Source organism: Astatotilapia calliptera, chromosome 15 (assembly GCF_964374335.1).
Source record: "Astatotilapia calliptera chromosome 15, fAstCal68.1, whole genome shotgun sequence".
Classification (NCBI taxonomy): domain Eukaryota; kingdom Metazoa; phylum Chordata; class Actinopteri; order Cichliformes; family Cichlidae; genus Astatotilapia; species Astatotilapia calliptera.
The window spans coordinates 22,609,697-23,186,412 of record NC_137436.1 but is presented as its reverse complement, the minus strand read 5'-3'; the positions used below and the strand labels follow the sequence as shown (position 1 = coordinate 23,186,412).

At 40.5% G+C, this 576,716-nt stretch overlaps 20 protein-coding genes, 8 long non-coding RNA genes, 1 other non-coding gene and 3 pseudogenes across 57 annotated transcripts in view; 10 read left to right on the top strand and 22 right to left on the bottom strand.

Moving 5' to 3' along the window:
• The window catches only part of LOC113037221 (uncharacterized), a 29,007-nt gene extending 26,135 nt beyond the window's left edge, over positions 1 to 2,872 (top strand). For 3 of the 6 annotated variants that reach the window (XR_013901734.1, XR_013901735.1, XR_013901733.1), the window contains 2 exons: positions 208 to 1,654; positions 1,839 to 2,872. Coding sequence is in view for 3 of the 6 variants with exons in the window: in XM_080289680.1 (XP_080145806.1) it covers positions 1,595 to 1,654; positions 1,839 to 1,964 (186 nt within the window). In the remaining 3 variants the exon portion in view is untranslated. The remainder of the gene's footprint in view (positions 1 to 207; positions 1,655 to 1,838) is intronic. The other 3 variants (XM_080289680.1, XM_080289679.1, XM_080289681.1) reach the window with 1 other exon arrangement.
• Positions 2,873 to 19,940: 17,068 nt separating this feature from the next.
• LOC113007070 (uncharacterized) lies at positions 19,941 to 28,426 on the top strand. Its single transcript, XM_026143432.2, has 7 exons — positions 19,941 to 20,139; positions 22,828 to 22,875; positions 26,081 to 26,566; positions 26,656 to 26,745; positions 26,837 to 26,865; positions 26,985 to 27,032; positions 27,190 to 28,426. Exons 1-7 carry the CDS (start codon positions 20,079 to 20,081, stop codon positions 27,307 to 27,309), a joined length of 882 nt encoding a protein of 293 aa, XP_025999217.2. The 5' UTR covers positions 19,941 to 20,078; the 3' UTR covers positions 27,310 to 28,426.
• Positions 28,095 to 31,600, bottom strand: LOC113006578 (uncharacterized). The gene is made up of 3 exons (XR_003269778.2): positions 31,524 to 31,600; positions 31,017 to 31,159; positions 28,095 to 30,939 (listed from the first exon to the last, which is right to left on the bottom strand). It is a non-coding gene; the product is annotated as an uncharacterized LOC113006578 (long non-coding RNA).
• Positions 31,601 to 31,710: 110 nt separating this feature from the next.
• Positions 31,711 to 35,231, bottom strand: LOC113037581 (cytochrome P450 2K1-like; annotated as a pseudogene).
• A 27,488-nt stretch (positions 35,232 to 62,719) lies between these two features.
• Positions 62,720 to 69,108, top strand: LOC113006542 (cytochrome P450 2K1-like). Of its 3 annotated transcripts, none has more exons than XM_026142572.2 (11): positions 62,720 to 63,201; positions 63,562 to 63,630; positions 63,783 to 63,891; positions 64,012 to 64,174; positions 64,261 to 64,410; positions 64,505 to 64,665; positions 64,753 to 64,932; positions 65,139 to 65,280; positions 65,408 to 65,592; positions 67,630 to 67,771; positions 67,853 to 69,108. In XM_026142572.2, exons 1-11 carry the CDS (start codon positions 63,152 to 63,154, stop codon positions 68,038 to 68,040), a joined length of 1,539 nt encoding a protein of 512 aa, XP_025998357.2. In that variant the 5' UTR covers positions 62,720 to 63,151; the 3' UTR covers positions 68,041 to 69,108. The 3 variants fall into 3 exon arrangements, with proteins under 3 accessions (XP_025998357.2, XP_080145804.1, XP_025998358.1); XM_080289678.1 differs by having other exon boundaries at positions 64,753 to 64,956; XM_026142573.2 differs by lacking the exon at positions 63,562 to 63,630 and having other exon boundaries at positions 64,753 to 64,956.
• A 983-nt stretch (positions 69,109 to 70,091) lies between these two features.
• LOC113006544 (cytochrome P450 2K4-like) lies at positions 70,092 to 80,276 on the bottom strand. Its single transcript, XM_026142575.2, has 9 exons — positions 80,009 to 80,276; positions 79,752 to 79,914; positions 79,494 to 79,643; positions 79,268 to 79,425; positions 71,994 to 72,173; positions 71,662 to 71,803; positions 71,378 to 71,562; positions 70,805 to 70,946; positions 70,092 to 70,727 (listed from the first exon to the last, which is right to left on the bottom strand). The coding sequence occupies exons 1-9, from the start codon at positions 80,201 to 80,203 to the stop codon at positions 70,543 to 70,545; spliced, it is 1,500 nt and encodes a 499-aa protein (XP_025998360.2). The 5' UTR covers positions 80,204 to 80,276; the 3' UTR covers positions 70,092 to 70,542.
• An 18,380-nt stretch (positions 80,277 to 98,656) lies between these two features.
• Positions 98,657 to 101,127, top strand: LOC145420647 (cytochrome P450 2K1-like; annotated as a pseudogene). Its single transcript, XR_013901963.1, has 8 exons — positions 98,657 to 98,882; positions 98,989 to 99,147; positions 99,231 to 99,380; positions 99,466 to 99,482; positions 99,875 to 100,016; positions 100,184 to 100,365; positions 100,710 to 100,851; positions 100,925 to 101,127. The product of XR_013901963.1 is annotated as a cytochrome P450 2K1-like (transcript).
• Positions 101,128 to 109,092: 7,965 nt separating this feature from the next.
• On the top strand, positions 109,093 to 117,113 carry LOC113006547 (cytochrome P450 2K1-like; annotated as a pseudogene). Its single transcript, XR_013902034.1, has 14 exons — positions 109,093 to 109,420; positions 109,524 to 109,686; positions 109,770 to 109,919; positions 110,005 to 110,165; positions 110,285 to 110,464; positions 113,522 to 113,689; positions 113,818 to 113,980; positions 114,077 to 114,226; positions 114,323 to 114,483; positions 114,582 to 114,761; positions 114,944 to 115,068; positions 116,145 to 116,329; positions 116,552 to 116,693; positions 116,774 to 117,113. The product of XR_013902034.1 is annotated as a cytochrome P450 2K1-like (transcript).
• A 1,718-nt stretch (positions 117,114 to 118,831) lies between these two features.
• vash2 (vasohibin 2) lies at positions 118,832 to 152,375 on the top strand. Of its 9 annotated transcripts, none has more exons than XM_026142581.2 (9): positions 118,832 to 119,037; positions 120,270 to 120,547; positions 135,503 to 135,591; positions 135,794 to 135,850; positions 136,156 to 136,230; positions 141,836 to 142,073; positions 142,161 to 142,304; positions 146,782 to 146,900; positions 152,048 to 152,375. In XM_026142581.2, exons 1-9 carry the CDS (start codon positions 119,025 to 119,027, stop codon positions 152,115 to 152,117), a joined length of 1,083 nt encoding a protein of 360 aa, XP_025998366.1. In that variant the 5' UTR covers positions 118,832 to 119,024; the 3' UTR covers positions 152,118 to 152,375. The 9 variants fall into 9 exon arrangements, with proteins under 9 accessions (XP_025998366.1, XP_080146333.1, XP_025998365.1 ...); XM_080290207.1 differs by having other exon boundaries at positions 136,090 to 136,230; XM_026142580.2 differs by having other exon boundaries at positions 118,834 to 119,037; positions 120,110 to 120,547.
• Positions 137,907 to 137,979, bottom strand: trnat-ugu (transfer RNA threonine (anticodon UGU)). The gene has a single exon. It is a non-coding gene; the product is annotated as a tRNA-Thr (tRNA).
• A 10,560-nt stretch (positions 152,376 to 162,935) lies between the features above and the next one.
• Positions 162,936 to 171,780, bottom strand: angel2 (angel homolog 2 (Drosophila)). 3 transcript variants are annotated; one of them, XM_026142925.2, is made up of 9 exons: positions 171,531 to 171,780; positions 169,296 to 170,185; positions 168,609 to 168,820; positions 167,924 to 167,993; positions 166,968 to 167,398; positions 166,572 to 166,707; positions 165,485 to 165,554; positions 165,220 to 165,353; positions 162,936 to 164,576 (listed from the first exon to the last, which is right to left on the bottom strand). In XM_026142925.2, exons 2-9 carry the CDS (start codon positions 170,176 to 170,178, stop codon positions 164,413 to 164,415), a joined length of 2,100 nt encoding a protein of 699 aa, XP_025998710.2. In that variant the 5' UTR covers positions 170,179 to 170,185; positions 171,531 to 171,780; the 3' UTR covers positions 162,936 to 164,412. The 3 variants fall into 3 exon arrangements, with proteins under 3 accessions (XP_025998710.2, XP_025998711.2, XP_025998708.2); XM_026142926.2 differs by lacking the exon at positions 171,531 to 171,780 and adding an exon at positions 170,803 to 171,181 and having other exon boundaries at positions 162,936 to 164,549; XM_026142923.2 differs by lacking the exon at positions 171,531 to 171,780 and adding an exon at positions 170,803 to 171,167.
• A 1,752-nt stretch (positions 171,781 to 173,532) lies between these two features.
• Positions 173,533 to 426,399, bottom strand: galnt14 (UDP-N-acetyl-alpha-D-galactosamine:polypeptide N-acetylgalactosaminyltransferase 14 (GalNAc-T14)). Of its 2 annotated transcripts, XM_026142693.2 has the most exons (15): positions 425,919 to 426,397; positions 381,199 to 381,368; positions 303,809 to 303,907; positions 285,650 to 285,717; positions 268,423 to 268,488; positions 233,526 to 233,647; positions 228,688 to 228,775; positions 225,673 to 225,757; positions 212,828 to 212,931; positions 201,966 to 202,092; positions 196,557 to 196,649; positions 195,585 to 195,668; positions 193,152 to 193,296; positions 184,796 to 184,915; positions 173,533 to 176,135 (listed from the first exon to the last, which is right to left on the bottom strand). In XM_026142693.2, the coding sequence occupies exons 1-15, from the start codon at positions 426,078 to 426,080 to the stop codon at positions 175,977 to 175,979; spliced, it is 1,692 nt and encodes a 563-aa protein (XP_025998478.1). In that variant the 5' UTR covers positions 426,081 to 426,397; the 3' UTR covers positions 173,533 to 175,976. The 2 variants fall into 2 exon arrangements, with proteins under 2 accessions (XP_025998478.1, XP_025998479.1); XM_026142694.2 differs by lacking the exon at positions 184,796 to 184,915 and having other exon boundaries at positions 425,919 to 426,399.
• LOC113014492 (uncharacterized) lies at positions 237,290 to 256,205 on the bottom strand. Of its 4 annotated transcripts, none has more exons than XM_080289674.1 (20): positions 255,435 to 256,205; positions 254,362 to 254,470; positions 253,910 to 254,072; positions 251,982 to 252,174; positions 251,140 to 251,236; positions 250,015 to 250,076; positions 249,635 to 249,749; positions 249,337 to 249,398; positions 248,564 to 248,660; positions 247,421 to 247,482; positions 247,041 to 247,155; positions 246,745 to 246,806; positions 245,974 to 246,037; positions 245,824 to 245,885; positions 245,588 to 245,690; positions 243,908 to 243,972; positions 240,859 to 242,848; positions 240,718 to 240,777; positions 238,096 to 238,161; positions 237,290 to 237,780 (listed from the first exon to the last, which is right to left on the bottom strand). In XM_080289674.1, the coding sequence occupies exons 2-20, from the start codon at positions 254,462 to 254,464 to the stop codon at positions 237,554 to 237,556; spliced, it is 3,768 nt and encodes a 1,255-aa protein (XP_080145800.1). In that variant the 5' UTR covers positions 254,465 to 254,470; positions 255,435 to 256,205; the 3' UTR covers positions 237,290 to 237,553. The 4 variants fall into 4 exon arrangements, with proteins under 4 accessions (XP_080145800.1, XP_080145799.1, XP_080145801.1 ...); XM_080289673.1 differs by having other exon boundaries at positions 245,974 to 246,070; positions 255,435 to 256,204; XM_080289675.1 differs by lacking the exons at positions 253,910 to 254,072; positions 254,362 to 254,470; positions 255,435 to 256,205 and adding an exon at positions 252,411 to 252,516 and having other exon boundaries at positions 245,974 to 246,070.
• LOC113014495 (uncharacterized) lies at positions 252,155 to 254,113 on the top strand. The gene is made up of 2 exons (XR_013901731.1): positions 252,155 to 252,708; positions 253,285 to 254,113. It is a non-coding gene; the product is annotated as an uncharacterized LOC113014495 (long non-coding RNA).
• Positions 266,188 to 268,416, bottom strand: LOC145420426 (uncharacterized). Its single transcript, XR_013901730.1, has 2 exons — positions 267,026 to 268,416; positions 266,188 to 266,436 (listed from the first exon to the last, which is right to left on the bottom strand). It is a non-coding gene; the product is annotated as an uncharacterized LOC145420426 (long non-coding RNA).
• Positions 351,342 to 356,687, top strand: LOC145420427 (uncharacterized). Its single transcript, XR_013901732.1, has 3 exons — positions 351,342 to 351,509; positions 354,904 to 354,987; positions 355,068 to 356,687. It is a non-coding gene; the product is annotated as an uncharacterized LOC145420427 (long non-coding RNA).
• On the top strand, positions 388,585 to 388,955 carry LOC113006625 (uncharacterized). The gene is made up of 2 exons (XR_003269787.2): positions 388,585 to 388,752; positions 388,835 to 388,955. It is a non-coding gene; the product is annotated as an uncharacterized LOC113006625 (long non-coding RNA).
• A 6,793-nt stretch (positions 426,400 to 433,192) lies between the features above and the next one.
• zfand3 (zinc finger, AN1-type domain 3) lies at positions 433,193 to 444,838 on the bottom strand. Its single transcript, XM_026194825.2, has 6 exons — positions 444,293 to 444,838; positions 439,819 to 439,859; positions 436,343 to 436,534; positions 434,155 to 434,220; positions 433,898 to 434,068; positions 433,193 to 433,435 (listed from the first exon to the last, which is right to left on the bottom strand). The coding sequence occupies exons 1-6, from the start codon at positions 444,358 to 444,360 to the stop codon at positions 433,281 to 433,283; spliced, it is 693 nt and encodes a 230-aa protein (XP_026050610.1). The 5' UTR covers positions 444,361 to 444,838; the 3' UTR covers positions 433,193 to 433,280.
• LOC145420425 (uncharacterized) lies at positions 433,362 to 434,380 on the top strand. Its single transcript, XR_013901729.1, has 2 exons — positions 433,362 to 433,561; positions 433,870 to 434,380. It is a non-coding gene; the product is annotated as an uncharacterized LOC145420425 (long non-coding RNA).
• A 3,551-nt stretch (positions 444,839 to 448,389) lies between the features above and the next one.
• btbd9 (BTB (POZ) domain containing 9) lies at positions 448,390 to 457,966 on the bottom strand. Its single transcript, XM_026142661.2, has 11 exons — positions 457,805 to 457,966; positions 457,250 to 457,458; positions 456,119 to 456,482; positions 454,876 to 455,143; positions 454,510 to 454,729; positions 454,154 to 454,273; positions 453,134 to 453,243; positions 452,826 to 453,015; positions 451,006 to 451,113; positions 450,248 to 450,326; positions 448,390 to 448,791 (listed from the first exon to the last, which is right to left on the bottom strand). Exons 2-11 carry the CDS (start codon positions 457,432 to 457,434, stop codon positions 448,591 to 448,593), a joined length of 1,845 nt encoding a protein of 614 aa, XP_025998446.2. The 5' UTR covers positions 457,435 to 457,458; positions 457,805 to 457,966; the 3' UTR covers positions 448,390 to 448,590.
• Positions 457,967 to 460,186: 2,220 nt separating this feature from the next.
• Positions 460,187 to 460,711, bottom strand: LOC145420424 (uncharacterized). Its single transcript, XR_013901728.1, has 3 exons — positions 460,606 to 460,711; positions 460,433 to 460,501; positions 460,187 to 460,325 (listed from the first exon to the last, which is right to left on the bottom strand). It is a non-coding gene; the product is annotated as an uncharacterized LOC145420424 (long non-coding RNA).
• Positions 460,712 to 463,857: 3,146 nt separating this feature from the next.
• Positions 463,858 to 465,673, bottom strand: LOC113037579 (uncharacterized). The gene is made up of 6 exons (XM_026194818.2): positions 465,553 to 465,673; positions 465,012 to 465,347; positions 464,618 to 464,884; positions 464,407 to 464,523; positions 464,149 to 464,244; positions 463,858 to 464,041 (listed from the first exon to the last, which is right to left on the bottom strand). The coding sequence occupies exons 1-6, from the start codon at positions 465,614 to 465,616 to the stop codon at positions 464,004 to 464,006; spliced, it is 918 nt and encodes a 305-aa protein (XP_026050603.2). The 5' UTR covers positions 465,617 to 465,673; the 3' UTR covers positions 463,858 to 464,003.
• Positions 465,674 to 467,015: 1,342 nt separating this feature from the next.
• Positions 467,016 to 473,570, bottom strand: LOC145420510 (uncharacterized). Its single transcript, XM_080289827.1, has 8 exons — positions 473,269 to 473,570; positions 472,872 to 473,192; positions 472,473 to 472,748; positions 470,259 to 470,345; positions 470,129 to 470,157; positions 469,888 to 469,944; positions 469,724 to 469,792; positions 467,016 to 469,018 (listed from the first exon to the last, which is right to left on the bottom strand). The coding sequence occupies exons 1-8, from the start codon at positions 473,429 to 473,431 to the stop codon at positions 468,926 to 468,928; spliced, it is 1,095 nt and encodes a 364-aa protein (XP_080145953.1). The 5' UTR covers positions 473,432 to 473,570; the 3' UTR covers positions 467,016 to 468,925.
• A 5,515-nt stretch (positions 473,571 to 479,085) lies between these two features.
• Positions 479,086 to 483,331, bottom strand: LOC145420568 (uncharacterized). Its single transcript, XM_080289893.1, has 4 exons — positions 482,617 to 483,331; positions 482,216 to 482,545; positions 481,829 to 482,092; positions 479,086 to 480,904 (listed from the first exon to the last, which is right to left on the bottom strand). The coding sequence occupies exons 1-4, from the start codon at positions 482,630 to 482,632 to the stop codon at positions 480,789 to 480,791; spliced, it is 726 nt and encodes a 241-aa protein (XP_080146019.1). The 5' UTR covers positions 482,633 to 483,331; the 3' UTR covers positions 479,086 to 480,788.
• A 3,996-nt stretch (positions 483,332 to 487,327) lies between these two features.
• On the bottom strand, positions 487,328 to 490,419 carry LOC113006489 (uncharacterized). 2 transcript variants are annotated; one of them, XM_080290090.1, is made up of 6 exons: positions 490,089 to 490,419; positions 489,688 to 490,017; positions 489,292 to 489,564; positions 488,239 to 488,331; positions 488,118 to 488,147; positions 487,328 to 487,705 (listed from the first exon to the last, which is right to left on the bottom strand). In XM_080290090.1, the coding sequence occupies exons 1-5, from the start codon at positions 490,249 to 490,251 to the stop codon at positions 488,119 to 488,121; spliced, it is 888 nt and encodes a 295-aa protein (XP_080146216.1). In that variant the 5' UTR covers positions 490,252 to 490,419; the 3' UTR covers positions 487,328 to 487,705; position 488,118. The 2 variants fall into 2 exon arrangements, with proteins under 2 accessions (XP_080146216.1, XP_080146217.1); XM_080290091.1 differs by having other exon boundaries at positions 487,693 to 487,818.
• A 19,324-nt stretch (positions 490,420 to 509,743) lies between these two features.
• LOC113006670 (uncharacterized) lies at positions 509,744 to 513,494 on the bottom strand. 2 transcript variants are annotated; one of them, XM_026142766.2, is made up of 6 exons: positions 513,017 to 513,483; positions 511,942 to 512,277; positions 511,548 to 511,814; positions 511,031 to 511,120; positions 510,930 to 510,958; positions 509,744 to 510,722 (listed from the first exon to the last, which is right to left on the bottom strand). In XM_026142766.2, exons 1-6 carry the CDS (start codon positions 513,069 to 513,071, stop codon positions 510,654 to 510,656), a joined length of 846 nt encoding a protein of 281 aa, XP_025998551.2. In that variant the 5' UTR covers positions 513,072 to 513,483; the 3' UTR covers positions 509,744 to 510,653. The 2 variants fall into 2 exon arrangements, with proteins under 2 accessions (XP_025998551.2, XP_080145796.1); XM_080289670.1 differs by having other exon boundaries at positions 510,646 to 510,722; positions 511,035 to 511,120; positions 513,017 to 513,494.
• A 946-nt stretch (positions 513,495 to 514,440) lies between these two features.
• LOC113006671 (uncharacterized) lies at positions 514,441 to 518,054 on the bottom strand. 2 transcript variants are annotated; one of them, XR_013901726.1, is made up of 6 exons: positions 517,858 to 518,054; positions 517,679 to 517,756; positions 517,439 to 517,528; positions 517,330 to 517,355; positions 516,667 to 516,735; positions 514,441 to 516,560 (listed from the first exon to the last, which is right to left on the bottom strand). XR_013901726.1 is itself a non-coding variant. In XM_080289671.1 (4 exons), exons 1-4 carry the CDS (start codon positions 517,554 to 517,556, stop codon positions 516,465 to 516,467), a joined length of 309 nt encoding a protein of 102 aa, XP_080145797.1. In that variant the 5' UTR covers positions 517,557 to 517,670; the 3' UTR covers positions 514,441 to 516,464. The 2 variants fall into 2 exon arrangements, 1 of the variants encoding a protein (XP_080145797.1); XM_080289671.1 differs by lacking the exons at positions 517,679 to 517,756; positions 517,858 to 518,054 and having other exon boundaries at positions 517,439 to 517,670.
• Positions 518,055 to 518,231: 177 nt separating this feature from the next.
• Positions 518,232 to 522,679, bottom strand: LOC145420423 (uncharacterized). The gene is made up of 2 exons (XR_013901727.1): positions 520,339 to 522,679; positions 518,232 to 520,283 (listed from the first exon to the last, which is right to left on the bottom strand). It is a non-coding gene; the product is annotated as an uncharacterized LOC145420423 (long non-coding RNA).
• A 6,811-nt stretch (positions 522,680 to 529,490) lies between these two features.
• On the bottom strand, positions 529,491 to 531,919 carry LOC113006673 (uncharacterized). The gene is made up of 6 exons (XM_026142772.2): positions 531,781 to 531,919; positions 531,279 to 531,599; positions 530,885 to 531,151; positions 530,635 to 530,733; positions 530,373 to 530,462; positions 529,491 to 530,283 (listed from the first exon to the last, which is right to left on the bottom strand). The coding sequence occupies exons 1-6, from the start codon at positions 531,842 to 531,844 to the stop codon at positions 530,276 to 530,278; spliced, it is 849 nt and encodes a 282-aa protein (XP_025998557.2). The 5' UTR covers positions 531,845 to 531,919; the 3' UTR covers positions 529,491 to 530,275.
• A 2,632-nt stretch (positions 531,920 to 534,551) lies between these two features.
• Positions 534,552 to 538,742, bottom strand: LOC113006672 (uncharacterized). 2 transcript variants are annotated; one of them, XM_026142770.2, is made up of 8 exons: positions 538,115 to 538,742; positions 537,704 to 538,030; positions 537,345 to 537,584; positions 536,670 to 536,756; positions 536,540 to 536,568; positions 536,375 to 536,431; positions 535,158 to 535,226; positions 534,552 to 534,968 (listed from the first exon to the last, which is right to left on the bottom strand). In XM_026142770.2, the coding sequence occupies exons 1-8, from the start codon at positions 538,173 to 538,175 to the stop codon at positions 534,828 to 534,830; spliced, it is 1,011 nt and encodes a 336-aa protein (XP_025998555.2). In that variant the 5' UTR covers positions 538,176 to 538,742; the 3' UTR covers positions 534,552 to 534,827. The 2 variants fall into 2 exon arrangements, with proteins under 2 accessions (XP_025998555.2, XP_025998554.2); XM_026142769.2 differs by having other exon boundaries at positions 537,704 to 538,033; positions 538,115 to 538,734.
• Positions 538,743 to 540,872: 2,130 nt separating this feature from the next.
• On the bottom strand, positions 540,873 to 547,207 carry LOC113006669 (uncharacterized). Of its 2 annotated transcripts, XM_026142763.2 has the most exons (10): positions 546,682 to 547,204; positions 545,632 to 545,967; positions 545,238 to 545,507; positions 544,985 to 545,074; positions 544,555 to 544,665; positions 544,338 to 544,427; positions 544,218 to 544,246; positions 543,810 to 543,866; positions 543,646 to 543,720; positions 540,873 to 542,837 (listed from the first exon to the last, which is right to left on the bottom strand). In XM_026142763.2, the coding sequence occupies exons 1-10, from the start codon at positions 546,734 to 546,736 to the stop codon at positions 542,721 to 542,723; spliced, it is 1,230 nt and encodes a 409-aa protein (XP_025998548.2). In that variant the 5' UTR covers positions 546,737 to 547,204; the 3' UTR covers positions 540,873 to 542,720. The 2 variants fall into 2 exon arrangements, with proteins under 2 accessions (XP_025998548.2, XP_080145795.1); XM_080289669.1 differs by lacking the exon at positions 543,810 to 543,866 and having other exon boundaries at positions 546,682 to 547,207.
• A 4,021-nt stretch (positions 547,208 to 551,228) lies between these two features.
• Positions 551,229 to 573,245, bottom strand: LOC113007115 (GTPase IMAP family member 8-like). Its single transcript, XM_080290070.1, has 5 exons — positions 573,133 to 573,245; positions 565,145 to 566,068; positions 563,748 to 564,465; positions 554,866 to 555,832; positions 551,229 to 554,229 (listed from the first exon to the last, which is right to left on the bottom strand). Exons 1-5 carry the CDS (start codon positions 573,155 to 573,157, stop codon positions 553,480 to 553,482), a joined length of 3,384 nt encoding a protein of 1,127 aa, XP_080146196.1. The 5' UTR covers positions 573,158 to 573,245; the 3' UTR covers positions 551,229 to 553,479.
• Positions 573,246 to 576,716: the final 3,471 nt, after the last annotated feature.

The following is a 576,716-nucleotide window of genomic DNA, read 5'->3' as shown; positions in this document are numbered from 1 at the left end:
TTATTCACAGCGGAACACTAAATGTCTCATTTTAGAAATTTGATAAATTTTCAAAGAGAATTTTAGCTCGTTTTGATATTGATGGTAGCAACACATTTCAGAAGTTAGTACAGGGTAGCATCCATTCTTTTAACCACCAAATGTTTTTTGTTTTTTTTGTTTGGTTTTTTGTTTGTTTTAACTACTACTACTTTATATATCTTCCAGAGAAAAATGCTGCTCAATCCCACAATTCCCGAAGAGCTCCCAAAAACATGTGGTCCAAGGCTGAGGTTGCTGCAGTGATGAGGCATTTTAAAGACCACATAAACGAAGGGAAACTAGCCACCAAAAATGAATGCAGTCATTGCAAATTGGTAGAAGATCCGGTGTTGGCAGGAAGAACAGTTCAAAACATACGAGATTTTGTAAGAAACAGAGGATTAACTGCAAAAAGGCAGAAAAAAATGAACTAAAATAACTGTTTAGAGAGCTGTGGTTTTACATCTTGGTCAGATTGCCAATTGTTGTTAACACTGATGTTCTGTTTAAAGAAAAAAAAGTTCTTGTTAAATACAGAAGTAGTTTGTATTTCATAATTTTTACATTTAATTTATTTAGGGTTTTTTTTGACGGGTTATATTTAAAATAAAAAATTATAAATGCATATTTTCTCCCCTTAATATTTACCTTTAAACTATTAAAATTCATTTTAAATGTTTTTAATTTTTCTGTTTTCTATATTTTTATATTTCTGTGGGAAGCGTGGGCATTTTTGTCCATAGATTTCTTTTTTTATTTATGGTTAAAATTAATGTTCAGATCCAAGAACACTAATAAAATGATGTTCCAGTAATCCTGTGTCCTGTCAGATGTGTATTCATGGTAATGATGAGCTATTTAAATATTACATCATTGTCCCTTTAAAGACCCAATATTGCTTTTTTTGGACCTCATAAAACACATTGTTGTCAAGTGGACAATGTCTCCAGAAAACACAATAGAGTCTGGTTGGTGTGTATCAGTGTATCTAGACTTCTATAGGGAGTGTATGAGGTCTGAAGTGACCCAAATTTTTTTCAGATTTTTTCGAACACTTTAACCTCGCTCCCTTGGCTCTAAGTCCTTTCAAAAGGGTAGTCCACTTAAACCACCACCGGGCGGATTGACGTAGTATAGTCCCGCCATACCACATAGACCCGTATGTGTGTGTGTGTGTGTGTGTGTGTGTAAAACCCCTACAGCAGATTAAATCAAAGCATCAAGGGTGCAATGAACAAAAATAACACATCTCACACATGTTTGAAATTCATGAAGAACAAAAAAAGTATAAAAAGCAATGACTTCACCAGTCTGGTCTATTCAACTATTAAACTAGACTAGTTTATTGTCTCAAAAAAAAAATCAAATTTTTTTAAGTATGTCCCTCTAAAATAAATAATAGATAATATCTATCTGCAATCATTACTTTTGAGATTTAAATGTCTGTAAATTCAATCTAGAAATCTTTCTGAATCTGCACACTAGGAAATACTAAAAGAAGGCACAGGTTAATCACAAGAAATTTGATATCAAAAATATTAACATATCACCTCTGGTTATTTTTAATGTCTAGGCTAATCCTGCAGTTGATGTTTCCTATTCCTCCATCAAAAAGTCCAGGAATAAAACCCAGGTAAGTACCAGTATTGATCAAGAACAAATCACAGCAGCAAAAATTTTGTATAGATATTTTTTTTTATTTCTGATGACTGAAAAATTATGCAGTTTTTTTATGTGTGTATTTATTATGTATTTATGTGTGTGTGTGTGTGTGTGTGTGTGTGTGTGTGTGTGTGTTGCTTTCCTATATTTTACAGGTTCAGAGTAATGACCATAAAGATGATGCACTGACTTTCTCCACCTTTGGCAAAGCCTCCAATAATGATAACAGGATCTACATGAACATGAAAAGCATACAAAAATCCAGGGGCAGTTATTTTTAATGATCAGAATATGCTTTATATTATTTGATATTACTGTGATGATCATTTAGGAACCTACATAAATCCTTTTTTTCCCTAAATGATTCATAAAGACAAATTTCAAAAATCAAAACAAAAAAACAACAACTTATAATTGTAACATTTTTTCTTTTTCGGACATCTTATGTTTAATAAAAAAATGAGATATTTTCTGTCAATTTACTTTGCGTGATCTGAATTCCAAACTTTGCTAACAGCCAAAACATTTTACACTTTTAATTTTTTTGCTATATTTTGAATAAATACTTATATTAATCAGTGGCAGGGCGTGGCCTGCAGTGCCGCTGCAAGAGAGGTGGTCACACCTGAGCGTCATCCACAATCACGCCTCGCTGCCTTAAAGTCTGTGCTGTCTCTGCTGTTGTGTTATGTGTCGGGCTGTGTGCTGGAAAGCTAAACCCAGCTGCATGTGTACAGCAACGTGTGTGAAATTGATCAACAAAGAGAAACTGTAAAACATGTTCATGCAAACATCGTCGGGTCTGCCGTGATATCTTTACAATAGGACTTCTGCTCCTGAACCTCTGCGCACAGCTTCTGCAGACTGGGGCTGTACAATGTCACTTTCATCTTTACGCAGGACTGTAAGCTGTTGTTTATAAGGCATGAGCGGTTTTTGTTTTTATCATTGTTCATGGTGGGGAATAGCTGCTCAAACACGTATGTGGATCCGAAGATCGACAATCCACAAATTAGGCATACTGTTAGGCAGCTCTCGTCAGAAGTAAATAAATCTGCACAGGCATCATTACATCTTCTATTTTCTTCAGATATTTTCCTTTTCTTTTTTTTTACATTTCTCCATACTTGGCCTACCTGGGGTTGAAAGTCTCAATAAATGCACGGCGGGTTTCGGCTGGTATACCGGCTTCCACGAGTGTGACTCTTACTTTGAGCAACGAAAAATAATAAAATATAATTTTATTTTTATATTTCAAGATCATGATAATCCTTCAATTTAGAACTACAAGTTAAAAAAGAACTAACACAAATAAAATACAATTCAGCTAAATACTTTTACAATTTATTCTCCCTAACCACAGGGCCACAGCATAAAGACTAAAGAGCCGCAGGTTGCCCACCCCTGGGCTAGGCAATGGTACTATCATGGCCTCTGTATGCCATGGCCCAAGCGATATATTCAGAGAACCCTTATTTTTTTGTGAAATACTTCCACCCTATTGAAGCAGGAAGTAAAACGGTGGGGCTCACTAGAAGTGAGAGAGCACATGGTACAGCAGGATGCTTATAAAACATGATGGAAGAACAGCAGCACAAACTTCTCAGTCTGAGAGTTGTTTAGTTAACTGGATAAACTGGTTTAGATACAAAGAGGGAGGGCAGCATAGGCTCCCTGTGCCACGACTGAAAGAGCTGAACCCCAAGATGGACCTAGAAAGCAGATAAAGACCGAGATGCAGTTGATGTGCACAGCGTTTATTTACAATACCAAGGTAAACAGTGGAAGATTGCAACATGCGACTATTTACAACAGTGAGAGACTGTGGAGATATTTACAAGAATGTGACAGGAAGTGCAACAGTGAACAAAACTAGAGAATAAACAAATACATGGGAATCAATGGCTGAGAACGATTGAGGCACTATTTACATACACTATTACAAGGAACATGAAGTGCTATATACACACGCTGTGACTATAACCCTGAATAGGAAACAAGACACTAAATCTACATCAGGGCTGGGAATGGAGGCTGTGGGCTAGAGACAGAGTTAGAACCTGAGGGGACAGAGGTAATGAGCTGGTGTACAGGGTCATTGATGGCAGGTAGGGATGGGTATTGTTTAGGTTTTATCCGATACCAGTACCAAACCGGTACTTTTGAAACGGTGCCGGTGCTTAAACGGTGCTCGAACTGGTGTTTTAAAGAATGGAGAACACAAACTTTGTCCAAAAACCTCTCATAGTTAGCTGTTTTTTTTTTGTAAAAAGATAACAATATTAGCCTTGCAGTTATAGGGCATATATTGTATCACTCTTGGCTGGAAGCAGTGCTTAAACACTGGAAAAAACACCAACTGTCATGGTCCTGGGCCATGTTGGCCCAGTGTTCTTAGTTTTCTTGTATGTTTGTATTTTGTTCCTTGCTTAGGCCATGTTTTCTGAGTTGCCCTGTTGTGTTGTTCCCTAAGTGTTTTCCCTTCATGGCTTTTACCCCCTGTGTGCCCCTCTGTGTATCTGTGAGCCCTCGTCTCTCCTTATGTTTTATTCCATGTTTCCCTTGCCCATTATGTCTAAGTTCTCCCCGTGCTCTCTCTTCCCCCTGTGTGCCCTCTGTGTATTTATGAGCCCTCGTCTCCCTTTGTGGTTGTTTCATGTTTCCCCAGCCCGTTATGTCTGTGTTTTCCCCGTGCTCTCTCTCCTCCTGTCTGAACCTCTGTGCACTTCCTGTTTACTTTGTGACTCTCACGCCCGTACATGTCATGTTCAGTTCACCCCGCCCTGTCTCGTTATGATTATCAGTGTCACCTGTGTTCCCCGTGTGTTCCCACTTTCCTCGTTAACCCTCTGTGTATTTCTGTCTGCGTCTCCCTCTGTTCAGCGTGACGTCGTCCCTCATGCTGCGTGGATTTCCCTGTGTCTCTCTCTCCGAGTGTTAGTTTACTTTTCCCAGTTTAGTTTTGTATTTCCTATGTTCTGCCTCTTCAGCAATAAAGCTGCCTTTTGAGTTCATCCCCGTTTGTGTGAGTTTTGCATTTTGGGTCCTCCTCCTGCCTGCCACACAGCCGAGCCGTGACAGTACGACGTCACCAGACATGGACCCAGCAGGCTCCTCCCGGGAAAGCGATTTGGCCCGCATCTTCAGCCTGTGGGAGCGAGTTTCCCACGCCTCGGACATTAAAGCCATGTCCATTGGGATAAACGCCATCGAGGCTATTCTCAAGGGGAATCCCCATCTGCACGAGCTCTCAGGATTTTCGGGCCTACTGTCCAATCTGCAGAAAGCCAAGGAGACAGTACAAATTCGCGAGCTCGTCATACCGCAACAGCGACCGCCACAATCGGGAAACGTTTCCACGCTGCTGCCACTGGACTCCTCTCCATCCACCCTCCACTCTGACTGTCACTCACCCGCTGCCTTTCTCGCAGCAATGTGGTCGGAGGATGAGGAGCCGGCCGTGATCTCTCCGTCGTTGCCGGTTTCCTCCATCACCGCACCTCCGGCTTCCCGAAGAAAACGGCATTCACGCCGCCGACGCGCCACCCCACAGCCGGACATTCGGCCTTCTAATTCACCTGCTGTGGTGAATGAGAACTCTGTGTCTTTTCCAGACATTATGACTGTTCATTCAGGGGCTGTGTTTTGTGTGGCGGAAGTCAATGCGAGCTGCTTATCGCCTGTGCAGCTACCAGAAGCTCAGTCGGCTCCCTCGCAGCTACTTCCAGCTCGGTCAGCTCCCTCGCAGCCCTTCCCAGTTCAGTCAGCTCCCTCGCAGCCCTTCACAGCTCAGTCAGCTCCCTCGCAGCCCTTCACAGCTCAGTCAGCTCCCTCGCAGCCCTTCACAGCTCAGTCAGCTCCCTCGCAGCCCTTCACAGCTCAGTCAGCTCCCTCGCAGCCCTTCACAGCTCAGTCAGCTCCCTCGCAGCCCTTCACAGCTCAGTCAGCTCCCTCGCAGCCCTTCACAGCTCAGTCAGCTCCCTCGCAGCCCTTCACAGCTCAGTCAGCTCCCTCGCAGCCCTTCACAGCTCAGTCAGCTCCCTCGCAGCCCTTCACAGCTCAGTCAGCTCCCTCGCAGCCCTTCACAGCTCAGTTAGCTCCCTCGCAGCCACCCTCAGTTCAGTCTCCTGTGTCCCCGCTAGCTCAGCCATTAACTCCACCACACGCTCCATTTTCACCTCTACCATCGCTTCAGTCATCAGTTCGGTCTGCCACTCAGTCGCCCTTAGTTCCGTCATCCACACTACCACCTGTTTCCCTTCCACCACCACCATCACTACACCCAGCCATTCAGGCTGCTACTCAGGTAGACATTCAACCCATAGCCCTGCCGTTAATATGCTCTGTAGCTGAGCCACTAGCCGCCCGACCCGCAGCCACTTCAGCCACTCCTCCACCCGTCACACCTCCACTACAACCATCACTGCAGTCTCTAGCGCAGTCTCCCGCAGCTCTGCCTTCCCCAGTGCAGTCTCCAGTGTCCCCAGTGCAGTCTCCAGTGTCCCCAGTGCAGTCTCCAGTGTCCCCAGTGCAGCCTCCTTTAGCACAGTCACCCACTCAACCACCAGCACCACAACCGTCACTACCTCTAGTTCGTTCCCCTGTGAAGTCATTAACTCCACTACCTACTCCACTCTCACCACCACCGTTACTACAGACAGCAGCTCAGGTCCCCGTGTGTCCAGCAGCTCAGGTCCCCGTGTGTCCAGCAGCTCAGGTCCCACCTGAACCTTTGGCCCAGTTCCCCGTAGCAGTGCGGTTTTCTAGCCAGCTTAACGTTGAGCCCGGGGTCCCAATTCTCTCTGGCTCTACATCAGCTCTTGCTGGAAGCTCGGATGAGCTCATCCAGGACTCCGCGGCCCCCACGCCGCCATCTACCTCGTCCGCTGGGGGTTCCAGTGAGCCCGGCCAGCACCTCCTCGTCTCCGCTGGAGGGCCCGAGGGGCCCGTTCAGCCACCTGTCTCCGCTGGAGGGCCCGAGGGGCCCGTTCAGCCACCTGTCTCCGCTGGAGGGCCCGAGGGGCCCGTTCAGCCTCCTGTCTCCGCTGGAGGGTCCGAGGGGCCCGTTCAGCCTCACGCCGCATCAGCTGGAGGGCCCGTTCAGCCTGTCCAGCCGCCATCTGCGACCGCCTCGTCGTCGCCTGGTCCGGCTGCATCCGCCTGTGCTTCTGCTACGCCTGGTCCGGCCTCAGCCTCTGCAGCTCCGTCTGGTCCGGCCTCCGAGTCTTCGTCCTCGTCTGGTCCGGCCTCCGAGTCTTCGTCCTCGTCTGGTCCGGCCTCCGAGTCTTCGTCCTCGTCTGGTCCTGTGCCCGGTCCTGCCTCGACTGGTCCTGTGCCCACCAGGCCATGGCCAGCACGCCTGGGACTGGAGGGCCGCCGCCGCCTTCCGCGCGGTCGGCCTCCTGAACTGCTCCGTCGTCTCCTTCGGTGCCGCCGCCGCCTTCCGCGCGGTCGGCCTCCTGAACTGCTCCGTCGTCTCCTTCGGCGCCGCCGCCGCCTTCCGCGCGGTCGGCCTCCTGAACTGCTCCGTCGTCTCCTTCGCCGCCGCCGTTGCCTTGCGCGCGGCCGGCCTCCTGAACTGTTTCCACGTCTCCGCCGTTGCCTTGCGCGCGGCCGGCCTCCTGAACTGCTTCCACGTCTCCGCCGTTGCCTTGCGCGCGGCCGGCCTCCTGAACTGCTTCCACGTCTCCGCCGTTGCCTTGCGCGCGGCCGGCCTCCTGAACTGCTTCCACGTCTCCGCCGTTGCCTTCCGCACGGTCGGCCCCCTGAACTGCTCTGTGTTTGGGTTGTTTTCTTGGGCTCCGGTGTTTGCTGTGCTCTTCTTTTGTTTTCTGTTCCGAGCCCTCCGTCCTGGGCCCCCGCCGCCCGCCCTGGGTTGTTTTCTGTTTGGTTTTGTTTTTCTGTGTTTGGGCTGTCTGGAGCCAGCCCTTGAGGGGGGGGTACTGTCATGGTCCTGGGCCATGTTGGCCCAGTGTTCTTAGTTTTCTTGTATGTTTGTATTTTGTTCCTTGCTTAGGCCATGTTTTCTGAGTTGCCCTGTTGTGTTGTTCCCTAAGTGTTTTCCCTTCATGGCTTTTACCCCCTGTGTGCCCCTCTGTGTATCTGTGAGCCCTCGTCTCTCCTTATGTTTTATTCCATGTTTCCCTTGCCCATTATGTCTAAGTTCTCCCCGTGCTCTCTCTTCCCCCTGTGTGCCCTCTATGTATTTATGAGCCCTGGTCTCCCTTTGTGGTTGTTTCATGTTTCCCCAGCCCGTTATGTCTGTGTTTTTCCCCGTGCTCTCTCTCCTCCTGTCTGAACCTCTGTGCACTTCCTGTTTACTTTGTGACTCTCACGCCCGTACATGTCATGTTCAGTTCACCCCGCCCTGTCTCGTTATGATTATCAGTGTCACCTGTGTTCCCCGTGTGTTCCCACTTTCCTCATTAACCCTCTGTGTATTTCTGTCTGCGTCTCCCTCTGTTCAGCGTGACGTCGTCCCTCATGCTGCGTGGATTTCCCTGTGTCTCTCTCTCCGAGTGTTAGTTTACTTTTCCCAGTTTAGTTTTGTATTTCCTATGTTCTGCCTCTTCAGCAATAAAGCTGCCTTTTGAGTTCATCCCCGTTTGTGTGAGTTTTGCATTTTGGGTCCTCCTCCTGCCTGCCACACAGCCGAGCCGTGACACCAACTTTGTCCAAAAACCTCTCATGTTTAGCTGTTTCCCACTTTTTCTTTGGTCATTTTAGCCTTTTTGGCCAGGGTGAAGGGAGTATCTGCCATCAAACAAGAAGACAGCCGCATGTAACTATGACGGTGTTTGCTAGTTCACCTTACCTTATTAATGTAATAACGTGGTTAGCCTACTCAACGTAAATTACACACGAACAACATTAAGCTACTCACCAGAGAAGAACGGCTGCTGCTGCCATCATCATCCGTCATCAATTCTGCTACACTGGCAGGGCTGGGGGCCAGGACTCTCGTCTTCGGGTTCTTGGGGGATGTTGCTAACACCGGGTCGATAACAGGCACCACACCCGCAGTAGATGTGCCGGTGTGAGGTCTCGCAGCAAGCTATCAAATATGGTGCATTTCTCGGCTTTTAAAAAAACGCCATGTGTCGCCAGGTGTTTCACCAGATTCGAGATGTTACCTCCTTTGCACAGTATCACCTTAAAGCACTTGTTGCAGGCTGCTGAGTTTGCATCTTTTGCTGTGAAGTACAGCCAGACTTTTGACCACTTCGCCTTGGGGATTTTTTTTTTTATCTGTAGGTCTGCTCTAAAAGAACGTACGTACCTGGGCCCGCCTACTATCCTTGCAAAGGTAAAATGATTGGCTAGAATCCAAAGTGTGTGACAACTCTGGTTACTACCGTTAATGCCATAATGGCACCGGATACCGGTACCCATCCCTAATGGCAGGTGGAGGTTTGTGAGAGGAGGAAGGCTAAGCTGGGTCTGGGTGAGTGAAGAAAAGGTGCAAGAAAAGGTTTTAACACAGTATTGCTTTCAGGAAATTTCTAGCTGAATATCATTGATATTATGCATGAACCTCTTCTTTTCTTTCTTCCTATTCTTTTAACATGGCAAATTTAGTGTATTTTTCAGACCCGTAACCTATCAAAAACCTATAAAGGTATTACATTTCTCTCTCTCTCTCTCTCTCTCTCTCTCTCTCTCTCTCCTTATTTATTTATTTTTTCTCAGCAGTTCCATCTCAGCCATCCAGTTCCAGCTTCTCTGTTAGAGCTGGAGATGGAGTTACTTTGCCTGAGATAGATAAGAATTCAATTACCAACGTAAATTTGGTACGGTTCAGAAAGAAGCTGGATCTAAATCAGACACACTGAGTGTTACAGCACACTGTTCTCTGGTTATAAAGGTCACATCAGAGGATCATGGTCCTTACACCATGATTCAGATCAGGACAATCAGTTACAGACTCTCAGGTGGATGTTCTTAACATTGAGTTCATGGTCTGTCTGTATCATGGTGTTCCAGTCAAAGAAACATATTTACACAGAGATCAGTAATGTGTTTTGATATTACTGATGGTATTTATCTTTAAATAGGGTGAGTTTAATGCATATTTCAAGCAAACAAAAACTTTCAAATACAAATTTAAAAGACATATATGGCTGAAATTTATTTTCTCAAGCTGTCCTATTATCATTTTACTATCTCTTTAAAATAGCGATTAAAATTTGGTGTGTATATTTGTGATATCTAATGTCTCGTCACTCGTATATTTTTTCTTTATGTGTGTATTTGTTGAGCTTCTATCATCTGACATATTTCAAGTAGACATAACAAATGTGAAGAAGTGACCTGGTCTGTGTGGGTAACTGCACTTGACTGGTTTCGATCCTATTTAACTGATAGAAGTTTTTCGGTCAGGTCCGGTAGCTCTTTATCCACATCCACGCACCTTACATGTGGGGTCCCCCCCAAGGATCTATCTGTGGCCCAGTACTCTTTTCACTTTGCATGCTCCCATTAGGCTTTATTTTCAGGAAACATGAAATCTCATTTCATTGTTATGCCAATGTCTATCAAACCTACTTTCCTCTTAAAAAGAATTCTAAAGACTCTCTAAAAATGTTCTGCTAGACTGCCTTGTTGATATTAAATCGTCGTTTGCATTACATTTTTTGAATGTAAACGATCAAAAAACTGAGATTGTACTATTTGGACCTTCTGACCCTCGTTTTTCTCTTAACGGTGACCTAGGCTCTGGAAAAGTCCAGAACTCCCATTTCAAAAAAATCTGATTGTGTCCTTCATCTTTTTTCATTTAAGACACAAAGAAACTCTGTTGTAAAAGCCAGCTTCTTCCAGTTCAGGGCTCTTGCAAAAACTAAGAACATTTTTATCATTTGCTAACTTCGAGAAAGTGATACGTGCATTTATTTAATCCAGGGTTGAGTACTGTAATAGTCTTCATTTTGGTATCAGCCAGGCTCTGATCTCTCATCTTCAGTTTGTTCAGATGCTGCAGCCCAACTCTTAACAGGCAGTCGTAAGCATGACCATATTTAGAATTTATGGTTCAGGGGTGACAGAAGCGGTCTGCTGGTAATCTAATGATGGCAAATGTACCTACAGAGAGTTCTGCTGCCAGTGGAGGCAGTCTGCCAGGGATACCAATGGTCTGTGGGGTACTCTTGTTTGTGCTGTTGTTGATCCATCACCCTATTGTTGAAGAAGAGTGAAGCTATAACACACAAAGAGCTGAAGTGAAAACCAGTGTTCAAAATAATGAAAAGTGTGCTCTGCCACCACTGTCTGCATTTTTCATGCTCCATGCTTTCTTTTTTGGGCCTTTCTGATTCTTAGCTAATTCTGCTATTGGATTGTGCAAATTCTAAGACATAACAACCACAACTGAATTGACTAATGAAAAAAAAAAGAGTGATAAAAAAAAATTTCATATAGGGCAATGCTTGTGTGACCAAGTGGTCGGCGGAGTTATAAAAGAAATAGTAATAACATGACAACGCCACCAAGAGGAATTTCACCTCCAGGAAATATATATATTTAAGAAAAATAAATAAAAGAGGCCGCACATATTCAAGGATGCACACCGAGGCAGGTTGGCTCCAATATTAATACAGTTTTATTTATAGTTAAAATAAAGAATAAAATTAATACATTAATGTAGCATCGTAGTTGACAGTGTCCTAAAAGTGCAATAAAACAATCATGGAACTTGGACTAACCAGCAGCCGTGGACCCAAAACAAAATCACACAAAAAGAAAATCACTACAGCTGGCACCCAGTGTTGTACAAAAGGAAGTGTGAAAATGACCCACCACCTGAGGTCCCTGGACCACTGGCACGTCCTCTGTTCACTGAAATAAAACACAGAACAACACGTTAAAAGAATAAAAGGACGCTGAGCATCAGGCTCGCTACATATCATCTTTAATAGCTTTAATAAAAGAAATCACACACACACACACACACACACACACACACGCCTTACATCCCACGAGTCAAACCACAGCTTGGGTTGGTGGTAACTGTCCAGGCCTCCGCTTCCGCCGTTTTTTTCGGCAAAATTATCCACACCACCGCCGCGCTATGAAATCTGGGATATGTTGGGCCATGAAGGCTACACCGACCCATCCTTAAAATTCAGAGAAATTAAGGACGCATTTGGGGGCCACATTTCAAGCAGCCTTTGAATTGGGACAGCCTTCGTCGTGTCGCTGTGACGTAATCGGCCTTAAAATGCGGCCTTCAAGGCCGCAGACCCTGAATTGGGATACAGCCTAAATCCGGTCATTGGTACTTTCTGGCTTGTGTAGTTACTAGGTAACAAAACCTCAACACTGCCCCTAGCGTCCTGGAGCACTTCCGTTGTGTTTTGGAATTTGCAAGTGTTTTGGAGTTTGCATGTGTTTTGGAGTTTAAAAAAAGTTTAAAGTTCCCAACACGACACTTGGGCAGAGGATCGCTCTAGCCCGATCACGGAGGCGTGGGGACAAGCAGCAATCCAGAATAAAATAGAATAAAACCAGGTGGACCAAAGAAAGGTAAGCCCACTTAATAAAAACAGTTCCAGGAAAATAAAAGATGACACAAGACAAGACAGCAGCTGCACTGAGGAGGAGCCCTCAAACAGCAACTAGGCAGGCGTCTCGATTCTCCAATTAAGGTTGGGCGATTTGCCACGGAGAGGTGAAGGCAGCAATCAAACCCCCTGGACTGGAGGCGCTATACTGCACTGGTGGAGATAACTCTAGCACCTCTCTCCGCAACGCTGGAGTAAAACAGAAGCTGCCGCGCTGTAGCTGTCACATGATCTGCTCAATTATGATGCCAGGTCTCTCTTGGAAATGAGATTTTTAATCTCAATGAGATTTTTTACCTGGATAAATAAAGGATTAATAATTGCTGATCAATCCGTAGCGGTGTGCCAGCATTACTGCTGCTTTTCGCGAAAGGCATGGGAGGAATAAACCAGGAGAAGACCGGCTTCACTTTATACGGACTGATGCCCCCCTGCAATCAATATGCAGGTGGGTTCCCAATTAACCTAGTTGCGAATGCAGGAGAGAGCGAGGGCGGGAGAGCGAGCGAGGGAGAGAGAGAAAAAGAAATACGAGTAGCCCATCCGGCTACACTTGTGTCTAATGCACATGGGTTTCCATATAGTAAGAAGTGGCATGAATCAAACCCGACATCAGGCAGAAACGTACAAAGTTCTGCTGCTCTTGTCATTACGTTCTTATGAAAGATCGCTTACTCAGTTCTCGGGAAAATTACATCACGTCTCACACAATTAAAATAGCTTATCTATGTTTTTCTCTGATGATGAAGCACATCCTGGAAACATCAAACAAAAATATTGCCCCCAAAAAACATCATCTAAACAACAGAGGACACCCCCCCCCCCCCCCCACCACCACCAAGAAGTTGATTTAATACAGTTTCAAACAATAGCCATAGAGACCATGGGTTACATTTCAAAGCAGGAACACAATCTTTATAACGGCATAAAACCGTCGTTTATGTATCTGCAGCTGGTAAGTGAAGATGAGGTAATCAGGATAATATATTATGGCATTAGTACTCAGGATAAGCGTGGGTGGAGACAAAAACACACAACAACATTTAACATGACGGCAAATGTCGGTCAAGATTCGATATTATTCAAATGACGCAGATACTACGCACAAGCCTTATAACGGATGTGAACAGATAATTTGCGCCTTATAAGTTTCACCACAATAGACAAGAGAAAGAGTAGGCAATCAGAATCAGAATCAGAATACTTTATTAATCCCGAAGGAAATTAGGGTTACAGCAGGCAGCACGCTAATGGCGCATGCGCACTTACAAAGGAACCTTCTGACCAACTTTACACAAACATCACATTGGGGAGACATGTCAGAAAGGTAGGCTGATAGGAAAAAAACAACGAAAATACATAACATGAGGTAAGAGGAGGAGAAAAAAAACTCCACTCAGACTGAGCTCCTAGTGGGAGAACAGTTTGATAACAGAAAAAACACCTCAGCACAAAATGACTATCAATACACCATAGAAACACAAGACAAGCAACAGGGGTGGGTAAAGGGTAAGAGAGAGCCGGTGTAGACAGCGCATCCGGTCCTGCAGCATGTCTGCGCTGGTCCAGTCGACTGCCATCTTCCCCGGTAGGGCACAAGCATGGAAGGCGTTTGGAAAGGGAGGGGGGATCAGTGTGTGCATATCAGTGTATGTGTGTGTGTGTGTGTGTGTGTGTGTCCAGAGTTCAGCTGAGACAGTGTCCTTCGCTCCGCCAGGCTAAGTAAACAGTCTTCCAGCCAACCCAGGTGGCCTTGCATGGAATGGGGGGAACAGTCTAAACACAGTCGTTTTTAGGGTGTTTTGTTCAGCTCCAGCCTTGAGACCGCAGCTGGTGCCGAAGGGGTCTCCGCATGAAGTGATGATGGTTTTTACTTTAGTGCGAACAACTCTTATGAATTTCAAAGCTGTTCTAACAGTCCAACACTGGTCTCTCAATCTCCTGTTGGAGAGCCGCGAGCTGATGTTATCCAAACTTACGTTCTGTGATGTTTTCATTCTTTTTGCTCAAAGAGCAGGTTCTGAGAACTCACGACCGCAGTGCACTTCCCCAAGATGTGATCGAATTTGCGTTCAAAGGTGTTATTCGAGCTAGCCCCTCCAGATGTAATCCAGTTTTTCACTTAGAGGTCTTGTTCTGAGTATTCACGGCAGCCGTGCGTTCTCCAAGATCTTCTGTGCGACCGCCTTCGTCAAGAGCAAGAGCAGTGTGTGTGTGTGTGTGTGCAACATTGGCATTTGTTTACTGAGATCCAAGGCAGGCCAAACCTCTGTGTTACAACCTTCAGAAATTCCTGCTGTATCGATACAAAAGACACACATTCACAATATATGGGTACACAAGTCTGTTTTATTTCAAAGTGTTTCAAACTTTACAGCATTGGCAGACCCAGTGTCCATCATCCCTGCATTTGGCACAGGTGAATTTGTGACATGTTGCACAGGTAAACATGCCACTTCTAAGCACTGAAGTCGAGAATATCTCTCGCTTTGCAGTATTTTTTGCAAGTTGAGGAAGTTCACACCGGACTTTATTCACGTGCCCAGTAATGTTGTTTTGCGCTGAAGTAGTCTGTGCGACAGTGACAGTGAAGTAAAGAAATTGTCCGTTGTGACGTTTCTCCCATCATCCAAAAACGGCTCCATCAGTTTCATGACCACGTTCTCTGCCAGCCTCTCTCCCTTCTGACGACTGGCGTCCTTTCCCAAGTAAGGATATGCGTTGCAGACATATTTGGTCTCCAAATCCGTGGCCATCCAGAACTTGATTCCAAATCTCTCTGGCTTGGTTGCGATATACTGTGTGAATGGACAAGGAACCTTGGTAGGGAACCTCTGTTTATCTATGGTCATATGTTCTCCTGGAGTGAAACTCTTAGCACAGTTCTTGTTGAAGCATGTCCAGATGTCGGAGATCGCCGCAAATTTGTCTGTTTTCAGCTGTTTCAGAACATTTTGCTCTACATATTTGAGTTGTTTGCCATGCTTGGTAAGTCATTTTTTCAAAGATTGTTTCAATTATTATTATTAGCTTTTACTTCTGTGGCTCTTTGGAGTTTAGACAAAGCTATGTGAAAGGCATTAGCCATATTGCTCGCTGATAGCATAATATTCTGTTTTAGCTAGGTGGAAGGTATTGTTTGTGGGCAAATACTACAGTCCTGAAAAAAAGCTTACATGTGAATTTTCAGTCAAATTTTTGGTCAACTTAAATACACCTAAAACAATGTCTAGAATGTGAAATGTTGGTATAATGGTGCTACTTGAAGCCTGAAAACGATCTCCCATAAAAAAAGGAGCAAACAGCAGTAGCAGATGTCCTGACTGGGTTCTACGTTAGCATCTAGATCCCTCCAGAGTTTTGTGCACACGGTTTAGGTAAAAATGAAAAAGGTTGAGGTTTTAAATTTAGTTCAGTATTACCTGTTGTCTGTGTCCTTGTCTTTTGGGAAAATACTTTACACAAGTAATGGCTCAAAAATTATTCCTTTTTTTTTTTACTATGATTATTTGTGATTATTTGTGCAATTAATTAGTGTCAACTAATTTTTAATCAATTTTTAATCAATCTCCACCAGTGTTGGTCAAGTTACTTGAAAAAAGTAATCAGTAACTAATTACTGATTACTTCCCCAAAAAAGTAATCCCGTTACTTTACTGATTACTTATTTTCAAAAGTAATTAATTACTTAGTTACTTTTTAAAAACACGATTTACAACCTGATAGAGGTGATAAAGAGATAGATCTTTCAGCCCAATTCTACTTTTTCTGCATAATCCATCATACAAAATGTAATCAAATGGAAAAGTCTCTTTTTTTAACTTGTTTTATCAGTTTTAATCTTTTAACTTTATGCATCAAGTAAAAATTAAACTATAGGCAACATTCTCTGACTTGAATAAATTAGTTTAACATTTAAACCCTTTTTCCTGCACATTCCAGCACATAAAATAAAATATTTTTTGTGTTTACACTCAGTCTTTCAAGTAGATGCAAGTAAAACACAGCAGAAAATAAATAAAGTCAAAGACTCAGCGGTCCTGTTGCTCTATTTTCACCTGTAAAGCAGGACTGCGGTAGGCGGAGGTTTACCCTGGTGCAGGTGTGCCGTGGTCAATGGAAGAATCCGCGAGTTTCTCTGTGAATTTCCCATTACGTCATAGCGCACTCGGTACTTGCTTGGAAGTTTAGGGGTTTTTTTCGCTGTAAAAAGAAGTTTTCTTCCCACGCACAACGGACGCTAATGTTTTTGTCACTTTTTATGGAATCAAACTCAAAGTAAGGTCAGTACTTCCACGCTTTAAACGCTGCACGCTCATACTCTCTCCCGCACTCGATATGTGATCCATTGTTGATCTGCACACAGCTGTTGTCACTAACGGCGCACTCGCTTACGTCACTGTCGTGAGACATTCTCGCAAAAAATCACAGTTTTAGTAACGCAGTAACGCAGCGTTCCTACGGGAAAGTAACGGTAATCTAATTACCGTTTTTGCAATAGTAATCCCTTACTTTACTCGTTACTTGAAAAAAGTAATCAGATTACAGTAACGCGTTACTCTCTGATCTCCACACAGAATATGCTGTGAATATGAAGATGGAATATGGGGGACAGCAGAAGTGCGTTGAAGTTCCACAAAGTGATGAATGAAGGACATGCATATTGTATTGAAGAAATAAGTGATGAGAATGCTGTTATTTGCATTTACCAGCTCATCTATGTCAAACAAAATTCTAATGAAAGTGAGAACATGTACACTGTTACATCTTTCAGAAAATGTTTTGAAATTGTGGTGCACAGTTCAGAATAAATGTTTTTCAAAAACCATTGCATCTTTTTAATAACTGTTTATTTCCAAAGGAATTTCTAGAAGTTCAGAACAGTAAAATTTCCACCTTTTAGAATTAATTAGAAGATAACTCTTATGTAGTTAAACTAAAATACTCTTTGAGAGTTAATATATAAACTCTTACCACCTAGTTAGCATTAGTAAATGTTAAATTATCAACTCCAGATAGATTTGGTGTTTAACACTAAATCAGAGTTAACGTACCAACTCTCCAAAAAGAGTTAAATTAACACTCTCTGGACCCATATAGACACTTTAATAGTGTTGAAATCTAATCTGACAGTGTTAATTTGGACATGCTGGATTTGCTGTGCAGTGACAAACCTTAGCAGACTCTGTGGGTCCAGCTTGCACAGTGAAGCACGAGCGATTTGCTACTGCACTGGGCATTCCAATGTCCTCCTCATCCACACAGTGCCATCTTTTGCCGTGTGGCTCAAACAGGGCTTTCCAGTACCACGGTGCCTCTTCCGTGGAATCATGTTGGGTTCTTGTTCCGTCTCCTTTTCAGATTCTTCTGAGGAGGTATCAGTGGCCTGCTGGACAAATGAAACCTCTCCTCCATCAAAATCTGCTTTGTCCATTTCCTGAAGCCAGGCCAAAGCCTGTTGCACAGAGAGGTTCTTCCTGCGTGGCAGTGATACGGAGGCCATCCTGATGTGCGTTCTCAGAAATGTGAACAAGAAATGATTCTTCCGCCTGGTCGGTCTGCTTTTATGCACAGTACTGTGCTGTAGTCAAGCAATGCCTCTTCCTCACATACACAGTGACAATGGAACAATGGAAGATCTGTGCTGAGAGTCAAGGAAGGTGTGAATGTGTGTCTTTTATATTTGCAGGTCAGTCAATGTGTGGGATATTTTGTATAGATACGGCAGGCATTTCTGAAAGTTGTAACACAGAGGTTTGGCCTGACTTGGATCTGAGCAACTCTGAGTGAGCAAATGCAAATGTGCCAGGCCTCAAGGATAATGGGTGGTTTGCACAACAAAAGCTGGAGGAGAAATGAGCTGACGACCTGTGAAAATCTCAGCAGGGGTGATTAACACCTCGGGACTTGCACCAGAAAATAAAAAAGCCAGTAATTCTAGGAGGTGTTGGGTTGAGGGAAGTTACGCAAATTTGCACAGGTTTAGTAAATCTAGTGCTAGAGGCCGTTGGGCCTGTCAATCAGATCATGAGAGAGAGTCTGTAGGATAGCATGCGTGTGGTTGGCTGAGAGTGTTTGGGGGGTGGGTGTTAGAGAGTGTGCCTTTGGTCTATGCAGGGAAAAGGATCATGAAAAGGTGAAGAGAGAGTGACTTGTTTGTTTTGTTTTGATTCTGGAGAGAGCGTTTTCCCTGTTGTTTTGGCATTGGCTACGGTCCGCAGTTGACTGTGTTACTGTTCTTAATAAACAGCCAGTAAACGGAATACCTAATACCATCTTCTGTTGGAGGGACACTACAATATTAGTTAAAATAAAGCTGGTAACATCAGTAAAATCCATTAGTGTGAAAAATATATAGGCATAGTATATGTGGGTACAGTATATGCTAAAAATAGCTTTATTCAGCGTGTTGCAAGGTAGTCTGTGGACAACATGATGGCATCACAGTGTATAATTTAGACAGGGATGCTAAGAGGCCTTGGTGTACCTGCAAAGTTTGTCTCTCAGCTCCCAGTTGTGCACCAGAGTTAGTGGACAAAGAAACAAACACACATCACAGATGCTGTGAATTATAGGAAGGTGTATTATACTGACCGACTGGCCTCAAATGTCCATGAATGAGTCATGTGGCTTTTGTTAGAGACTAAAACTACAGGCCTGCTGCTCTTCTACCTACATTCTCACCATCCTCTGAATCGACCTTAGTTAATCTAACCAGTGCACACAAAAACACACCCAAACTTACTCTTGGAACTGATAATATCAGTTTTCAATAATTAGAAATAGTCATTTCTAATTATTGTCTTGACGCAGCTGTTTACTGTTATGCTATTTAAAACAAAACAAAACATACTATTCCAAGTTTCCAAAGAGGGGGATTGTGTTTGTCATGGTCCCTGCCACACAGCCAGTTCATGACAGTGTTTGAGTTTCTCATGCAAGTTAAAACTAACATCAGTGTGTTCACACCTCATGATTATTTTGTCCATTTGTGGGTAACACCTCCAGAGCTCTGCTGTTGTTTTGACCAAATTCATAACGAAAGACCTCCCACGCAAAAATTATTTGAGGATAACCGGTGTCATATGACTAAAAATTGTTCTTTCCCAGCTGCTAAACAAGTAAAATGTTTACAACCTGGACATAAAGATGGGCTCAACTGTTCAATTTCCACCTGTTTATGTCTACTGTTAACATGAATTCTGCTGTCTAATAAACACAGAATAAATAATATACGTTTTATTTAAAAGCACATTTCACACTGCATTATATAACGTACGTGGATTAGTGGGCTTTAGGATAAATTGCACGAGGCTATCATTTAACTGTGTATGTTTCTGCTGCACAAAGAATAACCAAAAAATTTCTAATATCATACATCCATTTTTAGGGTCTGGAGATAAGAAAATTATACAAATAATAATCATGACCAGAAGACAAAAATAGCTGGAGTGTTTATGGTAATAATGACCTCATTATTGGTCACAGTTGCTTTTAAAGATGGCTGTGGACAGGAAGTGTACTCTGGCTTCAGTAGAGACAAAACTACAGCATCTGCACATTTACACAAATAGAATAACAACACACATTAGTTAGCTCTGATAGTGTCACTTTGGTTAAAAAAAAAAGGGATAAACATCACTCTTTTTTTTCTTTTTTTCCTTTACATATGCCTAATGGTCTAATATGATCCGCCCACACACAAAAAACCCCAGTGAAGTCATGCTTTGGTGGAACATACTTATGTCTACATTTATATCTATGACACTCGAGTATGTGCCATTTCAGAGTCAAGAGTGAGAGAACGGGAGACAAGAAAAGACAGAATAAAGCACAATGGCTGGATTAAAACTGGCTAACATTTATGTGTTTGTGATACTAATGCTGCCATTAGCAGGTAAGGAAACATTTAACATATCTTTAAAAAAAAATATGAGTCTGTATTTTTTTTTAGTTCAAATTTTGCAGTAGTGACAAGATTTCTATGTACCACTATCCTAGTGATGCCACTTTTTTCAAAAAACAGATCTTCAACAGACTTAATCAGACAGACTGTTTTTTAGTCAAAAAGAATCTCACAGCTGAGTGTTTTGGTCTTTGCGCCTCAGTCAATTCAGATCAGAAGAAGCAGTTATGCATCTGTCTGTATTAACAGCGGGTATGTCCTTCGAAACTGTTTGCACATTGAATGGTCTGAAACGTTACAGTAATAAGACAGCATCACGATAAGGAAATTTAAAGCTAAGTCTACAGCAGGGGTGTCAAACATAAGAACTGACCCACCACAGACTGTCCCACTGTATGGCTTTGGAAAATGTAAAGGAAGGCATACAGAAGGCATTTTGGACTTTTAACTGTATTTTCGTAAGTTCTGCGTCTTTTCATACTGATAAAGACCTTTCCCCATTGCCATTTATACTACACTGAATAAATAAGACATAGTTGAACAATGAAATGACAGAAAGTTTCCATTTTTCACAATCTACTATAGAAATTTCTGTGAAGTCTGACGATGAGCTAACAAAACTTTTTCCTTTAATTTTATATTATTTCTTAAACCTTAAGCTCAAAGAGTCATGCTGACAGCCCTCTTTCATTTACAATAGCAGCATTACTTTATCATGTGGAAAAACAGGTGTATTGTTATATATATTAAATATATATCAGTGTTTAAATGTGTTAAACTTCTTTACACTTACACAAAGGCTACAGTGGTCCTTTGTTTATCGTGGGAGTTATGTTCTAAAAATAACCCGCGATAGGGGAAATCCACAAAGTAGCCAACTTTTACTTTTACAGTTATTATAGATGTTTTAAGGCTGTAAAACCCCTAACTACACACTTCATACACTTTTCTCAGACAGGCATGAACATTTTCACGTTTCTCTCTTGTTTAAACACTCTCAAAGTTCAAACCTTCGTAGAAAAATACATCCAGTATTATAGAATGAAACCAAAGATCAAAGCCTGTTTTCAGGTCCAGAACATGGGAATAGAGCAGCTGCGAGAGAATTCAACATTAATGAATCAATGGTACAGAAATAGACGAAGCAAGAAGAACGAGTTGAGTAAAGTTTGACTTATATCACTGCTTATGTCACGCCTTATAACCCGATGTGTCTTATGGTCTGAAAAATACGGTAACTTTTAGCTTCCTTTAGCATGTCCAGAAGTCCAACTTATTGTGTGATGGTTAGCATCTTCCTCTGCCTTTTGGGTGCTACCGCAGGTGTCTTTGACAGTGCAAAACATTTTGTCGACATTGTTGTGTTTGTTGGGGAGGAAACTTACAAACATACAGTACAGCACTTCAGTCTCACTGCCAGCGATCAAAGATTTATGTAAATTTGACAAGCTGAATGCATTCTGTGCTGGACAGGAGACACGGCATGGAGGATGCTCTACAGATAATGGTCTACAGCCGATCAGGACGCAGAACACAATGCGATGTAAAAAAAAAAAAAAAAAAAGCATGCAAAATTGCACCAAAAAAATCCGCGAAATAGCGAGGCCGCAAAAGGTGAAGTGAGGGACCACTGTAATTTCACTGGTCTGGTCCACTTAAGATCAAAGTGGGCTGTATGTGGTCCACCATTTCAAATGAGTTTGACATCGTTGGTCTCCAGAGTAAAAGTACAGAAACTTTTACAGGTAGTGATGTGAGACAGGAATCGAATACCAGGTTTTATATGCCAGAACTTCTAATCTAATGAAGAATGAAGACAAAAGTTTTACGTTTGTATGTTTTTTATTTGTTTGTTTTGCTTTGCTTTTCTCTTTTCCTCAGCAGCAGGAACTCACCCCTACCTGTCTGTTAGGATTGGAAATGAAATCACGTTGGCTTGTCAAAACAGAGAAGACTTTAATAAAAGCTGTAACAGTACTACCTGGCTATTTGGTGCTTCCCGAAGTTTCATAACAGTGCCACTGTTTGAACATGGGAAGATTCACAATGACGCCAGATCTAAGTCAGGCAGACTGAGTGTCACAGAAAACTGTTCTCTGGTTATAAAGAACATCACATCACTGGATGACGGTCGTTATAACTGCAGACAGTTCATATCAGGAAAACAAGTTTCAAACTTTATGGTTTTTCTGTCTGTTTTTAACAGTGAGTATTTCTATCATAATATTTTTGCCTTAAACTGTTTCAAACATTACAATAATTATAATTAGAGGAAGGTCATTAACTCTAAAGTGACTGATAAAGTCTACTTTTGGCTTCTCTCGTATTCACAAAAGGTCACCGCAGGAGACAATTCGTATTTGATTTGGCAGATTTAAAGCCAGATGATCTCGAACTACCAATCTTTCACTTATTAAGCAGATGTGCAAATCCAACCTTTATTTAATTATGTGTGATTTACACACAAACATATAAAGATTTATAGATTCTAATAGCTTCATAAACAGGAAGCAAAAACTCAGAGGAGAATCTAATTCATTGTTCTAAATTATGCTTTACCTATAGTGCTGTATGTTTTTGTCATGATAACTTTCTTCTTCTGTCTTCTTCAAACTTATTAAATAATCATTTTAATTAAAGTACCCAGAATGAACTTTGTTTTTCTTTCTTTTTTATCAGCAGCAGGAATCCCACCATCCAATTTCACCAACAACGTGAGACATGAAGGTGAAGTGCCTTTGTTTTGTGCAAGTAGTGCAGCATTACTATTGCTTATCTATGAGCAGAAATTCAGAGCTGTAGGAAGGGCCTTGAAATTGAGGGTGATAAAGTGAGTGTGTGTGTGTGTGTGTGTCAGTCACAAACACAGGTGAGCAAATTATGAAACCATAAAAGAAGAAAAAACATTTAAAAGTATACCAGTCTTCCAACTACAAGGTTTCTCAAGACACAACAGTGAAAATATAGAATAAATCTATTTGTGCATAGCTGACAAGAAAACTTTAAAGTTTATATAGTTAAGTTTAAATAAGTTTATATAGTTCACTAAATTGAAAATTAAAAAACTGAAACTAAATGTAAAAAACATTAAAGGGAACTAACTAAAAATGTTTTAAAAAGTGTGCAAAATGTCTTGCAGGACATTTAGCTGGGAATATGTATTGGCTGATAGGTCATTTTGAAAAAAACAAAAAACAACCCCCCCCCCCCCCCCCCCCAAATCAAAACAGCTAAATCACATATTTTAGAGAAAAAATAAGAATAGTAGTTTTATGTAAAGAGTTTAAATACCTTTATAAATTTTGCATTTGGCAGGGGGTCCTTGATGTCTGCCTTTTGCATTTCCCATTTCCTATAAATATCACTTGCACTGTCAAAATGCAGCAGACTTTAATGCTAAATGTAACAGTGGACCTTTGTTGGTTGAGTAAGTAATACATCAGCGACACTGTCACTGGATCAAATCACTGGATGACAGTGATTACCGCTGCAGGGAGTTTTTATCAGGAAAGCAAGTTTCAGACTCTGGGGCTCTCCTGTCTGTTTCTAACAGTTAGTGTTTCTATAGTGATGTGTGAACCTTCAAACATTACAGTAATTATGATTAGAGTGAGGAAGTTAAGTGTAAAGCCACTGATAAAGGTTACTTTTGACACTCCTTGTGTCACTACAGGGGTCACCACAGCTGGTAGCTCAACATATTTGATTTGGCAGATTTTAATACCAGATTCCACCCTGATGCAACCCCCTCTGATCTCCAACCAAAGATCTTTCCCTTTTTATGCAAATGTCTAAACCACACTGATACAATTATGTTGTTATTACTCACAAGAATAGACTTTTTTTTTTTTTAATTAAGAGCCTTAAAACAGGAGACAGAAAATGAGATAGAAGAATATTTGTTTAAATTTTCAGTTTTGGACACTGATGCTTGACCTATGATACTGTATGTGTTTATCGTTATGCATACAATGTCTTTTTTTTTCAAGCATGAACATTTCCAAATTTGAATCTAAACTTCTGCTCACTTTTGTGAGCAAAATGTGAACAATTGATACATACATAAATATTAGGGGTGCAACGATATTCGTATCGATATTGAACCGTTCGATACAGTGCTTTCGGTTCGGTACGCATATGTATCGAACAATACAACATTTGTAATTTATTTTATCAATTTTCCTTCTGACGATGCTGTCTGTGTTGAGCGCTCAGTGAATCTGCGTTCGACTACTCCGCCTAGGCTGCACTGTCCAGCGCAGATCCACTGAGCGCTCAACACAGACAGCATCGTCAGAAGGAAGAGGGCAGGGCACCTCCCCCACCCTCATTCAGATCTGGCGTTTGGAATTATTTTGGTTTTCATGTGACGTATGACCCTGAAGGTAAGCGAGTCATGGACTAAAGTAAAACAGTATGTTGGATGTGCCACGCAATGCTCAATTACATGGGTGGGAGCTAGTGTGTTAGCGCAGTTAGCTCGTTAACGTGTTGGCCGTCTAGCCCCATGCATGGAGCTATCGGCGGTAGCTCGTTAACGGAGATTTGCCGTGTTGTGGCGTTAAGGTCATTTCAACGAGATTAACCTGAAATCACTAGTGGGAACACAACGAATATGACTGCACATTTACGCCAACATCATCCTAGTGCAAAGACAAGTGGAAGCAGACAAAAAAAAGCAAGCATGCTACTAACTTTAGCCGAGTCATTTAGACAGCTGTTAGCACATGATTCTCCTTATGCTGCTGAGAATATAGCCCAGAAGAAGCGGATAGTATAGCTTTTATTTTGGAAAGAGACATTTCTCTGTAATAAACTCTCTTTTCCAAAGATGAGTGATTCCTCAATCAGATACAGGGCTTGCAATATCGCTAGCCCGACGTCCCGGAGCTAGCGATTTTTTCAGTCGGGCTACCAAAATCTATCTCTTCCCTGCCCGTCGGGCTATTGTAGGAAAAATATATGTCAATGCTTTTGCATTCTTTCAGAAATGTAGCTGGGTAATTATGTCATTGGCATCGGTGAGCCACTGTCAATACGTGACATATTGAAGTCGCGTTTGAATTTGCGCTTGTTTTTTTGCTTTCACTTTGCAATCGTGCGAACTGTGTATAGAGAGCGACAGCACTGATCTGTGAGTGATGATAATTTGTGCACCAATTCCTCTGACATCGTCTTATTAATCGTTAGCTTACTATGCAAACATGACAAGTGAAATCTCCCGCAGCAAGCTTAAACATGTGAGAGGTTGATCGCGCAGAGAATCGCTGAGCTTATGTGAGTGCGTGTGTAAAAGCATTTCAGTTCTGCTGAGCCAAATAAGACAGGTCAGGGTGAAGAAGTGACAGCCAAAGAAAAGCTTACCACAAAACGGAGAAGTTATGACAAATCAGACTATAAGGCAAAAAGAAAGTGCAGCTTTATGGTTTCATGGACAAAAGAATTTCTGTGGCTGCAATATGATGAGCTAAATAACCAGGGCTGCACATAAGTGGTCCGCAGGTGCGCATTCGCTGTCAAAATAAAAAACACGCACAAGGGTTAGGGTTAAATTTAAAAACTGTACTTTTGAGTTAAAATATATATTTATAATTTTAATAAATGACAAATTAAAAATGCATGAACATTTTTTGTATCGAAAAAATATCGAACCGTGACACCAAAGTATCGAACCGAACCGAACCGTGAATTTTGTGTATCGTTGCACCCCTAATAAATATGTATGTATCAAATATATTTATACATAAATATGTATAAAGTTATGGTGCAGAGATATATGTGTGAGTACACACACACACACACACACACACACACACACACACACACACACACACACAAGCAGTTTTGTCTGGTTTAATCATATCTGCATATTCCTAGATTGTAAAACTAAATATCAGATATTTTATTTTTCTGGTATTCTTGACATCTTTAGAAAAGGACTCAGCAAGCACAAGAACAACAGCATCATCAACAACTACAGCAAAACCCAAATCAGAAGGATCTATATCAAGCGCAACAACTACTCAAGCACCCACAACAGCAGTTGTAACAACATCACCCTCAACAACAGTCATCAACAGTAAAACAACTATAACAACAACCAAAACTAAATCACCCATGACAACAACCTTTACTAAATCAGTTACAACAACAACCACAGTTGTTGAATCCCTGATGACAAAAAATACAACTACATCGATTGTAATAAGAACCAAAGCTATATCCCTGGGGACAATAAGAATAACTACATCAAATACAACAGTGACCACAATTAAATCACCTACGAAAACAACCACATTTAATTCAACTACAACAATAACCTCAACTAAATCACACACGACAAGAAACACGACAGAATCAACTACAGCAACAACTACAATTAAATCGGCTCGAGCAGCTCAAGAATGCCCAAATGCAGGTCAGTACAGTTTTTCAAATCCTGCCAACATACTGAGCTCTGGTTCATAATAATGTCATGTTTCATTGTTTCACTTATGAACTTTACAGTTCAGTCCAACATCATTCTGATCGTTGTAGCCGGTGGGTTTGCTGTACTGTTTATAATGATTGCTATCGTCATATGGAAAATAAGTAAACGTAAGAATGGTATATTTACAATTTATAAACAAAAATGTTTTTACAAGTCAGTCAGTATTGAACTGAAATGTGTCCTTTTCTATGTTTTTAGTGAAAAAATCACCGACAAGTGGCAACATTGTGAGTTTTCAAATTAAATAATCAGGGTTTTAAAGAATAATGACAACTTTTGTGAATTCTTTTATTTTCTCTATCCATCATTTTCAGTAATAAACTTAAACTAAACTATGTTTGTCCAGGAAATGACCACAGACAACTGCCATGTACCAGGAACCAGTCAAGAAAGGGTGAGATTATGCACCAGTGCAAATTCACGCTTGTTTCATATTTACAAGTACAAGACTGAGTACAAGTATTTTTTACTCGGGTGACAGAGCACATGTATTTTTTTCTCTAAGTGTGTTTAAGTGTTTATTTGTTACGTTTCTTACTCTTATCTCACAGGCTCACAGTAAACGTCAGGAAGGTGATGTGGCGACCAACAGGAGAGTCAGAGTTTCCTACGCCTCTTCTGCAGCTTCCAGTGATAGCAGCAGCATCTACGCCACCATGAAAAGAATCTAATGGTCCAGAATTCGAATGAGAAAACTAGCAAATGAAACTTTTCATTTGTTTAACTACATTAAGAGAGATTTTCTGCATATCTGCTATGTTTTTTACATCAGCAGTCTCCAACCTTTTTTGCGCCATGGACCGGTTTATGCCCGACAATATTTTCACGGACCAGCCTTTAAGGTGTCGCAGATAAATACAACAAAATAAAACTAGTACCGGTACCGAAAAAAAGAAAATGTATTCATAAACTATACATTTCACACCTGAGCCTCAACTCTCGCGGCTCGGTACCAAACGACTCACGGACCGGTACCGGTCCGAGGCCCGTGGGTTGGGGACTGCTGTTTATATATTCCAGATATTTTAACCCCTGTTTTTTCAGTGTTTTTTTCCTATCTTACATTACATAAATACCATACATACATATCGTTTGATAATCAGTCTTTAGCTTTTCATATTCACATCTTAACATTTGCACTGACCTTTTTCATATTTAAGCATTCATAATTATTTGTTATAGTTACAAGTATTAGTAGTATTACTTAGTAAAATTTAATTTTCAGTAGTATATATTATTCAATATTTAGTAATATTCAATATCATGCCTGAAATTCATTATACAACCTTCATAATTTATTTTTGTCTAGTTTTATCTAATTAACAATCTAAAAGTACATTTTCATTTACATTAAAATGTGCTTAATTCTTTTTTTAAACATCAACCAAAATGTTTTTTTAATTTATTTTATATTTTTCAGATTTACAAATAGATTAAATACAGTAATAGTAATAGCTGTAATACTGTGACATCAAGAGTTATGACCAGCATAATCTTAATGAAGTATACATTTGTAAAATTTCTTTCTTATATTGCAGTATATTGTATTTTTTAATAGTAGTAGTATGCAGTTATATACAATCAATATGCAAATGCTTTCAGGTGCATCTTTTTATTTTTAAGATTAATTCACATAGTTGCCATTTAATCTCACTTTGTCGCAGGTTTATGCTGTGACTTTCGTACATGAAGTCACAATCTCTCATGTATCAGAAATATTAATCAATAATGTTTTGTGTTGTTGGTTATGATGTTCTTTCTGAGTTTAATAAAGCATTTTAATGTTCAGCATTTTTTTTTTCAAATAAACACAGATATTGAAAACAATGATTTTCACATACAAGGTCTTGAATAATCAGGCCCAATCTAAACACCTCATCTTATAACCCAGTAGACCGCTTCACTCTAAAACTGCAGGCTTCTTGTGGGTCTTAGAGTATTTAAAATTAGAATGGGTGGCAAAGCCTTCATCTTTCAGGCTCCTCTTCTGTGGAACTAGCTTTCAATTTGATTTTGGAGGCAAACACTATCTCTGCTTTTAAGATTAGGCTTACAACTTTCCTTTTTGACAAAGCATGTAGTTAGGGCTGGATCTGTTAGGTGTGGCTGTGTGCAGGCAGGAATAGGACCCAAGGTGCAGACTCCGGAGACAGACGTGAACTCAAAAAAGGCTTTAATTTAATACTCAAAATATAACAAAACTAAAAAAACTCAAAACAAACTTAAACTAGAGAAATGACAGAACACACAGCTAAGAAAACGGTAGATCGCGACACGGACACAGAGAAACACAGGGCTTAAATACACAGAGGGAGCAATCAGGGAATGGGTAACAGGAGGGAAACACAGCTGGGGCAAATCAGAACTGACGAGACCAAAGAAGCATAAACTGAACACACTGAGAAAAGACAGAGACCTTCAAAGTAAAACAGGAAACACATAACACAGACTGAACAAAGACACAGACTCACATGCAGGCACTACAAAGGGAACAGAGACGTGGGAACAGGGCAGACAAACACTGACTGAACACGGGGATATAGGAACTTAAGATACACATAGACGCGAACTAGACAAGGGGATGCAGGTGATAGGGGAGACAGAGCAACTAAAGACGACAGAGACATAAGCCATAAGACGGAACTCAAAGAAACCAAAAACTAGGAAGTATAAATAATATCAAAAACTCAAAAACCCTGGGTCGACGACCCAGGCATCCTAACAGGATCAGGTGACCCTGAATCCTCCCTTTGTTATGTTGGAATAGGTGTAGGCTGCTGCACTGAATATTTCTTCTTCAGTCACCTTTTCCACTCATTATGTGTTGATACACCTCTCTGTATTTAATTATTGGTTATTATTAATCTCTGGCTCTCTTCTTCCCGTGAGCCCAACCAGTCACAGCAGAGCCTGGTTCTTCTGGAGGCTTCTTCCTGTGTCTACAGAGAATACATGTCATATTTTTTGTAATAATGTGGAAGAGGGAATAACAAGCATATATATTTCATTATAAAATCTTTAACAGTATATGCTCCGCTAGATTTAATCAGTACATTTTATAAAGAGACCGTATAGATCTGACTGATCTGATGCTGAAATAGTAATCATTACAATATGCAAAATAAGTTCAGAACCAAACTGTAAACACAAAATCAAGATAGAACACACGTTGTTCTGGGTGAACAATGTTAACAATTCAATACTCAATTCAGTTTCACACAGCTGCATTTATATGTTGCCAACTCCTTTTATATATTATGTAACAAAGTTTGGATATAACACAGTTTAGATTTGCAGAAGTGTAAATCTATGCTGACACATAGTAAAGCATGCACATATGAAGTAAAACCTCAGCAATCAAACGATGAACTATAGGCAGCACTTGGCAGAGGTAGGAAGAAAAAAAAGAAGTTCTTTTAACAAGAAGTAATCTTCAGCAGAACCAGGCTCAGGGAGGGGCCGCTATGTGCCATGAAGGGAAAATGTAAGGAGAGCCAGGAGAAATACACAATCACCATTGGAAGAGAAAATAGGAAAACTCAGTGTGAAGTGTGAATTAATGTTTATACTGCATCAATGCAAAGGACAGAATTTGAATGAGATGAATGGAATAAACTGTGAAAGAGATCAGTTTAGTTTGTATTAGTAGTGAAAATCCCATCTTATCTTTTCATAAACACTTTTTCTGAACCTCAGTGGAAAATGTCAAGGAAAGGTGTGACTCTGACAAAAGTTAGAATGGATTGTTTCAGTGTAACTGAAGATGTTGGTGTGTCAGTTGACTGTCTACACTTGGGTTAAGCCTAAATGCATAGTATTGTATTTACAACAAACGGAGGTTTCTATCTTCTGAATCATCTGTAGATTGTGGGTATGCTGAATGCACTAGTCAGATGCATGTCTGAATTACCCTGATTAAATGAATACAACACTGGAGATTAAAAATATCCTTACAAAGCTCCTCGTGGTGCCGCAGGTTTCTTTCGGAGTCTCAAACTGATTTTTCTTGCTTAAAGAAGAATCAAGGAAACACCACCCCTTCTACCTATTTCATTAGCAGCTTCTTTTATATAAATGATTTCTTGTTTAGAATTAATTACATCAGCCCACTGTGTCTCACAAGGGGACAGCACACAGTTTAACATTTGAAGGGTTAGGGATCAGGCTATCAGATGGTGATAGAAGCAGTTCATCATCTGAAACCCCAGATGGCAGAGCAATTCGGAAGTGCTGCAGAAGGAAGGTGAAGAAGATGAAGACTTCCATCCTGGCCAGCCTTGCTCCGGGACAAACCCTGCGACCTGAAATACAAAACAAAAAAATATACTAGATTATATCTGTGAGTAGACTGGGTCTTGACAAGAAGTTGATTACAAACCTGCAGAAAAAAACCATGAAGGCATCACGCTGGATAAACTTTTCATCTTTGTCCAGGAAGTGTTCCGGATAAAAAGTGTACGGTTTCTCCCATTTACTCTCATCAGACAGAACAGAAAACAGGAAAGGATACACAGCTGTCCCCTGTTGAATACACAAACCTTTATTTCTTGCATTTTTTAATATATATTCACAGAATATTACACAAAACTCATATATTGTTTTTACATGCGACTTAAAAGTAAAATTGCATCTGGGACAAACAAGTTTTGGATGAAAACATTTTTAGAACTTAAAAATGCAAATAACTGATTGATGAAGACTGAAGAGTGTATAAAACGTTGATTTTCATAATAATTTGGATAATCACATACTAACTGATCAGAGGAAGAATCCTTCACTCTGCTTTGTTCCACATCTGTGACGATGTTTTAGTAATCAAATCTCTGATCATTTGTTAAGCTGTAATATACAATAAACACATCATTTGTGTTCTGATATATTTTACCTTCTTAATGAAGTGACCCCTAAAGAGGTCCTGAACTGATGGAACTTCTTTAAGATTCTTCAAGACATTTAAAACCTTTAAAATTCAGAAAAAGGTGTTAAAAATCACTTCTTTGAGAAATTTTATTTTTTGACTAAATTTCTCGAAATTTAAAGGAGTGAAGTTGTTTTCTCTCCACAGCCATTAATCAGCTTTTACCTTTGAAGGGTTTAAAAGCTTCCAAAAGGTAATGACACTCCTCGATGATTTTGTCCTTCAGCTTCATCATCGTAAACTGCCTCATCTTTTTTCCATGATTCACCATTAGCCCATACAATACCTGATTTGATCAAAACAAATTTCAATGACATACACATGGCAATATATATTTTCAAATTATGATGCACAACAGGAAATGTATTTGCCATAATCTTGTCTTTTTAATTACTCACCCTGTCCTCGAAATAGCTCATCCATAATTGGTATTGGATCCCTTTCTCCAAATGCTTCAGCATAGTCAACAAGTGCCTCCTTTACTGTGTTGTATCCTAACAGGAACACTACTTTTTTGGTTCCCAGATAGATGGTGAAAATTGATCCATATTTTTTGGATAACAAAAAAACACCTTAACCCATCCATGCTTATCATACATTACAGTATTACAGGTCTGCAAACACTGCTCACCAGTGCTGGAGTTAATGGTTATTAAGTGCCGGCCATTCTATCTACCGAGGGAATATACAGCCATACTCCTGTGCGCTGTGTACATCCCTCCCTCCTCCAATGTCAACAACAGGAATGAGGCACTGAATGAACTGTACCAGCACATCAGTGAGCAGCAGACAGCCCATCCTGATGCTTTTCTCATCCTGGCTGGGGATTTCAATCATGCAGACTTAAAGTGCGTGTTTCCAAAAATACAACAACACATAGACTTTCCAACAAGGGGAAATAACACACTGGACTTTGTTTACACCACCCAGAGAGGAGCTTACAAAGCTTTTCCCCTCCCCCACCTCGGCGCCTCAGACCATATCACTGTCATGCTAATGCCTGCTTACAGACCGCTCGTTAAAGTGACCAAACCGGTTCGTAAGCGGATACAAGTGTGGCCAGAGGGGTCTTCAGAGGCTCTACAGGACTGCTTTAATACTACAGACTGGAACATGTTTAAGCAGGCTGCCACCTATAACAACACCACTGACCTCCAGGAGTACGCAGAGACTGTTACTGCCTACATCAACAAGTGTATTGAGGATGTAACAGTCACGAAAACCATAACTGTCCGGGCCAATCAAAAACCATGGATGACAGGAGAGGTCTACAGGCTGCTGAAAGCTCGGAATGTTGCCTTCAGAGTTGGAGACGAGGCAAGCCTGAGGACAGCTAGGGCCAACCTTTCCCGTGGCATCAGAGAGGCTAAGAGACAGTACTCCAGGAAAATATCTCATCACTTCAAAGACAGCAGAGACTCACGGAGCCTGTGGCGGGGCATTCAGACCATCACAGATTACAAGCCCCCACCACAGACCTGTGATAGCACTATCCCCCTGCTGAACGAGCTGAACACTTTCTTTGCTCGCTTTGAAGTCCAAAACAGCACCACTGCACAGAAGACCCCACCCCCTCCTGGTGACCAGGTGATGACTCTGTCACCGGACAGCGTGAGGAGATCCCTCAGCAGGATCAATGCACGTAAAGCTCCGGGTCCTGACAACATTCCTGGTCGTGTACTGAGAGACTGTGCAGTGGAACTCACTGATGTCTTCACAGACATCTTCAACATATCACTCATCCAGGCTGTCGTCCCCACATGTTTTAAAGCCACCACAATCATTCCGGTTCCAAAAAAGTCATCTCCCTCCTGCTTTAATGACTACCGTCCTGTTGCACTTACTCCCATCCTGATGAAGTGCTTCGAACGACTAGTCATGCAGCACATCAAGACTGTCCTGCCCCCCTCCCTGGACCCCTTCCAGTTTGCCTATCGGCCCAACCGCTCAACCGATGATGCCATCTCCACTGCACTCCACTCGGCACTCACACACCTGGAAAAAAATGACTCATATGTTCGAATGCTGTTCATAGATTTCAGTTCAGCATTCAACACCATAATCCCCCAACAGCTCATTCAAAAACTGGTCCAGCTGGGGCTCAACACCTCACTGTGCAACTGGCTGTTGGATTTCCTCACCGGTAGACCTCAAGCAGTACGGGTTGGCAGTAATACATCCAGCACCATCATTTTAAACACGGGGGCCCCGCAGGGATGTGTGCTGAGCCCCCTCCTCTTCACTCTGCTGACCCATGACTGCACTCCATCATACAGCTCCAACCTCTTCATCAAGTTTGCGGACGACACAACGGTGGTGGGTCTCATTAGCAACAGGGATGAGACCGACTACAGAAGTGAGGTGAGACGCCTGGCCACGTGGTGTGCTGACAACAATCTCTCTCTGAATGTGGAGAAGACGAAGGAGATTGTTGTGGACTTCAGGAGAATGCACACCCAACATGCTCCTCTGACCATTGACGGAGCGTCTGTGGAGAGAGTGAGCAGCACCAAGTTCTTGGGTGTGCACATCACAGAGGATCTCTCCTGGACGTAAAACACCACAGCACTGGCCAAGAAATCACAGCAGCGTCTCTTCTTTCTCCGCAAACTAAGAAGAGCAGGAGCACCAGCCCCCATCATGTACACTTTCTACAGAGGCACCATCGAGAGCATCCTGTCGAGCTGCATCACTGTGTGGTTTGGAGCCTGCAATGCGTCCTGTCATAGAACCCTCCAACGCATAGTGAGAGCTGCAGAGAGGATCATTGGTGTCTCTCTCCCCTCCCTCCAGGACATTTACAGCACCCGTCTCACTAAAAAAGCCCTTTGCATAGCGGCTGATCCCACGCACCCAATGCAAAGCTTCTTCAAGCTGCTGCCGTCGGGGAGGAGACTGCGGAGTCTCCAGGCCAGGACCAGCAGGCTGAAGGACAGCTTCATCCATCAGGCTGTCAGGAAGCTTAACTCCCTCCCGATTCTGCCCCCTCTCCCCTCTCTCCTCCACGGTCTCACTGAACTCTGTCACACACACACAAACACACACACTCTCTGATTCACTCACTGGCCTGCACCAGTTACCAGTCACTTTGTGGAGCATTGGACTGCCATTACCTCATAAGACTTTGTTGCTACACTTTCTCTTACCGTACACTACTAAATCTCCATTTGCACTATTTGCCTATTTGCACTACTCTGCCTGGTTTACACTCAATGTCACTTACCCATTATATTGTATATTATATAGCTTTCTTGTTATATGTAAAATTGTATTTATTTAAATTTTTACTTTTTAATTATTTTACTTGCATTTTTAATCACTTTTATATTTAAATATATTTAAATGTTCATTTGCTATTTATCTAGGGATTGAGAGTAACGCAATTTCTATTCTCTGTATGTCCTGTACATGTGGCAGAATCGACAATAAAGTTGACTTTGACTTTGACTTTGAGTATGACCCTGTAACATTCACTAACGTCAGATATATTCTCTTCAGGTCCAGCTGCAGCAGGTTCCCAATTAAAGGAAGTGGTGTGGGTCCAGGAGGCTCTTTTCCATCCTTTTGGGTGTGAAAAATGTTGGAGGAATGTAAATAGAACAGTAGAAAGACTGTCAGAGCTGCAAGTAAAACAACTGAATAAATGGACTCGAGGAAAACATGTAATATCTCCATGGCTTAAACACAGATGAGTTTGAACTGAAAGACACGATGACTGGGGGTTATGATGAACACAATAGGAATGAGACACGGTTCAGAAAACCTAACTCATATTACTGTACTTTGGTCTGTGCTAACTGATTAGGAAACAGGGGATGATTGACACATTCACTTAGTGTTCTACATCTTAGACTGTTGTTTATTGTCATTGTATCAGTTTAGCCCAAGATGTCCATTAATGTGTCACTGTCTTTTAGTTAATTTGTATCTGTTAGTTCTTTAAACACAAACGGGCATGTCTTTAAAAAAAGAACTAGTTGTTCTTTAAGAGGGACAGATGGTTCAAATGTCAGCGTGACATTTCAGGCAGGTGACATTGACACCTAAGTTTGTGAATGTGTTTACTTGAAAACAAGGCAACATAGGAGCTTCAAGTTGATACGATAGGTGTAGCTACTAAAGATTTCAGGTGAGTGTAAATGTCAGTGACTTTGACATAAAGTTCAGAGGTCAAGTTTTCTGAAAAAATCATGAAAGCCATAACTCAAGAAGATTTTGAACTCAATACCGTAGCCGTATGTACAATAAATCTTGGATGAGTTTTCTGAAAATTTTGTAGATGTCAAAAAATTACTTTTCAACAAAATGCAATAGGATTTTGAAATTTAGATCATAGGATCAGCTCCTAAGATTCGTGGACGAGTTTGAATCTCAGTGACCTCGACTTCAAGGTTGAAAAGAAAAGTCAGAGTTTTTCTTAAAATCTTTTGAATGCAACAACTCAAGAATGAGGTGACGTAGGATTATAAAATTGATACCAGAGGTGTGCCTACTAAGAGGTTGAGGGGTAACATTGGTGGCTGCCAGTAGTTTTCAGATCATCGTTGTTGAAAAATTTTCACTGAAAATTATTTTACTGCATTTGAGTCTTGTTTCATCTCATCGCAAACCAGGCATAAAATGAAAAATTTCTAAAACTCTGAAAACATTTAAGTACATTTTTAAAAGTAGCAATTTAGTAGCTTTGTAAATGCACTAGAGTAGATTTCACAGGTATTTTCTTCATGCTACATGTCTATCCGCACGTTATTCTCAGCAGCTCTGTGTTTTATTGACTTTATTGGCAGCTCTCTGTCCATCTGAGGTGCATGAACTGTAACAACCCTTACTGTGTTACAGCACCACTAGGAGGGGTTGCCCTACTATTGTAATCGTTGGGAGAGTCCTCCTAGTGTGTGTGAGTATAGTGTGGCAACCATTACATGCTGCTAGTGTGTCTGTTCCGAGAGAGACCTTGCCATTGTAACAGGCTGGTGCCAGCGACTACCTATCCCCTCACATGTATGTATGGACGGAGTAGAGCCGTGGAGACCTGGCTTGTATGGTCTTATGTTGCTAATGTCAAATAAAGGTCTGTTGATCAACTTAACTGACTGGCTTCGAGTTATCCAGCTAACCGCCACACCACATTCCCACTGGACCAGTTAGCTGCTCTTTCCTCGCCAGATTGCTGTCACAGAACAGTCTGGAGAGCAAGATGAGCAATATTTTTTTAGTCATCTCAAAGGGCACAAAATCGGATCTTATAGCTTTTAGAAGTTTTTCAAACTCATGTTATCTGTGTAACCCCAGTCACGAGTCTAGACAGCTTGGCACAGTGTGTAATGATTTTTATTAGCAACAAGAGCATTTTTTGACTTGCATTGTTGTCACGACCACAGCTGCCGAGCTTCCTAGCTGACATCAGTACCTCACTCCGGGTCCCAGCGTCACTGTAAAAGGGGTGAGATGTGATTACACAATAACATACAGTTGTCCACCAGCCTCTCTGGCACTGCCCCTTGAGCCTGCTGCACCACCCCTCCCCTGCAGCGAAGTCAAAGACCACACCTCTGCCACAGTCTGATTTACAGTTTTTTCTGATTGCTTAAGCACATTTTTTGTAACTATTGGCTAATTTTGCAAAACTCTTCACACAAATAAGAAAACCTGTCACCCAATAATCAAAACATTGTAGTTCTCTTGCAAAAGCAAACACAGCTAGATTAACTCTTCACACCTTCGTAAAAATGGTGTTTCCGTATCAAACAGTACACACAAGCCATCATCTACTAAGCACACAATGCGCCAACTGCACACTGATGGTATGAATACAAAACACATCTGGCGTTTGCTTTCTCTGTGCACAAGGTAGGCTATGTCAGTTTGAGCTCATACTTCTGTCATAGATCCATAAGCATAGAGGGATCCAAACTTCAAGTACTGGTGTTTATTCAAACACATCAAAACAAACACAAGTGTTTATTTCCAAGTATAGGATTATTTGCAATCGCCATAATGACTATATGGGTTACTTGGTCTGCAGTGAACATGCTTCCTCTGTCCCAGCATCTGGTCATCTAGCAATTCTGTAAAGTAACAATTTCCGTATTTTTACATCAATGGTATTGGTGTGTTTCTCATTGGCATATGGCAGTGCTACAAATCTTTGTGCGAAGTGACTGTACTAACCGATTCTCATTTCAAGATGTCCTTATGGTACTTGCTACAGTGTAGCGGCTCGAGTTAGGCTGGACCCGTTGGCCAGCTACCCTCAGGGTCATTCCACGGTTGATTACATGGTCCACTATTGTAGCTCTGATGTCATCAGTAATTCTATTTCTTACTCTTCCTACCCTTCCTCTCCCCCCTCCTCATTTTCCTCTCCCCCTCCTCATCTTCCTCTTGCTCCTCCTTGTCCTTGTCGTCCTCTTCATCCTACTTCTTCACCTCCACGTCCTCTTCCTCGGCCTCCTCTACTTCTCACTCTTTCTGCTCCCTCCATTGTACTCCGCACACACAGCTTACCTGTATTATAGTGCTTAGGCAGATTGCAAAGTGAACGAATTATCTAAAAAAGTTTTCACATGTGAAAGTGTGCCAGACAGTTGGCAAATTAGTGTTAATGATAGCCATACACGTGTATACTTTTGCTAGGAGTGTGTTGGAAATTTGGTAATTGAGTGTTGTGCAGTGAATTGTGCCTACAGTTTTGCAAAGTGTGTGTTACAAAATTGCAAACTGAGTGCAAAGCAGTTTTTGTGCTTTTAGTTTTGCAAACTCAGTGAATGGTTTTGCTATAAGTCTGAATAGTTTTAGAGATTGTGCTACAGGAATCACAGTTAGGGTTTAAGCATTCAGAAAAAACTGTAAAGCTGTCTGATGCAGAAGACAACCACTCCCATTTAAAATTAAGATTTCATTAGAATCTACACTAAAATAGACAATTTATCACTAAATTAAAGCCTCATTATTTGCCGAGACGGATCTATAAGAATCTACAATACTAATTAAATGGCCCTTGAAAAGTTGGAGCTTGAGGGCAAGAAATTCAAATTCCTCTCAAACAGACACTGATGATTGAAAAGTACTGTGGAATCTGTTTTTAACATAAATTGCAACACCACCACCTTACTTTGGGCATTCACAACGATAAAGGTTGTAATGCTTTGCTGCAATATCTTCGTCAGTAATTGATTTATTAGCCCAGGTGTCAGATAACAAAAGAATATCAGTATCCAATGCTTTCTCCCAATTTTTTAAAATTATTTTTAGGAAGAAGACTTCTAACATTTAAATGAATAATATCTAGATTTAAAATCAAAGGGAGTACTCAAACATTTGCAATCTGGATCAGGGTTAGGTTGTACATTTCCAGATAAAATAAGCACAAGAACAATGAAGCATTTTGTCTTAACAGAATTTTGAAGCATTACAGATTGATTTTTTTCTAGCCCCCGAGCTCTTTGGGAGGTGAGAGTACAGGGAAATAAACCAGTCATACAGAACAAATAAATCTTTACAGTTTTTTCTGAATGCTTAAACCCTAACTGTGATTCCTGTAGCACAATCTCTAAAACTATTCAGACTTATAGCAAAACCACTCACTGAGTTTGCAAAACTAAAAGCACAAAAACTGCTTTGCACTCAGTTTGCAATTTTGTAACACACACTTTGCAAAACTGTAGGCACAATTCACTGCACAACACTCAATTACCAAATTTCCAACACACTCCTAGCAAAAGTATACACATGTATGGCTATCATTAACACTAACTTGCCAACTGTCTGGCACACTTTCACATGTGAAAACTTTTTTAGATAATTAGTTCACTTTGCAATCAGCCTAAGCACTATAATACAGGTAAGCTGTGTGTGCGGAGTACAATGGAGGGAGCAGAAAGAGTGAGAAGTAGAGGAGGCCGAGGAAGAGGATGTGGAGGTGAAGAAGTAGGATGAAGAGGACAACAAGGACAAGGAGGAGCAAGAGGAAGATGAGGAGGGGGGAGAGGAAGATGAGGAGGGGGGAGAGGAAGGGTAGGAAGAGTAAGAAATAGAATTGCTGATGACATCAGAGCTACAATAGTGAACCATGTAATCAACCGTGGAATGACCCTGAGGGTAGCTGGCCAACGGGTCCAGCCTAACTCGAGCCGCTACACTGTAGCAAGTACCATAAGGACATCTTGAAATGAGAATCGGTTAGTACAGTCACTTCGCACAAAGATTTGTAGCACTGCCATATGCCAATGAGAAACACACCAATACCATTGATGTAAAAATACGGAAATTGTTACTTTACAGAATTGCTAGATGACCAGATGCTGGGGGCAGAGGAAGCATGTTCACTGCAGACCAAGTAACCCATATAGTCATTATGGCGATTGCAAATAATCCTATACTTGGAAATAAACACTTGTGTTTGTTTTGATGTGTTTGAATAAACACCAGTACTTGAAGTTTGGATCCCTCTATGCTTATGGATCTATGACAGAAGTAGCTCAAACTGACATAGCCTACCTTGTGCACAGAGAAAGCAAAAGCCAGATGTGTTTTGTATTCATACCATCAGTGTGCAGTTGGCGCATTGTGTGCTTAGTAGATGATGGCTTGTGTGTACTGTTTGATACGGAAACACCATTTTTACGAAGGTGTGAAGAGTTAATCTAGCTGTGTTTGCTTTTGCAAGAGAACTACAATGTTTTGATTATTGGGTGACAGGTTTTCTTATTTGTGTGAAGAGTTTTGCAAAATTAGCCAATAGTTACAAAAAATGTGCTTAAGCAATAGGGCTGAACGATATATCGCATTTGCGATAATATCGCGACATGATCAAGTGCAATTTTCTAACCGCAAAGGCTGCGATTATACTCTAGACATGTCCAAATTCATGGGCTGCATCCTCCTGAGGCCGCATTTGTAGACCGATTACGTCACAGCGACGCGCCGAAGGCTGTCCAAATTACTACCATATCCCAGAATTCATAGCGCGGCCCAGCCAAACTCCAGTTTCCAGCAATGGCGGCCGCTACTAAGTTTTAAAATTACTCATACTAATCTTTCAGGGTCACAAAATAAACTTTTAACATATTTTCAGGCGAGAAAGTAGTTGTGTAAACATCAAATATCTGCTCGGTTTATCAAGATATCCCATATTTGCAAAAGTGCTTCGACGTTTTCAGAGGCGTCTGCTACCCACCAGCTCGACAGCTAGCCGGGAGCTCGAGGGTTACTGATGCGGCCGAGAACGGCACAACTCCCGGCACATCATTTTCAGATCACTGCGGAGTTTCGCTGCTCGGGTTAAACGTAATATATAAGTCACTTAGACAACCTAAAAATGTTATTGTTGGGCTTTTTTCAGTGTTTTGTTTGTTTGTGAGTAAATCGGTTTGGCTGAGATTAAAGTTATTAGATTAGATAAAATAAAACTTTATTACAGTTTTTGCCCGTTGCCTGAACACATTTTGCAAAATTTTGCTCATTGTGCCAAAACCCTAAACACAAGTAAACATGACACAACACTGGGAAATATACCATTCACATCTGCACCAAATTGAAACTCTACTCTCAAAACCTAAACTCTGCTATCAAAACCTAACATTCCTTTGTCAAAATGTAACTCTGTTGACAAAATGACACATACTTGCATCATATGCAAACACTTACAGAGCAGGGGGAACACACTAGTCTACTTTATATAAAGCACTGCAGTCTTTGATTTCCATTGTTCATTCAGAAGGCATATTGGTACATATTCAGCTCGAAGTCCTTTGACCCCGTCACTGTTCCTCTCAAATGGGACTCTGTAGAGCTGCTTCATGGTGATGCTGTGTTTTCCCAAGATGCGTCTGATGGTGGTGATGCTCACATGGTCTATGTTGCTGAACACTTGCCTGTCTGCAAGTATTTTCCGTCGTAGCTGGTGGAGACGGATGGCATTGTCTGCCCTCACTAGGTCCACAACAGCAAGTTCCTGCCGTTGTGTGAACAGGCGTTGGCGTCCTCCCCCAGAAGGTCTTCGAGTCATTCTAGAGAAATACAACCACATATTGTCATCGGTTTGCTTATTTTTCTTACAGTACTTTACTGTATATACTGTATCATCCACTGTACAACACTGTACTTCAATATAAGTAATCATGGTATGTTTCACAGAAACTACCACTTTGGCTGCAAAAGGAGCATTAGCACCCTGCAATACCCTGTACACTTGATATGGTAACTGTAGAACAGTACTATGAAAACCATCTGAGTAGAGTAGAAGGCAGAGAGGTGAAGACAGACCTGTTTTCTAGTCGGAATTTTCTTATTACAGATGCCACTGTGAAGCGGCTTAGATGTGGGTGGACTCTCTGCCCAGCTTCCCTCATAGTCAGGCCGTGGTTGATGACATGGTCCACCAAAGTTGCTCTTATATCATCAGAAATATGGGTCCGTGCATGGCCTCTTTGACCTCCTCCTCCTCTTCCTCTTGCTCTCCCTCCATCCATGCTTGCAAAGTTCTTGAAATGGCTAAACTGAGGGCTTTTTGTGGTTGGCTAATTGGTGTTCAGTTTTGCAAGTAAGTGCCTTCAGGTGTATATTTGAGTGGTTGCAATTACCCAATGTGTTTTGTATTTTGGATACATGTGTTTTCCAAATGGCACCCTGAAATTTCATTTTTGAACGAAGTGTCTTATGTATGAAATAGAGTGTAGTATGCAGGACCATGTGTGTTGCATAAAGGAGTAAGTGTGTTGCATAATTGCAACCAGAGTGCAAAGCAGCACTTTTGTTTAAGGTATGGGTACATGTGTTTGGGGTATGGTAACAAAAGCTTCAAGTTGTGTTACTTTAGTCTAAGCATGGGTTTATAGTGTTCAAGCAACGAGCAAAAACTGTAATCCCCCGGGTGGGTTCCTCCTTGGTTTTCACACAGCTGACTAAACGTCAAACAGAAAACTTATTACAGTTTTTACCGAATGCCTAAACACTAACTGTGAATCCTGTAGCACAATCTCTAAAACTATTCAGACTTATAGCAAAACCACTCACTGAGTGTGCAAAACTAAAAGCACAAAAACTGCTTTGCACTCAGTTTGCAATTTTGTAACACACACTTTGCAAAACTGTAGGCACAATTCACTGCACAACACTCAATTACCAAATTTCCAACACACTCCTAGCAAAAGTATACACATGTATGGCTATCATTAACACTAATTTGCCAACTGTCTGGCACACTTTCACATGTGAAAACTTTCTTAGATAATTCGTTCACTTTGCAATCAGGCTAAGCACTATAATACAGGTAAGCTGTGTGTGCGGAGTACAATGGTGGGAGCAGAAAGAGTGAGAAGTAGAGGAGGCCGAGGAAGAGGACGTGGAGGTGAAGAAGTAGGATGAAGAGGACGACAAGGACAAGGAGGAGCAAGAGGAAGACGAGGAGGGGGCAGAGGAAGCATGTTCACTGCAGACCAAGTAACCCATATAGTCATTATGGCGATTGCAAATAATCCTATACTTGGAAATAAACACTTGTGTTTGTTTTGATGTGTTTGAATAAACACCAGTACTTGAAGTTTGGATCCCTCTATGCTTATGGATCTATGACAGAAGTATGAGCTCAAACTGACATAGCCTACCTTGTGCACAGGGAAGGCAAACGCTAGATGTGTTTTGTATTCATACCATCGGTGTGCAGTTGGCGCATTGTGTGCTTAGTAGATGATGGCTTGTGTGTACTGTTTGATACGGAAACACCATTTTTACGAAGGTGTGAAGAGTTAATCTAGCTGTGTTTGCTTTTGCAAGAGAACTACAATGTTTTGATGATTGGGTGACAGGTTTTCTTATTTGTGTGAAGAGTTTTGCAAAATTAGCCAATAGTTACCAAAAATGTGCTTAAGAAATCAGAAAAAACTGTAAACAGAAGTATGAGACAGTCGAGAATTTACACCAGTGTCTGGTTATATTTTAGATAGCAAGAAGCAGACGGCCGAGTTTATTAAACTCCACCGAGACAGCGGTGACGCTAATCAGAACTAGACCGTCCAATTTCACGCCTTTAAACTTTAAAGGCGTGTTTGTGTGTGTGTTTATACAATTGCTATTATGTTTGCACTTTATGTGTAATGTTACTGACTGCAGAGATCAGTAAGATGTGTGTATTTTTTATTTATTAGTTTTATTTATTTAATATTATTTTTTAATTTAATGACTGTCTAGTAGTTCACAGATGTCGAAAAACTGAGTGTGGTAAAGCCACTGATTTTTTTTATGTATATTTCTGCAATCTGCACATTGTACTGACTTTCATTTTAATGTTTACACCAGGGTTCCTTGTCAGCACTTTATGCTCAGATGTTTGTAAGCTAAAAATAAACTATTGTGTATGTTCAAATATACTGTTGTGATTGAAGAAGTTAAATAAAAATGTCAGTCATCAATTCATGCATCACCTCATGTCATCATAACAGAGGTCTGTCTTCCAGGAAAGAACAGTTTAAAATTAATGTAATATAGTATTGGCCATACTATATGATGTATTGCTTGTCTTTGTTTAATAATACAGAAGACAAAGACCTTAAAAAATAATCGCATATCGCATCGCAATCGCAATATTGGGGCAAAAAATCGCAATTAGATTATTTTCCATAATCGTTCAGCCCTATTAAGCAATCAGAAAAAACTGTAATAACTATAGCGCCATATCTAAATTAGCTTAGTTTAGTAGTGAACAACTACAATATTTTTTTACAATCCTTTTTTTTTTCTTTTCCAACATTAGTCAAGATTCAGAAAACAACACAACACAATAACTGCTGCTATTAAAGTGGTGAATGATATTATGCTGTCCTCGCCCTGAGTCTCTTAGTTTCACCAGCTAGACAGCGAGATAATGATGCTCCAATAACCAGACTTATTTTCCTTTTTGCGCTGACTTATTGAAGAATGGCCTCTGACCATTGCCTTCTCTATGACCATCGTAAAACTGAAAGTACAAAATACTGTATTAGCTAACTAACATTGTAAACTAGCTTGTTACACTCTTACTGCAAGCTAACAAGATAAAACTTTCAAATGTACAAATTATCGTACCATTTTTACACAAAACAAAAGATAATAATTATTTTATCGACTGTATAGGAATTTCTTTCACTTATCTATTAATCACATTATTGTAATGCCTTGGTGCCACTGGATTTTAACATGTCTGACACTCATACTTAAGACAAATGGTAGGGGGTGTAGTAAGGATGTTGGGGGAAACAGGAACTCCAGAGGACCAGTCTTTTGTCTCTTCGAGGACTCTGGGAAGTAGCAAGGGAGTGTGAACCTTAAGGTGTGAAACAGCTGTGTACTGCCTTTTGTTCCTGGAGAAGGTATTTAACTAAGAGCCATGCTAGGCTCAGTGAGACTCTGCTGACCCTGCCCCGTGGTCATGTAGGCTCTCCATCAAGCTTGGTTGTATGTTCTTTGTGTGTTTGGATTAAAAAATGTTAGCTGCCGCTCACCGCTCATCTGCAGGCTTTATTTAAATAGAAAACTTCCACAACACGACACTCATACATACAAACATATCTTGTCCAAGGAAACAACATTTTAAGGTCCGTATCAGCTTAGAACATTACGGTATCACTTTCCGCCATCTTTTATTTCTTCTTCACGTTCTCATTTTTTCCCTTCCCAAAGTAACCAAACCCATATTACAAAGCAGCCACTAGAGGGAGCTCTAGGGCAGTTTACAACTATAATATCCAATTTAAGTTATAAAAGGCAGAACACTCCTCGCCTGGTACAATATAATTGTGCCATTACAACAAACTTTTCTAATAAACATTTTGAACAGTTTAGGGCTATTTCAAACACTTATATATATCACTTGATAAAAGCAAAACCATATCAGCGATGGGTCTCAAAAACACTTATTCATTTCCATCCTTCACAGTCTTTACTTCTGCTTTTCGAACCTTATTGTCCTTGCTCTCAAATGTTCTTACAACTTTTCCCATGGACCAGTCATTTCTGTGTGCGAGAGCATCTTTCAATAACACAACATCACCAACTTTTATGTTTGTTTTATCATCAGTCCATTTTCTCCTTTGCTGTAGTGTTGAAAGATATTCACTTTTCCACTGTTTCCAAAAGCAGTCTGCCAAACACTGTACTTGCTTCCATTGCTTTGAGTAGAGGTCTGGCGGTCCAAAGCTTCCTGTTGGTGCAGATAATGCATTGACCTTTTGTGTAGGAGCATTGCTGGAGTGAGAAGGTTTGGTTTGTCTGGATCTGTTGAGACTGGTACAAGTGGTCTTGCATTCATTATTGCCATTACTTCTGCCATGAATGTACTTAACATTTCATGCGATAGTTGGACATGTACGGCTTTCAACAGAATACCATCTAGGATGCGCCTTGCAACTCCAATAAGTCTCTCCCATGATCCACCCATGTGTGACGAGTGTGGGGGATTAAACAGCCATGTGCATCCTTTCTCTTGCAGGTATGAGTTTAGTTCTGTGTCCTTGTGATCAATTTGCAACTCATTGCATGCTCCAGCAAAATTTGTACCTCTATAAGATGTGAGTATTTGAGCAGGTCCACGGATGCAGAAAAATCTCCTTAGCGCATTGATGAAGCTGGATGTTGACATTGTTTCAATGAGCTCAATGTGCACAGCTCTCGTGGACATGCAGGTGAAAAGCACAGCCCAGCGTTTACTGTCTGCACTCCCTCCTCTGGTGCGACATGTGGTGACCGTCCAGGGTCCAAAGACATCCAGTCCTACACTAGTGAACGGTGGCATTGGTGTCAGCCTGTCCACGGGTAAATCTGCCATCTTTTGGGTCTGAAGTCGTCATCAAAGCTTTCGACACACTTGTAAATAACAGAAGAGACGAGCTGTTTACTGCCAATAATCCAAAATCCAGCACCTCTGAGCGCTCCTTCTGTTAGGTGACGCCCCTGATGTGCTACCTTCTCATGATAGTATCTAATAAGAAGGATGGCTATATGATGAGCATTTGGGATAATGAGTGGATGTTTCTCATCTTTTGTCAGGTGCCAATCGACCCCCTAGTCTGAGGAGCCCATCTTCATCAATAACTGGATTTAACCTTTGAAGACAGCTTTGTTTTGGAAGTGGCTGATTTTCTTTTATGCATCTGTACTCTTCTTTGAACGTTTCACTTTGTACTGTGTGAATGATGAACTTTGCTGCTTTAGACACTTCATCTGCGGTGTTAGTTTCACTGAAACACTTCCAGCCTTTACCTTCTGTGTTTGTTTTCTTGAATGATGCTGCCACACGCTTTAGTGATGCAATAGTGCGACACAATCTCATCCAGAGAGAGAGAATCTTTCAAAACGGCATGGCTCTAGCTGTGTTACTGAGGCTTTGGTAACAAAACTTGTTATATCAGGTCTGATCTCTGCATCTGTGTCAGGATCGATCAGTGTGAAACCATCACAGTGAGACTTCTCTATGTCGTGTTGTGTCAAAAAGGAAGGACCACTAAACCAGTTCGTAGAAGCCAATGCAGAAGCTGCAATCGGTCTAGTGGCTGTGTCTGCTGGATTGTCACTAGTGGCTATGTAAAACCACTGTGCTGGATGTGTAGTCTTCCTGGTTCTAATCACTCGGTTAGCCAAGTGTAGAACCTCTTTGTGTTGTTGTGTATGTAACCAAGAACGATTTTACTGTCTGTGAAAAATCTGACAGTGTCTACTTCAATGTCAATCTCATCTCTAATGAGTTCGTATATCTCTACAGCTAACACTGCTGCACATAACTCCAATCTAGGAACAGTGTGGGCGGGTCTTGGGGCTACTTTGGACTTGCCCATGATGAAACCTGAGTGCCACTGACCTTCACCATCAAGAGCTCTCAGATATGCCACTGCTCCTATAGCCATATTGGAGGCATCTGAAAATATGCACAGTTCTTTTTTCACAGCAATGGCCTGGGAGAATGGGAGGTAGCACCTCGGTATCTGTAGCCACTCAAGATCCTTCAATGAGCTTCTCCATTTGCTCCATTCATCTTCTCTTTCTGCAGGAAGTGATTCATCCCAGTCCTTTTGCTCCGAGGTCAATTCACGGAGAAGAGCTTTTCCCTGCATTGTGATGGGTGACACGAAACCCAGCGGGTCATACAGACTGTTAACAGTGGCCAAGACACCTCTCCTGGTGAACGGCTTTTGTTCAGTGGTGACGTGAAAGTTAAAACAGTCATTTTTAAGATTCCACAGTACCCCCAAGCTCCTTTGCAGGGGTATGTCATCCGACTTTAAATCCAAGTCTTTTAGATCCTTGGCTCTCTCAGCAGCAGGAAACGCTTCCACTACTTTGTGGTCATTAGAGGCTATTTTATGTAGCCTTAAGTTTGACTGTGCCAGCATCTTTTGAGCGCTTGTGAGAGTCTCAACAGCTTCTTCCACTGTTGCTGTGGATGTGAGACCATCATCAACATAAAAATGTCTCATTACAAACTGCTTTGCATCATGTCCGTGCTCTTCTTCTCCCTTGACTGCAGCATGCCTCATACAATAAATAGCCACAGCTGGGGAAGGGCTATTCCCAAAAACATGAACCCTCATTCTATAGTCACAAATACCTTGGTCGGGATCATTATCTTCATACCAAAGGAATCTCAGATAATCCCTATGATCCTCTCTCACTTCAAAACAATAAAACATTTGTTGCACATCAGCTGGAAATGCTACAGGCTCTTTCCTAAAACCCATAAGGACACCCAGTAGTGTGTTATTCAGGTCGGGTCCACTTAATAAGACTTTGTTAAGGGACTGTCCTTCAAATTCTGCACTTGAGTCAAAGACTACTCTCAGCTGATTAGGGTTTTGTGGGTGGTACACACCGAAGGATGGCAAGTACCAGTGTTCTTTGTTTGAGTCCAAATGTGGAGCGACTTCTGCATGATCATTGTCCAGCATGTTTTGAATGAATTCGATATATTGTCTTTTCATGGGTTCCGGTCCAGTGTCTTTCTGAGAGATTGGAGGCGCTTGAATGCTTGCTCTCTGTTACTCGGAAGCTCTGGTCTTGGAGAGCGGAATGGCAAAGGCGCCACCCAGCTGTTACATTCATTTTGATACACCTCCTTCTCCATGATGTCAATGAAGTCTTTGTCCTCTACTGACGGTGCTGGTTTGTCATCATCTTTTGTCCTGTCAAAAACAATTTCTCCCAGTTGATTGGTGTTTGTGTTTCCCCTGTCCTTTTTGGGGTCAGGTGTGGTGTTTAACTGGTCTTTGATTTGAAACGTGTTAGGACATGGGCAGAGGTAAGAAGCACGGCCATTCTGAAGAATATGTGTTTTGAGAACACTCACACTAGGGGGCTTATGCGTCTTTCCCATGCAGGCTTCCCCAACTATAACCCAGCCTAAATCCAAACGCTGCGCATAAGGTGTATTGTGTGGCCCACTGATTGTCTCTCTGACTTTGTGTACCTGTATAATGTCTCTTCCCAAAAGCGACAGAATAGGTACTTGTTATTCTACAGGAGGTACTTTTTCAGCTATCTTCTGTAAGTGTGGGAACTTCATGGCCACTTGTGGAGAGGGAATCTCTCTTCTGTCGTCTGGAATCATGTCCCATTCAATCAGGTTTGGGAGTGGGAGCTTTACTTTACCATCCATTGACTCAATCATGAAGTTTATTGCCGTTCTGCCGACATTATCTGACAGTCCTGAGCATGTTCTGAGCTTGTAAGTCTCTGAGCGTGTCTTAATATTAAAGAGCTCAAAAAACTGAGACTTAGCTAGTGACTTGTTACTTTGTTCATCAAGCACTGCATACATCTTTCTAGCCTGTTCTTTTTCACCTTCTGGATAGACTAACACAGGACTTATTTTTGAGCATGAATGTGGGCTATCTTCATCACCACAGACTTCTGTGCATTTGGAAACAACTGAGGCATTTGAACTATCCTGTGTCTCCCCGCCATCATCTTTATCAGCTCCAGAGCTCTCAGCTGGAGCAGGGGGTGGACCTGGATGTAGCACTGCTAAATGCCTGTCGCTACCACAGTCCATACATTTTATTTGAGCCCTGCAGTCCCTTGCTAGATGTTGAGTAGAGCCACAGCATTTAAAACAGATTCTGTTCTCTTTTAAAAATGACTTGCGCTCATCTATGGGCTTTGCTCTAAAACTCTTGCACCTTTTACAGTTTTTTCTGAATGCTTAAACCCTAACTGTGATTCCTGTAGCACAATCTCTAAAACTATTCAGACTTATAGCAAAACCACTCACTGAGTTTGCAAAACTAAAAGCACAAAAACTGCTTTGCACTCAGTTTGCAATTTTGTAACACACACTTTGCAAAACTGTAGGCACAATTCACTGCACAACACTCAATTACCAAATTTCCAACACACTCCTAGCAAAAGTATACACATGTATGGCTATCATTAACACTAATTTGCCAACTGTCTGGCACACTTTCACATGTGAAAACTTTTTTAGATAATTCGTTCACTTTGCAATCAGCCTAAGCACTATAATACAGGTAAGCTGTGTGTGCGGAGTACAATGGAGGGAGCAGAAAGAGTGAGAAGTAGAGGAGGCCGAGGAAGAGGACGTGGAGGTGAAGAAGTAGGATGAAGAGGACGACAAGGACAAGGAGGAGCAAGAGGAAGACGAGGAGGAGGGAGAGGAAGATGAGGAGGGGGGAGAGGAAGGGTAGGAAGAGTAAGAAATAGAATTGCTGATGACATCAGAGCTACAATAGTGGACCATGTAATCAACCATGGAATGACCCTGAGGGTAGCTGGCCAACGGGTCCAGCCTAACTCGAGCCGCTACACTGTAGCAAGTACCATAAGGACATCTTGAAATGAGAATCGGTGAGTACAGTCACTTCGCACAAAGATTTGTAGCACTGCCATATGCCAATGAGAAACACACCAATACCATTGATGTAAAAATACTGAAATTGTTACTTTACAGAATTGCTAGATGACCAGATGCTGGGGCAGAGGAAGCATGTTCACTGCAGACCAAGTAACCCATATAGTCATTATGGCGATTGCAAATAATCCTATACTTGGAAATAAACACTTGTGTTTGTTTTGATGTACTTGAAGTTTGGATCCCTCTATGCTTATGGATCTATGACAGAAGTATGAGCTCAAACTGACATAGCCTACCTTGTGCACAGAGAAAGCAAAAGCCAGATGTGTTTTGTATTCATACCATCAGTGTGCAGTTGGCGCATTGTGTGCTTAGTAGATGATGGCTTGTGTGTACTGTTTGATACGGAAACACCATTTTTACGAAGGTGTGAAGAGTTAATCTAGGTGTGTTTGCTTTTGCAAGAGAACTACAATGTTTTGATTATTGGGTGACAGGTTTTCTTATTTGTGTGAAGAGTTTTGCAAAATTAGCCAATAGTTACAAAAAATGTGCTCAAGCCATCAGAAAAAACTGTAACATTTCCCTCTGTGTCAGGTACCTTGTAATATCCTGGACACCCTGTGTCTCTGTTGATGTTTGAAGAGTGTCGTACGGATAAGGTTTGGGGGAATTCAGTCTCTCTCTCTGTTGTGTTTGGAGTTCCACTTTAACATTAGCCTTTTGAGCACTATGTGAGCCGTCTTTGTCTATATCTGCATTCATAGCCATTTCGCATTGTTCACGTGCAGCTTTGTGACAGGCAAGTGGATCTACTTTTAATTTGAATTCTTCAAGGGAAATATCTGAGTGTTTTTGTACATACTCTGCTGTGCGTTGTTTTGAACTAGCGGGTGGTCCCACCAATGGATAGCGCAGTTCACTCTTTGAGAGTCCCTCCTCCTCTTCTTCATAAACTGCAACCTCTGCTTCTGCAACTGCAACAGCCTTTTGACAACTCAAAACATGTAAATTAGCCTCAAGTTCAGTTTTTTGTTTCATTATAGCTGCTTCTCTTTCTGAATGCGCCAGCTGTGCATGTGCAGCCTCTGCTTTTGCTCGTGCTTTAAGTGCTGCAGAACTTGTGGATGAACGCTTGGATGTACGCGAGCATCTAGACTCCCCCTGTGTGTCTGCGTTGCTTGCATTATCCTTGTTCTCCATATCCACTGCGTTGTGCACTTGTTCTGTTTCTCTTTGGTCTAGTGTTTCTTCCTCTTCTGGAAGATCCAGTTGATTTTGCTTTCCTGACCGTAGACTCATAACTGATGTGCTGAAAATAGCTCCTCCTGCCCGCTGCGCTAATGTCTTTTTACTGTGTGTCTGCGCCCTGAGTCTCTTAGTTTCACCAGCTAGACAGTGAGATAACGATGCTCCAATAACCAGACTTATTTTCCTTTTTGCGCTGATTTATTGAAGAATGGCCTCTGACCATTGCCTTCTCTTTGACCATCGTAAAACTGAAAGTACAAAATACTGTATTAGCTAACTAACATTGTAAACTAGCTTGTTACACTCTTACTGCAAGCTAACAAGATAAAACTTTCAAATGTACAAGTTATCGTACCATTTTTACACAAAACTGAAGATAATAATTATTTTATCGACACTCATACTTACAGACATATCTTGTCCAAGGCAACAACATGTTAAGGTCCGTATCAGCTTAGAACGATAACATTACGGTATCACTTTCCGCCATCTTTTATTTCTTCTTCACGTTCTCATTTTTTCCCCTTTCCAAAGTAACCAAACCCATATTACAAAGCAGCCACTAGAGGGAGCTCTAGGGCAGTTTACAACTATGATATCCAATTTAAGTTATAAAAGGCAGAACAGATATTATTGATGCAATGAACTGCAAAAAATACTGTGCTGCTCTTTTTCTTGACTGGAAGCTTGAAGCTTTTTGACACAATAACCATGCCATTTTAGTAAACAGACTAAACAATATTGGTTTATCTTTAATTTCTTTGTCAAATTACTTTCTTCTTCCTCTTTTCTCCCAGTACCCAAAGGAGTTCCTCAGGGCTCCATATTAGGACCGTTGGTCTTTATCTCTATATGAATAACCTTTCTGATAATTTATCAAATGCAGCATTCCATCTTTTTGCAGATGACACAACTATTTATTCTTCATCTCCTACAGTAGCACAAACCCTTGAATTTCTGCAGTCTGCCTTCAGTCCCATTTAACTTAACTTACGGTGTTAAATGTAGACAAATCCGAGTTCATGTTGTTCTCAAATGGCAGAGTTGTTTCCTAAAAATAAAACAATTCAAGGTGCTGAAATTGTTCACATCTTAAAAGTATCTAGGTATTATTATAGATCAGAATTTTCCAATTATAGAAGTGTACACTAAAAGAGAAAGTATGCTGTATAGTGCAGACTAGGACCTGAGGCACCACACCAGCTCCAGCTGCAGCATCAAGAGCCTTTGAGTCTGTCTCTCTCTCTCTTCAACCCACCTGCCAGTCATTAAGCAATTAATTCACTACCACAGAAGTCACAGTCTAGTGTGCTAGCTGTGGTTTATATACATGTTTCTTGCTCTTTGACAATGTCTAAAAAAATAGTTTTTCTATAAATTTTGAAACATTCTGAGAAAAAAAATTGTCTCTTTCAGTTCAAATAACACATTTTGGATATTTTCTTTCAAGGCCATGGGGACAATAGATGCTGTTTTTATTGAGTCAACAAACTCTGTCTTCTTAGTAATGGTTCTGATTGTGCTGATACTGATCCTCTTCATCTCTTCCTCAAGCTTCAGTTCCAAAAGAAATGTAAAGGAGCCTCCAGGACCGAGAGCATTTCCCCTACTGGGGAATCTTCTGCAGCTGGACCTGAAAAGACTTGATATCTCATTATTGGAGGTCAGTTTTTTTTGTGGCAACTTTTCAGGGATTTTTTTCCCCCCCTGTGGCAGCTTTTTCACCTTTGATCTTCCGATGTCTGTGAAAATATCAACATACTCCACTGTTCTTAGTTATTTAAGAAATATGGATCAGTCTTCACCATCTATCTGGGACCTAAAAAAAGTGGTGGTACTGGCAGGATAAAGGACAGTGAAGGAGGCACTTGTTGATTGCATGTTTGCATGTGAAGACAAGATTATGGAGGAATGTCAATACCTATTGATATTTTCAAGAAATCTAAAGGTACAGTTGAGTTTGTTTAAACTGGGATGAACTAGTATTATCTGAAATTTTACTTAAATATCTTTTTTTTCCTTTTTTGGGGGGGAGGGCACAGGAGAAGCTTTTGATACAACCCAACCAATTAACTGTGCAGTCTCTAACATAATCTGCTCCATTGTCTATGGACACAGATTTGAATATGATGATTCAATCATTTGCTAATGTTAATGTCTATGTGCAACGTGTTGCAATTTTTTCTGTTAATCAATAGAGAGAGATTATTTTCATAGTGGAGTTTTTGTTTTGTTTTTTTGTTTTTTTTTTGTAAAGAATAACTTTTGTTCTTGAACCTGCATCACAGAGCTTTGAAGTAAATGTAAAATAAGTGTTGGACAACTTTTTTTTATACTACTGAAGCTCCTTAAACTTTATTTTAGTGACTTTGCTGTTAAATGTCTATGTGCAGAAGGCTGGGATTATCAAAAGTCACTTCCATGATGATAACCTTTTAATTACAGTAATGAATCTGTTTGCTGCCGGCAAACACTGAGATGAGATGGGCACTTCTGCTTATAGCCAAATATCCAAAGATATAGGGTGAGGTGCCTGAGTAATCCTCGATTTGAAAATGCCAATGGACAGGAAGGAGTGACCATAACAAAATCAAAGGAAAGAAGTGATGTAAATTGCATTTCTTGACTATACAGTGGGGCAAAAAAGTATTTAGTCAGCCACCGATTGTGCAAGTTCCCCCACTTAAAATGATGACAGAGGTCAGTAATTTGCACCAGAGGTACACTTCAACTGTGAGAGACAGAATGTGGAAAAAAAATCCATGAATCCACATGGTAGGATTTGTAAAGAATTTATTCGTAAATCAGGGTGGAAAATAAGTATTTGGTCAATAACAAAAATACAACTCAATACTTTGTAACATAACCTTTGTTGGCAATAACAGAGGTCAAACGTTTACTATAGGTCTTTACCAGGTTTGCACACACAGTAGCTGGTATTTTGGCCCATTCCTCCATGCAGATCTTCTCGAGAGCAGTGATGTTTTGGGGCTGTCGCCGAGCAACACGGACTTTCAACTCCCGCCACAGATTTTCTATGGGGTTGAGGTCTGGAGACTGGCTAGGCCACTCCAGGACTTTCAAATGCTTCTTACGGAGCCACTCCTTTGTTGCCCAGGCGGTGTGTTTTGGATCATTGTCATGTTGGAAGACCCAGCCTCGTTTCATCTTCAAAGTTCTCACTGATGGAAGGAGGTTTTGGCTCAAAATCTCACGATACATGGCCCCATTCATTCTGTCCTTAACACGGATCAGTCGTCCTGTCCCCTTGGCAGAAAAACAGCCCCATAGCATGATGTTTCCACCCCCATGCTTCACAGTAGGTATGGTGTTCTTGGGATGCAACTCAGTATTCTTCTTCCTCCAAACACGACGAGTTGAGTTTATACCAAAAAGTTCTACTTTGGTTTCATCTGACCACATGACATTCTCCCAATCCTCTGCTGTATCATCCATGTGCTCTCTGGCAAACTTCAGACGGGCCTGGACATGCACTGGCTTCAGCAGCGGAACACGTCTGGCACTGCGGGATTTGATTCCCTGCCGTTGTAGTGTGTTACTGATGGTGACCTTTGTTACTTTGGTCCCAGCTCTCTGCAGGTCATTCACCAGGTCCCCACGTGTGGTTCTGGGATCTTTGCTCACCGTTCTCATGATCATTTTGACCCCACGGGATGAGATCTTGCGTGGAGCCCCAGATCGAGGGAGATTATCGGTGGTCTTGTATGTCTTCCATTTTCTGATGATTGCTCCCACAGTTGATTTTTTCACACCAAGCTGCTTGCCTATTGTAGATTCACTCTTCCCAGTCTGGTGCAGGTCTACAATACTTTTCCTGGTGTCCTTCGAAAGCTCTTTGGTCTTGGCCATGGCAGAGTTTGGAGTCTGACTGTTTGAGGCTATGGACAGGTGTCTTTTATACAGATGATGGGTTCAAACAGGTGCCATTCATACAGGTAACGAGTGGGGGACAGAAAAGCTTCTTACAGAAGACGTTACAGGTCTGTGAGAGCCAGAGATTTTCCTTGTTTGAGGTGACCAAATACTTATTTTCCACCCTGATTTACGAATAAATTCTTTACAAATCCTACCTTGTGAATTCATGGATTTTTTTTTCACATTCTGTCTCTCACAGTTGAAGTGTACCTCTGGTGCAAATTACTGACCTCTGTCATCATTTTAAGTGGGGGAACTTGCACAATCGGTGGCTGACTAAATACTTTTTTGCCCCACTGTAGCTTAGGGTTTTCAGAGATAAAATGTGTCCACTTTGTCTTTCATGTACCAGAAGAGGTCCAGGAGGAGCTGAGGAGGGTCATAGAAGACCAACAGGTGCAGGTTGCTGACAGGAAAAGTCTGCCCTTCACTGACACCGTCATCCATGAGATACAGAGACTGAGCAGCATCATCCCCACTACACTTCCCCACAAAACCACCCGAGACATCACTTTTCAGTCTAACCTTCTCGATAAAGTGAGAAGGTTAGACTGAATAACCCACCTCCTATATTCTCATTGGTTTAACTGAATGCATAAAACTGAATCTTGAAGGCAGGTTGTTAAGCAACTGCAGAAAGAGGGGAATGATTGGCCTTAGAAAACACGTATGTGCTGTTTCTTTTCATTCCGGTCCTTTTTGTGCCTCATGTGCTAATGGGGTTTTGCCAGTAGGGGGCGCTGTATTTGAGAGGGCTCATGAATGCCTCTATAAAAGAAGACTGATTTGTGAATGGGAGAATAAAAATGTTTGGAGCACACGCTCGCGAAACACAAGTGGATGCTGTGTAATTATTCAAAGCTATACGAAGACAACACATGGTACCAGGAGTAAAAGTGGGAGAGCGGAAGCGATAGTAGCTCAAAGTTCTGTTTGAGATGGAAAGTTTGAAGCCTCCGGAAGGACTGAAACTGGTGGGGAATGTGGACAGCAACTGGCGGTGTTTTAAGCAGCAGTTTGAGCTGTACATGGCTGCCATGGGACTGGACTCTAAACCCGATGCCAGGAAAATTGCATTGCTGCTCACGGTAGCTGGTCCTCAAGCCATTGAAGTCTTCAACACGTTTGAGTTTGAGGAAGTTGGTGACAGGAATAAGTATGACAGAGTGGTTGAAAAGTTTGATGCACACTGTTCACCACAGAAGAACACAGTATATGAAAGGTATGTTTTCCAATCTCGGATGCAGCAACCAGAAGAAACTTTTGATTGCTTTGTGACTGATTTGAAGCTAAAGGCACAGTCATGTGATTTTGGAGAGCTGAAAGATTCTATGGTTCGTGATCAAATTGTGTATGGGATCCATGATAAACGGACTAGAGAACGGCTGCTCAGAGATTCCAAGTTAACTCTGGATGAAGCAGAAAGACTGTGTCATGCGAGTGAGTTAGCCCTGCAGCATGCAAAGACATTTAATGAGACGAGCGTCGCTGCAGTACCTGATAGTGCAAGAATAGCTGTGGTTAAAAAGAAAATGAGGAAGAATATGTCGCAGAAGCCCAGCAATGATGATACAGTGTACTCCTGTAAGCGATGTGGTAGCAGACATGAACCTAGACAGTGTCCAGCTTATGGCAAAAGATGTTTGAAATGCGATGGGAAAAATCATTTTGCCAAACAATGTCTGTCGGAAGCCAAACCCAAATCAGTGCATGTAGTTGAAGAGACTGACTTAAGCGAGACTTTCTTTGTGGGCATAGTGTCACTTGAGGATGTAAAAAGTGAGCATAACGAAGCAGAGGACAGTGAGCGATGCTCAGATTATGAAGACACATGGATTGTTTCACTCCCAATACAAGGAGCTTTGGTGGCACTAAGGATTGATACAGGTGCGCAGGCGAACCTAATCAGCATGACAGAGATCCATGCCATGAAACCAAAGCCCAAAATAATAAAGAAAAGAGTACCTCTAAAAGACTACAATAGAAAGTATATTGAGCGCAGTGGTCAATGCAGGCTTAAAGTGACAATAAAACATAAAGATTATGATGTATTGTTTAATGTTGTTCCAGAAGGTCGTGAATCACTGCTGGGTGGCGTGACATCCAAAAGATTGAACCTAGTAGAAAGAGTGTATCACATCAGCTGTCCAGAAACAGAAAGTGGACAGCGCGGAGCAGTTGACTCCATTGTACAGCATTATGAGGATATCTTCAAAGGTTTGGGATGTCTACCATGCAATTACAGTATCCAGCTGAAAGAGGATGCAAAGCCAGTGATCCATGCACCACGTAGAGTCCCAGCTCCACTGAAGGACCGTTTAAAGAAAGAACTTAACAGGATGTTACAGTTGCAGGTCATTACAAAAGTGGAAGAACCGACTGCGTGGGTAAACTCAATGGTGTGTGTGGATAAAAGGAATAAAAACAGTGATTTGAGAATATGCATGGACCCTGGCGATTTAAATCAAGCCATAAAACGTGAGCACTACCAGATACCAAAGCGTGAAGAGGTTGCAAGTGAAATGGCAGGCGCCAAATACTTTTCAAAGCTAGATGCAGCACAGGGTTTTTGGCAAATAAAGCTGGATGAGAAAAGTTCAAAATACTGTACTTTCAATACACCTTTTGGCAGGTATAGATTCCTCAGAATGCCATTTGGCATAATCTCAGCATCTGAGATTTTTCATCGTGCCATGGACAACATGTTAGAGGGTTTACAAGGTGTTCGCTGTTATGTTGATGATGTGGTTATATGGGGCTCCACCCTACAAGAACATAATGAAAGACTGGTGAAGGTGCTGCAGCGGATGAGGGAGAATGGATTGAAGCTAAATCGTGACAAGTGTCATTTTGGTGTGAAGGAAATAACATTTCTGGGAGACAAATTCTCTGCTGGAGGTATTGAGCCAGATGAAAGAAAAGTAAAAGCCATCGCAACAATGCCACGCCCGACAGATAAGAGAGGTGTGCTCAGAGTGATGGGAATGATAAACTTTGTAGGAAAATTCATACCTAACTTGTCAGTGAGAACATCAGCACTAAGGGAGTTACTTCGTGATTCCATAGAATTTAAATGGTCAGCGAGGCATGAACAAGAATGGAATGATTTGAAAACCACACTGACAACGCGCCCGGTGCTTGCCTATTATGATCCAACTAAGAGTCTGAAAATCTCGACAGATGCCTCAAAGGATGGGCTTGGAGCTGTTTTACTTCAGGCTGAAGAAGGGAGTTGGAAACCAGTTGCTTATGCTTCTAGATCCATGACTAAGTCTGAAACCAGATATGCTCAGATTGAGAAAGAATGTCTCGGACTGGCATATGGACTTGATATTTTTCACTGTTATGTTTATGGTCTTCCTACCTTTACAGTTGAGACAGATCATCGTCCTTTGGTGTCAATCATTAAGAAAAATCTGAATCAGATGTCGCCGAGGATTCAACGTCTCATGATGAAACTGCAAAGGTACAGCTTTGACTTGATATACACACCAGGAAAGCATTTAGCTTTAGCGGATGCACTGTCGCGAGCATCAGAGGTGTGTCACGCAAGCTCCACTGAGAAAGAAGTAGACGATCATGTTAATATGATAGTGGAGTCTCTGCCAGTGTCTGACGCAAAGATAAAACAAATATGCGAGGAGACAGCTGCAGACAGGGAGCTGCAAACGGTGATGGAAAATATCCAAGGAGACTGGCCCAAAGGGTCTTGTTCAAAGTATTATCATGTTAGATCGGAGCTCAATGTGGTAAATGGACTGCTGTTGAGAGGCAATAGGATTGTGATACCACATAGTCTGAGACAGCTGATACTTCAAAGAATACATGAGGGACATCTGGGAATAGAAAAGTGTAAAAGGAGGGCTAGAGACACTGTGTACTGGCCTGGCATTAATAAAGACATTGAGACCATGGTCGGAAAGTGTGAAACATGTAACAAGTTTCAGAGCAGACAGGCAAGAGAACCCATGATGATTCCTGAACTTCCTACAGCGCCTTGGAGGAAAGTCGGAACAGATTTATTTCATTTTAATGGGAAAGACTATCTGTTGGTGATAGATTATTACTCTAACTTTCCTGAGATTGCTCTGCTTACAAGTACAACTGCTAATAATGTGATCACACATGTGAAGTCTATCTTTTCCAGGCATGGAATACCTGAAACTGTCATTAGTGACAATGGTCCTTGCTATAATTGTAAAGAATGGCAGAATTTCGCAAGAGAATACGGCTTTAAACATGTCACATCAAGTCCTCAACATCCACAGGCAAATGGCAAGGCTGAAAAAGGAGTGCATATCATCAAGCAGCTTCTGAAGAAGGCTACAGACAGTCGATCAGATCCTTATTTAGCTATGCTGAGCTACAGGACTGCTCCTCTTGACTGTGGTTTATCCCCTGCAGAATTGCTGATGAATCGTAAGCTACACACAACTTTGCCCTGCTATGCAGAAAGCAAGCAGAGTGAAGAAATTATAAAAAAGCAGGAGCATCTGAAATGGAAGCAAAAACTGCAATACGACAAGGGAACAAGAGCACTTGGATTGCTTGCAAAGGATGATGTAGTGAGAATCCAAGATCAGAATGCATGGAGCAGGAAAGCCATTGTTCTTCAGGAAGCAGGTCCGAGATCATATGACGTAAGAACTGAAGAAGGTCATGTGTTCAGAAGGAACCGTCGTAACTTGCTGAAGACTAAAGAGACATTTCAGGAGGAACAATATGGTGAGGAAGATGAAAATGTTGATGTGTCACATGCAGAGATAGTGTCTGGTTTAAAACCACTGGATGGACATGAGCATGTGGAAAAAAGTGCAGTTGTTTCAGAACCTGTATTGAGGAGGTCAGAGCGTAAGGTCAAAAGACCAGTTAGGCTTAATCTGTAAAGCTACGACTGGATTTGTTTTTATCTTATATTCTGATGGTGTTGGAAAAAAAAATATATTGATGTAAAACAATTCAGAGAAAAGGGGATGTGGTGATGTGTGGGTGTTCATGTGCTAATGGGGTTTTGCCAGTAGGGGGCGCTGTATTTGAGAGGGCTCATGAATGCCTCTATAAAAGAAGACTGATTTGTGAATGGGAGAATAAAAATGTTTGGAACAGACGCTCGCGAAACACAAGTGGATGCTGTGTAATTATTCAAAGCTATACGAAGACAACACACTGCCTTCTCGTTATTATTCCCCATATAGAGGATTTTCCATTTCTGTATTGTAATTTGTGTTTCCTTTCTTGACACCTGTCCTGCATGATCCAGAGGAGTGGGAGAGACCACGCAGCTTTTATCCTGCTCACTTCCTGGACAAAGAGAAAAAGTTTGTTAAGTGAGATGCCTTCATTCCATTTTCTGCAGTTTTGTGAGCTCAGCCATCATTGCTTAGGTTACATCTACTGACAGGACAGCTGAAGTTATTCTTCAATTGTCTCTTACAGGTCGCAGGGTTTGCCTCGGAGAGAGTCTGGCCAGGATGGAGCTCTTCCTCTTCTTCAGCACCCTCCTGCACCATTTTCGTTTCGCTCCTGCACCTGGAGTTTCAGAGGATGAATTGGATCTCACGCTAAGTGTGGGCGCTACTCTCGGACCTTCACCTCACAAACTGTATGCTGTTTCCTGTATGTGATGGAGAGAAATTCTTGACAAAAGTTGTCCTAGCCTGTACAAAGAACTGAATCATCTGGGTGTAATCTTTTTTTTTCTTCTGTTTTTTTTTTCTTTCTACTAAACAATAAGAGTAATTTGCCATAGAAATGTACGCCAGAATCATCAGTACTGATGTTTTCTTGGATGTGTGTGTAAAAGAATTTGTTTTTTCTTTTATTAGTTAGACAAAAGATGGATCATATATGGATACAAAAAACTGTTTTTCTTTTTTTGTTTTGTTCTGTCTTGTTATTTCTCCCCATGGATGATTTATCTCTCCTTAGAACAGCAGCATATGTCCATATTTTCACAGACATCGGAAGACCAAATGTTGCTGTTCTTAGGTATTTAAGAAATATGGCTCCATTATCACAGTCTATCTGGGACCTAAAATAGTGGTGGTTTTGCAGAATTCAAGACTGTGAAGGACACACTTGTTGGTTATGAAATAGTCTTTGGAAATAAAACAATTGCATTTTGAAAAAGAATTTAGACAAGGGCGTGGTAAGAAAACTATCAAAATAAGGATCCATCGTCCCAACTGTGTTATTTAAAATACTTTCTGAGCGTTTCTCCTCAGGGGTTTGACTGTGACCGTGGCTATATGTAATCATTTCTCATGGCTTTTTTTTGGTCTAAAAGTGATTCATGAATGGAAATGAGACTCTTTGCATTTACTAATGTGAGAGACTTCTGGATGGAGAGCTTGTGACAGAAGAATGTCAATAACAGAAGTATGTCAATACCTCATGTTTACGTCTAAAGGTACAGTTTAGTTTATTTAAACTGGGATGAACTAGTACTGCATTACCTGAAATGCTACCTAAATTTTTCACAATTTGAATTCTCTTTTTGGTCATAGAAGTGGCAGTTTATACAAAGTTGTCCTACCCTGTTGCCTGGATTTAAAATTTAGCCTAATTTTATTCAAATTAGTGTCTCCCCAGCCTGTCATGTAGTTCTTGTCTGCATGTTTCATGTTATCAAGCTTTTGTTAGCATGTCTACATCTCTCCATGTTTCCTGTTTTATTTTGAAAGTCTTGTTTCCATGGTCAGTGTGTTTAGTTTTGGCGTGTTTTTTTTCTTCTTCTTTTTTTCACGTCATAGTTCCGCATGCAGCTTTTCAGATTTATGTTCTCTTGTCACAGTTTATCTGAATTTATTCCCGGTTTAGATTTCAGTTTAGTTTTTACCCCAGCGCACTTTGCCTTGTTTTGTGTTCATGTATTGTCAGCCAAATAAATGGCTCACCTTTTCTTATACTGAGTTTACTCTCCTGTGTCTGTTTTTTGTTCCGCTTCACAAACACACCAGCTACGCGGCCGTGACTGTATCTGACCTTATTCTAGTGTTAGAAATTCTGTTTAAACAGTAATATATGGTTTGAAGTACCAAATGCCATTTGAAATATGATTTCTGTCTAACACATTACTATGGATGGAGTGCCAAAATAAATTAAATAAATACATCAATAAATAAAAATGGATTGCATTTATAATTTTTTTCAAGGCACCCAAACCGCTTTATAATTCATTCACTCTCACATTCACACACTGCTGCAGGCAAACCACAGTTGTAGCCACAGCTGCCCTGGGGCAGACCGACAGAAGCGAGGCTGCCATATCACGCCATCGGCCCCTCTGGCCAACACCAGTAGGCGGTAGGGTAAAGTGTCTTGCCAAAGCACACAACTACCAGGACAGAGAGAGCTGGGGGATCGAACTGGCAACCCATCAGTTACAGATGATCTTCCCAACCACCTGAACCATGGTCTCCCCCAAATAGCAAATAGTTACTTGCTTGAAATCACTGGGGTGACCACACAGTTGTACAACTGCACAGAAAAATAAGCTTGAGAACTTGGCTGAAGCAAAAAAAACAAAAAAACAAAAACAACTTTATTTTTGTATCAAACTGTAACCATCTTAATGGTGTTCATCACGAGAACAGCTGCTACTCATGATTCAGGTCTTCAGTGGTAAGTCCGGCATTTTTATAAATCTGTTTTCCAAACAGTAACAGCTTAGCTCTATATTACATTTATTTCTCATGATTAAATACAAATAACTGTAAGGGATAATATCTGGAAGATTCCTAAGGCCTTTAAAAGAAGCAGAGAAATCGAATGGATTTTGTCACTATTTCACTTTTTATTCATGATCCTTTAACTCAAATACACTCATTGTTTGACTGTGGTTAAACAATAAGAATTCGGTGACAGGTCTTTCTGAGTAGAAAATCAATATCAGTATACAGCAAAGCAACAGCTTGCTAACAGTAATGATTTACTAAGTCATTCAGATTAACCTTTCTACTGCATTTTCCCACCCCCTTGTAGTGGATGTCTAGATTGGTCAACTAAGAAACAAAAAAAAGAAAGAAAAAGAACTTCAGTACCAAATGCTGGGTCAGTGAGTCGCTGTGTACAAAGAACTATCAGAGGACATTTTGTTTTATAATCATGGGGATATTAGATGTTTTTCTCCATTGCTTCAGTTACACATTCTTGTTGGGGGCTTTCACAGTTTTCCTGTTCATGTATTTAATCTCCCCTTCCAGTTTCAGTACCAAAAAACATGGTAAGGAGCCTCCAGGACCCAGACCACTTCCGTTGCTTGGGAACCTACTTCAGCTTGACCTGAAAAAACCCTACAACACATTACTGGAGGTGAGTTTGTTTTTGCATTACTTTTCTTTTAGGTGGTTTTCAAGATTCAGCTCTACAGGGAGCTGCCTACATTTGTTTTGTTGGATTTGTGTCAAAGAATGAACTTTTTTCTGTTCTTAGTTATCCAAGAAATATGGATCAGTCTTCACGGTCTATCTGGGAACTAAAAAAGTGGTGGTCCTATCAGGATACAAGACAGTGAAGGAGGCACTTGTAGACTATGATGACGTGTTTGGAGACAGAAATAAACCGGAGATCATGCGTGAACTTAGTCAAGGACATGGTATGAAAAGTGACTATTATGCTACAATAAATGTATTTTTCAGAATCTAGTGTTAGTTAAACTACTTTGTAAAAATTTCATTTCAGGGGTTGTGTGGTCCAACGGCGATTCATGGAAAGAAATGAGGCGCTTTGCACTGACTAACCTGAGAGACTTTGGGATGGGCAAGAGAGCATGTGAGGACAAAATAATTGAAGAATGTCAATACCTCATCGAAGTTTTTAAGAAATTTCAAGGTAAAACTAATCACATTGTGTTGAGTTTAGTAAATAGTAAATAAACTGACATTTTTTCTAAAGTTCATGTGCTATTTTATTTCTGTTGTAACAGGAGAAGCTTTTGATACAACCCAACCAGTTAACTGTGCAGTCTCTAATATTATCTGCTCCATCGTCTATGGCAGCAGATTTGAATATAATGATCCAGAGTTTATACTTCTGGTAAAGAGAACATCCAGAATTGTTAGACTTGGTGGAAGTCCCTCAATACAGGTATTAATTGCTACTTTTTGAAGTATATTCACTGACAGTATTATTTATTTTGCTTTGCATAAAGCATTACTTTGTCAACTTTGACAGATCTTTGACATGTTTCCATCGCTCTTCAAGTGGACTGGGGACAGAAATGAAATACACAAAATATATTCTGCTAATAAGAAACAAAACCGAGCCATCTTCAGTCGCTTAAAAGAGAGTCTGAATCCCCAGATGTGCAGAGGCTTTGTGGATGCCTTTCTCGTCCGCAAACAAAATCTGGAGGTTGGACTGTCTATCATCTTTCAAGTTGGTGTTCTCGGATGTTTAACTGAAGCTCAGGGTGAAATTGTGCATGTTCCTGCCCAAAACTGTAGCTGTGTGTTCATAGAACTTTGAAATGTATCTGAAACCTCTGTTGATTTGCAACTCAACTAAACTTTAGGATTAGAATGATTTGAGTGACTTTTCTGTTAAATGTCTATGTGCAGGAATCTGGGATTACCAACAGTCACTTCCATAATGAAAACCTTATGATAACAGTCATGAATCTGTTTGCTGCCGGCACTGAGACAACATCAACTACACTGAGATGGGGACTTCTGCTTATGGCCAAATATCCAGAGATACAGGGTGAGAAGCCTAAGTAAAAAAAGACAAGATCAAGTGAACCACAAAGCTTTTATGTATTTATTTAGTATAAGTGAAGTGTTTTAGTCAGGTAATGGGGATGTGTCCACTGCACTCTTTTATGCTTCAGATGAGGTCCAGGAAGAGCTGAGGAGGGTCATAGGAGATCGACAGGTGCAGGTTGCCGATAGGAAAAACCTTCCCTTCACTGACGCCGTCATCCATGAGACACAGAGACTGAGCAGCATCATCCCCACTGCACTTCCTCACAAAACCACCCGAGACATCACTTTTCAGGGTCACTTTATTGAGAAGGTAACACTAACACACTTACTATGGAAAACCGAAGATATACCAAAGAAATATCTTGATGGAAAAAATAAATGCAATATGAACAATGTCCTTTCAAGTTGGGGCCATGATACATGACGACAGGCAGGTCAGCCTAAATGCAGACAAAGGCATAGGCATTGCTTCTACTGATTTACCTGTCAGCAGGAAACTGAAGCTTACAGGGAGGTTGGCAGGAAAACTGCTGCCAGCAAAAGAAAGATTTAAAATCATACAGGCAAGAATTACACAAGTTATCGTAAAAAAACAACTAAAAAACAACAAAAGCACCTTGCAAAACTTTGTAAAATGTGAAACTGGAGAATAGATTATGTGCCTTTTAGTGTGCTGTTCTGTTTTTCGTGATAATATTGTACAGATTCACAATGCTCTTTTTCTTTTAGATATTTTTTTCTGGCAATTTTGCCTTTATTGGATTATGTAGCAGTTAACGTAGACAGGAAACTGGGAAGAAAGAGGGGAAAGACACACAGCAAAGGGCTGCAGGTCAGACTCACACCTGAGCCTTCTTTCTCCAGCCGTGTAGCTGCCTGCTCACCCACTGAGCTAAAGTGGCACGCCAACAATCCTCCTTTTAAAACAGCATGTAAAAAAGAAGCTAAAGTGAGTGCAGAACCAATTAATAATTATAAAGAGCAGAAAAAAGCAAAATGCATATGATGGATTCTAGTTTGAACACTCTGGAGACAAAGTAAGAGAGGCAAAGTTGAGATTGTTTGGACATATGCAGAGTGGGGGAATTAAGGATTTTGGACAATGGTGAAGACAGAGCAGCCAGGCAGGAGGAAAAGATGAAGACCACAGAGAAGATGTATTTAAATAGTGAAGAAGGAGGACATGCAGAAGGTTAATGTGAAAGAACAGGGCGCTAAAGGGAATAGCTGAAAGGAAAAAAAAGAGGAAGTTGCCTGCTGTTCACAATAATATTAGAAAAAAAGTGCAAGAACGACATGCAGGCCATCAAACGCATTAAGTAAATAAATGCTGATTAATTTGACAAAAGACACCATTATAAAGGATTACATCAGAGGGAAGGCTCAGGCTGAGCAGTTTAGAGACAAATTCAAAGAGCCAAGATTGAGATTATTTATACATTTGTTTGAGGAGGGATATTAAGCATGTTGGACAATGGTGAAAAGAGAGCAGGCAGGAGGAAACATGAAGATAGCAGTGCAGGAAGACATGCAGGAAGACAGTGTGACAGAAGAGGGCGCTAAAGGCAGCAGATGAATAATAAAAAAAAAAAAGAAGAATTACAAAACTGTTATAGAAGAATGCAAGTATTTTCACCAATATGCTGCTGATCACAGCCTATATGCAAAGGGAAAAAAATGCTGATCAATTAATCTGTGTTGCAGCTAATCTGGATTTGTATTTCCCTCTTGTCTGGATACCCAGCTGATTCAAATACTCCACCTTGAGTAATAAACTGTGATTTTCTGGGGCGACCGAAAAACAAATTTAAAGTTAAATAACAAAATGTCCTTTTACTACCATAAAAATATAGAATATGGAATTTTTTAGTAATTACACAATGGAAAATGTATCGAATTTTATGGTAGAATAAATTAAAATAAATGGGAAATTATGTAATGAAATATCACCCATAAAAAAGTTTAAAAAAAAATATATATATACTGTTGTTAAACTAGTAACTGGATTTGTATTCTACAGTGTTTTTGATTGTACTGTAAAAGGGGTTGTCATGTCTATCTTTACTTAAGTAGAATGTATATTTAATATTTCTTCACTGTTAAAAAGGTATTTAACATAAAACTATTGAATTTACCCTTTAAAGATATTCTGAAAATGGCTTGTAACATACTGTTAATATCAAGTATTAACATGTCTGATCATGCTGATCAGACAGCCATTGACCATAACCCCCCTCATTACCTTTGCTAGAAGAAGTTTGACATTAGTAACATAAGTAACTTCTGTAAGCTATTAAAATGTATCATATAAAAAGCATTTTCAGTTTGTGTATTGTAATTTTTGCAGGGAACCACAGTGTTTCCTCTCTTGACATCTGCCCTGCATGATCCCAACGAGTGGGAAAGACCGCACAGCTTTTATCCTGCTCACTTCCTGGACAAAGAGAAAAAGTTTGTCAAGCGAGATGCCTTCATTCCATTTTCTGCAGGTTTGTGAGCTCAGCCATCACTGTTTAGTTTACTTTGACTCACAAGAGAGCCAGAAATGTTTCATGAATTCTCTCTTGCAGGTCGCAGGATTTGCCTCGGAGAGAGTCTGGCCAGGATGGAGCTCTTCCTCTTCTTCACCACCCTCCTTCAACATTTTCGTTTCACTCCTGCACCTGGAGTTTCAGAAGAAGAGTTAGATCTGACTGCAGTTGTGGGCATTACTCTCAGCCCTTCACCTCACAAACTATGTGCTGTTCCCTGTATGTAAGAAGGAGGCAGTCTAAACAAAGTTGTCCTATCTTCTCAATCCTTTTATAAAAATGAGTTCTTTTGGGTAGTTTCTTGTTTGGTTGGGGGTTTTTTTTATCAGCCCTTTATTTCATTTCTACAACATTTCAATCCTCCGATTTTTATGAAAATATGAGCATATGGTTCTGTTTTTAGTTATCATAGTTATCATAGGCATATGGATCGGCCTTTACAAACTAATGAAGCCCAACTCATTGTAACCATTTGGGCTTCATTGATACGTGTATGCTTTTGCATGAGCTGGAGATGGGCACCCTTCTTTGCCAAGGTTGTTAATCTTGTCAAACTGCATGACACACTGACAGACAGAGAAGACTGAAAATGACCATTCTGCAGATCCAACATCTAGAACATGGAGAGTGGAATATGAAAACAAATCTAACCAGTTAACCGGCTGGAATTCATACAGAATCTTTCTACTGTATTTTTCCACCCTCGTCTGCTGGCTGTCTACAGAAAAAAAAAACTTTAAACCAAATGCTGCTCATCTATTTTATCTCCTCTTCCAAGAGTCCACCTATAGCTGCCCCAGAGGTGACTTAATTCACTTTTTCCTGTCTATGCATTATACATTTATCTAGACAAGACTAAGTACTTTAAGAAAAGCAACCAGCTTTTAATTTCCTGGACTTGTGGTCATAGAAGAAAACCTGTGTCTTCTTAGCAGTTCTCACACTAAGAAGTGACTATTGTGATAGCATATGAGTCCCAGGGACTGTATGTGGTGAAGAGGTGTGCCATAGAAACTTCTGTCGGTCTGTTAAGAATTCAACAATTTCAATAGAAATTTATAATTGAAGAGAAAAAATATTGCTGTGTTGCTGCTTTTGTCCCAAAGTCGATGTACTCCCGAATGTCATGCACTAAAAGAGGCCATATTTTTTGTATTATTTGAATTAGTTCTTTCTGTTTTTATCATTATTACTATTACTATTTGTTATTTCAAAGCCAATCATGTGATTCGGAAAAAGAAATAAACCCCTTTTGAATTGCCTTTGACACAGAACAAAATGGCAATGACCTCTTACTGAGTTTCCTTTGGCCTAAATGCAAACACTGAGAAAAAGAACGGTTTCACAACAAGCCAAAGTTCAAAAAGTACATCATGTACTTCAGTGGATCACTACTAGACCATAAAATCATGGGAATGATGTGTGAATGATTTACAAAGTAGTTTAACTGACAAAAAGTAAGAGTGAGTAATCACCTATCATCAACAAGAGCCCCTGTCTCTCTTCTACCACCACTTTTCAGTCCCGGACAGACAGTCTGTCTTGGTCTGTCTGTTGGAGCCTATCCCAGCTGTCATAGGGCGAGATGCAGGGCATGCCATGGACAGGTCGCCAGTCTGACGCAGGGCTAACACACAGAGACAGACAACCATTCACACTCACATTCACTCCTGCATTCACACCTATGGACAATTTAGATTGATCAATTAACCTATCCTCTTCTTGTATCATCGGTTATGAATGTGTGTGAATGTTAGATACAAGGTACTTATGCATGTATAAATGGGGCAATGAGGCAAATTGCATGAAGTGCTTTAAGTGTTCAGGTAGAGTAAGTGCTGTATGAGAACTAGCATTTATTAAAAATCTTAGATGAGTTTAAATCTCAGTAACGTTGACTTCAAAGTCAAGGTCAGAGGTCAAGCTTTCTGAAATTCTTGTGAATGTAATTACTCGGAAACAAGGTGATACAGGATTTTGAAATTGATACCAAAGGTGTATATGAGGAGGCTGGGAAGGTAGCACTGGTAATTGCCAGTATTTTTAGGATCATTGTTTCATATTTCTCACTGTGTATCATTGTTATTCAAAGTGTCTTGCTCCGCCTCCTGACATACTACAAATTCTACAATGTCAGAAACCTTTAAATACATTTATAACAGTAGCACAAGTGAAACTCACATTGCTTGGAACAAGTCACTTCTCTGACCACAATGGAGTCACCATGTTCAATTAACACATGTATGCAATGTACAAGAAAATCCACCTGAGAACTTGGTTGAAGTTAAAGATATATTTGATTGTTGGTTGATACAGAAATACTTTAACAGTGGCAAACCACACCTTTTGTGTACTGACCTGCACACTTTGTTAGTTACATTTTGCTTTATTTCAGCTGCATTCTACATTTATCTCTGCTTTAACCAGCTCCTAAAGATGAAGATTATAATTGATTATCATTAGTTCACAGATCAATTTGTCTTTCCACTCACTCATCGATTCGTTTTCTTGTGTTTAAGTGTACATTTTTATTCAAGCTAATTGACATGAATCAAAAATATCCTTACAAAGCTCCTCGTGGTGCTGCAGGTTTCTTTCGGAGTCTCAAACTGATTTTGCTTGCTTAAAGAAGAATCAAAGAAACACCACCCCTTCTACCTATTTCATTAGAAGCTTGTTTTATATAAAATATTTCTTGTTTAGAATTAATTACATCAGCCCACTGTGTCTCACAAGGGGACAGCACACAGTTTAACATTTGAAGGGTTAAGGATGAGACTATCAGATGGTGATAGAAGCAGTTCATCCTCTGAAACTCCAGGTGGAAAAGTAATTCGGAAGTGCTGCAGAAGGGTGGTGAAGAAGATGAAGACTTCCGTTCTGGCCAGATTTGCTCCGGGACAAACCCTGCGACCTGAAATAGAAAACAAAAAAATACACTACATTTTATCTGATAGTAATCTGGGTCATGACAAGAAGTTGATTACAAACCTGCAGAAAAAACCATGAAGGCATCACGCTGGATAAACTTTCCATCTTTGTCCAGGAAGTGTTCCGGATAAAAAGTGTACGGTTTCTCCCATTTACTCTCATCAGACAGAACAGAAAACAGGAAAGGATACACAGCTGTCCCCTGTTGAATACACAAACCAAACTTTTTTCCTCCCTTTTTTAATATGTATTCACAGGATATTACACAAAAATCAAATATTATTTTTTAGCTGTGACTTCAAAACAAAATTTCATCTGGGACAAAATGAGTTTTTGAAAACCTACTTGATTCATTTAATCTAGCTTAAAAAAAATCAAGCTGATGAACATTTTTCACACTGTTGTATTCTATAAATATTGATCACAGAATATTTCCTCCTTGATGCTGGAACATGCTGACTACTGCAAATTCCATGAAATGTTGATCTTCAATTTGATAATCAAACACTGAGAGAAAGAATCATTCAACTCTCTTTTTCCACATCTGTGACGATGTTTTAGTAATCAAAATATGATTATTTTTTAAGCTTCAATATATAATAAACACATCATTTGTTTTCTGATATATTTTACCTTCTTAATGAAGTGACCTCTAAAGGTAATGTCCTGTGAAGTTCTGTGAGGAAGCCCCAGGGCAGCAACAGCTGTTAGCCTCTGTGTCTCATGGATGACAGCATTGGTGAAAGGCAGCTCTGTCCTGTCTTTAAACTGAACCTGACGATTTCCCACTACACTACTTAGCTCCTCCCGGACCTTCTCTGGAAGATGAAAGGGCTCGAAGGATGTAATAAATCTGACTTCAGTGTAACATAAATTTTTGTTGTTTGCAAGCACTTTGAACATTTACAGGTTCTTACCCTGTATCTTTGGATACTTGGCCATAAGAAAAAGTCCCCATGTGACTGTGCGTGCTGATGTTTCAGTGCCAGCAACAAATAAATTCATTATTGTTATCAAGAGGTTTTCATTGTGGAAATGACTGGTGGTAATTCCAGATTTCTGCGTATAAAACCAGAAGTTATTCAACAGCTGAAGCTTTTGATTATGACACAGATTCACATTGCTGTGTTAAACAGATTTCTATTCACCAGTTGGGCAGAAGCACCACCAGGTTAGGATAACGTGTTCACATTATTGCCATTGCTCTTTAAAAAACAATATCAGCATTGTATAAATTTTTGTTCCTCACCTCCAAATTGTCTTGGTGAATCAGAAAGGCATCCACAAATCCTCTGCACATCTTTGGATCAAGAGTTTCTTTCAAATGACTCACCAATTTCCTCTGTTGTTCCCTATTGGCTGCAAATGCTTTTTTGAATTCATTTGGGTAAGAGAACCATTTGCCAATCCACGGGACCATGTTATAAAGCTGTAAAAACCCAAATGCATCTGTGTTAGTATTTAAAAGGGCAAGCAAATGTTTGTTCATTTCATAAGAAGAAAAACTAATGTGTCTGAAAGTAGTTTAAAGGATTATGGTTTGTTATGATTTTATTTTTAAAATCAGAAATGTCAAGTAAGGGGGGGACCGTGCCACCCTCCAGTGTAATTTAAGTTTACTGGTTAGTTCTGAGGTTATTCTTATTACATCATGAGGTATTCTTATGAACACTTTAGTTTCTTGTCTATTGGGTTTCTGTTGTGTCAAAGGCTACGTTCACACTGCGGGTCTTAATGCTCAATTTCAATTCTTTGATCAAATACAATTTTTTTTTGTCTGGTTGTTCATACTACAAATAAAATGTGAAAGCAAACGCGCTCTAGTGTGAACGGTTCACTGCCCTCAAAGTGCCCGCATGCGCAAAAGAGACGTCACACACAACGTGCTCTGTTTATGGCAGTAAAATGGCGGCTACAAAGCTAGTAGGTGTTGTTCCAGTAGTCTATCAATTTCTGCACAGTCGCAACCAACAGAATTTTGACAAATAATTAGAGAAAGAAGGACACTGAGAAAAAAAGAGTGCCCGTGCTTTAACATTGGCCTCGTTTGGAGCAGTGGCTGCTACCTCCACTCAGAGGTTTGTCTTCTCCGGCGCTGATAATTGGCGTCTTGTGTCAGTGACATAAAAGACGGATTAAATGTGACATGACCATTCAAAGAGCAGTCACTTTCTAAAACATCAGATATGTATCGGATTCAGTACCACATACGAAAGTGACCTAGGTTGCATTTGAAAATACTGAATTTCTGCTGTTCAAACTGTCATACCATGATCGGATATGGGTCGCATAGGGTCAAAAAAGTCGGATTTGATGTGCTTTCGTCTGCAGTGTGAACGTAGCCTTAGTCCTCTGTGTGTTGGTGATATGTGTGTTGCTGTGTGTCCTTGTGTCTCCCCTTTTTGTTTACATTGTCATTGGTCTCCACAGTGTTTGGAAGGTTACTTTTAAAATGTATTCCACTACAGATTACAGAATACATGCCCGAAAATGTATTTTGTAACATATTCTGTTACATTAGTCAATGAGAGTAACATATTCTGAATACTTTGGATTACTTAATATATTATCATGCTGTTTACAACTACCGTACATGAAAGTACTATTGCTGTGTGATTTATTACTATTACTGAAGGCTACTCGCCGTACCAATACCAACTAGATTTTTAAATCTTAATATAAAATGACTAACAGTAGGGTGGACATTAGGTAAGGCTGCACTTTTTGCAGCGATCTCATATATACGACATACGACAACTCGTATTTTCGACTCTCCAAGAAACGATTTTTGGAATATCAACAAATTAAATCCATAGTAAAAAAGAAATTTAATCCCAGTGAAGCTGAATTACAAACACCACCAAGTGTTGTGGAATTTTTTAACCTAAAAGCCCCCAAATTATTGTTTTAAATATACAGAACACTTTCTAAAATAGATGAATCAATATCCCTTCCTATTGCAAAATGGGAAGCAGATTTATCGATCAACTTAGACCAAAACCTTTGGTCTCAGATATGCTTAAAAACCTTTCAATGGATCAGAAATCCCAGTTTGCAATTAATACAATACAAAATAATACATAGAGTGCACTATACTGGTCATAGGATGTTCAAGATGGCCTATACACCTTCCAACAACTGCTCACACTGTCTAGCAAATACACCGGACAATTACATCCACGCTCTTTGGTTCTGTCCACCAGTTCAGAAGTTTTGGCGTGAGAAATGTGAAGACTTATCAAAGTGTCTGAAATGCAACATTCCAGCCTCCCCTTTAGTATGCTTGCTGGGCAACTTGGATGAGGTCACTGCAGAAATAAACACAGCCCACGTTGTTTTTACGGCCCTATGCATTGCCAAGAAAATGGTCCTCATTAACTGGAAAAATAAAAATAATCTTAATTCTAACCAATATAGAAACCATCTAATAGATCACATTAGTCTTGATACAGCCTCTGCCATCACATTTGATCAATCCCTTTGGGCTCCTTTGATCAGCTTCATCACCTAGTGGGGGTGGGGGGTCATGGTTTGGTCCTGCCTTCACTATTGTGGTTGATATGGGGGTAGGGACGGCCTTAGGGCGTCTGGGGAGTCCCTAGGGACGTTTTCCCTGGAGGGCCTAACCCGGGGGACGTGGCCATGAACTGGTTAGGGGCTCTGGTGGCTCTTAGATGGTGTTTTCCTTGTGGCTGCGTACAGCGGAGATGGGGGAGGGTGTGTGCTGGCCGACGTTGGTTACTGGCCTGGTAGCCTGGCTGCCCCTGGGTGGGTCCGGGACGGGCGTGGAGGCTTGGGGGTCTGGGGGTGCTCCGCCCCCGGTCTGGGGTGCTGGCTGGGCCTTGGGGGCTTGGGTCCTGGCTGTTGTGTCGCCGGAGCTGTGGGCGGGTGGGTGCAGGGGGGCTCAGCCCCAGTGCAGGGGATCTCTGATGCATCGGCCCAACTAGGGGGCTCTCTAACTGGTGGGGAGGCTGTTATATCTTTGCAGGTGGTCTCCTCACTACAGGAGCTCACTCTGCAGGTGGGGGAGAGATATAGGAGAGGTAGAGAAGGAACTCAACCTGGGTGTCTATTGTCTTGTGTAGTTTGGGAGATGATTGGATGATGGGGTGGGTGCAGTTTTCTCTGGGGTGGAGTCGGGTGGGCTACCCCGGACTCTCTGCTGCTGCTGCGGGCCCCGGTCCGGATGGGTCTGGGCCCCCTTGCCCTGGTGGGTTCCAGAGTGTGGGGGTGCCTACTGGGGTCAGCGGGGGAGCTGGCCCCAGGGAGGGGCCGCTTGCCCCTCCCTTTCTTCCCTCCCCATCCTCAGCTGCCTCCCTATTTCCACTCTACCACACACACCCACACACGCAGGGCTTGGGGTGTAGGGGAGGCACTCCCCCTCTGTCCCCTTCTGGCCGCCTGTGCCTCAATTTTATTCTGCAACCTAGACATCCACATTACTCACACTCTCACATAACACATACATATAGGGCCTTGGGGGTGGGCACCTTTTACAGCATCCAGAGGATGGTCGGTGTATTCCAACCCACCTCTGGCGCTGGTGCCCTACCCACAATTTTAAATGCATATAGACACTGAGGGTTTTCGGAAGGAGCTCTCTGATAGGAAGCAGGAACATGCTCTCCTGTGTTTTAAATGCACTTTAGAACAGCACACAGCAACACTACATATGAGCGGGTGTAGGGAGGTTTGAGGTCTTCACTCACCCCGGTTCTGTTAGCCGTCAGGGCTGAGGGGCTGGGAGGAGGTGCTGGCCGTCAGATTGGGGTCTGGGATGCAGGGCCTCCCTGCTACTGCAGATAAGGAGGTGGTCCGCTTGCCTCCACCCCAGAGAAGGGTTACATCTCCTGGGTCTAGGTGCGGCTTGTCCCTCTGGGGGCGAGGGTACCTGGACCTGGGATATAGAGTATGTTTGGGGAGTGTGACTGTCTGTGCAGTGTCTATTTGTGTCTGTCTACACGTTGGGTGAGTGCCGAGTATTTGGTTGTGTATATGGGGGTGGGAAGGCACGTTTGTGTCCGCGTGCGCCTGTTCGTCTGTGTCTATATGTCAGGTTGGGTCTTAGACTCAACCTCTCTGGGTACATCTATGGCCCTCCAAAGTATGGAGGCCTATCTCCCCTCACCACACTCCCTGCCGGTGGCTGATGCCCTCAGACGTTGGTGTTTTGGTGGTTCTTGTCGACTGGGGTTGGGCGCTCATGTATGTACCGGCTCACTCCTGGTGGCCGATTGGCGGGGCCTGGCGCCTGTGGGCCCCTTCCGGGGGGTGGGGTACCCTCAGGCCTCAGGCCTCTGGGCCTGAAGCTCGGTCCTCTCTGGCACAGCTGGCTGCCGGCAGAGCCCGCGGGCACGCCACTGCAACCCCCTCTGGCTTCTGCTCCATAGCTCCTGGGTGACCTCTCGTTTGGGGCTCTACTCAGCTCTTCCTAGGAGGGTGGCACGGTTCAAGGGTCAAGGTTCAAGGTTCTTTATTTGTCACATGCATAGTTGTACAAGTATAACACACAGTGAAATGTAGCCTGACACGCTCCTCGACATGTGCAAAAATTGGGGGGGGGGGGGGGGGGTAGAGGAAGAACATTATATATATATATATACATACATATAGTATATACACTGGGTGAATGTGCAGTAGTAGCAGCAAGCAGGTGAATTCTGTACATTAATATGAATAGACATCTGACTATTTTACAGGATAGACAATATAAACATATTTAAAATTAAAGGAATTGAAATGTACATTGTGCCTTGGTTTAGAGTGTCTGGAAGAGAGTCCTGTCTCAGTCAATTATAGATGATGTGAGAGGGCGGGTGTGTGTGTTTAGGGCACGGATGGCTTGGGGATAGAAGCTCCTCTTGAGTCTCTCTGTCCTTGCCCGGAAGATGCGGAACCTTCTACCAGATTGCACAAGTTGGAACAGTTTGTTGCCAGGATGGGACGGGTCCTTCAGTATCTGCGCTGCTCTAGTCCAGCATCTCCTGGTGTAGGTGTCCTGAAGCGGGGGGAGAGCAATCCTGCAGCAGCGTTCTGCTGTACGGATCACTCTCTGGAGAGCTTTTTGGTCCTTCACACAGCTGTTCCCAAACCACGATGTCATGTTCTGTGTGAGGATGCTCTCCACAGCGCCTGTATAGAAAATCCTGAGGATCTTTGGAGAGACCCTGAACTTCCACAGTTGTCGTAGGTGATACAGGCGCTGCCTAGCCTTTTTGGTCTGGACCTGAATGTGGGCAGCCCATGTCAGGTCTGAGGAGATGTGGACACCAAGATACTTGAAGGACTGCACCCTCTCCACTGGAGCTCCATTGATGATGATGGGCTTGTAGTCTCTGTGCTGACCCCTTCTGAAGTCCACCACCAGCTCCTTGGTCTTGCTGACGTTCAGCTGGAGGTGGTTGTCCTGGCACCACGATGCCAGATTCTTCACTTCATCCATGTAGGCCGCCTCATCGTTGTTGGAGATGGCACCCAACACCACTGTGTCGTCAGCAAACTTCACAATGGTGTTGGAGCCATGGGTGGCCACACAGTCTGAAGTGTAGAGGGAGTAGAGCAGTGGCGAGAGGACACATCCCTGAGGTGCTCCTGTGTTGATGGTGATGCTGTTGGAGAAGCACCTGCCCACCCTCACCACCTGAGTTCTGCCAGTGAGGAAGTCCAACACCCATGCACACAGACGGCTGTTAAGTCCCAGATCCCTCAGCTTTGTGAACAGTCTGCAGGGCACTATTGTGTTCCCCCCCTTTGGTGGTCCTCTTCGGGTCCTCATACTCTGGGGCCTCTGGATGTCTGGGGCCTGGATCTCCTCCATACCTGCTTCATGCCCTGGGGGACGGGGCTATGGCTCCCCACACTCCCTAGCAGATCGTTACATGGAGAAACCTTTGGAATGCAAGCATGCTGATCCACACAGGTATGCACACAGGTGTACACACGGGTATTCAGAGACGCGGACTACACCTTTCTTGGCTGCTGCCTCAAAGCACATTGTGCGCTGTCTATCTTGTGTGCTGCACAATAGCGTTTAATATTTAGTATCTACTGTTATCTACTGCTAGCTAGTTTATTGTGATGGTGTTGTATTTATTATGTTGCTAATTTTTTGTTTGTTTTCTCTTCTGTTTTTTTCTCCATACAGGTGATCCAGGTGTTTTGTTTGTTTTTCTTTCTTTCTTCCCCCCTTTCTCACCGTGTCTTCTCCCCTCTGCTTTTCTTTCTCTCCCTCTCTTTCTTTCATTCTTTCTCCCTGTCCTATCCCCCAGTCATGTCTATCCCGTTTGTAGCAACCGAAAATCAAATCAAATAAATACATAATTATAATAAAGGTCAATCAAATGGACCAATATGGCAAGGCCATGATGATCCACTTGGTAAAATAAATCCGCTTGGCATCTTTCTTGGTCTTACGACAACAATTCTGATGGCTAAAGATCCAAACGGGACAAAAAATAAATAAATAAATAGAAAATAATAATGTGTTAGTCTGTTGCTAAAAGTTGTTTCTTCTGTTCATACCGATTTGCGAGTGGTAATTTGCTGTTTGTGGTAGAATTTGTTTAGCATACTTGAAGGATGATTGAAAAAATCTATTATCTTGTTGTTTATATCTATTAATCACAAATTCATGGTTGAAAACAGAACGAGAAATTCATTTGTTGTTTTACGTGTGGTTAAAATAATTTCATGCACAATGAGAGATATATTCAAAGCATGCTTGTAATGTATTACTGTGGTAATGTGAAAGAGATGTGAAAAGAGATAAAGAACTAAAGCTATAGCTGTGATACAAGAGTAGAAACGGAGCTGGCTGTGTGCAATAATGTTAATATTGTTGTGCAGGCTAGGTTTTTTTCTTGTTCGTGTGGAAGAAACTAAGATTTTGGATCACAATGGATTCTCTCCGGAGGGAGATGGCGAGCCTGAGCCCGGACTGAACTTTACAGAGGAATTTACTCTTCTTCCTCGACGGAGACTCCCAAGTGGTAACACACAAACCACAAACAAAAGAGAAAAAGAACTAGACTAAGAATTTTTGACATGACGAATGACCGAAGACAAAAAGACAATTGAACATTGAGCTCAAAGGGACTATTTATTTTTTTTTTTTTTTTTTTTGCCGGCTTATTCTTATTATTGTTATTATTACCATTACTACTGTCAATGTGGAATTTGTGTCTTGTTTATTTCATTTTGTGTAAAATAATAACCGTTGCTGCTCAGATTCCTGTCTCCAGCCATTTCATTCCATATTTGCCTCGCTTTCTATTGTAGCCCTGCCGAACCTAGCAACTGGTCCGTAGTTTGGCTGTCCTAAACTATTTAAAATGAGTCAGTGGTTACACTTGGAAAAGGTAAAGCCCCTGGAGGAAGTGATCATTAAAAAGAAAGCAAAGTTAAATGAACAGTAGCAAATATTTGAAAGCATATCACTACACAGACATAAGCAAAGCACTGCCCCTTAGTTATAAAAGTCAGTTAGAATTTACAAACAAAATCTTTAAAAACTTTAAAATATACCTGGACAGATGGGGCACTCAAAAGTGTGGTGTTTCTACATGTACGATGTACCAAAGATGTAAACTCCAGGTCATTGTAATCAAATCTGTTGCCATAGATCAAGGAGCAGAAAATATTGGCAGTTGCATTGTTTAATGATTGCTTGACATCAAATTCTCCTGCAAAGAAAATTACAAAAAGTTCATTTGTATCAAAAAGTTGCAGTTTCTGTCAGTTCACTGTTTACCTTTGAACTGTTTAAAAGCTTCCATAAGGTAATGACACTCCTCAATGATTTTGTCCTCAAATTCTTTCTTTCCCATTCCAAAGTCCTTCAGGTTGATCATTGAAAAGCGCCTCATCTCTTTCCATGTGTCATCATTAGCCCACACAATACCTGATTTGACAGAAACAACTTTCAGTAATATAGATAAAGGTTATACATAGTTGCTAATTATGACTCACACTCAAATGTGTTTGCAAAAGTCTTGTCTTAATTACGCACCATGTCCTTGAAAATGCTCATCAATAATTGGTGTCAGATCCCTTTCTCCAAACACTTCAGCATAGTCAACAAGTGCCTCCTTTACTGCGTTGTATCCTACCAGGACCACCACTTTTTTGGTCCCCAGATAGATGGTGAAAATAGATCCAAATTGTTTGGATAGCTAAAAACAACAAAAAATGTTCATATATCTTTGTTTAAAATACATTAAAATGATCAGATACATTGAAAGAAAATTCCTCCAATGACTTCCTCACCTCCAGTAACGTGACATGTGTTTTCTTCAGGTACAGCTGTGGGAAGTTCCCAAAAATGGGATATGGTGTGGGTCCTGGAGGCTCCTTTCCATCCTTTTGGGTTATGTTAGAGAAAATGCAGTGGATCAATAGAAGGACTGTCAGACACAAAACAATTGAATAAATCCCCTGGAGAAAAACATATAGTATATCCATGGCTTAAGCTCAGTGACTTCTGTTGGTTATTCCAACTGACAGACAGGATGACTGTGTCATGGTCAAGGTTCAAGGTTCAAGGTTCTTTATTTGTCACATGCATAGTTATACAAGTATAACACACAGTGAAATGTAGCCTGACACGCTCCTCGACATGTGCAAAAATTGGGGGGGGGTGTAGAGGAAGAACATTATATATATCTACATATAGTATATACACTGGGTGAATGTGCAGTAGTAGCAACAAGCAGGTGAATTCTGTACATTAATATGAATAGACATCTGACTATTTTATGGTCCGGGTGAGTGCTGGGCCTTCCCACAGGGCCGGCATTTCCACCCCTAGGCAGAGCCGCCACAGCATGCTGACAGGCTGCACCTGAGCATAATTGGAATTGCCGGCTTCTTAAGACCAGCGCTCAGACTCACACCTCGCCAGATCGTCGGCAAACCTTTGTCAGTCAGGGCTTTCACAGTTTCTCCACTCTCAGAGGACCTCTGGACGTTGTCAAGCCGCTGCCGTCACCTGTTAGGATTTCAGCGCTGGTCTGTTTACAGTTTCTCCGTGCCTGCCTGCCTCCCTGCCCAGCGCTCAGAATAATCATCTCCCCTCACCCAGATTTCCCAGTGTCGGGTTCTCCATTCAATCCACAACAGCCCCGTGGCTTCACCACGGACACTTCCAGTGCTCCTTCTAGTTTTGTTTCATAGAAATGCCAAGTCGGCCATGTGTGTTTCAAAGTAAAGGATTGTGAATTTCTGAGTTAGAACTGTGTGACTCCAAGCGGAGTATTATGAATCATAGTGTGCCTCTAAGCTAAAGTTATATCTAAATTCATGCTCCAGAGTAGAGTTTCTAGCGTGTGTTAAGTTTATTTAGGTTGCCGCTAGCACTCAGTTTCTCATGAGTGTTTTTAAGTTATTCCTTGTTTACGTTGAGCAATTCTAAGTTATGGTGAGCACTTTGAGCACCTCTCACCGTCGTTCGCTGTTTACATTAATTGCACCACTGTAAATAAAGCTTTGTCACCCTCAGTCCCAGCACCTCCGAGTGTTGTCTGCCTTAGAGTCCGTTTTCCTACTGGCCTCAGGCCGTGACAGACTGAGTGTTTTAGTGAAGTCCAGATAACCTCGTACATATTTGTTTTGTACTTTGGTCTGTAACAACAGATAAGTAATCAGGAAAGGACCAAAACATGGGATGCAATAGCCAAGTTAACTTTTGTTTAGTGTGAGTAAAAATTACCCAATTTAAAGTTAAATATTCTTAAAAGAATTCTCAAGTATTTTTTGAATATGAGTCAAGATGGCACTGGTGTTTGTGGCCTGCCATTTACCTGTCTTTCCTGTCCTGTTTGTTGTTATTTTGATAACGTTGACTTTCTTTCAAGATGCATTTTCGTTGATGGTTTATGATTGCCAAACATATATATCTGTCCACCCATAATACAGTGTATATGCTGTATGTAATCAGTTATGGCCAAAAACTTAGCTTTAATTACCAATTCATTCATCTGCATTCATTTCACCGATCAATCCGAGTGAACATTTGTCCTAAATTAAAACTGTAGAGTCTTAACCTTACAATATGAAGTGGTTTGAGGCTAGATTAGTTGATGGTAAGTGGTGCTATATCAATAAAACTGAACAGAGCTATTAAAACAAAAACATGGATGACCAGAGCCCCCCCAGCACAAGGCTGACAGGACTTTTCCCCCATATGATAAAGAAACAGAATAAAACATAAATAGATTAAGACGGATTACAATACCAAACTTAAAGATAAAAGTGCATTTACTGGACTTGTTTTGTCAGCGCTTGCTTTACAGACAAGAGAGGACAATGAAGTACAATTAGAAGTGCTTGTCCTGATAAAGACTTTTGAAATGTAAACAGCAGCTACAGTGGGGCAAAAAAGTATTTAGTCAGCCACCGATTGTGCAAGTTCCCCCACCTAAAATGATGACAGAGGTCAGTAATTTGCACCAGAGGTACACTTCAACTGTGAGAGACAGAATGTGAAAAAAAAAAAATCCATGAATCCACATGGTAGGATTTGTAAAGAATTTATTCGTAAATCAGGGTGGAAAATAAGTATTTGGTCAATAACAAAAATACAACTCAATACTTTGTAACATAACCTTTGTTGGCAATAACAGAGGTCAAACGTTTACTATAGGTCTTTACCAGGTTTGCACACACAGTAGCTGGTATTTTGGCCCATTCCTCCATGCAGATCTTCTCGAGAGCAGTGATGTTTTGGGGCTGTCGCCGAGCAACACGGACTTTCAACTCCCACCACAGATTTTCTATGGGGTTGAGGTCTGGAGACTGGCTAGGCCACTCCAGGACTTTCAAATGCTTCTTACGGAGCCACTCCTTTGTTGCCCGGGCGGTGTGTTTTGGATCATTGTCATGTTGGAAGACCCAGCCTCGTTTCATCTTCAAAGTTCTCACTGATGGAAGGAGGTTTTGGCTCAAAATCTCACGATACATGGCCCCATTCATTCTGTCCTTAACACGGATCAGTCGTCCTGTCCCCTTGGCAGAAAAACAGCCCCATAGCATGATGTTTCCACCCCCATGCTTCACAGTAGGTATGGTGTTCTTTGGATGCAACTCAGTATTCTTCTTCCTCCAAACACGACGAGTTGAGTTTATACCAAAAAGTTCTACTTTGGTTTCATCTGACCACATGACATTCTCCCAATCCTCTGCTGTATCATCCATGTGCTCTCTGGAAAACTTCAGACGGGCCTGGACATGCACTGGCTTCAGCAGCGGAACACGTCTGGCACTGCGGGATTTGATTCCCTGCCGTTGTAGTGTGTTACTGATGGTGACCTTTGTTACTTTGGTCCCAGCTCTCTGCAGGTCATTCACCAGGTCCCCCCGTGTGGTTCTGGGATCTTTGCTCACCGTTCTCATGATCATTTTGACCCCACGGGATGAGATCTTGCGTGGAGCCCCAGATCGAGGGAGATTATCAGTGGTCTTGTATGTCTTCCATTTTCTGATGATTGCTCCCACAGTTGATTTTTTCACACCAAGCTGCTTGCCTATTGTAGATTCACTCTTCCCAGTCTGGTGCAGGTCTACAATACTTTTCCTGGTGTCCTTCGAAAGCTCTTTGGTCTTGGCCATGGCGGCGTTTGGAGTCTGACTGTTTGAGGCTGTGGACAGGTGTCTTTTATACAGATGATGAGTTCAAACAGGTGCCATTCATACAGGTAACGAGTGGGGGACAGAAAAGCTTCTTACAGAAGACGTTACAGGTCTGTGAGAGCCAGAGATTTTCCTTGTTTGAGGTGACCAAATACTTATTTTCCACCCTGATTTACGAATAAATTCTTTACAAATCCTACCATGTGAATTCATGGATTTTTTTTTTCACATTCTGTCTCTCACAGTTGAAGTGTACCTCTGGTGCAAATTACTGACCTCTGTCATCATTTTAAGTGGGGGAACTTGCACAATCGGTGGCTGACTAAATACTTTTTTGCCCCACTGTAAGTCAACAAGGATCTGTGTCCACAAATCCTCAGCAGTGACAACGCTTTAACGCCATAGTTCAAAATCCTCAGTGTGACAGACAGTAAGCTTTTGAGCTTGTCATGGCCAACTCAGTACAGAAAGTCATTCTCAAAATGATTAATCTAAAAGGACGGTGTGTTTGTGTTTTGGGGGTATATCCATGCAAATGCATATATATGGATTTTTGGGGGTCCTCATCCTGGCTTGTGTCTTTAAGTCAAAGGATGAATCAACAGCCAGTGTCATGGCCTTTTAAGTTCCAGAACAGAAAAATAGTCTAAGAAAAGGCCGTGGGTGGCAACAGGTGGTTTGTTTCAGAATGCACTTCTGACTTGATTCTTTGAAAATACATGGCGTTTATTTCATGGTAAAATATAATCCAAAAATCAACCTAATAATTTTTTTGGCACTTGACCATGCTCTCATCACTGCTGAGAGTGGAACCCAGGTACACGAACCTGTCCACCTCTTCTAGCTGCTGCTGCTGATTCACAGTGACCGCTGTGGAGATCAGGGAAATATTTTACTGATAATTTCATCATTACCATTACATTAATTATCATTTCATTAAAGCATTTATTCAATAGATTACACATGTTCTTAGTTAAGATTATTACACCTATCACAGATAGCTTCTGTCTGGTAAAAGGTCAGAAGCGTCAACGGGCGGGGTGAGGCCGAGTGCATTTTGAGGTCGAGACATACATACACACGAACAGTAGTTAGACTCATGTTTAGGTAAGAGTTCAAATAATAGTTTGCAAAAGCTTGTGACTGCAAAATTGTGTCTGCCTAAGGGACAGTTTGTTCCAGGAGATTAGCGAGAGTTAGAAGATTAATAGGAAGCACCTGGCCTCGAGACGGAGAAGATGTCCTTTTAAATGTGTCAAAAGTCATCAACAGAACATTTGTGGTTTCGAAACTGTTAAGTCTAATTGTTGAATGTTGCCATTGTGTTTCTTAAATTTGTACAGTCTTAGTTCAAGCAGTAGGATCAAAGCCATTCCTTTGATCCTGACCACCTCTCCAACCACTCTGTGCTGGGGGAGATTTTATTGCAGATACATCCTATCTGGAAGATCTGCTTCTTTTCTGACCCTTTGGTCAGCAGGAGGTCTGACACACACACACACACACACACACACACACACACACACACACACACACACACTCTTACTTAAATACAGAAGTTCACACATCTTGGGACCATGTGGGCGTGGCTTTGCTCTGACGTGTTTTGTGTGAACTGTCTCTCAATAAAAGGTAGCAGGAGGAGGTCAGATCTGGGGGTCATTTTCGTGGTGGGCACAGACGAGGCCTCCCTTGCGCAAATAATCGATCGATCGACTGTCTTGTTTTCTTCATGATGAATAAGTCTCTAGAATTAGCGGGGCTGTGGAAACACAGACCCAACAGAAACGTATGCATGTATTGTATCTGCTTTGACGCATGAGGGGGCGTCATAAATAATACCCTGATGTTATAAAAACAACTGCTTGTGTATCATTGGGCGGAGATCGATGCTGTCTGTGTGCGTTGGAGCGTTGGTGCGAGCAAGGCTACATTGTCCGCAAAGTCCAAATCCATGAACTGCTGAAGGGGATTGCGTCCAGCGACACCCATCGTTCCAATTGTTCGGCGCATGACATGGTCGATGGCGATGTTGAAGAGGAATGGCGATAGGACACAGCCTTGTCGCACACCCGTATCAATGTTAAAACATTTCGTAATGCCGTTTTCTGCCGTTTGGTTTCTGACACTTTCAGGTAATTAAACATGCCCTGGTTCATCATTACTCTACCTGAAAAAGAAACAACAACAGTGTCCAGAATGATATTATGGACCTTGACCTGAAAGGGGCATCAGGTTGAGGGTACAGGGTTGTCTTCTAAGAGCTCTTGTGGCATTCTTTTCTTTTTTCTAACACGTTTGTGTGGAATATAGCCTCCACAACTAGCTCACTCTTCGTCTCTTCCAGTTGTTTATTGGTCCAACTCACAAACTCATCAGCTGCTCCTTTAACTCCCTGAAACTCCCTGATATATTTAATGAGGCTATCCTTTATTCTGTCAACCAAACACTGAGCTGCTAAAATATTAGAAGACATGGGCCATAAGGACAACCTTATACTTCACAAGTGTTTCAATGTGTCCCTTTGCTTTTTCCATTTCTCCGTTTCTATCACACTATCTGTTGTGTCTGTTAATACAAGACTGAGAATTGTTCATAACACCAGATGTGGATCAGCGTAAGAGACTTCTCAGAGAGAAATTAAGAGAACCCATGATGTTGTTCCTGCATATTGGCAGCACCATCAGTGGAGTTGCCCACACGTGCAAATATGAATACTGATTTAATCTTAAGTTTGTTTCACTGCCTCTGTGAAATACTTCCTTGTAGATTTTCCACAGCCCACCACAGCAGTAAAGTGCTCATGAATGGCGTCTGTCACATATCTTAGGACAATAGCACACTGTTCTAGTCTGTTGACATCTGTTGGTTATATAAATTTGAAATGAAAACATGTCTCACTTGCATTTGTACTCTATCACTTTTCTGAGAGCATCCACAACTTTATTGACTATATCCTTTGACATAAGGGTCACAAAAGAACCCCTATCTTTTGCACCTGTGTCATTCCATCTGGCTGGTACAACTTCTAATGTGCTGTTGAAGGCACATATCATACCCCCTCAAAAGGGTTAACAACTCTAGAAAGTTGCCATGATTGACTGCAGTGTTTTATGGAGAGTAAGCACCCTCTAATCCCTCTGTAACGAAGTCCACTATGACTTTTGCCACATCTAAATTCTATTATCTGATGCTCATGATTTAAAGACATTTTTGTCTTGCAGAAGGAATTTTACATCTGTCCTTAGCCAGTAGAAAGTATGCATCAACACTGTCTCTCCAATTTTCTCATGAGCTGATGAATATGTTCCCATGCTTTCATACCACCTTTTATGAATGTATTATCAATTTCTATCAGGTCAAACACCAAAAACAACAATAGAGGGATTGTTTGTTCTTTTCATTAAATGTCACCCACTTGTGGTTGATGGCATGCTTGTTGTTAAACAATTTAGGGAAACTTGTGGGCTGTTGTAGATGGTAACTGTCATGTTCGGAGGCAATAAGACGCAGGGTTCTCAAGCACGAACCACTTTTTATTGAGTTGTAGCAGCAGTGTCTGTGGCTACATCAATTTCTGGAAAAAAACACATATACACCGGTCTTCTAGCGACCTCTAGTGGCTTACCTCATGGTAGCCTTACTAGGACAACATAAACAGATTTCACAACATCTCCCCTTTTAACAAAGGTACTTTAACATAAAACAGTGTTGTCAGAACGCAGGACATCACAGGGGTAGACTACCCTCAGTCCTGATAAGGGATTATTCTGCCCTTAGAACATAGAAAGGAGATAGTCCTCAGTCTCTGAATCTGAGAGGTACTTTAATTTCCCGCCCCCTGGAAGTCACTCTCACAGGTGTGGTAGGGTGGAGAGGAGACCCCGGGACAGGGATTGGCGATGTCTGCCTTACTGGTGGTTCTTGGGAAGCGGCCGCCCCTTTAGTTGGAGTAGTCGGTGTAGCTGGAACAGTGCTCTGCTGCTGCTCCTCAGGATCAGCGGTGCCTGGGACAGGCTGAAGGTGTCGTCTGTTGCGGCGAGTCACGTTCCCATTCGCCATCTCCACCAAGTAGGATCTCGGCTCCTTAGACTTACTGATGACCTTAGCTGGAGTCGTCCACCCCTTTTCCCCGTCAAGCTTCACTACAACATCCTGGCCTGGGAGAAGCTCAGGAAGTGGACGAGCTGAATGTCTGCGGTTGTAGAAGAATCTGTAAGAGTCCTTAGCTGCAGCATCTCTTTGGCACACTGTGTCCCTATTGACTGGACTGGGCAGCAATGTCTTTTCGAGTACTGGGACGGTGGTGCGGATTTGACGTCCTGTCATAAGTTGAGCTGGGCTTGCACCGGTTGCTGCAATTGGTGTAGAGCGGTAACTCATTAAGGCTAAGCAGGGGTCAGGCTGTTTGAGAATGTACTTGGCCGTTTGGACAGCTCTTTCAGCAGCTCCATTTGACTGGGGGTAATGAGGGCTCGACGTAGTGTGGGTGAAGCCATAACTCAGTTTGAAGTCTTGGAACTCTGATGATGTGAACTGCGTCCCATTATCACTGACCAGTTCTAACGGGATGCCCCATCTAACGAACATGTGTTTAAGCTTGTTAATGACCTGTCTGCTGGTTGTTGTAGTGAGGGAAGCAATCTCAATGTCTCTTGAAAAATAGTCAACAACGACAAGAAAGTTCTTACCCTCAAGCTCGCAAAGATCAGCTGCAATCTTTTGCCAGGGGCCATTGGGCAGAGGAGTAGTCACGAGAGGTTCCCGTCGCTGTGTAGGCTTGTGCTCTCTGCAAAAGTTGCATGACCTCACCTTATGTGTTATTTGAAGTCCAATGTTGGGCCACCACACTGTTGATCTTGCGCGCTCTCTACATTTAGTTAGTCCTTGGTGGCCTTCATGTAATTGGTCAAGGACACTGGGTCTAAGTGCTGTGGGAATTACGATGCGATCGTGGTAGAGCACTAGACCATCTGATTCTGAAAGGTGGCTTCTGGCTGCATAAAAGCCTTGCAGTGGTGAGCTCTTTGCCATTCTCCGAGGCCACCCTTGTCTGATGAAGATGATTGCTTTTTGAAGCTCTGGGTCCCTCTGTGTAGCTCTACGAATTTCCTCCAACTTGATAGGTTTGCTTGTCACTACGTTGCTCACATATGCCTTGACATGGCTGTCTGTCTCGGACGGGTAGCATCCGTGCAGTGGATGTCTGGAGAGTGCGTCCGCCACCACTAACTGTTTACCGGGAACATGCTCAGCAGTGACATTGAATCGCATCAGTCGCATCAGCAATCTCTGACATCTCAGCGGCATTTTATCAAGGTCGTATGAGTTGATCAAAGGCACCAAGGGCTTATGGTCAGTTTGTAGACGTACATGACCCATGCCTTGGATGTAGCGGGTAAAACGTTCGCAGGCCCAGACAGATGCTAAACACTCTTTTTCGATCTGTGAATATCTTTTCTCTGCGTCTGTGAGCGTGCGAGAACAAAAGGCAACAGGCCGTAACTCCCCGTCATTGTCCTGTAACAGTGCAGCACCCAGGCCATAGCTGCTGGCATCCGCACTGACAACTGTTGGTCGGCCTGCATCATAATAACAAATTGCTGGTGCAGCCACAAGCATTGCTTTTGCTTTGTTGAATGCTTGCTCCTGAGGCTCGCCCCACACCCATACAGTCTCTTTTTTAAGTAGATTGGAGAGGGGGTGCAGCACCGTGGACAGGCCTGGCAGGAATTTTCCAACATAGTTTATTAATCCGAGTACCTGCCTGAGTTGTTCTACGTTGGTGGGGCTGGGCATCCTGGCAATAGCCTCCACCTTGCCATCATCAGGTTTCACACCATCCGCACTGATGATGTGACCGAAGAACTGTAGTTCATTCTTTCCAAAGTGGCACTTGGACCTGTTGAGCTTAAGTCCTGATGCTTTGATTGTCTGTAATACTGCACCTAAGCGTTTGTCGTGTTCCTCTTTGTTAGCCCCGAAAACCAATATGTCGTCCATCACGACGACAGTCCCCTCTAGGCCCTTGAGCAAGGTGCTCATGAGCCGCTGGAAGATCTCGGGTGCTGAAGTTATGCCAAATGGCAGGCGTCTGAAGCAAAACCTGCCCATGGGAGTTATGAACGTGGTTAGTTTTTGGCAGCTGGGATCCAGTGGTATTTGCCAGAACCCACTGGAGGCATCCAAAGTGGAGAAAACTTTAGCCCCTGCTAACTTAGGAGTTATGTCATCCAATGTGGGCAAGATGTACCGTTCACGCTTTACTCCCTTATTCAGACGTTTTAAGTCCACACACACCCTGACCTCATCCTTGTTGCGCTTTGGAGCAGGCACCATTGGTGCACACCAGTCTGTTGGCTCGGTGACTTCCTCAATGATGCCAAGTTTGAGCATGCGCTTTATTTCCTTTTCCACTTTTGGGAGGAGAGGAAAAGGCACCCGGCGTGGGGTGGTTACACTGTACGGCACTGCATCTTCGGTCAGCTCGATTTTTACAGGTTCACAGTTCAGCAGGCCAATTTCTCCGAACACATCCTCTTTTAAGTCACTACTGATTTTGTTAACTCTAGTGACTAATCCCATGCGCTTTGCTACTGTCTTCCCCAGTAGGTTACTTGCATATTGCCCTTTTATAACTGTAATCCAGTACTGGTACTTTTGGCCTTTGTACTCTGTAGTAGCAAGGAATTTACCCATGCACTTGACTTTTCCACCAGGGCTGTACACAGTTGGCTTACACTGGATAAGTTTGGGTCTCTGCTGTAGCTTATTAAGGGTCGTTTCTGTCATAACAGTGGTGTCTGCGCCTGTATCAATTTTGAAATCAACTGGACTGCCATTTACCAATAGCTCAATGTCCCAGTCGGCATCTGAGCCTGACTCCTCGATGACTGTTGTTTTTGGCTCAATTACTGCTCCTAGGAAAAGCTCCCCTATGAAGAATGAATCCTCATCTGAGTCCTCTACAGCCTCAGCCCTGACCTCTTTTAGCATTTTGGTTTTGCATACAACTTCAAAGTGTCCCAACTTATTGCACTTTCTGCATCTTTTATTGCGGGCTGGGCAGTTTTCTCTTTTGTCATGCACCCTGTTGCATCTTTGGCATTTTGGTTTACTCTCACCATGTTGTTGCTCACGTACCTGATGAGGTTGGTAGTAACTCCTTCTCATGCTGTTATAATGCCTCTGTTTCACCTCATTCACCGTGCTTTCCACTCGGTCTGCACTTTGCTGTTTGACTTGTTCACTCTGGCGTGCTAGTTGAATGGCTTTATCCAAAGTTAAGTCCGCCTCGAGCTGGAGTTTTTGTGAAACATCTTTGTCAATTAATCCAATGACGATACGATCCCGGATCTGCTCGTCTTTACTGCCGCCGAACTCGCAGTGCTGCGCGAGCTCGTACAGGCCCCGCACGAAAGCCTCAACCGTCTCCCCGGCCCTCTGGCTCCGTTTGTGAAAACAGGCGCGGTCATGGATAATGTTTCTCTTTGGGACAAAGTGCTCATCGAACTTTTGTATAACCAGATCATACTCAAACTGCGGACTTGGCCTGGCCTCCGTAGCAGCAGGAAACACAAATGAGCCATATATTGGTTCGGCATCTCTCCCCATGGAGTAAAGAAGCGAGTTCACCTGCACTTCGCCGCTCTCCATCCCTAGCTTGGACGCCACTCGAAAACGGGAGAATCTCTGCCGCCATATCGGCCACTCTGCCGGCTGTGTAAAGTCGAACGGCTCCGGAGGTCCAAATTTAGCCATTTCTTCGTGTAACTCGGCGTGAAGTCCTCAATTCTGACACCATGTCATGTTCGGAGGCAATAAGACGCAGGGTTCTCAAGCACGAACCACTTTTTATTGAGTTGTAGCAGCAGTGTCTGTGGCTACATCAATTTCTGGAAAAAAACACATATACACCGGTCTTCTAGCGACCTCTAGTGGCTTACCTCATGGTAGCCTTACTAGGACAACATAAACAGATTTCACAACAGTAACTGAAAAACATTTGTAGATCCTGCGCTTGAAGATGAGCAACGTAATCAAATTCCATGTCCGCATCTATACTTCCAGCTGCCTGAGTATCTTGGACCTTCTGCTGCAATGCTGCTACTGTCTCACTGGGCTCTATAGCTTCCATTTCAGCATCTGACTCACCTATAATGTATATCATTATAAAACGTAGGACATACGCTCTGGGAATTTATGGACTGAGATAGCAGCCAATGCTTAAATATTGTTAATCTATTTTATTTGGGATCATATCAATTTTAATACATTAATTTTGCTTAGTCTAGTCAAAACACCTATGCCTGTGCTTATACCACTCTGAATACATAGATATCATTTTGAATCTATCAGTCACATCTGTTATGTACATCGTTTTTAAAGAGTTAACTGGTATCCTGTTTACCTGTCCCCTCTGTAGTCATAACCGCATCATAGACTGCATGCTCCTCATGTCCAGCTGGGTTCACCAGCAGGATCAGACTGGTTAACCTCCTGGTCTGATGCTAAAAAAAAAACATTTAAGCGCTAGCCTATGTTGCCTATAAGTTATAATATTGCTCTTCAAGTATTTTGTATGTTTTTTGGGGTTTTTTTTACAATTTATATCACAATTGTCTATTATTCATATTCACGATGCTCAATATAGGCTATTTGTCTTGAAAGGCTAAAATAAATTAGACTACCTACTATCATGTCTTAATATGATTTGGATACATTTCTTCTCTGCGTGTTATATTTTACACTAGACATAAATAACTTACTTTGAATTACTTAACTCTGTTAAGACTATTCAAGAACCAAGAAGAACCAACACAAAGCTCAGAGAGCAATGGTGACAGAAGATCACAGGTGAAATTGGATGATGACTTGGTGGTGCACATGTGTGACTGCATGTATCTTGTAATTTAACATTATATAATTCACATATAAAGCTATGAATTGTAATTTTAAATGGTTTAAAAGCATGTAGAATAGCATATGCAGGCAAGTATATTCCTCCTTTTTTTTTTTTTTAATCAAGAAGCAAAGACAAAAAGGAAAAAAAAAGAAAAAGAAACAGGGCAGGGTTCGGTGGTTGAATCATCCGTCCCCACCAATGCCAAAACCAAATCTACGCCTTTGATATATACATATGATATCTTCTGTTTGCTATTTATTCCTGATGACTTTACTATTGATATTTTCTTTCACTCCTGCAAAGTTGGCGTGGAGCATGCATATTTTTTGGTACATGTCCAATGACAAAAAAAGCGCTATTTTATTCTATTCTTCTATTTTGTGTTCAGACCTGTAATGACTTTTTGCTTTCAGTTCATGGATCTTGAATTTGTTTGTTTTTTTGTATTGTTTATTTTTGTTTTAGTCCTTAACATTTATCAACTTATGTTCTCTCTTCCTCATGTGGCTATCACTTGGAATGTTAAATCAGCCTTCTTTTCCCTATTTATCCACCTCTATTCTCCCTGTTTGATTTGGCATTACCTGTTTGTCACTCTGTATCTGGAAGTCCCACATGACTTTAGTTCAATTGTTCTTAGCTACATTTTGGAGGAGGACTCCATTTTGATCTTGTGACTTCCAGCCCATATTCCACAGAGATATTTCTGTGTAGTATAACAGCCACTTGGTTATGGCAAGCTATATAGGACCTGCCTTCTAGCATATTACTCTCTACTGATAGATACTGGTCTATTTTGTGGGCATCTTTGCAAAGCCTGCGCCTGGCATTCTGCCTGGTGTGGTACACATTGGATTTTAATAAACTTGCAGTTAAAGCAATGATTAGCAACTCTGCTCTGTCTTTCAGTCCAGCTTTGTCAAGCCATTGGTAGGACATTTGTAGTAGAGCATGGTGATATGACCCAAAATATTTATCACGATATACATTTGAAAATTTGCAATAACGATATAACTGACGATATAATTGACACTAGACAAAATATTTTACAACTCCTTAACTTTATTAGTGCAAAAAAAAAACCCCCATCAATGTATTTTCACTTAAACAAGCAGCTTTTTTAAGTGCATTAAAGTTATATAAAAATGTAACAGTACAAATGCAAATTCCTTGCTGACAGTTTAACCAAAAGGCATTTCCAGTGGAAATTGGCCGACATATCCTCAGCATAGCCATGTATAATATCCACGAAACTTTAAAAGAAGTTATACACACACAATGCGGTAATATTATGTAGGGCTGGGTATCATCACTGATTTCTAGAATCAATTCAATTCCGATTCACAAGGTCCCGAATCGATTCGATCCATGATTCGATTTAATTCGATTCGATTCGATTTGAATCTGGGAAATTTTGACAGTCAGAAATATTATAATTCAGATCAGTACATTTACATATTTTTGTATCTAAAGGAAGCTGACACACGCAAGACTTTATCAAAGGTGTGAGCATCACAGCAGAGGCCTTTGTGTCAAAGTAGCTGAAGATAAAACACAGAAAAACATGAAGGGGATTTTCCTGGCCTGGGATTTTATAAAAATATTCTGCAGTACATCAAAAACGAAAGAAAACCATTAATCAACATATGAACATTACCTCTGAAGTTACAGAGGTTTTATTAGAGACACAGCTAAGCATTTTGCATTTTGCATAATTTTAAAAAGTTTAAATTTGTTCAGTACTGAACGGCAGAAATTAGGTTTTCTTTTCGGAAGTATATAAAATGAAAAAAACACCATCGGCCGACAGCGCTGTAAACAACGGTAGACTTGTGCGTAACAAGCAAGCGAATAATGCAGAAAACAGATTTTTAGACGGGAAACTGTTCTTGAAGTACAGAGAGAGAGAGAGAGACGGAGAGAAAGCTGTGCATCGTGGTCGAAGCAAAACAGTAAAAGTCAGAGTGAATTCGTGACGATGTTTATGTGAAGCGTAGTTTGGATCTTCTTTTGCTGCTGGTTCGGTCAATATTGTTTGGAGAGACATCAAACTAACAGCTTTAGAATCAGTGCATAAAGGGCGTGAACACAAAGCGCGGACCCGCCGACAGATCAGAATCAGCGAGCTGTCGGCTTTCAGCCCCGACTGTGAGAAAGGCGACATCTAACTGATTCTGATCCGCGGGTTGCGCTGTGTTTAAGTCTTTGTGCAGAATCCGTGTTCCTGCTCTCATTTACTGTCTTAGCTGTTTGGTGGTTGTTGAAATTTTGTGAGATTTCACCAGAGATTCTGGCATTTCGGGCAAAATAAATTTATATTAAAAAAAATCGATTCAGGATTTTAATGAATCGATTTTACGTTATCCAAGCCAGAATCGATTTTAATCGATAAACTGATTATAAAAACCCACCCCTAATATTATGTTGAAGCACAGTACGTATCACTCCGCCAGGCTCCTGCCTACGATAGCCGTAATGCGCCGACAATCCATCAAGCGGTGCGGCTTCGTAGCTTAGCAAAGTCGTACTGAAACATTTGACAGATTTTCGAGCGCCCTGTAGCACATAAAATCGTTTCGAGGTCAGTAAACACAACCAGAATTCATACATAAGGCCCATTGGGGCACTGTCGATTTTCAGAAAAATCAAAGGATTGATTTTAAGTGTACCGCATTTTCCACAAAACACGGTAATAACGACGACCCGCTAGCATGCTCTACCAAAAATAGTGCTTTGTTGTGTATCTGACGGATGAAAGCTAAACCAGTTCCACACCACTGAAGTTGCAGCTTTTTTACAAACCAATTCTGGTTCATCCGTTTCATTTAACGATCCGCTTTCGCTCTTCTCATTCTGCATCGTGGCCATGTGTGTATGTAAACAAAGGCACTGCGCATGCGCGTTTTACCCATATTCTATCGCGATATTTCATTTTCTTATCGTTGCCCAACATTACACCTGTATTACCGTGAATGGTATGATATAGCTTAGCCCTAATTTGTAGGACGAACATCAAGGGTTTGTCCTACAAAGGTTTGTCCTTTGATGAAGTTTCGGATACAAAATTTCTGGGTGTGATAATAGATAACAAAATCTGCTGGAAACCTCACATAAAGCATATACAAGCCAAACTGTCAAGAAGCATCTCCGTACTAAGTAAAGTTAAATATTTTTTGCCTTCCAAATCACTCCGGGTACTTTATTGTTCACTTATATTGCCATATTTGGAATACTGTGTGGAAATTTGGGGAAACACATATAAAACTGCACTTCAACCAATATGTAAAATTTTAAAAAAAAGCAATCAGGATGATTAATAAAGCAGGATTTAGAGACCATACTAACATCATGTTTTTGAAATTAAAAATACTGAAGTTTATGGATCTTATAAAATATAAAACTGCAAAAATTATGTACAAGGCCAGATACAATATGTTACCAGGAAATATACAGAGGATGTTCTATGACAGAGAAGGAGACTATGAATTGAGGGGGAAATTGAATCTAAGGATTCTTAAAGCACGGTCAAAGGTTAAAACCTTTTGTGTCACTATTTATGGGGTAAAACTGTGGAATAGTTTTACTATAGATCTACAGCAATGCTCAGGAATTAGTAAGTTCATGAAAATACTTCGAAAACTGATTTTGGAAGAATATGATACCGATAAAGATGATCACCCATTGTATGTATAAAAATATCAAATTATATCCAAATTATATCAATCACAGTAGCCAAGTTTATATAGGTTCTCCTCGTGTATTGTGTGGAGTATGTGATGATGGGAATTAGGTGAATTATGTGGGATCAATAAGATGTTGAGCAGGGGTAGGAATTAATAAGTATGTTCATACTTCTTCCTACTCCTTTTCAGACCAAACATTGTTACACTATGTCAGACGATTTTGTTTTATTTCATTATATTTTTTTTGTTTATCTGAACACATACGTGTGTGTGTGTGTATATCTACATATATATTCGTATCTGTAAATGAAAATATATGTAGTGTGTATATATTGTTTTTTGTTTTATATGTCTGAAACAAATAAAGATACAATACAATGACACTTACTGCTCCTCCACCTCTTCTTTTACTGTTGTTTCTGCTGATTGCGCTATTTACTAAGTACCTCATCGCTCAGAGCCATCGTATTTGATGTACTGATGGATTTTTGTACTTACATCATGCATAGTAGCTTTAACAGCTGACTTTTTACTTTCTCTTTCAAATGACTGTAGAGTAAAACTGTGACATGAGGGATTCTTGGAAAGGTAAAGACGAAGCACTAGAGAGAGGGGTAAACTCTGTTTCTAGCTTGTGAGGTTGCAGGTCAGATATGGCAGCCAAGAGCATCTAAGTAATACAAAATACTTATAAACATGGAAGAAACTAAACTTGTGGGTGTGAAATGCTGCAGTGCAAAACAAATATTCTGGCATCAGAGAGGAGGAATCCCAGCTCTTCAGAAGTCTTCCCTTCCCTGATAAATGAATATATCTGTCAGTGCTCTGTGTGCGGGCAGGAGGAGATGTGGATCCAAGTGCAGGACTCTGAGACGGAAATATAACTGAAAACCACAGCTTTATTGCTGGCACCAACAAAACAGAAACCAAACATGAAAACACTAACTGGAACACACAGGCAGGATCTGAGGGTACAACACGACACCGAGCACGGGAAAACACAGGGCTTAAATACACAGGGTAATAATGAGGGAATGGGCAACAGGAGGGAGACACAGCTGGGAGAGATCAGGGCTGATGAGACAGGGAACAAAGCTGCACACACTAACATAAGACAAAGACTTTCACAATAAAACAGGAATCACTACTCATTACCCAAGCAAATCATAATTCAGAGAAAAACCAAACATAAGAACTAATCTCTTAACAAGAATAACTGAAACATAGATTATAATAATAATCAACAAAGCACCAGAGAAACATAAAGAACAATCCATAATTCAAAAAATAAACCAAAACATAATAAACTCAAAATGCTGGGTCAAATCCCCCCAGAACCGTGACAACATCACAGGTTACCACTCGTAAACCTATGATATATACACACATAAGAATTCCCAAAGCCTCTTTAACAAAATAAAGCTCTCCACAAAGTGTATAGAATTAAAGAGTGCACAAAAACAGGCAATTACAAAAAAATGGGTTCTACGAGCACAATACAGGAAAAAAAAAATGCTGAAATTAACCATCAATAAACCATAACTGGAGTATTTGTGATATATTAAGTCATTTAATTAGCTTACCATAACTGAAAGTAGTATTTTACTTTTAATAGATAGAGTTAGAATAGATACAGATAAATTTAAGGCCATTGTTGTGTAACACACAATTTTTGACAAACACATATAGGGACCTTCCAACTTAAAAAAAAAAACCCACCAGGTGCAGTAACCAAATCAAACTCCAGGGGAGTTGTCTTGATACACGGAGGATAACAAAAATCGGGTAACTGTGAATAGTAAGGACTTCTTCTGAAACTTTGAATTTAGGCCTGTAACACCTATATAAACACCCTCCAATTTGGCCCTGCCCTATAATTCAAACTGTCCAGACAAATATCATTGGAGCACACATGCACACACACACACACACACACACACACACACACACCTGCGTGTTAATCTGCATGTTTTTGTTTGGAGTTTTTTTTGCACTAACGGTGTTGGCTAATCCTTCTAACAGAGCCAGCAGGGTGACAAGTTAAAATAACAAAAAAGATCCTGTTGTTTATTCAAAAAGTTCATGCAGGTAAATGACATATTTCACAACATGTGTTAAAAAACTGCTTTAAAAAATTTAAATCTCATTGTGTTAAAATCAGGGGGTTGAATTTGTTTATTTAATTTTATATTGTTAAGAATCAACATTTTGTCAATGATCTATGAAGTCTGAATGAGGTCACCTGAGATCTACTACTTTTGTCTCTGCCCACTTACATGAAATCACAGTATCCCCATTTGAGTAAAGGTTCTCAGTGAGGAAGCATCAGTTCATCATTTCAATATGATTATTTCTCCTGTTCAGGGGTGTAACATCAGTACCATTCAGGACTGTGAACCATCTCCAGAGGAAGATAAGATATCTGGAGATGGTTTCTAAGAATTTATTTTTTAACTTTTAGAAACATTTTGTGAATATTTTAAAAAGCAAAGCCCTACTTTTCTGATTCACATGAAAAGTTTAGACACTGATCGAAACACCGCCTTACTCAGTAATGATTTACTGCTTTACTACTGAAGCTTCCCAATGTTTATTCTATCCCCCTTGTACTGGCTTTCCAGTTTGGCCACCAAAGTGATGTGCTGACGTGTTTCATCCAAAATGATGAGTCACTGAGGCTCTAAAGTAAAAGGTCTCCTAATGGTTTGTTTCACAGCCGTGGGGATATTAGATGTATTTCTCCATTCCCTCAGTTCTGCCTTCTTGTTAGGGGCACTGACAGTCATCCTCCTTGTCTATTTCATCGTCACTCCAAGCTTCAATTCTCAAAAAAAAACAAAAGGGTCCTCCAGGACCCAGACCACTTCCTGTGCTGGGGAACCTGCTACAGTTGGACCTGAAAGGACCTTACAAAACATTGCTGGAGGTGAGAAAGTAATTGAACTATGCTGCAGATACAGTTCTCCAGGCAGCTTTTTAGCGTTGGTTTCTTTGATGTGTGTGAAAATATGATCATATTCTGTTTTTCTTAGTCATCCAAGAAATATGGATCAGTCTTCACGGTTTATCTGGGTCCAAACAAAGTGGTGATTCTGGCAGGATACAGGACGGTGAAGGAGGCACTTGTTGACTATGATGAAGAGTTTGGAGACGCCCAACAAACATTGCACATGAATTAACCAAAGAGCATGGTAAAGGAATAATATTTTTTCTTAAAATCTTTTAGCTTTTTTTCTATTTTGGTACTGTCAAACTAAAATATGACCACTCTCAGGAGTTCTGTGGTCCAATGGTGACTCATGGAGAGAAATGAGACGCTTTGCATTGACTAAACTGAGAGACTTTGGAATGGGCAAGAGAGCATGTGAGGACAAAATAATTGAGGAATGTCAACATCTCATTGAAGTATTTAAGAAATTTAAAGGTAAAAATTTATCACATTTGTTTGAACTGAATTGAATTAATGGTCCAATTACTTATACTGACTGTATGTGTTTGTTTTGCTACAGGAGAAGCGTTTGATACTATACTATACTATATATATATATATATATATATATAAAGTCCTTGTGTTGCTTTTTCTTTTAGTAAACCTTTAGCTTAAAATCGCTTCATGAGAGACATCTGCTCCCTCGCAGTCCATGAAAAAAGTCTTCTGTACTCTCGTAAAGGGTATTCTCACGAGACACTAGCTCTTACACTTTACACGTGTACATTTCAAATAAAGACATTTCAACACAAACTATATGTACATTAATGAAATTATGTAGCTTATTATAAATCAGTCATCTATGTCATGAAATCTACACAGAACATTTTAACAGCATTTACAATGCTTCTTTTTCTACTGTCCAACCCCCATCCAATTTTGGGATTAGGATGATTTGAGTGACTTTGCTGTTAAATGTCTATGTGCAGGAATCTGGGATTACCAACAGTCACTTCCATGATGATAATCTTCTGATAACAGTCATGAATCTGTTTGCTGCCAGCACTGAGACAACATCAACTACACTGAGATGGGGACTTCTGCTAATGGCCAAATATCCAAAGATACAGGGTGAGGAGCTCAAATAATCCACAACTTGAAGACACTTTTACTGGAAATCAAATGACACATGTGACAAGAGCAATATCACAATAATCGTACATTTATTGAGTATGGTGGAGTGTTACTGTTACTCTAATAGGGATCAAATGTGTCCACTACTCTTGTTCATACTCTAGATGAGGTTCAGGAGCTGAGGAGGGTCATAGGAGACCGACAGATGCAGGTTGCTGACAGGAAAAACCTTCCCTTCACTGACGCCGTCATCCATGAGACACAGAGACTGAGCAGCATCGCCCCCACTGCACTTCCTCACAAAACCACCCGAGACATCACTTTTCAGGGTCACTTTATCGAGAAGGTAAGACTAATTGCTATCTATTCAAAGCTGCCTGGCACTGAGCCAGTAAGTTTTGAAATAATGTAACTACATCCCACATCCTGTGTCAACTCTGAGTTGAAGTGCCAAAGTTGTAAAGCTACAAAAAACACAAATGCAGACACAAAGAGTAAGCATGAGTGGGAACAGTTGTTATCAGTTTACTGAGTGCACAAAACAGAAGCTTGATGCCATCTTGGACGGGCAATCACAGGAATACGGGAAAGTTTGAAACTGAATCCAAATCAAAAGTATGTGCTGTTTTTATGTGTTGTCTTAGTACGTTTTGTACTTTGTGCATCTCTGAAATCAGCTGTTATCTGCAGGGAACCACAGTGTTTCCTCTCTTGACATCTGTCCTGCATGATCCAAGTGAGTGGGAGAGGCCTCACAGCTTTTATCCTGCTCATTTCTTGGACAAAGAGAAAAAGTTTGTCAAGCGAGATGCCTTCATTCCATTTTCTGCAGGTTTGTGAGCTCAGCCATTACCACTGAGGTACATCTCTTCACAGGACAGTTGATTATTATTCATCTCTTGCAGGTCGCAGGATTTGCCTCGGAGAGAGTCTGGCCAGGATGGAGCTCTTCCTCTTCTTCACCACCCTCCTGCAGCGTTTTCGTTTCACTCCTGCACCTGGAGTTTCAGAGGATGAATTAGATCTCACTCCAGCTGTGGGCATTACTCTCAGCCCTTCACCTCACAAACTGTGTGCTGTTTCCAGAATGTGAGGAACAGATGTTCTCTAAAAATATATGTCTCCTGGTTAAAAGATTCACCTCAGTTTATTCCAAAATGATCTGACCCCAGTTGTGGGCATTACTCTCAGCCCTTCGATTCACAAATTATTTGCTGTTTCCCGTTTGTATGCCCTGTGAAAATAAATCAGCCTAATTTTTTTTCAGAATATTGCCTTCTGTGTCCTTTATTTCAGAGTCACTGATTTACAAAATGTTTAGTTCATTTGTTCCTTTTTGTTTCAAGGTAATTTTATTAGCCCAGTCTCATGTAGGTAAAGATGTCACATTTGCCTGTTTGCTTTAGAATAGTCTCTGAGTAGCTGTCTGTAAAGTTTTGACTGACAATAAAGGCAGAATGTTTTGATTATCTAAAAATGCTACACCAGCACATGTATCATTTTCTCCCTTGCTCATAAAGATGTAACATGTTAAAGGTTTTTCTCCACAATAAAGATCAAATGCTGCAACAGTGTACGTCATACCCATTACTGCCCTCTCTAGATCATTTTGATAATTCAAACTGTCCAGACAACGCTGTGTGTATCCTTCCCAAAGGAGGACTCCTTCACTTTTCTTAGCAAATACCCACAATGCTGTAGAGGTTTACAGGTGGGTTGACAAAACAATATTATTATTGTTAGCATTGTTGGTCAGCCATGTCTGGGTGAGCGTGGAAGTACTGACCTTATTTTGAGTTTGATTCCATAAAAAGTGACAAAAGTGTCCGTTGTGCGTGGGAAGAAAACGTCTTTTTACAGCGGAAAAAAAAAATTCCTAAACTTCCAAGCAAGCACCGAGTGCGCTACGACGTAATGGGAAACTCACAAAGAAACTCGCGGATTCTTCAACTGACTGCTGCGGCACACCTGCACCAGGGTAAACCTCCGCCTATGCCACTCCTGCTTTACAGGTGAAAATAGAGCAACAGGACCGCTAGTCTTTGACTTTATTTATTTTCTGCTGGGTTTTACTTGCATCTATTTGAAAGACTGAGTGTAGACACAAAAAATATTTTATTTTATTTGCTGGAATCTGCAGAAAATAGGTTTAAATATTAAACAAATTTCTTCCAGTCAGAGAATGTTGCATATAATTAAATTTTTGATTGATGCATAAAGATAAAAGATTAAAACTGATAAAACAAGTTTTAAAAAGAGACTTTTCCATTTGATTACATTTTGTATGATGGATTATGCAGAAAAAGTAGAATTGGGCTGAAAGATCTATCGCTTTATCACCTATTCAGGTTGTAAATCGTGTTTTTAAAAAGTAACTAAGTAATTATTACTTTTGAAAATAAGTAATCAGTAAAATGATGGGATTACTTTTTTGGGGAAGTAATCAGTAATTAGTTACTGATTACTTTTTTCAAGTCACTTGACCAACACTGGTCTTAAATAGTTTTATTTTTATTCGGTATCTACAATTTGAATCAATTGTCAAAATTGCTGAAATCAAGCAAAGCACATTTACACTCATAAACCTGTATGTATCAGAAAACAGACAAAGAAGATTAGCTTGGCAGCAGGATAAAAGTAAACAGAACAATAATATAAAATAATAATGACAATAGTAGTGATAGAAAGTCCAAGGACGGTTATTTGCCATTAAGGAGACAAGATGCAGTAGGGATAAAAGAAACCTGGAGTCTTTTAGTCTTCCTCAGAGGTACTCTAAAACGATGGCCGCAACAACTCAAACTCAGTGTGAAGTGGATGGTTCAAACAATTCATAATAGAATGAGCCTTTCTAAGCACATTTTTGTTGTAGATGGCCAAAAGTCCATCTTGCCAGTGCCCTGAAATTTTGCTAGCAGTTTTTACCAGAAGTCCCAACCTCAATTCTTATTCTTCACCGTCAGGTTACCAAACCAGGCAGCGATACAAAAGGACATCACAGATTTGATAAAACTTCCATAAAACAAAGACAACATCTCAGATGAGACATTAAAAGATTTCATTTTCCCTAAAAAGAACATTCTTTGTTGAACCTTTTTAGTAGTGGCATCAGCATGAGTGTCATGGTCCTGTGTCATGCGACCCAGTGTTTTTGAGTTTCATGTTATTTTGTTATTTCATCTGTATTCCAGTTTCTTTTCAGTTTTCTAGTTATTCAGTCAGGCCTAGATTGCAGTTTAGTTCATGGTTTATCAGGTTCCCCTTGTGTCATGTCTACGACTCCATGTTTCCTGTTGTATTTTGAAAGAGTCCAGTGTTCTTTGTTCATTGTATTTAGTTTCACTTCCCCTGTCCTGCCATTAGGTTCACGGGTGTCAGCTGTGCTCCCTTGTGTGGCCACTTCCCTTGATCTTCCCTTATGTGTATTTAGTCTCTGTGTTTCATTCAGTCTGTGTCGCGTCGTCTGTGTAACCTTCCCAGTTATGTCTCGTCATAGTCATCACAGTTCTCGTAGTCACAGTCATAGAATCAGTTTTCAAAGTTTCATAGCTTTATCACCGTTTCATAGTCTCGCATAGCGTTCAGTGTCATAGGTTTTTCATAGTCTGTTTAGCTTTTGTTTTGCCTTTTGTCATCAGCCATAATAAAGGCTCGCCTTTTGTTAACTCATATCATGTCTCCTTGCCTATGTCTGCTCTTGGGCCCTGCTCTAACTAACATACCGGTGAACCTCACTGTGACAATGAGATTCAAAACACAGTTTATGGTCAAGTACCACACCTAGATATTTGTAACTCTCAACAATCCCGATTTCAGCAGTTTTAATAATAGTAGGTGATGAGCTATAAGAGGACTTCCTAAAATCAATAATCATGTTTTTAGTTTTTGACACATTAAGTGAAAGAAAGGACTACAACCTGTCCATGGCTTGACTCGTCTCCCACTAGAAGACTGACGATCACTGTGTCATCAGCAAACTTCAGGATGTGTCTGTTCATGAAATTGCTGCGACACTCATTTGTATAAAGAATGAACAGAAGGGGAGAGAGGCAGCAACCCTGGGGTGATCCAGTAGAGCAGGAGAGCACATCAGAAAACACATGATTCGCCCTCACGCAGTGTGACCTATTAGTCAGAAAGTCTGTCACCCAGCTGACCAGACTAGTATCAAGTTTAAAATGATTGTAAAGCCTGTCAGCAAGTAAGAAGTGTTGAATTGGATGTGAGGGGCCTCAAGATGCTCATACAAGAAATACGAGAGTGTTTCAACAGCATCCTCCACACCTCTTCCTGGTCTGTAGGCAAACTGGAAGGGGTCAAGATGGTGTTCAACATGCATTAAAATCTCCTTCCAATTATCTTCTCAAAGGACTTCCTCACTAAGTCAGAGCCAGAGGCTCTGCCCTTAGCAACAGAAACAATGACAGCATGTTTCCAAATCTTAGGTACTGAATGAAACTCTAAAGATAGTGAGAAAATATGGTGAAAAATCCCACTCAGCTGATCAGCACAAGTTCTCAGTACCTGTCCACAGATGTTGTCAGGTCCAGGACGCTTACTTTTAGTGTGTCTGAAGAGATTAGCTACCCCCTTCTCATCAATACAAAATGATGGGGGAGTGATAGTCTTTTCCCTCAGTGTGCTGGTCTGCCTAGAACAGTCAAAGTTCTCAAAACAAAGGTAAAAACTGTTAAGACTGTCTGCCAGATGTTTTTAGAGGTAAACCCCTCTAAGGTAATATTACTTTTACCTTTCATCTGTAGCCCTGCCATTGTTTTCATACCAAGCCAAGCTCTTTTGAGGTTGTTACTGTGGAGTTTTCCCCCAATCTTATTTCTGTATCTCATCTTGGCAATCTGTATTGCGGCCCTCACCTCCTTCCTCAGTATTCTCACAGTGGGAATGTCTCCCTTGTTAAAAGCAATTTTCGTTTTAAGAATCAGATCCTTAATATCTTTAGAGAGCCACGGTTTGTTATTGGGGGAAGTCTTAAATTCTCTGACTGGAATTACAGAGTCTTTGCAAAAAGAGATGTAGCTACACACCACACCAGTGAGTTCATCCAAATCAGAAGTGCTCTCTTGAAACAAGGACCAGTCAGTACAATCAAAACACCCCTGAAGGGCAACACAACTGTTTTTTGTCCGGACATTAGTCCCAAAGCCGCTGATTCGCAGTGAAGTGTCACTGTCCACATCGATCAGCCACGTCTCGGTAAGTGCCATCGGGCAAGCCTCCCTGTATTGAAGCATTAATTAATCTGTACAACACTAAAACGTTTTTTCATCTCTGTGTGTGGAGTGAAGCTTTGGAATAGACTACTTGAAGAACTGAAGCAATGTCTCAGCATAACTCAGTTTTAAAGTTGGTTCAAAAAATATGGTTTTTGCAAAGTACAGGGAGGAGGTAGGGCTCGACTGAGATTTCTATAAATAAAAGTTCCATCCAAAGAGGGATGGATGCCGACTCTCCTAACAAGACCAGGTTTTCTCCAATTATCTATAAAGACCACATCATTTTGTGGACACCACTCAGACAGCCAGCAAACTAAGGAATGGTGCGATTGGGGAGGGGACCAGAGAAAACTAAAGAGTCTGGCATTGTTTTGGCAAAGTTACACATGGATTCAATATTAATTTTAGTGAGCTCCAATTGATGTTTACGCTTGAAGTTACATTTACCCTTAACCAACAGTTTTAAATTTCCCTTATTGGGGTGAGGGTTAAACCCCGCACAGATGGTCCTGTTTACTATGCTAGCCACTTAGTTGTGGCGTTCTGTGTATGCCCTGCCTGCTAGCATCTTGTGCCCTGCTGTTATGTCATGCATTGTCTCAGGGGTATCTTTAACAGTCTACACCTGGGATCTTGCCTGGTGTGATAGACCCCAGCCTCTATGGATCTTGTGCTCAGAGCTTGTTCCTGTGCTGCCATGATTAGTGCCTCTGTGCTGTCTTTCAGTCCAGCTTTGTCCAGCCACTGGTAGGATTTCTGGATATCAGCCACCTCCTCTATCTGCCGGTGGTACATACCGTGCAGGGGCCTGTCCTTCCATGATGGTTCCTCCTCTTCCTCCTCTTTCTTGGGTTGGGGCCTTCTACCTGATGTGTTAGTGGATGTTCATGTCTGATCCTGGACTGTGGTGATGACACTCACCAGTCCCGGCCTCTTTCGTTCCACTTAGCATACAGCCTCCGGGTGCTGGACTTGGAGTGAAACCCTTCATGCATGGTTATATATATATATATATATATATATATATATATATATGTATATATATATATATAAAGGCGTGTAGTCTAACCACACCCGGAAGCGTAGTGGTTAGACTACACGCCTTTGGAACAGAGGATCGCAAGTTCGATTCCTGCCTGGGGCGTCTGTATCCAGTAAGGGTCCTAAGGCTAGACCCCCTATGCTAAGCGAGCCTACCGCAGACATGAGCGAGACAAATAAATATGAAGGCATGCCGGCTCGGACATCTGAGGGCAGACCACAGCAACCTCCCTGAACAGGGTCCAGTAACCATCACAGTGGCAGATATCCAAGAAAGAGTCTCCAGTATGAAGAGTTGGACAGCACCAGGGCCCGACATGGTTCATGCCTACTGGCTGAAGAAGCTGACTGCACTCCACGAGCGTCTGGCAGCACAAATGAACCAGCTGCTAGTTAACGAGAGACACCCGGAATGGCTAACTGAAGGCCGGACGGTCCTGATCCCCAAGGACCCCAAGAAGGGACTGGTCCCCTCCAACTACCGACCAATAACCTGCCTCAGTACTACATGGAAGCTCCTGTCAGGCATCATATCGGCTAAGATGAACAGGCACATGGGTCAATACATGTGCGGGACACAGAAAGGAATTGGCAAGAATACCAGAGGCGCAAAACACAAACGCAAATCAGCCGAGACTGCAAGACCAGACTGACCAACCTGTGCACTGCCTGGATTGATTACAAGAAGGCCTATGACTCAATGCCCCACAGCTGGATACTGGAATGCCTAGAATTGTACAAGATCAATGGGACCCTAAGAGCCTTCATCAGGAACTCAATGGGGATGTGGCGTACAACACTAGAGGCCAACTCCAAGCCCATAGCACAAGTCACCATCAAGTGCGGGATCTACCAAGGAGATGCTCTGTCCCCACTGCTGTTCTGCATAGGCCTGAACCCCCTCAGTGAGATCATTAACAAGACTGGCTACGGATACCGACTACGGAACGGAGCAGTTGTCAGCCACCTCCTGTACATGGATGACATCAAGCTGTATGCCAAGAGTGAACGAGACATCGATTCACTGATCCACACTACCAGGCTATACAGCAATGACATTGGAATGTCGTTCGGACTGGAGAAGTGTAGTCGGATGGTATCAAAGAGAGGGAAGGTAGTCAGAACTGAGGGGATTGAACTACCAGAAGGCAACATTGCAGACATAGAGGACAGTTACAAGTACCTGGGGATCCCGCAGGCAAATGGGAACCATGAAGAGGCCGCTAGAAAGGCTGCAACCACCAAGTACCTGCAGAGGGTCAGGCAAGTCCTGAGGAGTCAGCTGAATGGTAAGAACAAGATCCGGGCCATCAACACGTACGCCCTGCCCGTGATCAGATACCCTGCTGGGGTAATAGGCTGGCCAAAGGAGGAGATAGAAGCCACTGACATAAAGACAAGAAAGCTCCTTACCATGCATGGAGGGTTTCACCCCAAGTCCAGCACCCTGAGGCTGTACGCTAAGCGGAAGGAAGGGGGCCGGGGACTGGTGAGTGTCAGCACCACAGTCCAGGATGAGACAACGAACATCCAAGAATACATTGGGAAGATGGCCCCAACTGACCGAGTGCTCAGTGAATACCTCAGGCAGCAGAAACCCAAGAAAGAGGAGGGAGACGAGGAACCATCATGGAAGGACAGGCCCCTGCACGGTATGTACCACCGGCAGATAGAGGAGGTGGCTGATATCCAGAAATCCTACCAGTGGCTGGACAAAGCTGGACTGAAAGACAGCACAGAGGCACTAATCATGGCAGCACAAGAACAAGCTCTGAGTACAAGATCCATAGAGGCTGGGGTCTATCACACCAGGCAAGACCCCACGTGCAGGCTGTGTAAAGATGCCCCAGAGACAATCCAGCACATAACAGCAGGGTGCAAGATGCTAGCAGGCAAGGCATACATGGAACGCCATAACCAAGTGGCCGGCATAGTGTACAGGAACATCTGTGCCGAGTATAACCTGGAAGTCCCGAGGTCAAAATGGGAGATGCCCCCAAGGGTGGTGAAGAATGACCGAGCTAAGATCCTGTGGGACTTCCAGATACAGACGGACAAAATGGTGGTGGCTAACCAACCGGACATAGTGGTGGTAGACAAACAGAAGAAGACGGCCGTAGTGATCGATGTAGCGGTTCCGAATGACAGCAATATCAGGAAGAAGGAACACGAGAAGCTGGAGAAATACCAAGGGCTCAGAGAAGAGCTCGAGAGGATGTGGAGGGTGAAGGTAATGGTGGTCCCCGTGGTAATCGGAGCACTAGGTGCGGTGACTCCCAAGCTAGGCGAGTGGCTCCAGCAGCCCCCTAGAACAACATCGGAGATCTCTGTCCAGAAGAGCGCAGTCCTGGGAACAGCTAAGATACTGCGCAGGACCCTCAAGCTCCCAGGCCTCTGGTAGAGGACCCGAGCTTGAAGGATAGATCCGCCCGCAGGGGCGTGCTGGGTGTTTTTTTTTTTTTATATATATATATATATATACATACATACATCTGTCATGTTTGCAGTCTTGCCAGATAGATAGATAGATAGATAGATAGATAGATAGATAAAACGGCCATGGCAACCCTGAATTTTAATGCTAAAATCTACCAAAAATGAAAACTATTATTACGTTTTTAACAGATATACTCACTTCTGTCAAAAATTATTCTAACATCCAAGTAGATATTTTTATTCTGTGTTTAATGTATTTTGTTGGTTTGTTAATGTTTTTCCATTTATTTTACAGACCAAAGTATCAACTGCAACGTTAATGATTTACTATTTCTTTCATAGAGGACCTTTGCTCTGTTACTGTCACACCTTGTATTATATGCTGCACAGTACAGGACTGAAATTTGGCAGACAACGCAAAAAGCACTAAGTCTCTGGGCTCTCAGTACAAAGAACTCATAGCAGAGAATTCGTTTCACAGCCATGGGGATATTAGATGTCTTTCTCCAATCGTTCAGTTCTGCCTTCTTGTTAGGGGCACTGACAGTCATCCTCCTTGTCTATTTCATCGTCACTCCAAGCTTCAATTCTCAAAAAAAACAAAAAGGTCCTCCAGGACCCAGACCACTACCTGTGCTGGGGAACCTGCTGCAACTGGACCTGAAAGGACCTTACAAAACATTGCTGGAGGTGAGAAAGTAATTGAACTATGCTGCAGATACAGTTCTCCAGGCAGCTTTTTAGCTTTGGTTTCTTTGATGTGTGTGAAAATATGAAAATATTCTGTTCTTAGTTATCCAAGAAATATGGATCAGTCTTCACGGTCTATCTGGGACCTAAAAAGGTGGTGGTCCTAGCAGGATACAAGACAGTGAAGCAGGCACTTGTAGACTATGATGATGTGTTTGGAGACAGAAGCCCAACGAAACTTGCACATGAATTAACCAAAGAGCATGGTAAAGGAATAATATTTTTTCTTAAAATCTTTTAGCTTTTTTTCTATTTTGGTACTGTCAAACTAAAATATGACCACTCTCAGGAGTTCTGTGGTCCAATGGTGACTCATGGAGAGAAATGAGACGCTTTGCATTGACTAAACTGAGAGACTTTGGAATGGGCAAGAGAGCATGTGAGGACAAAATAATTGAGGAATGTCAACATCTCATTGAAGTATTTAAGAAATTTAAAGGTAAAAAATTATCACATTTGTTTGAACTGAATTGAATTAATGGTCTAATTACTTATACTGACTGTATGTGTTTGTTTTGCTACAGGAGAAGCGTTTGATACAACCCAATCAATTAACTGTGCAGTCTCTAATATTATCTGCTCCATCGTCTATGGCAGCAGATTTGAATATAATGATCCAGAGTTTACATCGTTGGTAGATCGAACAAACAGATTTGTCAGACTCGGTGGAAGTCCCTCAATACAGGTATTGATTCCTACTTTGTGACACTTATGGAGTTACAGATTTTTTCAAGGTACAACTCAATAACCTTTGTAAATGAAAAATGGTATTTTATGTACAGATGTATATTTGATGATTCACAGATGTATGAAATGTTTCCATCAATCCTGAAGTGGACTGCTGATAGGAACGAAGGGTTCAAACTGGCTGCTGCCAATAAAATGCAAAACCGTGCCTTCTTCCATCGTTTAAAAGAGACTCTGAACCCACAGATGTGCAGAGGCTTTGTAGACGCCTTTCTGGTCCGCAAAGAAAATCTTGAGGTTGGACTTTCTATTATCTTTTAACTTTGTGTTCAGGAATAAATAACTTAAGCTGATGGTGAAACTGTGCCTTATCCTGCTCAGCTATGGTTAAGACAAAACAGCTGTGTTGCATCCTAATACCTTTATCACCCAGCAGATGTATGCGAACACTATTGATCATTTGTAATTCTTCTGGTGTATGTTACATCCTCGTTACTGTTCGGTGCCCTGACACTTCTTTTTCTACTGTGCAACCCCCATCCAACTTTGGGATTAGAATGATTTTAGTGACTTTGCTGTTAAATGTCTATGTGCAGGAATCTGGGATTACCAACAGTCACTTCCATGATGATAATCTTCTGATAACAGTCATGAATCTGTTTGCTGCCGGCACTGAGACAACATCAACTACACTGAGATGGGGACTTCTGCTAATGGCCAAATATCCGAAGATACAGGGTGAGGAGCTCAAATAATCCACAACTTGAATACACTCTTTTACTGGAAATCACATGACACATGTCACAAGAGCAATATCACAATAAGCATACATTTATCAAATATACTGGAGTGTTATTGTCAGTGTAACACAAGTGTAATGTGTCCACTGTTCTCGTTTAGACTCCAGAGGATTCTAATAGGGATGAAATTCAATTACTGTTACTTTTATACTCTAGATGAGGTCCAGGAAGAGCTGAGGAGGGTCATAGGAGATCGACAGGTGCAGGTTGCTGACAGGAAAAACCTTCCCTTCACTGACGCCGTCATCCATGAGATACAGAGACTGAGCAGCATCGTCCCCACTGCACTTCCTCACAAAACCACCCGAGACATCACTTTTCAGGGTCACTTTATTGAGAAGGTTAGACTAATTGTTATCTATTCGAATCTGCTCGGCATCAAGCCATGTTTTGAGATAATGTAACTACATCCTGGATCGTCCTGCATTAACTTTGAGTTGAGGTGCCAAAGTTCTAAAGCTATAAAAAACCTAAGTGCAGACACAAAGAGTAAGCATGAGTGGGAACAGTTGTTATCAGTTTACTGAGTGCACAAAACAGAAGCTTGATGCCATCTTGGACGGGCAATCACAGGAATACGGGAAAGTTTGAAACTGAATCCAAATCAAAAGTATGTGCTGTTTTTATGTGTTGTCTTAGTACGTTTTGTACTTTGTGCATCTCTGAAATCAGCTGTTATCTGCAGGGAACCACAGTGTTTCCTCTCTTGACATCTGTCCTGCATGATCCAAGTGAGTGGGAGAGGCCTCACAGCTTTTATCCTGCTCATTTCTTGGACAAAGAGAAAAAGTTTGTCAAGCGAGATGCCTTCATTCCATTTTCTGCAGGTTTGTGAGCTCAGCCATTACCACTGAGGTACATCTCTTCACAGGACAATTGATTATTATTCATCTCTTGCAGGTCGCAGGATTTGCCTCGGAGAGAGTCTGGCCAGGATGGAGCTCTTCCTCTTCTTCACCACCCTCCTGCAGCGTTTTCGTTTCACTCCTGCACCTGGAGTTTCAGAGGATGAATTAGATCTGACTCCAATTGTGAGCATTACTCTCAGCCCTTCGATTCACAAATTATGTGCTGTTTCCCAAATGTGAGGAAGAGATGGTCTTTATAAGCTTTTGTTGTCCTGTGAAACGGCTCCAGTCAGTTTTTAGCAGAATATTTTCTTGTGTCCTTAATTATTATTAGTCCTTTATTTATCCAGGTAAAAAAAATCTCATTGAGATTAAAAATCTAATTTCCAAGAGAGACCTGGCATCATGGCAACAATTTCAGGCTCACTGACATGATTTACAAAATGTTTAGTTCAATTGTTCCTTTAGTTTCAAGGTGATTTTATTAGCCCCATCTCATGTAGGTAAAGATTGCCTGTTGGCTTCAAAGTTTTCACTGACAATAAAGGCAGAATGTTTTGATTACTTAAAAATGCTACACCTGCCATGTATCGCTCTCTCGCTTGCTCATAAAGATGTAAGATGTTAAACATTTTCCTCCACAATAAAGATCAAATGCTGCATCAGTGCATGTCGTGCTCATTACTGCCCCTCAAGAAAGAAGACACCCTCAGTTTTCTTAGTAAGTACCGCCATGCCACGCCCCCTGGTGGTTGGAGAAGTTTACAGATGGGTTGACAACACATTATTGTTACATTGTTGGTCTTCCATGTGACCTCTTTAGAGAGAAGAAGAATGTCTGAAAGGAACTGAAATATATATCAATGTTTATTTGTATAGATGAATTGTTTTTTCATAATTTTGGGGGGCTAATTGATGGTTACCAGACTCTTTGGGCCATTTTCTATCTGTCCGCTTCACTTTTTCATTTAGTGATAAGAAAAACTAATGACCATCACTTGTAGCTGTCTAAGTCACCCATAATTAAAGTGTATTCAGTTCATCTTGACGTAGTTTTTTCAGCGGGAGAAGCATTTCATCCAAGTGACTTCTTCAGTCTTAGCTGAATGCAGGTTTCTCCAACCTTATTGCTTCTCTTAGATATTGCCACTTTATTTACCTGCTGCCCTTGTTGTTAGGAAACCTGCTTTGCTACCCAGTCACTTTGGCCAAAACTGCTTGGTTACCCGTTTTATCCTACACTCAGCTAGGTTGGATAAAAAGTTATTTACCGTACTTTCTGATTTATGACATACTTCCGGTTTGGAAGTCTTATAGAAAAGCATAAAATATAAATGCTCTTTACATTTATCATATATTCAACTCTAAAAGTCAATACAAAAAAATGAGCTTCAGTTTCAAATAATGTTAAAATATAGTAAAAAAAATGCTGCACTTTAAAGTGTTTACACAAATAACTGTGTTGATATCAGGTACACACATTTATACGTGTTTTATTATTTTTTTTTTTCATTCTGAAAATATAATATTGACACAGACCAAAGTACTAACTGCAACATTAATCATTTACTCATTCATAACCACAGAACACTGTTTGCACTGTTTATCCCTGTGCAGTGTCTTTCACAGTCACTGAGTTTTCAGTGCAAGTAACAGAGTGTATATTTTACTTGAAAATCATGGGGATATTAAATGTTTTTCTTCAGGCCTTCAGTTCTACCTTCTTGTTGGGGGCTCTGACGGTCCTCCTGCTCATCTATTTAATCTCCTCTGCTAGCTTTAGTACCCAGGATCCCCCAGGACCCAGACCACTTCCCTTGTTTGGGAACTTGCTTCAGATGAACCTGAAAAGACCCTACAAAACATTATTGGAGGTGAGGTAAAGCTATTGGGCTGCTTTTCTTTTAGGCTGACTTATAAATTCAGCTTTCCATGCAGCTCTTACAACTTCCAGGGTCTCTCTAATGTGTGTCAAAATATCAACATATTCTGCCCTTCTTAGCTGTCCAAGAAATATGGATCAGTCTTTACTGTCTATCTTGGACCCCAAAAAGTGGTGGTGCTGGCAGGATACAAGACAGTGAAGGAGGCACTTGTTGACTATGATGAAGTGTTTGGAGACAGAGATCCAATTCTAATTGTGCATCAAATGAACCATGGAAATGGTAAAAATAAATAAATAAATAAAATAAAAAATGGGCATAACCACATTATGTGTCTTAAATTATTGTTATTTAAACTCTATACACACTTCATTACAGGGGTTGTGTGGTCCAACGGTGATTCATGGAAGGAAATGAGGCGCTTTGCACTGACTAACCTGAGAGACTTTGGGATGGGCAAGAGAGCATGTGAGGACAAAATAATTGAAGAATGTCAATACCTCATTGAGGTTTTTAAGAAATTCAAAGGTAAGATTTGTTTATGTTAAAAAAAATTAATGAAGGTTGATGAAGATTAATTTGACTGTTATTTGTTTTTCACTCCTTTCACTTGTCTTGTCACAGGAGAAGCTTTTGATACAAACCAAAGATTATCATATGCAGTCTCTAATATTATCTGCTCCATTGTCTATGGAAGCAGATTTGAATATAATGATCCAGAGTTTACATCTCTGGTAGATCGAATGAGCAGAGGTGCTAAACTTTTGGGTTCTCCTTCAGTACAGGTCATTTCTATAGTTACTTTCATAAGCACATAAAGCATCAGTTGTTGCAAATAACAAAATATTATTCTAGTTACTGGTGGTTATATAATTTTTGACAGATGTACAACATGTGTCCAGCGCTGTTGAGTTGGATTGGTGCCAGGAAGGAACTGCTCGAAATGTCTGCTACCAGTAGCAAACAAAACCTTGGCATCTTCAGTCATTTAAAAGAGACTCTGAACCCACAGATGTGCAGAGGCTTTGTGGATGCCTTTCTGCTCCGCAAGCAAACTCTGGAGGTTGGCATCTCTGTCACTTGTCAAGTTTGTAGTCTGAAATTATTAACTGAAGCTCAGGGTGAAGCTGTGCACATTCCTGCTTAACTAAACAAATATGCTGTGTCCTAGTAAGAACAAAGTACACATTTTGTCAGTTTTAAGGGAATTAGATTTACTGGCATTTTATTGTTGCATGTCTGAAGGAATCTGGGATTACCAACAGTCATTTCCATGATGATAACCTTTTGATGACAGTAATGAACTGAGACAACATCAACTACACTGAGATGGGGACTTCTGCTTATGGCCAAATATCCAAAGATTCAGGGTGAGGAGCCTAAAAATTTAACTTCAATGTGCTAATGAAATCAAATCACTGTCACAAAAACAAAATCAAATAAATAATGTCACCTTCATTTATAGCCGTGTGAAAAATCACGTTTTCAAAGTACTCTATTTTTAGTCCTGTGAAACACAAATTATTCCCTTCATGGGATTTAGGAGTAGCAGCCAATCAATAAGGTGCTAATCAAAAGCACGATTAGTTGATCTTTAGCAAGTGTGAGCAACTGAATGAAGACAGATTTTTTATAGTTTGTTAGACTGAAGCCTTCAGGTGTGGACTAACATACACCTGAGGGCTTCATTCTTCCCTGGAGTGGAAGTTCCAGTAAATGCACCCCAAATTAAAAACCAGTTTATTCTAGTACAATTCTGCAGTTCTACAATTAAAAAAAGACAGAACAGGTACGGCTTGTTTAAAATAGTTGCCAAAAGAAAGCATAGACTTCTGAGACAACATCCTGTTGACTGACAAGACAAAACTAGAAATGTTTTATCATAATGCAAAAGTACCACATCAAGCACAAATCCAACACAGTATGTCAGCACAAACACCTCAGACAAACTCACACACAGTGCTAAAGGAGTGATGATTTGCAGTTGATTTTTCCAGTCACAGGACTTGGGTACCTTGGGTAACTCTGTAATGATCATAAGTATTTTATAGCAAATGTCAGAGGATCTGTCCCAGATTGGCCTAAACTGGGCTCTCCAAAAGAATGGCTGAAAAAGATAACAATCAAGGTGCTGCAATGGCCCAGTCGAAGTCCAGACATAAACTCAAATGAAATGCTGTGACAAGACATTAACAGAGCCATGCCTGACTGAATGTCTGCAAACCTCAATGAACTAAAGCAGCACTATAAAGAAGAGTGGGCCAAAATTTCTCTACACCAATGTGAGAGACTGATAAAATAATTTAAAAAGAACTATTACTTCAACTGGCGTGCACTTAATTTTTTTTACAAGATTGCATAGATTTCTGTGAAAATACTGTAAAATGGAGTGTTTGAGTGATTCTAATAGGGATGAAATTTAATTATTGTTACTTTTATACACCAGATGAGGTCCAGGAGGAGCTGACGAGAGTAATAGGAGATCGACAGGTGCAGGTTGCAGACACGAAAAGCCTGCCCTTCACTGACGCCGTCATCCATGAGATACAGAGACTGAGCAGCATTGTTCCCACTGGAATTCCTCACAAAACCACCGAAGACATCATTTTTCAGGGTCACTCTATCAAGAAGGTAAGACTGCATAACACACCTACCGCTTTTAAAAAACCTGGCCTGCACTAAGCCATCAAGTGCAACAAAATATAACTGCATTGTGGATTGTTTCTTTATGATAATTATGTGTAAAGGGTGATGGTTTGGTAGTGCAGGTAGGAAAACATAAATGCAGATAAAATACATGTAAATACAAGGTGGGGAAAGGTTTTAGCAGTCTGTGTATTGTAATTTGTGCAGGGAACCACGGTGTTTCCTCTCTTGACATCTGTCCTGCATGATCCCAAGGAGTGGGAGAGACCACACAGCTTTTATCCTGCTCACTTCCTGGACAACGAGAAAAAGTTTGCTAAGCGAGATGCCTTCATTCCATTTTCTGCAGGTTTGTGAGCTCAGCCATCTCTGTTTAGGTTACATCTGCTGACAGGACAGCTGAAGTTATTCTTCAATTGTCTCTTACAGGTCGCAGGATTTGCCTCGGAGAGAGTCTGGCCAGGATGGAGCTCTTCCTCTTCTTCACCACTCTCCTTCAGCATTTTCGTTTCACCCCTGCACCTGGAGTTTCAGAGGATGAATTAGATCTGACTCCAGCTGTGGGTTTTACTCTCAGCCCTTTGCCTCATAAACTATGAGCTATTTCCCATATGTAAGGAAACTGTATTTGAACGCTGAACCAGTCTTCTCTGAATCACGTTATTATTTCATGACGTACAAGTAATCGTAATAGATTCTGGGAAAAAAATGGATTAGGTAAAGGCTTCTTTGGAAATTTAAGAGTTTGCAAAGCCAGAACTGACCTCTGGGCCATAGGTTTGATATCGATCCTTTAAATTTAAGCTTTTTGTACAGCTCCATCACATGAATCTAAGGCTACGTTCACATTGCAGGCGAAAGTGCATCGAATGCGACTTTTTTGACCCTATGCAACCCATATACGATCATGGTATGACAGTTTGAACAGCACAAATCTGATATTTTCAAATCCGACCTGGGTCACTTTCGTATGCGCATGTGGGCCGCTTTGAGGGTTCACACTAGAGCGCGTTTGCTGTCACATTTTATTTGTAGTGTGAACAAGCAGACAAAAAAAAATCAGATTTGATCAAAAAATCGGTATTGAGCATTAAGACCTGCAGTTTGAACATAGCCTAAGTGAGCATTTTCTCCTGGAAATGGAGTCTCCAATGAGTTTTTTCATAAGTTGGTTGATTGTTTTGCTCAACATGTTCACTGTAACTTAAAAATGTTGCACAAGCACATGTTAATCTCTCTCTTGTTCATGAAGACTTAATATTTTCTTCATTTTCTCCACAATAAAGTTGAAATATTAAAATGAATACACCTCACACATCATTTCCTTCCTCACTCCACCAGTCTTCTCAGCAAGTCTTCTAAGTGTCTATGTTTGACCAGCTGGAATATAAAACACAAAGAACTTTCATACAGACCTGTTTCCCATTTAATCTTTAATGTAATTGTAATGCTACTGGCCCTCTGATGATTTTCCTTATATGTCAAAATGGAGTCTTTTTATGAGTAAATCAAGCCAAATAGGTGTGGAATAATTTTACACTATTCTACAATCCACCATGTTTAGGGAGTCAGTACTATATGGGAGGCGACATCCATATAGTACTGTGCAGAAGTCTTGAGCCACCTCTGATTTCTGTATATTTTGCTTCCAAAAAGCAACACTTTCTTGTCTTGTCAAAAGTGCTCCTTAGCAATAGTGCAGAGAGATGGATCTAGACCTTCAGTTCATTCATCTGGTGTTTGCTGAAGTGGCATCAGACGTGCTGACAGTGGAAGGTGGTTGTCAAGAAGCCATTCTTATAAAAGAGAAAACGACTAAGGTGTGCCAAATTGTTTGTGTGCTGTAACAAACAATTTGTCCATAAGGTGGAGTTCTAAGTCAAGTTACGTTACTACTGCAAATGTAGCAGCCCATTATTCATATTGCTGCGTCGAGTGCCACAAAAATATCACACATAATATGACAATTTTTATTTAAAAAAAACCCAACAGGTCCTGTATATTATTGTGCCACACATCTAATGCTAGGTGGGAGGTTTTCACGTGTCTACTTTGTTTCTAGTATGTTTCACATATAATTGTAACATCAGTAAAAAAAATAATAATATTTTTTTTGTTATTTAAAAAAATGCATTCATTATTGACAGTTGGAAATCACAATAAAACTGATAACTCTATATTATGGGATGTGTGTGGTTATAAATTTATGCCATTAGAATAATTTGACTGTAGTCTATCTATTTGCTTAGGTTTCTTCCAATGTATTTAAACTCATTCTTACTAAGAAAAAGCGTCCAGCCCCTAAAACAATATATTCCAAATCAACAGTTATAACAAGTGGAAGAAAATCCAATTTGTTGCAGATCTATCACTTGTTGACCTCTTCGTCCATCAAAATTAACCAATCAGAGGGCACCACCCGATCCAAAAAAGGTAGCGAATACTCTCTGACCCGCCTCTCTTTGTTAGCTCGACCAATGAGAAGCTGTTGAGCAGTGGCAACCGTAGGGGATACGAGCAACGGACAGATACGGGAGAACAGTGGCCGCTAGTAGGACCGTTTTATCCCCAATGATTTAATCACATGAGAGGGTAAAGAAGCGTTTTTATCACCATGAAATTGGATTTTCTGAGGAGGTAGCTGATATCGAGGCTCCTTGCAGGCTGCTGACAGAGAGAAATGCAGAGACGAGGTAATTTCCCCGTATTGTGGTGGTGGGAGGCAACGGCCCCCGCAGTGTTCCGAGATACAGCGGCAAAGCTAGCAAAAACAGTAGAGGGGAACTTCCTGGACGGCGCTATCAAAATAAAAACATATCCACAGACAAATGATTTGTTTCGTTACGGTTCTGTGCGTAATTACTTTTAACACGTTTTAGAAGCCTTACAGGCAAGCAAATGATGGAGTTGTGAGTGTTCTCTGGTGATTCGCAGTAATCAGTTGTTATGAACGATTGACCAAAGTACTGGTTTTATTTTGAAAGGAATCGCGCTCTAATTCCTTCTTAGCAAATGTTAGCTTGTGCTAGCTTGACATATAGCAGAAGAGGTGAAGTTACAAAGCCTTGAACCAAAACAAGACTTTAAAGCCTGTGGTGGACAACGCCGCTTTGTTATGAATGGAACACACCTCGCCTTGGTGACTGATTTTCAGATCTAATGCCTTTTCAACCGGGAGTCCGATTGTTTATGTGAAATAGAAGCCTTCCTGGAAAACACGATACGGTCAGGATGATAACGGTTGGGATATTTCAGCTGATTCAATCAAAAGAAAAACTTAAGTCGACATTAAGTTGCCTTTGCCTTGTTAAGTTACACTTTAGTGAGATTTAATCAATTCATTCCGCAGATTGCTATATTGTGTCGTTGCAAAATAAATACTGTGTATTTCATACTCATGAGTTTATATGACTGCTAATGTTGATTTTTAATGCTCGGAGGGTTTTTTTTATCAGCTGTTGAGCTACTCTGGAATCAGAAGTTATTATTTATGCATATATTGTTTTTGGTACATTTATTGTCGACTGTTGCTGCATTTTTGGCTTCTTTATCACAATCACCCCTTTTCTTAAATACGGATAACGTTGATTTTTTTTTTTTTGTAACAATTCAGTGGAAAGTACCTGAAAAAATCCCCACTGTGTTATACAAACACTTTTTGTAGTGATCCTTGCTGGGCAGTCATGTACATGTACTGTCGTTTTAAAAAGCATAGTTGAGTTAATGCGTTTTCTTTTTCCTTTTTTTCCCCCATTACCACGTTAGACCTTGAAGATCAACATGTGCTTTGCACTGCTCACTAACAAAAAGAAGCTCTTGTAGCTGGAGGAAGATTGCCTGCCCTAACTTTTCCTCCTCCTCCTCTACTTCTTCCTGGGGCCAATGACTGGACCCAACTCCCCAAACCGGACTGGCACCTCTACAGCCAAGCTGAGCAGGCATGGCCGGTCCAAGAGCACCAGCTCGCACTGTCTCCTCCGCTGCAGCACCCAGGAGTCCTCCTCTTTGTCTCCCCCAAAGAACAGCTCGAGATCCCCCGAGGAGGAAGAGGAGAAGGATGGAGGGGTTCTTTTCTACGTTAATCGATCTGGTTTTCCTATCGAGAGTGTCACCTGGGAGAGGATGTGGTCCCATGTGGCGGCCGTGCACCCTGACGGACAGGAGATGGTGGACAGGATACAAAATGCTACATACCTTCCCAAGGTAAGCCAGCTGGCCAAGGGACTGGGCCATCTCTCAGTGCTTTTAAATTCTCTACTGCAACAAATGTCTTTATTAATTAAACTAGATGTTATGCTTAGACATCTGTTGGTTTGTTTTGATTTGTTACTATCGTTTATGTGTTACAGAAGTGCATGCCATTTTTACTCACCACAGTAGTAAGGTTGGAATTGTTTTTACCTTGTGTGTGTGCATGTCCTACAAAAGCAGGTGTTTGTATGTCTGCCTTTCAACACGAAAGGGTTCAGATATGCATCTTACATCAAAATGAAGGCCAAGTTTGATCATGATTTGAGAAGTAACTTGCTCTGAGACAGGTGTGATCCTAGTGCTTTATGGACTCTAGTTTTTTATTATTTCATTACATTTAGATGGAGTTTATGGCAGCATTTTGGTGTTCACTGCACCCCAGTTTTTCTTTTGCCTGAAGCAACTATGATAGACTCCAGCATAAACCGGGTTGCAAAAGAAAACCTGGTTGGCATAGCACAAGACAGTTGAACTATTTTGTCTAATTTTCCTGCTAATTTTCCTTCTTTCTCATAACACCATAGCGTAATATTTCTCAGTTGAGCCAGAGGGCTTTTCAAATGACATCACTGTGTGTAGTAGTAAAAGTATGACAGTTAGATGTGCACCAAGGTTTTCTTCACTGTTAATGGACTTTTTGTGAAGGGTTTCACTGAGCCCTCTGAGGTTCCTTGAATCTTCTCATCTCAAAGAAATTCAAAGATCTTCTGAATGTGCTGAATGTACTAGGCTGTCTAGTTTGTAGGGACTATATGATTGCCTGGGTTAGAGATGGGTATGTGGAATAGCCATGTTGGGACATAACTCTGTCCTTACATAACATACTTGGCTGCCACAAGATATATTAAATCATCAAGAGCTTTTTGAACGAACAGATGGATTTTAAAAGCATTATATATAGTATATATTCTATATTATATCCTATCTTGCAATGCACTTACTCGTCATTTTTATTATTGATTAGTATGCTTGGTATTTCCTTAATGAATCAAAGTGAAGCTTTCTAATTGTTTTTCACTTTCTGTCTTGTATGACATGAAATCCTCACGTCTGATTAGCTAAAACACATTTTAATTCTCACATATCCTATCTATAACCAGGCACATCACTGAGTATAAACTGTTATTTACAGATTCAGTGATTAAAGTTGACTACATTTAATTGACTAATTGTTGCAGTTAGATGAATCTACACTTGTATGGATCATTTGTTAACATTGCAAAGAAATTTTTTTTAAATAAATACATGTATCTGAGTCACTGCATTATAAAAAATACTGTTATCTAGCTGTGTTATCCTTCCTGTTGCTGTGACTGTTCCAACTTTAATGAGGAATTTATGTTTTTATAATGTTAGTCGGGGCGTCAGATAGTGTATCTCCAAGTCGTTGGCATAATGGTCGCCTTAGGTGTTGATGTCAGCCTGTTTTCACAGTCTGTTGTTTCTCGGATGCACACTCTCAGGTGTACACACAGACAAATGCATGGCATTACCATGACAACAGTAGTGCTAAATTGAGCCATCATACCTGTCAGTTGAAATTAGTTCTGCATTTTGGATTTGTCACATTGAGTGGGACTCGGTGTCACTTCTGAAACGCGTACACACACACACACACACACACACACACACACACACACACACACACACACACACACACACACACACACACAGGCTTATTATCATAACCTGTTTGTTTGTTAGAAGACTGTTTCGATAACAATAATAGGGTATGCTTATAGTGGCATTAAGACCCAAGCAGCGGTTCCGAATGACAGCAACATCAGGAAGAAGGAACACGAGAAGCTCGAGAAATACCAAGGGCTCAGAGAAGAGCTCGAGAGGATGTGGAGGGTGAAGGTGTCGGTGGTCCCAGTGGTAATCGGAGCACTAGGTGCAATGACTCCCAAGCTAGGAGAGTGGCTCCAGCAGATCCCGGGAACAACAGCGGAGATCTCTGTCCAGAAGAGCGCAGTCCTAGGAACAGCTAAGATACTGCGCAGGACCCACAAGCTCCCAGGCCTCTGGTAGAGGACCTGAGCTTGAAGGATTGACCGCCCCCAGGGGCAAGTGGGGAATTTTTATTTATATATATATATATATATATATATATATATATATATTAGGGGTGCAACGATATTCGTATCGATATTGAACCGTTCGATACAGTGCTTTCGGTTCGGTACGCATATGTATCGAACAATACAACATTTGTAATTTATTTTATCAATTTTCCTTCTGACGATGCTGACTGTGTTGAGCGCTCAGTGAATCTGTGTTCGACTACTCCGCCTAGGCTGCACTGTCCAGCGCAGATCCACTGAGCGTTCAACACAGACAGCATCGTCAGAAGGAAGAGCGCAGGGCAAGCTAGCGAGACAGAAGTTAAGCTCTCCTTGCAACAGGCAAATTGAACCTCATTCAGATCTGGCGTTTGGAATTATTTTGGTTTTCATGTGACGTATGACCCTGAAGGTAAGCGAGTCATGGACTAAAGTAAAACAGTATGTTGGATGTGCCATGCAATGCTCAATTACATTGGTGTGAACTAGTGTGTTAGCGCAGTTAGCTCGTTAACGTGTTGGCCGTCTAGCCCCATGCACGGAGCGATCGGCGGTAGCTCGTTAACGGAGATTTGCCGTGTTGTGGCGTTAAGGTCATTTCAACGAGATTAACCTGAAAGCACTAGTGGGAACACAACGAATATGACTGCACATTTACGCCGACATCATCCTAGTGCAAAGACAAGTGGAAGCAGACAAAAAAAAGCAAGCTTGCTACTAACTTTAGCTGAGTCATTTAGACAGCTGTTAGCACATGATTCTCTTTATATGTTTAATATGCTGCTGAGAATATAGCCCAGAAGAAGCGGATAGTATAGCTTTTATTTTGGAAAGAGACATTTCTCTGTAATAAACTCTCTTTTCCAAAGATGAGTGATTCCTCAATCAGATACAGGGCTCGCAATATCGCTAGCCCGACGTCCCGGGGCTAGAGATTTTTTCAGTCGGGCTACCAAAATCTATCTCTTCCCTGCCCGTCGGGCTATTGTAGGAAAAATATATGTCAATGCTTTTGCATTCTTTCAGAAATGTAGCTGGGTAATTATGTCATTGGCATCGGTGAGCCACTGTCAATATGTGACATATTGAAGTCGCGTTTGAATTTGCGCTTGTTTTTTTGCTTTCACTTTGCAATCGTGCGAACTGTGTATAGAGAGCGACAGCACTGATCTGTGAGTGATGATAATTTGTGCACCAATTCCTCTGACATCGTCTTATTAATCGTTAGCTTACTATGCAAACATGACAAGTGAAATCTCCCGCAGCAAGCTTAAACATGTGAGAGGTTGATCGCGCAGAGAATCGCTGAGCTTATGTGAGTGCGTGTGTAAAAGCATTTCAGTTCTGCTGAGCCAAATAAGACAGGTCAGGGTGAAGAAGTGACAGCCAAAGAAAAGCTTACCACAAAACGGAGAAGTTATGACAAATCAGACTATAAGGCAAAAAGAAAGTGCAGCTTTATGGTTTCATGGACAAAAGAATTTCTGTGGCTGCAATATGATGAGCTAAATAACCAGGGCTGCACATAAGTGGTCCGCAGGTGCGCATTTGCTGTCAAAATAAAAAACATGCACAAGGGTTAGGGTTAAATTTAAAAACTGTGCTTTTGAGTTAAAATATATATGTATAATTTTAATAAATGACAAATTAAAAATGCATGAACATTCTTTTGTATCGAAAAAATATCGAACCGTGACACCAAAGTATCGAACCGAACTGTGAATTTTGTGTATCGTTGCACCCCTTATATATATAAGCTTGAAACCTGGATACCCTGTAGCCGGTTACCAAGATTACGTGAAGTACCCTCAGAAGGTCTGCTAGATGATGTTAATGCAGCACTACGGACAATACCTACAACCACGATTACCGACACTAACAAGCTGATCTACAATACGGCAGCAGTGATCAGTGAGATGCTTGGCTACAAGTTGAACAGCCACAAGGGGCAGTACCCTCCATGGAGAAGGAGGCTAGAGGGCAAGATCAAAGTAGCACGGAGGGAGGTTAGCCAACTAACGGAGTTGCAGAAAGGTGCGACTTACCTATTGGCTAAAGAAGCTGACTGCACTCCACGAGCGTCTGGCAGCACAAATGAACCAGCTGCTAGTTAACGAGAGACACCCGGAATGGCTAACCGAAGGTCGGACGGTCCTGATCCCCAAGGACCCCAAGAAGGGACCGGTCCCCTCCAACTACCGACCAATAACCTGCCTCAGTACTACATGGAAGCTCCTGTCAGGCATCATATCGGCTAAGATGAACAGGCACATGGGTCAATACATGAGTGGGACACAGAAAGGAATTAGCAAGAATACCAGAGGCGCAAAACACCAGCTACTGGTAGACAGAACAGTCAGCCGAGACTGCAAGACCAGACTGACCAACCTGTGCACTGCCTGGATTGATTACAAGAAGGCCTATGACTCAATGCCCCACAGCTGGATACTGGAATGCCTAGAATTGTACAAGATCAATGGGACCCTAAGAGCCTTCATCAGGAACTCAATGGGGATGTGGCGTACAACACTAGAGGCCAACTCCAAGCCCATAGCACAAGTCACCATCAAGTGCGGGATCTACCAAGGAGATGCTCTGTCCCCACTGCTGTTCTGCATAGGCCTGAACCCCCTCAGTGAGATCATTAACAAGACTGGCTACGGATACCGACTACGGAACGGAGCAGTTGTCAGCCACCTCCTGTACATGGATGACATCAAGCTGTATGCCAAGAGTGAACGAGACATCGATTCACTGATCCACACTACCAGGCTATACAGCAATGACATTGGAATGTCGTTCGGACTGGAGAAGTGTAGTCGGATGGTAACAAAGAGAGGGAAGGTAGTCAGAACTGAGGGGATTGAACTACCAGAAGGCAACATTGCAGACATAGAGGAGAGTTACAAGTACCTGGGGATCCCGCAGGCAAATGGGAACCATGAAGAGGCCGCTAGAAAGGCTGCAACCACCAAGTACCTGCAGAGGGTCAGGCAAGTCCTGAGGAGTCAGCTGAATGGTAAGAACAAGATCCGGGCCATCAACACGTACTCCCTGCCCGTGATCAGATACCCTGCTGGGGTAATAGGCTGGCCAAAGGAGGAGATAGAAGCCACTGACATAAAGACAAGAAAGCTCCTTACCATGCATGGAGGGTTTCACCCCAAGTCCAGCACCCTGAGGCTGTACGCTAAGCGGAAGGAAGGGGGCCGGGGACTGGTGAGTGTCAGCACCACAGTCCAGGATGAGACAACGAACATCCAAGAATACATTGGGAAGATGGCCCCAACTGACCGAGTGCTCAGTGAATACCTCAGGCAGCAGAAACCCAAGAAAGAGGAGGGAGACGAGGAAGCATCATGGAAGGACAGGCCCCTGCACGATATGTACCACCGGCAGATAGAGGAGGTGGCTGATATCCAGAAATCCTACCAGTGGCTGGACAAAGCTGGACTGAAAGACAGCACAGAGGCACTAATCATGGCAGCACAAGAACAAGCTCTGAGTACAAGATCCATAGAGGCTGGGGTCTATCACACCAGGCAAGACCCCAGGTGCAGGCTGTGTAAAGATGCCCCAGAGACAATCCAGCACATAACAGCAGGGTGCAAGATGCTAGCAGGCAAGGCATACATGGAACGCCATAACCAAGTGGCCGGCATAGTGTACAGGAACATCTGTGCCGAGTATAACCTGGAAGTCCCGAGGTCAAAATGGGAGATGCCCCCAAGGGTGGTGGAGAATGACCGAGCTAAGATCCTGTGGGACTTCCAGATACAGATGGACAAAATGGTGGTGGCTAACCAACCGGACATAGTGGTGGTAGACAAACAGAAGAAGACGGCCGTAGTGATCGATGTAGCGGTTCCGAATGACAGCAATATCAGGAAGAAGGAACACGAGAAGCTGGAGAAATACCAAGGGCTCAGAGAAGAGCTCGAGAGGATGTGGAGGGTGAAGGTAATGGTGGTCCCCGTGGTAATCGGAGCACTAGGTGCGGTGACTCCCAAGCTAGGCGAGTGGCTCCAGCAGATCCCGGGAATAACATCGGAGATCTCTGTCCAGAAGAGCGCAGTCCTGGGAACAGCTAAGATACTGCGCAGGACCCTCAAGCTCCCAAGCCTCTGGTAGAGGACCCGAGCTTGAAGGATAAACCGCCCGCAGGGGCGTGCTGGGTGTTTTTTATATATATATATATATATATATATAAACACATATTTATCTTTGTCTGTTGCTTCTGAGGCCCCTCAGCCCAGATTTTCCTCATAGTTTCCCGTCAGTGATTTGGATGAATGCTTGTTGTTTTGCAGGCAGAGGTGAAGGGAATCCGGTTGTTGTTTGGCTCTGCTAATTGGCCATGTGGTCATTAGTGACCTGGTTGGCTAGCAATGCCAAACTCACTTACTGTGTTCCAGATACAAGGACAGCATCAGGTTGTGTGTGCACACAAACACACTAAACTGTGCCTTGTATATGTAGAAGTATCTACTTTTGGACAGATTTAGCGTTGCATATTGTAAGACACACTACAACTTGCAGTCTTCAGTGAAGCAATAATTAATACGAAGAAAATATAAACACATTTTTATGTAAACAATTAGTCTACTTTTTAAAACCTTCAAATTGATGTTTTTTTTCTTCAGTGTGTCTAATCTAGACTTGCATACATTATGAATCAAGTCTCACAAATAACCTGTTAAATAAAACTGTTTAAAAGTCCGCTGTGTTGGACTACAACTCATAGTCTGTGTTCTTAGTCAACTCGGTGTCATAGCCCATGAACATGATTCCACTTCAAAGGTGGAGTTGGAATCTGTCCCGCCGCAGGTCAAGATCAGACCACCAAAGTCACTAGTGATTCTAAGCGTTATTGAGAGCTTAGGCAAAAATTCACAGGGGGTCACCTTTAACCAGGGATCAGTACCGTTATGTTGCAAAATTGGCTTAACTCAATTCAATCTCATAACAGCCAACAGAGTTCCTCTGCTAGCTAAGTTAACCAATGAACTAATATGACGTTAAGTAATGCTAAGAATCACCACTTAAATCTGATTTACAAATATAATAAAAAAAAACCATCAGCTGTGTAAGTTATACTTCATCTACCATTTTTGTTATTTGTTTCCATGGATTTCGATTCCTGTCTCTGTCTATTGTAATGTCTTGTGTTGGTGCTTTATGTAGGTATCTCCGTTGTCAGTTGGTTTCCATTGTAACTTTGTTGATATGTAACCTGGCAAAACCCATTTGTCGTATGACAGTAAGACAAATGGTGAGAGGAACATCATTAGCCACGATATAACTTTGTAAAGATAGTGCAACATGTGGTAGCTTGACATGCTTTTTAAAATATAGGTCAGTATTACAGTCTATGACCAGAATCCTTGTCACCATTCTCTGTGTCCTAACACCATACCACAGCACCCAAATAATCCCTCTAATACAATCTAGGTGGTGGATAATCTCTGAATACCAACTGGACTGCCTGAAGGGTTTTTGATGGGGAAACAAAACAAGCGAGAACTCTACAGAGCAAAGATCTGTTTTACAACCAAAGCTTGAAAGAAATGATTTGATTCAGGATATAGTGTCTCCAAAAGTTGCAAGCCTTGTAAACTACACCATAATTACAGCCAGTGCTCACTTTGCAATTTTTCCTGAGGGTTTTAAATTTTCACTAATTTTATCTGAAACATTTCGGTAAGCCCTAAAAGCACAGCGTGACAGGTTGAAGCATGAGTCTGTTTTCATGTCCTGCTGTGTGTTCTGTTGTGCTACATCTGAGGCTTGGTTACTGGTCAGTGGAACATGAGCTAAATCTAACTGTACAGATGCTGTCAGTCGAGGGGAAGGATACATTTGTTTTTCATTTCCTTTGCACTCTCTTTCCCCGAAGCACCCAATATCCATGGACCTGGTTTTCTGGGCTAAATCTGGTCGGGTAGCCGTGGCCTCTAAAAAGTCCCAGTCTTTACATGTACACTTGGCTGAACGATGGCAATTAATCTTCTCAGGCTATTACAACAGATTGAATACAGCTTATTTGCAACCATTCACTAAATCACACTAACCAATTTACTTCTGATTAGAGTCTAAAATCAGGTGAAATTTGGTTCCTAAGAGACAACCAGCCATTGTTTCAAAAGTGCAGACATGTTGATTTTTATTTGGATTTCGATTCTTCTGGTTCCTGCTCACTATTTTAAATCACGAGACTTTGACTGCCTTTCTCCTAGCTTTAATTTGTGCTTTATGGACTGGATTTTGGTCCTTACTCTTATACACTTGACTGACTTTAATAAATACTGCACTATAGATTTTAATCTGTTTAGAGAGATGGGTTAATCTTTACTTTACTGATCCCACAAGGGAAATTGTTGTGTTACAGCAGCAGGATAAAGAATAAAATACAATCTACAATAAACAACATTAAGTAAAAGTCCTCCAGGTACATAGTGAGGGTCTTATACTGCCAGAAAAACAACTTATGTATGCAACAGATTTTTAAAAAAGAAAAGAAAAATTGGGTTAAGTTAAAGAAGAGTAAAAGGTACGATTAAGAGAGTAGATAGTAGAGCAAAGTGCATTAATAAATAATATGTGCACTATAAATCTAAGAAACAGCTGTAGAAAGATAGAATACAGAAAGCTGAGTTAAGGTGTTGCTCCACAGACAGATATCAGGTTGTTTTTAACCTTTGTCACTGCGAACATATGTTTAGCATCATCATCATGGCTTGCTTACTTAAGTTTCCAAAAAAAACGTGATGAAGCTCAAGCAAGACTTATGGACCAAGGATGAGCTTATCTTGGACTTTTCATCTGTTGCACCACCCAACCTAAAAACCTTACAGCTCTGCAGTCTTCCTCTTACGTAGGCCAATCCCCTTCCACTCTCAATGATACCGCTCATCTGGTCTGTTTACATCACCAGTGGAGGAGAGCCAGTTGTTTTGGCGAGATGCAAGAGCTCCTGGGTATAGCCAACGTTGTCCGGGCTAAAACCAAACTCAAAATCACATGTCTACTTCATGCAGCTCAGAGCCTCAAGCAGGAAGTCTGCAGGGGTTATATCTTCTGATGCCTGGAGATTTTGTAGCAGTGGTGAAAAGAAAGGGACAGGGGACAGTTTTTGACAGGACAGTAGAGTAAATGGGAAGTCAGAGAGAGAAAACAGGGCAATGAAATGCAAAACCATGGCCCCTGCAGTGACCTGCTCAACCCAATGTAAAATATTAAAAAGCCATAGTGTAATGGCTTTTTTGCTTTACTTTTCTACATCTGGCAAAGTGTTGGTCATCACGTTTTTCAGTTTTTTTTCAGGGAGGAATTCTTTTAAGGGTAAATGTTTCTCTTCAATGACAATAGGATTTATTTATTTTGGTTGGCCTTAACAGATCACAGTACAACTATAACCTTTTAGCATTGCCCCAGCAGAATGACCTGAGTGACATAACAAGTGACATAACAACAAGAAAGCAGGAAAAAAATCTGCAGCTGACAGATTCCCAAAATGATATTATTTTTGTGGGATAGTTTAGCGAATATGACCTGTTATATATATTAGGGCTGCCACAAACGATTATTTTGATAGTCGACTAGTAACCAATTATTTTTGCGATTAGTCGACTAATCAGATCATGCATCCATTGAGCGTAAAACCTACAGCTTATTGCACCAGCATGCATCTGCTCTTATATAACTATCATTAGCTTACAGCTTTTAAGTGTTTTAGGTATGTGCTAACTAAAAATAAAGACAAGATGATTGTTTAATTTTTAATGAAATTTACAGATTGTTTCGGTGAAGTTTAATAAACTCAGCCGTCTGCTCCTTGCTATCTAAAATATAACGGGACCCCGGAGTATATTCTCGAGCATCTCACACTTCTGATAGTCAGTTGTCTGCTTGACGTTTACTCAGCTGTGTAAAAACTATAACTTGAATCGCAGCCAAACTGATTTACTCAGGAACAAATAAAATACCGAAAAAAGCCAAACAATAACATTTTAAGTTATCTTAGTGACTTGTATATCATGTTTAACCTGAGTAGCGAAAGACGGCGGTGGGTTTGAAAATGATGTGCCGGGAGTCCGGTGTTCTCACGGGCTCTAGTGAGCCTTGAACCTGGGCTAGGTATCGAGCTGGTGGGTAACAGACGTCTCCGAAAACGTCAGAGCGCTTTTGAAAATATGAGATGTCTTCTTCTTCTTCAGGGTTTAACGGTTGGCATCCTTGTACATGCAGTGCTGCCATCTTCTGTTTCAGTCCGTTATTACACTCTTAAATCCTACTACTTATTCCTGCGTCTTTTGGGATATTACAAAGCTTCAAACGACGCGTCAACTATTAAATTGGTCGTCGACGATTTTGATAGTCGACGTAATCGTGACTAGTCGACTAATCGTGGCAGCCCTAATATATATCAGGGTCCAGAGTAAAACAGTGCTGCTGAATTACAGACATCCCTATGTGTGTAATTCAAGTAGAAATGTTTTGGCTCGGACGTTGATACATATGGACGCCTGCCAACAAGGATTACTGCAGACAGATGTGCTCTGAGGCAAAGAATTACAGACAGCAGCAGTAATCTTCAAGAAGGTTCAAGGTTCTTTATTCATCACATGCATAGTTATACAGGTATAACACACAGTGAAATGTAGCCTGACTTGTGCAAAAGGGAGGGGGGGGAGAACATTATATATAATATATACATTCGGTGACTGTGTGTGTGCATCAGATTTGAATCACAGATAGCAAAGTTGCTTTTATTTTAAAATTTAATTAATATGACCATAAACTGAAACTGTGTGTGTGTGTGCGTGCGTGTGTGTGTGTGTGTGTGTGCTTATCATAGTCTTGCAGCAGATACAAGCCACAGTTAAGTACTGCTGTCTGCAGTGAACTAGTGGAAGCCTTCAGGGAATGCTGTCATTACTTTTCATACAAATGAAAAAAGGAAGTCTTATGCTGAGGATTAATCATTGGTGTCTCAGCTGTCTTTTTTGCACACACGCTCAGAGAAAAAGGCATTCCTTGGGATGTCCCGCTCTAAAGATAACTTGACAACAGGAAATTTGATCGGTCTCTCTCCCTCTTTCTGTCCTGCTTATTTGTTTTGAATATTTCATCACACAGAGCAAAAGTGCTTTAACCCTTTAAGACCTACCATAGAACCAAGTTCGCCAGAGCTTATATTATATTTTTACATGCTGTGGAGCCATTTTTGGGAGCATTTCAAGTTGCTATACATCAATACAACCATTATAGCCCAAACTTTAATAATATGTCTGCATTAGGTGCATAGTAATTACATAAATTGCAAAAAAGTGCAATAAACTACAAAAAAATTGAAAATCGTTTTTGTTTTTTTAACATATATTTCTAGTTAGAGAAATTTAAGAGGCTTATCCCTCAAAACTGTAAATACAAAAAAGTTACACAAACTAGTTTCCCACCACAGGAAATTTATTTTGAGTGTCTTCATAGTTTTATTTTTGAAATACACCAATTTTTATATACTGCAGGAAAAACAAAAATAAATATTATAGTGCAAATTTGCAAAATAACAGCATATGCATCAAAATAAACTATTTCCAGCAGTGCAATATGAGTCTTAAGCATCCCAGAAACGACACAGAAAGTCATAAAGTCAAACATAACTTTTTAAAACACATAACAAGTAAAACACAAGCTCATAAGGCCTCAATCGTAAAAAACTACATTTCCGCAAAATGACGTCACTTCCGGTTTCGGGCAGGTCATGCGGTCATGTGATAGTTCGCGCTGATGGACGTAGGAAGTGTTACAAACAGCTGATGGATCGGCGAAGCGTGTTTCTGGAATATCATGTTTTTGTTGCTGCAAGTGATTTTTATGCAGTTTTTGCAAAGCTATATGTGGAAGGAAACTGTGACCGAGGACAAGCTGATGGCGTAAGATGTAAGTACAACTCCTCCAGTTTCATATGCAAAAAAAATTATTGCGCTAGCTTACTTGGTTGCAGAGCTACCGGGATTTAAAAATAGTTACGCAAAACAGAGCGTGCCCGCTCCGATCGGCTGTAAAGGGTTAAAGGTTGTAGAGGACACAGCTATCTGTAGTATCTGTCACCTTAGTATTACCCAGCATACATTAAAGACAAAAACACTCATCTGTTTATTTATACTCCCAAAAAGCTTGGATAGATAAGGCATGGAATTGTAAATAAATTTACATGTCTTGCTCAGCTTTAATAATTTGTTAACAACAGCTGAGCCTGTTCTTAAAACTAGTTATAAAATTAATTTGACTCTTGGCAATTATTCTGCAGTTCTCTTACTATTTTCCACCTCCTTTTCTTTCTTATACTGCCTTTTACTGCTCATCCCCCATTTCCATCAAACAATTTAAAATTCAAAAACCAGGACAGTCATACTGTCTCCTCTGTGTCCCAGTCGCTTTGTATTTTGTCTGTGCTGCTGGATGGGATATGTTAGTCCTTGAGACCCAGCAGAGGGGAGACGGATACAGATGATGTTTAGACCTGGTGGATGTAAAGCTGGCTCTGGACTGTAGAGGTGGAGAAAAAACATGTTGGTGAAGATACAGAAGGAGGACAAAATGACATATGAGAAGAGGGAGAAAAACGAGGGGCGTTACAGAAAGGGGGGAAAAAAGATGATAGATACGAATATAATGGGAAAGAAAGGGCAAAAGAAGAGTAGAGTAGAGTAGAGTAGAGATGACTATAAAAACATAACAAAAGGATGGTTGGAGAAGAAAGAGGAAAAGGGACAAGATTACAGAGGAGGGAGGAAAACAGGAAAGGAACCAGTGACAGATTAATTATCAGTGTTAACTGTGGCTCTGAACTGATGCTCTCCAAGCTGAACTCTTAATAGACAGGGGGAAGGCTACTGCATCCTGACACTGTGTTGCTGTCTACAGTATATTATAGTTAATAAGAGTGTGCTGCATATTGTACATATATGTCCAATGTGATTGCTTAACGCACGCTTCACAAGGACATTAAGCTGTGCAAGTCACCATCATCCTTTTACTGTAGCGGAAAGGAGAGAGGGGAGGATGATAACGGAGAGATCAGCACTCATCTCACTCCCTGACCCAGACGAAAGCCGCTTTAGTGTGTTTGTGCGCGCGCACGTGTTTGTGTGTGTGTCAGGTGCTGTAGCCACTCCATAACGCCTTAGTGAGGATTTCACTACATGAGAGATTATGTGGTAGTAAAACCTGCTATTTACTGGTTTGGGCCAGCTGGCAGACTGATTTATGGGCTGAATGACTTTTGACTTGCCTAATAACTGTACGAGTGGCCAGTTGGCTGATTATTTTATTTGCTCTGTGACTTACTGTCTGACAGGTTGCCTGGCTGGCTTGGCGTCTGCTTTAAAGTCGATTTGACTTTTTTGTCTCTATGGAAACACAAGTTAATTGGCAACCATTTAAGCTAGATTTAATAGATTTCAATTTCAATTGAGCCTTGTCAGATATTAGTTTAAACATATGTGTGTGTAGCCTGTATACTGTAGCAGTACTGTACTGAGTGGGATCAGGCTAACTGTCAAAATTGTCAAACCATCGTAGATTATGGACAAACCAAGGGACCTAGATGAAACGGTCAGATGTAGGATAGCATCAGCTCAGTTTCACTGAGGCTACACTGGCCCAAACATAAATACACTAAAGTGTGTATGTGAATTTTAACTGCATGTTCCACATAACATATCACATAAACCCTTGAACCAGTCCGAAGTTAATCACCTTTGATCATTTCAATTTAGTTGTGTCATATAGCTTAGCCTTCTACCAAGAAGCTGGCTGCACATAGAAATGAAATTAGCATTTCTATCATTTTAAGTTTGGGCTCAAAAAAAACATATAATGCTGCAATTTTATAAATATGTTTTGGGTTACAGTGTGACTCTGTTTGTTGTGACAGCATTAGTGATTAAATTAGAAATGTGTCTGTTTATCATACATGAACGAGGCCAACAACTGAAGCGTGTAGGTGAAATACCTCCTGTGGGACTGTAAAACAAACCTTTCTGACTTCCTTCTTTTTAAATCTTTCTTTATGGAAACGAAAGACAAGCGACCAAAAACACTGTAACATGCAGAGCTGTGTCACCATGTTGTTCTGTTGTCCTCCTTCTCACTTCCCTTTTTATGCTGTCAATAAAGAATGGAGCAAAACCCACAGGAAATGATAGGCCTTGTGCTATGGTTCACCCTTCCTGCACACAAACACGCGCAAACACACACACACACACACACACACACACACACACACACACACATATGTACATCACGCAGGCTGCCTGTGTATGAGGAAGCTTCAGTCTGTATTTCAGCCTGACTCACCCTCTCTTGGTGTGGTCGCGTCCGTTCATGTATCCACACTTGCAGCCGCTGTTTCCTCTTTGTAGTGGTTCTTGTTGAGGTGAAACAGCTGCCAAAGCAGCAGTGGGAGTTCATTTTCACCACATGTTGCTGTTCACCATGTGGGTATCTGTGGGCGTAGAGGTGGTGCAGAGAACATGACCCTAATATCTTGAGTTAGAGACTTGCTCATGTTGTGTGTCAGACATGCACTGCACTCGAGTATAAAGAGAGGTGAGTTTCTAATGAGGTGTTTGTTGTTTAAAAATAAAGAAGACTGGTTTAAGGAACAGCGGTGTGTGTCAGCTATATGAGATGCAATGAGTCACAGCACATTAGGAATGCAGGGTTTTTTTAAAGATGGCGGAAGGTGGTTTGGGGGCTCTGAGTGTTACCATATGTCGACTTACTGAAAATGATGTGGAAAAAATATCTCTAATGCTCTCTCTTTTTCTCTTTCCAGCATCCAATTCCCTCAATTCCAACTTTCAAGCCATCCATGTCTGTCCCAGACTGGCTGTTGGCCGTCCAAAACTTCATGAAGGCTCTGCAGTATCCTTTATCACAAGCACGACAGGGAGGACAGTATAAGCTTTTATCTGTCAGGTGAAGCTAGTCCTGCTTGTGCCTCACATCATTGGATGCTCTTATAGACTTTAAGTGATCAAAACACCATAATCACTTATGTCAATAGGAGTTGAGCCACAGGACTGAAGTGTTGTAAAGTCGCTGTTGTCCCTGACATTTCCATCAGATATAACCACACAGGAACTCAGTTCTTTGAAATCAAGAAGAGCCGTCCACTGTGTGGGTAAGTGAACTGCAGCTTTGGCAAGTACATGTAACTGTACACTGTGACTCAATCACAGTAATATAAACAGAACTGTCCTGTTATCACCCTTTTGTCATCATCTTTACTGATTGGATGAAAAGCTGGCTTGAATAGGAAGCAACAGCTAAGTTGCTTGAGTTACTTGATTATGACTTTGGGATGTAACATTACCACAGTGCCTAAATCATGTGTCTAATTCAATGCTGTCTCTGTGCAAGGTGTATTGCTTCCAACCCTTCCCTTTCCTTCCTCTTCCTCGTCTCATCATCTTCCTCCCCATTCAGATTAATGGAGACAGCAAGAGAGATGATCAGGGAGTCTTTACCAATCAAATGCCTCGAGGCCGTCATCTTGGGAATGTATCCTTTCCTGTATATACACACACACACACACACACACACACACACACACACACACACACACACACACACACACACACACACGCACACACTAAGCAGAGGGCCAAAAGGTCATTTTGTTATTTGTGGGTGAAATCAATAAGACATGCTGCTGTAATATCCTAATGCTCCCCACCATTGCCACTCTTTCCAGCGCTTGCCGTGTTGCTTGGCAACAAGCCCACTTCAAAGTTTAACCGACCCCCCCCCCCCCCCAATACTCACCAGCTTAGTATCATCCAGCAGAGCTTAAATTTGAAAGCAGCAGTGCTTTATTTTTGCAACTCCTTCTCTATTGCGATTTGAGAAAGTGTTTTTTCAATTCCTTGAAAACATGTTTGCTTATGGCAAAATTAGAATCTGAACTCGTTCTTCATCATTGTTCTAAAAGGAAATGTTTGTTTTGACTATTTACCACAAGTGATTTGCCAGTTGTTTTGTTGTTGTTGTTGTTTTTGATATGCTGAACTGTAATGCTTTTCCATGCACTAAACTCCAAATAAAGCCATGCAGAGGTGCTTAAAAACTGCAGTTACTCTAGTGGCTACTTGGTTCCAAAGGCCAGTTGACACCCAAATGGCTATCTTCACAGAAATACACTTGTACTGAGTATGTGTGTCATTTTGAAGAAAATGTTATAAAGTGATTTTATTTTTAAATGGTAAATTCACTAAGGCGCTGTTAAACCATCCTTGATTTAGAGTTATTGTTTAAAATGACTGTTGTAGCAAATGTGCTGCTTCTGTTTTGTTTCATTGATTATGTTTATCAGACCAAAGTAACATGTCAAAAGTAACATTTTTCCATATTGAAAAAATATATTACCAGCTTTAACCATTAAACTGAAAGATACAAAGTATTATTTGATCTATCAGCAGATGTTGAACAGTGGCGGTTTGGATGGTCCTGTGTTTAAATCCAGTCTGGGGCCTTTCTGTATGGCCTTTCCAGTGTATACCCCACCTGTTGCCCCAACAGAGCTTGGATATGCTTCATCCCTTACCCTGAATTAGATAAGCAGAGCAAAAAGGGATGGATGATTTTTCAGAAGTCGAATTCTTTTTGAATTTCGGTCCACACTTTATAAAGCCTACCACATTGCATTGCAACATTCATTTGATTGATTGGATTTGCACACCTGTGAAATAATGGCTTAGTTTGCAAAACAAAATATATTAAAATTGTTTCAGTGCAACCAAATACTTTTCAAATACAAGCAGCAGGTCAGGAAACTAGGACTTTTGAGTGTCACCAGATGAGAGATTTCCCTCCCCGTCTGTGAACTGTTGGTCCAGTTTCGCATGTGCTAGTTTCATATTTGCTTTCCTCAAGGGCTGTAAGGGTGACAGCTGACAGTGACTTTAATTGAGACTGGCTTTAGGGAGAGAGTGAGCTGGGGGGGACGGTAGGAGCTCTGGGGGGCGGGGGGTCACCATAGGACAGGAGAATTTATAAGACAGTGGCAGTTTTAGTTTTTTTTGTTTGTTTTGTTTTTCCATTTGCTGCATGCCCTTTAAAGAACCCCACAGTGACATTCAGAGCTATAAGAGACAGTAATTGTGTGGTTTCACCTTTGGTTGTGTTATGAGGTCAGGACTGATAAATATAATTTAAGCGGGGGGAAAAGAAAAGTTCTCAGGCCCCAGCGAGAATTGAACTCACGACCCCTGGTTTACAAGACCAGTGCTCTAACCACTGAGCTATGAGGCCTCACCTGTTGACTGCAGTGGTTTACGTGTAATTTGAATGTCAACCAAGGCCACACCAATTAATAGACACGCCTTCCTTGGATTCCAGCTATTGTTATGCTAATGCATAACCAACCTAACCAGTTGATTTTGAAATGTCTTAACGCAATGGATCATCAGTATTAAATAATGTCCTGAATAATATTATCACACATAAAATACAGTGACTTAAAAGACATAAAAATCTGTATGGTACATTGTGAAACAAGAATGACCCAGTGTCATTCACACACATTTACCTGCAACGTTAACCTACCTGGTAACTCAATCAAAACACTTCATTTGTGAGAAAGAGTCACGCTGTGAGAAGTAGTGGAAAGCCAAGATAGAAACGTAGGCAAGAAAAAGGGATGAGTAGCCACTGTTGTAGTCTGTAATGGTGGGGGCTGTCTGTCTGGGTTTAGTCTGCTTCTGGTTCTCTGTTCTTCCACGTTATCAGTGATCTGAAATCTCTCCAGGATACGCAGGGTTTATCTTGGGTCCAACCAGCTCTGTGTGTGTGCATGCATGTGTTTGCATGCGTGCATGTATACGCGCGTGTGTGTGTGTGTGTGTGTGTGTGTGTGTGTGTGTGTGTGTGTGTGTGTGTGTGTGTGTGTGTGTGTGTGTGTGTGTGTGTGTGTGTGTGTGACATGTCCCATTGTATTAGCCATCACTGACTGGTGCTTTGCAGAGTAAGGCTAGAGCACAAAGCAGCCTCCACTTGAATCCTAGTGTAAAACTTAGTTGTTTATAAATATCAAAATAATCCAGCAAAATCTGCCATTATACAATATATATAAACAGCATGAAGCATGTAATGTATGTATGTATATATATATATATATATATATATATATATATATATATATACATATATATATATATATATATATGTATGTATATATATATATATATGTATGTATATATATATATATGTATGTATGTATATGTATATATATATATATATATATATATATATGTATATATGTATATATGTATGTATATATATATATATATACATATATATATATATATATATATATATATATATATGTGTGTGTGTGTATATATATATTTTAAAACAGTAAAACCTTTATATATATATATATATATATATATATAAGGTTTTACTGTTTTAAAATAAGGAAAGACCACAAAGCTGGAAGTATCCTAGTATATCCTTGATTAAAGGAAAAAATATATGTAAAGGGAATTTTATGCTTCTAAAATATTATCTTTAATCTTTGCACTGACATAGAAACTTGAGGAAGGGAGGGTAGAGGATTGGAGAGGAAAAGGATGCAAAAGGTAAGAGGAACAGTGAGAGAGTTAACCAGAACATTGTTGCTGCAACGAATTTATATTTATTATTAAGCTTTTTCAGTTACCTCTGCTTTTCAGAAACAGAACAAGTATGGATTTCTGTTGCATTAGAGCATCCCTGTGGGGCAGAGAAACTAATCCACAGAGGTTTGTTTTAATTTTTGCTTTAGAATTGACAGATGGATGAGTAGTGTGAGGTAGTGATAGGTGCTCTTTTAGTCGCAGTCTCAGTCAGGGAGCTACTGCTAGCAGTGTCACATGTCCTCTGGCACAGGAAGTACGCCTGTCTAATGAAGCATTCATTAGCAAGAAACAGCAGGGTGTGTTGGTGTATGATTTTCATGTTTGTATTCATCCTGTAGGATAAATATTGATCCAAAATGAAACACTCGCAGGAATCTGTCAGAGGAAGTTAAAGCTGATGCCAAACATAAACATTTGGCGTCCAGGCATTCTTGTCATTGGTGGATCATTCTTCATTTTTGCCAATGAAGAAAAGGAATCACAATAAAATATGACACTCATAAAAGCTTCTTACTAATGAACATGTTTAAATATTTTTTATGATATTTGTTATTAGAATAGGATAAGACAATCATCAACCCTGATTTAAATTATCTCTTGTCAGAACTATTGTGGTTTAGATTAATTTTGTGACAGTCGGTTATGTCAGGATACCCAGGATCAGTTTTTGAGGGCTTCTTGAGCTTCATTGGTAATCAGTAAATACAAACAGTAAAAACAGTAAATATTTTCAAAGAATCAAAGATAGTGACTGTGCTGTGATTTGATATCTATTTACATGATTGCAAATTTAAAAAAAAAGACAACTAGAACGGGACGATAGAAAGAGCTGCCCTCTGACTGATCTAATCAACAGTGCAGAGAGAGAGCTCTGTTCTGTGCCAGGAAGGCACGATCTTGCTGCAAAGTAGTGAACTCCATAGGCTTTTGTTGCTGAAAGGATGTAAAAAGTTGCTAAAAGTAGCAAAGAAATTACCAGGTTTGTGTTGTTTTGATAAACTGATGTTTGCTGATCCTTTTTGTAAGTGAGAGGGATGTCAAGTGGACCAGTTAAGAAGGTGTATCAATATCTGAGTCTGTGGATTGAAAACAGTGTGCCTACCTAAAATAATATTTCAATATATGATCAATATGATACAAGCAAAAGCACATTCTTAACACATTTAACTCTATTTTGACTGTGCTATTAATTGATTAAGTTATTTTGTTAAGGGGAATAATGCAGGTGGTATGTTTGCGCACAAATAAAACCTATGTGTGACCGTCCAAGCATTCATCCCAAGGTTTAGTCACTTGGGCAGCACGCTGACTGTGGAAGTTCAGTGGTTTCTTTACTTGACTGTCCAGCCAACCCTGTTTAGATCCGTGTTCTACTTTAAAACCACAAACTCCCCCACACAGCCAGAGAGACACATTGAAATACATTGGTATGTGCATGTCATCAGTGGTCTGCTTTGTGAATATTTAATGAAAACACAGCAGTGCTGTGGCATCCAGGCTGGTGAAGTGACAGACATGTGTTCTAACCAATGGCAGACTTCCATCCATAGGCAGAATAGAGCAGATGGCTGGCTACTGGCCCACAAAGACATCTTCCAAGTTTCTCTGTTGCTGTATGGTAGAACAGATTGCTACAGTTGGATGCATGTAGCATGAAGATGTGCAGTACACAGGATGAGATCTGTCTAAATATAGATTCAATAATTTACTGAAAATCTGATCTTTTGGATGCATTTCCTTCTAATAACGAGTAGCTATAAATTTTTGTGATTGCAAAAACAGAACTAATATATAGAATTCAATTGGAAAATCAACCCTCAATCACTTGATTTGTCACCTCAGTAAAAACCTTCCTCATCAGTATTAATAGCCAGTCTTGAGTTTGACCTAATACAGCACGAAGCTTAGTTTCTAAGTTAAATAGGTGATAAAGAAGGGTGTGTTTTGGGGCATGGCCTAAAACAGGACTGACATGTCTTTATGGTATGAACATGCAGTCGAATCCTGCCTTCATTTGTGACGTCTTGGTGAGTCACTAAGATCAGCAGACATATGATCTGATGTGTGTGTTATCGTGTCCTCTGTACCAGACAGATCATATCTCTCTGCCCCTGTTTTCCTTGTTGAATAAATGTAAAAACATCAGTGAACCTGACAGATTCAGTAAGACCAATGGAGCTGCACAAACTCTCATGAGCACACAAACTGTGTTCAGAAGACATTATTTACCCAGTGACATTTTCATACTATAGGCCTTCTGAGAGTCAGACTGAATCTCATTTCAAACAACTCAAGCTGCTTTGCTTCCTCTGCTGTGACAAATTCAAACAAATACACTTTCACTCTCAGGTTTTTACTCAAAGGTAAATAATTTTTGAGCAGTTCCAGAGGTGCAATAAAAGCACAGCAGACATTTATTTTACCCCAATAATATTTTTACACCACAAAAAAACTTCCAGGTCTTTCCTTAATCCTGCGGTGTTGATCAGCTACCTGACCAATGGGCTGACGTCTCTCGAGCGTTTCCCCATCAGCTTTAAGACCCAGTTTTCGGGTCACTGCTTTCACCATGTTGTGCTGGGCGTCTATTGCAATGGCCGGTATGGGTCGCTAGGTATGAGCCGCCGCCAGGACCTGATGGACAAACCACTCACCCATCGGACTCTCGGAGAACTGGTGGCTGAATTTGAAAACTCCTACAAGAGATACCAGCACACACTAAAGAAGGTAAAGGAAGAAGATAAAGGGTGTGGGAAATAAATGCAGTCCAAGAGTTAATGAAGAACCTTTAAACACATTTTCTGTTTCTACCAGGTGAAGATTGGTTTGTACGTGCCTCACGACCCACATGTCTTCCAGCCAATTGAATGGAAGCATTTGGTGCTGAACCTGGCCTGTTTGGGAGCTCAGGAGATGAAAAAAGAGCTAGAGAAACATGGGCGGGACATGAGGATGAAGGTACATATTGTGTATTCACATACAGATATGCCCCAGGGTATTTTTCTCTGTACACTTAATTTGCTTTTGTGCCACAGCTCTGTTATGGGAATTTGCTGCCCTGGGCAGTACATGAAAAAGCAATCATCAATCGCAATATATATGTTATCGATTAAATCAGAAACGGCATGAAAAAGAAGAACTGGGGTGATGGTGGGTTGCACAGTGGCTTGCAGATTCATAGCAAATGCAGGTCGGGTAAAGCAGGAGGCAGAGCGATTCATCTACCAATTGCAGCATTGGTGGTTCTTTTCCCATCCCATGTGACTGTATGCCAATGTTAGGCAAGGTGCTTGTATGAATGTGTGTGTGACTGGGTGAACGAGGCTTGTAAGAAAGAACCTTTTAAAGAAGCTGACGTTTGGGTGTTTAGAAGTGTATCTAAAGTGGGCTGGCACTGTCGACGTTTCCGATTAAATTACCTTTATAGCTTGCTTGAAATAATGCTTTTCTCGACTGATGATTAAATGTTCCATCAGCATCACTTAAGGTTTGGTTTTTCCTGTTTTGTATATTACACTACATAGACACTAGATAGAGTCTCACAGCATTGCTCCATTTAAAATATTAATCAGGTCAGAAACACCTTTATTGGTTTGAAAAAAAAAAAAGAGAAAAAAGCAACTTTGTGAACATTCAGACATTTTTTTCTAACCGGCAGACTTAGATATATTATGTATACAATAATGCATAAATGGAAAAAGGGTTGTACACTAAGGGAGAAAGTAAGAACAGCCTGGAATGGAAGAGAGAACTGGCAGCCCACAGTCAGCAGCAGTGGAAAATACAGACCACAAACAAACCACAAAATAAATCAGCCAAGATGCTGAAAAACTGAATATTAGGAGGTGAAAATGGGGAAAGTGGGTAATTCCACACTGTGGGAAAGAGGTCTGTTTGACAAAATTCAGTGAAAATAGTTTCACTAGAAAAGATGAAAATGTCTCTCAAACTTAGATCAGCTGACAAAAATTACCTTTTTAAAATCACACACACACACACACACACACACACACACACACACACACACACACACACAGTTTCAGTTCATGGTCGTATTAATTAAATTTTAAAATAAAAGCAAATTTGCTATCTGTGATTCAACTCTGATTCAACTCTCAATTTTTTTGTATCCTTTGTTTGGACAGACATGGCCTTTTTTGTTTTTTAGAGAGAAAGAACCAGGGAAACACCTTTATTATATTTTTCCGTCGGACCAGAGATAGATGTCGTTTCCTTTGGGCTGAACAGGGAATATAAACTGTCAAGAGTTATTTAGGGCACGATGGGGAAGAAGGAATGTGTGAGTGCACGTGTGAGGAAGGGAGACGCAGAAGTGTTTTGCACAAGGTTAAATGTTTTATGAGGACCCGTAGGTTTTTATTTGTATTTATTATGAGTTTCTTTCTTTTTTGTGTATTCCTGCAGCATTTGCAGTTCCATGAAAGCAGTGTGTGAGTAGCTGTGTGATAGACGCTGATGTTAGACAGTGATACAGTATATAACATGTACTGTATGTCAGCAAGTTATGTAGGTCAGTAAGGTTGCAGCTGTCTCGCACGCACATAGAATCACAGGCAGGCACAGGTCAAGTGCATTGGGGTTTGTGAGACTTTGGTATAATCTGCTGTGCTCCAGAGGATGTGAAGTTATTATAGAGTGCGTTTGTGTCTGTGCCCATGTACAAAATAAAATAGCTGTAATACTGCATAAAAATGTCAATAGATACAAAATGGAATGATCCGCAAATCTCATAAACCTATATTTTATTCACAGTAGAGCATAGAAAACAAACCAAATGTTTAAACTGAGAAAATGCAGCATTTTAAGAAAGATTTTAGCTCTTTTTGAATTTAATGGCAGCAACATGTTTTAAATGTTGGAGTGGGACTATGTTTACCGCTGTGTAGCACCCTTTCATCTTTTAACAATAGTCTGTAAACATCTGGGAAGTGAGAGGAGCTTTTTTAGACGTTTGGAACATTCTCCCACTCTTGTATTAGTATTCTAGTAGCTCAGCAGTCCTGGATCATCTTTGTTGAATTTTTCATTTCATAATGCACCACATGTTTTCAGATGGTGAAAGGACTGGACTGCAGGCAGGGCATTTCACACACTATGACTCTTCTACTATGAAGCCATGCTTTTAAATACACACAGTATGCAGATTAACATTGTCTTGCTAAAATATGCAAGACCTAAAAATACCATGATCTGAACATTGCTGACAAATTGCGAATTCCATGAATGCTAATGCAGATGAGTTTTTTACTTTTTTAAAAAACTTTTTTTTATGGGTGCTGATAAAAAAAAGCTGGATGGTTTATCTACTCTTCTAGTCCAAAGGATGCAGGGTCCATGATTTCTGAAAAGAATTTAAAGTTTCAAGAGTTCCACTTGGCCTCAGCCCATTTTAAGCTTTGGCCCAGAAAAGACACAGATGTTTGACGATCATGATCATATATGGCTTCTTCTTTGGGTGATGGAGCTTTAACCTCTATTTGTGGTTGGCACAGTGAGCTGTGTTCACGTACAGTGATGTCTGAAAAGTCTTCCTGACTCCTTGCTAGGATTTCTATGACAGAATCCTTCCCTTTTTAATGAGGTGCTGCCTTTGAGCCCGAAGAGCTTAGACTTTGTCTCTCGTGTACAAAGATTTCTCCAGATTCTCTGAGACTTTTGATGATATTTGATGTACTATAGATGGTGAGATATTTAAAATCTGTACAGTTTTATATTGAAGAAGATTATTCTGAAATCACCCCATAATTTGTGTCAGTTTTTTTTGCAGAATGATAAAAGTCTGCCTCTCTAAGATGCTCTATTTCTACCCAATCATATAACTGACCTGTTGCCAATTAACCTTAATTAGTTGCGAAATGTTCCTCAAGCTGTTTGTTTTTAGTACTGCATATTTTTCTAGCCTTTTTGCGCTGCTGTACCAGCATTTTTGAGTTTTTTGTGTTGCCATCAAATTCAATATTGATGGCAACTATTTTTCTATATATTTTTCTTGCAGTTTCTCTGTCAAACATTTGATATGTTTCCTGTGTTTTATTTCTAGTACAATATATGATTTGAAGATCATTGCATTCTATTTCCATTTCCATTTTACACAGATTGTATTTCTGTCTTCATAAGAACCTTTGTTGTAGACAGAGCATGAACCCCAAGGTTACATAAAGAGCCGGACATGAGATAAATAGGAATTCTGTCCAAATGACAGTGAAAACGTGAAGCTGAAAAGCTGCTATATAATTAAGCACAGTCGTAGCAAATAGTCACTTTATTCGGGTGTTTTAATGGTACTCAGCAGTGTAGTAGATGTAATTTAGCTATTGGATCAGACATTTAAAAAGGGGGAAAAAAGAAAAGGAATAAAATAGTTTTGCTTACAAAAAACAAAGAAATATGATCCATGTTTGTACCACAAACACATGACGAACACAACCAGCTGCAGGATATTAGCAACTTCCTTTACTGCATTCAGGAAAACTTGCCATCCGGAGTCATCCTTTTCTTTTTTCTCCTGCTGAGAGCTTAATGGTAGCTTCAAGTTGCTGCTTAATACACTAAGCATGCCTCATTTGTCGCTCTGAACTGTATTGTCTGCATGAGTCATCTGTCACAACAGTGAGAAAGATTAAAATAGAGAAAAACACATTATCACATACATTTGTCTGCTGTTCCATTCATCACGGTGACGCTTTCTTCCCTTCATGCTAACATAACCGCTGTACACTGAAATGTTAGAAGTTCAGGGATTCTTTGTAAATATGAAAGCAGGGTGTAAACAGCCATATGTTTTGCCAAACTCTTCTCACTCACTGCTTTTTTTTTAATGCCATCATTCTAAACTTTTCCAGTATTGTCTGCACTTTTATCACAGTTCATAATAATTAAAAGATTAACCTTGAAATAGGTGACAATGATTTTTGTCCACCTGGTGAAAAGGCAATATGACTTAAAGTGCAGCTTTTAAGTCTGAAGTTCTTTAACCTTTTTGTTGGATCAATGCTAACATTGTGTCCAAACACTGACTAGCCTCTGTCAGATACACAGCAGCATATATTTTATTCAAATATTCTTCATTTCTGAATGGGAAACATTAATGATTATTCACCGAGATGTTCTCCAGGGTTTCTTAGTGATCACCTTTACCTCATAATACACTCCGACTGGACCCGAGTGTCACTGGATATTCAACTTCCATCATCAATTATCTAAACTTTTTCTGATATTTGGTGGTAAAAGTGTACAGTTTTGTTATCAGAGCTTTTTTGGTGCATATTGCTGCTGGTGCGGCTTAAAATGGTTGGATGATAGTACACTGATAAGCTAGAAAAGAATGAAAACGTGCTGGTCTGCAGAGTGTTAATAAATTTTAAAACTTTAATAAACTACAATTAGTGATGTTGATTCTTCTGTTTTTTTTAAGATCCTAAAATCATCCAGTGCCCAGTCACCGATCAAAGAGCGAAGCCGAGGGAAGTCCTTATCGCCACGGCGTCGACAGAGCAGCCCCCAGCGACGCTCCATGCACCACAGAGACAAATCGTAAGTTCTTCCCATCGCTGAACAGTTTGTTGCTCAGGGCGCTCGTTGCCTCATATCCTCTTTCCCCGACAGTTTCCACTGGTTAAGCAGCTGATGACATCCTTAAAATACAGAAGGCTTCCACACTTAGAGCAGGGTTAATCAGCAGTGCTGGCAGCTGGTGTCTGTCAGCTTTTGTGTGGTACTTCCATCTTCCTCCCCCTTGTCTTCTTTCTCTAAAGGTCTGCTCTTCAGGTCAAGGAAAGTTTGGACTTTAATTAGTGTGTGCGCCTTTAAAGAATAAATTGTTCTGACATCTTAGTGGCAACAACTGTGTATCTGCTGGGTGGCACTGAGGACTTTATGTATGAGTGTGTGGGTCTGCTTATCTGCTTTTGTCACCGACAGCTCAGCATTATCATCAGACAGACACTCCTTGTTGTGTTCAGCTGACAGTGTTATCACTATGATATATGTGTGCGTGTGTGTGTCCATATCACCAGCACTCAGCAGAATATAAGGTCTCTAATGCTGCTTGTCAAACACAGGCTTAAAAACAAACTCCATATAAAGTCTGTAAAATCAGAGCGTCCTTGTTCGCCTCTATGCCAACATATTAAAGAATCCAAGATATTGTTTGAAGTATTTAAAGTTTAACACTGTAGCCTTCTGACACACACACGCGCACACACACACACACGTATGACGATGCTGAGTGTGTTTGCATGTGCCGTCAGCTGTGTGGTGGGATGTAACACAATCTGACTCGGACGACAGCTGAAGCGTGGCCGTACTGCAGAGTCACCACAAACACACACAGACTCGGCACACGAATTGCTGACGTTGCTAGTGTTGCCATTTGGCTGACTCTCTGTTGACCTTTCATATATTAAGCTCTGCTGCGCTTAAGAGAGTAATTATTTGGGGATCTGCATGTGTATGTTGGTGGTTAGGGAAATGCACTTGGCTTTTCAATTAAATCACTGTCAGTCATCTAACATTAGATCATCATCTCTGCATCGTTTGAGATGATGATCCTAAAATTCTTGACGTAATTGAGCTATTAAACCACACATATTATCACACTGAGCTAAGCTTTCACAGGCTTTCAGCTGCATTTGTATGTTTTTGTTTAGTATATCCACTTTAATCTTTATTAGCTTTGAATGCAAGTTTATATGAAAATTAAAAAGGGCTGTGGCATACAGCTTCTACAAAAGTATTCAGAGCTGAAGATGCCAGGCTTTGTTGATGACTCTGGTTGTCCCTGAGATCACCAGCACAGCTGCTGAGTTTTTCTGTAAACCTCAGAAAATTAAATGTAAGAATCCAGTCTGGGTTTTGGTCCGAGTTTGCAGGTTCTCCCTGTTTCTGCGTGGCTTCCTCCTGCCATTTGAATATACGTGTTTATGGGGTTAGGTTAACTAAATTGGCCATAGGTGTGATTGAGAATTGGTTCAGTAGAAGAAAATGAGTGGCTGGATGGATGGAATCCCCCAACAGCTGACCAACTGACGTAAGACTTTTAGACTCCCTTTAGACTTCTCATGCCCACAGATCTTTTATACCTTGCAGTAGAAGTCTAGCTGACATGAGGTGCATGCCACCTTTTATTGTTGGTGACTCTGCTGTTGATTTGCATTTGGAACATTTTGCTATTCAAAGTCTTTCTCTTTTGTTGTGGTTTTACAACAGTTGACACAGACAAAAAGAGAGTTTCTCAAAAGATGATGAACAAGTCTAGTGAGCTAACTAACTCAAACCTCTGCAGTAACAAAGAGTCTTTCTATCAATGTATGTTTGTGCTTTTGAGGCACCCTTAATCCAAACACTAAAACTTTATCCTCTGCCTTATAACTGGGGCTTCAGTTGAACTGATACCATAAAGTGTAACTGCACAGCTATGTGCAGAATCAAGGAACATATCTTAATGGTCTGCAGTGAGCATGTTAGTTAGATAAAAGCAAGACTTTTTTTTTAATTAAATGAGTTGTGAAAGTGTGAAATGGTTTCCTCATTTGCATAAATCTATTTCTGTTACCTTCAGAGTTCATTTAGCCATGGTTTAATTTTCACTTTCTGTAAGCGCCGTAGTTTCATCAGCTCAGAGAAGCAGTTAAAATGTTTAGAACAGCACATCACCACTTTTAGCCACTTGAATGCGATACTTAAAAAGCTATTACTGTTATCAACGGAGCACTTACACCCTTAACAATATGTTGCCACCTTAGAGCGACGACTTCAGCAGAAATGGTGTAATAACCTGCTGCTGCTTCAAACAGCTGAGAGTGCGGACACAACAGCGCCGGCTCATTTTACAGCTCGAGCGAGACGTTTCAGGAGGCTGTTATCAGCACTGCCCGCTTTATACAAATGACTCAATTTTCAAAATGAATTTCTGTAATATTATTGTTACATAAGCGGCTCTCTACACAGGGATGTTCAAGATAGAAGGATAGAAAGCAAAGAGAAGGGATGAAGGAAAAAAGAATAATTATGTGTTAGAGGGCAAAAGAGATGGAAAAAGATGGCGAGAAGGGGGAGAAGAAACTGAGTAAGTGGAAAAAGGGGAGGGTTAGGAGGGTGAGAGAGGAGAGTGAATGAGAAAAGAGGTGAAGGTCTGGCAAAAGATGAGAAGGAATAAAAAGCCTGTCAGCTCTCCAGACTGGTTGTAACAAGGAACACTTCTCTGTGATGTGTCAGAGAGCTTGAAAGCTTCCTTCTGAGCAGAAATAATAAAGATGGGAGGCGAGGGAGGACAATGTGACATTAGAGGAGAGGGCAGGGAGAAAAGGAGAGACGGAAAGCACTGAAGGAGGATTAAATCGAACACTTTTGGGCTTTTAGAAATAAGAAGGCCTTTTTGATTTTCTGCTGTCTTCACACTTGTTTCTTTCCTTCTGAGTTGCGCTGAAGAAGGTTGGATTAAAGTCACTGTTTGTTTTATTTATTATTATTATTATTATTGTGGTGAATTTGCCTGTTTTTAAGCTTGCATTCTGACAGTGATATATTTGTGTTCCTCTTAGAGATGGCACGATACCACTTTTTTATTTCCGATACCGATATCATAAATTTGTATATCTGCCGATACCGATATGAATCCGATATAGTGTTTTTTAATCAATAAAACTTATTTTTTAATATCTTGCTGCTTTTTGTATAAGTTCATACTCAAGTTAAAAAACAAAACACTAAAGCTATTCTTTTATACCTGTATGCAAAAAATACACTGCACCCAAAATATCTCATAGTTCAGCAATACTGATCAATCTAATAAAGTTAAACTTACTCCATCCTTCCTATTCTGGTATTTAAAAGAGTAAGCAACCTAACTAATAGGGTTCTAAAACTCCCAGTAAAAAAATAGGGAACCCACCCCCCACCTCATGATGCTTAATCGACGTAATCAACTTTAATTTGATGCAGTGTGGGGAAAAAAATGCACAGAAATCAATTAATTTTGAAAAATAATTAAATAGATTCAACATCTTTCTTCAACAGAATTGCAGACTGCACAGATGGTACCTTCCCAAAGGAAAAAGTACTATAGTTTACTAGGGTATATTAGACTTAACAGTTACTACCAGTATATACAGTAATGGACTTCTATACATTTTACATCAGATTAAAACTTTGGGTGTAAGATTCGGATAATTATTTATTAAAAGCTAGACCTTTTAAATGAGAATAAGAAAGAAAAGTATGTCTTTATGCCCCCTTTTCCCTGTTAATGCCCTATCGGCCCCCCTGGCTAAACTTTGCTAGATCCGCCCCTGCACAGTTACCAGCGTCAGCTACGTAGAAAAAGATCCTGGTGTACAAAGTAATATTAAATAAATTCTAAGAACAGCTTATCAAGCTTAAACGTGCTGCTGTTGTTCAGCCGCTGGTTTCCTCTTTCTGGTGCAAAGTGGGCCAAAAACAAAGAAGAGAGACGGACTCACGACAGAAAAGCCGATCAGCTGATCATTGATCAGTTTCATGATTGAAGTAGCAGCAGGAGAGGGAGGGAGAGAGAAGAGGCCGTTGCTCCATATATTGGTTGTTAAGCTTAACGCTGGAATGCTTTACAAACATTCAGAGATGAACTTACACACTTGCTTTCCTTCTCTCTGGGATAAATTCCTCGGAGATGAAATGCGGGATTGCTAGCAAGGCTACAAATACACACAGCTGCTCTATCACATGACGCACACTGCTCCGACATGCTAGGTTATGAGCCGAGTTATGCTGTGTCACAAGTTTTGTGAGGTGCTTTTTTGATATTTAATGGATCGGATTACATTTTTTATTTCTCTCCGATATCCGATCCAGTAATTTACGTCAGTATCGGACCGATACGTAATATCAGATCGGTCCATCTCTAGTTCCTCTTGTTTTATTAGAAGCCTTTTCTCTTTCTTTGTACAGTGAACTAGGGAACAACTAGACTGCGTATAATGTTATGTTACACATTTGTTTGTGATTACAATATCAGGGTCTTTATGTGCTGTCAGCACCTGCAGTTCCAAAATTCACTTTAAGTTATACAGCGCCAAATCACAACAACACTGTTTGCATATTTAGAATCGCTTTAGTCACTCGCCTCCAGGTTGAGAAAAATTTTATTCAGGATCCGAATCGACTTCCTGCCATCTCTGGTTACTACTGTTGGTTACCTCCCATGTGGACGACCCTTTAGTGTCCACCTGCCAATCAAAGCATCTGTGCCCCTGATTTTAAGCAACTAAAACATGATTTTTATTTGTGTCAGGCAGTCTTGTATTTCTAGCCACTTTTTGATTTTTTTGGTCAGTTTCTAAGCAAAACACTCAAAATTCAGGTGATTTCAATTTATATCTGTTGGTTTTGATGGTCCTTGTAAAAATGAGCTCACTGCATTTAACCACGAAACAACCAACTGAACTCTTAATATACAGTGATTATTGTGTTATTTTTGAGTGAGATGAGAAAAAAGTTGCAGATTAATCAACAGTAAGAAAATAATGAGCGACTGCAGCCATGCTGGGGAGAGTTTTGGGAGATAGTTTGGAGACTTGCTCTCGTTTAGCTCTGCTGCACAACATTAAGGAGCTTGTCAGAATGAAAGAGCTTCTCCAGTTTCTTCTGCCACTGTGCTCTTAGTATGCAGTGCATGTTCAGCAACTTTATGTCCTATCTTTCAGGCTGGCCTCAGTGGAGAGGAAACCTCCAGAACTCAGCATGCTCAATGACGGCTACCAGATCCGCATCTGATCCCCTCCTTCACCTATGAGACTCCCTCAGCTTCTCCATATCCGTCCAGGCTCCTCAGCCACCCTGATCCAAGAGTCTCTACCCAACCCAGCAAGAGAGTCACCAAAACCCGAGCCACATTTTTTACACAGACGAGGTGGATGGTGTTATTTAAAACAAGAGAATGGCTTAAATGGAAGACCGTGATAATGGTTGGCCTGGTCCTGATATTTCATACAGTGTTTGCTCATTTCTGTAGCAATAAATCCCTTAAAATAGTCTCATCATCATCATTCACAGGCCAAGAGGGTGGCTTTTATCATTCTGTTGGTATTTTAAACCAGTATTCTTTTTTTGGTTGAAATAGTCACCCTCTCTTAGAGACAAGCACTCGAGCAAAATCAGCTCAAATTTATTGTTAGGTTATCATATGTATTCACCAGGAGGTGGAATGGGAAGTTGTCAATATAAATAACTGAAAGTATTCGTCAGTGGTTAAAATGACATCGTCGTGCTGGAACAAAGAGATGTTCGGGTGTCGTTGCATCAAACACAACTGGTGAAATATTCTCAGAACACCAGGGGAATTATGTTTTATCACAGGTGGAAGTAATGATGACTGTTTTGTTTGTTTGTTTGGGCAAAGCCACCATGAAGACGACTGAAATTACCACCTGTGTTAACAAGCACAAGAGATTAAAGCTTCATTTTTACATTTTTTTAAGAATGACAAAACAAATCTGATGGGAAGCTCTGGTCTGCCACTCGACTTTTATATTGTGGTTCGCTGTAAATGATCCAAGTCATAACTTACTCCTCAACCAGCAGCAGTTTTAGGAAGATGATTACGTAAACTCCTGTGTGCCAGCTGTATTGATTACAGTGGAAGTGCGATAAAGTATGCGGGGAAATCAAAGATGCAGAATCAATAGAGAGGATAAAAGAAGAAGAGGATGAGGTAAAGCAGTGTGAGAAACGAGGGAGTGATTCAGAGAGACGATTCACTGCAGAAGACGGAGTGATCATTAGAGCACTGCGGCAATGTTCATGTTTCATCTGCTCCTCTTCCTCAGGCGTCTGTTGAAACGTAACCATAACTCATGGCAAAACTTCATGGAAGAAGATCGAAAGACTCCAGGAACAGGCTAGACCCAGTTAATAGTCACTTTTTTTTAATATGAAGACAGAAGGACACATTTTCTGTCAAGATAAATAGGCAGACTTAGCATTTACGTCCACATCTATATTTATTAAAGAGACTCATTTTCCATCATATTCACTTTGCAGCAAAGAGCAAACAAAAGCTCTGCTGTTGGATGGAAATCAGACAAATTTAAAAAAATAAATAAATAAAACAGTTGTGGGTATAATTTCTCACACAGCTCATGTCTGAGCCATAAAGGCAGGCAGGCGGGCGGGGGGGGGGGGGGACGGCAAAAGCTGGCCAAGATCTTGGGAAACATTGATCATAATCTTTGGTTTGTAGTGTGGGGGAGAAAATCAATATGTAAATTTTGTTTTTCTCATCCTTTCATTTACCAGTGACCGACTGGATTTCCCGTTTCCTGGTAAAATAGGAAAAATCTACACTGAAAAAAGCAGAGCTCAAATGAAAATGGTAAGCTTTGACATACAAACAAGAACCTGCAAGCCAAACGTTAAATACACGGTGTTCTGTTCTCACACAATGCACCAAAAAGAAGAAAAATCTTGATCCAAAAGTCAGGAATCATTATTTCTAAATCTGGCTTGGAGAAAACCTGTAGAGTTCAGCTGTGGCCACTCTGCATGTTCACACAGTAAACCAACATAGTGCTGGCCAGTTGACTGCTGTTCCACCAACAGCTGGAACATAAAATGATTCAGCTGGTCCAAGATCAGCTGTAGCCAGTTTCTCTACTAAGGCAAACAAGGAGCGATGTTGCTGACTGAATGAATCTCAGCAACAAAAGCCTCATTCAAGACGGCCAGAGAGGATGTAACAGTCTGTGCAAGCTGTCGGCAGATATCAGAGACGGGGCCAGAGAGCCCTTCAAGGTGTTTTGGTACAAAATGAGAAAAATAGTTCTGAAATCTCCAGGTTTTAATCTAAATTAGATTGGCTTTTTTTTCTTAATAGCATGAAAAAATATATATTTTACAGCCAATATAAAGCTGTTTTAAAAAAATGATCAGATATTACCTAAAGGACGATATTCGATGTTCTTTAGCTTCCCACTTGTGTGCCGTCCAGTGTGACACACACTCTAACCAAATCATTTATTTGTGAGAACCGTGCAAAATGAGTGCAAATCTTTTTGTGGTTTTTTTTTTTTGTCTAAGTACAGGAGACAATAAGGGCAAAACACGCAAGTTCTCAGAGCAGCCCGAAGAAGTTTGTTTTTGCCCCCTGAAGCCAAGTGACCTATAAGAGTCCATTCAGTACTGTATGCAGTTTCATGCTTGATCTATTGTAAAGGTGGTCCAAAAATTCCAGTCAAGCTTAAATCCGATGGTTTTTTTGGATTCTCCTGTTGAGGCCTTCAGTGAATAGCTAAGCTAAGCTCAAAAGCTTGAAATTAATGAAGCTTGAAATCACACATTACATGCGTTCAGCATTTATCCATCTGAATACAAATGCTTGAAATGATGGCTGAATATCTCATATCTGCATATCCGGATTTTCTTTCAAACTGTACGCAAACGTTTAATCAAAGCAGATTTTAAGCATACATGCCTTTATGTGATCTGTGATCTACATCGTGTCTGTTACATCCGCAGAATGTACCGCATGGTTTTAAGTCTTTTGGGTGACAACTGCAGAAGTCAGTTTTAATTCAAAACAAGATATTTCTAAGTACATCCACAGTCCTCCATCACTGCCCACAGACCAGCTCATTCAGAGAAATTTACATGAATTTGGTGGCTTAGGATAAATATTCAGAATTGTATGGTGGAATAATTTGATGATTCAACATTTGACTTCTATAGTTTTCACCTGAACCTTTAACTCAGATTTGTGTTTCCCAAAACACCCAAAGTTTAAAGCTCATCTTTGTTCACTTACACCAGGGCGCTGAGTAAAGATCCCTGTGGAACGCTGTTTTTAAACCTTGTGCTTCGGTTTTAAAAAAGGAAAGTTAGACATTGTTAAAGAGGCGAGGAGTGGTTCCTGTTTTGTTTGACAGTTAGTGGCAGTAGGTTGCTGATGAATTTAACATAATTAAGGAAAGTCCAGAAAGTCTAGAAAAATCAGAGGTAGCTAAATCTGCTTTTTCAGCACAGTGTCTATCCATATAGTGCCACACACGAATTAAAGCTGATTTGGTAGGGAGAATTTACAGTGCAATAGGTCACACCAGCTGCCCTGGAAGAGGTTCAGATGGGAAGAAGGAGATGACCCAACAAGGAAGATTGTCCAGACTTTGATCATGCAATGTTTTACTACTATTAGCAGAGTTGTAGAACGTGATATGCATATGAAGGAATCAAACACATTTGTTGTCCCTTAAGGAAAGACTGTGGTGAGGAACCCTTAATTTGGCATTATTCACTGGGTGCCTTTAACAGCGTGTGAACCTGGTCTTAGTTGAACTGTGTGTCTAACAGAGCAAAGGTGATCTTTAATGGCTGGAACGTTTTGGGAAAACTTTATTTTTTCTTTGGTTATTCAGAAGGATTTCGGAAATCTATGTGTAAATGTGATCATTTGATTGTTTTATCGATTTTCTTTGACTGTTTCACTACACCCTCTTAATCACAGAACGTGTGTTTTGTTGCCACTTGCCACTGCGAACATTTTATGCTAGCTTTTTGCTTCAACAGTGAGCTATGCACGCACTGTGTTAACCGAAACATATGAATCCTTGTCTTCCAAAGTTGAAATGCTGGAGGGGGAAAGTGTTTGTTGCTCAATGTACACAAGGCAAGTCGTGTTTTCAACCATCCGCACAGAAAAAAATCTTTCAGAATGATTCTACTTAGCTTTTTTCTTCTGTATATCCAGGCTGATTCAAGGTGCTGTGAGCAAAGCAGAATATTTTTTAGATATTCCTGATGTTTGGACCAGCACAGCACGGAGACTGTTACATGTGAAACTCTGGAACAAACTAACCAGCCGAGCGCGTTCATATTTGTGCTGATGGTTGCGTGTTGATACTTTCTAAAGGCTTGATGTTTGTTAGCATATAGGAGAAGCACAAAGTTATTCTGCTTTTTGAGGCTGTTTCACTGCAATGAAATGATGCATTTTCTTACTGAAGAAGCAACATATCTCAGAAGATTTTTAGGAATGACAGGCACTGATGCCTTTGTATTTTTGGAACTACAAACTGATGATCAACAAGTTTCGAAGGGCCTAACTTCAGACTGCTCTCTATGACTATGATGACTTTGTTCAAAGAGAAAGATCAAAACTTTACCCAAAGACAGTGATAAACAACCAGACTGCTGAGCAGGGACACACAAACTGCATCATGTTACGTTTCACTGAGGTCACAAATGGCAGCAAAGCAACCTGAAACAGTTAAACTCCATGTAGCAACTTACATTTGTTTCTGTGTCCGTTTGCAATTGCAACTTCTGTGCTTGACAATTTATCTGACTGAATCAGTTTTATTTGGAGTTTAATAATCGATTGTAATCTATCATTTTGAATGACAAGTGTTTCTTTAAAAAAAAAAAAAAACAGCCTGTACTTGTAGCAGGTGCTGTTTTTGAAGGCCTTTGAGTTGTTTTCAAGTGCTCATACCATGTTTCTCCACTCTGACGATAACTGTTCTTGTTCCCAAACCTCTTCCGTCATGCTCGACTTCAGAAGATTGGAAAACAAAAAAAAAAGTTGGTTTAATTTCTATCAAATATTCAGCCAATCACCTAATTCGTGCATGCTTAAAGACTGATTGGTAACTCTCTGGCAACTTCCTGTCGCTAGGGAAAAATGCGCCTTCACTGACCAGCTGACGAGTGGTTGCTGGTGGTTGCCAGGTGAAATTGGTCACAAAGTTGCTTTGGTTGCTAGCAGATTCCCACGGTTGCCCATAGCATTGAGGACACAAACTTGCAATTACTCACCAAACAATAGTGGACCTAATTAATGACGAGGAGGTTTTCAGCGCACCACCATCTACCTCTTTGCAATCAGTATCACCTAACAACTGCAAACTGGTCGAGGGCTTTTTTCCAAAGAAGCGGTTGCTGAGGGTCACTGACTCTAGGCCTGTGTGATGGGGCGGCTAACAGTATTAAACTGTTCAGTAAAACTACCACTTTTTCTCCCCTGCAGCAGCTTTACACAGATCCACCAGTCCCTCTGAGAGGCACTGCTATACTGTAAAATGTACTATATCCTGTTCTTAAGTTCAGCTTTTCATAAATCAGCTTTACATTAAAAGTACTGTCACATTACAAAAAAACCCAAATCCTCCTGCAGCCACATTATTGCAACAGATGTCACAGCCATCATAGCCATCTTGATGGCCTAGAACAAGGACGCCGATCACAGACGTAGCCTGCTGTTGCATCCAGTAATTAAAAAAAAAAAAATAGAAATCTGTTTGTGCCACAGCTGCTGACACACTTAAACACATATAAATACAAACAGTCTGGTGGACTGTGACGCGTATCCACGCCAAGCTTCCAGTGCCTCAGCCGTGTCAGATAGAAATGTTTTTACTTTAATTACAACCTTGTATCTCTGCTTTGTGTTCGGGGGAGTTGCCCTCGTGTGTTCCACGAATAACGTGTCATTCACGCTGACCGCACGTTTTCCTTTCGTGTTTGGCTCACCGGTTTTATTCAGATGTTCTGTGAAAATAAGAAAGCAAAAAAAGCTGTTTTGTTTCCTGTTTTCTTGCCTGATTTTCTTTTTTTTCCTCTTTTTTTTTTGTGAGCCTGTAAAGCGGACACGTTTACTTCGTGCTGCAAAGAACAAAGGGACAGGCAGCCTAGTTTGTGGCCCATGAAAAGCAAAAATAAGTGTGTCTGTGTGTGAAATGAAACTCCAGCTGCATATTTATCCAGTGATGAATTTGATTTAACAGCTCAGTGGACCGACTGGAGCCAATGGATCGGATTGATGAACACTGAGTTTGAGGAAAGTGCTCTAAAGAACACACACATGCACACTTCATCCAGATTTCCTGTGTAAAAACACAGTGTGAGGTTTTTTTTGTTTTTGTTTTATGGCAATCAATAGTGGGAGAAACTGTGAGCCCAGTGATCATTATTATTGTAAATCTCCTACTGTTACAGTGTGATTGGTCTTGATAGCAGCTGTTTTTATCAACAACTGTAGCAGCATGTGTTCTTTTAATAAATATTCTATGTTTTTAACCTTGTGGTCAAACTGATTAATAACAAATTAGTGACGGATTGATTAATAGATCCTTAAACCAGAAAACTAGCTAACGTTTTTTAGACTTGTCTGGCATGTCTTGGCAGCCAAATACAACTTGATGTAACTTGATCTCTTTATAAGGGGAACTGTTATGCTCATTTAGACTTTACTAAAGACTGTGTTGGACAACCACCTGTTTAAGCTGGTTTTATCCACATGTTGAAGAAGCACAAACATGGAGCATACTTGTCAAATGAGTTTAGTACAAGCATTTTTGGCTTCATACGCTCATCATCCACTTCATGAGGTATAGCTTCTTTGTGGTTCCTAAATTCTTCATGGCACAGATCCAACAAGTTTCTGGAAATATTCCTCAGAGAATTTGGTCCATATTGATGTGATAGCGTCACACTGTTGCTGCAGATTTGCTGGCTGCACATCCATGATGAGAATCTGTGTAAACTGTGGTAATAAAGAGATGAACATGGTCAGCAACAATAATCAGGTAGGCTGTGGTGTTTGTACAAAGGGAGCCAAAGTGTACCAAGAATATGTCTACAAACCAGCCCAGCAGCTAACAGAAGGCAGGATGGTTCCATGCTTTTATAATGTTTACACCATATCAGAATATCCTGCCATTTAAAAGTTGCAGCAGAAATCAGGACTCACCAGATGTTTTTCCAGTCTTCTACTGTACAGTTTTGGTGCACCCACGTGACTTTTAGTCTGAGTTTCCTGTTAGCTAACAGGAGTGGCACCTGTCCTGGTTTTCTGTTCTGGTTTGACGTGCTGTGTGTTCAGAGTTGCTTCTCTGCATACCTTGGTTGTGATGAGTGATTGTTGGACTTCCTGGTGAATGAACAGGGTTAATCTTAAAAGTAAGCATGCTCAATTACACAAGCATGTCTATCTGACTGAACGGTAGACTGGTTCATTGGCTGACTCAGTGCTAAATGTATGGAACAATTATGATTCATAATTATCTCAGAGAACATGTTTCACAAAATCCAGCAAAGCACAAAGCCCTCCAGCAATCTTGAAAAGCAAACAGCACGGGACCAACGTGATGCAGCGTTCATGAGGAAAGTGCGGGTAAGGCAAGAAAACAACAAAATCGGCACTTTCTCCTCTCCTGTTGAAGCACTGTTCAGCAGCTCAGCCCTACAAATCTGATCTCTGGTGTGAAGTTCAAAGCTAAACGCACTCGCAGCAAACTCTCCTTAAACTTTCAGGGAGAACAACAGAAAGAAGACAAACAGAGGGAAACTACAGTGTGTTCTTCCTCTTTAAGTGACGCTCCTGTGCACACCGTCGTACACCTCTGTGCTACACAGCCTTTTGATAAAATAATCTGCTTACGTTCCACTGCAGATGTGTGTGTGTTTCAGACAAGCACATGGAGGCAGCAGATTTAGAGAAATAATCCTTCATTTTTCAGCAGCAGCTCAGGGATTGGAAGGCAGGGGAGGTTCACCTCACTCAGCTTAATGTGATGTAATGTTTGTGTGTGAGCACAAAAACACTGTCACAGGGATCAAACTGTAGAGATGAGAAGCCAGCAGAGCTTTTCTCAATGTTATGAAAAAGAGAGGTCAGATTGGGTCTCTGGTTGGCCCTGGGTTTTTGATTTGTCCTTCCTGGGGGTCATGTGTGAAACCTTTTACTGTCCAGGACCACAAATCACATCAACCCAAAAAGTCCCTTTGCAACCTGTGCGGTCTTTTCAGAGCAAAAGCTCCCTGTTGAAACTGTGTTAAACTGACTTAAACCTTTCATCTGCAGCACCTCCTCAGATTACAGATTTGATTTTAGGACTGCTGCAACCCACACACGTTTCAAAGCCTTTTGGCTACAGGTACATTTCCTTGAAGATTCCAGAAATCTGCCGTATTGTTCAGGTGAGCTGAGGAGACAGGAGGCATGCAAGGGAGCTACCCTCATGAATGCCACACACAGTCAAAGCATTCACACTTCTTGAACTTCACATCCATGTTAACACACAGCGAATCAAACCACTTTGGTAAATAGAATAGTTGTTTAAGGCAGTAATTATCAGGTTATGCACTGTTTAAAAATAAATGAATAAATAAGAGAAGACTCGATCATCTGTGAGAATGAGGTCCCAGCATCATTTAGAGAGGAGACGGGTGCGCCAGTAGCAGACCTGCCAGTTCCAGTCCTCTCCATCATGCTACATGCTGTTGGTCTGTGAGCATCTGTTCCACTGAGGGACATTCAGAACCTCAACTGTGCAACAATCTTGAAATTCCGGGCAGTTATTTTGAAACTTCGTCTGTATTAACTTTAATCACTGAACAAACACAAACAAATCTGTCCTAAAAAAAAGGCTCAGATTTAGCTGACTTCCCCTAAAATTAGGTTTTAAACACCTTTTCCAGTCAAAGTTGAACCAGAGACTCAAAGAATCCTGAACAGAAAAAAAAGATACAGAAAACATTTTATAAAACCTTACTTTGGCACAAAGTTAACAAGCATTTTAAGCTGCTTTTAAATCAGTGTTAACTATTCTATACATGCAGTTTTATGATATTATATTAAGGATATTAAATCATTTTGGTAGTGCTCAAAATACAGCATTTTAAGATGGTGACTTTTGCTTCTTGAAAGACTTTGGTTGTACCAGCAGTGCTGCAGCTCTCTCACAGACTTGTGAGTGCAACATCTCATATCTCATATATCACACATACCTCAGCTCTAAGTCAGTTTTTAGTAATGAATTCAAGATGATTTTCAAGCAAAAATCCACATAAACCTCTGAATCCATCATCGTCATCATCTTGCACCTCTCAACCAACCAAAACTGTGTTTATTCACCTGCCATCCACCTCATTTGTTTACAAGCACTCTGCTGCTGACATCTAGTGGCCAAAACTCAAACAACTCCAAAGACACCTGCCACAAGCTTGTTGGTATGCTGCTAAGAAATCTGATGGGCACAAACTTTTGTGCATCAGCAGCATCGGAGAAGACTCACAGAGGTCAGCTGTTGACAGAAGCTTGCTCATAAATGCTGCAGAAATCACCAATACCAACTCCACTTTGTATAATTTTCCTGATTATAATGTTACTCTCTGTAAACGGGCAAGTTTTGAAACCCGACCCCCGTCGACTCTGCAATAGGATGCAGAGAGGAGCCCTTGAAGCCTGCTGAGATCCAGCCGAGTGTCTTGCTGCAGTGCGGAGTGACGCTCAGAATATCAAAAGCTCTGCATCCTGAGCACACAGTGAACTGAGGTAAACGATGCAGCCATTTGTCACCATCGCACTCATGCTAATGTGGAAAGATGTGGGGCCTGTTATGCAGAGGCACACTCTGCGTCAAAAACAATTACACCAGCACTTCCATTAACAGCCAAAGAGGCAAGACTGTAGAGAAAAAAACAACTGTTTCCCACCAGGAGGACAAACAGCAGGATCCTAATTTATATGATTATTTCTCCAAGAACCAAATAACAGGGCAACAATGACATCTTCTATTATATATGGGCAAAAAGAAACATTAAAATAGTCTGAGAACATATTCCAAGATGCAGTAATCAGTATACACTGTGTGTACTACTTAGTGAACATCCTGGACAGTAAAGTACTGGCAGTCAGATTAAAGAGCAGTAAAGTTATTTTACTGTGGACCTGTTATCTGCAAAAAACAGTCTGTTACTGTAGAAGATGAACAGTAGGAAGGGCAATAAATTACTGTCAACCAAATGTTGTATAACACTTTTCATGCAGATTAGTGCAGAACAAACAGCACAACATGAAAATATGCAGTAAAAAGCAACTCAGTATCAATGAACACGAAGAAAAATTAAAGAATACAATAATTTTTAAAAATTGCCTACAAGTCTAATAAGAACACCTCAAATAAACTTGAGAACAACTAGAATATAGCATGAATTCGGCCACTTGTCTGTCTTGTTTATGACCATATATCAGTGTTTTTCCTTTTGCAGCACACAGTTATGCAATCTTGCTGTATGCAACATTTTAACAGCTACTCTGAATGCAGGCTGTAAGTTTCCTCCACGGGGGGGGGGGGCTGGGATGCAAAATGATGAAGCTGTAAACTGATGTAAATGGCCCGTATTTATATAGCGCTTTACTAGTCCCTAAGGACCCCAAGGCGCTTTACATATCCAGTCATCCACACATTCACACACTGGTGATGGCAAGCTACATTGTAGCCACAGCCACCCTGGGGCGCACTGACAGAGGCGAGGCTGCCGGACACTGGCGCCACCGGGCCCTCTGACCACCACCAGTAGGCAACGGGTGAAGTGTCTTGGTGAAGGACACAACGACCGAGACTGTCCAAGCCGGGGCTCGAACCGGCAACCTTCCGATTACAAGGCAAACTCCCAACTCTTGAGCCACGAGTTGGCTTCAGTGACATCAAAGCCTCACTTTTCAAATCTAGTTTCAAAACACCAAAATGGTGACAACGAAAACGTTGAACGCGAGGCTTCAAACAGGACTGCAAAAATGATTGAAACCAAAGGTAAATGTAATAGAAAAAGAACTTTTATTTACAAAGTGTAAACTTCCAGCAAAAATCAACTCCTTAAAATGATACAAAAATACATCCAGTCTTTATTTTCAGTATTTACATGTGTGAAAATATGACACAAGACCGCTCCAGTAACAACCGACCATACTGATATTTATGCAGAATTAAAATTTAGAGTCCTCAGCGGACATATACATCCATGTTTTCCATATAACATCTTAATTTAACTATAAATAATTGAAATATATGAGAACTAGTTGAGTGCTGTATAGTGCTTAGTTTAATTTTTGGCACATTGTGAAATATAAGAGAAAATCATTACATGGCTGTGATGCAACCGACACAGGAGATATTTCTGAAGATCTTTAGAAATACAAGCTAAACTTTTATTTATATTTTGTTAGTTTTTAAAGGAGAATGAGCATCGTCTTGTTATCAAAAGAAAATGATCAAGTTTTCCAAATTAGCAGCACTACAGTAAACGTTCAGCTTTAAAAAGTGACTTAAAATCCATCCCTTCATCGATACAGCTCGAAAGGAAACATTAGTAAGAAAGAAAACTTTCTATTTATTAAAAAACAAAAGAAAGAAAATATGGTAAACATCTCTACATGGTGGGAAAAATGTCAAATTAAATATGTTACTACTGCTTTAAAATGATGATCATTTGGATGTTTAGAGATATGAACACGTTAATCATTTCAGGGGAAATCCAGACTGCCAGAATTCATTTTTTACTCATCATTTAAAGAACAAGACCTAAACTTTTAGTTAAAACCCCTGAACATAATGTGCAGGAAAACAACCGCCTGCTGGGGTTAAGAAATGGGACGCGCCACCATGCAGCAGGAAAAACAAGAAAAGCTTTAACATAATTACTTTTTCCTGCCTGAACAAAAAAAATAAATTAAACTAAGAAAAAAAAATGTTATTTTAGAAAGATACCTCTCCTTACGCTTCAAGCTCCTCCCACCACATAAGCATCCCCACTCTCTCAGGTGAAAGTCCTCTGCACAAAGCCATTTAGCAAGTGGGTCTCATTTCATAAGCAGACTTAAACATTTTGCCACTTAAAGATGGGGCATTTTTGGAGAAAACATCACAAATTATAATTTAAGTGGTTCAACGGGGATTTAGGCTCCTCCTCTACCTTCTGTTTGTTTTTCATCCCATAACAAGACATGAAAAGTAATAATAGTATAGATGGGTAGAAATAGTATCAATAGTTTAATCACAAAAAATAGAGAAAAATAAATATTGTTGTAACTCCGTGAAGCAATCTGTATGAAATCATTAATTTAACTTGCAGCCACTCTTGGAGAGGACTTGAAAAGGGTTTTCCCTTATAATAATAAAATCACATACTGAATTAAACACCCCAGCATTTAATGTTCATCCTGTTTTTGTTGTTTATGTGGGGAAGAAACTGCAGATTCCTTGAACATTCCTACTTTCCTCAGTGGACCTGCAGCGCTTCAGCACCAAATGCGGAAACGAGCGAGGAGAGGGAGATGGTCCGATGAGTGCCGATGGTTAGGCAGGCCGTTGACTTCCTCGAGCTCCGCCTGGCCGACCAATGACAGCCTGCCCAGCAGCTGGAGGCCCCGCCCACCTGGAAGTGAGGGAGGTGGAACGAAATCTTTCAGAGAAAAAGGACAGAGGGAAAAGAGAGAAACTGAATTAAAGAGATTAAAGAAGAAGCAGAAGGAATTCAGATAGTGGCTTCCAGCAGGTATTACTTAATACAGCTTTAAGATCTTACTGTTTGAAAAGTCACCAGTGACGGTATGGTAACATAAAGACAAATAAATGAATTAACCCATAAAAAAGTAGGAAATCGACTCCATTTAAACAGCACATCTCATTTTTAAGCCACTCCAAGCAGAGAAACAACAGTCACCCTTTCACATTAACTCATACAGAAGTTTTTTATTTCTCACGCCTCTGTCACAGTTTTGAGGGTTCAGTGTCAACAAAGGACATTTGGATATGGAAGCTAAAAACAGCCATAAAGGCACATTCAGCAGCAGTAGTGAAAGGGTTTGTACATGTAAAGGATTTAACAGCCTGCTCAATCTATTAACAGCCTTTTAGAGACATTTGTTCCCAGACGGACCCATGATCATCTACAGAAAGCATATTATTGCCAATATAGACGCTTACAGCAATTAAAGGAAATATACCTATCTTTAAAGTCTGAGATTTTAAAAGACTTAAATACTAATAGAAATACTAAAGAAAATCTGACCTTTGTGTGTTTGTGTGTTTGTGAGAGAGCGTACCGGGACTATACAGGATGTAATCCACTGTCAGGGCCGTGCGGGAGTGACAGGTGGTGATCTCAGGTCTCCTGTCAGGCATCAGGTGATGTTGATAAGACGACTGCAGCTTCAGGCTGTGCTCGATCCTCCACGCTCTGCATACGCGTGGTTAGAGAGAGTTTGTCCATTTTTATTATGGCGACAACCAGCTTTTCAATTACTGAGAACTAAAAAGGCAGAAATGAAAGGAGGAGGGAGTGACGAGAGAAGGACGGCGAGACTTTACCTGCTGAATTCATAAGCAGCTTTGGCAGCGAGATCCTCCACACTGAGATTAGAGATCGCTCCCTCTACAGCTGACGGAGAGAAAAGGACAGGCGGTTGTTAGTGATGAGGTTCAACACACTAATCACTAAACTCTATTAACATCTCTCAGGCAAACTGGCGACAATCCAGGACAACATGAGTAACTTTCTAAGCAAAGTCTGAATAAAAGATTAAACAAATGGAGATCAAAGTCAAACCTGCCTAATCACGTGCTGCACTGCGAAGTGGATGTTAAATTAAATGCAGGTTAAGCTTTGGAGGCCTGAATTTTTCTAGACATCATCCGATAGAGAAGCACACATAATTACACTTATTATTTTAAGTACATACATATGTTCATACCGACAAAAATGGCTATCTGGAGTATACCAGTACAGGCATGATGTACTCATAATGGTCAGAAAATTGGAAGTGGATGGTTGGACACTTTGTGCCCTCAATAGCTGAAGGAGAGGAGAAAAAAAGCAAACCATTGATACAGTTCTATATTATTAGAGGATTCGCTATATTTTGATTTCTAATAAGTCCTTTGAGACAGAGCTAAACGCAGCCACAGGGAGTCCACGAGCCAGTGCACTACTAGCACCAGTCTGAGGCCTGGATAAACAGGCAGGGTCGAGTCAGGAAGATCATTCAGTGTAAAATCATCGAGAAGTAGCTCTTCGACTTGAACCATTTCTCACACTTTTTGCACACTAAGCAGCTGATTATGTAGCGTGCACAGTGTACTACTGGAAGTGCTTTCAGACACCTTGCGTCTTTAACCTGCCAGCTCACGAGCACACAGTGATGTGGGATTTCTGACAGCACCGTATGAGAAAAGAGCAGAAACTGCAAGTGGTCGTCAACTATCCTGCCGGCTGCATGTTCCACTCAGGCATCTCTCTCACGTAAACCAGGCACGATATGCCCTGAAGTGCAGCTGACGCAAACCGACTCCCACTGTGCTCTAAGTGTGAGAAACCACCTCTCTGAACAACGAGCCGGCTGGAATCTTTTGACTTTTTCCAGAATTCTTTTGAGAAAACAGCTTTTCCAAAGTTTACCTGTAGGGCTGGTGGGCGAGGTCTCAGCACTAGCTTTGTTTTCATACTGGCACTGATGGGTTATTCCCAGGCTGGGAGACCAGATTGGAGACATGAGGAGACGCTGACCTCTGGGACTGTTTTCCTGACCTGACACCTACACAAACACCCAGAAAAGAAAAGGGGGAAAGAAAAACAAAACGGAGAAGTGAGTGTTGGGGATTGAAGCATCGAGTATTTCTTTTTTTGATGAGTGGGAAATGGACACTGTGAGGCGACAGAAACCAGGCAAAAACAAATTGGATTTACTGAACTGAAAACCACAGATGACAGTTTTGCATGAATGACCATCAACGACCAGAATGTCTACTAACTATAAGTTAATTGATCAGTTTGTGAGTGGCACAATATTCTCACCATGCCAATCTGCATTCCACTATACTGCAGGCAGCCTGTGGTCAGGAAACTGTACAGTGGACTCCAGGGAGCAGAGTTAAAATCCCCACATAAAACCACTGGGTTAACCTGCCCGTTTGGGAGGCGGGACAGTCGGTTGATCTCAGCCAATAAGATTGCCAGCTGGGCCAGTTTGATGTCACCTCGCCGGGGGTTGTAGAGAAGGTGGGTGTTGGCGACACAGATGAATGAGGAGGGATTTAAATGACTGAAGCTCTTGTTAGGTCGCAACAGCACAACCAATCCCACGTTGTCTCGGTCGAGGAGGGTGTCGCCGGGCCGGAAAAACTCGACGGGATTGGAGGAGAGGAGGGAGAAGCGGGAGGTTTTGAAGACAACGGCACAACCGTCTGGTTTCTTTCCTGTCCGCTTTTTATACTCACAGTGATAACCTGACAAACACACACAAAGATGGGTTATTATATTAAAAATATCATGAATAAATGACAAAGAAATATCACAGACAGAAACAATCAAATTATATCAAATTTTACCACAGCAAAAAGGCCTTAAACCTGGGCTGGCTCTTATATATTGCTTTTCCCACCAGCTCAGCATGCTTTATATAACATTTCAACCTCAGAAAACACTTTAATGATGAGTTTTCAGATCCATCTGAAGTAAAATAACCAATAAAGCAGGTTGTGAATTAGGGTGTGACAGTGAAACTGAGTTTGTGATCAGACTCACAACTCAGAAGATCGATTAAAAAAAAGAGAAATGAAATGAAATGAGCAAAATGCTCGAGTCTCGACTCCGAAAAGCAGTGAGTGGCAATAACGTCGCTTTACCCATCTTTAATATACAGTCTGTTTGCACTAGTTAGGGAAGATTTATCTGTCTTCACTTTTTTTGTCTTTCACTTTTAACGGCCCTCCCAAGCACACACATGTACACACAAAAATGAGCAGCAGTACCTAGTGCCTGGAGAGCAGGCTTAATCTGGTTTTCATAGTGGTCCTCCTGCACTTCCTGAAGACACAGGATCTAAAAAAAAAAAAAAACAACAACAAAAAAACCTCTCATAAATTTATGATGAAGAGCCAAAAGTATATGGACACGTTTACCAACACCCTTCTGTGCATTTTGCTGTTTTCTGGTGGTTTGCAACTCCTATTAATGATGCAGCACAATGACTTTGAACCACTGTGTGTTACAAACTCTGTGGCAACAATTTCACTTCTGCTTTAAATGGGCTTAATCGATACGTTAATGTCAACTCCAAATAACCTAGGATAAAGGATCAGATAAAGGATCCAGTGCAGCCTATAAGTTTTGATAAGATGAGTAACAAGATATTTAAAAGATCAGGATGCACAGCCTGTAACTTGTGATGGCCAAACTCCTAACAGGTTTTACTGAATGTAACTCTCTAAACTTAAGCACAACAGAAGTAAAAGAGAAGAGTCATCATTACAAGTGGAATGAATAAACTCTCCCCAAAAAATGAACACTTGATTAGTTTAATTGCCAGTAACCAGTAGATAATTTGTTCCTTTTATGGCCCAGCCCAGGTTTACCACTGAACATCAGGGCAAAACTTCCTCCTGAGACCATTAAACTATACGTATTAATACGTTTTATGACACTGCATCCCCTCACATCAGCATTGTGGTGCTGGATCTCTGCCAGTAGGTTATGCAGTCGGTATTCCCAAGGCAGGACGTCCGGGTCACAGTGTCGGTACAGGTAGGCATTGTCCTCCAGAAGCTGCTGGGAGAGGATGTTGTAGGACATCACCGAGAAGTCAAAGACTGAACTGTCGCCTGGTGGGTGGAGGTCAGTGCTGCAGGACTCCCAGTGTCTTTGAAGAGCTGAGGAGAGATGAGACAAATGGAGAGCTGGAAATATAATCTCTAAATATGAAGAAATAGAATCTGCAGCCAGAAGACAAGAATTAGCCATTTCTGTGTGCAATTTGCTTTTAGTCTGAATTGTATTGACCAGTTAATTACACTGAAACAGGCACCGTCTCCATGCAGGTTCACAGCCTGTTTTGAACACAAAAGTAGGATTGAATCTGTCAAAATGTCCATTTCCAAACCACAGGCCAGATTGCTGTTCTGGTCTTTGACATGATTCAGCTGCTTTCCCCAAAAAGGGTTCCCACTGTGGGACAGACAGGACCTCCACCTTTGCTTTTACTTGGACTTTTTCAGATTTAGATTATTGCTCTGTGGAGGGAAAATTTCCTAGCTGATCTCTTAATGGAGACTCTGCTTCCAACATGTTTTCAAGCAGCAGAAAAGACACATCAAAACTGTAATTATACTTAACAAAAGGACTCACATTTCACAGCCCTTCTTGGTGGAGAGGGCTGCGTGTTTCCTCCAGGTACCTGCCCCAGGTTTGAGGGGCAAGTGGTGCTGCGAGGCTGCCCTCCATCACTACATCCATCCCTCTGCTGCTCTGAAGTCCCTTTTGTGTCCCTGTGAGGCCCATCCAGCTCCTGAGACCCCCTCCCTTTGAACCATTGGTTGGGTTTGTGCATCACTGGCTGTGATTCTTTATGTCCTTCTTGCTGATGATGATGACGATGATAATGATCTCTGTCTGCACTCTCTCTTCGCTGTCTGTCTTTAGTCTCACTTTTAGTCCTTTCCACATTTTTATCTCTGCTGGTTTCCCCTCTGACATCTTTCCCGACATTATTCTTCACTCTGTCTTTAGTTCCATCGTTGAAGTGGTGACTAGATCGAAGGCTGCCATCTTTTCTGGAATCTAGGTGATGGTGCTCCCTCTTGGACCCTCCCTCCTTACCCTCTGTTGCTCCTCCTCTGGGTCCCTCCTTTTCTTTATTTTGTTCTTTTCTTTCCTCTCCACTCTTCCTCCGTTTGTAGGGCGGCCCTCTGTCTCTGTCGGGGAACTCCATCAAGTGGTCTGCAGAGGTGTGGAATGAGCGGCAAGCACCAAAGTCACCAAGGTTGATGTTCAGGGGGTGTAATGCCCTGTGAGTGAAAGATTCAAGGGCAGACGGGTGGGAGTGGGGAAGTCGAGAAGGCCAGGGTGGAAACCCTGGCACCGACCACCATGGATGAGGGGTGGGAATGAATTGGGGAAGGAAGGAGGACGCAGAGGAATCAGTGTTGCTCTTGAAGCGGGCCTGGGAAAGAGCAGGAAGACTGCAGGGTGGGAAAGATGAGCTCAAAGAGCTCAGCCGGCGAAGGAACATGGGATGACTGGAGGGAGACATTAGGGGGGGGAAATCAATACACGGAGCCGATGTCTGCAGGTTCTCAGTTGTGAGAATTTGCTATTTTTACATCCATATGTCTTTTATCTAACTGCAGGTTAGATTAAATGATAAAAAAATTTTTCTGCCAGTTAGATTTAAGGATAACTTATTGTCTGAAATAACACGATGAGAGAATGATCTAAGTGGAGGCAAAAATTACTTTCAAAACCATATATTTAGTTTAAAATCGCAAAAATAACTGGCAAAAAGCCCAGGGGTGTCCAAGAACATGTTATCAAAACTGTTATATGAACTCTTCATTAAACATGCAACTTTCTAGCTGCTTTGTTGAAATGACAGCTACCAGAAGCAGCGATGGCTAAGCTAGTTGCTAACTACCTGCTGCTTCCCTGGTTGTTTTGGAGCACTTCTAGTTAAAACTGATGTGTGTTTAAATGTGGATTACACAACAAACGAGTAGGCGAATACTAAAAGGACGAATCACCAATCAGAAGTTGACGTTGCGTTTGTTATAAATGATTTCAACCGCATTGAAAATTAACAGAACTCAAACACTGTGATTCGTTTTTAACCCGGAGCTGCTAGCTCACGTCGACTTACGTGTCGTCATCGGCGACTTTGTTTAAGCCTCAGCTTGGGTGCATTTTCAGACACAACGAGATAACAGGATGGAAGTTTCGACCTTTGAGTTTGAATCTGCAGTCAGATCAAGACAAGTCGAGTCCCCGAAATCCTACGTAACTAAACGTAAAAACAAAGCGCGGAATGAGGCGTTGGCTTCATGTACCGTCAGTATTTTCGTCAAATCCAACAGGGACAACATACGGCGCAGATTTTGTGTGCTAACGTACCAGTGTAGCTACAAAAAAGGTGTGTCAAATATTAAAGAGTGGGATGACAGCTAACGAAACAAACACTCCGCTTTTACAGAGGAATCTTGCTCTTTGCCAAAGCTGGTAGCGCAACTCCCAACATTTTCAAGGCTACATAAATGCATCACCATCACTCTCGCATGCGTCTCTTTCTCGCGCTGGATGTTGTAGTCTTTTACTTGAGTTAGTTAACAGTGAGTGATATGGTTCAAACTATTGAAGGTACTACAGACAACCGGGTACGGTGCGGAAAGTGGTCCGGGTGCAACGTAACTTACCATTGCTTATTCATTTTTATCGAGCGCATTATGAAATGTCACTTCAAACGTTGAGGTTATCAGTTATAAAAGCGATAGCGACTCATTATTAAAGAAACCCGTGAATTATGTCAACAGCTAGGATTCTTTATTGAAAGCGCCGTGAATGAAGAATTAAAACAAAGGTCATTGTACTTACGTAAAAGCGAGCCTCTCGAAGACAGCGGTGTCGTTTAAAGCCTCTTTAAACACAAAATGTCACCTTCCAGTCTGTGTCATTTTCTGTTATAATGCGTCGTTGAAATCTGAAATAGAGCTGTCTTGTGTCGGAGTAATAGTTTGCTGAGTGTGGCTAGAGAAGCAGTGGTTTGTTAGAGCTGAGGAGTGGGCACAGAGGCAATGAACGGTATCTCTCTCTCTGTGTGTGTGTGTGTGTGTGTTTGGACAAACAAACCCTGCCTCGTTCCAGTTTTGTTCCCCAGTTTTCACAAATGAAGAATTTTCTAGCTAATTTTCAGATTTGGAGTACTATGGTGTCAGCACAAAAATCGTCCCCATGTGTATATTCACAGAATTTTTTTGAGTTACATGAAGGCTCGTGTAAACGGACGGAGAGCCTAATGATGCATTTAAAACTCGAAAATCTGGGCAGTACGGACCATTGTGTGTTGACAATGGTCTGTGTTCATGACAAGAAACTTCTTAAAGCAGACAAAGAAACTTAAACCAAACAGAATCAGAATCCTTTTGTCATGAATTGTTTAATTGTCATTAAACATCAAAGATTCAATGAAATTAGAAGCAGCTACATGGTAGTAGCATTTAGAATAAATTAGAAAAAAAAACCCCCAATAAAAACAAGAATACCAACTATAAAACTATACAAATGTACAGGGGTTATATAGATCCGAAAGCAGGCGCACGTGTGTGTTGTATGAGTGTGAGCAGTACTGATGTGTGAGTTTGTGAGTTTGGCTGGGGTGCACGTGTGTTCAATACAGCGATGGTTCATGGAAAGAAACTGTTCGTGAGTCTGCTAGTCTTGGTTTGGATGGACCCGTAGAGTCTCCCAGAGGGCAGCAGATCAAACAGGTGGAGGTGGGATGGAGGATGGGTGGAGTCTTGTGTGATTGCATTAGCTCTGCAGCAGTAGTGGGATGTATAGATGTCTGCAACCGAGGGGTGGGGGCAGCTGATGAACTCCTGCACTGTGTTGACCTCTTCCACTCATCCTGGGAGCAGTGTGTGAACCACACTGTGGTGCAGTATGTGAGGATGCTCTGGATGACTGAGTGATGGAGGTCACCAGCAGCTTTGCAGAGATGCTGTTCCTTTTGAGCACTCTCAGGTAGGAGGTGGAGGTGTTTGCAGCCCAGGAGAGGTCAGCAGAGAGGTGGGGGGTGTAGACAGGAAGGGTGGCCTTTATGTGCTTTAAGACCAGCTGTTCCAGGGACTTAGTGATCACAGGTATGAGTGCATTGGGGTGGAAGTTGTTGAGGCTGTTTGTAGATTATTTTTTGGGTACAGGAATGATTAAAGTGGACTTTGAGTGTGAGAAGAAGGTGTTTAGTTCTTTTGTTAATGCATGCTCAGGTCCACAACTGTGTTGGACTGCCCCCTGAATTTGGTAATATGGTGGACCTAAAAGCAGATTTGCGTGGTTTGAGGAGTGTTTTGACATGACTGTTCATCCAGGGCTTCTGCTTTATGTGACGCTGATGTAGGACAGAACAGCCAGTGTGTGAACAGTCAGGTCCTCACTGTCAAAGACACTCTTAGTTATAAAGGATGTACAACTGGTTATAAAGGTGTGACCTTCAAAACCAGTTGGTTCATAAGATAAACTGATTTCTGTTGAAGTTAAACACAGAGCTTTCACAACCACAGCTGCAGATCTCAAAGGAAATACCCTTGTATTTCTGAAGCTAATATATGACACCATACTTGCATTATAAACAAACATGAGGCTGTGTAATTCTAACCTGTTAAAGCCCTTAAATTTAATGAATTAATATAAAGTCTACTGTGAGGATGCACGATCACAAGAAAATGTGCCATAGTCCAAACATGGACCTAACTGTGTAAAGGGTAAAACATAAGAAAAGATTAGTTGTAGTTTTGTAAATATTTTGAGCAGCACCGTGTTTGCACCAACAGCAGCTCACAGTTTGCACAATAAGCATGTCAATAAAATAGAAACAGCCATTATAAAAGCTTTATTCAGGATTCAGGAATCAAACAGGATATCAAACTGATGCTGAAGATGTCAAACACATTATGTAACTGAACCGCAAAGAAGTTCTACAATTTTTAAAAATCATTGTGAACAGACAGAGAGGCGATTTAGAGAAGACTTGCAGTTAACATCAGTTTGGATTTTGACTCTTCCCACAGGTTTGAGCTCCACCAGCCCAACCTCGTGCCCATTCAGAGTGCTCAGAAATAATCTCAAGTAGGAGAAAAACAAAAGGTTTGGTTGCATCATAGCACACCTCGAGAGTGGACACATTTATTAAAATAAACCCTAAATAGCATCATTTTTATTAATTTACCAAACTTGCCTGATAAATATCAATACTTTGTAATTATGGTGAAAAAATCTCATTTATGTATAAAAAGTCTCACATGCACAGCAGCTGTGTGAAGCAGCTGCTTCATTTGGGCAACAGGAATCAGAAATTTGCTGATTTGATTTACCAGCATGTAGATATTCTGACATGTGCTGCATTCATGCTGTTCTTCCTCTTACATATTTTTTTCCACTGTGACTGTTTGTCCATATTTGCACCTGTAGCTCTGTCCTGTCTGCTTTCATGCTACATCCTGTAGTTAAGCCAGGGCGTGCTCTAAATTTCAGGTTTTGTGTTACCTAATGTGACTCCCCTCATTGTTTATTTCTTTCCTTTTCATCCTCTTCCTCATATTTCTGCAATCAAAGCTATTCACATGGCCAAGAGAGCTGCATGAGGCCAAGTTTCAATGGGGAAGTTACAGTCATTTAAAGAACCCATTAAAATGCTCCATCCACTGTGCAAACCCTATAACACTAACAATATGGGAATTCTAGCAGTCCCAGAGTAGGCAGCCTTGGTTGGCGTACAGAAACTACTCTAGATCTAGACTGTGTTTAGGTGCAAAGCTTTCTAAAAGTCAGCATTCCTTTTCCCATTTCTTAATTTTTATTTGGTAAATGGTAAATGTTTTGGCATATTTAAATAGCGCTTTTCTACTCTGAGCACTGAGCAATTCTAGTCATTTAAGGTGGCTTTGCATCATTCATAGTTCAAAATAATCTTTCTTTATCTCATACTTGGTACAGCTCCTAAGTTCATCCTCTCTGAAACAGGCCATTTTAGTTCCTGTTCCTTTAAGGCCACCCACCCTTTAAGCCTATGTTTCTTAAAGTGTGGGGCAGGTCCTGTAGGTGGGGCACAGAGCCACTGCAGGTGGGACACTGTCAACCTGGTGAAAAATATGAAGTGAAACTGGGTTTGCTTTTACTAGGCAGAGTATACAAAAATAGTTAGCTGATGCTGCTGCACTGACCTTTAAAGGTCAACATTAGAGGAGTTGTACCTCACACAAAGATCCTTTGTTATCGTTCATCCTCGTTTTTTTTTAAACTCTCGAGAGTGTTGCGCTTCTAAAATGGGGCATATGCCACAAAAACTAGGAGCTGCTGTTGTAAGCTTACTTTCTTCTGATTGGCTGCCCCTTGCAAACAGAAGGTTTGAACAGAAGATGGGTGGGGCTTTTGTGCTCACTTTAGGAATATCCTCTCTCACTGACATCACAAAGAGCCTACCGTTGAAAAAAATGGTATGAAACGGAGCATTTAGAGCAGGGTGGAGCCAGAGCTTTAGGATCACAGGGGTTACTTGTACATAAAGTGTTCTCATAATTGAGAACCTCAATAACTGAGACTATTCCCAAAGCAGTAAATGAAAGCTTAAGCCAAGCAACAAAACAAACAAACAAACAAACAAAAACCTTAGGATATATTCCAGACTGGAGATGATTGCATCCCGCTTGGTGTGACAGACTAAAGATTTCACATTTTGTGCAGTTTACTGGGGCTTTACTTTGGTGAGTTTCTGGTTAGATCCCAGTAAGAAACCGACTGGGATGCTGCAGTAAAGACAGTGACAGGTATTTGACCAACTGAAATAAAACCTCGAGCTGTGCTTGGTTTTAATTTCCAGCTTATTAAACATCCTTTAAAAGCAGATTGCAAAAGACACAGGAAACATTCTATGATTGTTATTTTTTGTTTGTTTTTTTTGTCCATCTCAGCTATTTGAAAGTTCTGGGTTTTAAGGTGCACTTGGTTTTCACTCTCCAATACAGACACTTGAATCTCCAAACCACACAATTTTCCGGCTTCTCTTGGAGCAACATTATTTCAAACCAGTGCAGCTCATAAATAAATCAGGTCTTTATACCTGAAAGGTCTGCATTTCTTTTCATGCTACAAAGACCCATAAAAAAGTCTTCATCAGCTTTCTATTCAGATATCCTCGATGCAGCACTGTGACATGATTGCTCATGCATGGTCAGTGTGTGAGCAGCATTCTCTCTTTGAGTTGAGGGATGAGTGTGACAGGGCACATTTTTTAAGAGGGAGTAAAGGTCACATGGTCAGGGGTCAGGAGAAGGGGACTTCCCATCTTTGCGTGTATGCGCTCAGTTCACAGGGGCTGATCACCAACATTCGGGAATCGTCCATCCCGTCCAGAGCCATCTCCGAGTCCAGGCAGAACCGGGAGACGAGGTGCTCCAAGTGAGTCCCTGACTTCTGCCACCGCTGCAGGAAAAATGAAGAAAAAAAACATTTAAAAAGTTAAAAACAAACGTTTAAAATCTTAACTACTTTATCATCTCATGTAAATTAGAAAACAAAACATTTACTGGTTAGTGTGGAAAATTTACCACAAATAAGGAGTCCAAAAATTAATTTTTTGTTGTTGTTGCTGTGCTTCATTTTTTTTTTTGCTCACTATTGATCCAGCTGCTGTACTGCAGTCAAGAGCTGCTCGGAGGATCTAATGAATGCAGAAACCTGCAGCAGCTGTGAAAAGGTCTTCAGTCATGCTCTGCTGAGCAGGTGTATTACTGTATGACCGCAGAGAAATATGCTGAGAAACACGAATCTGACAATGACAGAGCTGATGTCACACTCTTTCGCATAAAAAAGAAAATGAAAAGAAAACGTTTTTTAGGGGTTACACCTGCACACACAGCACTGAATGGCAGGCCTCGCTCAAGTCACTGAAGTAATTTAGAAAGCATGGAATATGCAGGCTATACAGCCGCCACCGAATCTAACAATACACCAACATAACATCTAAGAAAAAAAAACAGGATGCTTCAGCAGAAATCCCCAGGAACCGCACGCCGCACGATGACCACCAAACAGAGGTTAGCACCACAATTCTCATCAGAGGACCCGTCGGAGAAGCACGCTTCACTGAATCCTGAACGCTGTTATTGGTGATCAAATCTTTACTTTCAGAAGTGCATGTGTATGCAGATTTTACAAGTATGAAAAGTGCAAGTTTTCACTGATTTATATATATCCTCCATCCAGCTGGGCCATGTTCTCCCTGTGGATGTGTGGGTTTTAGTGGGACTCATGACTCGGGCTAATTGGTGATTCTAAACTGGCCTTAGGTGTGCATGGCTGTGCTTTTGGGTGTACTCAGCCTCTCACACTCCTATAGCTGAGTTGGGCTCCAGCCTGTCTATGACCCATGTCCATATAAGTGATTAGGATCTTACAATGGTAAAATATTCTTCCAAAAATCACTTCTAAGTTGTGTCAAGCTCAACTGCTGTTAAAATGTTCATGAAAAAAGAAAGTAATTTAAGTAATCCTAATAATAAAAACAAATCAAACACTGATTCAGGCTCCCTGGTGGAGTTATTAAATGTGCCAGCTCAATAGCTTACAACTGCTTTCACTGATGATATTTGTTCCCTTTTTACTCAAATAATACTTCAATAATTGTTTGTATTGTTTGATTGGAATCATTCAGACTAATGTTAAAAGCTGTGTTTTTGTCAGGAGCGAAATTATTCTCACCTTTAATATTCATTAAAATCATTTTCTACAGATGCAAAGTGACTAACATTTTTCACATGACTCCACCAACTTTACTTGAAGCCACCTGGTAATAAAAACATATTTATGGTTGTACTTCCACATCTAATTATACTCTCTACATTTATTGATTAAAAGGTAATCATAAATTCTGACCGCTTTCAGTTTACAATGGACAGCATGTGATTCCCCACAGTCACCACTAGATGGAGAAGTCTCCTGACTTTTTCAACAATCCAGTGGCTCTTTGACCAGATAGACACTGTGTGTGTGTGTGTGTGTGTGTGTGTGTGTGTGTGTGTGTGTGTGTGTGTGTGTGTGTGTGTGTGTGTGTGTGTGTGTATTATTCATAGCTGGATTCTTTAGCTGTGAAACAAAGCAGTAGATATGATCAGACATGAAAAGAGGCTTTTATCTAGCAGTGGGTCTGAAACCCAGCCATCTGAGACAGACAAAGAAAAACAGAATAAAAGATAAAAGAAGAGAGACAAAACGAGGGAAAAATAGAAACTATTTGTGTGTGTGTGCCATTTGTGTGATATCTGTATCTTTGTGTTTCATAATTTGCACGTTTGTGTGGTTATCTCCTTGTATCAGTGTTTTTATGCTTACGTTGGCTCGGAGCGGCCATGTTGTATTTGCTGAGCCTCTGAAGCATATCACTGTCATGTATCTTGATCTCATGAGGCATTGTAAAGACACACACACACAGTCACACAGACCCACACACACACAAATCAGCTTTGTTCTGTAGAAGTGCATTGTGGGTCTGCTGCGGCATTGTCAAGATGACATGCCCATCAGAGTACAGCGACGGGCCGCCGAGATTTTTAATTGAAAAAAAAAGACGGTGGGATAATTAAAAGTAAATTAATTAGTATTCAACTCATTAGTGTCGGCTCCAGCAGACTATAGAGAGTAACATGTTGCGTTGGTCTTTCTCTACACATCACTGTCTCTCTTTTAAGTACTGCACATTAAAGTTCATAAGCCTTTTGTTGCCTTTCAGGATGACTCAAGGGAGATGGGAGTCTTTTACAACCTGGTGAACAACACAGGCTGAAATGAAATCACCTTTCTCCAGGAATCTACAGGTATCAAAATACCCTGGTAAGAGACTGTACATTAAAGGTGGATGTAGCCACTGTGTCATAAGGGTGGAAATGGAAATTATCGTATTTGTACGAGAGCGTGAGAGCAAAGTCACCAGCTAGAAAGTTTAACTATAAAGCTTCATTTTTATTATATTTTATTGCACAAAAGAACAAGAGCGAGATAACAAAGTGCAAAATGCAAGAATCTGCACAGGGAGTATGCTGAACTTGTCTCATTAGAGTCCACCGGAGGCTGAATACAGCAGCTGTAAAAGTAATACAGTCAAGTGTTACTTCTGCATCTAATCAGCTATAAAACACCTTGAAAAAAGTTTTTGGCTCTAAATAGAAAAGGATAAGGATGCTTTCAAAGATTCACAGCAAACAGGAAGCAACACTGAAATAATAAATCTGCAGGCACACCTGCTTGGCAGGTGGTTTTGTTTTGAGCATCTTGGAGGACATGCCACAGATCTTCTGTGAATTCAGGCTGTCTCACTGTCTCTTTGTGAAAACGCAGACCGGCTCCATGATGATAAGATCAGCGCTCTGTGGGGGCTAAACCATCTGTTGGAGAACTCCTTGTTTTTCTTGTGGCTGAAAATAGTTCTTTATGACTCAGGCTGGATGTTTGGGCTTGTCGATGTGCTGCAGAATGAATCTGGGGCTGATCACTGATGAGCCTCAATGATGGATTTGCAGGAAATATATCTGAACATTTAAAGTGCACCACTGCACTTTCTTATCATTTAAATCTCAGGTGAATTCATCAAACAAATGGCTTTTAGTTTGTTTTTGTGTGTCTGTGTTTTTTCCCTCTTGGTGAATAGAGGACATGTTGGCAGGTTTGACAACTCAAACCTTTAAAAGAGAGGTGAACACCAACCATTTTCTGACTCATGTACTCTATTCAAAAATAAATCTGGTTTCCAGCATGAGGCCCATTCGCTTTTTTCTGACAATATTAAGGTTGCTGCTCCTTCTCACTCTGAACATCTGCGACTCCATCTCTTTAGTGCTGTGATTTTTTGATTTGACTGCAAGTTGTCGTTCTAATCCAACAGACATGGCACCAGGAACAGAAATGAGTTCCAGGAAAAAACAGTCTGGTGCCTCAGAGGAAGAAAACAGATTTGTGATAGAGAAACATCCTAAGGACGTGACAGAAAGACCAACTTTCTTTCAATGTTTTTGCCTATTTTTACCTTGTGACAACTTGTGCTACTAACCTACTGTTCAAGAAAAACCACAAGCTGTGATTTATATCTGGTTAACACAAGCCGATATGCTTCTGTGGAAAACTGAAATCAGAAAAAGCTGAGATTTTAAGTAATCTGTAAAATATGCGAGCGGAAGTGTGTGACAGGAAGTCTAAGTATACAAAAGAAACACACTCCATGCAAAATCACTCAAATGTTAAAGAATAAAAATGTATATTTCACACAGGAATTTCTGAAGAACTTTGACATCCCAGGATGCTGCCTGGCTTGAAATCAACAGAACATCTTTTGGGGTTTTAAAGATAAAAATAGAGCAACACAGCACCTCCAGCAAATAAGAGCTGGAAAAAAAAGAAGTTTCTGAAGAATGGAAGAACATCCCTCCAGAAACCTATGCAGCACACCCTCATGTCGAGGACAACTAAGTCTGCCATCAATAATAAATGTGCACATGCAAAGGAAAAAAGTGCACTGCCTTCTGAGGTCCTACTGCAGAGTTTCTATTTTTAACACAATAATAATGAAGTTTCAGTTTTCAGTCTAACGTAAGAGCAGATCTGACCTTCATGAAGGTCAGACACTTAAATGCACTGGTCTCACGATAATGTTTTCTATACATTAGAAAGCTTGATGGTGTTTAGATTTACTTTCACTAATATGTGCACCTTGAAAATAGATCAAAGTTATCCTCATTTGGAACTTTCACTTAAAAGTAAATTGGGGGCACAGAATGTGTCAAGAACAAGGGACAGGGATCTGCATGAAAGAACAATTCATTATGTATTGTGTACAAAAGTACTGAGCCATCTCCACATTACACCTACAGGAGCTGCTCAGCCATGGGAACTAATGCCACGAAGCTCCGGGTGCACCATTTTTGTGCTGAGACACCTCTGTTGTTTTTCAGTGAGCTCTTTAGAGCGACCCATTCTCTCAAAAATGCTTGTAAAAGCAGACATCATGGCTAGATGCTTGATTTTATACATCTGTGGAAATGGGACTGAAAGAACACCTGAATTCAAAGATGAAGAGGTGGAACACAGTACGTTTAACCATAAAGTGTATGTGATAATAAATAAACACAGTGTAGAAAAAAAATCTGGCTTGATTTTGATGCTCATGTGCAGCAATACGCCATGCAGATGGTGTTACATGAAAAATGGCACTCCTCCAAGGTTTAAACTTTTTTCAAGTTGAAAAAGTGCTTAGCAAAATGGTAAAACTGCTCCTTCTAATAGCCTCTTTCACGGAGCGAATGTTTAACCATCACAAATAAAGTTTTTTTTAACAAAAAAATCTTTTAATACTATTAGGTAGCTATATTAGTAAAGATGTCTTTTCTAATATGCAAAATAATAAGAAAGTAACAAAACATATAAAAACTTGAAGTACAAGTACATTAAAACTGTACTTGAGTAAATGGACAAAGTTACATTCCACCACTGGCCCTATCCATGCCCCTGACCCTCCTGATTGGTGTGAGTGTTCCTACACGTCCCTGCAGTCATGCGTGGGTGAGTAATGCTTGTTTTATTATACTATTTTCTGGTCTATTCGCAATGAAGCACTGGTGGCCTTGCAGTACAGTGGCTGCATAGCCATACTGTATGAAGAGGAATTTTATAGGCTTCTTGCATGCTGGGCTTCTACAGATGTGTGTGCATCTGCAAGGAAATAAAATCTGTGGTGCAACTGCCTGTGGTTGTAATTGTATGCTATAGGAGGTGTTTGTCACTAAAACTGAGGTTAGTGGAAGTGTATGTGACTGGATGCTTATTCTACTGGGTTTGTGAGTGACGAGATGGCACTCAGCGCATGTTAATCAAAGTGTTTGTAAGTGCGAATCTAAGTGGCTACATTCTCTCAGCTCCTCAGGTCAAACGTAATTTTTCCCTCTCATACTGAACGGTCTACTCTCACCTTCTCTTTACCTCTCTCACCCTGCCTCTCTCTCCTTCTCTGTCTGTCACGGTCTGTTTATTTCCGTCTTCACCACTCACTCTCACTCCCCGTTTTGCTGTCTTCCTCTGTGTCTTTCGTCCCATCACCGCGCCCACATTTCTCTAGCCTCAATTTAACCTCTCTGCATTTTCTCCTCTCTCTCTCTCTCTGGGTCTGAGTCTCTCTACCAGTCAGCTCTGGGCTGTTTCTCTGGTGGATCGCCGTTCTAATTAGCTATCATCCCTCTACTTCCTGCCTTCTGACACACAAACACGCACGCACACATACGTATGCACACTCTCAAGTGGGACATGTAACAACACTGTGTGTGCGTGTGTGTGTCTCGGTACAAAAGTTTAAAAGTTGCATGAAAGAGATCCGCTTTAGTGGCTCAGCTAAAAAACACAAACAAAACATACACAGTGACTGGTGTGTGTGTGTGTGTGTGTGTGTGTGTGTGTGTGTGTGTGTGTGTGTGTGTGTGTGTGTGTGGTTTCAGTCCTTTAATTTAAGTCTCAAGGACTCCAGCTTTAAACACCTGCCTGTGCGCTTTTTGTGTTCAATTGTCTTCATCATTAGCCACAAACCTCCGTTCTTCCTTCCTTCCTTTAATTCCTCCTTTCAAACTGTTCCTTTCCCTATTTTGGTTTTGCTTCCTTTGTTCCCTTCCTTATTTCTGTTTGCTTTTTCTTTCCTGCCATTTAGCCTTCCTTCCTTTCCACATTGTTCTTTATTCCTTTTTCTTCATTCATCCTTTTCTATTTAGTTCCCCAAGCTACCTTATTTATTTCCTTGTTAATGTCCTCTTTCCATTTCGCCCCTTTATGCATGTTTGTTATTCATTCCTTCTTTACATCATCCATCTTTTTTTCCTTCCTTCATATAGCTCCCCTCCTTCCTTCCTTCCCTCCCCTCCCAATTCTTTCTCCCTTTCTTTTATCCATACCATTTCGATAAATTTATTCTTTGTTTGCTTCCTACTATTTAGCATTCCTTCCTTTCATTCACTGCTTCCTTCCTTCCTACCGTCCTTCCTTCATTGCGTGTCCCATTTACACCTACCTGCATGCATTCTTTCCTTTTCCTATTGTTTCTTCCTCACTTTTCTTATTCTTTCCTTCCTACACCTGTCCTCCTTCTTTCTTTCTCTCCTTTCTTCCATGCCACATTACACTTTCCTCCCTGCCCATATCTTTTTTCCTTCATTCCTTTCCCCTGCCTTCTTTACCTGTTTCCTTCCTTTTTTCCTATCCTTAATTCCTTCCTTCTTTCTTTTTCTTTTCTTCTTTTCATGCCCCCACGGGCTTTCTTTTCCTTCCCTATTCTTTCTTCCTTTCTTCCAATCTTCCTTTCTTTTCTATACCTTGCTTTCTTCCTTCTTTCTCTCCTTTCTTTGATGTCCCTATTATATTTTCCTTCCCATATCCTTTGTTCCTTCATTTCTTTCCCATTCTCCTCTCCTAACTTCCTCTATGTATTTCTATCATTCTATTTTCTCTATCCTTACATCCTTCACCTCTGTCATTCTTTCTCTCCACTTTCCTCATTTTTTTAAACATTGTTTTCCATCTTTCCTCCATCAGTTTTGCTGATAAAGATCTTTTTGTTTGCTCTTCCTCTTGCTTTACCTCCAAACCCCTCTCCCCAGTGTACTGAGAGTGTCTCCATAAAGAGCACACGTGCAGGAGAGTACGCTCCTGTCCGTCAGAGTCACATCCAGTTAACAATCCAGAAGAGCAACAACTTTCTCCCCAGATTCCCTCAGCTGGCACATCTATTGTATCTGAAGTTTTTGTCTCGTTTGGTGACAGCACATCCTCTTCTGCTGCTGCTGCCACAGGGGAGCTTACTGCTGAGGTATAAAAATATGCAGACCCCTAGAAGCCTGAGCCTCACTCATAAAGCCTAAAATGGGGCGGACTGTTCTTCAGGTGAGGAATTAAGTGAACAAATGCACAAAGACTCTTGAATCCTGTGACAAGATTTATTTTGATTTATTGTGTTTACTTTTTGCTCTGGGCTTTTGTTGATGTACACTGTGTGCTGCAGCGACGTGTTATATGATGAACGGCTGCCCTACGAGGTCATTTGTTTGTTCTTTTTCTTTTCTTTACCTTTTTCTCCTTTCACATCCACATTTTTTCCTCCCTTCATTCTCTTTTCTTTTATCAGTATTTACTCTTTATTCTTTTATCATCACACATCAACATTTCCTTCAGCCTCCATTTCTCTTCTCTTACTCCTTTAGTCTTTCTCCTCCTGGTTTTAGCCCCTTGTCGCTCCCCTAATTACCTCTCCTTTTACTTCAATTTCCTGTCTCTCCTTTTCCCCCCGCTTTTTGCGCTTCAATGACTAATGGATCAAATAATGCATAATAAGAGCAATGACGAACACTGAGTGAATCATACACCCTAGCACCTGTACATGGTTTTTAATGTCTGATCCTGCCCACGTGTCCAGTAGATTCTATTAATCCAGATGGGATGAACACAAATACACACGCACACACAGATGAACATTTACACATAGGTGCACTTTTGCAGAATTTTCCATGCAGACTGAACAGTTGGTGGGGTGTAATGAGCTAATCTTCTGCAATACCTCTCCCTTAACTTCCTCTCCTCTGTGTCCCTCTGCCTTTCTATTTTCCTCATCTTTTCTTTTTGTCTGTCTAGCTTCACCTTTCCACCTGTGCCTCTCTCCATCGCTCTCTCTCTCTCTCTCAGGTGATTTATTGGTTGTCAGGTCGTTCTGTGCTGCAGGAGCTTCTGGGACGCCGTCAAGGTGCCCAGTGGTCAGGTAATGACAAGAGCGAGTGTGTATGTGTGTCTGTATTTCTAGCTACCTGTCCAAAAAACTGTCAAGCATCTGCTCCTGCAGAGTGTGTGTGTGTGTGTGTGTGTGTGTGTGTGTGTGTGTGTGTGTGTTAGTGCGAGTATGTGTGTGTGTATAACAATCATCTTTAGACAAATTTGCCTTCAGATTAATTAACATTTAGATTAATTTATCAGCCATATGATATACGGTTATGACCCGCCAGCAGATACGCACCACCTGTCTTCCTCGACTGTGTGTGTCTGTCTAAGTGTATGCGTGTATGTGCTCAGACCTGTTTGCCATCCGCCATGTTGCAGGGCAGCAGCAGGACCTGGGAGGCAGGGAACGTGGTGGAGACAGACAGGCAGTGCTGCTGCTGTCGGATCTGCTGTCCGTGAGTGTACACCCACTCCTGCAGAGAGGAAGATGGAGTTAATCATTTTTATCTGCTCTGAATTTTGAAATGCTGTGTGTGGGTTTGGTTTTTGAAAGCTGACATTTTCAAGTGCAGCCCCGCCTCTGGTGTTGTTTCTGATAAGCGGTCATGAAGATAAAGTCATTAAAGACAGCACAACAGCGGTAGAGACAGGTGGAAAAGCAACATTAAATTGGTGTGAATTTAATCCTCAACTCCCATTGTTTCTTGCTTTGCACCAGACCTGACTGCAGGGATTTGCTCCCATCTGGCTACAAGAGTATCGGTGAAGCCTGGCTCGCAGTTGGCATTGCAGTTCAGCACAAATGTGCTGAATGGGGAGGAAATTAGGGCTCTATCCAGGCCAGCCATCCACAACAAACTGTGAAAGCCATTTCTTTATAGACCAAACAAACAATGCTGACATGCTTGTCAAAGCAAATGGTTTAAATCGTCTTAATCGTGTTTGATTTTGATATATCTTTATTAGAATTAAAGGGCATTTAACAAACTAGGGATGATCCTGACTTATAACTTTTCATTTCAATATGAAAATACTGAAAAAGTTCCTGCAGCTATTTCTTGCCTTAATAAATATATATAAACAGTCACATGACAAAGAAAGTTTTCACGGGATCCTAAAAGGTAAAAAGAATACTCTGTGATATTTTCCTTCATAGTTCAGTCAAATTTGTCTTATAAGGAGAAATCTTGTAGAGAAATGTTGCCTCTTTTTTATGACACTGTTTTACCCTCATTGATGTTTGCAGGCATTCATTTCTGCTCACCTCTCTTAAGGTCCTGCCACAGCATTTCAGTCGGGCAGAGGTCTGGACCGACTGGGCCATTGCAGGACCTTGATTGTTTTTTTCAGCCATCAGTTGCATATTTGCTGCTGTGTTTATTATCATCGTCCTTTTGCAATGATCCAATTTAAGCCCAGCTTTAGCTGTTGAACAGATGGCCTCACATTTGACTCTAGAATACTTTAGTATAAAGAAAAGTTCATGGCTGATTGCATGGTCCGAGTGATTACAGAGCAGTTTTGCCCAAGCAGTCTTTTTGTCTTCCATTATTCAATTTTCACCAGCTTATCTGAGTCCAGGTTGTAGGAGCAGCGGTCTAAGCAAAGATGCTCAGACCTTCCTCTCCTGTAGAACTGCCTGAAGGGTTTACTGTGAATAATGAGCTAGCAACAGATGCAAGGCTTAAAGTCAGAGTTTTCAATGTCACAAAGATGACACCTGGCTAGATCACCCTGGTAACTATAATGACATATAACCTTGTCTGAAGCAGGCAGTGTTACAAGTTTCAGGTAAAAACAGCTTGAAATGATACATTTTTATGGATTGTGTTTAGAAAGCACTGAAAGAAGTCCTGCTATCAAGTTACAGACTGTGTATCTCATTATCAGCATTATCTTCAAGTATTCGTTGGTGAAGCAAAAAATGCATGAATACGTTTTTTTTGTTATGTTGTTTCTTTAAACTGCTGGAATTGTATAAAATAGAGCAAAAAATAGAAAAATCAGTCAATCCATTTGTAGCACATTTATCACCAAGAATAATCAGTCTACAAAAACGATCTCACTAAGCTCCGGCCACAGATACATTTCTTTCAGAAGCCTGTGAGAGAGTATCAGACCTGTGTAGCTCACTGTGTAGCTCACTGTGTAGCGCATATTGTATAAATGTATCAAGATTAAAGTCAGACAATATATAACTCACAAAGCTCGAACGTCTTGTCCAAAATGATTATATCAGACTCAGTCCGAGTACCTTTTTTTTAAAAAACTTAAATTAGATAGAGAGTTGCAGACAAACATTTATGAGCAATGTTGAAAACAGATACTTAGAAAACACAAATACTTTTCATAAATCAATGGAATTAGCCTTTTTTAATGGTCATCAAGACATGATTAGTAGTTACTACAAATGTCTGCAGTCTGCAGGGAACTGGTGTACTTTAATTGTCTTAGTTACTAGTTAATTAACAGATTACCATTTTATATTCAACACGCATGAAAATTGCTACTCAACAGTCAGCTTTATATTAAATATAATTAATCATGAATAGTATTAAGTATAAAATCATTAGATATCACCTTACATTAGATCAGCTTCATTGAGGAAATTGTACATACAGATGAATGTATATCATTAAGAAAAAAATACTAGATTTTACATTGGTACAACATTCAGGGCCACATTTCCAAATTATGAGTGATTTTGTGTTTACAGCCATTAACATGAAATTTTCAGCTCTGTACTTGTGATCTGTACTGGAGCTTTGTTGCTTTTACCTAAACTCCAAACACTTCTTTTTTGTTTGGCATTTTAACTTAATGGATTACTCTATTCTCAGATTAGCTTTTCATTAATTTTCTGTTGACTTGCTTTTCAGTTAATCATTAAATCTTTCAGTGAATAAGTAATGTGTTTTTTAAACCCCCCCCCCTTCATTTCATATTCAAACATTATTAACATAATCATACTGCTATAAGTCTGCTGACTTGACCTTATAGAATAATGGAGGTCGAGAGTCAGATGGCAGAACAGTGGGAGGTCTTTTCAAACCAGCTGGGTGATTTATGACATTTTATCTTAAATATCTCAACGCTGCGGGGTGTATTTCATCACATGATTGATTTATTGAACTGCAGCAAAGAGAATGACATTAGAAGTTAATTGGTCCTGCAGCTCAGTACATCTTCTCTCTACTGGAACGTCCCAGGATTCGTACTTAAGAGTCAGTGTTCAACAATATAAAACCAGTAACCTCACCACTGCTCAGGCTGGGATGTAACTAACACACCTGTTTTCCAATGAGAATTCTAAAGCATTTTTAAATCCGTCAAGATCATTGTTGTTATTACTGTAATAATAACAATAATAAAAATTTGAGCACATTTCTATTATAATTTTCGTAGATGCATATTAAATAGCTGGGCCTGAGGATTCCGCCTGCTTTTTCTGTTTCAGCTTCTGGTGAAAATGTCTTTATTTAAGTAAAGAAAGACACGAAAATCAGGCACTGACTCACACTTCAATATTTCCTGGAATATAAGGCAGTGTGGCCCTCACGGTGGTCCTGCATTACTTTCAAATAATTATTCCTAACGTTTATAATCTCTTGGCCTCGCTGCTGACTCATGCCTTATTCTTCTGTTTTCTTTTGAATTTGCCTGGTTTCAGACGTGAGAAAAGGATTTTTATTATTTCAGATGTGTTCCAACAAGATTCGACTTTCTGCACAATCCTGACATGTCACGTATGCGTATCTCAGGAATATTTTTAGAAAGTCACCGCCTGCATGTAAACACGTTAGGCAGAGGTTGAAGCGGACTGCTAACTGTGATGGGAATCAGGCTGCGGGTAAACACGCTCACTGGTTATGCTGTTAAACATTAAGCAGGTCAGCACTGAAACAAGGTCTGCATGCTCAGCACAAGTGTTCCCCGGATAGCTAAAAGGTTAAAAGCAAAGTGGACTTTGGCTCAAAATAATGATGACACCTGCAGCTCTGTGTACAAAGCTGTGAGTGTAAGCTTTATTCTTTCCTGAAAAAAACAGAAAAAAGAAAGTTGCCCGAACTACTTTCTATTTGTGTGCACATTCAGAGTCGACAGCAGAAATGATTAAAGTACAACTTCATGCCTGTGCACTCATTACATTTGGAGCAAATTGTGTTTAAATTCATGGTTTTGTGGCTCAGTGGGTTGGATTTCATACCCATCATTCTTGTACCTCATCTTACATTTCTGCTATGTTATACACAGTTGTCCACCTCCCATTAATACACTCATATAATGCATTTGAATCCTTGCTTTGCAGGATTCAGTTCTAGTTTCTGCTGCTGTGGGTTTATAAAATGGTCTCTCTGCCTCTGCTATTGATTTTATTTCCTTGTATGTGAAAGTTGGTGTAAAATGGTAGGTTTAAAGACATTTCTTTTCTTTTTTTTCTGATGGACCGAAGCTTCAGATTTTTAAGCTTCAGAATGGCTATTTTTTGTTCTTACATTGCATTATTTACACTATTAATGTCCCATATTTGATATTCCATTATTATTTCATTACTTATGCCAAAAAACTTCTCGTCAACTTTCAAGTTGATGTCCTGTGGGAGAGCTTTGTTTTCACTTGCTATTTTGAATTGCTTTTCACTTCATGTTTGGCTGCCTGCGCTGGTAATCCAGCATCCTCATCTAACAAATTGGAAGAGAGACCAGGGGACACCCCGAGTCCAAAGTGAGACAAACAAAGACATTTACAAACTTCTTCACCCTCATTCGACAATAAAGAACCACTGAAAGGTTTGGACAGGCTAAGAGGATCCAAACTATTGACTAGTACTGTATATCAGCTGGTGGAACCATTCTGGCCTCTGCTATGTTACTCAAACACTAACACAGGTTTTGCTACTATTTAGGAAATTACTATTCAAATTAAGATGTGTGGGCTTACAAAACATTTGCATGACTGACTCGTAGCAATCTTCGATAAGTCTGGAAGTAGACCCCACTTTACCACGTCACTGGAAATGTGAGTAATAGCTACAAAATGGACGTTACATTAAATAAGATTCCTAACTGTGATGGAGAGCATAAATCCATAAGGAAAGGTTTACAAAGTTTCAAATAAAATCAACACAAATGTCATTTTCTCAAAGATTTCTATACAATCTTTCTGAAACAGATGAATGAGCCATCCTCTGCTGCCCATGAATCCTCGTGGGTCTTACTCACTTCTTCCCTATTTTCAATTCACCTGGTTTTGTTTAAAAATGTCTGTAAAAACTCTACATCATAATGCACAAAATATTAATAGTCTTGAGTCACTCTCCTCTCTTTCCATTTTGCTTCCATAGAAAAAGATTTTTAATTTTTTAAAATGATTTTGAGCAACAGTTCTCCAGGATTTCCTGGGGGGAATCAGTGTTAAACCACTTAACACTGACTGAATGGTGAATAATTCAAGCATAAAAAAGACAACCAACTCAGGGATTAACCAGGGTTTTGTATACATGCAACAAACAACAACATCCTGTGGCAAAACACATAATTTGCTCACACGTTTTTAAACAGATCTGCAGAAAACATCTAAGATAACACAGATAGACAGAAATAAAATTTTAAGTAATACTAAGTAGTAGTTCCACATCAACAAGATGACTCTCAAGAAGCTATTAGCTAAAACCTTGGCATAGCTCAGGACGGTGTGCAGTCTGTCAATCTCAGGAAACTGGACAAATGGAGGTCAAGATAAGTTGCAGGCCTACAAATTCTCTACAGCTGATGAACAGTATCTGACAATTATATTATATTAAAAAGAGGAAAAATCCAGCAAAGACCTGACGCTGGACCTGAGGGAACCATCGGGCCCTTCAGCTGATCCATCAAACGTTTGCTGAAGCCTCATGAGAAATGGTCTCAGTGGAAAAGCGGCTGTCAAGAAGTCATTCATAAGGAAAGGAAACAGGGAGGGAGGGCTGAGGCATGCCAAATTACACAAGAACTGGACTGAAAATTAATGCCAACAAGTCTTACGGAGTAATGAATATGATGAATTGTCAATATGTATAGACTTGGTCAAGAGACAGATACAATGGAATCTCTCTTACTACATTAAATAAATTACATTTTATTTATATAGCAACAGCTTTGGCCTCATGAAGACTTTATTAACAAATTTGCAATCAAAAGGTATCTTGCCAACTTCAGTATTTATATTTGATTACAAGGCCCGTGTTATCAGTGACATATGGCTAAAGCATTCTCGTAATCTGGGTATAAAAAGACAAAAACGATACTGGGATTAAAATTTATTTCAACTGTGATAGATATCACATCTACCCCCAAGCACTATTTATGGCACAACCTTACCAATGAGTACAAAACAAACCCACTACAGGACTACTGCAGCGTGACTATACTGTGGCTGCTTGCTTGAATTTACCAGTGACTGGATAAACATTTATTTTCTGATTTCTGAATTGACTTTTATCCCTAAAAGAACTGATGTCAGCACATTTGTAACCACCTGATTTGGGTTTGGTTAACTACATACATTTGAAGCTACACTGATTAATGTTAAAAAAAACCTCTTACTTCCCTTTCCAAAGTGAGACACTATCTTACAGCCAGATAGTTTTGAAATTATATATCAGTATCCAACTTTGTCAATGCTCTCGATTTTCTGTTGAGAACGGCCTTGACAGGACATGATTATAACTATACCTCGATAGGAGTAATGACCAAAACCGCAGGTAAATTTAGTAATTCATATTAGAAATATTTCATTTGAATTCCTTCATTTTATAGTAATTGGGCTGCTTTAAAACCTTAACATGACAGAAGGGGGAAATGAATTAAAATTCAAAATTATACCCACCTGGGAGCTGCCCAGTTCAAACCAGACTTCTGAACACGAACAAACAGGGATTAAGAGCCCCCCTTCAGGCCTTTCTCTTGCGTTGCTGATTACTGAGAGTTTCTCATTCACATTCACACACATCTGAGCGGTTCTCCCTTTGAGCTCAGGGATCTGAACCAGCGACCTTCCAGCCACAAGCCAAGCTCTGCAGCCTTTAGGCATCCCAGCTGCTGACACATTTGCTTTCTGCGCAGCGGCTTGTTTAGAGTGAAGCGCAGCCTTCACACTTGTTCTTAACATGGAATAATAAGAATCCTACGGGTATTAATTATAGCTCAGAGAAAGGGAAACACACACACACACACACGCTCCTCAGCATGCTGCTGTGCAAAGTAAGTAAAAATGAACATAGTGAGAGCAGGTCAGACATACACACATAAACACAGAGAAGAGTAAAAAATAACTGGCTGAACACAAACAAGACATTTTCACACTCGCACTGACGTCCTGTGAATTTACAGCGAGTGACAGGGCGCCATGTGTCCTGCTCCTGCCTGCTCTATTTCAGCAGCACCTTCACCTAAACCAAACAGTCAAATAGTGAGAAAGTATATGACCAACTATTTTCTGTTGTGTGCTCCAGGTCAGAAAGAGAAGCTTTTTTTCTCTTTAAATCCTGTCTGTACATGCAGATTTTATACACAGCATGCACACATAAAGGTCGCAAACACAAAAAAACACACATTTTAAAACCTTAGTGTGTTTTAGGGGAACAATTTTCTGGAAAATGGCAAGTGAGAGACAATAAAATGAAAGCTGAGGTTGAGCAGTATTTCCTCATCCTTTTTCTTTCTTTCTTTTTTAAATCCGTTCAGCCCACCATTTTGCACTTGCAGCTTTTCCGCACACTCACAATCAGGTGAAAGCCACTATAAGAAGAATTTTCCATGCTATTGCAACAGATTTCAAATTATTCTCCTGCCCTAAAGTTTTGAGTTTGGCAAACAAAATGCTATTGCTGAAGACTGAATTTTTCATGTGTTACATTTTCATTCAGCTGCTTCCTTTAGGGGCTGTGTTGGCAGCAGATCATCTACCTCGCTCTCATCCTCTGTCCCACCAATCCTCTGCATCTCTTCCTTCACCGCATGAAGGTCTCTCTCTTTTCCTCCTGCCTAGAAGCTCCAGCTTCAACATCCTTTGTCCAATATATCCACTATAATAAAAGAAATCTCAACCTGAGCCGTCCCTCTCATGTACTCATTCCTGTCCATTCTGGTCACTCCCAATGAAAATCTCAACATCTTCAGCTCCGCCTCATGTCTTTTTATCAGTGACACCAACTTCAAACTACACCTCACAGCAGGTCTCACTATCATCTTGTAAACTTTCTCTTTCACTCTTGGTTCTATCCTTCTGTCAACCAGACATGCATCTCCACCAACTCCACCCTGCCTGCACTTTCTTCTTTCTTCACCTCTCTTCTGTACTGTCCCCTGCTTTGGATGATTGACCCCTTCACACATCACTTTTTAAAAATACTGTATTATTATGAAGAAAGAGATCTGCATTTCAAACATTTTCTTGCTTTGTTCCTAGATTTCCCTAGATATAGCATCAATGCAACTTTTGTAAAAGTTATTTCACATTTTTAAAATTTGTAACAAAATAAAATTCTCCGTAGAACCAAATGAATGCAAACCAGGAACTAAACTGTTGAAATATAAAACTGCCATCCTGCTTTTAATAAAAGAAACAGCACTCTTTCATTTCTAGTAGTCCCTGCTGATTCACAGTAGGGACAGTTTCAGCATTTCCTCCAAGCTCTGTCTCTTCCTTTCAAACTGCTGACTGACCCACCTGATTGATGGCGGGGACGCCCTCAGTTCCCGTGCAGGGAGCTAATGTGAGGACGGGCATCTCCTGACCCTCCACCTTGCGGGACTCCAGACAGTTCTGCCTCTGTTTGATCACTCCAGACTGTGAGTCGGAGTCGTCTGGGACCCTGATGGAGAAAACGAGACTCCTTTCAGTTAAGGTATTCATTGCATCGTACGGATGTGGAGCAACATGAAACCATAAAAACTCTACCACTAAAATACGTACTTAATCTCCAAGAACACACATATCTGAAAAAGAAGCAATAGCCTTTAGAGGAAGTTTGGCCTAAAGTTAAACTATAATAGGAATGTCATTGTGATGAGACCAGAGACTTTAATCATCTCCTGCATGGTCTCATTAGCCACATCAAGATCACACTCTTAATTTGACAGAAATTTATCAGTGTTTGGGAAAAAAAAAAAGATGCTCTGCACCTTTAAAAAAATCTGCTGAAGGCTACGATTCTCTAAACTCATTACTTCAGAAAGTTTCTTCCTTGTCTTCCTCTGTGATAAACTTTCTCACTCTTTCTTGTTAAAGTCTCCACTGTGCTATAAACTCGGGCTTAAGCCCTGTAGCATTAATTCAATCTGCTATCTCTCTCTGTTTTAATAACCCGTTAAAGGTTATTCTGCGTTTTAAGGGTCAGGTCTGTCTTCCCTTGAGAGCAACCGTGTTAATTCCATTCTGGGGGATTAACACCAGCCTCCAGTGGATAAATGGGTATTTAAGTGGGAGTGTGTGTGTGTGTGCTAAAGTGTGTGAAAGGGAGAGGAAGCATTTAAATGAAAGTGTTTATGTGTCTTAAAGGTATTTTGCATTGCTAGGTTGTGTGCTTGTAAGGAAGAGTCACTGCCAGAGCTTAGGGCACACTTAAGTGTGGCCGTTTACTTATATTTGTGTGTGAGTGTGTGTTGTGTGCAGATAGGGGAGTCAGTCTGAGGAAGCAGATCCCATGGGAACTCAGCCAATCAGGACACGGGGAGACATTTAACCCACAGAGACAGTTAGGCGTTGAAGAGGACATGAAAATGGGCTGTATATGTGAGCAGATGTGGTTGAAAACTGCTTGAGTTGCACATTTATGCAAAGGTAAATGAGAGCGACCAGTTACAACTCATCATTTTTCACTACTGGTGTGAAAGGGCATACTTTAACCTGAACCTCTTTTCATGACCACAACCAAGTAGTTTTTAATGGAAGCGAAAGTAAGAAGTGAGGGGGAAAAAAAGAAGCAAAGGTCCCACATTGACGCAAACCCAGTGGGACCTTTGCTTCTTCACACCCTCAAATCAGGGTGTCATAGCTGTTAACATTGGAAATGATGCAAACTGCTTACACGTCTCTTAACCATTGCTGCTTTCCAAACATTTCAAGGTGGCGGCAGTGAATGCAAACATTAGTAAAACTTGTGATGCATTTGTGAGTTGCTAAATAAGCCATATACAAAGTGCTGATCAGACTCCATTCATGAGCAGCCATGCTATAGCTGCTGCAGCTGTGTTTTTGAGCGCAAAAAACCAAGCTGAGCGTTATCGCTAGTTATGCACCAGTGGCTCTACACTGCTACTACTACTTGTAGTATTCATATGTATGCATTTATAAACGGTGCTGCCATTGCATTAAAATCAATTAGGTAAAGTGGTTGGGGAGCAATTATTGTATTGATCTGTACAAAAAGTTAAAACATATGTTCCCTCAGATGTCTCGTGACATTGAAGTTGAGACCTGCATTGATGGTTTACTGTAAAAAAAAAAACAAAAACAAAAAACCCACACCTAACCTGATGGTTTAGACACTCTGGGTGTTTTTACTGATTTATCCATGAGATATAATCAACAGCAGTGAACATTGAAATGAAGGCTGCCTGAGTTTGACAAATCACAAATGGTCACAACGGCACTTGTGGTTGAAGCGATTTAAGTGGTTGTCCTCGAAGGGGAGATTGGCCAAGCATAAATCACTTTTTTATGAATAGAATTAGCGTTAAAGAATCCAGGACACAGATTAAAAACAGAGCATTTACAACTCCAGCACCAGAGGCTGGCGTAGACCTGGATAATGGCTAATCTGTAAAACTTGTCTGTGACCCTGTTTTTTAAAAAAAGGAATAACTCACTCAGTTTTACAAAGCTGTTAAAAAGCTTCGCAGAGATAGAGGTATCCCCTATGGGGAGCAAAGTAAACTTTAAGTGTATACAGCAAAATGTTCTTCTTTAGAAGTTGAGGATAAACAAAAAGGTAGAAAAGCACAAAAAGAAATTATCTTATCATAACAATGAGCCAGGCAGTATTTAAGCCACTTTCGGCATTAGCTTTAAAAATTCTCTTCTCACTTTGCATACTCAGCAGGAGCTTTTCCTAGACAGATAAGTCTCCAGACACACACACAGACACACACACATACTTACTTGAGCTCTGGGTAGACATTGTCCAAGTACCACTTGAAGGATTTACAGTTGAGCTTCTTCCGAAGTTCCACTCTGCTTCGGATACTGAACACAGGCAGAAACAGACAATCAGATTGATACAGAAGCTGGCAGATGATCAGCAAACAACTTTCATTAAAATTATTTTTCTCTGCCACTATCATATGGGGAGAAAAAGCAATAAGGCAACTACACAAAATAAAACTGACACAAGTAATGACAAACTAAGAGTTCAACCATTACCAATAACGGAGGTGTGTGATATGAAAACAGGTAAAATCTTAAAGCAGAGCTGCAGCATCATCTACATGTGCAGGACTAATAATCACTGACATGTATTCACCGACAACTGTCGCCAGCGTCTATTACTGGCTGCATTTCTGATACTCATATCTTTTCTGCTATCAAAACAGATAAACCATTTATTTTAGGCTTAACCCTTATTTTTTTAAGAGTAACACACCAGGCTGAAAAGCTGAGCTGCAGTCCTCTCACTGTTTAAATTGCTGAAAGAAAACAAAAGCAACACTTTCAGAGCACATTAAATAACTAAGAGTTAAAGGAAATACCCTTTTAGTTTCTCTGATTGTATTATTCCATTGTGCAAATCAATGAACACACTATTTTATGGCCTTATTCTGTGCCCTAATTCAGTTTGATTGTGGTAGCTGCTAGGGGCAGTTAACTTGATAAAGGAAGGAGTTTATACTTCTGTGAGTTAACTTTGGTAAAATGTAACAATCTGTCCCTTTCTTTTACTTTATGCTTGAATTTTAATGGTGAACAAAGTTAGGGTACATTTCCATTAAATTACTTGTGGTAAGACAATACTACAAGTCCCCGTGCTTTGGTGCAAATAAAGAAACACCAGTCCTGTTTGAATATCTGAGGACTAAGAGGCAACGCAGATGACACACTGACATGTGAGAGTCAGATGTACTTGTGTGTTCTTACTCTCCGTAGGATTTGCCTCGTGCTGCCGGGCGAGCGGAGTAATAAAAGAGCCGGAAGTCATCCATCCACACCTCGGCTGTACGACGTGTGTTCCTGCAAACGCACAACCACACACTTACATCACACTCAGGCTAAAAATCATTAATGGTGACCATGTGCTACTCTGAATATTCCTCTTGTTGATTTATACAAGGTCACTGGACAAATTTAAACCAGACAACGAGTAAGCTAACGTCCCGTTCCTGAAATTAATAATGTGCTTTCTGAAAGACATTTTGCAATTTAGTTGGAAAACAGAAATTTTTCATGTTAAAGTTTTCTTGAGCAACAAAGGTTTTTGCTTTAATCACTCAGATAAGAATGTGACCCAAGACTAATTTCAACTTTGTGTTTCCCAGCTCTGTGAAATATATTAATTGTGTATGAGAAAGAGAGCTTTGGGACTTAAAATGATGTTATGTCTCTAATTTGATCCTCAGGCTGCAGATTTTGTTTTCATAAATATAAAAACAGGAGGTGCATAATTGGCCTTTTTATTTAACACTATGTGAGACATCAAAAATCATTTTATGCATGTGTGATTATGACTGACAAAATGCATTGTGAAACCAAGAGGTAATTTATTAATCACATACAAACAGAATGAGAACAAACAGAACAGCTTCATCTCAGATACAGCAACACAACCTCTGTGCTGTAATGTAATGTAGTATTTGCATATATATGTAAGGTCAGGTCTCGCCCTCATTTGCAGTCTGAACTACTTCTGAATATGATCCAGCTGTTATTTTAACCACAGCGAACAGATGAGCGGCTGCAGGAGGAAGGAGAAATGGAAGGAAGTAAAAACAGACATCATTTACCTGCTGCCTTTAAACACACAAAGAAACAACCCACCTCTAGATGTGGTCTGGCTGATTTATTTATTTAAAATGTATTTTTTTTTGCATTTTTAGCCTCAACAGGACAGCTCAGAGTGGACAAGAAAGCAGGTAGAGAGTAGGGGGACATAAATGCAGAAAAAGGTCTGGAGGAGACCTAAACCCTGGTTCCTGCACCACCGTTGGTATATAGATCACATACTTAACCAAGTGAGCCGGATCACCTGCTCAATCAGAACCTTAGCCAGATCAATCAGATCCCATTCTGACCTCACTGGAGTCTCTTTGCATGTTCACCTGCCCTAGCGTGCACATTTACAAACAGATCAGCCATGATATTCAAACAACTGACAGCTGCAGGGAATAATTCATGTAGAAGTTATTTGGACCGCACACCTCAACACTGATTCGAGCACACTCCCTCACCACAATGAAAAAATAGGACTCTCTAACGTCACTACCCCTGCTCGTCCCCATAGGACAATTTGATCTGCTGACCTCAAAAACAACTTCCTGAATATCAGATGCTCCAGATCTCAATCCAGCTGGGCACCAGAGAAACCATGGAACCATGGAGTGTGTATAACAGATACAAGCGTACACATAACCTCTGTGAGATCTCTTTAACGCACTTTTTAAAGTCTAATTTGAAAGCCTTGAGCTGAGAATTTTGGCAAACACCATCTTGACCGCATGTTCATACATGTACAGTGGCAACTTGTTCACTGAGAAGATGCTGAACGAGTCAATAATTTACAAAATCACGATCAAAGTGTAATTAATATGACCCGAAACCTGTGACTGCATCAGAAAGAATGCAAGTTTAAGGCACTTAAACATTGGTTGTATCCACCTTTTACTGTACAGTTCAGTGGCATTCAGTGTACATACAATATAAGCTGTAACGCAGTGTGTAGAAGAGATCACAACAAAGGCTGTCATATGGCTGGCTGCGATGTTTTCTGCATTTGCATTCAAGCACATCATGTTTTCTTCTATTCAGGCAGGACTTCCACATATAGAGCCATGTTGATACCAAGTGTAAGTCATAGCTACTGCTGTATCTCATCATTTCGGTTCAACTCACTGCACTTTATTCACCCACACAGCGCTAACAGTAAACCACATTTTCACTATCTCTCATCTCCATTTACTCTATTTTTCCCTCCCTCTGTCTCTCTGTAGTAATTAGCTATTAGCTGAGTTTCTGTGAGCTGTGAACAATCTCACTGAAATGACAGAAACCCTCCATTACAGGCATTACACACACTGGCTGTGGCAGCTTAATGAAAGGGGAAGAGAGAGGGGATATGAGATGCTTGTAGGCGTATAAACATAAATATGTGTCACATGCAGGCTTACAATTAAATCCTCTCACTGTGCACACGCAAGCAGGCAAACACGAGGTCACAGCAGCAGACCTCAGCGAGGGAGGAAACAGCATAAACTTTGTAATCGAATTATTAAGCAGCCCCTTTTTATTTAGCATATTCATAATCCAGACTGCCAGCACTGAAGCCTCGAGCTAATTAACCAGCAGAGCAACACGAGAGCAGACAACAGCAGCTTTGTTTGGGAGGACGGCGTTGATCACAAACATCAGGCCATCGTGATACAAATAAAAGTCATCTTCTTCTGCGCAGAACAGATGTTGCCTCGGTAACGGCCAACAGGGAGCAAAATGAGCAACTAAACAGCCCAACTGAAAAAAAAGTATCAGTGTTGGCATGGATTAGCTGCTTGACACAAAACAATAAATTTATATGAGCCATTTGGCCGAGGCTTCGCTCCAAAGTGCCATTTAGCAGTGGGAGCGCTCATTTTGGGAACAGAACCCTTCATTCTGGCATCTTTAGTGGCTTGCTCTGTCCATTAAGCCACAAAGGGGACCTCAACTCCCAACGCTGGCAGTGCTAGCGCCAGTGCTTGCATGCTGAGGTTTATGAATTAGTGAACTGTTAAAGGAAAAAAAAAATCACCTGACAAATCATCAATATATTCGTGAGTTAATTTGTGAAAAAAAAGCACCGCAGTTTGGGTTTCGATAACCTCTCACTGGTCTTCTACTTTCATTTGTCATTTTAAGCGTTTCCCAGAATGACTTTTAATACATGCTTCAACATAATATTGGATATTCACTAGCAAAGGGCCCAATTAAACTAATGGGTTTTAATATTAAATGAAGAAATTGAGTTTCTCTCTTGTGGCAACTTTTTAATGTAAATTTTTAGCTCATGTTCCCTAATAGGCATTGAAGAGTCTAAAGCATAAGATGAAGAGCAAAATACGGGACACGGGAGGCAAAGTAAAAGTCCAAAAGGGAAGAATTTGAAGGCTCGGGTCATACACAAGGGGTCAATAAACATGGCAAACAATCCAGAAGAGCATAAAAGCATAAAAGTAGCCAGTAGTCATACCCAAGGAAATCCTTTTATAAGCACAAGGAAAATATTCAAATAAATAGAAAAAAAGGAAACTAGCTTGACTACTCTGACTAATGAGAGGAAAACAAGAAACTTCTTATACTGTAAGCGTGTCTGCATGTGTGTGGTAGGAAATTGAAGGGAAGAACAAAGGAAGGAAGTAAAACTAATGGGAGTACAAAATAATTGAGTAAATCACTTGACACAAACATGATCAAAATCCCAAACCGTGCCATTATTAGGAACACACCTTGCAGTCATGTTTACTTTGTTCTTGACCCTGTAATCTAAATGGAGTTGTTATTGTAGCCATGATTGATCTATTTATACAAGACCAATTCGGAAGCATTCTGAGCACATTAGTCCTGTTAATGGATTATTGGGCTGCCTGAAAGCATCTTTCTGTTCAAACTCTTTGACAGGGGCAGAATAAGAATACAGCTTATGCTAATAGGATAATATTGTGCTCGCAGCTCAAAGGCTCCCAGGCAGCTGTAAATCCACTTTAACAATGATGGGAGCATCATTTGGAGGCTGCAACACACACACAGCTCCGAATGGCAATGCTGCATGTCTGTTTCCTCTGCATGCCACAGCAATTCAGTCACACAAAAGTGATCTCGTATTATTAGTTAGGCAGGAAGGTTAGCGCATGCTCGAGGATTATATAAATTTACAAAAAAGTCAGATATGTTATTAATTCAGTACCAAAGTTCGTTAACAAACAGTATTTAGGCTAGAAGGTCAGCACCACGGAGATAGCAGAAACTAGACAGACACGATATTCCTCACATAATTAATTTACCTCCAGCATATTAAATTAAAGATGTTGAGTGACTGAGCAAACACAGAAGGTAGGACATGCATAATGTTAATAACAGCTGCAATGGTATAATATAAATCAAAGATTCTGTGGGAATATGAGTTTGCACATATCCTCAAAGGGGATCCGTTATTCTTGATATTTATGCAGCTGCATTTTAGAAAGTGAAGACAAAAAAAGTGAAGAAAAGAGCCAAATATGAGCCAAGTATGAATGAGACCACTGATGGAAGAAAGTAAACTTCTTAGCTGTGAGATTTAATAGCAAAGCTGAGGCTGAATTCTTGTCATTCCTATGACCAGCTAGTCTTTAGACCCAGTATATGCAGGTCTGAAGACCACTTTTTCTGGACTTTGGGTTAGAGCTGATTCTATTTTGGTAAACGTTTTATTTTTGCGTTTGATGTTTTCCTTGGATGCAATCAAAGCCTGCTCAAATGTGATTGGTCCAGTTGAGTACAAGCAGAAACCCTCTGCTTCTTCTTGTCTCGAGCCTACAGATACACTTGGAAGGGTTTATTTATTGAAAATATATTTTCACTGAATTTTTCCAGGAGAGAGTTCAAAAGCATTGGAGTGTGGACACAGACGGCTGCGTGTTAACACTGTGATCTTCTAAATGTCAGGAACAGAGCAGATTCCTTCGGTCCAAATGGTCATTATAGTGATTCACTGTCGACTCATGACACTGAGTCAATAATGAGTGAGCAGACGGGAAAAAAAATACATTTGTTTGCTGCAAGAAGTGTAGCACTTTAAAAAATTGTGATACTTATAACTTTGTTCAATCTAACATTGAATTTCTCAAATATTTCTTATACATGGCAAAAAAAAAAAAAGAAAAAAAAAAGAAACATAAGCCATTATAGATCAGTTTCATCTGCTTTAGTACAAATGAAAGTGACAAAGAAAGGCATCAACACAGCAGCAACAGGAGCCACCTCTTGGTATCTCCTCCATGCTCTTGAGTCTGTTCCCAGAGATTAAACAAACCTTACAATATTGTGGAGGAGCTGGGCTACATGTGCAGCCTAAATTTGCTGCAGGTATCGTCTCATACTATCAGCAGTGACAAGGAAACGAGCAAAAAGAAAAAGTAGAAAAAACTCAGTCAGGAGGACTAAGAAGAGGGTCTGTTGCCACCTCTCCAACACCTCTGTTGTCCCTCTGAATTGCACCGAAACAGGTGAAGTGAATTCACAAAGGTTCATGCTCAAGTATTACTGATTTTTTTGTTAAACCGTGATAAAAATAGTTCTATAAATTATCCTTCAGACACTTACTTGATGTATGTGTTGGCGTTGCCTTCAGGAAACACATATGGGTGTTTCTTCCTGAAGACGTGACCCACTCTGCTGCAGGGCAGGATCTCCAGACTGCCGCCACACTGCCAAACCCGGAATGAGATCTCTGCACACAACACAAACAGACATAAGAAAGACTTTTAAATTCCCTGATATTGATATATGAAGCGATTATTAAAGTTTCACTAAAGCTGTATAAAATGTCAATCATATATATTTAATCTCTGTAATATTCTGGATATTTATAATTGAGTTATTTGTTATATTTTGTAACTCTGTAATATATTGTATTATTTACTTTAGTTCAGTCTGTTACTGTTCCTGTTGTACTGAAAAATGTAAATAAAATCACTGATAATTTTGGTTTGGTTTTCATGCAGCTGTGACAAACTGTAAACTTAAACAATCTGAGCTGATCACTGGGAGCAGCTTTGATTATTTTGTATTAATGGCATAAAGTTGATGATGAGAGTTCTTATAGTCAAATACAGAAACGTCTCAAAATAAAATAATGACGAAGAGTAAATCTGTCTGTAAGACTTTAATGAAACTGAAGGCTTAATATCTAATAAAAAGCCTTACAGCAAAATTTGATTGCAAAGTCAAAAATAATTAAATTCAGGTAGAGACATTTCGTATATGAAGACGCGGGATGTTTTTGTTTAAAGATATTCAGGCATCCAGCTCAATTAACTGCCATGAATGGTAAAATTATACTTATTCAAATATTTCTCTGTATTTTCACTAATGCTCAACTGTAATAAGAGGGATCAGAAAAAAAGTATTTATGACTTGGCTGAAGTAGCTTTATTCAGTGATGTAAGTTTTATTTTTCTTGTTTTTTTAAAGCTAAAGTTGTGGGGGGGGGGGGGGGGGGGGGGGGTTCTCTTTTATCCTAAACAAAATGACAATTGACCCAAGAATGCTCATCCCTTACACAAAGCCAAGAATAGAGTTATCTGTTCTGTGTATCTTTATCAGTGTCACTATGTAATTTTTCAAAAATGTTTTATTTCTTCTGCGAAGCACTTTGTGATGTTCTGCTCTTGAAAGGCACCCTAAATAAATGTCGCCTTTCATCCTAAGCTTTGTTTTTTACAAAGCACCTGTCACACAGCCCAAAGTGCTTCAAATGGCATGGCTGAAGCAGTAAATAATAAATGTTGCACTTCAAAATCCCCTTTTCAGTCTATCCTTCACGTCCTCTATCAGAGGCCTGGGAGCTTGAGGGTCCAACACAGTATCGTTGCTGTTCCTAGGACTGCGCTCTTCTGGACAGAGATCTCAAATGTTGTTCCTGGAATCTGCTGGAGCCACTCGCCTAGCTTGGGGGTCACTGTACTGAGCGCCCTGATTACCACTAGAACCACTGTTACCTTCACCCTCCACATCTTGTCAAATTCTTCTCTCAACTCTTGGTACTTCTCCAGCTTCTCATGTTCCTTCTTCCTGATCTTGCTGTCATTCAGTATAGCTACATCTATCACTACGGCCATCTCCCTCTGTTTATCCACCTCTAATATGTCTGGTTGGTTAGCCATCACCAGTTTGTCTGTATGTATCTGGAAGTCCCACAGGAACTTAGATCCGTCATTCTCAACTACCCTAGGTGTCCCATTTTGACCTCAGGACTTGTTCCTGTTGGTCACTTGGTTATGGTGTTCGATGTATGCCCTGCTAGCATCTTGCACCCTACTGTTATGTGCTGGATTTTCTCAAGGGCAACTGTACACAGCCTGCACCTGGGATCTTGCCTGGTGTGATAGACCCCTGCCTCTATGGATCTTGTACTTGGAGCTTGCTTCTGTGCTGCCATGATTAGTGCCGCTTTCCTGCCTTTCAGTCCAGCTTTGTCCAGCCACTGGTAGGATTTCTGATTGTCAGACAGTTCTTCTATCTGCTGGTGGTATCTGCAAGGACCTGTCCTTACATGTCCTTATTGCACCTCTTTTTTCTTGGATTTTTGCTGCCTGAAGTATTAACTAAGCATGCTGTCAGTGAAGGCCATCTTCCTGATGTGCTCATGGGTGTGGATGTTCAAGCTAGTCCTCAGCCTCTTTCATTGCACTTAGTGTACAGTCTCAGGGTGCTAGGCTTGGGGTGAAACCCTCCATTCATGGTCAGGAGCTTCCTTGTCTTGATGTCTGTGGCTTCTATCTCCTCCTTTGGGCACCTTATTATCCCAGCAGGGTACCTGATCACTGGCAGGGAGTAGGTTTTGATAACCCGGATATTGTTCTTAACATTTAGCTGACTCTTCAGGACTTGCCTCACTCTCTGCAAGTACTTGGTGGTTCTAGCTTTCCTAGCAGCCTGTTAGTGGTTCCCATTTCCCTGTGGGATTCCAAGATACTTGTAGCATGATCCCATAAGTTCTTTCTTCCTTCCCCCTGGTTAACGAGGAGGTGGCTAACGATTGCTCCATTCTGTAGTCGGTATCCATAGCCAGTCTTGTCAGTGATCTCACTGAGGGGGTTCAGGCCTATACAGAACAGCAGTGGGGACAGACTACCTCCTTGGTAGATCGTGCACTTGATGGTGACTTGTGCTATGGGCTTGAAGTTGGCCTCTAGTGTTGTACGTCACATCCCAATGGAGTTCCTGATAAAGGTTCTTAGGGTCCTGTTGATCTTGTTTATTTCTAGGCATTCCAGGATCCAGGTGCAGGGCACTGGAGTCATAGACCTTCTTGTAGTCAATCCAGGTAGGGCACAGGTTGGTCAGTCTGGACTTGCAATCTCAGAGGTACTGTCCATAGTACTCCGTTCACATTATCTAGCAGATCCTCAGATGGTACTTCACTTAGTCTTAGTAACCAGCTACGGAGGATCCAGGTTTCAAGCTTTGCCATGATACCCTCTCTCAGGACAGTTCCTCAAGCACTCAACAATCCTCCTTCCATTGCACTTGGGGCTTGGTACCCAATCTCGGGTGGAGGTGATGATATCGCCCCCATGAGCCGTCATCCTGGCTCCCCCTTGCCGTAGCATTAGTGTTGTACCTTGTCAAACTCTAGACATGAGAATATTTCCTTCTACTGAATGTTGGAACACTGAGCTACTAGTGGTTTGACTGTCAATCTGGATGCTGGGTATCGAAGATTCCATAGATCCCTCATCCTATTCATCCTATTCATGTAACCCCTTCCACTTCCACTTTTCAAGCAACTTAAAGAAGTCCAGACGCTTTTCTTTGTAAGCTCATTTGACTACAATGACCTGGATGACTGAGAACCTTCACAGACATGGGATTCATTTTAAATGTCTAGAACAAGCTTCACTAAAGTAAGAGGTGGTGTTAGGGATGAAACCAGTTTTAACATACTTTTGGGAGGCAAACATCAAGTGTGTCAGGTTAACTGGTTAAATTTACCTTCATTCTGTCTCTCACGCTTATTTATTTGAAGTGTTGTCCTTTTTTTCTATTTTGTATCTTTTCTATTCGGCACATCACAGCTAAGTGGGACAACCCTCCCTAAATATTTGATGACACACTGATGGACTCTGATTTGTTTGTTTGAGTTATGTGTGTTAGAATGTGTGTACGGATGCATTCATATGACCTGCTTACACTGTGCTCATTCTCTGATGTGAGCACTGCAACACAGATGAAAGACAAAACTAACTTCACTTCATTTCACATCATTCCTCGTGTGTGTGTTAATTCTCAGAGTTTCTATCTGTCCACAGAGAAAAAAAGAAACAAGCGTTCCCCCAAAGAAAGAGAAGCTGAAAATTTCACAAAGTTTTTGCAGTAACAGGGGGGGAGAGAGGGAGAGTGAGAGCATGGAAGAGAGAGGAAGTGAAAATTAGAGCATGGACTGGTTTGATGAGGGAGAGGAGGGATGGAGGCAAAGATGAAACACGAGAGAGTACAAAGGAGAACAAGAGAAGTCAGCAAGATGCTGAGATACTGACACAGAGCCTGTGAGACTGACAGAAACATGACAGAGAGCAAATGAGTGTGTGTGTGTGTGTGTGTGTGTGTGTGTGTGTGTGTGTGTGTGTGTGTGTGTTTGTGTGTGCGTGTTTGTGTGCGCACGTTTCTCAAAGGGAGATGAAAAACAGGCTAACCATCTTTCAGTGATCAGAGAAAAGGCAGCAGTATAACAATCACCAAACTGAATTCAACACCATAGACACCCACAGACACAGACACACACACACACACACACACACACACACACACACACACACACACACACACACACACACACGCACAGTTCAGATGACTGGAGGCAGGTAGCAGCAGGAGCGCCAGATGCTGCTGCTGGATGGATGTCAGAAGGTAAAGACTTTTTTTTTGTTGAATGAAAACTTCACCTTTGTTTCTGGCAGTTATCTCACTAATTTAATCATCCCTCTGTCTTTGCAATCGGCTCAGCTGTCTGTGATCACACAGTCAACACCAGGGAAACTGTTCAAGTCATGCATCTGATGCAGTGCTAGGTGTATGCTAAAACTACAAGCTGTTATCTCCTCACTTTCCCCCCTCTGTCACTCCACTATTACAAATCTGAATTCAAATCTGATTTAAATTACTGAGCAGTCGCCTTTAAAGTTGTCTCCTTCGGGCACAGCTGTCCTACTTTTAGATCACTATCTCAAATTCTGTATGCGTCAATGATGCTCACTGGATACCCACTATTGTGTCGAAAGGCCAAACCTTCAACTTGAATTTAATTCTGTGGAAAAGGACAAGGTTACAGAGAGCATCTGGTCGAGCTCGTGGTAAGTGAAGGTTGTGCTGTGTGCTAGGGTACAGTGGCACATGCACAGTTCAGCTGGTTTGCAATAGATGTTATCTTTCAGACACCACTGGACATGATGGTATAATTCTGCCATGACAGTGTGACTCTGGGCAACAATGTCTTTGTGTGTTGTGAAAGTCAAAACAAAATGGCAAGTATGCTCGTGTTACAGTTTTTTACAGCCGCTAGGACACATTTCTCAATACTTAGGTCACGTTTGCAAAACTCCTCACACAGTGAGCACAACAGAAGTCTATGTGGGCTAAACTGAGGACCAGTTATCATTGTTTTGGCACAAAATGCATTCAATGACTACATCTCTCAAATTTCATGAATTATCTTCTCACTCAGACACAACAACTGCCAAAAATCTTTGTACGTACAGGACATTTTGCATGTGCTTACATACTGTTGTCAAAACTGTTAAACTTATGGCCAAAACAATAACACAATGCAAAACTTGAAAAGACAGCAAAATTCAACAGCAATATTTTATTGAAACATATTTTAAATCTAAAAATGCAGTTTAACCAGCCACAGCTGATTCTCATTGTAGATGAACATCTGCGCAGGTGTTACTCCTTCAATTGTTCAACTCCTTCAATTCTGGCATGCCAGAAGATTCTTTCCTAGCCCTAGATGACATAAGATGTGATGTGGATGAGAACCTGTGGCCAAATGGAGAAGACCGAGTAGATTAGCATTACTATTGTATGTGTATCAGTGGATGGTGTGTATACAAATTCTTGTATTTTGGGATTACTTAGTGCAAAAAAATAGAAATACATAAACAAATATTAACGAATTCTGCATGATGTCTGATTCATTCCAGTAACATATATTGAAATTATAAACAGAGATGTGTCCTTGTTTTACACAAGAAAACACTGTAATGCTACATGTTGTTAGTGTTTTTCAGGTCATTGTTTTGTGGGTGACAAAGTGTGTTTGTCGGCTGTCAACCTTTGCTAGTGTTCTGGAAGAATGAGTTTATTTGAGACCTGAATGAAGTGTTTTGGTAGTTGTAGTGCATTTTGAATGTGAAATGAACTGCTTTGCCAAGCTGACGGTCAGTTAGGAGGATTGTGTGAAGAGTTTTGCAAAAGTGACCTAAGTATTGGGAAATGTGTCCTAGCGGCTGTAAAAAACTGTAATACCCCTGACCTGATGCTTAACCTTCAAACTTGCACACTGAGTCTCTGTTTTTCCTGAAAACTGCTGTTTTGTCTCAGAGCTGCAGACAGACACAGTTCTCATCACAAGTGATGATACCTGACATGAAACTCGAGTCTTCTTGACACTGAAGTTGGTGCAATTTCGATTCATGTGGTGAAATCACAGACTGTAGGTGTAAGCCATCAAAATGGGACATCCATCATATAATAGCCATCTAAAAATTTCAGCAGCACTGGAAGCACAATGAGGAATTAAATTTAGGCATGCTTATTAACTATGGCTGCACCTCGCACTGTTATTTAAGATTGATTATGATTAGGAAATAATAGCAGCGTTTGGTATAAAATGAAAAAAGCAAACTAGCCCATTTCCTCCTTCAAGTGAAAGCTAACGTTTTAAATATTTAACTAAAACCATAAAAAACATGAATCTTGCATTAAAGCATCATCCTGCCAGTGAACATGACAACCACACAGATTTGCTCTGGGTAAATTAATCATTTCTGAATGTTGGTGGTGAGAAGACAGGGTTGCTAAAACTATAGTGAAGAAAATACAGTTTAGATGTGAAACAGTAGAACTGCAGGTGAAGAGGAGGTTTGGCTTTCTTGTAACCGAAGCACTGAGCTCATTAAAGCTGATCATGATATAGTGCCTTATCTCTGGGCAAATTAGACCTTTGTGTGCAATGGTACAAAGTGATACGGTAACTGCTTTATGGCAATTCTGGGTTTTTATAGGAATTGGCATTAATGTGATGAATACCTTTAATTTGTTAGGTACCAAATTTATTGAACATGAGAGAAACTCATACCCGCTAATAATTCATCCACTCACTGATTCTGACCTGATTTTTTCCCTTAAGGTAATAATCCTACAAATTTTGTGACGATGTTCAAGTTTGCAGACATCCAGCAGGTTTCTCTGTGATGTTATGATGTTTTAAGATGGTCAGTTTGGCGACTTATTTTGTAGTTACACAGGAGAAGTCAGTTCATTTCTTTTTTTTTTTTTTTTTTTTTCCGCCTGTCCCATTTGGTTCTTTAGCCATCAGAATTGTTGTCTGAAGACCAACAAGGATACCCAATGGATTTACTTTGCCAAATGGATCATCGTGGCATTGCCGTATTGGTCCATTTGGTCGATCTTTGTTTTTATTATTTATTATATTTTATTTTCAGATGTTACAGACGGAACAGACATGAGTGAGAGATAGGAAAGGGAGAAAGAAAGAGGAAGGAAAGGAAAAACAGAAGGGGAGAGGGACAGTGAGAAAGGGGGGGAGAAAAAAAATAAAAATCTCCTGGATCACCTGTTGAGAGAAGAATAGAAAACAAGCAAAAAAAGACAAAAAAAAACAAAAAACAAAGCAACATACTAAACACAACACCATCGCATTAATCTAGCTAAGTGTAAACAGCAGTAAATACTAAATATTCAATGTTGTTGTGCAGCACGCAGGACAGATGTGCTTCGAAGTAGCAGCCAAGAAAGGTGTAATTTGGGTCTACGAGCAGTGAACACCCGTGTGCATACCTGTGTGGATCAGCGCGCTTGTATTCCAAAGGTTTCTCCATGTAACGATCTGCTAGGGAGTGTGGGGGGGCCACAGCCCCGTCCTCCAGGGTGTGAAGCAGGTATGGAGGAGATCAAAACTCCAGACATCCAGAGGCCCCCAGAACACAAGAAACCATGGAAGACCAACAGAGGGGCAGCCGCGCCACTGTTCCAGTAAGAGCTGAGGAGAGTCCCAGATGAGGGTTCACTCAGCAGCCGCGGAGCAGAAGCCAGGGGGAGTTGCAGTGACGCGCCCGTGAGCTCCGCCGGCCGCCAGCTGTGCCTGAGTGACCGAGCCCCAGGCCGAGAGGCCGGGGGCACCCCACCCCCGAAGGGGCCCGAGCGAGCCCCAGGCTCCAGGCCCCGATAAGCGGCCGCCAAGGAGTGAGCCGGTGTGTACCTGGACGCCCATCCCCAGACACAAAGAACCACCAATGCACCGACACCTGAGGGAGTCCGCCACCGGCAGGGGAAGTGGTGGTAGGTGGAGATAGGCCTCCAAACCTTGGAGGGCTTGAGATGTCCCCAGAGAGGTGGCGTCTGATACCCAACCTGACATATAGACACAGACATACGGGCACACACAGACACAAACATCCATTCCCCCCCTCATGCTCTCATATGCACTCACTCCACACTCAACGAACGTGGAGACAGACATAAAGAGACGCTGTACACACGATCACACTCCCCAAGCGTACTCTACAAACCGGGTCTAGGTGCCCTTGCTCCTGGAGGGGGGAACTGCACCTAGACCCAGGTGGTGTTACCCTTTTCCCTGCGGTGGGGAGAGGCAGACCACCCCGACTCCGTAGCAGCAGGGAGGCCCCACACTCCAGACCGCAGTCGGACGGCCAACTCCTCCTACTAGCCCTCCTGCTCCAGCAGGCCGCAGAGAATGGGGGTGGGAGAAGACTCCAAACCTCCCTCCACCCGCTCATTGTAGTGTTGATGCATGTGTGTTCTAAGGTGCAATTAAAACCCAGGAGGGCATGGAGCTACCTGCCAAGGAGCAGCAGGTAAGCGCATAGCCCCTCCTGATAGCCCTCAATGTCTAAGTGTATTTAAAATTGAGAGGTGGGCAACGACGCCAGGGGTGAGGTGTACACCCTGATGGCAATTTGGACTCCGTGATTGTGCCCACCCCCAAGATCCTATATGTATGTGTAATGAGAGTGTGAATAATGTGAATGTCTAAGTTGTGGGATAAAATTGAGGCAGAGGCAGCCAGAAGGGGACAGAGGGGGGGGGGGGGGGGGTAGCCTCCTCTGCACCCTGGTGACATACCCCTACTCCAAGGCCCTGCATGTGTGGGTGGTTGTGGTGGAGCGGGAAGAGAGAGGCAGCTGGAGATGGGGAGGGAAGGAAGGGAGGGGCAGGTAACCCCTCCCTGGGGCCAGCTCCCCCGCTGACCCCAGTAGGCACTCCCACACTCCGCGACCCGCCAGGGAAAAGGGGCCCAGGCCCATCCAGACCGGGGCCCAGTGCAGCAGCGCCTCCCGGCCCCACAGAGCCCGGGACAGTCCACCCAACCCCACCACAGAGAAAACTGCACCCACCCCATCATCCACTCATCTTCCAGACTACATAAGACAGTAAACGCCCAGGCTGAGATCTTCCTCCACCTCTCCTGTATCTCCCCCTCCTGCAGAGAGAGTTCCTGAAGAGAGGAAAGCTCCTGCAAGATGTGACCATCTCCCCCACCAGTTGAAGAGCCCCCCCAGGTGGTTCGACGCACCGGCGGCACCCCGCTCCAGGGCCGGGCCCCTCGCACTGTTATTTAAGATCGATTATGATTAGGAAATAATAGCAGCGTTTGGTATAAAATGAAAAAAGCAAACTAGCCCATTTCCTCCTTCAAGTGAAAGCTAACGTTTTAAATATTTAACTAAAACCATGATTTTTTCCCTTAAGGTAATAATCCTACAAATTTTGTGACGATGTTCAAGTTTGCAGACATCCAGCAGGTTTCTCTGTGATGTTATGATGTTTTTAGATGGTCAGTTTGGCGACTTATTTTGTAGTTACACAGGAGAAGTCAGTTCATTTCAATAAACGTAAAAAAATCCTACATGCTGTTTTCCAGTGTTAAAAATCAGCGCAACTGGCAGTAAGCTGCATGTTGCAAACATTAGCAAATAAGATTGAGTGCTTGACTAATATTTTTTCCTGCTTATATTTTGTACCTTGAGAAATAATAATGAATGCAGTCGTTATTTAATTTAACACAGAATACCTTAATTTGCCACAGAAGAGAAGAGACGATAAGGGAAGAGAGAAGAAGAATCTGTAGAATTTGTTAACTCCTTACATTTGGTAATAACTCCTCTGATAAAAGGACCAATCTGCGTTACTTGATGTGTTTTTGCATAATGTGAAATCTGCAGGGAAGAACACCTTATATTTGGACTTTTAAATGTTTTGGGATAAAGGATCAATCACACAACCATAAAGCAAAATGCAATAAATAACAAATCATATAAAACATAAAAAACACTGTTCAAAAGACCAGTGGCAGCTAGGACAAATGCATTTTTAAGTCTGCACATTGGCATTCAGTAAATTAAACGTTTTTGGCTAACCTGGCTACGATCAGCCAGGTTAGAGTGGACCTGATCCCATACAAATGACTCAGGTTATCCTGCTGTTTTGATGCACATTGTAAGTACACCTTGCACTAAATCATTAAAAATGCATGACAATCATCAGTCATGGTTCGAACTCGAGCTAATTTAATTGCACTTATGTCTGAATCAGTTTTATGGCCCTCGTACTGACAAAGACACCATCCACAGCCTGACAGAAGACACATTTGGACCTAATCTGATTTACTTTGGACTCTTATGCCCAGTCATGGCACAGGAAAATAGTCTGTGGGCTAATCTGAGCTGAGCTCCAGATGTGGAGTTGTGACTGTGTCACTGTGGCCAGACTCACCCCGAAGCAACACTGGCAGTTAAAGCCTAATGCAGCTCATAGGAAACTGAAAATGTGGGCCTCCTTTGGTCCAAAGATACATTCCAGTTTCTTTGCAGTGAGAGTGGACTGACTGAATGTAAATAAACCAAAAGATACTGATGAAAATGCAGCTTGAGCTATTTATTTTGTGTTTCATAAATGGATGGTTGACTTTTTGCTAATGTTAGGATATAATGGTTTCACTGGTTTAGTCCATTTGAGATGGGTGGTCTGTAACAACAAAAATAAAATGATTTTAAAAATGTAGAAGTGGCAAAAATGGAATTACTCAACAGAAAACATCATTAATATTACTGCTTAAACCGTTAATATTAGTTTCCAATGTTTTACGAGTTCCCTCTAAACTTCACAGCACCTTTCTTCCAAGTACGATGACTCACCAAAGTTCTCACCACCCCAAATGTCCATGGCAGTGTCGTATTTTCCAAGGTGATTGAACCAGGACCTGTCAATCACAAACAGTCCGCCTGCAATGATGGGGGTCCTGTGAGAGAAACAACAAAAGGGGGAAAATAAGGGAGTCACAAGATGAGAAAAACATTTCCTTGTAATTTGTAATTAAGTCCTAAGCATGTCTACTAGATTTATGTCTCACTACTGACCCGAAAACATCCAGAGATGACAAAACAGATAAAAAAAAAACATTTATGAAAAGGGAGTTTCAAAAGCATAAATCTTCACTACCTTCACTACCCTAACTTTTTAGCTACACATAAACATGTGAAAGAAAAGTAAAAGCTTCAGCCCTCACACGTGCTTGTGCTGCTTACATTTGTCCTCACATTTCTCCAGAATCTCATCAGATCTAATCCAAACACGAGGAGCTCCTGTGTAGTTTCTCTTTGAGTTTTGCCGTTTCCTTTCTGTTTGCCATAACGCAAACACACACACACACAATCACACAGACACATGCAGGACAATGAGACGACTGAATAGCTGAAGGCCAGCACGCGCCATCAAATACCCTCTGTTTATCAACAATTATCCCGCTGTCATCGCCTGCAAATAGCACCCCGAGTGTGTGTGTCCGTATGTGGGTGGCAGAACATAAACTCTTTTCAAGCTCAATTTGTCCTTGTGTGTTTAAAGGAATGTAGCAGTGTGTGTGTGTGTGTGTGTATAAGACTTTGACTGCAGAAAGTGAGGATGTTAAATGGCATAAAATAACTTGGCAAATGCAATGAATAGGATGAGACAAACAAGACTGCGTTTATTTGTGGGCATTTATGTGTATGTGTCCCTATCTTTATGAGGACTGATGCTCGAGGGCTATTTTTTCTCTAGAGTGTCGAGGCCGATCGGACAACACCACACAGTGCAGCAGCGATGATGTGACATAGGACTGGAACAGCAGAAATCTCAGTAATGATCATTTAAGAAATTAAGCTCAAAAGTTACGGGAATGCAGACCTCATCACAATCGACCGCCCACCGCGTTCCTTTTTCAGATGACGTTACCGCAGTGTCACTTAAATAAAGCTACTTTCAGCTTCTCCCTTATTCACAAAAGGTGACCACAGCGAGTCTGTCTGCACACTTCGAGCTTTTACAGGATCTTTTTCTTGTTAGACAAATGTTTAAATCACTGCATTATGGAGCAGTTTCACTGAAATGAGTAACAATAATAATAATAACATTATTATTTGTATTGCAGTTTCTGATACAGATACAAAGTGCTTTTCAGTTTGGAGAAAACACACATTAGAAAAGTGTGCATACATACAAAAATGTGTTTTCAGCAGTAATTTAACCAAAGCACAGATTGACCTGGGGTCCGTTCTTCGTACCTCGCTAAGTAAGTTAGCTGGATTTGATTGTTGACGATTTTGCGTGATCTTGGATCGTTCGGTTCTCCAAAGCTCATCCGGGACTTGCTGTCATAGCAACAGATCCGTAAGCGTAAACCTGCTCGGGAGCAGGCTTACTTTATGTAAACAGGATTAGATCGCGGCCACTCAGGTATGACCGCTTCACTTATACGAAAGCAACAGCGATATTTTACCACTGTTTTACCATAAAAAAATATTATCAATGTAACTAAAGTTAATGCAGTATTTGATCCTTTTATTGATTTCATACAGATACATACAGGTCATTTCCTAAAAAAAGGGAAATGTACTATTAATCATTCTATTTCATGTATTTGATTATTTCAGATGTAATTCATATTTTAGAGTAGTAATTGTAAATTACTTCGTGTAATCAAGATGAGAGACCACGGCTATAAAAGCGAAGGTGGATTTGGGAAGTCTGTCGCAGCCATGTCCTGTCCGTATACGCGAGCCACCCATTGCAGAAGGTGCAAGATTGATAAGGAGAGTTTTCAGAATTCAGCGTATATTGCAGGACAGACAGGATCCTTTAGCTCAGCGCGACAGTGTGCTCATAGAGAGATATCGATTTTCCCGTGAGGGTATTATTTACTTAACCAACTTGTTGACGAGGGGGTGCAGGACCACCACCTGTCTTTGTTTGCTCTGCCCTTTTCTTGGTTGCTGTTATAAACAAACAGATTATTTCAGGGTCTCTTTCCAAGAGACTAAAAGCAATATAAGTGATAAATATTACCATTCTGTAGAATATTCTTATATTTCACTTTTACTTGTTCCCATGTTCTAGTGTGTCCTGTCGTGGCTCTAATGTGAAAGAGGATATAATGTAATGTAATATAATATAATATAATATAATATAATATAATATAATATAATATAATATAATATAATATAATATAGTGTAATATAATAAATTTACCCTACTGCCTACTGGTGTTGGCCAGAGGGGCCGATGGCGCGATATGGCAGCCTCGCTTCTGTCGGTCTGCCGCAGGGCAGCTGTGGCTACAACCGTAGCTGCCTCCACCAGTGTATGAATGTGAGAGTGAATGAATAGTGGTATTGTAAAGCGCTTTGGGTGCCTTGAAAAGCGCTATATAAATCCAATCCATTATTATTATTATTATTAAATTACTTACGAGTTTAATTTGTCAGCAACTTTCTGCCAGCCCTCTCTCCTTGCTTTTGCAGCCTTTGCAGTGTTCCCTTGCGTTTTAATTAAACTCTGAAACTCCTGAAATCCCTCAATCAAGAGTTCTTGCTCTGCTGCCAAAAAATACCGAGCGCGCTCCTTCGACATTTTCGCCGACCAATCAAAGGGTTGCCGATCAATGTTTCTACTATCGATGCGTAGCCCCTGTTAAGCCACCCAGTTATCTCACATTACTTCATCCAGCTATACTAATCATCAACAACAGGTGTGTTCGGAGAACCGGAATAGCGAGCTCAAAGTTAGCGCGATGATTTGATCTTGGATGTGTCATTTGATCTTGGATGTAGTAAGCGAGGTACGAAGAACAGACCCCTGACCGGAGGAGCTTAGGAAGGCTGTTCCAAAGGTTCCTGCAGCCTTGTGTCTGAATTTAAAAGAAGACCACAGTACAGTGAAAAGACTCTGACCAGATGATTGGACAGGCCAACTAATGCAATAATAGGAGGAGCCTGCCCATGAAATTACTACATTTTACAATGAATTCTGAATGTTGCCCAATGAAGGGAAGCTAGATTAGAGGTGATAAGCAGGCACAGGCATGTTTTTGTTAGCAGTTGTGGACTAAATGAAGACAAGCTACGAAGGACTGAGAAATACAGGGAGTGCAGAATTATTAGGCAAGTTGTATCTTTGAGGAATAATTTTATTATTGAACCACAACCATGTTCTCAATGAACCCAAAAAATTCATTAATATCAAAGCTGAATGTTTTTGGAAGTTGTTTTTAGTTTTAGCTATTTTAGGGGGATATCTGTGTGTGCAGGTGACTATTACTGTGCATAATTATTAGGCAACTTAACAAAAAACAAATATATACCCATTTCAATCATTTATTTTTACCAGTGAAACCAATATAACATCTCCACATTCACAAATATACATTTCTGACATTCAAAAACAAAACAAAAACAAATCAGCGACCAATATAGCCACCTTTCTTTGCAAGGACACTCAAAAGCCTGCCATCCATGGATTCTGTCAGTGTTTTGATCTGTTCACCATCAACATTGCGTGCAGCAGCAACCACAGCCTCCCAGACACTGTTCAGAGAGGTGTACTGTTTTCCCTCCTTGTAAATCTCACATTTGATGATGGACCACAGGTTCTCAATGGGGTTCAGATCAGGTGAACAAGGAGGCCATGTCATTAGTTTTTCTTCTTTTATACCCTTTCTTGCCAGCCACGCTGTGGAGTACTTGGACGCGTGTGATGGAGCACTGTCCTGCATGAAAATCATGTTTTTCTTGAAGGATGCAGACTTCTTCCTGTACCACTGCTTGAAGAAGGTGTCTTCCAGAAACTGGCAGTAGGACTGGGAGTTGAGCTTGACTCCATCCTCAACCCGAAAAGCCCCCACAAGCTCATCTTTGATGATACCAGCCCAAACCAGTACTCCACCTCCACCTTGCTGGCGTCTGAGTCGGACTGGAGCTCTCTGCCCTTTACCAATCCAGCCACGGGCCCATCCATGTGGCCCATCAAGACTCCCTCTCATTTCATCAGTCCATAAAACCTTAGAAAAACCAGTCTTGAGATATTTCTTGGCCCAGTCTTGATGTTTCAGCTTGTGTGTCTTGTTCAGTGGTGGTCGTCTTTCAGCCTTTCTTACCTTGGCCATGTCTCTGAGTATTGCACTCCTTGTGCTTTTGGGCACTCCAGTGATGTTGCAGCTCTGAAATATGGCCAAACTGGTGGCAAGTGGCATCTTGGCAGCTGCACGCTTGACTTTTCTCAGTTCATGGGCAGTTATTTTGCGCCTTGGTTTTTCCACACGCTTCTTGCGACCCTGTTGACTATTTTGAATGAAACGCTTGATTGTTCGATGATCACGCTTCAGAAGCTTTGCAATTTTGAGGCTGCTGCATCCCTCTGCAAGATATCTCACTATTTTTGACTTTTCTGAGCCTGTCAACTCCTTCTTTTGACCCATTTTGCCAAAGGAAAGGACATTGCCTAATAATTATGCACACCTGATATAGGGTGTTGATGTCATTAGACCACACCCCTTCTCATTACAGAGTTGCACATCACCTAATATGCTTAATTGGTAGTAGGCTTTCGAGCCTATACAGCTTGGAGTAAGACAACATGCATGAAGAGGATGAAGTGGACAAAATACTCATTTGCCTAATAATTCTGCACTCCCTGTATTGGGACACAACCATACAAGAAACACACACCATAGATGGAAAGATAAGGAGCCAGGAGTAGGAAAAGGACTTATCACCCTAGTACCACGCTTTTTAACACACTCAGGCTGTGCGGCTACTGAACTCATCCTCCACATTTCATCAAGAAAATCAGGTTTTTATAAATAAACTATATACTCATTCTTTTATACTTTTTTTGTTACCCAGCATAAAATGTACAACATCTGTAACTTTGCTTTGCAACCTAATGATTACAATAATTTGATGTCATTAGACCACACCCCTTCTCATTACAGAGATGCACATCACCTAATATGCTTAATTGGTAGTAGGCTTTCGAGCCTATACAGCTTGGAGTAAGACAACATGCATGAAGAGGATGATGTGGACAAAATACTCATTTGCCTAATAATTCTGCACTCCCTGTACACATAAAAAATTAATTACAGAATTAAAGACAGCAGAGAATGAAACTGAGCACTAAAAGTTTCAGACCCCTGGTTGACAGCAAAGGTTTGATTTTTTTTTTTTTATGTTGCAGTAAGTAAGTACCAAAATACATTTACAGTGTTTATCATCAATGCAGAGGAGAAAACAGGACATGCAGGATAAATATGGGAAAATGTGGTGCAGCAGAAGTTTTCAACTATACTGCAGCTGGCACATCCACTAAATATTGTAGTAAAGATATTATATGGATGGATAGATGGTGATTTTATGCACGCAGTTTTTATGTTATTACTGAGACGGCTGCTAAGTGGTGAAACTTGTTTCTAGAAGTAAATTAATACTAGATGGAAATGTTTGCATGGTTGAAACACCAGGATAAGAGTAAATGAAAGCACTTCTAAATGTTCAACTGCCCCTGTGTGTTTATTTGTTCCAAAAACTGATGCTGTTAAAAAAAAAGTGGTGAAAAGCACCCCAACTCATCTCCTCGAGTATCTGTGTTACAGGTTACAGTGCATATATATGATGTATGTGGTTGTAAAGGTTAGGGTTGGAGGCTTTGAAATACATAATGCCAATCATGGTCTTCATACGTATAGTTTATAAATGCATAAATGGTAACTCTTGGTAACGAGGTTGACATGGCAGATAAAAGCATTGCATTGACTTGCAGGTAGAAACCATGACAGTGAACAAGCTACAACGTTTCCACAATCTTTCTACATCCATCTCCAAAAAACAAACACAGGGACACACACACACACGCACCATATGTGATTGCCTGCCCCGCTGCCTCCACCAAAACATAAAAATAAAAACCATGCATGAAGTCAGGCAGTCATAAGTTGGCACAGCAGCAAATCTGGGTTCCTGCCACCAATCTGACTTATGATGAAGGAGCAGTGCCAAAGTTTATTATTTATAACCGTGCATGTGTGTTTGCTCTGTGGCTCTTGTGGCTTCCCTTTGTTTGTTTGTTCATCTCTCCACAGCAAATGATTTGTCAGGCATCGATGATTTGAGGTTTTGTAAACTTTTAGCGTATTAGGTTTTTCATCACAGCCAATGTGTCCTTATGCAACCTGCTTTCATTTCCAAGGCATCAAGCTCAGCAGTGCAGGGTTGGTGTTGTGAAGGGGCGGATTTTAGTCTAAACCACAATGTTTCACTAAATTTAAACTAAACTTGAGTAGCTTTAAGTGCCAGTGTCGAACCACCAAAGGAGCCAAAGATTTCTTGTGCTTCTGAGAGTTAGTTTATGTGTCTCTTGCTTTTAGTTCAGCTTTAGATGACGTCAGGTTTGTTAGTTCCCCTTTGTGTTCTCATGATGTTCCTTCAGTCTTCTCGCTCTCTGTTTTTCCTTTTGTCTGTTTGTGTCAAGTTAGTGCTGTCTCCCCATTCTGCTGTGGCTCTCTTCCATATTTTATTTTGGCGACTGTTGTTCCGTGTGTTGGTTCCCCCGACTCATTAAGTTAATTATTCTCAGTTGTGTTCCCACCTGTTACCTCTGCCCTCGTTATCCTGTGTGTGTGTGTGTGTGTGTGTGTGTGTGTGTGTGTGTGTGTATTGTCTCAGTCTTGCTTTGTTGCATCGTCCTTCATGGTTGTTTTGTTTCTTGTGAATAACTCTTGTGAGTTAACAGCATTAAAGCCGATTTTTGTGTTTATTCAGGATGATCACATATGGAGAAACTAAAACTATTGCAACAAAAACAAAAGAACACTAAATGTTAAAGCAACACAGGAAAGAAAGAGAAGACACTGGAAACACGGAAACTAGTGGTGAACAGACAGGGAAACACAGGGAGGCTAGAATAACAAATAGATTCAAATCAAAACTTAAGCATCATATCACAAAAAAACTCAGCATCACTCAAAACCACAGAAACTTAACTAAAAGACCAAAAAGAAAAGAAAAGTTCATTTTATATAAGTTTGTTTAGTAAGTACACAATATTGTTTCAATTATTTATATTTTTTTCCACACAGTTTTAGTTGTTAGGTTTAGAAAATAACAATTTTGACTAATTGTTCACTTGGGTTTGGCAACTAAACTACTTGGCAGTGTTTAGGAAAAAGAAAATGATTTGGATAAAAATAACAGTGTAATTAAAGGTTAGAAGTCAAACTTCTCTTTCATAATATATACATATATGGCCTCAGTCAACACCTGTCTGAGAAAGGTTGGAGGTTTTACTTACATGACCTTAGAAGGCTGCCTCTGTAAACAGCAGTTATTTTAACCCAATCAAAATTGACCACTATTGTTATTTTTCTGATGAGGTCAGCCTGCCACAACCCTGCTGAGGTCACTGCAGTAATAATAGGTCAGAGCAGGATGATTAATTTCTTACTGATTTCTGAACTGCATTTTTTTTTTATTCTAGCAGTGGTGGGGCACATCAGCACTGCCATTAATCACAGCACCCCACAGAAAATTACATTATGTAGACATAGAAGCTTTTTTTAAGCACTACTCTGACAGTCTGTGATTGTGGGCCATTACTGCCATTTTAAATTAATTATGTATTGGGGCTTTTTATTAAAAATTAGTCTACATGCAGTATAGCACATAAGGTAACCAACATTAGTTAGTCAGCTGCATTTACTGTGGTCTATTTGGAATTTTATGAATTCAGCAGTTTTTTTCTAGTACTGGTTCACAACAACACATCTCGATGCACTTTTTATACTAACGTAATGATCCTGCAATATTAAAGAAAGAAACCCAATGATCTGATGGGTGATACCGATTAACAAGCACTTGAAAATGGGGAGAAAGAACTCCCTTTTTACAGGAAGGAACCCCCAGAAGAACCAAACCCAGAGAAAAGCAGCCACCTACTATGTGTGGTTGGAGGTTGACGGTAGATAATAGTTACTGGAAGCATCATGATGAAGGATGGTTCAGGGTCACCTGATCCAACAGTAAGTTTAAGCTTTATGAAAAAGGAACCTTTTAAGAACCTCTTAACAATGTAGTGTATGCTGTACAGTGCAGCGAGGAATGCCCAGACCTCTACATTGGAGAGACCAAACAGCCACTTCATAAACGCATGGTACAACATAGAAGAGCCACCTCCACGGGACAAGACTCGGTGGTCTATGTGCATCTAAAGGACAAAGGTCACTCCTTCGAGGATGCCAATGTTCACATTTTGGACAGAGAGGACAGATGGTTTGAAAGAGGAGTAAAAGAGGCCATCTATGTCCACTGTGAGTGACCATCTTTGAACAGAGGCGGTAGTTTATGACACCAACTGTCTGCCATCTACAATCCAGTTTTGAGATCCCTTCCCAGACGCCTTAATGCCCACTCACATCCTGGGCCGTCTGACCTCAAGAAGTCACATGATAGGGTGGGCCTAGGTTTCACAATTAGCTCATCGAAACCTTGGCTGATTGTGACCTACGCCCGTTTTCACACCTTGGCTCATTTGATTAGGTAGAGGATAATTAGGGGGTCCATTGTCCCTCTCGGGGGCTAATGAGGTCTGATAAACTTACATGCATTCATAATAAACAACCTATAGAGAAATTTAGACTGTAAAGACAAAAGTTTAAGCTCATTGTACAAAAACAAGATATTCATTATATATACTTCATATTATACATATATCATTACTCTATATTTGAATAGAACATACATAACAAATACAAAAATTCCACAAAGAGAAGGATGACAATGGGTTCAGGTTTTTTTAATAAAAGCAGAAAAATGGGCCTGAAAGGCAAAATCAGTAGATTTTTGTTTTTAATAACTTCCCAAAGGCAAATGTAAACACATGAAAAACTATTGCACACCGAGGAATGCGTTTCTGGAAGGCATAGCTGCATTTCTATTTGCCAATGTGGACTTAATAAAAGGAAATATTGGGTGTAAATTTTGATGCTGTTTTAGTTTTATGCGCCTCAGTTTTCGACCATTTCTTTGACTGCTCTCTGTCTATATGTTTCTGAACGTTTATGCACAAAAAAACACAAAAGTGAAGAAAACCTTCACAGTTTAGCTTTAAAAGTATCAATAATAAGAAAATAATAAGAAATCTGGTTTGAAATGAGTAACAAGCACATGAGTGTGGCAAGTTTATTATAAGATAAAATAAAAAGTATAAATAATTGGACCAAAAAGCTATTCCAACAAAAATATTATAGAAATGGGTTAAAAAGGGAATTTGAAGGTGGTACAATTTGGTGTAGCAGAGAAATATTACTTTGCTAAGAATAAGTGAGGTGAGCTATATGGTGAAAGACTGCAGGGGTTTGGGTTTGATTCCACCCGGACTGTTTTCTAAAAAAGTTACATTTGGTGAGCAATATTAAAAACCACCATCAGCTTACGTTTAATTTAAAGTCTGGTACCTTTGACCTAACAGTGCCAATGGATGCTACAGGCTGTTCTGCACCTGCATCATCAATTACTATAAATCACACTACTGCAAACTCCACAGTTCCATAATCTGCACCTACTGTCTAGTATAACCTTTGGCAAAAGTACAGTATCATCGTTTTAAAAAAATAATATAAATTTAATCAGAACATCACAACTTTTATATAAAATATCAACTTTTTTGTTTGTATGTATGCTTGGTGGTATTTGTTGAGCTGTTTGAAATTACCAGCCACTCTGTAGGTGCGGACGTTTTCCCAGATTAACTTTGTTGACATCAGCAAGCATGAACACATGACAGGGATGACAAGAGGACGACAAGTCTGTGATCAAATGAGCACAGACAGGACCATAGGGTGTCACTACTTTCTGATTTGTTGAGTATCTCAATTGCATCAGTGGGAAGGGACACCGGGATGCGTCAGATGAAAAATTAACTAAGCTGGTAACACGTATCAATTTGCCAATAACACAGATGTAGCATGAGACATCTTTAAATGTATCAAACCTGCAGACGCAGCATCCAAATAACTGGTGGCTGTGGTAGAGAGGAGGCCACTGAAAGAACTGCCATTAATCCAGGCCACCCACTGAACCACTTACTGGAAAGGCAGAGCTTTCTGTAATAACATTTTCAGCTTTCAGCTCCACTGCCAAATGACAGAAATACTTTTACCTCACACCACAACACCTGTATTCATTTTCTTTAGATTTTTGCTCCTTGTTGTATTATACTCTGCCTTTTTACATGGCATTATATTATCTTATTTATTGTTTTATGCAGTGGGTGCTTTCTAAAATCGAATTGTCCTGATTTCCTTTGCATAACTTTTACCTTACTGATAGCGTTGGTGTTACGGTCATTGTGCCTGCTCGGTGTACTTTTACAACTATAAGTAAAATGAATTGATGCAGCTTGGTAATGAAAAAATCAACCACCCACATCACCAATAACCTTTTGCAGTACCAACCATGCTCATTTTAATTATTCAGTTAATAGTAGCTCGTGTATCTGCAGCAATCCTGGCAGCATGACTGAGGAGGGCACGGTACGACTTTGAGGAGTTACACTCGTGTCTCTTTGGAAGCAAAAGGAGGTCATTCATCACCTCGCACAGCTTACTTTAAGTGTGATCCCACTGGAAAACCAACAGAAATGTGTTGAGGATATTCTGAACTGCCATGTACTGTGCTAACCTGCTCTAACACCTTGAGAAAAGATTGAATTTATTTACCACTTGTCCCTTAAACATATTTATAATTTATCCCATGTTATTTTACAGTTGGCCATAATGCTATAGTTTAGACATTGCTGTTGTAACTTTGCTCTACATACTATCCCGGGTTTGTTTGTGGTAGCTTTATGTTACAGTTTACATCCATGCGTATGTTTTTAAAGCAAATACTACTGAAACATAAGATCATTTGAATTTTCTTCTGTTGAAAGGTCAATTTCTGGTAAATTACACAATAGTTTGTCCCTTTGTTCAGATCTTACATCCAAAACAGGTGTGGGGGAGGGGCCGGCCCAGCACTTCCTGTTTATATGGGGTTTATATCATGATGTCATTGATTGCATCACTGGGCGACTGTGGCTCAGGGGGTTGGGAAGCGTATCTATAACCGGAAGGTCGCCGGTTCGATCCCCGAGCTCTCTGTCCTGATCATTGTGTCCCTGGGCAAGACACTTTACCCTACTTGCCTACTGGTGTTGGCCAGAGGGGCCGATGGCGCGATATGGCAGCCTCGCTTCTGTCAGTCTGCCCCAGGGCAGCTGTGGCTACAACTGTAGCTTGCATTCTCCAGTGTGTGAATGTGAGAGTGAATGAATAGTGGCATTGTAAAGCGCTTTGGGTGCCTTGAAAAGCGCTATATAAATCCAATCCATTATTATTGGGTACAACCAAATGGTTTTTCCTTTTTGCATAGTGAAGTTGTTTTCTTTTCAAACCATTTATTTGTGTAAATGAGTTTGTAAATTAGATGAATAATCTTATTCCTGTTTCTTTGTTTAGATTTCGTTGTTTGGTTTAGCCTTTTTTTTTTAAACAGTAGAGACTAATGAGGTTCAGGTGTGTGTAAAATTCTGTAAAATATAAAAGTGAGATTTTGACAACAGAGGTCGTTTTAAGATGGCAGAATGGAGATGCCAGAAAAAAAAAATACACTAAAAAGAAATTTGACCAGTCTGCTGATGCTGTCTACTTATCACCTTTCTTACCATTTGCACTACTTTACCTCACATAAAGAAAAATAATTTTGCACTTTTATAACTGTGGCTACAATCCTCCATCCACGTGTATGTTTCTAATTTGGCACAGAGATTCATAATATGATTCAAAGTAGCTTGATTTCGTTGTGCAGCCTGTAAATGTGGTCCAGTGTATGGTTATAATTATAGATGAGTAAGGAGGGCTGGATCTATCCAAATCCAGCCCTCCTTGTTTTGTCTTATGGTCATGTTATATTTTAAGATACTGAGTTGTTCTGCTTTATTGAAGCTCTTTGTTATAGGTTGTTGTCCTTTCCAACATTGGGGATAAGCAAAGCAGATTATTTTTACTTTATCTGCTTTTATCTTAATTGGTTATTAATGAAAGCTGCTAGAATGTTATTCCAGATCATTCTGGCCCACTTTAACCTCTGCTTGTAGACAGAAATATGTTATTGGTGGAGTTAAATACTGCTAAAAATGTTGAGTCAAATATTTTTTCTTCTGCAGAGTCCCTAATAATAATTATGCTGTATGGATCAATCGCACACACACATAAAAATACACACACACTTTATTTAGCAACAAGTAAAACCCTGCACTCAAGTCTGTAAAACGATACATATGAAAATGTTATCTATTTATTTCACCGTCAGCATCTTCTGGATTTGGTGAAAATTTAAAACATTTACTCTTCAAGTTTTTAATGAACTTAATTGTCCAAAATTCACCCTAAGAAGACAACTAAACCCGTGCTATTACACTTTTTCCTTTTCATCCTTTCATCAGACTTCAGTGCATCTCTTTCCTTTTGTCTCCTCACTCCCCCTCTTGTCCTTTGTTCCTACTCTTTAACCTCCTCTTCTCTGCCTTCTCTGTTTCCACTTGTCTGCACTTACTTAATGAGCCCTGGGTTCAGAATCTATACACCCACAGTTATACATTTTAATGTTTGAGTTTTTGTGTATGCGTGCATTACTTGATTGGCTGGGTCGGGTCAGTCCGGCGGGCTCTCTGTTCAGGCGACAACTGCTCCCACTTAAAATGGAGACTCCAATCAAAGCCTGAGGGAGAACAACAGAGTAAAGAACATGCTTTAAATAATACTGAGTACAGAGGCTACTGTGCTGTACCAAAACATCAAGGTCACTGTTATGCTATGCTTTCTTTAGAATATGTATATAAAATAGTTAATGAAAAGACAAATAGAGATATATTTTATTTTTCTGATACTAGAGGAAAAACTTCAGCAAAGAAAATGTTGTGTTGGCTTGTGTAGTTTTTTGTGTGCTTACAGTCCACCAGGTCACGGATTAGCTACCACAGTACTCCCCCTCCACTCTCTGTTGGCATGTCTTTAGACTTCAACATGTGTGTGAATGTCAGGATCAATGCAGATGGATCTGATGACCGTCTTTTTTATGATTTCAGCGACAGGTTCATCTATAATTAAAATGCTCTTTATAAGCACGACTATCGTTATCGATTCTCCTTCCTGTGTGATTGTGCGTGCACAGTGGACAGCCCTATTATCTGCATTGATTGGCGGACTGCTTTCACCAAGAAAATAAGACTGGTAAAAGAGTCTAATGGAAGGAGAGAGGTACTATGAAGTCAACAGATAAAGTGGGAGGTAGTGCAGATCGCAGACAGAGAACACAGTTATGTGTTGTTCTGGCTTTTTTACAGGCCGTTTAGCTTTAGCTCATCTGTGAGTATAATCCTGCTGAGCTAATAGAAATGTTCACTTTCTACATTTATTCAAGTTACTAATTTAATGTTTTAAAAAGCATTTACAAAAGCATGATGGTCTTAAAGATGATGTCAGGATCCTGATGGCAGCGAACGAACTGACTGATATCTAAGAATTTGATATCAACAAATTAAAAGGACTGTGTTAACTGTTCAAAGAGTCATTTTATGTGCCAACACTTTAAGCACATTTCAAAGCTGTGTGAGAGAACCCTACTGTGCACATATAGACAATGCTTGGCAAGAGTCTTGAGCCACCCCTCAATATGTTCAGGGATTTATTTAAAAGTGCACATATACATGGAAATACAGTATACAAGGCAATCGCTGACTGGCAGAACCAGGCTCAGGGAGGGCCAGCCATCTGCCACGACCGGTTGGAGTGAGAGATCGGTCTCTCTTAGGTATCTTTCTTATTATTTCTATTAGTAGTCTTCAGGAATAGTTCCCCAGGCTTCCTGAAGGACATTTCAAAGTTCTTTGCATGTTTGCTGCCTTTTGTTCTGTTCTCTGTCAAGATGACCCTTATTACTTAAATAATGTAGAGGTCTGGGGAGGCCAATCCATGCTGATAGTGGTCCATTGTGTGCTTTTACTGCTTTGGCTGTGTGTTTGGAATTATTGTCATGCTAAATAATACCATAAGACCTGTTTCCACTGATTTTCAGTCCAGTTCTTGTGTAACTTGGCACAGCTTAATCTTTCTTTCATTTTTGATCTGTCACAGAAAAAACAGGGTGTGAGGGGGAGGCTCCCACGCTCCCTGTTTGTCATCAAAACGTGATGAAATGTCAACTCTTGGTAGAAAGACAAGAGCAGCCATATGGACACGTTTCTCATTTGATGTCAAGGAAGATAAGACACGTGAAACATGTGGCGCCACTGTCACTGGTGAAAACACGACAAACCTTTACACTTTATATTTTAGTCAACTGAAACAACTTCAGTCTAGTCTACTATAGTCTTATCATATTTAATCAACTAGAACTAAACTCAAACTAAAAGAATCTAGAAGCTTAAATTATGACAAACACTAAATCAAAGTTTGCACACCACACCAGTTCATTCTTTGAATGATTCATAGAATCATTAAGAAACAAACAAAAGAAAGAAAGAAAAACCTAAAAGAAAACAAACAACGATAAAAATACACTGGAAACAGTCAGGTAAAGCGACTGGACTGGACTGAAGATGAGTGACAAAGCAGTCAATATGCAAAGAAACACTTTAAAAGTCCTTCAGAAAGCCTGGAGACCAATTGCTTTAAAGACCACTTTAAAATTACAAGAAGGTTGGGATCCTTGGATACAAAATATGAAGATGTGATCATTCTTTCACAGCTTGCATGCAAACTGATTCTTGTGTTGGATTAGTGCTGTGTCCTAAGTCTTTTTGACCATCACAGTTCTCTGAAACTCCATGTTTTTCACAGAGTTTGTGTTATATAGGTAAGTGAACATCTGCAGTCCACAGCTGAATGCCATGCTGTAGTCAATTAATCAAACAATTGAAAAGTTGGGGATGTGATTGGGGGACATTTTCTGAGAGTAACTAAATATGCAAAATTCCACCTGCTAGCCTTTTTTGTCTTAGAAGAATTATTAACAGAAAGACAAAACTATGATAAATAATAATAAAAGGCGTTTCGTTCTTTTATTTGGAAATATATTTAGATTCATGCCTCTGCTTTTTCAACATCAAACAGCATTTGAGACATATGAGACCTTAAGACTGTTGTAGTTTATTTCTCAAAAATAAACAATTAAATTTGAGAACATAAACCTACAGTCTCTAGTTCCCTTTACAATGATGGAAAGAAAGTTGGTGCACTCGCTGCACAGTTTAAAACCAAGACATCAGCACTTATCTGTGTAGAAACTGGGCAGAAAAAAAGGGCAACTCTAACAAAATCTGAATATTCAAGGACACACGGTTGAGGGACTTTAGTGCACATTTCAAAGATAAGATGATTCAAGGACAGCAACTATTCTCGAGGGGTCCAATATGAGCGAATAAGAGTCACTGCTAGAAGAAGAAGAAGTAGGAAAAAAAATATCTCAAAGCATTTAATGTTCACAGCAGCCATAGAGAACAGGTTCATGAACTCATCACAAACTTATCATCAAGGGCCACCTCATAAGTCAGAAACCCAAAGGGGTTTCTCTCTGTCATCAAAACACAACCCAAAGGTGCCTCAGAGACGTTTGTTTCTGAGTGTAGATGGAAGAAAGTGGTTGTGTACCTCCACGGAGATCGGCAGAGGCTGCCACATAAGCAAACGTATCCATGTTGATGATGTCGATGACTGGGCTAACCACTCGAGACGGGTCCTGGAGACACAAAAAGAACCACACACATTTATGCTTAATTAGGGCTTCAGATTAATTTTTTAAAAAGTGTAATGCAAGGGAAATAAAACAAGCTACCAAGGAAGAAAAAGAGAAAGAAGTGAATGTGTTTCTGCTTTCATCACCAAATTCTGTTCGAATAAATGAGGCGCTCAGTCCAGTGTGTTCATCTGTGTGTGAAACAGACTGTAAACTCCAAGGTCATTATACTGCACTTCTCCGAAAGGGAATTTCAGTCATTCAGCAACAATCATGCAGACAGCAAATGTAGCAAGGTGAGATTGACCACTACCTCTGTTGACTTTAATTCAGTGCTACTTTATTCCCTTCTCTGTCATTAATGTCAGACCACTGAGCCACATGAAATGAAGAGATACAGAAAATGCTTTTAGGTGACAACACAATTTATTAAGAAGCAGCAGAGAAAATGAGTAACACATCAATAGGTTACTGGAGGTAAACTGTGTAGGCTGTGTAGAATTCAATATTTTAGTTTGCGAAGTTCAATACAGGCTCTGGTATTTCATTTCATTTGTGTTAGGGCTATATTGGAATTGACGAATAAAGAAAGGTCTGACACCTAGCTATCCTGATGGAAAGCTTTGTCTTCGTCTTACTACAACAGCAAAGCTGGCTGCATAATTTTTTGTCAAGTGATGTTTGAGCACAGTGCATATTTAGAGCATGACATTGACTGTGCTATATAAAAGACTGATATTACTAATACATGTTTTTAATTATTGGCTTGCAAATCTTTTTTTTTTTTCTGTTTATTTTGGTGGATGCGACCATATTGGAGTAGAGACACAGACAAAGATACTTTTTGATTAGAGATGGGGAGAGCTAATTTACTACCTGGCTAGAGTTCAGCATGCCCCTTGTGTTCATACCTACTAGTCTTTTAAATCAACCAAATCCTTAACTTTAAGGTAAGTAATATAAAACTCCTCCTTCACAGGGCTGTCAGAAGGAAGAAAATAACCAGAGAGATTTTGGTTGTAAGACAATGTATTTCTGCTCTAAAGCTGACCCTTTGTGTTTAAGCCAACCCCAAGTGGTTATTTAAGAAACTGAATCTTGGCTTCATTTGCTTGACTTTTCAGCCACTGTAATTTGTATTTCTTGTGCTCTGCACGCCACTTTATTACAGTGATTTTCTGGTTTATGGCACTTTTGAGACTTTTCTGAAGTAACAACCAAGCAGCTGCCCACTCAACTCTACAGTTTGGTTCATGTGGTTCAGAGAATAAGATCCTCAGTGTAGCGCAACAATAATTTTTAAAAAACATTTGGAAAGCACATCCTCCATCAATGAACTATTTTCCACTTTTAAACAAAGTGGTCTGGAAATGCACCAAACCTTTTTTTCCTCTATTTTTCTGGTGTTTCTTGTAATTCACCTCTACCAACTTTCATGAAATCCAGCTGGCAGTTTTCTACTAAGCTTGCTGATAGACCTCAACTCATGTCCCAGTGGAGCAACTAATCCTATAGATAGATTTCATTTCTGTGTTGGAAATGAGCAAATTTATAAGCTTAAATCATGCAGACAGGATGCGGGGAAAAAGGTTAGCGTGTAAAGCATTTCTAACTTTTTAAGTGAACATTTAAAGCCATTAAAAATGTAATGCTTGATATTTGTGACTGGTTGATGAGACTGTAAAAAATGGGATAATATCAAGCACCAACAAAAATTCCCGTATCCCTCAACCCTGTGTAATCGTCCATAAGGCCATAAGATACTCATGGATTTAGTTTAGTTATTGCCTCCTTAACCCTTAAACAGAGTCCTAAATCCTTTTAAAGTGAAAACTGGCAAAAATGGCTGCACTTGATTTTCCTCATATTTTTTCCTTGATGGTGCCATTTGCTCTTTACAAGGATAAAAGGTACAAAATCTCACTTGCACACACCCACACACACTGGCGCTGCCAGACTTGCACTCCCTTTTAAATCATGAAGTGTCCCTCTATTAGTTTGGTCAAACGGCTGGATGCATCTTCAGCCAGTGATATTACAGAGCAGGTGGAGCGGTTCTGGACCATTAGCTGCAGGGTCAGTGCAAGGGGACGCAAGCTGCATCCTTCTACAGCTTCAGCCACATTACAAAGCACTCTGTCTGCTTTAATAGCTGTTAGGGTAATGACACTGTGCAGCACTCAGGGTGAAGCATCACGACATTACTGTCGTAACCGGATAACTGTTATTTTCAAATCACTCTGGAGCATTTTCTTAATTTTAGCCATTTCTTTTTTTTTTCCCTTCACCTGAATAGAAATGAGAATATTTGATGAGTAAGTTGAGAGGAATCTGACCCCAAAGCAATCTGCTTCTTTTATGGTTTTGGACTCTTGTTTTTAAAGTGCAACTTTCAAACATTTATTGAATTTTACAAATGAATAAATGTATAAATGAATTATAAATGATTTTATAAATGATTATTGAATTTTAATAAATGACCTGTTTTACATAGTCGTCCTTGAGTATTTTATGCAAGCATGCAAGGAAGTTGTGTCGAGGCAGACGTTTGACTATTGACAAAATTATCATCTAAATTGTCCCTTCAGAAAACCCATTATTCCAAAACAACAAGCACTCTAGGCTTTAATGCAATTCTTTATATATTTTTAATCACTAATACCATCTTTCAAATCATTTTTTAAATCCAACAGTGCATGCAGGGAGTGCTAGTGTTAATTTTGTTCATTGCTCCTCATGTAAACAATTATTCTGTTTTCTTTTCCTTCATTTAGGAGTGAGGTTTATAGGTGATGTTCACTGAGCGTCCATAGTGCCTAAATAGCCCTGTCACTGTCCTATTTCATTTCCAGTCATTTCTTAGGAAATGACTGGAAATACTAATGAAACCATCAACATATTCACTACATGTTTGGCCGTTCATTGTGATTATCGCTTTTGTTTTGCAGCTCTCTTTGATTGCACATGCACATATAGCAACAAATGAGCAATGTTGCTAAACACAACCAGGATCCTTTTATGTTGACATGCTCTGAAAATATTACTGTTAACTGGTGAACAATTACAATAAATTGTTGCCTTGGTGCTGAAAGACAAAAGCAAAAGCGGTAATGTGATAGACATGGGGCTGAGTAAATACTCTCTAGATTCAATCAGTGGTAAAAAGCTGGGAAATTTCTATTTATTCAAATGAGAAGATGCATATTTGCATGTATTATTTCTCAATTACTTCCCTGACAATGGAATTACAATAAATCATTTATTTGACACAAAATGATTTGTTAGCATCAAACAGTAAAGTATTCAAAAAAAGGCTTTTTTGGCAAAACAGAAAAAGCTTGACAACAACTAAAAGAGAACAAAATCAAAATATATGATAAAATTGATCAGATGTGAAATACAGAAAAGCAGATAACCTGAAATTTGGACAAGACTTTAGCTCTCTATATCAATAAGACAGACAATTATTTTGCGGGGAATGTGATTTTACGGTAGCCTGGAGTTTTGACTACGCGTGTGTGTTAATCGGATCAATACCTCATACATTTAAATCTAAATATACGACTATAGAGTGACTACATAGACAGTGACAGATCACTTTTGTGCTTGAACACACACAGGCGCACACACACAAACACACACACACACGAATAAACCACGAGTATAAATATGGATGGTGATGGTACAGCAGCAGAAACAGATCAGACTCTCTGGTGGATTTATTGATCGCTTCTCTGCAGATTGAGATCAAAGGTCTTTAATAGCAGGCAAACAACTGTTGACTTGATGAATTGGAGAAGTTCAAGACAGGTGTTAAAATTAAAATGAACTGGAGAAGAGAGTATGCGAGGCACATGGACAGGGAAGGAGATGAGAAAGGCCATGTAACGTCGTAAAGCAAATCAAAGGAAGGTGATGGTATGTGTAAAGCCAGGGTAGGATAGAAAAGGATGCAAGAGGAAGTGGATAGGGAGATTTCAAGAGAGCAGAGAAACGAGAGAGGAAAAGAGATGGGGATAGAAAAGAAAAGTGGACGTTTCAAGAGGCCAGAAAGAAGCTGAGAGGAGGCCAGAGAAAGGAGGGGGAAAATTACGAGGAGATGTAAAGAGAAAAGGAAGAAAAGCAAAGGTGTGAGAGTAATGGCAGTAGCACAGGGAGGAAGACATGAGGTGGGGAAAGTAGAACAGAGTGCGATAACCAAAATTGTTGGATAAGAGGTGAAAACAGGAGAGGAGATGAAAATGGAAAAGAAAAGGTGCAATGGTACCGAAGAGTAAGTAAAAGTAAAGGAGACGAGAGACGGAAAAAGGGAAGAAAGGAAGAGAGATGTGACAGGACAAAAGGGAGCGGAGAAGAGGTGGTGAGAGGAGGCAAAACAAGGTGATGAGAGATTGGATGGGGAGGACAAGAAGAGCAGACACAAGCAGAGGACAGCAGATGGGAGAGTAAGAGGGGTGAAGAAGAGAGTACCGCACTTATTTCTTAATGAGAGGCAATCAGACCGGCATCTATTTTCTTTAATGGCACGATTTCACTTCGACCACTGGAGTCATCACGCAGAGGCTTTTTGTTGAGTAGTAAAGCATGCCATATTTGCAGATTGGCCTTGGTCATTATGCCTCATGACTCACATATATTTGTGTGTATATATAGACACATCTGGAACATGAGAGGGTTGTAATTTGATAGAGAAGCTTTCAGACTCACATATACTTTGTTGCATTAGGGTTTATAAATGAACATGCAGTTACACCTCTTTGATCCTTTGCAGGAGGGGTGGCAGCCAGTCTTTGTTGACCTCACAGTGGCTGTCCAGGAAGGTCAGCACTTTGGCTCTTGCAGCGTCCGTCCCCCGCACTCTGGACCTGATGAGACCTTAAGCAGACAAATAGAAAGACAGTTTAATCTCATTCCTGTTCATGCAAAACCTTCAAAATATTAACCACATCTATTTAAAATTATAACTTTTATTACACAAGACCTAATTAACAATTGTTATTCACACTGCACTTTTAAATATCACTGACAAACTTAGGCCAGCAGTTTAAATGTTGTGGCTGATGGATATATAATAAAGGACAATGCAATTGCACCAACATGTTTTTTTTAAATAAATAAATAAATACAAAATGAACTGAATAGAGAAGACATTTAATAGAAGGGTCTTTTGAAAAATGCATATAATCCAGATCTATAATTATTTTTGCACTGAAAACCATTTCACTGAATCACCCACTGATAAGCACATTAAGACAATGTGTCCCTGTGCATAAACAGAACCAACAGGTTTGATTTTAATTTGTCATTCATGCTTTAGCTTTTAAAATAAGGTTTGGAAAACACTGTATCTTTTCTGTAATAAAGCTTTAACCATACAAGGTACCCGGTACAGGGTGGGTGGGGGTAAAATAAATGTATAAAACTGTCATAGAGATACAGATTTATTACATGAAAGTGGTGCTGTACAAGATTTTCAACATAATTTTGAGTTGTACTTAAAGTAACTATATTCAATATGTTTAATGCCACTTTTAGATTTACTATTGCATCATTAATATTATTAAAGCATCTCCTTAATATTGAAATTGTTGATTATATGAAGTAATTACATATTGCTGGTAGCTTTACATAAAGTGATGCAGTTACTCCATAAAAAAAAAAAACTAAAAATGTTGTGGAGTGGAACAACATTTGCATTGATTAACAAAAAAATCCAAAACATTTGGAAAAAAAAAAAAACAAAGGAAAAAGATAACTATTGATAAAAATACAACTAAATAAACAAAACAATTACGGTGTTTGTGAAATTGTGAAATATGATTCATAACGCTGAAAAAACGACTACAGTATGATACAATCATCAGTTCAACATGGTGTTGTTGTGCCAACTCAAAAGACTTTTGGTTAATTTCAGTCTTCTGTAAACAACAGATCTAAATTTGTAAACAACGTAACAACATTTAATCATCCAATCACAATTAAGAAACAGCCATAATTACAGCGAGCACAAATGGTACTGATAGTGTCGATTTACTGCACCTTTCTCAGTCCCATTTACAGTCTCATACACACTTTAACATTGAAATGTTGTGTACAGTGTTCACTTGGATACCGTCGATATTGAACTTAAAGCCCTCCCAGCTTTTCTTTGCTAAATTGAAATCCTCCGCGTTGCCGTCTGAAATTGATTCTTTTCAGGGCGGCAGATCGGATAAGACAGTATATACTCAAGTTTCATGCTCACAAGCTGTGACTATCAGTTAAACACACACATCCTCCATCCGCTCGCTATAAATATACACGAAGACTTTCATCGAAAAGGCCCCACAGCAGCAGAAGAACAAGACAAAGAATATTTCAGGCACTGGTGAGAATGGAACCCGTAACCTTGGATGTATTAGTGCCTTGCTCCATTTATTGACACCACATTTCTTGCTTTCACTTTCTTTCACTTGCTCTCGCAGTCAGTCAGCAGAGGGGAAAATCGATGCAGTGCTCTTAGAGGGCCTGTCAGACATGGACACAACCTTTTAACAGGCGCATCACTCTCTGCATTTGTGTGTCTGTATGTGTGTGTGTTGGAGAACAGGTTTGCGTATCCATTTTTAAACAAGTGGGAGAGAAAAGCAAAGAAGGGAGTGGAGCAAAAGGCCAAATGTGTGCGTCAGTTAACTGCAGTTGTGTTTTAGTAAGACAAAGACAGACACACACAGAGTGTGTGTGTTTGTGTGTAAATGAGCCTGTTAAGGAGGTCTCCCTGACGGGGTCCAGTGTTCCCCTCTATTTGGACTAAATGGTCTAATCGATACTCCCTGACACGGAGACGTAATGTGTGTGTGAGTACGTGCACTGTTGAATATGTGTGCGGTACATGCCCACAGAGGAGTCTGCATTGTTGTATGTGTGTTATCGTGATAGTGCTGGGGCCCATTGTGAATGTGTGTGTGTGTGTGTCGGTGACATTGTACAAAGGTCCGTGAAGTTTCACGCGGCGCCGTTAGGCCGAGGCTCAGCCAATTAAAAATCCCATTTCATCCTCAATAAGGCTTTATTTTCTGGATGGATGGACACACACACACACACACACACACGTACCCAGACACATAAACTGGACTCACATACAAGCAGGGACACACACACACACACACACACACACACACACACACACACACACACACACACACACACACACACATATCTGCACTGACAGAAGTGGACGCCCATTTACTTAGATACACACACACACACACACACACACACACACACATCTGCACTGACAGAAGTGGACGCCCATTTACTTAGATACACACACACACACACACACACACACACATACCCGTTTCTTGGGTTAGAGGGACAATTTCTGAAATTTTTGGCAAATCAGACTGGACATAGGGCTATGGGGACACCGGGTTCCAGAGGTGCTAGAGCTACAATATGCATATCAAAAATCATGAAAAAAATCAGCAAACCTATACACAACTTAAAATTTAAACATTTTCTTTGCTCGACTGAGATATAAAAAAGGCTATTTTTTCAGACATTCTGGTGGTTTGTAGAGACTTTTCTGTAGCTCGGTCTATAAGGACAGTCTGGTGTACAAGGTCAGTGATGTCATCATACATATACACAAAGTATAGTCTGTTCTGAAGGGACACATGGTGTGTAAAGCCAGTCTACTGTACACACACACACTGAGTAAATCTGGTTTAAAAGGACACATGGTGTGTAAAGCCAGTTCACTGTACATATACTCACACATGCACTAAGTATAACCTTCTTAGAAAAGAAGGTGTATTATAAGACTGTGACTGATACATCATTATAGTAAAATTGAATAAATTTGCTTAGGCTGCTGCCCCTGCGACCCGGCCTCGGATAAGCGGTTGAAGATGGATGGATGGATGAATAAATTAAAAAAAATAATAAAAAGACTATATTTTGGTTTTCTCTGATGAGCATTACAATCTGACATACAAGCTTACATAAAACACCACAGATCATATCTGTTGTGATCTACTAACAGGTGGTCAAAGTGTCATTAAAACAACTAGAAGCATAATAATAATAATAATAATAATAATAATGGATTGGATTTATATAGCGCTTTTCAAGGCACCCAAAGCGCTTTACAATACCACTATTCATTCACTCTCACATCCACACACTGGTGGAGGCAGCTACAGTTGTAGCCACAGCTGCCCTGGGGCAGTCTGACAGAAGCGAGGCTGCCATATCGCGCCATCGGCCCCTCTGGCCAACACCAGTAGGCAAGTAGGGTAAAGTGTCTTTCCCAAGGACACAACGACCAGGACAGAGAGCCCAGGGATCGAACCGGTGACCATAACACAACAGTGCTTGCATCAACTAGAACAAACTATGTATTATAGAGTTTTTCATTGTCCTGAAGAAACTGGCACTGAGTGGCTGACCAATAAAAAAGCACCTTTGCACACCAGGGGTGAGTCGGGCTGACACCATGACTTATACATAAGACTTATATCAACACACAACACATTTGTTGAATTACTGAATTATATTTAATATAACCAACTCAATAATCAATTCCTTAAAAGGACAGCATTGTAACAATTATTGAAGGAAAATAAAAGTGAATCCTGGCATTAAAAGACTCAGGCTAACCACACATCAAAACAAAACACTGCCTGTGAGCACAGTGAAGTCAACTACATACTTTTTGAATGGAGAACACTAACCTTGAAATCAGGCCCAGAAAGGTAAAGGCTCAGACTGTCAAAAAGTGCATTTAGTGTTTAACATTTATTTTTTTTTTTTAAAGGCCAGTCCTCTGTTGCGCACAAAATCTCGAATGTTTTGAATAGATCTCGTCTCCAAGATAGGTTGTTCCTTTTCTTTGCACTTCAGACACTGCTGGTTGGTGACAGTGATACCGTTTTCAATAAAAGGCTTCATATGTTTCATCACCGCTCCTATCTCCTCCTCAGACCATGGTCTCTTCACACACCGCCTTGATGAAACACATAAACCTGTTCAATAAAACAAAACAAATTTGAAGTTTAAAAAGATCATGTGAGATGCACTTGTAGGTAGAGATGGTGTTCAAAACTGTGAAAACAAGCTGGTACTTGTCTAAACAAATTGTGTGTGATAATAAATAGACTGTAGACCTGATAAAATTTAAAGTTTGATTGTTTTCATTAACATGATAGTTCATCACACTGCTTGGTAAGCACAAAATACATTCAGCTTCTTTATATGTTATATAATGTCTAACCACATGATGTTGGTGTTGACTGCACATAGTGCCTAGTGATGGACATGGCATCTGATTTAGATCATACCTTTAGTAACTGAGTCAGGGACAGGAGGTGAACCAGAAGTCACACAGGCATCATTCCCCTGGTCATCTAAAAAATATTGCACAGTATAAATGTATGGGCTTAAAGAGGCTTTCTGCCTACCAATCAAACACCATGGGTACAGAGGGGACAGTGACAGCCAGTTCTATTATACTAACTATACACATGGCAATGGTGCTGAACTGGATGAAGTCAACAATACCTTGGGTAATAAGTTTACTGGGAAATGATGTAGATTTTGCACAGGCCAAATCTTGCTTGGCCAAAACTGATGAAGCATCAAAATACTACTCATAAAGCATTAGTGTCACAATTAGGAATGGAACTACTAACAATTGACCATGTAAAAATGTACTGATGGTTAGTAATATTGTTCTATACACAATCCCAGGTTATCGTAATCAGCATAGTAGTGTTAATAGTAAAGTCTGATTTCATTTTTAATGCAATGAAAAACAGAGATGCAAGTGGCATTAATGAAACAAGAGAGCATCTTTATCATACGTGATGTGCGCTGTTAAAATACGTTACTGCACATTTCACTGGATTTGTCTCTGAACAAGACTAACTCACAGATCCCAGCTCATTACATAAGATATGTTGGGCAAACTTTGAGTACAGCATTGAAAATGTACCTTGAGCTCCAGTCTCGGAGAAGTGAGGCAAATCAGAAGTCACAGAAGTTAATATTTCTTCATTGTCATTGATAGATTTTTCTAGCAAAAAAAAAATAAATAAATAAATAAATAAATTATATATATATATATATATATATATATATATATATATATATATATATATATATATAATACATACAGTGAGGAAAGTAAGTATTTGAACACCCTGCTATTTTGCGAGTTCTCCCACTCAGAAATCATGGAGGGCTCTGAAATTTTCATCATAGCTACATGTCCACTGTGAGAGACATAATCTAAAAGAAAATTCCGGAAATCACATTGTATGATTTTATAACAAGTTTTTTGTATATTTCTTTGTAAAATAAGTATTTGAACACTTGAGTCAAACTATATTAATATTGCCTTTGTTAACAATTACAGCGGCCCAACAGTTCCTGCAGTTCTTCACCAGGTTTGCACACATTGCAGAAGGTCTTTTGACCCACTCCTCCACACAGATCTTCTGTAGATCTGTCATGTTTTGGGCCAACACAGACTTTTAACTCCATCCACAGATTTTCTATTGGACTGAGGTCTGGAGACTAGTGAGGCCACTCCAGAACCTTGAAATGCCTCTTACGGAGCCACTCTTTGGTTTTCCTGGCTGAGTGCTTCAGGTCTTTGTCTTGTTGAAAGACCCAGCCAGAACCCATCTTCAATGCTCTGACTGAGGGAAGGACGTTTTGGCCCAAAATCTCACAATCCATGTCCCCGTTTATCTTCTCCTTAATACAGTGCAGTGGTCCTGTCCCCTGTGCAGAAAAACAGCCCAGCGCATGATGTTTCCACCCTCATGCTTCACTGTAGGATGGTATTATTGGGATGAGACTCATCCTTCTTCTTCCTCCAAACCCCAACAATGGAGTTTAGGCCAAAAAGTTTTATTTTGGTCTCATCTGACCACAGGACTTTCTCCCATGACTCTGGATCATCCAGATGGTCCCTGGCAAACTTCAGACGGGCCTGGACATGGGTTGGCTTAAGAAGGGGAACCTTCAGTGTAATGAATGATTTTAAACCATGACGTCTCAGTGTATTACTAATAGTAGCCTTGCCAACGGTGGTCCCAGCTCTCTTCAGGTCATTGACCAGCTCGTCCCGTGTAGTTCTGGGCTGATTCTTCACCTTTCTTAGCATCACTGACACCCCACGAGCTGAGATCTTACGTGGGGCTCCAGTCCGAGGAAGACATTAGCCTCTTCCATTCAGGGGCGCCTGCAGGAGTCTTGCAGAGGGTACGCACAGTCACCTGCACGCGCTCCATCGCGCACGCACTCCATCGCGCACGCACTCCATCGCGCACACGCACATGCGTGCACACGCACTGTCGCGCACCGAGCTGCTTGGCAGTGTCTCTGGAGCCCTTTCCAGCTTTGTGAAGGTCTAAAGTTTTGTCTCTTGTGTCGTTGGACAGCTCTTTGGTTTTACTCATGTTGCTGCAACACTTTTGACAGATTGTGGGGTGCACATGTGTCTTTATGAAAGCTAACGGCATCAAACAGGTGCTGCTAAATTAGAATCATGAGCAGAGTGTAGTTGGACTGTTTAAAAGCAGAATAACAGGTCTTTGAGGGTCAGAAATCTGCATGATAAGCAAGTGTTCAAATACTTATTTTAAGCAGTAATATACAAAAATATTTTAATAAAATCATACATTGTGATTTCCGGAATTTTCTTTTAGATTCTGTCTCTCACAGTGGACATGTACCAACGCTGAAAATTTCAGATCCCTCCATGATTTCTAAGTGGGAGAACTTGCAAAATAGCAAATACTTACTTTCCTCACTGTAAATGGTATTAACTACACAGCAAAGTACAAACAGAACTGCAATAACATTATCTAAAATATATATATAAAATGTAAATTTTAAATATTTTATCAATACAACTGCAAAGTCTATAACACAGAATACAATAATTTCAGTACCTCGCAATGTGGAAGCATCAGGGAGTTGCTGTGATCCAGTAGCCATCCCATCTATGTCATCTATAAAATTGAAAAAATGTTATTAGACCAACCATATTCACAAACACCAAGCCGATTTAACAACATATAAACCATGCATACCACCAATTTCATCCAGAGTTTTTCCTTGAATATCCTTCACACTTCCCTTCTCCATGGCCATGAGCAACTTGGAGATCTTAGCCAGCTGAATTGTTGATTGGGGCAGTCGATAGTATTCTCTATGGACCCTAATGTCATGGCCGAGGAAATCGGCCAGCTGGTCTAGTTCATTATCTTTCAAGTTCATGACTTGGCTTATCGTGGCAATCTGTTTGCGAAGGTTAGTTGATCTGAGGTTCTGAGGATGTTCAGCTCCGCAAGCATCTGCAAACTGACCAAACTGCCCTCTGTAGTGACCATCACTACAAGGAATGGCGAAAAGGTACATATTGTTTTCAGATACCCCGCACTCTTTCCTCTTACTAACGAGGAGTGACAGGTTATCGGTCATATCAGAAGTCAGGATCACAGCCACCTTTCGTCCTTTTTTCCCCTTCAGTTCCACTCTGGCAAACTGTTGGCAAAGCCTTTTCTCAACTTCTGTAAGCCCAGAGCTGATGTCATCGTTTAGTTTGGACATGTCACGATCTTCAAAATTTTTGACAGTCATACGTGCTACTTCACCTTCCCTCCTCCTATTGAACAAAATCACTTGACAAAGGATCACCTTTGCTAGTGCTGCATAAGTTCCTACTGTTGGGTTATCACCTAGTTTCTCCCTAGCCGATTCCACTTGCTGACCAAGATATAACTGCAGCTTCTGAACATCTCTGGTCAGTGGAAGGCTGTCGACCTTGTTGTATTTTGCCTCACTCAGGTTTGATAAGGCTGAATGGGAAACTAATTCAGACCACTTTGTTTCATGAAGTGTGTGAAACCTCCTGATTGAATCGATCGCCTCTTGATCCTCTTCCATGAGAGCACGACACATGATAATATCACTTATTTTTCTGAGAGAATGTCCAAGCTTCAGGGCCAAACTTGGGGCTTTGAATGTGCTGGTTTCAGTATCAAAACCTGAAACTCTCTTGACAGCATTAGTAAGAATAAAGAAGTTGGCTGGTTTTATTGCCTCTTCCATATTATGGATTCTTGTTGTGTGACGCAAAGTCACAAGTAATCTCCCAAGTTCCCTTACTTTCTGTCTTATATACTCATGCTTTGATCTGTCACTTCCATGCTTATTAAAAAGAGACTGAGCCAACTGCATAATATAATGATCATTCCTTATTGCACTAGACACATCATCCTTGTGCATCTTGCCCAGTACTGAGTAGAGTTCACTTGAAATTGGCTGAGACATTGTGGATTGAGTAGATGCTATACCAAAGACTCTATCTTTCAGCTTCTCTTCAGCATTATTCTCTGGTCTTAAAGCACATCTTTTCATATGCCGAGAAACTTCTTTTCTGGATATCATACCCTTACAGTATAAGCAGTACTCGTATGTCTCAGCGCTGCTGCTGCTCTTTTTTGAGATCCTTTTCACTTTAAGACAACCTGATCCTGTGGTTTTAACAGCAGAGTTGTGCTTGAAGTTACCAAGGTTTCGTAACCTTTCAAGATGAACTTTTCTGTCCTTTGATGATTTGGGTAACTGAAGCACCTGGGCGACTTCAGCATTTTCATTTTCATGCGTCTCCAGATGACGTGCAAATTTTGTTTGAGGTTTTCCACATACAAAACAAAAATTGACTGTGCTTTTGATTAATTTTGTTGACTTGGTTGGGGATTCATTTTGGCACAGCATATCCACAGTACTCTTTTCGCTACATGCATCTTTTGTTTTCTGCTGGCATGACTCTGAGCTGTCTGGTTCTTGGTCGGGATGAAGATCATCAGTAGTTTCAAGATCATTCAAAATGTGCTCAAAGTTGTTCTTAACATCCATGGTCTGTTCTTTTTCAGCAAAAGTAACGCATAAATCAGGCATGCTAGCAGCATGGGAGTTTTTTGATGGTCCAGGTAACTCAATAGACAACTCTGTTCCTGAGCTTTCTGAATCTGATGCAGAATTTGGGATGTATTCTTCATCAGATGAGACATCACCCTGTTCGTAAATACAGCATAGATTAAATAATAGAAATAAACATGGGAAGGATAAATGCTAAATTGTTCACGTCACAGAGCTCGGGACGTAAACCAAAGTCTCTAGAGGTCTTAAAAGTACTAAGAAATACCTCCTGATTTAAAGAAGAAAATGTGCAGCAGATATGTATTTTGTGCAAGTATTTTGATTCTGCTTGATCAATTTGCAATCTGTGATCGATTCAGTACTTTTTTTGATATTTGTCCCATTTCTAATATTCAATTTATATTTTTTGAACAATGACATTAACAAAAAAACAAACACAAAACAAAAAAACTAAGACACTAGCCCTAACCTGGTCCCAGAGCCCCTCCCACAATGACCCCCACAGATCAAAATTTGTAAAACCTTTGAGACTAGATTGTAAAAAAAACAAAACAATTTCATACAAAGGATTATAATAAAATCTAAGTAATATTTTTACAATGTGTTTATTTATTTCTGGCCTCTCTCACATAACTTCTACACTCTATCCAGTCCAAAATCTATCTGCTTTCAATTCTCTATCTGAGACAACACTTACAAAACTGATTATCCTTATAATTTTGTGATGAAAGAAAAAGGAAGAGCAAGCAACATGTGGCAATCTTCACGAACTGCATCTACGTCAATATTAACTATATTATAATGAAGCCTGCTTAAATTCAACCTGGGAGACACACCTGCACATCGTCTCCATCATCATCATCTCAACTCCCTTCAGCTGCTCACTACGTCACAGCCAATCCGGAGCTCCCTCGCACCTACGCCTCCATTCAGCATCCGGGCATTTAAGCTCTTTCACCCATAGCTCGGCCTCGCATCCCTCCACCACCCCTGCACCCCCATGCTTGCCCCCTGCCTCCATACCACCACCAGTGTCCAGACCCCGGGGGAAGACCTCCTACTTCAATCAGCAATGCTTTTATCAACAGTTTTCCCGCCGGGGTCTGACCGCCAAATATTTAATGTTCAATAAAGCATGTCTAATTCTTTCTCCATATCTGAGTCTTTCCAGGTTGAATTTCACTGTACACTTACGTCGGACATATCCCAGTCTTCTGAAGATGTCTGGAGGCAGATCTTATGCCACACACAACGGCATTCTACAAATACAAAGAAACCACAGCATTAGACAACAACCGATGATTCATTAAGTTATAATTTAAAAAGTAGCGATCCCACACGTCACAAATTATATTCACTAAGACCACTAAATATAAACAAGCATAAAGTAAATTTAAAACCAACGCATAATTCAGAATAAAAAGCAGATATATATATATTATCTTAAATTGACCTGACCAAACTACTCATTATGGGCCACATAGGCCATGTTTCAGAATGCATTCTTGGCTCAAAGACTTCTGGCAGAATGATCTAGTGAGAAACAGAAAAGCTAAAATGTTTATCCTACATTAATTAATAAGGATTGAGATGAAAAGGACTTCTACTAAAAAGTCATTGAAAATGTGTAGAGACACCATCAAGCATTTGTATTGCAAATTGCCTGATTGATCTATTGGAATAGGTCTGGATTAATCAGACCCAGTACCTTACTGGGCTTCCTATATTGACATTGTAAGAAGTTTGCAAGTTTGATGCAATGTTTACTCAACGGGTTTATTATCATTAAAACATCATCTTCCAAGTTTGTGTGTATATGTGTAATTACAGAATGACAAACAGACTTGAGGGCAGTTTACTTCATACATGTTGATACTCTCTTAAATATAATTAAACATTTGTGCATTTTGCTTTATCTTTATATAACAGATCAAATCAGGAACTGTGGTTTTTGCATTGTAACATCACAAATAAGCTAAATCAGCATTGTCAGTACGCATGCACGGCGCGGCCGGGTCAGAGTACACCACTACCCACGATGTAAAGGCTGAATTATATTTCTCTGTCAGATATAGGCTTGGTTCTTTTAATACATCCATGGATATAGCGTCTCCGGGCACCACAGAGGCTGATGGCTCCGGATATGAGGCTTTGAAAGTGAAAGTTTATTTGCAGCTGTCGATTCATTGTACCAACCTTCTCTCAGCTCTAAGGGATCTGGAATTGTCATCTGACAACTGTCAGTCTCGATCTCGAGCAGAGACTTATATCCAAGGTAGCATAGCCTCCCGCTCCTGCTGTTTTGTTAAAACTATAGGGGCTTTTTGTAGTGAAAACGCCCAAGCGAGGGCCACGAGTTCTTTCTTTCTCTTCCCAGCAGCACTGTATCCCCGTTTCGTACCAAATTCTTTTAAAACATTGACGTTAGGACGCTCAAAATATTCAATATCGCTATCACACGCGGCCGTGTTTACTGTTTACAATGCATGCTGGGTAGTCGTGACCCTTGACCCGGACCGGCATGCCTTGCGCGCGGTGAGATGCTCATTTAGCTTATATGAGCTTGATGTTGAAAGAGTGAAACAAAGATTTAAAGTTGTAAAGTTCAACAGTCTAATCAACAAAGAGTAAGAGGGCAATATACATTATTACAGTATGTTCTCTGTTCTCTGCCACACTAAGCAGACAAACTCAAATGCATGATATGTGATAGTATCTGCCATTACACTGTGTATCATTGCAATGGTTTGAATTGATAAAACTTTGAAGTGATTTTTTTTATTCTTTACATATGAAAATGTAGACCTGACTCATGGTAACTTAGGGTATAGTGAAAAAATGCATTAATTAACACAAGATAAATAATACACTTACGCTTGCATCTTAGACCGTGCCATCTGATAGCTGTCAAAGGTGAATGGCATATCCCGCATTTGTCAAGTTTCACCGATTCAAATACCAGCCTATGAATTGTACACTGGAAAAAATTAAAAACATGAAATGAAACATAAAACATTGTTACCCAAATATTTTATGATCTTTACAAACCACACTATTTACCAAACTACACATTGATACAATCTTTAGTAAACAGATGAATCCATGCTAACCTCATGCTCAGAGCTGTCTGCTGTAGGTCTAGATGACTGACACTCTGCTCTTAATTCTCTGTCTGTAGAAGAGAACACAAGACATGGAGGCATAGTGCTTTGCAAGACCCCAGGGTTTAACAGGTAGTGCTTACTCAAGCAGGGACTCACCTGTGAATGAGTCTGTAGAGATCACATGGTGCTCCACGTCATGGGCAATAGGCTCTGCAACACACTGTTGACCAGAAGGGATGCTTGCGATCTTTAGCTGGGTATGAAAAGTAGAACAAATATTGTAAACATCTGGCAGCTACAGTGGAAATGTATTTAATCCACTACGAGTGGTCTTTTCTAACCAGTGTCCCCTCAACCCATGTGTTTTTCTGAGTATGCCAAACACTGGAGATGAAACAATGAAAGACTCAGTTTGAGCTCAGATGTCAGGACAGTGTTCTCACATACCTTGAGTTTGTCTGTGTCAGACACACACACATAGTTAAGCATTTTCTGTTTCACCTTCAGTTAAATACAGTTCTAACTCTCACCCTAACTGCAAGGAAACAGAGTGATTAACCCTTACCTAGTTAAGTGAAGCCAAAGTAAGACAATACTAAGAAGCTAAAGTGACTGTGAGTAAAAGGTGCATGTATATGTCTGACACAGAAAAACCCAAGGTTTACAAGGACACTGTCCATCAGCCTCATAATGACATCTGAGCTCAAACTGATGCTTTCACTGTTTCACCTCCAGTGTGTGGCCACTCAGAAAAACACACTTGTTAAGGGGACACTGTGGTTAGAAAAGACCTCCTGTTCTAAATAGAGGACATTTCCACCACCGCTGCCAGATGTTTGCTAAAATACTCAAAATGGAGTTTCATGTAAACACCATAACACTTCTAACCATTGGTCAATTTTAAAACAAAGGTCAATTTCAACTCACCTCACAAGCAGAGTCGTTAGGCACAGCTCTGGATGATTGTGGCACCTCTTTCGATTTGCTCTCTGTACAAGGGAACATAAGGAGATTCAGTGCTTGACTTTCGTTAAGTCAAAAAAAACACATCTACACATAACGCAATCAATTCACATCCCTGACTGTTACAATTCTACTCAAAATATCCATCAAGACACTATAGAATCATCAGAAATGTCCCAATACTGGCACATTTTTCATGCAGCAAACCTTCAGGCATGTCATGCATTGCCAGAAGTTAACAACATTTACTCAAAACTGACCACTGGTAAGTTCTTCTGAGAACGCTTGGGGTGACAACTCCTGATACTGGACACCAACTTCACCAATTAACTCTTTCAGAGAAGAAGTGCCACGCTGACCTCCAACAGAATGCACCTAAAAAGATGCAAAGATGAACAAGCATCAATGGTACAGTGTCCATCTGATCAAGAGGGACACTCTCAGTCAAACCTTAAAACACCCAAATGATGTTGAGAGGGAAATGCAATGTTAAATGATGACTACCTGTACTTACAATGGTTTAAAGACTGTACATGCAGTATAATTGTAATCAATTGATAAACATGATCTTTACAAACCACACTATTTACCAAACTACACATTGATACAATCTTTAGTAAACAGATGAATCCATGCTAACCTCATGCTCAGAGTTGTCTGCTGTAGGTCTAGATGACTGACACTCTGCTTTTAATTCTCTGTCTGTAGAAGAGAACACAAGACATGGAGGCATAGTGCTTTGCAAGACCCCAGGGTTTACAGTTTTTGCCCACTGCTTGAACACATTTTGCAAAACCCCGCTCGCTGTGCCAAAACTGTACACACAAGTACACATGACACAACACTGGGAAATATACCATTCACATCTGCACCAAATTGAAACTCTACTCTCAAAACCTAAACTCTGCTATCAAAACCTAACATTCCTTTGTCAAAATGTAACTCTGTTGACAAAATGACACATACCTGCACCATATGCAAACACTCACAGATCAGGGGGAACACACTAGTCTGCTGTACATAAAACACTGCAGTCCTTGATTTCCATTGTTCATTCAGAAGGCACATTTACAGGGGACACATTTCCAAACGACCATAAACGCAAATAGACCTACTCAATACTGCACATTGAAGTACCATGAATACAGGTAAAGCGAATAAAACAACAACAACACAATAGTACTGCAATAGACAACACACTATACTGTAAACACAAAAAACCATGACAATTGTGCATACGTGGGCTCATGGATCCCGCCGTCTGTTGGGGTCTGGCCACAGGACCTCATCAACATCGCAAGCAATGTCCTCTCCCGCCAGGCACCGGGGTAAATATCCTCTTGCTCTCCCTCCATCCATGCTTGCAAAGTTCTTGGAATGGCTACGCTGAGGGCTTTTTGTAGTTGGCTAATTGGTGTTCGGTTTTGCAAGTAGGTGCCTTCAGGTGTGTATTTGAGTGGTTGCAATTACCCGATGTGTTTTGTATTTTGGATACATGTGTTTTCCGAATGGCACCCTGAGATTTCATTTTGTGAGCGAAGTGTCTTATGTATGAAATAGAGTGTAGCATGCAGGACCATGTGTGTTGCCTAAAGGAGTAGGTGTGTTGCATGATTGGAACTGGGGTGCAAAGCAGCGCTTTTGTTTAAGGTAGGGGTACATGTGTTTGAGGTATGGTAACAACAGCTTCACGTTGTGTTACTTTAGTCTAAGCATGGGTTTATAGTGTTCAAGCAACGGGCAAAAACTGTAACAGGTAGTGCTTACTCAAGCAGGGACTCACCTGTGAATGAGTCTGTAGAGATCACATGGTGCTCCACGTCATGGGCAATAGGCTCTGCAACACACTGTTGACCAGAAGGGATGCTTGCGATCTTTAGCTGGGTATGAAAAGTAGAACAAATATTGTAAACATCTGGCAGCTACAGTGGAAATGTATTTAATCCACTACGAGTGGTCTTTTCTAACCAGTGTCCCCTCAACCCGTGTGTTTTTCTGAGTATGCCAAACACTGGAGATGAAACAATGAAAGACTCAGTTTGAGCTCAGATGTCAGGACAGTGTTCTCACATACCTTGAGTTTGTCTGTGTCAGACACACACACACATAGTTAAGCATTTTCTGTTTCACCTTCAGTTAAATACAGTTCTAACTCTCACCCTAACTGCAAGGAAACAGAGTGATTAACCCTTACCTAGTTAAGTGAAGCCAAAGTAAGACAATACTAAGAAGCTAAAGTGACTGTGAGTAAAAGGTGCATGTATATGTCTGACACAGAAAAACCCAAGGTTTACAAGGACACTGTCCATCAGCCTCATAATGACATCTGAGCTCAAACTGATGCTTTCACTGTTTCACCTCCAGTGTGTGGCCACTCAGAAAAACACACTTGTTAAGGGGACACTGTGGTTAGAAAAGACCTCCTGTTCTAAATAGAGGACATTTCCACCACCGCTGCCAGATGTTTGCTAAAATACTCAAAATGGGGTTTCATGTAAACACCATAACACTTCTAACCATTGGTCAATTTTAAAACAAAGGTCAATTTCAACTCACCTCACAAGCAGAGTCGTTAGGCACAGCTCTGGATGATTGTGGCACCTCTTTCGATTTGCTCTCTGTACAAGGGAACATAAGGAGATTCAGTGCTTGACTTTCGTTAAGTCAAAAAAAACACATCTACGCATAACGCAATCAATTCACATCCCTGACTGTTACAATTCTACTCTCAAAATATCCATCAAGACACTATAGAATCATCAGAAATGTCCCAATACTGGCACATTTTTCATGCAGCAAACCTTCAGGCATGTCATGCATTGCCAGAAGTTAACAACATTTACTCAAAACTGACCACTGGTAAGTTCTTCTGAGAACGCTTGGGGTGACAACTCCTGATACTGGACACCAACTTCACCAATTAACTCTTTCAGAGAAGAAGTGCCACGCTGACCTCCAACAGAATGCACCTAAAAAGATGCAAAGATGAACAAGCATCAATGGTACAGTGTCCATCTGATCAAGAGGGACACTCTCAGTCAAACCTTAAAACACCCAAATGATGTTGAGAGGGAAATGCAATGTTAAATGATGACTACCTGTACTTACAATGGTTTAAAGACTGTACATGCAGTATAATTGTAATCAATTGATAAACATGATCTTTACAAACCACACTATTTACCAAACTACACATTGATACAATCTTTAGTAAACAGATGAATCCATGCTAACCTCATGCTCAGAGTTGTCTGCTGTAGGTCTAGATGACTGACACTCTGCTCTTAATTCTCTGTCTGTAGAAGAGAACACAAGACATGGAGGCATAGTGCTTTGCAAGACCCCAGGGTTTAACAGGTAGTGCTTACCAGTGTTGGGGAGTAACGGAATACATGTACCGCCGTTACGTATTTAGAATACAAAATATGAGTAACTGTATTCCGTTACAGTTACCGTTTAAAAAGGTGGTATTCAGAATACAGTTACTTTGTTGAAATAAATGGATTACACTGGGGTACTTTCCTGTTTCATTTTGTCGCGGGTTAGGACTGTTTGGGTTTTGTTTGACAGCTACGTTCTGTTGTTCCAGGCGGCAGCGTTACGGTTGCCATGGTTACAGGGCGATGCTCTCTCTCTCTCTCTGCGACTGTGTGTTTCCTGGGTGAGAGAGAGCGCCTTTTCGTTGTTGTTGTGCTAAGCTAACAGGCAGAATGCTACAAGCATAGCTCTAAAGAATGTAGCATCATGGGCAGTGTAGTCCGTGCTGCAGGGAGAATGGACTGCCATACACGTTATGGGTCTGTGAGCGCTAGGAGGGAGAAAAAGGGGAGTAGAAAGGTACGAGTTGTCGTCGAGGAAAAACGGGAGCTGGAAGCATGTAAATATAATAATAACCACTGCAGCCAAGAAGAGAGCCTGACAGCCCAGTTGTAAGTAAGCTATTTAGACTCGACTGTACACCGTGTTCCTGTTTTCCTCCGAAAACAATAAGTTCCGTTGGAGCAGCCTTTCAACGCCTCTCTCTGTCTCTCGCAAGAAAAGTTGACCCACACAACAAAGTAAAGCTATTTTTCAGCTACGAGCCGACAGGGACCCCGCCGTATTAGTCAGAGGTCCCTTTACTACAGTTCGGAGTCGCGGACCTTCAGTAATAGTAATAAATCACACAGCAACAAATTCACGTTGTTGTAAAAGGCATGATAATATATTAAGTAATCCAAAGTATTCAGAATACGTTACCGTCATTGAGTAACGCAACGGAATACGTTACAGAATACATTTTGGGGCATGTAATCTGTAATGGAATACATTTTAAAAGTAACCTTCTCAACACTGGTGCTTACTCAAGCAGGGACTCACCTGTGAATGAGTCTGTAGAGATCACATGGTGCTCCACGTCATGGGCAATAGGCTCTGCAACACACTGTTGACCAGAAGGGATGCTTGCGATCTTTAGCTGGGTATGAAAAGTAGAACAAATATTGTAAACATCTGGCAGCTACAGTGGAAATGTATTTAATCCACTACGAGTGGTCTTTTCTAACCAGTGTCCCCTCAACCCATGTGTTTTTCTGAGTATGCCAAACACTGGAGATGAAACAATGAAAGACTCAGTTTGAGCTCAGATGTCAGGGCAGTGTTCTCACATACCTTGAGTTTGTCTGTGTCAGACACACACACATAGTTAAGCATTTTCTGTTTCACCTTCAGTTAAATACAGTTCTAACTCTCACCCTAACTGCAAGGAAACAGAGTGATTAACCCTTACCTAGTTAAGTGAAGCCAAAGTAAGACAATACTAAGAAGCTAAAGTGACTGTGAGTAAAAGGTGCATGTATATGTCTGACACAGAAAAACCCAAGGTTTACAAGGACACTGTCCATCAGCCTCATAATGACATCTGAGCTCAAACTGATGCTTTCACTGTTTCACCTCCAGTGTGTGGCCACTCAGTAAAACGCACTTGTTAAGGGGACACAAAACAGATAAGCTTGCAATCATCACTTGGGAAAGTCATACAAATTCAAGATTTAGTTAAACCAGATTGAATACCACCAAGAGGACATTTAAATATCGTGACTAGGGCTGAAACAACTAATCGATTATTGAAATAATCGTTAGTTGCATCCCTAATTGTGACATCTAGATATGTAGGTTTTAAACAACAATTCATAGGGGAAATTTTTTTTTAAATGACCCACCTTTTTCCGCCAGGGCCATTCTTTCCCACCATAGTCATAAGTAATTTCACTTCCTGCCGCAATTTCCTTCAGTGCAAAAAGGCAGAGATGTGGCTTCCCTTCTGCTTCAATCAACTTCATTCTGCAATTTGGTGTCCTGTGTTCATCGTTTACTAGTCGCCCAAATGACCCATCTTCAAGTGCTCCATCAATACTGCAAATTTGGAAACATACATCAAACAAACATTTATAGTGACACGCCTATGAACTATACTATAATTTTTAAGCACCAACACAAACACAACATCCAATACAAGTTTAGTTGTTAAATGCATAGTTTATAACTGCGTCCATCAGTCAAGGACGCGTTGCTTTCTGACTGAGATAAGTGTTTGCGCTTCTACTTGTGCTTAGAGCTTAAACGTGGTTTTGTTGTACTGTTGCGCTGACCTAGTAGGTGTGGCTGTTACTCTTCTCTTCTCTTCCTCCTCTTGCCCACTACCTGCTCTGTGCTGCTGCTTGCGCGTGGCCACTGATTAGACCTTGTGCAATCTACAGCTAAGCGCAGCCTGGTGTGCACTGCTCTGCCAGGTGAGTTGAATTAGAGCAATCAAGGGCGGGCGTGCCTAGTAGACCTTAAAATGCATGCAGCAGTCATTTGACCCGAGTGTGACATACTGAGAGGACAGCAAACCAAGCACAATCCACTTTCCACTGTGAGGAAGACTTTGAGTTAGACGGGCTATCGGTAAGCTCGGACTCATATTTGCTGCTTATGTTTGGGAAATATGGAAGCTCAATTGTGGAAATGTATTTATGCTTTGGGAAATAGTTACTGCATTTAAGTTTAAAAAATTATATTGATATTAAAATGTTTAAGTTTGAAAAGATTGTTTATGTAGATAGTGTTTCCCACACTTATGTTAATTAATACTAAAAGTAATTACCCCAAATCCTTGGTTAAATCTTAAAACTAGTGTAAATATGTTTGGTTTAATTTAAGGAAAATAATTCTTTGTAAAAGAAAATCCTTGGTTAAAGTCTTTATTAAAATATTTGTAAACTCTAAAATGTATACTTTAAAAATTTAATTGTTACAGAAAGTGTAAAAAATGCAAGGTAGACCACAGTTTATTTCATCTTTGTTGTTTGAAATTACTCACCTCTGATTCAAAAACTAATGAATGTAAAACTAAAACTAGGATAAATGATAGTTTAGACAAAAGTGGCTTTACTGAAGTGTATATTTTTATTTCATTTCTGTATAATGCATTTAATTTATCTGAATGATTAATGAAATGTTCTTTATTTTTTGTGTTGAAAGGTTTTTCACCGATCCATCAAGCCATCTACCTACCTCACAGGCAGAGAACACTTGACATGTACTATTTTGGCATTGTACATATTATACAGTAGTTTTGGACACAGTATAACAGTGCACGGGTCTCCGTGTCCACATGTGCCAAATGCGCACAGACACATGGGCGCTCATTCAGCCCTGGCCATTTGAATTTTCTCTTATTATTTTCTCTATCTCTATATTATATTTTAAATCTTCACAGCAGCGTGAGCACACTGTCTTAGCTGTAAGATGTAGGCTTATATTATTACCCCTCTAACCCCGTACATTACGCCCGTGAGTGTGTATTAGAGAAGGCACACACAGGCTGAATACGGGGACTAACGGGCCCTCAGCATATGTGGGAGTCCCGTCAGTCCCCAGTACCGAGAGTTCCCGGGGACCACAGGGTCACCGGGAAATGACGGAGCCTTAGTAAGAATGAGATCCCGCTATTCCACGGGTCCGTCACTCCCCCTTCTATAGATTCTGGGGACTGACGGGGCCGGGTACCAGAGGTAAGGACTCGTTAAAGAGCAATATGAGATGTTTGCTTCAGAAATCCTGACCTTGCAATAGAAATGTAAACATTCAGTCATTTTGAATTTACCACAATGTCTTCTGCTTCCATATGAAGTCAAACATGAAGACTGAACATGCGCTGGGGTACAGGTTACGTCTGTGTTCAGCTTCAGTTGCATCAATAAGCTCCCCTCTATACTCGACCACGAAGTCTCCTTGTTTGAAATTGGCTAATGTGAAGATGCCACGACCTGAAGAAACAACCATATTAGAGACACAGGTGTGGCAGCACTGCAAATAATCAATTCATTAAATATGTATATCTGTAAATAACAAGTATGCAATGTTGTGCTTTTTTCAATTCTACATATATAATAAAGAAAACATGTCCAAGTGCAGAAAACATAAATAGCCAGGCTCGCTAATAACTAAATTATTATTAAAATACCTTTCATTTTAATTTATATTGATGTTTGTACAGGTCACCACTGGTGATGTGTAACCCCTCAGTCTAGCCTGCAGTGTGTCAAAGTCACTCACCTTTAACTGAATTAATAAATTTGATTTCTAACATTGAATTCTTGTCTCTTCTTGCAAGGATGTGATTAATGGCATCCTGAAGGGGAGTAGTTCTCCGTGACATGATTTTCTAAGGAAATAAGATAAAAATGTAAACCACATCAAAACTTCAAGCCTTTATGCTTACAAGGGCATTAGTAAAGCCTGAATGAGAAGCACCCCCCCCCCCCCCCCCATGTTAGCGTATTATTAGTTTAAGGTTATTTTAGTTTGGTGATGAGTGCTGGAGGGATTCTGGTTAACAGATAAATGGATGGGGGCGAGGCTGTATTTGTGCAGATTAACTTGACTGTGTTCCACCTGTGTTGATTAAGTCAAGTTTCTGACATGCTCCACCCAATTTTTCTTATTTCACTAATAGCATGGATACTGAAACTGTTTCAATTGAGTTCTATGCTTTCATTACATTCACATAACAGACACAGACAAGGCTGATGTCTGAGTTGTTTTAACAGAAAGCATGCACTTGCAGATATTAAAGATACTTAAATGTCCTAATTTAACTAAAGCCTAACTCTGACTTAGCCTAAACCTGTCTGTCAAACTAAGCTTTAGATCTCTCAGGAATAATGTGCTTCATCAACACAACTATAAGAGAGCAAAACAAATGTGGTGTTTGGTTTTTTTTACAATATTTTATAAACAAATGTGTGCAGAGTGACATCAATACTGTCTCAATTAAATTTCATGAATCTAAAAAAGTTTATTTGTATTTGCCTTCCAATGTTTCCTTGGTATTTGGGCAAAGATCATCTTTTAATATCTTAAATAATCATCTCAGAACAGAACAGGAGGAAAACAGCTCCAACTACCACAAAAAAGACAGGTGTGAGTACTACTGCTAGTACAACTGCATCTACTACAACTACTCCTACCATTAGTACAATAGGTAGTAGTTACTAGTTACAGAAGTAGTACTTATAGTAGTTGTAGTAGTAGCAGCCATTTTACATTAAACAAGTGTAGTGATCTTGTAGTGAAAAAGGCCTTCTTTCAAACTCAGTGAAACATCACACACTTGTGTAATTTCTTACCTTGAAACAAGTGATGAGATTAGGCCAGGGTAAAAAAAACCATCCCGGTGCTTGGGACAGTCCGGGAATCCCCGACCAGCGTGTTGCTGTGACCTCCGTGAACCGTTCCGCGTGCTCCGGCCCGCTCTGCCGTCCTCACCTCGTCGTGGTCCGGTCCCCGCGGTGCGCTCTCCGCCGTCCGCTCGTCGTGGTCCGGTCCCCGCGGTGCGCTCTCCGCTCGTCGTGGTCCGGTCCCCGCGGTGCGCTCTCCGCCGTATGCTTTCCACCGTACCTCGTTGTTCCCTCACCTGCCGCCTCACCACGGCTGTGCCTACTTTGAAGCACTGTGTCTGTCAGAACGTCCGTCTTTTAAAAGTTTTATAATTACCTTCTTACCTTTTCTCCAAAGCGTGTCAAAACTCTGCCAAAATTGGGCGCTTCCTATTCATCCATCAATCAGTCGGTCTAAATCATTGATGTAAATATCAATGGTGTAAATGGGTAATGTTAAAATGCGCATGCGCAGCTTCCAATTTCGCGCCATGTGTATAATTTCCCGCGCTCGTGTATAATTTCCCGCGCTTGTGTGTGCGGCATGCAGGGACAACTCCAACCGACAGGGGTCAGTGGCGGACACACAAATATACAACATATGTCAAGTTTTTGGTTTACAAAGACTTTTGAGAAAAACACTTTTTGGGTATTAAAACATGCCCAGAAACCATTTTAAAAGGTCAATTTTATGAGGACAGCAAAATGTCCTCATGTAACAGAGGGTCCTCATAGCTCTTTGATTTGTCTTGAAAATTGTCCTCCTAAAACAAAAAACAAACACACACACACACACACACACACACACATCTGCACTGACAGAAGTGGACGCCCGTTTACTTAGATACACACACACACTCACACACACACACAGTGCATGGCGGGCTGACTTTGTACAGAGGAGAGTGTTAATCTACACCGATAACTCTTAACTGTCTCCACCTATCAGATGTGGGTCTGTGTTTGTGTAGACACCTTTTATTTGAAGCCAGTGTAGTGAGGACATTTTGGCCAGGCTTTGAAACTTTAAAGGGCTGTTTGAAGGTTAACATCTTAACAGATTAATATCAGATAAGAAAATGCATAATGTCTTTGTTAATGTGTCTTCACTATTGTACAAATGGACATTGTTGTGTGCTATTGGACTTCTACGCTTGAGTGGATCCATTAGAGTTGTAAGAAGTGAGGGCATTTTGTCTGGCAATTGATCCAAAGAGTGCATTATGCTTGAAAAGAACTAGTTAGTACAAAGTGCTGTCTGTCCAGTTTAGCTGTTATGAATGGCCACACTTGATGGCATCATGAAAAGCCCCATGTCATTAAAAAGGATAATCATATGCTCTTCACAAAGAATTCACTATGTTGTATTTGGTTGTAGACATGAAAAGCGTGAGTGATGGCACTTTTAGAGAGAAGTTCAAACCCTGCTCTCCCTTTTCTGTGCTGCATGAATGGCTTACATTGGTGTAGTTGTTGGTGTGTCAGTTTCAGAATACTACCAAAATTGCTGGCGAGATACCTTCCAAAATGTGAAGCTGGAAAGGTGTCAATATTGTTGATCACGATAGCAACTGTGACTCAAGGGGTCATCCACCAGCAGTTTTCATATTAAAGTATCCTTAGACAAAATTTCAGAAACTGCCCCGTGTGTCATTTGTGTATGAATGTATGTGTAGAGTTGGTGTATGAAAGTACAACGTGTTCTTATTCAGGACATCAAACACTACCTTTCTGCCAGAGCCACTGGCATCTTGCAGATACACAATAGGTGTCTGTCAGCAAGGTACTGCAGAAGTGGATCTCATTCTTAAGTCTGTCCATATGGGCACTTTGAAAGAGATCCTGAGGTTGCAGTTAAATACACTGTATTAAAGCCAGACTAGTATGTCAGCCCTGCTGATACTGATATACTTACTGATATATCAGTATCAGGATTTATAACCGTGAATAAAAAATGCAAAAAGTAAAAAAGAAATCGGAGAAACAGCCTTATAGGTGTTGATACTGCATAGTTTGTCCACAAGAGGGCAATTTGCAACTTCCCTCTTGGCAACATGGGATATAACAAATGCAATAGCCAGCTGATCTGATGTACATATACGATATAAACATATACACATTTGTTTAAAACCACCAAATGATGAAAGTGTGAGCGCCAATGGTTTCCTTCAGACAAGAGTGTATTTCTAAACTTAGCCAAGAAGTTATGGTCATCTGAAATGACTAAACAGTTTTGTTTTTTTGGCAATTTTAATTTTAAACCTAACTAAATAAGATTCTACCTCTTAAATGTAACCACATTTGGTTATCTAAAAGCCTGCTGCTTTGCAACGATCACTAGCTGTGGTTGCCTCCAGTGAACATGTCAACCCAGTGTGGTTAAAAGGAAACACATCTAGACTAAATCCTGGTGAAGGAATTGTCTGTCTGCATATGTACCTGAACTAGCATGGTCTGTCCTACCTTGGCAGTGTAGCGGCAGACATTAGGCTGCAATAACAGCTGCAGATTGGGCTGCAGCCATGCCACAGGTACAGGTTGGAGCATCTCATCTTAATAACTTCATCCTCTATCAACAATAGTCTGATTACAAATGGCACTTTCATGCAGCACCTCAGACACACAGTCCAGCATTCAGCATGTTTACAGCCCGGCTTCAGTCAACATTACTGCCAGGTGGCAATGATGACAATGTCACACGCCCACTGTTTTGTTTTGTTTTTTCTATTCTGAGACCACTGGCTTGAGAGTGCAGTAAACTGAACCAATTATCAAGCATGTAAGTGAGTTAATTTGTGTTTAGTAAACGAATGATCAATTGTACCACTAATGAAAACCAACTGAAAAGGAAAATTACTTAGAATATCTTTGGGTTTTGCCAAATACAAAGCTCCAAACTGGTCTCCTGGTTGGCAAACTTGAAACAAACTTGATCGCTACCCATCCTATTTCCATTTGTGGGATTTGTTGCATCTTAAAAGAGAGCCCTTGTGTTTCAGCATACAATATTTCAATGGCAGGTGCATCAAGGGGCCAGTGCCAATGGACTGTATATATATATATATGCAAGACCAACAGTATTTGGCATTCTAGGATAAAGATGCACTGAAATTGCTTTGAGCTGTCCAAATTACCAGAGCAAAAAGACTCCATATAAAGGAAATCAATTTACAATTTATCAAGCTAGGTGGGAAAATTAGAGTTCACGTCTGGAACGTCTCCAGACTGGAACATGTATTAGGTAATGTCCGACGGGAAAGATTCTTAAAATTCAAATCTAGTTAGGCACCATGGCAAAATGCTAGATGGAAAAAAAAAAGATTTAGATTGTAATGCACACACATAAATCGGGTCTTTTCACACATTTCACAGTGTGTTTTTGAAGCTAGCAAGGATATTCATACAGTTGGGGGGTTAGCTTTTTAGGGCAAGTACTAAAGCGCTTCATTGTTTAGATATAGTTTTTTCTAAAACAACTTGATGTTTGGATTAATGGTACATGCCAACACTGTGTTCTCACAAACGTGCACGTACAACCACCTGTGTTTGTGTGAGTGTGTCAGAGAAGACATACAGTATCAGGCTGGTGTGTTTTTTATGGCCATTAAAAAGACAATCAAGTCAGAAAGCCTGAAGCCATAAACTATTAACTAGCTGAACTGATGAACCCTGCCGATGTCTATGTGTGGGTGTGCGTGTGTGTGTCATTGTGTGATCAGCATGACTGTGCTATAATGAAATCCTTCAGTGACAGCATGTAGGACAAGTGTTCCTGTTGTTATAGAGAGAGACAGAGAGATGAGTGAGAAAGAAAGAGGGAAACTATAAAATGCAAGCAACAGAACAGCCAAGCGAGATAAATTTAAAATATGAGGTGAAATAAAGCATCCAGCAAGAGGAAGAAAGAAGGGAGAAAGAAGAACACAGAGAGAGGTATTAGTGAAGTGGAAAGGGGACTCGTATTTTCAGACGTTTTAGTGCAGTAACCGGAGTTCAAACGGCGCTGCTCTCACCGAGGCAACAACAAGCATGTCAGAAGTGGTTTCTGAGTGTTTTTTCCTTTAGTTTGTTCCTGTGAAAAATGCTGCCATTTGATCTTCAGAAGCAATGAGATGTCTGAAAATGTTTCTATCACTTTTCAGAGGAACTGCACTGAAAGTAAGCTGTAGCAAAGACTTGATCAGAATACTCCACAGATGATGCTCCACTAGAGGGATTTGTCTTCTGCTGTAAAGGTCCAACATCAGTGGGCACCATTTAGAAATATTATTACTGTAAAATGGCTTTAAATATCTTTTTTTAAACCCCTAATATCACTGTCAAACAATAACAATGGGGAAAAGGAGCCATGTACCACCGAGAGCCAGAAATTACTTTTTGTTTTTCACACTAACTCTACGGATGAACTTTGTGTTAGTCTGTGATCTCTATTTGGGGGGGGGGGGGGGGGGGGGTTTCTTATAATTGCACCATGTTGTTATTTTACACTATATTTGAACTCCCCTTCATCTTTTGCAAAGTGCTTGCTATGATCCAATTAGTGTTATTATACTGTATATAAAATGGTGGCTGTAATTACTAACACCCAATAAGTTGTACATCTTTGTAACAGTGTATCACTACAGAGAAATTTCTGGCTGCCCTCTAATCTACCTTTACCATCATTTTATTATTACAGCTTTGGTTCTGACTGAGAAACAATTAATCCTTTTCTTTGGCTATTAGTCAGATAACATCACAAACTAGTATTCATTTAAAACTGCATCAAACATTTACATCATAGGAGGAGCAACTAATACAAGCCAATCTGTGACTTTAGGACATCTGAATCCTGACTGACGTTGGTCATGACACACATTATTTTCATATTTCTTTCATTATGAGTTTGTGTCCATGAATCATTGCATTTAAATCACTTTATTAGGCACAGCTGTTTATCTGCTTGTTAACATGGATGTTTAATCAGTCAGTTACATGTTAGCAACTCAATGCATTTAGGCAAGTAGACATTGTAAAGACAGCCTGTAGGCGTAGGCAACCTCTTAGGACATATTGGGCCTCTAAGTACCAACTGAGGATTGTTTAAGCAACACAGCCCAGCAGAGTATTGTTGCTGACTGTGTCGATCCCTTTATGACCTTAGTGTACCCATCTGCAAATGGCTTCTTCCAGCTGGATAACGTGCCATGTCACAAAGCTCAAATCATCTCAAACTAGTTTATTAAACATGACAGGAAGATGACTGTACTCAAATGGCCTCCACAGTCACCAGATTTCAATCCAATAGAGCACTTTTGGGATGTGGTGGAAGGGGAGATTTGCATAATTGACGTGAAGCCACCTAATCTGCAGCAACTGTGTGATGCCATCATGGCAGTATGGACTAGCCTTTTTCTGGCCACCTTGCTCAATCTGTGCCATGAAGAATTAGCATCACTATTCTACTTCTAAAAATAATGAGCATCGGCTAAACTGTAAACAGTCAATTCATTCAAGGTCACACGGGTGGAATTAAATATCTGTACTGTTCTGAATTATTTAAAATTATTCTCTATGGAATGGAGTAACACTTAAAACAAAGCTCTAAATTATTCTGACCTTTCTAACCTTTTAATGACATTCTTTCCACTTTTGGAGATGGTCTGTCCAAATTAAATCAAAATGATTTGCATCATTAGAATATGTTTAAATGTCTTTTCATACTGACCATTTCAGGGAAGACCATCATCATACTCTCAACGTATTAGCCAAGCTGTGCTGTGCTTATCCAACAGAATTCATATTATTTAAGTCTTCATCTGCAACCCTTGCATGTGTTTGTATTGTTTTAAGGGAATCGCCTACCATTGCAATGCAGATGATAGACAGTTGCACCTTTCTGCTAAGCCCAACAACTCAACAGTCTCTCCTACCTTTTCTGCCATTACTAATTGGATGTATACAAATTTTCTATATCTCAATTCTAGTAAAACTGAGGTTCTAGTGTTTTGGACCTGCCAGTTTCTCTAAGGAAGTCACCCACTCTCATTTACGTCACCTCAGAAATACTGCTAAAATAAAATCTTTACTCTGATTCAATCATCTGATGCTTTTGAAACACATTTTAATTTCCCCCACTTTGATTACTGTAACCCACTTTTCACATATACCTCTTGGTCCTTTGTAGCGCATCTCCCATTGTTGCAGAAAGCAAGGCTGCTAACAAAAGCTAGCCACCACTCACATATCAAACATATTTGTCAGAGATTTACAGTTAACAAACATCCACTTTAAAGCCCTATTATTAACTCATAAAGCTCTACATGAAGATGGCCTGGCTTATATATCAGAATTACTTAGACCGTACCACAGCAGCCAACTTCTCAGATAATCTCATCAACATCTTCAAAAAAAATTGTTCCACACACTAAATAAAACCAGAGGGGATCAAACTTTTGACGGTGTAGCTCAGAAAGTTTGGAACAGCCTCCCTCAGCCTATCAGGTCTGTTGAATCTGACTTGCGTTAATCAACTGCTGAAAACTAATTTTTATAGGTTAGTGTTCCCTTAATCTTTCCCCCTTATTTTATGCCACAATGTACATCTATTTTCATTTGTATGAAAGTGCGTATGTTGGAATGAATGCGTGACCCTGTAGTTCATTATGTCTGTCTTATGGAATATGCATGCTTATTTTTATTGTGTGGCTTTTACTCAAACTGTGAAGCACTTTCTAACTGTGTTCTCAAAAGCGCTATACAAATAAAGCCATTATTTTCTATACTATTTTGTAAGTCTTTAAAGCAGCTACCTGTCTGCTAGGGGTGCAACGATACTCGTATCGATATTGAACCGTTCGATACAGTGCTTTCGGTTCGGTATGCATATGTATCGAACAATAAAATTTTTTAATTTATTTGATCAACTTTTCTTCTGACGATGCTGTCTGTGTTGAGAGCTCAGTGGATCTGCGTTCGACTACTCCGCCTAGGCTGCACTGTCGAGCTAGCAAGACAGAAGCTAAGCTTGTTGCAACATGGCAAATTGAACCTCCCCCACCCTCATTCAGATCTGGCCTTTGGAACTATTTTGGTCTTCATGTGAAATATGACCCTGAAGGTAAGCGCGTCATGGACAAAAGTAAAACAGTATGTCGGATGCACCACGCAATGCTCAATTACATGTGTGGGAACTACTTCGTTAGCGCAGTTAGCTCGTTAACGTGTTGACGTCGTCCAGCCCCACGCACGGGGTGATCTGTGGTAGCTCGTTAACGGAGATTTGCCGTGTCCTTGGGGGGCTCAACCCAGGGTAGCGGTCATGGCCAATTAGGGGCTCTCTGTTGGCTCTTAGGTGACGGTTTCCTCGTGGCTGCGTGCAGCGGGGCTAGGGGAGGGTCTGTGCTGACGGACGTGGGTTACTGACCTGGTAGCCTGGCTGCCCCTGGGTGGGTCCGGGATGGGCGTGAGGTTCTGGGGGCGCTCCGGCTCTGGGCTGGGGCCCTGGCCGGGCCTCGGGGGCTTGGGTCCTGGTTGGTGTGTTGCCGGGGTTGTGGGCGGGTGGGTGTATGGGGGCCCAGTCCTGGCGCAGGGTGCCGCCGGTACGTCGAGCCACCTGGGGGGCTCTTCAACTGGTGGGGGAGGTTGTCACATCTTGCAGGAGCTTTCCTCTCTACAGGAACTCTCTCTGCAGGAGGTGGAGATACAGGAGAGGTGGAGGAAGATCTCAGCCTGGTTGTCTATTGTCTTATGTAGTCTGGAAGATGAGTGGATGATGGGGTGGGTGCAGTTTTCTCTGTGGTGGGGTCGGGTGGGCTGTCCCGGGCTCTGTGGGGCCGGGCGGCGCTGCTGCACTGGGCCCCGGTCCGGATGGGCCTGGGCCTCCTTTCCCTGGCGGGTTGCGGAGTATGGGGGTGCCTACTGGGGTCAGCGGGGGAGCTGGCCCCAGGGAGGGGTCACTTGCCCCTCCCTTCCTTCCCTCCCCATCTCCAGCTGCCTCCCTCTTCCTGCTCCACCACAACCACCCACACATGCAGGGCCTTGAAGTAGGGTCACCAGGGTGCAGAGGAGGCTACCCCCCCCCCCCCCCCCCCCCTGTTCCCTTCTGGCTGCCTCTGCCTCAATTTTATCCCACAACTTAGACATTCACATTATTCACACTCTCATTACACATACATATAGGATCTTGGGGGTGGGCACGATACACGGAATCCAAATTACCATCAGGGTGTACACCTCACCCCTGGCGTCGTTGCCCACCTCTCAATTTTAAATACACGTAGACATTGAGCGCTATCAGGAGGGGCTATGCGCTTACCTGCTGCTCTCTGGCAGGTAGCTCCATGCCCTCCTGGGTTTTAAATGCACCTTAGAACACACATGCATCAACACTACAATGAGCGGGTGGAGGGAAGTTTGGAGTCTTCTCTCACCCCCGTTCTCTGCGGCCTGCTGGAGCAGGGGGGCTAGGACTAGGAGGAGGAGTTGGCCGTCCAACTGGGGTCTGGAATGTGGGGCCTCCCTGCTGCTGCGGAGTCGGGGCGGTCTGCTTCTCCCCACCGCAGGGAAAAGGGTAACACCACCTGGGTCTGGGTGCAGTACCCCCCTCCAGGGGCAAGGGTACCTAGACCCGGTTTGTAGAGTACGCTTGGGGAGTGTGATTGTGTGTACAGCGTCTCTTTATGTCTGTCTCCACGTTGGTTGAGTGTGGAGTAAGTGCATATGAGAGCATGAGGGTAGGAATGGATGTTTGTATCTGTGTGTGCCTGTATGTCTGTGTCTATATGTCAGGTTGGGTATCAGACGCCACCTCTCTGGGGACATCTCAGGCCCTCCGAGGTTTGGAGGCCTATCTCCCCCCACCACTTCCCCTGCCGGTGGCGGACTCCCTCAGACATCGGTGCGTTGGTGGTTCTTTGTGTCTGGCGATGGGCATCCAGGTACACACCGGCTCACTCCTTGGCGGCCGCTTATCGGGGTCTGGAGCCTGGGGCTCGCTCGGGCCACTTCGGAGGTGGGGTGCCCCCGGCCTCTCGGCCTGGGGCTCGGTCACTCAGGCACAGCTGGCTGCCGGCGGAGCTCAGGGGTGCGTCACTGCAACTCCCCCTGGCTTCTGCTCCGCGGCTGTTGAGTGAGCCCTCATTTGGGACTCTCCTCAGCTCTTTTTGGGACAGTGGCGCGGCTGTCCCTCTGTTGGTCTTCCTTGGTCTCTTGTGTTCTGGGGGCCTCTGGATGTCTGGAGTTTTGATCTCCTCCATACCTGCTTCATGCCCTGGTGGACGGGGCAGTAGCTTCCCACACCCTCTAGCAGATCATTACATGAAGGAACCTTTTAAATACAAGCACGTCCATGCTCACAGGTGTACACACGGGTGATCACACACGCAAACTACACCCTTTTTGGCTCCTACCTCAAAGCACACTGTGCGCTGTCGATCTTACAATAATGTTTAATATTTAGTATTTACTGTCATATTCCCATATATCATTGTGATGTTGTTTATTGTATTGCTCTCGTTTTCTTCTGCTTGTTTTCTTTTTTCTTTCTCAACAGGTGATCCAGGTGATCGATATATGTATTTTTTTTTCTTGCCCATTCTGTTGGTTTTTGTTTTTTGCCCTTCTCCCCCGTCCCTCTTCTCAGCTGATTTTCTTTCCCTCTTTCTTTCTCCCCTTCTTTTCCCCAGTCAACTCTGTCCCGTATTCAGCAAGTGAAAATAAAATAAACAATAAAAGGTGAATCAAATGGACCATTACGGCAAGGCTGGGATGGTCAATTTGGTAAAGTAAATCCGTTGGGCATCTTTCTTCGCCTTTAGACAATAATTCTGATGGCAAAAGAGCCAAACGGGACAGGCAAAAAAAAAAAAAAAAAAAAAGGAGATTTGCTGTGTTGTGGCATTTACGTCATTTCAGATTAATGCTGACAGCATTAGTGGGAACACAATGAATATGACTGCACATTTACGCCGACATCATCCTAGTGCAAAGACAAGTGGAAGCAGACAAAAACAACAAGCACGCATGCTACAAACTTTACCCGAGTCATTTAGTCAGCCGTTAGCACATGATTCTCCTCATGGGGACCTGATATGTTTAATATGCTGCTGAGAGTGTACCCCAGAAGAAGTGTATAGTATAGCTTTTATTTTGGAAAGAGCCATTTCTCTGTAATAAACTCTCTTTTCCAAAGATGAGTGATTTCTCGATCAGATAGATTTATTATTTTCTCCCCTTGTTGTTTCAGCAACATTAAATTTAAAAACTGTACGTTGGAGTTAAAATATATATTTATAATTTTAATAAATGACAAATTAAAAAAGCATGAACATTTTCTTGTATCGAAAAAATATTGAACCGTGACACCAAAGTATCGAACCGAACCGAACCGTGAATTTTGTGTATCGTTGCACCCCTACACAGCAAATCCAGCATGTCCAAATTAACACTGTCGGATTTGATTTCAACACTATTAAAGTGTCTATATGGGTCCACACCAGAGAGTGTTAATTTAACTCTTTTTGGAGAGTTGGTACGTTAACTCTGATTTAGTGTTAAACACCAAATCTGTCTGGAGTTGATAATTTAACACTTGGTGTTAAGAGTTTATATATTAACTCTCAAAGAGCATTTTAGTTTAACTACGTAAGAGTTATCTTCTAATTCATTCTAAAAAGCGGGAATTTTACTGTTCTGAACTTCTAGAAATTTCTTTTCGAAATAAACATTTACTAAAAAGATGCAATGGTTTTTGAAAAACATTTATTCTGAACTGTGCACCACAATTTCAAAACATTTTCTGAAAGATGTAACAGTATACATGTTCTCACTTTCATTAGAATTTTGTTTATCAAAAGGTCTGACATGGTAAATGCAAATAACAGCATTCTCATCACTTATTTCTTCAATACAATATGCATGTCCTTCATTCATCCCTTTGTGGAACTTCAACGCACTTCTGCTCTCCCCCATATTCCATCTTCACAAGCATATCCTGTGCGGAGACCGAATAAAAATTAGTTGACACCAATTAATGGCACAAATAATCCAGTAAACAATTGCAGCACAGTAAAAAAAAAGGAATCCTCTTTGAGCCATTACTTGTGTAAAGTATTTTCCCAAAAGACAAAGACACAGGCAACAGGTAATACTGAACTAAATGTAAAACCTCAACCTTTTTCATTTTTACCTAAACCGTGTGCACAAAACTCTGGAGGGATCTAAATGCTAACGTAGAACCCAGTCAGGACGTCTGCTACTGCTGTTTGCTCGTTTTTTATTTTATTTTATGGGCGATCGTTTTCAGGCTTCAAGTAGCACCATTATACCAACATTTCACATTCTAGACATTGTTTTAGGTGTATTTGACCAAACGTTTGACTGAAAATTCACATGCAAGCTTTTTTCAAGGCTGTGGTATTTGCCCGCAAACAATACCTTTCAGCTAGCTAAAACAGAATATTATGCTATCAGCGAGCAACATGGCTAATGCCTTTCACACAGCTTTGTCTCAACTCCAAAGAGCCACAGAAGTAAAAGCTCATAATAACAATTGAAACAATCTTTGAAAAAAAATGACTTACCAAGCATGGCAAACAACTCAAATATGTAGAGCAAAATGTTCTGAAACGGCTTCACTTCAGCTTCGATTGGAGCCGTGCTGGGGGCGGAGTCTGTAAATTTACTCTGTTGGTGTCATAGCCCCTCTAGGAGTTCAGAGTTAAGAGGTCAAGAGTTAATGTTTCCATTGTAACACCTCCAGATTTGACAGAGAAACACTCATTTTTAACACTCGATTTTAACTACTATCATTTTACACCTCAGAGTTACATTAAAAGAATGTGACTCTGCTTAGAGTAAAATTAACTCTACTTTTGAGAGGAGACTATTAACACCAAAACATTTAACACTTTTGAATTTGCTGTGTACTGTCTGCCTCAGTATGTGTCTGTACTTGGGTCTATTTTGTGAATTTGCTTCTAACAGTGGGGTGTAGTAGTTAAAGTGCAACATTCAGTGGCAAAAAGTTAAACGATTAAAAGACCTGAATAAACCACAGCATGCCACCTCCACTATTGTTTTAGTCAAATAAAATGTTCTTTCAGCCTGAAGTATTTAATCCATTTCAATTCCTTAAAAATCATGCACATACCAAACATCTTCAGTCAGCTACAGTGGAAGATTATATATGTCTTAAACCTTTTTCTGGCCATTAACCATTTCTTTATTCACAGTATACTCCTGACCCCGCCATATTGTCAAGCTGTCATGTTAATTTATGTATTCCATTCATTCGTATTCTATATTTAAGAGCATGGAGGCAGCTCCAAATGGATTATATGGAAAAATGATAAGCATAGCCATGACACATGACTGTATTAACCATTAAAATGAGGAACACCATCCATATTTAGTGTGACTGAGGCTTTAACTTCAAACTGGTTGTCATCTGTGATTAGGTTATTTATAAATTTTCTTTTTTTTTTTTTTTAAATTTCAGCATATAAGCTTGCTTTTGAATTAATGTATGTTTGGTTTGAGATTGTGGAAGACATTTTCTTTTCTGTGACTTTTTTTTATGATAGCTTGCCACTCTGGGCTCTATTTCAGTAGCTCTCCTGTCACTTCAATTCACTTCAGGTCATTTCAGTTCTGCAGTTCAATATGTAGCCAGAGATGAATGAATCAATTTCACTTCACTCACTGTCTTTCTGTCTGTCCACCCGTCTCTGTGTGTTTATATACAGCATGGGATTGTTTAGGCAGAGAGTTTTCAGTACCACCAGTGAAATTTATATTCTTTATACACACCCTGAATAACACCTTTTTATACACATACACACACAAATCTAGCACACCGGTGACAAATGAGATGCCAAAAAACCTACAAAGAACATAAGAATGATTAAGCATGCAAATTTATACACACTAGCATGTTAAAAATGCTAATGAAATTTTTCAAACGCAACTGCTTCCATACCTTCTCGCTTGTTGTTGCGAAAGCATTTAACTTTGGGCAGTTTGGTGAGAAGCTGGCAGTCACTCTCTGGGAAAGAAAAAAAAAACAGCATGAGCAGAATACGAATAATAGAAGGAAACATTGTGTGCCGTGTAATGTATATCTTGATAATTTCTTTGAAAGTCTGCAGAGAAACCAAATAGTAGCCCACTGAAAAAAATGACGACAATTCAAAGCTTAAGGTTTGACAAGTTAGACATTTGTCTAGTTGCTGTTCAGCCGGCTGTGAGGTCTCCACTGAATTTCTGAGCTGTATTTCTTTTTTTTTTTTGTATTTTGTTCTTTTTTTTAATAAAACTGTCAAAAATACTCTGGTTGAAAGTCTCAAAATGAAAAGAAGAGAGCAGAAAAAATGAATCACTGGTGTACAATATGTGAGTCATTTAATGAAGTCAAGTTAAGTGAAATTAATATTAATGATTTTTAGAACAGGAAAATAGTGAATGTACTTACAATATCAAAAAAGGATTTCAATAGCGTTCCATTATAAATTTCAGAATAATGAGTCAAAGATTGGAAGAAAAAAAAACTAGAGAAGAAAGAGAAGCCGTCACGGCTCAAAAAACTGGAAAATGTCATGACTTATGATAATATGATGAGTATGTTCTGTCTTACATTCCTAATCACAATGGTGGTGGGATCTCAAAAGATTTCTTAACAGTTAGTTTTTGTTTTTCCCTGTAAGTGTTATTGTTAAAACTTTTCTGAAATATATTCCTGCAGTCAAATTAAAAATAAACACATTTTCTTCATATTAATATTCAAGTTATTTTCTGTGCTCTATTGTGAGTAACATATGGGTGCATGACATTTTCAGTTTTTAAAAATTATTATTAGTATTATATTTTACACAATATAACAGCTTTTTCTCAAATGGTTTTGTATGTGATGTTTTGTGTATAGCGACCCTGAATGACTTAACACCTCCATCAGAGCGCTCTGACCCAGAAACAATGCCCCATGGTTGTTCCCCTCTCCACTGAACTTCTCCCTTCAAGTGGACAAAATATATGTGACCAAGAGCATATGCACTTTGATCCAAGCAGAAAGGTTTTGACTCAGTTTGGGGATAAATTCTTATTGTTATTTTATATGGAATTTGAACTAAAACAACACAGTTTCCAAAAACCTTAAAGTTCAGACACACCCCCATAAATATTTTTTGTTTTTATATACTAATTTGGCTCTGTGGTTCTCTCTCAGCCTGAGATGCCCTGCATGATGAAAAACAAAATAACCTTTGATGGGAGGTAAATACGACAGACTATGGAGGAAGTGGAAAACATTCAGAAGTGACACAAATGAAATAACATAATAGGTTTTCTTTTTTTTTTTCTGCAACGTGATAAATGGAGAAAGATATGTAAACTCCAGACTCTATGTTTGTTTATATGTATGTCTGTTTGTTATTTTCTTTACTGTATGTCCACAATGTCAAAATAACCTAATAAAAATCAAAGTAAAAAAAAAAAGAAAAAAAGAAAAAAAAGAAAAACAAAATAACCATATAAACAGACACTAATGTTTGACAAAGCTCGAAAGGTTGAGAGGCATTCAAATTTTAATTGCAAGCATTGGTGTAACAGCATCTTTGCAGAGCTAGAAAAGTTTGTGTACTACTGTTCCACATGCCTTAATGCTGACTGGCTGCAAAACCCTCAAGGTATGCACAAAAGGCCAGAGAAGGTGGAGTTATGTTAATATTATTAATTGGGTGTTGGCATCAGTTTCAGTTTCAGTTTGGATTAGTCTTGGCTAATATCAGGTTAGGGAAAAAGCACGGAACTAATGGGCAGTTGTATGGTCAGTTCCTGGTGTTTTTGATCGTTTCCTTGTTTTTGCTAGGACTGCAAGTCCCTTATTTGTATTTGGTCTTTGTAAGTAATTCAGTTTACACTTTCAATATCAGTTTCAATTTAAAACTTTATCTTCTTCTATATTAGGATCCTTTGAGGCATGTACATAGGAACCGTTACATGTTTGGGGGCTTGTCCAGGATATGCACACATAACCTCTGAACCCACATACTGTACCTGCTGTGAGGAAAAATATAACCAGATATTTAACATAATTTGACTATAAAATCAGTCATATTCATATCTGAAATCATCCACAGCATTTGTTGGGGCAGGACGAAGTTAAGCTTAAAAACAATGAGGACAGGTCAGCTTGTCTCAGCGGCAGCTGATATCTCAACCTATGGATTCAAATGGCAAACCTCATTTATGGCTCACTTTAAGCTATATTAGTCTGCCCATGATCTGCAAGCCACTTTGCAACCCAACTCTATCCCAGCTCCTCATTTCAAGCTTTTTCAACATACTGACTGTTGGCATATACAGTGGGGCAAAAAAGTATTTAGTCAGCCACCGATTGTGCAAGTCCCCCCACCTAAAATTATGACAGAGGTCAGTAATTTGCACCAGAGGTACACTTCAACTGTGAGAGACAGAATGTGAAAAAAAAAATATCCATGAATCCACATGGTAGGATTTGTAAAGAATTTATTCGTAAATCAGGGTGGAAAATAAGTATTTGGTCAATAACAAAAATACAACTCAATACTTTGTAACATAACCTTTGTTGGCAATAACAGAGGTTTACTATAGGTCTATACCAGGTTTGCACACACAGTAGCTGGTATTTTGGCCCATTCCTCCATGCAGATCTTCTCGAGAGCAGTGATGTTTTGGGGCTGTCGCCGAGCAACACGGACTTTCAACTCCCGCCACAGATTTTCTATGGGGTTGAGGTCTGGAGACTGGCTAGGCCACTCCAGGACTTTCAAATGCTTCTTACGGAGCCACTCCTTTGTTGCCCGGGCGGTGTGTTTTGGATCATTGTCATGTTGGAAGACCCAGCCTCGTTTCATCTTCAAAGTTCTCACTGATGGAAGGAGGTTTTGGCTCAAAATCTCACGATACATGGCCCCATTCATTCTGTCCTTAACACGGATCAGTCGTCCTGTCCCCTTGGCAGAAAAACAGCCCCATAGCATGATGTTTCCACCCCCATGCTTCACAGTAGGTATGGTGTTCTTGGGATGCAACTCAGTATTCTTCTTCCTCCAAACACGACGAGTTGAGTTTATACCAAAAAGTTCTACTTTGGTTTCATCTGACCACATGACATTCTCCCAATCCTCTGCTGTATCATCCATGTGCTCTCTGGCAAACTTCAGACGGGCCTGGACATGCACTGGCTTCAGCAGCGGAACACGTCTGGCACTGCGGGATTTGATTCCCTGCCGTTGTAGTGTGTTACTGATGGTGACCTTTGTTACTTTGGTCCCAGCTCTCTGCAGGTCATTCCCCAGGTCCCCCCGTGTGGTTCTGGGATCTTTGCTCACCGTTCTCATGATCATTTTGACCCCACGGGATGAGATCTTGCGTGGAGCCCCAGATCGAGGGAGATTATCAGTGGTCTTGTATGTCTTCCATTTTCTGATGATTGCTCCCACAGTTGATTTTTTCACACCAAGCTGCTTGCCTATTGTAGATTCACTCTTCCCAGTCTGGTGCAGGTCTACAATACTTTTCCTGGTGTCCTTTGAAAGCTCTTTGGTCTTGGCCATGGCGGAGTTTGGAGTCTGACTGTTTGAGGCTGTGGACAGGTGTCTTTTATACAGATGATGAGTTCAAACAGGTGCCATTCATACAGGTAACGAGTGGGGGACAGAAAAGCTTCTTACAGAAGACGTTACAGGTCTGTGAGAGCCAGAGATTTTCCTTGTTTGAGGTGACCAAATACTTATTTTCCACCCTGATTTACGAATAAATTCTTTACAAATCCTACCATGTGAATTCATGGATTTTGTTTTTCACATTCTGTCTCTCACAGTTGAAGTGTACCTCTGGTGCAAATTACTGACCTCTGTCATCATTTTAAGTAGGGGAACTTGCACAATCGGTGGCTGACTAAATACTTTTTTGCCCCACTGTAAATACTCTTCCCGTTACACTATTGTTGTAATTAAGTCCTGTTTGTGGACATTTTACGTCTTTGTACCTACCTGCTTAAGACGACTATTATACTGTATATTAACATCAGCAAAAGTAGAACATATAGACAGTCATTACCTCCTATGCATACCTCCTATGCAGATTAGATCCAGCTACAGCTATGCTTGCTTAATTATAAAATCTTCTTGGTCATTGTCCTCAGGGGCTGTGTCCACCACAGCATACATCTCATGGACTGCCCTCTCAGCTGTTTGCAATGATAGAAACATATTTTTGATAATATGCTAAGAAAAATTAAAAAAAAAAAAGCAGGTCATCTTTTTTCTTTCCAGATTTTTCAGTTGAAAAATGTTCAACTTCTCATAAACAATTATGGCCAATGCTGTCATTTTTTAACCAGACTTCCATTTTCAGTGGCAAAAGGGTGAGTCAAATACTTCAGTGAACCAAGATCACGTCCTATTCGCACTAGTGCTGAACAATGGGGACTTTTTACTGCTTGTATGAAAAGTTTGGCTTGCAGGACGATTTAGTTTGCAGTGGGTATAGCAGGTAAACAAAAGTCATCTAGAGTCACGGTTTTTACAAGATATTACTTCCTTGGATATTCTGTATCATAGCAACGAAAGAAATACTTCATCTCCAGATTGCTCTCAAGCACTCGCAGCTGGCATTTTTTAGCTGCCAGAAGAAAAAGAAATCTCTTTGGTGCACAGTTTAAAGCAGATCGGATGAACAGTTGTCGAGATATATAGATTTATAGGACAGCTCTCTGTGGAAACATATGGCAACAATAGTTCTTGAATGAAAGAGGAGAAAGCTAAAAGTGCAAGAGGTTAGGTGGTAGTACCATAAATTATTGGATAATTATTATTATTTTTAAATAGAAGTGATATTATAAATGTATCAACTCTAGTACATCAAGAAGAAGATTTTTATGAGAGTTTATAATCTAGAGAACTGCCTCAACATAGGAACAGTGAACAAGACAGAAACATTAAGTTGATGTGCTTGAGGAAGGTAGTAAGAGAAAAGTTGTTTATGATAGGTCAAATATCCTAAAACAAATCACCGCAAATAAGCAAAGGCAAGGCATTAAACTTATTGACTCACACCTGTGTGGGCGGCTGGAAAAGTTGTTTTCTCTTTGGCTATGTATATCAGCATGCATATGCACTGGTGATATGGTTGTATAAGTGTATATGCAGTATTATTAACACTGATTATCTGTCGGTAGTTGATTTGCACATCCATCTGTGGTTGTTTACTGGCATGTATCTGTCTCCACTGCTGATTGCATCTATTCACTGTTGCCTCACCTACACCAATCATGTCTTTATAGTCTAAATCTGCTGTTATTTAACCTTCATCACTCAGGTTTTCACTTCTGTCGCTCTCAGATTGGTGAGTTAGAAAAATGTTTTAACAATTGCATGTTGAAAAAACATTGGAAAATCACGAGTTATTAATGAGACACAAAGCCTGTTCTACAAAGGTTGTACGGGTTTGGGGTTCATGTTTTAACTTCCATGTTTAAAACAACCTTTTTGTTTCTATTTGCTGTTTGGTTTGTAATTGACCAGTCAAACAGGCTAAAGTCCCCCAGTGCAGTGTGATGAATCAGAAAACACAGTTTTAAGTAAATTATAGCACAAATTATCAAAAAGCATGTTAAAGTGGGCATACAGTGTCCTCGGTGTCATGGTTGGTCTGTCACTTGTCATTCAGTCAGTCTTTTGAGACTTGTCATTCTCAAAACATACAATGGGTGATAGCTAAAGCCATCTTTTATTTACAGTGTTTCCTAACATTGCAAACAAATGCACGCATTGCATGTTGAGCGTTTGAATATAGATGTTCTGTAGACTTCTTTCTTAAATGTTTTAAAAATACTGTGAAATATTTTGTATCTGCCCATGTTCATTATGAAATGTAACAATGTAGAGACAACATGAAAATTGGTTTAGCTTCTGGATTGCTTTGATTAATGATAATGGAATTAAGAAAATATAAGAAGACTATAAGAAACCTTCAATTAATCTAGCTGCTGCTCAAGGCATGTTAGCATTATATTACATCCTGCTGCTCAAGGCATGCATTGAGATTTAGCTACGGGTTACTAAACTTGCAACAAAGATGCATAACATGTCCTGTGATGCATATAGCCTAAATAAAAAAAAATTAAAATGAAAAACCAAAAATATCACAGGGCTTTTTAAAGAGACTCTTAGCTGTCAGTAAATGGTTAGAAAGTCGTTAATATAATTGAATTCCTAAGAACATCTGAAATTACGATGCTTTGGGGAAATGGCTCTTGGATTTCAGAAAGTTCACAGAATTTTACTATCATCCTATCTTTAAGATGCTTTTGGGAAAACTGGCTGGAATTGCAATTTGACAAGTTGATCTTCAAAACACTCAGCTGCCACATATCGTTAAGTGAAAAATCTCCCTGCGCTGATTTTGATCTTATTCAAATTTAAGAGGGACGCTGAAGCACTCACTGTGGTTATTTTCTCTGCTACGTGCTCATTAAGCCTGAAGAGGGAAAAAAAACACCTAAACACAAGTTTTTTGTTGGTGCCTCTATCGTTTTCTTAAAAAATTCTTTAATTGTGACTTAAAATTATAGTGAGGAGCATAACTACACTTGAAGCAGTTGAGCAGCCTTTAAGAATAAACTGTGTGTCGGTGAAACTGGAGAAAGTTGCAGGAACAAATCAAATCTTGTCAGGCAGCTTTAGCTTCTCCTGAAGCTGCTGTTTCCAATGTAAACCATGTAGTGTTCAGTTGCCTGTATATTTGTGCTTTCCTTATCACTGCTTTACTCCCTGACCACAAAAACCAAAGTGCAGACACTTTTTCTGATCATATCAAAGTCTGCTGGCCAGAATTTATTTCCTAGCAGGAGTGGACAGAAAACTGAAAACTACAAACGACTGCACCTCTTAACATACTATCTTACTAGGTCTGCAGTAACATTTTGAAGCTATTTATATTTGACTTCCATTATATTCTGCTCTTGGACATACTGTAGTTTTTATTCCACTATGCTTCTATTTAAAACAAATCATATGATCCTGGAATATTAAACCATTTTACTACCCCTAGTAGTTATAATTAACTCCACTATGACCAGCTAAAGCATTAAACTGTGGCTGCATATTCATTTGACACCAATAATGATCCAGTGATTGATATATTACTTTGAATAACCCTTTTGCTTAATGAGCAATTTAATTTTTAATCTTTAGGGGAACAGTAGCAAAAATAGGTCCCTACATAAATACTCTGATCATCTCACTTTTAATTACGCAAATCAAACTGATTTATAGGACCAGAGACCATTTAGATATTGTATTAAACATTGGAAATCACATAGACGTACACATTTCTACACTGGGTGCGTTGGTCCATGACCAATTCTGGACATCTATACAACATCCGACTTGGTCCACAATTTGGACGTCCAACCATGACCCAACCCAACCTATGATGTTCAACATTTCAGACTGGATCATTTTTTGGGACGTCATGTGAACGCCTATGACAGGTGCAGGGAGCTTACATGGTTAAGTAATGTAAGATTTTTTTTATTTACAAATATCAACATTGTTGTTATCAACATGACACGTGAATACAGATTGTTTATAAACAAACACAATTTCTCACGTGTTAGCTTATTGATTTTTTTTTTATTTGACATTTTTTAACTGGTTTATTTATTTTAATTAATCAACTTTTTTTTGTAACCAGGCAAAAACTGTTGAAATCAATGTTAAAATGTAAAATAATAATAGTATTTAGAAAAATGTTGGAATTCCTTTTAAAAGGAGTACACTGTGTTTAATAAGTTTAAAAAACCACTTGCATTATAAATGGTTTGTTTTTATTTTAGTGAGGCTGGTCTTATTTTGAAGAGGAACTTCTAAAGGACATCTCTGCGACATCACTTTCTGAGTATATAGGCAATATAAAGGATTCAAATCATGGTTTTTGATAAACAAATTTTCCATAGACTCACTTCTTTCTGTGTGATTAACCATGTTTTTAATTTATAGGATGCCAATTAATGGACATCATGCATTTTGTCCACACTTTAAAAATGCCACCTTAAATTACTTCATAAATTAAATCAACAAACAGGGCTTTGAGAGTAGAGTTTTAAGCTTAAGCGATCGACCCTTCTGGCCATCACCAGTAGGCGGTAGGTGAAGTGTCTTGCCCAAGGACACAACGACCGAGACTGTCCGAGCCGGGGCTCAAACCGGCAACCTTCCGATTACAAGGCGAACTCCCAACTCTTGAGCCACGATCGTCCCAAACTCAGACACTCACTACATTTTATTTTAAGGATTATCAAATTACAGTTACTAAAAAACCCTCAATACTATCATTTCTTGGTAATCAAATACATAAAACATCATATGACACTATATATTTTGTTGATTAATTTCCATTTGGTACTCTAGCATGTATTTGGGGCAGCAGCAGGACTCATATGCATTAATTAAAAATAAAAATTAGTTTTCAATATCACACATAGATACACGGGTGCAGGGGGGCAATATCAATACAGTGGGGCAAAAAAGTATTTAGCCAGCCACCGATTGTGCAAGTTCCCCCACTTAAAATGATGACAGAGGTCAGTAATTTGCACCAGAGGTACACTTCAACTGTGAGAGACAGAATGTGAAAAACAAAATCCATGAATTCACATGGTAGGATTTGTAAAGAATTTATTCGTAAATTAGGGTGGAAAATAAGTATTTGGTCACCTCAAACAAGGAAAATCTCTGGCTCTCACAGACCTGTAACGTCTTCTGTAAGAAGCTTTTCTGTCCCCCACTCGTTACCTGTATGAATGGCACCTGTTTGAACTCATCATCTGTATAAAATACACCTGTCCACAGCCTCAAACAGTCAGACTCCAAACTCCGCCATGGCCAAGACCAAAGAGCTTTCAAAGGACACCAGGAAAAGTATTGTAGACCTGCACCAGACTGGGAAGAGTGAATCTACAATAGGCAAGCAGCTTGGTGTGAAAAAATCAACTGTGGGAGCAATCATCAGAAAATGGAAGACATACAAGACCACTGATAATCTCCCTCGATCTGGGGCTCCACGCAAGATCTCATCCCGTGGGGTCAAAATGATCATGAGAACGGTGAGCAAAGATCCCAGAACCACACGGGGGGACCTGGTGAATGACCTGCAGAGAGCTGGGACCAAAGTAACAAAGGTCACCATCAGTAACACACTACAACTACAATCTGTATAAAAGACACCTGTCCACAGCCTCAAACAGTCAGTTTTTTTTTTTTTTGGCTCCTCCCCTTTGTGAGTGTGGACGCTTCATCTCTTTGCTCTTGAATGCTTTGCTTCTTATATTGATTTTTATTGATTTTTATGCTGATTTTTTCCCTTTTTTCCGTGTGAGCTTACCTGCGATAACTTCTGGACACTTGTAGATCATTAGGACTAGAGTGTTCTTAACAGAAACAGCAACATTTTATGGTTACCTTGTCCTCAGCGCTCCGTGTGTCTGTGGCCTAGACACAGCTGAAGCCTGATTACAGCGTCTGGGCACCGAGCAGCCTCAATAGCCTGGAAAGGTGCTAACCGCTAGGCTAACTAGCAACAAGATGCCTTCCCTCTCCACAGATGACTACCACAGCCTCCTGCAGAAGATTGCAGTACTGGAGACAAAAATTCATCGCTTAGAAGTAAACGTGGAGGTAAATGGACTGTGTGGAAATGAAACAACCTTGCCTTTGATTCAAAACAATGGCGATGAGCAAGCTAGTACACAGCTAAGGAGCACAGATAACATGACCAAGAAAGTAGACTCTGTGCATTATTATAAATCCTCAAGTGATAATCCCCCCTTAGACTGTCTTGGTGCAAAACCAAGACATAAATCATGTCTCCTGGAAGGGGGAGGACGTATCACAGGCAGGGCACAGCGAGCTGAAATCTCTGAAACCGACTGGCCTTCACTTCCTACGAGACAGAGAAGCTCTTCTACCCCTGTATACAGGAGGAAACAGGACTGGACAACCGTGAATAGGAAGGTTAACAACAAACCTCCAAAACAACTGAATGTGAAACTGCAGAACAGATTTGCTCCACTATCAAAGGACCCTGGATCTATATCGGACAACCATCCATCTAAAAGCAGCGAAATAAGGTCTGAAAATCTGTTGAAAAGTGAAAGGCCACAGGGAAAGCTAAAGGCTAGGCCTGAAACTCTGATTGTGGGTGACTCTGCCGTAAAGGATGTACAAAGGATGTGCGGTAAGAACACTAAAGTCCTCTGCTTTCCTAACGATATGGTCAACAACCTGAAGGAGAGAATTCTTCAAATTGCAGATGAATATCCAACTGTGACAAACATTGTTCTGCATACAGGGTCAAACGATGTGTCCAAACAACAGTCGGAGGTTCTGAAACGGGACTTTACTGGATTATTAAATACTGTAAACTCTCTGAATGCAGCTGTATTCATCAGTGGACCTGTACCGCCGGTCAGAGGAGTAGACGAGAGATTCAGCAGGTTGTTTACACTGAATAAATGGCTTATATCAGCATGTGCTGACCACTCAGTGCATTTTATCGACAACTTTAATATTTTTTGGGAACGCAGGCATCTGTTCAAAGCAAATGGATTTAATTTTAACAAGTCAGGGGTGAAACTGTTCACCTCCAACTTGTTTTATTCCATACGTCATCCATCTGTGCTTGGTGCCAAGGCTGAGATAAACGAGGAGTTATCTCATAAAGAGGAACAAACAGTACTCCAAGAACAGACAAAGCCCAGCAGAAACCTTGAGGAGGAGCTTCATTTGCCCCCACCCGGGAAGAGCCTCAGAAAGGAGAGACATCCATGGCATCTGAGGAAGAGCCTCAGAAAGGAGAGACATCTAAGGCAAGAAGAGGGGTCCCTATTTGCCTCCAACTCTCTCAACAACACCAACGACCAGGACAAGGGACCACGACCTTCCCCAGTCCCCCAAACCCCTGACAGGCCATCACCCTCCTCCCCCTCCCTTTCTCCCTCCTCCCCACACCTGAAATTCACTGAGGAGATGATGGAGCGGGTCAATGCTGGGCTCAGATCTACCCCCCGTCCCAATCCCTTTTTGTCCCCCATAAACCCCCCACCAGAGCGGCCAAAGGTTCGCCATCGAGCCCCACCCTCAACAGAGCAATCGAAGTCACATTGCCCAGCCTCGCCCCCCTTAGTTCCTCTTCATGCCCTGTCTCCGCAGTCTGATGCGTGATGTGTGAAGGGTCCGGGCTGTGAGGATTATGGCAGTGATGACTTTTCCCAGGAGAAGCTGGGACCCTGTTTACTAGAAGGTTTTAAAATTTCTGTACTTTTAGGTGACAGGAGACATGTGGCCTGGTCAAAACACAGAGAGCTGCACTCTAAAAGATCTTTAAACATAGTAAACATACCTTGTGTGCCACAGACTGCTCCCAAACACGAAGGGACAAGTAATACCTCTAAAACACTTAAGTTGGCTTTATTAAACATTAGATCTCTAGCTGGGAAAACATTTTTAATTAATGATTTAATCACTGAGCACAGCCTTGATTTTATGTTTTTAACTGAAACTTGGTTGGACCAAAGTAACAGTGGAGCTGTTCTCATCGAGACGACCCCTCCTAACTACAGTTTTATCAGTGAGGTCAGGGCGAGCAGGAGAGGAGGAGGGGTTGCTGTCTTATTTAATGAATCATTTCAATGTAAGCAGCTATCTCCTGGAAGTTTTCAGTCTTTTGAATATGTGGCTTTACAGCTGAAGGCCCCATCCAAAGTTGTGTTTCTTAATGTTTACAGGCCTCCCAAATACGGCACAGACTTTTTTAATGACCTCAGTGAACTGCTGTCTGTGATCTGTGTTGATTTTGACTGTGTAATTATTGCTGGGGATTTTAACATTCATGTGGACAACCCTCAGGACAAAGGGACTAAAGACCTGAGTAACACTCTGGGCAACTTTGGGCTGACTCAGCATGTAACAGAGGCCACACATAATAGAGGACATACTCTTGACCTACTGATCTCCAAAGGCCTGAGCATTTCAAAGGTTACTGTGTCTGATGTGGGCCTGTCTGATCATTACTGTGTTTTCTTTGAAAGTAAAATCTCAGCCCACACAAATATATCAACAACAGTGATCACAAAACGGTGTATAACTGAACACAGTAGTGCAATTTTTAACCAGGTCTTCCCATTAACACCTGACCTGTCCAGAGGGTCAGTCAATGAGCTCGTCAATAGCTTCAATGCTAACATGTTAAATGTAATGGACACTATTGCTCCCATTAAGGTGAAGGTTATCTCTGGAAGGAAAAAGTCTCCATGGAGAAACTCCACACTGGTGAAAAATGAAAAAAGAGAGTGTAGGAAAGCTGAGCGCAGATGGAGAAAAACAAACCTCCAGGTTCATTATGACATTTATAAAGAGAAACTTCACAATTATAATTTACAACTGAGGAATGCAAGGAGGTCCTACTTCTCTGACATCATCACTAAAAACAGCCATAATGCTCGGGTCTTATTTTCTACAGTTGACAGGCTAACAAACCCCCCTGTGTCAGTGGCAGCTGAACTTCATTCGACCATGGCCTGCAATGACTTTGCCAAATTCTTCACTGAAAAAATCCAAAAAATTAGACAAGCAATTGGTACATCAACAGCAGATCCAGGATATGTACTGTGTCCACCAAAAAACTGTTTAAACACCATGAAACAGTTTCAACCTATTAACAGCAAAGACCTGGAGGACATCTTAGGTCAACTGAACTCCTCCTCCTGCTGTTTAGATGTCCTGCCAACAAGTTTTTTCAAAAAGGTCTCAAAGACTTTAGAGTCAGACCTGTTGCAGATCGTCAACTTTTCTTTATTATCAGGTGTGTTTCCAGAATCACTAAAAACTGCTGTAATCAAACCTATACTGAAAAAGGACAATCTTGACAAGACACAAATGAACAACTACAGGCCGATCTCAAATCTCCCGTTTTTAAGTAAGATCATTGAAAAAGCAGTTTCTCAACAGCTCAGTTACTTCTTAAAACAGAATAATTGCTACGATGCCTTCCAGTCAGGTTTTAGACAGAACCACAGCACTGAAACCGCTCTGACCAAAGTGTTTAATGACATATGTCTGAATACAGACAGTGGAAAAATGTCAGTCCTAGTTTTACTGGATCTCAGTGCAGCATTTGATACAGTTGACCACAACATATTACTCAAACGACTGGAGAACTGGACAGGTCTTTCAGGAACTGTACTAAACTGGTTCAAAACATACGTAGAAAACAGGAAATACTTTGTATCAATAGGTAACTTCACATCTGAGCAGACAAGTATCACATGTGGAGTTCCCCAAGGTTCCATCTTGGGACCCCTTCTGTTTAACATCTACATGCTCCCACTGGCACAGATTATAAACAACAACAAAATAAACTATCACAGCTATGCAGATGACACACAAATATATATCACAATGTCACCAGGAGACCGAGGCCCTGTACAGGCTCTTGGTAAATGCATTGAGGAAATCAATGACTGGTTGTGCCACAATTTTCTCCAGCTAAACAAAAACAAAACTGAGGTAATAGTCTTTGGCGCCAAAGAAAAACGATTACAGGTCACCAGAGAACTTCAATCTATACATCTAAAAACCACAAACCAGGCGAGAAATTTAGGTGTAGTGATGGATGCAGACCTAAACTTAGAAAAACACATTAAGACAATAACAAAGTCAGCTTACTATCACCTCAAGAATATATCAAGGATAAAAGATCTGATGTCTCAACAGGACCTGGAAAAACTAGTCCATGCATTCATCTTTAGTAGGCTTGATTACTGTAACAGCATCTTTACAGGTCTACCTAAAAAATCAGTCAGACAACTACAGCTCATTCAGAACTCTGCTGCTCGAGTCCTCACTAAGACCAAAAAAGTGGACCACATCAGTCCAGCTCTGAGGTCCTTACACTGGCTGCCTGTCCGTCAGAGGATAGACTTTAAAGTTCTGGTGCTGGCCTATAAAGCTCTGAATGGTTTAGGACCAAAATACATCAATGACCTCCTGACCCAGTATGAACCATCCAGATCCCTCAGGTCATCTGGATCCGGTCTTTTATCAGTTCCCAGAGTCAGAACCAGACACGGAGAAGCTGCATTCAGCTTTTATGCTCCTTATATCTGGAACAAACTCCCAGAAAGCCTCAGATCAGCTGAAACACTCAGTTTATTTAAATCCAGGTTGAAGACTCACCTGTTCTCAGCTGCATTTGAATAAAGCACCAAATCCACACTTTAAGCTTAAATTTCAAAACTTACATTTAACTACTGATTTTATCTACTGTTCTGATTTTATCTGTTTTGATTTTATATACTGTTGTTTGTTTGTTTGTTTATTAGTTAGTTAGTTTATTTGCTTGTTTTAATCTATTTTAAATCATGCTTTTTATTTGTTCTTGTTTCTAATGTCTCTGTAAAGCACTTTGAATCACCTTGTTGTTGAATTGTGCTATACAAATAAACTTGCCTTGCCTTGCCTTGCCTTACAACGGCAGGGAATCAAATCCCGCAGTGCCAGACGTGTTCCGCTGCTGAAGCCAGTGCATGTCCAGGCCCGTCTGAAGTTTGCCAGAGAGCACATGGATGATACAGCAGAGGATTGGGAGAATGTCATGTGGTCAGATGAAACCAAAGTAGAACTTTTTGGTATAAACTCAACTCGTCGTGTTTGGAGGAAGAAGAATACTGAGTTGCATCCCAAGAACACCATACCTACTGTGAAGCATGGGGGTGGAAACATCATGCTATGGGGCTGTTTTTCTGCCAAGGGGACAGGACGACTGATCCGTGTTAAGGACAGAATGAATGGGGCCATGTATCGTGAGATTTTGAGCCAAAACCTCCTTCCATCAGTGAGAACTTTGAAGATGAAACGAGGCTGGGTCTTCCAACATGACAATGATCCAAAACACACCGCCCGGGCAACAAAGGAGTGGCTCCGTAAGAAGCATTTGAAAGTCCTGGAGTGGCCTAGCCAGTCTCCAGACCTCAACCCCATAGAAAATCTGTGGCGGGAGTTGAAAGTCCGTGTTGCTCGGCGACAGCCCCAAAACATCACTGCTCTCGAGAAGATCTGCATGGAGGAATGGGCCAAAATACCAGCTACTGTGTGTGCAAACCTGGTATAGACCTATAGTAAACGTTTGACCTCTGTTATTGCCAACAAAGGTTATGTTACAAAGTATTGAGTTGTATTTTTGTTATTGACCAAATACTTATTTTCCACCCTGATTTACGAATAAATTCTTTACAAATCCTACCATGTGGATTCATGGATTTTTTTTTTTTCACATTCTGTCTCTCACAGTTGAAGTGTACCTCTGGTGCAAATTACTGACCTCTGTCATCATTTTAGGTGGGGGAACTTGCACAATCGGTGGCTGACTAAATACTTTTTTGCCCCACTGTATCTGGCATTTCAACCTTGCTAATGGAAAAGCTGGAGACTGAAGCTCCAACCATCCAGTTAGTCCCAATTTAAGGGAGAAAGAGCTAACTCAATGGTATAAACAGAGCAAAATATATTAGGTGCCCAATACACACAAACAATACTTATGTGGATCAAATTATTGTTGATTTTGGACTTTTCATTGGATTTGTTCATTTGTTGACTATATTACTCCATCCACGACCTACGAGAAGAGGGGATGCTGTAAACATGGCCTTGTTCTAACTTTTTTTAGATGTGTTGCATTCATCAAATTCAAAATGGGCTTATTTGGTTTTTTTTAAATGGCACAATTTAAACCTTTGATATTTGAATAGGATATCGATATTTCTATGATCTATTGTGAATAAGGGTCATGAGGGATTGCTAGAAGTTGCCTGCTGTTGCTATTGCTTGTCACTAAAAGCTGGTAGTTTGTTTCAAAGATGCCAAATTATCTGCAAACACTCTCCAACCACTTGCCAAGCAGTAGTGAAACTGTAAAGAGTGTGATGCAAAGCAGAATCAGAGACCTTTGCCTTCAAAGTAAAAGTTGCATGTTTTTAAATGGGGTGGTATCAGAGGTGAGGCACATCTTTTACTTGAAAGATGAGGTGAAATTAACCACGGTCCAGTCATTGATGACTTTGTTCAGTGGTGTGAGGAGTCTTATCTCCAGCTGAACATATCTAAAACAAAAGATATGGTTGTTGATTTTAGGAAACAACAAAATGGGCACGGAGTCACTTTAATTAAAGGTCAGAAAATAGAGCAAGTACAATCATATAAATATCTTGGGACAATAATAAATGAAAAACTGAACTTTGATCAAAATTGCAAATCAGTTTGTAAAAAGGGTCACCAGCACCTTTATTGTCTTAGGAAACTTGTTCACTTCCACATTGACCAAAAATTTTTAACTTTGTTTTATCGTTCTTTTATTGAGTCTGTTTTATCCTTTTGTTTGGTGGCATGGTTTGGTCAGACCTCTGTCACAGAGAAAAACTCTCTAAATCAGATAGTGAGATGGTCCAGTCGTCTGATAGGTGAGCCACAGTCTTGTTTAGCCTCCCTGTACTCTAAGCAGGTACAGAGGATGGCTTTATCAATCCTTAAAAATGGTTCCCATCCTCTAAGGGGTGAATTTCAGCTTCTTCCCTCAGGACGGAGGTTTCTATTTCCGAGATGTAGGACAAAGCGTTATAAAAATAGCTTTGTCCCCGTTGCTGTCACTGAATTAAATAAGAACTGTTTTTGATTCGAAATATACTATATATGTGCCACAGTGAGCTTTATATATTTACTAGGTATGTGTGTTTTTAAAGGGATGCCAATTTTTCATTTTTCTGTAAAGCAAATTTACCTTGCCTTTGGGTATAAATAAAGTTACCTTGACCTTGACCTTGTTTGATATAGTTCACTAGGACTTTTTGAACCTCTGGAGATGGACTGGGCACATCTGTGGATGAGATAGTGTGCACGCTGTGAACGAAACTCCGTTCTGACCCAGAACGGAGTTTCTTCTCTTTTTTTTAAACTCCATTTTAATCCTGAAGCTGTGGACCCAGCTGCTGTGGACACATTCCTCCCTCTGACCTGTTTTGTAGGTCTCATCTTTGTTATCTCTGACCTGGAAGAAACCAGGCATGTGTATATTTGCAGTGTGTATATGAATGTGTGTGTCCAGCTGCAGCTCACCGTCGTCACTGAAGTCGTCCACCAGAATGATCTCATAGATGAGATGAACCGGGGTCCTGTTTAAAACACTGGAGAGAAGACAAAAAAAAAAGTGATTTAAAATATTAGTCAGTTTGCACAATCATAAATAAGTATTCAAAACAAATGCATAAATGCATGGAAAAAGCTGACAAGTAAATGCCAACCTGCAGTGATGCAAACACACACTCAGGTGCTCATTAATCCATTATGTACGCAGCACACGCCATACGAAACAACATATTGAAAATGTCAGCCCAAATTCCTGTTATGAAAATGTATGACGTGTCGCCTCTAAAAAAACTATTTCATTAAAGAGGAAGATTGAAACATAAAAAATTCATAACTTTTACTGGAAGAAAATGAGAAAATGTGTTTTGTTCTGGGTGGGTTTCTGTTCCATTTTATTTCATTATTTCTACCGTTCAATAACCTCTGCATTCATCATGTCCTCTGGAGAAGTGTAAAAAAGGGAGAAAAGGAGAGGAGGATGAATGTGGGACAGGGAATGAAGAAATGAGAGGATGGAGTAGATAAAAAAAGAGGATAGAAAAGTGAAAGAAATGAAAAGAGAAAAATCAGGGAGGAAGAAGAGAAGAACAGAAGTATGGTAAGGGGAAGACAGGGAGTGAAGGTAAAAAGGTACAAGAAAGTACATGAAAGATGAACAAGTAGAAAATCGATGGCTGAGGATCACGGTTGAGGGAACGGGGCAGAGGAAGAAAGGAAAGATAAAAGAAAATATTAAAAAAGCAATAGGGAGAGACTGAAGAGTGTAAATGAAAAGGGGGGGAAAGGAAAGGTGAGAAGAAAGAAACCAAATGAGACAGAAAAAAGGTGAAATGGAATGAGAAAGGAAAGAGATCTGTTCCTTCTTCATATTTATCCTGTTCCAAAGGATGAAAATGAGAAAGAGATACAGGCAGGGGCGGAAAGATACGAGGATGAAGAGAGAGCAGGAATGGGAAGGGGGAGTAAGTGGGGAAAAGGGTGAGAAAGTTTAAATGTGAAAATTAAAGGAAGACGAGGGAAGAAAAGAGCTAAAGGAGGGGTGAGCAAGCATAAAGGAGGGAAAAAAGGAAATCAAACTGAATTGACAGGTAGAAAAGGATAGATAGAGGAAAGAAAAATGGGGGGAAGGAGGAGGAAATGAGTAGGAGGGTTGTCACTTGCTTGAGACTAAAAACAGGGAGGTACTGTGTATGGAGAAGAATGGCAGAGGTGAAAATTAGCAAGAGACTAGTGAGGAATGGATGGAGGAAAGGTTGGTAATGTAGAGGGAGGAGGAGGTGTGGAGAGAACCTGTGTCTCTGGGGCACTGGACCCCATCAGGAGGAGTTATGGATGCTTGGAGGTAGAGGGTAGGAGAGGTGGGGCGAGATAAAAGATAATGAGGAAGGGGGGAAAGAGAGAGAGGGGGTCAGGGAGAGATATGACAGCATAGTAAGGGAGACAAATAATCCTGATGCTAACTCTCTCTTGCTCTCTCTCTGTGGGCTGAGGGCCGATCAGGAGAGATGGATGAATGGATTGATGGATGAGATGGAGAGGAGGGGGAGGAGAAGGAAAGGTGTGGAGCAGGAAAATAAATGAAAGAGGGAGAGACGGGTGGAATCAAGATGGAGGGGAAAATAAAGACGGTGAGATGAGGTGATCAAGTAGAAAGAAAATAGTGCATTTATCGCATTAGTTCCCATTAAATCACCCTGTATCCATCTATGCATCTATCTATGAAACAGATATGAGTGAAAGGACACAAATCTCTTTTCCTTCTCTCGCTACAACTTTTCTTCTCCCTTTCACAACCTCCAATTCCTCTCACTAGCTTCCATCTACGCAAACACACACAGACACACACAGACCCACACACACACAGGAGTTCCCATTCTCTGGTTCACAGGCCACTAGCTATGAGGCTTAACCTCCCCTCAGGCGTGCTGAGGGAGAAGCTATCTTCAGCTCACAGAAAATATTATCACCGCTGACAATACCGCAGTCGGCTGCCACAGAATAGCAGCTCTATATCTGCGCCGCTCATTTCCAACACTCTATATATCAGTTTTAGCTGAGAATTTTTTGAAAAATTTTCATTACCTACAGCCGCCATTTGGAGGGTGCTTTCATCCAAAGTGCCTTAAGAGCATGCATTTTTAAAGAGTGGCAGGTGTGGGGCCCCGTGGGAATTTAACCCCACTCTCTGGCAGTGATAGCACTGATCTTAAATGGGTGCTACTGTATGACTGCCAGGGTGAGGGGTTCAATTCCCACAGGAGCCATGTATACAGGCTGAGAGCGTTCATGCTCAGAGTAGAGTGAGGCACTTTGAATAAAAGTGATAAAAGCTTCCTCTGAAATATCTGTGAAACAACAAAATGAAAACAACTGTTAAGCAAGAAGAGATATTTAATAAATTCAAAATTAAAATTAACATTTTATTTGTCACACACACACAACCATACACAGTATGACGTGGGGGTGAAATGCTTGTAGCTGTACAATGTCCGACCATTAAATGACAGAAAAAAAGGTTTTACAATATTTACAATTTAGAGGTTACTACAAAATTTACAAATTAACTTGGGAATTTACAGTAAAGAATGTGCAAATAGCAGAAGAGATTATAAAGATTATAAAGATTATAAATTATAGGAATTATAGGATTATAGGAAATGTGTGGTGGTGCGTGTGGTGATGTGATGTGTGTGAGAGTCCAGTCTTATAGTGACGTGTATGGGAGAGTTCAGTCCTACACCTGGTTCAGGGCCCGAATAGCCTGGGGGAAGAAGCTCCTCCTCATTCTCTCTGTTTTGGCCTTAAGGGAGCGGAGGCGCTTCCCAGACCTCAACAGTGAGAAGAGTCCATTGTTGGGATGGGAGAGGTCCATCATAATCTTCTTAGCTTTGGTCGCTTGGTGTAGATGGACAGCAGGTCAGGGAGCTCTGATTGAATGATGCGTTTGGCTGAGCGCACCACTCTTTGCAGATCTCGTCTGTCCTGCTTGGTGCTGTTCCCAAACCAGGTGCAGATGTTTGCCGTCAGGACGCTCTCGATGGTGCAGGAGTAGAAGTTCTTGAGCGCCTTCAGTGGCAGATGGAAGTCTCTAAGTCTTCTGAGGAAGAAGAGATGCTGACGGGCTTTCTTAACCAGGGTGTTGATATGACAGGACAGGACCATGACAGGTCCTGAGTGATGTGGACACCCAGGTATCGGAAACTGTCCACTCTCTCCACTGGCGTGCCACTGATGATGAGGGGTTTGTAATTCCTCGCCTGCTTTGTAGTGAAGTCCACGATCAGCTCCTTAATCTTGCTGATGTTTAGGAGCAGGTTATTCTCCTGGCACCAGGTCTCCAGGTTCCTAATCTCCTCCAGGTAGGCCGTCTCGATGTTGTCGGAGATCAGGCCCACAACAGCAGTGTCGTCAGCAAAAGTGACAATGGAGGTGGTGTCTGATGTGACTACACAGTCATAAGTGTACAGTGAGTACAGCAGGGGGCTTAAAACACAGCCCTGAGGCACTCCAGTGCTGAGTGAGATGGAGGGGGAGACTTGTTTTCCCACCCGCACTGATTGGGGTCTGTCTGTGAGGAAGTTGAGGATCCACTGACACAGTGATGAGCTGAGTCCTAGATCCGTCAACTTGGTGAAAAGCTTAGAGGGAATTATTCGTGTTGAATGCTGAATTGTAGTCCACGAACAGCATCCTAACATAATTCCCTCTGCCAGTGTCCAGGTGACTCAGGGATGTGTGGAGCAGGTGAGATATGGCATCGTCTGTGGAACGATTAGTCCGGTAAGCAAACTGAAGTGAGTCGATGGTGGCAGGAAGTGAAGAAGTGATGTGATCTCTCATCAGTCTTTCAAAACACTTCATCACAATTGAAGTCAGTGCTACTGGACGGTAGTCATTGTGGCAAGCGGGCTGTTGTTTCTTTGGAACAGGAACAATAATGGACTGTTTGAAGCACGTGGGAACGACTGCTTGGGCCAGGGAGAGGTTGAAGATCTCTGTGAACACCGGTGCTAGCTGGTCAGCGCAGGCTCTCAGTACCCGGCCAGGGATTGCATCTGGTCCTGCTGCCTTCCTGGTGTTCACCCTCCTGAAGGTGTTCCTCACGGCATGCTCTGTGATGATGAATGCATTTTCTTCACTGGTGCACTCCGAGCGCGCGCAGCCGTTTGTTTTAATTGCTGCGGCATCGAAGCGAGCATAAAACGTGTTCAGCTCATCAGCCAGTGAAGCATCGGCATTCATCATTGAAGAAGCTGGTCGTTTATAGTCCGTTATAGTCCGCAGTCCTTTCCACAGGCTCCTAGAGTTGCACTGTCGTAGCTGTGACTCTAGTTTTTCCCCGTAGCTCCGCTTTGCCTTTCTGACCGCACTGCGCACGTTGTAGGACGCAGCCTTGTATAGGTCCATATTACCGGAGACGAGCCCTTCATTGTAGGTAGCGGTGCATGATCTCAGAGCGTCGCGGATGTTTTTATCCACCCACGGCTTCTAGTTGGGAAATGTTCGGATGATAGTTCTTTCTGCTGTCCGCTAGTTTCCTGATAAATCCCACAACCGCTTCCGTAAACATGTTGATGTCATCAGAGCTGCGCCGAAACATGTCCCAGTCTGCGTTATCCAGTGCGTCCTGCAGCGCGGCCACTGATTGGTCCGTCCAGTGAGCGACCTCCCTCCTGATTGGTGGTTGCTGCTTTAGCCTTTGTTTGTAAGCAGGCATGAGGAAGATGGCGGCATGGTCCTATTTACCAAATGCCAGCAGGGGCTGAGCCTTGTAACAGTTCTTGAACGGGGTGTAGCAGTGGTCTAATGTCCTAGTGCCCCGCGTGGGGCAGTTGATGTGCTGGTGAAGGTTGTGAAATGTCCGTTGAGATTCACTCTGTTAAAATCTCCCATAACAATGAGTGCGGCATCTTGGTGAAGTGTTTGTTGATGTGTGAGAGCCCCATGTAGCTCACATAAGGCAGTGTCCGAGTCCGCATGAGGCGGAATGTAAACAGAGCAGGCAATGACCGCGGTGAATTCCCGAGGGAGATAGAAAGGGCGACATTTAATGATCAAAAGTTCCAGATTGGGCGAGCAAGAGCGTGTGAGTGGGGAGATGTTTGTGCTGTCGCACCATCTGTTGTTCACCATCAAACACACTCCACCACCTCTTTTCTTCCCCGACTCCATTGTCCTGTCCATGCGGTAAACCGAAAAGAACCCCGTCGGCTGCACGGCGTGGTCTGGTATCACTGGGTTCAGCCAAGTCTCGGTGAAGCAGAGGAGGTTGCAGTCCCGAATGTCTCTCTGGAACTTGATTCTGGCTCTGAGGTCATCAAGCTTGTTCTCGATGGATTGAACATTGGCTAGCAGGATACCGGGCATGGGTGCGCGGTGTGCGCGAGCCCGTAGCCTGTTCCTGATGCCGGCTCGTTTCCCTCGAGGCCATCACTTGGGGTCGCGTCCTTTGTTCTCTCTCAGGATCTCCTTTGGCCAGGTTGGGTACGGAGTTAAACATGGTGAAATGTTCGTGTATTGTAGACCAATAGAAACCAAAGTGTCTCTACTGTAGCGAATTTCTGTGTTTTGCATGATGCCCATGCAAGATTATGGCAGATATAGCAAAAAGTGACGAAAAACTGCAAAAAGGGGAGAAGTTGGGGCAGAGCATCGAGCACGGCAGCCGACCTCACCGTCGCCATTTTGTATTGTCAGCGTATAAGCAAAAAGACATTCTGTTGCTATTTCATCAGCACATTACAGAAGATTGATTATCAGGCTAAACAGAAAGCACATCCTGTTTGCTAATGACTTCACTGATCAGGTAATGTCTGGAGAAATTTAGGTCCAAAGACTGTTTGTGTCATGGTCCGGAGTCTGTGACTCCGTGTTTATGTTAAGTTTATTATTATTTTGTGGTTTTGTTTATTTTGGGTTTTTGTACTCTCCTGTTTCACGTTTCATGTTCCTATGTTCTGTGTCCCCCAGTCTGTTAAGTGTGTTTCCCGTTTTATTTTGAAGGTTCGTGTCTTTTGTCAGTGTTTTTACAGGGTGGGCCATTTATATGGATACACCGTAATAACATGGGAATGGATGGTGATATTAAAGTCCTGTTTGTGGCACATTAGTATGTGTGAGGGGGCAAACTCCTCAAGATGGGTGGTGACCACGGTGGCCATTTAGAAGTCGGCCATCTTGGATACAACTTTTGTTTTCTCAATAGGAACAGGGCCATGTGACACATCAAACCTATTGGTAATGTCACAAGAAAAACAATGGTGTGCTCGGTTTCAACGTAACTTCATTCTTTCATGAGTTATTTACAAGTTCCTGACCACTTATAAAATGTGTTCAATGTGCTGCCCATTGTGTTGGATTGTCAATGCAACCCTCTTCTCCCACTCTTCACACACTGATAGTAACACCGCAGGAGAAATGCCAGCACAGGCATCCAGTATCCGTAGTTTCAGGTGCTGCACATCTCTTATCTTCACACCATAGACAATTGCCTTCAGATGACCCCAAAGATAAAAGTCTAAGGGGGTCAGATCAGGAGACCTTGGGAGCCATTCAACTGGCCCACGATGACCAATCCACTTTCCAGGAAACTGTTCATCTAGGAATGCTCGGACCTGGCACCCATAATGTGGTGGTGCACCATCTTGCTGGAAAAACTCACGGAACGTGCCAGCTTCAGTGCATAAAGAGGGAAACACATCATCATGTAGCAATTCCAAATATCCAGTGGCCTTGAGGTTTCCATTGATGAAGAATGGACCCACTATCGTTGTACCCCATATACCACACCAAACCATCACTTTTGTTGTTCCAACAGTCTTGGAGGGATCCATCCAATGTGGTTTAGTGTCAGACCAATAGCGGTGGTTTTGTTTGTTAACTTCACATTACCAATAAGTTTGATGTGTCACATGGCCCTGTTCCTATTGAAAAAACAAAACTTGTATCTAAGATGGCCGACTTCTAAATGGCCACCGTGGTCACCACCCATCTTGAGGAGTTTGCCCCCTCACACATACTAATGTGCCACAAACAGGACTTTAATATGGTAAATGGTAAATGGCCTGTATTTATATAGCACTTTAATAGTCCCTAAGGACCCCAAAGCGCTTTACATATCCAGTCATCCACCCATTCACACACACATTCACACACTGGTGATGGCAAGCTACATTGTAGCCACAGCCACCCTGGGGCACACTGACAGAGGCGAGGCTGCCGGAAACAGGCGACACCGGGCCCTCTGACCACCACCAGTAAGCAACGGGTGAAGTGTCTTGCCCAAGGAAACAATGACCGAGACTGTCCGAGCCGGGGCTCGAACCGGCAACCTTCCGATTACAAGACGAACTCCCAACTCTTGAGCCACAATCGCCCCATAATATCACCAACCATTCTCATGTTATTACGGTGTATCCATATAAATGGCCCACCCTGTATTTCACTCCCCTTGTCTTGTTATGTCCAATTACTCCCAGCCATGCCTCGCTCCTGTTTCCCATTTCCTGATTGCCCTATGTGTATTTAAGCCCTATGTTGTGTTGCTGGTTCGTCTGCGTATCTCCCTCCGTTGTCTCTCCGTGTCTCCCTACGTCTCTGGGTTTGGTTCTAGGTTTGTTTCGTTAGTTGTTCCGGTTTAGTTTATTCTCATCTCGCCGTTTCTGTTTGTTTTTATTCCTTCTTACTTAATAAAGTTCACTCTTGTCAAAAGCTGCATCTTGGGTCCTAATCTACAACTCCACACATCTGCCACGCCGGACATAACAGTTTGAGTCTTTGATCATGTCAGCTCTTTGTTTTCATGTCCCACCCCTAACCTTCCTATATTACACCCTGTCCGAAGCTCTGGGTTGAGTTATGACAGAATGACTATTGGATAACAGCCTGCAGTTATTTGTTGTACTTTCAACAAGTATTACTCAGGTTACCTGAGCAATACTAGTCTATTCTTCTCTGCTTGGACCTTGGTCTTCAGTTCACCCCAAAGATTTGCAGTGGGATCAAGTAAAGGCTTTGTTTATGCCCCTTCGTAGCTAATCAGGAGCAATGTATGCTTTGGGTTGTTGTCATACTGGAAGAAAAAGTGCCGATCCAGACCCAGTTTTGCTGATGACAGTTTGAGGTTGTCTTTCAAAATCTTTACATATCCTTCTGTTATCACGATTCCTTCTGCCTTAACAAGATTCCCAGTTCCAGATGCAATGATGCATCCCCAAAGCATAACACTCCCAACACTGTGTTTCACTATGGGGACAGTGGTTTTAGTGTTGTATGCTTCTCTCTTCTTTCTCCAAACATAAGCAGTCTTGATGGCCAAAGAGCTCTGCTTTCGTCCTATCGGACCAAAGGACGCTCTTCTGGTATGCATAATCTTTCTCCAGATTGTCCTTAGCATACTTCAATCTGGCTTGAAAGTATTCCTAAATTTATTGATAGTACTTCTCACTCCAGTCCTTGTACCTTAACCCTGGGAAAGCTTTGCATATCCAGCATACTTCAATCTGGCTTGAAAGTATTCCTAAATTTATTGATAGTACTTCTCACTCCAGTCCTTGTACCTTAACCCTGGGAAAGCTTTGCATATCCATCTCCTGCTTTATGAGCATTAATGATTTTTTTAGTCCCCTCTGATTTCTTTTGTTTATGGTATGATGCTTTCGAGCAACAGCTCAAACTCTTGCTTAAGTTTTTTACTGTGTGTAAAGTAGAAGATAATCCTCTGTCTTAACTTAATTTTACAAGTTTTGAGCATTACAAAGTTAAAGTCTATTATTGCCCACCAGTGATTTGTGCATTCTTTGCTAAAATCTGAACAAAAATTTGAAACTTCATAAGGGAATAATCATTTTGGTCTCATCTATACTTTCCTAGACCCACTCACTGTCTCTGTAAGGTCAAAGTATTCTGTACTATCAACAAAGATGCAGCAGATGGTGAAGCAGGACTTTTATTCATCTTCAAAACTCTCTTCTCACCTAGAAATGTCTTTAAATTTAGTGAGAAAATAATCATAATTTGGTAACAACAAAAAAAGAAGATTCCAAATTAGAACTAAGCTTGAGCCACATCAAAGTCGTAGATATCAGTCTGTGGTGTACGTACTCATTGATACAAACACTCAGTCCACACTTCACCTTGACCACTAACTTTGTAAAATTCTCAAAAGCCTTGTTTAGTTTCAGGTATTAAACCATTAAACCATCCTTGTTTGTGCACTAAAACCTCTCCAGGAAATGTGTTTCTGAACATGTGAAGTAAATACAAAACCTCCTTCAGGTTTTAGATTGTCTCGCCTCTCTACTGCTCAGGGTTTTATACACAGCTGAGAAGTGATGCTTTCAACTTTTGGGAACTCGATTTCTTCTGCTCCGTTGGTTACAGTAAAAACACACTGCCACTCTTTCCTTCATGTGAATGGGGTCTGTGTTATATTTGAACTGTAAATCAGCTGAAGAATGTTTCCCGTTACCTATTATTTTTTCTACAGTTAGAAGTTAAGAAGTTAATTTACTTTTAACTACTATCAGGCTTTGCTTACATCAAAATTCTCCTGTTTTCCTCTGTGGAGCTTTCACCTTTTCTCCCTCTCTCTCATGCTTCAGCTTGGTTACCTCCCTCCTCCTTCCAAACTCTCTCTGCCTGATTGCTTAGCTGACAGCCGGCTCTTCTGTCCTCTAGCTTGCTGGAGTAATTCATCACTCTTTTTTCCCCCCACCTCTGAATCTACCTATCTTTCCATTCATGCACATCTTCCTCCAGCCTATTTCTCTATCAAGGTCTCTGACAGCAATGAAAATTTTTTCCTATGGATGTCAAATATCTCTTAAAGTATTTTGTACATCCACGCAGTATTAAAATATGTGGTATTAAATGCTGATGCATCTTTTTTTTAAAACAGTATACTTTGCCCTTTTCACTGCATCTTAAATCCATCTGTAGAAAATCTCTCTCTTGGATCGAATTCCTGATTCAGCCACTCAGTATGTTCTGTTCTGTCTAGCCACCAGTGATGCATTATCCTATATATCTGCACCCAGTAAATACTGTCTCATCAGTGCTGATCTATCACTATACATCTGAATCTATCAGCCTTAGTCTGAAATCAAAGTGCTAGTTTGTCCACATTAAATAAAGTCTTGTCCCCGCTAATTTGCAGAAATCTATTTTGATATTCACTAATTACATTCTCATTATGACTGTTTATTTAGAGCAGGCCTGCCCAATCCCAGTCCTCGAGAGCTACTATCCTGCAGCTTTTAGATGCATCCCTACTCCAACACAGCTGAATCAAATGGTTTGATCTCTTCAGCATGCCATCATGTTTGGCAAAGGCCTGATAACAAGCCATTCATTTGATTCAGGTGTGTGGGAACAAGGATGCATCTAAAAGCTGCAGGACGGTAGCTCTCGAGGACCGGGATTGGGCACCCCTGATTTAGAGGATGCTGTATGTATAAGCTCATCAGTGTTAATCTAATGCCTCACAGACGCAATGAATGGTATCTAGATGGAATAGCATCTCATTACTAATGATCTGTAATGTTACAGTATCATTTACATTATAAGTCTCGTCAAAGATTATTCTGAGCTGATATGGATATCAAATGCATTTATCTTGGAAATGCCCTTTATTCAGCAATGTTAAATTCTTGTAGTCAAAAAACGATTTTCCATCTGCAGGAACTTATATCTGGTACTATGGCTCTGCTCAGAATAAAACAGGTAGGTATGCAATTGATTAAGTCAGAAACAGCATGAAAAGGAGTAGCTATATGGGTTCCAAAGTGGCTTGCAGATGTGGAGCAGCTGTGGGCAAGCTTATCGTGATCCCTTGAGTGATTCTTTGTGGTCTGCTTAAAGTAATGCTATGCTTAAGCCTGCCTAAAATACTTTAGGGAACTAGGCACACATCTTTGTGTCAACTCCAGCCCACAGACAGACCAACATGGAAACATTATTAGAAATACAGTCACATGAAAGAGTTTTCAATGGACTCTATACAGTGAGTACACCCTTACTACTTCCATATGAATTCAGAGGGTAAGTAGAAGCGATGTGCAGCTAATCAAATGCAACTGTTTAATTGATCATCAAGTGCGACTCCTGCTATAACGAGTTTTGGCAGCTTTACTGTAGTGTTTAGGAGTGAGGTAGCACAACCCCATAATCTTGACAGGAGTGAATGTCCAGCAAATTTCCCCAAAGGTCAGAAAAGCTGTGCAAACCTAAGAGGAACTGAGAAAAACAAAACAAAACCAACCCCCCCCCCCCCCCCCCCCCAAAAAACCCCTACACTATACACCTACAGTTTGTATATACAATTTTAAAGTTCATGACGATTAGTGCCAAATTTAGCAAAAAGTAAACACATCACATCAACATAAACAACAACATAAACCCCTCATACCAACTGTCAAGCATGGTGCTGGAGGGGTGATGACTTTGGGCTTGAACCTGAACACCTTGCAGTCATTGAACAGACCATGAACTCATCTGCTAAAGCTCAGATCCAACTGGATCATGCAACAGGACATAGTGGCTGAAGAAGTAAGGAATTTGGTGTTACTATAGGTAACTAAAGTCCTGACCTGATTGAAAATTTAAGGCCAAATTGTGCAAAAACAAACACTAAAACACTCATATAGAAAATTATTACTTCATGTTACTGGTGCTAGAAGGTATAGTTAGTAGTTAGCCTACTTAGTTTTTTACAGGACTGCACAGAGACTACTGAGAAATTTCTGTTTAACTTGACTGCATGTGTTGAAATCACAATTACAAACAAAACATATATTTGCCTGTCAAACAAGCAATAAAAATACATTTTAAATACAGACTGTTTGTATCTAAAATAATGTTTACGTATTGGGTATTTCTATATACTAAAAACACGTGGGTTTCCTTATCTATGAAAATGCTTTAGCCCAAAACGAAAGGGATAATGATTCAGGTAGAAGTATGTGACAAAGAGCCAACAGAGTGGGAGGAAGGATTTCGTAAAACAGCCAAGTTGCAGAAGGAGGCAGAGACTATAAATCTGCCTCGTCCTCCTCCTAATAAATCCTGAGTGATCAGTTCTAAAGGAAGTGTTCTGGACTCTTTACTGTGCATTTTTTAGGACCACTGAATCAGAAAGTGCTGAGCTGGTGCTGATCTAGAAGTGGCATTTCTACACTTGCAGTGAGTGCTGGCTGCTGAGCAGAGCAGGATGGTTGCTTGGCTGGATTACAGACTGACTGATGGACCGATTGGGTAATTAGACAACTCCCTGAGGTTTATTTCACACACAAATTTAACACTTGACCTTCTTAAAGAAAATTTCTACATTTAAACTGTACAAAAAGAAAGTCTGTTGAACTGCGATGCTAATTGTGGTTCATAGCATCATTTACTTTCTAATACTACAAAAGCAAGCAAAACTATCTGCAGATAATACTTCAAACCACTGTGTAAATCATAGGTAAATACCATTTAGTATAACCTTCATACTGGTCTTGAAGACAGACTGATCAGGTAAAGAATGAAGGATCCACCAAATTCTTCCTAGTTATAATTCTGTTAGTGTTTTACATTTTTATTCTAAAATAGTTAAGAAAAACATTTTATTATTTTATTTTTATTGGACTATAAGAACGGGGATTTAAAACTGTGATGAGTGTGCAATGCTGCCTATAATGTTTCCACAACAACAAAACGCTTCAAAAATGCCCCTCTCCAGATTATTTAGAATGACAGCTTGAGCTTGAAAATATATATGATTATATGATCAACAGAAAATGTCCTAAAGCTACAGGAATGAGTCCCTTCTCAGCCAGTCCTTTGTTTCATTTGCAAAAAGCAGCATGTGAAACAGATATGTAGATAACACACAGCATGTGTGTGCTGCTTGGCATATGAAGGATGTAGATGAATGCAGTCTTGGGTGTCATTGTGTTTAGAGTGTCCTCACATAGAGAGGAAAAATGAACCACAATCAGCGGTTAATTGAACGCATGTAAACAAAAACGCACGATAAGTGCGGGCTGGATATCAAAACAAATATCACACCCGAACATTTAATTAACCCTTTTCTCCACTCAATTAACATTCAGTGTGCAGTGATTTGGCTGAAGATGTAAAATGAATTGAAAACATAATGAACAGTGAAATGCATTAAACTAGATTTTATTTAATAGATATATTTCTTCATCTGCAACATGCTGCCACAATCAATCCCTTTTGTAGGATTTTTTATGTCATTAAATTTGACATTAACATAACAACCAACCGAATCATAACATACAATAACATATAACATAACATAACAGTAGGAATGATGATCACAGAATAATATTTGTAGCGCTTTTCTCTCATTTTCCCATTTCCTGCTGTAGCTCCTTTGTACATAATGAAACCTTTGCAGTTCAGGAGCCTGTTTTACATGAACACACACACACACACACACACACACACACACACACACACACACACACACACACACACACACACACACACACACACAGAGCCAAAACAAACTAAATCTATTAAAAACCAAATATCCCAAAAGCTCCTAGTTTTTATTTTTCTGTCATTGCCTCTCTCTCTCTCTCTCTCTCTCTCTCTCTCTCTCATGTGGCCTGCTTATCTCTTGCCCAGCGGAGACAGAAGATGAGATCAATTTTCAGGATCAGACCTTGATTAAATATCGACAAGGCCTGGCTCTCCCTCAGAAAGCAACTCTTTGATCACCAGATGAAAAGCTTTCAAAGTACCCATCATTGTCTCAAATCAAACTTATTAAAGTTCGGCGTGCATACTGCCGAGCCCTAAAGCACACAAAGGTCCAAAATTACACCCCTTTGTAATGTAATTGTAGGCATTCAATACATTTTCAGTGTTTTCAGAGTCCTTGAAGCAAAACATGATTGCAGATAGTAAAAAGCAAACTTATCTTTCCATTATCAGGCTATTCAAGTTTTTTTTCTATTCTTTTTTCACTCAGCATGAATAGTGGCGCTTGAAATTAGACTTCAGTTGTCTATGACTGAATGCCTCTCAAAGCCTCTTAAAAGAAAAAATCTACAAAGTTTCACTAAACTGAAGATCTTTGCAAACTTTTCATGATCCAGTGAAGAGACAGGCACACTGATATTTTTAAGCATTTTTCACACAAAGAGTACGATGCTGAAGCTTTTTTCCAATTCAGTATTTTAACTCTGCCTCGGTTTAGTGGTACGTCCTTCCCTTCTGCTTTTCTTGGGGCAGTTTTATAAACATTTGGTATTCATGTACTCGTGGAAATCTCTGGCAAGGTGTTTGCCAAGGAGAACTTGTTTGTGCAGCTAAGCAGGACCACCAGTTATCAACACATTCAAGGTACATTATGCCAGATTTTCTATAGTGTGTTATAATACTAAACTTTAAAGGACACCTATTAGTATCATGGAAATCATTCTGACACTTCTAAAAAATAATAATAAAACAAAAAACTACCACACCAATACAGCCTTCTGGCAAAAATCAGCCATATTTGGGCGAGAAGATAAATGCAACTAATAGTTAAATATTTAACTATAATAGTTTTTTGTGCTGATGCAGATTGGGGCATGTAAAATGTGCTCTGGTATCTTTTCATGTAGTTAATCATGTCGTAGTTTTTTAATATGTCTTTAACACTGTAAACCTATACAATTAGACCAATAATAATGAAGTAAACTAGCAAAGTAGTTTTGGTAAAAGCCAAATGCAAAAATGATTTTATACAATTCCCAAAACCTAGTTTTTGTTTGTTTTGAGCCACCACCGACTCAACCATCTTTCTGTGTGGATTTTGTCACCCTCTCAAAAACTTACGCAGGTAAGAAATGGGTAAGCAGTGATAGGAACGAAAACAATATGAGAATTTGACTGAATGACCTTTTGTGAGCACTTGCAGTAAAATTTCATAGGGCACAAATATAAGCTGAAAGCACTGCCTGGCTATAAAGTCATCAGTCTAAAAATTGATGGTTTGTTTTGAGTGAGGGCAAATGTAATTAGCACACAATTTGCTCTTAATGGGCCACAACCTGCAAAGCCACACCATAGTCCATTAAGGACCCTTAAGCAACCTACTAAGGGACTATGGAAACACTCTGTGATCCCACAGCGTCACTCTGTCTTAGAAAAAAAAAACATACTTTGTAAACATCGCATCTAATACGTTTGTTTCCAATTTACTATTCTCAAAAAAGATCTGTGTGTAGCCTCCAATACAGAAGTTACTCCACACTTACAGTCTCATTACTCATAACATCACCAGTTTCTGTTTCTTGGCTGTTTTTTCTGTTGTCAGCTGCACTGGCTTTCAGAAAAACTGCAAATGTCAAGTGATCTGTTGCAGCACTCTTAACTCGTCTGAGCTTTACCTAAGTGCGTCACTCTCTCTGTAAAGACACCAGTTGAAGCTCTTCTGTCAAGTGGCTGATTTCTGTTAAGACACCGATCCTTTAGTTTGGCAGGGCTAATTTTCACAAAAACTATATGAAACGTCAAAAGCTGACAATTCTTCAACAGTCACACCAAATCCACGCAGGGTTTGTCCCCTTTCCTTTTGAAAATCACCAAAGCCAAAACAAGGAGAGACTGTCCACAATGAAAATTTTAAAAAGTTTTTTTTTGAATGTCAAACTGATGAGCATCTCTGAATGCACATCAAATTGAACCTTGGCAGGCGAAGCCCACACCAGGTGCCACTCCTATCAGCTAAAAACAGGAAACTGAGGGTACAAATCACTGGATTCACCAAAATTGGACAACAGAAGATTGGAAATACATTGCATCCATTCAAAATATGATTTTCTAGGGAGAGTTACAGTCTTTCATTAAAAAACACAAATACTCTTTTTGCTGCAAGCAACTTACTTTGTTATATTAACTGGTATTTAAGGGCAATAAAAATACCTAAAAATGTCTAAATACAAATAATACACAGCTTAATGTCTTTCAGATGGACTATACAGTATATTTATCTTCAAATGTTTTAATGCCAAGCAAACCAGTTTGGAGCAGCGTGGAAGCTTCAGAGGATCTAATGCACCCTGGTGAGCACAAACGTTCCAAATTCACAAAGTAAAAATAAAAGGCAGCTAAACTACTTCTAGCTCCAAGTCACTACCGGCAAACACACACACACTTGTACGCATACAGAGAGAGAGACAGAGCCAAAGGGAGCAGAGGGGCCCAGGGAGACAGATTGTCTTTTAATTGGTTGAAAACTGCAGAGCTCTGAAAAGGGCTGAAGGGGACACACACACACAGCAAACATACACACACAAATCACAAAATGTCCTCTGTGATAGTGAGGAGACGTAGCCAGTCCCTGCTGACTGACTGGTATAATGAGCTGAACTCAAGCCAAAACTTGTGTGTGTCTGTGAGTCTTTGTGTATCTGTTTGTGCTGATTGTGGGTGTGGTAACCTGCTGACAGAACGATGGTTCAATGATAGAGTGGATTGAGGGTCAAGAGAATGTAAATGTGTGTCTTTTGAATGTTGCTCTGCTTACCGGCAAACAATAAATAAAGTCAGAACAATACAGGTTGATGAAGGCTGATACGATTTAATATTTCAATACCTTTTCTTCCTTTACGGGTTGCCAGAGCAAATCATCTGCCTCCATCTCACTCTGGCATCCTCCCCTGTTCCTCAAATCCTCTGCATGTCCTCTTTCATCACATATCATCTGTAGTTTTAATATTTTTCCTCCTGCCTAGCAGCCCCATCTTCAGCATCCTGTCCTATATATCCAGTATCCCTCCTCTGTCCATGTCCAAGCTGCTCAACCTGAGCTGTCCCTCTGATACACTCATTTCTAATCCTGTCCATCCTGGTCTTCAACTTCAACTCTGCCACCTCCAACTCGTCCTCCTGTCTTTTCCACCATGTCCTGAATACACATTATAGGAGGTCTCACCACCATCTTGTAAACCTTCCCCTTCACTCTTGCTTCTACTGTTCTGCAAGAAATTCCCCCAGACACTATTCTCCACCCACTCCACCCTACCTGTACTCTCCTCTTCACCTATACTGTTACTACAGTATGCTTTCTCTATATCCACACTCTCAAAGGATACATTATATCTTTAGTGCTTTTTCTCAGCATAAAGCCATACTACTCACCATACTATCAGCATACCACATCAGCTTGTGAGTGTATTTTTGTTCACGCTTGTTCTTAAAAATTTGTAGCAATTAACTTCCCCATTCCTCAGTTATCCCCTTACTCTCCAAGACTGTGTTAAACAGTCTGGTCAGTCTTTTGCCCTCTCTCCACACCTTCATCGCCTCTTTTGATGCCTTCACTAGCTCGACCTTATATCGTGTTGGTCTTATTCCTGGACCAATAAAACGAATGTTTGTCCAGGTTCAACATTGCAAGTGACCAGTCACATTGTAGCAATGTCATAGTTTTGCTTCATGGAAACACGTCACACCACACATCAAATCATAAAGTGGTGAACCCTAACCCACACTCTAACTTTAGCTGTAACCTCTAACCCTATCTATGATTTTTTCCTGAGTGGATATGTGTAGGTTTTTTCCAAGTCACAGAGCTATGACATCATAGCAATATAATTGTTTAGATGCAATTTTGATCCTGGAAAAACATTATCTTAATTCAGGAACAACATTAACACAAGGATGAGATCAGACAGACTGCCTCATCCTTACTAATCTCTGCACTTCATTCAGCAACTTTCCTTCATCCATCCTCTTCTCCCTCCTTTTCTTCATTCATCGGATCCTCAAAGTACTCCATCCATCTATTCTCAACACTCGCTTCCTTTGTTAGCACATTTCCATCTCCATCCTTAATCACTCTAACCTGCTGCACATCCTTTTTAACTCAGTCTCTCTACCTTGCTTGTCAATACAAGTCCTTTTGTGTCCAGTCTCACATACCACTCACTATAAGCCTTTTTCCTTTGCTACCACTCTCTTTGATGTACACCTAGCATCTCAGTAATCCTGTCTACTTTTTTCATGACTTTAATATTTAGATACAAATAACCAAATCCTCCTAGAATTGGGATTGGGTGTGAATTACATAGCACAATTGCAGTTTTATCACTGAGCTCTACCATATAGAAGTCTCAGATGTGTGTTTACCTCTTGATGGTCCGCAGCAGAGTTGATCTGGCCTCATTGTGAAAGGTGATGATGATGGAGGTTGAAGGAAGTTCTGAGTCGTAGTGAAGAGTGGTGCACCTAAAGAAAGAGAAAAGCATTACTCAATGCTACTGGCAAGGAACCCTTTGATTTAGTAAAAGGCATGTCAAATTTTAAAATGCTGTATTAAAAGACAGGTAAACATAAACTGTTTTGAACTTTGAGTAAAAGTTAAATGAGCAACAAGTCCTCCAGCTACTCTTTTGTTCAGCTCAGCTCGCTGTCAGTTCCCAAAATATAACAAATTGACTTTCAGGCAAGACACACATTTTCAAGTTGAGTCAAAAATCAAAGGCTGTCTGATCTTGACATAACAAATCTGGCAAGAGATTAGAGGAGCACCCATGTAGCAACTGTGGTCTCCACCACCCTAGCCAGGGATAGTCAAACATTACAGTGAGACTACTGCATCAGCTGACAGCTCAGCTCATATCCTTCTAAACCTCAAGTCCAAGCCACTTTGCAACCCAGCTCCATCCTTGTCACTCCCGTTATGCTGCGCCTGACTTTATTAATGTCATATCTGTTGTCGCTATATGTCTGCTTTGTGCTTGGGTCTTGCTGCTGTTCCCTGCCTCTAGTTTTCCATGTATCCCCAAACAAGAATGTGTAGTACCTGACAAAAAAACAATGCTACTAAATAAACATTTCTAAAACTGACTATACTGGTAAAACACAAAAGGCTTGAATTAATGGACTTAATACAGAATGAATGTAAGTTTATTATTTAAAATATTTAAATATAAAAGAAAATTACCCCAACTATCGTCAACATGCATCAATCTTGACATTCCTTCCCAGATGATTTCTCTCGCACTCACACTATGTGATTGTAATGACCCACACCTTGAATCACATCTTGGCTCATGTAGTGGTAGCAAACTACATGAGGCATGGAGGTTCTGTGACTATCAGGACCACCCCCACGATGATAACCCCAATACGGATTTAATATCTATGACTCCCAGTCAGTTTCCAAAACTGAAGAAGGATTTTAGATGAGAGAGAAAATGTCTTCATGAACCTAAAAAGAAATCCAACTGCTTTCAACTTAAGTGCTTAAGACTACCATGATACATGCAAAACAAGCAATTTTCTAGAATTTCTATTTAATTATTATTTTTTTGTGATGTGCTGGTATACAAACATACACTATACTGGTCAATAGTACTTGCTTCAAGGTGATTACTGTGAGACTATTTCCTATAATGTTGGCTGCTCCTGTCTTCAGGTATAACACACACACACACACACACACACACACACACAAACACACACACACACACACACACACACACACACACACACACACACACACACACACACACACACACACACACACACACACACACAGTAACCAAGTGATCAGACCAGACATGTTGAAAATGAATTATAGATGACCACCACTATGCTCATTAAAATACGTTGCAAAGTGTGTGCATGTTTGATTGCAGTGCATTCGCTGGGTCAGCAGGCTTTTCTTCTAAAAGAGAAGAGGAACGCACACACACATCACACGCACATACACACACAGACGCGCGCACACACACAGGCGCACTGTATAATGAGAAGACTGGCCTTTACCTATCAGATTGATGGATTGGTGACATTTTCCAACAGAAACAGTCTGCTTGGTCTGTTCTGGCCTTTATTTTTAAGAAGTTAACCTTTCTCGAATATGTGTGTGTCTGTGTGTGTTTGTGCATCTGTGTGTTTGTAGAACTAAACATACTGCACCATTAACCAGCCTAACATGTGGTTTTCTGCAGCTCACCTAATCTACTTCCATAACGTGTTTCATTATTTGTTTTGCAGAAGGCGACGAGGTTAGAATATTTAATTTAATATACCGCATACAAGCAAGAAAAATATGATTGGTTTTATCCATTTCCTTTGATACAAAACAGGAAAAAAAGTTTCCTGTTTTGTATCATTACAAGAGGATCAATACAAAATGTGAAATGTAAACGCACAAACAAATTGCCAGAAGGCATTTTTACAGATCAAAAACTAGCCATTTGACATATCATTTTGTATGTAATAAATGAAAAGCATGCTCTGCTGGGGTGAAATCTGTCTTGAGAAACTCTTGCATTGCTTCTGCATTTGTCTGAATAGGAACAAAGAGTATAGCTTTGTACACTTCATAATTCATCCATGACACATTATCATTGAACACTGTTGGCCCAGTTCTACAGGCAGTCATTCACACCCATACCATAAAATTGCCTACACCATGTTTGACAGATGATGCACTGTGCTTCACATTTCCTTTTTATACTTTTATATAAGTTCATTCCGGTTTTATTTACCCAAAGAATCTTTGGATTCTTTGAACTGTCGGACTTTTAGATGTTTTCTATTGAATCAGATTTTCTGCAAACCAAGGCGCTGTGGTTGTAAACCCATTGTATTACAACTACTGACTGTAGATGCTGACAATGACGTCCTCCTCCTGACACTCTTGAGCTACCTCCTCAAGAGTGATCTTGACTTGGTTAGGTTGAGACGGAGGTTTATTGTAGAGTCTTTACTTTACAGTATATACCGCCTCGAGGCAACTGCTGTTGTGATTTGGCACTATATAAATAAACTGAACTCCATTCAATTTTTCTTAACTATGAAATGAATTCTGTCGTCATACACTCTAGTTGTGTTCAATGGCCTTCCAGGCTTTGCTACAATTTGCCTATCCCCACTACTAACTTTAAACACTAGGTCTGCTTTATTTTCCATATTATAACATGGGAACAGGCCTCACCTCATCACAACACTGCTTGTTAGTCAATTGTCCAATTACTTTTATGTATGAAAATGGCTGTATTTAATGCAACATTTTTGCAAACCTTGAACTGAAGCTGTCTGCTAACTGCCACAACCTACCTGTTCACTGCTGCACATCTTAAATGCTTGACTTTAAATTAACTGTGGTTTACAGACAAAAAAAGGAAGCTGTATTCATTTATTTATTTCATTTAGAAAGAGGGGCAATACATATTAATGAACATTTTAACAAATATAAATATGCCAGATTATAGCCTTGGGCTAATTTCCATCCGCAGACCCTCTGGCAGGTTGGTGTTACACACAAGTTAGTAAAAACATACAGAGACACTATTTACAGGTCATGTGACAAGGACAAAAACAGTGCTCACATTATACTAGAACAAACAATGACAAGAAGAGTGGACAACAGAGGACAATATAGATAACAATAATGGAAACACATCAATTATATTGCACAAACCCCAGTATTGCACATGCCCTGACTGTCCTGATATTGCACTGACCCATTACACTAATAGTTGTTTCCCTTTTTTGTAATACACGGACTCTTTTTCATGTTCAATATAAAGCATGATTATTAAACATGATCACATGCTTGTGTGTCCCTCAGCTGCCCTTTTAAGTGACTCTTAAAGATGGGGAGACTTGTACGTTCCCTCACTGACAGTGGAAGACTATTCCAGAAGCTCATTCCTTGATATGACAGAGCATTCTGTGAAAAGGTGGTCCGTCTAAATGTCAGTTCACAATCACCTCTCACAGTTGCTCGAGTCAGTCACTACCCGGCAACACTGCTAGACTTTTGTTTAATAAAATCACTCATTGGTGGAAGCGCCAGACCATGTATAAGTTTGTATATTTGACAAGCAGATTTAAATAATTTGAAATTACTTAAAATTTAGAAAGTTGTATTTATCTAAAATGTCTTTTTTTCCAGCAACTCGTTGACTCAACAGAAATATGTTGTATTGTGTATATAATTCATATTGTAACACAGTATTAAAATTAAAAAGTGGTTAGTCACATATTATATAGGCAGTTCACATAATTTTCTCCAAGCATGTTCATATCATAGTGCTCAAAAATACAGAATTTTCTTGTAGCATAAGTACAAATATTCACATTTCCCAGCAAGACAGATTGGGGAGCTCCTTCCTGTTGCTGCCCAACTTTGTAGTTCAAAAAGATAAGATATATATATTCCTCACAGAAAAATCTAAGGGAAGGAGACTTTTCTACTTCCCTGACATATGAAAAACGAAGACACCAAAAGCATGTTGCCTTACTGTGATCATACCAAATATTTTTTTCATACCACAAAACATAAATATGTCTTCTGATATAAGTTTCTTTGGAGCTTATCTGTGTTTCTGTATTCATGGCTTATCAAACACGATGCCAGTCTGAGTTTCTTGGGATTTATTCACTAAACATAAACTCAAAAACATTGTTTCCAACCTTCCAAGATCACATCAGTCGGGTCATGTGTAATTATTCAGGAACACATTCAACAACAATGAATATCCAATGAGCTGAGTTTTTGTATTAGCAGACCGCATGTGCCACATTTCCACTAGTTTGTGAGCTCAACTCAGTGTGCATCATCTAAGTGTCCTTGAGCTAAACATTGAACCTCCTCTTGAGATCTGCAGTGGGTTAGAACACAAGCTCAACTCCTAATTTGTTGTATTAACAGGTCGGCACGCAGCATCAGTCAGCGCGCACGAGCACCCGGCTGTGAAATAATACCATCAGCACCTCATTAACTTGCAATTTGATTTTTTTTTCCTTTTTTGTTTGGAGGCACAGAGATGAAGTAGGGAAACAATATTTCCAAAGGAGATTAGAGAATTTGTCTACCCATGCATTCCTATCTATGCATGTATACTTTAGTTGTTTTTCCTCCTTTATTCTTTTATTTATTCATCACTCTAACATTGTTACAGTCTGCTTTGGTTTTCCCTTACTTTTATGGTTCCTGTTTTTCACACAGTTTGGAGCACCTCTGAGTTTTCTATCCTTGTTTTTTGTTATTAGGTGTTTTCTGGTTCTCTCAGTTATGTTCTATGGCTGTTTCTTTCTGTGCGAATTTTTCATTTCTGTGTTCAGCGTCCTTCTCTTGGCATTTCCTCTTTTACTTTGTTAGTTAGTGTCCCATTTGTCTTTTATCCTGTTCCCTAAACAATATCTAGTCCTCTCTTATCCTTGTCTATTGTCTATTGAGTGTTTATAGGGAGAACACACAGGGAGTGTGTTCTCCCTATGTGCTCTTTGCTCATTTATGGGGTTTCTTGGATTTGTTTTTTTTTGTTTCTTTTGTATTTTTTTTACTTTTTATTTTGTATTTTTACTTTTAAACTTTGCACCTACCTTATAAAAGGTCATATATGTTTTGTTAACTCTGTCTGCCTTTTCAGTTTTGTGTTTGGGTCCACTGTCAGCATAGACTGCAACACTTTCTATTATTCCGTTTTCCATTAGTATTTTTCATCAGAACATACGATAATGGGGCAAATTAGTGAAGAATTAAGTTCTGTGTCAAACAGCAGTGCACATTTCTAAGGTAGTCCAACAGCCGGTGTGGAATAAACTGTGCATTAGATTTCAATGTTTCTACCCACAAGTTCCTAGAGCACACAGCCAAAACATCACTTAAACCAGACATGATCATCACCTCTGAGGCCACAAAACAGCTGGAACTCTCAATGCCATGAGAAGACCATAATGAGGAAACCAATGAGAGTAAACATGCAAGGCACCAGGAACTGGCAGAGGAGTAAAGGAGCACAAGCCAGCTTCTAATGATGTAGAGATTTTGCAGCTTCACTCAGCTTCCTGTTCTGGTTAAGAGACACGTGTAGCCAAAAAAAAGGCACTTTTGCCTTCACAGGGTTCCACGTTAGTCCTGTTGTCCACATTACACTGATGTGCATACATGAGTGTGCGTACTTCATGCTCCACAAAACCCTTGCATAAAGGGTAAAATAGGCTTCGTAGAGTTCCTGACTTCACAGTGGAGTACTATTTTATCCTACTGCTACCTTGGTTTTGGATACAAAGAGTAGACACTTGATACATTTGCACATATTCAAACCTTATGTGAAGTGCAAGAAAGTGAATGTGACTTTTGATATTTGGGCAAGTTTGGTTTGCATTGCAGAGCTACATCATGCTTGAAAACCAGACGGACAGTAAATAACACTGACTGTGCCACACTTTGTGATTATGTTCCAGCTAGTTTCAAATCTCATGCACACCATACCCAAATAAGCTTTATCTGAAACAGAGTTCTTCACCTAAATCAGACATTTAAAAATATTTTAACCATTTTTATTGCTTTATTATTTTATTGGTTTTAGCAGCACTTTAGCCAGAGTACAATTTTTGAATATGCTTATTAATGAGATGGTGGATTCAAACCCAGTAACATCTTGCTGTGAGGCAACAGTGCTAACCACTGTTACATCGTGCATATCTGTTTATGTAGAGGTTAAAGTGCCCTTAAATATACACACATACATACGCACACTTGAGAAAGTCAAGGTTTTTCAAAGCTGAGCATCAGTGAAATCTTTCGCTTCTTTGAATTCGGATTTCTTTCTATATTTTTACGTCCTTACTCTTTCCTTTTCCACTGTCTGTCCCTTTCCCTGGGTGAGAGCGGGAATATGCACGATATATATTTGTCATATCATATCCCATCATGCCTCTCTGCCTCCTCCATCCCTCTATCTCCCTGCCTCCATCTCTGGTTTTTGCTGCAGTTGATTTATTCAGCAGCTCTACCAGAGAGGAACGATAAGAAGATAAAGACGAGCCGCTTCCGAGTGAGAGACTGTGTGTGGTGTGTGTGTGGTGTGTGTGTGTGTTTGAGACAGAGACTGAATGAAAGATGATTGAGGTCGAGAGACATTGACAGACAGGCAGAAAGAGAGAGAGCAACAGAGATGTTCAGATAAAAGTTGTGCTGACAGTTGACTGATGTTAAAGCTGATATGAACAAGCCTTTATACTCCCAAAGCAAGTGAGTATGTATGTATGTGCATGCGTATCAATGTGTTTGTGTGTGTGTGTGTGTGTTAACTCCCTGCTGCGTCAAAGCTAAAGAGAACACAAATAAACAGTGAAGGAAATACAGGAATGCAAAAAAAAAGAGAGGGACAGGAGAAACCATGACAAGGTAGGTGTGAGAGAGGAGGAGAAAAGGAAAAGACAGAATGTGAGATGGGAGTTGAAAGCTGTGATGAGAAGGAGCAAAGAAACTAGGCTATAGTAAAGAGGGATCTGAATAGGAAAAGAGCAGGAGTCTATTGTAAGTGAAAAAAGGAACAAAAAAGTAAAAGAAATGGAGAAGTGTGCATGTTGTAAAATAAGGAAAAGAAGATGTCAGAGGGGAAAAATAGATGAGATCAAAAAGATGGAAGCAAGAGAGAAAATAAAACTACAAGAGAAGGAAAAGAAAATCAAACTAAGAAGTGATTCTCATTCAACTTCCTGGCTATTACTACTATAAATCGCAAAAAATCTATTATATCCACTGGAGATAAAAACAGAAAAGGCAAAAACAAATGTAAAAAGGAAGAAACATTTCCATTTACTAGTGAGAAACACTAAACTGGGCCATTAACATCTCCCAGTGTCCTCCCTCAGTAAAGCCAAATCTGAAGCTGCATATCTGTATTCTGCCCACAGTTTGAAATTGATAAAAAGGGAAGGAAGGAGGGAGAAGAAAAGCAGAGGAAACAAAACCGCACGGCAATGAAACAAAAAGAGAGCGAAGAGGAAAGGAGAGTAGGTGAAAAGAAGAGGAGAGCAAATTTTTTTTAAAGAGTGCAGAAGAAGAAGAAGAAAAGTGGACAAGAATTGAGAGAATATGAGGAATGTCTTTAGTGTACATTTCTGCTCAGATGGTGGGAAAATCATTAATATTTGATGAGGAGTGGCTGCCATTTGTGTGTTTGTGGTTGTGAAAGTGTATGCTGGCTCATCAAAGTTCATCTGGAGGTGAGATAAACACATGAAAAGGGAGGTCAAAACCAGCAGCTACACACACGCACACTCACAGTCCCTCTCTGCAGGCGGCGGCGGCCGACCTGTCAAAATGTGTGTTCGTGCTGCAAAATACTAATGGGCACTGATGTAGCCCTGAGATACTGTCAGACCCGTGCACACGCACAAACGCTCTCTCTCTCACTCATACACATACCTGCTCGCAGCCTACGATTAACACCTCCAACACTTTTCTCTCCCTCCGTCCTTCACTTGTTCTGCCTCTCAGCCTTTTTCTGTTCTATTTTCCCAGCATTTTTCCCTCGCTCAGTGGCCTGGCCTGGCCTGCCCCGTCTGTCTCTGCTCTTGTTTTCTCTGTCCGGCGATGTCTTGCTCCTGGCAGAAAACTCACCCAAACAAAGGCATAAAGACTTTGTAATCGAAAGGTGATGGTTTAAAGACTGAATTCTTCCATTCCCCACTAAACTGTTCTCCTCTGGATGGAACACGTCAGTCGGTGAGCCGGATCCTCCAACAAAACCATAAGAGTCTAAGAGAATACTCTCAGAGCACTAATAGTCTGGAGAATATGTGGTAAAAAATTATGCTGCCTGCAAGATCATCATTGAAGAGAACAGGATGCCAAAGGTGGGCCTGCCAGTTTGGGTTTTCTCTGGTCTAACTGACTTGCCAGTTGCTCTCCATGGTGCTGAACTCAGGTCCTATTAAAGGAGCTTGGGTTTCACACCACACTGGATTTGGTTTCTGACAAATTGATTAGGAACATTCACACGAGTAGCCCGCTGGAGGTCATTTTGTTTAACTCTAGCAATGCTGCTCCTCCTCACACAATGCTGTTCCTGCTGCCAGTATCTCCTCCACAGCCTCCACAGACTAGCTAGACAACCTCAGTGGATTGCAGGTACCATCTCATGCTACCAGCGCTGATGAGGACACTAACAAAAACCAAAACCAGATAAATATTAGCCAGGAGGCCTTTGGAAGTTGTGGTGTCACCCTCATTAGCACTATAGCAGGTGAAAGTGGATTCAAGATGGTTCATCCTTCTAAGTCTAGTCCAACTGACTTTGGGTTCTACTATGATAATCAAATGTTCCTTGACTTTTTTTGAGCAGCGTAAAAGTGTTATAAGTTTTCATATATAGAGCTTTTCTACTCTCCTGTAGCATTCAAAGCAATTTTTTCTATGAAAAGTCTTTTCTATCTACCTTTCACACTCATTCATACTCCGATGGCTAAATCAGAGAGGAATGCAGACTGGAGCAGCCAAGAATCAAACCACCAACCTTCCAATAAGTAGATGACCTGCTCGGGGGTCATGTGTAGGGAGTCTGCTCTATGCCATTATGTCTTTCTCGTAATCTGTACATAATGTGTTTAGTTGTGCAGAGTAAAATAATCGAAAGTACCTTGTCTGAATAAAAAAAAAGTGTACAGAATATTTGGTTGCAGCATAAAGGTGCTTTTGATGGAGGACATCCTCAGAACTGCGGTGGAAATATGACCTGTCAAGATGTGCGAATGCCCTAGTTCACCTTGGTAAGTAAACACATCAAATGATGCTGCAGCTTTACGACTGAGTCACCTAAAGTGTTTGCAGTCATAAAGGAAAACACATTCTCATCAAGATTTACTGACCGTCGTCTTCCTTCACGCTGTGATCAGTTCCCAACACTATTTACAGGATGTATGATCATTACTATTACCACGCAATAGGTTTCTATTTCTATTTATTTATTGTGGGATGTGATTGGGTTTGTTAATTAAATTGACTTCGTTGTGTTGACTGTTGTTGATTTCTTCTGTGGTTCACCTGTGTTTCCCAGAATGTAGCTTTTAATTTGTGTCAGTATATAAAGTTCTGCTTTATTAGGTCCCCAGCAGTGAGTAATCACGACATGAGAGCAGTGGGAACGTGTAACAAGTGTTTTTCTGTAATCACTGACATTATCATCAGTATCTTTAACATTATTTTGGTTATTTGTGTTTTGCCTAACCTTTCCATATCTGTGCAAACAGTTGGACCCTATATTTGCCTCTGTACAACACAGCTGAAGATTCAAAAATGAAGATTTCTAACGATTTGGTATTTGGTAGCTGTTCACTCCGACTTTTAATATGAGCCATATTGAAATATTGGTGCAAAAGTGGCTGAAACACTCAAAGCTGTAAGAAAGATAGCAAAAACACTGATTGGTCAAATCAACAATCGAGTACATTCTTAAAAAGAAGACATTTACAGGAAACCTAAGCAACACAGAAGTAACTAAAGTGGATAATCACAAGAATCTTTCTTTGGATAAGAAAACCCTCTTCACAACATCTAAGTCAAGAAGACTTGACTTAGGGAAATATGTGTATCATTGTCAAGATCTACAATCAAGATACATCTTCATGTAAAAACAGGGTGTACAACAAGGCACATACCATTAATGACAACAAAAACAGGAAGGTCAGATTAGACTTTGTGAGAAAACATCTAAAATAGCCACCATAGTTCTGGAAAAACAATCAAACTCTTTGGACAGATAAAACCAAAATCAGCTTGCACCAGAATGATTGGAAGAGAAAAGGAAGGAGAAGGAAAGGAAGAGCTTATAATCGTAAAGAACACCACATTATCTGTCAAACATGGTTGAGACAATGCTATGGCATGGCCATGCATGACTGTCACTAGATCAGAGCCACTAGCGACGGTGACTCCTGATAGGAGAAGCACAATGAATTGAGAAGTGCACAGGGCTACATGCTGTAAAACTGATTGGACAGCATGCCACTGTGGAAATGGGAAATGAACCAAAGCATACTGGGAAAGCAAGCCAAGAGTGTCTCAAGACAAATAAATGGGATATTTTTCAGTTGCCAAGTCAGTCACCTGATCTTATGTCCGTTGCCGCTGATCTTCAGTCCAGTTCTTGGACTGAAGATCAGCAGCAACAGGCACATCTCATAGACTTATAAAGAAATGGGAACAATGGGAGCTGGTCCTTTGCAAAGTTATCCGTTATGTGCAGACACAACACTGGTTCAAGCCTTGAGTTAGATGCGTTTCTCTATATGTTGCTTCAATCACATCCTGATTGTTTGACCGTAGTGAATACATTAAGCATCTGCAATTGCTTGAATGATTCACAGGTTGGTGTTAAAGCGCTTAACAAACAATTAACAAACAATAATTCATTTGTGTCATGGTCCTGGGCCATGTTGGCCCAGTATTCTTAGTTTTCTTGTATGTTTGTATTTTGTTCCCTATTTAGGCCATGTTTCCTGAGTTGCCCTGTTGTGTTGTTCCCTAAGTGTTTTCCCTTCGTGGCTTTTACCCCCTGTGTGCCCCTCTGTGTATCTGTGAGCCCTCGTCTCTCCTTATGTTTTATTCCATGTTTCCCCTGCCCGTTATGTCTAAGTTCTCCCCGTGCTCTCTCTCACCCCTGTGTGCCCTCTGTGTATTTATGAGTCCTCATCTCCCTTTGTGGTTGTTCCATGTTTCCCCAGCCCGTTATGTCTGTGTTTTCCCCGTGCTCTCTCTCCTCCTGTCTGAACCTCTGTACTTCCTGTTTGACTCTGCCCGTCTCCCGTCAGTGTTATGTTCACCCCGCCCTGTCTCGTTATGGTTATCTGTGTCAGCTGTGTTCCCCGTGTGTTTCCACTTTCCTCGTTAACCCTCTGTGTATTTCTGTCTGCGTCTCCCTCTGTTCGGCGTCGCCTTCTCCCTCATGCTGTGTGTGATTCTCCCCGTGGTTCCTGGTTTACTTTATGTTTAGCTTTCCCAGTTTAGTTTAGTACTGTTTTCATGTTCCACTTTTTGCCAGCATTAAAGCTGTGTTTTTGAGTTTATGTTTTGTCTCCGTGAGTTTGCGTTTGGGTCCTCTCCTGCCTGTGACACACCCGAATCATGACAATTTGAGAGTGGCTAACTTAAAGAACTGGACTGAAGAACAATGTGTGAAGAAAATCATCAGAAAGCCTGTAGAACGATTTCTCAAGATCACTTTAAAGATGACAGAGTCTGGCTCCTGGGAAGTAAAATATAGGTACATGAGGGGTGGCTTAAGACTTTTGCACAGTACAGTATAAATAAAATGAATGCATTTCCTGAATATTAGTTTTTACTTGAGATGAGAGACTGATCTAATTACTTCACTTGAGACAGCAAAACATTTAAATTCCCTAAAAATAAGCTTACGCTTGCCTCCCAAACACTACATCATCAGGACCCTTTGTTTTTAATGTTCTAAACTTCCTGTGCTTCTCCATGTATTTGCAAGCATGCAGGAATCATAAACTTCTTATGCACCAGTGGAAAGTGCTTACAGCATGCAAACAGAGTTCACAGAAAAGTTGCCTTTTGTTATAAAAAAGAATATTTTTTTAATGTGATATTCTCAGGAATAAACGTGGGAATTATAAGTATAATATCATTCTGCTTTTACGTGGGCAGCATGATATGGAACAATGTCAGTTTAATCTGAGCAAAGTAGCAGCACGCCTGCTGGAGTAAGATATTTTGGTAAGCTTTTCACCTCTGGCCTTTCCTTTCCCCCCCCCCTCTTTTTCCACTATCTCTGTCTCACTTCTATTCAGGTGTTCACAGAGGAGAAGATGGCCTAGTTTTGGCTGGTTAGGCAACAGCCATTTACATATTTATACACACCGACAGTGAATGAGGGAGCAGGGGATTTCTTTTCTCCTGAATGAGAGGAAGAGAAGAAAAGAGGGAAGAAACAGCAAGGGACAGTTGATAATGCTTCATTTCTTCTTTTACTGGAAAATTCCATTAGGAAAATTTCCGAGTCAATGACTCCAATGAATGAATAGCTCAAATGAATACTTTCTGTGGATTCAACTCTTTTAATTGAGCCAGGTTCAATCCATGAAAGGCATTTAGAGGTGTATGGACTTTGCACAAGAATAGAAATTGGCAAGGTATTGGCCTCATTTTCACTTATGTCTCCTAACAAATTTCAGTTTTTAGTTATTTGCAGTTCTTATAAGCAACTATAAAGTTTTCTGCAAGGCTGTGTAAAGCACTCAATCAAACAAAAACACTCAGTAAAACAAATGAAACCCATATAAACACATTGGGTAAGATGAAACTTGGCTCATGAGGCACATTTCAATAGACTAAAAACTGTATTTATAGTATAAATGCAAAATAATCATCATCATCTTCATCATCATCAGGGTGGGGGTTTTGTTTAAGGTTTGGTTGGTAAATGTTTCATTGTAAACATTGTACTGTTGAACCTGTGAATCTGCAGAGGAGCAACTTGCAGCTACTCTTGTGTAGTTGCTGGTACTAATAAGATAAAAGAGAGACACACACACACCCACGCACGCCGATGAATAATTTTCCATTTCTGACATGAAGAAGAAGCAACAACGACCACGCTGACGGAAGAGTTACAAATCATGATGAAACTGACATACAACACAGTAATTTAAACTACCACGATTCATGAACAGTTGAGTGGATACCAAGACCTTCACTTGGTTATGGTGGCCAGATCCAAACCATCTATATCTACATCATTGTGTGGGTGTGTTTGTCTGTGTGGGCTAATGTGAGACGTGTTACCATCAACTTTGGCCATAGACAGCTTTTAAAAAACCTAAAAAAAAAAAAACCACATAGATGTAGCTACCAGGACATCATGTATTTTAATCCTGTTTTGAAGTCTGGAGTGTAGCATTGTGTCCTTCTTGACCAAGTATTTTCAATCAAACTACAGGGTGGGCCATTTATATGGATACACCATAATAACATGGGAATGGATGGTGATATTAAAGTCCTGTTTGTGGCACATTAGTATATGTGAGGGGGCAAACTCCTCAAGATGGGTGGTGACCACGGTGGCCATTTAGAAGTCGGCCATCTTGGATACAACTTTTGTTTTTTCAATATGAAGAGGGCCATGTGACACATCAAACTTATTGGTAATGTCACAAGAAAAACAATGGTGTGCTTGGTTTCAACGTAACTTCATTCTTTCATGAGTTATTTACAAGTTTCTGACCACTTATAAAATGTGTTCAATGTGCTGCCCATTGTGTTGGATTGTCAATGCAACCCTCTTCTCCCACTCTTCACACACTGATAGCAACACCGCAGGAGAAATGCCAGCACAGGCATCCAGTATCCGTAGTTTCAGGTGCTGCACATCTCGTATCTTCACACCATATACAATTGCCTTCAGATGACCCCAAAGATAAAAGTCTAAGGGGGTCAGATCGGGAGACCTTGGGGGCCAATTAACTGGCCCACGACGACCAATCCACTGTCCACGAAACTGTTCATCTAGGAATGCTCGGACCTGGCACCCAAAATGTGGTGGTGCACCATAATGTGGGGTGGCTGTAGCTCAGGTGGCAGAGCAGGTCAGCCACTAATCAGAAGGTCGGTGCCAAATATCCTTGTGCAAGATACTAACCCCTACTGTTTGCCTACTGGTGGTGGTCAGAGGGCCCGGTGGCACCTGTGTCCGGCAGCCTCGCCTCTGTCAGTGCGCCCCAGGGCAGCTGTGGCTACAATGTAGCTTGCTATCGCCAGTGTGTGAATGTGTGTGTGAATGGGTGAATGACTGAATGTAGTGTAAAGCACTTTGGGGTCCTTAAGGACTAGAAAAGCGCTATAAAAATGCAGGCTATTTACCATCTTGCTGGAAAAACTCAGGGAACATGCCAGCTTCAGTGCATAAAGAGGGAAACACATCATCATGTAGCAATTTCACATATCCAGTGGCCTTGAGGTTTCCATTGATGAAGAATGGACCCACTATCGTTGTACCCCATATACCACACCAAACCATCACTTTTGTTGGTCCAACAGTCTTGGAGGGATCCATCCAATGTGGGTTAGTGTCAGACCAATTGAGGTGGTTTTTTTTTGTTAACTTCACCATTCACATAAAAGTTTGCCTCATCACTGAACAAAATATTTTGTGTAAACTGAGGGTCCTGTTCCAATTTTTGTTTTGCCCATTCTGCAAATTCTGTGCACCGATCTGGGTCATCCTCGTTGAGATGCTGCAGTAGCTGGAGTTTGTAACGGTGCCATTTGTGAGTAGCTAATATCCACCGAAGGGATGTTCGACTAATGCCACTCTCCAGTGACATGCGGCGAGTGCTACGCTGTGGGCTCTTGCTGAATGAAGCTAGGACAGCCACTGATGTTTCTTCATTAGTGACAGTTTTCTTGCCTCCACATTTTGGCAAATCCAACACTGAACCAGTTTCACGAAACTTAGCAAACAGTTTGCTAACTGTAGCATGGGAGATGGGTGGTCTCGTAGGGTGTCTTGTTTTAAAATCTGCTGCAATGACCCGGTTACTGCGTTCACTAGCTATCAACACAATTTCGATCCGCTCCTCACGTGTTAACCTCTTCGACATGTCAATGGCTGTGAACAAAGAGAAACTTGTAAATAACTCATGAAAGAATAAAGTTACGTTGAAACCGAGCACACCATTGTTTTTCTTGTGACATTACCAATAAGTTTGATGTGTCACATGGCCCTCTTCATATTGAAAAAACAAAAGTTGTATCCAAGATGGCCGACTTCTAAATGGCCACCGTGGTGACCACCCATCTTGAGGAGTTTGCCCCCTCACATATACTAATGTGCCACAAACAGGACTTTAATATCACCATCCATTCCCATGTTATTACGGTGTATCCATATAAATGACCCTGTATAACTACAAAGATAACGTAAAAGGTTCATGCATTTAACTGATGAATAAAATAGTAGCGATAGAGACTCTAGGCACAGTATGGAAATGTTCTAGAAATTTCTAATGTGCGCTGTGTGAAATTTCAGGGAAACCATTGCAATGCTTGTGTGTAGTACATGTATATGACGTGCATACATAATAAATGAGATGAATGGGAAAGACTCCATGAAAAAATATGCAGTCTGTGAATTAAACTTATTACACTGCATGCCAAATGTGCTGTGTTTACATCATTTCATATCAGACATTTCAGCCTCTGACTTCTAACACATTTAAATGTGCAAACATCTACTTTATGTTAATAGCTTGATGTTATTAAGTGTCTCTGAGGAATGTGTCTGTGTATTTATAAGATGAGACATTTCTACAGGACAGTCTGACAGACAGCACTTCTGTCAGTGAAACGGCCTGCTCTGATATCCTGCGCTGTGTGTGTAGGTCTAAGACCGCCCTGACTGCTAACCAGCACAGACCTCGGACAGAGGTACGTGATGTAACACCCCGCAAATCCTGGAGACATTATATAAAATCCTTCGTATGTTTGGAGGCAAAATAACCAGTAAATTAAAATGTACAGTAAACAAACAAAAAATTAGGTCAGTGACTTCAAAAAAGTAACCTAGAGCTGATTGTCAGGGCTAATCAGCTAAGAGAAGCTACTTCGCTGCCTCCTTTTTTCTCCCCTTGCAAAACAAGAAGTGTTTGTGAGCTCGTACAGAATATCAAAGTTTGTGTGGGTACCTGTGCTGTAGTGTAGCTTTGCTGTGTGTCTGTGGAAGACTGTACTGTACATAGTCACAAACTGCATTTAGAAGCAGATGGCCAAGTTGTTAAAGTCATCCAGAGAGCCTCAGCTTTAGAGAGAAAGAGCAGCATAAATGTGTCATTATCATCACTCCACAACAGTCGAGCTGTATTATCAGAGTAAAGTAATTTTCTTTCTGATGCACTAAAATGGTCCAAGTAAACAAATGACTTGAGATTTTGATCTGATCATTTATGAGGATCTCACACTCTGCTGACAGTATCTCATTTATGTTTTTTAAATAATGATGTAAAAACAGAAATGAAGGAAAGTATTACTTTTTTGTTTTTGTTTTGAAAGAATGCCATATAACAACTATAATTAGGGGAGGAGGGGGCGAGGGTGTCACACATACTGCAAATCCTGCCAAGGATTAACACAAGCAAGAGCATCTTCCAAACTCCAACACCCACATTATAGGGAGAACACTGTCTCCCAGGAGGGCTCAAGCCAGGCTCTGTGACAGACTAACCTGCACAACACAACAATCCCTGTGACAAAAAAGGTAGAAAAAATAAAAAATTCTTGATAGCTTCAGAGACAAGCAACACTTGAAGACTAGCTGCTATTGGTGGAGCTGCGAAAGGGGAAGAGGGTGTGAGAGCTGAACTAAAGCAGAGACAAAAGAAGAGGATGCGTTGCTAAAAAAAAAAAAAAAAAAAAATTTAACAACCGCCTGGGCTCCTCTGGTTCCTTGTTAGAGCTGCTGGATCCCCCAGCGGAGCGGAGAGACTCATGTTTTCCAGAGTTTTCTGACTGTTTGAAAAACATGAGGCTGGAACTGCTGGGAGAGATGCTTCACCCCCGTGCTGCTTATATATTCATGCTTTATACTTCCACAACTCTGACTGCCACCGACTGTGTGCAGCAGTCCGTGTTTATGCATATTCCCTACTTGTGTGGAAACACTTAGCATGAAATTGAGCTTGTGTACACCTTCATGTAAATACACATATGCTACATGCGTCTGCCTGTGTGTTTTGCTCAAACATGCATGTACTATATGAAGGCATTTGTGAATTTCCACTAGTTTCATTTTGGTGATCATAAAGTGAAACAGTGGGGGTTCTTTTAATTATCAAAGCATGAAACCAAATCAGTTGTTTCTCATAATAAAATCTAGCCTCAGGAATTTAATTGGTTGAAGATTCAGAGACAATGATCTGAGATCTCTCTGCGATCTGTTATTTTTCCTTTTGGGAAGCAGGGATCTAGTTAGCTGCCTTTCTTGTCTTCTTGTTTTATACTGTTATGCAAGTAAACCTCTTTGAAGGAACTTTGCAGACAGACAGTGCACATCTGTGTCATGACACCCCGAAACTGTCTATGGATTTTATTTTAATTCCCTGGTACAGTGTAAAGCCAAGCTGCTGCACAAGGAAAATCTTTGATAGTATCATGAATACATTTTAATACACCTTTGAAATTCGTAGTACTGACTGAGATACTTCACACAGTTACTATTGCTCGTACTAACACTAGTACAACTACACATTAATATGTATGTATGACTGCTATTATTGTGCTTTTGTGTTACTCTACTATTACTACCAGGAGTACTATTAAAGTTATCTGCACCACTAGGGGAAGTAATGAAATTAATAGCACTAATGTTAGCAATAATGTATCTACTACCATGTAGTAGATACAAACACAATACAAATAAGTCAGACTCCACCCTGATTTTGTTCCTTTCGATTTCTCTACGACCCAAGTTTACAAGATTTTACTAGGTTTATTACTTTGATATATTGTACTAATGCAATGAAAAGCTCTTTTGCCTGCGTCTCTCACCCTGATAGTGTGTCTGATGTTGAATGTGTTACGCGTGTTATAGAGTCCCGTTTTTAAAAAAATGATTTAATAGGCTAAAATTCTTTTCTTTCTTTCTTTCTTTTTTTTTTTTACTTTTTGTTGCAGTTATAGCTAAAATGATTTTTTTAGAGAGACGGTAACCCTTCTTTTTTCTAAGCAGTAGCTAAGTGGAACAATTTCCCTTTTTCCTTTCAATGAGGTGTTGTTCTCCACATCGTACTTATGTTTTGCAGTTCTTACTTTGCACAAAGTTCAGGTCCATTTATATTCCTCTCAAGTGAGCATTAACATACAGTTTCTGTGAAATGGCTTTTAATCTATTCCCACGAGACTTTCTTGAATTGCAACAGTTTTAAGACAAGTCTACGCCTGTATGGACATTTCTGCCTCAAGTATTCCGATGAGCATGCTGGCAACAAGTTGGGGAGTTTCTGTGCTTGAGTGGAGCTAATTTAATTAGAAATATTCATAGTACATGATCCTGTTTTTATGACATCAATAAAGTGGGACTTGTTATTGCTTTTGTTTTCTGTAATGTAATGAGATCAGTGAAAAACAGAGACACAGAAGATGTAAACAACAAGTGACTGATTGAGTGTGGACGCCGTACGTATACTGTTCTAATATCATTCCCATCCTTCTTTCCCCTGCCCTTCTCTGTCTCTCCCAAACCTTCCTCCCCCTCTCTATGTACACGTCTGTCTGTCCATCCATGCCCTTTTGTCCTGTCGTGTCAGAACCGAGAGAAATCAGGATCTAAACTCAGACAACGCTTTGAACAATAAAAAATGATGAAAGTTGTGTCACTGAGAACGACAGAGGGAGGGAAGAGAGACGAGCCCGCTTTCTGTCTCCCTATCAGCTGAATCAACTTCAGAGAGAAAGACAGATTCTGAGTTGGACAGATAGAGAGTGAGGGGAGGAGAGTGGGCGAATGGAGAGAAAGATTGTAGATGACAGCAGAGGAAAGGAAATGAGAAGAAAGGGACCATGAAGAGAAAAAAGGAGAGGGGAATAACAAACTAAAAGAAGTTTTCAAAAGAGCTAGCAAGGCAAAGGAGGTGACAGAAGGCAAAAAAAGGACATAAAATATGTCAGACAAGTAAACAAAAGGGACAACAGGCTCTTTTTATCACGTCATTCTGCAGTCAAAGCTTTTATACCATATATCTCTGCAGGACAGGAGATAATTGCTGGATGTTTGGTTTGTGTTTGTCGCTTCAGTGTAAAGAAAATATCTCTGATCTACCAAATAACAGATGCACTGTTTACTAAATGTGGGAAGATTAAGAGGGAACAAAAAAGGCAGACATGTTTATCAGTGCTCCACTCGAACATCTATTGTCCTCAGAATCATTATTCTGAAAGCTATTTTAGTGATATGTGCATTTCTTCAGGGAATACAATATTTGTCAGCTTGTATTTTAGTGGCTAGTCTTTACTGCTCTCACCATTTCTGTACCAGTAAAATCATCTAGTTCAAACTCGGGTCACAAGAATTTTCAGCCGTCTTCCTTTTCACAAAAACAAATGTGAAAGGTGACAGTTTCTTCAGGTGATTTCAGCATGCCAGATGGAGCTTGACGTGCAGCAGCAGCCTGCCACTTTTGTTGCCTCTGCGCTCTTTTGTGCAGACGAGAAGCTGGAGAAGACAGCTGCTGAGACTCAGACGTTATAGAATGCGGCTCCTGCAGATGGAGCTGGACGAAATCCGCAAAGAAAACCCTGTTAAACGCACGAAAGCTGTGTATTGTTTATTGGTTACGGCTCATATACATGCACGCCTCTGAGTGCAGACTCAAAGTCATGTCTGTCAACAAGTTACCTTGCAGGTTCTTGTTGTTAGTGCTGGGCGAGCATAGTACTGGGTATACATACAGTAAATCAGGACGGAGCCATTTTGATAGAGAAAGAAAATCATTGAGATATGAGGGTTAAATAATGAAGCTTTTACCTGTTTTGTCTTCGTATTTAAGACCTAAACTTTGTATATTTGTTACAAGATGTCTCCCTAAAATCTCTAAACTGACTCTTTAAATTTTTTTTGTTGTTGGTCACGTTTTAGTTTCTAACCTATTAAATGCTGCACAGGTACAGCAATTTAAAACAGCAGTCCAATTAGAAAGGTTCAATTTCCTTTTTATAACCACTTTTACATCTTCATACATCACTACCTGACACAGCATCCAAAAACCCAGCCAAAGATTCAGACCAATAATACTAAATGCGCATAAAACTGCCAAGCAATGATGTGAATCGAGAACAACCAGCCTTTCTAATATTTCCAATGTTTGTTATCTTAACTTGACTGTCTGCAAATATTCATCAAAACTACGTCAAAAACATACAATTTACTGAACTGTTTCCGATGCATACACTGCAATGATCCACTATTCTGCCCGAAATGCTCCTCCAACAAATCCATGGCTCAACACAGTCACATGTGCCTAGGGGTGAGACCTGGCCTTGTCAACCAGCAAAAATCACTCCCTTTCAGTGATGCTCATGGCTCCTTCGTCTTTATTCTGTGGTGATAACACTCCAGGTTTCTTTTAAAACTTGGAGTTTTTATCAGAAGTTGAATAATTTACAAACACGCTCCAAGCAACTATTTGTATCATTACTAAGACACAACAACAGTTTGACATCCGCAAGTTAAAATTCCATAGCAAAATAACAAACTGCTGGGTGTTTTTTGTTTTTTGGATGGATAAATAGATGGAAAGCAAAATCTAAAAAATTCTGATTGGTTTTCGTCATCACATAAACTAAAGGTTTTCATTTTCCACACATATTCTAATCTTCATTTGCATCCATTACTGCACAAGACTGTAACAGTAGCTCTATAATGTAGTGTGTTACGCATTTACCCAACAACCAAAAGATCCTTGATTTGATTCCAAGAGGAGACACAAATCCCTTTGATGTTGGACCCAGTGTAAAATAATCTACCAATATCTTAAATGTGCCATGTAACACACACACACACACACACACACACCCAACACATTCTGTTTTTTTTAGAAAAATCATCCTCAAAAATAGACTTAAAAAAAAAAGTTGACCTGGTCCTGATTAGGGCTGCCACAAACGATTATTTTGATAGTCGACGTAATCGTGACTAGTCGACTAATCGTGGCAGCCCTATTCCTGATCTTTCTAAACAAGAAAAGGAAAAAGGAAAGAAAGATTCTGGATTCATCCAATTCTCACAGGAAAGCAGCAGCAGGGGGAACTCCATGGTTTGATCCACGAGTCGAAGCTGGAGAGAGGAACTGAAAGTAGCTACTGTTGTTCTTTGCATTACTTGCTGAGTTCTAGGAAGGCAGTAAGTTTGAGACTTGAGTCATTGATCTGATTTGCGATTATTAGTCAGCTTTAAAGGTTTCTTGTACCTTTTCTCAACATGTTTAGTTGGTGGAGAAAAAAATAAAATGAAATCACGGTAAATGAAAACAAGTCAAAGCAGTTCTTTACTGCACAGACAGCTGGGGGAGCAAATCACCTGCTCATCAGTCACAATTTCCCACCACACTGTCAAAATAGGAACACAATCTGAAAAATGTTAACTGCTACACATTATCATGCCAGTTGCTTCCGAGAGCACGAGTGTGAGTCTGATGAAGTGAAAACATGTAAAATCTCTCCAGTGATGGATTTTCATATTTGATATTTCATGAATATTAATGGTATGATTCAGATGTATGATAAATAACTCACCCTTATTCAAATGAAACACAGAATGTATTCCCTTATGTCTATCTATAACGTTACGAAAAAACCTTAAAAGATGGCTCAGAACAGTGTTTTTGTAAATAAGAACAATATCCATGTTCATTTGGAGTCATAAAAAGACAAATGAATAAAGGTCAAGCTGAACGTAATTTTGCATTTTAATTTTTCTGTACAAATAAAAATGAAAATAAAAAACCTTCAAATTTAAAATTTTAACTTAGCAGATGTTGATGTCATGATCAGACAGTATTGCAGCCCAGTGCTCTGCCTCCTCTAAACTCCTGCTCACATTACAGGAGACAGAGAAGAGTCTCTGTTAGCATCCATATATCTTATGTGCATGTGTGTGTGTGTGTGTCCGTGTGCATGTGCCAGTCCTGACATAGCTGCAACTCCCAAGTCAGTTTGCTTCACACAAGCAGGAAACCATCACTCACGCTGTAGCCCCAGGTCACGCACACACACACACACACACACACACACACACACACACACACACACACACACACACACACACACACACACACACACACACACAGTATAGTAGATGAATGTTTGAAGGCAGGCAGAGGGAGAGGTTTTCCACATGGAGGATTCTGTACAATGGATCTGTGGTCATTCTCCATCATACACACAAACACACACACAGGCAAAACACACATAAAATGCATGAGCAAGCACACATCCAGTATATCGACGCAAAAAAAGTATACACACACACACAGCAGTGACTGTGTGTGGGTTGTGCTGGGTGATGAATGAAGCAATATTTCAGTCTAAACCAGCATCCCACCACAGATGGTGGTACAGAGAAATGCTTATACATTACACATACACAAACGTATTCCTTCTATAATACACAGACACACACACACACACACACACACACACACACACACACACACACACACACACACACACACACACACACACACAATATATGCTGTGAAAACCCCATCCGTCAGAGTGCGACAGGGTCTGCAGCACAGAAGAATCACCTGTCTTACTCCACACACAAAAATGCAAACACATGTAAATGCACATCTTTATGCAAGCACACACTCGCACAGAGGATACACACGCACATGCATACAGACAGTCACATGCATTAAACTCTGCAGAGGGTGTGGTGTTTTTTTACTGTGTTAGGCAAAAGCCCAGAGGGCAAGTATCTCCCCACTAACCATTGGACTTCAGATAGACGTGTAAATCATATCAATCAAATCATGGATCCATCAGTCCACGACCAGTTGTGGACATCTATACAACGTCCAGACTAAGTCCACAATTTGGTTTCCAACTATCATCCAATTTGAACATCAATATTACATTGAATATTTGAACTTTGGACCATCAATGTCATCTGAAAGGTGCAGGAAATGTACATGATTAATAAATATAATATTTTTAATAAAGTTATTTGTTTAGAACCATTTTAAAACTGTCAATTATTCAAATGTGTTGAAATTTTAAAAACAATGTAATCCATTTCACTGTATCATTGTGTATGAAACAAAGGTTGTTTGTTTGTGTTAGATGGCAGACAGTTGGTGTCATAAGCCACCATCAAGGATGGTTGTTCACAGTGGACATAGATTGCTTCTTTCAAACCATTTGTTTTCTCTGTCCAAAATGTGAACAATTGCATACTCCAAACAGTGACCTTTGACCTTTAGATGAAGATGTGCAGGTGAGTCTAGTTCTGTCGAGGTGGCTCTACACATGGCAGAACATAACAACAGTTCTTGTGGATGTGCGCATTTTGCAAACTGTCTGTGAGAAGCTGAGGAGCTTTCTTTTTGAAATCCATCGTGCAGCTGCTCACTTTTGTTTTAGCGTCAAGAGCCTGCGCCGTCTTGTAGATGTCTGCTGATCACTCTGCATCCCTTTACACATAACTGTTTCTGTACAGAAGACATGTCCTCCATCCTCTGGAAACATCGGACTACCGAGCCTATAGAAGCATTATAAAACCACGACTAAAATGAGTCTAAGTTAGACATTGAAAGACAATTCCTGGAATTACAAAACAACCCTTCAGTGTACATCCAAAAATGACTTCTAAAAGACGTCACTCCAACGTCACTTTGTGCAGTGGGTCAGTGCCAGGCAAGTGTTAGCAGTACCGTTCTCTCACACGCACACACAAAATTTATGAACATACTAATAGACACCACTAGCTACAGACACACACACACACACAAATAGACTGTCGGGGCTTAGCAGATTGTGTGATGCCAGGTTGCCTGCAGGACTAGAAGCAAAGGCCTCTGCTGGCCTAGTTGTTTTCTATCCAAACCTCTCTCACACACTTTCACACTCTCAGTGTTTGTGAGACACAGAGTCAGAGGCAAACAGTGAGAGAGAAAAGTGTGGGGAAGCATATAGCAGACAGCTATTTAAATACCACCATGTTTCATTAATAAGTTTTGTAAATGAACCTCTGTACAATTTAGATATAATAGTGTGCACTGAAATATATCAACCCTCCTAAAATTCTGATGAAGCCCTTGATGCCATACTTGTGTCAGATCTGTATGCATGAATCCTGAACTATGTCATTAATGTTACATAAACTGCAGACGATTTTTTGTTTGCTGAAAATAATCATTCAAAAACCTGTAGCAATACAAATACTCAGTTCAAAGATATCTAGTTGGCTGATACGGTGCAAGAACCAGATGGATAAATTGAGTATGAAGGCATCACTTTTTTTCGTTCTTTTTTTTGGGTATGTGCTATAGTGTCATGCAACTTTGGACATATGTAAATGTTTCAAATGACATAAAAATGGAAAAGAAAATTCTGGCAGGGGCATTTATAAGCTTTATTATCACCCTGCTCAAGCATTTACTTGCCTGTTTTTGGTGTAATACAGGTAGGACTATCCCTTCAATTTCCCATATTTCTACTTCATCAGGTAATAAATCAGCTGTTTTATGCAAAACACTGAATTAATGGAAGTTTTGGGTGGGGAAAAAAGAAAGAAAATGCAGCAAAAGAAATCCAAACTTTACACTGAGCTTAAACGACAAAGTGTTTGATGGTCTGTCATCATTTAAAGTTGAGACAGTAGTGTCATTTTTTTTTAAATTACCACCACTTTCCTGCACTATTCCATCCTTGGCATTAACAGACTTCATCCTGGTTTCATACTATGTGGGAGATTAAAGATCTGCTGTGGCTGAATCAAACAGTGGATTCTCGTATAGAGGTCTGGGATGCTGTACAGTTGTGTGGCAAGTGTGGCATTTACTGAAATTAAAGCCCTGGTCCCCTAAATAAAGTGTCCATAGTACGATTAATTTTGCCTTCCCATTCCAAAACATCCGCCTTCAACTACGCTGCAGTACAGTAGCTGTAAGCTGTAATTCGCTCATGGATACCTCTGTGGTATTTAAATTTTCACATAACTGAAGGCATTTTCTACCCTACAATTGTTTCCCATTTGCTGTCCAAAACACTTTAAACTGAAAATTCCAGTAAAACTGAAGGATACACTGAGAGATGAAAATCCAAAATGACAACTCGCATGGTAGTTTACGACCCCTGGGTTCGCTTTATGAAATCATTGACTCATTTTAGCCTCGAGGTTGTCAAACTATATTTTAGAAATGAGCTGGTTAATGTGACCTTGTTTACTGGAGCTGAAACATGCCAACCAATCAACGTCTAGTCAAGGCTTGCTTTAAGCCATACATGTAAAGACGCTTTTTTTGCCACGATTTGGCAGCCAAACACCGACTGAACTTGGATGCTCTTATCAACATTACGCTGTTTGACATTCACACAGTTTTGCACGTTAAATCTCAGGAGTGCAACTAGCCCATTAATGATGCCGGTTAAGTGCCTTGCTCAAGGTTACTGCAGGAGAGAAGGTGCTGTTCATTTTCCCTTCCCTTCATGTCATATCCAATAAAGCAAGTGATGCCTTTAAAAAAAACTTTAAAAAAGCAGAAGAGACAGGCTAGGTGTTTTCGATATGGAGTGAGGAAGTGCTCACAGGGGGGTGTCTGAGCTGCCTGAGTGTCATTGCTAAAAGAAAATGTAAAAAGTGACTGAATGTTTGAAGTTAAATTAATTTCATCTCACGGGACCCACAAGTTAATGTGACCCAGTTTGCTCGAAACATGCCAGTGAGCAATGATACCTTGTGCAAACCAATTAAAAACATGAAATAAACCCAATTTTCATTTCAAATGCTCATGAGTGTCACATTGTAGTAATTTAGAAATAATATTTAGCTTTAATTTGTTCAGGGAACATCCACTGAGCTGTATTCTTTATCAGGAAAACCGTAATTCAATCTCACTCGGTTACACACTCTTACTCCTGAGAGCTGCAACTGATGACATTAATATCTCCAACTAAGCTCCAGAAGCTGCTGTTCACAGAGCTCAGGGGTACTTATGCAACAACTGATAGAAAATAAAAAATCCTTTCAACACAGTTGTGATTTCTTGAGTTTTCCAAAATGTCGGCATGTAGAATTAACAAATACTGCCATTTATTTTATTTTATTTTATTTTATTTTATTGCATCAGTGCCTTAATACACCAGCTTCAACAGCACTAGCAGATATCCTGATGACCCATAAAAGTTCTGTGGACTACATTTTGGAAACAGGGGATAGTGTGAAGTAAGCTGCAAATTTTGCCAGCCTCCTTGACTGGTTTGGGAGCTGCCTTTCTTCATCTCTTTGACAAACTGGGACTTTGATAAAGTAAACTGGTTGAATTTACTTGCCACCAACAACCAGTCAAGTAGCATCACATTTACATCCAAGTCTATCCAAAATCACATCTTCACCACAGTTTCGAGGTAGGGACCAAAAGGTCTTTTGATTATGTTGACAACATGCCCCCTGTTCTTGTTTCTGAAGACATAGTAAATATTTTAATAGAAACTGCTGATTAGTGGGGAAATTGTTTTGAGAGGCCACACTGACCTTGACCTTTGAGTACTGTTTATAACAGTTTATTCTTGATCCCAGGTAAAGGTGCCAGATTTGGACCTCACAGCAATCATGACAGAATGTTCAGAAGAACATGGAAAGAGCGACAGATGGACAACTTGAGGCATAAAAAATTAATTTAAAAAAAACAGTTGGCAAGCCCACTTCTTTCTTCCTTCCACACTTTTCAGATTGATAGCATCTTATGGTTAAAAAAAATGCTTGTTCATCACTGCCAGTCATGCTCACCCTCATCACGATGTTTCTCTGTGATTTTTTGTGAAAATGACACTTGGTGTAGAAAATGTTAAAAAGAAAAAAAACACACTTTTTCCAAGAAAAATAATCCATTAATTTCCCTGAGAGATAAGACCTTAAACAGCAGTTTAGAAATCAAATCTAAAGTGTTTGTTACACTCACAGCACGTTAAAACACGTTGAAACAGTAATCTGCAGCATGCTAATTTAGAGTGGTGGGTCCTTCACTATCAATAGGCACACTTCCCCTCATACACAGAGGAGCACAGAACAGTGCTTTCTAATATTTCTTAGATTTCCAATCTGTGATTCAGGTCTCGTCTGGTGATGCCTTGAGGCTGAATGTTGCAGGAAGTGATGCTGAAAAAGAGTTGTGTTTCTCCCCCGGGCCATCTCCTCCTTTCATCTGTTTTTTATACACACAGACCTCTACAGCTACATTTATGAGGACAGAGTGGTGATAGCAACTGTATTTTAACACCCAGCTATGAGTTTTCACAATGCAACACATATATATACACACACACACACACAGACACACACACACATACAGTACAAGGACATGCACTTCATTTAAGAAAGACAAAAATATGATATACTATCTCATGAAAATAATTCTACATAATAAACATACTTAAAGGTCATCTTCATAGTGAGGGTACACACGTACACACACACACTGACCCACTTAGCTAACACAGATAGTAAGGTGGCGTGTCGTGATGAAGGTCACAGGCTGACCCAGCAGCAGAGTTTAAAGTGGAACACTGATGACATTGATGTATGGTTCACTTTTTGTCTTTCTCTAAAAAAAAAGGGGGTGGGGGGTGGACTAACTGATTCACTGATAACGAGAACTCTATTAGGGTGAAACCGGCGGTTAAAAATATCAACTCTTTCTAAAATTAACCAACTAGTTTTGGTGCCTAAACTGAACGTTATTATCAGGATGTCCTAAAAACTCCCTGAAAAGCCTTCAGTTAATCCAAAATGCTGCAGCAAGAGTCCTGACAGGAACTAGAAAGAGAGAGCATATTTCTCCTGTTTTGGCTTCTCTTCATTGGCTTCCTGTTAAATCCAGAATTGAATCAAAATCCTGCTCCTCACATACAAGGTCTTAAATAATCAGGCCCCATCTTATCTTAATGACCTTATAGTACTATATCACCCTATTAGAGCACTTCACTCTCGCACTGCAGGCTTACTTGTTGTTCCTAGAGTATTTACTGTAAAAGTAGAATGGGAGGGAGAGCCTTCAGTTTTCAGGCAACTCTTCTGTGAAACCAGCTTCCAGTTTGGATTCAGGAGACAGACACTATCTCTACGCTATGCTCTTGACAGAGGAACACCACTTTCAACTGATCCCTGCTGGTTTTTCGCAGCATTTTCACAACAAGATTAGGCTTCAAACTTTCCTTTTTCCTAAAGCATATAGTTAGGGCTGGATCAGGTGACCCTGAATCTTCCTTTAGTTATGCTGCATTAGGTGAAGGCTGCTGGGGGATTCCCATGATGCATACTTGTTATTAATCTCTGTCTCTCTTCCACAGCATGACTTCTGTCCCGACTTCCTTTCCTCACCGCAAACCGGTCGTGGCAAAAGGCCTTCCCTCCCTGAGCCTGGTTCTTCATCCTACAATATAAGGAACCTTGAGGCAACTGTTGTTGTGATTTAGCACTATGGAAATAAAACCAAATTGAACTGAACTACCAAGTGAGGATACAATCAACAAAGACATGAGAGATCAACTCAAAGTAACAAGAGAAAACAAAGGACCAAACACAACGCAAAGTAGTCCCCTGATCTCCTGCACGTATTTCTGCAGAGGCATGGGATGTCCTGGAATGTTTTCTATGAATTTAATTTTCTGCTTCATACGCTGTGCTCAAACATATTATCTGGCATCCTTACATGGTTACAGTCAATAAAAACCTCCCATCCTAAATCAGGCATGCTAGCTTGCTAGCTGCAATCATGGTTACATGGTATGTTAGGCTTGAGCGGAAAGCACAGCTGAGACTGACAAAAAAAAAAATCCAATAACGGCAGAAATTTGCTAAAGCTCTTTGCTCAGTGACATGTTTGAATAATGTAAAGGAAAAACAGTTGATGTATTTAGCTTAGTTGTTAAGATGGACTGGTCAGAGCAGTGTTTGTCACACAGCGTGGTGCCACAAAGTTCAGCCTGAAATGCTCTTGACAGAGGAACACCACTTTCAGCTGATCCCTGCTGGTTTTTCGCAGCATTTTCACAACAATTGAGCCAATCGCTTGAATGGAGAGATTACTTTGAACTCTATTCACACTGTTCATGCTGGTAATTATCGTTTTTGTGTATTTGTTTGCCAGAGTACACATAGGGTACCTTCATGTGTTTGTGAATGCACATGCCTGTGTCTTATCTTGAGCCCAATACTATTGTGGTCATTCTGCTTCTTTACACATCCAGCCGCATACATAAAAACACACACACACACACACACAGGCACACACACACACACTGGTCCTCAGTTGCAGCCAGCAGACAGATGACCTTCTCTTCAAAGTGCTGATGTCCTGTTTCCTCCAAAGCCCTCAACACTTAGCCAGCAGAGCTCTGCAGAGGAGCCGCTGCCGGCTCTGCTGTTGCTATGAGACAAATGGAAATCTGTCAGGGGAACAGTCATTGCTCTTTCTTAAAATGGTGGTGTGTTGTAAAATGATGCATCATGGAACATAGAAAAAGTCCAGACACAATGAAAAATAACTTAATTAAGCTAATAACTTTTGGTCTGTTTTTCCCCACAACCAGCTTCGAGATCACTTTTTCTTATGATTCAAAATGATTTAATTACAACGTATAAGTTATATTCTATCTTAATTGTCATGCACTCATTTCTTTTTAAAAACAAATGTTGCTGAATATTTCTGGGAAACATTCCTTACTGCCCAGCTGTTCAGGAGTTATTACTCTTCTGGAAACTGGAGACTGTGGTTGCCCCTAAAAATCTATGATGACTTTTCTCCAACCGCTGCAAATGTGCAATGTGAGAACAACGGCATGGCAGGCAGGTTGTAAACCTGACAAACCAAGTCCAGCCTGAAAAGCACCTCACCCCGATTAGTTTTGAAGTAATGGACGCAGTAGTGCAGAATGTGTCCGCTGGCCGGCCTGACGCTCTCGGCTCTACTGCCGGCTGTAAATGAAGTTGGATAAACTGCTTTTAAGTTAGATGCTAGTTCAACTTTCACCACTGCTCTTCACTGTGACTGAGTTTTTGGCTGTCAGCAGCCCGGCAGGAGAGATGCTCCATGTGGTGAGAGAATTTTACAGCTGAACTATAAGCAAGACACAGTTTGACTTTTTCTGACTCTGGAAATCTGACAGGTTTACATCATATATTATGAATAAATACATAATAATGCAGGAGTCATTCCAGAATAGGTTTAAGCTAGTGATACCAACTACAATTACAAAGGGAGGATATGTAAATACATGCTCTCTCATATATCTAGTTAGATAAATAGTAAAATGATAAATGGACTCATCCTTATATAACGTACTTAAGCTACTTAAAAACACTTTCTACTACAAGTCTCATTCACCCAGGCATACACATTCATACGGTGCCTTTATCTATACTTAAAGCACTAACAGTCACATACACCTACGCTAATGGATGGCTTTGGGGGCAACTCAAAGTTCAGTAAGATGACATGCAAGCTAATCTAAAGGTGCAGATCACACTGGTGCATTTATGACTTTGGATGGATCTACACGAAGACGTCAGGCTGCCTTCATCAGTGGAGATGCTGGAGTACCCTCAATATTTCTTGTTTTGCCTGCAAAAAATGTGTTTACTCTGTTTGGAACAGGACACATCCCATTTTCGTGTACTTTTCCCCAAGAAAAGCTCTCTGATCTCTACTTCATTACTGTTTCAACACTCATTTGGATATGAGACTGCGGTGCTGCCAAGAGACGCTGAAAGGAGGAAAAGGAGAAGGAGATCATCGGGAAGACGGACAGTCAGACAATGAGAGAGGAAGAAGACAACAACAGGTGTGTATGTCTACCACAATCAGATCGGCCAGATTATCTAAATGGGCATTCTTGACAACAACAGGTGTGCGTGCATGCGTGTGTGTGTGTGTGTGTGTGTGTGTGTGTGTGTGTGTGTGTGTGTGTGTGTGTGTGTGGACACATCCTCAGGCTGCCGCGTATTTCATTTAATACAGGCTATTTTAAAGCTTTTGGACAAGCTGTAATTTTGCTCAGTCAGGTCACCTGTAGATGTAAACTGTTTTAGGACAATATGTTGGATCTGTATGCAAAACCTCAATATGCAAAGTAACTTGTAGTAAGTACAGTATTCACATTCACTGTATTCAAAATGTATTGATTGTGCTTCTTATTTAGGTGAACTGATAATCTCACATACAGTTTCATTAGAAGGCTGAGGGTGGTGCTCAAGGGCACTTAAGCAAAGCAAGGAAATGCCAAACCCGTCACCTTCAAGGTTCAGGAAAATTTCAATAAGCACATGGCCATCTGCTGCCATTTTATAGAAGCTATTAGACCAAAACACACACATGCACGCACACAAACACTATATACTCGGTTTGTTAGTCAGTCAGCACTCTCTGCCTACTCCCTAATTAGACTCTGTCACAACTCTGAAGAAATTACACAGATGAGCGCGTGCGTGTACGCGCGCGCACACACACACACACACACACGCACACACATTTCTATCATTTAGGACTACACTGGCTCATTACTTGAAGAATTACTGCACTGTTAACCTAAACTTAACCTAATCTTAAACCAAGTCTTAATACTAAGCTTGACTTGTTTTTTGTCACCAAAACAGAAGCAGTTCTATACAGTGTCATATCCACACAGTGTGCTTAATTCTCACACACACACACACACACACACTCTCTCTCTCTCTCTCTCTCTCTCTCTCTCTCTCTCTCTCTCTCTCTCTCTCTCTCTCTCTCAATCTCATGCTCACATGACTCCACCTCAGCATCATCCAAAGATCGCCTAATCGAATCTGATGGGGAGGGAAAGTGAGTGACAGAGTGTGAGAGAGTGTTAATGTGTGTGTGTGTGTGTGTGACAGAGAGACGGTGAGTGAGAGTCTGGGAAGCTCTCCAAAATAGGACGTACCCCCTCCAATCACCAGCTGTTTACCTCAGATAGCTCCCACTAAATTTGGAGGACCACACACACACACACACACACACACACACACACACACACACACACACACACACACACACACACACACACACCAAGTGTGTGACAGTTGCAACACAAAAAGAGAACACTTGCTGTAATATACTACATGCCTCATCACTTCTCTAAACACAGATACACAGCAAATCACGCACTGAACTGTTGATAAGATATATATAAATCTTATAAAGTTTGTATCTGTCTTGTGTGAAACTTATATGAAAAATAGAATATGAGTGAAAACAGATATAAGATCCCTTGAAAAATTACAACTTGTATGTTTTGGATACTTACTAAAACAATGTATGAAAGTAATGAGAAAGTGGCCACTTTCATGAGTAATCACATATAAGTTTTTACTATTTCTTTTCCATATGGGCTTCAAGAAAAGCAAATGATTAACAAACACAGACACAGGAAACCCACCAACAGGCCACCAGAATCCAGACACGCACAGAATGTCTAGTTCCCAAAAACTGTATTAATCCATCACACGTTCCCAAATTGTGTCAAAATCCAATAACATCTTAAGGAAACATTTCCAGGTTGATATCAAAATTGAAACTTAAAAGTTCAAAACATTACAAGATGTAAGTATGCATTTTTTAACTATGCTGCTCAGCTGTAGAAGCAGAATGTTAAAATTTAAAAAGTATATTTTTTATGCCGCATTATGCAGCAGTTCTCAACCTGGGGCGGCAAATGATTTATTGAACCAAAAAATACATAATTTCGAATATGCAAATGTCTCACCATGTTGTTAATCTTTGTGATAAATGCTCTTTTCCTGTGAAATAATAAATGTGTGCAGCCTCTAGCCTCCCTGCTTTTATTATTTGGATAAAAACAGCTTTAGTATTGTGTGTTGTCCAAGTTTTGGGCAGCCACTCAATTGCATAACCAGCCTGTTAGTCATTAAATTACTCATTAAACCATCCAGACTGCTTTCCAAGTTCAGCAACAAAACATGGAAAGAAACTCGACACCGTACACTTCTACTTTGTTTCTGTCACGAATCTCAAAATAAAACAGCACCATTGCTTTAAATTAATCAGAGCAATTTCCAAATGTTTCATGATTAAATTGCAGTAGAAAAATAAGAATAAAACAGAGCTTGGATGGTTGAAAGAGTAAGCCAAACAGAAAGTGGTATAACATACCTACAATCAGGTGTACTATAGAACAATCAGTCAGAACCTGAAATTATTTACAGCTGAAATGAATCATATTAACCATTAATAAAGGGCTGGGAAACCTTGTTCTTATCACTGACCCAATCATTACTGCAGACCTTGCAACAACAGCTTCCCCCATCATACCCATATACCAGGTTTCTTGGTCAGAAAATGCTGAAGATGCACCTAAGAAAGCCATGTCAACAAGCTCACTGGGTATTGCAACACATATCAACCAGTGGATGTTAACTCTGTGTGTTAAGTTGCTTCAGAAGTCTACATAACAGAACCACTCTGGTATGGTTATCTATCAGTAAGTTTTAGCTTTTAGGCGTATCTTGATTTTAGACCAAAATAGTAGCATGGCTTCAGTGTTGTTGCTCAGCATATTAACTCTAACACCATCATACTTACAGCAAGGAACAGACTACACCACAAGCCATACAGAACAAATTACAAAATATCCTCTATGTTACATTATGTAATCACTCACTATTTAATTGGCTAACAAACATATCAGAACACTTGTAGAGCCTGTACTAATTAACGACTGCAATCCTTCACTACGAGATGCATGACGTGTGAAGGATATTGGACAAGTGGAGGAAGACCCAAATTTGTGGGGCAGGACAATGAGTTTCATAAAAGAAAATATCCTAAGATCAGGAGATTTAAAGAAATCTTTTTTTAACTTGTTTTATTAAAGAAAAAGAGCAACTACTCTGTGAGTAAGGCAGCCATTAAATCGGTCAGTCCGCCACTCGCTGAAACAGTTCATTAGTCAGTCAGTCTGCAGATTCACTAGAAATGGATGTTTTGTTGTTAAGGGGGATGCTCATTAGATATAAAACACACACAGACACACACAAGTACACACACTCACAAAAGGAAGCTGCAGTCTCTGCGGACCTATTAGTGCATCTCCGTGTCATCTATCTGAGTTTAAGCTCTCTATTGTTTGTGACACATCACACACACACACACACACACACACACACACACACAGAGAGAGATACAACTATGCAACCACCCCCTCAACACATGCACACACGCAGTAAACACTGCAGCACCTGTCAGTGACTCCGGGGAGCTATATTGGTGTTTAGGAGCAGCCGTTATAGAAGTATACGGGCCAATTAAAACACACTCTTTTCTTGACAGGCTCAACAATCTGAAATCAGGCTGCGTCTGCGAATAAAACAAAAAAGAGAAAGACTGACACTGCTTGCGTAGAGAGGTGTGTGTGCGTGAGCGAGAGAGTGTGAGCGAGAGAGAGAAAGAAAGAGGTAAACCAAGAAAGACAGCAGTAGGTAGCTGAGAGCCACACCAGGTGGTGGATGTGCCTGTTTGCTTAAATCACAACATGCTGATGCGTGTGTGCATGTCCATGAGTGTGTTTGTGTGGGCATGTGTGCACGGCAGATGGTGTGTGACGACTGTATTGCTCCCAGCAGCACAGCTGTCCAAGGCAATACACCCTGGACACACACCTCTTCATCGAGTTAAATAACATCAACATACAGATGCGCGCACACACACACACACACACCAAACACTCTTCAGCCTTTCAATAATTACATTTTTAGAGGTTTCATTCAAAAATATGGATTGTTTAATACACAATTTGAATTTGCATAAGTCGTGAGTCAAAATCAAAATGTGTATTAAAGTATCCATATTTTTGAGGGCCATCTGGACCCTTTTGTTCTGTGTGAGGATTGTGTGTTAGTCCTGAGCCTGTCGATTCTCTCTGGGTACTCCGGCTGGGGAGAACAATTATCCATCATAAAATTATACTTAGTGTTGCACAGCATCACATTTTACTTATGAAATTTGTACTGTTGGGGCGGGGGGGGGGGGGGGGGGGGGGGACTGAAAATCATTATCATTTCTGATTAAATTTAGATTTCCTGCGGGTATCCTAGTCCTTGCAGTTTGTTCCTTTTGTATATGATCTGAGTTCCAGACTGGGTTGAGCTGGTCCCATCTCCACCCAAGGGTGTAGACTTCAGTTTCCTGCATTTCAGCCACTGCACCTGCTTCCCATCAGCCTCATCTGAAGCAATATATATAGACCGGCTCAAGTCTCCTTTCCCTTACCAGATTGTCAAACTCCTCAGTGTGGTAACCAGGCTCCTAGATGGCTTCCATGCATGCTAGTATTCCCAGTGCTTAAGCTTGTGTTCTCCTGTCTCACAGAGTTATATGTGTGTCTGAAGGGCAACCTTGCAGCCACACTTGTACCCAGAAAAACTGTGGATCCCTTACCTCTTGTCCTCATCTACTGTCCACCCTCCAACGTCTCAGTGACTTCAAGAACAAATCACTTGCCTTCCACGGTACAGCCATCTCCATCTCTTCAAGTAAATCAGACTCTTCCAATCCAAACTATAGTAACGCGCTCAGACTGACCCACCTTTACTCGATCCATGAACTCTCCTGGATGGCACAGTTTCCCATATCATAAACGTGTTGCATTCAATCCTTTTTCAGAGCCACATTTGCCAATAAACTCTATTTTGAATATCACCCAGTCTATCTTGGATCCTGCCTTAAGAGTGTACTATAAAACTAACATCACCACTGGTATTGAAAGTGGGCACCCGTTTGCTTTGCTTTCATTCTGCACTGTGCCGCCCAACTGAAAACAAAAATGCCCCTTGTTAGACGTGTGATGGCTTGGTAAATCGTCCTGGGTCCACCCTGCCTTTCACCCAAAGAAAGCTGGAATAGTCTTCAGCTTCTGCACGATCCTGAACTGAATGGAATTTGAACTCCTACCAATTGGCAGTTGCTAAGGGAATTCAGATTTATATTCCCACTGTAGCATGTCCGCTAAATAGGTTTGCAAGTAATCCCTGTATCACTGAGCCTTCTGTGTATCCAGATCCCCAGGGTCGCATCTGAACAAAAATAAGTTGAATAATTAAGAATATGACTCACGGCTGAGCAGCAGGTCTTCCTTTTCAGGTTTGATACAGCCTTACAACCTTCTGCTAACATGCATGCTCTCGTACATATAGCTCAACATTAGTGGCAGAAAAATGGCACCAACAGAGAAGTACCAAAAACTGTAGTTCTTCTAGTGGCCACTTGGAGTCAATCAGTAGACTCGCCTGTGTAACTGCAAACTGGTACAACAGGCAGTTTTGGGCTCTGTGGCTAGTTTTCCACTTCATAGGAACTTTACAATAACACCATACAATACCAACTTTTAAATCTTTTTTATAATAACTCAGCCACTTTGTTAGGGCTTAAAGTTAGTATCATCTTTTACATACAGTCTTTGGTGTTTATGGGAGGCATCATTGTTCCACTTAAATATCTTTTTTTTTTTTAGATCAGCCCAAATCTTCTCTCACCTGTGTTCTCATTTAGTTTGGAAATAAACATCAAGATGTTAACAAGTGACAGCAACCTCATGCCTCGTCGCACCCACAGAGGACATTATACGCTTGATAATTGCGTGCAGGAGTTTTGTGGCTACACAGACACAGACACACACTAATGTAAATCAGATGTGTGGTTGACAGCTACACAGATACAGCAGCCAACAGTGACTGAATTAATCTGATGAAGTGAGAGGCATATGGCGGTAACACTATTAAGTGGGATTATTTACTTGCAACATGAATCCCTCTGATTTGGTGAACCGGCGGGAGGAAATATACACTGAACAACTCACATTAAACATTTTGCACTGACAGAAGAAAAATAAATACATCAGATGATATTAAAACATTCTAACAGCCCTTCTGTGACACAGAGGAGGAGGAAGGAAGACGGAGCCAGCTGGAATAACTACACTAATAATAATAATAATAATAATAATAATAATAATAATATTATGAGGCACTGCCCACCTGCTCTAGCTTGAGCAAAGCTGCTGAAAAAATGTGATTTATTTTGTCCTTAGTTGTTACATTGCAGCAATGATGTGATGAGTAGATTTACACTTTGAGCCCTACAGTTAAACCTGCACTTAAACAACTGCTGAATCAACCTATAATTCAAAATGCAAATGATGATTTGCCCCTTCTGCTTATTTATAACATTTCCTGCATGCGTCAGACTAAATAAGTCAGTTCAGCGAAAGACGCAAACGTGAGAAGATTTTAAGTTTTGCAACTGCATGCACAAAGCATGAATGCATGAATTTGTGATGAATTTCCCAAAACATTTTCCATCTTTATATAAGAAGAGTAACACAATAAGAAGAAAAAAATAAATCAACACTGCGACATTGATCGCTACATAATACCACAAGTATCTGACACAATCTGAGATATAATATTCAAGCTGTAATAAATATGTATCAGCCTAATATTTCTGTCCAGTGCCCATATAGCCTGGTGCATTCCCCTCAGATATAGAAAACCAGCAGTGTGCAGTGCAGCAGAGATATCCTTCCTTATATTCACACTAACATGGTGAGTCTTCTGCTCGGGGTAAAACAAGACAAGACGTTTATTTCAACATGCAGCAAAGAGACTAAAACTGATGCAATTAACAGGAGCAGAAAAGAACAAGAGGAAACAGCAAATGTTGCTGAACTGGGGTGAAATATTGTTATATTGTACCTCCTGTCGTGAAAATTTAATTTCCATTTAGACATGCATAGAGTCAAAGCTAATCTAATTTAATCTGCCCTCTCTTCTATTTCCCCCTAATGTCTCTTCTCCTTGCTATGGCTGCCTCTTTTCCATCCTTTCATCTTCTCTCAACTCTTCACCCCTCTCCCCTCACCCACTTCTTCACCTTCTACTTCGTTTACCCTCCTCTCTTCTTCTTCACCATCCCTTCCTCTACTATTTTTACCCCAACTGAGGTTTATTAATGAGGTGCAAGTTTTTATATTGTGAGAGAGAGGGGAGGGGGCGGGCGGTGGGGGCAGAGAAACAGATAAAAACAAAGCAAGTGAGAAAGATAAGAGAGAGATGGAGAATGAGACAGGGAGGCTGAGAGAGGTAGGAAATGAGTGAGGCAGATAGAGAGAGGGGGGACGAGGTGGCCGTTGGGTTTTTATAATTGGCTGTCTATGACTCAGAAAGGGTGAGTACAGTATCCCTCTGACACACACACGAACACACACACACACATACATTCAAAGAGATCACATTTCCACTCTTGCCTCCCCTAACATGACATGAAGCCAGCTTCTGAAGCCTCGGGGCTCTGAACATTTAAATTATCTCCTATCTCCTCGGCTCACTGTGGGCTAAAGATCACAGATTCAGCTTCACAGCAGCAGCACCGACTTTCATTTCCTCCTGATTCGCCTAATTAGCATTGCTAACGACTTCTCCATACAATGTCCCTGTTTTAACCTGTGTATTAACCCATACAAGGATATTGTAAGTAGCTTTTACTCTTACTGATGGAGTAGTGCCATCCCTGTTGGCAGCAAGAACATTATCTTCCATTTTTACATGCGAGTGTTTATCTGTGCGGGAACCATCTGGACTAAAATGCACAGTGCAGTGCCGTTGTGTTATATCAGTACAATGCAGGTATCAAATAAACTTATTAAGCATGTCAGATGAATGAGATTTTCACATAATCATAAATAATGCAAATTGCAGGTAATTACCTGATCACCAAGTAAAATATTAAAGGCTGCAAATTAATATAATTTTAAAACCCAGTTATGACATTTATGGCCTTTTTTAGTTTAACTACATTAACCGCAGAGCTCACACTGGCATATTTAAAAATGAAAAAAGTCATGTGCATCTCTCCATTGTATACCTACATTGTATGACTATAGAAAATAATAGAAAGGGGTCCTACTTTTAACCGGATTTATGGCCTCTGAATTATTCAGTTCATATTCTTGTTGCTCACTTTAAACGAGGTTAGTGCATTGTGTATTTTGTATTTTGCAAATTTTAGAGTGAACTTGATAAAGCAGGGTATGCTTTTGGGTTGTGGTTACTTTGTTACTGACAAGTTGGGTTTCTCAGTATGACTTATCCCTTGTTCATTATGTCTGGTTAAAAACATTCTCGAAAGCAGTAGTCTTTAAAACAACTATTATACCCTGTTTGTTGCTTTTATCTTTTAAATACAGGTACATCAGGTACATAAGTGACCTCTATAATGATTCAAATGACTAATGACTAAATGACTTTAATGTGATGGTTTTTGTGTTATCTACAGTCAAAAAGTACACCCTATATCAGTTTTACAGGGGGTGGATAACTTGAGTTTGTTGTGCAGGTTTTGCCACCCATAAACCATGAATCATGAACTGTATAGCATTATAGTATTCTAGAGTCAAATGTGGTGTTGTCCGTTTGACAGCTGAAGCTTGACTGAAACTGGGTCATGCAACAGGACAAAGCAAGGGCGCCATCAAATCAAGGTTGCAATGGCCCAACTAAAGTCCAAACATCAACCTGACAATGAGCTGTGCATAAATGAATGTGCACAAACCTCAATGAAGAGAAAGAATGTAAAAAGAGTTTGAATAATTAAATAAATTCTTTATTTTGTCAGAATCCATCCTTCAGGTTGCTTAAAAACATAACTTTGTGAAACTGCTTGAACCTTCATGATTAAATTAAGATGATATAAACAATCTTCGCTTTAGAAATTGCACTTTTGTTTTCAGTATCAGTGAAATCGGTCATGAGTGGCTTTAGAAGTACAACTGAAAATAATAACAGTAACCTAGCTCCCACTAACACTGAGAGAAATGAGCCCCTGACCTTGAGCTAGAACTATTTTGTTAAACTACACATTTTAAGATCAAGAATTCACTTCCATGATTAAAAAAAACAACATGTTTTAAGCTTGTGAGCAAAAGAATAGTGCAAGTGTCTCTCTGGTGAGGACAGTACGACAATTTAAAATAAAGAAATCCAAACATAAGTTCAATATGTACTTTCATTAATTTTAAAGACAGTACTTCATGTTTCAGAGAGGCAGACAAACATCAGGACACTGCATACTGTTCTTATTCTAGTAAGCAACAGTCTCCCTCTGATCTATCATTAAAAAAATCCATCCTAGGTGGTTTCTTCATAAGACTGTTGTGTCAGTCAGAGTTAATGATGTACAAAAAAACCTGTGTACACCTGCTGCACTCAAGGGGCAGAGAGACTGAGACATATTTGTAAAAAGTGAGCAGCAGAAAAGTTTGCAGCTCTTTAATGAAACACCCTACATGCATCAGACTCGCTCTGCTAGGTAGCTGCTCCTTAATATTCCCAAAGCTTTCACAGATGTAAGTAAAACTGGCTTTTCTCATAAAGGACCACGGGCAAAAGGAAGGAAGAACCTACAAGGCCTAATTAAATGAGACATGCTACCTTCTGTTCAGGACTAAAGAACCGTGTTGAAGTCACTTTCACAGGAAGTTTGTGTCATTGTTTCCGATTCCAGCAGACAAAACTTTCTTCTCTCCTTATGTTCATGTGGGATTGTTATTGATGATACCAAAGTCTTGTAATAAAACTTTTAGATCCTTTGAGATATCAAGCAAGAAGTAAGACCTGATGCTCTGTGGCCAGGCAGAAATGCAGATATGCAGTATAGACATTTGGTCAGACAGTCCCTGTGGGCAGAGCGCATACTGTGGTCAATCTATTATAAAACTGACCTTCCCAATTAGTCTGCTCCTTCTGGATTATCAGAAACCGCAGATCTCACATTTGCCAAAGTGCAGCGCTGGATGGTTTCTTGTGAATGAACAGTGCATTTAAAAAAAAACAAAATAACAGTGAAGAGGCCATGACGCAGTCATTAAAACTGTGTGTTCTTATTGCCTGTTTACCCCGTGTCTCAAAACAAAACGGGTTTTATCCAAATTTATGATCCAAATGACAACGATTAGCTTCACTTGCGAATGAAAAGTAATGACTCACCATGCTGTGAAGTTAGATGAGCCTTCCCAGCTCTTGTTAATAATTTACACTCCAGCCTCAATCATTTTTGACCCATGGGGGGAAGTAAAAAGAACTACACAGATGCTCTGCTACACATTCGCACAAGGCTCACTGTAAACTATGATACAATGACTGCTGTGTTTGGAGAAACATGGACCATAATTTGTGGTGGAATTTTTTAATTTACAGATTAAGGCTACTGCATGGTGCTGTAAACACAGCAGTTCTTTGAAATGACTAAAGGAATAGAATAAATAGAAAGAACTATATGTGAAGAGGATTTTTATCGTGAAGAAAATAACATTTGCGTTCTTGCTCTGCTGGCTTTGCAGGAAATAATTCAATGATCTTACGTGAAGAGGCAGAACCACCAGCTCTAGCAGTTTGGCTGTAGTCTGCACAAAATCCAGGCAATCCTTGACACCATAAGTGCGTCTCAACCTTTGTCACGGAGCGCTCCTACTCCGCTCCGGCTCCGCATTCAATGAAACACCATTTGACAGAGTCACACATCTCATCACAACATCGGAGACGCTTTCATTTTGAGACTTTCAGTTTTTCACACTCTACTAACCCTTGGTAAAATCGCTTCTTTTTGGTGAACAGCTCACAAGCAGTTTGGTCACGTATTTGGTGAATTGATTTTTGGGCCATGTGACCTAATTCCTCCTGGAAACTAAAGACTGAGAAAAAGCTGTGAGTCAGAAAAACATCAAAGAAGAATGTGTTTACGGTTTATTTATCAGTGAGACCTCATGTTTTAGTCCCATTCTGCAGTTTAGGATTCAGGTGGGAGTATGTTTAGTGCCTGTATTTTATTGTATTGCATTTTATTATATTTTAATTTTTTTTAAAAATGTATATGGGGGAGGGCATGCTGAATGTCCAAAACACATCTTACAAAAAGAGTAAAGGTAGATGAAATATAGTGGATTTAAAACAACAACAACAACAAAAAACAGATTTGTGACTGGTCCACGGTGTGCCCCTCCTCTAGCCATGACCGTAAATTAGACAAAACTTGAATAAAATGGTAAATGGCCTGTATTTATATAGCGCTTTACTAGTCCCTAAGGACCCCAAAGCGCTTTACATATCCAGTCATCCACACATTCACACACTGGTGATGGCAAGCTACATTGTAGCCCTGGGGCGCACTGACAGAGGCGAGGCTGCCGGACACTGGCGCCACCGGGCCCTCTGACCACCACCAGTAGGCAACGGGTGAAGTGTCTTGCCCAAGGACACAACGGCCGAGACTGTCCAAGCCGGGGCTCGAAGCGGCAACCTTCCCATTACAAGGCGAACTCCCAACTCTTGAGCCACGATCTTGAGCCACGATCAAAAAAATGTATGAATAGATGGATGGATGGTTTTTGAAAACTCTCTTCCTCCAGTTTTTGTCTCTGTGACTTATGGCACTATCACACTCTACAGTCAATGCCAAAAGTACTGACAGTAGCACCCCTGCCAATATAAACATTTTATTTATTTACCAATAAACACTTTTAAAACTTATAAAATCCTTGTCACTGTTCTTCACTATAGAAACAAAATAACATCATAAATAATATAAATAAAAACTCAAGTGGAAAAGTTCTTGAGGAACAAACTTTGTGCCACTGCCAAAAATTCTGGTTACGACTGTATTGTCTGTATAGAAATTCTGGACTTTTCTTATTTTAACTTCTTTCTGAGTGTGATGAATTATCAGTGGAAGAAGCAGCAGTTTTATACCATTGGATGTGCAACGTTTGGTCATGCTGTTAGTTTTAATAGTACAGTATATAAATGTTTGACACTAAGGATGCGGTAAAGACAAACTAAGTTTTCAAGCATTTATAAAGCGCATATTCATCTTGTGTCTTACTTACATTGTTAGCCATTCCCTTTATGTCCCATCCCATTATGTTAACGTGGTTACATTAGTAACAGATCGAGAGAAAAAAAGTGAAGACAAAACAACAACAACAACAAAAACGAAAAATCCTAACCATTATGCAACCATTCAAGAGCAAAATACACAAAAACATCAACTTCAGATAAACGGTCCCCAGAGGGAAGCTTGCAATTTGGTGAAACATAAAAACAAACTGCATCACAGTGCACTGCTTCTTAGAAATATAATGAACACAAAAAGAAACTAACCAAAAATATTTCCATTCCCAACATAATATATAACAGCACAGTTTTCCATGTAAACTGTACTGTAGTGTCTCTGTACCGTCTGTGCTCCCCTCTGCTCCCCTCCCACCCTCTCACTGCTCTCTTTCTGCCTATAGCAGAAGCAAAACTCGTAACAGTAATTGATTCCCACGCCAGAATAAATGACACACATCTATATTGTATTCATCCCCGCAGCATTCGACATGCCCCTTAGCACGAACACGACCCCCACCAACAGAAAAACATACACATAATAACACACACCGAGCTGGGAAATAGTATCTTCCTGTCCTGAGGACGAGATATTGATTGAACCGAGCCGAGCACGGAGTTTCGATTTACACATTTAGAGTTTGACGGCAGCCGTGTCGGTCATTTGGCTGTCGTTAGCAGCAAAATGCTCATAACTTACAGCGTAAATGGCTCAACAGGAAATGTAAGCCTTCTGCTTAGTCTAACAGAGGAAAAGAAAAGGAAAGACAATGAAGACTTTTGTTTGAGTGCAGATTTAGCCATTTAAAATCACTTACAAAAAAAAAAGAGACTTGCATGAACAGAAATTCTGCTCAATCCATTTTACTTTCACAGCAGTTTGGAAGCTGCAGAATTCAGTACGCTGGCAGGAGACAAGGGTCATTTGTACTTGTGTGGGCTGCTTGTTTTTCCCTGCTTTCAGCTGCAGGTAAGTGTATGTGGGAGCCTGCGTGTCCTCAGTTTTGTTTTGTGATGTCTTTTTAAAAAAGCTTAAAAAAATCTCTTGACACACCTTTTGTGCCTGAGAGTGAAGCAACACAAAAAAAAATTAAGCAATTAATTCTCCGGACGATCGCTTTAATGACATCCATCAAGACTGAATTCATTTTAAGGTGCTATTCTAATGGTTCTCAGTCACACACACACAGGCTCATAAGTTACACACAGAACAGAAGAAAGCAGTTAATAGTAAAGTAATGAAGAGTTACAGCATAAACTCTTTATTAGCCTCTCATCGTTCATAAATCACTTAGAAGCCAATTTCATATCAAAGCAGGAAAGAAGAGAGAGTCTTGATTGAAGAAAAGAATTAGCAAAGAAGAGGTGAGAAGAAGATGAAGGAAAGAAGGAGTCATGAATCACTGGAGAGAGTGCACAAGGGAGGAAGGATGAGGAGGACCTGGTTTGGAAAAGCAGTTGGTTAAGCAAGAAAGGGATGAGAAAGAAAAAAGGGAAGAGCAGAGAAAAAAGGAGGGTTAGGTGAAGAAAGTGTTAGAACAAGATGGCAAAGAAGGCAGATTAGACGACCGGATGAAAAGCAAGGAGTGAGTCAGGGATTACGAGAGTGCTGCTGTGACGGAGGAAAAAGGAGAAAGAGGAAAACTAGATGAGTTAGGAGGGAAAGGGATGTAGACTGTGGGGGTGTATGGGTGGGAGCGAGAGAAAGTGCACAGAGGTGAAGGCAGCTCCATTAAATGAGAACTGAAAGTGTCCTTGAGCAAGGCACTCAAAATGAAACACAGTGCCACTCAGGGAAGATTATTTTCTATTTTGTTCTATTTTAAAACTTCCCAGAGAGGCTACCAGCGGTGCTTGAAGTAAACAGAGAGAAAAATGCCACCTGTGAGTTACTCATAGGATATGTTAAATAAAACTACATAAACTGAGGGTGATGTTCTGACCGTTTTCAAAAGGCTCCTCCACTTTAAAATCCAATTAAGTTTTCTTCAATTTTATCTCAGGTTTCGGTTATCATACACATAATAACTGGGATAAAAAGGAGTCGTTTAAACGTGTGCATTAAGTGACACGCAGCTGAAATTAAGCGTTACACTGTCTCCTAACTAGTCTGAGTTAGATTGAGGCCTGTCATGCTACTTAAGCAAGTGAAAAAGTGTTTTCTAAGTACTCAGTTGGATGTAGAGGTGGGAGTTGGGAGCATGACTGTGCAGTGGGAGCAAAGTGTTGTTGAAACTGAGAGAATTGCAGAACAAAATGTTTAATTCATGGATGGATTTAGTCTCTTGTGGCCAGAAAATCCATCTCTTACTTCCAGGTGGGAGGACGTGCAGCTAGTGTGAATTTGATGGTTGTTTGATTTCTTTTTGTTGCGCAGGTTAGTGCGAGAAGAGAAGCAGACTATGTTTTCACATGGGGTTACAGGTGCTCTGTGCTGCCTCAGTAATGCAGTTTTAAAACAACAGCATCAGCAACATTGCACATTATGCACTGCACTAAACCAAAACAGATTCTGTTCAGGCACGTTGGAGTTTATTTCTTAACCTTACAACATCACAATCAGCAAGAATGTGCAATTAATGGTTGGCTCAGACTCACTCTAACCAATTCTGAAATCAGGTTGCATCAAGAATATGCAGAGAAAATCTCAGATTGTCTTCTCTTTTATCCCAAAGATGAAAATTATACACACTCTTAAATAATTTAAACTTTAAACAACAGCATAACACACACTACAGCATGATATTAATATCATTAAACCAGAGGGAATTTGTGTTATTGCATCTGTAGATGTAAACAAAGATGCAAGTAAGACATCAATTTTCTTCCGCTTATCCAATACACAACCTACACAGCTACAGGAAGGTTGGAGCCTATCCCAGCTGCTATGGGGTGAGAGACAGGATACACCCTGGACAGGTCCCCAGTTTGTTGTGGATTTAGATTTCTACCCTGGGCAATTTAGAATCCCCAGTCAACCTAACCCCACTAACTCCATGTCCTGGGACTGTGGGAGGAAGCTGGAGTACCTGGTAAGAACATGCAAACTCCACACAGAAAGGTTGATTTAAACCCAGACCTGTGAGCACCACTGCGCCACCATGCTCCCCTTTTTCTATCTATTAACACTCTGATGAATACATCGGGAGCAACTTGGGATTCAGTATCTTGCCCAAGGATACTTTGGCATGCAGACTGACCAGCCAGACCACAAACCTTCCAATTAGTAGATGACCTGCTCTACATCCTGAGCCACATCCACACCAAAAAGATCTTGTTGCAGCAATATTTTTTAGTGAGGAGAAACCAAAGCAGGAGGCTAAACACATGTAGAATATAAAGTGTTTGAAGAGGTGCAGTAGGCAGAGATTGTCTACCCGTTAGTGAGACCTGGAGGTGAATTTTCTTACAGTTATAGCTGTCAACCGTATGCAATCTAACGTTAGCTTCAAAGGCTACAATGTTTGATTGCTGACCCTGTTAGCTGCTCCTGGACTGACGACCAACAGATCAGACTTATCCTTACGGAGTGGCATGAATCAGCTGACTGAAGAATGAGAATGAATGGAGGGGTACACCAGGTCTGTTTAGAATCAGAAATAAAACCAACTTTCTCCATGATTTCTTTGAATTGTCCTTGCTCAGAAAGGGTCCGGCCAGCCGATAGTTTTGCTCTGAGGAGACAGTTCCAACCACTTCACTTCAATACCACCAGGGACTAATGCTGTATAGAGAAATTTGGAGGAGTACCAGAAGTATACTTTGGGCAAGATACAGACCCCTGATGCATTTGTCAGTGTTTGTGATAGTTGTGCTTATAGGCATAAAATAAAATTCAGCATGAATGTATCTGAATAGCTTTTAGTAAAAGAAGTGCTTTGAGTGCACAGTGAGAGTAGAAAAGTACTACATAAGTATCAGTCCATTTACTTATGGTGAAATGCAACTTTTGACAATAATGTGTATAAAATTGTGCAGAATAAGTGCAGTTCTCAGCGGCTCCACCAGGAATGGCAAACATTTTTCAAATAAAACTTTTCCATGTGGCTGTCATCATCATCATCAGGCAGCAGTAACACGGTCACTATGACCTGGCCCCAAAGTAATTGCAGAGCTGCTAGATGGAGGAATTCAGCCACTGAACTAATCTCTTTCCTCCATCTCAGCCAACCAACACACAAGCAGCTTGTTGTTTAGCACTCGACAAGTCCTCTTATTAACTTCTGTCTCATTATAGGCTCTGTCGTCTTGGTTCTCTCTTGTCATTTGGATTTGAAATTCTTAATAAGGAACATGTTTGATATTATTACGACAGCTCGGATGGGTCAGCGAGCAGTTTAAGAGATGGAAACTACTTCACTTAGGGCGAACAAGCAAAGGTCTCTATTTGGATTTCTTATTATTTGATTGTCTGGAGAGGTGATGTTATGATGTTAGCTGTCCTAACTTGTATGCGCAATGCATACAAGCATGCACTGTTAATTTGATGGTTTTTGTTTAATAATGTCAGGACAGTCAATTCTACAAAGTCGCTGCTCGGCTTTGTTTCACTAATGTCAGCTACGTGTGCAATCACAGCTGTTCTTGGTCTGGTTGTCTAGTTAATCCAGGGTCGAAAATATAAGAAAAAACACAGAGATATAGCTGAGGAGGCCAAAAGAAAATTTCACTCCTACTTGCACACACAGATGCAGAATCACAGACTGGAAACATTTTGGAATAGACCTTGCATTAATCTGCAGGCAGAGCCAACGGAGAAGCTCCTGGGAGGCTATTAGCTTCAGGACTATTCAGCACTCCATTTGGATTATGCTGCACTGGGACGGGGATTAAACGAACTCTGCTGCCACATTACAATAGATCCAGCAACCCTCGATGTACCACTGGGTCACCTTTGAATACAGCACAAAAGACACTCAGATACAAAAGATATTTCAGCTTTTTAATAATATTAAGTTTTATGGTGATTTCAATTTGTGTCCTCACACCGTTTCTTTTGTGCCTTTTGCTGTGCACGACCTGTCTGGAATTAAACATGATTTGTTCTAGTGCTAGTATGAAAACTGAAATCATTCATATATGTATGCACGGAGACATACGTTGCCTCTGACTTTGTATTATTTGGTATTATAATAAAATACCAATGTGGCCAAAGGCTCTTCAAACTCTGCACAGACTAGAAGGGACGCTAGGCAGTAAGAAAGCTAATATCCGAAGCAGTAAAACCTTTGTGTTGAGGTCCTAGCTCCCACATTGAGGGACTGAGAATGTTCAGCAATGTAGCTGGTCTGCAGCACCAAACCACCCATAATAACAGTAAAGGACATCCGGAGGAGTATTAAGTTTCTTTTTTTTATTCAGCAGTCACTGATGCATGTGTGCTGACAGGACCATTTTCTTTAAAGTAACTTACATACATTACAGTGGGGGCATTCAGAGTCACCCACACTCGAGAAGGTTATTTATTCAAATGTACAGTAGAGTTGAGCTTCGGATAGGAATTTACATTTAGAGTATTTCAAGGTCCACGTGAGTTTGTTTGTCTTGCCCGAAAGTATTGCAGCCAGTGACCTTAAACACCAATGTGGCAGGAAGGACGGCACCAATAAAAATGAGTTTTAGATAAAAAGATAAAGAAAAAAATAAAGTTCCGTTTTCCAGCGTCAAATTGCCCCATATCTCTGCATCATAAGTCGTTTTGCTTATCAGGCCATCTACCCAGCAGTCAACACCATCTCTCTTCATTTACATCCCTTGATGTGTTCACAAGCAGATTCAGAGTGAAAGAGAGAATGCAAAATGAAAGCAAAGGGCTGAATGCAGGAGGGGAAAAAAAACAATAAAGGGAATGAGAGAGCAGCGAGGATAAAAAGCAAATGTCGGTCGGAATCAAAGCGAACAATCAGAGACCTGCTCCTCATTTCCTGGACCAGCTTCAGAGGCTGAGTCGGATAAAGGAAGTGAGCGTTGTTAACATGGAAAGTCCCATTTCCGCCACACTGACAGCCACATGGGGGACTGCTTTGCTTCACTTATTGTCATCTGCATTTTTAAGAAAACACCATGCTCCAGTCTGATGCCAAAGTAGCAAGTAAAGAGTCGTTATGTTTAACGGCGGGCAACTTTTTCTGCTATCTAGATAGCTTTCTCATGCAAACCTGATTAGGCAGGATATGCTAAAAGCAGTTAAGCAGTGGAGATTCATTTTTCTCATTATTTTAGATGCCACTAAGAAAGGACTTAAGATTGGTGCATATTAGCTAAAGGGAAAAAGCAGGTGATTGCAGTGGACACAAAACCCACAAACTGCAAATAAGAATTTAGAGAAAATACTACGGGTCTTTTTTTTTCTGCGTCCATTCCCCAAGTTGTTAGTGTAGAAACCCACAGCGACAGGTCAAGTATCGCAGGCCTAGACACCAATCAGCAACACATTGGTAGCCAGTGGTAGCCAAAAAGGGGAAATGTAGTAGTATTCTGACCTGCAGTTGACTAGCTGGTGGCAGTCTACAAACCAGAAATGGAACCGTTTGCCTTCAAAGCAAAAGTTGTATATTTTGAAGTGGTGGCACCACTTTTACTTTGCAGTTGAATGCTCTCCATTTACAGTGGTTTGTTTGTGCTACTGCTTGGGTAGCCACTATTGAGTGTTTGCAGACAAGTTGGCACCTTTGATACAAACTACAGGCAAATTTTGTTGCTGCACTGTCGTTGCAAGGGATTTCTCCCAGCGACACAAAGTAATTTCCAACAACCACTTATTATTATATTTTGGGAACATACACATATGAATATTTACATATCCATAGTTTTTCCCAGCAATGGGAGCTTATTTGACCTCTAGGCCAGCAATTCATTTCATTCAATTCATTTCATTCAATTCATTTCATTCAATTCATTAATATTCAGTTCTTCAGTAGAGTTTTTATATTTTTTTAAATATCCTCAACCAGAAGCAAAAGAACAGATGTTCTTTTTAAGCCTATCAATCATATCTGTCAAATTGCATTCATTTTAAATTCAGTTAAAATGCAAAAGCATGAAGTATTAAGTGAACTACACAGAATTATGGTTCTACAGCAGTGTAAACAATGAATGCGTCTACAAAAAGTCTAACTAATCATAAATTTACTTGCTGGAGACAGAAAAGGAAAAGCTTGGTACTCCATAGAGTTTGTTTTGTGCAAACCTGGCTCAAAGTCAATTCCCTCTGCTAGGATAAACTGATACTAAATGCCTATAACTTGCTGTGTGATGGGAATCACTAATGAGGAACAAAAATAAGTTAGCATAAACAATTAAATTAAAAAATGAACCTTTACAGAAGTCGATAATAAAGGCACAAAGACACGCGCGATCCATTTCAATTGTGGAAAAACTGCACCGTACTAATACTCACTGTGAGTCTGTGAGCAACGACATTTTGTAACCGATACAAAGTCAAAGAAATCCAAAACTGACTGTTGCAACAGTCAGTTTTCTGTTTCTGTAAGACAAGCTGTTGCATTTTGACTGTGCGTCTTCTGACAGTGAAAGCCATAAAGTGCATCTTTTTTTTTTTAGATACCTCCTGCAAAAGTAGATAAAATGACATCTTTATTATTTATCTACAGATTTCTAACTGCAACCTTTAAAGATTTTCCCAGCGTGGATGGATAAGATACTGCATTTAAAAGATTTGGATTTCATTCATATTCCCTGCATCCCTGTGGACCGAGAAAAAAAAATTATCTACTACAAACTTCACTCATTTAAAATATTCTGCTTATCCAGGATCGCAGGAGGGGCTGGAGCCTGTCCCAGCTACCATAGGGTACACCCTGGACAGGTCGCCAGTCTGTAGCAGGGCTAACACAGGTACAGACAACCATTCGCACTCACACCTATGGGCAAGTTAGAATTACCATTTGAGCTAACCCCACCTCTTTGTACTGTAGGAGGAAGCTGGAGTACCCGGAGAGAACCCACGCAACCACGGGAGGACATGCAAGCTCCACAAAGAAAGGAAGGCCCCAGCCAGGAATCAAACTCAGGACCTTCTTGCTGTGAGGCAGAAGTGCTAATCACCGTGGTGCCCCAGGCCAAAATAAATAGATGAAAACAAAAATATATTTGTCAAGTATGAGCAGACCTAACCCAACAAAGTCTTTCTACTCTACTAAATTTCCATCTCTGTACAGCAGTCTGTCTTTCACATTCACAGACAGCTTATTACAGTGAAACACTTGATTAGATGGAATTAGTGATCTGCAGCCTTCATCCTTCAGAGGTTGAAGGCTCTCTTAGCAGGGGGCAGATCGATGCACTGTTAGCTTCTGTCCCCACAGCCTATGATTCTTCTGCACTGCCTCACCGACCTACACTTTTCTGCTCTGCTGTGTAGTTTGAAGGTCAAAGGTAATAACCAGGGTTTAAAAAGGGTAAAGAAAAAATTTCGATTCATCTATATACACACAAAAAGCTGGAGATTTATTCTGAACTTCAACAACAATTAAAAGTGAGAGGACTTTTTGTGCTGTTGACATCATCTCTTATCAAAACAAAATGATCCTGAATGTTGTGACAACGATGCCATCTGTGCTTGTGTAGTTGCTGCAGTATATCACCAAGCGTTAATTGGAAATGTATATGGTAACGCTTTACAAAGATCTTGGTCACGAACATGTCAGGCCTCATTTGACAGAGATAAAGTAATCTTTAAAATGCTACACCAAACACTTGCCAAATCCTCCGTGCAGCTGTCAGTCAATCTGTCAGTGCCCTACATGGACCTTTGGTCCAGTACAGTCCACGACTGTCTGCATCCACCAGGCTTGCATGTATTTTTAGGATGCATCATGCTTTCTGTTGTGTGTGTTGGCTCTATATTAGGGTGTGACAGCATGTCGTGGAAAGATGAGAAGCCGTTTTCTCTGCCAGCAGAACGTGACCCAGTATGTCTTTCTACTCAACTACAAGCTCTCTGTCTCAGTTTGCATTTCATTCAGTGTTTACACTTTTTTGGCAGGCTGTGTGTGTTAACGAAGGAATAAGCATGTACTATTTATTTCAAAGCCTACGTTAATTTTAATGACTACTGGATTTTATTCATATTTTTACAGAAAGTGTATATTATCCACGCAAATCTAAAAAGATATATGGTAAGTCTGCAATGTTGAAACATTTTTTTATTAATAGTTTGTAGCATATTAGTCAAATGTGTATGCATTTTGTGTGGCCAAATTGCATGCACATACAACAATATTAAATAAAAAAAATCAGTTGTCTTGTATTCTTTGTAGTCTTTAAGACCAGAAAATACTGGTGCAGATGAAATGACATCTCAGTTGGACCAAACCGTAATTGCACAGCTTTAGTCCAAGGAACTGAAAAAACAACCTGATTTTCTTTAACCAAGATGAGAAAAAAGATTGTTAATAACAGGGTTAGGAGGTTGCATTATCATTATTTCTGATTAGTCTGATTCAAGAGCAGGAAGCTTTTGAATGTGAAAATCAGATTTTCAGCAAAGAAGGACATAAATGACAACATGTAATGTGTAATCTGTGTAGCAATAAAAATCGATATTACTGCACGTCTTGCATGCGTGATTTGCCCCAGGCTCGACTCTAAATATTAAATAACAGAGGATCCACTACAGAGAGTAGAGAAACACAAGAGAGGAAACATGACCAAGAAGGGCCTGCTGGAGAGATGAACCACAAATCAGCAAATATTGCTGTCGAGCTACAGTTTAAAGCGCGGATGGGTCCACATGTACGTTGCATAAATCTGTGAAAATCAAAGGTAATTACTGTTTTTACAAAGTTTACTTAGTTACTTTCTTTATACAATACAACAAAAAATGAGAAGCAGGAAAATAAACATGCATAGACACTGGGTCTATACTTAACTAATAAGCAAGAACATCTCCATATAGCGCTGTTTGATGTTCTTACATGTTTGTTTAAAAAGCACAGAAATTTCATCTCTGACTCAAATGAACTAGATTATATCTTGTTGTTGTAGCTCGACAGAGCTCACTCTACAACCCCACCCCAAATGTACTCATGCAAATATGAAGACATGCATGTAAACAAAACTAAGAGTCCTCTGCTTTTTAAGACTGTATGTAAGCACAGTGCTTTGATCTTCATGCTAGTAGGCATAATGATTACCATTATCGTTGGTTAATGTGTTAGCATGCTATCTTGTGTTAATTGGCATTTAACACAAACTACAACAGGAGCTGATGGTAAAAATCTCAGGGACTGTTGACAATATATAACAAGAACCACTGGGATGTGTGCATCACATTTCACACAGGAGTTGCTGAGATATTTCAATGAAAAGAGAAATATGTCAAATTTATGTAGGAGTATCAAGCATCAACATGATTCAACAAGTCAAACATCAGAATTTCTACCATTTGTCACGGAAAACAAGTTGACATTTCAGTCTCCGCCAAAAAAATGTCAAGCAGCTGATGGCAGCTGATGTGTGAAAAGGTTTGTTACACAGAACCTTCTAAGAAGTATTCCTGTGAAACACAAAAAGGTCAGGCACTTTGATAAAATGCAAAGATGATTGGATTATTCAAATGTCTATAAAATGCTAATAACTGTCTAACAAATATAGCAAATCAAGAAACACTGGATTGATCCCTAAAGGTAGCAAGCAGTAAGTATAGCGAGCTATGTAGTCAGAATGTCCTTAGACGATTCCTGCTTTGTTTGTGAGGTAAAAGAAGCAGGAAGTGAAAAATACTGAGCTGTTGATGAACCATCTCCTAAAACGTGTCTATAGGCGTGGCCTTCTGGACCAGTAGGTACTCATGGGAAGCTGTTTAGTCCAAACCAGCCATGGTTCAATTGCAGTAAGAACCCTGCAGCATTCCAAGGTAAGGTGATGATAGACAGAAATGTGAAGTGAAAAAATTGGTGCCAATCCATCAACTTGCTGGTGTTAAAATAAAAGTCAGAGGACCACCATGTTTACGTCTACTGGGGGCCGTAAATGTTTGTATGAAATGTCATGGCAGTTCATTCAGTGGTTCATGAAATTAGCCTGGACTCATGAGCCAACAAACCAACATTCAGATACCACCCCTAACGCCAAGTAACAGGGCTACAAACTGGTGCTTGAAAAATCTGTGTATTATTTTTGCATATATATTTTATGTCTGGGTTTCAAAACAATGCAACTAAATTATTTTGTTGTGCAAATTCATACATTCCTTCAGACAATGCCTGCTTTTTAACTTTTGGTGTTATTACTCTGGGTACAAGGGATATGTTTCCCTTTTTTGCATTAGACAGCTGTTGGTAACAAAAACTGCTTCACACAGCACACCCGTAGCAACAGCCCAGTAACAACAACATAGTGTTTTTTTAATTTTGTGATTTTTCTTAATTGATGCTGCAGCTTCATTTTGTAATAAATCCAATCTGACGTGAAAGCAGCAGCAGCAGCAGTGGTGTAACATGCCTGCTGATGAGAGGATTTGAGGTGTTAACTCTCCTCCACCCCCTCTCCTGTCTGCTGTCCCTTGCTCTATTAACCCAAGCTATTTGCATGGACTGTTCTATTAGCTGGCTGGACAGCAGAGCAGATGAGACCAGAGAGAGAGGAGACAGCAAGAGACAGCAGCACGCAGCTTTGCAGGATAATGATGCAACCGCTAGAATCCAGACAGAACAATTTCCTCCCTCTCTTCGTCTTCTCTCTACCTTTCTCCACCTCACACACATCGCTGTCTGATGAGCCTGTCATGTTGGGCGATCGGCTTATCCATCTCTCTTTCTGTCTCTCTGTCTGACTTTCCCTTTCCTCCCTCCATTAAACTTTTATTAGTCCTCTCTCTGTCTGTCTCTGCAATGCACTCAGTTCCCTTTTTAAAATTACAACCCGTGAATTTATAGAACAATGTAATGTGGATGGAATCGTACTATCACCTCTGGTCAGTGATCCTGCCCAATAACTTGTTTCTCAATTTAATCTGCTTCTGAATGATGAACTTTGATTCGCCATATAACTATTATTAAAGCACAAAAATGAAATTTGAAAGTCTTGCTGATCAGATCCTTCCATCATCTTCCGGTGTTAGAGGTTAGATTTGTAGTGAAGATAATCATCAGTATGATCCATGATCTTCCTGGATCACCTTCATTTTAAAGACATTTTGATTCCTAAAAACAACTGAATAAATAAACATGAACAGATGTCAATATAACAACATAGAATCAAGCTTGTGTCTTTACATTAATAAAACCCACATGAATTATAATGGACCTTATTCACAAACAGTGCGGAGGCATCAATCTGTGCATAAACCATGCATACAAATGTTTGAAATGACAATGCAGCCTTTTATTTACCTGAACTAAAGTTTCACCCTGTCCCTAGCTCCAAGAAGTCTCCCCTTCGACACCCTGAGACACTCGCTGAATAATATTTTCAGTGCAGTGTAATCAGTTATTACTTTATTTTATGAATTACGTCTTCTACCCATTTATGTTAGAAGGACAGAGAACATGAGTTTATCTGTTTCCTGTCAATTAATAAGTCAGCAGAAAAATCCAACACGATTGTTTTGAAAAGTACTTTGTTTCACTGAATGTTCTTTTATGTGTTGCAGCACAAAAAAGAACATTCAGTGAATGTCAATGAATAGACGATAAGAGCATATAAATGATAAGATCATATTTGGAATGGACAAACATTGTTACAACTAAAACAACATCCATTTGCCAGCGTTCATGGTACACATAATTACCTCTTGACAATCTTGATCTTCCCCTCTTGACATACCTTTCTTATTATCGGAGCATCATTCTCAACCTGTTCCTGGTTGGAGGATGCCAGATTTATCATTTTGCTCACGAGTAGGTCTGACTTTGTGGTTATGCTTCTGTGATAACCAATCGAAGCATCAGCTCTACAAATTTTTGTGAAATCATCAACAATATGATCCAGCTATATACATTTATACATGTTAATCCACATTTGAACATGGACCCTATATTCCCTGGTTTTGCTGTCCATTATGAGCTGGTCTATGTTTATTATGTTTACTGTTGCTCAGGTTATGTTTTTATTTACCTTTGTATAAGATTAGCAAAGATGTGAAACCATGAGTAAAGTGGGCTGCTAGTCTAACCACGCTGACTGCACAGGTCCTCATACTGTTGCTTTCTTTCTGTGGAAGAAGTCACTGCTAATATCGCTTCTCTAACAAATAGTGAGTCAAAAATAATGAGAAGGCGCCATATTTGAGATAAACCAGTTGTGTGGGAATAACTGCTCACGTGTGACACATTATGTTTATTCCCATTAACACATTTTAATTAAAGTAGTGTAAAATTTTAAAGTTAAATAGGTTTGCCTTGTATGGTTCAAAGTGGTCATTTCAGCAATTCTGCTCATGCTTTGAATTTTTGAAGTACATTTTTCATGTAAATATATTTGTTTTTCTAAAGATAGATTAAAAAAGGATGATCTTTATACAATGGATGAAATTGGGGGGTTTTATGATCAGTGTTGCAAAAAATTTTAATTTAGGGAAAAACATACATTTCATTATCAGATTATATCTGAATACTTGCACAGTATTGAAGTTATTGCCACTAATCTGATGTGATCTAATCTACACACTTCTAGTGGAGCTGTATTTTTTTTCTTTTCTCTTTATCCAGATGGACTTTGGTAATTGTGGTAATCACCATGTCGGACCAAATGGGATTAAATGACGATGCAGTTCTGGGTGGGATTAGTGTTACATAAAAACATTAATAAAGTAATTGTAAGCAGAAGTAATTCCTTGTAAAAGGCAATACTAATCTCTGCTTTGTGTTTTCATATATAAATATTCCTGCAGAGACAATTTTTTTGCTTGTTATACATACATGTCGATTTACAAATACTGTATATAATCACCAGAAACCATTTAAATGATATTTTTCTTACTCTTTTGGAATGGGAAAACATTCTTCTAAGATAAAAGTGCCCCAAAAAACCTTATTTGATAACAGTGCCCGGTTATAGGAACCCAGGAGCATGCTGGGAAAAACAACAGTCTCACAATGTGACGACCAACAATCAGTTTTTAACATATTGCCTTTTTGTGCACAAACCGTCTGCCTTCCAAAGCTTGTGTACCTGCCCGAAGTATCTCTGTGGGCAAAAACTGTATCATATATCAAGGTAAAAGTGCCGTCTGCTGGTCAGCTCTGTGGTTAGAGTGTGATTCATGATCTCAGAGCTTCTGAATGGATCAAATTGGAGGCGGACAGCCATGTGCCAGAGAGCCAGTTCTCCTATCTGCCTGCCAAACAGTCCTGAACCGTCTGCCTCTGACTGAAAATGATCAGCCCCTCAATGTGGCTGTAGAGTAAAAGCCCAGGCCTCAAATCTTGACCCTCATTCTACTCTGTCTATATTTTTTCAGTCCAAACTGTGATTCATTCATCGAATTTTTAGTTTAAACATGGTACCTGAAATCTACAAATATACACTCAATATCAAATGATCACAATGCAACTCATTTTGGATCTTGGTAGAATACACAAATTTGTTAAGCTCCAATGAAAACAAATCTCTCTTTTTGTTATAAATAACAATTCAGACAGTCTCTTTTTCTAATGCAGATTATATCAGATTGTTACTGATATACCTTCAAGTGAAGTTCAATAGAAGAAAATCACCCAAACCTAACCCCGCCCCCTTGAACTAAACTGTCTAAATAAACCCAGTTCTTACTGTTTTCAAAGCCTTTTGTGTTCAAGAGTTCAATCGACTTTATGTTTTACCTGTGACCCCTGAAATCCTTTCTCTAGAGCCATGTAAAGCCTTTTTCTGCTTAAAAAAAACAAGAGCACCTACTAAGTTCCTGATGCTTAACAAGTAACAACACAACTGGGAGCCTGCTGTATTTGTTTCAACATCCTTGTGTGGGTGTTAACTTGTGTTTGACAAAGTCTTCACGCTCGAGCGAGTCACTTAAAAGCCAGTCAGCTAAATGTAATGTAACGTGAGGCGATGTTTCACTCGGCTAGAACAGCGATATATTTCATCACGCTCGATTTGAGCTGATGAACGGTCGACCTCCGACGTTAGAGGCCACGATGATCCATCTGCATTCTGGGTACTTCTATCTGTCATTATTGATCACTTCAAACAAGGAAAACACACCCGCTCCCTCCCTGTACGTTCACCCTCTGTGCTTTGTTAGTTTATTTAATCACTTAATGTTTAAAGAGTTGTTTCTTCTTCTTTTTTTTCTTTATATCTGTGTGTACATTGTGCATAATGTGCATGTATGGTATATTTAGTATACTGTGTGTACTTAGTGCACAGACTATCTTTGCCTTGAGCAGTTCTGAGGCATAAACTGGTGATTACTGGGGCCATATATAGCTTAGGGCTCCATGTGTCTTATAAATCTGAGCTCAGAAAAGTAAAAATCTTGAACATGTTTCAGGCGAATTCTGTTGTCATCGCAGGGTGAAACCTTTTAAAAATGTTTTGCTGCTGGTATGTAGAAGTGGAACTTTTTTCACTAGCAGTTCCCTCTTCTACACACCTGTCTCACAGGCCTCAGTGCACTCTATTTATAATCAGAAGGCAAACAGTACATTTGTGTGGCTCTGAGAGTTATAAACCTAATTTAAAGAGCATCATCCCTGCATTTTATACACGATAAGAAATTATACAATTCTCACTAAAACTGCATTCATGCTAAAAAAAAATTTTTAGGTCCCTTATACAGAATTTGGGATTTGAGCTATAAAAAATTTAGCACATATGAAAAATACACTTTGGGGAGCTATACAAAAGTTTAATTTAATAGGTTATTTAACGGTAGTCCTACTTAGGCTGCTTCAAAAAAAAAAGTAGAGAGAGATCGTGTGTGTGTGTGTGTGTGTGTGTGTGTGTGTGTGTGTGTGTGTGTGTGTGTGTGTGTGTGTGTGTGTGTGTGTGTGTGTGTGTGTGTGCGTGCACAAAGATCTGTACGAGCCTGTTCAGGCTTGTCTCTGCACACTTCATCATGCTGAGCTGGAACATATTGCAGTTGTTCGACAAAAGCCAGAAGGAGGAAAGAAATTCAGGCTGAAATGCTGTAATCATTACAATCGAGCCAAGTGAAAAATCTGTGTTGTGTGTTTGTCTGCATTTTGTGTGCATGTTTGAGTGTGACTTTTCATGCATGTTACTTGTGCATGTTTGGATACATAAACTTTGTAAGTATGCCTATGTGTGTGTTCTTCTACTCTGTGCAGCCTCTGTGTGCAAGTTAAACAGAAGTGAGCTTATGAGGAGGAAGGAGCACTTGTTAGCATTCGAGGTCTCAGACAGCTGGCTCAACTCAGCGATAACAACTCAGCTGACCTCGACTTGGAGAGGGTCACCTGTTGGTTTCCTGGTGCAGGTGTATATAAGCACAGAGGTCAAGTGAGGCCTGTAGGTTTTGAATCAAGGTTGTTTTGTGTAAAAGCTGCAAGAAATGTTATTCATTTATTCTAACATGCTGAAAAAAACTACCAGGACAAAGCAATGAAATGCACGCTGTCTTGTTTCAGTTTTTTTGGATATTCAGTAATTAGTGAATAATTTTGTCTTGGTGTTAACTGAAAAGCAGACCACTTCATGCCCTGAGACAATTGTTTGGATTCATTATCTCCTTGTTATTAATTGTTGGTTATGTTTTTATTGTTTAGGAGGAAGAATAAGTAGTTTTTATGAAATTATTGAAGAAAACTTTGTTTTTGAAATCCCAAGTTAAGCTAAATTGGCAATAGAACGCCTTGCTGTTATGAGTTTGCCAAGAAAGAGGAAGAAACAGTGGCTGTGTATACCAGGTCCCAATATAACAGGTAATATCACTGTACAGTCCAGATGCATCAAACTTGATGTTCATTAGATCCTCGTCACACACTATGACTCTGAAGTAGGAGCTTTAAAGGTTACAATACATTTTACATGTGGCAGCTAGAAGTCACTTCATTTAAAAATATCACTACAGGTTGGAGTAACAGCTTGTAGAAACCTATGGGGTTGATTTCTGTGGAGGCGCGGCTTGCTCGTTGCCAGCTGTTTCATCTCGTTTCAGCGCACCCCAGCACAGCAGTGTGAGAATTGAAAGGTGTTGGAAGTCTGACGCTTTTGAGAATCTGATTAGTTCAACGTTTCGTGCACTCGGGCGTCTGCTCCGTCACCTGTGTTCATTTTCCTGTTGTTTACTTCTCCCTCTCCCCTGTTCATTTGTTAATTATTCATCTGATCTTGTTAATCGCTTCACTCAATTATTTGCTCATTCAATCCCTAACTCGCTCATTAGTTGATGCATGTTTATGATGTATGTGTTTAATCTGTCCATCAGCCTCTGCATGCTTGCTTTATTTTTTCCATCTCTGCTGAAAGTTATTAGTGAACTCTGCATGCTGCTTAGAGAACAGAGGCCCAGCAGCTCCAAACTGCAATAAAACTCCTTCTCAACTCGCGTGTGTGTGTAGGTGGGTGTTTACTGCAGAGTTTTACTTGTAATTATCAACAGCTCAGCAGGGGTGACTGATGGTGCTTTTGTGTGCGACTGTGCACAGGTTTTGGTCTTTGTGTGTCTGTGTGTGCCCGTGCATGGAGATGATGTTGGAGGGCTTCGGCGTGAAGCTGCATCCAGCTGTTTGTAAGATCATCAACAATTTCCTCGCACTGCACGAGTCCAGGCAAGCAGAACATGGATTTTCAACCGAAAGAACTTTACAGCCACATTTCAGCTACTGCATGAAATAATTAATAACTATTCTGATAATGATAAAATAATAAAAACGTGACCTACGAAGAAGAAAATCTGCTCAGTTGTCCTTCATTATAATATTTTCTGCTTTTGTGCCAAATTATAATGAATACGGTCAAATACCTGAATAGAGCAGTGAGCTTTCTAATACAAAGTTACTGTTTAACTATTAATTTTGGTTTTGAGCATTTCAGACTCATCACCAGTCTGAAACATAACAAAGGAATGACAAAAGGCTGTAACTAATATCTGGCCATGCTTAAACTATAGGCACTTTTGACAACAACAAATATGCTGCACTTCACCTTGAAAAGTTGTTATAACAAATGCATTACTATGTAAAGCAGGGGTGTCAAACATAAGCCCCAGGAACCAAAAGCAACCCGGCAAACACTTGAACCTGGCCGACTGGACAGTTATGATAAATATAAATCTTGTGTTCTATTTTCAGGACATCTTTCCTTCTCATAGAGTTTCCTCATGGCCATTCCCACTGCACCAAAGTAACGCATAAACATTTAAGTGACAAAAACATTCCTTTTTTTCATTATTATAGAAATATCCGGGGGGTTTGGGGGGGTTCGGCGTAATAACAAAAATTAGTACATTTGTGTGAATTAACAAAAACGTTGTTTTATGATTACATTAGAGTCTGAGCTATGAGCTACCAGAGCTTTCTCTGTAATTTTACATATTTCTTACAACTTATGCCCAAACTGTTGTGGCGATAGATTTCTTACAGCAGCATTTCTTTATTATGCAGAAGAACAGAGATGTGCTGTTGAAATAGCACTTCTATGTTTCCTACTAAGATATCTGGGAAGTTAAATGTTACATATCTTTACACTCTTATCTGCCCTACTCAAGACCAATGTGGGATGTATGTTGCCAACAGTGTAAAATGATAAAACAACCTACCTCTGCAGAACAGCCACTTAAAAAGTTGCACATAAAACAGCTCTTTCTTGCACTCAGTGCACTCTTGCTGGGATGTTAGAACTGACACACAATTAGACATTGACCTTGTTTGGCCAATGTGACTAGTCAGCGCCTATTTTGGACATTATTTGCCAACGTATCAGGTACCATCACATTTTTACTCATGGTTTAGTTTATATTTAGTTTCATGCAGTCAAAAGGAATACAGATTTAAAATTCTGGATGAAGAAATCCATAATTAGTCAAGAATCAGCAGAATTGGTAGGAAGAAAAAGTAGGAATAGTGTAGACTAAACCTCAAATGAGTATAATGTAATATTTAGCTGTGTACTGAATCTTATGGCAGAGCACAGTGGTTCACATTAGTCTTTGAAGGGGCTTACGAGGTCATCCATTAGTTGAAAGGTCAGTGGTTTGATCTCCATCTCTGCTTGTCTGCATGTCAAAGTGTCCTCGGGCAAAATACTGAACCCGAAATTACCCCTAATGTTTCCATCGGTCTGTGTGTGTGTGTGAGTCCTTAAAGTGCACATGTGTGAATGGGTGAATGCAACTAGAATAAACGAGCTCTAAAAACAAAGCTCTATATAAATACCAGTCCTCTAATTCATATATTAATTGTACACTTAATGACTGGGAAATGGTGCAGTTATCAGGTAATATTCAAAAAGATTTCTGACCCGAAGTTAAGATCCTTACACCCCCTCTGGATGCATGTACTGTGCACCCCATGAGGTTCTGTGTTGAACTGTCAAACACACTCTATGCCTCCATTTTCTTCTCCTTTTTTCCGTCCATCTTTTACTTTAAAATTTAAAAAACCCAACACACACAGAACACACATCTGCAGGGATCAGGCAGTATTGACTGTTCTCTGGGTCCAGCTCAATTTAGATATGGCCTGAAGCAGAAATGAGAGAAAATGGCGGAGAGAAGTAAAAGGGGGGAAGGAGATGGAGAAGGTAAGGAGAGGAGAAAATGATCAGAAAAAGAAGACAAAAGGAGCTGCACAGCACAAGAGTAATACACACACATGCTCAGCACAGGAGGACGACAAGTAGTGGATGTAACAGCAATCCTTCAAGTGAGGAGTGGCAGTGACAGGATGGTTGACAGGCACTTACACCAGCCAATCGATGAAGATGGATCAATACGTGACTGGACCAATCGATGATTGCCGCAACCCCTGTGACACACACAAATCCACAAACACACACACACTGTGCCATTATGTGGCCCCATTCACATTGTGTAGGTAGATATTACATAAATTCTGCAGTTAACTATCAAATAATATCATAATTACCATATTTCAGAGCATGAAATTAAATTAATTTGTTTTTAATACTGATTGGTTACACTGGTGTGCAGGTCACAAGAAGGCCAGGCTGAACTGTACATTTATCGATGCAATCCTGTCGTCAGGTTTTCATTTTTCCATCTACAGATCAGCCAGAGTGTTGAGATCTCTTCCAGTCCTAGGTCATTATGTTCCAACCCCTCACAGCGTGATGAACTATTTTATCTTGCACGCAAATTAATTATGTATAAGACCCTATTCCTGATTGGTTCCTCCATTTAGCTCCTGCTGAGCTCATCATTTTCATTGTCTATCCTTCATCTAGCCTTCCACCATGGCTGAATTGACCAGTGCCTGACTCCTGTGTTCCAATCAAGCACTGCACCTGTATAAAAGCTCAATCAAACTGTCACTCAGCTTGATCCTCTGGCTCACCCTTGTGTATTTCTGCACTTGGGTTAAGGAGGAATAGCCAAAAAGATCACATTCTATGTAATCCTTTTTTTAAGCTCAAAGAAAGCTCTATGCACATGCATAGAACTGCCTCCATCAGTGTGTGTGTGTTTCACGGGTAATTACGGTTCTTTTTTGTTCTTTTGTGAGAACCAACCAAAGAGTCTGACAAGTTTGAGAACTGAAAACAAACCATTTGTACCTGATATGAAAAGCATATGTATCCAAACGTACTCCCACAAATTCTGGACCCACTGTAATCTACTACCAATGATTGGGAATCAAATGACCTAAAACAAAGGTATACTTCCTTGCATCCCCCATTGGTTGACTTAAATCAAGTAAATTTGTCAAGTCAGTTTATTTCTATGGCACAATTAAACCCAAAAGTAGTGCTGCACAACAAGCAATTTAATTAACCTAGCCCAAAAGGAAAGAGTTATTTTTTTATTGCATAATCGCAATTAATCTTTTAGTAATGATTTCCCTTCTTCCTGTTTATAATCTTCCAAACCTCCAGATGGGTTTGGGGGTTCAGAAGATATAATCAGTTTTGGCTTAACTTGTAGTGTTGTGATGAGATTTACGCAGCACTTTTATAGCTACAACACTTTTCTTCAGCTTGCTTTATCTGAGAGACATGAAACACTAAAATAACACAATAGATGCAGCAGTGCAAAACACAACACCAGCCACTGTGTGTTTCAGACCGGGCGGCTTTTTACATTTTACCATTCATGCCCAAAATATACGAGGACTTAAAAACTTTTTAATCTGCTTCCTCTTCTTCTTCTGCATCTCACCTTCACAGCTGAAAAGTGGATTTAAGAGGTGAAATCAATGAGACATCAGAGCTTCACTCAAATCCACCATCAGTCTATTTCAAGGCGCAGCTCTGCCTCATGTTTCAAACATGCAGCGTATTTTTCTCATAATGTAAATCCCCGTAATTCTCTGCACTCATCAACAGAGCAAAAGATGCCAAAGAAAAGCAGCAGCTGGGATAAAAAAAAAAAGGGCAGAATCCAAAAGCACAGAGGCTAAAGAAAAGTCAAACAAATCTAATCAGGTATCAGAGCAAATACACTTGTAATGTCGTCTGCTCGGTGATTGTTTCGACACACATTCATCTCAGAGACAGAGCAGGACGGTTAGCTGAGACGCTAGCTGTGGTAAAGCTGCTTAGCATCACTGTCACTCTGCGCTGTTGTAGAGCACCGGGGTGCTTCGCAGCTCAGGTTCCACATCAGCAGATTACCCACAATACACCAAGGGGATTTCCTCGCCTCACAGAGAGCTTTCTGCTGTGGTTTGTGCTGTTCGTTAGACCCAGTGTAAACAGTGGCACACTTAAGAGGAACCACTGGTGTTTTTTGACTGGGGAACATCCTGGACTGGAATTCAGGATAAACTGGGAACATTGGAGGACACAGGAACCTGCCTCAAAGTACTTTAAAACATGTGGTGCATATTAGCATCTTTGCTACTTAAAGCCTAACATTAGGGGGGAAAAAATGTTGTGTAGATATTTCTAATGATGAAAGAAACAATATTATATTTCTAATGAAGAATAATAACTCAGTGACTATAACACAGAGTTACAGTTAATAAAATATAATATCGTTATGAATATAACTTATTCCATCCATCCCTCCTCCCGCTTATCCAATTCAGGGTCAGAAGGGGGTTGGAGCCTTCCTAGGTGACAAAGGGTGAGAGGCGGGGTACCTTTTGCACCAATCCAGAAACCTAACCCCACTAACTGCATGTCTTTGCATATATAATTTAATATACAATAAAATTATGCAAATTGCGAATCTCTTGCAAATGAAATCTAACATTTATATCAATTATTCCTCATTATTAAACCATCAAAGTTCTTCCATTCTTTATTTAGTAAATCTTTTTTCTGAGATGAAGGTGATTTTTTTTGTATCTTAGTGAACAATGTTTGTGTTATTGATCCTCTGATAGTGCAAGGTCTTTTAGTTTGCCCGATCGTGCTTTGGGTACAACTGATCCAGTTGCCATGAAGTGTTTGAGAGTGCTATGAACTGCCCCCTCAAAACCTGTAACTGAGCCAGGATTCGATATTGAGAGAACTCATCTTTGCTCAGAATAACAAGTGGGCTTCAGACGCTTTAGTTTGAAGCCATGATTCCTAGAATTACAATGCTGCACACAGTGAGCAAAAAAATAGGTAGACTTTGGATGCAATCTGGTTTATTTGACTAAGACTGATGAACAGAAACAAATTTACATCACCACCACACAACCGTCAGTGGATGATCTCACAGAAACATGTGAAATGATCAGAACCCTTTGGAAACATGTAATGTTACAGGGAGTGCAGAATTATTAGGCAAGTTGTATTTTTGAGGAATAATTTTATTATTGAACAACAACCATGTTCTCAATGAACCCAAAAAACTCATTAATATCAAAGCTGAATGTTTTTGGAAGTAGTTTTTAGTTTGTTTTTAGTTTTAGCTATTTTAGGGGGATATCTGTGTGTGCAGGTGACTATTACTGTGCATAGTTATTAGGCAACTTAACAAAAAACAAATATATACCCATTTCAATCATTTATTTTTACCAGTGAAACCAATATAACATCTCCACATTCACAAATATACATTTCTGACATTCAAAAACAAAACAAAAACAAATCAGCGACCAATATAGCCACCTTTCTTTGCAAGGACACTCAAAAGCCTGCCATCCATGGATTCTGTCAGTGTTTTGATCTGTTCACCATCAACATTGCGTGCAGCAGCAACCACAGCCTCCCAGACACTGTTCAGAGAGGTGTACTGTTTTCCCTCCTTGTAAATCTCACATTTGATGATGGACCACAGGTTCTCAATGGGGTTCAGATCAGGTGAACAAGGAGGCCATGTCATTAGTTTTTCTTCTTTTATACCCTTTCTTGCCAGCCACGCTGTGGAGTACTTGGACGCGTGTGATGGAGCATTGTCCTGCATGAAAATCGTGTTTTTCTTGAAGGATGCAGACTTCTTCCTGTACCACTGCTTGAAGAAGGTATCTTCCAGAAACTGGCAGTAGGACTGGGAGTTGAGCTTGACTCCATCCTCAACCCGAAAAGGCCCCACAAGCTCATCTTTGATGATACCAGCCCAAACCAGTACTCCACCTCCACCTTGCTGGCGTCTGAGTCGGACTGGAGCTCTCTGCCCTTTACCAATCCAGCCACGGGCCCTTCCATGTGGCCCATCAAGACTCACTCTCATTTCATCAGTCCATAAAACCTTAGAAAAACCAGTCTTGAGATATTTCTTGGCCCAGTCTTGACGTTTCAGCTTGTGTGTCTTGTTCAGTGGTGGTCGTCTTTCAGCCTTTCTTACCTTGGCCATGTCTCTGAGTATTGCACACCTTGTGCTTTTGGGCACTCCAGTGATGTTGCAGCTCTGAAATATGGCCAAACTGGTGGCAAGTGGCATCTTGGCAGCTGCACGCTTGACTTTTCTCAGTTCATGGGCAGTTATTTTGCGCCTTGGTTTTTCCACACGCTTCTTGCGACCCTGTTGACTATTTTGAATGAAACTCTTGATTGTTCGATGATCACGCTTCAGAAGCTTTGCAATTTTGAGACTGCTGCATCCCCCTGCAAGATATCTCACTATTTTTGACTTTTCTGAGCCTGTCAAGTCCTTCTTTTGACCCATTTTGCCAAAGGAAAGGACGTTGCCTAATAATTATGCACACCTGATATAGGGTGTTGATGTCATTAGACCACACCCCTTCTCATTACAGAGTTGCACATCACCTAATATGCTTAATTGGTAGTAGGCTTTCGAGCCTATACAGCTTGGAGTAAGACAACATGCATGAAGAGGATGAAGTGGACAAAATACTCATTTGCCTAATAATTCTGCACTCCCTGTATTGGGACACAACCATACAAGAAACACACACCATAGATGGAAAGATAAGGAGCCAGGAGTAGGAAAAGGACTTATCACCCTAGTACCACGCTTTTTAACACACTCAGGCTGTGCGGCTACTGAACTCATCCTCCACATTTCATCAAGAAAATCAGGTTTTTATAAATAAACTATATACTCATTCTTTTATACTTTTTTTGTTACCCAGCATAAAATGTACAACATCTGTAACTTTGCTTTGCAACCTAATGATTACAATAATTTAAATAACAAGTACTTGTTATTAATCTCCTCCACAGAATGTGTTTCATCCTGCCTTCCTTCTCTCACCCAACCGGCCACGGCAGATGGCCGCCCCTCCCTGAGCCTGGTTCTGCTGGAGGTTTCTTCCTGTTAACAGGGAGTTTTTCCTTCCCACAGTCGCCAAAGAGCTTGGGGGGGGGGGGGGATCATATAATTGTTGTGTTTGTCTCTGCATTATCTCTGTATCTATTATTGCAGGGACATTTGTCCAGTGCAAAACTCATGCCAACAACAAAAACATCAACCCTCTGTAAACTCGATTGATTGGTTGAAAGGATAATATTCAATCAACAAGAAAACTTCAGTTTTTTGTCAATGGACACACCACCTGACTTACATGAATGACCAATAAATCTAACCAGTAGGCGGTTATTTGAAGGTCTGCAAGAAGACTGATGATATTATAGTCAAGTGCTTCCACTTTAAAAGTCTAGACATCTAATGTGTTACAAATCACCAAATCTGTGCTTACTGGGAAGAAGCAAATAAAGTAATGCAGTGGGTGGTGTTTATACTTTTTGGAGGTCAGACCTGTATTTTTTTTTCTCCACATCCAAGCATTTTCGTAGAACATCGATATAAAGAAAATGTGAGCCTCGAGGTTGTTTTATGTTTCTTCCATCTGCTTTTGATACCAGACTCTGATCATTCATCACCAGAGCAGGTAATCAAATAAGCAAGCCTGACAAGAGATAATAAAAATCATTTAGTGTCAGAGTTCAGAGGGATTTTTTCTTTGTGTATTTTCGAGGCTTGTGATCTGAGAAGGATGACAAGTGTTAGCGTGGGAGGCACCAGAGCTAATACAGTGATTAATGTTTAGCTGCTTGTTGTGATTCATGGAAATATGACTAAGTAGCCGACTGAGTGTGAAAGGACACTGACGCCAGTGTGCACATGTAACACACACGTTCACACGCACAGGCAGGGCAGTGCTGAACGACTGCATGATCTAGTTAGTAATAAGTGTTTGAGCATCACAGGGTCAAAATGTAATCAAATAATTAGTAAGTGACTGAATGGACTGTTGGGTTTTTTCTCCCTGCAGCACTGTCTGGTTGCAGGAGAGATGCCTCCATTTTGGAGCAGTAACAACAAAACACTGGAGCGTTATCACATCTTCCACTGAGGCAAAACAAAGAAAATGACAAATTGTGTGCTACGCAGTGTGTGTTGTTCAGATGTGCTTCAGAGGACAGAAAGGATGATAGTTTTACACATTTTTAATGTTTTTACACCAGCTTCAATGTGGCTGACTGTGGAACCACTTTAATACCATTATTTCTCCCTAGGGCCTTGCCTGATAACTGACAGCACAGACAAATGAGTATAATAGAAATAGGAAGATAAACTAACAAAAAAGTAATCACCAAAGACGGTTTGTGTCAAGTACATAACAGACAAGAGGGCAATGACCAAATGGGTGAGTTGGAGGATGACCTTTTAAAGAGGAGGCTGTAACTCCTTCCAAGACAGCAGAGGGCTTGTCATAATACTGTATTTTAAATTTTTCAGGTAACAAAATAAAGCAAACGTGCAGGAGTTTGACCTAAAATACTTAAATAAATCTTGTCTTGTGCAAAAATAAACCCAAAAAATACCTTTGCAACAGTAAAAGTGTGTCCATAGTCAAAAATGGTCATGGTTTAACAGCAAAACTGCAATGTAAGTATAATGCAGCATTTCTGCATCCAAAATGCTTTCAGACACTTTTTGTTGCCTGCATGTTGAACTTAATTTCCAAACAATCAGCCCTTTGGTATTTTGTGTTTCTATTTTTTGTTCTAATTAATAAAAAGATCATGTACGAAAAATCTAAAGGAAGCTGCTCCATGTGAGAAACTAAAGGAAAGGATATTCAACAGACAGCCAAACAATGTTTCCAACATTCTTTCAACCACATGGTGAGGTCTTTTAACCTAAAACGCATGAAAAAAAAGAAAAAGAAAGGAAAAGAAAAGAAAAGAAAAAAAAGAAATAAAAATACTTCCTGTGATATAGAAAAACACTGGTTAAAAAATAAAATAAATAAAATAAATAAAAACAAAACATGAACCTGTGCAGCATGTCCAGTCATGAAATTTCCTCACTAATAAATATTCCACAGTTCCACACACAGTTCCACTTTCAGTGGATACTGAGGTGCATAGTGCGCAGGTGTCGCCAGCTTTCTGCAGATTCAACCACTACAGGCCTCCAAACATCATGTGCCCTTCACATTAGCTCAAGAACAGTGTGCAGAGAGCTTCATGGCTTCTCCATCTGGCAATCTGATGGATGACTCTGGGTTTAGCGGTTGGAGAACGGTACTTGTATGAATATGTAAAGTTGGATGGGGTATTATGGTGTGGGGTTGTTTTTCAGGCCCCTTAGTTCCAGTGAAAGTTACTCTTAATGCTTCGCATATCAACACATTTTGGACAATTTCATACTCTCAACTTTGCGGGAAAAATTTGGGGATGGAAACCTTCCTGTTCCAACATGACTGCCCACCAGTGTAAAAAGCAAGGTCCACAAGGAAATAGATAAGCAACTTTGATGTGGAAGAACATTACTGGCCTGCAGAAAATCCTGACCTCAACCCGACAGAACCCTTTTGGGATGAATTAGAGTGGAGACTGAAAGTCAAGCTTTCTCGTCCAACATCAGTGTCTAACCTCACGAAACTACTCCTAGAAGAATGGCAAAAATTCCCATAAACACACCCCTAAACTCTTCCCAGAAGAGTTAAAGCTACAAAGGGTGGGCCGGCATCATATTAAACCCTATGAATTATGAATGGGATGCTACTTCAGCTCAAATGAGTGTGAAGGCGTACGAGCGAATAGTTTTGACAAATAGTGTATAAAAGTGAAGTCAGTGGAACAAAATGTGTAAAATATATTTATGCATATTTTCTGCATTTGAAGATAGTGAGACAGTATATACAGATGATATTTCTCTCTATGGCATGTTGATAAAAGTGCTTTCGATATTTCTTCAATACATAAAAGTTTGTTTTTTAACAACTTGTCTTGCACTGAACATCACTTTTTGTTGTCTACTCACGCATTAAAACATTTTTCTTACACACTTCCTGTTGCCATATCAACCTATTGTGCATAACTGTAGGACATGTTTCCTCCCTGTACTGTATCAGCCCATTGTCTCCCTACTTGGATCTAATCCCTGCAGCGAAGCGGCTGTTGGGCTTATAGACTGTCTGCCGGAGAGCAGACAGAGGGAGGTTCCCCTGTTCACCGAGATAATAGCAGCGCACTGAAGTGGAGTGGTTTATACACACACGCACACAAGCACACACACCCCAACACATACACAGCTTCCTCAGCTCTGCATGTGGCAATTATCTCTCCTCTCAGCAGCTTGTGGCATCTCCCCCCATCTCCCCTATAGTCTCCTCCTCTACCACTTCCCCTTCTCTCCCTTCCCTAATCTCCACTTGACTTTTCTTCCTCCTCTTTCTCTTATCACCTTCTCTCTTCTATCTTCCTATCTTTGCTTAAGCTGTTTGTAGCTCTCTTCTCATTTCTTTCCTCTTGCATACACTCCACTGTTCCACCGTCAAACACAAGATAGAGACAGAAGCACTCCCCCCATACGCAGTAACAACCTGGACATCCTGCCTTCCCTTCAAAAATACAAATAAATAAATATACAAAACACTGCTTCAAAAGAAATTGTTTTCCACACCTCTCTGGACCCCCTACCAACCTGAACACCACTGTTCTTAATGCAGTGACTCTGCAACGCACAGACACAAACAACAAACAGCTTGAGGATCAATGTGAGATTCATACAGCTGCAAAATTAATGTATAAAATATACTAACCACACTGTAGCCCAGAGTTACCTTCAGTAGAGCTGGCTGTTTAATCAGATTTTAATTTCAATTATAATTTTGGCTTTTAGTGATTATGAAAATAAGATAACAGGAATGAAACAATTACCCTTTTGCAACTGTTTTGTGACCTCTTTCTTTTTTGTTTTTGCTAAAAACCTTATAAATAAAGAACACAGCTTCCCTTTTTAAACCTCGAGGATGAAAAGCTCGTGGTTGCAATGGTGTCAACTTGGGCTAAGTCAGCTGCTTCCTTGGCCTCTTGTTGCCCCTGTCTGCATCTGCAGACATCCTGCTGAAGAGATCAGCAGGATGTCTGCATCTGCAGACATCCTGCTGAAGAGATCAGCAGGATGTCTGCATCTGCAGACATCCTGCTGAAGAGATCAGCAGGTATAGGTGGCTCTACCAAGGCAGACTTTGGTCAAAGATTGAACTGAATCAGCCACCACATTTTTCATTTATTACGTTTTTAATAAATTCAGTGAGTTCATAATTAATGATGTTAAATACTCAAGATCATGAAATAATTGTCACTGTGCTTTTTGCCTTCCGGTTAATTGAAGATTAGGGCTAATTGAGTAGCCTTAGTTTTCAGTGCTAGGCTTTGGCATTGTTGGTGAAAGCAGCCCAACCTCAAAAATACTTTTCAGTTCAATGTTATTTATATATGCCAAATTACACCAACTGTTGCCTCAAGGCACGTTATCCTGTGCGGTAAAGACCTTACAATAATAGAGATAAAACCCTAACAATCACACGACCGCATCTGAGCAAGCACTTGGTGACACCAGGAAGGAAAAACATCCTTTTACCATTAAGAAAACTCCACCAGAATCAGGCTCAGGGAGGAGCAACCATTTGCTGCAACCAGCTGGGACCGGGGTAAGAGGTGGGGTACTTACAAGCACCCAGATTTTAACCCAGGACCTTTTCACTGTGAGGCAATAGTGCTAACCACTCCATCACCTTGCAATCATATATTAAGTAATCATCTATTATAGTTTACCAACTGCATCTCTCTTGCCGACACATTTACCCCCTGTATACACAAACTCGGAAATCGTACAATTTCCACCTGCACTGCATTCATCTCTGTGGTCGCAGCCACAGTCTTACCATCAGGGGTTACGGATCTTATAGATTCCTGATCTCTCCAAGCCTGCAGGCAATATGGAACCTAGCATCTTCAGGTCAAAAGCTTGCTTCTCTAATCTTTAGCTTATCCTTACCCCCACTGGGAAAATAACAGACCTGAAGCAGCTTCACTAAACCTGCTGTGTTTTCGCTTCTGGTGCTTTCCTTTAGAGTGGTAATCTAAAATTCTTCTTGGTTTTGTGTCTTTCTATTTAGCTTTCAAGGTTCATTGCTGAGTTGCTTCTTTAGAGAGATGGCCTGTCAGTCAATTTCCTTGGACTTGGTTTCTTTAGATGGGGCCACTGATTTTCAGCATAAGCAGAAATATTTCTGAACATATAAATATGTTCACTAGACAAAATGGAAATGCTTTTCTTGTCTGTTTTGGATTTTTTTTTTTTTTTTACATTTCTGCACATAGAAGTAATGGGAACAAGCATACATCACCATGGTATCAAAACCTCCAAGTTGTTAAACCTGTGCTTATTTTTGTGAAAGGTGAGAACAGAAAATATTTGGCATTGAATCAAACACCTAAGATAAGGTTAACATTCAAACACGGCACGCAGTTCCCAGCTGCATCATTCCCATATCCGCTTGTCTTGTCTTATCCAATTTCCTTCCCACCAGCCCTCACACCACCTTTAATTTAAGCCAAATAGTTCCTCTTGGGAACCCTGCCAAGGTGTAGGAAGTACCTCCATGACTCTGCAGTAGAAAAGAAGGTGTTTCTAAGAATACCTCAGTAGCTACAGTCAAAGATTTTACTGCAGTTTTTCTTCTTTTTTCCAATCCTAAAAGAGGATGAGGCGCCTTCATTTTCCCCTGCCAAGTGCTCCTGTGATCTACAGCTACAAGGTAACTGAGTTAACAGATAATCACATAACAGCAACCCCCCTCCCCATCCACACACATGCGTGCAGACAGACACGCACACTTCGCTGTCCTATATGAGATAAATGAGCACCATCAGCCCCCTACCTCCCTGCTAACAGATTAATGTGTAAGCGTATCCCTGGTCCCCCCTTCCTACACATCCTTCTCACTTTTCTAACACACACACACAATGAGACACACAACTCACACATTTCTCAGTCGCCTTATGTCAGCTCGACAGTGAATTTCCCTCCTCCGGTAGCACAGCAGATGATGCAAACGATCGGCACAATGTGCACTTACGCACATTAGCGTGCACATATGGATAAACACTCAGAAATACTCACACTTGTGCACAGACACACACGCGCACACAGTCAGTGTTGGAAGCAGCAGACAAGCTATGACTGAGTCAGACATCAATCTCCTCATCACACGTCAAAACACATCCGCACACAGTGATGTACATGCCGGCTACGCTAACAGATTATAGCCTGTGAGGTTGTAACCTGCTGTGCTCATCACCATCAGCCACAGCAGCAGCAACCAATCAGGACATGACCATGTTCAGCACGACTGCCAAAACCAACAGTCACCCAACAAACACCCACATGCAGCTTCCTCTTAGGGAGCTGGGTCACCATGAGCTGCCTTGTAACCTTTAACCTCCTAGGACCTGGGGTCCACATATGTGGACATCACATTTTGGGTAATTTAGACCAAACTACTTAATTTTGCTCTACAAGGGCCTGATATCCACTTACAAGGACATTATACTGCTACTGTTCTATCAAAATTTTAAACGAATATCCTCATATGTGGCTCTCATTTTTCTTAAAAACAAAAATAAGGTAAAAAATTCTTTGTTTTTACATTCATCGCGCCCCAATATGCCCAAATATCAAAGAGAAATTAAAAATGCATGCTGTGGAAGAGTTCGGGTCTTAGGAGGTTAATCACACAGCAAACACTGGCTCACATACACATGTGCAAAACAGGACAACGGATGTTCAAGCTGGACATGTACTTCATATACTACGAAGTAATATACTATACATATACTAGTAAAAAAAATCATGAAAAAAATGAAAAGGATTGCGATCTGTAATCATGTTTTGTGGTATGGGACATCAACGCCCCTCCATGAGCAGCACCAAAACAGAACTGGGATGAAGATGGGTTGCAAAGCAGCTTGTAGACACACTTTAAGCAAGCTGAAGGAGCTTAAACAGCATAACGAATGTCTGAAGAAAGTAGCATGTTGAACATTTGTCAACTGGATGCATAGAAGGGCATGACCTAAAGCTACACTCAAATCCATTATCCATTATCAAGTAAGTTTTCCCCGATGTTTGAAGGAAGTAAGTAAAATTTAGTTATATAGCGCTTTTCACAGATAAAAATCACAAAGTGCTTTACAACACAGGAAATGGGAATATAAAAACAATATAACAGTAAATAAAACAATGTAAAACAATAAAACTATAAAACAGCATAAGAAGAAATTAATCAAATGCTTTTCTAAATACAAATGTCTTCAGCTGTTTCTTAAAAGAATCAATGGAGTCCGTGCAGCGAAGAGACAGTGGGAGAGAATTCCACAACCATGGTGCCACAGTCTGAAAGGCCCGATCACCACGAGTTTTAAAACGAGTGCGCGGTACCACCAGCAGTCTCTGATCTAATGACCTTAAAGCCCGAGAAGATGTATGTGGTTTCAGCAGGTCAGATAAATATTGAGGAGCCTGACCATGTAGGGCCCTAAAGGTTAGAACTAAAATTTTAAAATGAAACCTAAAATTTACAGGCAACCAGTGAAGGGAGGCCAAGACTGGAGTGATATGCGATCTTCTCTTGGTGCCTGTTAAGAGACGTGCTGCAGCATTCTGCACAGTCTGAAGACGATTTAAGGCTGATTTGTTAAAACAAGTAAAAAGGCCATTACAGTAGTCTAAACGAGAAGAAATAAAAGCATGAATAATCATCTCAAGTTCAAGCTTTGATACCATTAGTCTGGGTTTAGAAATATTCCGTAAATGATAAAAACAGTTTCGGACCAGCTGCTTAGAATGCTGCTTGAGCGACATCGAGCTGTCAAATACGACACCGAGATTTCTAAGGCTTGATTTTACATAAGGACCTAAGAAGCTGATATGCTGTCTAATTTATGGGACCATGTGGTCTGGAGCAATAATTAGAGTTCCATGTCACTGAGGTCAATTAGGAAAAAGAGGGGGGGGGTGGGAAAGCAAAAACCTATAAATCTATATATAAACTGTTAAAAAAATCCTTTTCACTCCATTTTTCATTTTATGTTCCCACAGCTTCTGTTATTCCCTGATTTAATTAAAGATCTAAGATATATTGCACAACTCAGGTGGATCCAGTGCATCTCACTGCCGCTTAGAGACTCCTGAAAAACTTTTGGTACTGCAGTTTGGTACTTACTGTTTTGATCTAAAATGAAGACAGATTCAACATTGGCATGGCTTTTTTTTCTTCACTTAATGTTATTTCCGTCAGTCAGAAAGAGATTTTGCACTATTTTTTTAGCACGAGAGAAAGTTTGCAAACTAGATGCAATGCTGGTTCTGCTTTGAAATCAAGGAGCAAACAGACCACCCAGTGTGTGGGTTAATCATTAGAAACTACGTCGGGTGGATAAACTTTGCTCCCAGACTTTCTAGGCACATCAATTATGGCCGGGTGAGAAAAACCCAGGAAACAAAACTCAAAAAAAAAAATTGTAAAAAGAAAAAAATTATATATCAATGCAAAGACGTGGCTTTGTTGTTGAAAGCCTAATAGAAACAGAATCTCAGCAAAAAAGCCGTGTTTGTGTATCCCACACGATCTCAACCAACAACACTGGACCTCTGAACGCCTTCTACAAGTGCCTGGAAGTTTTTATCTCCTGAAATATACAAGTAGGGAGCTGCTGTCAATGCGGCAAGCTCCTTATCTTCCTGCTGAGCGTCTTTCCAACAGAGGAAGACGGCGCTCTGCTAAGAGGATTTCTATTTTGGTTTAATTTAATTTCTTAGCGGACAGGCGGATTGTAATTTGGTGGTTTCTCTATGAAAACGTGTTGGTTCCATAATCTAAATTTGTTTTAGTACAGATAGGGGATTCATTACGAACTCCAGGAGTTGCTGCTTTAATTCGGTGCGTGCGCGCTTATGTGCGCACACATACCTGTAATACTAAAAGCTGATCTGTGGTGTTGTTGTGTGTTTGTTGATGTGTTTGTTTATGCCTGCAGGCAACATGAGTTTGTTTTGTGTGATAAGCTCTCCTTTTATGCAGGGATGCAAACTTGTGATAGATTTATACATAACTCTGTAGAGTCTGCCTGTAATAAATAGATTCCTCCAGAGGTTTGTCTTTCAGGTGCTGCAGAAACATTTTGCTACAAAGAATCTGCACTTTCTCAAGCTCGTCTGTCGTCTTTAACACAACACACGTTGTATTGTGTCAGACTTCTCTGTGTGTTGTCATTTATACTTGTGCATGTTCGTTTTATATACTGCACTCTGTGGTTTTGTACCTGTAGTGTCGAGTGTCTCTCAGGGCTCGATCACTGGGGATGCGTTCACTCTCTCTCTGGTTGAAAGCGTACAGAGTGTACGGGTCGTCTCCGGGCTTCCAGCGCCGAGCGCTCAGGTAACTCCGCTCATCAAAGCCCTCCAACATGTCCTCCCACTCTGCATCTGAAATCTGGAAATCAGTCAAAGCTGTTAAAAAGAGAACTAATGATCACATGTAAAAGAGAAATGCACTCTCATCAAATTTGATGCGGTATAACAGAAGACAGAAGATGCAGTTTCTGTTTGTTAAATCAAAATATTAAATAAATCAGTTTGCTCTGTTTTATTTCAGTTATATCAGCCTAGGTGCTGAAAATGAAGCCAACAAGAAGTGCCAAACGGTCACTTGAGACAGGCTGCAAAAGGGAGTCATTCCCCTGAGGTGCCTGTGCTAAAACATCCAACTTAGACCATGAAAAAAATGTGTTTTAATGTGGCATAAAAATGTGTCTTGTCTTTAGAGCCCATCACTCCTTTTTTAATAACTGCATTAGGACTAAACTTTGTTTTTTAACTCACTCATGTTGGATTTTCCTCAGGCTTAATAGTGAGTGTTTCGACTGACACGCGTAGCTGCTAGCTGTGTGCTAGTGATAAATATGGTTGCCGTGTGGTACAGCCCTTCCAACAAGTCTGTGCTTCAGTTTTGGTGAATGAGAGTCCAGCATTGTATTAGTCTGACATGTTAATTAGCGGACACATGTGATTAAAATGGCAATTTCTGGTTCCTGAACAACGGTGCAGTAGAAACGAGTTAGCTTGCAGTGGGCAAATGCATGAGGCAGTCAACACAATGAAAAGATCTACCATGTGTTCAAAATCATCTTTGACATATAAGAAAAGAAACAACGTGATGTAATCTTAAAAAAAAAAAGCATCAGGTTCACAGTTATCTTTTTCTATTTTATCAGTCATCAGAACATTTGAACTAGTGAACGTTGGATTTATTCACACATGTTCTTTGCTGCTCACAGCAGAGGGCTTTTTAAAAGCATCTGAAGAGCTTTTAGGGGTCATTTTATTTAAGGGAGATTCAGAGAGCTTTTCAGTTCCTGCTTTTTGGTATTTAACAAGATGAAGGCCGTGCTTCAGTTTTTCATCCTCTTTGCTGCCTGCTTATTTTGTGACTAAACGCTGCATTTTTGTCTCTCGGCAGCTTGTTTGGTTTGTACTTTGATGTTGTAATTCTTCATTATGTGATGCTCTAAATCTGAACTATCCAAACAAACAAACATGGAAAAGGGGCGCACCACTTTTCCTCTTCTTGTTACAGACATTTAAGGGCACAAATCAGCCAAATACACCTCTAAATAACAGCTTTTCACACATGCATATTATTGCATTGTTGCACTGCTGCCAGCATTGTGAAAAGCCCAGTTTGGATGTAGCTTGTTAGCCAGTCAACAGATCAATGAGGCAATTAGTCATCAAGTCAGTCATCCAGCATGATGATCAATTAAATGTGTCAATGCAGTATTGCATGAAAAAGAGAGGCCCCAGTCACACAGGCCAAGACACCTGTCAGCAACCGTGAGGCAACCACCGGCCACGAGGGAAAAATTTACATTCCCCGACCAGTTGGCAAGTGGTTACTGGAAGGTCACAGGTATGCAGTGCAGAGGTGTGCAGAGCGGCAAACACTGCAAACTGTGAAAAGTGTGACAAACTAGAAACAAACTGTTTGCATTCAATAAGCAATAGGGCATTTCGTTGCCTTGTACTTGTGACATGTGCAATGACAATAAAGTTGAATTCTATTCCATCCATCCACTTATCCTTTTCAGGGTCGCGGGGGGCGCTGGAGCCTATCCCAGCTGTCATAGGGCGAAAGGCGGGGTACACCCTGGACAGGTTGCCAGTCTGTCGCAGGGCTAACACATGGGACAGACAACCATTCGCACTCACTTTCATTCACACATTCACACCTAGTGGCAATTTGGATTATCCAATTAACCTATCCCCACAAGCTGCATGTCTTTGGACGGTGGGAGGAAGCCGGAGTACCCGGAGGGAACCCACGCAAACACAGGGAGAACATGCAAACTCCACACAGAAAGACCCCGGCCTGATGGTGGAATTGAACTCAGGACCTTCTTGCTGTGCGGCAACAGTGCTAACCACCGTACCACCGTGCTGCCTTTCTATTCTATTTTATTCTATTCTATTCTAAGGCACAACTTACTTTGAAGGGGAGCGTTCCTAGTTTCTGGTTTGCCTCACAAATTGGTAATTAGTAGTGAAAGTATCACTAACGCTCAGAGAGTACATTATGAGTTTGGTGCAGTACACTCTTTCCAGCAACCACTTGCCAGCTAGTTGGGGATTATACATTTTTTCCATAGCAATTGGAGGTCATCAGGGGGTCATCAACTGGTCTCTAGACCTGTGGGACTGAAAGCCTAGTGATCGTTACTGGTGCTTACAGGGACTATTCTCAGTCTTCTAACTTACACCAAAATAAATTAGCATCAGACTGGCGTAAAAATGAGCTAAATTCACTGCTCTATGTCCAACGCAGGCAAAACATGACGACTTTCAAATTAGCTCCAACAGATATGTTTAGGAGTAAAATCACAACGTGTGCTGGAGATACAGAATATTATTTGTCTCTTTGTGTTTAAGATCATTTTGGTCAAAGGAGAGGCGGGTGTTTATGATGCTACAACTATAACCCGTCCAAAATCATTTAAACACTTTAACATTGTGACTCTTCAATTCAGCTCACAGATGTTTTAGTTTTTCGCACGTTTACCATAAAATATGCAAATAAACAATGTTTGATGCTCTTGTGGGTTTTGAGGGCTTTAAGAGCAAAGGGAAAACAAAAATGAAACAAAAAAATCATCTGGTACACCATTACTTTGTAATTCTGGTACACCACGCAAGACTGATGCAAGTTTTCTAACCTTCAAAAACACTGGCATCAGCTCATATCAGTAATGTATGAAAATCATATGCAGAGACTTAAAAAAAAAAAAGCTACTTGAGATACAGTAGGTAATCCATCTTGCCTGTAGTTTTTTTGTCACTTACTACTAAGTGGTAATGAACATGCATTCAATTCATTTTGACATCTGAGAATTGATGGCTGGCTGCTGAACTGTTCTGCATTCATGATTTTGGTGGTTGGAAAATACCCCCCCCAACTCCCAGAGCGACATAGAAAGAGCATGGAACAAATCTGTGAATATAACACAGAAAATTTAGGCATTTCTTGCACGGAAATGTTCTTCTTTTTAATGACTAGAGAAGCTAGAAAAACATTTTTCAACTGCAGTACCACAAAACAACAGTTTTACAGTAAAATGAGGGCGAAAAAAATGTTCTGGAAGCAAACTTTAAAACTTTTACAACACATTGGAAAGTAGACATGAATAATGTAAAGCATATGCAGTTTGCAGTTGATGGGCTATGCGAAAGCAGCCATATGGCCCTTCAACATACCAGTAAGGAAGCAAATTGTCAGTGTAAGTCACCAAAAACGAACTTTATGTTATTCATCACAAGTACCAGAGACAGTGTCGCACAAAGGAAACAACCGACTCTGCAAAAATCTTTACGTCTCCAGAAAATACAAACATTATAAAATAAGATATAAAATGTTAATGTAGCTCATAAATCCCAATCAGCTCCTGAACAGCTGGTGGTGAAAAACACAAGGTGGCAATGACTTTAAAAAAAAACAAAAAAAAAGCTACAGCTGCACTTTCTGTCTGTCAGACCTCTGCTTGGAGTGTGTGTGGAGTTTAAAAGGGAGTATATATCACTTATGAGACAGTGCAGATGCCTGTTGTTTGGGAGACTGAGAATCAGATTTCTCAGTCTTGTGTGTGTGTATTTCACTTGATAAAGAGAAAGTGTGAGTTTCATCTTTGGGTAATACATGAGAGAGACAGAGCAAGGAATAGTTTCTTTGAGGGTGAGAGATATAATGAATGTATATTATTACTCTCTCTCTCTCTCTCTCTCTCTCTCTCTCTCTCGCCGCATCATAAACATAACACAGGAGCTTCAGCAAAATCCCCGGAGGCCATATTTTTTCTCAACGACCATACAGCCCAGCATGTAGTGCGGATGAATGGACACACACACACGCACACTCGCAGGGTCACAGCGTTGATGGTGTGTGTAACAGAACAACATTTACGGTGAAGCAGCTGCCTGGATGGAGTGATGTGGAAAACGAATCATCTTCTTTTGTCCTCCTTCTCCTCCTCCTTCTCCTCCTCCTCTTCTCATTATTCAGCCATACGACTTGCTGATGCGACACATTGTCTAAATGGGGCCATTAGAGTGCTGGGAGTCAGACTCTTTGAATGTGTGTATGTGAATGTGTAAGGATGTGTTAGTGGAACTTCCCCTGGTGGCTTTAACCGCAAAGCATGAGAAGGAGAGGAGAGGAGAGGAGAGGAGAGGAGGGGAGATGAAGAAGATATTGGAGTAGAGAAAAGATGGGGAGTGGATGACAGTGGGAAAGAAAAGAAAGTGGAGGACAGAAGAAGAGAAAAAATAAAGATACTAAAGACAAAAAGAGGGCTAGAATAACACAAGAGAAAGAAAAAAGATTCAGAGGAAGAAAAAACAGGTAGAGGGAAAGAAAGGGAGAAAGTGGAAGATAGATGGAGGCTGAGCACAAAAAGAAATTAGAAAATGAGAGCAGTCTAGAGAAAGAAAACCAAGATTTGAACAATGGAAATGACACAGTTGTAGCCTGGAAGAAGAAATAAGAGCAGTTTGAAATCAAACAACTGTAGCAAGAAAGAAATAGAAATTAAAAATAAGAAAGTCATGAAAACTAATTACAAAAAAGGGAAAGAGGGAAAAGTGAGGAGAAATAAAGAACATTCAATGCTTGTCCAAATCCAGCAGTTTTAGTTGTGCCTCTGTAACTTATTAGCACTGAGAAAAAGATCTGCACTGTACCTGTCAGGTTACAGTTAGAGGAAGATGAACAGGAGAAGAAAAAAGAAATAAGAGAAAGAGGAAGTGTGCAAGGTGAAATGATAAAGGGTGGGACAAGTGGGAAGATAAAAACAAAAACGATTTTTAAAAAGGGAAGGATGATTAAGATGGCAAAGAAAATGAGAAAAATGAGGCAGAAAAATGGTAAATAACTGACAAAAAGTAGGAGATATAAAGTGAAGACAAATAAGAAAAAGATAAGAACGAGACACATAGATAAGCAAGTTAGAAAACAGGAAAATGGGAATAGGAGAATATTGAAAATGGGAGTAGGGAGGTGGGAAAAAAGCAAAAGAACTGAAGGGCAAGAGGAAAGAGAAGTAAAGAGAAAGGAAATGAGGACGAGAAAGTGAAAAAGAAGTGGACAAAGTAAGAAAAGAGGAACAAGGGCAGGCTGTGATTAAGCTTCTCTGGGTTTCACACACACACACACACACACACCTGCGGCCTTCTCGCCTCTGTAGGATTTGTTTGTGTCTTGTCTCGCTAGAAGCTCAGGAGTGGCTGCGTTCAAGGTCCCCTGGATTCTATCCTATTTACAAGACACATACCCGCACAGGTGCACACCCGTACACACACACAGCTTGTCTTCCTAATGCACCGTGGCATCCTCTCAATGCCTCTCACGGTCGCTTACATGAACACAGACATTCAATTAACAAACCTGAGGCACGAATCGCTGGACAAACAATGTGTGGCTCTGCGAGTGTGTGTGTGTGTTTGAGTGTCGAGCCAAGCCACCAAGGAACCTATTAATTCATCCAGACTAGACAGACAGATACATTTAGAATCATAATGAGAAAGCTGAAGCCTGGGCCCCACACACACACAAACACACACGCACACCGGGGTGTCACGGTCATTGCGTACTTTCTGACAGCTCACGGTGGAGAAAGGTAGCCGGGGTAAAGAGAGAGAAACGGAGAGGTGTGTGAAGGAAAAGAAGAAGACAGCAAAAGGTAACCTGTATATTAAAATGTGGTCCTGTAATGGAAGATTATTGATTTAGATCCCTCTGACCACTTTGAAAGATCCAGTCAAAGAAAGTAAAAGAGCAAAACAAGTTCACAATCAGCTGCTTTTTTTTTAAAACAAGCTTATAGGCGATCCATTACACTTCAGACGTCTTTGACTGGTGTGTTTCAGACAGTTTTTTCTACCCTTGGCTCTGTATGATACCATTAGGATTAGGGCCAGCTATCTATATCTATGAAGCCTCACCCACCTGCTGTTCAAAACTCTCGTTTGTGCATTTTGTGAGAGGCAGCCAGTTAGCAGAAGCTAAAGCAGCTTGTTTCAGACAGAGGATAAACTGACAGACCGCACAAAGTCATAGTATTTAATAAATAAGGATAACTTCTGACTGTGAATCAGACGAAGCTACTCTACTAGAGTCCAGGAATAAAACTATGCAGCTGGAAATGATCATAAGTGATATTGATAGTAGCGTTGCATGCCTGAACTTGTGAAATACTCACATTCTTTGCTGCCACACACAAATGCCCGGTTAGGTTAATGTCACTCTCTGCAGGCGTTTGCAGTCCATAGCAGTAGTGTTGCCGTACCATGTAGTGATGCAGCTGGTCAATGTGCTCTCCACAATGCAGCTGCAGAACCTGATGAGGATCTTGGCCGACATACCAAATTTCCTCAGCCTCCTCAGGAAGTACAGCCGCTGTTGAGCCTTCTTGACCAGCTGTGTGGTGTTCAGTGACCAGGTGAGGTCCTCACTGATGTGGATGACCAGGTATCTAAAACTGCTCACCCTCTCCACTTCAAGCTCCCGCATAGCAATAGATGGCATGAAATCATCACATCTACACATTCGACATCAGAGGCTATTACCTCACTTATATCCCACTTTCTAACAGCGTCATGTATAATCAAACAAGAAATTGTTAATCATTAACTTATATCAGTGTCTGACCTCATGGGGTTTTTTTGTCTGTTCACAGCAAAATCTCCAGTGTTAAATTAACACTAGAGAGTGTCTATATAGGTCCACACCTCTGAGTGTTAAATACAACACTGTTGAGTGTTAAATTAACACTTTTGACAGTGTTATATGTTTAAAAGTAACCTAGTCAGTTTTGAAGATTAACAATGGCTAACACTGAGCAGTGCTGATTTGCTAACACTGGAAAATAACTCAAAATGTTAGAAATATTCCAGTGTTAGCAAACCAGCACTGCTCAGTGTTAGCCATTGTTAATCTTCAAAACTGACTAGGTTACTTCTGTCATGGTCCGTGGTCCTGTGTCTGTGGAATGCGTGATGCTCGGGTAGCCACACCCCCGGGCTGGGCCATCACCAGCACACCTGCTCTCCATCCCGGTGATTACACGGAGATCCACTTAATCCGGCGCTGACGGATGCTCCACGCCAGTCCGTAGTCATCTCCACAGTGGTTTCTACTCGGCGTCTGCTACCTGCCTGTCCTCCGGCTCAACTGGATCTCGCGGTGCTCACCTGGCCCACTCACCATTCCACGGACTTCCTGCCCCCACGGACTGCCACACTTCCCTCCCGAGCTCCCACGGTTCCGTTCTATCGTAAGCCCCTACTCTAACTCAGTCCTGATATGTTCTCCCCGCTTCCTGGCTCCCTAGTAATCATCTCCCCTTTCTATTGCAGCCCCCCGCCGTCCCGATCCCGGCTTCCTCGTGTCATTGTTTCCCCGGATTTTTAGTTTCTGTTTTGCTCTCTACTTTCCCCGGGTCGCCTTTCGTTGTTTTAATAAAGTGTCTTTTTGTTAGCTCGGAGTCTGCGCCTGGATCCTTTCGTGCCCGCGCACCACGGCCGCATGACAACTTCTAAACATATAACACTGTCAAAAGTGTTAATTTAACACTCAACAGTGTTGTATTTAACACTAGAGGTGTGGACCCATATAGACACTCTCCAGTGTTAATTTAACACTGGAGATTTTGCTGTGTTCAGAGTATAGTGTTTGGTGATGCTGGGTTTTTGGTGGTCAGAAAACTTTATTATTAATTCAGTTTAAATAAAATAGCAGGAGGGGGGAAAGCTACTTATTCGATGACTTTGGCCCTACTGTGCCTCTGATTGACTCCTCATGCCTAAACCAGCCAATTATCATTTATTATGAGTCATGCGGCAACACAACCCCCTGAACTCAACCCAATCAGAGACACAGTAGGCTGGGCCATAACTTTGCTAAAAAGTCTCCACAGGAATTCTAACTAAAAGCCATCTGGCGCATCATACAGTGATTTGTGCCAATTTTCACTCTTTAAAAAAAGGCCTCAGTGACCTCACTTCATAGCTGGTTCATAGCTGTGCCAATCCCAGATGAATAGTGAAGGTTGTGTTGATACGGGCATCTGACATTATATTTTTGTCATATCAACATGCAGATCAGAAAAGGTCCAAATCGCTACAAAGCATGCTGCCAAAAGACAGGAAAAATAAAAAACTGTATCGCAGGCAGCTACTAGCTACAGCCACTTGTTTTGGCATCCACCTGTCAGTCAAAGGAGCCTATGTCGTAGAGGCGAGGTTGCTTGAAGGAGAGCCCTCCCGTAGAGCCATAGATTTTGGACCAGTACTGATACAAAGCTTTTCTGCTCTACTTAAGCACTCAAAACACTTTATTCAATGTATCTTGTTCATCCTGTCATACAAGCAGTAATTTTCTACACAGAAGTGCTTTCTGTCTTGCATTCATGCATCAGAGAGCAACTTCACCAATCCTTGCCTAAGGATACTGAAGGCATGCAGACCGAAGCAGCCAAGACCACGAACTACCAGCCTTCTGATTAGTCGTTGACCTGCTCTACCTCCTGAGCTACAGCCAGAGGGTGAGTGTAGTGTGTGTGTGAGGTGGAGATTAAGGGCACAGGCCCTGGAGATCTGATCCCTGCTTATTGAGGCTGGCGCTTAAAGAGCTGAGCTATAAAACATTTCACCCCTGTTGCATTTGTTAAAAAGGGAGAAATTAGCTATAGAGCGCAAAAGAGTTTCTTTGACCTGCCTGTAGAAACAGGCTGTTTTAGGAGTGTGCCTCAAGTGGTCATGGGTGAAACTGCAGTCTTTGGCACTTGGACACAGACTTCATTTTTTAGTTGTTGCTTGTCCATACTCTACATGAGCTATATGAGCTGCAGTCAGTGCTGAGGGTATTGTACAAAAATATGGAGTTGGAGCCTCTCCATATCATAAAACTATCTCTAGAATACATATTTTTATTCCTGCACTGGTAGATGGAGATATACTGAACATATATCTCCATGTTCAGTATATCTGGTGTATGTGACCATTTTTACTTTTGATAATCTGTGTACTACAGCCTCCACTAATCCTGTCATACAAGCCATGCATATGGCAGCAGGAGAATCATCAGTATTACCTGTAATGAGAATCTATTTTAATATCAGTGTCATTATCGGTGTAAAGAGTATTAGTGTTCTTATTTTCAGAGCATTGCTTGCTTGTCAGATAGATTCACACACAGAAGCAAAGAGCTGGAGAGAGACATCAGTGTCTGAACAGAGGACTGCTGCTAATGAGAACATTGCTCTTTGAAGACACACACGTGTTTGTGCGAGGGTGTGTGTGTGTGTGTGTGTGTGTGTTTGTGCGAGGGTGTGTGTGTGTGTGTGTGTGTGTGTGTGTGTGCGTGTGTGTGCGTGCACACGCGTCTGGTAGAGAGAGTATTACAGGCTATCCAGTTGAACACAGCACAGAAAATGAAGGATATGGTGTAAGAGAAGTATAGTTTTAGTAAAACAGCCTACAAATCAAGCTTTCAATTTACTGCTACTGTTATTTCTGATAAACCAAACAATACCACACTCTCACCCTCTCTCTGCTTCTTTACCTTAAAATGTGCCCCAGTCAGATGATGAATTACCTATTACATCCAAGGCATAAATCATGTGTGTGTCTTTATTACCCCCTGTTCATGAGCACCACTTGAACACACATACACATAAACAAACATGTCAACCCCTTTATTATATTGTGATGTATCACCTTTGTAAGAACTCTAAACAAGAAGCCAAACAAGTAATGTCTCCATTATTCTGCGTTTCTATTTAAAATATCTGTTTGCTTCTGTAAAGGCAAATTAAACTCATAGCATTGGCAGTTATCGGTGACATTATTACATAAAAGGAAGGAGAATATAATCCTTCATGTCATCCAATTTGAAAATTATCTCGCTCGGGTTATACGGGTAGGAGAAGGCAGAAAGGGTGCTGAGCATTACTTATAACAGACGCAACCATTTCCCCCTCCTTTTGTGTTTCTGTGCATGATCCTATGACATTATGTGGTTGCCATCTCAATAATGACAATGTAAAAAATACAGCCTTCTAGCAAAATAATGTTAGGATAAAATAACACAGGGACAATGTGTTGGAGATGCTGAATTCAATTTGGAGCCACGGTCATGTATAAATGGCACAAAATCTGCAGGAATACAACAAACATATGAATATGGATTTTCAGCTGCAGATTAAGTGCTATGCAGCGCAGGCTGACAGTAAAACCCCCGCTTCAAAAGACACAGAGATAAGCATCCAGAAGACAGATTATGCAGCGTAAACAAATAAAAGAAACCAAAAAGGAAACATAAAAGTGTTGGATTAGTTACAGCCAAGACAGGTCAGATGCTGCACAAAACTCCCATGTTTGAAAAAAAGGGTGCACAACTCACAGCGAAACAGGCCTCATTTCCATAGACTCTTTTTTTATAATCCTGTTATCTAAAGTTTGCCAATTAGTTTTCATGCTGCGATGAGGTACCAAAGTTTTGTTATCTTCAGGTCACGACTAACCATCTTGTTATCTCATGAAACTGCAAACTCTTTTGTAAGATTGTGACTTTAGATCTTCAGATCAACTTCAGAAGGACTCGGGGTGGCGTCGCTCTTTAAAGTCCAGCTCACTGAAGGGAAACCAAAGCAGCTCATGCACAGTCAGTGGAAATGACTGAACAACTCTTCACACTCTGCTTTGATGAGAATGGAAGAGGCAGAAAGTTTCTATTATAGATAAAACTCCAAAGCAGCACTGACAGATTTTGCTGTTTTGAGATAACAAGATTATTAATGATTGATCTAGAGAAATAGGAGTTTTTATCTGTTGGTAATCGTAATTAATTTCTGAAAATGTATGCAAGTACAAGAAATATAGAGAGGCAGTGATCTCACAAGTAGGAAACTTATTCAGGATCTAAATCTTTTACATCAACGGTTTTAAATATACTTTTTATAATTGATGGTTTCTATAAACAAAATCTCTGGTCATATCACTGAGCTGTGATCAAGTCCAATCCAATTTTATGTAGCGAACACTTTTTTAAATACAGCAGAGCACCAAAACTCCACACAGCAAAACAAGCAAACAAGAAAAATTACAATAAATACCAGGTAAGATCCCAGTAAAAAATTGTTTTGAAATGTGTTTTATTAACAGGTAATGAGTGGAGCATCCTAACATCGACAGAGAGTTTATCCCAGAGTTTGCGGGCTTTAGCAGAAAATGATCGATCACCTCTGGTGGCTTTCGGTCCAGTTTTTGGGACTACTAGGAGCAGCAACCTCGGGATGATGTATGGAATCCACAGCTCAGCTATATAAGGTGGTGCTGATCAATTAAAAGATTTAAAACCAATCTTAAAATCTTAAAGTGGTTCCTATGGAGTGTCTATGGAGGGAGGCCAGGGTGAGGATGAGCAGCGGCATTTTGCAGGCAAGCAAAGGAAGTGTTGCTAAATCTGCGTTGCTTTACTTGTTTTTTAAATTCAGTTAAATTTGATTTATAAAGCACCAAATCACAACAAACATTGCCTCAAGGCACTTTGTATTGTAAGGTAAAGACTACAATAATACAGAGAAACCCCAACAAATAGATAACCCCCTATGAGCAAGCACTTGGCAACAGTGGGAAGGAAAAACTCCCCTTTCACAGGATTAAACCTCAGCCATCTGCCACAACCGGCTGAGGGTCCAAAAAGAATGAAACCTGTTATTTTCAAAAATAAAATACTAAATAAAAAGATGTGTATTTCCTTCCATTGACCTTTCTGAATACCAATGCTCTGCAATCATCTGCATGGTTTTTTTGGTGGCTTTCATGGATAAATCTTATAAGGTGTTCTTTACTGCGGTGGTTTTATAGGCTACTCATCCAATCTAGGGTCACGGTGAGGCTGAACCATTCACAACTACGCCTAATTGAGATTCACCAGTTAACCCAGAGGTTCCCATAGTGTGAGGCCCGCCCCCTGGGGGGGGGGGGGGGGGGGGGGGGGCGCAGAGCCATTGCAGGGGGGGCAAAAAAAAGAAAGAAAAAAAAAAAGAACGCTTGGACACTGCTACCATAATGGACAAGAACAGTTTGGGAACCACTGAGTTAACCTAACAAGCAACAAGCATGTCAATGGACTGTAGGAGGAAGCTGGAATACCTGGAGAAAACCCATGCAGGAACTGAGCGAACAAGAAAGTTTGAATTCAGAACCTTTGTGCTGTGAGATGACAGCGCTAACCTCTTCATCACTCTGCTGCTTCATGTCCCCTCACATGATTCCAGTTGGGCATTCGTTTTCACTTTCTCTTTCAAAATGTCTTCCACAATTTTGCAGTGTATTGGGATCATTGACATGCTGGAATATTCATCTCTTGCCAAGATTCTTGAGAGTCATCTTTTTATTCGGTATTTGGCCATTACAGTTGGCACTCCAAAATCACTGTGGCAGTACTGGTGCAGACAATTTTATTTTGGTTTTAACTGACTAAAGAATATGCTGCCAGTTTCAATCAGGCTTCTTTTCACACTCTCTGGCAAAATGGCTTTCTTCTTAGATACTGGCCATTGAGGTTGAGTACACGCCAGGTCTTTCACTGGTCACTAAAACACCAGTGTCCCCAGTGCAAATCAGAATCACTTGATAGTCTGTTTTTCAGTGCCAGGTTCTATGTAGTGTTTTTTTTTTGTGGGGGGGGGGGGGGGGGGGGGGGGTTGTAGCTTCTTTTTTTAGGATGGCCATCGGCCCTCCTATTATTGGCAGTATGCTCCTATTAAACAAGCTGCCTGCAGCTGTTCAGTAGCCTGCTAATACCCCCATTTTTTAATGCTAGCAACTTCCTTCTTGCTTTTTCAGGCAGTTCTGTACCTTGTGGATCCAACATAGACCAAATCTGACAAAGCCGATTGGGCTTTTGATGAATAATGATGCTAGGCTTCATTTTTGATTAAAATTTTTGCTTCCAATAATTCTGAAAACAAGATATATGATATAAAACAGTTGCTGTGCTGCAACTGGTTTTTTTGCAATTATGTTTTGTTTTGTGTAATAAATCTAGTGTGACCTTTTCTTTGCTTCAGCACTCTTTCACCACTTTCTAAAAGCCCTGATCTACTCACTGTTTAGTTCCAGCCACGACTACACAAGAACAAGAAGAAGGAAAAGTCATGAGAAGGTTGCCTTAGGTGAATCATAGAAAACATCCCGTTACTCTCTCTGCAGTTCTGTGCAGGTGTGCATGCTAGAGCAGGGCGATATGACCAAAAATATTTATCACGATATACATTTGAAAATTTGTGATAACAATATAACTGACGATATAATTGACACTAGACAAAATACTTTACAACTCCACAACGTTATTAGTGAAAAAAACCCCTCATCAATGTATTTTCACTTAAACAAGCAGCTGTTTTTATGTGCATTAAAGTTATATAAAAATGTAACAGTGCAAATGCAAATTCCTTGCTGACAGTTTAACCAAAAAGGCATTTCCAGTGGAAATTGGCCAACATATCCTCAGCATAACCATGAATAATATACACAAAACTTAAAAAGAGGTTATACACACACAATACGGTAATATTATGTTCAAGCACAGTACGTATCACTCCGCGAGGCTCCTGCCTACGATAGCCGTAATGCTCCGACAATCCATCAAGCTGTGCGGGTTTGTATCTTAGCAAAGTTGTACTAAAACATTTGACAGATTTTCGAGCGCCGTGTACGACATAAAATCATTTCGAGGTCAGTAAACACAACCAGAATTCAAACATAAGGCACACGGGATTATAAGGGGCACTGTCGATTTTCAGAAAAATCAAAGGATCGCTTTTAAGTGTGCCGTATTTTCCAAAAAAAACCACGGTAATAACCGTGAATGGTATGATATGGCCCAGCCCTAGTGCATGCACTTCTGCAGACTGCCAGGACACTCATTGCCCGGGTTTGCACTCACAGGTCTCCAAAGGTGAATGCTACAGCCAGCGGCGACAGGCCATGTCAAAACATGACCTAAAGAATCATGGTTATGATTTTTGCCTTAATCAAGCAGTTCTGACATCTTTTTTTTGTCATCATCTTTGTATTACTTCAATATAGTAATAAAATTGCATACCCGAATTTTACATTTTTTACTCATGGATGCAGTGAAGGAGGGTTGGAGCAACAGAGGAGGATGCAAGAGATAGGGTGAGAAGGAGGCAGATGATCCACTGTGGTGATTCCTAAATGAGCAGTCAGAAGAATTATTATAAGATACCATAATTTTGAATCGTTTAATATTTTTATGCACAATATTGTATTTTTACTACAGATTGTAGTCTCATTCTTTCCTGACTGTTCCTGCAAAAGTAAGTCTATGAGTAATATGTTTGCTGGTATCCAGTTAACAGTCCTTTAAAATCCATGTTGGAAGTTTGGGGTGATGCTGACGGGATACATCACATGTTTGACAGGTTTCTGCTTGTGTGTTTGCTTTCTGTTTGCTGGTGAGGTTAAAACACTGAGCAAAGTAAGTTGTGTTTTGGGTAACATCACCCTCTGTAGTAACTCTGCATATTGAAAAATGATGGGGTGAGAGAAACAGACTTGTCTGACTAATTCGAATAACCCAGTGTGTGAGGGCACGGGCTCCAGAGGACACCTTAGGCGCAAACGAGCCACACCACTGGCTTTGAGAAAACGGCACTAATTGACGCTCCGGGGATCAGAGCGAGCTGCTCAAGCCATCACTGGTGTAGCAGTGTGCATGAATAAAATACTGCAACCCATCAAAGCAGTGTTCGAAAGCACTACTAGTGGTCAAAAAAAGTCCACTGGGAACTTCCAAGTGATACCAATCAAAACCCAGCAGCCACAGAGGCTAATCCGCAAACTAGTGCATTTCCCCCCCTCTCTTTTTGTCTGTTTTCACTTACACAGCATGAAGATTCTTAACTTTGTTCTGTTCATCGTAGAGAAGCTATCTGGGCTAAATCATTATAGTCATTCCTAAAAAGAAATGTCTCGTCTATTTTCATGTTTCCTCATTTTCCATTCATGTTTTTTCTCCTTTGCTCCCTCTTGTCATCCTCCCTCTGTTCACACCTATTCTGATATTCCCAGCTGTTCCTTCTCCCCTTCTTTCTCCTTTACTGTCAGCTTCTGAAGTTTCTTCATCATCAGTGCTTCTCCTTTGTTATTCCACACTGCCTGACTCCTCTCCTTATTCTTCCTCTTCTCTCTCTGGCCTTCATTTATTTTTACCTACTCCCTTTTCCTTCCACCTCTCCTACTGTGTAAAGTGGTTGCTGTTTGTTTGAAGTCAGGGCTTATTGAGCTCAGGTCTGGGGAGAGCACAGCTACGTCGATACTACACACACACACAGAAATACACGCACACACCGATACAAACACCTCCTCTTTCTCTCTCTGTTCTTCTATCAACGCTGTCTCACCCACAGGGACTGAAGTGGATGCACACATACACACACTGCTCAGTCATCAATTAAGGGTGTGTATAGATCTCTCCCTGCAGCAGTGGTGCTTGTTTGGTTTCTACATTGTTTTCTGTTCCAGCTCATACATCTCTGTCTATGACCCCAACACACATACAAATACAGCCACACACGCACAGACACATACAGCCAGATATACACACAGATACACACACCTCTGCAACATTATTAGTTTTGTTGTCTCTGAACATTTTTTGTAGCCCTGCTTTTCTCTGCTTTTGACCACAGGAGCCAAGTTTTTATTTCGTTTTTATTTTTGAAAACGAAATAAGGACATTTGTGCTTGTGTGGTAGTGAACTGAAAGCTGAACAGCAAAGCCAACAACAAAAGCAAAAAAAAAAAGCCTTCTCCAGCATATAAACTGGTATTTATACAGGAAGAATCTGTCATAAATGTGCAGGCATTCTTCAGATCATCCATAAAAATCTTCTACGACAAATCAAACCAGACAGAGTGGAGATTAAAAAATAAATCAAGACACAAAATAAAACATACATTTATTTCTTTTTTGGTTTAAATGTTTTGGTTTTTTTGCCATTTTTCATTAACATTATTCGTGTGTCTGTTTAGAAAGCACACCTACATACCATAATAAGTGAATTTACTAACACAGTCTTCATTCCAAATAATCTATTGTATACAAATGTACAAATTCTAAACAGGCCTGTTTTTGTGGTTAATATTATTATTATGTGTGGCTCAGGGTGGATACTTTAAATCACTGCCACCATATATAATGGTCTGCTTTCATTGTGTGAATTGTTTGTAGTCCAAATATATATTTATTTATTTATTCATTACCTCGGCCGGAGTCCTTTGCTCTGAACTTCACAACTGATCTCTTTTTGTGTTTGTTTGGCTTTCTGCTTCAGTAGTTTTTCTTTTGTTTGTGACTCTGAGACCAACAAACGATGTTTCCTTCACGTTTTTTTATGCTATTGTCTGTATATCTTTCTCTATTTCAAATAACCTGCAATTTTATATGCAAATGGTGATTGAGGGAGGCTCAATAAATAGCTAAATATGGAAGTGTAAGAGAGGCTCATGCACTTCTGTGAAATGTCATCCTGATCAGGAGCTATAATCATCATGTATATGTATGAATTTAAAAAGCTGACTAAAACAATGCTTTTGCACTTTCATGCTTTGTGTGTAGCACTTTAGTTTTAGTCATTAATGTACACACTGTTTTATGCATCTGTCCCTGTTATATTATAATAATAAGATGCTACAGAGCCTCCTTCTCTATGGGAGTTGGGACAGGCTCTAGTCCACCTGTGACCCTGAATTGGATTAAATTCACAATTCACCAAATTCAAATTTAAATAAAGATATTACTCTCTGTACACCCCCCCCAAAAAAACCAAAACAACTCAATTTTACTGCCTAATCTAAATGCAATTATTTGATGTATACTTGAAACTAAGTATGAAAGCAGTAGGAAAATAAAACCATTAAGGGCATGAAATATGAAATTTTATCCTTTTTTGTTGAACATAATGGCAAATGCCTTTGGACTCATGTCCCTCAGTTACAACAGACAAGTAGTTGACATCAAGTTATTGCAAATGTTAAGTGTGTCTCATGTGGCCCAAATGTCACAGCATGCCTGACACATCTGGCTAACATAACACAAACCACTGGCTGAGATAAGGAAGTCAAATTAACTGTGAGTCAACACCATCAAGGCGAAATGTGGCCCACTGAAAACTGCAGATATTGGCCACATTTGAGTCGAGCTTTCATTTCTATTTGGGAAATATAACACGGCCATGACAACTAGGAACATTTTTACAACAATAACTTCTCAAGGCAATGCCCTTTTTCAAAAGCCTCTTATGCCTCTTCTGCACCTACTTGGCTCAACTCGACTCCACTCCACTGGATTTTGTTTGTTTTCCATTATAAATGAGTATCACCTCAATGTGGGCATGGACATTATAGCAATACCTACAAAAGTCAGAGACATCATTTGTATGCAACACAAACAAAACACAACAATGGAGGATGTCGAAGTACATCTGCTTCGACATCCTCCATCGACATATCTGACTGGCCAATCAGTGACATACAGTCTGTTGACATCACATTTGTGACTCAGATCACTTGGAACTCTGGACAAATTTGTACTAAAATAAATACCTGGGACAAAGTGCTACCACCTAATGGAAAACCTACAGAAGTAAGCAAAAGGTACGTGCAAAAAAGACGCATTAGATTGTCAAGAGTTCTACAGGTACAAGAACAAATCCTGCAGTCTTATCTATTTTCAGGTTTTGCACTTCCAGTCAGTCAAACACAGCAACAAAGCGATATATTGCTTGAGAATGCGCACACACACAAATGTGTAGACATATATCCCTGAAGTTATCTCAAAACCCAAATACTGAACAAGAAATCTAACAATGATTGAGTAAGTCATTGGAGCACAGGAACTTGCTTTTTATATATAAATATATATTTAAAAAAACAAAAACCTACAACACAACTGGACAGGACTTTATTATCAACCAAACATAAATTATGTATAATCACATGACTGGACACAAACATACTGTATAGTCAAAATCTAGTAACATACTGTTACTTACTTACTATAGTTGGTTTTCCAAACTTTTTTAAAAAAAACTTTAAAAAAAACAACTTCCTGTATGATGCCCTCAGAGCCAAACACACACATTTATTCTCATTCAAACCTTAAGAGTCACAGCTGAAGCGCTGTTTGGCAACTTTCAGAAACTGTACGTGGTCCAGATTGTGGCTACTCTCAAGCAAAAACCCAATTTCTGACCGCCGGCATCCCCGCGTAGGCAGTAGGGCTGAGATGAGGCAGAGTGTCCCCACAGGGATCGAGAGAGGATCACATTGCATATTCATGGCACACCAAAAGAACCAGGGATAAATGCATCCACCATAAAGCATAGGAGAAAAAAGGAGAGTGGTAGAGAGAGGAAGAGATAAACAGAGAGAGAGAAAATGCATTTGTAGGTGTCTACATCAAAAATTTGCCTTGAATTTAAAGCATTTTTCTTCGCAGCCCTGCAAGGCTTTCCGTGTCTGTTCAACCGAGCTCAAAACTGTAAAGAAAAACAGCCAAGGCCAATCTTTTGCATGCGTGTGTGTATTTCAGCATGCATATGTATGAGGTGACAGATGGAATGTAATTTAAACATTACCTTGTACAGATGCACATTTTACCCTTCACACACATATGAGAAGCCTCAGCATGGAGATTTATGCATAAACATACACACCATAATACTCTTCAAAATAACCCTGACATATATTCAGAAACAACTGGAATACTGTCAGTTAGTTACTAGTTGCACTAGTATCACACTTGTTTGTCCAGCATATCCCACAGATGCTCGATTGGGCTGAAATATGTGGAATTTGGAGGTTGTCAGCACCTCAAACTCATCATTGTGCTCCTCAAACAACTCCTGAAACATTTTTGTTTTGTGGCAGGGTGTGTTGTCCTGCTGAAAGAGACCACAGCCATCAGGGAATATTGTTCCAATGAGACATGGTCTGCAATAATGCTTAGGAAAGTGGTTTGTGTCAAAGTAGCATCCACATGAATGACAGGACCCAATGTTTCCCAGCTAATATTAATCTGCCTTCTTCCTACAGTGTATCCAGGTGTGAGATGTTCCCAAGTATCCACGTGATGTAAAATTAATACATCATTCATTACACTAGGCCACCTTCTTCATTTGCTCCATGGTCCAGTTCTGCTCTTCATGTGCCAACTACTGGCACTTTCAGGGGTGGACAGGGGTCAGCATGGGCACACTGTCTGGTCTGTAGCTGTGCAGACCCTACACAACAAACTGGGATGCTCTGTGTAATCCTCATGTTTACCTATTTTTCCTGCTTCTAACACATCAAATTTGAGGAAAAATGTTCACTTGCTCGCTAATATACCTCACCCATTACCAGGTGCCATTGTGAAGAGATAATCAGTGTTCTTCACTTCACCTGTCAGTGGTCATAATGTTATGCCAGATCAGTGTATGTCCTCAAAGGGATTTATGAATGGTTAAGGATATACTACTGCTAACAATCCTGTTTCCAAAACAGCTTTAAAATGTAAATAACGCTATTTACTGTCGTGTAAATCACCAAAACTGTATTAAACTTGCCAATATAAACCAAAGTCAATATATTACATGGTAAGACAGATAATATTTTAAATATATGAATGAGCCTGCTGCATGTTTCCGCTTGTTTCCCACAGTGTTGCATGACATTTTATTTTGACTACACTGCGTTTGTGAACTACTGAGACCAGCTGCTGTAGTTTGGAAAGCAACACGGAAACAGAATTTCAAGTACTCAGCAGGTTTTCATGTGTTTCATGATGGGCTACACGTCTGTAACAGTTAACGAGTCTGGACACAGGTGAGTTTAGCACTGAAACTCTTACTACTCCACCATCCTGTTGGAGAACATGCAGAACATGGTTAGGCATTTTTGTCCCTGATACAAACTTCATATGGGCGGTATCTGTCGCTCCAGGCCCTGGATATATCAGTGAGCATTAACAGAGCGTTACAGATGTGCAAGTTTCCATGCCAGTGCACTTCTACATTCCCAAACCATCACAGATGTTGGTTTACCAAACGTGGACTGATAACGAATAAAACTTTGTGTGATCACAGGACATTTTTCCATTTTATCACAGTCATCCTAAATGAGCTCAAGCTCAGAGAAGGTAGCAGTATTTGTAGATGTTAACATGACAGAGTTTTAACCGGTTTTCTGTTTGACTGATTGTCTTTACCCAGTGTGTCAAGATTGATCACAGGACTACTAATAACAAGAGACAATCATTCATGCTCACAATTTCACCTATGATCAAGCAGTGCTAACAACTTCACTGGCATTGACCTCCCACATCATGAAGACCCTGGAAAGGCTCATCCTGGACCAGCTGCGACCCATTGTCAGACCACATCTGGATCCTCTTCAATTTGCTTATCAGCCTCGTCTCAGAACAGAGGACGCCATCATCTACCTGCTCAATCGTGTCTACACCCATCTGGACCAGCTGGCGAGCACTGTGAGGGTCATGTTTTTTGACTTTTCTAGTGCTTTCAACACCATCAGGCCGACCCTCCTGGGTGATAAGTTAGCAGCGATGCAGGTGGATGCTTCTCTGGTGTCCTGGATTGTTGATTACCTGACAGGAAGACCACAATATGTACGTCTCCCACAGTGTGTGTCTGACAAGGTAATCAGCAACACAGGGGCACCACAGGGGACTGTCCTCTCCCCCTTCCTCTTCACCTTCTACACCACAGACTTCAGCCACTGCACAGAGACCTGCCATCTTCAGATGTTTTCTGATGACTCCACGGTAGTTGGATGCATCAGCAGGGATGATGAGACAGAGTACCGGGCTGTGGTCGACTCCTTGGTCACGTGATGTGAGCAGAATCATCTGCAGCTCAACGTGGCAAAGACCAAGGAATTGATAGTGGACTCCAGGAAGACCAGGAAACACTTGACCCCTCTTTCAATCCAGGGGGTCAGTGTTGACATTGTGGAGGACTATAAATACCTTGGAGTACACATTGACAATAAACTGGACTGGGCTACAAACACCACAGCACTTTACAGGAAGGGCCAGAGTCATCTCTATTTTTTGAGGCGGCTGAGGTCCTTCAACATCTGACAGAAAATGCTGAGGATTTTCTACGAGTCTGTTGTGGCCAGTGCGATCCTCTATGCTGTTGCATGCTGGGGGAGCAGGCTGAGGGTCGCAGATGCCAACAGACTCGATAAACTGATTCGTAAGGCCAGTAATGTTGTGGGGATGGAGGCGGATGTTGTCCAAGATAAGGACAATGTTGGATAACACCTCCCACCCACTCCATGACATGCTGGTCAGTCACAGGAGCTCGTTCAGTGAGAGACTGAGATTACCGAAAAGCACCACTGAACGACACAGGAAATCTTTCCTGCCTGTGGCCATCTCTCTGTACAACTCATCCACTTAACACACTGTTTACTGCAACAGCTACACCCTTCTTGCACATGCTCTTTTTCAGCTATTTATTAATAAGTGACTTTTATGTATATATATATGCCTGCATATATTGTGCTATTCTTAGTTAGTGTATTGTCTGTCTCTGTTAATGTTTGTTTATAATGGAGCACTGTAACGAAAAAAAAATTCTCCTAGGGATCAATAAAGTATTCTAATTCTGATTCTGATTCACCACAGTCCCACTCCATAAATAAGCATTCTTTAGTCATTTTCAATGACTGCATTTCATTGTTTTTATACTATCTTCCAATTAATTTTAGTGATTGTCAGATTTCTTAATTGTGTGTTCATATATGTTCTATTCAACCGTTTTGGAGAAAAAGCTGCTAAAGTCAAGAAAAGAGTTTTAATAGTTATGAAAGAACCAGTTTCTTGATTTTACTTTGGTGGTAAAGAACAGTGTACAGGGTGGCCTGTTCCTGTACACTGCTGGTAAATGTATTCAGTATTAAGACCATTTCTAATTTGTGAATGCAAAGAAAACTGTCACACACTTTCTACTCTACAATAACACCATCTCCATCTACAATTCAGGTGCAGTAGCTGTCAATGATAGACTGTGCTCCCTCTCTGTCTGTCCCTAATCTGTCCAGATATCCCAGTGGACAACAGTCCTGGAAACCATTTATCCAATCACAGCTGTTCAAAATTCCTCACCTTCTCCCACAAAACCCACTTTCGCTGGTGAATCTAAATTCCTGGGAGTGTGAATACGTTGTTTTGGATGCTTAGCAAACACTGCAGAGCCAGACGTCTGGAAGCACAGCAATAATTCACCCTGTGCAAAAGCCATGAATAAAAACAAACTTAAGAGAAGAGACAAAATACAAAATGTGATTCTTCTTTCCCTCTATTCTTCTCTGTCACCTCCTCTCTATTTTATTTTTCTCTCACACAAAGACACACATGCAGAGACACAGATACTTTCCTTTCTCCAGTTCACCTTTGGTTTTCATCAAGTGTGGTTCAAAGAAATATTATTTTTGGTATTTCAACAAAATGAAATTAAAATTGATGTTGAAAGAGCAGCGACATGCTCACAGACATAAACACGGTGCCGCAGTTATCGAACAACAAACGGGAGAAGTAATAAAAATTAATAACATAGAAGTCTGGCTTTGCTGAAAAAAAAATCCAAGGACAAAATCACAACAACACAGATTCATTATTAAATGTCTTGACAGCAGCTGCGTGTGTTTGTTGTGTGCACTGAGCTCTCAATCTAATCCCTTTCTTTATTGGCCCCAAGCAGAAGGGTCAGCCGGGGAATAAGCAATATTGTGTGTGTACGTTTGTGTGAGTGTGTGGGAGAGAGAGAGAGTGTGTGTCATTGTTGCCGAGCAGGAATGAAAATTTTACATTTTTAGAGGGGAGTTTGGAAGAAGGTGGAAGAGGAAAAAGATGATAGGAGTGCTCGTTTAAATCCCGCTGGTAATATTGCTTTCTTCACTCCCTTGGCAAGGAGATTAACTGCTAATGGAGAGGATATATCTGCTATTAGCCCCAGCAACAACAACAACTGTGACAACAGCAACGGTTTGAAAAGTGCAATGGTGATGATGACAACCGCAGCAATACGTACAGCAGTCGGCAGACTCTCCTGTCTGGGCCTCACAGCTGACAGCTTTGAAGCAACACGAGTTTCAGAGTGAAGCGCCGGAATTTGCTTCAGTTCTGAAGTTACAAATGCACCTCAGGTCTTAGAGGGTTAGTGAAATGAGACTTTGCAGACTTGAGACTTGACAAGATTTTAAAGTCTCTTTTCAGTCTCTGCAGGTTACATGGCACGCTGGCTATGTAACAGAGAAATGCATGGAAATTGTGCTGTTTGCTGTGTGCAAGTCTTGACCCTCATTTCATTAGATTTAACTTCCAAGGAGCCAGACTATTGTATTTTTAAATGCTCTTTAACAACAGTTCTCATGGCTTTCTGAAGGTCTGCTTCTTGTTTTGTTTATTAATCCACTTAACCTACGAACTACGAATCATTAAATCATCAAAAGGCACATCATTCAATCAATAGAAAGGTTTTGTGTCAACACAAAACAGACACTTTGGCAAAGAAAAAGGAAAAGAAAAAGAAGCTCCTTTCAAATGCCCCCTTATTCATAACAGGTCACCACAGCATGTAGCTCCACGTTTGGCAGATTTTTACATCAAATGTCCGTACTACGGTGGCTGTGAAGTGCAAATCACATTTACAACATCAACAAAAAATTAACATTTCCGAAAACACTTTTACATAAAAAAAAAACCAAATAAAAAAATTGACAACAAAATAACATTATAACTATAACATTATAACTATAACTAACTATAATAACTGCTTTTGTTTTCTCTGTTTTTGCTTTGTCTTTGTTTGTTTGTTTGGTTGCGGGGTGGGGGGGAGGGGTTGTGGTTGTTGTTGTTCCTGAGATGTTGGGGGGGGGTTGTGTGTGTGGGCAGAGACTGGTTCTCTGCGGTGTTTTGTCTAGTGTGGACCTGGTAGGGGGAGAATTCGGGTTGGGGGGTTGGAGGGTATAATGGACATACCACTATTCTGAAATCAAGATTGACTTAGCTGTTGCTAACTTTGTATGTCATTGTTGAAATCAATAAAACAAAGTTGGAAGAACAAAATAACATTTAAGAAAACACTTTAACAAGTCTGCAACAAATTAACAAGTGGCTCTTGACGGAAAGGGATTGTCTGAAATACCAGAAGTGACTCAACGATTAGGCTTACTCTATATTTGTAGTACAAAAAAGTGATTTGTAGTCAGCTAAACGAGGGCTTTTCACAGAAGTACTGTTCAGTTAATGTTTGAGATTTTACAAAAGAGTATGGGTGAGATAAGGATGTTCAGATTTTTAAATGTCACGGGGATTTTCTTAAGAAAATATCCAGGCCTTAAAACCGTCATGGTCCACACTCCAGCCCAGCAGGTGGCAGTAAAGCGTCTTTAAATTAGCGGCAGAAGAAGCAGCAGCAGCTAAACGCGGGATGTCAACAAACGTCTAGAACAGGGGCAATCTCAGGCTGTATCCCAATTCAGGGTCTGCAGCCTTAAAGGCCTCATTTTAAGGCCGATTACGTCACCGCGACGCGACGAAGGCTGTCCCAATTCGAAGGCTGCTCGAAATGCGGCCCTCAAATGCGTCCTTCATTTCCCTGAATTTTAAGGACGTGGCGGTGTAGACTTCGTGGCCCAACATATCCCAGAATGCATAGCGCGGCTTTGGGTGTGGATAATTTTGCCGAAATGGCGGATGAGGGGCGCCCGAAGAGTAAACTTTAAGTACTGAATATTATGTCACTTATTTATGTGCAAATGTTTAATAACGAAGAACATTAAAACATTACTGTTGGCCACATGTCGGCAAAGTTATGAAACATTAGTGACGTTTGTACTAACTTGGTTTTAAAGCCTTTACTTTAAAATATACGCCGTTCAATAGCTGACCTTAATCTTACAGAGAGTGATCAAAGCTCATGTAGAAACAAACAAACAAATGAATAAAAGATTTTCTCCTTCATTTCTGTCAAACAAAGCTGTATGACACGTTTCCAGCTGTTAGTATCATGGTTGCTAGGCAACCTGGGCAGCGCAACGGAGGCTAGACCGTCCCATTTCACAAGCCTCGCACTTCCAGCATTAGCGGTCTTTAAGTACGTGGCCCTTGAGGATCGTTGAGGCTGCGTACTTTAAGGCTGCAGACCCTGAATTGGGATACAGCCTCAGTCAACGAGGGCCGGTGTCCCTGCAGGTTTTAGATCCAACACAGCTGATTTAAATGGCTAAATTACCTCCTCAATGGTTGTATCCCAATTCAGGGTCTGCAGCCTTAAAGTACGCAGCCTCAACGGTCCTCAAGGGCCACGTACTTAAAGACCGCTAATGCTAGAAGTGCGAGGCTTGTGAAATGGGACGGTCTAGCCTCCGTGCCTAGCAACCATGATACTAACAGCTGGAAACTTTTCATACAGCTTTGTTTGACAGAAATGAAGGAGAAAATCCTTTGTTCACTTGTTTGTTTGTTTCTACATGAGCTTTGATCATTCTCTGTAAGATTAAGCTCAGCTATTGAACGGCGTATATTTTAAAGTAAAGGCTTTAAAACCAAGTTAGTACAAACGTCACTAATGTCACGTAACTTTGCCGACATGTGGCCAACAGTAATGTTTTAATGTTCTTCATTATTAAACATTTGCACATAAATAAGTGACATAATATTCAGTACTTACTTAAAGTTTACTCTTTGGGCGCCCCTCATCCGCCGTTTTTTTTTTTTCGGCAAAATTATCCACACCAATCCACACCCACCGCCGCGCTATGCATTCTGGGATATGTTGGGCCACGAAGTCTACACCGCCACGTCCTTAAAATTCAGGGAAATGAAGGACGCATTTGAGGGCCGCATTTCGAGCAGCCTTCGAATTGGAACAGTCTTCGTCGCGTCGCTGCGACGTAATCGGCCTTAAAATGCAGCTGCAGACCCTGAATTGGGATACAGCCAACATGTCCTGAAGTTCTCCAGAGGCCTGGTAACGAACTAATCATGTGATTCAGGTGTGTTGACCCAAGGTGAGATCTAAAACCTGCAGGGACACCGGCCCTCGTGGACTGAGATTGCCCACCCCTGGTCTAGAAACTAACTCCTCACAGCACTTCGTTAGATTTATTACCCTGACGGTGCTCGCTGCACTACATAGATAAATGGAAAATGTTCTGCCCGTTTTGGGCGTTAGCTTCAGCCTCTTCACTGCTTTATGTGCTTCCTGTGGACGGTCTCTGGGGCTTTTGCGGGATACAGACCAGGATCAGACACCCTACAGTACTGCATTCAATATTTCAATGAAGGTCACTTCATTGGTGTTCATCAGGTGTTATCGTGGACACGATGTTAAGTTTGCATGGTGTAAAGATGAGTTTAAGGAGTCTTAAAAGTAAACTCAATAATGCTGGACTTTACCGAAGAAAACATTTTCACTCCAGAACAACGATCATTAACGCAATCAGAGCAGAGCTTCAAGGACCTGGGCGTACAAAAAGGAGTGAAGAGGCTGAAGCTAACGCGAGGCTCTGTTATGGCCTGTTGCTGTATTTCAAGCAGTGGTGTTGAAGGTTTTGTCAAATCCATCATACAACACAATCTGAGGAAACTGATTGGCAACAGCTTCATTTTTCACCATGACAGTGATCCCGAACACAGCGAAAAACTATCAGTCTTCCCCAGAGCCCAGACCTCAACATTATTGAAGCAGTGTGGGATCATCTGAGAGAAACTAAAAGGCTGCCATCCATCCAAAGAAGAGCTTTAACTCTACCTGAAGACTACCTAAAGAAATTACAAACTGTTTTGCCTTATATACTGTATTCCCATGTATGTTTGCACATATGTTTTACTCCAGCCCATTTCCCAGAAAAATATAAAGAAATGACAGATGGCTCAAGACTTTTGCACAGCACTGTAACTTTGAGCTTTAAAAAGTTGTGTCATGCAGCAATATCTTAAATCTACATTCTTTCGAGAGGCCAGCCTGCAGCAACTCAGATTTTTACACAACAGGAAAACCACCCAACTTTTTGCTTGATTTATGATCTCAGAAGAAAAATTCACAACGCATGTATTTTGGTCTCAAATACTAATTTACAATTTCCCCCCAGTACAACATATTCAGTCTACTAAGTGTAACATCGATGAACTAGAAGAATGATTTAGTCTACAGCTACCTGACAATGGAGCCAACCCTCACTTATTGCATCTCATTTCAAAAGAACAAGACGGCAACAGCCAAAGTGATCAAGCTGAGGCTTCAATGGAGGACTTCACAAACCAGTCAGTAAGCAGTTTTCACAGCACTCAGTTTCTGTTGTAGAGTTACAGAAATAATAATAATATTCCAGCTCAATCAACATTTATTCCACGGTAAAACTGTGCTGTGTCCACACAGCACTGTACATCATCACACATACACCAGACATGATCGCTGTAACTTTGCAAACATGAGCATCGTGAAAGGCTGTCCTCTGCTAGGTGGCTTCTTGCATGAAATACTATGGCTCACCGCACAATGCTGTGTAAGTACTGATACTAGCTTGTGCTCGCACAGAGGCAGTGACAGGAGAAGCCGACTGTAACTGGCACTGAGTGGAGAAATGACACATTGAGCACAAATGACTGGTGACAGTGAAAACAGCTTGTACTCTGTCTGCTTTAAACCAGTTAATTTGCTCCCTGTCGGCTCACTGTTGTTCTCATTGTTTGTGTGTGCAAGTGTGCGTGTGTGTCGGCTCTTTCTGCGGATCCATTTGTCTCTCTTTACCTCACATCCTCTCAATATATCCCATTTTTTGTCTTTTCTTATTTTTTCCTTCTCATTTTTCTTCTCATTTCTCATCACGCTTTCCTTTTGTGCCATCTTTCTTATTCTTCATCAGCTTTTCTATTCTCTCTCATATTGTGATTTTGCGACTTTTCTGTCAATGCTGCTGTTTGGCTCTTCGTTTTTTGTAGCCTTCTTTGTTCTCACTCTCTTTGACTCTTAGTTTTTGACTTTCCTCTTTCGTTTGTATCCCCTCCTCTCCCTCACTCTCCCTCTCTGTTATCTTTCTCCCCCACTCTCTTTATCCTCATTTTACCCTCCGCTCTCTATAAACTAGATTGATGGCTCAATCTTACATGCATCAAGGTGAGAATTACAATTTTTGCACCAACGCACACACACATATACACTCACAGAAATGGCAGTAGACAATTACTGCCCTATTCACACACACACTCTCTCCCTTTGCCTCCCTCCCACACACACACACCTTTTTTCACTCAGGCTAATTTGACATTCACAAAATAAGCTGGTTGCTGGCAGGAGTCAAGTTTAACACAGGATATCAGGAGGATATAGTACTGTGCAAAAGTCATGAACCATCCTTCATTTCTTTATATTTTTTAGGAAAAAAGCTTGAAAGTCAATAGTTAGTATGGCCATCTTTGTTTTTCAGCACAGCCTGAACTCTCCTAGACGAGCTTTCTTGTAATTTCTTTAAGCGTTCACTGGAAATCATTCTCCAGGGTTCTTTAAGGACATCCAAAGCTCTTCTTTGGATGTTTCTGTCTTTTGTTCAATTCCCTGTTGAGATGATCCAACACTACTTAAGTAATGCTGAGGTCTGGGCTCTGGGGAGGCCAATCCATGACCAAAAGAAAAAACGCACAACAAAAAACTATCCAGGTATGCTTTTACTGCACTGGCAGTGCTGCTTGGCATCATTATCAGGCTGAAAAAACAAAGCCATTGCCAATCTGTTACATTCCACAAAGCAACAAGTTGGCAATAAAAATGGGCTAAAATACAACCCTAAACAGAGATAGAGCCTTTACTTTGTTTTAAACATGGCTGTAGACACTCATTGTTGTACCTCTATCCTGACTTCCTCCATACATACTGAGGATTTGAACCAAAATTTCATAATTGGATTAATTACTCCATAACACCTGTTGCCACTGATTTTCCAGATGCAATCCTGTTTAATCTGGCACACCTCAGTTAGCGTAATATCAAGGTATAATGTGGTACTGCAGTAACCCATGAAGGCATGAAGGGTTTTGACTTGCCTATGTTGTGTACTGCTTTTTCTGGCCTAAAAACATGTTACACGTAGTGTTCATTTAACAATACAGAGGTGTCTGCCTGCCTCCTGATCAGTGCAACACTAGCTATTCAGAAAAGGTTAGGAGCTGCAGGCCAGGCTAAAAACACAAAACCACAGACTGAAAATAAAACAGGGACATAGTGTGAAAAGTACAGCTGATGTGGAAGTGCTTTAAACCACAATTCTTTCTCATGGCTAGAATGGATCAACACCTCTGAATGAGGGAAAAAAATGTCTACATGAAAATATATGGAAAAGTTATAGTTGCACTTCTTTAATATATAACCTCATTAAACATTTAGTGTTTAAGTATGTACATGCATCCTTGTGTGCCCTGAAGAGGTGTTCTTAAATGTTTCTTTCTGCAAATATTTTATTTCCCTTGCACTGTGTAACAGCTGCTGTCCAGTCAGTGCAGGTGACTGTTACTGTCTTGATCATGAATGATCAGTTCTCAAGCTGCTGCAGGTTCTAATTACAATTACCACTAAGGTCACAGTGGTATAAGGAGGATCATCTTTGGTGCCAGGCCAAGAAAGTGGAGGTAGGTTACATCCAACCCCAGGATGAAGTTGTCTTCAGGAAAGACAGCAACATTTGTAGAATAGAAACCAACACTATGCCAAAATACACTTTACAGCAAAACTTTAAAACAGCAAAACCAAGAACAACCAATACCAATCGGATTTCTATGCAAGCATAATGGTTTCTGAAGCATCTGTTCAAGTACTCTGTTCAAAATGTTGATCGTGGCATCACCGTGGACTGAGCCATATATTAAGCTCTGCTGTCATGAAACTTTAGAAACTTTAAGAAGTTGTCAGATCTGATTCATGATTCTTTCCACACAGGTTTTAAATCCATGTGATTATTAAGTTTAGCACCATGTTGTCCTTCAGATCTACAGTCTTATATTAAAATAACAACCTGAAGGTGTTACCAACAGGGCTACCAAGTAGCAAAAATTCCTTCTAGGTTTTTTGTTTAACATCATATTTAATTCAAGTTTTAAAATTTGAAAGAAATCAAGAGCCTGATTTATATATTACATTAAAAAGTCAAGTCATTGTGGAAAGCGACAGTAACCAAATTAGTTAAATCCATGGCAACATCTTTTTCAGAAACACACACACACACAAAACCGTAACCCTAACACACACAAAGGCGTCTGTTGTGTAGCGTGACAAAGTGGTGCATATCTTATCAGTGACAGTTAATTTCCATTGCACACAGATACACACAGACACAACCCAAGTATGTGTAGCACAAGTGAAGAGACACACTCGCAAAGCGGAACCCAAACTGACGCCTACATGACCATCATATGAATTATAAATGAAATGTCGGTACATGTAAAGTTATGATTTACTGACACTGTCCTGCTGAGCCTGCATGATGACATAATCAAACCTTCGAGCCTTTCCCAGCCTCTGTTTATCTGTATGTTTGTGTGTGTAAGAGAAACACAGACACACACACATACAGAGTACATGGATAATTTTGCAGTCAAAGATGCTTGATTATACCGCATCCCCATCTAAAAAAAAAAAAAATCCAATGTATGCTGATTCTTGCTTTTTTCCCTTTTTTTTTGAAGCTTCTGAATCATTTACCATTTATAACGTAGGAAGGAATTAGGAGGGGAAAATGCTAAACGCCTTTTCTTGTGCTGTTGAGAGAAACATGCTTCTCATTTCAGGAATTGTATGGTGATGGCAAATTCCCTTTCTTTGTATAACATCTGATCAAATGCTAATTTAGCTGAAAGCTGCTGTCCAATAACCTCTGAAGTGAAGACTATGTAGTCAGTGAAAAATTGTAAGTAAAAAAAACAAACATTAGTTGAAGCTGTCAGATACATGTATATGAGTAAAATGTGCATTCGTTGGAAATGTAATTAGGTAAAGAACAGTTTCTGAGAGACATTTATTCAAAACATCACACCAATAGAAATTTAAATCAACACTTTATGATGTGAAGAATATGTATATACAGTAAAGGGTGAAGTTCTATATTGGAAAAAGGCCCTCCATATTGACTCTTTACCCCTTGAAATCATACTAGGAATATCCCTTAAAGCTCTTTTCTGAACTGAGCAGTTTCTGTCATATTTAAGGCCTGCTGGGTTTGCATCAGAAGTTACTGAGGGTTACCTCTGCCTACGCAACTACCCTTGGAAAAACCCGGAAACTATGCACATCTTTATCGTAATATCCTGTGGTGTCAAAAACACGTAATTAAGGGTACAGGGGAGGTCATCAGATGTCATTTTTGTGGGTGAGAGAGATAAAGGGTTGAAATTAGGGCCACATGGCTTAAATACTGCACATTGCATTTGTTACATATGAATGCTTATGTAACAATATTTCTTTGTACCATTTCTGCTAAACAAGTAAAGAAGTTGCAATTCTCGCTGGGAGAAAAAAAAAACTTTTCAAAGCAAAAAGCTAAAATGTCAAAATTTGAAATGAAAATTAACTTCTGAAGGTTCTGAGAATTATTGGGGGGAACATAGAAACTGCACCAAATAACGAAATTTTAGTTAAATATAATTAAATAAACAATATTCTGTTGTTGATATTCACAAAAAAATGAAATAACAGATGGATTCCCCCCCCCAACTTCAGTTAATCCAAATCACAAATGCAAATGAATTCTTTCCAGAGTTTCGATACCACTGCTTTTCTACCTTTGCAATGCTCCACTTTCACTAAAAACACATATGGCCTTCAGTGACCAAGCCTCACAGGTAAGTCAATATTCCCCACAGCTGCTGTACTGTAAAGACTTTCACAGCAACATTTCCATCTGTTTTGTTTGAGATCTCAGATTTTTTTAAACCTACATTTGCTTTGATATGAAACAGATAGAATAGAATATGAATCAGTATACTAAACACAAAGCAGAAACATGGGAACTGATTTACACCAAACCACCACATGTCCAGTCTGACTGCTTGGCACATTAGCGTTCTGACATGGATCTCTGCTGGGTGATGTCTGCAAATATTTAGCTTCACATTTCTCATTATGATACAGACATGGGAAAACTGAGAAACATGGCCAAAATATAATCATATTTTATAATAATTATTGTAAAAAAATAACACTAAGTCTATGTTATGACAATATAACACTATGAAATGTCAGGGAAAAAACATGTTAGGAAACCTCTGAACCTACTCAAAGACATGACAAATTTCCATTAACATATGGTTTAAAAGCTTAAACTGGTGCCCTTTTATCCCTACCATCAATACCAGTCAAAAATAAACACTTAACTGGTTGATTGTTTGGCATTTCTCCAAACCAACATCATGAAAATCGCAAAGCTGCGACATAACTTTAGTGATATATCAGCCGCTGTAGCTGTTGAACCTCAGTTAGGTTCATTTCCACAGTGGTAAGTGTGTTTCACAAATGAGTCCTCCAGTGCCAGAGGCCAGTCTAGTTAGCCAACCTGTGGGCCCTGCTGAACTGAGTGCTTCATATAAAACATTATTATTATTATTCCCTCCCTGGGAGCTGGTTATAGCCGCTCTGAAAACTCATTTCCCTCTCCTCTTGTCCATGTGAATGCCTCCTGATAGGGAGAGGGAAGGAGAAAGGAACAATAACTGCATTTCATATGACAGGGAAATGAATAATTTCAACTGTGCGTGTGCATGCAGTTTATGTATGTGTGCTCTTGTGTTATTTAGTGTAGTGTACAGTATTGTGTGTAAGTGTGCCTTGTGCCATTGTGGCGCGATTGGGCGTTGTGATACACACGACGAGCACAGTGACTGGAGCATCGATCTTGTTTTCTCGAGAAAGAAAAGAGAGAAACTGAGACAGAAGTCAAATTGTAAGAGAGATTTCCACAAAAAACATTGCAATAAGCTAATAAATTGATGACTGTTTTAAAAATGATGCTACACTCAACAAAAATATAAACGCAACACCTTTGTTACTGCTCCCATTCCCCATGGGATGGACGTAGAGACCTAAAATTCATTCCAGATACACAATATAACCATCCCTCCCAAACAGTGGTCACAAATCAGTCCAAATGTGTGGTAGTGGGCACATCTGCTATATTGAGATAATCCATCCCACCTCACAGGTGTGCCACATCAGGATGCTGATCTGACATCATGAGTAGTGCACAGGTGTACCTCAGACTGCCCACAACAAAAGGCCACCCTGGAATGTGCAGTTTTTTGCGCTATTGGGGGTCTGGGGACCCAGAACCGGTCAGTATCTGGTGTGACCACCATTTGCCTCATGCAGTGCAACACATCGTCGCATGGAGTCTATCAGATTGTCAATTGTGGCCTGTGGAATGTTGGTCCACTCCACTTCAATGGCTGTGCGAGGTTGTTGGATATTCGTGGGAACTGGTACACGCTGTCGTATACGCCGGTCAAGCACATCCCGAACATGCTCAATGGGTGACATGTCCGGTGAGTATGCTGGCCATGCAAGAACTGGGACATTCTCAGCTGCCATCTGCCCTGAACAATGTGAACCATGATTCATCCGTGAAGCGCACACCTCTCCAACGTGCCAGACGCCATCGAATGTGAGCATTTGCCCACACAAGTCTGCTACGGCGACGAGCTGGAGTCAGGTCAAGACCCCGATGAGGACGACGGGCATGCAGTTGAGCGTCCCTCAGACGGTTTCTGACAGTTTGTGCAGAAATTGTTTGGTTGTGCAAACCAATTGTTCCAGCAGCTGTCTGGGTGGCGATCTTGGAGGTGAACCTGCTGGATGTGGAGGTCCTGGGCTGGTGTGGTTACACGAGGTCTGCAGTTGTGAGGCCGGTTGGATGTGCTGCCATATTCTCTGAAACGCCTGTGGAGACGGCTTATGGTTGAGAAATGAACATTCAATGCACGGGCGACAGATCTGGTTGACATTCCTGCTGTCAGCATGCCAATTGCACGCTCCCTCATTGCTTGTGGCATCTGTGGAATTTTGCTGTGAGACAAAACTGCACATTCCAGGGTGGCCTTTTGTTGTGGGCAGTCTGAGGTACACCTGTGCACTACTCATGATGTCAGATCAGCATCCTGATGTGGCACACCTGTGAGGTGGGATGGATTATCTCAATATAGCAGATGTGCCCACTACCACACATTTGGACTGATTTGTGACCACTGTTTGGGAGGGATGGTTATATTGTGTATCTGGAATGAATTTTAGGTCTCTACGTCCATCCCATGGGGAATGGGAGAATGGGAGCAGTAACAAAGGTGTTGCGTTTATATTTTTGTTGAGTGTATGAAGAAGAATATTGTGAAAATGTATATTGTATTTTAAGTTTTTCTACATGCATAGAGCACTACAGTGTGTAGCATCAACCATTAATCCATTAATTAAGGTGTTTTTTTCCTTTATTTATTTATTTTTTAATTTTAAAAAAGGGCTACTATTGGCTTTGGGATTAGTGCAAAAAACAAAACAAGGGAACTTGAAGCAGCAGGGTTAATACTCTCACAGCACTCTGTCACTCTATATACTGAACTAAGCAATCTTGCATTCGAGTTGTGTGATTGGTTGAACCATGAGTTAGGGACAAAAGAAAAAAATCACAATATGCACTAATACTGAGTTCTTTCATCACTGCATCAGTCGGTTTTGATGTTTGCAGATGACACTGATCTGCATTGAACGTCAGGAGCAGGTGGAATAAAGCCTGGAGAGGTGGAGGTATGCTCTGGAGAGAAGAGCAGCAAAAGTCAATAGAAGCCACACAGAATACATGTGTGCAAAAAAGGAGGCAGCTGTAAGACGCAAGGAGTGGAGGTAGTGCAGGTGACGTTTTAATAAGGAACAGACAAGCACTGGAGAGGTGACGGAGAGTCCAGGGAGGGTGGAGTGGGTGGAGACAAGTATTGGGAGTGATTTGTGAGAGAAGGATAGAGGTAGAAGTGAAAGGGAGGGTTTACAAGATGGTAAGATTAGAAATAAGCATTTTTTTTAATGGAACAACTGAAGAATAACAACACACATTAGACTGGATGAGACCAACCAGATGTTGGCAGGACAGGAGTGGAAGGGCGTAGTTGGTTTGGCCCCTGTTCAAAAGTAACAGCAGAATATCCTTAAAAATTGGTCACTACTAAGGTGGGTGCACATGGTGATTCTTAACTTTTAATCAGTCTAATGCTTCAGACAATCACACCATCTTTTCGTCACTTGATCAATATAATGTCAATCAATCATGTAAAAACAGACTACGCTGTATGGAACTTCTGCCATCAGAGTTCAGCGAAGACAAATTTGCACAATAAGGGCAAAGCTGGCAAAAACGATTCAATGGCCACCTCAACAATTTAATAAAACCTTTTCTTCAATCATTTGCTAACATGTATATTTTTTTAAACAAAACAGTGCATTAGCAGTGGTGCTTTTGTAAAGTGTCAGGAAGTACCAGCGCTAACTCTGTTAGACACAGTGCCATTGTGTTCATCATTTAAAGAGAGAATTCTCTGTGAAATAATGAATTCAATGAATAATGTACTACATACAGAAATAATTTCTGTCTGGTCCAGATCTGATCAACATCTTGCCCTGAGACGCTTGACATTCCTCCACCAGAGAGAGAGAATGAGAGAGGCACACAGTGAGGCAGTGTCCTTCAGTATTCAAAGAACCAACAGATTGTTTCCTCTCATGTTTGGATTTCTGAAGGCAGAAATTCCATAAAGACCCCCTGCCAACCTGCCCGAGGACACGGCACACTCCAACCATGCTGCTTCAAAGGCTCTCCAAAAGCTCTCTCAGTGTGTATGTGTGTGTCCATGTGTGGGATCCCGCAAGAAATACCAGTTTTCTTGTGCGTGCATATAGATGAGGGTGTGATTCTGCATATAAGCATTTCTCTGTGTGTGCACAGAGTACAGGAGTATCCTTCCTTGTACAGGAAGTAGTCATGCTAGGTAAACAGGAGTGCAGGCTAATCCAGTGAGGAGTGGGAATTCTGCATTAGCATTTGAATAGTACTCAGCAGCACGAGCATTGCTGACAAAAGACACATCCTCTGTCCTGGCATACACTCACACACAAATGCTTGACATTAACTAAAAAAATTAATGTTTTTTAGCAGCCACAGACAAGTAGCTTAAAGGTTCCTTCTGATTAAAAAATGGCAACCTGCTGATTGTTTTCAAATGTTGGAGGTGTGTAAATGTTACCTGCCTACCATTTACACACCTCTGCAAAGACACACCTTTAATCAACCGTGTCAATAATATACCGTAATTGTCGGGCTATAAGCCGCTACTTTTTGCACAAGCTTTGAACCCTGCGGCTTTTAGTCAGGTGCGGCTTTTCTATGGATTGTCCGTGATTTTTGTCATATCGTAAGACGATTTGTTTTGTTTGTTCCGCTGTTGTACGGCACTACGTTGCCTGGCGGAAGGGCACGTGATCAGACACACAGTATCGGGGTTCAAGAGTGGTATGTTGGTCACGTGTCCATCCGCCAGGCAACATAGTGCTGTACAAGTAGCGCGAAAAACAAACTTCAAATTAACGCTACGCGTTCAGCGGGAGTCGTGGATGACGAGCGGCGATAAACTTGCGAAAAGCAAGTTATGCTCAACTCCACCATTGGATTCTGACAGCGTGGAAAAGTGTGAAAACATCCATGATCAAGGGCTGGACTGCTGCATTATGGAGAGGAGGACACCGCCACGGCCCTTCAGAGGGTGTTCGACTCTGACACTGACAACGAGGATTTCTTTGGTTTTGCAAGTGACAACGAATGAAAGAAGCTGAGAATGGATGACGTAGCCATCCTGAGCCTGTTCGTATCCGACACTGGAGGAGAGGACTTTGGTGGTTTTAGTGCGCAGGAAGAAGAGAAAGATGGTGGTGAATGACTTGACTTTTCTTCTTGTTAAAGCCGTGTCACTGCACCTGAGCCTAAAAGGTAGTCTGAATCTATTTTTCTGGTGTGCTGTAGGTTATTGTTATGTACTACATTTGTTACTCATTTATGAAGCACAGTACATGTTTCGTACTTGTAATTACCGCTACTTGTACACAGAGATGGGCGTAATCTGATTACTTTTTCGAGTAACGAGTAAAGTAAGGGATTACTATTGCAAAAATGGTAATTAGATTACCGTTACTTTCCCGTAGGAACGCTGCGTTACTGCGTTACTAAAACCGTGATTTTTTGCGAGAATGTCTCACGACAGTGACGTAAGCGAGTGCGCCGTTAGTGACAACAGCTGTGTGCAGATCAACAATGGATAATATATCGAGTGCGGGAGAGAGTATGAGCGTGCAGCGTTTAAAGCGTGGAAGTACTGACCTTACTTTGAGTTTGATTCCATAAAAAGTGACAAAAACATTAGCGTCCGTTGTGCGTGGGAAGAAAACTTCTTTTTAAAGCGAAAAAATCCCTAAACTTCCAAGCAAGTACCGAGTGCGCAACGACGTAATGGGAGACTCACAGAGAAAGTCGCGGATTCTTCAAGTGTTTTACTTGCATCTATTTGAAAGAGTGAGTGTAAACACAAAAAATATTTTATTTTATGTGCTGGAATGTGCAGAAAATAGGTTTAAATGTTAAACTAATTTATTCAACTCAGAGAATGTTGCATATAATTAAATTTTTGCTTGATGCATAAAGTTAAAAGATTAAAACTGATAAAACAAGTAAAAAAAAAGAGATTTTTCCATTTGATTACATTTTGTATGATGGATTATGTAGAAAAAGTAGAATTGGGCTGAAAGATCTATCGCTTTATCACCTCTTCAGGTTGTAAATCATGTTTTTAAAAAGTAACTAAGTAATTAATTACTTTTGAAAATAAGTAATCAGTAAAGTAACGGGATTACTTTTTTGGGGAAGTAATCAGTAATTAGTTACTGATTACTTTTTTCAAGTAACTTGACCAACACTGCTTGTACATATACCTAAAAAGTTATGCAAATATGTACCCATAACTTGTTTTTCAAAATATTAATAAAAGGGGTGTGTCTCCAAACAGCCATCTCTTTCCTGACAATTCCCTTTGTGCATATTCTCTTACATATGATGAGTCAACATTGAAACACCTGCGGCTTTTGGTCAGGTGCGGCTAATGTATGTAAAAAACAGGATTTTCCCCTGATTTTAGCTTGTGCAGCTAATATTCAGGTGCGCTTTGTAGTCCGGGAAATACGGTACTTACAGTGTAATTAGGTCAACAACAAGGATAGGACCCTATGTAAGCGGTACATGATTGCATGCATGTTTCATTACCACAGGAAAATACATGTTTGTTTAGAAATCTTGCTTGTTCAATTTCCGAAGTGCAACTAGGATTAAGATTTTTTTCATAAACAGAAAGGATAAAGTTCCAGAAGTGTGACGTATTGTCCACCTCCTATGGCCTTTCAAGAATTCGTGAGATTAGCTTGCATTTATACAGCACGAACCTTGTTTTTTTTGTGTCGTAATTCCTGCCCCACAAACATTCCTGCTTCTGCAGTGGAATTCGCGATAAACCAGAAACGATCAGGGTGGAGTTTGTAGTTCTGAATGCCAAACACACGCCTTGAGACTGCATTCATTCACACAAAAACAAGCACTGTTTGCCAACATTGAAACAGCTACAAGCAAATTTAGACTAATTCAAACGAGTGTAAAAAAAGAACAAAAATAAAGGAAAATTATTATATTAACTAAGCATTCGGTCAACAACAACAAAAAAGATGTGCAAAGACTTAGATGGCAATAAGTCAAACATAAAGCTACAGTCACAAAAAAGAGAGAAACAGTGATTGGAGACCACGCCACAACCAAAATTACTGCGATCATGTGTAATAAACTAAAAATCTCACTGCATTTGAAATGTTTGCTTTGAAGTTGGGCTCCAGGTCTGTGACGACTTGCAGACAGTTACTGTCTGCAATAAGGTGGAGTCAGACTGCCATCAGTCTCAGGCTGGATGGGAACGAATTGTCAATTAAATGCCATCTCTTTGTTGCAATATAACAATTATTTGTGATATGTCATCAGTAATGACAAATCTGTTGCCAAACCCAGAAATTCATAATAACTACTTACATTTAGAGTCTATAGCCAGAGCTCAGAGATTAGAAATTGTTGTACTTTTCAGCAAAGACTAAGTGAGATTGATTGGAACATGTTGGCAATCTGTATTAATGAATCAGCAGTTATTTGCAAACCTTTGCCAGTCTGTCTGAGAATGATTGCAGGCAGTTCTAGTTGGACCGTGAATATCTGAAGACAAGTTGCCTTCCATTGTATTACCTGTGCAATTATGTTGCAAACAAAATTAGTCACCATGAGGTTTATAAGTAATTATATTCTCAATGTCTGTGCAACCAACATATCGCTGCAATTACTTAAATTCAGTCACTAAATGTGAAGAAGTATTCAATGTAATCACTGAGTACTCACCAACTGTTCCCAGTTGTGAGGAGGTGACTCTCTTATTTTTATTCTAATGTGACAGCAAACGTGCACACACTCATTTCTCAGTCACACAGTCTGCACAGTCAAATTTCACATGCACATTGACAGCTTGCATGAACTCAGGGGTGTGGATGTGGATAGACAAGATCATTTTGCATGCACAAACAGAAAGAATATTTTAAGTTTAATGGGACAGCTAGCAGAGTGTATCATCAAATATTGCACAAAAGGATTTTACACTGAATTAGGAATTTAAAACTAAGAAGTTTCTGTTGAGCAAAATTCCTCAGACAAGTTTCCTGTTTTTTTATAGATACATTTGGTTTGATTCCAAATGTTTTTCTCTCTAATTAAGACTGTATCACTTCTCTAGCGCTCCTGTTTAAACTTGCATTTGGAGAATACACCACGGCACTAGAAAGAGCCAAATATATTCTTCTTTTCTTATGATACAAGCAGACTGTGTGCATGGTAATGACGATACCAGGCAAATCTGTACCTACAGATTTACACTGGGTGTGAAAAACTGTAGGATTAAGTTGGCAAGTCTGTATCTGGCTGGGTATTAGCCGAGGTGCATTTCAGCATGTGTGTCCTGACTTGAAAATGATACATTCATTTTTACACACACACACACACACACACACACACACACTGTTCTGCTGAATGAACAGCGATTCTCTCATTAGCTTGTAGGCTCACAGCTTACCGAACAAGTCCACACAAGACAAGACAAGACACTCTTTTTTTCCTCTTCTTTTGATAGGCTAAAGTGGTTGCAGCTGTTTCTATCCCTCCAACTGAAGTAGTTTAATTACATTTCAGATTTCAGATTTGAGGCATTTAGCTGAGAATCTTATCCAGGTCAACATACAATGAGAGCAACAGCAGATTAAGCTTCATTGCATGAATTATCAGCAGTTTGAAAACACCTCCCTATTCACACAAAATTAAGGCACGCCTCAAAATTAAGACGATTCATATTGTTCCCGACTTTACATTATTGTTAATGAGGGGGCATTTACAATAATGTAACGTTCTACATAAATTATTGTCAAAAATTACAATTGCTTTGGAAGTCAGCTGCTTAAGGGTTTCTCTTGTTCAGCATAATCACGTTGATCATCACTGAGTTAGCTTAACTCATCTCTGCCAGGCCGTCCTTCTTCATGAGCTAGTTGTGCACAAACACATGATTTGCCACTTCAGTCACTCCAACTCTGAAGGTCAATGCAGAGGCACATCACCTGACCATCATCACCCATCTGCCCAGCTGTTCCCCAGGTGTCCCTAGATAGTCCATCCATCATCTCACAGGGTGAGACAGTTTGTCTTTCAAATCTGACAGCAGTCGGCTTATACTTTCATCCTCTATATGGTGCAATGTAACACAGTTTTTGGGTATACACACACATTGTGACTGACATACGACTCTGTATTCTTAAAATAAAAAAAGTCTAATCCACACACCATCTGTGCAAACTTTATTTACAGCGTACTTCAGCTGAACCAAATCCACCTACAAGAGCAAAAGAAGGAAAGGGCTGCTGTAACTGTATCTCCAGTATATGCATTTTAAACCCCTTCGAAGCACAGCCAAATGCAACGTAATAACAGTTTGTTTTTTAACAGCAGCAGCTTCACTCTTATTGCTTGTGTGCAAAGGTTTCATAAGCATGCTACTTAATAACACGTCTCCAACATATTTACAGTTTAGACTGAAAAGTCTCAAATATGTTTCTTGTAGGTGTCTCGCATAATTTCGTTTTTTTAATCCTACTGCTAGGGCAGGGGAGGAAACAAGCCACCGCACCGCTGAGACATCCAAGGAGTATTATGCTCCCCTCTCAACAGGTAAGAAAATCACATTAGCACACTACATCAGAATTCTTTAACAGATAGCGAGGCGGCGGTCTCCTTCGATGGATATACAATAAAGCGCCTGTAACCCACTTCTTGCTGTCTCATGTGGCGATTTTTGTAGAACATAACATAGAGGATGAAATTTACAGCTGAGATTTCAATCAGCGCTATAAAACTGCGGACTCTATATATGTAGTGCGCTATATATCAAATGGACATTTGAACACATCTCTAGTATCTTATAAGAGATGAGTTTCCCAGATCATCTGATGAACCACTCCAACTTTTTAAGCCCCAAGGAGTGAGATATACATACTTTGCTCCAAATTGTATACTCTGACTTCAGTGCACACCCTTTGCTAGCACTGTGGTTTTGCTTTCCTGATCTTTTTAGTATTCTATCAAACAAATGTTGAAATCTACAGTCACGGTAGAGTGACAAGGTGAGTAAGACTGTCACGAATGATGACTTATCTTCCTGCTTTTGATTCAGTCTGCGAACCTTTCTGCCCACGCAGACAGAGCATGCTACTCTATAATAGTCAATACGTGCACACAGTCAAGCACACGCACCTGCTGTTCAAACCTCCTGTTTAAGAAGGGCACCCAATCAAAATAAAGTTGGATTAAAGGGAGAAAGATGGAGTTAAAACAGCTCTTTTTCAGACAGAGAATACCTACAGCTGTAGGCCTCCATTGAAAAGCTGGTTGCAGGTTTCAGAGAAGCCTAAAGCTTGATTTATCCTACGTCGTAACTTTCATAGTAACTGGAAACTCCTTTTATTCCTACACAACAACTTTCCACAGTATTCGAGTTATTGCGTTGTGCTTCAACCCGCATTATGTTTCTTGGGAGGTGCACACCAGGTAGAAGGTTGCAGTGTAGGGTTAAAATAGGGTTCCGGTTATGGCATAAGTTACGACATAGAGCTGACGTGTAAGTCTATTCTGTATATATAGGATGATGTGAAGAATGGAATTCCTGTGAAGCAGCTTTTACACTAGCTCTAAATTCACTGCACTGTAACAGATCACACATACACTCACAAAAATAAACGCACACTGCAGGTGGTCTAACTGCAACGTGGGTTTCTGCTGTGTACTCAGAACTTTCTGAAAGCCTTCATTCAGTGCTTAGTGTGCACTTTAGCAACAAGCAAACATTAACAAGGGCCTCGGGGAGGTCAGAGGTCTGTACGCTGGTGTTGAAGAACAAATAATGTGATTCGAGTACATGCATATTAATTTCAGAAAAGCACAAAGAACACAACAGCTTATGAGAGATCTTTCCTACTTCATATGCAGAATTTATTTTTTGTATTTTTTGCAGTTTCTATAAACACATGTTCCTTTGACACAGACTGCTGAGTCCCAGCGTGTGGTGGAGATGCTGAATATGTAGCAGTCCTCACACAGAAATGCCCTGCACATACACGCTGGAGTGGTACTTCCATCTAAAAATCTTGCATCTTGGATCCTTATTCATTAGATTTATTCAGGTAAAGTACATTGAAGCGGATGCATTTTACCTGTTGTGCCTCACAACAAAACAAATTCCTGACCCAGAACACTCTTTACAAAGGTCAGCTACAATTTATCTTAAGCATAGATAATCTTTTCTTGATAAATTCATACAGTATCCCTGCTAATTATGTGGTTTATACCATGTATGACAATCTCACCATATTCTTACGGACATTCGGTCGATCGGGGCTCAAGAGTTGGCAGTTCGTCTTGTAATCGGAAGGTTGCCGGTTCGAGCCCCGGCTCCGACAGTCTCGGTCGTTGTGTCCTTGGGCAAGACACTTCACCCATTGCCTACTGATGGTGGTCAGAGGGCCCGGTGGCGCCAGTGTCCGGCAGCCTCGTCTCTGTCAGTGCGCCCCAGGGTGGCTGTGGCTACAATGTAGCTGCCATCACCAGTGTGTGAATGTGTGTGTGAATGGGTGGATGACTGAATGTCCTGTAAAGCGCTTTGGGGTCCATAGGGACTAAGTAAAGCGCTATACAAATACAGGCCATTTACCATTCAGTTGGGCTGTTACACAATTCCTACATGGTGTGCATGTGTGGGCTGGCAGCTCTGTTTAACAAGGTAAGAGAGACAGGATCAATACGTTTATACCCCCAGCTACAGTGAACATGTTGCGGGTCTTTTGCATAACAGACGTCCTGCAGTGAACACAGGGCATGGGTATCAAGCTGGGTCGAAAATGAACCCAATTATCTTCAAAGGAACCACTGCAATCTGATAACTGAATTAAACAATGATAAGAGCTCTGATAGTGGATACTGAGCGTGCAACACTTCATTAAAAAAAGGAATGAAATTTAAAATGACAAACTGAGTATTACCTCACAATTTACTGAGTTGCTCTGATAGGAATACTGTAGGATTAGAAAACTGATTTTTCACTGATAATAAATCTACTGAAAAATAAAAGTTTTTAACTTGCAACACAGAAGACAACATTTAGTTTACTCTGGGAGTCAAGTCAAGAAAAGCAATCAGAAGAAAGTTGGGATCTTTGGTGGCATTTGCTCTCATCTCACCTTTGAGATGTTTTAGTCTTGTTTTTAGTCCACTGCATGGCCAAAGTATTTTACAGGTCAAGAATTCACCAATACATTAAGAGAAAGTGCAACGATTGAAAGAGCTCATTAGTGATGTTTAGGTCCACCGGAGGTAATTACAAAGAGTAAACACTTTCCCCCCATCATTAAACTTCACTAGACTTTTTTTTTCTGACAATTTGGTTGCTTTACTTAAGATTAATGTCAAAAAGGACTTTCTCATATTGGAGCAATTCTTTACAACTTTTTTTTCCGTTTCCATGTCTGTTTCAGAAACTCCTTCACTCGGGATTTGGGTTCATGATGCTGCTAAAACTAGTGCGACTGCCCCGAGCTCCGCAGACGTCCCGCTTAAGTCCGCCACGCGTACACAGCAGGTCATATTTTTACTTCACCTGGTTGTAGGTTGTCTCTCCTGCTACTCCGCCTCCCCCTGCTACCGCTCCTGGACTGAGCTCCGGCAACCTCCTCCGGCTCAACACCAGCAGGTAAACCAGCGCTCCCAGCCACACCAGCACCGCCACGGCCACCGCCAGCCTCCGACAGAGTCGCTTCATTTTCCGGTCAGGAGGAACCGGCGGCGCCCGCAGCCCGGCTGCTGTCAGAAGTCCATTTCACAGAAGCGAGAAAAGAAGTGAAAGAAGCGGACTCGGAGCCAGCCTCCACTCACTGACACGGCAGCAGCGTGCCTGGTCCCGCTCACTGTAAAGCACCGACTACACGCTCGCTCGCCCTCACTCTCGCTCCTTCAACTCACAGAAGCGCGAGCGCTTCTCTGACACGCCTGACAGCCGTAAGCGCGTGCGCTGGTGTGCGCGAGCATGTTATTGTGTGTGTGTGTGTGTGTGTGTGTGTGTGTGTGTGTGTGTGTGTGTGTGTGTGTTTCGCTGAGGGAGTCCTGGACCCTCCTGAAGGTTTGACTGGGAGAGCATGGAGCTCCACCTGGCGACACCCGCAACTACTCCACTAAGGAGGAGCCCGAAACAAAATAACAAGGAGGAAGAAGAGAGAAGAAAACTGAGAGAAAACAAAGGGAGAATGATCAGTTAGGTCAGCATGACAGGCATTGACTGGGGAAAGATGTAGGCATGCATTTACTTGTTTCCTTGCTCTGATAGATTATTGTTTATCTGTTGCATACTTTTGGATTTTGCAGTTTCTGCTCAGCCAAGTTATCCAAGTTTGAGTTTATCGATAATAACCAATGTGGAAAACTGGCAGATTATCATAAATTAAAATAAGTTAGTTGCAGTTTCTGAAAAGTGTGAAGAATAGGAAACTAATATGAAGTACTGCTTAAAGGTACTTTTTGTAATTAACCTTGACAGAATGTAATTAAAACCTTCACCATCAGGGGGCAGAGTCTTACCACGTTTATGAAGCTGCTTTCAACTAATCCCAAATGCCTGATTTAGACTTCTTCAGTTAATCTTTTTAGAGTCTGACATGTAACTTATGTAAGTGGCCGACATTGTTGCTAGAATTTATACTTGCGTTATACGGTCATTTCCGTGTGTTTGTGCCCCGGTGTTTTGTATGTGGTACCAGCTGATAGAAAAATAAAATGTTGGCGTGGTTGGATTTTATCGGGTGTATACATATTTGTCCCTCAAGTTTTTCTACTTTGTTGTACATTCCCCCAAATCTATTCCATTACTGATTATTTCTCCTTATACTGCGGTGACAATTGTTATTCTCGCAATGATTCAAAAACTGGAGGGACTTTTTTTTTTGCTTGTTAGGTAAAATGTGTAAACCATTACACTAAAATTTCCCAAACTGGCAACAAGGATATGAGGAAGTGGCATGAGGACTGATGCATTCATCAAAATGAGAATCCTTCCCTCTGACCAATGCCAATTAAATATGACGTTCAACAACACAGCATCACACATTGTTTATGAATGTTTTTGTTATAGTCCAACTACTGCTGTGTTTTATGATCTCAGAAGTTATGGCCACTTTTAATTAAATTCATTACATGCTGTAATGTTGTAAGACGTCATGCCTATTTTTAATAGCACCCTGAAACAGTGAAGGTAAGTGCAGTAAGTTTGATGAACTTAAATAAAAGAAACAACCTATGAGTAAAAAAAGACAAGTTCTTTAAAGAGCCCTTCTCCCACCAAGGTCTATGCGTCCTTTATACACTGAACGTAAAAATACTTCTGCAAAGAATCTATCTGTCCATCCTTGATGATAATGCCTCTAGCAAGCCTCCTCTGTCATCCGGGACAGAGGAGGCTTGCCATTATTTTCGATATCCTTCAAACATGAAGCGGTGAGATTGGTTTACAAATCACAGATAGGAGGATGAAGGACAAAAGAGACAAGGGTCACTGACAGGAGGACGTTTCAGTTATGAAATGAGAAAAGTTCTTAGTTTAGTTTCCATAGACAGTACAAAGGCTAGAATTTGTCACTTTGACCTTTATCTAATGTTTAGTGATGTCTTGTTATGAAGCCTTGAATTCAGTATTTTCACAGCAGGAGACTTGGTATTTTGAAACAAGAGAGATGGACTGTGAAACTGAGAACACCACACACCCTGAATAATCATCCATTCTGACTCTAATGATGACCATAATTCATAGACTGAACTTTATGTTTTATTCATTCTGACCTGAAACTGGTGATTGAGCCAGTACATTCATTATGAAAGTGTTTACTGCAGTGAGCAAAGCAGACAAGAGACATTTTAGACTTGTATACAGCTGGGAGTCCTTCTGGAACCAGTGGCATCTCCCCCTGCTGGTTATTAGAAAGAATGCAGGTTTGGATCACTTCCATGGTGGCTTCACTTATTTATACTTTCTGTATTAGCTGTCCATTGCTGTCACAAGAAGCAGGAAAATTGTTTATTTGATCTGGAATGGATATGGGACAGTGAAGGTACTGGGTTTGGCTCCGAATGCTCTATTGACTCACCCCACCCTCTTTTGGTAGAAATTGATATTACACAAAAGTACGACCTGGCCCAAGTTCAACTTCAGCTAATATTTCTTAAATGTCATAGATGACACAAATGATTACATACAGGTTTTGAATATAAGTCAATATAGTTTTTAACTTTTTTAACACAGGAATTTACAATAAGTACATTTTAAATGAATCACTGAATAATATAAATGATAAATATTCAATAAATATCCATGCAAGGGCTCTGTTAGTCATTAAGATAGATTTTTTAATATATATATAATCCAGGCCTACTGGGTTATCACATCTCCTTGTCCTGAGTAGTTTTCTATCCATAAAATTAGTGTAGTAAAAATATTTTATTATTGCATTACTGCTATATTTAACCATGCTGTGTCCCACTTCAGCAGTGAGTGTGCAGTATGCAGAATTGGTAATAAAATAAAAGCTACCAAATGTATGGGAGCAACAAAAGAGGACAAAGGGATAGAGGAGAGGAGAAAGTGCAACAGAGTGGGAGAAAACGTGGGAAAATACAAAGGAAGAAGCAAAGAACAAGAACAGTAAAAGAAAATGAGAACAAGTGGAAAAAGCTGAAATAGGAGTGATGAGACTGGAAGAACATGAGGAGGGAGGAAGCAAGATTGTATTTTTCCTGTTTTCAGACAAGTTGACAAGAATAAAACTGTCAGTTATTCCACATATCAGTTCAATAAATTATCAGGAACACTACTGAGCACTTAAATCCATCCTATATTTATCAATAAAACATGTGGCACAAAAATAAAACTGTTCCTTCTTATGAGATATGAACCTGAGGGAGAAAAAGATTTTTACTGTCTTGGTGCACCATCTAGTGTCTGTGCTGGGTAACGATCTGTGTATGTCTGTGAGTGAATCCAGGTTGAGGATGAATTCATATGGTCATTGACCTCAGTTTCTATTTTCAAAACGGTGGAGTAGTTCCTCTGTGTTGCAAAAGTCAGTTTTCAATGAAACCAAAATCCAGCACTTGATCAGCGCTGACCAACTTGAATGTATGAACCAACTTGACCAACTTGAATATGAATATATATATATATATATATATATACATAAATATATATATATACATACATACATACATACATACACAAACAGGTGCCATTCATACAGGTAACGAGTGGGGGACAGAAAAGCTTCTTACAGAAGACGTTACAGGTCTGTGAGAGCCAGAGATTTTCCTTGTTTGAGGTGACCAAATACTTATTTTCCACCCTGATTTACGAATAAATTCTTTACAAATCCTACCATGTGGATTCATGGATTTTTTTTTTTTCACATTCTGTCTCTCACAGTTGAAGTGTACCTCTGGTGCAAATTACTGACCTCTGTCATTTTAGGTGGGGGAACTTGCACAATCGGTGGCTGACTAAATACTTTTTTGCCCCACTGTGTGTGTGTGTGTGTGTGTGTGTGTATGTATATATATATATATATATATATATATACACATACATACATATATATATACATACACACACACACACACATTCTTCTCCTTGGTCTTCGTCCTTCTTGGGTTTCTGCTACCTGAGGTATTCAGTCGGTTGTGGCCATCTTCCTGATGTACTCATGGATGTTAGACCAGGGTTGGGCAACTCCAGGCCTCGAGGGCCGGTGTCCTGCAGGTTTTAGATATCCCCTTGGGTCAACACACCTGAATCATATGTTTGTTACCAGGCCTCTGGAGAACTGTAGGACATTTTGAGGAGGTAATTTAACCATTTGAATCAGCTATGTTGGATCAAGGACACATCTGAAACCTGTAGGACACCGGGACTCGAGGGTAGGAGTTGCCCACCCGTCCTAGACAGTGGTTCTGACACTCCATTTCGCTTGGAGTACTGTCTCAGGGTGAAACCCTCCACACATGGTCAGGAGCTTCCTCGTCTTGATGTCAGTGGCTTCCATCTCCTCCTTTGGCCAGCTTATTATCCCAGCAGTGTAGGTGTTGATTACCTGGATCTTGCACTTCCCATTCAGCTGACTACTCAAGACTTGCCTGACCCTCTACAGGTATTTTGTGGTTGGGGCTTTCCTCTTTGTGGTTCCCATTCTGGTAGTGTGAGATATAGATTTTTTTTAAAAAATATTTTTTTAAAATCAAAACAGGGTAAGTGTTTGTAATTTATTACCAAGTTAAAACTGAATTTTTGATTCTTAATTTGGATTCTGATATCAGTGGTGATTTATGTGGAGAAAAATAATTACCAACATATAGTGATCCAACAATAAAAGACACATCACATCCTCTAATCCAGTTTATTTTCCTCGGCAGAAAATGGAACACGATAAAATTAAAATGAGAAGATAGGACAGAATTATGTTCCTGCGTTTTTATACATTTAACTAAATATGTCACTCTATGCTAGGGTGTAAGTAACTCAAACTGATATAAGGTTAAATAAATTTTTTCCTTTAAAAGGTACAGAAAGATAATTTGATTTTTCCATTTCTCATTAGCACTCGAAGAAAAAAAAAAACAACAAAACAAAACAAAAACAAAAAAAACTTTTTCAAAAGTAAAATAAGAATCAGCCAACAAACCCTTCATCCTTCACTGTTCTCACTGGAGAAGACAGCAGGAGTGGGGAGTGATGAGGGACAGAACAAACCGTGACTTGTGAGGATTAGCATAGTTAAGTGGTTTTTCTAAAGGCTTTCAACCCAAATCAACTTTTATGGAGTTATTTTGCAAAAGACGACACCTTCTAATTTTCCTGCCATTCAGAGAGACCTGCTGCTATTTCTCCAAATTGAAAAACTGAAACGGTCACGTCATCATCACACGTGTGATAAAGCTGCAGATTATTATTATTTATTTTTTTTTTTAAATGGAGATTCTGAATTTGTTTTAAATCAACCACAACGTCTTTATTTTGTTGCACTCACACCTCGAGCTTAAAAAAAAAAAAAAAAAAAAAAAAAAAAAGGATGAAAAACGTCAACTTCTGCAGCATCACAAACTAAACATTGATTTTGGTAGAACAATCCTTTTAGATAAGGAGGAAGAAACATTTAACTGAACAATATGCACAGCACAAAGTCCAAGCAGTCAGACTGAGTAGGCTGATTAGGAGTAGGATTGGAAGCAATGACAAAAAAGAAAAACGTATGAGGAAAGGGGAAAACCACTCAATTTCAGAATTCGCATGATATTTCTGCAGCCAAAACATTCATTAGACACTAGAGTCAGTTTGAATCTGTGGTAAGAAAACAAACAAACAATGCCACAAGCAGTGTATTCAGTTCTTAAAGTCTTACAATTGGCTACTTTGACAAAAAGACAAACAGAGTTTTCAAAACCATCCAACATTTGCCCTTTTTTACTTTAGAAGTTTTATTTGATGTTTTAGGTGGACATTTATCACAGATTTAAACTAAATAATCTCGCTCTCTGAAATGATGTTCTGGATGACAATCAGTATTAAAAAAAATAAAAATAGTAAGGAAATAATATTTTAAGAATTATATTCCAAAGAGACATCTCAAAGCTGAAAATAAATCCCCAATTTATCCTACCTACAAAAAAACAAAAACAAAAAAAAAAACAAAACCACAAAATAAAAAGGTAGTAATATAAATACTCAGTGGGAAGCTATGGAGACTCAGTTATAGTTCAGATATTTGTTTTTCTAAATTAATATATGGCATTTTGGTGAAGAACTCTTCATTTGAATACAAAAATTCAGTCGTCTTCCCCTTTATGTATCAAGAACAACAGTACCACTCAGTAAATTGAAAAATGGGAGGGAGAAGGGAGAAGAGGGACTGCTACACAGAGGATTTATCTGAGTGTCTCTTGTCCATTTAGTGTGTTTGTCTATTTTATTTATTTATTTATTTATTTGTATTTTTCCTTTTTGCCAACAGTCTGTGAGCAGAGGCAGGGATCGGCTGTATTGTCCTCCACGACACCGTGGCTAAGCAGTAAAAACAGAGCTAATCAAGGTAACGGCCACACAGCGTCCTTGGACTGCATCACATTACCAAATGACACGCTCAAAACCTGCACAAATACACTGTTGCTAGAACCATGCATGAGTACAACTGGTTAGTGATGCCGTGCATGGGTCCAAACACGGGTGGAAGAAAGGGGGAAAAAAAAAAAAAGAAAAAAAGAAGAGGAAGGTGAGGTTACAGGTTTGATACCTCGACCCCTTGATGACGACCTGAGGAGTGGCCGTGGGATAGTGCTAGACCCCTCATCCGCGACCAGGTAATGGGGGAAAAAATCTAAATAAAACAAATAACTCTGTAGAATTCAAAAAAATCCAAATGGATCAGTTCAGCTGAGCGTTAGAGCAGTTCACTTCCTGTACTGAAAAGAAAGAACAAAAAAAAAAAAAGACTGAGTAAAGAGGAGAAAACCGGGGCAAGGCACAGAAGAACTGTGCATGACATACAACTGACTGGATCCGTCTCTGTGGTGTCCTTCCTCTGAAGACGGGTGGGGTTAAGGCTGTGTGTGTGAGAACATGCGATACTGAACGTAGCTCTGAAGAACAGCCACCAGGCGGCCCCCTGTTGGCCCTGAGCAGAGTCCGAACAGACGCTCCAGGCAGGAAACCAGGACTTCAACAGGGTGGCCTTAAGCTCAGATCCAGAATCGTTGGGTCAGATGCAGGATGTTACAACCACACCCCATCCCCTCCTCCTCTTCTCCCCCCTCCCACCCGCCCCCTCCCATTACCCCATTTGTCAATTCTCCTAGACCTCCTTCCATCAACACCACTACCACCACCTCCTCTTTGTAAGCTCCTGTTTTATTGGATGGCTGCTCACTCTGTGGCCAATCAGGAGCACTCCTCCCCGATGCGCTGGCATGAACGGCCCACCTTGCGGTCCAGCTTCACCATCTTGAGGACGGCCTCCTCACGTCCGCGGCCCAGATGGTCGAACAGACAGTCGTGTTGCTCGGGTAGACGGTGGAGCATGCAGAAAACGTAGCCTGGGAGGCAAACAGAGAAGCTGGTGAGGCAGGAAGTGACCCCAATACACATTTAATTTTACTTTTCCAAGCTTATTGTTAAACAAGAACATAGGAAAAGAGACCTCTTCCCCGTTTCTAAAGCAGGTCTGTGCTATTTTCTTTATACAATTTTAAGAGGATGAATGTGCATTACCTGTAATTTGTACATGTGAGTGATTCTGATATAGTTATAGTTTTCCCACATTATTTATATGCAAACATGTGACAGAGATGCCATAAGCCAAACTCAGTCATTATCCAGCCCCCCTGTTGAGTTTACAGTGCTTATTTATGCAATAAAAAACATCATTAGGGGAACCTAGTCAGTGGGGGGGAAAAAAAAGAAAAAAGAAAAAAAGACAGGCAAACCAAAATACAGCATTTAAGCTTGATGACCATCTTTGCTTATACAGTGACATGCGTCTCAAAGATGATACTGACCACAGCGACAGGATCCCAGTTCCTGCTGCACCAGCTCTAGTTTGGTTTGGCAGCGATAGCAGCGCCGACGGTTCTTCTGCTTGGGCGTCCCGCGGGCCTCTTCGCCACTCCCTTCTTTCTCTTCTGTCCGTGGTCGTTTCTCTGGTGTGGCCTCGCTCTCCGAGCCCGAGGCTGGAAACAAACACCAGGGTTAAAGATTTAGCGCTCAACATGTCAAAGGTCGTGCGGCGCTAGAAGGCAAGAGGAAGAGGCGGTACCTGATTCTCGTGGACGTTTTGTGGGCGTGCAGAGTGTGCCTTGGGCTGTTTCTGTGGACGACACACCTACAGGTGGAGGAATAAAAGGCGAGTGAGACACGATGTGGAATGACCTCCTTCCTTTAACATCCACTCCGAGGAAAGAAAACCTACCAGAAAATAATGCCACATGTACCGATTGTACTGTGTACCATGCTTAAAATAAAAACAACTTCATCATTTGAAATTGAAGCTGAAATGTCAATACTTAAACTATTAGTCATTACATTATTATATAGATGTTCTAACATTTTTCAGCAGGCCATATATTCACTTCATCCAAACCAGCTTGACCTTTTCAAAAGCCATCAAATGTCAAAACAAATGAAATGAACATTTCAAGGATTTTTAAATTTGATTTTTAAGCAACCAAAACAATATTTTACAAATGATACAAAACAAAGATGTATATATGGAAAGGTGCATTTTAAGCTCTTAATAGTGAGTTTAGGAACGATTCTGTACATCACCTCAGCATCAAACAGCAGACAGATACAGTTACCAGCAAACTCAGTCAAGCGAAAGGTGGGTAAAAATTTAGTTAATGTGCTGGTGGAGAGACTTTGATTGGAGACCAACAGGAAAACTAATACTGAAGTTTGTCACATGGTAAGAAACATGACTCCAGATGAAAGCAAGTATAACTCTACAACTTAGAAATGTGTTAAGAACAACATTTATCTATATTCCCTACTGCTTATGCGAGTCTGGGTCATAGGAGCAGTAGTCTCAAGCCACCGCCTTTAGCTCTCTGAGGTGTTCCTGAGACAGCTGAGGGATATAATCACTTCAACATGTCCCGACTCTGCCAGGAGAATCTGCTCCTGGTTGGGTATGTCTGAAACCATTTACCTAGGAGACCTCCAGGAGACATCCTAATCAGAGGCCCAAAACATCTCAATTAGCCGTTTTTGATGCAGAAGAGCAACTCTACTTTGAACCCCTTTCTTATATTTAAGCAGGAGCCCAGACAGCATTCAGAGTACGCTCGTTTCTGTCCCAAAGCGTCCAAAAAAAGATTTAAAAAGTAGCAATTTACAAAATAGATTATATTAATTATTGTTGACAATCTGCTATAGACCAAGACACACTAATCATCCACAACATTGAATCCACTAACCTATGATGTGAATAAACGTATTATTCTGTTATAATGCAACAATCTACTGGGGAAAACTTGGTTCTTGATCTTTATTAATAGTCTTTCCACCCTTGTACGTACAGTTTCCCCACTTCTAATACTCTGTGACGGCAGAATCTACCCCAGCAAGGAAAAGAGCTCTGATACACAGCAGAAACTGCTCAAAGAACATGATGAAGAGCCTAAAGTGTTGACCTGATCGGATTAAACATGCATGAAATGCATCTGATCAAGAAAAATCTATAGATCACCACAACTGTCAAAAACAAAGCGCTCTGGCTAACGTCCCTACAGGTCACCCCTAGAAGGGAACAGCTGACATCCATTAGGCAGGTGATTTTAATGTTGTGGTTGATGTAGCATAGGATCTGGTCATACAGATCTGAACAGTCAGAGGCTTTTGCAGAGAACTGTGTTTTCTACTCGAGATTGAAGTTTTCCTTGTACCATGTGCCGCTTTGTACTAGAGAATTACTACTGTTGCCTTTTCTATGTTTTAAAAGCAAAACCCACAGACAGATTCATCCAGTACTTATTTAAAGACTGAAAAGGCTGCACAGCAGCATTTATGCCTGCACAAACTGTTCCAAACCACAGAGACATCATACTGCTTCATCTACAAAGAATGACATTTAACGTAGTCTTGAGGTCCACGATAGTTGAGAAAATTCCTACATGAGGGATTTTATGAGCTCTGCAATGAACTTCATATTTCATTATGTTCCTTTGTTTCAGTGCTGCACTCCTGTGTCAGCCATGTTCTGCATCTTCCTGTGCTTGACAAAGAAAAAGAACAGTCAGTCCAGACTATCATCACTGCCACAAACAGCTTGCTCTGCATCCATCAATTCTTTGAGAAAGACTTAACCGTTAAATTGAGCAAAAGTTTCAGTCTACTGTGACCATTAACCTTTTGCTTCCACATTGTTAGGAAAGTTTGCTCTCCTGAAAGTCAGTTTTTAAAAACAGAACAGGGTGAGTGTGAAGTCATTGGCTGACCAGGCTTACCTTCCCTTGTGCTGGAAAACACAGGTAAGGGCTCTTCAGCTGACAGTTGCTCGGAGCTTGAGGGCGGCAACAATGATAGGGATTGGCTACTGCTACTGCTCATCTCGCTACTGAAAACTGGCGATTGGCTACTCCCGGTGCTTTGGATGGGCTTGGGGGTGCAGTCTTCGACTGGCTGCTTCTTTTGGACGTCTGTGGTCAAGGACAGAGAGTGAGGGAGTAGACAGGAATGTAAAAAAAAAAAAAAAAAAAAAAAAAAAAATAAGAAGAAGAGAAAAGAAGAGGACAGGGAAAATACAAACAGTGGGAGGGACAGGAAAAAAAATAAATAAGAGGAGATAGGACATTGTGTCAAACAGACAACTCTAGACTTATGGAGTGTGGTATAGGCACTGTGCACCCCAGATCTCCCGTTATAACATCTGTAAAAGGTTTCATGTAGCTGAAAAATACATCGAAATTAGTGTATAAGAGTTATCAGGCAATTTAACAGCGATATGTGGGAGGTACATATTTAAACTAAAACCATCAAGTCAACCTAAAGACAAAAAAGAAAACATTTGGTGAAACAGTGAGTTAGTCCTCCGCCCTGACAGAGCTCTCATATGTTATTATCTTCTGCCTGACCATTTCCTTTGGTATCCCAGTTTTTCCTGTCTGTCAAACTATAATGCATCGGCTGTTTGGTAAATATAACTGTGAGCAGAGTTTCCCTAACATCATGTTCCAGAGTGCCTCAGTGTTTATGGCTCTCTCCTCCCATTACACCTATAACTTTTAGCAGTGACTTGAAAATGGAGCGTCCACTGAATTCAGCAATCATCTGACTCTTTCCTTATCAGTACATTTGAGGAAAGTCAATAACAGCTGACGGTCAGCTGCTTTAAGGATCTGCATTTACACTGTAGATGGAAACACATCTAAATTAAATTACCAGCAAACAGACAAAACTCTAGGAAATGATTTCATCCCAAAAAGTCAATTACATGATTACTTGAAACAATCGAAGCCCAGTGCACTGATTAAAAGGCATCTTGTAAAAACTGTGCTCAAATTAATATTCTGGCTTTTTAACATGCCACGCTGTATTTGTAACAAATAGTTGCCACCATTTAAAAAAAAAAAAAAAACCCCAACAAAAACAACATATTAAACTTTCTTTCATCAGCAATAATTTACTGAATACCTTCCAAAGCATTCAACATTGGTGCCATCTATGCCTCTATTTTCCTTCTATGGTAATCTTTGATAAGCAGCTTCCACCATTGTTGCATATTGTTTTATTTTATGGTTGATTAATCTGCATATTCACAGATTAACCAACAATCAAAATAATCACTGGTTGCAGCATGCGCCATCTCCATCTCTCTGCGACTGATCATTTCATGACTACCATGTGTGTATAAAAATAAAATAAAATAGAACTTTAACCTTAAAAAAAAACAAAAAAAAAAAACCAGCCTGAATGAAAGTACAAACCATCTCTAAACTCCATTACCATGTGGCTATCAGTTAACTTTACCAAGTGAAATGTGACTCAGTGAGACAAAGATAAAAATCACCTTGCACGCCTGAGCTGGTTCTTGTCTTTATTCCACCACCACCCTCTCCCCGCAGGGGAAGGTGTGGGAGGCCAGCCTAGATTTTACTTTTACCTCCACATGTGGGCTAACCCACTTCTGCTCAGCCTCCATACTTGTGTGTATCAAGTCTATTCTAAGCATTACTGCTGTCTGTGATGCTAGGTCCTCACTGTCTACCATGCTACCATGCTCACTGGTTGCTATGACCACCGACAGGGCTGCGGATCACCTTCAACCCTCATCCACCTGAACCAGACTGGAGAAGTCATTGGGACAGCTTAATTCATACAATGACATTTTCAAACTTTAACTGGGCATTTTTCTCTTGTGCAATTATCATGCTGGAGAAAAATGAAACTTTCTATGTTTTAGAAAGCTTCCAAGCAAAACAGTAAATGCAGTAACCAGAGAAACAGACAAAGATAAGTCTGTTTCCCGAATCTGCCCTCAGAACAGCTACCATCTTCCCAGCAAATTAAGAAGATTTTATGGAATCTCATCATCCTTTATGGAAGCAATTATCTCCTAACTTTCACCGTTTTCCTCCAAATGGCAAATACATCATTTTGGAGTGAGGCGCTTTATGGGTTCTTTCGTTTTCTGAGAATGACTTCTTAGCATTATTGACATTCCTAACTGAAATCTGCTGGCACACCTAGCCTCAAGCTGCTGCTAGCAGTGTGTCAGGCTGTCACTGAGAATGCCTCTGCACGCCAAGAGAAAATGAACATCCAATAGTTTCAGCCATTTATATGTGAGAAGTAAGCAGCTGCAAGTAACTCTCAAAGACAAAGACACACCCAGGAGCACCCAGGGGTGCTGAAATGCATCCATCCGTGCATGGGTATGGGGATTTGAATCTCTGTAGTATAGACTGTTAACTCTGTAGTCAAGCAACAACAGCACAGGTGAAACTCTGGAGGCAACTGATGTTAAAAATGACATAGGTAATAAGCCTTTTCAGTTAACAGGCCTTATACACCAATGCAACTTTAAATCATTTATCGTTTTAACCATTACTACAAACTGAAACCCAGAGAGGCACAGAAACAACACTGCGATTGGCTTTGAGTACCTGCTGTGGGGGCAAAGGAATTTTTTTTTTTTTTTTTGACAACGAACATATTGGGCGATTGTGGCTCAAGAGTTGGGAGTTCACCTTGTAATCGGAAGGTTGCCGGTTCGAGCCCCGGCTTTGACAGTCTCGGTCGTTGTGTCCTTGGGCAAGACACTTCACCCGTTGACTACTGGTGGTGGTCAGAGGGCCCGGTGGCGCCAGTGTCCGGCAGCCTCGCTTCTGTCAGTGCGCCCCAGGGCTACAATGTAGCTTGCCATCACCAGTGTGTGAGAATGGGTGGATGACTGGTTGTGTAAAGCGCTTTGGGGTCCTTAGGGACTAGTAAAGCGCTATACAAATACAGGCCATTTATTGAGCCAGCCACAACTTCATTGGACAAAACATCACAACATTCGAGTGAAAGACCACGCGTGTCCTGTGGCCACATTTACAGACAAAACAACCAAAGTGAACATCAGAAGCAACAGAATAGCTATCAGTTCTGTCTCTTTCGTACAGCTTCCAGCTGGCTTGTACTGACGGACAAAGAAGTCTGGCTCATTCTCCAAGTAGAGTTCCTACTTTCGTGCATGTAAGCAAGAATGCAAAGTAGCACCACTTTAAATCTTTTATATTTCGAGAAAAGTCACGCAGTTGGCAAACATTCAGTAAACTGAGGGATGTTGTTGGCTGCTGAAAGATGTCAGGTACCCAAGGTGTAACAGGACCCATTTGTGTCCTGTGCCTCCTTTGCTATTGAATGATATCCAAATGAAAACCCAGTGTTGTTTATTTCCCCCCACAAGACAAATACTGTGCATTTAGAAGTGACTTACCAGCAAAACATTTGGAGCATAAGTTCATTGTTTTACTGGACCTGGAAAGACAAGAGAGATAATGTCAGTTTTTAACCTCCGCAGACCTGCTGTTTGTTTCCACACATTTCAACCATCTATAGTTCAACTTTATGTGTAAAAGAAGAAACAATGTCAAATTACTAAATGTGAATTTAATGGGAGTCATCTATATATAAACATCTTTTCCTCCAACAGGTTAATACCTGTATTTACTGCAGAGTAGGTGAACATAAATGTGGAAGAATAATACCACTCTGAATTTTTCAACATCTCAGATAAAAATTATGTCATATCCAGCTCATTAAATCTATGATCTTTCATAATCTCCTCCAAGGCTTAATCTCAGGATTTTAGAAATTGGGCCTTGGCTTCGAGGTAAGACTGAAAGAAAAGGGAGAAAATTGATAAGCAGACGGTTGCTGCACAAGAGGAGCACATGGCTGGAAGAGGGGATATTCTTCCCCACTGTTAAGCTATTGTTGCTGATGAATCTTCTGTCACTCCCTTGATTGTTTCAGCATTACTAGTTTCCTGCAAGCTGCAAGCAGAGAGACAAACATTTCATCTTAAAGGCAAATTACGCCCATCTGGTTTTACGTACTCAAGTAGATTTCAGTCGATCTTTCTGTAGTCAAAAAGGGGAAAAAACTATGCTACAAATTAGGGCTGCACGATTTTGCATAAAATGAGAATCACGATTTTTTTGGCTTAGAATTGAGATCACGATTCTCTCACGATTTTCTTTTCCAGTATAAATATTTATTGCACTTATTAACTGCACATCAACTTTGTAACAGTTGAGACTGAACATAAAAACAATAAATAAACATAAAAACAACAAAAAAGGAAGAGTGAGCGCTTGTTTTCATGCAGATTACGTCCCAGATCAAAATGCGGTACAATCGTCGTCTTTTTTTTTTTTTTTAATCGTTGTCATTTGGAAATGAGATCGCACAAGTATGAATCGAGATCGCGATTTTCTAACGATTAATCGTGCAGCCCTACTACAAATTCACTAATATTTGGTTCAAGTTCAACAATAGGTAACCTGCTGTTACAATGCTCAAACCCCCATTTGAATTTGCAAACTGTGCATATATTGTCAACCTAAACTTCAACCTTCATTTGCTGTTGCATGCCTCAAAGAACGGCTGAGACTGACAGCACGGGTGGCTGTAGCTCAGGTGGCAGAGCAGGTCAGCCACTAATCAGAAGGTCGGTGGTTCGATCTCAAATATCCTTAGGCAAGATACTAACCCCATGTTTGCCTACTGGTGGTGGTCAGAGGGCCCAGTGACGCCAGTGTCCGGCAGCCTCGCCTCTGTCAGTGCGCCCCAGGGCAGCTGTGGCTACAATGTAGCTTGCCATTGCCAGTGTGTGAATGTGTGTGTGAATGACTGAATGTAGTGTAAAGCATTTGTTCTTTGCCTTTCATCTTTTTGATGGCTGCATAGTAACAGCCTAACTAAGAACTTTCAACAAAAACACAAAAGTGATTTTACAAGCTTTTGCCATGAATAGTCAAGATTTGAATAGACAGAGAAAACATTCTTACAGAGTTTAAAGTGACCTAGATGTGACCTTAAGGTTTTTTCATTGCAAGTCCATTCAGAAGACAATGAACAGTTTTAAAACTAGTCATTTGAATCTTTTCTTGGCAATTGGTAAGACCTTTGCCACAGGTGTGTCTTTCCCTCACCTTCTGGGCTTCTCTCCAATGTCCATACCACCACAATGTCTTTGTTCTCAGCCATTTCTGTTCACACCGAGTTCTCTCAATGGTACACAAGCTGGAACTTGGTGGGGTATTCATATCATTGTTCCTACAGGAGCTAGGTGACTAATACAGAAGGACAAGCCTGCACAGACTGTTTATACTGAAAGCAAAGAGGTGAATGATAGTACCAGACAAATTCAGTCGCTCTAAGCCAAACAAAAAACAAAAACAAAATGCAATTTTGAGACAATTTTAATATTGTCATCTAGTCTTTAATAATACTTAAATCACTAAAAGCCTGAAATTTTCCAAATAAGATGGCTTCTTTTTTCTTTGCTACATAAACCACACAGGATAAAACAAGTCTTCTACAGACAAAATATACTTCATTATGCTCCCAGGTGACGCTTCAAGGTGGAGACAAGATGGGAAAGCTTGATTATGTCAGCACAAAGGTGCCACAACCAAGTCAAATATTTTGTTTAGGTCCTCAAAACGCAACTTGTTCATCTGATAGCAGCACGCAGAGTAGGAAAAAACAAACAGACTGATAACTATTCCGTCATTTTGAATCCAAGAACAAGGCTTTACTCAAAGAAAGTATTTTTAAATCGATTACCTCATCCTCTTAAATCCTGTTGCTCATAAGAAGTGATCAACCTGTACATTAGCTACTCTGAAGTATCCACAAATTAAAGAAACTTAAAAGCAATGTTTGAAATGATTAAAACTAATGTCATCCAGGCTGCACTTTAGCTGTAACATATCTTGGTTGCAGTTAATCATTGCTAATCAAAAGGTATTCTCATCAAAACTCAGTGTGAGATAGGTTTGTCTGCAGTTACAACCAATAATAGCTCATTTAATGCCATTATTAATGATTTATTTTTATTATTAACTGAAGTTACTTAGCATGTTTTACTGAGCTTACTACTGGACTTTATAAACTCATGGAGCCAACCTGTGCAAACAGGTGATTTCCATTGAATAGCATCGCCTTATCTCAAAGAAGTAATCAATGAAATCACTTGTGGTTTGACTTTTATTTGCTCAAGTTAGTGCAGGTTTGGACCCAAAATTAACCGATGCCTTTAAACCCTGATGAGCTGACATCTTAAAGGACACATTGGTATGAATAATATTGGCAAACCTGCATCAAAGTGCAGTATTTGTATTTCGGTAGTTTAGTTCCTGGTCTTAATTATCATTTTACCTTATTTATATATTTGTTTTATGGACTTATAATGAATGCCAAAATGTTGTTTCCTGGAATAGTGTTGCTCTCAGCTCTCATTTAATTTTATTACTCCCCTGTTTATTACCTTTAACTTTTTAAAAACCATTTTACTGTCCTCTTATTGGTTTTAATAACCACTTTATTAAATATCTGTTTCTTCTGTGGATTTAACATGTACATTTTTAGCCTTTTTTAAATTGTATTATTGTTGCTTTTGCTTGTTTTTAAATCAATAGTCGCATTTCATAATATTTTATTACTTTGTCTGCTTACATTTGTCTATTGATTTAGTTTTATATCATCTATGTAGTGCTGTGCTACAGACTCTGTAGTAGCTTAAGCAGTATATTGTGCAACCGACTGGAACCAAGTCAGTCTTGCACTAGTTAATTATTCAGATATTTTTTGTTTTGTTTTTGTTTCTTTGGGGCTGAGGGACACCAAAAAGAAAGAAAGAAAAAAAAAAAAGAATTTAAACAATGTAAATATCATCAGTACTGACAAGGTGAAGGTTTGCACCCCATATTTTTAGTAAGATGTAAAATCCTGCAAATAGTTGAATAAAACCTTGAAATCGTTTCACGAAGCCTTGGCTTTTAGGGACATGTGCTGAGAGACAGCAGATTTCCCCACCCCCCCAGACCAGGTGTTATTCTGAGCTGAGGCAGGCTGGGGCCATAATCACACAAGGCTGCCATTCATGTCACCTGACATTGACAGGTGGGTTACTGCCACCTCCAGTTTGCTTTCTGGACAGCAGAAAACGAAGCAGCTGGGGAAGATGGGCTGGTTATCAAATGTCAATTCATAAGACTATGTTCTGTATTGATATTTGCCTCAAAGCAAGTGAAGACAGGAACAAGAAATTATCAATGCGTTTAATGAGAAATAAGCAGTCACTTCTTATGGTTACTACTAAATACATTTAAAAAGGTTAGTCATTTTTCCTATGGGGTAACACAGGCGAGATCAGTGAATCACATCCGGTATGCAACACACATCCACCTCTTGACAAGAGCGAATGTAAAGAGGGGCGTAAAATAAACGACAAAATAAGTTTAACAACACATTTAAATCTTAAGGTTTAAGAAAAGTAGCGTGTTAAATATTTAAATCCAGCTTTCCTTTGAAGTCGTAGACGAAAACAGGGCAGGTTTAAAAGGAACCTGCTGGCAATAAATCATTTTCTATGTCGGGTACGTCATCTCCTGGCTTCAAAAATAGCCCTAAAAACGGTAAAGCACGGTCGGAAAATAACAACCGGCACTACAGGAGACGACAAAGAGTGTGAGAGCTCTAAAAAGGGGGTAAATTAAGCTAGTTTTCAAGCTAGGAGGTTATTTATTAGCCAACTTCCCAACCCCCCACCCTCGGCCTGTACAACAGAACAACAACAATGGGTTTGGACTAGTTGAACCCGTTTAGCACATTTCATCCGGATTTACTTTTCAGTTCAAGATAGCGGGTTTAATCCGGTTTCTATCAGGTTTAACACTTACCCCCAAAATCCGCAGGGACACCTGGGAGGTAGAGTCGGAGGTTTGCTTCGTTCACTAGTGTCTCCCATGACTTCCAACACACACACAAACACAGGCACCCACACGCGCGCGCACCCACACACACGCACACACAAAAAGCCGATAAGGAAACGCGAGGCTGGGGATGAGTCCGGGGCCTGGTCGTTCAATGAGAAAAAGCCTTCAACGCTCAAATTACACAAAACGATAGCTGTCCAATTCCTCCGAAAGTCCACACATGGGTAAAAAATAAATAAATATCGCGTCGGCAAACTCGCTTCAGCCACAAAAAGCCTTCCGTTAAGTCAAAGGAAACGGCTTAGTTTGAACTGGAATAATTGAACAGCACTCAAAGCAATCAGCTGGATGTTCGGACTTTACGACCGACAAACGACTGTAGGGGGGCGTTCCGGTGTTTCAGTCGACACCAAAAAGCTTAAAATGAACACCGCCCGTCCACCTATACGAATAAAACACAATTATGGCGACGTTAAATGTGTGGGAGGGTGCGAAAAAATAAAAAATAAATAGACTGAGCAAGGCCTTCCCCTCTTGACAGTTGAGGACCACCCCTATTCACACGTCGCTGGTATGAAGTATGCTAGGCCGGAAACGCGTCCATCAAACCAGAAATGTCAATATTGGCCAACGAAATGATGGTAAAACAGTATGAACTAACACCGCTTCTACACGGAAAACATCCAGAATAAACACATATGCCAACATTTCTGAGTCGCCGTGTTTACTTTTCTCTATAATCCTGAGTGTTAGTATTGGAAAGGCAAGTGTACAGCGAGTACTGTACAGTAAGAGTAAGCCATAGATGTACTATAGAGTAAAGCAAAACAATGAAGCTATGGACTAAAGCAATAACAACACGTTTTAAAACTACAGATAACACTCTATATATTGTGAATTGTCTTTTCAGTATTTGAAAATGTGGATTGTTATATTTAAAAACATTTATAAGGGAATAAGTGAAATAGCAAAGTAAAAGCAAATTTTATTCAAGAACTTCATGAAGGTAGCATCAGCATGAGATTCCTTAAAAACATAATTTCTTTACTGTATTGTTTTTTACTGTTAAATGCAGTTAAAGATTGCATTTACTGAAAATCACCCCCAATATATAGTGCACTGTGCAAAAGTCTTGAGCAACCTTCATTTCTTTATAACTTTATAACCTTCTACGGAGTTACCTCTATTTTTAGGTGGTCTTGAGCAATATTTCTCCAGGATTTCTGAGGTCTTTCAAAGTTTTTCTTTGGGCATTGCCTGCTTCTGCACTCAGTCCAGTCCTCGCACCTGACAAATTTAAAAGGAATGTTTTGTTTCTGTTTTTTCAAGCTTAACACCAACCCATGACTCATTAAAACACAATGACTCTCTAGAGATGACAACATAGCAAAGAACCAGTTTGAAATTTTATCATTATCATACTAGCAACCTGTTGCACTAGTGTCACTCATGGCTGTCGCAAAGACACATCAGAATTTCCCATTTCTTTAGATGAATCTACAACAAAGAAACAAGGAAAATTTTGATTGGCAATATATATATATATATATATATATATATATATATATATATATATATATACACACACACACACACACACATACATATGTATATATATGTGTGTGGGTGTGTTTGCTAAAGCCTCATCAGAGACATTATCTGTTGAGGGGCTGTTGTCAAGAAACCATTGCTAGGGATGGGAAATGGAGAAAAGGCTGAGGTATGCCATATTATACAAGCCTTATGGAGTGACGGAAGGTCAGGAGAGAGTTACAACATTATCTATTAAATTATCTACTACCCCCTATGTAAAACATAGGGGAAAGTCTGTCATGGCTTGGGGCTGCATTTCAGCCAGTGGTGATATTATCAAAACTGATGAAATTCTAAACGCAGAAAAATATGGTCAGAATTTGATCCATGTAATATCACCTGGAAAACAACTGATTGACTCCACTTTTCAGCATGACAATGATCCCAATCAGTGATGGGATGGCCTTCCCAGAGCCCGGACCTCAGTGTATGATCATCTTGACAGAGAACAGAACGGAAAGAAGAACTTTCAATGTCCCCCCAAAAGCCAAGAGAATTTTCTTGAAGACTTAAAGAAATTACAAGAAAGCTGCCTAAGAGAGTTCAGGATGTGTTAAAGAATAAATATTAGACACACCAAATATTGACTTTAATGCTGGTTAGAACTGTACAAACTACGTTTTTACCTTATATTGCTTTATTTCCTACTTTCATAGCAAAATAAACAAATGAGGGGTGTCTCAAGACTTTGTACTGTTTCACAGTAGTGTATATACTGGTTAGTAACCGAGTCTGTGGTCCTACGAGCTGTAAAAACTCCTTGGATGCAAGTTTCCTACCTGCTGGAATAAACAGTGCAACTTTTCTCACTATGAAAAACAAGACAATAAAACTTTTGATTTTCAAAACATGACATTTTAAAAAGTTTTATGACAATAACATCTTCATAGGCAGCCGTACACATTAACACTGCCCACAAAGCTGGTGGGGCATCAGTGCCCGGCCCATTAATGTTACACGATTATCAATCAGCACCATTTGGTGTGTAACAAAAGCTCTCAATACTTAAAACCAAAGGTGGACTTATTGTATTGCTTGAATCAAAGAGCTTCACTGTGTGTAACAGCAGCGATTCTGACTAGCAGGTGTGTGTGTCACCCTCTTACAGAAACAAAAATCAACAAACAACATCGGCTTTTTTTGTTGTTTTTGTTTTTCGTAATCACATTTTTAACAGGCATTGAACACGAGGCAGTGAGATGCAGTCACACATTGATGGTGAAAATAAGTAAAAGTACACATAAAGTTAGATAAGGTATGGAGAGTACAACCTGAACAAAGCCCTATTTTTGTTCTCTAGTTATTAAGGAAGACTTATCAAACTAATGGGTAGTTGTCTTAAATGTATTGGGATGGTTAAAGAAAGCTTACAGAAACATCAGTGAGTCACCTAAGGTAGATAGGTATTTCAGGTTATGTAACAGCAAACAAAGGGTTTCCAACAAATGATTTTTTTTCTTCTTTTTAAATAACGTAAAAGTGCAACATCAGGACACAAAGAAAACACAGCACTGACACTTCATTAAAAAAAATGCAAAAAGAACTGAAATCAAAAACAACCCAGAACCACAAAGATTTTAAATTAATTTAACATAAACAGCAAGATACCAAATCCAGCACTCCAGTACTCTACTTCAGTCAGAAGACCCAAGCTACAACCCTTATTTCTGTATACTTGAGTAAAATAAAGTGCAGATGGAAGCTGCTCATGTGTCTACAGTATAAAGTTAAACTTCAGCAGCCCAAGTGCAGCCAAATTTGGTCCTCTAAGTCCCATTTCCCCCCCAAGCTAATTGATTTCCCTAATCGTGTGTGTGCGCCAACCTATTCAAGTGCTTAAAATATTAAATTAAGACACTCAGTTAAATCTTGGTTCGTTTTAGTGAGATCATTATTGAGGTATGAATTTTAGCTATAAAAAGAAAAAAAAAAGAAAAAAAAAAGAGAAAAGGTCACACTGCAAAGTTTAGATTGGGTGTCAAAGCCTGCTATCAAATACTCCACAGCTATTACTTAATATGCAGATAGATAATTGGATTAAATGCCATTTGGATAGAAATGTCACCTAATGCATTAGCTCGACAGCTTTGGCAGACCTTTGAACTATTTACTTCCAAAGTTTGAAAAATACTCAACTTCTACTCTGTTAGTTGTGATGGTATGAAAAGTGAGTAGAGTCAGTTTAAGACAGTTTCTTAAAAAAATAGCTTAACAACAGTACTTTCATTATTAATCGTACGATTAATGCATAAAATTCAAATACCACCCCCCCACCATGGACTTACTGCTCTTTGATAATACAGTATAAACATGTTTCAGTGTGTGCCTAACCTTTAGAGAAAGATTTCACCTTCATATTTTTTTTAAAGGATAAAACTTGAGTCTTAGTTCCTAAAAAGTACCTTCATATAAACGCAGGAGATATGATATCTAATGTTGAGCTTCAAAACTGGGAAGACTGGAGCCCTAAATGCTGTTGCTACCAATACACCAGTCTCTAATGTTGCACATATGACAGACGGACTATGGATTATGACAAAGACGATCGCCTTAGCAGTGTTGTTGTAGCAGTGCTGTCTGAACAATGAAGGCTGTGCAAAATGGCGTTCTGAGGTCCCCCCCGCCCACCACTCTCCTTCCTCTCAACATCTTCCAATAAGGGGACGTTCTTAATGATGGGAAGAGGAAGAGGATGAGGAGGAAGAGGGCTGGGTGGGCAGCAGGCTGTGTGTGCGTGAAGGTCGTTGAGGTCGCTGCTGCTGTTGCTGCTGCGTAGTAGCTCCAGAATCAGAAGAATCCAAACCCGGGCTGCCTTCACTGACCTCGGTGTCCAGCTGGGCCGGACACTCAAAGTGCACGCAGTGGAACACCTGCAGAAAGATCAGGGTTAAATATGTAAAGGAGAAATCGATACACAAATGACTGTTTATCTCAGATACTGGACAAAAGTTAGTCTAATATAATAGATCATTATGGGAGTGACAATTAGCCACTGTGAGTTAACCCCTTTGATTGTTTTTGGTTTTGTTTTTTTAAACCATCACCCGGCTCATTTTACAATTACAAAATGAAAACAGTTTCAGAAAAAATTGAAAATGAGCTTTATGGGCAGGAGTGCACATAAGTGGTCCACAGGTGCAACCACTTTTCTGAGAACACGCGCTTCTTTTCCGGTTCGGACTCCTTTTGACAAAGCAATTACTTTGGAACACCAAAGTAATTGCTTAAAGGAGCTTCTTCGACATCTTTAAGAGCTCTAAACAAATGTCTGTCCTCCTCCAGAAAATCTTATGTACGCAAATGCGCGTTGCAACTTCTTATCTGGTACGCATCTTTTATTTTGACAGCGAATGCACACCTGCGGACCACTTATGTGCACTCCTGTTTATGAGGATATTTGTTTTATGGAAGCAGCACAAAGCACTCATAAGGTACTGCTGTCTGAACAAAGACAGAAAAATCAGCTCCACCTACATGTTACCATGTGCAATTCACGTTACTGTAACTCCTCAACCTTTGGGCTGGAGAGAAAATTCAAATAGTTCCTCGTGTAGGTGGCCTGTATGGTACTTGGGTTATAAAGGGTTAATCATTCAATTCTGGCTGTTTCTCAGATGTTATGGGGCCACCCGCTACTTGCCAGATCTTCAGCCCCATCAGATCGCAGCATCCCTCTCTCTCTCTTTGTGACATGACGAGATAAAGAACCAATGGCCACGCTAACCAACACGACTCTGCGGTGCCCACATCCATAAAATGGACGGAAAGCTGTGTCCAAGTAAACTGGCACATAACCACCCAACTCAATGTCTAACTGTTTTCTGTAAAGGTGTGAGGATGTTAACTATCGAGGAAGAAGGCCACCGCTGCTAGCATTGCGAAGTTCGCCACACTCGACAAACTTGTGGGGGCGACGTCTGTATCAAAGGCAGAATCTGACTTTGGGAGGAAATCATTAACAGTTTCAACTGGCTCAAAAACACACAAAGAACATTAGCAGACAGTGTTTAACCTCAACTATTGGAATGTGCTAAATGTGGATCTTTTTTTGTCTTTAAATAACATGTATATTAAGTCATAATTTTTTTACATGGTTCAAGAGGAATTTTCTGTTCTTGTTTCTTTACTAACTTAGCTGATGGTAACAGCCACTTTAGCCACCCAGTGATTTTTGAAAAGTACTCTCTGTACAATTACTTGATTAAGCACAACTTATCAAAAGTTTGTTACAATGTAAAAAGAACTTTCAGCTCCTCTAAAGCTAAAGCATTCGAACAAAGAGACAGACGAATGAACACAGACGACCATTTCAAACCATGTTTTCACCTCATTAGCGGTGTTATGAGTCCCAACAATACGGATGAAGGAAGCAGGCTGCTTATCAAACTTCAGTGTTTGCCATGATCTGTAAGAGAAAGCAATTAAAAACAAACAAAAGAAAGATCCTGATTTATCTCTGGTTATTATCAAAGTTTCCAGAGAAGACCCTGAAAATTTTCTATGGACCTCAGGATCTGCTTCATAAGTGTTTGTCAATAACTTTTCATTTATGAATGTTCACATTCGGCTTAGAAGAGCAGCACCTACTTACACACGGATCTTCTGAAAATGAAAATAATCAAGAGTTCCAGGATTAGAAATAGATCTTTATAAGTATTTATTCTCAGACAAAGATGGAATCCAGATGGTTCAAGGTGACTATAATCAGACAGGCCTTTGAAAAGTGATTGTGAACACACAAATCAGCAAGTTTCTCTGCTGGGGTCGAGTTCACGGATTAGTCAAATTATGTAACAAGGAAAAAATTAATAGCAATCAAGAGTTTTTATTGAAAATAGTATTTGGAACAGGTAACACTGAGGTCTTAAAAGGCCTCTCGTTAAAGACTTCAGGTACATTTATTTAAACAGAGGCCGACTGCGGATCCTTCTTTCAATAATGCAGATTAAGCATGTTCTTTAAAGCCTTCATTTATTATAAAATAAAGGCTCTGATTCCATTTTTAACCATTAAAGACACTGGAAGAGCATCGGTAGCTTAAGGTGTGATTCAGAAAGTAAGAAAAGAAGAAGTGAACCACTTACCGACAAGCTACCCTGGTGCGGTCAATCACTTTTGTCCACTGCTGTTGGTTGGTGGAAACTTCAATGTAGTAACTGTAGGAGCGCTCATCGCAGTCCCACAGCAGCAGCCTGAACACATTTGTCTGTGTTAATGCTATTTTACCGCAGATTTTTAAATGACTCCAATGATAAGAAGCTGTTGTTAATAACTTATAGATATTAGGTACAGTACATGCAGAATAAAATTCTCCAGCTCTGATCTCTCCAACAATTATTTCTTTTTCTTGTATACGATTCAACAGAAAAGCTTAAATAAAAGTTTGTCACTGGATGGAAACAAACACTTTATTGTAGCTGTGATTAGAGCTGGGCGATATGAGATTTTTTCATATCACGATATGTTTTTTTTTTCATTTCAGGCGATAACGATATCTATCACGATATAAGCCAAATAACTATATTTGTAAGATTTAAATGTGCCGTTGCTCACAAGTAAAATGTGAAATAATCAGCAACTTGTTTTTATTTAAATATTTATTTCCCATAATAAGTTCAACAGGGTAGATGTACTTAAGGAACATGAGACTTTTTCAGATAAATAAAGGCAAATATTGCAAACTACACAAAAGGCAGCCGCTAAAGCGTTTAAGTTTCAAAATAGAACAAACGAAACAGACTAAATTGTCAATTCCACTTAGAAACAAAATATTAATTCTAAAAATAAATCTTAGTTTGTTTTACAGAAGAACAGACAAAACTGACTAACTTTTGTCAATATCAAATAAACTGAGAACTAAAAGGAAATTCTCAATCTCTCCTTGTTGTATAGCTGAGCTTTTCAAACAGTTTTAACAGTTACTTTAGTCTGACAAAAGCCGAATGACGAATTAGCGCTTCCAGTCAGAGACTGAGGCTACGTCCACACGTACACGGGTATTTTTGAAAACGGAGATTTTCCGTTTTCGTTTTAAAAAATAATCCCGTCCACACATAAAGGCAGAAATGAAGGAAAACGCTGGTATGAACATGCCAAAGCAGCAGGTGGCGCTAGATTCCTAACCGTGCAGAAATGTTGGCCAATCAGAAGTCTAGAAGCCTCGGTGGGAAAAAGTAAACAAAGCTGGGGCATAGAAGCAGAACCGAGTCGTAAGTGTGGAGGGACAGTAACTGTGTGTATATGTAAGCATTTAAACACTGCAGAGAGTAGAATTAACAGTATTGTAGAAATTCATTTCACCGAAACAATAACGTGGCGCACAGTGTGACGCATGCACCAGTTTATTGTATTTCCAGACTTGCTTTCGGCACAATTTACAGTGCACGCTACTCTGTTTTTTGTCAGACTTGAAATAGCCGAAATACCTTCACACTACGGAACTTCTATGGCTCTTCCGTTCGACAATCTCTCCGGCGTTGGAACCATCATCTGTTTTCTCTTCGGTCACGCTCGGTTGATTTTTCTAGTCGGCACACTCATTTCCTCCATTACGTGCTGGCTCCATTACCCGCTGGCTGCTTCCCAAACAAACACACGTGCGGCTTGGCACTTGTGCTGTACGGAACAAGCCACGCGACGTGACGCTGCGGCTGTGATTGGTTCGGCTCTGCGCTACTTAATTTGGATTGGCTGACCTTTTTTTTTTTCTTTGAGGACAAGAGCGGCGAGGTCTATCGCGATAGCTTAATTTCTCTATCGAGTAAAAGTTATATCGCGATACATATCGTTATCGTTCTATCGCCCAGCTCTAGCTGTGATGGAAACGTTTGATTTATTACAAGTAACACAATAATGACTTCATCACAGCTGCTGAGATTTGAACTCAAAGCTAGTGCACACTCACCTCAGTGATCCAATAGAATAGGGCTGAGCTAGCTGGATGACGATAGCCCCAGAGCCCAGCTGATGACAAGTGTATCCCGAGTCCCAGTCGTAGTTGCGGGTGTCACCGTTGAGCAAGGCATTTCTGCTGCGACTCACACCCTCGATGACGCTGGCGCAGGCAGCTATAGTGGCCACATTCTCACTGGGCACTGCAGACATTACGAGCAGGGTTAAAGGCTTAAATTACAAACATGAAACCCTTTCTATCTACACAAAAACACTGCAAACTACACATGCAGTGCAGACTGTCAGTATTTTGCTGCTTACCCACAAGCCCGTTCTCCAGGGTGAACGAGCGGTTGGTGAACATGCATTCAAAAGCCACGAGGTGGAAGACCTTGTTGACCGTGTTGTGTGTTCCTACAATACGAACATATCTGAAACACACAGGAAATAAATGAATGACTACATGAATAACAGGTTATATCTAAAAATCTTCAGATAAGCACAAGTACACTGACACTTTTTATTGCCTCTTATGTTTTTAACACCGCTTTAATTTTATTAATGCTCATCATCTGATTCCAGTGAATTTTATTGTATTTTATATTAATGAGACAGTTTTCCATCCAAATGCCTTTCTCTACAGTGAAGCGCATTTAGTACAATTTGTATTTTGAGAAGAGGAACAAAACTTCTTACAACATGGCCATGTAACACAAGAACACAAATATTAACACAAGCATTTGTTTTACAAAGTACCAATTAAATAAACATTCTTTTGACAACTCAGTTTCAGGTTTCTCTTTAGGTGGTGATATCAATTTCAAACAAGCATATCACTATACTTACTTATATTTTCACTTTTATGGTGAATTTAAGACGATTAGAGAAAGAATGATGGTGTAATTCCCATTACTGGCAAGTTTTAGTCATATCTTCTGACATCCATTTGAATGTTTTGGCTCCATTATCTTTAAAAGGCATGGCAACACATTACTCAAAATCAGGAGTGTCAGGAACTTAACGTCAGTGTGTCTGGGAAGGACAGACCAGCTACTGGCAACAACACTATTTGAACTCAGCCAGCTCGAGAGGTATGCAAAAATACTTATGCTTCTGTCATCACACGGGCAAACAAGGCGGTTTGTACAAATTAACTAACTGTAGCAACCCAAATACACACCCTAATTGTACACGAGATTAAGGCAAGTCATGACAGAGCACAAATAAGCCCCTTGTGCAAAGCCAAAAAGATGGCAAAAATGGGATGGGATTTTATAGCTTAGGCCAGGGATTAATAAGCACTGGTATAACTGGAAGCCATATGATTTTGGTTTGGTTTACCTGCAAACCCGGGGTGCGAAGTACAGATTCTGCCACGAGCGGCAGAGATACTTGGAGTGGTCAACAACACGCACCCAGTCCAGCTCATCCATTGACACCTCGATGTAGTATGAGTAAGACCTGTAACAGTCATACAGGACACTAAGTATACAAAGCACCTCAGATTTAAGAGGGAGGTTAAAAATACAAGTGCATAAGAAATGAGTTTGACTCTATAATGTGCTTTAAAATACACATTTTGGTCTTTTTTTTTTATTAAGAAGCAGCACGTCTTATGTAGTCAGCTCTAATTGGCCCACACTCTGCTTGGACCTTTTTATCGTTTGTTTTATCAGGATGAGCAGAGAATATTTTACCGGCTGTCTCTGTCCCACAGCAGCAGGCGGATGTGGTTGATGATGGACGGTTGGCCCAGTTTGACCTGAATCCCAGCTCGGCCGTCCTCTTCGATCGGGTGTCTGGAGAAGCCGTGGTCCAGGTCGTAGTTCTGGGTGTCGCCGTCGAGCAGCGCTGACTTCAGCTCTCCTTTCACTACCTGAGCTCCGTATTTCATGGTGGCGATGTTCTCCTCAGGGACTGAAAACCAAGATTTGACACCATGAACGAAAGCACAAATTAATGCTTTCAAGAAGCAGATAAAAAACAAAAAATATTCACACATTACAGTTTTTAACTGCAGCTTGATGTGAACGCTAATCAAACAAAGGACAAAGAAGACTGACTGAGCATTCCCCGGTAGTTGAGGTCCATATTGCGGCTTTCAGACCGGGCCTTAATGGCGTCCAGCAGGTCATCTGGGCTCACGAGGCTAGACGGTCGCACCACATTCAGCATCTCGGTCAGAGTCATGAGGGGCAGCCGCACTGCAGACATCACCTCGTAAGTGTGCTCGCCATCCTCATGCTGCCGGCACCAGCGGCACAACGCTTGGAAGATCTCCTTCTCACTGGCAGCAAATGAGTCCCTCCTGACCACAGTCAGCAAAGCATTCTGCAGACACAGGTAATAAATTATTCAAGGGAAGGAAAACACACCAGAAAATTCACAAAATGTAGTGCTTATAGCTTATCTTGTTTAACCACATTTTATATTACTGTAATGGCTTTTTTTAAATTTAATCTGTAAAAAAGTAACTAAATTAAAACCTAACTGCCTTTAAGAAGATTCGAGGGGGTAATTCACCATCATGTGTGACCTTTCTGGGCTAAATTATGACATCACTGTGTAAAAGAGAACAAAGTGTGGCAGAATAATATAATAAAATTAATGAATATAGTTTTTTTTTTTCTTCAAACTAAAATACAAGATGGTTAAAAACAGATAGAAGGCAGCTTAGTACTCATTTTACAATCAGACTGGTCAAAGAACAAAAACCAGGAAGATCAGAAGCCCTTTGATTATTTATTATGTGAATGATTTTAATAACACTGATTTTCAGGACTGCAACTTTCTTCTGTTTTAGGGTTCTGATGGACGCAGGAGTCTACATGTCTCTTTAGGGTTAAATAAAAAAAAGAAGGTTTAAGCCTTTAACAAAATCCTTTTTTTAACTGATAACTTATTTGATTTTACTTTTCTCAGCCACACACACTTCATTGTTATCCCTGCATATAACATATATAGCTGTTTTTATGTGAAAGTGACAACACTTTTCACTTAATATTTTATTACTGATACATGACTGATACAAGACTTGGATCCATACCAAAATAATAAATCACAATTAAAAATTAATAATTCATTTAAGATCACTTATGTATACCTTTCAGATATCTATAAAAATACATTTTTAACCTATGCAGAAGTCCTGCTTAGATAACAGTTGCCATTTGCTGAGCAGTGTTGACTGTCTTTTGCTAACTACCACTAGAGGTCACTGCATCTACATTTTTAACAGAAATAAAGACTAACACAAGAATGAAATAATACCAAAACCTACTACAATTCTTCTTCCATCACTCTTACCTTGGAGAGCGTGAGGAAACCTTCAGAATTTAGCACTTCAGGTGCGTGTCTGTCCATGTAAGTACAGCAGGCTGCAGTGAGCGCGCTCAGAGAGTACAAGCTGGCCACGTCAAACACCAGACAGACATTGTTGGTATGCAGGATGGTGCGGAGGAAGTCAGATGTGGAATCCTCCAAAGGCTGGAGCCCGTAGCGGTGAGCCAAGCCCAGGAAGTCCAGTAGCACCTCTTCCCGGGCAGAACTGAGGCTGGCCCGGCCCGTGTACAGGTAGTTCAACAGCATTGAAAAGGCTTCAGCCCGAGTCTCCTCCAAACACACCTCCGCCTGCGGTTGTGACTCTTTCATCCCACCGTATAGCAGGGCCCTAAAAGGAGGCAGAATATGCAAAAGTTTACATTTTTGTTTTTTATTATTTTTTGCCATGAATAAAACCACGCAAAAAACAAAAGATCTAAATTCTGCTCATTGAATGAGATGCACTTTAGACAGATTAGATAGTCCTTTACACCAGCAGGATTCGATGGCAGTAGGGAACATAAGGTCTCTAGTTAAAAAACAGGAATGAGTTGTGGAACTAGTAAGAGATCAAAGTGACAATCGGGAGTGGAGTATGTTATGCTACACCCAGACTACAGTCCCACCATGCACAGTGTCAATAAGATCACAAGGACCACAAAAACATGGAAAAAGATGCCAGTGAGGCCCCAAGAAAGATGACTTGGACAATCAACCACTGTTGAACAGGCATTGTTCAGTGGAAAACATATTTCACACCTTATACAAGGTGGAAAAGCAAAAATAAAGTGATGCTACAGAGGATTAAAAAAGGTATATTTTGTATTAGACAGATTTGGGAAAGGAAGCTTTTGAATAATTTAGTCATTTTAAAAAAATTAAAGATATTTTTTTCCAACTAGGAGTTTGAAAAAACTTGGTGTTGTAAAATGATCAACAGGGTGAAACAACACTGCGCTGTCTTTTTTTCTTTTCTTTTTTAAAAAATTGCCAGTTTGTCATCGTAACGTGAGTTTTTTTCGGTTAAAATTAGTATTTATGTTACTCACTATCAGGTGTTTCAGGACTGGAATTAAAAAAGGCGCCAACCTCTGGCTAAGAGGCATTTAACTTTACCTGAAGTAGTGACAGCGAGCTGCCAGGATGACCCTGTGCGCTGGGAAGCGCTTTCCCTCCACGATGAAGGTGACATCGCTGTACTCCTCTCCGAGCACCAGGGCTCCGAGCTGCTCCGACAGCAGGTGGATGTGGTCGATTTCCGACACGGAGGCCAGTGGACGCAGAGGGTGACTGTTGCTCATGGTCGACGGCTGTCAGAGTTACATCTGGCACAGGAATGCACACGTTAAAACGAAAGCAAAACAGGCAGTGACGGAAAAAAATTAACCTTATGTTAGCTGAAGGTAAATGCTAACTGGAATGCACTGAAGGAAAATGGCTTCTGTAATCAAACACCGCTGACGTCAAATCTCATATTTTTAAAGTGTACGTTAAAAACACTCAGTCAGCAAAGTAAAACGACAGCAGTGAAAATACGATGTGAATAAACAGCTAGCTCGGCTGTGTTGTTTACAGCCGCTGGTGTCGCGGATATTTTGACGCCTCGACTAATCGTTAGCTCGAAGCTAATTAATGTCTCTTTTCTCGCTTTAATCTGTGTTATAAACTTACTGAACAGCAACCATTAACTCCGGTATTGAGATAAAGTCGATCTCAAACACACAGTCGTTGTTATTTTTTCCAAAATGCAGGAAAAAAATCAGCCGTTAACCCCCTAGCTCTTCCAACATTACACCAGCGGAAACCTCTTCGGGGGCAAAGGAAGAAACATCCGGTTCAGTTAAGATAGTTTCAAAATAAAGGCTCCCAACAAAGCGTGTGTATCATCACATTTAATAGTTTTATTTTCATATACTTGACAGTTACATTTTTAAACATTTTATTTAAAAAAACGTATTGAAAAACAAAAATGAGATCATACTGTACATGCATAAACACACTCAGAAAACATAAACATAAATACTGAAACATAAAAGATGCAAACTTCTAAGGAAAAAAGGAAAATAAAATTAACAATGTCAATCACTGATTCTAAAATAAAAATACTACATAGCAGCAAACTTCAGGGTGCACGGATTTATCGACTAATTCGAAAAAGTTGATTATAAAACATTGTAGAAAAATTCTATGCTTTGATGCTTCCTGTAATGCACGGCTATGTGTGCCGATGTGTTAAAGATGTAGACGTGGGCGTTAAACTCACAGTTGCAATACAAACGTATTCAGGAGCATGTGAATAAAACGAGTGTTAAACAGAAACACGGAGAACACACCAGCAGCATTAATGATGACGCGGCCACAGTTTAACGTGGAGCTGGAGTCTGTTTACACACCGACAAAAGCAAAGAGCCGTTACCGAGACAGTGAGCTCAAACAGAGTGAAAAACGTGTGTATAGCGTCCAAAGGGAACCGTGTAGCTGCTCCATCCATCGCCCTTTATTTTACACTGTGTAAAATCAGCAGTTAGCCTCCAGCAGTTGTATTAAAATATTTAGATGAACTGTTAAGTTAACTTAGTCTGATATATGTTTATGTCAAGGACTGCGCTGGCAGACCGTGGGGATGTGGGGAAATAGGACCCAAAACTCAGGACTCTTCAGTGTAGACAGTGTATTTACTTGATATTATTTATATATTTTTTGCATTTAATACAATGTTTTCTTTAAAAATTTCAATTTCAATATGGCATATAAATATAATCAAAGGGTTTTGTTGGCAGGGTCTTTGTATGCAGTTAAACTTTAAAACATTGCATTTTCTAAAATGTAAACCAATGAGCAGTTTATTCTGAAAGATGTCTGTTTTTCTCTCTTTTGAATAATTAGAATAGAATAGAATAGAATAGAATAATCCTTTAATTGTCCCACAAGGGGAAATTTGGTTGTAACAGCAGCCAGAAAGACACGTATACAAACAAACAGTACACAGGACACAGAACAGAAACATGCACAATTTTTCTTACATATTTACATATGGACAATGGTTACTATAAACAGAGTACTGTAAATTGTTGTAAATTTACAGTAAATTATTATTGGCCATTAATAAAACAAAAGCATTTCTTATCCGATCACTCGATTAATTGATGGAAAGATAGCTGCAGCCCTAACATACTTTAAAGCTAATTCTGAGACTTTTAATATTAACTATTACATTTTAGTAATAGAAATAATAGAATAAAATAATAAAGGGCTATAGAATTCCAAACAGTCTGACCATAGTCACTAATTTTCATGATCTATCATAAGTGACCCTGTGAATGTGCATTCTGTAGGCTGTTCAACAACAAAGAAAGCAACTAAGGCAATAATTGAGACATTTGATATTGCTGTGTTCATTTTAGGCATAATGAGGACAGATGATAAACATATCCCCTATGAATTCCAAATTAAAAATTAATATTAATCCACAAAAATTATGCCATTTTACCTGCAGGTGGCATCACAACACGCTGAAACAGACATACCGCTCATTTCATTGTGTCTCATGGAAATGTCTCCAAAATAACAGAAAGGCCTAATCTATCTGCAGTGTTACTCATGTGTGCATGTAACTTCCTTCTTACTTCCTTATGGTGACATGATTCATATGGCCTTTTGATTTTCAGAGTTTCATTCATTCAGTCATTTTACTTCTTTTTTTTTTCTTAATTGCCTCCATCTCGCCCCATCCCAAGCATCCTCTTCTGTCACACCAATCCCCTGCATGTCCTCCTGCACTGCATTCCTAAATGTCCTCCATGCAACATTATTTATTCTGTTCTTGTAAGTCTTATATCCCTGACCCAACCCATGATTCCATTTCATTTCCCCTTTAAATATTAACGGAAATAAGACAAAACGGTTATATCATTATACACGTTAATATCTATTTTTTTTAAAATCCGTTTTCATAAATTACTGCCAATTTACAGGGACTCACACAGCTGAGTTGTTGCTTCCTCTTTTTAAATTGAGGAAACCCAATTTTCTTAAAGATGAGAAGCTTTTTCACAGAAGCAGCAATCTGATGTTTAAGTTCTCTTTTTCTTTACTTGATGGTAGCATAGAGGCTGCTGGCATCCGTGGAGGAAGCTTTAACAGTGGCGTAGGTAACTGTCTCACCTTCATCACTGTCATTTTTACCCCGAATCTGGAAGCACACAGAGCACAGGATAGTTCACCAGATGTAACACAACACAGTGAAAACATCATTTATAAATGCACCAATGAAGCTGAAACTCTGATCATATACATTACTTTGTTTTTATTGTGGGTCTTGTTGGCATAGGTGATGGAGGCGTAGGAAACACCATCTTCTGGATCCACCTACACAGTGAAGAGTGTTACTACTACTTTTAGCTTACTGCAATTACACATTCTTGAACAAATTGAAACAACAGCTGCTCTGGGTGTGGTGTGGGCAATCTTACTGTTTCCTGGCTGGTTTCTGGTGCACACTTAGTGACTGCAGGGTTTGAGGTCAGGCCCTGAAGAAATAAATATGTAAGAACTGATTTAATTCTGGTCTCTGAAGAATTTAAGCATCACTCGTCTAGTGTATGCGTTACATCTCCGCAGCTTTTAAGTTGCGTGAAATATAAATATATACAGTGGGGCAAAAAAGTATTTAGTCAGCCACCGATTGTGCAAGTTCCCCCACCTAAAATGATGACAGAGGTCAGTAATTTGCACCAGAGGTACACTTCAACTGTGAGAGACAGAATGTGAAAAAAAATCCATGAATCCACATGGTAGGATTTGTAAAGAATTTATTCGTAAATCAGGGTGGAAAATAAGTATTTGGTCAATAACAAAAATACAACTCAATACTTTGTAACATAACCTTTGTTGGCAATAACAGAGGTCAAACGTTTACTATAGGTCTTTACCAGGTTTGCACACACAGTAGCTGGTATTTTGGCCCATTCCTCCATGCAGATCTTCTCGAGAGCAGTGATGTTTTGGGGCTGTCACCGAGCAACACGGACTTTCAACTCCTGCCACAAATTTTCTATGGGGTTGAGGTCTGGAGACTGGCTAGGCCACTCCAGGACTTTCAAATGCTTCTTACGGAGCCACTCCTTTGTTGCCCGGGCGGTGTGTTTTGGATCATTGTCATGTTGGAAGACCCAGCCTCGTTTCATCTTCAAAGTTCTCACTGATGGAAGGAGGTTTTGGCTCAAAATCTCACGATACATGGCCCCATTCATTCTGTCCTTAACACGGATCAGTCGTCCTGTCCCCTTGGCAGAAAAACAGCCCCATAGCATGATGTTTCCACCCCCATGCTTCACAGTAGGTATGGTGTTCTTGGGATGCAACTCAGTATTCTTCTTCCTCCAAACACGACGAGTTGAGTTTATACCAAAAAGTTCTACTTTGGTTTCATCTGACCACATGACCTTCTCCCAATCCTCTGCTGTATCATCCATGTGCTCTCTGGCAAACTTCAGACGGGCCTGGACATGCACTGGCTTCAGCAGCGGAACACGTCTGGCACTGCGGGATTTGATTCCCTGCCGTTGTAGTGTGTTACTGATGGTGACCTTTCTTACTTTGGTCCCAGCTCTCTGCAGGTCATTCACCAGGTCCCCCCGTGTGGTTCTGGGATCTTTGCTCACCGTTCTCATGATCATTTTGACCCCACGGGATGAGATCTTGCGTGAAGCCCCAGATCGAAGGAGATTATCATCCATCCATCCATCTTCATCCGCTTTATCCGGGGCCGGGTCGCGGGGGCAGCAGCCTAAGCAAAGAGGCCCAGACCTCCCTCTCCCCAGCCACCTCCTCCAGCTTATCCGGGGGAATACCAAGGCGTTCCCAGGCCAGCCGAGAGATATAATCTCTCCAGCGTGTCCTGGGTCTGCCCCGGGGCCTCCTCCCAGTGGGACATGCCTGGAGCACCTCACCCAGGAGGCGCCCAGGGGGCATCCTTGTCAGATGCCCAAACCACCTCAGCTGGCTCCTTTCGATGTGGAGCAGCAGCTGCTCTACTCTGAGCCCCTCCCGGATGGCCGAACTTCTCACCCTATCTCTAAGGGAGAGGCCAGCCACCCTTCGGAGGAAGCTCATTTCTGCCGCTTGTATCCGCGATCTCGTTCTTTCGGTCACTACCCACAGCTCGTGGCCATAGTTGAGGGTAGGGATCGACCGGTAAATTGAGAGCTTCGCGTTTACACTCAGCTCCCTCTTCACCACGACGGACCGGTGCAGCGTCTGCATTACTGCAGCTGCAGCCCGAATCCGTCTGTCAATCTCCGGCTCCCTTCTCCCATCACTCGCGAACAAGACCCCGAGATACTTGAACTCCTCCACTTGGGGCAGGAACTCATCCCCGACCCGGAGTGGGCACTCCACCCTTTTCCGGCTGAGAACCATGGCCTCAGATTTGGAGGTGCTGATCCTCATTCCCGCTGCTTCACACTCGGCTGCGAACCATTCCAGTGCGAGCTGGAGGCCCTCACCCGATGAAGCCAACAGAACCACATCATCTGCAAAAATCAGAGATGAGATTCTGAGGCCACCAAAGCGAAAGCCCTCCGCCACTTGGCTGCGCCTAGAAATCCTGTCCATAAAAATTATGAACAGAACCGGAGACAAAGGGCAGCCCTGGCGGAGCCCATCACCCACCGGGAACGAGTCCGACTTATTGCCGGCAATGCGAACCAAGCTCTTGCAACGGACAGACAGACACCCCATACTCCCGCAACACCTCCCACAGGACACCCCGAGGGACACGGTCGAATGCCTTCTCCAAGTCCACAAAACACATGTAGACTGGTTGGGCAAACTCCCATGCACCCTCAAGTATCCTGGAGAGGATAAAGAGCAGGTCCAGTGTTCCGCGACCAGGACGAAAACCGCATTGTTCCTCCTGTATCCGAGGTTCGACTAGCGGACGAACTCTCCTTTCCAGCACCCTGGCATAGACTTTCCCAGGGAGGCTGAGGAGTGATTATCAGTGGTCTTGTATGTCTTCCATTTTCTGATGATTGCTCCCACAGTTGATTTTTTCACACCAAGCTGCTTGCCTATTGTAGATTCACTCTTCCCAGTCTGGTGCAGGTCTACAATACTTTTCCTGGTGTCCTTCGAAAGCTCTTTGGTCTTGGCCATGGCGGAGTTTGGAGTCTGACTGTTTGAGGCTGTGGACAGGTGTCTTTTATACAGATGATGAGTTCAAACAGGTGCCATTCATACAGGTAACGAGTGGGGGACAGAAAAGCTTCTTACAGAAGACGTTACAGGTCTGTGAGAGCCAGAGATTTTCCTTGTTTGAGGTGACCAAATACTTATTTTCCACCCTAATTTACGAATAAATTCTTTACAATTCCTACCATGTGAATTCATGGATTTTGTTTTTCACATTCTGTCTCTCACAGTTGAAGTGTACCTCTGGTGCAAATTACTGACCTCTGTCATCATTTTAAGTGGGGGAACTTGCACAATCGGTGGCTGACTAAATACTTTTTTGCCCCACTGTATAAATAACATGGGAGCGTTGAAACATCTGCAACAAACTTTTTTTTAAATCCAGAGTTTAAATAGATAAAATGCAACACAACAGTCACACAATACACACCATATTTGAGGCCTTTAATATAATCTTTTTTGCAGTCAGAGAGAAATTCATCAGTTAGCAGGTTGTCATTTGAAGCATTAATAACTATAAAAGCAAAGCAAAAATGCTTTGTTCCCTCTTTCGTTCCTTTTCCTGATCTTTTGCGGCAAGAACCAGTGAGTTTTAATACAAAACCATTAACACTGTTTATCTTGCTGCATTGTTTCTCATCTAGAGAATACAAAATGTCTAAAAAAAAAAAAAATTTCAACTCACAGTATTTCCATTTGCTTCTATTTTGTTCCCTGAAAAGATAAACAAACAAACAAACAAGGTTAGATGCTTCTCCACAAAGAAAATTCAGCCTTATTCAGATTTCTCACTAAGAGACATTTAATTTAATTTATCTCACCTTTGAGTCTCTTCAAACAGATTAGTTTCACAGCCACAATTAAAACTGCAACTAAAATGACAACCACAAGGATGTACGGCCACACCTGATCTGCACCTGAATACAAAAATATAAAGTATTTAGTTACACTAAATATTTTAATTATCTGAGATAATTTAAAACAAATAAAAAACAACATGTGCTTTAAAAAATGATAGATTGACATTCAGTTATTATTAGGAAAAGCAGAAAAGAAAACAAACAAATGACAAAACTCACCTGGGATACTAGGTGCGTATAATGTTGTTGCTGATGTTGTTGTTGCTGATGTTGTTGTTGCTGATGTTATTGTTGCTGATGTTGTTGTTGCTGATTTTGCTGTTACTGCTTCTTTACCTGAAAAAAGAACAAAATTCAGCCAGGTGTTTATTGTGTATATCAGTTTAAAAGGATTTTGAAAAGTTCTTCAAAATCTCTCCTGGTTTCTTACCTGATGACTGAGTGCTGAAGGTAAAAAGCTGCTCTTTGTTATCTTCTGTTGTTACGCTACAGTTAAAGTCACAAGTTGATATATGACTGTATGCATCATTCAGAAAAGTCACAGCAGCAGAGCAGGAAGACTCCGATGTTTTTAAATTTGAGTAATCTCTATCCAGAGCTTCACTGATATGGATCCACTTCACTTTGTGTTTGCACCGTTCATATGTCCACACAGAGCAGTTTAAAGTCACCTCATCAGCTTTCTTGTGTTCAGTCACTGGTGAAGATGAAATTCAAGAGAAATACCAAATAAATATAAGTTTCCTTTTTTCAAAATGTAACTTGTCAGCATGTTGTTCTAACAGGATGGTTTGAGCTCAAAATATAGTGTTGCAAATACTCACTGCTAACAACAGACAGATAAACCACAGCATCTGGACCTTGCTGTTTCCCTGGATTGCCTCTAAACTGTCTGCAGGTGTAACGACCAACATCCTCAGCTGTGACCTTCTTTATAACCAGTGAGCATTCTGCTGTAACACTCAGTCTGTCTGATTTGGCTTTTTCTTTGATTTGTCCAAGATTAATCAGCTCTACTGATGGTGTGCTTCTTGAATCAGTGAAGAGCCAGGTGGTAGTGTCACAGTTGTGATGATTGTTGATCACGTTTTTACAAGGCAAAGTGACATTATCGCCATCTCTGACAGTGAAGGAGAGCAAAAGATCTCCACTTAGTGCTCCTGAGGATATAACAGAGAATCGAAAATGTTACATTACACGAGTGCAGATAAGTTACACACTTAACATGTATTTACTTTTCATTTAATCTTTGTTTGCTTTGGTGAAATAAACAGCATCGCTGTCTATGCTACATAAAGATTCCATAAAGCAAAATTAGAAAGAAGAGTTTAAAAAAAACCCTTCTCTATTGTACATATTTCTTACCTGTAAACTGCAGTATGAGTATAAAAGGCACAGCCATTTTAATCCATCTAGATTGAACCGCCATGTCTCTCAGTCTCGCTTTTCTTCTTGAGCTTCTGAAACACAAATGTATCTTTTTCCTGTAACTGTGGAGCCATGACTTCCTCATCATGACTTTCAACATTCTTTTCTTACATTTCTGCGGTTGTTCTTATGCAACCGCTTTCATGTTCCCTATTAATAAAGAGCTACAGTTAGTATTAAGTTTACACTGACCTGCTGTATCTGGAATGAAAATTAGTGAAAACATAGAAAACACACTTTGAGTTTCTGTGCTAAGTGTATTTAATTCAACTCCCAAACATGTTTTTAACCTGTCTACACTTTGCTGTAATTACATACAAACTTGAATGAATGTATTTATATTTATTTTCACATAAGTGTAACAGAATAAGGTTTATTACTACAATTATCATACAAAATTCAAAAATATATATCATGAGGGTACTTTATTTTCATACTTTACACACACGCACGCACGCACGCACACACAGTGACAGTTTGTTTTCAGTGTTTAAATGACTGGTTATCAAACAGAAACAGCTGATATCACATGTGGCCTTTGTCACGTGTGCTTGTGTTTAGAGCAGTTGCATCACATTAGATCGGTACCTCCCCTGCTTTATTTTGAGCCTACAGCACCCTCTGCTGGACAATAGAACTCATTACAACAACAAACCTGGCAAAAGCAAAAGTCAAGATTCAAAGATTCAAAGTGTTTATTGTCATGTGTACAGAAGAAATAGCATTTCTCTGTGCAATGAAATTCTTCCTTTGCTGTCCATAAACAAATGCCAAATTAGGCTGAAGGAACAAGATAAATAAGGATAAAAATAAGACAAGACATTAAGATAAATAAAGATAAACTTTGGCCTCTTGCGCCAAAGTCCAGCATCTGATTGTTGCTCTGTAGGAACATCAGACTTACCTCCCTCTTTCCTTCTTACACATCACTACATCTCTACATGATGTTGTCTACTGAATGCAAACAATTTAGTTTTTTAAATTTTACTTATTCTTGGAAAGAAAACTTTAGTATACTTATTATTTTAGCCTGTTTTCTTTTACTTGTTCGGCGTTAGTGATCTGATCATAGCCAAAGTAATCCATCACCGACCACTGATAGGCGCAGGGTACTGTTCAACACTGACCAGCGCTGTTTTATCTTTTGGGGACACTCTCCAAGTAAAGGAATGGAAGTGACATCATCTTAAAATTACATCACACATTTTTTTTTGTTTTTAATAACAGGATGAAGTTATTGTAAGAATTAAACTTCAAACACATGGATTATCTTTAGGCCGTTTTATTGTAACACTGAGGGCTGAGGAATTTCAAATTCCCGTGTATGATCTGTACATATGACAATAAAGCTGACTTTGATTAGTTACTTTTCCAATATACAGGTAAAATGAGCCACAAACTCAGTTTAAAAACAATTTCTTTAATTCACAATTACTCAGATTCAAAGTAAAATATTACAGAATACAAAATTAAAATAGATAAATGATGTTATGCAAATTAAGCAGCTCAACACAGAGATACTAAAAAAAAGAGTTACAGTGACATCACACAAAGACATTAAAACATTCTTACCACTTATATTTCTTTAATTGTCTAGACTGACACTGTGAAATACACTGTGTGTACTGCATAGTCTATGTTAAGGGTATCTATTTAGAGTTTAATGCTAACTTGATGGCTAACTATTATACTGCATTATACAAATGTTTCAATGATAAAACACTAAAATGGGCTTTCCCCTTCAAACAATATTATGAATATACCTACTTCCATATATTGGTCATTTCAAGTTTATTACATTTTACTCAAAACGCTCAATGTGCTTCAAAAAGAGGAAGAAGAAAAGTCCTGAGATTATACAGTGCATGACAGTTACTTAACAAACATATAAAAAAGCTATAGGATCGGTTTCAGATCAAACCAAATTTAATATTAGATAATCAGAGTAAATACGAAAAATTTTAAGTCTTTAAATTAAGTCTTTATTTATTAAGGGAAATAAAGTCACCCAAGCCTACTATGTTAAATTAAAAATTTCTTGTTAAATTAAAAATTAACTGTAACTGCTGGTTACTCCCAGTTATCATCTGTCTGACAAAGTGAAGTAGATTAAAAGATCCCAAAAGGCAACGCATCATGCCACGATCTAAAGAAACATCTGAGAAACAAAGTCACTATTAGTCTCTAAAGGACTGCAAAGCCATTTCTAAGGCTTTGGGAGTACAGCGAGCCATGGTAAGAGACAATATCCACAAATGGAGAAAACTTGGAACAGTGGTGAACTTTCCCACAAGTGGCCAGCTGACCAAAGAGCTACTCCAAGAGCACATCACCAACTCATCTCATTGTCACAAAGGAACCAAGAACAGCATCTAAAGATCCACAGGCCTCACTTGTCTCACTTAAAGTCAGAGCTCATGATTCAACAATAAGAAACACACTGGGCAAACATGGGAGATTTCCAATGAGAAAACCACTGCTGACCAGAAAGAACATGAAGTCTCACAGACTTTTGGGAAACTATTCTGTGGACTGATGAGACAACAGTTGAACTTTTAGGAAGATCTGAGACCTGTTACACCTGGTATAAAACTAACACATTATTTAATAGAAAGATCATCACACCAACAATCATACACGGTGGTGGCAGTGATGTGGGGATACTTTGCTCCTTTAGGACGACTTGCTGTAATTGATGAAACCATAAATTCTGCTCTCTACTAGAAACTCCTGAATGTCTGGCCATCAGTTCATGCCTTGCAGCTCAACCTTACTTGGGTTACACAGCACGTTATGCAAACAATAATAAAAAAAAAACATTCACAGTGATGTAAATAAAATTTTTTCAGTTATCACAAACTCTCGACTGCCAAAGTAGATTTGAATAAACTTTCCCCTTAAAAATGAAAACATCATTTAAAAACTGTATTTTGTATTTACTAGGGTTGTCTTTGTCCAATTATTATATTATATTATATTATATTATATTATATTATATTATATTATATTATATTATATTATATTATATTATATTATATTATTATTGATGATCTGAAACATGTAAATGTGACAAATATGTAAAAACCGAAATGAAAGTTGAGAACATATATAGACAAGATAAACTTTCCCTCCATCACTGCCAAATCTGACATGGCATCAACTCCCGAGCAACTATTTCATTTCACCTGCAGATAGTATCACAACACACTGTAATAAATGTATGTAACAATATGTTTGTTTAATTGTCGTGCCAGCTTTCTCTTTTTCAACTGAGCAACCCAACAGCTCTTTTAGATGAGAAGCTTTTTGTTTACTTGATGGTGTCATAGAGGTTGCTGGGATCCATGGAGGAAGCTTTCACAGTGGAGTACGTAACTCTCTCACCTTCATTTTTGTCTCGAACCTGGAAGCACACACAACACAGGAAATATAATCACATCTCAGAAAGTAAAGAAGAATAAAAGATCTCCACTTAGTGCTCCTGAGAACAACACAGACAAACAAAAATGTGACCGTTAAATGTCTAAGCACAGATTATTTATACACTTACAACGCACGATAAAACTGGAAAAACCAAGTGACGTTTTTAATCCTTCTGTTATAAACATGTTCATTTTATTTTTACCTATAAACTAAAGCACAAGCATAAAAAGCACAGACATTCGAATCTGTCTGAATGTAAACATCATATCTCTCAATCTCTTTTCTTCACGAGTTATTGACACAATAATTTAATGTTTTGCTGTAATTATACTGTAATATCACTTCCTCAATGTGAGTTTCAGCCTTCTTTCTCACATTTCTGCTGTTATTCTTATGCAATCAGGCTGTCACAGGTCTCATGTTCCTCATTTGGTAACATCTAGAGTTGGCATTAATCAATTAGGATGGTTCTCAGGAGGTTATGATGTCAACTCATTACCTCCATGTCTTGTGTTTTAGTGTATATTTTTTATACAGCACCTCCTTCTGAACAAAAAGGGGTTGTTACAACAACAAATCCTGAAATAAAATCCTAAAAAAATAGAGGAAATATCCTCCTGAGAACCAGCTTATTCATTTATTGTTATTAACTGACATCAATTGTACAACCAACAGGACAGCTTACCTGCGTTTTACTGGTGGTTTTGTTGGTGTAGCTGATGGAGGCATAGGGAACAAGGTATTCAGGTGCAGCCTGCACAGTGAAGACAACATAGAGACTGCTCAGTAATGCTCAGATTCAACATATAAGAGAGCAAATACAAGTGCCGAGTAACTATTTAATCTCACAGATTCCTGAATGGTTCCTGGAGCAGACGGAGTCACTGCAGGGTTTAAATTCAGTTCCTGAATCAAACAAACAAAGAAGCCTCATAAACACAGCAGACTGTAAGCACACCAGGTCAGTTGGGTAAGCTGACAAAAACACTTATCTTCTGGCCTCATGATAAAAAATATAACACAGTAACTGTAGTGAACGGCCGTGGTATGAGTACACTAACAAAGTTTAAGAAATTATGATATAACTCACAGGATTTTCATTAGTCTCCATTTTTTTTCCTAAACAAAGAGAGAAATCAATTCAAGTTTTTAGAATTAAATTTCATTCTGGTTTTTCATTCCATTTGTTCATACAAGTTCAGGCTGGTGAAATCTCTCACCTTTAGCTCTCTTCCATCTGATGGCTATAACAGCACTTATTATCAGTGCTAATAACCCCAGCAGTACAACAATAAACATCCACCATCCTGGAGAAAAAGAAAAGCATTAAGATAATTTCAGCTGCAGATTCCTGTCTGTTTAGTGTCCTGCAGGTAAAAGAGAAGAGAACACTCAGCTATCAACAAATAAATAATAAATCAAATATACTTATTTTTATTTATACACTGTTGTGGTTGTGTTAAGGTCTGGAAACAACCTGCTTTAGTTCATTAAAAGTTCATCCTTCCTGAATAAAATAACATGCTGTCATGTCGCTCAGTCTTGAATACAGGGTTTATTGTTGTTTCTGGGATGTTCATGTTCTTTAGTTTTATATCTTTGATCATCTTTGCATTATGGTTCTGTATTCTGTGTTGCTTTCTGTAATTTCTTACTTTTCACTGGTTTTCTTTCATTTAACTCATATATAAGTTTGTTTGGTTTATTTCTTGCCTTTAGTGCTGTGCTCCTGTTTAACAGTTCTTTATGCTCATTCTGTGTGTTTGGTTTTGAGATGGGATTTATGTTTGAGCTGTTTATAGTCTAATGTTTACGTTCCTGTTATCTGTGACTTTAGTCCCCTGACTGTTGATGGTAGGTTGTTTTTCCCACTTGCATTCCAATTGCGTCCCTCCGATCTTGTCTCCATGTTTGTTTATCCTCTCTGTGTATCAAGTTCATATGACTTAGTCCTGGTCTCATTGTTTGCTATTTGCTGTCTTATTTCAATAGTCTCTGACTGCTAGTGCTTTGTATTTAGTTCTGCTTCCCTTGTCTCTTCTTCTGTGATTGGTTTCAGCTGCTCTTCCACCTCTTGCATTGTTCCTTCATTATGCTGTATGTATATGTTGTATCAGTTTCCCTTTGCTGTTTGTCGTGTTCTTCCTAATGTTCTTATGTCCCTGTCCCAGGACCACCCAGCACAAATGTTCTCGAGTATATTTTTTTAGAAGGTTTCTAGTTGTTAGACTATTTGCTCCTGACCTGCTTTTTTTGATTTTGTAAGAGTAATAAATAAACTTTTAAGTTTATTCTTTATCTTCTGAGTCCTGTATTTTGGGTACAACTGCTGCCACACAGCTCGTTCCTGACATATAGCTATGGTCGTGGTCATGATTGTAACTTCACTGAACAACTGTTTTCACTGACTTTTAGTAGGAAGTAGAATATGAAGTTCAGCCTCTTGTGTCAAAGTTCAACATTTGGTTGTTGTTGTGGAAAAGCATCAAACTACCTTCCCTCTTTTCTTTTGTCCCATTACTACACATCTACAGGATTTCTTGTCTTCAAAACAAACAATTTAGTTTTAAGAAATGCTAATGGCATTTATTTATTTTTATTTTATTTTTTCACAGACAGCAAATGAGTGCATTATTTTTTACCATGTAATGAAATGTAATGATAGTTTGTGGACTTTTCCAACAAAAACAACTGAAAATATTAATCTTTTGGACGTGCACTTAGGCAACCTTATTTTTGCTTTGTTTTTGTTTTTTGTTTTTTATTGTGAAGACTTTGTGATCCTTTTATTAACAGGTGTTATATGAATAGAGTTTTACTTACTTTTCAATTCATCTTAGTATTTAATGCTCCGTGTGGTTCTTAGTTTATTTATTCTTGGTTAACATTTGTTCAAGTAGCTTGAGTCTCATGTCTAGTTAAGGTTATTTGGTTTAGTCTGTTGTTCTTTTCCCTTCCCTTCTCTGTCAAGTTCGTATGTTAGTCATTGTCTCAGTACTTAGTTACTTCCTGATTTATTTTGCTAATCTCTATTGTTATTTGGATTGGGTTTAGTTTTTTTACTCAGACCACACTTTCCACATTTGCAATCCATTATGACAGAACAATGTAAGCAAATAATAGACCAGCAGCCTTCAACCCCTCAGAAGTGATAAAGAGAGTCATATTTTGTGTGGTGGTGCCACGTGAGGAAGGGCTGGTGGGGTCTAGCGAGGAGTACAAAGAAGTAGTAGCGCATAAGTAACACAGCCTGATTTCAGGGATTCAATATCCCTGCCTGCTCAACAAAGAATTTGTTGTCACAACCATGCACCTCAACTCCCTGCTATTTTATCTTCTGAAGACACTCTCAAAGTAAAAAAAAGTAAATGAAACCTTAAAACACACAAAATAGTTTACTTTTTATAACAGATAAAGTTATTGTATGAACTGACTTGCATTCTCATGTGTTTCTTGATCAAATGATAGAATCCTGAAGATAAACTCCTGCACGTCTCCACCATGTGTCACTTGGCACTTCAACATCTCAGAACTCTTGGATGTGTAAATGTGATCAAATCTTGTAAAGATCACACTGGCTGAGCAGGCAGACTGTGACATCCTCAGGTCTTTGTTACCATAGAGCCACTTCACAGTGTAGTATTTGCATTTTTTATATGTGGACACAGAGCAGTTTAATGTCACTGTGTCATCATCCTTATGTTCAGTTACTGTTAAAGAAAAGAAAAGAGAACAAGAATAACATTTACAGTAATCATCACTGTAATTATAGTTATTGTAATGTTTCAGTTTGATGTTCTAACAATTTGAAAACATTATGATGAAATACTCACGGTTAACAACAGACAGCTCAGCTACAGAGTCTGAACCTTCTTTTTGTCCTGATTTGTTGAACCTTCTGCAGGTGTACTGACCAACATCCTCAGCTGTGAGCTTCTTTATAACCAGAGAACATTTTGCTGTAACACTCAGTCTGTCTGATTTATGTTTGGCCTCTTGGTGAATCTCCCCGTGTTCAAACAGTGTTATTGTCGCTGTGTATGATTTACCGAAGAGCCAGGTAGTTCTGTCACATTTATCTTGATCATCTGTCACATTTTCACATGACAAAGTGACCTCACCTTCATCCCTGATAATAAACTCAACTGCTGCTGCTGTGAAGATAAAATCAAATCAACTGTGTAAACTTGACTTTTCTAATTTCATTTATAAATGTATTTGTATTCTTACCTGTTACTTGAAGCATTAGTAAAACTGATGAAAAGACTTTAATCCATTTGAACTGAGTCGTCATTGTCTGTCTTTCTCCTTCCTGCTTTTCACAAAAATGACAGTCACAGTCTCTGAAACAGAGCTTCATGTAGAGGCTGTGCTGACTTCCTGTGGTTATCATCTCACCACCTCACTGTAACTGTTAAAATGTTCAGAGTCCTTTCCCTGAAAATTCTAATTCACAGCATTCTGTTGTTTCTAATAACTACATGAACCAAAGAAAATTAGAGGTCAAAGGTCACACCAGACTGTCAAAAACCCTGCAAATTTAAAATGAGTCATTTGTGATGTGTTTGATGCCTTAAAAAAGGAGAAGATGATACATGCAGTTGTGTAAATACTTACTGCTCTTTTTTTTCCTGAGAACTGAAGGGGAAGTGTTTTGGTGAGAATGTGGGCACAACAGCAGCAGAGCTCTTTTACAGATGAATCTGAGTGGATTTCTGATTTCAGACTAATATACAGCACAGCTTAAAAGAAGCTGTTCAACAGGAGGGAAAGTCTACAATCAACAAAAGTAAAACTGATAATATGATGCTAATGAAAGTTATAAGAGTGTTAGCACACAATGTCCAAAAACAGAGTAGAAGTTTGTTTATTTTAATAAAACACTAGGCAGGCAGAGTGGAGTGAATGCACACATTTATGCACAAGATCCAACACAGGCTCGGAAGCCATCCTTTGCTTTGGTTTGGAAAATACTTTCTTTTTTTTCCTCTGCAAGAGGATACTAGTTGCCATGACTGAGTTTCCATAGCTCCCCTCAGGTTAGTGTTCATTACAGAAGAGACTCCAGCCCAAACACTTATTAAGCTACCAGTTTAATGGGATTTTGTTCTTTGAGCCACCAATGTCCTATAAGTAGAGGTGTGTGTGGAGCATCAAAGGCACATAATTGATGTACTCGTGATGATTTCAAAAAATCAGAAAAAATAAAGATGAGTTCAGTGTGATGGGTGATCTGGGTTCTGAAGAAATTTCAGGTTGTTTAGCTAACTTGGTCTACAAGAAGCAGAGAAATCTCAACAATCATATGACCTCCTATGAACAAGCATACTAAGGGAGGATTCAGGGTCACTTGATTCAGCCCTAACTATATGCATTATCAAAATGGAAAGTTTTAAGCCTAATCTTATACGTAGAGAGGGTATCTGTGTCCTGAATCCAAACTGTGAGCTGGTTTCACAGAAGAGGGCCCTGAAAGCTAAATCTCTGCCTCACATTCTCCTTTTTAATACTCTTGGAATCACAAGTAAGCCCGCAGTCTGAGAGCAAAGTGCTGTAATGTGGTCATATGGTATTATAAGGTCATTAAGGTACGATGGGGTCTAATCATTCAAGACCTTGTATTATTGGTATTCTGATCACTTCCATGGCCACAAGTGTAACAAGTGACGTAATTGAGAATGACAGCAACTCAGCCACACATTGGATCAGCGCACTGAGGCACAGAGGTAGAGTCAATGGCTATTTACTTACAAATTTCATGTAGCCTTCAGATTAGGTCAAGAACAGTGTGTAGAGATCTTCATATTCTGGGTTTCCATGGCTGAGCAGTATCCAAGCCATACATAAGTGCAATACAAAGCATCGGACAGGGCTGGACTTGTAAACTGCCATACAGAGCATTTGTCTAGTTGGCCGACACACTTTTGACCGATGGGTCAATGAAAAGCCTCCGTGCACTGGCGCAGAATGGGAAGTATTAACCCCGATTCTTTTTCAATTTAGTTTCAGTCAGTTTGAAAATGTTTATGTTTTGTCTTTTTAAGAAACATGGAGGCAAAAAAAATCAGCAAATTCAATATAGGTATTACACTGTATGTCCTCTGAGAGACTCTTGATGAAACTGTTCCTCAGATGGGCGATGAGATTATCAAATAATAATCTCATCGCCCAGGTTTGAAGGGTGGTCAGCACCACTGACATACTTTTTGTCAGTGGGAAGTGTTTGGTGAGAATACAGCAGCTCTGGAGGTTTAACCCTCTAATGTTTACCACATATCTGAGCCATAAAGGATTAGCACACTAGTGATGGGATTTCCGGCTCTTTTTAGAGATCTGGCTCTTTCGGTTCAGCTCACTAAAAAGAGCCGGCTCTTTCGGCTCCGAACCGGCTCTTCAGGTTGTTTTGTTGCTTTAATTAATTTATTATTAACAATAATATAAAATTATGCACAAAAGGAATTACTAATGTAAAAAAAGTGGTTTTATTTATATATGTTTATATATAAATATATGCGGTGGCCCCTAGAGACAAAACACGTACAAACTCCAAAACACATTTCTAGCATGAACTAAACTTCCAAAGCAGAGCTACTAGATCACTTAAATGACACAATTGAAAGCATATGTGTGTTGTTTGTGTATTTATACACAAGCATTCATATATATTCAAATAATTTAAAAAAAAAGTTCATTTACCCGTTACTACCACACACCAAATCCGGTCGTTGGTACTTCCTGGCTTGTGTAGCCACTAGGTAACAAAAGCTCAACACTGCGCCCAGCATCCTGGAGCACTTCTGTTGTCTTTTGTATGTGTTTTGAGTTTTTATATGCTTCTGAGTTTTTACGTGCTTCGGAGTTTGTACGTGTTTTTACGTGTTTTGAAGTTTGTACGTGCTTGAGGGTTTGTCCGTGCTTCAGAGTTTGTACGTGATTTGAAGTTTGTATGTGCTTTGTCTCTAGGGGCCACCGTAATTATACTTTTATTTATTCACTCCACATAAAATGTAATAAATAAAACATATAATACAAAAATCAACTATTCACATTTCAACTTTTAACTATTTAAATTTTCAGCTTTTTCGTTTTACAAATTTAAAGTGAAACAACACAAAACACTGCAAACCACAACACAATGAAATATAAATTAAAATATGAAAAAAAAAAGACGTGATGGCTCGCGATAAGGAGCCGGCTCGCGTCGTTCACGTCAAAGATCAGACTCTAAGAGCCATTTCGTTCGCGAACGACCCATCACTATAGCACGCTGAGTGTGTGACTGAACTGGTTTCCCACCATTTTGAAACACTCAGGTTAGTGTTGAGGAACAAAAATGAACTGTCAGAGCTTGATGTGTACTTGAAAAAGAAGTAGTGGTAAAGGGATGTGGAAATGTTAAAGCACTAGCTGTACATCAACTTCAAATAACGCCTTCAACAATAAGTGTGTGTGTGTCGGGGGGTGGGGGAGGAGGCATTTTCCTATATGGTTATTTCACACTCATGGGGGTCTTGTGGTTCACTTTGGCTTCATCCTTGCTGCTCGTTCAGGGCGGCATAGGTCAATGTGTGCACATGAATACAATAACAATATTTATAATTATAACAAAGTGCAACAATAATTAATGTGCAATAATAACAGTGTGCAATACACATACACTTATTCATAATTTTATTACTATTATTACTATTAACACTTATTAATTTAAGTTACTATATCGTGTTGTGTTGTACGTTTTTCCCAAGGTTATAAATGTCCAGTTACTTCAGTCTGGTGCACGTAATCTCGAAATCCCATCTTGTGCGGCTGGAAAGGCTGCCTTCCAGAATGATTGGTCGCTGCTTTGTCGACCCCAGTCAAACCCAGAAATCACTGACACAAGTTTGTTCTGTTAATTTGAAATAAATCAGTCTTCACAAACAGATTTGAGGTTTTTTATTTGCCGTTGCAAAGACAAACAACAACACAGAGTACAGCAGCAGTCTGTATTTCTTTAGATTAAGAATAAAAACAAGAATCAAATCATTTATAGAAACACCTTATCTACCTGCCACAGTCACAGAATACAGTCAGAACATTACATGTAGCTGAGTACAGGGAGTGCAGAATTATTAGGCAAGTTGTATTTTTGAGGAATAATTTTATTATTGAACAACAACCATGTTCTCAATGAACCCAAAAAATTCATTAATATCAAAGCTGAATCAAAGGAGCTTGCAAAGAAAAGCGTCTGGACTTCTTTAAGTTGCTTGAAGACGTTTCACCTCTCATCCGAGAAGCTTCTTCAGTTCTAAGGTCAAATGGTGGAGAGAAACTTACCCTGGATCCAGATGAAACCATGGTGTCCTTTGATGTAGTCTCTCTCTTCACTTGCATACCCACCACGGAGGCCGTGGAGACTGTCAGAAAACGACTACAAGAAGACAGCTCCTTGGAGGACAGGACCAACTTCACACCCGATCAGATCTGCACACTGTTAGACCTCTGCCTCACCACTACATATTTCAAGTACAACAAAGGCTTTTACAGACAAAAACATGGCTGTGCCATGGGCTCCCCCGTGTCACCTATTGTAGCCAACCTTTACATGGAGGAAGTGGAAAGGAAGGCTCTTGGCTCTTTCAAAGGAAGAGTACCCAGCCACTGGTACAGATATGTGGACGACACCTGGGTCAAAATCAAGACACAAGAAGTGGAATCCTTCACTGCTCACATTAACGCTGTGGATAAAAACATCAAGTTCACCAGGGAAGACACAAAGGACAACTGTTTGCCTTTCCTGGACTGCGCCGTGCACATTGAAGAGAATGGCAAACTCAACATCGAAGTTTACCGGAAGCCCACACACACGGACCAGTACCTCCTGTTTGACTCCCATCACCCTTTGGAACACAAACTTGGAGTAATTAGGACCCTACACCACCGGGCAGAACATGTTCCCTCTAAGCCTGAAGGAAAAAAGAAGGAACACACATATGTAAAGGAAGCACTCAAAACATGTGGCTATCCTAAATGGGCGTTCTTAAAGTCAGCAAAGAGGCACAGAAAAGAAGACCAGACACCAGCGAGGGAGGATAAGAAGGACAGACGAACAACATTGTCATCCCCCATGTAGCCGGTGTATCAGAGAAACTCAGGAGAGTTTTCTCCAAGCATGACATCCCAGTGTATTTCAGACCCAGCAACACGCTCAGACAGAATCTGGTTCACCCGAAAGACAAAACGCCAAAACACAAACTTAACAATGTGGTGTATGCTGTACAGTGCAGCGAGGAATGCTCAGACCTCTACATTGGAGAGACCAAACAGCCACTTCACAAGCGCATGGCACAACACAGAAGAGCCACCTCCACAGGACAAGACTCAGCAGTCCATCTGCATCTTAAGGATAAAGGACACTCTTTGGAGGATGCCAATGTTCACATTTTGGACAGAGAGGACAGATGGTTTGAAAGAGGAGTGAAAGAAGCCATCTATGTCCACTGTGAGCGACCATCTTTGAACAGAGGCGGTGGTTTACGACACCAACTCTCTGCCATCTATAATCCAGTTTTGAGTTCCCTTTCCAGACGCCTTAACGCCCACTCACATCCTGGGCCATCTGACCTCAGGAATTCGTATGATAAGGTGGGACCAGGTTTCACAATGAACACACCCGAAACTCTGGCTGATTGGGACCCACACCCAGTTTCACACCTTGGCTCAGGCGATTAGAGGATCATCAGGGGGTCCTTTTGTCCCTCTGTGGGGGGTTACTCCCACTAGGTTTATATCTGGGACTCTCCACCATTTGACCTTAGAACTGAAGAAGCTTCTCGGATGAGAGGTGAAACGTCTTCAAGCAACTTAAAGAAGTCCAGACGCTTTTCTTTGCAAGCTCCTTTGACTACGATGACCTGGATGACTGAGAACCTTCACAGACATCAAAGCTGAATGTTTTTGGAAGTAGTTTTTAGTTTTAGCTATTTTAGGGGGATATCTGTGTGTGCAGGTGACTATTACTGTGCATAATTATTAGGCAACTTAACAAAAAACAAATATATACACTCATTTCAATTATTTATTTTTACCAGTGAAACCAATATAACATCTCCACATTCACAAATATACATTTCTGACATTCAAAAACAAAACAAAAACAAATCAGCGACCAATATAGCCACCTTTCTTTGCAAGGACACTCAAAAGCCTGCCATCCATGGATTCTGTCAGTGTTTTGATCTGTTCACCATCAACATTGCGTGCAGCAGCAGCCACAGCCTCCCAGACACTGTTCAGAGAGGTGTACTGTTTTCCCTCCTTGTAAATCTCACATTTGATGATGGACCACAGGTTCTCAATGGGGTTCAGATCAGGTGAACAAGGAGGCCATGTCATTAGTTTTTCTTCTTTTATACCCTTTCTTGCCAGCCACGCTGTGGAGTACTTGGACGCGTGTGATGGAGCATTGTCCTGCATGAAAATCATGTTTTTCTTGAAGGATGCAGACTTCTTCCTGTACCACTGCTTGAAGAAGGTATCTTCCAGAAACTGGCAGTAGGACTGGGAGTTGAGCTTGACTCCATCCTCAACCCGAAAAGGCCCCACAAGCTCATCTTTGATGATACCAGCCCAAACCAGTACTCCACCTCCACCTTGCTGGCGTCTGAGTCGGACTGGAGCTCTCTGCCCTTTACCAATCCAGCCACGGGCCCATCCATCTGGCCCATCAAGACTCACTCTCATTTCATCAGTCCATAAAACCTTAGAAAAACCAGTCTTGAGATATTTCTTGGCCCAGTCTTGACGTTTCAGCTTGTGTGTCTTGTTCAGTGGTGGTCGTCTTTCAGCCTTTCTTACCTTGGCCATGTCTGAGTATTGCACACCTTGTGCTTTTGGGCACTCCAGTGATGTTGCAGCTCTGAAATATGGCCAAACTGGTGGCAAGTGGCATCTTGGCAGCTGCACGCTTGACTTTTCTCAGTTCATGGGCAGTTATTTTGCGCCTTGGTTTTTCCACACGCTTCTTGCGACCCTGTTGACTATTTTGAAAGAAACGCTTGATTGTTCGATGATCACGCTTCAGAAGCTTTGCAATTTTGAGACTGCTGCATCCCTCTGCAAGATATCTCACTATTTTTGACTTTTCTGAGCCTGTCAACTCCTTCTTTTGACCCATTTTGCCAAAGGAAAGGATGTTGCCTAATAATTATGCACACCTGATATAGGGTGTTGATGTCATTAGACCACACCCCTTCTCATTACAGAGATGCACATCACCTAATATGCTTAATTGGTAGTAGGCTTTCGAGCCTATACAGCTTGGAGTAAGACAACATGCATGAAGAGGATGATGTGGACAAAATACTCATTTGCCTAATAATTCTGCACTCCCTGTATGTCTTGTATTACAAAATAATATGGAGACAAACACACTGAGATGCATCGTTCATTTCAGTTAGGCCTGTATAACAAAGAGAAGCACAGAATCTTAACATTTTCCATCACATTACTGAAGTCTGACAGACGCAGAAGGATCAGTCAGTGTCCATCAGATCTTCTACTTCCATATTTCACTGTCGAAATTTTCATCATTACATACCTGTGACATACAGCATGATGACAAACTCATTCACTCTCTGGATATTAGATTTCAACATGATATAGCTTTTGTGATCTTTGGGCATCAATGTAGCACAAACTAAGAGTGATAAACTGTAAAGACATCCATGACATTACATTAACACCATTAAATAAATCACATTTTGTGCCTAAACTATAATGAACATGAGCATTGAATAAATAGAAGAATTTAACATGAAAACTGAACCCGTTATGAGTGTTGCTACACCCACAGCCACAATGATGAACCTCCACCAGCACCAGCCTGGAAAGAAAATAAAAAAAACCACATTAAAATACTTTAAATATAGTTTTCTGTTCTTTTTTCAACAAAAGCCCCCTCAACAATCAAACAATCATGAACCTGACTTCTCTTTTTGCTTCTGCCCCCATTACAACCTCTCTGCAGGATATTCCTCAAAGTGTATAAATGCAAATGACATCTTAAAACCACACAGAATAGTTTAATAGTCGTAACAGATGAAGTTATTGAAAGCGCTGAATTTTATGAATACAGGTTTACTTACTTTTGAATTCTCTGTAGTATTTAATGCTCCGTGTGGTTCTTAGTTTGTTTGTACTTGGGTAACATTTGTTCAAGTAGCTTGAGTCTCAAGTCTGTTTTGAGGTTATTTGGTTTAGTCTTTTGTTCTTTTTCCTTCCCTTCTCTGTCAAGTTCGTATGTTAGTCATTGTCTCAGTACTTAGTGTCCGCCATGATATGTTGAGCTAATCTCTATTGTTTTTTAGATTGTGTTTAGTTTTTTTGCTCAGACATCACACTCTCCCCATTGAATCCATTATGACAGAACAATGTGAGCAAATATTAGATCAGCAGCCTTCAACCCCTCAGAAGTGATAAAGAGAGTCATTTTTTGTGTGGTGGTGCCTCGGGAAGAAGAGCTGCTGGGGTCTAGCGAGGAGTACGAACAGTTAGTAGCACTTAAGTCACACGGCCTGATTTCAGGGATTCAATAGCTATTAGATTCCCTGCCTGCTCATAAGGAACACAAGACTAGTGTTTCTCTATCATGATAACGTAAGCCTGATTAAACACAGAACAGTGCTGCTATTTTGTCTTTTGAGGACACTCTCAAAGTAAAAATCTGTAAATGAAATCTTAAAATCACATAGAACAGTTTACATTTCATAACAGATGAAGTTACTGTAAGAACTAATTGCATTCTCACCTATTTCCTGGTCAAAAGATTGAATCCTGAAGATAAACTCCTGCACGTCTCCACCATGTGTCACTTGGCACTTCAACATCTCAGAACTCTTGGATGTGTAAATGTGATCAAATCTTGTAAAGATCACACTGGCTGAGCAGGCAGACTGTGACATCCTCAGGTCTTTGTTACCATAGAGCCACTTCACAGTGTAGTATTTGCATTTTTTATATGTGGACACAGAGCAGTTTAATGTCACTGTGTCATCATCCTTATGTTCAGTTACTGTTAAAGAAAAGAAAAGAGAACAAGAATAACATTTACAGTAATCATCACTGTAATTATAGTTATTGTAATGTTTCAGATTGATGTTTTAACAATTTGAAAACATTATGATGAAATACTCACGGTTAACAACAGACAGCTCAGCTACAGAGTCTGAACCTTCTTTTTGTCCTGATTTGTTGAACCTTCTGCAGGTGTACTGACCAACATCCTCAGCTGTGAGCTTCTTTATAACCAGAGAACATTTTGCTGTAACACTCAGTCTGTCTGATTTATTTTTGGCCTCTTGGTGAATCTCCCCGTGTTCAAACAGTGTTATTGTCGCTGTGTATGATTTACCGAAGAGCCAGGTAGTTCTGTCACATTTATCTTGATCATCTGTCACATTTTCACATGACAAAGTGACCTCACCTTCATCCCTGATAATAAATTCAGAGTCTTCAACTGCTGCTGCTGTGAAGATAAAATCAAATCAATTGTGTAAACTTTTCTAATTTCATTTATAAATGTATTTGTATTCTTACCTGTTACTTGCAGCATTAGTAAAACTGATGAAAAGACTTTAATTGTCACGGATTGCCGGGGCAAGCCGTGTGGAATTGTAGAAAGGGACCAAAAGGCGGCAGCTCTGGTGCAGGTGAGTGTTTATTCACAGAGGTGGGTAAGTACAAACAACGGTGGCGACAAAACATGAAACTGGAAACCTAAACTGGGTAAACTAATAAGACAAACCAGAAACGAGGATGCAGGGAGGTCCGGAGAAATACATACGGGAAGACGCAGGGAGACCGAGGGGAAACAACACAGACGAACCAGCAATTACTATGACAGAAGACACAACTTAAATACACTCAGAGAACACAGGGAGATTACATACAGGTGGGAACACAGCTGGGAGTGATCACGTGACGAGAGTAGGGAGACAAACTGAAACACTCACATAAGACGCAGACCTTCACAATAAAACAGGAAACACATACACGCAATGACATAACACACCAACTTAACACAGACTGGGGGACACAGAACATAGGAACATGAACCATGAAACAGAAGAGCATAAACACCCAAGATAACCAAAACCACAGAATACTAATAAACTAAACAAACACGGAGTCGCAGACTCCGGATCATGACATTAATCCATTTGAACTGAGTCGTCATTGTCTGTCTTTCTCCTTCCTGCTTTTCACAAAAATGACAGTCACAGTCTCTGAAACAGAGCTTCATGTAGAGGCTGTTCTGACTTCCTGTGGTTATCATCTCACCACCTTCATAGCATTCTGTTGTTTCTAATATCTACATGAACTAAAGAAAATTAGAGGTCAAAGGTCACACCAGACTGTCAAAAACCCTGCAAATTTAAAATGAGTGTGTAGCTTATTTGTGACGTGTTTGATGCCTTAAAAAAGGAGAAGATGATGAATGCAATTGTGTAAATACTTACTGCTCTTTTTTTTCCTGAGAACTGAAGGGGAAGTGTTTTGGTGAGAATGTGGGCACAACAGCAGCAGAGCTCTGATGGTGTTAACCTCTAATGATGGCCAAACATCTGTGAGAAACACAGATCTGCCACAAACTGGATGTCCTCTAGACATTTTAAAAGTACACCAAGAGATAATTTGCATTTGCTTTGAATTTTACCAGTATTTGTATATTTGCTGATTTTTTTTTCTTTTACAGATGAATTTGAGTGGATTTCTGATTTCAAACTAATATACAGCACAGCTTAAAATAAGCTGTTTGACAGAGTGAAAGTCTACAATCAACAAAAGTGAAACTGATAATATGATGATAATGAAAGTTGTAACAGTGTTAGCACACAATGTCCAAAAACAAAGTAGAAGTTTGTTTATTTTAATAAAACACTAAGTCCATATATGTGAATTAGCAAAAGTCATGACACCAAAGCAAGAGCAGTACTCACTCACAAGAGCAGGGCATAGAAGAGCATTTGTCTAGTTGGCCGACACACTTTTGACCGATGGGTCAATGAAAATCCTCTGCACACTGGCCCCACACACACTGACAGCAGCCCATTTGTTAATTTTCATTAGCCACAAAGGATTAGCACACTGAGTGTGTGACTGAACTGGTTTCCCACCATTTTGAAACACTCAGGTTAGTGTTGAGGAACAAAAATGAACTGTCAGAGCATGATGTGTACTTGAAAAAGAAGTAGTGGTAAAGGGATGTGGAAATGTTAAAGCACTAGCTGTACATCAACTTCAAATAACGCCTTTAACAATAAGTGTGTGTGTGTCGGGGGGTGGGGGAGGAGGCATTTTCCTATATGGTTATTTCACACTCACGGGGGTCTTGTGGTTCACTTTGGCTTCATCCTTGCTGCTTGTTCAGGGCGGCATAGGAGAGGGGGTCAATGTGTGCACATGTCCTTGTCTTTCTGTGTGCCACTAGTGGGTGTGTGACAGTGAATGAATGAATGTTGTGTGTGTTTGTGTGCGCATGGCTAGTCGTTGGTCTTAGGCTTGCTGGACCTTGGCCCAGGTGGGACATGGTCACCGCTTGGCGCTGGATGCTTTTGCCCCTCCCTGGGATGCAGATGCGTGTTGGTGGGGTGCATGGCTGTTGGTATGCTTCCTTGGTGGCTTGGGTTGGCCTGGACTTCGCCCTTGTCGGGGGCAGGTTTGTGCTGGGTGGTCCTGGGACCCCACTCTTGACTCATATCTGGGGCCTCCATTCTTCTCCTGCTGGAATGGGATCATGGATGTCCCTGGGATGTGTGGCCTCAGATCTTTGTTACTCTTGGGGGCTGTGGATGGCATGTTTGTCCTGGTTCCATCTCTTTCTGCTTCCAGGCTTCTGAGGGGCATCGCCGCAGCTTCCTGTCCTCATTATCATGTACATTTGTGACAAGGAAGCAGGAATTCTCTCTCTCTCACTCACACTCTACAGGAAGAATTTTGATTAATGTATTTGTGTATTTTCTCATTTTTTGTGTTCCAGTTGCTGTATGTGTGGATTTTTTTTGTCTCTGACAGATACAGCAGTTGTATATGTTGTGCATTTCTATTTGTTTCTATTCCACATAATGTAATATCTGAAATAACACAAAAAGATTAAATAAAGGTATAAAAAATGTTTGGCACCACCATGCATTTAGATCACAATTTAAAGCACATGGCACGATGGTGCCATGTGCTGGAGCCACTTGGGGGGCAGAGTCAAGGTTTTGATCCAAACAAAGATAAAACCTAGAATTTCACTGAGAAGATTTATCCATTTCATTCCCAGTGCAGTACATTATAGCTGGGGACTTCAGCCATGCCGACTTAAGGTCAGTATTTCCCAGATTTGAAGAGCATATTAAATGTGCAACAAGGGGGGAAAACACACTGGATAAAGCCTACGGCAACATCCAAAAAGGCTACAGAGCAACCCCTCTACCACATCTAGGTTTGTCAGACCACATGTGCATGCTGCTAATCCCTGCATACACTCCTGTTAGGAGGAGAGCCTCCCCAGCCACAAAGACTGTGAAAACCCTGTCAGAAGGTGCATCACATGCACACACAACATCAGTGCGCTCATATATTAACTTCTGTGTCAACAGTGCCACTGCGGATAAACGTTTCCAGGTGTATTCCAACCAGAAACCCTGGATGACTAAAGAGATCCAGGTCCTGCTGAAGCAACGTGATGTTGCTTTCAGATCCGTTGATGGTATGCAGTACAGTGCAGCCAGATCTGACCTGAAAAAAAAAAAGGTATCAGAAAGGCCAAGGCAGCATACAAGTGGAGGATTGAAGACCACTTCAGCAACAACAACTTACAACAAGTATGGCAGGGAGTTCAGCACTTAACCAACTACAAACCTGGCAGTACCACGTTGACTGAGGGCAATGTGGCACTTGCAGAGGAGCTGAACCACTTCTTCACATGCCTTGAGGTGAAGGTACCAGAGGCAGCAGCAGCTAAAACATCGGACAGCAGCAGCAGCCCAAGCCTCATGGTGCAGGATTATGGTGGTGGTGCGCACACTGAGGTCAGTGAACCCCAGGAAGGCCGCCGGTCAAGATGGGGTGACCGGAAGGTTTCCAAAAGAATATGCAGACCAGCTGGCCCAGGTCTTCACTAAGATCTTCAATGTTTCACTGTCTCAGTCCTGCATCTCGCTAAAGTCGGCCACAATTGTCCCACTGCCAAAGAGAACCAACATTAGCAGCCTCAATGTGACATTGCAACTGGTCCAACAACACATCATGTCCTGCCTGCCACCCACACTTGACCCGCTCCAGTTTGCATACAGAGCTAACAGATCAACTGAAGATGCCATTCCTACAATGCTCCACACCTCCATCTCTGACCTGGAACAACAGGGTGTTACGCCAGGCTGCTCTTTGTTGACTTTAGCTCTGCTTTCAATACGATACTCACAGACAGACTGATAGTTAAACTGCTGGATATCGGACTTCCTTCTACTACCGGCCGCTGGATCGGAGACTTCCTGTCAGACCGTGTACAGAGAGTTAAAGTGGGGCCTCATCCTTCCTCAGCCCTCAGCCTTAACACTGAAGGAGGAAGTCTGTGCTGCAGCCTGTCAGCATCAATGGGGAGTGTGTGGACATAGAGTCAGACCTCCAATGGAGCTAAAACACCTCGGTGGTTTTAAAGAAGGCCTAACAGTTTCTCCACTTTCTGAGAATCCTCAGAACAATGGACCTGAAGAGGGAGCTGCTGCTCGTCTTCTACCGCTGCTCCATTGACAGTGTACTTACATACTGCATCTCTGTATGGTTCTCCAGCTGCACCACCGCACACAAAAAGGCACTTCAGAGGGTCATTAATATGGCCCCAAAAATAATTGGACATCCTTCCCTCTCTGAAGGACCTGTACAGCACTCGCTGTCTCAATAACTATAATAATACTTTATAATTATGCAAATATTTATATATACAAAGTGCAACAATAATTAATGTGCAATAATAACAGTGTGCAATACACATACACTTATTCATAATTTTATTACTATTATTACTATTAACACTTATTAATTTAAGTTACTATATCGTGTTGTGTTGTACGTTTTTCCCAAGGTTATAAATGTCCAGTTACTTCAGTCTGGTGCACGTAATCTCGAAATCCCATCTTGTGCGGCTGGAAAGGCTGCCTTCCAGAATGATTGGTCGCTGCTTTGTCGACCCCAGTCAAACCCAGAAATCACTGACACAAGTTTGTTCTGTTAATTTGAAATAAATCAGTCTTCACAAACAGATTTTCTGAGGTTTTTTATTTGCCGTTGCAAAGACAAACAACAACACAGAGTACAGCAGCAGTCTGTATTTCTTTAGATTAAGAATAAAAACAAGAATCGAATCATTTATAGAAACGCCTTATCTACCTGCCACAGTCACAGAATACAATCAGAACATTACATGCAGCTGAGTATGTCTTGTATTACAAAATAATATGGAGACAAACACACTGAGATGCATCGTTCATTTCAGTTAGGCCTGTATAACAAAGAGAAGCACAGAATCTTAACATTTTCCATCACATTACTGAAGTCTGACAGACGCAGAAGGATCAGTCAGTGTCCATCAGATCTTCTACTTCCATATTTCACTGTCGAAATTTTCATCATTACATACCTGTGACATACAGCATGATGACAAACTCATTCACTCTCTGGATATTAGATTTCAACATGATATAGCTTTTGTGATCTTTGGGCATCAATGTAGCACAAACTAAAAGTGATAAACTGTAAAGACATCCATGACATTACATTAACACCATTAGGCACAAAATGTGATTTATTTAAACTATAATGAACATGAGCATTGAATAAATAGAAGAATTCAACATGAAAACTGAACCTGAAGCTTCAGTTTGCTCTTTTTTTATATTATCTTTCCTATATGGAAATTTAAACATGCAGATGCATTTTGGTTTTCCACTGAAAATGTGATTTACAAATATTAGAGCTGTAAACATTTTTCAGAGATAAAAAGACAGAAAACACATTCTGAGTTTGTTTAGCTCAATGCAACAAAAACTCACCTCATTTTGATACGGCTGAACTTTTATTCCCTTAAAAAGACAAGAGAAGGAAACAAACTTAGCTTTCACAGAGAATATCCAGGTTTATCAAATCTTCCCATTTAAATGTGAATGTTCTCACCTGCCGATCTTGTCCAAATGTGGATGACCACAGCAGCTGTTATGAGTGTTGCTACACCCACAGCCACAATGATGAACCTCCACCAGCACCAGCCTGGAAAGAAAATAAAAAACACATTAAAATACTTTAAATATAGTTTTCTGTTCTTTTCTCAACAAAAGCCCCCTCAACAATCAAATGGAAGATTCTGGTTATGTTTAGATAAAATCTATGTTGCTGTAGATCTATAACATCATGAACCTGACTTCTCTTTTTGCTTCTGCCCCCATTACAACCTCTCTGCAGGATATTCCTCAAAGTGTATAAATGCAAATGACATCTTAAAACCACACAGAATAGTTTAATAGTCGTAACAGATGAAGTTATTGAAAGCGCTGAATTTTATGAATACAGGTTTACTTACTTTTGAATTCTCTGTAGTATTTAATGCTCCGTGTGGTTCTTAGTTTGTTTGTACTTGGGTAACATTTGTTCAAGTAGCTTGAGTCTCAAGTCTGTTTTGAGGTTATTTGGTTTAGTCTTTTGTTCTTTTTCCTTCCCTTCTCTGTCAAGTTCGTATGTTAGTCATTGTCTCAGTACTTAGTGTCCGCCATGATATGTTGAGCTAATCTCTATTGTTTTTTAGATTGTGTTTAGTTTTTTTGCTCAGACATCACACTCTCCCCATTGAATCCATTATGACAGAACAATGTGAGCAAATATTAGATCAGCAGCCTTCAACCCCTCAGAAGTGATAAAGAGAGTCATTTTTTGTGTGGTGGTGCCTCGGGAAGAAGAGCTGCTGGGGTCTAGCGAGGAGTACGAACAGTTAGTAGCACTTAAGTCACACGGCCTGATTTCAGGGATTCAATAGCTATTAGATTCCCTGCCTGCTCATAAGGAACACAAGACTAGTGTTTCTCTATCATGATAACGTAAGCCTGATTAAACACAGAACAGTGCTGCTATTTTGTCTTTTGAGGACACTCTCAAAGTAAAAAAAAGTAAATGAAACCTTAAAACACACAAAATAGTTTACTTTTTATAACAGATAAAGTTATTGTATGAACTGACTTGCATTCTCATGTGTTTCTTGATCAAATGATAGAATCCTGAAGATAAACTCCTGCACGTCTCCACCATGTGTCACTTGGCACTTCAACATCTCAGAACTCTTGGATGTGTAAATGTGATCAAATCTTGTAAAGATCACACTGGCTGAGCAGGCAGATTGTGACATCCTCAGGTCTTTGTTACCATAGAGCCACTTCACAGTGTATTTACATTTTTTATATGTGGACACAGAGCAGTTTAATGTCACTGTGTCATCATCCTTATGTTCAGTTACTGTTAAAGAAAAGAAAAGAGAACAAGAATAACATTTACAGTAATCATCACTGTAATTATAGTTATTGTAATGTTTCAGTTTGATGTTCTAACAATTTGAAAACATTATGATGAAATACTCACTGTTAACAACAGACAGCTCAGCTACAGAGTCTGAACCTTCTTTTTGTCCTGATTTGTTGAACCTTCTGCAGGTGTACTGACCAACATCCTCAGCTGTGAGCTTCTTTATAACCAGAGAACATTTTGCTGTAACACTCAGTCTGTCTGATTTATTTTTGGCCTCTTGGTGAATCTCCCCGTGTTCAAACAGTGTTATTGTCGCTGTGTTTGATTTACTGAAGAGCCAGTGAGTTCTGTCACATTTATCTTGATCATCTGTCACATTTTCACATGACAAAGTGACCTCACCTTCATCCCTGATAATAAATTCAGAGTCTTCAACTGCTGCTGCTGTGAAGATAAAATCAAATCAATTGTGTAAACTTTTCTAATTTCATTTATAAATGTATTTGTATTCTTACCTGTTACTTGCAGCATTAGTAAAACTGATGAAAAGACTTTAATCCATTTGAACTGAGCCGTCATTGTCTGTCTTTCTCCTTCCTGCTTTTCACAAAAATGACAGTCACAGTCTCTGAAACAGAGCTTCATGTAGAGGCTGTGCTGACTTCCTGTGGTTATCATCTCACCACCTCACTGTAACTGTTCATAAAAATATAGAGAGTCCTTACTTTGACAATTTCAATTCTTAATCTTCTGTTGTTTATAATCAGCATCTGAAGCAAACAATATTACAGAGGTCAGCGGTCACACCAGGCTGTCAATGACTCTGTAAATTTAAAATGAATAACTAACCACAGCCAAACAGTGCATTTGTCACAGTGATGTATTTGGTGCCTTAAAAAAGAGAAGATGATGAATGCGATTGTGTAAATACTTGTAGCTCTTATTACTTTTTCACCAGGATATGTTCTTATTTCGTTTTCAGAATTTATGCTGAGGAAGAGAAAACTTCAACAGAAATTGGCTGTTGATGTCTAAGAGTAGTCATGAAGTTAAGATGGCATTTCTTTGCTGTGACACATGTTTGTTCCTCATTGCATTATTTTCTTCTGAGAAATGAAGGGGAAGTGTTTTGGTGAGAATGTGGGTACAGCAACAGCAGCAGAGCTCTGATGGTGTTAACCTCTAATGATGGCCGGAGCAAAGTCAGAAACACAGATGCGTCATACACTAAATGTCCTTTACACATTTTAAAGGTACACTAAGAGATAAATTGCATTTACTTTGAATTTAATGTGTGCATGTTTGCTTTTTTTTAATAGGTGAATTTAACTGGATTTCTGCACTCAAGCACATTTAGAGCACAGCATAAAAGAAACTGTTCAACAGAGGGAAAGTCTACTATCAACAGAAAACGGTCTAGAAGTAACATTAGATTGTTGTTTATTTTCATAAGAGACTTTGACAAAGGTACAAGGTCCACAAATTACCCACTCCTGACTCAGGGAGTTAGTGATGAAGAATAACAATATAGCCACTGCCTGTGCTTTCAATGCTGTAAAACAAGCATGGAATAATTCACAGAATCTTGTTATCTGCCATCATCACAAAATACAATTAGAATATTCCATGCAAAGGATAATTTGTACAGCTGTGTGTATATTATAGGATTATATGGCGACATATTCTATGTTCTATTCAGCTTTATCACCTTTGGGATGAAATAGAGTGGAGACTCATAAGATCATAGATCATAAGATGGCGCCGGTGAGGTCGGCTGCCGTCACGACTGCTCCGACCACTTTTTCTTTGTCTTTGTTTTTTAAGTTAGTTTTCAGCGTTTCTAAATCGGCAAAATCATCACCATTGGGTACATTAGGTATGACAGTGACACTCTTGTTTCTATTGGTATACAATGTACTCACAATTCGAAGTTTTTAACTCCGGATCCGAGCTGGCCGAGTGAGATCTCGAGGGAGAACAAAGGGAAGCGGCGGCGGCCTAGAGGGAAGCGAGCCGGCGTCAGGAACAGGCTGAGAGCTCGTGCACACCGCACACCTCTGCCTAGCATCCTGCTCGCCAACGTCCAGTCACTGGAGAACAAGCTTGACGACCTCAGGGCCAGGATAAAGTTCCAGAGAGACATTCGGGACTGCAATCTCCTCTGCTTCACCGAGACATGGCTGAACCCAGCGGTGCCGGACCACGCCATCCAGCCGGCCGACTTCTTCTCGGTTCACCGCATGGACAGGACACGGGACTCGGGGAAGTCAAGGGGAGGCGGCGTGTGTTTAATGGTGAACAACAACTGGTGCAACAGTGCGAACGTTGTTCCTCTCACACGCTCCTGCACACCAAATCTGGAACTACTGTCCATCATGTGTCGTCCTTTTTATCTACCTCGGGAATTTACATCGGTCATTGTAAGTGCCGTTTATATTCCACCACAAGCGGACACGGTCACCGCCTTATGCGAGCTGCATGAGGCACTCACACAGCACCAGACACAACACCGGGACGCTGCGCTTATTGTGACGGGGGACTTTAATAGCGCCAACCTCAAACGCGCAGCGCCGAACTTTTATCAACACATCACCTGCCCCACCAGGGGTGAAAGGACACTGGACCACTGCTACACTACGGTCAAGGACGGCTACAAGGCACAATCCCGCCCCCCGTTTGGCAAATCTGATCACGCCGCCATCTTCCTCATGCCAAAATACAAACAAAGGCTAAAACAGGAAGTTCCGGTTCAGAGGAAGGTCGCGCGCTGGACGGATCAATCGGTGGCCGCGTTACAGGACGCACTCGATGACGCAGACTGGGGCATGTTCAGAAACAGCTCCGACGATGACGTCAACGTGTTTACGGAAGCGGTTGTGGGATTCATCGGGAAACTAGCGGATGATACCGTGGAGACAAAGACTATCACAACGTTTCCCAACCAGAAGCCGTGGGTGGATAAAACCATCCGCAACGCTCTGAGATCCCGCACCGCTGCCTACAACACGGGACTCATGACGGGGGACATGGACCCGTACAAAGCCGCGTCATATAACGTGCGGAGGGCGGTGAAAGAGGCGAAGCAGCGCTACGGGAGGAAACTAGAGTCACAACTCCAACAGAGTGACTCTAGGAGCCTGTGGCGGGGACTAAGGACAATAACGGACTATAAAGCACCAACAACCGGTATGACGAACGCGGCCGTGACTCTGGCAGACGAGCTGAACACTTTCTATGCTCGCTTCGAGGCTGCAGCTAAGGTCTCCAACAATGCTAGTGTTAGCGGCGCTAACGGCTGCAGACAGGAAGATACTGCCAGCACCGGAAACGTGCTCGTCATCTCCGAGCATGAAGTAAGGAGAGCCTTCAAGAGAGTGAACACCAGGAAAGCAGCAGGACCAGACGGCATCCCAGGTCGTATCCTAAGAGACTGCGCATACCAGCTAGCTCCTGTGTTCACTGAGATATTCAACATCTCTTTATCTCAGTCGGTGATCCCCACATGCTTCAAAGAGTCCATCATTGTTCCTGTCCCGAAGAAACCCCACCCTGCTTCTCTCAATGACTATCGCCCTGTAGCCCTCACCTCAGTAGTGATGAAGTGCTTTGAACGCCTGGTCAGAGACTTCATCATTTCTTCACTACCAGACACACTGGACCCACTACAGTTCGCTTACCGTCCAAATCGTTCCACAGACGATGCCATCTCTCATCTCCTCCACACATCACTCACTCACTTGGACACTAGAAGGGGGAATTATGTTAAAATGCTCTTCATAGACTACAGCTCTGCATTTAACACCATAATTCCCTCCACACTCACCACCAAGCTGGAGCATCTGGGACTCAGCTCATCTATGTGTCAGTGGATCTCCAACTTCCTAACTGGCAGACCACAGGCAGTAAGGATGGGCGGACATGTCTCAGCCTCCACCACTCTCAGCACTGGAGCCCCCCAGGGGTGTGTTCTGAGCCCCCTGCTGTACTCTTTGTACACATATGACTGTGTGGCCACTACCAGCTCCACCACCATCATCAAGTTTGCTGACGACACCGTCGTGGTGGGCCTGATCTCTGATAACAACGAGACGGCCTACCTGAAGGAGATTAGGAATCTGGAGAACTGGTGCCAGAGGAACAACCTCCTTCTAAACGTCAGTAAGACAAAGGAGCTGATAGTGGACTTCAGCACTAAGCAGGAGAGGAACTACCAGACCCCCGTCATCAACGAGTGCCCAGTGGAGAGAGTGGACAGCTTCAAATACCTCGGAGTTCACATCACGCAGGACCTGTCATGGTCCTGTCACATCAACACCGTGGTGAAAAAGGCCCGACAGCGTCTCTACCACCTCAGACGCTTGAGAGACTTCCAACTGCCCTCCAAGGTGCTCAGGAACTTTTACTCGTGCACCATAGAGAGCATCCTGGCGGGAAACATCTTAACCTGGTTCGGGAACAGCACCATGCAGGACAGACGAGCTCTACAGAGGGTTGTGCGGTCAGCTGAGCGCACCATCCGCTCCGAGCTCCCTGACCTGCACTCAATCTACAGCAGGCGGTGCCGGACCAAGGCCAGGAAGATCGTGAAGGACCTCAGCCATCCCAACAACAGACTGTTCTCTCTGTTGAGGTCAGGAAAGCGATTCCGCTCCCTGAAGACCAACACAGAGAGACTGAGGAGGAGCTTCTTCCCGCAGGCGATACGGTCTCTCAATCACACCACCACACAGTACTGACCCACACATATGGTTCTTACACACACACTGGACTTTCTGGACTTTGGTTTTGCACAACACTGGTCACTATATTCTTCATTTCCGGTTAATACTTGTACAGCTGCTGTTATTGTGTATATATTTATTTATATTTAGATTTCTTCATACATTCTTATATAGTTCTATATTGTGTATTGTGTATTTTGTTGTACAGTTATTTTATTTTCAACTTTAATTTATATATTTTATCTTATTCTCCCAGTTAAATTTACCCTTCATTCTAATTTGTGTTGTACAGTTATTTCATTTTTAACCTTAATTTATATTTTATTCCTTCCTAGTTAAATTTACCCTTTTTAATTTTTCATATTTATTTCCTTTCTTATTCATAGCCTTTTCCTTTTTTGTTTTCTTTAGGTCACGAGCAGTTGTCCAAGCATTTCACTACATATCGTACTGTGTATGACTGTGTACGTGACAAATAAAAATTTGAAATTTGAAATTTGAATTTGAATTTGAGACTCTTAGCCAGGACTTTTCATCAAACATCAATGTCTGACCTCAAAAATGGTCAAAAATTCCCAGAAACACTCTTAAACCTTGTGTAAGAATGCAGCGGGTTGCAGAGAGATGCAGAGAATCTTACCAAGGAGACCAGCATCCAGATAACTGAGCTGCAGGTGACTAAAGCGGCAACTTGACAAGGAAACTAGAGGTAAGTACAGTGAATGAACACAGAAACAGGATGCAACAATGCCTGGTTACCACCAGAGGTAGCTGACAAACTGGCAGAGAATAGATGACTGCGCTGGGCTTAACACTTAGATTGTCATTGTCATCAATGGATGGCAGGTGAGAAACCAGGGCAGACACAGGTAGACACAGGATGAGAGCGGAAAAACACCACACGCTTCCTCGGCTCATGACAATTTGGAGAGGAGAGCCGTGCGCTGGAGGATTCTGAAAAGTGTATTTTGGTAGTCAAGTTTCCTGTTGGTATCTGGATTACACCTTTTGAACAACATCTTTGTGATGCCCCTGATGAGGCTCAATATGTTAATACAGTGGGGCAAAAAAGTATTTAGTCAGCCACCAATTGTGCAAGTTCCCCCACTTAAAATGATGACAGAGGTCAGTAATTTGCACCAGAGGTACACTTCAACTGTGAGAGACAGAATGTGAAAAAAAAATCCATGAATTCACATGGTAGGATTTGTAAAGAATTTATTCGTAAATCAGGGTGGAAAATAAGTATTTGGTCACCTCAAACAAGGAAAATCTCTGGCTCTCACAGACCTGTAACGTCTTCTGTAAGAAGCTTTTCTGTCCCCCACTCGTTATCTGTATGAATGGCACCTGTTTGAACTCATCATCTGTATAAAAGACACCTGTCCACAGCCTCAAACAGTCAGACTCCAAACTCCGCCATGGCCAAGACCAAAGAGCTTTCGAAGGACACCAGGAAAAGTATTGTAGACCTGCACCAGACTGGGAAGAGTGAATCTACAATAGGCAAGCAGCTTGGTGTGAAAAAATCAACTGTGGGAGCAATCATCAGAAAATGGAAGACATACAAGACCACTGATAATCACTCCTCAGCCTCCCTGGGAAAGTCTATGCCAGGGTGCTGGAAAGGAGAGTTCGTCCGCTAGTCGAACCTCGGATACAGGAGGAACAATGCGGTTTTCGTCCTGGTCGCGGAACACTGGACCTGCTCTTTATCCTCTCCAGGATACTTGAGGGTGCATGGGAGTTTGCCCAACCAGTCTACATGTGTTTTGTTGACTTGGAGAAGGCATTCGACCGTGTCCCTCGGGGTGTCCTGTGGGAGGTGTTGCGGGAGTATGGGGTGTCTGGCCCATTGCTACGGGCCATTCGATCCCTATACAACCGTTGCAAGAGCTTGGTTCGCATTGCCGGCAATAAGTCGGACTCGTTCCCGGTGGGTGATGGGCTCCGCCAGGGTTGCCCTTTGTCTCCGGTTCTGTTCATAATTTTTATGGACAGGATTTCTAGGCACAGCCAAGTGGCGGAGGGCTTTCGCTTTGGTGGCCTCAGAATCTCATCTCTGATTTTTGCAGATGATGTGGTTCTGTTGGCTTCATTGGGTGAGGGCCTCCAGCTCGCACTGGAATGGTTCGCAGCCGAGTGTGAAGCAGCGGGAATGAGGATCAGCACCTCCAAATCTGAGGCCATGGTTCTCAGCCGGAAAAGGGTGGAGTGCCCACTCCGGGTCGGGGATGAGTTCCTGCCCCAAGTGGAGGAGTTCAAGTATCTCGGGGTCTTGTTCGCGAGTGATGGGAGAAGGGAGCCGGAGATCGACAGACGGATTGGGGCTGCAGCTGCAGTAATGCAGACGCTGCACCGGTCCGTCGTGGTGAAGAGGGAGCTGAGTGTAAAAGCGAAGCTCTCAATTTACCGGTCGATCCCTACCCTCAACTATGGCCACGAGCTGTGGGTAGTGACCGAAAGAACGAGATCGCGGATACAAGCGGCAGAAATGAGCTTCCTCCGAAGGGTGGCTGGCCTTTCCCTTAGAGATAGGGTGAGAAGTTCGGCCATCCGGGAGGGGCTCAGAGTAGAGCAGCTGCTGCTCCACATCGAAAGGAGCCAGCTGAGGTGGTTCGGGCATCTGACAAGGATGCCCCCTGAGCGCCTCCTGGGTGAGGTGTTCCAGGCATGTCCCCGGGGCAGACCCAGGACACGCTGGAGAGATTATATCTCTCGGCTGGCCTGGGAACGCCTTGGTATTCCCCCGGATAAGCTGGAGGAGGTGGCTGGGGAGAGGGAGGTCTGGGCCTCTTTGCTTAGGCTGCTGCCCCCGCGACCCGGCCCCGGATAAAGCGGATGAAGATGGATGGATGGATGGATGGATGATAATCTCCTTCGATCTGGGGCTTCACGCAAGATCTCATCCCGTGGGGTCAAAATGATCATGAGAACGGTGAGCAAAGATCCCAGAACCACACGGGGGGACCTGGTGAATGACCTGCAGAGAGCTGGGACCAAAGTAACAAAGGTCACCATCAGTAACACACTACAACGGCAGGGAATCAAATCCCGCAGTGCCAGACGTGTTCCGCTGCTGAAGCCAGTGCATGTCCAGGCCCGTCTGAAGTTTGCCAGAGAGCACATGGATGATACAGCAGAGGATTGGGAGAATGTCATGTGGTCAGATGAAACCAAAGTAGAACTTTTTGGTATAAACTCAACTCGTCGTGTTTGGAGGAAGAAGAATACTGAGTTGCATCCAAAGAACACCATACCTACTGTGAAGCATGGGGGTGGAAACATCATGCTATGGGGCTGTTTTTCTGCCAAGGGGACAGGACGACTGATCCGTGTTAAGGACAGAATGAATGGGGCCATGTATCGTGAGATTTTGAGCCAAAACCTCCTTCCATCAGTGAGAATTTTGAAGATGAAACGAGGCTGGGTCTTCCAACATGACAATGATCCAAAACACACCGCCCGGGCAACAAAGGAGTGGCTCCGTAAGAAGCATTTGAAAGTCCTGGAGTGGCCTAGCCAGTCTCCAGACCTCAACCCCATAGAAAATCTGTGGCGGGAGTTGAAAGTCCGTGTTGCTCGGCGACAGCCCCAAAACATCACTGCTCTCGAGAAGATCTGCATGGAGGAATGGGCCAAAATACCAGCTACTGTGTGTGCAAACCTGGTAAAGACCTATAGTAAACGTTTGACCTCTGTTATTGCCAACAAAGGTTATGTTACAAAGTATTGAGTTGTATTTTTGTTATTGACCAAATACTTATTTTCCACCCTGATTTACGAATAAATTCTTTACAAATCCTACCATGTGGATTCATGGATTTTTTTTTTCACATTCTGTCTCTCACAGGCCACCAAAGCGAAAGCCCTCCGCCACTTGGCTGTGCCTAGAAATCCTGTCCATAAAAATTATGAACAGAACCGGAGACAAAGGGCAGCCCTGGCGGAGCCCATCACCCACCGGGAACGAGTCCGACTTATTGCCGGCAATGCGAACCAAGCTCTTGCAACGGTTGTATAGGGATCGAATGGCCCGTAGCAATGGGCCAGACACCCCATACTCCCGCAACACCTCCCACAGGACACCCCGAGGGACACGGTCGAATGCCTTCTCCAAGTCAACAAAACACATGTAGACTGGTTGGGCAAACTCCCATGCACCCTCAAGTATCCTGGAGAGGATAAAAAGCAGGTCCAGTGTTCCGCGACCAGGGTGAAAACCACATTGTTCCTCCTGTATCCGAGGTTCGACTAGCGGACGAACTCTCCTTTCTAGCACCCTGGCATAGACTTTCCCAGGGAGGCTGAGGAGTGATTATCAGTGGTCTTGTATGTCTTCCATTTTCTGATGATTGCTCCCACAGTTGATTTTTTCACACCAAGCTGCTTGCCTATTGTAGATTCACTCTTCCCAGTCTGGTGCAGGTCTACAATACTTTTCCTGGTGTCCTTCGAAAGCTCTTTGGTCTTGGCCATGGCGGAGTTTGGAGTCTGACTGTTTGAGGCTGTGGACAGGTGTCTTTTATACAGATGATGAGTTCAAACAGGTGCCATTCATACAGATAACGAGTGGGGGACAGAAAAGCTTCTTACAGGAGACGTTACAGGTCTGTGAGAGCCAGAGATTTTCCTTGTTTGAGGTGACCAAATACTTATTTTCCACCCTGATTTACGAATAAATTCTTTACAAATCCTACCATGTGAATTCATGGATTTTTTTTTTCACATTCTGTCTCTCACAGGCCACCAAAGCGAAAGCCCTCCGCCACTTGGCTGTGCCTAGAAATCCTGTCCATAAAAATTATGAACAGAACCGGAGACAAAGGGCAGCCCTGGCGGAGCCCATCACCCACCGGGAACGAGTCCGACTTATTGCCGGCAATGCGAACCAAGCTCTTGCAACGGTTGTATAGGGATCGAATGGCCCGTAGCAATGGGCCAGACACCCCATACTCCCGCAACACCTCCCACAGGACACCCCGAGGGACACGGTCGAATGCCTTCTCCAAGTCCACAAAACACATGTAGACTGGTTGGGCAAACTCCCATGCACCCTCAAGTATCCTGGAGAGGATAAAGAGCAGGTCCAGTGTTCCGCGACCAGGACGAAAACCGCATTGTTCCTCCTGTATCCGAGGTTCGACTAGCGGACGAACTCTCCTTTCCAGCACCCTGGCATAGACTTTCCCAGGGAGGCTGAGGAGTGATTATCAGTGGTCTTGTATGTCTTCCATTTTCTGATGATTGCTCCCACAGTTGATTTTTTCACACCAAGCTGCTTGCCTATTGTAGATTCACTCTTCCCAGTCTGGTGCAGGTCTACAATACTTTTCCTGGTGTCCTTCTAAAGCTCTTTGGTCTTGGCCATGGCGGAGTTTGGAGTCTGACTGTTTGAGGCTGTGGACAGGTGTCTTTTATACAGATGATGAGTTCAAACAGGTGCCATTCATACAGATAACGAGTGGGGGACAGAAAAGCTTCTTACAGGAGACGTTACAGGTCTGTGAGAGCCAGAGATTTTCCTTGTTTGAGGTGACCAAATACTTATTTTCCACCCTGATTTACGAATAAATTCTTTACAAATCCTACCATGTGGATTCATGGATTTTTTTTCACATTCTGTCTCTCACAGTTGAAGTGTACCTCTGGTGCAAATTACTGACCTCTGTCATCATTTTAGGTGGGGGAACTTGCACAATTGGTGGCTGACTAAATACTTTTTTGCCCCACTGTATGTAAATATGATCTCTGTGACTGAAAACACTACAGTCAGAGATGCTATAAGAGAAAGGCTTTATTGATAATGAAGGAGGAAAACCATTTAGGCTTCAGTCTATTCAGCTCAGCTGTACTGAACCGCAGAGCCAATGAAAAAGTGTAACTGTAGACTTTTGTGCTACCATACACTCCTGTTACAGTGTTGAGAAGTGCACTATAAATACCGAATAATCCTAATAATGGATGTGTCACAAAAATTAAATGCATCTTTTAATCCACTCCTAAACATTGAAAATAATTCACAATCACAGATTTTATTATATCATTAACATTTTAAATTTGACATGAAACACTGTGTTTATAAATGCTAATTTACATCCTAGAGGTTCACAGACAGTTTTAAATCTATGACAGTTTTTTAGAGCAGGGCACCATTAACTTTTATATATGTAGTGTTTCATGTCCACTGTAAAAGTGTTACTGCATGAATGTAAATATATTACCACCCCTGCCTACACATGCAGTGAAACCATATCAATATTGCTATTATGCCAATACCATTAGTCACTGGGATTTTAAGTCTCTTGGGATTGGGATCAAAAGTCTAATGGAAAGTGAAAGATAAAGTTTTTTTGCTTTTTTGTTTTTGCTTTGAGCGGCGCAGCGGTTCGGCTTGTTCTGGATTCGATTGTAGTGGGAAATGAAGCTCGTCCCGGTGTTTGTGATCCTCGCTCACAGTAAGATCAGCTGGTCCTTGATTCATGATGTTTAGTGTAAAAATATATCAGCTGTTTAAATAGGAGTAAGAGCTTTCTGTCTCCCTCCTGCTGCTCCGCTCCGGTTTTTGTATCTGATTTAGAGCAGCTGTTCACAGGAGAGGGAAATGGAGAACGGCTTACATATGATCAAACCTTCAAAAACAAACTGAAATGATTGCTCAGAATTACTGAGAAGTTATTGATGCAAAAAAATCAGCTGTATTATTATTATTATTATTATTATTATTATTAGAATACATATTTGGCACAGGCCTGCTGGGTCAGTATATAGTGCACAAAGTAAGCTCCTTAAAGACTGGATGATCTGCTTCTCTATGTGTTTTTTTTAGGTGGTACTCTTGTCTGTATAGTGTATTTGCCATACTGACTTCAAGAAATAGTGGGAAATCTCACACGTCCCAGACTTTTTCCCCTGTTGTGTGCAATTCAGTGAGTTATTTCTGTTTTTGTTGGCTGCATTGTCAGTCGCTACAGAACAGAGGTCACGTTTTAATGCTTCTACTCATGAACTCTGGTGAACATGGTGAAGTCAGAATTACTTTCTCCAGCTTTGTCTTCATAATTAAACGTCTGTGACTGTTTTGACAGTAAGACAGGTTTACAGCCTGCTCCTCCTCAATGAGACATTTAATGCACATTACTGTGATCACTGTTTGCTTTAGCCGCATACTGTAAGACAATGATCAACACTGATCTTTGTCATGGAACCAAAAGTCAGATCTGTTTTCTGGAACAGAGCCCAACTGTTCTTCAGACCCAGGAAATCAGAACAGCTCAAGATTCCTATGGAAGTTCACCCACCCAGATCATATTTACAGATGGGAATTGATAAGAATTTACCTGTTCTGATTCCATTATTGATTCTTATTGGCTGCACTCTGAACAAACCTTTTGTAAACCAGTGTGGCTGTTTTTGTTGTACCATTGCTGCTCTTGCATGCTTTTTTCTATCTGTCTCTGTCTGACAGCAGAGTCTGTTTTTTGCAGTATACTTGGGTATCCACTGACAGCAATGTAATGTCATGCCAAGAAAAGCACTTCTCTGTAGTGATCACTGTTATTTGTGATTGAACTGATGTAATTTCATGACACGTCACAAAGTCAGAGTCTGTCTCAGCACTGAATTTGTGGTCATTTATTGGTTTGAATAACAGTAGGAAAAAGTAGCAGAATGCAGTTTCTCTGGAAGGACCTTGTGTGGGTGGGTGAGGTTGGGTGATGTTAAAGCTTGTTTGTCCAAATATGCCCTGGATTCAAGATTCAAGAAGTTTACTGTCATGTACACAGCAAAACACAGTAGTTACACAGAGAAGTGAAATTCTTCATTTGTGGGTTCCCTTCACACAACTAAATAGCAACTAACTAAAATAAAGAATAAACGTAACTCTGAGCATAGAAAATAATAAATAACGTAAAACAAGTGATATGTTTGCATATCGTTAGCTTCATAGCATAAGTGCCTAAGTCATTGACTTAGTCAAATGACTTAGGCAATTATGCTATGAAGCTAACGATATGATAAATATGCAATAATAAGATGTTTATATTGTATGAAGTTGTGTTATGTTGTATATAAATGTACAAAATTGCAAATTTACAGGTTAAAGATAATTACAGTTCAACAATCAGTCAGTGATTCAGTAGCCTGATGGCCTGTGGATAGAAACTGGTTTTTAGTCTGGTTGTCCCTGCTTTTACCCTCCTGTAATGCTGCCAGATGCCAGGAGTGTGAACAGTGTGGGTGGGTGCGGTCCTTGATGATGTTGTGTGCCCTCTTCCTGACCCGAGTGTTGTAAATGCCCTGTAGTGGTTCCAGTTCTTCTCTAATTTTTGCATTCATTTTTCATACTGAAAGAAACATTTCTGAAAAGTCAGGTTCATTCATCCACACATTTAATTCCTATAATATTTTGACTATTTTAGGTTGAAGCGAAATGGAAGCAAAAAAGAAATTAAGCAAGAAATCCCCCCCCCCCCAAAAAAATAAAATAAAATAAAATAAAATAAAACAAACTGAGCATTGAAACCAAACTGGATTGTAGAGACTTGTACAGACAGACTTTATCTTATTAGATGCAGATAGTTTTCTTCTCACAGTCATGTAGGCACCAGCCTGAGATGAAGACACAACGTGCATCATAACTATTAACACAGCTTACAGTGAGTTGTTTTCCATCCGCACACTACAAGGTTACACACACACCAACAGTACACAGAAGTTAAATAAGGTGAAACACAAATTTTTCCCTATAGTGACAGAGAAACAAGAAAACTGGATGTACTTATTGTTTGTTAGTTAGTGAGCCTGATCTGGATCTCCTCGCCTCTAAATATGTGTTTTCTGTGGAACAGAAACTGAGTGAACATGTTTCTGTATCCCCAGTTTCCCAGCATGCCTCAGGGGTGGAGGTGGAGGTCTATGAGGGGGAGGACTCTGCGCTACTGCCCTGTCAGGTTCCTGCTCCTTTATTTAAAGACGATGTAGTTGTTTGGAGACATGATGATCTGAATCCTGCAATCATCCACACTCTCATCAAGGAACACGATGACATTATAAACCAAAACCCTCGTTACACCAGCAGAACATCAGTCCAGAAGGAAGCCCTGCAGACTGGAGACCTGAGCCTCACTCTGAGAAACCCTACAGTCTCTGACAGTGGAACCTACATCTGCACCACCCGCAGCTTCGGAGAGGACAGGAACACAACTGAAGTACAGTTGAAGGTCAAAGGTCAGGCTATGAAAAGTGTCTTTGCCCATCAACAGTGACCAGAGCTGATGAAAAAAACTACCCAACTACAGTAATAGCCTGACAAACAGTTTTCAACCAACTGCAACGTTTATTGAAGGTTCCCTCCAGAAAAGATGTCATCATGCTTACCTCTGAATAAAAGAGGTAAGCGTGATAAAAAGTAAAAAACAAAACAGTAGCCTTAGGAAAAAAAACAGAGTACCGTAGCAGAACATTTAATCTTGATCATTTAATGCGTTTTAATAATTTACAAATCAGTGTTCATCGATATAATATACAAACAGACAATATACATGTCTGATAAGTAAGCTAGAAGTTTAGACAAAAACATGCCAGTCCTTTTTCTTGCTGGCAGTCAAAACAACAAAACAAAATGGTCCCAAAGTGGAATCCTGCAGGATGCCACATTTCCCCATCGAATCTAAAAAATCATTTTTTAAAATTTCAGAAATCTAAAATACTGCTGGAACAAGTGAAACTACTGTGGGTGATGTTCAGGTTGCTTGTGTTTTTTACAGGACCTTCTCCAGTCTGGGTCAAAGTTGTCCCAGCTGTCCTGATTCCCCTGGTTCTCTTGGCTGCTGCTGTTGCTGTCTTCATGAGCCTTGTATATAAAAGGATGAAGAAAACTGCAGGTAGTGTGTGTGTTTGTGTGTTGCAGACCTGGCCGGCTCCTGTGGGGATGTTGAGAGTTTCAATTTAAAATCTGATGACACGTACTGGTACTGACTTTCAGGAACAATGGAAATGTGCAGAGCTTCAGTAACTACAGAGCGATACTATGAAGATATGGGAAATAGTTGTTGATGCTAGGCTAAGAAGAAGAGTGATGATCAGTGAGCAGCAGTAGGACTTCATGCCAAGAGAGAGTGCTATAGATGTGGTGTTTGGTGTAAGAGGCAGATGATCCATTTTGAGACCCCTAAAGGAAGAAGACTAATTTATACCCACAAGCTCTGCCTTCAGTTCCTCACTGATGTTGTTTACAGTTTTGTTTCTCAAGTTATGAATGTTGTCCGTGCAGTTGCCTTCACAAGAACAAAAGCTGCCCTTGATAAGAAGCAAACATATTCATGGAGGAATGCTATACTGATAAAATCTCCTACAAGAGGTCAAAGACATGTAGAATGAAGTGGGAAAAAAAATAAATTTCAAACTAAAAAAAAAAAGACGTCTTTAACCTTGAATGGAGAAGACAGACATTTTCTGTCAGATATCAATAAATCCAGCACCAGTCAGGCATTATATGTATCCTATACTTTTATCTTCACACATAAAACCTGAATATATGATAGGATGAATTAACACATTGGTTATGGTTCTTTCATTTTGTTTTTTTTTACATATCTGATTAACAGATTTTTGGCACGCCTTTCCTGAAACAGTCTTCCCACAGATCTCTATCCCCTCCCAGTCTTCCGTGCAATAGGTGATTATGTGATCTCCACTAAGCCACACAGCCTGCTGTTATCCACATTATAGAAAGACGTTTCTTTAAGAAAAAAAAAAAAGTGATTTACTGCTGCTGTTTGCTACAGTTGATGTTCTTCTCTGCTCTCTCAGTTTGCCAGCTCAAAGCAGTGGACGTGACAGAGGGTGCAGAAAGTGTCCTGCTGCCCTTTGAATCCAAAAAATGTAAGAGAGAGGACATCATAGTGGAGTGGAAACGTATCCAAGATAAAGAAGTCAAGGCAATCGTATATGAGCAGGGTCGGACACAGCATCATAAAAACAACAAATCGTTCCGACGCCGCACAGAGATGAAGAAAGACCCACAGACTACAGGAAATGCCAGTCTGACTCTGAGAAATGTTAGCTGTGAAGATGGAGGTGTTTATATCTGCACCGTCTGCGACAATGAGGGAAAGACCCTGGAGCAGCAAGTGGTGGTGCTCTTGGTTCATGGTCAGTATAAGAGAATTTGACCTAAAAGCTCCTGCTGAACACATTCATGTCCATTAGTAATATTGACAGTTATATTTCTGTGAAGGTTAGTGACCTCACATGAAAATGCTGTTAGTGTGATAAAAACACAAGAACTGATGTATACTTTGACAGAAAATAAACAGAGCAGTCACCTTAATCGGAGTCATGTGATTTCATGCATTTACCAGGACTCTGTGATCTGACTCACTGTTGTGTTTCTCCTCTGCAGAGGGATGGCTGAAAACCATCAGAGGTTTGTTCCACATTGGCACAGAAAGCAATGAAGACTCCGCCACTCCACTTTCTCTTCTTCCAAAGTAACTCTGTTTACTGCAGTCAGTATGAGTTATCTGAAGCTTTTGGTTGATTGTTGCTTTGATTATCAGAGAAACTACTGTTTGATTTCTTCATTCAACCATTTCTATTTACACTCTGTAGACAGAAATTGTCTTCTGTGGTCTGTGCACTACATTTTGGACTGGCTGTATTCTCTTGACAAGAACAACTTGTTACTTTAACTTATCCAAAACATTAATTTGCCTTTATAGACTATAGGGTGAGTGTGTGTGAACAGATAAAAATGCTCAGATTAGAGCACTGCAGAAATGTGTGTGACTGGTAGAATAATGACTTGTAGTAGAAAGCTATTTAATGCTCAACTTGAATATAGGAAGGTTCTGTATAAGTACCAGTTCACTATGCATAAATGCACAGGAAAGCTCAGATGTCCAAGTTTTCCAACAGCACTTGAACAAAGCCTGCACAGTCAGAGTCTTAAAAGAGGATTTTTAAAAGAAAGAAAAGTCAGTAGATAATAATTGATACTAAAAAGACCAACAGCGCCTCCTTCAACTGACACATCACCACAGACAGGCACACAGCCCCGCCCCTCACTAGCAGCTAAACAGTGAGGTTTCAGCAGTGAGTAAAGCTCCTGTTTTAATAGTGTTGAAATATTGAAGAGTTAACATAAATGTTAACCTGGCTCCTCATTAGCAATTACCTGATAGCCACTTTACCTGTCTGTTTTGTTAAGGTAGTGGCTATGGCTACTAAATTAGATCATTTTTAATAACAATATACTATATAATGTTAAAACTGCACACAAATATATTGTAACCTGTGTGTGTCTGGTAACCCGTGCACACATTTTTTACCAATCTGTAAGTGAAAGAAAAGAATGTCACAAATATTTGTAGACATTTGTATCCACAGAAAACCTTTTAGCAGTTAGTCATCACATCTGTGTAAAATCTGTTTGAGTCATTCATGTTTAATTAGTTGGTGATGTGTCAATTTTTAATAATAGTTACACAAAAATCACTGCACATGAGTTGTATGGGTCATTTTTGCACATTTGTTACTAGCCTAATTCCTCTCTGTATGGCTCTTCATCCCCAAAGCAGCCTAAAGTTTTGTGTTTAAGTGTAAGAAATATTCTATAAGATTGAGAAAACAAAAACTGATTGAAAGACTAAAGTGCTTCATGTTAGGGTTAAAAGACAAACGGGATAATTAACAAAGATACTAACAACACAAACTGTGCACATTAATTTATAAAATATATGTAAAAAACTGCGAATGGGGAAAAAATGGCAATGAATTGAACCATTAAATGTTGGACAAGGGTCATATAATTGGCTATTCATTCGAGGCTATGCTCCTTTTTAATCAGTGGAGTAGATATGGACATTGTTTAAAAAAAAAAAAAAAGGTCAATGACTCTAACTGAAGTACTATGTAGCTGTCACGGTTCTGGGTCCGTTGGACCCAGTATTTTGAGTTTATTATGTTTTGGATTAATTTTGCATCATGGATTGTTTTCTTGTTCTCTTGTTGTGCTTGTGATGATTATTATTTGAGTTTCATGTTTCTGTTATCCATGTTTTAGGAATTGTGGTTTCATGCATAGTTCAGTTCATTTTTCAGTTAGAAAAAGCATGAAACTTGTTATCAGAGGTAGAGATTCCTAACAAAGAGTTTTGCACTTTCATTTGATAACACATACTGTTTATGTATATTTAACATCACATGCTGACACAAAGGATTATGGTATAACTATAATTAACACAGCTTGTGTAGTCTTTAAATAGATGAGTGTTTTTAAGAGCACATTATTTTTTCTAATTCAGCAGTTAATATAAGCACTGTATGTTTATTTCAAAGATAATAATTAAAAACACTCCTTGTAATTCATTAAAATCAGATCAACTTTTATTTTCAAAGGTAAATAAAGTATATCAGCCAACATACTGGACAATGTTCTGCTGAACAACACACATATTACCAATATTGTAGCTGGTGTTATCTGGTAAGAATGTGTTGAGTTTTTTGGTCTAAATAACCCAAAATGTGATGTCCACATATGTGGACGTCAGGTCCAAGGAGGTTAAGGATGGTTTGTTTGTCCGTCTAGGCATTTCTGCTTGAATTACTGTCATGAATTTAGGTCAGGGGTCCCCAACTCCAGGCCTCGAGGGCCAGTGTCCTGCAGATTTTAGATCTCACCCTGGGTCTACACACCTGAATCAAATGATTAGTTCATTACCAGGCCTCTGGAGAACTGCAAAACATGTTGAGGAGGTAATTTAGCCATTCGAATTAGCTGTGTTCGATCAAAGACACATTTAAAACCTGCAGGACACTGGCCCTCGAGGCTTGGAGTTGGGGACCCCTGATTTAGGTGATCCAAATACAATTGCCTGAAGAAAGTGTTTAACATTGTCCAAACTTCCCTCAAGTACAGTGGCTATCGATGTGGGTTGGAGATGCAATGACCTTGAACCTGCAGGCTGCAGGTGACCACACCATCTGTGACGAAGGGCTCATCTCTTCTTTTTGCTATAGATTTCCTGCATGGAAACAATTGCATGCTTTACAAACTAAACTTGCTCTACCCATTTCATTTATCTGCGACCGGGTCGCGGGGACAGCAGTCTAAGCAGAAAACTTCAGACCTCCCTCTCCAGCTTATCCATGGTAACTCCTTCAGGTCCTGGGTCTGATCGAGGGCCTCCTCCCGGTGGTACACGGCCAGTACACCTCACCAGGGAGACGCCTAGAAGGAATCCTTGTCAGATGCCAGAACCACCTTAGCCAGGTCAGGAATCAGGATGAGGAAGAAATTAGGTCAGATCAGTGCAGGTTTTCGCACAGTACATTGCACATTTACTGTGATATTGTCAGGTATGTTGTATAATTTATGTACACCTTCTCCATCCCATTTCATCTGTCTGTTTTCTGTGCCAAGTTTTTTTTTCTGTTTAAATGGAAACACAAAGACGTACTTTTGTTTATATTTAGTGTATAAAGTGTATATCTATTTTCTTACTGTTCTTATATCTATTTGGTTTTTTGCACTGATGTAATTGGAGCCTCGTAGTCTCGTCTCTCTATATACTATACTGTATATAGCGGAAATGACAGATGTTTACTTTGACTTTTTTTTTAAATCTTTTGTACAGAGCAGCATCCCTTTTGTCACAGATATGTTTATTAATATACATTGGATGTCCCTGGGCACACAAATTAGGCTTAACTAGGAAAAACAGCAGCTTAAAAAGGATTTTTGACTGAGGATAATGGTGTCAGACTTTCCCATTTTAATGCAGACATTTAAAGCTATTGCAAAGCTTGTTGACTTTGGAAATGATGCTGTTCAGCGGTGGCTGCAGTTCCCTGGCAGAGAGGGCTCTGTTCCTGATGGAGGAGATGAAGGAACAACCTGTTAGTCCATCAAATGTGTGTAGTAGCACTGAGACAGAGACAAGAATCTCAGTCTGCAGCTGTGACTTAATGTCATGGTCCTGAGTCTGAGGACTCAGTGTTTTGTGTTTCCTTATGCTTTTGTTCATTCCGAGTGTGTATTCTGTTGTGATTTTGCCATTTGTTAGGTTTCTGTTCTTTGCCTGCCTGCTCCCACTTCTCTGTGTTCCCTCTGTCTGTCCATGGTGTTATTGTGTCTGCTCATGAGTCTGCCTGTCAAATTCAGTGTCCTGTCTGATTCTCTGTGTCTGTTAGTTTCCTGTTTTATTCTGAAAGTTCATGTCTCATGTCAGTGTGTTCAGTTTTACCTCTCCCCTGTCTCGTTAGCCTTATTGCTCCCAGCTGTGTCTCCCTCCTGTGGCCCATTCCCTGATTACTCCCCGTGTATTTAAGCCCTGTGTTTTCCTGTGCTCTCTGTCGCGTTGTCTGTTTAGTTCCATGTCAGTCTGCATTATTCTGTTACCTGGTATTCATTCTGCGTCTCTCTGCCATCTCTCTTTGTGCATTTCGCTCCTCCTCCCGTGAGTGTTTGGTTTAAGTTTTGTTCTTTAGTTTTCCCAGTTTAGGTTTGTTTACTCCCCGCTCTGCTCTTCCTGTTTTGTCACCTTCTCACCGTTGTAAATAAACACTCACTCGCACCCCAGTCGGTACCTGCATTTTGGATCCTTTTTTCAATACACCACACGACTGCTGTGCAGCCGTGACACTTAAGGCATAATACCTGTCCGGGTTGCATGTGTAAACTTTGTGAGAAAGCCATCGCTCAGGGAAATGTGTAAAAGCTGGTGAGCCTTTAGAACAAGTGTAGCTATTGTGTGGCAATCAAAACAAAATGTGAATATTAAATCAAAATGCCTGACTTTCATAAAAATGTGTTTCTCTCAAGTCTCTTTTTTTCTAATGAAAATGAGCTACATTCAAGTCAAAATTATTACAAAATAAATGAATAAAGTTGTATTTTTTGTTTAGTTTTTGTGTGTTTGAAGTCTCCTCTTTGTGTTGACTATGCGTGTACAATAGAAGGACAGCCTTTCTAAAAGGGGGGAACAGCAGGGGGTAATTACGGAAGCAGAAAGATGTGTAGTTCTGATTAAATCAGCTCTTCCTCACAGAGTGATAAAACTAAGCTCAAGGATTCTGAGACAAAGCACATAAATGTTGAAAAACCATTAAAAATACTGGTCACTTCAAAAAACAAAACAAGAAGCTTTTTACAGCTGATGCAGGAAGTTATTTTTATAAAAGTCACTTTGGTTTTCAAAGTAGGAGAGTATCACAGTTTCAGTATCGTTATCCAAACTGTGACTGAAGCAAGAGCACGAGTCTCTGTTTAAAAGGTTGAGTATGAAGGTAAAAAGAAATATACAGCACGTTGATGTGCTGATATGTGAGATCTGCCAGAAGCAGGAGGCTTGGTCAAACTTCATCAGAAGATTGGACATTTTCATAGTTCACTGCTCCATCATCAACCTCATCTTTGCACATCTGTAAAATACAGAACAATGAACGTCATTAAAACTGTAACTGCATTTTGCATTTAGCACAATCAGACTAATAAGCCGACAAAGTAAAGATTTTCTTTTATCCTGATGGGTTCTACTTGTTCATGAGCCAGAAAATACAGTTTTATCCACAATTCAGTGTGATCGCCTATTTATTGTGTATACTTTGTCCGAAAAAAGTTAAACTCACCGTGTTTTCCTCCATCTGTGCTTTTTTCCCTAAAAGGACCAAGTAAGGAGTCAACTTTAGCTTCCACAAACAAAATCTTGTTCATATATGATTATTCTCACCAACTCTTATCCAGATGTTGACGATCACAACAGCAGCATTAAGTGCTGCTAAACCCAGAGCCACTATGATGAGCCTGTACAAGGACCAGCCTGGGAAGATAAAGAAAACACGAAAAGCATATTTGAAATGTATTTTTCTTTGCAAAACACACAACACAAACCTCAAACTTTTCGTTCTGAAATTCAGAAAGCGGAGGAAAAATGATACAGAGGACAAGTTGGCATTACTTTGTAATTTTCTTGAACCTTCCATGCTTTCCAACTCTTTTGTCCCCAGACCTGCTCTTACTGTATTTCCAATTGTGATTTCCAATTTAACTGTTGTTGTTGTAATTGTTTGTTTGTTTGTTTGTTTGTTCACCTAAATGAAAAAAGAAGATTCAGTGGCCCTTTCACTAATAAATTGTCTGTATAAATTGTCTGTCAGTTAAAACTTTAAGTTGTTAAAATAAACAAATAATGTGAAGTTACTTTCAAAATTTTATCATAATCATTAAAATCTCTCCTCCTTTCTTACCTGATGAATGAGGGCTGAAGGTAAAAAGCTGCTCTTTGCCATCTTCTGTTGTTACGTTACACTTAAAGTCAGAGTTAGATATGTGACTGTATAAAGAATTTACAAAAGTCACAGTAGCAGAGCAGGACGACTGTAATGTTTTTATGTTTGAGTAATCTCTATTCAGACCTTCACTGTAATGAATCCACTTCACTTTGTGTTCACAATGTCCATGTACCTGCACAGAGCAGTTTAAAGTCACCTGATCCCTGCTCTTCTGTTCAGTCACTGGTGAAGATAAACGCAAGAAGAATTAAAAAGTATAAATACATTTCTTTTCACTAAATGTAATGTTTCATGATGTTGCGCTAACAACACAGTTTGAACTTCAACATATTGTGGTGTAAATACTCACTGATGACATCAGACAGATAAACCACAGCATCTGGACCTTGCTGTTTCCCTGGATTGCCTCTAAACTGTCTGCAGGTGTAACGACCAACATCCTCAGCTGTGACCTTCTTTATAACCAGTGAACATTCTGCTCTAACACTCAGTCTGTCTGATTTGACTGTTTCTTTGATTTGTCCAAGATTAACCAGCTCTACTGCTGCTTTTCCTCTTGAATCAGTGAAGAGCCAGGTGGTAGTGTCACAGCTGTGATGGTTTTTGATCATGTTTTCACAAGGCAAAGTGACTTTATCTCCATCTCTGACAGTGAAGGAGAGTGAAAGATCTCCACTTAGATCTCCTGAGAATATAACAGAAAAAAAAAACAATAGTTGTCTGAACGGAGACGATTTACATTCTTATTACAAAAGAACTAACAAAAAACTTGATTTGGGTTGTCAAACAAAAGCACAGCTCTCTTGGATTTCAAAATAAAGTAAAACTCAAAAGAAGAAAAAAAAATCTCTTACATGTTACATGTATCCTTACCTTCAAACTGAAGCACAAATATAAAAAAAACACAGACCTTGTAATACATCTAGATACACGGAGAGCTTCCTTTAATTAGTGAATCATAATGTCCTCATAAAGACTTTCAGCTTACTCTTAACAACCAGTTCAAAACAACAAGTTCAGCTGATTTGCTCCACAAAGACTCCAAAAGGAGGAATATAAAAATAAATGCAGAAAGCAAACAGAAAGTATCACAGCATAAAAGCTAAAGTAGGTAAAAGAAAATTGATGTAGAAATTACACCTAATAATTGAGACAAAACAAGAGTTTGGTGACTATTGTAACTGAACATACTTATCAATATCAGACGTCTATCATTAAGACAGTGAATTATTCAAAACTACTTCATGCATCTGTTAATCTTAACAATAATCTGTTCAGTAAGTTAGATGCTGATAAAGTGTTACAGTAGGAAGAGGTTTTCAAAGCTAATTAATTTTCATATCTGAAAATGTGTGTTTGAAATTTGTTGTTGAGATTAAGTAAAATAGCAAAAAGGTTTTAGTTGTAAATAAAGGTTTCCTTACCTGAAAAAAGAAGCAACAGAAACAGAGAAATGTTGAAGAATTTGTGTTCAATCATCACGTTTTGTTCTGGTTTTCCTTCTCATTTTGTCACATCTATAACTGGCAAACTCTGTTGTACTTGTCAAAGACACATGCCTATCTAGTTTACTTCCTGTCTCCTCCTCATTCAGGCTGTGGTCATTTTCAATGTTATGGTTATTTCTTGTATTTATTTTTTAATGTAGATCATATGAATTCCCTCAGTTTTTCAAATGTGTAGACCCCTTTTCAACCAAACTGACACTGCAGTCTTACTAATTTTGGTGGAGGTAAATAAGAGTAATTTTATAGGATATTAAATAATGTGTTGTAGAGTTTTATCTCCACTAAAGCCACAGCACACTTCCTGTCCACTGCCATATATCAAAGTATGCATTTGTACCAATTGTCTTGTGCAAACTCATATTGCTTGTTCAGTGTTTAACAGAATCCATGTTGGTGATGGTAAGCAAGACTTTGCTCTTAATGATTTAGCTTGTTTAATTCATTTTTAATGAGCAGCAGCAGAGCGGGGGAGGTGTTATCCACAAATGACCAGAATAAACATAAGTGGGAATATTTTGTATTTTAGATTGCTTTACTTTCTTGCAACCTAAAAAAATGTATTTAGTTCTCAGGTCCTAGTTGCTTTGGCTTTATTCCTCCCTTAGTGTAAAAGCTAGTTCTGTTCATGTGGATGCAGTGGCAGGTTTTCACATTTTCAGTGCCACTCATTCAAGTGACTGCTTTAGTCTCATCCTTTCCCCATCCTTATAACACTGGATTTGCATAATGACTGAAACTAGCACCCTGTTTAGCTTTCTCATTTCCTGTCTTATTTTGTTGAGCATGTGTTTGTATAGGAATTTCTTTTACTTATGTATTAATCACATTATTTTATTGTATAATGCCTTGGTGCCACTGGATTTTAACATGTCTGACACCCATACTGTAAGACAAATGGTGGAGGTGTTGTAAGGAAGTGTGAAGGGAGTGTGAACCTTAATGTGTGAAACAGCTGTGTACTGCCTTTTGTTCCTGAAGAAGGTATTTAACTGAGAGCCATGCTAGGCTCAGTGAGACTCTGCTGACCTGCCCCGCGGTCATGTAGGCTCTCCACAAGCTTGGTTTTCTGTTCTTTGTGTGTTTGGATTAAAGAATGTTAGCTACCGCTCACCGCTCGTCTGCAGGCTTTATTTAAATGGAAAACCTCCACAACATGTTCCATGTGTGCATTGTTTTGGGTTTTGCTTCCTTTGTTCCTTTGTTTTCCTTTACTCCAAAGTGACCTTATCTCCGTCTCTGACAGTAAAGGAAAGAGAAAGATCTACTGAGAATATGCCAGAGAAGTAGAAATGTCACCATTACTTTTCAGAGTGCAGATTAATGACATACTTAAGCAGAGAGAGTTTGAATTTGGATGTTTATTTTTTTCATCTTTTGGACTGCAACTATTTTAATTTGCTTTGCTTAAAGAAACATCACTGGCATCTTATTTACATAAAGAACACTCATTTATGAAAAAATAAAATATGAAAAAAAAAGTTCTTCATTTTCTATTGTATTGTTTTTTTAAACCAGTTAGTGTATGTGTCTATTTGGTAGCTTAGTTTCTTGCAATTATTATACAGCACCCCCTTCTGGACAACAGTAATTGTTACAAAAATAAATGAAGCTGGTTGTTACATGGGGAACTTCAGCCTAACATCTTCCATTATACACTCCAGTAGACATAAAACTAATAACAAAACAGTGATGTTGATTGAAAAGTGTGTATCCAAAACAAAAGCCAAACTTTTATTGGGGCAAGGAAAAAACCAACAGGGACCAGATAACAATATCCATCAAACAAAGCTGAATATACAACAGGAAATCTCATAAGCAGACAGACAGTAAGCATCGAACAGAATGAGTGGTTACACCCACAGGAAATGAAAGGGAAACAAACACTGCCGCAACTAATCGATTAAGCAAGTATACACTCCAGTAGCAACGTGTGTTTAAATACACAACAGGTAATGAAGGAAGGTAAAGTAGATGGGAAATCAAACACTGCTGCGACTAATCAAGGAGGCAAATACAAAGGAAGTGAAATTTATTAGAAAGTGCAGGCAACAAAAATAAAACTGTAAATAAAAGAGAACAATCCAAAAAAGACAGAACAGAAAATATAATAGAAAATATAATATATAAATCTAAATAATATAATATCCAATATAATTCCAAACTGAAAACACTGTTGTTGGGTTTCCTATTGTTGTATTTTGTCTATACACCCTTGTGGTTAAAAAAACACCTAAGGTCCAAAAACGTTTGCAGGTTCAGGGAAAGTTCATTAGTCCTGGTTAAAGTAATATACTTGGGTGTGGTTGTGGTCATGACTGTAACTTTACTGAACAACTGTTTTCACTGACTTCACAGATGACAATAAGCTTGTCATGTAATGAAATAAATGTATTTGTTCAATGTTATTGATCTGATCAAGGTCTAAATAATCCAACACTAAACTTTGATCGGAGCAGGTGCTTAAATCTGTTCAACACTGACCTGTGCTGTTATTAACTTTTTTAGGCCACTCTCCAAGTCAGTCAATGGGAAAAACATCCACCGTCCACCTTTTCCACCATGTGTCACTTTGCACTTCAAAATCTCCAACAATTGTTGGATTGGTAAATATGATCAGATGTTGTAAAGGTCACACTAGCTGAGCAGGTAGACTGTGATATCCACACGCCATTGTCATTGTTATATAGTCATTTCACAGTGTATTTGTATTCTTCATATGTGGACACAGAGCAGTTTAATGTCACTGTGTGTGTAGCCTGTGTGTCCTTTAGATATTCTAAACTTGCAGTGGATATTGTCTCCTTTCACTTTAACTCTCATATGTATGTGTCCTGATTTATGATCAATCTCAGGTGTCTTGAACTGAATTTCTTCATTTAGATAAGTTTAAGCCCTTTGTGAAAAAACCTGCTCACCAGAGGGAAGGTTTGTTGTCAGTAGAGAAATGCAACCAACATAATAAAACTTTCTCATTCATTCATGTAAAATTGTGTTTTTCATACAGGTAAAGACATATCCTCCCACTCTGATGCCTGATTCCATTTAATCCTGCTTTTGATGCTTAGAGCAATGAGACACAAATGTTTGAATAATTGTTTATGGAAAAAATGAAACTAAACTTGTAAATTACTGCAGTTTTAGAAAATTTACAGGCAAATAGCAAAATAAACACATCTATGTACATCATTTCAAAACTTTGAACAAAAGATAAAATAAAACTGAAAGCCTTTCAAATGTTACAAATTCTGCTCTTTAAGCACTCACACAACTGCTTCCTCCTTTTAAACTGAGCAAACCGATAATTCTTATAGGGACGAAGCTTTTTCACAGAAGCAATGACCTGATGATTAAGTTTCCTTTTTGTTTACTCTATGGTAGCATAGAGGCTGCTGGGATCTGTGGAGGAAGCTTTCACAGTGGAGTAGGTAACTGTCTCATCACTCTCACATTTATCCCGAACCTGGAAGCACACAGACCACAGGATGTTTCACCACATGTAACACAACACAGTGAAAACATCATTTACTAATGCACCGATGAAACCAGAAACATATCATATGCATTACTTTATTTTCACTGTTAGCCTTGTTGGTGTAGCTGATGGAGATGTAGGAAACACCATCTTCATGATCTGCCTACACAGTAAAGAAAACATGATTACTGCCCTCTGAGATGCAGGAGGATCTACACTGACCCGTCTCTGCCAACGATGTCAAAATTTGTTACCACTTCTTTTGGCTTAGTTTGACAGCAACAGTTCACTTCCCTTCAGTTTGAAATCTATCTCTTGCACAGTCTCATGTTGTAAAGTTAGTTTTATAATGTTGAAGAACAAATGCAAACAGCAGAAGTTGTGAGTTTGACCTTATTATTTTCTAAATGACTGAAGGATTTGAAGTCAAGCCTGAATAAATATATGCATTACATCAGTGCAACTTCCAGTTACTTTTGAGTGTTTAAACATCTGCAACAATCATAGATAGATAATGATATAAAACACATAAAATGCAACACAAAAGTCCAACTACCAGTACCATAGGGTCTTTTTTGTGACCAGAAAGGACTTTGCACATAGGCTGAGGTCATTTTTGGAGTTAATAATTATAAAATCAAAGCAAAAATGAATTTTGCACCCTCTTTTTTCTTTTCTTGATCTTTTGCTGCACCAACCACTGCATCACTTCTGATCTAGAATTAAAATGTTTAGTAAAGATTATTTTTAAACTCACATTTTCATTGGCTTGTGTTTTGGTCCCTGAAAAGAAAAGAAAAACAGGATTACACACTTGACCACAGAGAAGATTCAGCTTTAATATTTAATGTGGGATTTTCTCTCACCTCTCTTCAGTACAATCAGTTTCACAGCAAAGATTAAAAGTGCTGCTGAAATAACAGCCACGAGGATGTACGGCCACACCAGAGCTGCACCTGAACACAAATATCTGAAGCGTTTCATTTACTGTTCAATGTCTAAGAGGTAGAAAAGTTGCAAATATGACATGCATGTGACTTAACAAAAAACTATTCAATCATTGCTTTGAACCCCCCCCAAAAAAAAAGAAAAAAAAGAAAAATCACCTGGGTCATCAGTCTGTGATGTTGTTCTTGATGTTCTTGTTGTTCTTGTTGTTCTTGTTGTTGCTGATGTTACTGTATCTTCATCATTCAAACAAAAGATCAAATTCAGCTAATTAAAAGTTCTTTCCTCACATCAGTTGAAAGTAATTTTCTCAACCGAATCTCTCCTGGTTTCTTACCTGATGACTGAGGCCTGAAGGTAAAAAGCTGCTCTTTGTTTTCTTCTGTTGTTACGTTACACTTAAAGTCAGAGTTAGATATGTGACTGTATGATGACTTTATAAAAGTAACAGCAGCAGAGCAGGACGACTGTAATGTTTTTAAATTTGAGTAATCTCTATTCAGACCTCCACTGTCATGGATCCACTTCACTTTGTGTTTATGAAGGAAATTGCCTTCCCGGGTTTCCTCCGTGGCGTGAGCGATAAGCAGAGTTTGTCCTTTCCTTATAAGACTCCTAATTATTCAAAGTAACACTCAGGTATGCCATTCAGCGTGTTAGTACGAGCTCGGGAGCAGCTTGGGAGAACAAGAAAACAGAGACTGCTTTAGGTTGCCTTCCCAATCGACTCAAAGGTTTATTTGATACACAGCAGTTTATATAGATGAAAAAAGGTTCGTGTGTCAGCTTTCCCAGTTCAAACCGGTACAGACCAAATAAGGAAACGTCTTCCTGCCTTCTGAGCAAAGTATCCCTTGTGTAGTTTATCAGTTCAGCTATAATTTATGATCATCCCAGCAAAATACACTCCTAGACATAAAATACAGAGTTCTTTCATCAGTGAATTCTGAAACAAACCACCTAGCCTTTAACGAGCCTTTTCCAGGAGATAAGGAAAAAGGGAGGATGGGAGTAAGGAAGTGGTCTCATCTCTGTGGTGTTTTCGACCTTCTGGTACCAGCTTGTGAGTCTCACATTAATTCTTGGGTCACAGAGAAAGAGAAAAACAACTAGTAGATCGGCCTTATTGAGTAACAGTTTTCCTGTATAAAACAATATCCTGTAAATGCTTACCGTGGTATCAAAATATCATAACAGTTCCCCTCTTTTATTATTTTTTAAAAATAATAACTCAAATAGAAAGGAAAAATCACAAATGTAATAACATAATATAAAAAGCAAATCATAAAATGTAATAGTTCACAACCTAATGTTCAATATACACATCAGGAACATCATTGATGACATCTGACACATATTCTGGGTCAATTTGTGCCAATTGCAAATACATTGAAGTGGCTGTACTAGTGGCTATACAGGTTATCATTGAACGTACACAGGGTACCACACAACAGACAATAATCATCAAAAACATGCTGCAACGGTTACAAAGGCTACAATTAGTTCCTTCCATCTTCCAAACGTGTCCTGTAGCCACTTATGTAGCCACTGACCGTGGCCTGTATTGGCAATTAGTTCTATCTGCAATGCTTCAAGTTTATTCATAGCTTGTGTGAATGAACCGTTAGGAGCGGTATTATTGGGAACTAACTCCCCCCAGTCAGTGTCATTTAAGACACCGTCTGGGGGAACAATGATCGATTCTCTGCTCGAACTTGAACTGTGTGTGTGTTCCTCCAGATATGATACAACTTCAGCCACAGAGACAGCTAGCCATGTCTCATTACAGCGTGCACCTGGGGAGTCAGAGAAGAATGTATAGTTATCCTTTGTATAATCTATGTGTGTGTCTGGGCCAGTTAACTTTAATCTGCGCAGACATATCATACTAGTATTAAAATGGAGAGGGATCTGTCCTAGGGGTAGTGAGGGCTTTAACCTATTCTTAGGGCGTTTCATTGGGGCGCAGGTCCCTGCGGTGTCATTAGATAACTTCAATAATTCGCCTAATGGAGTCTCAGGGTTAGTTGGTGTGTGTGTGTGTCTAAGTAGGCAGTCGAGAGGGCTCAGAGTCAACTGTAAAGTGTCTTTAAAGAGAGCATTATTTCCGCTGATTTTCTCTAGTCCCTCAGTGAGGGGGAAACCGGATATGGGGTATCCTACTATTACCTGTTCTGGATCAGCCTTTGAACAGACATAACAGTTACTGTTTCCTAAATCACGAGCGGCTGTTCTGGCATTTTCATACCAGGCGTTAGCTCCTGTTCTAGAGGGCGCATAAGATGGTTTATTAGTGGCGTCTATGTTGCTATTTACTGATTTTAGGGAACGTGAGGAGTGCATTAAGTAGGTGTCTTGCAAAATGGAGCATGAGGTATAGTCAGCAAAATATGACCTGCAGAAATGTGAACATGGTTGCAGTTTACAATACAAAATAGCAAAGAGAAATCCTAAGGTTAATGCGATAGATATGATAAATAACCTAAATATATAAGAAAGTATATAAGAAAAACAGTTCTTCAGTTGTCTCCTGGCCTGGTCCCAGGTTCGAGAGACATTGAATAAGCGTCGTATGATGACAATGGGCATTTCATTTTCTCCATTATCAGGATGAAATGAGTCTGGCTTTATCAGGTTAGACATCATGTGGTACTTTTGGCTTTCTGTTCCTGCTGGATGTTTGAGTACCTTGTTGTTGTTCTTTCAGACGTTGTGTGTTAATCAGTGATTGCGTGTGTGCACTGGATCCGGGCGCTGGCTCGCCTGAGATGTCGTCTACCCGTGTGTTTATTTGCTCTAGTTCCGGGCGCTGGCTCGCCGGAGATGTCGTCTGCTTGATCCGACGCCTGAGATGGTCCGATTGGGCTGGTCTTAACCCTGCTGGCATGAATCCACTGAGGTTGTCCGTCTGTGAGGATGCTGGTTCTTCGTCACTGCCAGTAAAGCCTGGGGGCTGGAAAACGCGGCCTCCCAGAGTGTCCTTGGTTTTAGTGGCTTCTCCAACATGCGTCTCCTTGTCTCCACTGGTGGAACTGTGGAGGGGAAAAGCTGAGAGAGACAAACTTTCTGATAGTTATTATTCAGTTTTTCTACCAGGTTGTGAACATCAGTGGACAATGCAATATACATCACCTTCTACTAGCGGTGCCCCTCTGGAAGCTGACCATGGTCTTGGAAATAGTCTTATTTCAAATGGAAATAATTTGGTTACTTCAGATTGAGTCATTCTAATCTCACACAGGACTTGAGTAAGTAATTTGACCTAGGTCATTAAAGTTTTAGCACACTTTTGAATTACTTCTAATGTGAATGAAGATCCTCTATCACTGTTAATCTGGTGAGGTATTCCGAATCTGGGTATTATTTCATTGCTCAACTTTTTGACAGACTACTTCTGCAGTTTCTTTTGAGGTTGGATAAGCTTCTACTCATTTACTAAATTGATCCACTATTACCAGTAAGTACTTGATGCTTCCTTGTGCTGGCATATGTGTAAAATCAATTTGTAATGTATGAAATGGAAAATCTGGTTGTGGTAAATGCTGATGTTTTGCTTTTGAGCTACCTACATTAGTTCGTGCACATGTTAGACAGGTTGCTAATATGCTTTTTACTGCATGCAATGTTTTCTCAATTACAAATCTTGATTTTATTGCCCCTATTACCCCTCTTTGTCCGACATGACTCACACAGTGAAAATGTCGGGCAAGGACTGGCAGCAGGGAATATGGGAGGGCAATCAAACCCTTAAGATTTAGTATAGGCCATCTCTGTCATCTAAGGTACAGTCATTATTCTATGCAGAGGCTTGCTCTTGTATAAATTTTAAATCAACATTTGTTTCTAAATAGTCTGGGAGTGTAACAAGTGGCAGCTGTAGGGGCACAGATAATACTTCCTGCGGCGGTGGGAGCTGTGATGCAGCTGCAGCCTTGGCTGTCACGTCTGCTAAGGCATTACCTGTTGCTTCGTCTGTGTCAGCTGTACTGTGTCCTTTCGTTTTTTACAACTGCAACGGCCGATGGCAGCTGTATAGCCTGAAAAAGTCTTTGAACAAAATCAGAATTTAGCAATTTATTTTCCATCAGCAGATCTAAATCCTCCCTGTCTCCACAATGTGCCAAAGTCATGCACAACGCCAAATGCATAGCGGCTGTCTGCGCAAATTGTCACATGCTTATCCAAATGTAGCTCACAGGCGCGTATTAAAGCCATGAGCTCTGCTTTTTGTGCTGAGTGAAATGGTAATGAGTGAGCCTCTAGTATGATGTCAGGCACTGTTACCACTGAATAGCCACAAAGAAATGAGTTGTCACTCGGCCTTGAACAGGACCCGTCCACATAAACCGTGGCTGAGTCTGGGATAGGTGTTTGCTCTAAATCTGGACGTGGTGCTGTGGATTCCTGTATACGTGTCATGCAGTCATGAACGTCAAGCCTGTCTGAGCCATCCTGTCGGTCAGAAGAACACAGCATAGGATCAATAAATGTGCTGGCGAATCAGGTGTGCTGCTCGCTTTTATAGTGAGATTTGCATATGTTGTGTAGTTATGTTTGCTACAATGGTCGTGACCTGGTGATTGGTGTGTAGAACAGTGTCATGTGAGAGTGTAAGCTTCTCGCAGTCCCTTATCATGATAGAGCAAGCTGCTACTGCCCTCAGGCAGGCCGGCATTCCTGAACAATTCAGGCAGCACCTTTGAGTGGCGGAGGTCAGCACTCCCTGTAATGCATTGAAAGAGGCAGTCATTTCTGTGGACCACAGTATTCGAGGAGGCTTGTCTTTTTTACAACAGTCACGCAGAGTGTGGTCATGAAAAGAACAGTCTGGTATCCACTGTCTGCAATAGTTCACCATGCCTAGGAAGGACAACATTTCCTTCTGTGTAGTGGGACGAGGGACGGAGGTCACAGCTTTGACCCTGTCTGCAGTCATGGAACGTTTTCCGTGAGACAGTGTGAATCCCAAATATTGAACAGAAGTCTGACAGTACTGCATTTTCTTTGCTGATGCTTTGTGGCCAGTCTTTTGGAGGTGCTGGAGAAGCATGTGTGTAGCAGTTTGACACAGTTTTTCACTTTCAGCACAGAGGAGGAGGTCATCCACATGTGGATCAGAGTACAGCCCTCAGGAGGAGTAAAGCTGTCCAGGGTAGCACGGATCACCATTGAGAAAGCAGCAGAGCTGTCTATCATGCCTTGAGGCAAACGAGTCCAAGTGTACTGCTTATTTCTATGTGTGAATGCAAATAACGGCTGTGTGTCACAGGTACTGAGAAAAAGGAGCGGAGCATAAATCCACCACGGTAAAATGTGTATGCAATGCATGTCAATATGCTGTGAACATCTGAAACGAGAGGTGGCAGAGGAATGTTGACTGCATTAATTTGCCTCAAGTCTTGTATGAAACGCCATACGCCAGGTTTGTTAGGCTTTGGCACAGGATTGACAGGAGTGTGGGCTTTATTACTCCTGTAGTCAATAAATCTCCTATGATGACATCTAGAGCTGCGGCTTTTTCCGTGGAAAGGGGACATTGCCTGACATATACTCGCTTTTTGTTTTTTTTTTAGCTGTACGTGATAAGGTATGCAGTCAATAAATCCTATATCATTCTCACTTTTAGACCACAATGTCATATTCTGGTATTCAGCTGGCAACGTAAGTGCAGAAATAGTACAGTGGATAGGGTAGGTTAGATCTATGTGACGACATATTTCGTAACCTATGTCTGAGTTATGTAACAAAATCACTGTTTGACCTTCACTTGTGTGAGCAGTTATCATGTTGTTGAACAGTGTGAGAGAAACAAAAGTGTGGCTCCCAGTCATGGGATTACCTGTTAGTGGCGTCTGTACACGTTTTTTTTTTTTTTTGGCACAGTGTGTGACATAGAGTACCGGACAAAAAGGATGTTGAGTTCATTCTCTGCTGAGGGTCCAGCTGACACAGAGGATGTTCCTTCTCCATCATGTCGGTACATAGGGCAGAGAAAACATAAGCTGTTATCAGTGTCAGCAAACATTTCACCCTTTTTGTTAAATGAAATACACAAATTTATTTTTGCTTTGGGTGTCTGCGGCTGCTGGAAAACTGAGCTGAATTTGCACCTCTAGCTTGTCCAACAGTGCATAAAGCGTTTTATGAATACTAGGATAGATTCATCAGGCTTCTGTTTACACATAGTTACTGCATTTAAGTCAATTGTGTCTCTGGACATTTTTAGCAGGAATTTCTTTAGATTTTTAAAGAAATCGGCGACTTTGTCATTATTTACCCTCCTTTTGTCCATAGCGGTAACATTTGATGCATCACGTCGCGGCATTCTATCATATATTTTCTACAGGACTTTTTAAGCAGACTACTTTTCTTATCACAAATGATATTCAACATTTCTACTGACCTGTTTTCTGGCGATAATCGTTCGGGATAAGGCTCCGGAAAGAGATTAGAAGGCATTGTACTTACAGTCCGTAAGTTGTAAACAAAGTCAGTCACATAAGCACTCCCGCATGTTCTGGATACGTGATCATGGACGTCTTCACCGATTCGCGGACGTAGGTTACACGTAACCGGAAATGGGAGTTGTACTGAGCCGTTATTTGAGACTTTATTTTGTATTTTATTAATTTTTGGTTTTACAGGTACTTTAGATTTTTTATCGGACCTGTCTGTGGTCTTTGAATTATTCTGACCCATGTTCAGTGATTTCCAGAGGGGTTTACACGCTAGGAGGATTTAGGTTAGTATTTTCGCTGCGGCACAGCTGAGGTCACTTTAAATTTATTGCTAGCAATTTTTTGTTTGTGTGAGCAACTCTCACTTAGCGAGCAACTTCTCGCTTAACGAGCAACTTCTCGTAAAACAACAGGCAACTTCCTGTGTCTTTCTGCTTTTAATTTACTGCTTTTAACCCTTGTATGGTAATCGGGTCTGTGAGACCCGTTTTCAGTTTTCTTTCGTTTTTTTTTTTTAACAAAATTAAATTTAATTATTTACTAGCTTTCTGTGAGTGAGCAACTTCTCACTTTTTAACGTACGTTTCAAGATAACAGGCAACTCCCTGTGTCACTCTTTGATGAGCAACTTCTCACTTAACGAGAAGTATTTAAGACAACAGGCAACTTTCTGTGTCACTTTTTCTGAGTGAGCAACTTCTCACTTTTTAACGTACGTTTAATTAAACAATTAATTATTATTATTATTATTATTTTTTAAACAAAATTAAAATATTCAAGACAACAGGCAACTTCCTGTGTCCACCAACACCACACAAGGGTTAATTTACTTTATTCGGGGACTGAGGAAGTCAGTCAGTGTATCTCTCTGGATCACTAAGTGAAACTTCGTCAGCATATCCCGTTTTTTTATGGATTCGGGGACTGAGGAAGTCAGTCAGTGTATCTCTCTGGATCACTAAGTGAAACTTCGTCAGCATATCCCGTTTTTTTATGGATCGATCACTGAGAGAGGTATAATATGGTCTCTATATAAATATGAAAGACACATATTTACCTTCTGTCAGGATCCCACTTCTGACACCAAGATTGAAGGAAATTGCCTTCCCGGGTTTCCTCCGTGGCGTGAGCGATAAGCAGAGTTTGTCCTTTCCTTATAAGACTCCTAATTATTCAAAGTAACACTCAGGTATGCCATTCAGCGTGTTAGTACGAGCTCGGGAGCAGCTTGGGAGAACAAGAAAACAGAGACTGCTTTAGGTTGCCTTCCCAATCGACTCAAAGGTTTATTTGATACACAGCAGTTTATATAGATGAAAAAAGGTTCGTGTGTCAGCTTTCCCAGTTCAAACCGGTACAGACCAAATAAGGAAACGTCTTCCTGCCTTCTGAGCAAAGTATCCCTTGTGTAGTTTATCAGTTCAGCTATAATTTATGATCATCCCAGCAAAATACACTCCTAGACATAAAATACAGAGTTCTTTCATCAGTGAATTCTGAAACAAACCACCTAGCCTTTAACGAGCCTTTTCCAGGAGATAAGGAAAAAGGGAGGATGGGAGTAAGGAAGTGGTCTCATCTCTGTGGTGTTTTCGACCTTCTGGTACCAGCTTGTGAGTCTCACATTAATTCTTGGGTCACAGAGAAAGAGAAAAACAACTAGTAGATCGGCCTTATTGAGTAACAGTTTTCCTGTATAAAACAATATCCTGTAAATGCTTACCGTGGTATCAAAATATCATAACAGTTTACACCGTTCATATGGCCACACAGAGCAGTTTAAAGTCACTTGATCAGTGTTCTTCTGTTCAGTCACTGTTGAAGATTCGAAGAAAAAAGCAAACAAACAAACATTTTTAAAAAAAAATAAATGTAAGGTGTTAGCATATTGTTTAGTTGTTCACAGCTTGTAAATACTGGTGGTCTGGTGTGGTGTGGTGTAAATACTCACTGATGACATCAGACAGATAAACCACAGCATCTGGACCTTGCTGTTTCCCTGGATTGCCTCTAAACTGTCTGCAGGTGTAACGACCAACATCCTCAGCTGTGACCTTCTTTATAACCAGTGAGCATTCTGCTGTAACACTCAGTCTGTCTGATTTGGCCTTTTCTTTGATCTGTCCATGATTAACCAGCTCTACTGCTGGTGTGCCTCTTGAATCAGTGAAGAGCCAGTTGATAGCGTTACAGTTGTGATGATTCTTCATCACATTTTCACAAGGCAAAGTGACTTTATCTCCATCTCTGACAGTGAAGGAGAGTGAAAGATCTCCACTTAGTGTTCCTGAGAACACGACAAAGAATCAAAAAGGTAACACTGCATGTCAGAGCACAGATAATTTTGCACAGTTATGCACACATGTATGCATTTGTATCTTTTTCATTTTCACTAGTGCACTGAGCTGGAAATGTTTTTAAATCTTTCTCTTATACACATGTTGGATGTATCCTTACCAACTGAAGCACAGGTGCAGCAGTAAAAATACTTTAAGCTAAATAGATTTAACCATCATTTCTCATAGTCTCTCTTTTCTCACTTTCTTCTTGAGCTTCTGAAAAATAAGTGTATCAGCTTCCCTGTTATTAGTGAGGTAATACATTCATAGAACTCAGAATCTGCTGAGATGATAATAATAATAATGTCCTCAGTGTAAACTTTTGTAATCTCATTTATAAACGTATCTGTATTCCTACCTGTTAATTGAAGCATTAGTATCACTGATAAAAACATGTGAATCCATCTGAATTCAGCCATCATGCTTCTCGGTATTTCTCCTTCCTGTTTCTCACAGTAATGACAGTCGCAGACTTTAAAGTTGTGCTCCCTGTGGCGGTTCCTGTGGTTGTTATCTCACTATCTCACGCTAACTGTTCAGGAAGTCCTTTCTCTGACAATTTCTGTTGTTTATAAAATGGCTGGGGAACGAAACAATATTAAAGAGGTCAAAGGTCACTGCAGGCCATCAAACCCTGTAAAACTAAAACGAGCACGTAGAACAGACAGCCGAATGTTGCTCAGTGACTTATGATAATCCCACTGTCCGTTTGTGAAGGTAAGATTACGTCTTCTTGCTCTGATACTTGTTGGTCCCTCACTGTGTCTGTGAAGTGTTGTTTTTCTGAGAAGTGAAGGGGCAGAGTTGGTGAGAATGTAGAAGTGTTACCGTCAGAAACAGACGCTTCACACACTAAATGTCCTTTAGACATTTAAACTAAGTGCAACAGCAAACTGTTCTCACAGCTGAGGGTGTTGGTTATTACACTTTCAGAAAGTTCAACATATTGTTTTTTTTTTTTGTGGCTCATGCCTATGTTGTTAATAGTAAACATTTCAATCATATAATTTTCAGCTCAGACTGTCTCATTAAAACACAAACTGGAAGATTACTGTAAATTTCATTCTCTCTTTTTTTATTCGTGACTGAAAGTAAGGCCAACAGGGTAGAAACATTAATCTGCATAGATGTGCAAAGGCAACAAACTCACAGGCTCAACTGTTGTCACTTCATTGGTACATCATTTCTTCCTCATTACATCTTATTTAAGTGTCTCTTTCTGAGAACTGAAGGGGAAGTGCTTTGGTGCAAATGTGGATACGACAGCCCCAGCATAACTCTGCAGGTTTTAACCTCTAATTGTCATGTACTGGCTGTGTGGAGGCAGGAGAAGACCCAAACGCAAAACTCACGGAGACTGGAACTGAACTCAAAAATGCTGCTTTATTGCAGAAGTGCAAAGTAACAGAACAAAACCAGGAATATAAACTAAAGCCCGAGGGAACAGAAAGCCACACAGGTTCGGGGAAGAGACATTGACGACGCAACACTGACCTGATGGAGACACAGACAGAAATACACAGAGGGTTAACGAGGGAAGTGGGAGCACACGGGGAACACAGCTGACACAGATAATCATAACGAGACAGGGCAGGAGTGAACACAACATGATGCATACTGACGAGAGACTGTCAAAGTAAAACAGGAAGTACACAGAGGTACAGACAGGAGGAGAGAGAGAGCACGGGGAGAACACAGACATAACGGGCTGGGGAAAACATGGAATAAAACACAAGGAGAGACGAGGGCTCACAGATACACACAGGAGGTAACCAAATAAGGAACATCTTAACTAAATAACCTAGGAACCAAGGCATAAATAGGGAACAAAATACAAAACACACAAAAACTTAGAATACTGGGCCAACATGGCCCAGGACCATGACACTAATGACGACCAGACACAGGTCAAAAAACCACAGAGTGTCTTTTAGATATTTTAAAGCTGCAGAAGATGAATGATTCTTTATGTTTAAACATTTCAGTATCCAATCATGCTTTTTAGGGGAAAATTTTACTACAAGTGGGACATGCAAAGTATAAATTATCACCTTCTATTCCAGTTTACAAGAGATTTATTTTCAGTAGAGCAATGCAATCCACAGAATGAAATGTTCACACTCCCCAATGAAAGGCTTGACATGAGATAGGATACACAAAGCTGCCACATAAACACTGCAGACAGTCCAAAGAGTTGTTTCAGATATCACAGATATGTTTTTATTCATGCTTCCTCTAACTTCCTCAGAGGTCACTTGTCCTTGTATAGATGGAGATAAGCTTTTGGGCAGTGCTTTGAGTCTTTAAGTTATTCCTTTAAATATGTTATGTAATAGGATTATCATTTGGTTGCCTTAAGTTTAGTTTATGTTTTACTTAAGTCATCTGTGTTAGTCTGTCATGTTTCTTGTCTTCTTGTTCATATTGTCAAGCTTGTGTTGCCATGTCTGGATTCCACTCTGTTTCTTGTTTTACTGTGAAAGTCCCTGTCCTATGTGCAGTGTTCCTTGTCTCGTTAGGTCTGATTTGTCCCAGCTGTGTTCCCACCTGTTCCACATCCCCTCATTATCTCTGTGTGTACTGAAGTCCTCTGTCCTACTTTGTTCAGTGTCAGGTTGTCTTTTGTCCTTTGCACCACCATGTTCCATCTATCATGTGTCACGTATCCACGTCATGTTTTGGGTTTTTTATGTTTATCTTTAATTTCCCCAGTTTAGGTTATTGTTTAGCATCACCTCTGCCTTTTGTTTTGCAATGTCTTACCAGCCTTAATAAACGTCTCGCTTTCTGTTAAGCTTGAGTTTTGTTTTAGAGTGTCTGCGCTTGGGTTCACCTCCTTTATTCACACAGTCAGCTTTGCAGCCTGACTGTGACAGGCAGGTCTCAAAGTTGTGGCTGAATGGCATATTTAAATGTACTTTAAAGTCAAATAGAGAAGCTAACAGGATGGGGCAAAAATCCAATCCAAATTTACATTTGTAGTCATGAAAGCACAAACCGGTCACAGGATGCTGGGAAGGGTTGTCAAAGAGTTCAAAGGAGAGAAATGAACGAAGATAGGGTGTACTTATGGAACTGGGACAGGTAGAAGTGGTTGTTCTTAAAATAACATGAGAGTTAAAGACTGGAAACAAGACACCAAAAGTGACTGAAGTGAGAGATGCAAAACAGACTTTCTGCTTAGAATTTTTATTTATTTTAAAGATTGCATTATGTTCAAACCCATTAAAGATAACAGTGTGTGTGATTACATCATCATCAATCAAAACTCATTTGAGCGCAGACCAGATTCGACCACATACAAATTACTTTGTATCCAGGCTCAGGCTCATAAAACTAAGCTCAAAACTCTAAACTAACTTTCTGCAGCTGAGAAAGAAAGAAATGAAAAATGGCTTTGAAATCTATTACCCAAGATTACCCAAGTGCCTATTACCCAAGTGCCAACAGGAGTGTTTTGGAAATAATAGTGAGAGCATGTTTTTCAAATTCAGAAATGATCAGCAAATGCAGATGTAAAAGAAAAATATTTGTATGTGTATTTCTTTTTACAACAACCATGCTGTACAGGAGGCTTCTGCAGAAAGAGAAAACAACATGTCAAACGTGTTTCTATTTTTGTGGTCCAGAAAACCCCCAAAAGCTACCCCTGCCTGCTGAAAACTGATGAATAACAATGTACACCTCCAAAAAACACAGTACAAGGAGAAAGAGCTTTTTACCGCTGATGCAGGCAGGTATTTTAGAAAAGTCACTGTGGTTCTAAAAAGATCATATCAAGATTTCAAATTGTTGTCCAAACTGTGACTAAGGCAAAAACAACGATTCCCTTTTTAAAAGCTTCTGCTCCTCGTGCAAATATAAAGCTTGTTGATGTGCTGATCAGTGAGATCTGATAGAAGCTGGAGGGTTGGTCAAACTACTTCAGTAGACTGGACTTTTTCATTGTTTACCATCTTTACACACCTGTAAAATACAAAATCATAAACCCGTGCTTCTTCAGAGCTTCATGTCTGGTTTATCAACCCTTCTTGCTTATGTGCAAACATTCTCACCAGCTCTTGTCCAGATGTTGATGACCACAACAGCTGCTATAAGTGCTGCTAAACCCAGAGGCACTATGATGAGCCTGTACCAGCATGAGCCTGGAGACAGAGCATGAAAAGCATGAAAATAATATTTTAAATGTCATTTTCTGATTGTTTTTGTTTTTTTAATGTAGATGAATACAGAGGGAAAAAAAACATGTATCTGAAATTAAAACATTTCATTCTAAAATAAAATTTTGAAAAAAAAAAGCTGAATATTGTTGATTACCTTGTAATTTTGTTGAATCATCCATGATTTCCAGCTCTTTTGTTGTGTTTCCAGTTGTAGTTTCTGATTTTATTGTTGTTGCAGTATTTGATTTCTCACCTGAATAAAATTCAGTGGACCTTTCATTAGGAAACTAAGTTCAGTCAATTAAAGCTTCAGATCAATAAAATGAGCGGATATTTTAGGTAATTAGTCAGATTAATGCAAAGTTATTTTGAAAAGTTCTTCAGAATCTCTCCTGGTTTCTTACCTGATGACTGAGTGCTGAAGGTAAAAAGCTGCTCTTTGTTATCTTCTGTTGTTACGCTACAGTTAAAGTCATAAGTTGATATATGACTGTATGCATCATTCAGAAAAGTCACAGCAGCAGAGCAGGAAGACTCCGATGTTTTTAAATTTGGGTAACCTCCATCCAGAGCTTCACTGATATGGATCCACTTCACTTTGTGTTTGCACCGTTCATATGTCCACACAGAGCAGTTTAAAGTCACCTCAACAGCTTTCTTGTGTTCAGTCACTGGTGAAGATGAAATTCAAGAGAAATACCAAATAAATATAAGTTTCCTTTTTTCAAAATGTAACTTGTCAGCATGTTGTTCTAACAGGATGGTTTGAGCTCAAAATATAGTGTTGCAAATACTCACTGCTAACAACAGACAGATAAACCACAGCATCTGGACCTTGCTGTCTCCCTGGATTACCTCTAAACTGTCTGCAGATGTAACGACCAACATCCTCAGCTGTGACCTTCTTTATAACCAGTGAGCATTCTGCTGTAACACTCAGTCTGTCTTTGATTTGTCCAAGATTAACCAGCTCTACTGATGGTGTGCCTCTTGAATCAGTGAAGAGCCAGGTGGTAGTGTCACAGTTGTGATGATTGTTGATCACGTTTTTACAAGGCAAAGTGACTTTATCTCCATCTCTGACAGTGAAGGAGAGCAAAAGATCTCCACTATTTACTCCTGAGAACATGACAGAATCAAAAATGTTAACACTACATTTTTCAAGAGTGCATCAAACTCAGTTTTCATTGTTCACAGAAACACCACAGCTTTGTGTGCTAAATAAAAATGATATTACTAAAATTAAAAAGAGTTAGTTTTCAAATCCTAAGATGATGTACAGTGTAAAAATCATCCTTACCTCCAAACTGAAGCATGAGTACAAAGAACAGAAACATTTCTATCCATCTAAATGTAACCATCATTTCTCTCAGTCTCTCCTTTCTTCTCAGGCTTTGTAAAGCATAAGCGTGTCTTCTTCCTGTAGTTTTCGATCTATGACTTCCTCATTATGACTTTCAGCTTTCTTTCTCACATTTCTGCCATTATTCTTACACAACCAGACTGTCACAGCTTCCATGTTCCTCATTTATTAACAGCCAGTTGTTGTTAAAGTGACTCCTAAAATTCATCTCTTAGATAGTTAAGTAAGGTTTGGTTGTCCTGTCCACTTTACTTTATTTACTTCTGCAATATGAGAAACTGAATCATAATGCTCAGAGTTTACGCACACCGCCAAACCAAAAGGGCTCGTATCAGACGCCACAGATACAATTGCAATGAGAAGCAGCACACACTTTGAAAACCATGTTTTTTCTTTTCCTTGTGTGGTGGAATAACAGTTTTCCTGCTGCATCGAGCAGAGGGAGTAGCAGGAAATGCACCTTGAGTGGGTGAAACCCCTCTCTCCCATTTGTCCAATCGAAAAGTTTACAGAGACGAACAAATCATAAATCCCAAAGAGATGATTTTCACAAAGCACAGGGATTTAGAGGAGTGTTAATCACAGGATGTATAGCCCAATGTAAAAATGAAATTTGTTGTTTTCCATTGTGATTCTATATTGTTGAATACGGAATAATTAACTAATTCAGCTTTGAAACACACACTCAAACAGTTCTGAGATATAGATGTTTAAATGACTGCAAGCAGAAACAGCTGATGTAACATGTGACTTTTATTATGTCTGAGGATGTTAGATCATTTCTTCCACTGCTTCACATTTTGTTATAAAGAATATACAGCACCCCCTTCTGGATAAAGGGATTGCTATGGCGTTATTTTTGTGCCACTATTCTGAGCGCACGTAAAAAAAATTTGCAGGTGCAAGTGTTGCATTTTGAGGAGAAATTTATTTTGAGCGAAGAAAAGCTGAATTTGAGTGAACAAAATTCATTGCTGCATGCAAAAAATGTATATCCGTGTTTGCTATTATCCATATACACACGCACAATAGCAGCCCCTCTCGCTCAGTTTTTGCACTTGCGCTCGCTCGCAACGTGTCGCTTGCGCTCTCAACATTTCAGCCCGTGCGCGCTCAACTCGTTCTGTACACCGTTATATTTGTGCCACAAAACCAGCCAATCACAGACTTGGATGCAAAAAAAATCTGATTGGCTGTTTTCGTCTCCAACCAGCTCGAAATGACGAAATGCAATATCCCAGAATCCATTTCGTCCAAAACTCAAACGAGGCAGTGGCGGAGGAACACAGAGTGGCGGAGTTTGAAATATTACTCTTTGTGGGTCACAAAATAAACTTTTAAGATATTTTCATGCGAGAATGGTGCTGTGTAAACTTCTAATATCTGCTCGATTTATCAAGACATCACATATTTGCATAAGTGCTCTAACGTTTTTGGAGATGCCTGTTACCCACCAGCTGACCGAATACCTGGACTGGCCATTGGGCATTTACCCGGCATTTGCCCGGTGGGCCAATGGTGATTTTTCATTTTTATGTTAGTTTGTTTGTTTTTGTAATGGTATAAACAATGAAAGGTGGTGGATTAGCTAACTGGTAATAATCAACTCTGGGCTGGACCAATTACAATACATCCGTATTGAGGGGAAAAGACTTCAGCGAGAATAAAAAAGACACAAAGCTGGAGTTATTCTGTGTCTTAGCTGCCTCTTCTCTCCTCATTCTCCCTCCCTCTCCTGTTGCTACTTCAATCATGAAACTGATCAATGATCAGCTGATCGTCTCTCGTTTGTTTATCTCCCACTTTGCGCCAGAAACAGGAAACCAGCGGATGTTGCGCTAAACAACAACAGCAGCACGTTCAAAATTGATCAGCTGTTGTTAGAATTTATTTAAAATTAATTTCTAGTATCAGCTGATGTTTGCTGGAGCCACAGCTGTAAAGCTGGAAACATGAAGGTGATACAAATCATACATATATACCAACAAAACAGTGTACATCACTGTCACAACAGCGTTTGTTTTCGTTCAAAGGCTTTATGGTTTTTCCAATAATACCTGGTGGTGTAGTCGGTGATTTTTTTGTCAGTTCAGCCTTATATATTATGTTTAACCCGAGTTCCCACCCGGTCAGCTGGTGGGTAACAGGCATCTCCGAAAACGTTGGAGCACTTATGCAAATATGTGATGTCTTGATAAATCGAGCAGATATTTGAAGTTCACACAGCTACATTCTAACATGAAAATATCTTAAAAGTTTATTTTGTGTCCCACAAAGAGTAATATTTCAAACTCCGCCACTCTGTGTTCTTCCGCCACTGCCTCGTTTGAGCTTTGGACGAAATGGATTCTGGGATATTGCATTTCGTCCTTTCGAGCTGATTGGAGACAAAAACAGCCAATCAGATTTTTTTGCATCCAAGTCTGTGATTGGCTGGTTTTGTGGCACAAATATAACGGTGTACAGAAAGAGTTGAGCGCGCACGGGCAGAAATGTTGAGAGCGTGAGCGACACATTGCGAGCGCAAATACAAAAACTGAGCGAGAGGGGCTGCTATTGTGCGTGTGTATATGGATAATAGCAAACACGGATATACATTTTTTGCATGCAGCAATGAATTTTGTTCACTCAAATTCAGCTTTTCTTCGCTCAAAATAAATTTCTCCTCAAAATGCAACACTTGCACCTGCAAACCTTTTTTACGTGCGCTCAGAATAGTGGCACAAAAATAACGCCATAGATTGCTACAGTAATAAATTCTGAACTTTGTCAAACTGGAGACAATTTATGGATAAAACATAGTGCAACATTCTGTGTTAGAAATGTAAATGAGCAGTATAATATCCTTTTTGTTAAACATGGAGAACTTAAGCCTATTAGAAACATTTTTACACAATCTGATACAAATAACAGGTTGAAAAGGGCCTGAGCGCAACCATAACCAGTGTAACGTAAGAAAGCTTGTATGAGCTGTAGCTGTTTCGTCAACACGTGTCTCTCACTGGTTTGTTAACGGCAGCATAGAGGCTGCTGGGATCACTGGAGGGTGCAGCAGAAGTGATGTGACTTTTCATGGTGATGTAGGTCACTGTGTCATCATCTTCATCATCATCTTGACCCACAACCTGAAAATGAATACACAAAAAACAAAATAATTAAGACCATAATAATGTAGGGTAAGGCAGATATGATAATAGTATTATAATCTTAATATTTATTCTTAACACTCAGATATCAACATTTACCTTGCTCTTTCATGGGAATTTTTATTGTTATTAACTGACATCACCTGAATAACCAACAGGACAGCTTACCTGAGCTTTACTGGTGGTGTTGTTAGTGTAGCTGATGGAGGAATAGGGAACAGCGTATTCAGATTCAGCCTGCACAGATACGACAACATAGAGACTGCTCAGTAATGCTTAGATTCAACATATGGGAGAACAAATACAAGTGGTGAGTAGGGATGGGTACCGGTGTCCAGTGCCATGATGGCACTGGTTCTGTCATAAACGGTAGTAACCAGACCGAAAAGCAGCGCACATTTCGGTGCTTTATTTCGGTGCTTTTTTTTCCTGAGCTGTGATACACTTCTAGCCAATCATTTTACGTTTCCGAGGATAGTAGGCGGGCCCAGGTACGTACATTCTTTTAGAGCAGAGCTACAGATTAAAAATGTCCAAGGCGAAGCGGTCAAAAGTCTGGCTGTACTTCACAGCAAAATATGCAAACTCAGCAGCAACAAGTGCTTTAAGCTGATACTGTGATACTGTCAAAGGAAGTAACACATCAAATCCGATGAAATACCTGGCGACGCATAGCGTTTTTTTTTTAAAAGGCCAGAAATGCGCTGTATTTGATAGCTTGCTGCGAGACCTCACACCGAGCACATCTATTGTGGGTGTAGTGCCTGTTATCAGACCCGGAGTTAGCAACATCCCCAAAAAACACGAAGAGTAGAGTCCTGGCCCCTAGCCCTGCCAGTGTAGCAGAAATGATGAGGATGATGATGGCAGCAGCAGCAGCCGTTCGTCTCTGCGTGAGTAGCTTAATGTTGTTCGTGTATAATTTATGTTGAGTAGGCTAACCACGTTATTACATTAATGCATGTAAGGTGAACTAGCAAACACCATCGTAGCTACATGCGGCTGTCTTCTTGTTTGATGGCAGATACTCCCTTCACTCTGGCCAAAAAGGCTAAAATGACCAAAGAAAAAGAGGGAAACAGCTAAACATGAGAGGTTTTTGGATAAAGTTTGTGTTTTTTTCCATTGTTTAAGCACTGCTTCCAGCCAAGAGTGATACCATATATGCCCCATAGCTGCAGAAAAGGCTAACATTGTTATCTTTTTACAAAAAACCAGCTGAACATGAGAGGTTTTTGGACCAATTTTGTGTTCTCCATTCTTTAAGCACTGGTTTGAGCACCGTTTGAGCACCGGCACCGTTTCAAAAGTACTGATTTGGCACCGGTATCGAATAAAACCTAAACGATACCCATCCCTAGTGGTGAGTAAGTATTTGAGCTCACAGAGTCCTGAATGGTTCCTGGAGCAGACAGAGTCACTGCAGGGTTTAAACTGAGTTCCTGAAACAAATAAAACAGACAAAGAAGCCTCATAAACACAGCAGACTATAATCACATCAGTGAGAAAGACTGATTACTCGTATATAGCATGAAAGTGTTATAACTCACAGCATTTTCATTCATCTGTGATTTGTGTTCTGAAAAAGAGAAAAATCAATTCAAGCTTTTAGAATGAAAGTCCATCCTGGTTTCTGCAGTCTCCCTGGTGATGAAAGCTCAGTCTTGTGAAAGCTCTCACCTTTAACTCTCTTCCATATGATGCCTATGAAAGCACTCATTATGAGTACTGTTAACCCCAGCGCTACAACAATGAACTTCCACACACCTGAAGAAAAAGAAAAACATTAAACACATTATGTCTGCAGGTTCTTGTCTTTTTAAAATCCTGATGTATAAAAAATCAAATGTGTTTTAGGTTGTATAAAATTACTCGGTTAAGATCATTGTATTTGCTTAAAATGACCAACAAAGAAATATTGTTCTGGTTATAATGTTATTTCACTGACAGAAATGTTTTTTAAAAATAAGCTTTTTTATAAACTGGAACAGAAAATGAACAGCAGCCTCATTAAGCTGACTTCCCCTTTTCCTTCTTTCCATTAATACATCTCCACAGGATGTTTTCTTTTACAGCTTATTTTTGGGAACTTGCTAAAGTGAAGTAAGTGTATCGTGTATAAGAATCCAACGCTGACTGTTGGTAGGAGCGGGCTTCTGAAGTCTGTTAAATTGTGCTTCTTTTGCAGTGCTTTTCTACTTTACCTGACTTCAAAGCGCTTTATACAACTCGCCTTATTCACCCAATCATACAAGCACTTTTTCTATGATCATATCCCCCAAAAAATTCTTTGTTTGTTTATAACAGGATGAAGTTATTGTAAGGACTGAAATGTTTACGTATCCCTTCTCTGACCAGAAGATTGACTGAAGATAAACTCCTGCACGTTTCCACCATGTGCTACTTGGCACTTCAACATCTCAGAGTTCTTGGATGTGTAAATATGATCAGATGTTGCAAAGGTCACACTGCAGGCAGACTGTGACATCCTCAGGTCTTTGTTACCATAGAGCCACTTCACAGTGTATTTACATTCTTTATATGTGGACACAGAGCACTTCAATGTCACTGTGTCATCATCCTTATATTCAGTTACTGTTAAAAAAGAGAGAACAAGAATAACATTTACAGTAATCATCACTGTAATTATAGTTATTGTAATGTTTCAGTTTGATGTTCTAATAATCTGAAAACATTATGATGGAAATACTCACGGTTAACAACAGACAGCTCAGCTACAGAGTCTGAACCTTCTTTTTGTCCTGATTTGTTGAACCTTCTGCAGGTGTACTGACCAACATCCTCAGCTGTGAGCTTCTTTATAACCAGAGAACATTTTGCTGTAACACTCAGTCTGTCTGATTTATTTTTGACCCCTTGGTGAATCTTCCCGTTTTCAAACAGTGTTACTACGGCTCTATTTGACTGACTTAAGAGCCAGGTAGTTCTGTCACATTTATCTTGATCATCTGTCACATTTTCACATGACAAAGTGACCTCCCCTTCATTCCTGATAATAAACTCAGAGTAGTCAGCTGCTGCTGCTGTGAAGAAAAGAATAAAATCAATAATGTCAACAAACTAAGCTTTTGTAATCTCATTTATAAACGTTTAAATATTCTTACCTGACAATTGAAGCATTAGTATCACTGATGAAAACATTTGAATCCACCTGAATTCAGCCATTCTCCGTCTTTCTCCTTCCTGTTTCTCACATTAAAAATTAATCTCTGAAATAGTCCTTCTTGTAGAGATGCTGTGTCCACTTCCTGTGATTTATGCTAATATTATGCTGATATAGAGGGCCAGGTGAAGAGGACAACTATCTGCTGTTGATGTCCAAGCTGTAACAGATAAGATGTTTTCTTTCTTGCTCTAACACGTGTTGGTTCCTCATTGCATTTCTGAAATAGTTTTTCCTCTGAGAAGCAAAAGGGAAGTCTTTTAGTAGGAATGTGAGGACATCAGCAGCAGAATTTTTAGCACTTAATGATGACCAAAAAGAGAAACACAGATCGTTTCCACACTCAGTGTCCTTTAGATATTTTAAAGCTGCAGGAGACCATCTGCATTCACTTTGGACTGTAATATATAAAAAGATCATTTGTGTGGATTCTCAGGACTGTTTGATGAAATGTAACTTAAAAGGTATATAGACAAGCTAATGGGACAAACCTTTCACTGGAACAGCTGGTACAACATGTGACTTTTATTATATTACTTTCACTGCAGATTAAACATCTTCACTGCTACACCAGTCTGTTAAAAGGTGGGCTATATGCTTTCAAATCATGGCTGGATAAACGTTCTCAAACACTCTTTAATGTTTTTGTTAATTTATATGCTTTTAAAAATATAACAATATTTTTTAATCAAGACAGTTACCATAACAGAGCAGGTAAACTAACTCTAGCCTCCAAACACGCTAAACGTCACTAATGTCTCACATATGAAAACTCGCTCTCTCTCTTTCTTTCGCTCGCCCGCTGTCCGTTGCGGGTGTCACCCCTAAAAACTTCCCCTTCTCCCTAAACAACCAAATGTCACATGTTGCCTTATCATTTTTTTTGATTGGCTGACATGGTAAACTGGTATATAGCTTGAACTCCGCACTTTTGACCCAAGTTGAAATGGAGACTCTGACGTGCTGCATCTTGTAGCTGTGTCCTCTTAAATTGGTCATGTGATTTTGACGCGTCCCGCGACCTCAGAGGGTTAAATTAGTTAAAATGAATTCACAGATGCAGAATTTGTTCTACAATTCATCATTTAAGTAGAATCCTTTATTTCAATGTGTGTGGCTCTTGTGGTCCTCCATACTTTACACCCATAATGGTAACAGGCAGTGGCGAGAACATAACTGCTAGCGACCATTTCAAATATCGTTAAAAAGAGTAAGTTACTTTGACCATTTTTAACGTAAGTTAAATACAAAAAATTCCCACTAAAACTCAAATTAAATGATGCCACAGTAAATAGCCCACAAAATGAAGATTTCCGTTGAACAGTAGTGCCTTTTATCCGTATGTTAAAAACCGGATAATTCTTTTAGGAAAAAACAACAACAAAACAACGTTAAATAAAGCTTACATTTCAAGCACTTACAGATTAATTCCTAAAGGCAAATTTAATATCGAAACAGCTGGTATTTCAGTGCTCTAATGGAAACTTGTTCATGTCACATAACATTGACATCCACTTCTTAACCCTCTTTATAAAAAGTACACACAATCTTTAAACCGTTGTTTAATATAATCACTCACCACTGTAGACGGTAGATTTTTCACTACATACAAGCTTAACTGAGAAGCTGAAGCGCAGTCGATGATCTTTTAGGGAGCGGGGTCAGATTGATGTACTGTTAACGTGGGGATGTGTCGTGAGGAGGTGCCGTTCACACGTCTGGAGTTTTTCTTTCTTTATCCTGAGTCAAGATTGTTCTACTTTAAGAGAGATGAGTGGATAACTGAATGGGAGACAGAAAGCCCGTCATCAGTTGCCTTTAAGGCTAGCTTCAGATATAGCAACAGCAAATGGATGCTCTAATTCCCCTGCACAATGTTGCTGAAGTCAATAAAAATGGCAACAAGGCAAATTAATCACTGTGGAAAAAAAGAAAGACAAATTTATACCGTTATTGGAACAAACTATGGAAAATAAAAACATTTAATGGCAGATTATTATTGCTTTTACTTACACTTATTATTTAATCTACTCATCTGTTTACTGAGATTATATTTTGGCCTTTATAATGGTTTGGATGTCAATACCAAACATTTAGAATCAGAAAAATAAAATGAAATCTTACAAGTTTTTTCTGCTAATTTTTATTTCCCAATGTATTATTTTTTGCCAGATAAACCTTGTTCCTTTCCTCCTTCTTTTATTAGGTACACTTCCTTTTTCTTCATGCTTGCTTCTTTCTTGACACACATGCAACACAGCTGAGCCTGAACTGTTATGCTCGTACGAAACAGACAGGCAGCGCTTATGGTGACAATTCTAGAGTCTATTAGGGTCCTTCAACCAACAAAATCCCATGTGAAGTGTGTGAAATGGTAGCTGACATCGCTACTGTTTTCAAAATACAAATATAAAATATGACAAAAATGTAATTCATGAATGGATAAGTTGTCCTAATGTAGTTATCTTAAGCAAACATTGCTTATTTGCTTGAGGCAATGAATTTGCATATATATATATATATATATATATATATATATATATATATATATATATATATATATATATATATATATATATATATATATATATATATACCAATTTTTATTTAAAATAAACAAAACATAATAAATGTCATGAACTAGCTGTGTGCTGGTAAGAGAAGACCCAAATGCAGACTCACAGAGGCAAAGAGCAAACTCAAAAAAACACAGCTTTATTTGCTGGCTGGGAGAAACAATACAAAACTACACTGGAAAAATAAACTAAGCACTAGGGATGGGTACCGGTGTCCGGTGCCATGATGGCACTGGTTCTGTCATAAACGGTAGTAGCCAGACCGAAAAGCAGCGCACATTTCGGTGCTTTATTTCGGTGCTTTTTTTTCCTGAGCTGTGATACACTTCTAGCCAATCATTTTACGTTTCCGAGGATAGTAGGCGGGTCCAGGTACGTACGTTCTGTTAGAGCAGAGCTACAGATTAAAAATGTCCAAGGCGAAGCGGTCAAAAGTCTGGCTGTACTTCACAGCAAAATATGCAAACTCAGCAGCCTGCAACAAGTGCTTTAAGCTGATACTGTGATACTGTCAAAGGAAGTAACACCAAGAATTAAACAGCTGGCGACGCATAGCGTTTTTTTTAAAAGCCCAGAAATGCGCCGTATTTGATAGCTTGCTGCGAGACCTCACACCGTGCACGTCGGGTGGGTTGCCAGTTATCGGACCCGGAGCAACATCCCCAAAAACCCGAAGAATAGAGTCCTGGCCCCTAGCCCTGCCAGTGTAGCAGAAATGATGAGGATGATGATGGCAGCAGCAGCAGCCGTTCTTCTCTGCGTGAGTAGCTAATTTACGTTGAGTAGGCTAACCACGTTATTACATTAATGCATGTAAGGTGAACTAGCAAACATCATCATAGCTGCATGCGGCTGTCCTCTTGTTTGATGGCAGATACTCCCTTCACTCTGGCCAAAAAGGCTAAAATGACCAAAGAAAAAGTGGGAAACAGCTAAACATGAGAGGTTTTGGACAAAGTTTGTGTTTTTTCCATTGTTTAAGCACTGCTTCCAGCCAAGAGTGATGCCATATATGCCACATAGCTGCAGAAAAGGCTAACATTGTTATCTTTTTACAAAAAAAACAGCTGAACATGAGAGGTTTTTGGACCAATTTTGTGTTCTCCATTCTTTAAGCACCGGTTCGAGCACCGTTTAAGCACCGGCACCGTTTCAAAAGTACCGATTTGGCACCGGTATCGGATAAAACCTAAACGATACCCATCCCTACTAAGCACACAGAGAGGTGCACACAGGTAAACACACACCGTACAACACAACACAGAACAAGGAAAACACAGGGCTTAAATACACTGAGGGATAACGAGGGAATGAGACACAGGAGCAAGGTGCAGGTGGGAGTAATCAAACATGAAAAGACCAAAGCAAAACCACAAACACTGACATGAGACAAGGGAACGTCACAGTAACAGGAAATATAACACAAAGACGCTGACTTGACACTGAACAAACTGAACACGGAGCAGAGAGACAGGAGTGACAAAAGACACAACTCACTGGGGAGGCAGAAGGAACATGGAGACAAGGGTAACTAGACACGGGACACAGGGAAGGCAAAGTAACAGGAAACCTATACATGAAATACAATAAACAAAGAACATAACTAAAACCAACAAAAACACTGGGTCAGAGACCCTGTACCGTGACAATAAAACTCACGTGCTGGAGCCTTTATTGGCTGCTTGGGATTTTACATAATGGAAAAACACTTTTTAATATCATAAAATCATCAGGCCTAAACTGCAGATATACAAACACATATATGTACACTGATAAAGCAATAAACAATCTATGAAAAAATATAGTGCAACATTCTGGGTTAGAAATTAAAAATTAAAATACAGATTATATTATCACTGTTGTTAAATCCTGGGAACTTTAACAAAACAGAAACCCTCTTTCATTACACAAGAATGGAAAGAAAGAAAGAAGTTATCAAAGAAAAAGAGATTCTGTGTTTTTTCCTGTTTTTTAGTCTTTTGGTTTGTTGATGCTAGCATAGAGGTTGCTGGGAGCAGGTCCAGGAGAAGAGACTGAACATATAATGTAGGTCAAAGCTTCACCTTCTTCATCTTCTTTATAGGGAACCTGAAAAAGAATACACAGCTTTTTTCTTTTTTTCCTTTTTGTTTCCTAACCTGCCCTGTCTGGGAGCTTTAACAAACTTTTTGTTACAAACACATTTACTTTCCCAAGAAGAATTCTACTCTCTACGGCTCCTCTTGTGAGCCAATTTCTTTTTATTTTAATATTTTTTGTTTTTACATATGAACAGATAAGGACAAAATTACTAGCCTCTCGATGAAATGTAAAATTTTTGTCAAAATTTCCCAAGGGTTTTTCTTTAAATCAAACATAAATAATTTCCTCTTGCACACCATAACATAACTATTTCAGAAAAACACAAAAATGTCCATGTTCAATATTTTCACTTCACTGAAAAGCTTTGAGCCAGAGGCCGGCCGTCTAGGAATGTAACCACAGCAGACCCCACTACATGAACATGCTTTGCATTATCTTTATTCATTGGTTGCTGTACAAACCCTTAGCTGCAGTTTCTTTGCGCACAGCCTGACACACCAACAACCACGACAGGAGTTAGCCCACACTTTAAATTGGCGAGGTGTGTTGCCACTCAGGTGCATCCACCACCCCTGCAGAGGCACTGCAGACCACGCCCTGCAACAAGGTTCTTACTCCTTACTATATATGGATGCTTGGCCAGGGTTCCTCTGCTTAAAGAGTGAGAACGTGTTGCACCAGAGGATACTCCAGGAGACAGGTCAATAACTACGCCAGATCTTCCAGCCATGTGCTCTAAAACCAATGGGTAAGCAGTAACTACTGACAGGGATCAGTAGGAGGAGAAACCCCGCAACCTTAACAATCAAATTACCTGAAGACCTGGACAGCTGTAGGTGGTCTCAGTGTAGCTGAGGGAGGTGTAGAGAACAACATCTTGAAGATCAGCCTGCACAGTGAAGACAACATAAAGACTGCTCAGTAATGTATAAAATGCAGATTCAACATATAAGTGAACAAATACATGTTTGATCTCACAGATTCCTGAATGGTTCCTGGAGCAGACGAAGTTACTGCAGAGTTTAAATTCTGTTCCTGAAACAAACAGGCAAATATGTGTATATATATATATATATATATATATATATGGCATAGATATGGATATTCATTGATCCTTATGTGAGCTTTTATCAGGTTTGCCATGAATTAGTGTTTTGATCCTGATGAGTGCCGCCTCTTCATGAGGAGAACTGTGAGCTCTAAAATTTCTGTATAATCCGACATGTTTGTGTTATTGGGAAAGGTTGTTTTATTGCAGACATTCCAGGTTAATTTTCTATTTATTATCTGTCTTGTCCTAATGTGTCGTGCTGTTTTGTTGTTCTCGTGGCACAAATGAAGGAAAAAATCTAAAATTATCTGTTTCATTCTGATTAATAAACTCACCATGTTTTCATCCATCTGTGCTTTTTTCCCTAAAAAATAGAAAATAAGGAGTCAACTTTAACTTCCACAAACAGAATCCAGGTTTATCAACCTTTCTGTTTATATGTGAATAAATCCCACCAGCTCTTATCCAGATGCTGACGACAACAACAGCTGCTATAAGTGCTACTAAACCCAGGGCCACAATGGCAAGCCTGTACCAGGACCAGTCTGGGAAGAGAGTGAAAACATGAAAAGTATATTCTAAATGTATGTTTAAGTACATGATCTGAAATATCAGAGCATGCCTTTAATATTTACTGAAGTTGTAGAAAGAGAGAGATATTGTTGCCATTACCTGGTAATTTTCTCAAACCATTCATGATTTCCAGCTGTTTTGTTGTCAGACCTCCTTTAATGCCAGATTCAGTCATTATTTCCAATTTAATTGTTGCTGCTGCATATATTTCTTCACCAAAAACAAAAGAATAAAATTGAAAGGATCTTTCATTCTGTATGTTCTATAACAGTTAAATGATTTGTTTATGTATCTTCATCTGAACAAAGAAACAAAACTCTGGCAACTACTCATTAGGAAGCTGTAAGAGTTTGCTTTGTATATGTAATATTGTAAATTAAAACCCATAAATGAAGTCATTACTAACACCAGTCTGAATGACTTTTGATTAAACTTTGCTCATTCACTAACAACAACAAACATTTTCTCCTAAAATTCAGAAAGAAAAAGACTTTGCTGAAAAATTGATACAGAATATTGTTGACATTACCTGGTAAGTTTGTTGAACCATCCATTTCCAGCACTTTTATTGTAGTCACTGTGTCTAATTTAACTGTTGTTGCTGTATTTGTTTCTTCACCTGAACAAAAAACAAAATTCAGTGGCCCTTTCATTAGAAAACTTTCTGTATATTCAGTCGATTAAATCTTCAGATTAATAAAACAAGATAATATCTTAGGTATTTAGACAAAATAATGTGAATTCATTTAATAAGCTCTTCAGAACCTCTCCTGGTTTCTTACCTGATGAATGATGGCTGAAGGTAAAAAGCTGCTCTTTGTTATTTTCTGTTCTTTTTAAGCTACACTTAAAGTCAGAACTTGATATGTGACCATATGTAAGGTTCAGAAATGTCACAGTAGCAGAGCAGGAAGACTGTGATGTTTTTAAATTTGAGTAATCTCTATCCAGATCTCTTCTGTTATGGATCCACTTCACTTTGTGTCTACACTGATCAAATGTCAACACAGAGCAGCTTAAAGTCACCTCATCAGCGTTCTTCTTTTCGGTCACTGGTGAAGATGAATTGCAAGAGAAAAACGAAGCAAGAACACATATTTATTTTCATATATAATGAAAATATGCTGTTCCAATGACACCACTTGAACTAAAATATATTGTGGTGTAAATACTTACTGACGACAACAGACAGATAAACCACAGCATCTGGACCTTGCGGTCTCCCTGGATTACCTCTAAACTGTCTGCAGGTGTAACGACCAACATCCTCAGCTGTGACCTTCTTTATAACCAGTGAACATTCTGCTGTAACACTCAGTCTGTCTGATTTGGCTTCTTCTTTGATTTGTCCATGATTAACCAGCTCTACTGCTGGTGTGCCTCTTGAATCTCTGAAGATCCAGGTGATAGTGTCACAGTTGTGATGAATGTTGAACCGATTTTTACAAGGCAAAGTGACTTTATCTCCATCTCTGACAGTGAAGGCAAGCGGAAGATCTTCACTAAGTGCTCCTGAGAACATGAAAGAGAAACAAAAATATTACCATTACTTGTGCAAATGCAGATAATTTACATTCTTGTGCACAGAAAAAATGTGTGCACCAAACTCAGTTTTGCTGTAACAAAAGCACAGCTGTCTACATAAAGATTTCAGAATAAAGTAAATCTGAAAAGAAGTTGGAAAAAATTTGTTACATGTTAAATGTATCTTTACCTTTAAACAGAAGCACCCCCCCCCCCCCCAAACATTTTAATACTTGTAGGTACATGTAGATCTTCCTTTCCTACAGTTGCATTATGCATAATGCACTGTGAGCCTGGTTTGAAGTAGAAATGCTGAGTAGGGAAAACAGTGTCCCATGGGTCACAGTGGCCAAAAATATATTATATCAAATGGTAAATGGGCTAGTTCTTATATAGCGTTTTTCTACTCTGAGTTCTCAAAGCACTTTATATGCTTTTTGTGGTTTAATACATGAAATAAAATTTTTTTTAGGGTGGTTTACCTAAACAGTTCTCATATTTCGCATAAATCGCATCATTTTGTGCAATTACTGTTGATTTAAAAAGTAAAGAAATATAAATAATGAGACTGGACTAAAATAAAGTCTTTACTCTAATATGCAGTGTCTTTGTTTATTTTCAGATCTGAAAATGTATTTTTAAAATTTGTTGTTGATATTAAGTAAAAATTATGTTTTAGAGTATTTGTAAAGGTTACCTTACCTGAATAAAGAAGCAACAAAAATAGAGAAATGTTGAATAATTTGTGATCAATCATCGCCTTTTGTTCTGGTTTTCCTTCTCATCTTGTCACAACTGCAACTTGCGAACTCTGTTGTACTTGTCAAAGACAAATGTCTATCTTCTTTACTTCCTGTCTCCTCTTCATTCACGCTGTGGTTATTTTTAATGTTGGTAGGTCATATGTATTCCCTTAGTTTTTACAAACGTGTAGATATGAAAGAAAAAATGAACTTACATCCTTCTTTAACCAAACTGAGACAGCAGTCTTACTTACTTTAATTGAGGTAAATTAGAGTAAATCTACAGGATATTAAAATATGTGCTGTAGAGGTTTATCTCCACTGAAGCCACAGCACACTTCCTGTCCACTGCCATATATAGAAATATGTACTTGTACCAGCAATGACATTACATTGTGCAGTGTGACATTCTGTCTTGTGCAAACTCATATTGCATATTGCTTCAGTGTTTATTAAACAACAGAATCCATGCTGATGACAGTGATCAAGACTGTGTTCTCAATGATTTACCTTGTTTGCTGGTGCTGATGTAAAGACCAGTGGTAACCGTAGCATCAAATGTGTAAACCTGAGATTGTGTTGTAACAATGTTACATTGTACATGAAAGCTATATTGGATCTGAGTGCCTAATTCAGTAGTGTTCAGCATGGTGATGGCTTGCTTGGGGATAAAATCTGTTGCTTAGTCTGTTAGTTTCAGGTAGACATTCAAACAGTACATGACCAGGGTGAGCTGGGTCTTGAAGGATTCGATTAATGTTCTTGAGACAATGGGAGCTGTGCAATTTTTCAAGTGAGGGGAGAGGACAGCTGACTATCTGCTAGGCCAGCGGTCCCCAACCTTTTTTGTGCCACGGACCAGTTTATGTCCGACAATATTTTCACGGACCGGCCTTTAAGGTGTCGAGGATAAATACAACAAAATAAAACCAGTACCGGTACCAAAAAAAGGAAGATTTATTCATAACACACAGGGAAAGACCCAGGGTAACCCAGTTAACGATAAAAATGATGAAAAAAAAAGAAGATAAAACTGATAAAAACCATGAAAACCATAAACTTCACACCTGAGTCTCAACTCTCGCGGCTAGGTACCAAATGACTCACGGACCGGCCCCGGCAGCGATAAGAGGACACCAACAGTTTCTCAGGGATGTTGTTCTGTCTGAGAACCCTCAGAAAGTAGTTTCTTTCTTTCTTTCTTTCTTTCTTTCTTTCTTTCTTTCTTTCTTTCTTTCCAACCTCAGTAGTGTGTGTTTGGCAAGTCTGGTCCTTCCTGCTATTGACTCCCAAGAAGCAGAAGTCTGAGACTCTTGCCATACAGACCCTGTTGATGGTGACTGGCAGGATGTCATCTGCAACAAGTTCCTTGGTCTTTACGGTGTTCAGGAGCAAGTTGTTGTCCACGCTGTCAGCCACTGGGCCATAGGCAGATGCATCCCCCCCAGAAATTTGTCCTCAGGCTACAATCAGTCTTACGGTCAGTAAGACTAAAATAGTGCTTCTACTTAGAAAAATCCAACATTTCACTTCCTTAGTCACTTCCTCATTTTATGTTCCACTTCTATTTTTATTTAAAAGGGAGTTGTTCCATCTTTGCTGGATTGCTCTGCTCGTTTCTCTGCTGGAGAAACTCTTGCTGGAGAGCAGTGGGCTGGTTTGTGTTCTTAGAAGAGAATCTGTGTGGACTTGTGGAAAACACTAACTTGTAGTGGTCAATAACAAAAATACAACTCAATACTTTGTAACATAACCTTTGTTGGCAATAACAGAGGTCAAACGTTTACTATAGGTCTTTACCAGGTTTGCACACACAGTAGCTGGTATTTTGGCCCATTCCTCCATGCAGATCTTCTCGAGAGCAGTGGGGTCATTCTTACTATTCGGTGCCATTTGAGTCCTAATGACATAATATGGTATATTTAGTGTAAAACTTGTCTAATGCTTATTTCTAAACCATTTTCTTGTATGTTTAACCCCCCTCTACCATAGAACACATTGATATATACAAAGGATAAATACATTAAAAGTAAATTACTTTTATTTTAGCACAAGTCACTAAAGTACTATGTCCCCAGTCATGCTTGCTCGACTTCAGTTACAAATATAACTTAAAAATAAATAAATAAATCTAGATTTTTCATAATTTCTGGATTGGCTTATTTCTAATGTTCCTCATCAAATGTTCTTTTTTATTATTAATGCATGTTTAATACTTAAAATCTTTAAAAAATGTTGTGTCCCTGAATCAACTGTCACCCCTGTTACTCTGATAAGAATTCCATAGAACACATCACCTGATTATTCTTTTAGTCACATGACACTCCCAGATGTAACATATTTTGGAGGGAAAACTTTCAAGAAGAAGACGAGTAAGTACCACTCTTTAATCAACCCTTTTTTCAATGTTTTAGCAAGATTTTGTAATGTGGCAAAGCATAACACGTCCAACCTGTTACGCTTATTAATAGTGGAAACAAATTTTTTTTTGTAATTTTTATAATATGGCTAATAAACATGTTAAAAATGGTTCTTAGTGGTCACCATGTACTAGCTTGTTGTTCATCATACTAGTAGTAATGGCTAAGTTTAGCATAAAATCTCCCCCCTGTTACCGTCACCCCTGTTATTGCTATGCACTGTAACAGGTCTCTTTGGTCTCTTTGGTTATTGGGAGGGAATGAATCAGCAAAATTAAGTTACTTAAAAATGGAGCCAATTTTTTTTTATATTCCCTTTGAATCTAAAAACAATCTTTTGAAATTACACTGTGTCTTAAAACTGAACCTGTCTTCTTTCAATATAATGCTTGTTTAAAATACTTCCTTGAAATTTCCTTGCAGATTTTAAAAAGGGACATTGTAGCTTTTAGAAAATGTAAATATTACTATAACTGTGTATTCAAAACAGTTATTAATAGAAAATTGAATGTCCTGTAACAGGGTGGACATTTGGCACGTCATGGGTAAAGACTTTGATTTTAAAAAATATTATAATATAATATCCTTAGCTGGACCAATACATTTTTCTTATAGGTTGAAAATCCCTCTTTTAGATGAAATGTTAAAATAATTCAAAATTTTGTATTTTTTGATGAAGAGTGATCACACTGAAATGGCACCGAATAGTAGGAATGACTCAGTGATGTTTTGGGGCTGTCGCCGAGCAACACGGACTTTCAACTCCCGCCACAGATTTTCTATGGGGTTGAGGTCTGGAGACTGGCTAGGCCACTCCAGGACTTTCAAATGCTTCTTACGGAGCCACTCCTTTGTTGCCCGGGCGGTGTGTTTTGGATCATTGTCATGTTGGAAGACCCAGCCTCGTTTCATCTTCAAAGTTCTCACTGATGGAAGGAGGTTTTGGCTCACAATCTCACGATACATGGCCCCATTCATTCTGTCCTTAACACGGATCAGTCGTCCTGTCCCCTTGGCAGAAAAACAGCCCCATAGCATGATGTTTCCACCCCCATGCTTCACAGTAGGTATGGTGTTCTTGGGATGCAACTCAGTATTCTTCTTCCTCCAAACACGACGAGTTGAGTTTATACCAAAAAGTTCTACTTTGGTTTCATCTGACCACATGACATTCTCCCAATCCTCTGCTGTATCATCCATGTGCTCTCTGGCAAACTTCAGACGGGCCTGGACATGCACTGGCTTCAGCAGCGGAACACGTCTGGCACTGCGGGATTTGATTCCCTGCCGTTGTAGTGTGTTACTGATGGTGACCTTTGTTACTTTGGTCCCAGCTCTCTGCAGGTCATTCACCAGGTCCCCCCGTGTGGTTCTGGGATCTTTGCTCACCATTCTCATGATCATTTTGACCCCACGGGATGAGATCTTGTGTGGAGCCCCAGATCGAGGGAGATTATCAGTGGTCGTGTATGTCTTCCATTTTCTGATGATTGCTCCCACAGTTGATTTTTTCACACCAAGCTGCTTGCCTATTGTAGATTCACTCTTCCCAGTCTGGTGCAGGTCTACAATACTTTTCCTGGTGTCCTTCGAAAGCTCTTTGGTCTTGGCCATGGCGGAGTTTGGAGTCTGACTGTTTGAGGCTGTGGACAGGTGTCTTTTATACAGATGATGAGTTCAAACAGGTGCCATTCATACAGGTAACGAGTGGGGGACAGAAAAGCTTCTTACAGAAGACGTTACAGGTCTGTGAGAGCCAGAGATTTTCCTTGTTTGAGGTGACCAAATACTTATTTTCCACCCTAATTTACGAATAAATTCTTTACAAATCCTACCATGTGGATTCATGGATTTTTTTTTCACATTCTGTCTCTCACAGTTGAAGTGTACCTCTGGTGCAAATTACTGACCTCTGTCATCATTTTAAGTGGGGGAACTTGCACAATCGGTGGCTGACTAAATACTTTTTTGCCCCACTGTAAATAAATGGCCTGAACTTCTATGATCGAGTCCTGCATTTGAGTGTTGCCTTTTTAGTGATCCCTGAAAGTTTTCTTTCTGAAAGCATCCTGATGAGACTATTCAACACTGTTTATTTCTTTATTTGCATATTACATTATGTGTGTACACTAATATTCAAAGCCCAATAAGCTCATCAACAAATACGAGATGCAAAGGAACAGATGTAAAGCATAAAACAGATACATTTATTACTGATATAGTTGATATAAAGACAAACTAGCATGAGTTATAGCCAGTGTTACCAGTCCCATTCTGAAGAAATCACGGTGTCAATGAAAGCTCCACAGAGGCAAAAAATAAATTGCTGAAGAGGAGCTGGTCAGGTGCTCCAAAAAAGCACTACCATCCCTTTCAGACCTCAACATTGGAGTCAACTAAAATTGTCCATAACAAGAACACATAGGTTTTAACAACTGAACAAAAAATAATTTGCACAGAGGTGTTCTAACTAAGAGATAAAATGAATGTTAACATGGTTGTCCAACTACAAAACAAGAGTTGATGTTGACATTGATGTTTTTGGTCAGTGGGTCTGACAGAAGCAGCACGGTCAGTCAAACTCCATCAGAAGAGCAGACATTTTCACAGTTTACTGCTCCATCGTTTTCATTATTACACACCTTTAAAAAACAAAATGGCATTCTCACACATCAATACCATCTGACAAGTCTACATTTTGTGATCTTTGGGCATCCATTACTCTGCTTTTAGTGATTATTACCCAACAAAATGAGATTATAAAGGTATATTTGTCATTACAGTTTATTCATTTTGTAGACAACCTTGTCCAAGTCACTTCAGAAAATAAGTGCATTAAAGGTCAAGTTAGCATGCACTTGGTCCACAAAGAAAGAATGTAATAAATATTTAATAAGTCTACTTTAAAAACTCACAGTGTTTGTATCCATTTTTGCTGGTTTCCCTGACAAGACAAGACAAGACAAGGACTCAACTTTTGCTTCCACAAACAAAATTCAAGTTAATCCATCCTGCTTGGTAATATTCTGACACTTAACTCTTTTGTATATGATGATGATGACCACAACAGCTATTAGGAGTGCTAAACCCACAGCCACAATGATAAACATCCACCAGTCTGGTAAAGAATGTAAACAAGAGTCTAAGGAGCTTGGAAATAAAGCGACTGGATGTAAAATTCCTTAAAGATGTTTCAACTCTCATCTAAGATGCTTCTTCAGTTCATGCAAACAATATAACACAAACAAGAGAAATCTGTTTGCTGATTTATGTTCTGTTTAAAACAAATTAACATAAGAGGGGGAAAAGAGGCAGCACATGTCACAACTCGGGCTACATCATCAAATTACTGTTTTATTGATCTGCATCTTCTTCCTTAATAATGAATATTGGCTAATCCTGTATTGCAATCCTTAAGCTTAAATTTCAAACTAACATTTTAACTACTGATTTTTAACTACTGATTTTATCTATTGTTCTGATTTTATCTGTTTTGATTTTACATACTGTTTTGTTTGTTTGTTTGTTTGTTATTTAGTTAGTTTGCTTGCTTGTTTTAATCAATTTTAAATCATGCTTTTTATTTGTTTTTGTTTCTAATGTCTCTGTAAAGCACTTTGAATCACCTTGTTGTTGAATTGTGCTATACAAATAAACTTGCCTTGCCTTGCAATGATATTAAGAGCTACTTATTAATATCAGTTTGAAGCTACTTCCACTTACATAGATACAAGCAACATAAAACATTGCATATAAAGGAGTGACATGAATACACGAACAAAAATCAGTTTAGGAAAAAGTAGATATCAAAATAGAAAAACAGTACATTTCTTCAAAAATGTCATTTAGATGATTTTAAATGGTTATTCTTACCTGTTTTCTTACTCTTACTTGGCGACAGTAATCTTACAGATGTACCACATGTCTGTGTACAAGATATCTGTCATTACCCGGGATTCTGAGAGATAAATTGTTTCTTTCTTTTTTCTTTTTTAATCTAGGTTTACAGTCTCTCTTTGTCAAAAACATGCAGACTACTGTTAATCTCTCAGTGCTGTTGTTTGACCCAAAGGTAAATACAACTCATCAAGACAACCTGGTTGTGTCTATCTCAGTTTATTTCAGATTTCATCAACAACTCTGTCACTTGGAATAGACTCCACCCAGCTATGATTCTAATCTAGATATGTGCTTAACAAAATCTGTGGATGTGTGACCTCTGGGTATCAAGAACTGATGAAAACATTCCTCCTGTCACATACTCCTGTTTTTGTCCTTTGTTTCTCAGCCGTCATCCTGTGTTCTTTCTCTCCTCTGCCTCATTTTACAGTTTTATCTCACTCGAAATGTGTCTCCCACCATGTGAAGATGAAACGGATGATGTTAAATATTCCCATGTAATTAATTTGTCTAAGAACCCGGAGCGTTAAACCCCAGCAATACACATAGAAACTCCTGATCGATCTCTCTGACTCAAAGCTTCCCTGATAGTACAAATGTCCTCCATCTGTAATGGAGTCTATTTTGTCTAGCAGCTCGTGGACTTGGAGCCTCTCATCCATCTCTTCATTGTTGAACACGTGGTACAGACCGCTGCAGTTTTTAAGCAGTTCCTTCAGGTTGTTGTCTTTGCTGACAAACTTCTCTATGTCAATGGTGTTTTTCAGTCGGTCTCCATATGTGAACAGCACCATGGTGTGTTTGGAAACGTCAGGACTCAGCATTGTCTGCAGGCTTTTCAGCCCTTCCTGCTCTTGTTTGGTGAATCTTCCGAGCTGGAGGACAAGGAGGAAAACGTGAGGACCTGGAAAGCTCAGCTTGAGTGCTTTTAACATCTCTGCTTTCACCATGTTTATAGACAACCGAGTGCTGAAAAGTCCAGGAGTATCGACCACAGAGATTCTGCGACTCTGAACATCAGCTTCTACTTTCTGACTACACAGAGTCACTGGGCTGGAACTGATCTTACAGTCAAACGCCTTCTTTCCCAGGATGGTGTTTCCCGCTGAACTCTTCCCCACTCTCTCCTGCCCCACCAGCACCACCCTGAGGCGTGAGCCTGAAACAACACAGGTCATCAGGTGGCGTTACACCAGTGTATCAGTATGCTCACCACCTGTGCACATAATAGCTCATTTTATAAACAGCAGATAACAATAAAAAGCATTTCAGACAGCATGTGCTTTTTCTCTTGATGTAATTTATTTTAAAAGGATCACTTTAACATTTTTTAGACTTAATAATCCAGAGGGGCACATTTGACCAAACGTCCGGCCTGTTCCAGCCTGTTTGCTTTGATCACCTTTGAGTCCATCAGTGGCAAACAAAGTGACACACACACACACACACACACACACACACACACACACGCACACACACACACGCACACACACACACGCACACACACACACACACAGTTATCAATCAGTTATTGCTTTTGAATATAGGAACATAATTAAAAGGTTCAGTGTGGATAATGTGTTCTACTGACATACAACATAAGGACATGTCAAGGGCTGCAGACAAAGAAATCATAAAAATAATTAATGAAACAAGATGCTAATCTATATCTGTATCTGAGCAGCAATCAGCCTTATGATAAAGATAATATGGTGACAGAACAGGAAAAATAAACAATATTTATGAAATATAGTTTAAAGTTTATCTAAATTTTTCATAGGGCTGGAATGATCTAACTAATTACTGCAATCCTTTGTGTTTTACTGTATGTTGCATCCTGTTTCATCTTTCACTCTGAAATATATATCTTGTTTGGGAACCCCGGCATATGCAGCTGCAACAGCAGCTCCAAAAGCAGCTCCAACTCCAACTCCAACAGCCGCTCCAGCAGCAGCTCCAGCAGCAGCAACTCCAGCAGCGGCTGCACCAGCAGCAGCTAAACCTAGACCTCCAGCAGTAGCTCCAATAACAACACCCTTTAGAACATCCTGAATAAAGGAGTTGTCTTCCTCTGCCTTTCTTCTTGCTTCTTCAAGATTCATGTCTGGATATTTTTCCAGAAGTTCTTTAATCTTTTGTTTTATGGCTCTCTCGGCCTCTTGGAACATTTCGTTGGTGTAGAAGCCTCCTCCATTTAGTTGAATCATTGCACTGATCTTCAGCAGCAGCTCTTTAAGCTGAGAGGGATCTCTGTCATCATTGTCAAAAACATGATGATTTCTGTGACACTGACTGATGAAGCGGCGGAGATCTGGATTCTCATTAATTAATTTTTCTATGGAGGAATGTCTTTTCTTCAGCTCATCTCCATGGGTAAACAGTACCATGGTGTAACGTGATGCCTCTTTTCCAAATATTGTCTGAATGATTTTCACTGATTTTTGTTCTTCTTTTGTGAATCTGGTTGGCTGGAGCACAACCAAAAAAACATGTGGCCCAGGAGCAGCAAAGGACATGCATCGAGCAATCTCTCTCCTCACCTGCTCTTCAGATTGTTTTGTGTCACCCAGTCCTGGTGTATCAATTACAGCCAGTTTAAGGCCACCAAACTCTCCCATCTTTTTCTCACACACTTCTGTCACTGAGGAAGAAGTCAGCTCAGATTTAAAAGCATCTCTTCCTAAGATGGTGTTTCCTGCTGCACTCTTCCCAACTCCAGTTTTCCCAACAAGTACAATCCTGAGATCTGTGAGAGAACACAATGATGTTACCTGTTTACCCCCATCAGTTTATTTTATCTACAGTGGTCCCTCGCCATAACAGGGTTTACCTTTCAAGGTCTTGCTCTTTCGCTGATTTTTTTTTTGCAATTTTGCATGCTTTTTCTTTTCTTTTCCCCCCCACACAAATGTGTTCGGCATCCTGATTGGCTGTAAACAACTGTCAATCAGTCTCCTAGTGCCATGTCTCCTGTACAGTACAGAATGCGTTCAGCTTGTCAAATTTACATAAATCTTCGATCGCTAGCAGTGTGACTCTGAAGTGCTGTACCGTCAAAGGCACCTGCGGTAGCACTCAAAGGGCAGGGGAAGATGCTAACCAACGCACAAAAAGTTGGATCTTTTGACATGCTAAAGGAAGCTAAAAGTTACCGTATTTTTCGGACCATAAGGCACACCAGGTTATGAGGCGCATTAAACGAAACAAAAGAGTCAGATAAGTCAAACTTTACTCAACTCGTTCTTCTTGCTTCGTCTACTTCTGTCCCATTGATTCATTAATATTGAATTCTCTCACAGCTGCTCTATTCCCATGTCCTGCACCTGAAAACAGGGTTTAATCTTTGGTTTCATTCCATAATACTGGACTTATTTTTCTACGAAGGGTTGAACTTCGAGGGTGTTTAAACAAGAGAGAAAAGTGCCTGTCTGAGAAAAGTGTATAAAGTGTGTAGTGAGGGGTTTTACAGCCTTAAAACATCTACAGTGGCTTGCAAAAGTATTCGGCCCCCTTGAACTTTTCCACATTTTGTCACATTACAGCCACAAACATGAATCGATTTTATTGGAATTCCACATGAAAGACCAACACAAAGTGGTGTACACGTGAGAAGTGGAACGAAAATCATACATGATTTCAAACATTTTTCACAAATAAATAACTGCAAAGTGGGGTGTGTGTAATTATTCAGCCCCCTTTGGTCTGAGTGCAGTCACTTGCCCATAGGCATTGCCTGATGACTAAATAGAGTGCACCTGTGTGTAATCTAATGTCCGTACAAATACAGCTGCTCTGTGACGGCCTCAGAGGTTGTCTAAGAGAATATTGGGAGCAGCAACACCATGAAGTCCAAAGAACACACCAGACAGGTGAGAGATAAAGTTATTGAGAAATTTAAAGCTTAGGCTACAAAAAGATTTCCCAAGGCTTGAACATCCCACGGAGCACTGTTCAAGCGATCATTCAGAAATGGAAGGAGTATGGCACAACTGTAAACCTACCAAGACAAGGCCGTCCACCTAAACTCACAGGCCGAACAAGGAGAGCGCTGATCAGAAATGCAGCCAAGAGGCCCATGGTGACTCTGGACGAGCTGCCGAGATCTACAGCTCAGGTGGGGGAATCTGTCCATATTAGTCGTGCACTGCACAAAGTTGGCCTTTATGGAAGAGTGGCAAGAAGAAAACCATTGTTAACAGAAAACCACAAGAAGTCCCGTTTGCACTTTGCCACAAGCCATGTGGGGGACACAGCAAAAATGTGGAAGAAGGTGCTCTGGTCAGATGAAAATAGGAACTTTTTGGTCAAAATGCAAAACACTATGTGTGGCGGAAAACTAACACTGCACATGACTCTGAACACACCATCCCCTACTGTCAAATATGGTGGTGGCAGCATCATGCTCTGGGGGTGCTTCTCTTCAGCAGGGACAGGAAGCTGGTCAGAGTTGATGGGAAGATGGATGGAGCCAAATACAGGGCAATCTTGGAAGAAAACCTCTTGGAGTCTGCAAAAGACTTGAGACTGGGGCGGAGGTTCACCTTCCAGCAGGACAACGACCCTAAACATAAAGCCAGGGCAACAATGGAATGGTTTAAAACAAAACATATCCATGTGTTAGAATGGCCCAGTCAAAGTCCAGATCCCCCCAGGCCACCCCGCTGGACATGCCACTGTCTACACAATGTTGATTCTTGGCTCCACCTTGCACTACAGCAATAACCTCCTCATTAGGTTGGCAGATAATACAACTGTGGTGGGTCTTATTAGTAACACTGATGAGTAGGGATGGGTACCGGTATCCGGTGCCATTATGGCACCGGTTCTGACATAAACGGTAATAACCAGACCGAAAAGCAGCGCACATTTCGGTGCTTCATTTCGGTGCTTTTTTTTCCCTGAGATGTCATACACTTCGGATTCTAGCCAATCATTTTACCTTTGCGAGCGTAGTAGGCGGGTCCAGGTACGTACGTTCTTTTAGAGCAGAGCTACAGATTAAAAATGCCCAAAGCGAAGCAGTCAAAAGTCTGGCTGTACTTCACAGCAAAAGATGCAAACTCAGCAGCCTGCAACAAGTGCTTTAAGGTGATACTGTGAAAAGGAGGTAACACCTCGAATCTGATGAAACACCTGGCGACGCATAGGGTTTTTTTAAAAGCCGAGAAATGCGCCGTATTTGATAGCTTGCTGCGAGACCTCACACCGTGCGCATCTACTGCGGGTGTGGTGCCTGTTATCGACCCGGAGTTAGCAACATGCACCCGAAGAGGAGAGTCCTGGCCCCTAGCCCTGCCAGTGTAGCAGAAATGATGACGGATGATGATGGCAGCAGCAGCCGTTCTTCTCTGCATGAGTAGCTTAATGTTGTTCGTGTGTAATTTACATTGAGTAGGCTAACCACGTTATTAAATTAATGCATGTAAGGTGAACTAGCAAACATCATCATAGCTACATGCGGCTGTCTTCTTGTTTGATGGCAGATACTCCCTTCACCCTGGCCAAAAAGGCTAAAATGACCAAAGAAAAAGTGGAAAACAGTTAAACATGAAAGGTTTTGGACAAAGTTTGTGTTTTTTTTTTTTTTTTTTCCATTGTTTAAGCACTGCTTCCAGCCAAGAGTGATACCATATATGCCCTATAGCTGCAGGGGATAACCCTTTTTATAAAAAACAGCTGAACATGAGAGGTTTTTGGACAAAGTTTGTGTTCTTGATTCTTTAAGCACCGGTTCGTGCACCGTTTAAGTGCAGGGATAGTTCAGTAGGTAGAGTAGTGGCCCCATGATCGGAAGGTCGGGGGTTCAACTCCACTGAACGGCTACCCTGAGGTACCCCTGAGCAAGGTACCGTCCCTACACACTGCTCCCCGGGCGCTGCATTGATGGCTGCCCACTGCTTCACTGGGTGAATGGGTTAAATGCAGAGGAACTATTTCCCCATGGGGACTAACACGCACACTTTACTTTACTTTAAGCACCGGCACCGTTTCAAAAGTACCGGTTTGGCACTGGTATCAGATAAAACCTAAACGATACCCATCCCTACTGATGAGATAAACTACAGGAAGAAGGTGAATCAGTTGGTTACTCAAAATAAATGGTGCTGCTGTGGAGAAGGTGAGCAGCGCAAAAATTTCTGGGTGTGCACATTACACAGGACCTCTCCTGAACATGCAACACTGCATCACTGGCCAAGAAAGCACAGCAATGCCTCTACTTCTTCTGTAAACTGAGGAAAGCAGGATCCCCAGTACCCATCCTGTGCACTTTCTATCATGTCACCATTTTCAAAACAAAGTTGGCATATCATCCTGCAAACCCTGACTACAAATCTGTAGAACTCTGCCTATGGTTCCTAAGTGCTGACAGGGTGATCTTCTTGTGGTGTTGATCTTCTTGGGATGTCCACTTCATGGCCTGTCTCTGACATAGCCTTCAATTTGGAGATGGTAGTAGGACTTATTCCAAATAGTGATGCAGCTTGAAACTGCCCAATGGCACAGGCACTAGTCTTATGAATGATTATCGTCACCTGAAGTACCAGAAGCTCAAAACTAGAGTTAACAGCAGAATAAGCAATTTGGTATTGAGAGAGGAGATTTAGCAAGTTTTTCATTAGTTTTTTTTTTTAAAACATAATTAATATTTTTTTTATGCAACCCCCCCCCCCCCAAAAAAAACCCCCTGTACAGTAACTATAACTGGTTCATGTAAACAGCAGGAGTTTTTGCAGTTGCAGTAGTTAGACTAAAAAAATGTGTCAGACAGATGGAGGAAATGCTCTGAAGCTGAGGTTTGAATTATTATTATTTATTGGTTTTTTTGCCTGTCCCGTTTGGTTCTTTTGGCATCAGAATTATTGTCTAAAAGCAAAGAAAGATGCCCAACGGATTTCCTTTACCAAATGGACCATCCCAGCCTTGCCGTATTGGTCTATTTGATTCACCTTTTATTGTTTATTTTATTTTATTTTCACTTGCTAAAAATCCCTCTTTTAGATGAAATGTTAAAATAATTCAAAATTTTGTATTTTTTGATGAAGAGTGATCACACTGAAATGGCACCGAATAGTAGGAATGACTCAGTGATGTTTTGGGGCTGTCGCCGAGCAACACGGACTTTCAACTCCCGCCACAGATTTTCTATGGGGTTGAGGTCTGGAGACTGGCTAGGCCACTCCAGGACTTTCAAATGCTTCTTACGGAGCCACTCCTTTGTTGCCCGGGCGGTGTGTTTTGGATCATTGTCATGTTGGAAGACCCAGCCTCGTTTCATCTTCAAAGTTCTCACTGATGGAAGGAGGTTTTGGCTCACAATCTCACGATACATGGCCCCATTCATTCTGTCCTTAACACGGATCAGTCGTCCTGTCCCCTTGGCAGAAAAACAGCCCCATAGCATGATGTTTCCACCCCCATGCTTCACAGTAGGTATGGTGTTCTTGGGATGCAACTCAGTATTCTTCTTCCTCCAAACACGACGAGTTGAGTTTATACCAAAAAGTTCTACTTTGGTTTCATCTGACCACATGACATTCTCCCAATCCTCTGCTGTATCATCCATGTGCTCTGTGGCAAACTTCAGACGGGCCTGGACATGCACTGGCTTCAGCAGCGGAACACGTCTGGCACTGCGGGATTTGATTCCCTGCCGTTGTAGTGTGTTACTGATGGTGACCTTTGTTACTTTGGTCCCAGCTCTCTGCAGGTCATTCACCAGGTCCCCCCGTGTGGTTCTGGGATCTTTGCTCACCGTTCTCATGATCATTTTGACCCCACGGGATGAGATCTTGCGTGGAGCCCCAGATCGAGGGAGATTATCAGTGGTCGTGTATGTCTTCCATTTTCTGATGATTGCTCCCACAGTTGATTTTTTCACACCAAGCTGCTTGCCTATTGTAGATTCACTCTTCCCAGTCTGGTGCAGGTCTACAATACTTTTCCTGGTGTCCTTCGAAAGCTCTTTGGTCTTGGCCATGGCGGAGTTTGGAGTCTGACTGTTTGAGGCTGTGGACAGGTGTCTTTTATACAGATGATGAGTTCAAACAGGTGCCATTCATACAGGTAACGAGTGGGGGACAGAAAAGCTTCTTACAGAAGACGTTACAGGTCTGTGAGAGCCAGAGATTTTCCTTGTTTGAGGTGACCAAATACTTATTTTCCACCCTAATTTACGAATAAATTCTTTACAAATCCTACCATGTGGATTCATGGATTTTTTTTTCACATTCTGTCTCTCACAGTTGAAGTGTACCTCTGGTGCAAATTACTGACCTCTGTCATCATTTTAAGTGGGGGAACTTGCACAATCGGTGGCTGACTAAATACTTTTTTGCCCCACTGTAAATAAATGGCCTGAACTTCTATGATCGAGTCCTGCATTTGAGTGTTGCCTTTTTAGTGATCCCTGAAAGTTTTCTTTCTGAAAGCATCCTGATGAGACTATTCAACACTGTTTATTTCTTTATTTGCATATTACATTATGTGTGTACACTAATATTCAAAGCCCAATAAGCTCATCAACAAATACGAGATGCAAAGGAACAGATGTAAAGCATAAAACAGATACATTTATTACTGATATAGTTGATATAAAGACAAACTAGCATGAGTTATAGCCAGTGTTACCAGTCCCATTCTGAAGAAATCACGGTGTCAATGAAAGCTCCACAGAGGCAAAAAATAAATTGCTGAAGAGGAGCTGGTCAGGTGCTCCAAAAAAGCACTACCATCCCTTTCAGACCTCAACATTGGAGTCAACTAAAATTGTCCATAACAAGAACACATAGGTTTTAACAACTGAACAAAAAATAATTTGCACAGAGGTGTTCTAACTAAGAGATAAAATGAATGTTAACATGGTTGTCCAACTACAAAACAAGAGTTGATGTTGACATTGATGTTTTTGGTCAGTGGGTCTGACAGAAGCAGCACGGTCAGTCAAACTCCATCAGAAGAGCAGACATTTTCACAGTTTACTGCTCCATCGTTTTCATTATTACACACCTTTAAAAAACAAAATGGCATTCTCACACATCAATACCATCTGACAAGTCTACATTTTGTGATCTTTGGGCATCCATTACTCTGCTTTTAGTGATTATTACCCAACAAAATGAGATTATAAAGGTATATTTGTCATTACAGTTTATTCATTTTGTAGACAACCTTGTCCAAGTCACTTCAGAAAATAAGTGCATTAAAGGTCAAGTTAGCATGCACTTGGTCCACAAAGAAAGAATGTAATAAATATTTAATAAGTCTACTTTAAAAACTCACAGTGTTTGTATCCATTTTTGCTGGTTTCCCTGACAAGACAAGACAAGACAAGGACTCAACTTTTGCTTCCACAAACAAAATTCAAGTTAATCCATCCTGCTTGGTAATATTCTGACACTTAACTCTTTTGTATATGATGATGATGACCACAACAGCTATTAGGAGTGCTAAACCCACAGCCACAATGATAAACATCCACCAGTCTGGTAAAGAATGTAAACAAGAGTCTAAGGAGCTTGGAAATAAAGCGACTGGATGTAAAATTCCTTAAAGATGTTTCAACTCTCATCTAAGATGCTTCTTCAGTTCATGCAAACAATATAACACAAACAAGAGAAATCTGTTTGCTGATTTATGTTCTGTTTAAAACAAATTAACATAAGAGGGGGAAAAGAGGCAGCACATGTCACAACTCGGGCTACATCATCAAATTACTGTTTTATTGATCTGCATCTTCTTCCTTAATAATGAATATTGGCTAATCCTGTATTGCAATCCTTAAGCTTAAATTTCAAACTAACATTTTAACTACTGATTTTTAACTACTGATTTTATCTATTGTTCTGATTTTATCTGTTTTGATTTTACATACTGTTTTGTTTGTTTGTTTGTTTGTTATTTAGTTAGTTTGCTTGCTTGTTTTAATCAATTTTAAATCATGCTTTTTATTTGTTTTTGTTTCTAATGTCTCTGTAAAGCACTTTGAATCACCTTGTTGTTGAATTGTGCTATACAAATAAACTTGCCTTGCCTTGCAATGATATTAAGAGCTACTTATTAATATCAGTTTGAAGCTACTTCCACTTACATAGATACAAGCAACATAAAACATTGCATATAAAGGAGTGACATGAATACACGAACAAAAATCAGTTTAGGAAAAAGTAGATATCAAAATAGAAAAACAGTACATTTCTTCAAAAATGTCATTTAGATGATTTTAAATGGTTATTCTTACCTGTTTTCTTACTCTTACTTGGCGACAGTAATCTTACAGATGTACCACATGTCTGTGTACAAGATATCTGTCATTACCCGGGATTCTGAGAGATAAATTGTTTCTTTCTTTTTTCTTTTTTAATCTAGGTTTACAGTCTCTCTTTGTCAAAAACATGCAGACTACTGTTAATCTCTCAGTGCTGTTGTTTGACCCAAAGGTAAATACAACTCATCAAGACAACCTGGTTGTGTCTATCTCAGTTTATTTCAGATTTCATCAACAACTCTGTCACTTGGAATAGACTCCACCCAGCTATGATTCTAATCTAGATATGTGCTTAACAAAATCTGTGGATGTGTGACCTCTGGGTATCAAGAACTGATGAAAACATTCCTCCTGTCACATACTCCTGTTTTTGTCCTTTGTTTCTCAGCCGTCATCCTGTGTTCTTTCTCTCCTCTGCCTCATTTTACAGTTTTATCTCACTCGAAATGTGTCTCCCACCATGTGAAGATGAAACGGATGATGTTAAATATTCCCATGTAATTAATTTGTCTAAGAACCCGGAGCGTTAAACCCCAGCAATACACATAGAAACTCCTGATCGATCTCTCTGACTCAAAGCTTCCCTGATAGTACAAATGTCCTCCATCTGTAATGGAGTCTATTTTGTCTAGCAGCTCGTGGACTTGGAGCCTCTCATCCATCTCTTCATTGTTGAACACGTGGTACAGACCGCTGCAGTTTTTAAGCAGTTCCTTCAGGTTGTTGTCTTTGCTGACAAACTTCTCTATGTCAATGGTGTTTTTCAGTCGGTCTCCATATGTGAACAGCACCATGGTGTGTTTGGAAACGTCAGGACTCAGCATTGTCTGCAGGCTTTTCAGCCCTTCCTGCTCTTGTTTGGTGAATCTTCCGAGCTGGAGGACAAGGAGGAAAACGTGAGGACCTGGAAAGCTCAGCTTGAGTGCTTTTAACATCTCTGCTTTCACCATGTTTATAGACAACCGAGTGCTGAAAAGTCCAGGAGTATCGACCACAGAGATTCTGCGACTCTGAACATCAGCTTCTACTTTCTGACTACACAGAGTCACTGGGCTGGAACTGATCTTACAGTCAAACGCCTTCTTTCCCAGGATGGTGTTTCCCGCTGAACTCTTCCCCACTCTCTCCTGCCCCACCAGCACCACCCTGAGGCGTGAGCCTGAAACAACACAGGTCATCAGGTGGCGTTACACCAGTGTATCAGTATGCTCACCACCTGTGCACATAATAGCTCATTTTATAAACAGCAGATAACAATAAAAAGCATTTCAGACAGCATGTGCTTTTTCTCTTGATGTAATTTATTTTAAAAGGATCACTTTAACATTTTTTAGACTTAATAATCCAGAGGGGCACATTTGACCAAACGTCCGGCCTGTTCCAGCCTGTTTGCTTTGATCACCTTTGAGTCCATCAGTGGCAAACAAAGTGACACACACACACACACACACACACACACACACACACACACACACACACACACACACACACGCACACACACACACGCACACACACACACACACACACACACAGTTATCAATCAGTTATTGCTTTTGAATATAGGAACATAATTAAAAGGTTCAGTGTGGATAATGTGTTCTACTGACATACAACATAAGGACATGTCAAGGGCTGCAGACAAAGAAATCATAAAAATAATTAATGAAACAAGATGCTAATCTATATCTGTATCTGAGCAGCAATCAGCCTTATGATAAAGATAATATGGTGACAGAACAGGAAAAATAAACAATATTTATGAAATATAGTTTAAAGTTTATCTAAATTTTTCATAGGGCTGGAATGATCTAACTAATTACTGCAATCCTTTGTGTTTTACTGTATGTTGCATCCTGTTTCATCTTTCACTCTGAAATATATATCTTGTTTGGGAACCCCGGCATATGCAGCTGCAACAGCAGCTCCAAAAGCAGCTCCAACTCCAACTCCAACAGCCGCTCCAGCAGCAGCTCCAGCAGCAGCAACTCCAGCAGCGGCTGCACCAGCAGCAGCTAAACCTAGACCTCCAGCAGTAGCTCCAATAACAACACCCTTTAGAACATCCTGAATAAAGGAGTTGTCTTCCTCTGCCTTTCTTCTTGCTTCTTCAAGATTCATGTCTGGATATTTTTCCAGAAGTTCTTTAATCTTTTGTTTTATGGCTCTCTCGGCCTCTTGGAACATTTCGTTGGTGTAGAAGCCTCCTCCATTTAGTTGAATCATTGCACTGATCTTCAGCAGCAGCTCTTTAAGCTGAGAGGGATCTCTGTCATCATTGTCAAAAACATGATGATTTCTGTGACACTGACTGATGAAGCGGCGCAGATCTGGATTCTCATTAATTAATTTTTCTATGGAGGAATGTCTTTTCTTCAGCTCATCTCCATGGGTAAACAGTACCATGGTGTAACGTGATGCCTCTTTTCCAAATATTGTCTGAATGATTTTCACTGATTTTTGTTCTTCTTTTGTGAATCTGGTTGGCTGGAGCACAACCAAAAAAACATGTGGCCCAGGAGCAGCAAAGGACATGCATCGAGCAATCTCTCTCCTCACCTGCTCTTCAGATTGTTTTGTGTCACCCAGTCCTGGTGTATCAATTACAGCCAGTTTAAGGCCACCAAACTCTCCCATCTTTTTCTCACACACTTCTGTCACTGAGGAAGAAGTCAGCTCAGATTTAAAAGCATCTCTTCCTAAGATGGTGTTTCCTGCTGCACTCTTCCCAACTCCAGTTTTCCCAACAAGTACAATCCTGAGATCTGTGAGAGAACACAATGATGTTACCTGTTTACCCCCATCAGTTTATTTTATCTACAGTGGTCCCTCGCCATAACAGGGTTTACCTTTCAAGGTCTTGCTCTTTCGCTGATTTTTTTTTTGCAATTTTGCATGCTTTTTCTTTTCTTTTCCCCCCCACACAAATGTGTTCGGCATCCTGATTGGCTGTAAACAACTGTCAATCAGTCTCCTAGTGCCATGTCTCCTGTACAGTACAGAATGCGTTCAGCTTGTCAAATTTACATAAATCTTCGATCGCTAGCAGTGTGACTCTGAAGTGCTGTACCGTCAAAGGCACCTGCGGTAGCACTCAAAGGGCAGGGGAAGATGCTAACCAACGCACAAAAAGTTGGATCTTTTGACATGCTAAAGGAAGCTAAAAGTTACCGTATTTTTCGGACCATAAGGCACACCAGGTTATGAGGCGCATTAAACGAAACAAAAGAGTCAGATAAGTCAAACTTTACTCAACTCGTTCTTCTTGCTTCGTCTACTTCTGTCCCATTGATTCATTAATATTGAATTCTCTCACAGCTGCTCTATTCCCATGTCCTGCACCTGAAAACAGGGTTTAATCTTTGGTTTCATTCCATAATACTGGACTTATTTTTCTACGAAGGGTTGAACTTCGAGGGTGTTTAAACAAGAGAGAAAAGTGCCTGTCTGAGAAAAGTGTATAAAGTGTGTAGTGAGGGGTTTTACAGCCTTAAAACATCTACAGTGGCTTGCAAAAGTATTCGGCCCCCTTGAACTTTTCCACATTTTGTCACATTACAGCCACAAACATGAATCGATTTTATTGGAATTCCACATGAAAGACCAACACAAAGTGGTGTACACGTGAGAAGTGGAACGAAAATCATACATGATTTCAAACATTTTTCACAAATAAATAACTGCAAAGTGGGGTGTGTGTAATTATTCAGCCCCCTTTGGTCTGAGTGCAGTCACTTGCCCATAGGCATTGCCTGATGACTAAATAGAGTGCACCTGTGTGTAATCTAATGTCCGTACAAATACAGCTGCTCTGTGACGGCCTCAGAGGTTGTCTAAGAGAATATTGGGAGCAGCAACACCATGAAGTCCAAAGAACACACCAGACAGGTGAGAGATAAAGTTATTGAGAAATTTAAAGCTTAGGCTACAAAAAGATTTCCCAAGGCTTGAACATCCCACGGAGCACTGTTCAAGCGATCATTCAGAAATGGAAGGAGTATGGCACAACTGTAAACCTACCAAGACAAGGCCGTCCACCTAAACTCACAGGCCGAACAAGGAGAGCGCTGATCAGAAATGCAGCCAAGAGGCCCATGGTGACTCTGGACGAGCTGCCGAGATCTACAGCTCAGGTGGGGGAATCTGTCCATATTAGTCGTGCACTGCACAAAGTTGGCCTTTATGGAAGAGTGGCAAGAAGAAAACCATTGTTAACAGAAAACCACAAGAAGTCCCGTTTGCACTTTGCCACAAGCCATGTGGGGGACACAGCAAAAATGTGGAAGAAGGTGCTCTGGTCAGATGAAAATAGGAACTTTTTGGTCAAAATGCAAAACACTATGTGTGGCGGAAAACTAACACTGCACATGACTCTGAACACACCATCCCCTACTGTCAAATATGGTGGTGGCAGCATCATGCTCTGGGGGTGCTTCTCTTCAGCAGGGACAGGAAGCTGGTCAGAGTTGATGGGAAGATGGATGGAGCCAAATACAGGGCAATCTTGGAAGAAAACCTCTTGGAGTCTGCAAAAGACTTGAGACTGGGGCGGAGGTTCACCTTCCAGCAGGACAACGACCCTAAACATAAAGCCAGGGCAACAATGGAATGGTTTAAAACAAAACATATCCATGTGTTAGAATGGCCCAGTCAAAGTCCAGATCCCCCCAGGCCACCCCGCTGGACATGCCACTGTCTACACAATGTTGATTCTTGGCTCCACCTTGCACTACAGCAATAACCTCCTCATTAGGTTGGCAGATAATACAACTGTGGTGGGTCTTATTAGTAACACTGATGAGTAGGGATGGGTACCGGTATCCGGTGCCATTATGGCACCGGTTCTGACATAAACGGTAATAACCAGACCGAAAAGCAGCGCACATTTCGGTGCTTCATTTCGGTGCTTTTTTTTCCCTGAGATGTCATACACTTCGGATTCTAGCCAATCATTTTACCTTTGCGAGCGTAGTAGGCGGGTCCAGGTACGTACGTTCTTTTAGAGCAGAGCTACAGATTAAAAATGCCCAAAGCGAAGCAGTCAAAAGTCTGGCTGTACTTCACAGCAAAAGATGCAAACTCAGCAGCCTGCAACAAGTGCTTTAAGGTGATACTGTGAAAAGGAGGTAACACCTCGAATCTGATGAAACACCTGGCGACGCATAGGGTTTTTTTAAAAGCCGAGAAATGCGCCGTATTTGATAGCTTGCTGCGAGACCTCACACCGTGCGCATCTACTGCGGGTGTGGTGCCTGTTATCGACCCGGAGTTAGCAACATGCACCCGAAGAGGAGAGTCCTGGCCCCTAGCCCTGCCAGTGTAGCAGAAATGATGACGGATGATGATGGCAGCAGCAGCCGTTCTTCTCTGCATGAGTAGCTTAATGTTGTTCGTGTGTAATTTACATTGAGTAGGCTAACCACGTTATTAAATTAATGCATGTAAGGTGAACTAGCAAACATCATCATAGCTACATGCGGCTGTCTTCTTGTTTGATGGCAGATACTCCCTTCACCCTGGCCAAAAAGGCTAAAATGACCAAAGAAAAAGTGGAAAACAGTTAAACATGAAAGGTTTTGGACAAAGTTTGTGTTTTTTTTTTTTTTTTTTCCATTGTTTAAGCACTGCTTCCAGCCAAGAGTGATACCATATATGCCCTATAGCTGCAGGGGATAACCCTTTTTATAAAAAACAGCTGAACATGAGAGGTTTTTGGACAAAGTTTGTGTTCTTGATTCTTTAAGCACCGGTTCGTGCACCGTTTAAGTGCAGGGATAGTTCAGTAGGTAGAGTAGTGGCCCCATGATCGGAAGGTCGGGGGTTCAACTCCACTGAACGGCTACCCTGAGGTACCCCTGAGCAAGGTACCGTCCCTACACACTGCTCCCCGGGCGCTGCATTGATGGCTGCCCACTGCTTCACTGGGTGAATGGGTTAAATGCAGAGGAACTATTTCCCCATGGGGACTAACACGCACACTTTACTTTACTTTAAGCACCGGCACCGTTTCAAAAGTACCGGTTTGGCACTGGTATCAGATAAAACCTAAACGATACCCATCCCTACTGATGAGATAAACTACAGGAAGAAGGTGAATCAGTTGGTTACTCAAAATAAATGGTGCTGCTGTGGAGAAGGTGAGCAGCGCAAAAATTTCTGGGTGTGCACATTACACAGGACCTCTCCTGAACATGCAACACTGCATCACTGGCCAAGAAAGCACAGCAATGCCTCTACTTCTTCTGTAAACTGAGGAAAGCAGGATCCCCAGTACCCATCCTGTGCACTTTCTATCATGTCACCATTTTCAAAACAAAGTTGGCATATCATCCTGCAAACCCTGACTACAAATCTGTAGAACTCTGCCTATGGTTCCTAAGTGCTGACAGGGTGATCTTCTTGTGGTGTTGATCTTCTTGGGATGTCCACTTCATGGCCTGTCTCTGACATAGCCTTCAATTTGGAGATGGTAGTAGGACTTATTCCAAATAGTGATGCAGCTTGAAACTGCCCAATGGCACAGGCACTAGTCTTATGAATGATTATCGTCACCTGAAGTACCAGAAGCTCAAAACTAGAGTTAACAGCAGAATAAGCAATTTGGTATTGAGAGAGGAGATTTAGCAAGTTTTTCATTAGTTTTTTTTTTTAAAACATAATTAATATTTTTTTTATGCAACCCCCCCCCCCCCAAAAAAAAACCCCCTGTACAGTAACTATAACTGGTTCATGTAAACAGCAGGAGTTTTTGCAGTTGCAGTAGTTAGACTAAAAAAATGTGTCAGACAGATGGAGGAAATGCTCTGAAGCTGAGGTTTGAATTATTATTATTTATTGGTTTTTTTGCCTGTCCCGTTTGGTTCTTTTGGCATCAGAATTATTGTCTAAAAGCAAAGAAAGATGCCCAACGGATTTCCTTTACCAAATGGACCATCCCAGCCTTGCCGTATTGGTCTATTTGATTCACCTTTTATTGTTTATTTTATTTTATTTTCACTTGCTAAATACAGGATGGACTTCACTGGGGAAAAGAAAAGGGAGAAAGAATAAGGGAAACAAAAACAGCGTTGAAAAGGAATTGTGATAAAGGGCTAAAAACAAAAACCAACAAAACAAACAGACAAAAAATACATATATCAATCACCTGGATCACCTGTTGAGAAAGAAAAAAGAGAAAACAAGCAAAAAAAAAAAAAAAACCCCAGACAGTAAGGTTTGAATTAGACACAAAGATTCAAATATTTTGGGTAGAGCTCAGAGTGACATGACTTTGTTTGCTCTTTTTCTTTTTTTTTCCCAGAACAGATTTTTTTCCTGGATTGCTGTGCACTGAATATGAAAGCCAGATCGGTTTCTTTTTATCCCTGTGGTTACACAAGGCCACAAAAAGCACTTTTTTTTCCTCTCTTGGCTCTTGGCGAAGGCGGTCGCACTTTTCTCCTCTACTCCTTCCCCTTATCTTCCCTGCTTAGCCTCTTGTGTCCTTGTCCTGTCTCGTGTGTATTACTTTCCCTGGAACAGTCTCTCACTGTCGTTCTCTAAAACCTAAAAGAGAATTATGGATTTGATCAACTGGTCTCTGAATGCTATTGACACCCTTTTCTCAACAAGAAGACTGGGCTTGGGAGAGCCCGAGTGCCCTGGAGGGACATTCCCTGCCGGATACACGATGGACGGGTGGCAGAAATGGAGGATCATGTGCCTGGCGGGACTGTCGATCGAGGACGCTGAAGATATCTGATCGGAGCTGGCTTGGCCCTGGCTTATCAGAGAATTAATTCAAACACCCCCCCCCCCCCCCCTCCCCCCCAAGGCTGCCCGCTGGAGATTGAAACGATGGGACGAGGTGCGACTTCTCACACCGGACGCAGCATGGTTAACACCTTGGAGACGCTTACAGCTGCCGTAAAGACTCAAAATAACACCATTGAGCGTATATTGGGATACATCAAAGAGAGGCCTGCTCAAAATGAGACCCTTGAGCGAAAGTTGGAACACATCGCAGAACGGCTCACTGCAGTTGTGGGGTCTCAGAATCAAAAGAATGACAACACCACGGGACGGAAGTTTGATACCATCATGGGGAGGCTCGCGGTTCTCCAACGGGAAATTGAGAGACCAGTGTCGGAGTGTTAAGAACAGCTTTGAAATTCTCCTGAGCTGCTCGCATAAAAGAAAAATCAACAACATCAACATGCAGACACCACGGCGCCAGCTGCGGGCCCAAGGCTGGAGCCGAACAAAAGCTCCCAGATAACGACTGTGTGTTGACTATTCTTCCCATTCCATGCAAGGCCACCTGGGTTGGCTGGCAGACTGTATACTTAGCCTGATAGGGCGGAGGACACTGTCTCAGCTGAACTCTGGACACGCGCACACACATATACTTACACTGATAAGCACGCACTCATCCCCCTCCCTTTCAAAATGCTTGTTTCCTGTGTGCCGCGCTGGAATGGTAGCGCTGTGCAGGATGACTGCTGTGTTTCCTTCGGATTTCTCCTCACCCCCTACCCAACCTTGTGGCTTGTCACGTGCTCCAATGTTGTACTGTGGACATTTATGTGCTCTCTGTGCAGAGGAGTTTTTTTTGTTTCCTGTTCTCATGCTGTCCTCCCATAGGTGCCCAGCATGAGTATAGGTCTCTTTTTCCTCTTCTACTTTCCCATTGTTGTGTACTTTTTCAGTGTTTTCCTGTAACGCTGCCGATCTCCGACCTGTATTCCCATGTGATGTCTATGTTGTGTGCGTAAGTCGGGGGGGTTTCTATTCCACTGCGGGGCAACCTGCATGTGGCCAATAGAGTCTTTCATTCAACAATGAGCTATTATACGAAAACCCGCTGAGAACATGTGAGTCCCCACATGTCGTTTTCACGTCCCACGTCTCAGACAAAGTAAAACGTGAGACACATTTCGTTTGATGTGGTGTCCAACTTGTGTCATTTAGTTTATTTCAGTGTTTTATTTTTTAGAACACATGTTATACTTGTTTTAGCAGCTCATTTTTAACTAAAACTGTTATTAAGAATATTATGATATAGGATTTTAGTGCTGTTTGTGGATATTCTGAAGACTGATGTAAAGTTGTCTTCAGAAACGATCAAGTTATGTGTTTTTAATATTCATTTCAGCTGCATCCTAAACTCTATTTTATATATTATTCCAGTGTAACAAACAAATCTGTCTAGTCTTTACTGGAACCTTTCAAAATAATTCACAGTTGAAACACTCCAACTCACAACAGAGCATCCCTCCATCAGGTCCAACCTACTATCAGTGGCTCTAAGGTGCCTGTGCTGATAGCTCTAGGTCTAACAAACTGCATTCAAAACAGGTGGGTTATGTGGTGGCTAACTGTCCAAAGATATAATGGGCATAACAAACTTAAAAAAAAAATTAAAAGAGGACCATGTGAGACATGTAAATCAGAAATTCTAGTAAAGTTTTTTTTTTTTTTTCTCTCTTCTTTTTTAAATCTCTAGTAAATGGCCACACAGAGACCAAGTTCACGCGCTATTTGCAAGCCACACATTCTGGAAACGACATTCAACCTGCAGCCATTTTGTTAAGGGCAACTGCCATTAGTGAAGCTAGACTGAAAAGTAATAGCCTGGACTGAAGTCTTAAAAACAATGGAGACATACCTTTTATGATTTAATTTTAACCTTGCCGTTTTTTCTCTCTCTCTCTTTTTTTTTTTTTTAAACCTTGGATACTTCTTTTCTTAAAGAAAACTAATAAAACAGAGATCGCCCCGTGCTTTAATTCTGAGATGTTTATTATAGAAATTAATTTTAAATGAGAGTGAAAGTGATAAAAGTACTTACCTTCCAATGCAGGTTTGCCAGCCATGTTTTTGTTTTTTGTTGTTTGTTATTTCCTAAGCAGTTGATCGAGTGTGTTCACTTTCTGGGGGTGACATTGAATAGTTTCGTTTCACTGAAAGAGCTGTAATATAGTCTGACCGTAAACTCCTCCCCAAGTGACACAAACAAGAGGTGGAGTAAATAACTTAGCTGCCCTCCAAATCCCGGTATGGCAGTGTAGGAAGTCAGAGACTCAAAAAATCACCCGTTTCTCTGAATCCGACTTAGTATTGATGATCACCCCCTGTGATTTATTTAGGCTTCTTCATCTATTAGTCGGTCAAAGGTTCGCTGTTATTTATTCACACACAGGAACAGAATAGACAAAAGATTCTGTAAACGAGAAATCCATTTTCCAAATCTGACTTGGGGGAGATATTACAGTGTTTAGAGATGATATATGTAAAACAAAATAGATGTAGTGATATCATAAAACGCCTCAGCAAGCGTGGTGTGAGACGAGTATTAATTAACTCTATTCACAATGAAAGTATATCACTCTATAATTAAACAGATAAAAATAAAGGCAAAGTATGTAAATACTTAAGAGCCCGTTCCCTTCCCTCTCCACCCTCCTTTATCTTTGAAGTTTCTGCTCTCCTTCGCTCTCTGGCGCCTTTTCCCTTGAGGCTTTTAGTAGGTGCAGCAGGTGAGCTGTTGTACACTTGTTTTCCATTTTCTTGTTTACCTCAGTATTTAAAGTTACAGTAAGTAAAAAACAAATCTTCACTACATCAGTTCAGCTGCTGAATTTGAACAGTTTAAAGTCAGACAGATGTGATTCACAGATTTGACCTAATAGTCAGGACACCGTGTATTTTCAGTAACGTCAGCCCCTCCTTTGCTCACGCCTTATGTAAACAGCCGTCCATAAGTAGCCTGTTTGAATTTTTACAGTCCTTAGGAGAAATTGGGGAGGGAGATGACTCCCGGGCATTCCTGAGTCTTTCGGGCCACGGCAAAGGCGGCCCGAGGAGGAGTGGGCACTGCGGCTGCTGCCTCTGTTAGTGTGTCTCAGCTTGCCCACCTTTTCGCTGATGTTTGTGAAGGGACCAGCTGGTTGACGCAGCGAGGGAGGTAGTAGTAATGCTGCCAGAGGACCATTTGACCGCGCGACCCATAACGCCATGAGGGCAGCCACGACCCTGAGGAGATGTTTCTCTGCAGGGCAGCAGGGTGCACCAAGGTCGTTATCTCCAACTCCCGACACAATTTGATTCCCCTGCGTCAGGAGCGCGCACCGGGCAGGGACAGCGGATCCAGTTGACTCCGCCTTCATTCCAACCTGCGAGACGTGGAAATAGTGATGTTTTACTTTTGTGCGTGCGGGGGGGGGGGGGTTGTTACGTTATGGTTCAGTGTATGGATTACAACAGAGCGTTCTACCATAGCTCTTTTCTTCCACAGTCTACTTCCTACAAAACTTTATACATTTCAATGAAATTGTAAAGCTGAAGGATCAAGATTACTCAATGTTTTTGGGCTAGCAGCATGAACGTAAAACTGTTAAAGACTCAACTTGAAATGCAGACAAAATTAAAGAAATAAAATTGTTAACATTATAAGGCAGATTATACACAATTACTCTTCAGTGTACCCATGGAAAACTTGCTGTCACTGTGAAAACGTTTTACAAGGCAAACAACGAAAAGCTTTTTTGTACATGTGGGCTTTCCACACAGAGCTGGTGGAACCATTGCATACACCTGTCCCACTGAATCTGTCAAAAAAAAAAAAATAGGGCCAGCCTTAAATTTCTGAGGATTTCTTGTAACCGCTTGACAACAAGAATTTATGATTAAGTTTCCCCAGCTGTCATCAGTGTCGCGTTCTCTCGCTGCAGTAGTGGCAGGTAAATACCCCATTGTTAAGAAACAATTCACAAAGACGCAGACTTGACACTGAACTAAACCTACACTAAACACGAGGGCACATGACACAAAACCTAAGGACAAAACCTTAAACCAGAATAAACTGAAACATAGACTCATAATAATAATCAACAAAGCATAACAAGACAATCAGGATACCACCATAATAAAGAAAAATATAGGAAACTGAAAATCCTGGGTCAAAATGACCCAGAGCCGTGACACATAACTTTTCAGAGATGACATTTTTCTTTTCAGTTGTGTAGCTAGTAACTGGGAATCAAAGTAGCTAACCTCTCCAAATTACTGTTATATCAGTTAACAACAGCTTATCAGATAACAAGCTTAAACATGAAAAAGTACATCAGTTTATTGATTTGTTTAAATAAAACAGCTCATTCATTATTTCTGTAATACATCCAACTTTCATAAATGTCTACATATTTAAAATATTACAAATATTTCAACTGATTGGAGTATAAGTTTTCATTTTGCATTAAAATAAACAAATAATAATAAAAAATAAATATTAACAATTAAATAAAAAATACTGTTAGGACTTACTAACAAACAGTGTTATTATTACACCTGAAAAGCATGAATTCTGGGATCTCCAAAAGTTGATTCTGTTCATCTGGTTGTAGCGTTTTCAATGGGAGAAACGTTTCGTCACTCATCCAAGTGACTTCTTCAGTCTGAGCAGACTGCAGGTTTCCCCAATCTTATATAAGATTTCATACACACACTCAACACACACAATGAAACTACACGAAATGAGTATACCACTAAACTTGAAGTAAAATTATGAAAATTCAAAGAAAGAAAGTATAGAAATACAAAAAGCCTAAATTTAAAACCTAAAATATCAGTAAAGCCTAAAACACAAGAACCTTCACTGTCTTGGGTCAAAAAAGGTTCGGTAATATTAAGGGGACACATTTGCAACCCGAAGTTCATTCCACTTTTGTGACCTGTCATTAAACAAACAGGTAAACAAATCAATAGGATTGCAACGAGGACTGAATGGATCCAAGTACAAGTGAATAAGATTTATTGAGACTTTTTGGAATAAAGTATAAATGTTATTGTCCTTCAAAATGCCTTATATGTGCTACTTTTCCAGCTTAGTAATATGTAGATTTTGTTGTGTAGCCTCTTATTTGTGATTGTCTCTGATCACTCTGTTTTGTTTCTGACATAACAGAATGAGAGCGAAGCACTCCATTTATCAGCAAATTAACCTTATAGCAGCTTTATCCAAAAAGCAGTATGGATTTGTGTGGATTGTTATGTGTAGTCAGAAATGTTTTGCATTAATATAAGAGGAATTGAATATCTCATTAAACTCCAAACAACAGATCTGCAGGAAAAATATCAAATCATAAGTAAAGAAATATTAATACTTAAGCAAAAGACACAGCAAAAGTATGTCTCTTTCTGCAATTTCACACAAATCTGTTATTGTTTCAAGCTGTTGATGGTAGCATAGATGTTTAGAGGTTTGGGATAAGAGCAGGGGGAAGCTTTCACCATACTGTAGGTAACTGCTTCATCTTCATCTCTGCCATTTTTTGCCAGAACCTAGAGGTTAATTTACATTGTGATTAGTTTTATAATGTATACAGTCACTTGCCATTTTGTTAGGCTCACCTGTTTGACTGCTCAATAATGCAA

What these genes read in the sequence shown, in the direction of transcription:
- LOC113007115 (XM_080290070.1), bottom strand. Translation starts at nt 573,157, where the DNA reads ATGGCTGGCAAACCTGCATTGGAAG. An exon ending in TGGCAAACCTGCATTGGAAG is followed by an intron (nt 566,069 to 573,132) that starts GTAAGTACTTTT and finishes GTTCTCTCACAG; the next exon opens with ATCTCAGGATTGTACTTGTT. An exon ending in AACAGGATGCAACATACAGT is followed by an intron (nt 564,466 to 565,144) that starts AAAACACAAAGG and finishes GTGTTGTTTCAG; the next exon opens with GCTCACGCCTCAGGGTGGTG.
- zfand3 (XM_026194825.2), bottom strand. Translation starts at nt 444,360, where the DNA reads ATGGGAGACACTAGTGAACGAAGCAAACCTCCGACTCTACCTCCCAGG. An exon ending in ATGCTCCAAATGTTTTGCTG is followed by an intron (nt 436,535 to 439,818) that starts GTAAGTCACTTC and finishes CCTTGACCACAG; the next exon opens with ACGTCCAAAAGAAGCAGCCA. An exon ending in GTTTTCCAGCACAAGGGAAG is followed by an intron (nt 434,221 to 436,342) that starts GTAAGCCTGGTC and finishes CTCCACCTGTAG; the next exon opens with GTGTGTCGTCCACAGAAACA.
- LOC113006669 (XM_026142763.2), bottom strand. Translation starts at nt 546,736, where the DNA reads ATGATTGATCACAAATTATTCAACATTTCTCTATTTTTGTTGCTTCTT. An exon ending in CTTCAGCCATCATTCATCAG is followed by an intron (nt 545,075 to 545,237) that starts GTAAGAAACCAG and finishes TTTTTTGTTCAG; the next exon opens with GTGAAGAAACAAATACAGCA. An exon ending in CAGGAACCATTCAGGAATCT is followed by an intron (nt 543,721 to 543,809) that starts GTGAGATCAAAC and finishes TTCACTGTGCAG; the next exon opens with GCTGATCTTCAAGATGTTGT.
- LOC113006671 (XM_080289671.1), bottom strand. Translation starts at nt 517,556, where the DNA reads ATGAAACGCTTCAGATATTTGTGTTCAGGTGCAGCTCTGGTGTGGCCG. An exon ending in AAACACAAGCCAATGAAAAT is followed by an intron (nt 516,736 to 517,329) that starts GTGAGTTTAAAA and finishes TTTACTGTGTAG; the next exon opens with GCAGATCATGAAGATGGTGT. An exon ending in AGGCTAACAGTGAAAATAAA is followed by an intron (nt 516,561 to 516,666) that starts GTAATGCATATG and finishes GTGTGCTTCCAG; the next exon opens with GTTCGGGATAAATGTGAGAG.
- btbd9 (XM_026142661.2), bottom strand. Translation starts at nt 457,434, where the DNA reads ATGAGCAACAGTCACCCTCTGCGTCCACTGGCCTCCGTGTCGGAAATC. An exon ending in GTTTCCTCACGCTCTCCAAG is followed by an intron (nt 455,144 to 456,118) that starts GTAAGAGTGATG and finishes CTGTGTCTGCAG; the next exon opens with AATGCTTTGCTGACTGTGGT. An exon ending in TTCGCACCCCGGGTTTGCAG is followed by an intron (nt 453,244 to 454,153) that starts GTAAACCAAACC and finishes TGTGTGTTTCAG; the next exon opens with ATATGTTCGTATTGTAGGAA.
- LOC113006542 (XM_080289678.1), top strand. Translation starts at nt 63,152, where the DNA reads ATGGTGTTCATCACGAGAACAGCTGCTACTCATGATTCAGGTCTTCAG. An exon ending in CATGATTCAGGTCTTCAGTG is followed by an intron (nt 63,202 to 63,561) that starts GTAAGTCCGGCA and finishes ACCCCCTTGTAG; the next exon opens with TGGATGTCTAGATTGGTCAA. An exon ending in AGTTTTTAAGAAATTTCAAG is followed by an intron (nt 64,411 to 64,504) that starts GTAAAACTAATC and finishes CTGTTGTAACAG; the next exon opens with GAGAAGCTTTTGATACAACC.
- LOC113006673 (XM_026142772.2), bottom strand. Translation starts at nt 531,844, where the DNA reads ATGATGGTTACATTTAGATGGATAGAAATGTTTCTGTTCTTTGTACTC. An exon ending in ACTCATGCTTCAGTTTGGAG is followed by an intron (nt 531,600 to 531,780) that starts GTAAGGATGATT and finishes TCATGTTCTCAG; the next exon opens with GAGTAAATAGTGGAGATCTT. An exon ending in TGATTCAACAAAATTACAAG is followed by an intron (nt 530,463 to 530,634) that starts GTAATCAACAAT and finishes CTCTGTCTCCAG; the next exon opens with GCTCATGCTGGTACAGGCTC.
- LOC113006672 (XM_026142769.2), bottom strand. Translation starts at nt 538,175, where the DNA reads ATGGCTGAATTCAGGTGGATTCAAATGTTTTCATCAGTGATACTAATG. An exon ending in CAGGAACCATTCAGGACTCT is followed by an intron (nt 535,227 to 536,374) that starts GTGAGCTCAAAT and finishes GTATCTGTGCAG; the next exon opens with GCTGAATCTGAATACGCTGT. An exon ending in ACACCACCAGTAAAGCTCAG is followed by an intron (nt 534,969 to 535,157) that starts GTAAGCTGTCCT and finishes ATTCATTTTCAG; the next exon opens with GTTGTGGGTCAAGATGATGA.
- LOC113007070 (XM_026143432.2), top strand. Translation starts at nt 20,079, where the DNA reads ATGGCTGGATTAAAACTGGCTAACATTTATGTGTTTGTGATACTAATG. An exon ending in CATATGGAAAATAAGTAAAC is followed by an intron (nt 26,746 to 26,836) that starts GTAAGAATGGTA and finishes CTATGTTTTTAG; the next exon opens with TGAAAAAATCACCGACAAGT. An exon ending in CAGGAACCAGTCAAGAAAGG is followed by an intron (nt 27,033 to 27,189) that starts GTGAGATTATGC and finishes CTTATCTCACAG; the next exon opens with GCTCACAGTAAACGTCAGGA.
- LOC113037579 (XM_026194818.2), bottom strand. Translation starts at nt 465,616, where the DNA reads ATGGCGGTTCAATCTAGATGGATTAAAATGGCTGTGCCTTTTATACTC. An exon ending in TTATCTGTCTGTTGTTAGCA is followed by an intron (nt 464,885 to 465,011) that starts GTGAGTATTTGC and finishes CATCTTCACCAG; the next exon opens with TGACTGAACACAAGAAAGCT. An exon ending in ATACGCACCTAGTATCCCAG is followed by an intron (nt 464,245 to 464,406) that starts GTGAGTTTTGTC and finishes TTTTGTATTCAG; the next exon opens with GTGCAGATCAGGTGTGGCCG.
- galnt14 (XM_026142693.2), bottom strand. Translation starts at nt 426,080, where the DNA reads ATGAAGCGACTCTGTCGGAGGCTGGCGGTGGCCGTGGCGGTGCTGGTG. An exon ending in CTGCTGCGGACCATCAAGAG is followed by an intron (nt 285,718 to 303,808) that starts GTAAACACACAT and finishes TCTTCTCTCCAG; the next exon opens with TGTTTTAAACAGGACCCCGG. An exon ending in TCGCAACAACAAGCGAGAAG is followed by an intron (nt 233,648 to 268,422) that starts GTATGGAAGCAG and finishes TGTCTGCTTAAG; the next exon opens with GTCTCATCAGGTCCAGAGTG.
- LOC145420510 (XM_080289827.1), bottom strand. Translation starts at nt 473,431, where the DNA reads ATGATAACCACAGGAAGTCAGCACAGCCTCTACATGAAGCTCTGTTTC. An exon ending in CAGATGGAAGAGAGCTAAAG is followed by an intron (nt 470,158 to 470,258) that starts GTGAGAGATTTC and finishes CTCTTTGTTTAG; the next exon opens with GAAAAAAAATGGAGACTAAT. An exon ending in TGGAGACTAATGAAAATCCT is followed by an intron (nt 469,945 to 470,128) that starts GTGAGTTATATC and finishes TGTTTGATTCAG; the next exon opens with GAACTGAATTTAAACCCTGC.
- LOC145420568 (XM_080289893.1), bottom strand. An exon ending in TGAGCTGTCTGTTGTTAACC is followed by an intron (nt 482,093 to 482,215) that starts GTGAGTATTTCA and finishes TTTCTTTAACAG; the next exon opens with TAACTGAACATAAGGATGAT. An exon ending in ATCTTTTGACCAGGAAATAG is followed by an intron (nt 480,905 to 481,828) that starts GTGAGAATGCAA and finishes TTTTCTTTCCAG; the next exon opens with GCTGGTGCTGGTGGAGGTTC.
- angel2 (XM_026142925.2), bottom strand. Translation starts at nt 170,178, where the DNA reads ATGTTCCTTCGCCGGCTGAGCTCTTTGAGCTCATCTTTCCCACCCTGC. An exon ending in ACCAAGAAGGGCTGTGAAAT is followed by an intron (nt 168,821 to 169,295) that starts GTGAGTCCTTTT and finishes ATCTCTCCTCAG; the next exon opens with CTCTTCAAAGACACTGGGAG. An exon ending in TTACATCCTGTATAGTCCCG is followed by an intron (nt 164,577 to 165,219) that starts GTACGCTCTCTC and finishes TTTCTCTGAAAG; the next exon opens with ATTTCGTTCCACCTCCCTCA.
- LOC113014492 (XM_080289673.1), bottom strand. Translation starts at nt 254,464, where the DNA reads ATGTCACGGAGAACTACTCCCCTTCAGGATGCCATTAATCACATCCTT. An exon ending in TGGAAGCAGAAGACATTGTG is followed by an intron (nt 252,175 to 253,909) that starts GTAAATTCAAAA and finishes CCAAATTTGCAG; the next exon opens with TATTGATGGAGCACTTGAAG. An exon ending in CTAACGACTCTGCTTGTGAG is followed by an intron (nt 246,071 to 246,744) that starts GTGAGTTGAAAT and finishes TTTCATACCCAG; the next exon opens with CTAAAGATCGCAAGCATCCC.
- LOC113006489 (XM_080290090.1), bottom strand. Translation starts at nt 490,251, where the DNA reads ATGATAACCACAGGAAGTCAGCACAGCCTCTACATGAAGCTCTGTTTC. An exon ending in ACTAATGCTGCAAGTAACAG is followed by an intron (nt 490,018 to 490,088) that starts GTAAGAATACAA and finishes TTATCTTCACAG; the next exon opens with CAGCAGCAGTTGAAGACTCT. An exon ending in CATTTGGACAAGATCGGCAG is followed by an intron (nt 488,148 to 488,238) that starts GTGAGAACATTC and finishes TGTCTTTTTAAG; the next exon opens with GGAATAAAAGTTCAGCCGTA.
- LOC113006670 (XM_026142766.2), bottom strand. Translation starts at nt 513,071, where the DNA reads ATGATTGAACACAAATTCTTCAACATTTCTCTGTTTCTGTTGCTTCTT. An exon ending in TCTGTTGCTTCTTTTTTCAG is followed by an intron (nt 512,278 to 513,016) that starts GTAAGGAAACCT and finishes TTATATTCTCAG; the next exon opens with GAGATCTAAGTGGAGATCTT. An exon ending in CACAGATGGAGGAAAACACG is followed by an intron (nt 510,723 to 510,929) that starts GTGAGTTTAACT and finishes TGTATTTTACAG; the next exon opens with ATGTGCAAAGATGAGGTTGA.
- vash2 (XM_026142576.2), top strand. Translation starts at nt 120,227, where the DNA reads ATGACTGGACCCAACTCCCCAAACCGGACTGGCACCTCTACAGCCAAG. An exon ending in AACTTCATGAAGGCTCTGCA is followed by an intron (nt 135,592 to 135,793) that starts GTATCCTTTATC and finishes CATTTCCATCAG; the next exon opens with ATATAACCACACAGGAACTC. An exon ending in GGCGGGACATGAGGATGAAG is followed by an intron (nt 142,305 to 146,781) that starts GTACATATTGTG and finishes GTTTTTTTTAAG; the next exon opens with ATCCTAAAATCATCCAGTGC.
- LOC113006544 (XM_026142575.2), bottom strand. Translation starts at nt 80,203, where the DNA reads ATGGATATACTATATGTTTTTCTCCAGGGGATTTATTCAATTGTTTTG. An exon ending in AGCTTTTAAACAGTTCAAAG is followed by an intron (nt 79,426 to 79,493) that starts GTAAACAGTGAA and finishes TTTTCTTTGCAG; the next exon opens with GAGAATTTGATGTCAAGCAA. An exon ending in TTCACCAAGACAATTTGGAG is followed by an intron (nt 71,804 to 71,993) that starts GTGAGGAACAAA and finishes TTTTATACGCAG; the next exon opens with AAATCTGGAATTACCACCAG.